The sequence below is a fragment of the Ursus arctos genome, unplaced genomic scaffold (genome assembly GCF_023065955.2).
Source record: "Ursus arctos isolate Adak ecotype North America unplaced genomic scaffold, UrsArc2.0 scaffold_18, whole genome shotgun sequence".
In the NCBI taxonomy this organism is placed as follows: Eukaryota; Metazoa; Chordata; class Mammalia; order Carnivora; family Ursidae; genus Ursus; species Ursus arctos.
This window is the reverse complement of record NW_026622852.1, coordinates 37300599-37877314: the sequence shown is the minus strand read 5'-3', so window position 1 is coordinate 37877314 and position 576716 is coordinate 37300599. Positions and strand designations below refer to the sequence as shown.

The 576716-nt window shown below is 43.3% G+C and overlaps 8 protein-coding genes, 1 long non-coding RNA gene and 3 pseudogenes across 21 annotated transcripts; 7 read left to right on the top strand and 5 right to left on the bottom strand.

Annotated features, from left to right (window-relative positions):
- Positions 1-8085: 8085 nt before the first annotated feature.
- On the top strand, positions 8086-134808 carry EPB41L4B (erythrocyte membrane protein band 4.1 like 4B). 3 transcript variants are annotated; one of them, XM_057313650.1, is made up of 26 exons: positions 8086-8391; positions 44744-44848; positions 55171-55213; positions 56064-56142; positions 58053-58097; positions 59929-59981; positions 64867-64987; positions 66040-66127; positions 66295-66383; positions 66680-66749; positions 66846-67015; positions 69224-69333; positions 71314-71344; positions 74550-74583; positions 78648-78712; positions 99669-99886; positions 101997-102115; positions 107380-107505; positions 108339-108406; positions 111133-111231; positions 116749-116926; positions 118876-118953; positions 125175-125291; positions 127691-127759; positions 130765-130910; positions 132145-134808. In XM_057313650.1, exons 1-26 carry the CDS (start codon positions 8086-8088, stop codon positions 132212-132214), a joined length of 2697 nt encoding a protein of 898 aa, XP_057169633.1. In that variant the 3' UTR covers positions 132215-134808. The 3 variants fall into 3 exon arrangements, with proteins under 3 accessions (XP_057169633.1, XP_026362353.3, XP_048079163.1); XM_026506568.4 differs by lacking the exon at positions 125175-125291 and having other exon boundaries at positions 116740-116926; XM_048223206.2 differs by lacking the exons at positions 99669-99886; positions 101997-102115; positions 107380-107505; ... (6 more) ...; positions 130765-130910; positions 132145-134808 and adding an exon at positions 80575-82238.
- Positions 134809-138801: 3993 nt separating this feature from the next.
- On the top strand, positions 138802-166572 carry FRRS1L (ferric chelate reductase 1 like). 2 transcript variants are annotated; one of them, XM_026506569.4, is made up of 5 exons: positions 138802-139074; positions 150813-150897; positions 153175-153313; positions 156377-156623; positions 160073-166572. In XM_026506569.4, the coding sequence occupies exons 1-5, from the start codon at positions 138837-138839 to the stop codon at positions 160243-160245; spliced, it is 882 nt and encodes a 293-aa protein (XP_026362354.2). In that variant the 5' UTR covers positions 138802-138836; the 3' UTR covers positions 160246-166572. The 2 variants fall into 2 exon arrangements, with proteins under 2 accessions (XP_026362354.2, XP_057169632.1); XM_057313649.1 differs by having other exon boundaries at positions 138807-139074; positions 166031-166572.
- A 6010-nt stretch (positions 166573-172582) lies between these two features.
- Positions 172583-272262, top strand: TMEM245 (transmembrane protein 245). 3 transcript variants are annotated; one of them, XM_044386752.3, is made up of 18 exons: positions 172583-173203; positions 183221-183338; positions 184883-184984; positions 198699-198815; positions 201123-201341; positions 203642-203811; positions 206766-206789; positions 212189-212293; positions 218655-218737; positions 225800-225890; positions 232700-232798; positions 234750-234881; positions 238530-238652; positions 238779-238924; positions 251641-251741; positions 253100-253274; positions 255757-255951; positions 267351-272262. In XM_044386752.3, the coding sequence occupies exons 1-18, from the start codon at positions 172616-172618 to the stop codon at positions 267394-267396; spliced, it is 2634 nt and encodes an 877-aa protein (XP_044242687.1). In that variant the 5' UTR covers positions 172583-172615; the 3' UTR covers positions 267397-272262. The 3 variants fall into 3 exon arrangements, with proteins under 3 accessions (XP_044242687.1, XP_044242688.1, XP_026361834.1); XM_044386753.3 differs by lacking the exon at positions 198699-198815; XM_026506049.4 differs by lacking the exon at positions 206766-206789.
- A 1631-nt stretch (positions 272263-273893) lies between these two features.
- Positions 273894-333649, top strand: CTNNAL1 (catenin alpha like 1). 4 transcript variants are annotated; one of them, XM_026506052.4, is made up of 19 exons: positions 273894-274098; positions 289796-289985; positions 296574-296761; positions 298415-298534; positions 300914-301003; positions 302024-302194; positions 305116-305316; positions 307764-307850; positions 311384-311542; positions 313716-313808; positions 317197-317347; positions 322614-322651; positions 325007-325054; positions 325147-325301; positions 328669-328717; positions 331482-331538; positions 331681-331794; positions 332455-332538; positions 332677-333649. In XM_026506052.4, exons 1-19 carry the CDS (start codon positions 273976-273978, stop codon positions 332740-332742), a joined length of 2184 nt encoding a protein of 727 aa, XP_026361837.2. In that variant the 5' UTR covers positions 273894-273975; the 3' UTR covers positions 332743-333649. The 4 variants fall into 4 exon arrangements, with proteins under 4 accessions (XP_026361837.2, XP_057169630.1, XP_044242690.1 ...); XM_044386755.3 differs by lacking the exon at positions 307764-307850 and having other exon boundaries at positions 273911-274098; XM_057313647.1 differs by having other exon boundaries at positions 273902-274098; positions 331681-333649.
- Positions 333650-333912: 263 nt separating this feature from the next.
- Positions 333913-341072, bottom strand: ABITRAM (actin binding transcription modulator). Of its 3 annotated transcripts, none has more exons than XR_003317918.4 (7): positions 340941-341072; positions 339800-339851; positions 339072-339201; positions 335894-335970; positions 335746-335815; positions 335364-335652; positions 333913-334451 (listed from the first exon to the last, which is right to left on the bottom strand). XR_003317918.4 is itself a non-coding variant. In XM_026506053.4 (6 exons), the coding sequence occupies exons 1-6, from the start codon at positions 341017-341019 to the stop codon at positions 335515-335517; spliced, it is 546 nt and encodes a 181-aa protein (XP_026361838.2). In that variant the 5' UTR covers positions 341020-341072; the 3' UTR covers positions 333913-335514. The 3 variants fall into 3 exon arrangements, 1 of the variants encoding a protein (XP_026361838.2); XR_003317917.4 differs by lacking the exon at positions 333913-334451 and adding an exon at positions 334497-334749; XM_026506053.4 differs by having other exon boundaries at positions 333913-335652.
- A 170-nt stretch (positions 341073-341242) lies between these two features.
- ELP1 (elongator acetyltransferase complex subunit 1) lies at positions 341243-398044 on the top strand. Of its 3 annotated transcripts, none has more exons than XM_026506050.4 (37): positions 341243-341463; positions 344860-345022; positions 345910-346062; positions 346299-346380; positions 347124-347204; positions 350496-350581; positions 351901-351997; positions 352311-352401; positions 353651-353774; positions 354697-354790; positions 357795-358025; positions 359076-359246; positions 360054-360153; positions 361783-361965; positions 364246-364352; positions 364663-364766; positions 365466-365519; positions 365605-365710; positions 367005-367120; positions 367486-367559; positions 368309-368387; positions 368484-368563; positions 369731-369868; positions 369977-370062; positions 370353-370501; positions 372444-372567; positions 373458-373555; positions 374981-375182; positions 377689-377750; positions 384956-385018; positions 385401-385461; positions 387085-387198; positions 387696-387807; positions 389162-389289; positions 389774-389928; positions 392609-392684; positions 395829-398044. In XM_026506050.4, the coding sequence occupies exons 2-37, from the start codon at positions 344873-344875 to the stop codon at positions 395894-395896; spliced, it is 3999 nt and encodes a 1332-aa protein (XP_026361835.2). In that variant the 5' UTR covers positions 341243-341463; positions 344860-344872; the 3' UTR covers positions 395897-398044. The 3 variants fall into 3 exon arrangements, with proteins under 3 accessions (XP_026361835.2, XP_026361836.2, XP_044242689.2); XM_026506051.4 differs by having other exon boundaries at positions 341346-341566; XM_044386754.3 differs by lacking the exon at positions 341243-341463 and adding an exon at positions 341470-341566 and having other exon boundaries at positions 350496-350572.
- Positions 398045-401487: 3443 nt separating this feature from the next.
- ACTL7A (actin like 7A) lies at positions 401488-402891 on the bottom strand. Its single transcript, XM_026505973.3, has one exon. It carries the CDS (start codon positions 402889-402891, stop codon positions 401569-401571), a length of 1323 nt encoding a protein of 440 aa, XP_026361758.1. The 3' UTR covers positions 401488-401568.
- A 4477-nt stretch (positions 402892-407368) lies between these two features.
- Positions 407369-408896, top strand: ACTL7B (actin like 7B). The gene has a single exon (XM_026505975.4). The coding sequence runs from the start codon at positions 407558-407560 to the stop codon at positions 408809-408811; it is 1254 nt and encodes a 417-aa protein (XP_026361760.1). The 5' UTR covers positions 407369-407557; the 3' UTR covers positions 408812-408896.
- A 3326-nt stretch (positions 408897-412222) lies between these two features.
- Positions 412223-431407, top strand: LOC123001413 (uncharacterized). Its single transcript, XR_006410277.3, has 3 exons — positions 412223-412364; positions 425811-425932; positions 429894-431407. It is a non-coding gene; the product is annotated as an uncharacterized LOC123001413 (long non-coding RNA).
- Positions 431408-441173: 9766 nt separating this feature from the next.
- LOC113260260 (60S ribosomal protein L36a-like) lies at positions 441174-441481 on the bottom strand (annotated as a pseudogene).
- A 17793-nt stretch (positions 441482-459274) lies between these two features.
- LOC113260642 (ubiquitin-conjugating enzyme E2 N-like) lies at positions 459275-464496 on the bottom strand (annotated as a pseudogene).
- An 8838-nt stretch (positions 464497-473334) lies between these two features.
- LOC113260261 (keratin, type II cytoskeletal 8-like) lies at positions 473335-474848 on the bottom strand (annotated as a pseudogene).
- Positions 474849-576716: the final 101868 nt, after the last annotated feature.

Below are 576716 nucleotides of genomic sequence, written 5' to 3'. Positions count from 1 at the left end.
CATATAAAGGCTTAAAAGGTGCCTTAGGGTGTCTGAAGAAAGGCAATAATTTAAAATTCAGAATGGAGGAGGGGGGTGAAGGGACGGTGGGGCCGTGGCAACAGGCAGGACCAGACTGAGAAGGCCTTTTCTCTATGGGTAATGGGAAGCTACTGGAAAGACAAGGCCTCCAAAGGTGAGGGAGAGTCTGATTTAAAACCTGTTCCATCTCCCCAGCAAATAGAGGCCGGCTAAAAACTGGTATGTGGAATCTGTCCAGTTATCAAACACAGATGGCCCCAGGCCCCCTTCCACACTCCTGGGACTGTCATTTTTACCAGTGTCCCTTGTCATCAGCCTTGCTGAGAGATGATAAACGGGGAAGATGTGGCCCACTTCCTTTTCAGAAGGGTCAGTGGCTCAGGCGCTGGGTAAAGTGTGGATGGGAGAGGCAGAGATCGCAGGGGAGAGATGTAGTGGTCCAGGGGATCAGGTAGGAGCTGTGGAAAGGTGTTGGCAGGGTACAGAGGTCAAGGGAGGAGGGAGAAGGAGGGCTGGACGGTCCTAGCTTGGACGGCTATCATTGGCAGAGAAAGGCCCTGCTCTACTCCGCACACCGCGAAAGTCTCCTTGGCACCCCTCTGCAGTCCGCCTGAAGAAGATGGAATACTAATCTGATTGGTCAGGTTCCAGGGCGACGGTTAGGTCAAGTTTACTTGTGTGTGGGGTCACAGGGCATAAAAAAAAATGACTCAAGAATGTGCTCCTCTCTCCCTTCCACCCACACTCAGTGCGCTCCTTTGCATTGGGAGTTACTGGCTAGGAGGAAACATCCCACAAACAAGGGGGGGGGGGTGTTGGGAGAGAGAAAGAGACAGAGAAAGAGTGTGTGTGTGTGTGTGTGTGTGTGTGTGTGTGTGTGTGTGTGTCTTAGCCTTCAGGCTAGGCCCTGGGCTCCATCTCAGCTTTATCAGAGAGCCCTGGGTGCTGGGCAAACCCAGCAAAACCAAAACAAAGCGCAGCTTGTATCCACCACCAATGCCCTCGCTGCCGGGTTCCCCTGGGAATCTCCCAGGCGCGGGGGAGTGGCAGGGCAGGGCAGGCCGGCAGTGGCTTCCCTCTTAATGTCATCAAAATCCCTGCCTTTATTTCTCACAGCTTCATCAAAAGGGAGAAGTGGGGGAGGGGATGAAGGGATGAAAAAGAGGGTGGAGTCTTGGAGGTCAGAAACTGGCTCTGGGGACTACAGAGGAACAGGGCCCCCTCCCAGTGAGTCAGGGAGGGCGGGAGCTGGCATGGCTGTGGGGAAGGGCGAGTTGCAGTTTGGAGAAGGCCAGGAGGGAGGGAAGGAGGCCCAGCCAGGGAGCTGTGGGATCCAGGGGTTCCAATCCTGGCGAGCTGCTGCTCACCAGCTCTGTGGCCTCGGGCAGGTCCCACAACTTCTCTGCGCCCCTGTTTCCTCAGCTATAAACCGGGCATAAGCACGCCTCCCAGCCAGGATTGCCATGCAGAGTCATTCTATGTGGTCACGTCTGTGATGGCACTTAATAAACCATAAAGCCTCTGCACAGCACAGGGAAATATTATCCTTTTTATGATTCCCTTGGGAATGAAAAGCAGGGTGCCTCTGATATGCATTTGTCCCTTTTCAGCTCCACCCAGCTTCTCTCTCTCCTCAGCGTCACAAAATGCCATCTCCTCCTTCCCCCCAGACCTCTCTGAGGTTGGAAGTATTTGTCGTACTTGCCCATTTTACTGATGAGAAAAGCGAGTCTCGGACAAGATTCCAGCAGAAGTCCCGTGTTCTTTCTTTGACACTCACTGCCCCCTTTGATGCTAAGCTTTTAAAAACGAGGGGTCTGGATCCACTACCTCCGTGTCCCTGCTCTCATTTTCTCTTAAACCATATCATCTACTCACTGCTTCCACCACTGCACTGTCCGCAAGGTCACCGAGGCCACAGCTCGTCCCCCGCTAGCCCACTTTAGACGCCCCTCACTGACCTCATTCCTCGTTAGCCTTCACTGCCATGCACCTGACCCTACCCACTGCCTTCTCTTTTGGCAAATTCTCTCTTTCCTTGGCTTGAACTTGGACTTGAAGTCGACCACAGAGAAGGAGGTGATGGGGAGGGTTCCTCTTGTGTCTGGTTCCTTGGTTGTACGGTGTTAACCTGGGCGAGTTATGGAAGCCTCCCGTACTGGAGTACTGCTTCTCCAGTGTGCTCTGAGCTGTCGCAGGATTTCAGAAGCACAGTCGCCTCTGCCACCAGCCCCGCTGCTAAGGGCTTTCCACAAAAGAACAATTTACCTTGGTTCTGACCGAGTTGAGAGAAGATGGGTTTTTTTACTTGATGACAAAGAGGATGAGAGCTATCATCTTGTGACTTGGCTGGGCATGGGAAGATTAATGTCAGCAGTCTGGGGACAGAGCAAAAGGGGGTCACTATTTGGAACTAGTGTCTCCTAGCAGGAGTGGAGCAGGGACTAGGCAGATGAACCCAGGTGTGCGTGATGGGGTAGGGGTGATGTCTGGTCCCGCATTGCCTGCTATGGTGACCGCAAATCATACATAGCTATTTAAATTTAAGTGCAACAAAATGAAATATTTAGTTTCTTAGTTGCACTAGCTACCTTGCAAGTGCTCAGTATTCACATGTGGTTAGTGGCTGTCATATTAGACAGCACAGATATAGAATGTTCCATTGTAGGGGCGCTTGGGTGGCTCAGTCGGTTAAGCATCTGCCTTCGGCTCAGGTCGTCGTTCCGGGGTCCTGGGATCCAGTCCCACATCAGGCTCCTTGCTCAGCGGGGAGCTTTCTTCTCCCTCTCTCTCTGCTGCTCCCCCCGCTTGTGCTCTCTCTCTCTCAAATAAATAAATAAAATCTTAAAAAAAAAAAAAGAATGTATTGTTGTAGAAAGTTCTATTGGATGGCACTGATTTTCGAGCACTGGATAGAAAAAGAATAAACAGTAAGCAGCTGGCTAAGAGAGTAAGAAAAAGGCAAACTCCTCAGGAATGTTCAGGAAGAGGGGTAACATTGGGGATGTAGAGAGGAAGGCAGCAGAGTGGGCAAGCTCTATAAAAACTCCCCCTTTCTGCTCTCCATGCGCGTCTGCAATCAGAACGTTAGGGCTATCACCTCAGAGCCACAGGTGTTTTCCCAAGCAAGATGCTTATCGTCTAGGGACAAAATGGGTCCTCAGATAGGAAACCCATGCTAGGGCTGGCATAAAGGAAGTGGGGGACACTCTTATTTCTCTCCAGATGTTGATCTTTTGAATCTAGACAGAGGGCTGGATAGTAGACATTTGGAATGGAGATCTAGGGATTCGATGTTGAGGAGGATGTCAGAAATATGATCTGGAGCAGGGGGAAAGAATTGGCTCAAAATATGAATTTGGGACTCAGTTGTAGTCTCTGAGTCCTTTTGTCAGTCATTTCTGTATCTAAAAATTTAGATGATTTGTTAACTCTCCATTTATTTCTGTACAATTCAGTGATGTGCATTGCCTTGCTAGTTATTTGCTTGAAGATGAGTCCTTTAAAGAATGAACAAAGTGAGTATCTATTCAAAACAATGCTTATGCATTGGAAAGAGAGCAAATGAGGAAAAGGCAAGATCTGGGAGCTGGAAAATCATTCTAATCTGAGTCACTCCTTAGATTGTAAATTCCAGGGGGTAGCTTCAGGCATGGCTGGATCTAGGTAGTCAAAAATCAAATAGACATCAGAAATTGATGTCTCTCCATCTCCTGGCTCTGCTTCTCTTTGCATTGTTATCATTCTCAGGCTTTCCCTGTGCGGTGTCAAAGTGGGTCCACAGCAAGCGGGTCCAGGCGTAACACTGCTGGTTCCCAATAATCTCAGCAAGAGGTCCTGGACTGACCTCCATTGGCCTGACGTGGCTTACTGCCCATTCTTGAGCCAGTAACAGGCCTCTGGGAAATGCAGTGCTCTGATTAGCCAGGCCTGATCAGGAGCCCAACCTGAGGCAGGGGATGGGGTCAGCTTCACCGAGACCACGAAGCCTCTGAATGCAGGTGAAGCAGCTTGCAAAGCAACCCAAACAAGCCAAGTGGAGGCTGACGGAAACCACGGCATCTGCCCCCTATGATCTGTAGTTAGTGCTAGCTATCATTATTGTGGAACAATACCAGAAACATGAAGCAGACATTTATCAAACCCTAGAAGGGGTAGGGAAGTCTTTGTGGTACATAGTAAGGTCTCAGTAAATGCCTATGGAGGGAAAACTTTACAAGAGAGTCAATAGGAACATACACTGAAGTGTAATATTGTTCTATGAAGAAAGGAGTCTGATGGAATGAGGGCACAATTTTATTGAGTCTAGGAAAGGAGCCAGGAAACAAAGGATAGGGATAAATGGCACATTTGTGAGAGGAGTTCCTTAGAGACAGGGCTAAGGGCTGTTTAATTAACATGTAGAACTACTCTGGAGGAAGAGAGTGCATGAGGAGCTCTCCAAGGTTTGCGGATGACGCGAAGCTCGTGGAGTAGTGACTGCAGGGACCGTGGGGAAGTTCTCGTGGATCTGAAGAGGTGAGTGAAGAAGTGGGAGCTGAGCTTTAATGAGGACAAGGCAAGGAGATGACTCTATGGACCAAACCCCAAATACTGCCCAGGAAACTGAGCAAGTCAAGCGACTAGTGATGACCAAGGAAAGGACCTGGCATTTAGCACAGACTGCTTCTTGGGAACTTCATCGGGACATGGTTCTAGACGGAAATGCAAGGGAAAACACTGGGGCTGTTGCATAATGGTTTGAGGATGGAAAGGCTCCTAAAAGAATGATATATTGGCAAACAGGATACGTGTGCAGCTCTGGCTTGTTCACATCCGAGCACAGAGGAGGGCTGAGAAACGGCAATTAACATTTTTGAAGGGCTGGTTATAGACCTCAGATAACAGGGACAGGGACTTCTAGGTCCAAAAGGCAAAGATAAAGAAAGAGCAATCGCTATTTTGAAATACATAGCACTGTGAGCAGACGAAATGCAAACTGGCTCATCAAATGTTGAAATTCTCGGGTTGAAACTTGAGTGACATGGAATTTAATCAAAGGAAGGCCTGAGCCTCTGTTTCTTCTCTGCGCAGTAAAGAGTGCTTGAATCATTCTAGTGATGAGGACTGAATGAGATCCAGTAGGTGACGGCACACGATACAGAGGAGGCGGAGGTAATCCTAAAGCCACGTGGCGGCCCCACGGGATTCTCGATGATGCGGTGCTGTCGGTAGCAGGTAGCAGGTGGTTTCTGCAGTCAGGAGACGGGAGTGTGAGCTCAGGCTGTACCCCAGTGTTCATCTTCCCCGTCTCCAAAAGGCCATATGACAATGAAATGAGATCCTGGGATCATTCAACAAGTGGTGTGTGTGTGTGTGTGTGTGTGTGTGTGTTGAGCACCGACTATTTACCAGAGAGCAATCTAGATGCTAAGTGGGGATACAATGATGAATAAGAAAAAGCCCTGTCCCTCCAGAGGTTGGTGTCTAAGCTGGAAACAATGATAGCAAATAATCACCACCTGAATGATGCTTCCTGTGATAGCAAATAATCACCACCTGAATGATGCTTCCTGTGGGGGAGTGTCTTTAAAAACTGCAATGCACCAAACTGCTAGGATTTAATACCGCACTTGTATTCGTATCCTATCACTGCTGAAATAAATTATCACGAATTAGTTGCTTGAAACAATACAAATGTACTATTGTACCATTCAGGAAGTCAGAGTTTGAGATGGATTTTTATAAGCTGAAATCAAAGCCTGCATTCCTTCTGGAATATCTGGGAGATTATCTGGTTCTTACCTTTTCCAGCCTGCAGCAGCTGCCTGCATTCCTTGGGCCCTGGACCCACACTTGGACTTCTGCTGCCAATGTCACATCGCTCTCTCTGACTCTAACTCTCCTGCCTCCCTTTTATAAGGACCCTTGGGATTAGAGTGGGCCCACCCAGATCATCCAGGATCATCTCCCCACCTCAAACTCTTTAATTTAATCATATCTGCAAAGGGGATTAGGATGGGGACGTCTTTGGGGGGCCATCATTCAGTCTACTGTAGTACTTCCGGGCTATCCAGTAGTAGATGAGCGGTCCTTAGAAACCAGGACGCAGATGGGCTATCTCCGAACGCCACCTTGCCATGGTATTCTATTAAGGGGAGTGCTGGGGGAAGGGGAGCAGAGTGGGGATCCGAAGGCTGATTGCCGATGCCCCCTCCCAGGACAGTGTCACGTGGTAGAGCCACACAAGTCAAGGCACTGGAGGCTGGCAGCCAAGAGCTCTGAGACCTCAGGCAAGGATATTACTCCTCTAAGCCCCAGACTCCACTGAAGTCAACGGGGATAAACTACCTGGCAGGGTTGGAGCGAGGATTAATGAAAATATCATCCATGAAATCACCTAAGACAGTGCCTCGATGCCGCCTGATTTCACCCCTCCCTTTTTCTCTGTCCCTTTTGCTGTGGCCACTGCTTCCTTCCAGGCCTCTCAGGAACCTTCACTGTTTGCCAGTCCTGCCACACGCCTCAGCCTGGCAGTGGTTAGGAGCTCTGAAGCCCTGCAAATGAGCCCCTGTTATCCGTGAAATCTGGAGCAAGTCTCTTAAGTGCTCTAAGCTTCAATTCCCTCCTCTGTACAATGGGGCTAAGACCGGCTGGAGAACCAGGTTATTCCGAGGATTAAATGGGATGATGAACGCAAAGGGCTTACTTGGCACAGTGTCAGGCACAAAAGAAAAGGAAAAAAAAAAAAGCAGTGTTATTGTTCTGGAGAGGCCTGCCTTCCATTCAACGTGGTCTTCCCCAACATTCCTCCCAGCAGCACTGGAAGACCCACTTCCCCCTGAAGCAGGGCTTGAACTCGCGTACCTGAGGGGCATTGTTCATAAACACTTCTCTCTGCCTCCGACCTTTATCAGCCTTTCCGGTTATGGCTGGTTATTTGTGCAAGCCTCTGCCTCAATGCTGGACACAAGCTTCTTGAGGAAAAGTGTTATTTTTTTCTGCGGAGTAGGTTGCAAACGTACTCCCCTCTCCTTACCGGGCCTCAGTTTCCTTATTTGGAACGAGTCCATTGGACTGGAATGACTAAAAGGGCCCTTCCAGCTCTGAGATCTTAAATGGACAGAACCTAATTCAGCAGGGACATTGTAGATCATCTAGTGCTCCTCTCTCCTTTTCCGAAAGGGGAACCTGAGGGCCCAGTAGGGCTTTCACTGAACGCTCTTCTCTCCCTTCGTCTCTGGCCTCCGGGTCAAGGCTTCCCGCAGGGCAGCCAGCCCTGCTTTCCTCACTAGGCAAGGAGAGACTGTCTGGCGGCTGCGGGGCTGTGGGGCTCCGGGCTCGGGGCGCCGGAAACACGTGTGTGCTCACCTACGTGTACACACGTGAGCACACCTACAGCAGCAGGGGGCGCTCCGGCCGGCAGGGGGCAGCACAGCCCCGGTTTGCAATTACCCGGCGCAGCCCCGAGGGAGGAGGGCGTGCTGCAGTCCCGGCGGCGGTGGCGGCGGCGGGAGGTGCAGCCTCCCAGGTGGGAGGCGGGGGCTGCGGGCGCAGGAAAAGGCGCCTCGGGAGCCGGCGCTCGGCGGGGCCTCCTCCGGCCCCGGGCGCGGCGCGGCGAGTGGGAACGAGCGCGCCGGGAGCACGCAGGCGCCCTGCTCGGCTGGCCCTCGGCCGGCGCGCGGCGCGGGAGCAGCCCGCAGCCCGCGCCCCGCGTCCCCCGCAGCTCCCCGGCCGCCCGCGGCCGGCCGTCGGGAGCGGCCCCCTCAGCGGCAAGCTCAGGCGGCCGGCCCGGGAGAGCGCGCGGCGGAGGCGGCGGCAGCGGCAGCGGCGGCGGGACGGCCCCGGGGCCGCCCCGAGCGCGCCCTCCCGCCCGCGGTTACTCGCGGCCGGCGCTGGCCGGGCCGGCGCACCCCGCAGGCAGCCGGAGCGCGGCCTCGGCCTCGGCGGGAGCGAGCCCCGGGCCGCAGGCGTTGGGAGGCGGCGCAGGCGGCCGCGGGCACTGACGGCGGCGCGGGGCGCTCCCGGGCGGCGGCGCAGCGGCGGCGGCGCAGGGGGCGGAGGCAGGGGGCGCCCCCAGCCAGGATGCTGCGGTTCCTGCGCCGGACCTTTGGCCGCCGCTCCATGCAGCGCTACGCGCGGGGCGCGGCGGGGCGCGGGGCCGCCGGGCTGGGGGACGAGCGCGACGGGGGGCCGCGGGGGGGCCCAGCCGCCGCCGCCGCCTCCTCGACGCTGCCCGCCGCGCCGGGGGGCAGCGTGTTCCCGGCCGGCGGCGGGCCCCTGCTCACGGGCGGCGCGGCCGTGCACATCTCCGCCGCCGGCGCTGCCAAGGCCACCCTGTACTGCCGTGTCTTCCTGCTCGACGGGACCGAAGTGAGCGTGGACCTGCCGGTGAGTGACTGGGCCGGTCCGGGGCACTGGCACCCCTTGGGACAGCTCCCCTCCCCCAGTGTTCCCCTCTGGGCGCCCCTCTTGCACCTCTCCGAGGAATCCTTTCCCCCTTCTCCTGCGAGCACTCCCTACCCCTGGTTCCCTCTGGGGCCACTCCGTCCCGGTCTCTTCTGGAACCCCTTCTGTGGCCCGTGCCCCCTCCTTGGGACATTGCGTTGCTGGGTCGCGCCTTCTCCGGCTCCCACCTCGTTCTTTCGGCTTCGCTCCCTCCCCCGCTCACCCAGTCCCCTCTTCCCGAGTCCCCGCCCCCCTGGCGCGGGTGACCGGTGTTCCCCTTCCGCCCCCCCCCCCCGGTTCCAGCGGGGGCCTTCTTGGTGCTGGGTTAGCAATGCGGGGCTGCCAAGGGGTGGCCTGCTTGCCCCCACAAAGTCGCCACCAGGCCTTGTCGAGATGGCAGGAAGGAGAAGCCCTCTCCCCTGCTGCCCAGCAGGTGCCCCAAGTTTGGGAGGGAATCTGGGGACCATTTCTCTCCCCACCCCTCTCGATGCCCGCCCCCGCCCCATCCTCATCCCAAAGAGCCCCTATAGCTCTCAGCCTCGCAGGGGTTTGGGTGACTTGGGAGCTAACTCTAGAATCGACTCTCTTGGACCTGGCCAACTTTGCACCGGCAGAGCCCTTTGCTGGGCGCTGGGAGTCGGCCCTGGGGCGCCCTCTGGGCCTGGGGCTCCGGACTCCTCCCCCCGACACCTCCGGCAACTTGCAAGGGCCGGCCGAGGGACCCCCGCGCGGCGGCGCCGGGTACTGGGCCACCCGCCCACAGGTGGTTGCACTCCGCCCCCCTCCAGCAGTGAGCTAGGCTGGCGCTGTTGTCGCCGCCAGGGCGTCCAGCTTTCTAGCCCGAAGGGGCCAGATGTGATCAAATTAAATGCGCACATTAATGGGCGCCTACTGGGCACCCGGCGCTGCGGCAGACGGTGCCTTTGGGGATCTTTGGGTGTGACTGAGGACACAGCGCCGATCGAGCTTTTAGATGAATGTCACAGATCATTGCGAGGGTTTCACGCGAAAAAAAGAACATACCCAGACTTCCAAAGGAAACATGTAGGCCTTCCCGGGTGGGGGAAATTCTTTAGACTTCTCGAGGGAACTAGGAGCCTGTAAGGCTTTTAGATGGGAAAATCAGAGCCTGCTTGGCCTGGACTTTAATGCTGCCTTAGGTTTAATTTTGAGACAGTTTCAATTTATGGCGATTTTATTTTTGTGCCTCCTACTGCTCTCCATAGAATATCATTTTGTTATGATAATACCCTTGTGGGGCCTTTTTATTCATGGAAAAGGAGCCAGCGTTCCTGTGCTTAGAGCTGTTGTCTTTAAAATAGCATTAAAATGTTACTCCTCCCCACGACTGAGGCTCTCCAGCTCCTCTTCAGCTGGGAGGGGAGGCCCCAGGAGCCAGGAGGATTGGAGAGGTGGGCAGCTGGTGTGTGGAGAGGATGTGGCGTATTTTGCATCTCGGATCCGGGAGAGGAATGCTCTCCCTGAGAACTTTGATGGTGCTCCTTGACGCTTTTCTTGTCTGTTCCCCAGGGATGATTCGTTTATAAAATGTATTGCTTCTGTCAGGTTTGTGCGACAGGCTTAAGTGGTGTTTCTCAGATGAAAAATGCAAACTGAGTCAAGTGCATGCGTGGTGGATAAACCCAGACAGGTACACGAATGAACAGGTTGGGATGGGGGTGGAATGCTGACTTCTTGTGGCTGGCGGAGCCCTCACCGAGTGTGGGGGTGGGGGATATTTTACATCGGGGGAAAGGTTTCTCCACTTTACAAAAGGTTGCTTTACAAAAGATTTCCCCGGGTTTTCTTATGATGGCAGATTTCTTGATGCTTAAAGATGGGGTAGAGTGAACAACAAATTTTATACACACACACACACACACACACACACACAGATGTATATCCAGTCTGTCCAAAGACAAAATGCAGGGTTTTGTCATGTGAGCCCTCGGGGAGGAATGATCAAGAAAAATCACTAGTGAGCATGGTCATCGATTCAAAGATTTATCAGATATCAGAACTGCATCACACAGTCTCCTATGCTAGTCTCCCCAGATCAGAGTTTTAGTTCCTGTCATTAATTCTCAGAGCACGAGGTTAGCGCCAGGCGGCCAGCTCCCAGTGACTGTGTAGATGAGTTTGTAGCACGTGTGCTCCTTCCTAAGACGCATTTCCCGGGGCTCACTTTTTTATGTGCTCCTGTGTGGCATTTAGCCCCACTGTCATTGTTCCCCTCTTCCGCTTTCCTGGATTTTTACCGCTTCCTGGGCTCTGGTGTTGCATTGCTTCCTGTCACGCAGATAGGATTTACCTTTGGCTGCCATAGCCCTAAGCTGGATTTTCTGTCCGCTGTCACTTCCACAGGCACTCTGTGCACTTGCCAGGCTAACTATGGCTCCTTTGTAATTAAAACCCTCTGGTGGAGTTAGCTTCAAGCATTCCTTTGCTCTGCACGCTGGCAGTGGTGATGCATTGTCATAAGCCATTTTATTAGCCCTGATCTGGTCGCAGGTTCTGAAATGGACTTGCCCACAACAGCATCTTCAGCGTGACCATGCCGGGGCAGCTCCGTCTGCGTCAGCATTTATTGGGTGTCTCCATGTGCCACGCACTGTGCGCGGCACACAGAGGTGAACTTGAGAGATGGCCTGGAGGAAACACAGGTAGAAACATGATGTTTTATTCTAAGTGCTGCTAAGTGATGCGAGGGGGCTCACCCGGACAGGATGCTGGGGGATGGGCGGGTTACGAGGGCTTCCTGGAGAATTTGACACTTGAGGTGCTAGGATCTCAAATCCGTGTCCCTTGTGCATTTTTAGAATACTTACTGTGTCAAGTCCACTCCCAGGGTAACCGGTGGCCCGTGGCTATATATATAATAAAGGAAGAAGCAACTGTAATCCTCTTCAGCAATCCTGTGACTGGGCCTGGGGCCTGCTTGTCTGCCTGTTTTTAACCTTTACGGTGGTTCCTCAACCTTTGATAAAATGTGAACAAAAGGGTCTTTTAAAAAATCCCTGTATAACATGCCGCCTAAAACGGGCTAACCTAAAATGTATAAACCCTGCTTCCAGGGGACTCCCTGGCTCACGCTACAAACCGGAGAGGCACCCTGAGCCACTCCTCTTGGGCAGACCTGGCCCTGCTTTGGAAGGTGGCCTCCCTTTCCGGAGAGCAGCCCAGCCCCGCCCCGCCCTCAGGTGCGGTCCGGTCCGAAGGGGCAGGACGCCCTCGGCCTACCCGAGACACTCTCCTTCTATTAATGCAGCTGAAGATCCCATTAGTGTGCTTGGCAGCGGCGCCCGCTGTTGACTCATATTAGCTCTCTGTTGACTAAATCCCTGGCATCGCTTTTGCTCGTGCGGCTGTTGCTCAGCCCCGTCTCCCCCTCCCCTGCGTGCACAGTCTTCCAGCAGCTCTGTGTGGAAAGCTGTGAGGATGTGTGTGCGACTGGCTGGGTGGCACTCCCGCCATGCCGTGGAGGGCACGGCTTGTGGGCCTGGAGCAGTGCGATTGGCGCAGGGGCTCTCACCGAACGTGGAGCTCGGCATTGACTCCCTGCCGTACCGTGCAAGCAGGGAGAGCTTCCGAAGATCCAGGCTCGAGTCTTGCAGGCTGGCTCTGCAGCCTTGAGCCGCTCAGGCGCTCTGCACACCGATTTTCTGGTCTTTCAAATGGGGATGTTGGGAGGATTATGTGACGAATGGTCTACAGAGCTTCAGTACACGGCAGGCCACTGAAGGGTTACCAGTAGGTTGTAATTCTACGCACTTCTCACACCTCCTCTCTGGCCTATGGAAAGGGTTTGGAAGCATGTCTAGTGATGGACGTTAAAAACAAACCCAGAAAAGCTGTGGCTGGAAGGCTAAACCTCTCTTTTTGTGGCCATCGGAAGTCGTATGGGGTATGAGAAGTGCTTTTTGAAAGTTTCACTTTATTTTTTTTTTAAGATTTTATTTATTGAAAGAGAGAAAAAGAGAGAGAGAGCTGGGGGCGGAGGGCAGAGGGCAGAGGGAGAGGGAGAGGAAGACTACTCACTGAGTAGGGAGCCGGATGTGGGGCGTATCCCAGGACCTGACGTCATGACTCAGGGGAAGGCAGAGGCTTAACGGACTGAGCCACCTAGGTGCCCTGTTTCACTTCAGATGAGAAAAGGATAAGCCCATCCCCCTCACCCCTGCCTCAAATGCAAGTTCTTAGAGTTTTAGAATCCCTGCTACAGTGGAATGCACGTGATGGAACGTAAGATCATATGCCTTATTCTGGAGTTGAAAAGGACCCTAGACAGTACATACCCCATCCTTTGTATATACGGGAAACTGAGGCCTGTGCATGGAGAGTGACTTCCCTTTAGTCACTCAGTGAAGAGTTGGAATGGGTCACTATGGGCACCCGAGTGCCTAGCCTTTGGCGGTGAGTGTAGGATCAGTGGTAGAAAGACCACCCCCCTAGTCCTGACACAGGACCATGGAAAGGGGATGGGCTATGTTCCTGGCCGTTGGTAGTAGGACACATTTTCCCCGAACAATGGGAAACTCCAGCAAAGGGGTTCTCTAACCGCGGTGTACTCGAGTGCATCTGGGATTTTTTTTTTCTTTCCAGTTAAAAGTCCCAGAATTTCTGATTGAGTGGTTCAGGAAGCTGGACTTCTAACAAGTATCCCAGGTGATTCTGATGAACGGGGTCCCTTCACATCCTGTGAAAAGCACCGGCTGTAGAACTGAGAGCGGAGGGCAACCACGCTGTTGTTAAAAACTGCTGTAGGCATGGGAGCGCGGTGGTCACCTGTGAGCACCTGTGACACCGTCAACCCCCGAACTTTAGGGAGCCCAGTTTTGTCACAGCGGAGTGAGGCCGGGGCAGTTGTGCTGTTGCACTGGCCCAGGCGAGGGCTGATGAGGGCCTGGCCTGGAGGAGTGGGCAGGGTGCCAGAACAGTTGGCAGGGGAAGTCCCTTGAGTGTAGGGGAAGGGGGAGGCAGAGGCCTCGTGGGGTCTAGCGTGGAGGCAGGGAGGTCTTCACCCTCAGTTGTGGGAAGAAATGGGGGGCCATAGAAGACACCCCAGAAAATAGGGGAAGGCAGCTCTTCATTTCCACCCTCTCCCAAGATTCTGGCTTCCGCGGACACGTTGCCTCATCCTGGGCCTCTGGGTGGCTTGCTTTTTCCTGCCCCTGAGGGAAGGTATTGCCTCCAGGTGGCCCTCCAGTGCTGACCCCACCTCCACCCAATCCCAGCCTGTAAATGAGGCCACAGGGAACCTCGGACCCCTACCTGGGTCATGAGTTTGTGTATCTTTAAAAATAACTTCGTTTTAAAAGAGGGTTACTGGGGGCGGGGGGAGTCGGGAAGAAGAGAGGTGAATGGTGAACACCTTTCCCAAGTGGGGTACAGGTGTGACCTCTATCACACTTGCTGGATTGTCAGTGTTAATACGGGGGAGGGGGGGTGTCTCAGTGTTTCCCATGCCAGTAACATGACCCTACACTGCTCCAGGACCGAACAAATATTAACTTGCTAAGCACTTTCACGTGCATAATCTCATTGAATTCTGTCCCTAGCGCACCACTGGGGATGAAGGCACAGGTCTGTTTAATTTTGAAATAGCAAAAGGTCAGCGTGTGTGCGCGCGTGCGCACGCACGTTGAGGGGAGGACTTTCCCTTAAATTCTTGCATAGGGACTTAGAAAAAAAAAAAATCCACTCAGTAACCACAGAAAACCTCCACCCACAATTTGTCCTCAAAACAGGTGTTCATCCTTGTCCCCTGCCTGAGTCCCTGCACACAGCCTCCTCCACTCTGCCTCCCCCTGCCTGGAGTGTCCCTTCAGCGGGCACCTGGTTCTGTGGGCACTCCGGTTTCCTTGTCTGGCCCGTGACAGCTGCCTGCAGGCAGGGTCCACTGCTGATTCATCTTGTTGTGTTTCTTTTTCCAGGTGGGTTTGTACCTTCAGCCCCTACTTTCGTTTCGCATTAAAACATGCTTAAAGCAGGAAGATTAGAAAATAAATATAGAGAAGCCAGAGAACTGGAAACATCTAAAATTTCATCAGAGATAGCCGCTGTTAAAATTGTGTATACCCATCTGTAGTTTTTTCTTTCTGTATTTAGATATAAATATGTACTCAAAATGATGAATTTGCATGGGTTGATTGACAGTCTCTCCACCCCTTCAGCACCATTGAATAGAGATCGCAGACGCTGAGCTTGTGTCTCTTGGGTGTGGAGGCCCTTGGGCACCCCCTTCCATTCCCAGGGACCCTTACCTGGGGTGGGGGTCCCCAGTGCTGGTTGGCCATCTGAGCTGTCCACCTACACGGCCCCTGCCTGAGTGAGACGCAAGTTTCCCATCCTTGGAGCCTCCCCACCATCATCTCTGCTTTCGGGCAGGTTAAAGGCCCTGCTGATGTGGCCACAGAATTCTCTCGCATCTGGGGGCTTGTGTTCTGAACCTCAGGGTGGTCACTGTTCTCTCACCTGCCAGGGCTGCGCATGCTCTATGGCCAGCCACAGTGGATCTGGCAGAGTTGGGGGAGACTTGCAGCCTCCCAGGTGCGCCCCCTCTGCCCTAATCCCCCCAGTCTCCTCCTGTAGCCTCTTTGGCTTCTCTCTAGAGCTGGATTTATCTCACTAGTCCCCTTGATTTGAATTTGTGGTTTACTTTTAATTGTTTTCCAAATGTTTTTGTTTCCCCATAGCGTGTTTTCTTCAGTCAGCAAGGGCTGCACTGAGCACTGGGGAGGGATCCACGAGGGCTGAGATAATTCTAATCTCGAAGGGGAAACCGGGTGAATACATAACCTGTAGCTCCACGTGAAGGAGTGCAGAGGGTGAGCAGCTGAACAGTGGGGTGGAGTTGGCGATGGTTTGACGCCCACAGTGACATCAGGTTGTCCCAGAAGATGCACAGGAGGAGTTCAGCTGTAGATTTGGTCAGAAGGTGTCGGGGCAGAGGAAACAGCAGGTGCAAACGCATGGAGGTCGGAGCCAGAAAACCCCATTTCCTGGGCTCTGGGCTCCTCGAAGTAGAGGAGAATTATGAGCTCTGGCCGTCTCTGAATCTTGAGCAAGTGAGGAACTTTAAAGCGCAGATGTGTGCCTTGAGCTAATCAGAGCTGAGGCTTACGGAGCATTTGCTGTGTGCCTGGTCTGTGCTAAGTGCTTAAGGGATTGGCTTGTTGAATTCTTACAAAACTTTGATGGTGTTATCGCTGTTATCCCTGATCTGTAGAGGGGAGAATCGGAGCTCAGGAGACAGGTTAAAAAACTTGCCCACGTCACATAGCTAGTGAAGGTAGACTCCAGCTTTAAGCCCAGCCTGTCAGGAGAGATCTGTGGTCTGCAAAGTCTGACAGCAGGACTGGGCATTGGTGGGGGGAGGTGGTGAGTGGGTTCTGAGACTGTCCCAGGGGTCCTGAGGTGGATAGGGACCTCTGAGCCTCCTTTGCAGGCCAGTTGGGATTTCCAGAAATCAGATTTACATCTTTATTTTATTTTTAAAAATATTTATTTAAGTAATCTCTAGCCCCAGTGTGGAGTTTGAACTCACGACCCAGAGACCAAGAGTCTCACACTGAGCCAGCCAGGCGCCCCTGAGTTATATCTTTCAGCCATACTCATTGAATACAGTTTCGCCCAGAGTGCATTCTGGTTTGATGGCTATAATTTTTCAACTCTGAGGTCGGAAGTAGGCTGCGTTTTTAGAAAGTGCTTAATAGAACAACACTAAACTTCTCACACAGAAAAACATTTTACGTACTCCCATCCTGCCTCATGGCAACTGGTTCCCTGCGGTCTCTGCGCTCTCATGTACGTGTGCGCGAACATGGCGTAGATCTTTTCTGTCTCCCATCCAGGCCTTCGTGACAAACCCCTCATCCATTTGGTGCCCTCTTCTGTGATTATTCTAGATTAAATTCACCCCGCAATCTGTGTGTGTGTGTGCAGTGGTGATGTGAGTAATACCTGTCTCTACCTGTCTTGGGGTTGGCGGTTGATATGCAGAGCATCTGGTATCTTCTCTGTTAGGCAACCCTACCCCCAGGCTTGCAGAATCTGTGTCACTTCCCCTAATTGCTACCGTGTGGGAAGGTATTATTATCCCCTTTACACGTGGTCTCAGGGAGCATGTGGCCTTGGGCCACTCAGCTAATAAGTGTGGTAGAGTCACACTTCAATCTAGGCTTTCTGACTCATTTTCCAGTGCTCTTCCCCCAGTCTGTGCTGTGCACACTCAGTCTCCCTGTTTGAAACGTGTGCTCCTGGAAACTCCTTTGGGATTTGACAGGTCAGAATTCCATGCAATAAACCCCCCTGTCATTCCTGAACCTCTTTGCCTTTCAGCATCTTTGGCACTTGGGTACCATCATTTCTCCGGTTCTTTTCCCTAAAGTCATAGCTGGCTGAGTGCCCAGCCTTTCCTTGTTGAAGTGAAGGACTAGAAGATGCTGTCCCCAGGGTCCTGTGTCACCTGTGGGATCCCCTGGAGCTTCCTTGTTTCTCAGCACAGAGCTCGGTCCCCAAAGTAGGACTGTTCCTGTGACCAGCCCAGCTGGGGGGACGTGGACCTCCTGGGTCTGCAGGTGCCTGCAGCACTGGCGTCCCTCAGCCCTGTCGTGTCTCCTCCATGCCCGTTACTTTTCAATTTGGTTGTCGTCCGTATCATACCTGACCTCTGCGCGGGCAGGTAGAGGTGGGCGTGATAGTGCTTCTCCGTTAGCCGGCCTCCATGCTTGCTCAGCTGCAACCCCTTTGAATTATGGGTTTTTATTGTGATAAAGTGTAAGTAACATAAAATTCACCATTTTAACCATTTCTAGATGTACAATTCAGTGGCGTGGCGTGCATTCCCATGGCTCTGCAGCTCTCCAGGTTGTTTTCATCTTTCTACACTGAAACTCCGTACCCATTAAACGATAATTCTCCATCCCCACCCCACCCCCCCGCAGCCCCTGGCAACCACCCTTCTTTCTGTCTCTACGAATCTGACTACTCCCATGTCTTATGTAAGTGGCATCGTGCAATATTTATCCCTTTGTGTCGGACTCCTCTCACAGCGTAGTATCTTCAAGGTTCATGCGTGTCGTCGCATGCCTCAGAACGCCCTTCCTTTTTAAGGCCGAGTGCTAGGCCAGTGCACATTTCGTTTATCTGCCGTCCAGGTTATGGATTTTTGTGCAGGTCCGGGCCTTCCTAACTCAGTCCTGCCTGTTCGTTAGCAGCACTGCCGTCAGAGACTCGGATGGCCCCAGCACTCCCCTGCTGGTTTCATTCTTGGCATTCTGGCCCCTCTGCCCTGAGACCCGTCTGCTTCATGCTGGTCATCCTCCTGGGTTATCTGCTCTTTGCTTTCCCTCTTACACTTCTGTCTGAATTGCTCTGTGTGGGCAGGTCCTCAGTCTTTACATTTTTTAGTCATGAAAATATAAATGCAAAGGAGTGTGCCAGGAATAGTTTAAAGAAAAATAATACCATGAACATCTGTGTACCCACCACCGAGCTTAAAAACAAAGACATCGGGATGCTTGGTTAAGCATCTGCCCCCGGCTCAGGTCATGATGCCAGGGTCCTGGGATCGAGCTCCCCCCACCCCTTTGCTCAGCGGGGAGTCTGCTTTTCCCTCTCCCTCTGCTCCTCCCCCTGCTCGTGCTCTCTCTCTTGCTCTCTCTCACTCTCTCTCAAATAAGTAAATAAAATCTTTAAAAACAAGCAAACAAACCAAAAAATACAAAGACATCACCGATGCTGTTCAAGCCCTCCACGCTCCCCCTAACTGCACTTCTCATCCTTCCGCTCCCCTGAAATTCGTCTCTCATCCTTCCCTTTTCTATGTTATAGGTTTACCGCATCTGTATTTTTATCCAAATGATGTATTGTTAGTTTTGCATGTTTGTAAACTTTATATAAATGGATTTTTTTCTCTATTGTGTTCATGAGATTTGTCCATATCGATGAGCTCAGGCTAGTCACTATTACTCTGTAGTATTAATCCTTTGCACAAATCTACTGACATTTATGCTTTGCTGGTGGACATTCGGGATGTTTCCAGTTTGGGGCTGTTAGGAAAAAATGCTGCTTTGAACCTACTGGAACGGGTCTCCGGGTACATCTGTGCAAGCAAGCATCTCTCCTGGGTATGTGCTCAGGAGTGGCCTGGCCGGGAGGGCGGTGGGCAGGGCCTTGTAAGATCATGCGAAATTGTTTTCCCAGAATCCCAGCAGCATATCACAGCTCTGTGAATCCATTCTTCCTCACTTGGCATCGTGCAGCTTTTTTGTTTTATTTTACCAGTCTAGTGGGAGTTTGTGGAAACCCGTTGTGGTCTTCGCGCTTCAGTTAGTGATGAGGTTGAGTGTCTCTGCATATGTTTATGAACCATAACCACATTTCCTCCTGGAAGGCTTCATTCTGTGATTTTTGCCTGTTTTTTAGTTTTCCCGTTTTTCCTGTTGTGTTCTGCTCTTTCCCTGCTAGTCTGTGTGAGATTGCGCCTTCTTTTTCTGAGGTAACCTCATGGAACAAGAGAGAACGCTTCTTTTTTTTTTTTTTTTAAAGATTTTATTTATTTATTCGACAGAGATAGAGACAGCCAGCGAGAGAGGGAACACAAGCAGGGGGAGTGGGAGAGGAAGAAGCAGGCTCATAGCGGAGGGGCCTGATGTGGGGCTCGATCCCATAACGCCGGGATCACGCCCTGAGCCGAAGGCAGACGCTTAACCGCTGTGCCACCCAGGCGCCCCAAGAGAGAACGCTTCTGTCTGCGTCTCCCATGCAGGCCTTTCCTTATTAAGTGGGGATCATTGTTTTGACTTCAGCTCTGCTGTGCATGAATTTTGGAGTCAGTTGCCGCTGGTTTTTAGTGAGGAACTGTAGGATCTATAGATTGCACTAAAATTCTGCCTACTTTTTTTTCCAGTTTTTATTATTGAAATTTCTAAGCATATTCAAAAGTAGAGAGAACTGCATGTACGTACCACATAATGGGCCCCAAGTACGCATCATCAAGCTTCTTCACCTATCAATGTGGCCTCTCTTGTTCCATCTGTATCCTCACCCTGTCCCTTCCCAGTGATTATTTTGGAAAGATTTTATTTATTTAACAGAATGCACAAGCAGGGGGAGTGGCAAAGGGAGAGGGAGAAGCAGGCTCCCTGCTGAGCTGGTAGCCCGATGCAGGACTCTGCAGGACTTGATCCCAGGACCCTGGGATCAGACCTGAGCTGAAGGCAGATGCTTCACCAACTGAGCCTCCCAGGTGCCCCCCTTCCCAGGGATTTTTTTTTTTTCAGGCTTGGTTCTCTCTCTCTTTTTTTTTAAAAATCATATTTATTTTGTTATATTAGTCACCATACAGTACATCCCCAGTTCTTGATGCAATGTTCCATGATTGATTACTTGCATATAACACCCAGTGCAACAAACTCCAAACATGTCATTTCGAACTTGTACTTCAGTGCACATCTCTAAAAGACAAGGGCTATGTGTTTGTAACTAGATCCACTGTACTAGTAAAACACCTAAAAAATGTTTGGTATCGGAAGATATTTAGTCAGTGTTCAGATTTTCCTGCTTGATAATCAGCAAGGTCCTTTCATTGCATTTGGTTGATATTTTATCTAAAGGTTTTTAAAATTTTTTTAAAAATATTTTTCCCTAGCTTATTGAGGTATAGTTGACAAATAAAAATCATATACATTTGGAGTGTAAAGCTTGGTGATTTGATAGAGGTATAAATTATTAAAACTGTTACTGTACATCCAGCTATTGAATATGTCTGTTGCCTTAGCAGTTATAGTCATGTGTATCGTAGTAAATTTCTCAGATCCATTGTTTTAGCAAGTTTCCAGTATATTGTACGTTATAATTAACTGTAGTCACCATTGCTGTATATGAGATCCCCAGAACTTGTTCATCTTCTAACTGGAAGTTTGTGTTCTTTGACTGACATCTCCCCATTTTCCCTACCCAACAGTTTTAAAGCTCTTAATCTAGAATTTTCCCCTCCCCCCGCCTTTTTGGGGTCATTTATTTGCTGGTTTGACCTATAATAGTTTCTCACTTCCTGGATTTTGTTGATGGCATCCTCAGCATTTGGTTACCCTGAGGTGCACTCGGTACAGGGAACTGGCATTATTTGAAGCATCTGACTCCGGGCACACAGGACAATAAGACAGGCTCCTTCCCCTCAAGAAGCTTGGGTGGAGACAAGTTATTACACCTGGTGTGAAGAGTGCCATAGAGAATTTTAAATAAGCTGAAAGAAAGGTCTAAGGTAGGGGGACTGAGTGGGAGAAATAGGCAACTAGAAAATCTCAGAGAAAAAGTTGGGCTCTGAAGACAAATGGGAGAACAGACTTCCTGGTGGGCAGGTCAGCATATGCAAAGGCACTGAGGCTTGAAATAATCCATTTGAGATTCCTGCTCCCTGCTCAAGCCCTACCAGTGAGCCCAAGCATCCTCTGTTTTTCATCAGATGTTGCTTCTTTGAAAAGGTCCAAATTCCTCATCTCCGGAAAGTTTTCAGTAGGTTTGATGGAAGAATGTCTTTTCATTTTCTTCTGTGTCTAACTCCTGTTTCTTCATTAGCTCCTTGACATTTTTTTTTTTAGGAGGGGGGAGTGGGGTGGGGCAGAGGGGGAGAGAGAGAGAGTCCAGACTCAATTTCATGACCGTGAGATCATGACCTAACCCAAAACCCAGAGTATCCGACTCTGCTTAACCGACTGAGCCACCCAGGTACCTCTCCTTGACATTGGTTTTGAATGTCTCCCTTGACCTTGGATTCTTTCTTTTTCTAGCTCACTCCTATTTTGGTTCCTTTACATTTTCTGGGAGGCCCCCAGTGAGTCCTTTCCATGTCTCCGGGCTGGAGGTGCCAGCAGACAATTTAGGGAGCAGAATCAAGAAACTCTTCAGAGAGAAGGGAGACGGGGCCGATGGTAGCGCAGCAGGAACCACTGGGTTATACCCCCAAAGGAGCTCTTGGAGGCCACAAGGCCCAGAGCCTCATTCTGGGATGGCAGATCTTTCCTCTCTGCGTTGGAGCGCTCACTGCTGCTGCGCGCAGCCAGCCGCTGCTCACCTGTGGCAAATGAGCAGTAATTAGTGTGTAATAAGAGCGGTTGCCTGCACGCAGCCCTCCTGGCTGCTCCTGCTCTCCGTGGCCAACTGACAGTCAGCAAGCCTCTTTGCCTCTCTGGGACTCCCCTACCTCTTCTGCAGGCTAGCCCCGGTTCTCCCCAGGCCCAGCAGAAACACTGCCTGCCCTGTGGCCTGGCCATGAAATGGACGTGGGCTTCAGCCAGGAAAGACCCAGTACACTGTAAAAGGCTTATGAGGGTTAGTTATTAACCCGCAGAGCGTTCTAGCAGCCTGGTACGAAGCATGTCACTGGCCGTAGTCCTTTTATTGCTCCTGTTTGCCAGTATCTGAGACCCGAGGCCCAAGCCACCTACTCAGTCGGTGGTGGTATGTATCGAGTGACATCAGTGCTGCGGGGACGGCAGTGAGGGTGGCCGGTCAGAGTCCAGGGAGGGGCTCAGACTGGCTTGGAACCGGCCCCCGCACATGCCTGTGAGCTGGCCGCGGCAGATCCCATGGGACTCCCGAGGGTGAAAGCTGAGACCAGGAGGTCCGGATGGCGGGATAGTGTAATGGGGGAGCGGGGCGTCCAAGGTCGGGAGTCCTGGTGCAGGATACACCGTCAGTATTCTCTGTGGGTTTATTTTGCTTTGAAGTCCAAAAGTTACTAGCTTTGTTCTAAAAGCTGTGGTGGGTCGTTCCTCTGAGACCCCTGAAGAAAAATGCAATAATTGCATGCTGTCTTCTAAAAGAAACAGAATTGTGTGTACCTGATGGAGCACGCCATTTATCTTACTAACTCACTTCAGGGAATGAGCTCTTCCACATATGTGAGTTGTCTGGAGGGCTACAGTGTGTTGACTGACAAGACCTGGGTCACTTCATTTATGTCACTTCTTCGCGAAAAACAACAACACCGAATCGAGATCATCTGGTGTGCTCGAGGCCCGGTGCGGGGAATATGAAGCGGTTAAAATGTGGGCCCTTCTTAGAAGCTCCATGGGGGTGCATTGCCCACCTGCCGGCCCTCTTAAAAAAGGAGAATGAACACCTTTAGTCTTGCCGTGGGAGCCCTGGTCAGCATGGGAACAACCTCAAGGTTTTAGGACTGCCCCCCCCCCCCGCCCTGGGTTTTCAGGCCTCTTCATCATCTGCACCTGGGGGTCCACCTTGTAACGTGTCCCAGCCTTCAGCACATCATTGCTTTGCCCCCTGGCTTTGCTGGGGCGCACGCCGGGCTGCTACCGCCAGAGACCCGGTCGTTACGGGGTTTTTTTAGACCCCTGAGGGGGTTCCATCGTGCAGCCAAGTTTGAGAAGCAGCGTCCCACGGCATCACACCCCTTAGGTTCGTGGAGTGTTTTAGGTTTGGTGCCACATTTAATCCTGATGGCACCTTTTTGAGAGACTGACGGGCATCCCACCTTTACAGAAAGCTCAGCAGGACGATGTTTGTCCATCCCACAGCTAGTAAATGTCGGAACCAGACCTGAAATCCTTCTCAGGCTCCACGTCCGCTTTCCCGCAGGTGTGCCCCCAGCTGCCACCCTGCTGGTCCTCTGGCAGCCCCCACCTCCACTCGCCGGGCTCGACTTCTCACTTGCCCTCTCCTGCCCGAGAGCCCGTGGGCCACTTCTGCCTTGCAGGGGATCCGGTACGTTTCCTGCTAGAGTAGTTGTCCGCGGAGTAATTCGAGTAATAGGAAACATTATTGACTTTTTTTTTTTGGCAAATGATTTTCTTTTGGTAAAATACACATAAAAAATTGATCATTAGTGACGTTTAGTACACTCACGGCGTTACATCACCGTCATCACTGCCTAGCTCCAGAACATTGTCATGACCTCACAAGGAAACCCTGTACCCGCTAGGCAGTCATTCTCCATTCTACCCTCCTCCCAGCCCCTGGCCACCACTAATCTGTTTTCTGTCTCCATGGATTTGCCAGCTGTGGCTATTTCATATAAACAGAATCGTACAGAATATTTGGCCTCTTGTGTCTGGCTTCTTTCACTTAGCGTAATGTTTCCAGAGAACATTGAACCATTAACATAAATGGAAGCACTTTACATGGCTTAACTCATTGACTCTCACAACTGTCTAGATACTTCCTATGAGCATCCTCATTATGCAGATGAGGAGATTGAGGCACAGAGAGGTTGAGCAACATGCTAGAGCACACACAGCACATAAGTGCTCTTGGCCTCTTCCTCGTCCTGCTGGTGTGGGCTCTGCCTGCTGTTGACCTTGACCTTGAGAGATGAGAAGTGTAAAAATGTGTGAAGTAGAAATTGAAGGGCAAAAATGCAACATCAGGAGAGAATCTACAGCATCAGGAGAACATATAATGCAGCTCCAGGAGCAGAAACCATGAGAGGTACCCCTCAGGAGACTGCAGAACAGAATTGCCAAGGTGGATTCTACAGTTCCAGTTCTTGGTTTAGTTGGAGCGGGTCAGTTTTGTTACAGGTTTTTCGCAAATGTCGGAGGTCGAGTCTGTCTGAGGACTGTGTATCTAGCAACAGAAGCCAACTGTTATTCCAGGATCACTGAAATGTTGAGGACCAAGTCTGAAGAACTAAAAAGTAAAAGGGATCGCACCTAAAAGATTTCTTATAAAACTAGTGCGTCCTGTGTGCCAGACATAGATCTGAATGCTTCAGGTATGCTTAGTCAATTCTCACAAAAACTTTATAGGGTGACTATTGCCCTGTTATACAGACAAGGGAACAGGTGCAAAGCAGTCCCATCCCGTCTCCAGGGTCTTGCCACTAGAATGGGGTGCACCCAGGAAGTCTGGCTCCAGCATCCAGGCTCTTCATCTTATTTTTTTTTTATCCTAATTTTCAGTTTCTGGTTATAACATACCTTTCTTGAAGGTAATGAGATCGGAACAGCCTAGTTGCTTGAATAGGAAGAAGAAAAGGGAAAAAATGAGAAACTGTTGGTTTTATTACAAAGTAATGCTACCTTGTTATACAAGTTCTGCACTTTTTAATTTTTTTATTCTTTTTTTTTTTTAAAGGTTTTATTTATTTGAGAGAGAGAGAGAGAGAATGAGTGGAGGGAGGATGGAGGGAGAAGCAGGCTCCCAGAGAGCCCAGGAGACCCTGGGGTCATGACCTGAAGGCAGATGCTTAACTGACTGAGCCACCCAGGCGCCCCTGCACTTTTTAAAAATAAAAGGAATATTTGTTTAGTTTAGAATTTTTAGGGATTACTGATTAAAGAAAGTAGAGAATACAAATCATGAAATACCTCTACTAAGAGAGCACCACGGTAACATTTTGTGAATATCCCTGTCACTTTTTTCTAAGGGTTGGCAAAAAAGTTTTTTTCAACAAAAATGTGATCGTACTATGTATACTTAAAAAAAAATTCTGATAGAACACGTTCTCAATCTTTACACTGTACTACCTCTTTTATGTGAAGAAAGGCTTGGAGAGATATGATCTTTGTCATGGGAGGGAGAAATCTTATCTTTGCAGCCAAGAGAGCACCTGCACGCTGGTATAGAAGAATCCACAATGGGGGCGCCTGGGTGGCAGAGCGGTTAAGCGTCTGCCTTCGGCTCAGGGCGTGATCCCGGCGTTGTGGGATCGAGCCCCACATCAGGCTCCTCTGCTATGAGCCTGCTTCTTCCTCTCCCACTCCCCCTGCTTGGGTTCCCTCTCTCGCTGGCTGTCTCTCTCTCTGTCGAATAAATAAATAAAATCTTTAAAAAAAAAAGAAGAATCCACAATGGCTGTGGTATGAGAAGGCATATTACGGGGAACTTATGGCTCATGATAGGGCTGAGGTTGGCCACAGGTTCTGAGCCCTGCTGAGAATGTTGGATCGTCATGTGTGTTCCCGGGCTTCGTCTCATTTAAAACTTGCAGGCCAGCAGAGCAGGTGTTCTCATTCCCGTTTGGCCGAGGGGGTAGACAAACCCAGAAAGGTACATTTGTTCTCTTGACTCTTTGGAGCTCTCTGCCACCTCATTGTGCTTCTCCAATAACCATAATACCGGGCAGAATGATTGGGCACCGTCATACCTGGACAGGTGAAATCGTGTAGGAGTTCCTTGGAAGTAGAGGTGGATTTCCGCTGGGGATGGCTTCAGGGGAGGTGACTGTTGGGTTGATTTTGACATTGAGCGGTGGAGAATTGGCAGTCCAAGTGGAAGAACAGTGTGACAGATGGCCTCACCAAGGAGGGCAGGAGGAAGATGTGTCTGAAAAAGAGAAGCAGAGGAGACGGGAAGGGAGACCAACACCACTGGACACATGGAGTTTGGCTCTGCAGGGTGATTGAAGGTGGACGGTCAGGTTAAGAGGCTGTTACCGACATCGTGGGTCTGAATGGGTGATGTTGGACATGGACAGGAGACACAGGTGCAGTGGAGCTTGAGGACCTGGAATCCAGTGGATTTGGTGGCTGGATTTAGGAGTAGAATTGTCGGAGAAGCTGAGATGGGACCTCCATGTTTTGTGCCTGGCAGGTTGGGAAGGTAGAGAATACTGTGGGCAGAGAAGCAGTAGAGAGGGGCCCTTGTACTGTGTTGGCTTGGTCTTTGGTTTTGTACAGTTTGCAAATACAAGATTTGTGTGTGTGTGTGTGTGTTTTCTTTCTTTAAAAGGACCTCCAAATGGTATAAGTTGTAAAGTACCACAAAACCCAAATTCACTACTGGTTGTATTTTACATGCAGCCAGTGTGAGGGGCCCGCAGATCAGGCTCCTGGGGAAGAGTCTGGTAAGGGGTTGGAATGCAGTTCACACCTGACAGGGCCAGCTAAGAGGCTGGAACAGAGGAACAGGTACTGATGTCTGTAGATCTCTAGATGCTTGTTCTCTGCTGGGCGCTGGGCTGGCTGCTTTACCTGGATTTCTCAGCTCACACAGCGTCCCTGAGCATAGGGGCTGGTATTCCTGCCACTCTTTTACAGATGACAAAAGGAAGGCACCCTGAATTTTTGGTCATTCTGCTCTTTTGCTGTCCACATCTGGGTGGGGTGGGCATTTTCAAGGAAGGGCAAATAATCAAGAGACAGGCATTTATTGAGTGCCTGCTGTATATACACAGCCAAGCCAGGGGGCTGGGTGGATACAAGACTGAGTCAAAGATGCATTTTTTTTCTTAAGCAGCTGCCAGTTTAGTGAGAAGATGTGTCTTTTGCATTTGCTGAGAGTTCTACAGCTTTTCCATGCTTTCCTCCCATTTTTCTTGCTTAAGGGTTAGGGCAGGAGACAGGAAAAACATAGTGATACACCTTGCTTTGCAGAGAAAACTGCAAGTCAGCTCTCGTGGGTCAGAGCTCTGAGAGAGTTGTTGCTAAAATGTGCAGAAACTCGTATCTGGCACATGGGACTCAGGGAAGAAAGCAGGACTTGAGGAATCCATTGAAAATCATGGCTCCGAATCCCAGTGTGGGTTATCTTCAGTCTCAGTTGTTTATCTTCTAGCTCTCCCCATACAATGGCATGAGAAGGTGATGAAGACGTGTCTGTATGGTTTGGCCCAAACTGAATCTTAAACCTCCTCTTTTTGTATTTCCTTGCATTATGCTGAGTGAAGTAAAACCTTCCACAAAAGAGTACCCCCCTCATATGATTCCACATATATGCAGTTCTAGAGCTGGCAAAGCGAGTCCGTGGAGAAAATACATCAGACTAGCCGTTGCTTCTGGGGGCCTGGAGAGGGCCGCTGGGATTGTGTGGGAACTTTATGGGGAGACGGGAATGTGCTGAATGGTACCAGGGTGGGGGAGGTCACACAGATGTTTCCACCTGTCAAAATGAAACCGCGCAGATTTGTGCACTTCAGGGTAAGTAAATTTATTACCACCTTCCGGAAAAGATGTGTAAAACATTAATGGAGGGTGGTGGGGAGGAATAAATAAAGAGGATACAGAATGTCAGTAATTGTTAAAGCTGAGTGGCAGGTGTTTACTGTGCTGTTCTGTTTTATATTTATTTGACATTGTCCATAATAAAAAGTGAAGAAAAAGTGGACCACGTATTCTTTGTTGACTCCTCCTTTCAGGAATCCAGTGAATTCTCCTTCCAGAGAGGTCTGGCCCAGAATCTCTGGGCATTGGGGTTGGTCCCAGCCAGCCCTGGCTGTGCTCTCTGCAGTCTGCTTGCTTTCTGCCTTGCTGGGTAGCCATGAATCTTGAACTCTGGCTTTCTCCCACTGGCACCTGCCACCACCCCTATTTTTTTTGTCCCTGTCCTTTTCCTATCCCTTTGATCCGGGAACAAACCCTCCCCTTCTATGGGACTTTGACCATCCCTCTCCACCCATGCCCGGCTGCGTCTTCTCTCTGACTCTCTGACTCTTTGGGGCCTCCGTGATTCGGTGATTCCAAGTCATTCTCTGCTGTAAATCTACTTGGGTCTCATTTCTCTTCAGCTTAGGGTTGTAAAGTGCCACCTGTGTGCCTTTGTTCAAAGATGCAAGGTCTGTGAATTGGAGGGGCACTGTCCCCACATTCCTGTTCAGCTGTAAACCAGTACATGCTCTGTGATTCCATTTCTGTGAACTTTGAAATAGGCAAAACAAATCTGTGCTACCTGTGGGATGAAAGAAAGGGGTAGAAATTGGGAAGAGGCACATGGGGGCTTCTGGGAGTCCGGTACTATCCTATTTTTTGACCTGTGCACGTTTGTCTGTGTATGTCACCCTTCAATTAAAAAGTAAACTAGAGATCGATGCAAGGCTTCACAAAATCACCACATTTCACAATAAAAAATTCAAATTTGTAGAGTTTTTAAAAAAAGATTGGGAGATCTGAATTCCCAGAGTGGCAGTTGGCTAGAACTATGCGGTGACTGCACCATGCTCCCCGCGCCCCCCCATTCATCATGGCCCCGCCTGTGCACCCGTCTCATTCCCCATTCTGTGCACTTCCGGCAGGAATGCTTCACAGTAGCTTGTGTGGGGGTGGTACCTGCATAACCCCGCTCAGAGTTTCCTCCCACATTTCCGTGCTGCTGGTTGGGTCGGGGGGGGAGGTCAGTGGCTGCTTTAGTGGCAGTCTTGTACGAATACCTTTTGACATGGATTTGAAGTCCCGAAGCGCTGGGATCTTGTGTGTTAAGCCATTCCAGGTGAATTAGTTCTGCTTGAACTGGGGAAAATGGGGGTTGGCTTATGACCAATCCACAGCCATTAAAGAAGTTACTCTATTTGTTACCTAGGTGTTGAGTTCTGTAAATAATTCCCTATTTTTGTATTCTATTTTAAAGTAACATTGCACAATGATACTAGTTAGTGCTTGTCCCTTGCTTGCTTGGTATTCCGTTGTTGCTTTCAAAAATACATATGTGATTGGTGGGGCCCCGGGTGGTGCCGTCGGTTAAGTGTCTGACTCTTGATTTCGGCTCAGGTTCTGATCTCAAGGCCCTGAGATCAAGCCCCCCTTCGGGCTCTGTGCTCACTGGGGAGTCTGCTTGAGATTCTCTCTCTCCCCCTCCCTCTCCCTCTGCCCCTCCGCCTGCTGGAGTGTGTGTGCGCGCGGTCATGTTGTCTCAAAAAAAAACCAAACATATATGATTGGAAAGTTTTTTTCTTAGTTAATGGATATGTAAGGCTAACTTTTCGGGTGGTGAACTTACAGTCAAGGTTCTTACAATAGTTCCCACTAACCACAAGCCACATACCTCCGGGAAATGATCTTGTTAATGCCATCCTTACAAATCCGAACCTACAGGCTGCAAGCATCACACCTCCTTTCCTCCATCTGAATGTGTCATTCTCTGTCTTCTTCTTGCAGAAGATTTTTTTTTTTTTTTAAGACTCCTGAGTCACCAGAGAGAGAGAGAGGAAAAATCGAAGGCCCACTAGAAAAAGACAACTTGATTTGTACACCCCTCCATCACATGCATGGACGGTGTGCCTCAGTTATAGTGGTATGTCTCTAACTGCCAAGCGCACCATAGACAGGATTTAAAGTCTTACGTGCTTTTCCACCCGTGAACTTTTTTGAAAATTGTACACGCACACGGAGCCAAGTGAAAAAACGTGAAAATTCTGTGCCTTTGCCATTGGTGTGATCCCTAAAAGTTTTAAACTGCAGGCAACTTTGCTAGTTGGGTTCACCGCCCGTGCTTATAGAATACCAGCTCTGGGAGGGACCCCAGGAAGCTGGGCGCCACAACTGTTCTGTGACTCGAGCTGGGCCAGCCGGCGAAGGCTCTGGCTCCCCGGAGGGTATGGCGGGAGGTTCCTGGGGCTGAGACTCTGAGGTCCTGGGCACGGCCCCGGCTCTGCCCAGGCCAGCTGCATGTTTTCATCTTCTCCACACATCACCAGGGGCTGTGTCGTCTCTATTGTACAGGCGGGAAACAGACCCCAAAGCCTAGGGGGCTTAGCTGGGCTCGTGCCGGTTGTGAACGGCGGAGCCCAGATCCCAGCCTGGGTCTAACTTGCAACCGCGCGCCTCCCCGCGTTAGCTCAGGTCGCCATAGCAGGATACCGCAGACTGAGCGGTTTACACCGCAGACATGTATCTTCCCTGGTTCCGCAAGTCCGAGATCTAGGGGCTGGCACAGCTGGTTTCCCCGGAGGCCTCCCTCTCTCCTGCGCTTGTAGCCGGCGGGCCCCCTGCTGCTTCTCCCCTGTCCGCGTGGATTTTTGCCCCTGGCGCGGGCATCCCCGATATCTCTGTGTGTGACCTCATCTCTCTCTCTCTCTCCAAGGATACCAGTCAGATCAGTTCATTACCACCCTAATGAACTCACTGGAAACTACAGCCACTTTCTGAGGTGCTGGGGGGTTAGGGCTTCAATGTATGAAATTCGGGGGGACACAATTCAGCCTATGACATACTCCCCTGTTACTTAATCTCCGTAAAGCTCGTGACCTTCTGTGAACGGGCGTGCTAGGAAGAAGGAGGCCACCTCCATCGCCGGGGGTGTCTGACGGGCTCACCCTGGGGCCAAGCCCCGTTAAACTCATTTCATTTCATTTCGTTCTTAAACATCCTGAGCAGGTAAGAAATTCCCTGACCCCAAACCCAGCCTGAGTGGAGTAACAGAGCTGGGACCCAGCCCCCCCTGCCCCACCCCCCGCCCTGGCATGCTGACCCTAGAGTCCGAGCCTTCAGCCTCCACATCACAGGGTGGGCTGTGACATCCAGAAGCCTCTGGAGGGCTCCCCAGAGAGGAGGGGAACAGTCGTGACCAGACTGGGGAGTTCAGGGAAGCTTCGCGTGTGAGATGGCATTGACCTGCCTTATTTTGTAAATTGAGTTGCACTCCTAAATCGCAGGATGGATGGGGGCAGTCTTCCACCCAAAGTTAGTTCTCTTCATGTTTCTTGGCTGGTTTCCCTGGGAATTTGTTGCATATTTATTTATGTGGGGTTATTTGCTTTCAGAATTGCATGGCGGGGGAATCTGCAATCTGGCTGCAAAAAGTAATTTGGCAATTTATTTTCAGGGCTGCCCTTCTTCCAGCAGCTTGTTTCAAACTCAACCTCTGGCACAAAGACATCCATCATTTTAATTGTGTGTTACTGTTTAGTCAGGCACAAATTTATTTCATTTTCTTTTTCCTTTCTCCTGTGGGTTTTTTTTTTTTTCCTGAACCACCATTTAAAAAAGCCAAAAATATTTCCCCAAACCAAGCACTTTTTATAGTTATGGAGTTTTTAACACTGAGATTTCTGGTTTTTCAGTGTTGCATATTTGGTTCTTAACCTTTCAGAAACTCGAGGCTTGCCTGTTCTTTTTCCTGTTGAGATAATATCCATAATGCAGTTGTCTCAAGATGGACCAAAAAAAGACAATTGTATTCGTCCCAGGGTCAGAAGGCACATGTTCTTTTCCTGGCTTTGCATTGGCTGCCTGGCAGCGTGACCTGCCTCTGGCCTTGTTTTACCTAGAACATTCCTATGTTCTTACTTGGTAACTTGGATGTTGAGTAGGGCTCCTTAACCAAGGCCTGCTCACCGTGGCTATCTAAGGTTGCCCACCAGGGAGCGTGTTCTGTTCCCTATCAAATGTTTTTACTCTGCTTGGTCACAGATGATGGCGTTTTTTAAGTTCAAGGTTAAAAATCAATCCTGTGTCCCTCAGAAATGTTCTAAGAGATAAAATCATTGATTCCACAAAATTAGATAGGGTAGAACGTTTAACTTTGGTGTCCAAAGCTTAAAAGAGTTAGCTTTTGTTGCTGCACATACTTTCTTGCTGTAAAAGTACGTTATTTGCGTCTGTGAAGTTGGGCCCAGAATACAGTCGCGCACCCCCTTTATACGCTGCACCAAGGGCTGGGGGCACGGATGAAATGGGACCTAAGAGCCACAGGTGGGTACTGAGTTGGATCCCGACAGAAGTCAGTATACTGGATTTTGTTTTAGGGTTGTGGAAGAAAATCAGTTGTTGACGGCTTGGAGTTGTTGACGGCTTTTTGCATCCTGTAGCACCTTCACCCTCACTGAGGACATAGACTGGTCCCAGCCACTGGCTTGGATGCTCAGAGGCAGGGCTCAGGCCAGACGGTGTTGACAGCCTCCATCCCCTAAGTCCTTTGCAGTTTGTGAGCTTTAAGTTATCGTGGAACTTTTCAAGGACACAAAGCCGAGAGCATAGTATGATGAAACTCTCACGTACACAACCCATTTATTAATTGTTTTTCTGGAGTATTTTTTTATTTATTTTTTTAATGTTTTTTTATTATATTATGTTAGTCACCATACAGTACATCCCTGGTTTCTGATGTAAAGTTTGATGAATTCATTAGTTGCGTGTAACACCCAGCGCACCATGCAATACGTGCCCTCCTTACTACCCATCACCAGCCTATCCCATTCCCCCACCTCCCTCCCTTCTGAAGCCCGCGGTTTGTTTCTCAGAGTCCATAGTCTCTCATGCTTCATTCCCACTTCTGATTATTTTAAAGCAACTCCCAGGCAACTTAACATCTAACCTGTTACACCCGAGTGGGGGTCTCTGCACATGTATGTCTGTATCCATAATACCATTGTCCTACTCCACAGACTGAACGTGGTTCCTTAATGTCCTGTGCCGCCAAGTCCTTGTTCGGTTTTCCCCAGTCATCTCAAAAACCTTTCTACAGTTGGCTTGTTTGAATCGGGAGCCCACTACAGACCACACATCGCATTTAGTAAATATTGTCTCTTAAGTCTCTTTTCATCGGTAACAGTCCCCTCCCTTCTTTTTGGCGCAGTTTAGTGAGTTCTTAGTACATAGTTGGTGTGTGTAGAGTAAGACAGCCTCAGATATTCCAACCCTCGATTTTAATGTTTCTCCTAAGGAGAATTACCTTTAAAGAGTAGTTTTTTGATTTGTTTATTCCTTTTTTCCCCCCCTAGAATGAGTATGTTTGTTATTCTACTTGCTTATCTCCAAGCAGGTGATACCCGAAGTTAGCATCACAGTGTAGGGATTTCCAAAGAAACATTTTTTAAAGTTACACAAAGCTTTTATGTATACATACATATGCCACGAACACCTGCTGTATCTGTGTATACGTATGGCTTTCATTCTGGTTATCTATTGTTGCATAACAAACTCCTCCACTTAGGCTTAGTGACTTAAAACGACAGCCAGTATTCTCTCGGTCAAGAATATGAGGGGGGCTCAGCTGGGAGATTGTTCTGCTGCTCATGGCATTGACCAGGGTCACCAGGAATATTCCTTTGAAAGATGGGCTGGTGTGGAGGGCCGAAGACGACTGTGTTCCTCTGTTTGGTGCTTTGGCAGGGATGTCTAGAAGGCTGGACTCAAGCTAAGACAGTTGACGGAACGCCTGCCCATGGCCTCTTCAGGCTGGCAGTCTCAGTGTAGTTGAACTTTTTACTTGATGGCTGTCTCTACCCGTAAAGAAGCATCCCAAGAGAATGGTCACCTCACTTTGGAAATGACAAAACATTACTAACACCATATTCTATTTGGCTGAAGCAATGCCGGGTTCTTCCAGATGCAAGGGAAATGAACAAAGATCTTAAAAGAAAAAAAAAAGAGAAAAGAAGAAAGATCTTGCTGCCATGTTTGTAAGCACCACAGTTAAAAAACAAAACAAAATAAAAACACACCGGGGCGCCTGGGTGGCTCAGTCAGTTGAGCGTCCGACTCTTGGTTTTAGCTCAGATCATGATCTCAGGGTCGTGAGATCGAGCCCCATGTTGAGCTCCATGCCCAGCTCAGAGTCTGCTTGAGCTTCTCCCTCTCCCTCTGCCCCTCCCCCCAGCTCTCTCTCGCTCTCTCTCAAATAGATAAATAAAATCTTTACAACACACACACACACACACTCACATGCACACACTTAAACCTTAGCTACTTGCCACCTGAGACCTTTTGAGCTCCCTGTGTACTTGCTTGTCTTTTGATGGAAGATAGAGGCCACTGGGGTGAAAAGCAGCTGCCCATTCAGGTCATTCAAGGCAGTCTCCTGTCCCCTGTTCCCATTCACTAGGGATTTGAGTGGACTCATTTGGGCAAAGAACACCGTGACAGATTACATGACTCACCTGGCCTAATAATGAAGGTGACATGGAGAGCCCCCCCTCCCCGCCCTGCAATGTAGAACTTTTAAGAGCAATTTGTCCAGTGGATCTTTGTGTTAAGGAGGTTGTCTGATGCTCTGTTAATATCCCTGTTGGTAGGAATAGCATATTGCAATTCGCCTTTTAGGAATGTCACCCAAAATTGAAGAGTATTCAACACATGCTATCTCTGATGTTTCTTACTGAGAGTTGGAAGCATAACATTTGAAGATTTATTTTGTTTACTTAAAGAGAGAGAGAGAGAGAAAAAAAGGGAGAGTGGGGGGAGGGGCAGAGGGAGAGAATCTTAGGCAGATTCCTCACTGAGTGCAGAGCCCGATGCAAGGCTCAGACCCATGAGATCAGGACCTGGGCTGAAACCAAGAGTTGGATGCCCAACCGACTGAGCCACACAGGCATAACATTTGAAGTGTTGGTCGAAACCAGTTTTCAGGCAGCCAGGATCAAGTAGTTTTAAGTGTCTGGACTTCATTCAGCATCTTAAGGAATAAATGGAAAATCATCCCTGTAACTATTGAGTCCCTTGTGATAAGCATGCTTGGAAGGAGCTATAGGCAGACAGAAATTGAGGTTACTAGGTGTTAGCTGTTCCATATTGATTGAAAGAAGGTTCATAGGATCATGGCCAGTGGGGTCATTTAATTCTAGCAGCAGCCCAGTGAGGGACGTGGAGTTGAGGGAACAAATGAGTGCTTTGAATTGCTGCTGCTTGGCCTGAAGACGATTTATCAGTCGGAAGCAGAGGCTGATCAATAGTTAATCAATAATGCAACACACAGTCTGTGTTTCAAATTGATCTCTCCATTACTTGAAGCCCAATATGGTGGTCTTCTGTGGTGGAATGGTAAAACCTAAAATCTCTCCCCCCCCCCCCCCAGCCCTCGTGTAGCACAGTGAGAGCCCCTTTCCCAATGTGGAAAGAACCCTGCTTCTCAACGCAGCTGATCAATAGGGTCTCCGTTTACTGAGTCACACACCAAGATGGCAGTCACTTTCCTCCAAGATCATTCTTACTTCCTTGTTGATCATAAATTAAGGGCAGTTGTTTTTGTTGCTTCCTCTGATTTCTAAGAGATTGTTAGCCAGGCATGTCAGGAAATTAATATCATTGTGCTGTGTTTTACCAGAATTGAATTTCCAGGAGCTGCCCAGACTGTTGATGTCCCCCTCAGCACAGTGTCTTGGCTTCTGTGTTAGTTTGTGAGCAAATCGTCTGCTGTCCATTCTGCCACAACTTGCCTGCCCTCCAAACAAATTAGTAATTGCCTCCCCACCGTGAGATCTGTTTGTGTTGGACTGTGTGGCCTTGTACCCCAGCTGTAGCCCAGACAATAACTGAAGTAGGCTCTCAGTATTTGTGTGTTGAATTGGGCTTATGAAATATTTCTTGTTTGCAGGACACGTTCTGTGTGCTCGGAGCCACAGAGGCAAATGAGTAGAGAAGAATGGAGGAAGGTAGAAAGAACTCTAGCCTAAAAAAATCAGAAAGGCTGGATCCTGAGTCTAGTTCCGCCACTTATAAGCAGTATGAACTTGGTCATGTAATTTCTCTGAGGCTCAGTTTTCCTCTGTGCAAAATGGGGCCCTGGAACGTTGGTAAACATGAAGCACTCTTCTACTAGGGGGTGGAATTTATAAGGTGGACATTCTGGCCTTAAATCCTGCAGATTACAGATACTGTTAAGAGTCCCCAGATCTTGCTGATAAATGAGATGGTATTTCTCACAAGGAAATTTCAAGGTGACATTTTTTTTTTTTTGGTAATTTCAGGTATTTATTTGATAAATTCAGATAGTTGGTAATTTCAGATATCTTGGAGTAAACAGTTTATATTTGTTCTTAATGACTTAGTACTGATGGCAGTGGGGACAGAGATGCCTGGGCTGTGTGTGTGTGGTGTGTGCGTGTGTAAAATAGCTAGTTTCTTACTAAGAACATAGAAAATTAGCAGATTATCGACTTGTGAGGATGGGGGACCAAAGCTGGTAACTAACCACGAGATTAGCACTTCCTAGAAACAGTTGAAACAGGCCCTGAGGCAGGTGCCTTCTGGGAACTGCTGGCCACAAGCAACTGAAGAGACCAGGGGGACTTCTGAGAGCTACTTACACTTGGGGCGTTTAGGAACTTGGAAAGGAAGGACTTGATTTCCAGGGACCAACATGGGTTTACAGAAATCCCCCAAACCAGACTAGTCTCAGCTTTTCTTCAAAGGGAATTACTAAACTGCTATAGATCACGGACTCCCTAAACTTTGATTTTTGTTAAGTATTTGGCAAAAAGCACATTGCGTCATTCCTGTGGACAAGTGAGAGAAACGAGGTTTGAATGAAAGTAATAATAATTCCTTTGTGTGGATAGGACACCGAAGTTTACAGTGCATGCTCATGTGTTTTCTTGCTTTCTTATTTTTTATTTTATTTTACTTTATTTTTTTAAGTAGGCTCCATACCCAGTTGTGGGACCTGAGCTCACAACCCCAAGATCAAGAGTCGCATGCTCTGCCCACTGAGCCAGCCAGGTGCCCCTCTTGCCTTTTTATTAATACAGCGACTTGGCAAGGTTGATGGTGCAGGTGAGAGTACCCCATTTTTCAGATGAAGCTGAGGCTCAGCGCAGTGCCAAAGGTCATGGTCATATTACTAGAAAAGAGGTATAACTGGGGTTCTAACCCAGCATGTTTGGCTTCTAAGAGTCTCAGAGCATGACCCCACCATGGTCACACTGTATCTGTTCATAACTGGGTTGAAGCCACCATCAGATGGGCACCTTTAGTTCTGTACAACTCAAGAAAGACAGCACCCCCACTTGCCACCTCCACCCCTCTGCCCTCACCCCCCACCCCCGGCGGCATCACAACTCCCACATGTTGTAAAGCTGAGATCAGTATGTGATACATGGGATAATAGCCCGGGACTCATAATGTTCTTAACAGGATGTGTCATGGGCCGATTTAAATAAGATGACATCTGTTTGAACGAATGTAAAAGCTTGCACTTAGGTTTAGAAACTATCACCACAATTATTTTGGTTATTTTTTAGCCCATATATAAAAATCCAGAACTTAATAGTATTTTGTGTATATAGAAATGGTCTGGTTTCCAGAACACCAGTGCATTAGAGCAGACAGGTGTCTGGAAGGCGAGATGGTAGTACCAGGGTTCTGCAGACCCAGATCCCAGCTGGGTGTAGAGAATTCCCAGTGGAGACGGACCAGGAAGATCAGGCAGGAAGGTCAGTCGTTTGGAGACTGTTGTGGGAACTAAGGGTTCTCCTTCATCCATCCACATCAGCATTTGTTCCGTGAGCTTCAGAATGGCAGATGATCGAGAAGCAAAGATGAACCGGACAGGGTACCACCAAAGAGAAGTTTCGTAGTGACCACTGTTACTTCAGCATGGCCGTGGGGATTGGCTTGCTGCCAACGAGGTTGGGACTAGCAACGTTGGAGGAGGGCACCCAGGCAAAGGGACGACACAGGCAACGCCGTAGCGGTGGAACCTGCTGTGTACGTTGGGTGGGCGTTGCGGTTGGCTATTATGTTTGATTGGAGCCCAGGGTACATGTGGGGCCTGGGGAGATAAGCACACGTTGGGTTGGGCAGTATTGAGTGTGCAGTTGGATGCCAGGCCGAGCAGCCTGCCGTTCATTCTCGGGGGCACATTTGTGTGCAGAAGAGTGACTGAGGTGAGGGCTGTGCTGTGTGAAGTCCATTCTGGCAAACACGGGAAAGATGGGTTTTAGAAGGAGGCTCGCCGTGGTGCAGATACAAGGAGATGTCGCCTGAGCTGTTGCGGGGAGGAAAGGGAGAGCCTTTCTGAAGGTGGGTGCAAGGGTCATGCCATCTGATGGAGGTGGAGCAGGCGGACAGAGGAGAGCCCCACGTGCCTGCAAGGACATGGCTCCTGAAATCCTTGCACTGCCTGGATGTCCTGCTTTTGCATTTTAGTTCCCAGCCAGAGTATATACACTCACCCGGCACACAGCTTCTCGCCTCCTTTCTAACCTGCCTGGGATGCCCGGTGTCTCACGCGGCGGAGACTGGTGAGATTTGCGTGGATTGGGTTCTGTGTTCTTTGTTCTTTCAGGACCACAGTTGACCTGTTACATTGCACGTGGGTCAGATTGCAGTAAGACACTGCCAGTTGCCTCTTATCTAAGAGGGTCAGCATGGTTCATTTATTTGGGGAGACAGTGAAGACATCAGCTGTCCAGGAGTCTTCCTTATCAGAAGTATGGCTGGGAACCGGTAAATACACAAGACAGGAAGCTCCGAATGGCCAGCAAAGATAGCACGGTGTCCGTGCCGTTCCCTGCTGGCGGCCTGCCTGACCCAGTCTGGAGCTGGTAACTCTGTACACTGGATGTTCACGAGCTTGGTGATTTTTTAGCTCCTTTGTGCTCAGAAGTTGCTGCTCCAGAGAGACATACTGACTCAGAACCACACCGGTTGCTGGTCCTTGTGAGAAGTGATGTGTCGAGATGGGAGGAGGGAAGCAAGAACTCAAGGGCAGAGCTGTGCTTAGGGACAGCCTGCCACATGTGTCTTGAAGGAGAAGCGTCGCTGAATTCCAGAGGAGTGATCTGGACTAAGTGAAGGTTTAGGCTCCATACATTCTGCCTCAGAAGGCGGGGAGAGGAGTGGTATTGCCACCGTGGTTCAGGTATCAATGCCATTTTGGATGACGTTGCTCCATGAGGATGACTTATTTGGTGAGGGCTTCCTGTAGCTAGTCCCTTCCAGACTTTGTGACCCCAGTGGACCCCAACCCCTGGAACAGTGTCTGGCACTTGACGAGGTTAGTATTTGTTGAATGAGTGAACGGATTCATCTAGAGGAGGAGACATCAAGGCAGGGAGGCAACAAGGAGCGGCCTCCCGTCTTATCACGTTCATGGACCTCCCATTGTAACCACTAGATAGCACTTCACATAATAGCCACAAAATCGTGTTTAGGTAAATGGCCTTGGAAGTGCAGCACGGTTCCCTGGGCACTTGTTCCCGGAATACTTAATTTGAAAAGACTTTAATGAGTGCATTCTCATATTAAGGCCTGCCACGTGTCAGGTATCAGTCTATGGGTCACGTTTTCGCACGGTCCATCCAGAAGATCTGTTGCTTGGCCCCAGACCCCACACGTCCCCCAGCCAGCAGAGCTAGCCAGCCAGCCAAGCAGCAAACAGATGTTTATGGAGTGCCTTCTGTGTGCGGGCCAGGGATGTGCTTCGGGGATGGAGGGAAGGGGAGATGAACGCAGCTGGTCCCTGCCCTCAGCCTGAAGTCGGAGTAAGACAGGAACAAAGGCAACCGCGGTGCTGTGTGTAATAAAGACACGTGCTTGCTTATGGGAACACGGGAGGGGGTGCTTACTGAGGGGTGGGTGGAGGAAGGGCTGTGCGGGCTAAGCCTGAGATGACCGTCTGTGGGCTTCTGGGGAGGTGCCCCAGGTGGTGTGTCCTGGCCGGCAGGACAGGGAGTTAGTTACCTGGAGCCTTCTCAGCTTTGAGTGGACGCTCCGCGGGCTGGGAGGAGCAAGAGATAGTGTTGGGTTCAGGGGCTGTGGCCTGGACCCTCCTGTCTTTGTCTGACTTTCACTCCCTGGGACCTCTGTTTTGAGGACCCCTCTATTCCACCCCTCATAATCTCACCAGATTCTTTTTAAAGCTGGAAAGGGCCATTGAGAATTCTCTCTTCCAGAGGAAGAGACCAAAGAGCATAAGGGGCTGGGGAAGATAAGTGGGGGCAAGTGTTTACAGGTGAGTCAGTAAACACGGTATTTCTTGTCCAGCAGACCCTGCTGTGTCCGCCAGCTCCGAGTCTAGCTGAGTGAGGGTCTGCCAATGGAGGGGCCAGTCTGGCATGGCAGACAGGACCAGCCGACCCTAGAAGGGTTCTTTTCCCAACCTCCCCCCTTGAGCTCCTTCTAAATAAGAGCCGTTTTAGAAAGACATCAGAAACATAAGATTTGGAATGACCTAGAGAGAACCTTGGGCCCACTGCCCTTATTTTCCACGTGTGGAACTGTGTTTTTTCAGTTCATCCTCTGGTGAGTGTTAAAATGACCTCCCTGGATGGTAAACCCTGAACCAAAATAGAGAGACCCAGGTGGGGAGCAGGCAGGATTTGGGGTCCGCTGAGTGTGAGTGACCCTGTCCGTTCAGGGCACCATGCCTGATTTGTAGCTGCAGGAGAAGACCCGGATGGATGGGCATATGGATTTGGGGAAATTATGACTTGCTTAAGGTCACAGCTAATGCATCTGGGACTAGAGCATAGATCTCTTGCTTCCTGCCAGCCCAATTCTGTCTGCCACATCCTGCTGCTAAAGCTGTACGCTAACCAGTTCTGTCCCACTAGGAAACCCACTAATGAGGCATTGGCGCCGTGGTAATAGGTGTTGGGTAGGCCAGGAGTGCCGGGTAGTAGGAGGAGAGGGTACATCCGGAGGGAGAGTGCCGGAATGGTGACTTTTTAAAAAATATTGTATTTGTTGTCTAAGGACTGCCAGAAGATCAGTGTTACAGAACACTTGGGAAGAAAATCATCCATAGTTTCTCCATCCCAACACCGCTCTTGTTGTTTTTGCAAGCTGTTTTTATCAAGCTGTCCGTACAGTGCGGACGGATTTCTGTGTAGTTGGAATCACAGCTCCTTATTCCTTTGTGGTCTGTTTATTTAATGTCGACTTAAGAATCTTTCTGATTCCTGTCTCATCTTTATAATTATCTGTCCTCACAGCCTGGCAGTATTCCCGAGTGTTGATGGGCCCAGCCCAGTGTCCCTGTGGTTGGAGTTTGGGCTGTTTCTTCTTCGTGCCCCACTCCCACCTTTATTTCTCCAGTAGATAAGGCTCCAGAGAACATCCCTGAGCCCGGAGCCTTCTGCTCCTGTTGAATTGTTGCCTTTTAAGGAGTGTTTCCAGGAAGGAAGGAGTCTGAAGGTCGTAATCCAGTGCTATAATTTTGAGGGGTTTTTTTGTTGTTGTCTTTTTGTTGGTTTTTTGTTTGTTTGTTTGTTTTTTGCTTTTTGTGAGTACTATTTTATATGACACAAATGTAGACGTACAAATAAAACAAAAGTACAGTTTACCAAACTACGGGGAGGCAGATACCCTTGTACCACCACCCACGTCAGGGGCTGGGACCCTGCCCACCAGCGGGAAGTCCACCATGGGCTCTCTCCCTGGCACATCCCTTCTGGGCCCCCAAGAGCAACAACTCCCCTGACTTTATTGTAACCACTTCTTGACCCTCTCTTCAAGTCTTATCACCCAAGTGTGCGTCTCTACACATTGCAGTTTCGTTTTGTAGTTTTAAAGGTGTCTTTTAAATCTTTTTTAACCTCTAGATGCCCCTCCATCCCTTTACTTCCGTCTCTTCTATTTGCTGAAGGAGCTGTGTTGTCTGTCCTGAGAAGTTTCTAGAATTTCCCACAGGCTGGATCTTGCTGATTGCAGCCCCATGTAGTTTAGAACATTGCTCTGCCTTTCCTGCGGTTGGCTGTGGGATCTAGTGGTCGAATCAGCCCCCAGGTTTGGTTTGTTGTTGTTGGGTTTTTTTTCCTGTGGCAAGAGAAGGGGGGGAGCAGGATGACATCTTGGGTGTGTGGGGGGGTGTTCTTCATCAGGAGGTACGCAATGGCTAGTTGTCTTCTGCTGCGATGTTAGTAGCTGCTGGGGCTCAGTGCTTAGCACCTACCATTCGCTAGAAGTTGCAAAATTGTGATATTGCAATTCTGTTATTCCTTCATTTTGTTGTTGGTGTACGACTATAAAGAGAAGATCTGCCCATCTGCTATTTTAATACCTTTATTGAGGTGGACATACCACATAACTCACCTATCCGAGATGTTTAATTTGGTAACTTTTACTATATTCATAGAGTTGTGCGTCTGTCACCATCATTGATTTTATTTTATTTTTTGTTGTAAAGATTTTATTTATTTATTTGAGAGACAGAGAGAGAGCAAGAGAGAGAGAGCAGGCACATCACATGCACATGGGAACATGAGCCGGGAAAGGGGCAGAGGCAGAGGGAGAAGCAGCCTCTCCGCCGAGCAGTGAGCCCAATGTCCAGAGCCACATGTCCCAGGACCCCTGAGATCATGACCTGAGCCAAAGACAGACGGTTAACCGACTGAACCACTCAGCCCTCCCCATCATCAATTTTAGAATATTTCACTGACCCCCCAAAAACCCTGCTCACCTTGGCTGTCACCCCACAAATACCACAGCCCTAAGCAACTACTAATCTAATTTCACTCTCCGGAGTTGCCTATTCCGGACATTCCATGTAATATGTGGTCCTTTGTAACTGGCTTCTTTCACTTAATGTTTTCGAAGTCCAGCCGTGTTGTTGCATGTGTCAGAACTCCATTCCTTTTTATCGCCAAATAATATTCCTTTGTATGGATAAGCTTCTTCCACATTGTGTCTAGGCAGGCATCAGTTGATGGACACTTGGGTTTCTTCCGCTTTTGGGGCCGTTATGAACAATCCTGCTATGAACGTTTTTGTACAGATTTCTATATGAGGGCAATGTTTTCATTTCTCTTGGGTATGTACTTGGGGGGGAATTGCTGGGTCACATGGTGACTCTCTATTTAACCATTTGAGAAACTGCCAAACTGCTTCCCAAAATGTCTGGATGTTTTACATCCCCATCAGCAGTAGATGAGCGTTCCGAGTTCTCGACATTTCTTATTGTCTGTCTTTTTTGCTAGTGGGTGTGAAGTAGAGTCTGATTGTGCCTTTGGTTTGCATTTCCCTAATGACTAATGAGGTTGAACATCTTTTCGTGTGCTTATTGGGTATTTGTATGTCTTTGGAGAACTAGCTATCTATACTATATATCCCTTGTCCATTTTTTTTTAATGATTTTTTATTATATTATGTTAGTCACCATACAGTACATCCCCGGTTTCCGATGCAAGGCTCGATGATTCATTAGTTGCGTATAACACCCAGTGTACCATGCAATACGTGCCCTCCTTACTACCCATCACCGGTCTATCCCATTCCCCCACCCCCCTCCTCTCTGAGGCCCTCAGTTTGTTTCTCATAGTCCATAGTCTCTCATGTTTCATTCCTCCTTCTGATTACCCCCCCTTTCTTTATCCCTTTCTTCCCCTACTGATCATCCTAGTTCTTATGTTCCATAGATGAGAGAAATCATATGATAGTTGTCTTTCTCTGCTTGACTTATTTCACTTAGCATTATCTCCTCCAGTGCCGTCCATGTTGCAGCAAATGTTGAGAACTCGTTCTTTTTGATAGCTCAGTAATATTCCATTGTATATATGGACCACAACTTCTTAATCCAGTCATCTGTTGAAGGGCATCTCGGCTCCTTCCACGATTTAGCTATTGTGGACATTGCTGCTATGAACATTGGGGTGCATATGGCCCTTCTCTTTACTACATCTGTATCTTTGGGGTAAACACCCAGTAGTGCAATGGCTGGATCATAGGGTAGCTCAATTTTTAACTTTTTAAGGGACCTCCACACTGTTTTCCAGAGTGGCTGTACCAACTTGCATTCCCACCAACAATGTAGGAGGGATCCCCTTTCTCCACATCCTCTCCAACAATTGTTGTTTCTTGCCTTGTCTATTTTTGCCATTCTAACTGGCGTAAGGTGGTATAAGGTGGTATCCTTGTCCATTTTTTAATTGAATTTTTTCTATTATTGCAATGTAAAAGTTCTTCATATATTCTAACTAGAAGTCCCTTATGAGATATGTGATATGCAAAAATGTTCTCCCATTTTGGGGTGTGTTTGTGCTTTCTTGGTGTCTTTGTCCTTTGAAGCACAAAAGATTCACATTTTGATGATGCCTGGTTTATTGGTAGGTTTTTTTGTTTGTTTGTTTGTTTGTTTTTTTGATTTAAGTAGGCTCCATGCCCAACATGGGGCTCGAACTCGTGACCCTGAGATCAAGAGTCGCATGCTCTGCTGACTGAGCCAGCCAGGCACCTCTGGTTTATTGGGGGTTTTTGTTGCTTGTGCTTGTGGTGTTATATCTAAGAAGTTATTGCTTAATCCAAGGTCATGAGGATTTGTGCCTCCATTTTGAGAATTTTATAGTTTTAGCTCTTGCGTTTAGGTCTTTGATCCGTTTTGATTTAATTTCTGTATATCTCATCATTTACCCTTTGGTTACCCAGGGCTACAGCTAACGGCCAGATCAGTGCCTGTTCTCTTCCCTTTATTTACCAGTTTTCATAATAAGGCGTTGGCTCCCTATTCATCCTATGAAGTTGTTCTTTGGTGTTGTGTTTTGTTTTCAGTATGAGTAATTAGATTTAATAATGAATTTTTATTATAATAAAAATAATTTAATTTTTAAAATGATTTTATTAGAGAGAGAGTGAGCAAGAGAGCAAGCAAGAGAGAGAGAACACAGGAGCAGGGGCAGAGGGAGATGCAGAAAGGAGAAGCAGACTCCCCCGCTGAGCAAGGAGCTCGATGCGGGGCCACAGTCCCAGGATTCTGGGATCCTGACCTGAGCTGAAAGCAGACAGTTAATTGACTGAGCCACCTAGGCACCCCTAAAATAATTAAACTTTTAAAAATGTGTCTACCGTGGCATATACATGTATGCAATATAGAGACAAAAGTGGTTTTGGTTTTGTTTGCTTTTAAAATGTTTTGTTCTTATCCAGCAGTCACATCCTCAATTTTCATCTACCCAATTGTCTTCCAGAAACATGCCAAAGGCCAGGATCTATTCGATCAGATCGTGTACCACTTGGACCTGGTGGAAACAGATTACTTTGGCCTCCAGTTCCTCGACTCTTCCCAGGTCACTGTAAGTACACCTTTGATTCGTTTCGGGACAGGTTGACTTTTCAAGCTAATTGCAGATCCGCAGTTGCTGGAGATTGATCGAGGAAAAATAGGAGTTAAACTGTGATGTTGCAGTAGCGAGCGTTGGGGTGGCAGTGATGGTGCCCAGGTGACATTCATCCATACGCCCCCCCCCCATGTGGCCAATAACCAGGAGAGGAAGAGAGCAAGAAATACTCCTATTGTGCAAGGGATTCGGGAAACATTTCCAAGCATAGGGATGCGGCACAGGCACATTTCTAGAGGAGGTAGAAAGCAGAAGATATACCATCTAGAAATTCTTTTAATGATGCTTTATTTTTAACCGGCACAGAGACTGAAGCATCATCTTCTTGTGGACTCTTGCTGGGTGGAGAGAGCAGGCACTGTGAACACACTGCATGTGAGCCCAGCCAGGCTTAGTGGGTGCAGGGGCTGGTCGGAGCAGGTCTTGGCACTGCCTGAGAACCATCTTGCAGGCTCCAGGAGGTCGTGTTAGGTCAGCAAAGACTCCCTCTGCTTTGCCTGAGACAGAACTGGCCACGGTGGGGGCGCCAGGGGGAGTGAACCTGACGTAGCTCAGAACCACCCTTGTCAAAAGCATGAATGACTTCAGAGTCTCCTTCCCCAACAAAGTCTACCTTTGTGTTTCAAAGGTAATTTATTCAACAGTCAAAAAATATTTTTTGAGGTGGGTGGGGGGATGGGTGAAATAAAGGGGGTTGAGAATATATGTATCTTGATGAGCACTGAGAAATGTATAACATTGTTGAATCATTGCATTGTCTGCCCGAAACTATTATAACACTATGTTAATTATAATTGAGTAAAAAAATATTTATTGAGCATCAGTTATGTACTGGGCCCTGTTTTAAGCACCGTAGACAAAGCAGTGAACACCTAAATGACAAATGGTGGTAAGTGTTAAGAAAAATAAAGCAGAGTAAGGGGAGGGACAGACTGAGTAAGGGGGAGATGCTGTTTTAGACTGTAGGAGAGGGTGGGTTCCCTGATAGCAGACGGTTGAGCATCCATCCGTGGCTAAGCCTTTCTACCTAAAGACACTTCTTCAGATACTCCCGGGGGGATGACTTGTGACCGCTAAGGCTAAGACACTCAAAATCGGTGCTTAGAAATTGGGTCCACCTGAGAACGTCTGTGTGATGCTGAGTCCCAAGATGATGCCGTGGTGTCAGGACTTCTGTGGATCCTCTTGGCTGCAGGCCTCCTGGGTGGACACCAGATGCCCCCCTGGACCTCAGGACTTCCTGTCCGCCGACAGCCCATCCCCTTACCTCCCTGACTGTTGCCGCGAACACTCTGGCTGCCACCTTGGGATAGTGGTCCAGATTCCTTCTCCGTTTTGCAGTTGGAGACTCATCCCCACCCGCCAGGACCCTGGACAGGGGCAGACTGGCTTTCCTCTTTCTGCCGCTGCCCCCCCCCCCCCCGCCCCAGTTCTGTCTTCCAGGTTGGGCCACCTGGTGCCCTGCCTTCTGACTCACAGCTGTCTCAGCCTCTCTTTTCCCCTGGGCAACCTGGGAATTCAAGTTGCGCATCTTTCTAAATACCTTGGACACTGTTTCCTCGCATTGAAACTTCACTTGGGCAAACCTCGCACACATTCACTTGGGTCTTATCACCACCCAGTTGCTCCAAGAGCTGGAATTCTGTCATTCCCATTCCATGATAACTTCCCTTGATTCCGTCTTTCCAGTCCCTCGTCTGGCCTGGGGCCTTAATAATTGCCTCCTGCCTCATTCTCCCCTCTTGCGACCTGGCAGAGCCTCAGCCATCTCTCCTGTGTGCTCACTTGCCTTTTGATGCTCCTGCCCCCGGGACTGTCCCCTGGCCTCCCCTCCACATGCAGGCCCATCTGTTTCCTCTGCTGCTTCTCCCAGGCTGGCAGGCGTTGCTGGAGAGTCACGGGCTGTGCCTTTTGGCACCAGTACAGGTCACAGATCACAGATGCAGCAAAGTCCAAGCCCCTGAGCTACTCTTGGAGCCTTGTTAGCCCCTCTTGGACTCGGTTCCCCTTCGGAATCCTGACTACAGCCCTGCAGTCCAGTCCCTGCAAACGACTCTGTTCTTGCACTTGGCCTTACCTCCTGCCAAGAAGATGGAGGTCATTTAGCTAAAACCCTTTGAGTTTTCTTACCCTGCACCACAAAGTTTCTTTTTCTTTCTCTCTGTCCTTTTCACCGTTTGGTGTTCAGGAAACGGGTGTATTTCTCTAGCATTTACCCCCTAGACCTGCCTCACAGTTCCATTTCTAGTTGCTTCCGGGGTGCTGGATTGAGAGTGCTCCTCTCTGTCTCCAGTATCATCCAGCTGTCCCATCCTCTGACGCTCGTCAGCCTTCCACTGCCCGGAAGCTCTCCCTTCCCTGTTCTGCCTTCCGTGTGGCTTCATGCATGTGGTATTTTGGGCTTCAGAACGTCTACAGCCCTGGACTGTGAGTCTGACCTGGACCTTGTTCCTAGCTCTGCCCCTAACTTACTTGGGGGCTTTCGACGAGCTGCCTTTTCTCCCTTGTCCTCAGTTTTCTCATCTGTAAAATGGGGTTCTCGGACCTGTTCCTAAGAGCTCTTCCAGTTCTCATGTTCTGAAGGGGGAGGCGGGTGCGTCTGACCCACATGGCTTCTCATGGCAGCAGGGAGAAGATATCTGTCGTTTCTGCCATTAGAGCCACCTGCCTGTGGCCCTGGTGGCATGTCCTCATCCCCAGGTGACCCCTCTCCAGCCACTCAGATTCCCAGAAAGCCAAGGATGTGACTCCCAGTACGAAAGGCCTGGCCGTGCACCTCCGCTCCCTGGGCTGCCAGGCACTCCTGTCCGCTGGTGCCCTGGCACAGGCGCTGCAGGATCCAGACATCTTCCCAGCTTCCGGCTCTGAGTGCAACGTGCTGTTCTTCCCCCATAGAGCAGGTGCAGGGCCCTCATCTACCGGACTTTGAGGATCCAAGGGTGTGCAGCAGCTGCTCCCAGAACCCTTCTCATGAGTTTGATTTCCAGGCTGGGCTCCTGACAGGCTGGGTTCTGGCGACCCTGCACTTATCTGTATGCCTGTGTGTCTGGGTTCCCCTCCTAGCATGCCCTTTCTCACCCCGTTTAAACTTCTGGCTGTCCTTCAAGACTGTCTCAGACGACAACTCTTCCTTCCGCAGCATGTCCTGAACTTTCCGGGCTTCTCCTGCTCTCTGGAAACCTTTGTGCTGCTCTGTCTCCTGTGGCAGTTTGCTTATCTGGCTTCGGGTTCGTTATCTGTGTATATAAACAGACCTTTCTGATGAGATCCTCAGACTTAGGACTGCTTCTTCTTGGTGACTCTTATTGACAAGGTATACCACCTAAAACCTCAAGTCTTCAGCCCTAGAAGCGACCTTAGAAGCCATTTGTCAGATGTTTCTGTCTTCTTGATGGTGAGACGAAAGCCTTTAGACTTTGGCAGGGCCCTCAGCGAGTAGCACAGCTCAGACTCAAACACAGGCTTTATGACCTCATGGGTAAGTGCTATACTTCAAGCCTCTTTTCCTAACCCTAAAGTAGAGGCAGTAACATCTGTATCACAGGGAGATTGAGGGGCTCAGAGAGTTAATGGAGGAGAAAGGGTTTTGTAATCTCACATGGGTGTGGGTCTTCTCTTTCCAGCTGGGCAAGCTGAGGGGGAACCAGAAGACATCACAGCTCCCAGAGGGGATGCACGTAGGCGAGCTGGAACCTGCAAGGCTGCCTTGGCTGTGGGAGAAACGTTAGCGATTTAGGTGATCCCTTTGGGACTATTCCCTGAGTCGTTGATTTTCCGGGCGCCTGGTACAAATGAAGCAATTGATGGCAGGTGTAATAGATGGGGGCCAGGAAGGGAACGGTCCGCTTGGCCTTTGGCTCATTGCCTTGTGAGGCTCCTACAAGAAATGACATCCCCACCCTGCCTCTGCATGTAAATCAGAGGGCTGGCAGTGGCAGGGCTCTTGGCACAGCTCTCTGCATACCCAGCTTATGTCCCCAGCTCCCTGCAAAGAGCCAAGCCTGGTTACCATAGTGCGCTGCCCAGCCCTGAAGCAAGGTCAAAGTCTATTGGCATTGCCTATTTTTAGCAGTTGAGGCTGGGGCCTCCTGTTTCCCTTTTCCAAATCCAGGCAGGCAGGAGCCCATTCTGTAGATCTCACCTTTGCCTAGCTCAAAGCAGGGGCATTGGTTCTATTTTTATATAGGAAAGCTTTCTTCGGAGAGAGGAGGCTCTGGCCTACACCCACCTAGCTTTCTTACAGACTGATCAGATAGCTGCTGTTTCCTGAGCTCCCACTCTGATGAGCTCTGAGCCAGGCATCAGCGTAAACACTCCATATAATTCTTATTTAATCTTCATCATCTGGAAAACCAGCCATAGAGCAGACCCATTTTACAGATGATGAAACTTGTAAAGGTCAAAGTGAAGCACAGAGGCAGGATGCAGAGCCTGGTTTCATTGCAAAGGCCAGCCCTTTCCACTGGGCTCTACTGGTTCCATGACACACGGTAGCATCTCAGCCACACGTCCACGTGCATGCGCCCACACAAACAACATGTTTAAGCAGTAGCCATTCAGCAAACTTTGCCTGGGAGCTTCCTCACGGTCAGTCTCTGTGGTGCCGAGGTAAGCAGGACACTGTTCTGGCCTGCCGCATTCTGGTGGGGGAGACGACTGTCCCAGTGGAATACGGGGGGGGGGGGGGTTCTGTCTTCACTCGGGGAGGAGTGAGTGAGGCGTCAGAGGGAAGAGGAGTGGCAGGGATTGGGGGCAGGGGTGATAACAGCCCCACCAAGCAGGAGCCTCCTTCCGGGTCCTGGGGTCAGATGTTCTGCAGGGCAGGTGTGGCCGTTTAAGTCCCTTCCAGAGCCCCTCCCAACAGGAAAAGGGAGCATTTTATGGTGCCATGCTTTGCAGCAAGGGATCCAGAAAAGGTGATTTGGGCCTTTGTCTCTAGACTTGTGGAATGTTTTTCCTCTGGTCTTTGTAGCCTAGAATCAGGTGGATGGGTAATAAGAGGCCCAGGGCTGCGAGGTGAGGTTAACACGGATTCGGTGGCTTCCAAGAGGGTCAGTGGGTGCTGAAGGGCGTTTGTGGCCTCGCTCTGATGATGGCTTGGAATGCCATCACACATGCCCCTTGTGTGGACACTGCTGAGCCTTCCTACCATCTCACATGCACCTGGAGGGAGGTGCTGTTGGGGTGCTATTACTGTGAGAAACGGACCATCCTTCCATTTCAAAGGTTCATCATAGTTTCCATGGCCATTGAGTTATTCTTCAGACAGCGTGTCAGGGCAAGCTCAGTGCACAGATGAGGAAACAGTCTCAGGGGGCCTGCCGATGGCCACATGCCAGGAGGGCAGCAGAGCTGGGACTCGAACTCTGCTCTCCCGCCTCCTTCTACTTTAGTACAAAGGAGTGTGAAACAGCTCAAAAATGCCACAGGCCTCCCAGCAGCCTATCTCTGAAGGCTGGCAGAGCGAGGATTTTCCTGCCCATGTGCAAATATTGATGCTGGATGGAAAGCTGTTGATAAAGGGGTCTCTGCAGTTGATTTAGATGAATCCCCAAGGAAATCTCGAGTACCTGGTATAAGTGAGGTTATGGGGCTTCATCGTGGATGAGAAGGAGACATCCCTTCTCTCGAAGGGACTCCGAGCTAGTGTCTGGTGTGGAGACCCAGGCCCCTGGCTGCTGACACAGCCTCATTTCTGACCCTGCCCCCACCTCTCTAGCGCTGGGATTCCGGGGCATCCGAGCCCTCTGCATGGCCGCCTTCATCTGCTTTGAGGCCTAAGCGAGTGATAGGTGGGACACAGTCCAACGTGGGTGTCTGCCAACACCACCAAGCAATTAATTCTGATGCCGTCTACCTGCAGATAGCCTCAGATCCCACAGGTGAAGGGTTCGGTCCTACAAGACTGTTCCCCACCCCGTACCTACCCCCACTCCACACTTCAGATGCCAGTCACGAGTCCAGATTGTCACCTGTATAGGTAGGAGTTCCCCACGACCCCCTCCAAGCTCAATTAATTTTCTAGAACAGATCATAGAACTCGGAAACATTTGACTCACTAGGTTACCAGTCCGATATAAAAAGAGGTAACTCAGGAGCAGCCTGACAGAAGAGCTAGAGAGAGCAAGGTGTAGGGCGGAGTGGGCAGTGCAGAGCTTCCCCGCCTTCTCTGGATGCCCCACTCTCTCCCAGTCTCTGTGTGTTCCCCAGCCCCAAAGCTCCCCCGATCCTACCTTTAAATTTTTATGGAGGCTTTGTTAAAAGGGCATGATTGATTACATCATTGGCATTGGTGATTGATTGAACCTCCAGGCCCCCACCCCCTCCCCAGAGGTCAGAGGTAAGCTTCAACCCTCTAGTCACAGGTTAGTTCCCCTGGCAACCAGCCCCCATCCTTAGGTGCTTTCTGGAAGTCACCTCATTAACATAAACTCAGGTGTGTTTGAAGGGGATTTGTTATGACTGTCAGGACACCTTTATTGCTCATACTGTGTAGAAAATTCCAAGGATTTTAAGAGCTCTGTGCCAGAAACTAAGACCAAATATATATTTCTTATTATAAATCATATCACACACAGTAAGCTCCAAAAGTGTCCTTTCCCTCCTTTCTCTTTTCATCCCTTGGATATGATTATCTCTTCACATTTCTTCCAGCTCTAATTTAAATGCAAACTAGACACTTTTTGTAAGCTAAGAAACTCGACAGGTCCTAGACAGCCAGTGATGGGTTCCAGCACTCACCCTTGATGGTGAAGGCTTAGGGCTTGTTCAGGCGGGTTCTAGACCCTTTTCAACTCCTGAGCTTCCCTTGGCCATTGGAGTTCAAATGCTTCTGTATAGATTTTAGACAACTCAGTTCTACAACCAGCCTTATGCATGTCATGGTTCCAGAATGGATATTTTGTCAGAACACATGGGTTTTGCCAAATCGTCTCCCATCTTGATTTATGGAAAGGGTTTTGCCAGATTGGCTTGGATGCGAAATTCAGATCAGAAACCACCTTTCTAACACCTGTTTGAGTTAAATGTTATGCCATTTGAACTTAGATATGCCCTCGTCTATCTCCAGTGACTGGTTTAGTGGTCTTTTAAGAGGGCTGGAACCATTGCCTTGGCCTTTGCAGACAGGCAGTGTGGCTATATTTAGCTGGGATGCAGGTGAACATCTAAGACAGGTCCAGCTGCTGCTGAACGTAGCCCTTGGAGCCTCGTGTAAGATACGATTTACTAAAGGCCACGTTGGGCCATAGTGCCCGGGAATTCATCATGAGGTGGTCTTGTGGAATAAAACACTGGTAATCAGAGTCTGGTCAGCTCCTGCAGCTAAGAAGAAGGTCAGGTCATTTTGAACTGGTTAGATACAAGATAGATTTTATCATCTCTTGTTTCAGGATTATGGCTGGATTTGTTATCCCCTCTGATGCAGGCAAGCAAACCTGATCTGAACCCTCCCGATAGGGCCAAGGAGCTTTTAAAATGAAACTGTTTCTGATGACTTCCCAGCTTAGTGAGCCCCAGACTTCTCACAGGCCTCCATCCTGGCATGTCCTGCTTTGGGCAGGGCGCTGTGGCCGGGCAGGAAGGATGGAGGCCAGCCCGCATGGGTAAGGGAGCTCCTTACACAGCATGGCCAGAAGGAAAAGTAGGCTGCTGTCCAGTAGGAGCATTAGCCATGACCTGACAGTTAACACCAACCGTAGACATCTGGACAGTAAACCTTGAAATTGCTTGAGATTTTACCAAGCCCAGACAACGATTTTCAGAAGGGGTCGTGGATGTGTCAAGATCCCCAAGATCAGTAGGATATATTTCAGGGTAAGAGGAGGATGTGGGAAGACTTAAGCACTAAATATTTAATGGGCACACTGGGAGCCTTTAAAAAACACTAATGCTCTGAGATTCTGTTTAATGGATCTTGGGTGGGACCTGGGTAATCGTGACTGCAATGCGCAACCAGGGTTGAAAACCGCCACCACAGGAACAGCACAGGTTGGACTTGGATCAGGATCGTAGTGTGACGGCAGAGGGAGGGGAACAGTGGGCTTCATGTGTTCTATTCCAGATAGGAGGGGACTTGAAGGAAGGAAATGGGACAAGCCCCTTTAAGCTAGGAGCCTCTGGGGCTAATTAGAAGGCTGGTTCCCGGGAGAACTTTCTTTGCATGGTAATAGTAAATTCATTTCAAAGTGAGGGAAAGGAGTTTAGTCATAGCCATTAGTGTGAGACTTTGGCAGGAAAGTAAATATACCTTTATCAGGTCTGTATCTGTCCTCCTCCCAGGGGCTAAGGTCCGAGGTTTTCTGCTTGGTTGAGGGCAGCAGCGATACGGCATTCTGATGGGGCAAACAACGGGATGAAAAATGCGAGTGACAAGCTGGCCCACCGGCATGCAGATCCTATTCTCATTAAAAGTAAAAAATTGTGCAGAAAAGTAAAAAAGAGAAGAGCTAAATGGCATCCACAGCCCCACATCCAAAAATAACGTCTATAAATCCTTCTAGACATATTTTGATAGAAAGTAATAATTTTATATAAACAGGATCCTGGTTGGTTTGTTTGTTTGTTTTCTTTTCATCAAGTGTTGAGCTGGGGGTCTCTTGCCACATTGATAAAGAGGCCCGCAACAGTTTTAAAGACTGAATAGTATTTCATCATATGGACGAGCCATTTTTTAAATCTTTCTTTGTTGCTAGACATTTAGGTCACTCCCAATTCATAGCTATTAACAGTGAGAGAAAGCATCCCGCACTTGGGCCTTCGAGACCCGCAGCCTGCTGTGCTGATCTTCCTTCATTACCCGGTTGCTGAGCCGGAGGGTGGAGATGACAAAGCCCACGTTCTCCCGTCGCACTGCTCACAGCTTATTGTGTTATAAGTCACCTGTTATTTGCTTTTGTGTTTCCTTATTCCCCTCCTCCCACACAGTCATAATGGGCTCTTTGGTGAGGGGTAGAGTACACTGCAGTAATTCAGTCCCACCCTTCCTCGTGATTAGAATGTGCAGAGTTGAGACTGCTTCTGAAAGTATATTGGCAGCCAGCAGAAGGGCCTCTGAGTCTGAGCAGCCAGTGAGAAACCCAGTCTGGCTGTGTTGTTCCAGACGTTACCCTCACGGGGACATTTCAGTGTGTATCCAGTTGACCTAAAGTGGTGGCAAAAGTTCCTCTTTGCCTCCTTTTAAAAAAAATTATATCTCGCATGTATTTATTTCTCAAGTCTCTAATAAGGGCCTGCTGGGTGCCATGCTCCGTGCCTGGCATGAGACTCGGGAATGATGAAAGCACACCGTCCCTGCCCTCCAGGGCTTGGGATCGCTTGGAGGGGCTCACAGCAGAGCAGTCCTAAATGCTGTTTTCCGTGGAAGTTAAGCTGCTGAGAGGCTCATCAGGACTGTGGTATCAACCACTTGGACATTACAGAGGAATTTTCATATGAGGGAAATGGTTTTGTGATTTCCTGGGGTGGATAGGACCCAAGTGTTCTTTCTGATGAAAATGACAGGAAATTGAAATGTCCTCGTTGACCAGAGCAAAATTATCTCCGGCAAATCCCTACCTGTCTTTCTAGCTTTCTTGGGGTCCTTTTCCTGGCAAAAGAACAATGGGGTCATGAGTTTGGGTTTTATCATTTGAGCATTTAGAGCGACAGAGCTCCAGGACCCGTGCGCGGTCAGAGGTTCGCTGCAGCGTGGCTGCCAGTCTTTACCAGGCTGATGGCGAATCGGGAGAAGATTGAGTGTAACTTGAGAAATTTAGAAGGAAAAGCTGACGTTGCACCACTGACCAGAAGGGCCTCCACAGACCAGTTAGTTAAAAGGTTTTAAGTTCTTTTAGGCACATCTTTGAAAAGGTAACTCTCCCAAGAAAAAATGTACTTAACAGTACCTAAGCATAGATTTTTTTTTTTTAAAGATTTTATTTATTTATTTGACAGAGAGAGAGACAGCCAGCGAGAGAGGGAACACAAGCAGGGGGAGTGGGAGAGGAAGAAGCAGGCTTCCAGCGGAGGAGCCTGATGTGGGGCTCGATCCCACAACGCAGGGATCACGCCCTGAGCCGAAGGCAGATGCTTAACCGCTGTGCCACCCAGGCGCCCCAGATTTTTTTTTTTAGTACCATCCCACACAGTTTGCTGATCCCCAGCCTGAGAACCCTGATCTGGTCCGATCCCCGGTTTTATGGGTAGAATGACTAAAGTTTATAGAGGAGGGTAAATGTGGGCTGTATCGTCTAGCTGATGAATGAATGATTCCTAAAGAAACTTTTTCTTTCTTTCAGCACTGGCTGGATCATTCCAAACCCATAAAAAAGCAGATGAAAAGTAAGTAAGCGAAATTTAGCCTCCTCACTTATTTCTTTTATCAGAGTGTAAAACCCCTTGGCCAGTGTTTTGAGGTATTATGTTTTCATCAGGACTCAGGAGCGTTTTTTAAATAGATTCCGTGTTAAGTGGATGGTTTTTCATTTCTTAAGGCTGGCCAAATGTTAGAGTTTAAAATTTGGCTAAGAGTTTTTGGTAGATATGAAAACACAGACCATGCTGTCATCTGAAATCAGGCACCCTTGCCAAAGAGAACTGGTTAATTTGCTCTTCGGAAGCATGAATTTACGCCTGTTGCATTCGTTTGCTAATGAGTTATGAAAGTAGACTAAGAGGGTATGGGAACGCTGGGGCTGTGACAGTCCGGTCCAGCTCGCTGGTTTTATAGGTACGGTAAGCCCATTTCTTCAGTGTTGTGTGTGCGTGGGTCACTTGAAGACATGCAATGCTTTACAGCGTCCTCACGGTATTTTTAGATTACAGAGCCCTGGCTGTTTACACGTCACTTTCCTTTAGCCCACTTCGTATTTTGTAAAAAGTTAGTGTCTGTTTGGAATATCTTGGCAATTGGGTGAAAGTAAAATGTCAGCTCTTAGTAATTCATCTAGATGGTTAGGGTTTTATTCCAGAATGAGTTCTTAGCTACACCGTCCTTGTCAACACGAAAGCACATCTTAGTTTTCCAGGCTTAAGGATTGAAAAGAACTCCCTAGCTTTCTATGCCCCATCGCGCCCTCCCCGGTGTGACGGTGAATGTATGACTCAACTTAACGTGTTTTTCCTTTTGTCCATTCTCTGATCTTCAAAACTGGGGGAAAACATCTTCAACTTTCCATCTTCATATGTTTAGTTGGACCTGCTTATGCTTTGCACTTTCGAGTTAAATATTATTCTTCAGAACCGAACAACCTTCGTGAAGAGTTTACAAGGTAGGACAAAATGCAGAACAAGATTCCCCTCTTCCCCGCCTTGCACTTACCTTATAACTTAAGGGCCCCCTGAGTTGTAGGGCTGCCTCCTCTTCTATCTGCTGACTTGATATTCTGAGCAAGAGTCATTAGTACTTTGCCTGTGCTTGTCTCTGTATTCTCTTGCAAATCTATCCTTTGCTTAATTTGACCTTTTTCTCAGTGAATCAGAATTAAAAGATTTATTTTCTTGTTGCATTTCTATTTTGTTGGGCTGTGGGTAAATTGGTGAGTTGTTCTATGGCACTTTATTTTTGTCGAGGTACAAAAAGGGAAGGCAGGTATCGGAACAGTATTTCTTAGTCCCAAATTGCCATCTTATTTTTTTTAAGGGGCTGCACAGTATTCCCTTGATTGCTATGATATCAAAGTTCTTGGAATCCCTTCATGTTATCTTTCAGCCCCACTGGATTTCTTTGAAAGTGTGCCTGCCTATGCCTGTCTCTTAGACTTCAGAAACAGTGTTGAAGCAAAAGAGACTTTAAAAACATTTTAAGTATGGAATTTCCCTCCAGCGGCCCTTCTGACAGTGAGATTCTCTGCCCAGCCTTCCACTGCTTTAGATGTCCCCAGAACCTCCTTGTCATTTGCGTGATGGACAGTAGCGGTGACCTGTCAGCTCATGGTGGTGGCCATTAGCCTGGAGATGACCACCTAAGGAACACTTTAAAGTCTGCTTATTATCATACTCCACCCTGGAGAGGCCTACTGGCCTTTCATAACTAGGTTTTCCTGCAGAAATTGGAAGTTCTGGCCATGTCAGCCCTATGTTCTCTTTGATGTGAGTACTCAGCTCAGTGGTGGCTAAGCAGCTGTCAGAAGCAAGAACATTCTGGAATGTACTAGAACCTTCAGCTCCCCTATTCTTTGATTTCTGGGTCACCCACATTCTCCTAGATCCATTCCAACAGAGAGTGACCATCTGCATTGTTTTCAAAGTTCAAACAAATTATTCTAGAGTTCCTCTTCAGAGTCCTTTATGAAACATGCTGCTTCTAGCCATCATCAAAGCCAGTGATTCTTAACCAGGGTTGTGTGAATCAGAAGCACTTAGGAAGCTTTTGAACAAATCAGATTCCTGGGGACCACTCTTGCATGTAAGGCTGATTCCGTAGGTATGGGGCGGAGCGTGGGTAGCTTTGGCTTTTACAAAGCACTATAAGTGGTTCTGATGCCCACATCTTCCTGGTTAAAAAAAACAACACTTAGTTAAGCCAAGACACTTAATTTTTTTACTTAGGTGAACTCCACTTGTGTTATTTGCTGCTTTCCTTTCCCCATTTCTCAGTACCCCATAACCCCCTCCAGCTCAGTTCCGGGATTTTTGGGGGTGTGTGTGTGTGTGTGTGTGTGTGTGCTTGTGCACGTTTGTTTTTTAAAAGAGGGAGTCTGCAGTTAACCTGCATCAGGAAAAAAGCCTCAAGCAGTTGCTAACTACAGTCAGCTGTAAACTTTCTGATACAAGCAGCTGCACCCTTCCCGGAATCGGCTGGTGGGACTGGCTGTGGGCCAAGTGCAGTGGCTCCGCCCCATCTGTTTGATTGGCCACGTCGCATGCCCGTGTGTGAGCTCTCTTCTCAGGCACCTGCGGTGCTGCCGAGGCCATCACTGGACTGTGCGGTGTTCCATGTTCCATCCTCCAAGTATCTTGCGAATTCCAACCTTGCACTCACCTGCCTAGCTAGGTTCTGGGATGCCTTCTTGCAGACTCAGGAGGAGATGCTTCCACCAAAAGTTCTCATTTGATTTGGACTCCTTTTTACAATGCGGAATTCTGGGCTGTGCGTGGGGCGGGATCTGTGATGGGCAGTTGGGGATTGGAAGTGGCTGGGAAAGAGGCCCCTCTGTTGACTTTTGTGTATGTTTATCAGGTACCTGTTTGTTTTACAACTCAGGCATGACATTCTTTCAGGAAAGTAAGTATGTTTTTGTTCTCCCTCTTACCCCAGGATAGATCATAGTATATTTCTAAATCACTGTTGTTGTTGTTGTTGTTTTAACTCTTCTACCCTTGTTCCCTTTTCAAAATTCAAAAAAAGTACACCAGGCATTGTAAAGTGAGTCTAATACTTGTATCACTGTCATCATCATCTTATTTTAAATGATTACTATATGGCTTGAAGCATTTCCAAGAGCATTTAATATCTTAAGTGATGTGCATTTGGGAATAATTCTCTCCCTGATCACATCACTGCCCCATTCATAATGGCTGTTGTCGTATTTGCAAGCAAGATACGTTATTAGTATGTATACACGTACAAGCCTTTGGATAGTCAGAAGTCTCATTCATCACCATCTGCATTTAAGCAACGAAAACAGGTTAGGTTCTGATTCTGATAGGAGGTTTAGACATCTCATCTCATTTCCTTTTCCCCTCTCGAAAATGGTTTTTCAATACCGGCCCCCGGGCGACAATGATTGCTAAGCACAAGAAGCATTGGCACTGACGTGGTTGGTCTCGCCTGCAGTACTTACTTTAAAAATGGGAAATTTCCGCCGTCCTAGCCTTTACAGTTGTGTCACTTTTCCGCATATATATTGACCATTTTCTGTGCCACGGAAAACAAAGACTATACTGAATGTAAAAAGCAACCCCTGATGCTGAAAAGAGCACATCTTGATTCTGAATATAATCAGAAGGAAATTTGAAAAGTGATTTCCGAATTTGCAGACTCTGCATCGAACGTATGCTCTAAAAACCTTAGTGCAATACCCACCATCGCACACGTAGATTGTACAGTGTATACATTTGCCTTATTCAGCCATGCGATACAGATCTTTGGTGTGTGTATTATGAGTGTGTGTGTATCTCTCTCTCTCTGCATACTGTGCTCCTCATACTAAAGGCCTCTTAACTCTAGTAATTGTCTTCAGTTTGGAAAAATATTAATGGCGACATCTCGCATTTGTACAGTACTTCGCAGTTTCCGTGCACTTCGGCCTGATTTACTGTACTTCAGAGCAGGATGGTGTTCTGGTCCCAGCACTGCCTCCTACCAGCTGGATGACCTTGAGCAAGACCCTTGAACACTCAGTTCCTCATCTCTAAAGTGGGGGCGGGGGGGAGACCTGGCAGCACCCGTCTTCGGGGTTTATAAACGCCGTGCACTGACCACATCCGGTCGTACACGCGAAAGGCTTTTGAAAACTGTGAAGTTCTATACCAATGCATGTCATTATTATTTTTCTAACTCAATTTGTAGTTTGAAGTGTGAATGAGATCAGCAATTTGGGGTGTAGTAATACACGTCTGTGGCTCTGCCTCCCTTATACTTATTAGAACGCTTGAGTGTATCCAGCTGTCTTGGCAGTGTTAGGTATTGTGTCTGTCTGTTTATTTTTAACATTATGACCTGGTTTCAAGAAAGATATAAGGCAGCTTGAAAAGGTGCATGTACTATATCAAGTAAGTTTCAAAAATCACAAGGCAAAGGGAAGGCTTTTCATTCTACTTCCCAAACTTCCCCCATTCTGGCCAAATTCAGTACAGTTGCCCACAGGGTGGATAGAAACCATACCTAGGTTGGGTGGTTTTGCTAGATGGTGAGACTGACTTTGGGAAATAGGTAGTGGAAGTTAGCTTGTTTGCAGTCTTTCATGTGGACAGCAAAAGTAGAAGCCGCTGGGAAAAATCATTATCTAAATATCACTACCTTTTGAAAAATGACTTTAATGATATTTTGTATGGTTTATGAGTATTAAAGTTCATATACAGAATTAATTTCCTCTGTTTTTTTTTTTTTCAAGATTGAAATGCCCCTATGAAACGGCTGTGGAATTAGCTGCTCTCTGTCTACAAGGTACATTCTTCTTTAGTGGTAATTAGCATTTTAATGTTATGCTCTCCTTTCAGCAATTGATTATCCCGTGTGCCGGGCTCAGTTCTCTACTTTGGAGGTATAAATGAATACAGTACGGCCTCCATCTCCAAGTAGCTTGTGGTCCTGTGAGGATACGGCAAAACCACACACAGGGTATAACGTAGTTCCCGCAGAAAGGCCTGCAGGGAGCTTGGAAGGCGAAGGCCCTTTGGGAGAGATAAGTAGATGAAAATGAGCAAAGGAATCAAGACACAAAAGAGAAAAGTGCAGAGAGGCACCAGCAGTCGAGTGGTGTTGGAGGGTGGAAATTCAAGAACCTGGAGAAGTGGACAACCTTGAACCCTGTTTAAAGAGCATGACCTTCATGCTGTCAGCAGGCCTCTGAAGGCTCTTAAGAGGGAGGCAGGCCTGGTCAGGTGTGCATTCAGAAAGGCCACGCTGACTGTGATGGGGAGAAGGGACTGGAGCAAGACCAGGGCTGGGGGTGCAGTAAGAAGGTGTTGCTGTAGTAAAAGGAAACTGACTAGGGCAGGGGGGTACACACGCGTGTACACACACACATCAAAAAAACAACATTGGTGGTATAAGAGAAGGATCTGGTCATTAGATCACTGTTGAGAGGGGAGTCAGGGAAGAGTCACAGAGGGCACCCGATGGTGGGTGATGGGAGCGTGAATGGTTAGAGGAGCTGGCTCCAGTGGAGATCATTTGTGGAGGGCCTCTTGGCTGAGAGGTGCCAGTGGGACCCCCAGTAGCTTCTTGAGTGTGCACATCCGGCTCTGTCAGAGAGGTCAGGCCGAAGCATTGACTGGGAGTCATCTACTTAGAGGCGGGACTTAGATGGTAGGTTTGCCTGCACGATTGTCAACGTTCACTGTTCCATATTAGGCACTGGTCGATTTTAGTTTCAAATGCACAAGAAACACTTGCTAAAGTCTCCAGGATTAATTAAGAGGTTCCTAACATGTAACCGCACATAGGAATTTTATCAGTACATCAGTATGTTGTGGTTTTGTTCAGCAGTGTGTTTATCAGCTTCTATGGGATAATGAATTATGATGTATTCATTCATAATTACTATTTAATTTTGAATACCATCATAAGATTTGGCTTCCAGCTTTTGTATTTGCCAATTCTTAAAAGTTGATCTAAGTCTTCAAATTATAAAACCAGTACAAATTTATTATAGACTATTAGGACAGCAGCACAATAGACAAGTAGAAGGAAGGAAGGAACCCATCATCCTGCCATGCACAGTCAAGAGTTTCTGTGAGTTAGGTGCAGTTTTTAAAATGTAATTCCGATCAGTCATATACAGTTTTTTGTATGATTTTCTACTTGGTATTTTTAGTGCACATATTTTGTCATAACGATGGTTTTTAATGACTGCAAGATACTCCCCTTACCTGACACTTCTATTCCTTAGTCACTTTTTAATTCTTGTTCTCTAATGGGGGCTCGCATGTAGTAGGTGCCCAGGAAGTATAGAATGAATCGAATGAAGTTGGAGAGGCTCTTCAAAGACTTTGGTTGAAGGGGGGAGCCTGCTCGTGAGGTCTGAAAGCACAGGTTGTAGAAGGGACAGTGTTGTCCTCTGTAAATGTCTGTGCCAAACACAATGCTAAGGGCTTCACGTCCACATTTTCCTGATATAACAGTCCTTATGGTGAATGCTATAAGACTCTATAATGGCTTGGGGGACATGGAAATCTGCTCTCCATCTTGGCCAGGTCCTCATTCTACCAGCTGGCCAAGTGGCATCTACTCTAGAGTTTCTGCGTCTCCAGGAGGTTCTGCCGTCAGAGTCGGTAGCCCGGCCATAGTCAGAGTGTAGTTAACAGGATGAAGTCACATCCCTGTCAGACCCGGGGCCATCAGTCCACTGGTCCTGAGCCAGGAGAGCTCGAGGCACACGCATTCTCATCTTCCCCTCCCCCGCATCCTCCCTCACTTCCTGCTGTGGGGTGAAGGCATCAGCACACTCACAAAGTCCAGCTCTGGTAGGACCGCTTGCTGCGCCCCAGAGCCGAGGCAGACGTGAATGAGATCAGCTGTCTGTGTGCCTTTCTTGGGGAAATGACCCATTTGAGTTGGAACCACAACCTGGTGTAATTTAAGATGCAGCCATTGTATCCGCTACAAATGAAGAAGGCTGAAGGCTTAGACACACAAGGCGGGAAGGTCTTGTTACATTGTCCCTCTGGGGCCTCTTTTCCCTACATCCCATTGGGAAGTGCGACAGCCTGCCTTCCAGTTCCACCCCAGGGGAACCAGCTTGCGTCAGGCCATCAGGATCACTGGAGCGTGTCTGGCTTTGAATAAAATGGAGGGTGTGTTTCTTCCCTTGCTTGAGCCCCGAAGACATAGTTTTGCTGTGGTTGTCCTTGAATGAACGGTTCTCCTCCAGAGTTCTGACGCAGTGGCCCTGAGTGAAGGCTGTGCTCTTTTGGGGACTAAGTTTATGATAGATTTGAAAGTTAATGGGATGCCTGGGTGGCTCAGTCAGTTAAGCATCTGCCTTTGGCTCAGGTCATGATCCTGGGGTCCTGGGATCGAGCCCTGCATCAGGCTCCTTGCTCAGCGGGGAGCCTGCTTCTCCCTCTCCCTCTGCCTCTGCCGCTCCCCCTGCTTGTGCTCTTTCTCTCTGTCTGTCAAATAAATAAATAACACCTTAAAAAAAAAAAAAAAAGAAAGAAAGTGAGGAAGTAAGTTAATCCAGGCACAAAGAGTGGGAGGAGAACGGGACCATCATTTGCTGTGAGTCCCATGACCTTCTTTCATCCTCACAGTAGCTCCCGTTTTACTGGCGGGGCATCAGAGACGGAGAGCGGTTAAGTGGGTTGCCCAGGTCGCAGGGATAGTATATGGTAGAGGGCGGATTCCGGCTCTGCTGCGTCTGAGCTCTTTCCGCCACCCTCCGCCCCCTCCATAGCCAGAACCCTGGCTACAGAATTCACAGACAGTGGAGTGTCGTTTTGCCACTTGGAAGATTCCTGGAAGGCAAGTGTGCTGTCTCAGCATACGTGTAGCAGGCATCGCTCAGGCCGTGTCTAGTCCTGTAACGGTGAGGAGGGACACTGGCCCCCGTGCCTGGTCTTAGGAAAAACCTTGTCGTTGTCTGGTTTCTCCCTGCTGTGCTTGATGATGTTAGTGGTGTCGCCGAGACATCACTTAAACCCAGAGCTCTGTTGCCCCACTTCGGCCCATGGGTGCAGGGGAAGTGTGGTTCACAGGAAGGAGATCTCTTCCCAGACTGCCCCTCTAGCCTCGCCAGCCCCCCAGCCTCAGGGTGAGCGCTTGTTCGGTCAGTGGTAGCCTTGGGAGCCCAGCCCTCCTTCGCTGGGTGAATATTTCCAGAGCAGAATCTTCATTTGTGCCTTTGCCCGAGGCACCGAGTAGCTGCACACCGTGCGCCAGACCACCTGGTGATTTCAGGGTCCGTCCACTAAAGAGTCACAATGAGGGGCTTCGGTCAGGTGAGGTCCCCACCCTGTGTCAGGCAGTGTCCCATACTGCTCTCCCCTGGCCCCTCTGAGCTTGCTAGTAGTGCTTCATCTGTACGGGCAGAGAAGTCTCACCCACTTCTGCAAGCCCGTCGGAGTCCCTCCAGAGACGGTGGGCTCCGGGGTTGGACAGGCTGCTGGGTATTTAGGGAGTTGCTGTGACTGGAGGAGCTCAGACATGTGCTGACTCATCAGTTGGTGGGATTTCTTGTGTTGAGCCGTGGTTTTCAAGGTGTGTTCCCGGGTCAGCTGGGAACTTGTTAGAAATGCAAATTCTCAGGCCTGATTCCAGACCTACGGCATCAGAATCTTGGGGGATGGGGCTCAACAGTGTGTGTTTTAGGGAGCCCTCTGGGTGATCCTGATGTGCACGCAAGGTCAAAAGCCAGTGTTGCAGACCCGTGCTTTCCAGAGTAGCCTGTGCACCCGTCACCTGGGCTTCTGGTGAAAAAGCAGGCTTGGCTTCAGTAGGTCTGGCGTGGAGCCTGAGATTGGGCATTATAAGCAAACTCCCCGGTGATGCCGAAGCTGGGGCACCCTTTGTGCGGCAGGGCATCAGAGAAGCCTCTGGAGCATTCCTTTATGGCCTGGGGTCTGCTCCCTGAGCTGCAGGGGTGGGGTCCAGGGTAGGGAGAGTGGATTTTTTCATTTGTGTCTTGGAGGCATGGGGCCCCCTGTGTCCTTGGGCCCTTCACTCTGTGGGGTACTTGGCGAGAGCAGCTAGCATACCGTGCGCTTTGGGCTTCAGGCTGGGACTGCTCAGGTGGCCGCTCCTCTTCTCTGAGCTACTGTCTTCCTCCTGGTTCTGGCTGACTTGCCGCAGTTGCTCCTGCAGCCTTGTCGCGCCCCCCCCCACCCCCCGGCCGCCTCACTCCTTCCCTCTCCCTCCTGGCATATTTTCCCCCAGATTCTACATGTACTGAATTCTTGATTGGTCCTCTCCAGCACTGCAGACTCAGGAGTGCTGCTTGGACCCACCCTTAGCGAGAGCCTGCTCGAATGGATGTTTCCGAGCAGGTCCTCATTCCCTGCAGTTGCCTTTTATTGCAAATCTGGGCTCTACCACTTCACGGGGGAAACATCATCTGGGCCTCCTCGGGTAGGAGAAACAGTCGAGAAAAAGACAGGCATCACTGAGATAATGGTGTTTTGCCCAAGGGGGAGGGCATGAGGGTGATTCTTGGGGATTCTGGATGTACGTGTGGACACCGGGCGGGAGTTCAGCCCTCCTGGAAGGAGGGGGTTCTCCACGTGGGGATATGTGTGCTTCATAATCGTGCAAACTGCCTCTGGACCTGGTTGCAGCAATCACTGAAAGCATTCACTGTCTCCTGTTTCCTTCCCTTTTATGAACCTCGCAGCGGAGCTGGGGGAGTGCGAGCTTCCAGAACACACGCCAGAGCTTGTGTCTGAGTTTCGGTTCATTCCAAATCAGACAGAAGCGATGGAATTTGATATCTTCCAGAGATGGAAAGAGTGCAGGTACCGCGATGCTACCAGCTAGCATTCTGCTATGTTTATTTCGTGATCTGTAAGTGTGTGTCGGACTCTGATGTGCCGGCAGAGTGGCTCTGGTTGAAGACTGTCAAACTGCATCTCCAGCTCTTCACTGATCTCGCCCGTGCCTCTCAGTCCTGTTTTGCCAAAGGGCCCCATGACACCTGCCTCTCCTGAGATACTGAGATAACAGGCAGGAGTACACGGCGCTCCCGTTGCTCCCTGATGACAGAGCCTGGTCCTGATTGGCTCGTGGCTGCCGGGGACACCGCTGCTCGCCTGGCCTCCTAGAGAGAGTGACCAGGCTCTGCCTCGGTCTGTTCACCCGCACACGGGCCTCTGTCCGTGGCCTGAACCTTCTAGAGTAAACCCTTTAGAGACCCTTACAGGGACACTGGTGTTTGAGACCGTGTGTTGTACAGCATTACATTTCAGGACGTGTGGTCACCACAGCTACATCCAGCCTTGTCGTTTATGGCTTGGCTCTTTGCTCCTTCTCCCCGGGGTCTCCCTCGGCGACAGTCTCATGCCTTTCTGCCCTCCCAGCCCCCTTCCTGAACTCTGCCTGCTCTGAGTCAGTCTTGGACTCAGAAATGGAGCCTAGTTTTCTCTTGTCCCTCAGTCCTTCTCAGGGGCCTGAGCGCTTTTTTTGAAACTGGAAAGTGATGCTAGCCCACTCTCGTACCACGTCAAAACAGGAGAGGAAGGCGTGGCCGGGGCGTCGCGGTGCCACATCCCGTGCACACCGCAGCCGGTCCTCGTGGGCAGCCAGTGGTGTGGCATTCCGGCCTCTTTACCCGGCGTGGGCATAGCCACGTCCATGCACACAAATTGTTGCCTTCCGTGTGCACATTACAAGCACTGCTGGCGGTCACCTTTCTAGTCGAGGGGCAGTCTGTCCATGGAGGTCTTCTCCTGTTCATCTACACCCTCATTCCTTTCATCGCTGCAGACCATCCCCTAGTGTGCTTGTGCCCTTCAGAATCCTGTGGGTGTACGAGCTGCAGTTTACATGTGTTTCCGTTGGTTTTTCTAAGGGGAAAGAGCCCTGCCCAGGCGGAACTGTCCTATCTGAATAAAGCGAAGTGGCTGGAAATGTATGGGGTAGACATGCACGTTGTCAGGGTAAGAACCGTGTGCGGTTAAGTGACGGGGTCTCTTGGGGTGCGCTGCGGCCAGGCCACGTGTAAACAGTGTGCCAACAAAGCAACGTGGCGAGGAAACTGTTTTGCATTCTGCTCTGTGACGACCTGTTAGAACCCTCTACCGATTGTCCCTTCGTTTATTTGTAGGGAAGAGATGGCTGTGAATATTCTCTTGGACTGACCCCGACAGGCATATTAATCTTTGAAGGAGCTAACAAAATAGGCTTATTCTTTTGGTAATTTAGTTTTGTCTAATATTAAAAATGTCTTTTCCTATCTTGTGGTGGAATTCTATGTGATGGATGATGACGGAGGGAGATTGGCAACACCCAGATTTGCTTGAAAAACACCCCCTGCTCTGCCTTTGTGGGTGTTTGGCACTCTGGCCCTGAAACTTCTGCATAAATCACGCTTGAATGAATGAATGATTTCTGTAGCACACCTAAGCTTAAAACGAGTAGAAAGGAAACTGCTGTTTGTGTAGATAGCCTTCCTGCCGATTGTACTTTTAAAGTGTTTTCTCTCTGCCCAGGCCTAAAATTACCAAAATGGATTTTAAAAAGAGCAAATTGACTCTGGTCGTGGTGGAGGACGACGATCAGGTAAGTCCGGCCCCGGCGTGCCGTCCTCGCTGCCGACAGGGCCTCCCCGAGGTCGCTGAGAGCCCCTGAGCCAGCGCCTCGCACTTCGCCTCTCAGGGCCGGGAGCAGGAGCACACGTTTGTGTTCCGGCTGGACAGCGCCAGGACGTGCAAGCACCTGTGGAAATGCGCCGTGGAGCACCACGCCTTCTTCCGACTGCGGACACCAGGAAACAGCAAATCCAGCAGATCGGACTTCATCCGCCTGGGGTCTCGCTTTAGATTCAGGTGGGCACTGGGGTTTTCGCGACGTGGATGCCCCGTTTCGACAGAGGGCGGCAGGGATGTTTCTCGTGAATGGAGCAACGTGTAGATCTGTGTCCGGGGGCTTGAGTCGGGCGTCCCGTCCCTGCTTCTTTCTTGGGATCTGACCTTCGGTTGAGTCCTAAGCTTTTTGAGCCTCCGCGTTCTCATGGATAAAAGTGGGACTAATGAGAGAATTGTCCATCGCGGACGTGTCGCTGGAACTATGCCGTCTAAAGCAGTAGACCCTAGCCACATGTGGCCATTAAGATTAAGTAAGATTAAATGAATTTTTTTTTAAAGTTGTCTATTTATTTGAGAGAGAGTCCGTGTGTGAGAGATTTGGGGAGGGGCAGAGGGAAAGAGAATCTCAAGCGGACTTCCCGCTGAGCACGGAGCCCAACGTGGGGCTCGATCTCACGACCCATGAAATCATGACCTGAGTCAAAATCAAGAGTCAGACGCTCAATCGACCGAGCCACCCCAGTGCCCCAAGGTTAATATTAAATAAATAATTTAAGCCTGGGTGGCTCAGTCGGTTAAGCATCTGCCTTTGGCTCAGGTCATGATCCTGGGGTCCTGGGATCGAGTCCTGCCTCAGGCTCCCTGCTCGACGGGGAGCCTGCTTCTCCCTCTCCCTCTGCCGTGCCACCCCCCCCCCCACTTGTACTCTCTCTCTGTTTCAAATAAATAAATAAATACAATCTTTACAATGTAGTTCCTCTGTCTCACTAACCACGCTTTAAGTGCTCAGTGCACGTGAGGTCGACAGACTTAGAACATGAGGTGCTCTAGAGCTTTTCGTGGACCAATGTGTGATCCTCGCAGCAGATTTAAGGCCATAGGTCCTCTGATGATCCCCATTTTACAGATGAGGCAGGGGCTGAGGGGTTGCGTAATCTACCCGGAGTCCTAGCCAGTTAAGTGAGAGCTGAGACTCAACCCCAGACCATCAGGTCTTACACTTTAACCACTACCCTTGCCTTTCCTGCACCAACGTCAAGAAGTTTGGTGATGGTAAAGAGTGCGAGCAGGTGTCCGTGTGTGTCCCAGTGACCCAGGGTGGGCTCAGTAAATATTTGAATCTGAAAAGACCCCGAAAACATGAAGAATTTAATTTTTCACGTCTTTTTACTTGTGACTGTAGGACCGTGTCTTTCAACATACATAAAAATGCCCTGGAGGCTTAATGAAAATGAGGATTTATGACCTCATCCGAGACCCCTGTAATCAGAATCGATGGGGTGCACGCACATGTGCGTTCAGGAACAAGGCTTGGGAATGCGCATTTTAAATGCCCTCCCCGGGTTGGTTTCTGAGGCTCGTTTACAGATCTGAGACTCGCTGTCATAAGCTCTAAAACTTCACCTGGTTCATAACCTCTACCCACACATGGCCTGTCCTTGAACTCTGTTGAATATGCCAAAAAATGCACTCATTTCAGATTTATCTGCTGTGCAAGGGATAGCGGTTGGGATGGTTACCAAAGCGGCCTTTGCCATCCTGGGGGGAAACTCCGCCAGGATTTGGCCAGACCAGGCTCCCTTCTGCTGCTTGAGGAGAGGTGAAGAAGGAAGGGAGGTTGGAGACAAGGTTGCCCCTTGGAAGCATCTAGAGCAGGTGGCCAGTGGTCCCTTCCGTGTGAGAAATCGTCAGCCGAGCACGGCTGGAATACAGCAGCGATCAGATAAAAGCAGCACGCGTCCTGGAAAGGGCAGCGAGGCCGCACGGTGGTTGAAACCCAGAAAGCCTTGGTGAGAGAAGAGATGTTTCCCTTGGCATTGTAAGAAGGCCACGGTTGACTTAAGTGGTCATTGAGAACAGCATTTTAGAAGAGGTAAATGGCTATGTAATGTGTGTTATGAAAGGTTATTTTATTTGTGAATCATTGTTCTCTCTCGGTCAGATGTTCTGAGTACTTGGCCCTGTTTGGTTTGTGCAGCCAAGTGGCTGGTACCTAAATTGCAGGCTTTGTCTTTCAGTGGAAATATCTGCCCCTATGATACAGCTTGGATTTGGCAAAGCTTATATTTCCAAACGCGAGGCTAAATTTAGTGTGTGTCTTCACCAAATGAGTTCATGATAAGTTGAAATTTACATCGGAGCTCTTGAAAATAGAAGCGTGCTTCCAAATATGCATAATGTACTGATACTCTGATATTGGTAACATGCAATGAAATATTTACTTTCCAGCGGACGGACAGAATACCAAGCCACACATGGCGCCAGGTTACGAAGAACCAGCACCTTTGAGCGGAAGCCTAGTAAACGCTATCCATCCCGGAGACATTCGACATTCAAAGGTGGTGTGTTGTTCATTCTCCCTGGAATTTTACATTATAGTTTAGTGGGTTAAGCCCCATGGACCTTGGTAACGCAGTTCTTAAAGGAACTTTCTACGGTTCTGCTCTGCCATTCTGAAGCTTTTGACAAAATCCCGATGGGAGGAATTCTCTTGAGGGGAATCAGGCCACTTTTGCTGTCCACTGTCCTTAGTTTTTCCCATTCGATGTCATTCATTTTCTTCTCCCTCTTCTTCATACTTCTTTTCTTGTGCCTCTTGCTTCTGTTGGACCTGGGACCTTAGGAATATCTTGGTTACCACGTTTGCCTGTGGAAGATGATGCTGTGTCTTAGGAAAACAGTCCCTCCTCTCCTCCATTTTACAATTTCAAACGGGGACATTAGTCTCATGCTAACCAGAATTCTGTCCATGTAAAAGCAGATCCAGAACTTTTAAATCCTGGACTCAGGTCCCGAGGTCCATCCGAACACACATGCCCTTGAATTTAACCTGCCCCTCCCCCCCTTTCCAGAACCCCCTGAGCCTTGTCTGTCAGTTACAACTGTGGCCTCACGCGTGTTGAGGCCGGGTGCCCAATACAGGACCAGTCAGTGAATGAGCAAGTGGCTCGTTTAAACCCGGCCTCCACATCCCACCTCCCAGCTCTCCTCTGTCTGCGCTTGATTGTTCCTCCCTCCGGGACACCTAGTTTACCATTGAACTGTGGGCCCTTTCATGGCACGGCCTTTGTGCGCCCAACCCCCCAGGCCCTCCCTACATATCACTTACTCCTAGCGGCCCTTCCATAGGTTTTCTTTGTATAACTCAGGGCTTAGTGGGCCTTTAGGGGACCCGCACCTTTACTTCCCCCCTTCTAGAATCGTCAACCTTGTGTTCCCCACTGTTTCCTGCCTTTTTGAACCAATGGGGCAATAGCACGCCAGCCAGAAGCTCTCTAAAGTCATTCTTGGCTGCTCTAATGGGGAAAAATGGCCAGAGCCCTGGAAATGTGGCCTCACCTCCAAGAAGGACCAGAGGGTGAGAGGACTGGGGGCATGCCCAGAGAAGGGTGATGATGGATGAAGGTGATTGATTGCAGGAACTGGGAGTGACAGGTGATGCGGTGGGGGAGAGAAGGAGGGCTGTGTTGCTTCCCTGTCAAGCCTTATGCCTGCTGTGGTCCTTTGGGTCAGTGCTGTCCAGAAACACTCCAAATAAGGAAGAGCTTCCTAATGGTGTTGTCCAAAGACAGAGCCATCTCAAGACTGCTGAGCTCCCAGGCCCCGGAGGCGTGTGCAGGCACAAAGGGAAAGACTCCCTGGTATCACAGAGGGAGGAGGCGGTCTGTGACTTGACCCTTGACCCCATGGGTGGCTTTGGGGCTCTTCCAGACCACAGCTTCTCTGATTCTCCTCTGCTTTCCTTCCCAGTCTCTATCCTCTTTTCCTCTTTTGTTTTACTGGCATTTTCTCCAGCCAGAGTTCTGGCATCTCTGTGAAGCTTTTAATGATTGCCCACACTGCATCCTTTAAAGAACGAGGGCGAGTCTAGATACAGGAGTTCTAGCTCTGTCCATGGTCCCTTCCACAGACACACACCGCTGCTCCAGCCAGAAATGTCTGTCCTGAGCTCCCCGGTGCAGGCAGACTCGTACTTCAGCCTTTCTCATCCCCTTATGCTGTCTTTGATTTTACACACCTCTCTGTCTCTGGGTCAAGACTGTGAGCTCCTTGACAACAAGAGTTGTCTCTGATCTCTGCATCTGAGCGCACCTGGCCCTGGGAGCACGCTCAACATTCGATGGGTGAATTGGAGGGCTTGGCCCACGGGAAAGGAGACTTTTCCTCCAGAAAGGAGAAGTAGCGAAGGTGAAGATTTTGCCTCCTGGGGTCAGGACCCCTCTGAGATCACAGAACTCTCCACCCTGGTCATTGTCATTGCGTGGTGAATAGTGATACAGCTCTCTAAGATGACATACCTTTCTCTTTTTCCTTTAAAGCAAGCAACCCGGTGATAGCGGCTCAGTTCTGGTAAGTGCCCCCAGACTCTGGGGTACAGCTCTTCTCTCTAATTATTGTCTTTATTTGCAATGTTGACTTTTTCCTTAATATAATTAAACCACAAAGTGAGTCATCTGATGATTTTTCCCCCCTTTTTCTGCTGCCTGGCTATACCATCCTCCTGGTTTTCAATAAGTACACAATAGAATGTTCCGAGACAGTTTTTTTTTTCCTTTTTAAAATGCAGCTGCTTTGTTTGCATAGCTTTGTGCTTTGGTTATGACAACGGTGGGCGATAAAGGTGAGAGGAGGGTGTGCGGCCCACTGTGCTGATGGCACGGCAGGCAGTGATGGGAAACAAAGGCTGAGCTCTTGAGCCAAAGCTCCACGAGAGCAAATGCTGGATCCACGGGGTGACGTGCAGGGTTTACAGTCATACAGCAGAGCAGCCCTTTACTAAACACCTTTATTGAATGTCCTGCAGACAAAAGAACATGTCAAAAGGCTGAAACTCCGGCACAGGTGTGAGCAACCTTTTCCTGTAAAGTGCCAGATAGTAAATACTTTGGACCTTGGAGGCTATGCTATCTCTTTCGTGACTGCTCAGCTCTGTTGCGGGCACACAAAAGCAGCCGTAGACGGTGTGTAAATGAAAGAACACAGCTGTGCTCCAATAAAACTTCCCTCATAAATGCAGGTGGGCCAGGCTCGGCCCACGGGGTGTGATTTGCCAGCCACTTCCCCAGCACAGGTGTTCTTGATCTTTGCTGTACATGGAATCACCTGGTGAGACTTGAACCCCGCCCCCCCCCCCAGCCACTCAGCCAGACCATGCCTCAGGCTAATTGCTTCCATTACGGAGAGGGGGACCCAGGCATCTGGTTTTTTAAAGCTCCTAGGTGATTCTGGTGTGTGGCCCGGGTGAGAACCACCATACCACCTCCCACAGACCTCTTTTTTGCTCTCTGAAACGGCTGTCATGCTAGAGGGTCACAGGCTGTAATTGTTTTGGCCCTGGTGTCCAAGCTCCAGCCACCGGTCGCCCAGTTGAGTTAGCTCCTGGGTCTTGCCCGGCACAGGTCTCGGAGATCTCAGAGATGAGCACAGCTTGACTCTGCCAGGAATTCCGGACAGGTGGCAGGGCCCGGCGTGGTGGGGAGTGGGTAGCAGATGCCCTGGTGGGTGATGAGGATGCGGGCCGGGGGACCAGGAGGCCCCCGGCCTCTCCCCCAGCCTTGCTTCCATCCAGCTCTGCGGCCTTAGGCCTTCCTTCTGGGCCTCCTTTTTCTCATGGAAAACGAGGAGGTTGGGCAAGATCAGCGTTGGTCTTCACTTTTTTAGCCTTCGATGTTAGACCCCTGGAAGAATCCTTACCTGGAAGCCCAGCTTTGAGCACAGAACGAAAGTGGAGCTGCTCTGGGTGAAGCCAGGCAGAGAGGAGGAGGCTGGGCCTGCCTGTTCACCTGCTCCCTCTCCCCCAGGCAGCCCCAAGACACCTGGCAGGGCCCCAGGGTGCTAGAGAACACGACTAGCCCCTATATTGCACAGCTGGGAACGCGGCCTTCTGTCTCTGATTCCGGGCTCTACCTGCAGCGCCATTCTGCTGGGGGGCAAGCGGGTGACTCTTGTGTCTGCGTTCACGTCTCAGCACCTGAAGAAGGGGCTCCAGAGTCCTGCCCCCTGAGGGAGGGAGGAGGTCACCGGGTTCCTTCATGGCTTCCTTGCAGGCCCGCAGGCACGCCCGTCTCTAGGATCCCCGTGGCAGGTAGCCTGCGCAAAGTAGTCACACCTTTCTGCACCTGTCAACGTGTCTTTGATTTCTCAAGGGCTTGTGAATTACAACATGTCTTTCCTTTGCTTTCTGAGGAAGTGACGGCTTTGTTTTTCCCTGGTAAAATTATATTTTCCTTTTAGCCTCTAGTGGAAATTATAGATATATTGGGGACCAAAACAAAAAAAATGCCCACTAGGGGAAAAAAACACAACACAGTAAATATACCCTTTAGGAACAAATGAGCTAATAACCACTGTTTGCAGCTGTTCAGTTGCTCTTCACGGCCTGTGGGATCCCGGGGTGAGTAGGATTGCTGTGGGATCCAGGGCTGAAATTGTGCTCTGGGCTGCAGAGGTGATACCAGAAAAACAGCACCTTGCAGAACACTTACCCTTCCTGATGAAATCCAGCTAGAGGTGATTCTGGCCCCGAGCCTCTCTGTGCACTCGCCCTCTCTGAAAACTGGAACACAGAGCCATTTAGACCCCAAGCTAGACTCATAACAATGAAATGTTTCTCTCATTGTTGGAGAAGCAATAAACCTTGATTTCAAGCACACCACCCTAGCAACATAGCCCAACGATTGTGCCGGGTTTGTGGTTTTCCTGGTAGATGCCAACCTTGCGTATGAAACATTGCATTTTATGTGTGAAGCCAGCCTGCTCCGCCCATGTATATATCTCTTTTTAATTTTTTTTTTTTTTTTGCCAGAATAGTTATACTTAAGAGTCCATCAAAATAGAATCACGCATGTGGAGCCTGGACCATTTTTGCAGCCCCTCAGGGAGCCTACTTGGCTTTGTGGAAAGTACATGGGCTTTGGGATGGAGCACATGTCCCTTCCAGTCCTGGCCCTGCCACGGTCTAGCTGGCTGGCCCTGAGCAGGTTTCCTCACTTCTCTGTTAGGCAACCTTTCCTTTATCTGTAAAATAAGGTGGTACCAGTTATTGACCTCATAGCCTTGTCGTGTGGGTTAAATAGTAACAGATGTGAAGTTCCCAGTACAGAGCCTTAAATGGAATGAGCGAGCGTTCCCAAGCGAGCGGTGGCCAGAACGCAGCACTGTTGGTAGCCGAGGGACCCAAAGCGGTAGTTGCCCAGGAGTGGCTGGTAGCTCTCCCTGAAGTTGGAGAAAGCTCTGGCTGGCCACCCAGCAGTGCCCGCGCAGACCTGGGACGGGAGCTAAAATTACTTGGTTTGTCACCGAAACATGACATCATGAGTGGGATTCTGGAATATTGCCTTGTGTGTCTATCTGTGAGCTCGAAAGTGCCGAACGGAAGTTGCTGTTTGGTTGCCTTGGTTATATGTTCATTTAAACAGCTAATAACCAAAAAAGAAATGGTGTTCGTGGAGGTTCCTAACAGGGTTGGTAGGATTTGTCGATGATTGTTAAATAAATCACTAATAATGCCACTTTACAACCTGTTACGTTACGATTTTTCCCTTCTTTTCTTTAGCTCTAAAACAAATCCCGAAGTCCATAATTACCAGGTGAGATACTGCTTTTAAAGATTTTCATTAATACTTCTTAAAGTTTCAAAATTTTCTACATTCAAGCAGTCATTATGCTTATAGTCAAATTTCAAAGAAACAATAGCAAAACGTTTTTTGTTCGTTGGCGGGTGGCAGGGGTGTTGTTTTTATTTTTTTGAGAAAACAGTAAGAGGAGAGCCTTTTTCCGTGACCCCTGGTCCCTCTTGGTCATTTCAGCTGGGCCTTTTTTTTTTTTCACATTGTCAGATGGTCAACAGCAGGGACATATATTTAAGTTTCTGGGTGGTCAAATACAACCTCTTAGGGGCACTCAAGCGAGACCGTGTTTTGTCAGTGTGTTCTCGGCCTCGGGAACATGAGTCCCCTGAGATGTGCCTCTGGGAAAGGATGTCTTAGTCACATGTTTGGGGAATGGTGTGTCCTTCATTCCCCTTTTTGGATCCTACAGTGCCCCTTCGGGTGTCAAAAGCACTGAGAAATCCTGCAAAAAAGACACGATTTATTTATATATTTTTTAAGCCATTGTTTCCCCAAATCATTTGACTATTGAACAATCCCTCCCTATTAGAAAAACAACAACAACAACAACAACTAGCCTCTCACCTCCCTGCCTACCTGTTTTTTGGATAGTGTAATCTGTTAACATCAGCGGAGCATTGGTTTCTAGAACCTTCTTCGTAGGGCACTGTGCCAGGCCTCTTGAGCCTGCAGAAGGAGCACAGAGAGAGGTTTCCCTGGCTGGTGTTCTGCTCTTCTACTGGGTGGCCAAGCAGGGCCCCCACCCCCTGCCTGCCCACCCACCAGTACCTGGGGGTGGCTCTTATTGGCCATTCACGGCCTTCTGCAACCTGGCTCCAACCTGCTTTTCTACAGTTACTCCCCCCCTCCTTCCAGCTCCTCATCACACATCATGTGTTCGGCTCTCAGAGAATCACATAATCATTGCCCCATAATTTCTTCCTGCTGTTCCTTTGTCTGTGTTTCCCTGCCTGAAATTCCCTTACCTCTCTGTGCATTAAAATATGCTCCAGAGCCCCCTCAGAAGCCACCTCGTCCATCAGGGCCTTCTCCCATCCTCTTGATTGATAATCACTGACACCAGCGGTCCTCAGTCCTGCAGCTGCACAGTAAAACCATCTGGCAGGGGCGCCTGGGGGACTCAGCTGGTTAAGCATCTGCCTTCGGCCCAGGTCATGATCCCAGGGTCCTGGGATGGAGTCCCGCATCGGGCTCTGTGATCAGCAGGGAGCCTGCCTCTTCCTCTGCCTGCCATTCCCCCTGCTTGTGCTCTCTCTCTCTCTCTCTGTCAAATAAATAAAGTCTTTAAAAAGAAAGAAAGAAAGAAAAAGAAAAAATAAAGAAAGTAAAACCATCTGGCAGGCTTTAAAAACATAACTGGTTATTGAATCAGAAGCTCTAAGATGGTTTGGGTGTCGGACAGCTTCTGAGCACCTGAGGTGGTTCTGAGGAGCAGCTGGGGACAGTGCGGGACAATGTGTCCCTCACCGGGTTCCTGCTTAGAGGCAGCATCTGTGTCTGATGACCTCCTCACTTGGGGCCGTATTTCTTGTGCTGGGTGCGTTCGGTCCAAGGACACTACTGTCCTGTCAGCAGTCTGGTTTTGAATGTCCCGTGTAAGAAGCTACTCCAAAGGCGCTCACCTGGGAGCATTATTCTGGTTAGTGTCTTTCTCGATCTTTTGTTACTGCAGATATTAATTCCTTAGATGGGGGTGGGATCCCAGTGTATGTGATCTTGACAAGGTCTCCGAGGTATGTTTCGGAAGAATTTTGTGATATCATCTTCTGTACGTGACATCGTATTCCTAATGTGCAGAACTTGGACGTGACTTCTGAGTTTGGGGGAATAACATGCAAAAAGTGCTTGGAACCTGGTAGGGGTACAGCCAAGTTTCCCAATCTCGATGCCTTCTTTAGGTTCTTGAATCTTCTCGGTCACAGGTTGGCTTTTTGGTTTGGAGGGATTTTCAGGTGTGAGAGGCTAGCTGGGGGGGGGGGGGAGGGAAGAGCTGTGGATGGGTGGTCCCTGCTTGAAGGCATGGAAAAAAATGAAAATAAAGCAAAGCCTTCCCTGCCCAGAGAGAACATAGAGACAGTTGTCCGTTGGACTCCAGGCACGAAGACTGTTACCTAGATGTTGTTCTTCTCATAACAACTTTGGCAACCCCTGGTCCTCTACCCCTTGCCCGTCTTAGAGGTTCTGTGTTGCTCTGTTGAGGTTTGGGAGTGAGTTGACTAGGAAGAGAACGTCCTGAGAAGTGGCCTAATCGGTAAGCATCTGAGTGCTGAGAAGGGTTTTTGGGATGATGGGCTTGCAGCTTCCATCTTCCTGCGAGCTCAGCCAGCGGCAGAAAGGATGGATTGCTGCGGTTTTGATAAGGATGCTGTTGACGTTCGGGGAGGGACAGTTCTTCACTCTGGGACTGTCCCGAGAGTTATAGGATGTTTAGCTTCCCTCTTTCTGCCTGGTAGTTAAAGGTAATCCTGTAGTCACCGTGACAAGCAAAAGTGCACATATATATTTCCAATTGTCCCCAGGGGAACAGAACTGCCCTGGAGAGAGCCATCTGGGTTATCATTTAAAAATGCTCCTTGACAGCTTTAGAGTGCGAATAAATTTCCAAAGGAGACATAAGGAAGCTTTGGGAATATCCTTCCAGGTCTTTATGGATGAGATACCCACCTTGCACTAATGAATCTGATTCGATTGTGTTTGAAGACAGTAGAACAGAAGTTCCGTTTCTATTCTGGATTATTCCCTTCTGCTGGAGATCCAAATGGTGGAGCCTCATCTGGGGACTCGTTGTGTGACCAAAACCCTTGAAGCATTTCAGCTCTGGGCAAATCATCTAAACTCTAGGTCTCTGTCTCCCTGAGAGAGGTCTGCTTTCACATTTGGCTCCTGAGATCTTTTCTCCAGATCCTTTTTCCTCTAGCATGTCATTTTGGGGGCTGCACACTTCGCTTGCTGACAGGTATCTTTGAAGGAAAGAGGCCACTAGAAGACACAATAGGCAGGGAGGGAGGGTATCTTGATTCCTGAAAACTGAATGAACAGAATTACTGAGAATTTTCCATAATACAGAACAGGTTTCTGCTTATTAACCAAAACAGCAGGGGAAGGAGAAGAAGGGGAAGAAATAATTAAAAGAATAATGGTGGCAAGACTGTAGTGACTGTAGTGGAGGGTCTAATGTGCCCCACAGAAAGTTTAGCCCTGAGAAGCCCCCGTGACTTCTGGCCATGTCTGGGGCCGCCGCCTGCTGCAGGCCAGAGGTGGACAGACAGCCCTGCTACCCAGCCAGGCCCGCCTTGTCTTCACCTCTGGTCCTTTTGTGAGTCACCAGTCTGGATCTATTTTCCTATCTTTAAATGGACTGATTCCTTCCTTCCTCCCTCCCTTCCTTCCTTCCTTCCTTCCTTCCTTCCTTCCTTCCTTCCTTCCTTCCCTCCCTCCCTCCCTCCCTCCTTCCGTGTTATCAGGATAATAAGTGCTCTGGGTGGTTTGGGGTTTTGTTTGGTTTTGATGGCGACCGGCTGGGGGCTGAGGTTTGGTACTGGGTTTTGGATCATAGTTTAGAAAGTTATTCTTGCTCTTTAAACAAGGGAGAAAGAGACCGCCCACAGTCCTGTTGCCTTGGTATCCCTGTCCAGTTCTCTTGTGTTTGCAGATGTCACTGTTACGCACAGTTGTTGTCATTGCCAGCGATGAAAAATCGTTTCTGAACAAAGAAATTACTTACCATTCTCCCCGTATCTTGGGTGTCTTCCGTCTGTTCTTTTGGGGGAGATGGATATTGCCTGTTCTGGGCGCTCTAGGGGACCCTTTCCAGGCAGATGCCTTGCCTTCCCCAGCCCCCCAGCCTTTGTCGTGGGGAAACGTGATCGTCCTGGGAAGCCACCTCCCAGGCAGGGTTTAGTTAGAGCCTTCCATTCACAGCCCTGGGCCCCTGAGCTGGATGCCAGTGAAAAGAGAAAGTAAATGAAGACCATTGAAATCAAAAGGTCATCGAATAATCGAGTTTGGTATTTCATTTCTAGCCTCAGTACCATCCCAGTATCCACCCCAGCCAGCCTCGGTGGCACCCTCACTCTCCAAATGTAAGGTAAGTGCTTGAGCTCACAGAGCTATACTTTCTTGAAAGTTCTCCCTTTGTCTGGAAAAACTCGGATTCTACCTGCTTTTGAATCGAAAATCTGCATCAGAAACCGCTGTTAAGAGTTGCATTTCACGGCAGAGATGAATCATTGGCCAAGCAAAGGAAGCCAGTGATGAGTCTGGATTTACCAAAGTTGTGCTTTTTGAAATAAAAATGAATTGGGTTTTGTTTTTTGGGTTTTTGTTTTGTTTTGTTTTTAGGCATTCTAACCTCAGATATTTTTGGTTTGGTTTTGTGTTAGAAATGTTACTTAAAATTTCTAAGTAACGTTTTCCTGTCCCAAGAATTCAGTTACTAAAAATGTGCCTCAAGCTTGGGGATTTTTGTTGTGGGTTTTTTGAAAGGACTTTTTTCAGGGGTGGGGTGGGGGGTTGTTGGGGTTTTTTTTGTTTTTCGTTTTGTTTTGTTTTTTGTGACAGTAGATCTTTTTTCTAAACTCAGGGGTCAGTAAACTTTCTCTGTTACGAGCCAGATAACCAGTACTTTCAGCGTTGTGGTCTCTGTCACAACTCCTCAACTCTGCCGTTGTGGCTCAAAAGCAGCCAGAGACAACCCAAAGTGAATGGGCGGGGCTGCGTTCCGATAAAACTTATTTATGAAAACGGACGGTGAGTGGGATCCAGCCTGCGGGCCGTGTTTCCTCACCTCTGCCCTAACCCACCACAGTCCTTTCCAAGTGAACTGGCACCTGCCTTGCTGGGTTTTTCATTAGGCTTGAGAGTGTTTTGATGCCAGCTTTGTAAAGGCAAACGTTCCTTTTCAGATTTGAATTTTAGATCAGGCTTAATTGGTGTTTATGTGTGAAGCGCTTTCTGTTGGTGAATTCACTTTGCATAAAGTTATTTCTCGGTGAGGTTGCTAGCCTTGCTGCTTGGGAAAGGACGGAGAGAATGGAGTGATGAAAATAAGTCCATGTGGAGCAAGGCAAAGGAGAGCAATTAGTTCTTGATGGTTCTTGCCACTTTTGTTGGAGGACTTTGGAGGAGGCCCACATTGCAGTTTTACCAATAGCACTTGATACTCGGGGAACTTTTAAAAGCTAGTCAGCCCAGCAGAGTAATAATGAAATGTTTCTGTATTGCAAAGGCAGTTTCTCTTCCAGACATAAGAAAACGGGAGAGATTTCTAGAAACGCTATTTTTAGTAACCTATTTTTACAGAATTTTAGACTTCTTTGTGCCTATTTTACCACATCGGGTTCCTCCTGAGGCACGACCTTGCCCAGCAGTTCGCAGAGGGGAGTCTGTGGGAGGCCACGACAGGGTCCTCTCCGGGCGGCACTGGCCTCCCCTGCAAGCTTGCTGATGCCTATTCTTTGCCCCAACCCAACCCTGCTGGATCGGTGTCTGGGGAGAGGGCCCAGCATTCTGTGTTTATCAGGCTCTCCAGAGTTAGAGGAGCACTGCCTGAGGTACCTACCCCAGGAAAAGAGACTTCCTTGGCCCAGCACTCCCGGCAAACGCTGCCTAAGCCGTTCACAGCGCCCATTAGCAATGCGCTCACAGCCCTGAGAGGTGCCTGGTCAAGGACCCCTTTCCACCTGACTTTCCCCAGACTGACTTGCTCATCAGCGTGCCCTTTGAGAAATGATGGTATGGCCGTGGAGCGGGCTTCTCTCGACTTGGACGTTGATAGATAACCTGCATTCTGAATTTTGAAAATACTGTAGAAAATCCATTCGTTTCCATCCCCATTCACATGGCTCTTGGTTTCTCCTGCCCACCTCCCTCACGCTTGTGTTGTTTCACTCACATTTCTGAATTTTCTTCCATCCCTCCCGCTAACCATTCACTCTGCCAACAAAACAGGCCATGCTTTCAGGATGACAGGCCGCTGCACTGGGGAACATCGGCCAGTGAAGGTGGCAGCCATTCCGATTATGTCCACGACCAGAACCAGAAGAACTTAGGAGGAATGCAAAGTATGGTGTATCGAGATAAACTCATGACTGCACTTTGAGAGACTGAAGCACCTCACCTCCATTCATCATCATAGTGTCCTTACATCCCATGAAAAGTGTCTCGGCATCACATAGATGTGTTTGCACAGGTGTCTTTGCGGAATAGTTCTAAGAGGTGTTCCCGGCGTCCGTGTAAATATTTGCAAACAAGCACAATCACTAGTCATAGTTTACTGTTGACTGCATTCTCAATGAAATGAAGGTAGTTAAAGGCTCAGGAATCATTTTAATATTCTGATTTTAAAATTGGAGTAAAAGTCCGAGTTCATCGTATTGCTATATACTTGATATTTCTTTGTTATTTAATGAACGGGACCAAATAACACCAGAAGAACATGGGAAGATAGCTCTGCGGAGAGCCCCGCACGGTCCTGGGGTGAGGAGGAGGCCGCCAGGGCCCAGCCCCGGCCACTTTCAGAGAACGGACAAGCCCCTTCTCCTCTGTTGTCCTCCTTTGCCCGTCTGAAAAGAGCGGGTTGGACTAAATGACCGCCAAGCTCCTTCCAGCTCTACAGTTCTGTGATCTATGAAAAGCTAATATTTTAGTCTGAGGATCTAACATTCCAACGAAATTTTTCAGAGGAAAACTGCAAAATTCCCTTCTCTAACAGAGGGTTACCCCTTTCGGAAGCTGAATAAAGTAAATAACCGGTTAGGTGGGACGTGCATACGGGGAGGCTTGGAATTTCCTATCTTGAAGCAGTCTAGCCACTTTGAATCTTAGCAGTTTTACTGATCACAAATTGCATAGCATCCATTTTGATAGAACTTGCTGCTCAAGAGCGAGAATAATTTTTTAAATTATTGATTGGTGCTGCTAACTTGCATGATTTCAGAAGACATAATTATGAATACACACTGTCAGAATTTATAGAACTTGAGGCTTGGTTTTTACCCTGGACTTCACTCTTCTAAAAAGCGACATGCAACCCAAGATCCACTTATGGCTCAAATTAAAGTGTCTAGGATTTTAACGACGCTGTGCGAAAGCATCCTGTGGAGTAGGATGGGGTGGGGGTCGTGCAGTCATTTCGTAGTCCCAGCTAATCAGTGTGTTGTCTTCCAGGGTAGAGCTCGAACCCAAGTATTTATTTCCCCCCATTTCAAGCCACAGGTCAAACATTTTTTTTTCTCTTGATAGACCTGAGATATTTTTCACTAGTATTTTTGTGAAAACAATTCTTAAACGCCATTTTCATACGTGTAATTGTAATTTGGCCCATTTTAAGCCTTTTTAAAAAAATGTATTGACATTTCTTGAGATATTTTACTGCTAGTTGGTTACCACAAAAATCTGTCCAGAAGGAGGGACTCAGCTGCATGCCCTGCACAGTGGAGCCAGTCCCCTATAAACTCGTCCTGAGATATCTGTCTACAGGTGTATTCCGTTTTAGCAGATGTTCGATCCTCAGTGTTTGTGCTGCATACAAATAAACGTGTTCCGAATCTTTTAATCTTACTGAGACATTTTTACAAATGTGTTTCCAAGGAATAAAGATTATTCTTGCTTTTTTTGGACTCCATCTTCATTTACGTTGTGCAGAAGGGTCATGTGCGGATGGTGTAGGCCACGGGGCAGTGAGCGTTCAGAAGTCTGAAGGTGAGCGTTCCGTTAGGTGACGTGGAGCAAGTTCATCTTTGAATGAGGCTACTCTTGGGAAGAGTAGCTCTGGTAGGCACAGTGGCTGAAGCATTTCTTCATCTGGTGCATCTGTGGTGAAGGTTCTAGTCCCTGGTCATAGGCACCGAGCAGAGTGAAGTGGTGGCAGAGTGGGTTTCCCCCCTTACAGTCCTATGCTGAGGGTGTGGCTGTTTGTCCTGGCCGCTGCTGCTGTTCCTGGTGGAAAGACGTCCAAACCTGTGTCTGTGGCCTCCTGGAGACTGTATACACTAATACCCTCTAATAAATACCTTTCTGCTTAAAATAACTTGAGTGGATTCAGTTGTCTGCAACCAAGAAGTCTAACCAGGATTCATCCTTATGACCTTCTCGTTGTTAAATGACGTGTATGCTTTTCATCCGTCAGCTTAGTGGGCCTTTCTCTACTGCGTTTGACGGTGGTGGTCACTCACTCACGGCTTCTTGGAACTCTGTGCCCTTGGTTTCTGCGATATCTGGCTCTCCAGCTCTTTGACTTTTTCCTCAGTCTTTGGAACAGCCTCTCCGTCTGTCTTCCTATTAAATGTTGGTGTTTTCCAGGGGTCCTTCCTCTGCCCACTGCCTTTCTCACCATCACAGCCGATTCTGGGTCTTCTCCTGCTGGCGCCATTTTATGGCTGTTGACCCTGAAGTCATTTTTGCTAATCCAGATCACGCCATTGAGTTTTTAGACTGACACTTCAACCCGTGTATCCCATGTACACCTCAAAGTCATGTCAAAAAATCAGATTCATCATCTTTTACTGGAGAAAAAAGAAGAGACTTCCGCCTGATTCTCTCTCCTCTCCCCACAAGAAAAATGTATACACACACCAGCCGTCGCTCTTCCCCCTGTTGCCACCCGTATCCAGACAGTCCCCAGGGCTTTGTCAACCCTGATCTTGCAGCAGCATCGTCTCTGCCTCAGAGGTGCTCTTCCTGGTCTCCTTGACTCCAGGTTCCTGCCGAGCTCATGGTCCTCAGAGTCGTTCTGATGATTGACATCTGCCGGGGTTCTCCAGCACCCATAGGGTGAGGTCCAAGGCTGCCTCTGTGGAATTCCTTTGCTGTCTGCTTCCATTCTATTGCTCTAGCCTATTTCGCCCCATTTCTTACCCTCCCATTTAAATTTCTACACCACGAAGCGGCTTGTCGTTCCTGGCATGCACCATATCCTGCTGTTGCTCCCATCTGTACTTTGCAAATACTGTTCCTTCTGCCGAGAACGCTCTCACTCCCAACCCCTTTGCCCAACTCCTGCTCGCCCCTTATGCCTCCGCTCAGACGCAGTCTTCTCCCCAGGACTCCTACCACCCCCATCTCTGCAAACCGGGTTAGTCTCTGTGTTCTACTCTATGCCTGCCCCTCAACCCTGCTATATCAACATTGCCTTCACTACTTTACATTACAACTGCCTCTTGTTCATCTCATCCTGGAGGCTGCCTGCTTGTTAAGTATGAGCTTTGTCCCATATCTGCCTTTGTTCCCCATGCCTGATAGCAGGTGCTCAAGGAATGTCTGTTCAGCAAATGAATGATTCCACATTCATTCTAACAAATGTCTAACCAGGGGCGCCTGGGTGGCTTAGTCAGTTGAGCGTCTGCCTTCAGCTTGGGTCATGATGTCAGTGTCCTGGGATGGAACCCCACGGCAGGCTCCCTGCTCAGCAGGGTGCCTGCTTCTCCCTCTCCCTCTGCAGCGCCCCCTGCTTGTGCTCTCTCTCTCTGTCAAATGAATAAATAAAAGCTTTTAAAAAAAAAATGTCTAGCCAGATAACAGGCAGTCTGTCATCTCTGTGCTGGTCCGAAGGTACCCGAAGAGCTGTACCTAGTCTGGGGTGTCGTGTTTTGAGTAGGACATTGACCACCAGCTATATTCTGGCTTCAGCTTCATCATCTGAATACGACCCACTGTGTCTGCGGTGTTCTCGTTCGAAGCGTCGGTGTCATGATGAGCATTCGTACGACAGGGCAGGTGATACTGGAGATCTACTGGAAACCCCGGTAGGTCGACCTGGATCCGCAGTAACGTGGAGGGACCGTCAGCCAGATGTGTGCTCCCAGCACTTGCGCGCATCACTTCCTTTGATCTTCCCGGCCAGTGTGTGTGGTGGGGGGCGTTCTCTTTTCTCACGTGGGGAAGCTCAGGCTTCGGGTTTAACGGAGTAGCTTGCGCATCCTCACACATGCAGTTCCGACTCCCAGCCTGTGTTCTCGGCCCCTGGGCTCTGATGCTTCTCACCGACGACCATGTCACCCTTTGGGACCCTGTCGATCTATATATATCCACGAGACCATTATTAGATTATGTTGAAGAATTCACGTCCCCGAGATCCGGTTACCAGCTAGAAAGCCACTCAGCACCACCAGCGTCCATATCCCTGCACACCAGTGGTCTAGTGACCTTGTCCATCACCAGTGAACTAGTCACCCTGTCAGCCTTCCCGGGGTCTAGTAACCCCTAACACCTTCCCACCCGTCCTCCGGCAATCCAGAACCTGCATTCCTCCAACAACCCCCTTTACAAAGGAGCAGAGATTGAGCATTATTCTCTTCTTAGCTGCTCCTTATTTGAGGCGATCCACTGCTTCCTTCCCCACAGCTCCCGAGCTAGTCATTTCTTCTGGAGTATTACCTGCCTTGCACAATCAAGCTCGGACTCCATAATTAGTGGAATTGGCTCTTTGTATTTTGAAACTTGGGTACTTACCGGTCTTGCAGCATCTCTTATTTTTCTGTGACTCCCTCAGAATATCGAACCGTGACCTGAGAGTGTGGTCAGGTTGATGTAATCCATATGGACTGAAAGACTTGAAATTGTGCCAGGCGATTATCTTGGCCTTCAAAAACCTCTTGCCTTTTTCATTCCTTGGTCTACCATTTCCACTGAAAATGGTTCTCCTTAACAGCAAAGATGAAGGAATAAGGACAGTGTGGGAGTGCTGCTTTCTTTTTTTTCTTGCCCGTTAATACGGCACCATCCTTCCAGGTCAGTGACTCCAGCCTCCTGGGTCCGGGTCTGAACACAACTAATAATAGCTCCCTTTTGTTGCCCTTGACTTTCCAGCTTTTAACTAGTCCTTTAAGATCCGAGCTCATCAAAGAACTCCCTGAGCCGCCATATTGATCCTTTGGATCGATATTTCCCAAACTGGGCTCTAAGTCAATTCCCTGACTGTACTGAATCTTCCAAAAGGACCAGGTAAATACCGTAAATAGGCTTAGGGATGATTCGCCTCTGCCATTTCCCTCCGGGAGGCAACCCACAAATGCCCAGGCAAGGCATGGGGCGGAGAGAGGGAAACCGCGGACTGCTATTAAGGAAAGAGTCCCTTTGCACATGAAAAGTAGCACATTTTTAAGAGGCCCCAGGGGTATCTAAAGGGTGAAACGAATGTGAAGTTGACATTCAGCTGCGCCTCAGCAAAAGAAGTCTTAAATAATTCTGCAAATTGGCCAACTTCCCCAAAATTAGCCAAAGAATGGCTTGGACAGCTTATTAAAAATGGAAATTGCTAGGCTGTATTGAAGTGGTTGGTGGTGAGACGTAAGGAACCTTCATTCGAAGTCTCCAGGTGAGTCCGCGACAGACAAGTATACGACCTCCCCGTGGAAAAGCACAGCTTCCTAGCTGGCTTGCCCGTGTTTTATTGTTCAATTTTAATTCATTTAGAGGCGAACTCTTTTTTTTTTTTTAAAGTAGGCATGATATCAAAAAGTAAGCAGAGACTCATAAGAAGTATCTAGACAGGTCTACTCAGCATAGTGTTGCACTTGCTTAGGTTCATAGTGAAGCAGAAGACCGCGAAAATGCTAGGGTTTCTTTATATGGCTTTAATTTCATCACGAGCTCCCCTCCCCCAAGTCAGACCGAATCTGCCGTTGTTCTGCTCTGAAGCAAGGGGCTGGAGAACTGTATCCACTGGAGAAGAAGATGGACTAGACACACCAGCATAAGGACCCACGGCAAGATTAGAACCCATCGTGGGGAAGTAGCAGAAGCCTGCAGAAGTAAAATGGCAGGCTGTTGCCCGCCGATGAGAGGCAGACTGCAGGTCCGGTGTGGAATGGTGACTTTGCTGGGGGCAAGAGCCCTGCAGTTCTCCCACAAGGTGAAATGGGAATCCTCTGGAGTCTTGCACGCGTTGAATCCCAACTTTGCCACTCACCAGTCATGTGACCTTTGCTTCTTCTCTGTGCCTCCTTTTCCTCATCCCCACATGGAATTAAAGGACAATGTGTATGGAAGGTGCTTTGCACCATGTTTGATGCTGGCCAGTAGTAGTTTTTGGTGGGTTTTGAGATGTGAGGCCTTAGCAGTCCATGCGGTTGGAGACGGGTCAAAGAAATTCAAAGTTGCACTCAAGGAATGGTCTGTGTTAAAGGTTGCTGGCTTGAGATGTGTGGTCTAAGTTTAGCAATGGAAAGGGGTGCTTGGCTCCAAGGGAAAGATCAAATGGGAGAGGGTTACCGCAAAACATAAAGACACATCTCTGAAACTCTAACAAGCTAAGAGCAGAAACGCCGTGGGGATCTTTTGAGACGGGATAAAAAGAAATGAAGATGATATTTTTGTCTGAGAATACTAGAAACTAACCGTCCAGGCGGAATGTAGACAATGCTTTCCCATCTGCAGACGGCAAAACAGGTGGAAGAAGCAATTGCTGAGACCGCTGAGAATTCATTCTGCTGGTACAATGGGGACCCAGAAGTTGGGAGAATTGAAACAGCATCCGCTCCGTTCCCAACTTGTCTAACTTAGGGTTTCATCTTCCACAAAACAGTGGAGACTTTTAACAGTCAGGAGACTAAATAGAAAGTCAGTAATAAAGGGAACTGCTGTGCTTTTTCACTTATTTTAGTAGGTAATACAGTGGTAAAAATTCAGGTAAAAATATCTAAAAGTGACTTTTCCTTTCCACCTTCTTATTCCCTAGTTCCATAGTTCTCCCCAGATGCAAACGTTGTTGGTGTTTCATCGTGTCAATCTAGAGCTATTCCACGTAAAAGCAAACACGTGTCTGTATTTAACCAATCAGGATTGATGGTCATTTAGGCTGCCCCAAATCTCTAAAATTACAATTTTTCTGCTATCCTTGTACGTTCCATTTATGCACTTGAATAAATCCATCTGTAGGTAAACTCCCTGGGAATAGGGGCACTGGCTAAAAAGGTATGTGCATGTTTAATTTGGACTTTGCCTAAAGAAATTTCACTCTAGATACTCTGATTACACTTTCTCCCCTGGGCCCCCCACCCCACCGGCGATTTGACAGGGCCTCCGATCCCACAGGGGGCAAGCTCCTAGCCTTAACGAAGTCTTTTAAACCTTTGTTAGTCTGATGGGTAAAAATAAGAATTTCCATTTTAATTGTATTTCTCAAGAAGCAAGGTTGCATACCTTTTCATCTTTTTGAACGCCATTTGTTACTTGTTTTCTCTGAACCGTCTGGAACCTGTGCTCTTACGTGGTGCTCTTTAATAAAGACAAGGCTGATGAAGTAAAATTAATCATGACATTAATCATGACAAAATTAATCATGTCATCATAGGCTTTTTAGTAGCGGAGAAAGGGAAGGCTGAGAAGAGTTGATATTTACCAGACATTTTTTGAAAGCAGATTTCCAGAAGCTCAGGTAACAAGCAGCATGATACGATGCCCTGGAGATCAGAAGAAAGAATACGGACAGCATAAAAATAGCCAGGGTAAAGGATTTGATTTCTAACACCCATCTTTGCTTTCCTGTTTGGGAGTTTGGGGAGAACTTTCCACTCCAACTTCTTAAATACCCACTCAGACATGGTGAATTTCCCTGGTGCATTGACCAGGGAAGCAAGGATTTCCTTTTCGTCGCAATTAAAGTCCTAATTTATTAGGTCTGAAATCCCACTGTATCCCAAGACTTGCCAGCAGTTTTATTGGAGGAAAGGCTGCAGAATTTAAAACACCAAAACTGCTGCTGTCCGGGCAGTCCGCTAAACAGGGTTAGAATAATTAGAGGAACATCCCCGTAGGCTCGTGTTGTAAGAAAGCCACAGAACCTACCTAATCATCCCCTCCTGGATTGTGAATGGCTCACACGTTCACTTTCTGCAGCGGAAACCTCCAAAGCAAGAGGTGTTGCTATGCTAACGGCTGCACCGGCGCTGTTCCGCGGCTGAATAATGGATGCTGTATCTATTTTCAAGGCAATTAAACGGGCCCTTAAAATTAGGTCCAGTGTATAGCTTCAGAAGCTAACTAAGGATGTTTACGAGAGAAGCTTCTGGAAAACCTGCAAGAATTGTGCAACAGAGAAAGGATCACTTGAGGGAATTTTAAAACCCCAAAACCAAAATAGATGAATCCTCATCTGTATCACCGCAGGAACACATACCAGTGTTCAGCTCCAGCTCCTTCCCACACTAGTATCTTGTGCAATCAGAATGTCTAAACCCTGCCCTCACCAGAGCATGCATTTTCTTCGTCTGGCTTGAGCTTCATTCTGGAGTGAATAATAGTTTAATTTCATTCATTCTGGCGAGTTGGATGGTGTCTGCAGAGTGGAAAAATTACGCTCAGCTCATGCCCAAGTCTGCCATAGCTCTTTCACTGTGCAAAGACTGGCTCCTTAGACGTTATTCTGTACAGCTAATAGCTGCACGTTCGTGGCAATGATTTTGTCTTGCTGCTCCTTGAGGGCTCCCATATGATACTGTTTGGGGAGGCATTTAAAGCAGTGGCTAGGGGCGAGTCTGTTAATGCCATTATCCACCTGAAAAAAAAAAATCTTCATTTAAAGCAAAAAGTGGGCACTGGAATGCAGAAATGAGAGACCAAAAAAGTCCCTAAGAAACCAAGAAGGGAAAGCACTGTTAGATTCATTACAAGTGAATGCTGTAAAAGAAAACAACTATATTTGTGTCAGTATTTTTTTTAAGGCAGGAGAGATTGAATAAACTCTTAGTCATGAGCCTCTGCAAAAATGAACTCATGAAATATTTATTCTTTGGGCTCAGATCCTGAAATTGATCCGGAATTGCTAAAATCCTAGATTTCACCACATAGTTTCTAAAACCCTTCCTCACAGCTTCTCCATGCCTCAAGCAATCAGATATTATAAACTTAGTAAGAATCACATTAGGTTAAAATGAATTTTCTAGCAGGAAGTTTGTCAAAGCCTCCTAACCCACTTACAGCCATTTACTGAAACCATTTGATACCAGTTTCACCAAAGGAAAATTCCAGACTCAAAGACAGGGACACATATCCTACTCTATCTCACAGGACAGAGACGCAGCCACCAAGAAACCTGGAAAGGCTCTCGTGGCTCCTTAAGACGTGGCATATTTTACAATTTTACCAAGGCTGTTTAATGTTAGGAACCACTGAGGAGCTTCCGACCAAAGTAAAGCTTTTATGAATAAACACTTGATAAATTACCTACGGAGAATTACAATTTCATGCTCTACAACATTTATTCAACAAATATTTACTGTGTTTCTATGCTGTGCCAAGTACTATAATAGGCACTGGGAATTGATGTCGAAGAAGACGCTGCCTTTGGCTGTAGACGGTTAATAAACTAATCAGAACAACAGCTACCGATCTTATGGACTCAGACATTACCTGTGCTAACACTGGAATTAGTTCCAGGTTGATTGCTTGGAAGTTGGCTTGAAAGAAATACAAGTTGAGAAAACTTCCGTCTGCCAGTTAGTCTATATAAAGGAATCTAAACCATGCCAAAAAATATAATTTTGACCTTTTCAGACAAGAGGAAAATGAGGCCATTTCATCTTTTCTCTCTAGTCACTTTTTTAAAAAATAAAACCACTAAGTTACTGTAAGAAATCATCCCTAATTAGCAGACCTAACATTCATAATGTGTCACATTTCTAAGATGTTGATAACAATTTTCTTCTCAAACCCATTATGAAAAAGGTGTAGTTTTTCAAATATACTCTCTACTTACGGCCAAATAGTATGCTTGCTTGCACTGAATTTAATAAGAACTTGTAGCAATATGTTAGTCTAATGACCCACTCTGTTCAGTCTCTACGGAATTAACATTGAAGGAAGTGACAGGTATCCTGGAAACCATGATGAGTAAATGCACCTTCTTTCATCTCTCGGTCGGACATGGCACAGATCAAATTATTTCATTGAGCTGTAGTTCCTGGCATATAAATATGTAATAAATGTTTGTCCAAAAATGCAGTGTCTGGGGCCCAGATAAGTGAAATGAGTTACCTGAGGTCACATAGCTAAGCGGTAGCAAAACCAAAGATAAGTGCCCACCAGTGTTCTTCTAATGTCGTTGTAATGCTCCTTTCATCCACCAGGCAAGGCAGTCTCTCAGCACTTAAGAAAGCACTGGGCTCGAGTCACGTTGCCTGGGTTCAAATCTCAGCTCTGCCGTTTACTAGCGGTGTGACTTTAAGAAAGTTAAGTAGTCTCTCTGTTACCATTTCCTTACCTGTCAAATAAGGATAATAATAATTGTCCCTTCTTCAAATGGTTGTTAGAGGATTAAAAAAGTTAATTGATGGCACGGTGCTGGGCAACCAAAAATGTTAGCTTTTGAGTTTTTTCCTCCGTGAGTATTTAGAGAGCATGATTAATGCACCAGTGTTCAGCCAGGAAGTATGATTCTGGCTGACACCATCTGCTGTAAAAACATGGTAATTGAGGAGATTCTGCTAAGAGTCCCAATCGGAGAGCCGCAGTTCAAGCTAATGGACAGGGTGTGGACTAGTGGAAACTTTTTCTTGTCCTTGGCACACAGAGAAAATGACATGTTTGTCTAGCACACTGGGGTAAGCAGATAAGACAGTTTGAGCTGCAACCCCATCCAAAGTCCATTCGTTGGGAAGCTCTTCTGAGATATTTGTCGATATCTCCCTGATGCTTTAGCTCTGATTAGGAATGTGGAATTGTCCCCACTTAGGCTAAAAGTGACACAGGAGCCGAGCCAGTTTGCCCCAACCAGGCTCCTCTAGAGTGTTCAGAGAGCTTGGGTGCTGTGTAGGCTACATAAAGCTGGTCCTGCCTCTGAGACCCCTGCTGTGGAGTTAAGACAGGTGTCAGGAACAGATAAAAGAGTAAGCCTGGGTCCAGGCAGCACACAGTAAGTGCAGTGAGCAATTTAGACAGGAAGCCAGAGGACTTTGGATAGAGAGGATACTCACTCTGTTTTCCTAGGAGTGACTTTAAGCTGGCACAATACCTACGGGGGATTTCTTGGCCATCCAGACATTGGCATTTCATTAAAAGCAGAACATCTGTTGATTTCTTGGCCTTCCTTCCTGATTACATAGTTGTTTGGAAGGTAGAAGAAACACTGCCAGTATTACTACTATTAATTCTGGTCAGCAAAGAAGACTAGGTTGGAAATGTGTAAGTGGCAAGATCCTTGGCGGAAAAAATGACTCTTATGTCTTGAAATTGTTAATACAAAATGAGTGGAGCTCAGGGTTTAATCCTTCATGTCAAAGAGAAGATGGGTCTAAAAGGGAATATCTTTCAGATGGACTATGAATATATCGTAGATCATCTGAAAGAGAAAGGCTTTTAGGGACCCACAATTTAAAACAGTATTTTAAATAGAAGGATCATATAAAAAATGAAGGGGTATAGACCTTTTTTTAAAAAGGGCTTTTAAAGTTTCGTAGATGTATGGTTTAGTTGGAACAAAAAGATGAACAATTTAATGACAGCCATTCTTCTTTTTCTTAAGATTTTGTTTTTAAGTAATCTGTGATAGCCATTCCTGAGGATGTATATGAGATTAACAGGACAGAAGAAACACTAAACTTCCGTTTTGCTTTTCTCCTTTACAATAAGGAAACCAGGCAAAAAATACTAACTGCCGAGGGTGAAAAGAACAAAGAGAAGGAAACTGATGTCCAAGATGAGAGAATAGTCGGGAAATACTTCGCTCTTTTGCAATTAGTTTAAGCCTTCAGGCTTAGAAAAATGGCCATGGGGAATACTGAGAGAATTAGTATATGTCATTGCTGAGTTAGCATCACTCTGCTTTGAAAAACTATGGAGTCTCGGGGAAATGGCAGAATAGACAGGGAAATGTCATACAGTTTCTTGAAAAATGAATTTTAAAAACTGGACTGATAAGCTTGAGGGTGATACCAAGAAAGATTTTTTTAAGCACTTAGTTAAGGAAGTAGTGTTCACTTAGGAATAGCAAGGATTCACTCAGAGTAAGTGGTGCGAATGTTTCAAGATTCTTAGTAGGCTGAGAGTAAAAGGGCTGTCTCTAACCTGGTTAAGTTGAATGTGTCAGAAACCAAACTTTAATATTGAAACACTAGATAATTTACACACTTAAGAAATAAGAATGACTGTTAATATTCAACATCATCCTGGGGACCTTACCAATGCAATAAGCCAAGAAAACAAAATAAGCAATAAATGCCAGAAAAGAAGAAACAAAATTTACGTGATTATCTAAAATACAAATGAATTATAGTTAATAAGACAGTTTAGCAAAGTGGCCAGAAGCAGAAATATCCTAAAGTCAGTAATTTTGCATATCTAGTAGTATAAAATTAGAGGAAATGTAATAATAAATGAAATCTTATTTTCAATTGTGACAAAACTGAAATACACCGAGGAATTAAATTAATAATATGTTGCTTATCTTTGTGGAAAAGTCAAAAATTCTAACTGAAGGACATTTAAAAAGATCTGAATAAGTGATGAAAATTTTCCCATTCCTTATGAATAAATTCTCCCAGATCCATAATATTTAATGCTCCAAATCAGAATTCCAGTGGGATTTTTTTGGTAGTAACTTGAGTTGTAAAATAATCTGAAGGAGTAAGTGCATAACAATAGTCAAAAAGAAAACAGAAGAGCAATGATGTGGCAACGGGAACAGGATTTGTCCGGTCAGATATTTAAAATATATATATTAAAACAAAAGTAATTAAGACAATCTGGTGCTGGTTGAGTAATAGATAAATAGATCAACAAAAATAGGAAAAATCCAGAAACAGACATAAATACATGTCCAGTATTTTCACCGTACGCATCTCTGACACAAGCACTTTCGCTGCAAACATTTTCTCTGCGTAACAACTTGGCTGTAAGGCAATTTTGCCCTAAAATATAAAATCGTGATAAATAAAAGAGGGACATTCATTTAAAGACATAGTGAAACATGAAAAATTGAATAACAAAAAAAAACTGAATAACAAAATTTAAAAGACTTTACTGCCAAATATAAAATATTTGAATCATCAAAAATGTGTAGCATAGAATCATAGCAACCTGCACAAATAACTGATTTTATTTTGTAGGTTGTACTTAAGCGCTTGTCTTCCAAGTCTTCTGTTCATAGTATTATATATATGTTTGTTTGTTTGTTTTTGGCTTACGGATTGGTCTCCTCATTCGGCATTGCAGTTTTACTTTTGTCCCTAAGATTTCTTCCTTCATTGACAGAGCTTTCAGTTTCCAAGTGCTAGGGTACGTGTTTACGGCTGAGCTTTGTATTGTTTCCTAAAAGTCTTCTTTTTTTTTAAGATTTTATTTATTTATTTGACAGATAGAGACAGCCAGCGAGAGAGGGAACACAAGCAGGGGGAGTGGGAGAGGAAGAAGCAGGCTCATAGCGGAGGAGCCTGATGTGGGGCTCGATCCCATAACGTCCTGAGCCGAAGGCAGACGCTTAACCGCTGTGCCACCCAGGCGCCCCTCCTAAAAGTCTTCTACACCGTTGTTTTGTTCTTGGCATATTGTTGCATGACGGCTGCTGGATGCTCCAAAGTTCTATGGGAAAAGTGGAAGAAATGCTAAGCCTGTAATGCATTTGTAACTGAGCTTTGTTAATAACATTGCAACTGATGTGTTATTTTCTAGCATAGAAAATACACGTGCGGTCTGGCTTTATACTGTCTTTTTTCACACTTCCAGTAAGTTTTAACACCGTATTTTCTATCAAGTTGATATATGTAGTTACCATCCATGAATTTAAGACCACCACATCTACTCATAACGGCATAGACCATTTTGAGGGCTAGCTAGGATTTGTATGATAGAAAGATGCGAACTTTGCCAATAGAGAAATGAAACCCACCTGTCAGCCAGTTGTGTTCTATTTTACAGCAGAATTCTCTTACAGCCCATTAGATATGCAGTGAAAATGGGGTGGAAATTCTCACAGCGGAGATGTGTATGGCAAAGGTGTTTATGGGAAAACTACCTAGAATCCGTGGTGGATACGGTGTATCGGTCACGGGCAGTCAGGAAAACCAAAACTGCACGAGACATTTCTTACAGAGGGAATTTCATACAGGGAGTTGGTTACACAAGGGGTGAAGGGCTAGGAAGCTAAACTGGACCGTGAGGCAACCCAGAGATTAGCTACACTAGAACTAGAGCTGGCGGGACAGAGGGACAAAGGGAGGTGGCAGCGCTCCCAGCGCCCAGGAGCAGGGCCACAGGGAACTCAGAGCTACTGCTGAAAACATCACCTAAGGCAGAAAGAGATGGGAAGAAACACCTTGACTTATCTCCTTTTCCCACCTTCCAGCCTCTGCCAGTGCCTCCCACTGGCCAAGCCTACATAAAAGCCAGAAGGGCAGGGAGCCTGAGAAATGTTTTTCCTTGGAAACACAGCAGGTTGGGGCAGAGCAGGGATCTGAGAGCTCTCGGAAAAGCGACTGGCACATGCAGAAGATGGCATTTCAAGTTAGCGGGACAAGGATGAATTACTCCTTTGGTGATGTTGGGACAACTGGCTCTTCATTTCAGAAAAAAAGTGAGAACTTCCCCTTACAAAATGCACATCAGCTCTTCTTCCCTGTTGGCTCTTCCCCAGGCTCTTCTTCCTCCCTTAACCCTTATCAAAGCACCTGTCACACTGCCTTGGACTTGTTATTCCTCAGTGAGCTCCTTGAGGGCAAGGACAACCTCTCACTTGTCTTTTCACTCTCATGCCTGCCACCACGCCAGGCACAGGAGTTGGCACTTAAATATTTATCGAGTGTATTGATATCTAATTTTATTTTCAATCTGACCGGTATGAGTTGAACACCTGCTGTGTGCTGAGCACAGTGGAGGGTATGAAAACACGTGACATCACCGTCTCTGTTCCTGCAGAGCTCACTGGGTCATTGGGAAGGCAAGATGTGTACACAAGGATGTCTCAGGCAGCGAGGTTCTAAGGAGGTCTTAGGATTTTCCCGATGAGTGCATTTGCTGCCTGAAATAGAAGCCAAGACAGATGGGAAGATGCAGCAGATGGGCAGCAAGCAGAGAGGCAGGAGTCCTGGATTGTGTCCCAGGCTCAGCCAGTTACCCACGGTATGACCCGGTCACCTCATTCCCCCGGTGAGCCCCGCTTCCCCATCTGCAAAATGAAGAAGTTGGACTAGGGCAGTGGCGCTCAGCCCTGGCTGCCCGTTGGACCTACAGATCGATGATGATGTCGTTGGTCTGTGGTAGGGGCTAGACATGGATATTTTTCAAAACTTCCCTGGTGATTTTTTAAAATCAATTTTATAAAGATAGAAGTTAGTATCATACAATTCACCAATTTAAATTGTACAGTTCAATGGTTTTTAGCATTTTCACAAAGTTGTACAAGCATCACTACAATCTAATTTTAGAACCTTTCTGCCCCCGCCAAGAGACCCTGTATCATTAGCAGTCACTTGCTGTTTCCCCCATCCTCCCCTGCCCTAGGTAATCAGTAATGTGCTTTCTGTCTCTATGGTTGTGCCTATTCTGAACATTTCATGTAGATGGAATCATGCAACATGTGGCCTTTTGTGTCTGACTTCTTTCAGCATGATGTTTTTCAAGGTTCCTTTATGTCCTAGCATGGGTTAATATTTCATCCCAGTTCATGGCTGAATAATATTTCACTGTAAGGCTGAATAATATTTCACATTTTACTTATCCATTCATCAGTCGATGGACATTTGGGTTGTTTCTACCTTTTGGCCATTATAATTAACGCTGCTATGAATATTCTTGGACAGGTTTTTGCATGGACATGTTTTCATTTTTCTTGGGTATCTACCTAGGAGTGGAATTGCTGGGTCATATGGTAACTCTATGTTTAACTTTTTTGAGGAACTGCCAGGTGTTTTCCCAAAGCAGCTGTACCATTTTCCATTCCTACCAGCAGTGTGTGAGAGTTCCCCTAGTGATATTAATATTTGTCTGGGGTATAAAACCACCAAATGGAGGACCTCCTTTTCTGCAATTCTGTGATTTCTTATCCAGGATTGGATCCCCAGAGCTGCCCCCAGAAGCCCATGTCACCCAGAACTTAGCTGAGCTGTAGGGCGTATGGTACAGTTGGCTTCTGAGAGCACCGTCATCATTCCTGGCCTTATTTTTGAAAGAAAGCCCTGTGAGTTCTGTGTTCCAGCTCAAGACCCTCCCCAGTTCCTGCCCTGCCCTGGTCACAGTTCTGGCAGTGGATTCTGGAGGATTATTCTGAATAATTATACCATTATTATACTAATTATATTTAGCAAATAATGGTATAGCAATATCATTAATACTACTATATTAATTATTATAATATCATAATAATGAATATGTTATTGATATTATTATAACATCTTAAATAATTATCCCATCATTCAGTATGCAACACATTTTGATTGAGCATGCTGGGGTCCCAGGGTCACGGAGGGGAGAGGCTCTGGTGAGATTAGGCAGGGACGTCCCGACCCTCCCCAGTCTGCAGAGCTATATGCCCACCCCTAATATAGCCAAAAAAGTCCTGTATGACATAGCCCCCTTAATAGAGCACTAACTTTTCTAGAATTGGAAGTAGAATGGGAGTGGGGGCTTTCCCTGAAAAAAGGGAAGAGAAGAAATTAGATCTGATTTGATTTCTCACATTTACAACAGGGCACGTTACTCACCTTCATTAAGCCTTCATGTAACACAAGGCATCAGCAGCTTCCTTGCAGGGTAACTGCAAAAGTTAGACTCTGAAGTACCTAGCACAGTGCTGAGCACACAGGCAGCCCTCTTCTTCTGCAGCAGATTTCTTCTCAGCTGCTGGCCCATGGAAGCAGAGGCTGACGCCTACATAGCCCTCCTCCATCACCCTCTGAAAACCAGGACTTGTGACCTTCTTTCCAGAATGCCAGAAGCCTCATGAACCTCTGTCTCTGTTGACCATGAGCACAGAGCTGGTCTCATTTCCTGAACTTTAACCAGTGGTCCCAGGCCTCTGGGGCTGCGGAGTGCTGCCGGGCCCTCTGGGTGGGCTTGACTTTCTCCGCGGTCCCTGGAAAGAGGACAGATGCACAACTCTGGTGGGTGCCATTTACGTTGTAATCAATACGAACGGCCCCTCCTGGAGTTCTGCAGGGAAGAGACGGTGAGGCCATGGGCAGTGGTTTCCTTGACAGACCCACAGCCCTACAAAACTCCATGAATTAGGATCTCCGGGATGGTGGTCCCTCACGTAAATGAACTGAGGGAGCTCCCAGGTCCTCACACTCCTGCTTAGAAACCTTTGAGACCCTTACCCTGACAAGATTCGGGCAGCTTCTCTGACCCTCATCTATTTCTCTTCCCATTTGTCTTGCTCAGTCTTCCCCATAAGTAGCTGTGAAAGGGAAATCATATGCATATTTTATTTGACATGTTATTAAATGCAATTTTTTACTCCCTGCATATATATTTATTTCCCTGTTTGGCTTTTTACTCTGGGTTTCCTTGAAGTAAAAAATCACACACTTTTAAACTTGGAAAGATGAGTACATGATACCAGTGCTCTATTCCAAGTCCGTGGCAGACATCACTAATCAATCACAGCACTCTTTCCTCCTGAGCTGGGCACAACCTCAGAATCCTTCTCAATCTTGCTTTCCAAGCAAAAGGTGAGAACCACTTGGAGCTGGCATAGGAGATGGTGACTATTTGCCATTCCCCAGAAGGTCTTACTCAAAGCTTTCCAACTCCACCTCCAGCCGTAATGTACACCAGATCTCTGCTATAGGACATCTTTCCCCTTAGGTGTTCATTCTCTCCATCAGAGTAATTCAAGATGGGTCCTAAGTTGGGCAGCCCCTGCAGTCCTCCCAGGCTGAAAGGAATTTTCTCTCTTCTGAGACCCCAGTCTCTGTGCCTCCTTAGGACCGATATTGATTTCAACATATATGAGAGACAGGAAAATAATGTCAGCAGACTTTGTTGTCAAATCCCAGATTCACAGCTTCGTCAGTCCTTCCTCCTTCCTTCCCTCCTGCCTTCTCTTCCTTCCTTTCATCAAAAATGTACGGAGTACCTACAATGTACCTAGCTAAGGTCTCTGCATCTCTAAAATGGGATGTTTTGTGTAAAATAGCTAGTACACTACCTGGGAGAGAGCAAGTACTAGATAAATAGTTGGGAGAAAGGATGAATTTTCAGACCTGGAAATGTACCCAGAATCACCTGATCCAGCTCATGTTGCAGAGAAGGAAACTGAAACCCAGAGCAACTGTTCAAGGTTCCTGCACAAGGATGGGGCAGAACTAAGACTAGAACCCAGGCGTTTCAACTTCAACTGAGTGCACTTTTTGTTGCCTCCATTACTGGCTGCACTGGGAAGCTCGATACCCTTGGTTATGTTCCATCTTGGAGTGGGGGGGCTGGGCTGTGACCCCCCAGAAGCTGAAGTCATACCTTATTTCACATCCTTACATACATGTACACAATGCAAGACCATCCTGAGTGAAGCGAAGTCTCTAGGAGGCGGCCAGTGTGGACGGGAACAGCATCCCAGCTGCTGCTCTTCGAGCAGTGGGCTGAAGGAGAGAGTGGAGGCAGAAAGAGCAGTTAGGCATCTAAACGGGAGATGACATGGGCTTCCAAAAGGGCAATTTTCATAAAAATGGAGAGAACAATTGGAGTTAAAGGTGTCATAGCGGTACCCTTAGCAGGTGTCTCCTATGTGGTGGGCGATTGAGAGGAAGAGAAAGTGACTCCAAGACGTCTCTCTGTGTCACAATCTTGTCATGGGATGGACTAGCAAATTATTTGCTAGTATTGCTTTTTATTTCCTCCTCCCATTTAAGGGATGTCTTTTCTTGAACAGAAGTTATTTAACTTCAGAGTAAGAATTCCTCAGGGTTTCAGATCTCTGATACATAGAAATTTCCACTTTCTGCTTTTTCTCTAAAGCGCAATGTTGCCATTGTGTCCTGTTTTGCAATAACCCCACGGATCTGTTTGTGAAACCCATTTCTCTTGGTTTTTATTGGTCAGAGAACATCTTTTAAAGTACACACAGAAATATCAAGACACTTGACTTTTCTAAATCCTGACTTTGACACCCTCCACAGCTACCCGCTCCCTTCCCCAGGGCTCAGCAGCTCGGACCGGCTGCCTTTCGGCATCGAGGAGAACGGGGGCACTACCCGAGCCTCAGCCAGGCACCACCACCACCACCACCAGCACCAGCACCAGCACCAGCACCACCCAAACTATGGCCTCTCGCTGACTCTGGAGAACAAGGAGGGGCCTTCGAGGTCTCCAAACTCCAGCAGTAAATCCCTTACAAGTAAGTAGGGTTGGAGAGGGCAGGGTGAGAGGGAGGGGTGCTGCAGGGTGTGGACGGCTTCCCTAGATCCTTAAGACAGACCTTTTCAGTGCAGCATGGAAAGGCGGTAAAGTCACTGCTGGGTTGCCAGGTTGGGGCAAGAGCAGACAAGAGCCCCGTGGATTTCAGTTGAGGGATTATGGTTTAGCAGTAAACTCCTATTTAATTCCAACGTAGCAATTCTCTCTCTACCTCACTCCTTAGCAGTTCCTACTTCCACTGGCTCAAGTAATAGAGGAGGAGAGCCAGGAGGCTAGAATCTCTACTTTTCCGAATCACAGGAAAACCTATTCTGTCCCATATCTGACATCCCTCTTCTGAGCAAGGTGATGTCAGGGAGGACCAGTGTACCCTGTTTCAGATCCCAACAAGAGAAGGTATGGAAATGGAGAGTTAGGCACTTAGATACATTTTTAGCAGTAGGATAGAGTGATTTTTATATCCGTTAAAACCAATAAAAAATGGGCTTGGATTTTGTATGTCTATTATTTCATTTTCCTAGAAATTCCCTTTTGTTATGTTTTACCAAAGAATTGATCTATGACCGACCAGAGGGGAAAGAGCTGGTTCTTTATCACATGTGATGTGCAAAAGCACCAAGCTAGAGGCGGGAGTCAAGACACTTGGATTCTGGTCTTCACTCTTGAGCCATGTTCCCTCTTGGACCTTCAGTTTTCTCATCTATGAAATGGGGTAGAGGGTGTCTAGTAGATGGCCAAGGAATCTTCCAGCTCGGACATTTCATGAGTCTGTGCAGTGGTGAAAGGATGAGCTGATGAGCCTTTAGCTGTAGACCACAGGGAACAATTCTGGGTTGGCTGAGTTGGAAATGGAAATTCATCATTCGCACGGTGTTGATGAATCAGAACTCGATCCCCTCATCACTATCCACACTGCCCTTCCAGGCCATGTCTCATCTCTCTGTATCCGGATAACTCTACCAGCCCCCTAGGGAGTACCTCCTCCAACACAGTCTCCATCTTGTAGCTGCCAAAGTGAGACCTCTCACCAGAGAGCTCTGACCAAATGCCTTAAGACCTTTCAGTGGTGTTTCACTGTCCTGAGATAAAGCCCACACTTCTGAGCATGGCCACACACAGACCTTCCCAGCCTGACCCCTGCCAAAGTCTCCAGTCTCCCCCAACACCTCACTACACTCTAGCCACATGAAACTACTCTCCTCTCACAGATTATTGAGCTGTGTTCCTAGCGCTATCCTTTGCAACTGCTGTTCCCTCTGCCTGGAATGCTTTTCCTCACCCTAGTGAACTCCCACACACTTCTTCAGGAAACAACTCAAATGTTGGTGAAACTTTCTCCTAACAAGCCTTTCTGGCTCTGGAGTGCCTTCCCTTTTGCCTCTATAGCAGTTAAGTAACCTTTAATATCTGCACAAGTCTCTCTCTTTAAAATCTGCACATGTCTCTGTCTCCCCCACTGGACTAGAATTGTGCCTCATTTATCTTTTTATTCCAGCTACCCAAATCTCAATTGCAAAAGATAACTTGGCTCAAGCTTTACTATGTAATGAATATTTAATAATTAATGAATATTTCACTGTATTAATGGGTAAATACCAGCCAGTGGAAGGAGTGATGGCAAACGAATCCAAAATAGTACAGAAATCAAAATCAGTGAATTTGGCTTTAAGAAACAACATGGTTTTCAAGGGCACCTTCATATGCCTGTTAACCTGAACTGCTCATCTTTCTAATTTGCATGTGTTTTCCCATTAATAATGCATTTGTATGTAAATGACCTCCCCTAATCTTTACAGCAACCCTGCAGGGTAAGTATGTTTATTTTTATTTTAAAATGGCTCAGAGGCTCAGAGAGAGAGTGACTTGCCCAAGGCCATCCAGCTCATACTTGGGGGAGTTAGGCTTGGAAGCCTTGATCTTAGCTGTTCTCGCAGCCTACCAGCTGGTGCATATTCAAGGGGTTTAAGGTTGAGGGTGGGGGAGAAGGCAGACAGAAGGGTGCTGGGGATCAGGCTCTGGTAAGCATCTTTTATCATGGCTATCTCTGTCCATTCCACCCTTCCTTATTCATTCCCTCTGGCCGCTTGTAGAACTGAGTCCAGGACCGCCTGCCCTGTTCAGCGAAGCCGCCGCCCATCTAAAGAAGCTGGAACTGGAGACCGTGAAGGCTGCCGGCCCCTGGCCTGCTCTGCACATCAACATAAATAAGGTGCTGAGGACCAGGGCTGGGTGACGAGCGTGGGCCTGCGCCTCCCATCAACCTCTGGTTGTTCCCCTGGCCTGCCTCCTAGATTATGTGCCTTTGTCTCAGAGGGATTTCTGTTCAATTTTTCCTGACATTTCTGCTCAGTCTCTTAAGAGCAGAAACATACTTACATTCTTTCCGGCTGAATTACAGCACTAGGAGTTGCCCTCTGTGCTGAGGCTAGCAGGCTGGATCTGTCCCGGTCTCTCCCTCCTTCTAGACCTAAAGCTCAATGAGGAGGCGCCCACATGGACCTCTTCCATTTTTACCCATCTGTATTGGTCTGCTCAGGCTGCTGTAACAAAATGCCGTAGACAGGGCGGCTTAGGTAGTAGATATTTATTTTTCACTGTTCTGGAGCTGGGAAGGCCAAGATGAAGATGTCAGCCAGTTTGGTTCCCTGGTAAGGGCTCTCTTTTCCTAACTTGCCGATGGTTGCCTTCTCACCGTGTCCTCACCTGCAGAGAGAGCTCAATCTTTCTCTCTCTCCTCTTCTTCTTCTTTTTTTTAAGATTTTATCTGTAAGTAATCTCTATACCCAATGTGGGGCTTGAACTTACAACCCTGAGATCAAGAGCCGAATACTCTACCCACCGAGCCCCTCTCTCTTCCTCTTCTTATAAAGCCACTAATCCGATCATGAGGGCCGCATCCCACGACCTCATCTAAATCTATTCACTTCCTGAGGGCCCCATCTCCAAATACCATCCTATGTGCCTTAGGGCTTCAACATACGAATTTGGTGTGGGGGGGGGGGCGGACACAAGTCCATAGCACCCCCCCCCCGACAGTGCCTGACACATAGAGATGTTTAGTAACTATTTCCCGACGGAAAGAAGGGAGGGATTGAAGGCAGGAGGAAAGGAGGGAAGAAGAGAGGAAAAGGGCCAGAGCAAAGCTCGCCTTTCACTAGGCCTGTTCTTATATCCAAATGCGCAGCCTTATGAAAGCCAAATTTTATCTTAGAACTGTAGAACGTCGGGGCTGGATTCAGTCTACCATTTAGTTCAGCTTTCTTACCATCTGAGCTCAGAGGAAGGGAAATTACCTTCTCGAGATCACACAGCAGGGGCGGAATCCTGGGGCCCCTGACTCCCCGCCCAGGGCGCTCTGCACTGCAGCATGCCCGTCCGTTTTGTACACCAGGCTTTCTCGACCTCAGCACTACACATTTTGGGCTGTGCTTGTGGAAGAGCTGTGCTGTGCGTTGTCGGATGTGTGACAACATCCCTGGGTTTCACCCGCTGGTGCTAGTAGCACCCCCATCCAGGTGTGACAACCAACTTTGTCTCCAGACATTGCCACAAATATCCCGTAAGGCGCAAAATCACCCCTAGTTGCGAACCAGTGTTTTACACATATTTTAATTTTTTAAAATCCCCAAAGCAGTCGTCTTTTTCACTCATGGATCATTTCTTCCACTCTGATGCTTAGCTTCGCCCCTTTATAAGAGGGAATAGGAAGAATTTGGAACATCTGGACTGGGAAGCTCTCCCTCCTTACTCGCACTGGGCTATTCCTCCACCATTGCCGACCCTCCAGCCTATACCAGACTTCCAGGAATTCTCAGAAGACCCTCATTTCCTTGCATTCCCCCCCAAAGGGCAGCCTCAAGTCCCTTCGACAGCATCAAAGGCCTGCTTACCCCCTTTTTCTTCCACACCACCCTTCCAGATGGCCAGCTGCAAAGAATCCCTCCCCGAGGACAGTGCCGACATTCACTCAGTCAACGTGCGCTTAGCGGGCAGGCCTATCCGAGGTGCTGGGAACGCAGGCGATATATCACATGCCCCCTGCATGGTCTTTCTTAGTCTCTTCGTTTTCAAACTTGTTTTCTGCAATCCACACGATGAATGGTTTGAAGAGGCTTACCTAGAGTTTGGCAGAATCCAAACATATTTTGCGAGGAGATACAGCAGATAGCAAGTGGCAGACGGCTCACAAGCGCTGTGTAATCTGTGGTTGCTGTGAATATTGGGCCGTCGGCAGGAGCGGCTTGCTCTGGGGTAAGGTATCTCTGAGATGACTGTGCGTTACTGAGCATTTCCCTGGAGCCCCCTTTTCTCTCCTTCCACTTGAAGAAATGCATCAGGGAGCAGGTGGGCTAAAGTGATATCAGATGACCTTGAGTTTGTCCTAACCTAGAAGCAAAGTATGTTACTTCACACTGCCACTCTTTGTCCTTAATCACACATTCCATGCCACGGACTTTACAACGTGTCGTGACACCACAGTTGGTGACCAATGGCTTCAGTGCTTTCAGGGATTTTTCCAGTCTCCAGGATTGAGAATCCTCTGAGTCTTTGAAGTTCTGGATAAGTTCCTGTTCTTGATTTGATGGTGAGAAGACATTTTCGTTGCCCAGGTCCAAAGTTGTACCCAGAGTATCACAGGCATTTAAATCTCACCAGATTTCAAATCTGTAAGCAATGTTATAAACAGTAAAGAAATGCATCTGATCCTTTCTTTGTCCCCAATTGATTTCCGCCAAACAGATGCACTGTTTCCAATTGTAATCATCTCAAAGCTCAATTGTCATTCATTTGTATGTTGTAAAATTTGTATTTCAACATTGAATGATAAGGCATCTTTTCACCGTTCAAATGAAATGCAAAACACAACGCGAGGTCATGAACAAGAGAGAGAGCACAACGTTCTTGGAGCCATCCTTCAGGCTGGCATGATGGACTCGTTGTAATCCAGATGTGCATCTCCTAGAGATGTCTTTGATGCAAACCTATTCATAGAATAATAGTCAAATTTTCCAAACTTTACGTTGCTCTTCACCTGAGTCCGTTCAGAGAGCCGGCCGGTAGCTCCTGCTTCACCAGGTAGAACAGGAACAAGCCAGCTTTGATTTTAGATCCAAAAAAAGCAGTGTAAAAGGACTAAATTCAAAAGGAAAATCAGTGCTGAATTCTCATTCTTTTCCTATTTTAGCAGCATTCATTTTTTTAAAATAGATCTTCGGTCATTACTGTCAGTATAACTATATCCCCTTAAGCAATTGTCAAAAACCTCAAGTGGGCTTTGGAACCAATTTAATTCTTACATTCCAGCATATCATTCCAGAAAATTAAATCTAATTAAAAAATTAACTCTTCACGCACCAGTGAAAACAGCCATGCTTGTGTTAAACAATTACCTTCACGTGGCAGGATTTACAAACAAAAGACATATTATCCTAGAGCTGTACTATCAAGCTCATCTTTGAAAAGAAATGAGTTAGTTAGTTGTTTTTTGGGGGGGAGATGCTAAGTCTTTTAGGATAATGATTCCAGTTGAAAGGTTCTGTTCTCCTTATACCCAACTCGATGGCTTAGGATCATTAGTGCCTCATGTCTGATGCTCTCTTTCAGTTGTGTTTTCTTTTCTAACCAAAGAATCTAACATAAGAGTGCCATTCATATCTTTTTATTTTATTTTTTTTCTCACTTGCTCATCGCGGTAATCTTATGAAGGAAGAAACAGACTCAGCGAGGTTAAGGGGTTGCAATATGGCTGAGGGGTCAAGACCTGTAGCCTTGGAGGCACCCGATCCTGAGTGTGAATCATGGCTCTTCTGCATCCTTTCTGTGTGACCTTGGGCAGTGACTTACCATCTCTCTGCTTTGTTTTTCTCATCTATAAAATGGGAATGGTGATAGTACCTACCTTCAGATGGCACGGCTCAATGACAGGAGCCAATGAAATGGGCTTTGTCAGCTGTTGGCCCACAGCAAGCTCTCAGTAAATGCGAGCGACTGGAAATATTTTTCTTTTCATTGTCACCATCGTCACCATTTTTGTTTTATGGTGCCAGACAGGGAAAGAGCTGAGATTAAAATCCAGGTCTTCTGTCCCTGCTTATCTTGCTGTTACATGCAATTGCTTCATTCTACTCATTCTACCAAGTGCCCCTCGATGCATTCAGGATACGCACCCTGATACGGGGCCCGCTGGGAAACTGCATTCTGTGCTCTCTTTTCTTTATTAAATGGTGTCAACCAGCCAGTTGCCCTCTACTTCTTCTGGCGCTTTCGTAGCACTCCTGCTATGTGTACCAAGGTGCTCAATAGGACTTTTGAATTAACAAATGGGATTCATTTTGGAACTTCAGAACCTTTTGTTCTCGCTCTGTGCATTACGGCTAACGTGCCGCCTCAAGTCCCGCTATCACTAAATTGACTTCTGGCGAGCATGGGGTCTTATACCTTTCTTATTAAATGCATCTCTTTTAATAATAAGCATGTATCATTATCATCTTCTTTAGTAGGTGTTTTTCGAGCACCTGCTATGTGCCAAGCACCACATTAGCACTGGGATATGCGGTGGCCACAGTAGGCATGGCTCACATTAAGACTATTTGCTGTGCGGTGTGTGTATCATTAGATAGGATTTCAGGTTATACACATAGATGAGTGGTTTTTCATAGTTATGTAACTATCGTGATGTCTATTCTAATAAATAGTCACGAAGCCTATGATTTCAAAGATATCATTGTGTAGGACACAGAAAATAGGTAGTCCCTGGGTAATCCACCTGGGTAATCCACCTTAATATAAATGATAGGTACATGTTGGGGCGCCTGGCTGGCTCAGTCTGGAGCATGGGATTCTTGATCTCAGGGTTGTGGGTTCAAGCCCCACGTTGGGTGTAGAGATTACTTAAAAATAAAATCTTGAAAAATAAAATAAGTTATAGGTACATGTTTAGTGAGTACCTAGGAAATGGCAAAACAGCGAAGGTTGGGTACCAAATTACTGACATCTGAGACTCTGCAATGAGGTGGCATAGACCGAAAGTTCTTGAGATTTGCAAATTTCAGCAAGATTTGTTGCAAAAATAACAATGCGTATTTTTCACTCTTTCCCCAACGAGTCACAGGATTGAATCTCTCTATGTAAGGGGTGGCAGTTATGGGGGGAGACAGTACTACACTAGGGGATGGAAAACTGGAAGCTTGAGTCCCGGAGCTGCCCCTGGCGAGCAGAGCCACTTTTCTTTGACCCTTCACCCCGTTTCCTAGTGCGTCCTCTCCCTGCATCACAAGAGGACATGAGGATGTGCTTGTGAGCCTTTTGCAAACACTAAAAGCAGGGGCGCACATAGAAGGAGTTGGGGGACACACTTGTGTAGGTGTTTACGGCTGTGTGTCATTGGCAGTTACGGTTGACGGGAGAGATTACGTAGCTCTTTTCTTTCCTCTTTGTTGACAAGCGGCTGCATGTGTTTTGGGTTTGTCACAGGCTGAAGAGAAAAAAGTTTCTGAGAAGACTCTTCAGACCCCACTCTTGCCTTCCCCGGTAGCCGACCACGTGAAGTGTAACATTTTGAAAGCCCAGCTGGAAAACGCATCCCGAGTGAGCGCCCAGGTCTGTGGAGCTGGAACATTCCTTTGACGTCACGTCACCGGATTTCCTTCCTGCTGTATAGGAGAAAGAGGCACTCGAGGCCTGAGACGCTGTGTCCGGCAGGGTCCAGCCAGGAGACAGGAGCCACACCTGTTAAATGAACAGAGATTTTAACACAAAGAGTTCTTAACTGGCGCACAGTGATTCACTGGGGAGGTGCAAGGGCCAGCTCTGGAGGTTGTTGATGGGCTGAGGGCCACGGGCTGCTGCACTGACCCCCAGCATACGCTCAGCTGGCCGCCTTGGCTGAGTGGGTGTCCCTTCCTCCCCCACCATTCTTTGTGGAACTCATCAGAGGGAGGGGGACAAGGCTTCTATCAAAATCACATGACATAATTCCTCCCGGGCTTGTGACACTGATATGAAAAGACAGATTCTAAATTCCTTCGTGAGCTGTCAGTGATACGTGAGCCTAGAGCTGATGATTATTCCTGATCAACAATGTGAGGTGGGGGATTACACCGTGGGTTTAACTTTTCCCACACTATCCCTTTCTCATTCGAGTACGAACTGGCACATAGCAGGTGCTCAATACAAGTATGAATGCAAGCATTGATTACATTTGAATGGTTAAGTATTAATCCCCATGATGGGGAATGACTCATGAAAACAGGGGTTTTTTTCTTAAGTTTTATAAACACCGGAGTAAATTTGTTATTGACTGAGTGCTTAGTGAACCACCGCTCTGAGCTACCTTCCCATTTGTGTAATCCTTTGAATGTTGGAGACGTGAAAACATTTTTTGCTCACCAAGATAATTCAGTTTTGACTAACCTGCCTGTTTTCTTTCACAGGTTGGAAAAGAGGAATCAACGTTTGTAAATATCAGTAAGAAATCCAGTCTTCAGGACGCTGACGTAAGGTCTGTTGCTTCTTGTTTGAATGCGGACACAATGCTCTGTATCATCGTTATCCTCGCAACGTTCCTCACGAGGGCATTTGCTAATAAAATCAGAGAGGAAAAAGGAAAATAGGAGAGAATGTCAGCACGAAGAGATAGAAAAAGACTGGCTTAAAACCACTTTGTTTCAGTCTCAGAAATGCTGCTTATTCTCAGTTTTATTATTTCTAACTGCTGTGCGAACGAAGAAATCACTCTGAGTTGCTTCTCAAGTATATAGATAAAACCTTGTCATTCCCCGGCTTGATGTCCTTTCTTTAAAGGCTCTGCTTTGCTCTCAAAGTGGAGTCCAGACTTCTCAGCAGAGCATGGGAGACCAGGGCTGGGCTCCTGCTCTCTGTCCCTGCTCAGTTTACCACTCTCCCCTTGGCCATTGAAGCACTGTCCATACTGAGCTCCTTTACGGCACTAGAACCACTCATGCTAAAGCTTCTAGGCCATCGCCACTTTAAACCCAGAGGAAAACCTTCCTCCTCTGATCTCACAGAAAGCAGGCACCCACCCCCTCTCAGCCCAAGTAAGTAACAACCTATAAATCATGGCAGTCCCATTGCCACCTTGGTGGTCTAATAATGGCGGGGTATCCCTAGGGTAGAGTTTCCTAAAATGGGTCCAAGGGTCACTGCATCAATCTCTCATTAAAAGCCAGACTTTTAGGGGTACCTGGGTGGCTCAGTTGCTTAAGCGTCAGACTCTTGGTCTTGGCTCAGGTCGCGATCTCAGGATTGTGAGATCGAGCCCTACCTTGGGCTCCGCGTTCAGTGAAGAGTCGGCTTAAGATTCTCTCTCTCTCTCTCTCTGCCCCCCCCACCATGCACATGTACTCTCTATCTCTTAAGTAAATAAATAAATCTTTTAAAAAAAGATAAAAACAGACTCTTGGGTCCTACTCCAGACCTTTCAGATCTTTGGGGGTGGGGTGGGGTGGGATGGACAAGAACCCGAATTTCAACAGGTACCCCAGGTAATCCAGGAACCACTGCTCTGGGGAATTCTTGATATTAAAAACAACAACAACAACAACAACAACTCACACTTTTCTGTGTCACCTTTGATTCCCAATCCATGTTCATGGTATAGCGTCTTACTCCAGAGCAGATACCCTGCTGCCTCCTGGACTTTTCAAAACCTTAATTCATCTCTTCCCATCCTGCCCCACTAATGCTTCATCTATTTTTCAATCTTGCTTAATGGCATTATTGCCTACCCATTGTCCAGATGTGATGCCTGGGAGTCCTTGACTTTCTCCTCCTTCATCCCCTCATAAAATTGGTCACCACGTCCTGCTAATTCAGCATTCATATTTTCCCCCACATCTGTCCTCTCGTCTTCATGACCCTAATCACAGTCTACAGCAAGCCCTCACCGTCTCTCTGCCTGGATACCTCCTGCCACAGTCTTTGAAGATGCTCCCAGCCAGCCTGTCTTCACCAGTATCCTCTTCCTTGATCTAAGGGTTTTTCCAACAAGCAAGTCTGACTATGCCATTCCCTGGCCTAAAACCTTTAGTGACAACTTGGCCTTCAGTGTAAACTGAGTCTGAGACCCCTCATGATCTGGCTCCTGCTTCCCCCTCTGGTGGAAATCCCCTGCTCTTCTGCTGGGACCTCACCTGTTAGCGGTTCCAGCATCTTGCATTCTGTAGCTCTCTATTCTGTCTTCCACCTTGGAAGTCTTTCCTCCATCTGGTTAAATGTAAAGTCCTCCACAAAGCTTTCCAGATGCCAGCCATTCCACCCAAGTGAAGTTCTGTGCTCCCTGGTTGAGTATGAGTTCTTTCAGGAACTATGTTCAGTTTGACTCCAGGGTCCCAAATTGAGGAAATCATGAGTCTAGACTATGGTGACTCCAGTTTCTTTATTTGCTCATTCATTCACGTGTTTATTCAACAAACATTGATTAGGCACTGGCCACATGCCTATCACCATATTAGTTTAGTACAGAGGAGAAAATGGGGGTTCGGAATGATTCATTGACTTGCCAAAGGTTCCTTGCTGAGGACCTCAACTTCTTTTGATGTCCTTAGGTCCCAGAAGGTAATTTCTGATTTTTTAAAATGAAATTAGTCATAACCACTACAAAAATGTGTGAAAGCTTTTTCTTAAAAATCACTGTTTTGAGTAGGGCCTGTTGGGTATCTGGCATATTTTCTTGAGGAAGTAGAGAAGTGAAACAATTTTTAACATTTTCACATATACACAAAATTAAAATGTTTTAGAACAAGTCTTAAAGGCCTTCTGATTATGCATTTTTCACATTAAATACTCTGTTTATCTTTTAAAAATATATTCTGTGCTATATTTAAAATAACATAACTACCAGATTACTTGGAAGTAAAACGGGGGTATCCATGGGCTTCTCTTTGCTCATTTTATTGGCAAAACCTGGTAATGAACCAAACCCTGGAGGTAGGTGTTTTGGGTCAGGGAAGCTTTATGTGGTACCCCAATTATATTCAGTTCTCACTTGTTATATTTTCTTCCCTATGACTTTGGTTTTTGTTTCTGGACTTTCTATGATATATTTAAAAATTATATTTAATAAGTAGAGTGGAAAGGAGGAAAAATGGTTATGTTGATTATCAGCATTATTAAGGGTTTAAATTAACTGAGAAAGCAGTTCCTACAGCCAAAACTAGACCATAAACTTCTCTTTTGGTGATGTTCTGTTTTTTGGTATTTCTCTAGAAGTCCTATTCCTATACGTGTGGAAACTACCCAACCAGCAGTGGAAAAGCCGGAAATCAAGCCTCCCCGAGTGAGGAAGTTAACAAGACAATACAGTTTGTGAGTTCTGTACTGCAAGTTTTTTGATGATAATCACAAAGTTGCTGCAAATGTTCAGTTATAAATGCTTCTTAGCCTCTCACACCATTTCCAAAGAGCCATTCCCCCAAATACAGTTTGTTTCCAATTTAGGTCATAATGGGACTTGACTTTTCTCCCTGAAAACACTACATAGTTGGCATATGTATTGATTATTGATTGCTATGTAACAAGTTACTCCAAAATTAGTGGCTTTAAACAATCCACATTTATTACCTCACAGTTCATGTGGGTTGGAAGTTCAGGCATGGCTTAAGTTGGATCTTCTGTGTCTGGGTCTCTTACAAGTTTGCATTCAAAGTGTGGACAAGGGTTGTGGTCTCATCTGAAGGCTCATTCTTGCAGATGGGAACAAGATTTTGTTCTTGTTGGCTGTTTTCTGGAGGTTGTCCTCAGTTCCTAGTCATGTAGACCTCTCCAGCTTTCTCCATCGGAGAAGGCACTCAAGAAGGGCTGGAGAGAACTGTCCCATGGCGAAAGTCACAGCCTTTTGTAACCTAATCACAAATGACATCCCATCACTTTTGCCATATTCTGTTTGTTAGAAGCAAGTCAGTAGGGCCAGCCTACACTCAAGGGTCAGGAATTACACAGGGGCATGGATACCAGGATGGGTAATCATCAGAAGCCATATCAAAAGCTGCCTCCATGGCATAATTGTGCAATGGTAGCATGGTCTGTCAACAGAGCCAAAGCTAATCACTGAGCTGAGTGAGACTTATGGGAGAAGTCCGGTCCCAGAGTATTCCAGAACCACCAGGGCCTGTCCCGTTTTGTTCAGCTTAACGAAAATTACTTGGCAACTGTATACAGAGTTGTTTTAGACTATTCTAGGAAGAACAAAATGACTTTGACAGTTTCCATCTGAGGAGGCACAATTTGTTGGAGGGAGAGACAGATTCCAAATGATTATAATCCAAAGAAGACAAGTAACTGCTGTCAGAAGAGTAGCAGTATTTTAGCAAGAGCAGTAGTGCTAATCACAGTAATAGTTCCCATTTCTTGACCTTGGCTGTGGCACTGTGCCTGGGTGTGTAATTGGCCAGAGGGCTGGGGGGGGATCTTTGCGTGCCATGGGAAGCATGGAGCTCTGGAGTCAGAAAGGCTTCTGTCAGAGTCCTGGCTAGTTTCCTGCTCTAAACTCTTGGGGAAATTACTTTTTTCAGCCTCTCTTTCCTTGTCTGGAAAATGGGTGAGATAATACCTAGCCCTGAGGAATTTGGGAAGGGTTGATGTGACATAATGCAGGTCCAGCCCATAGCAAGGAACATGGCCAGTGGATGAACTAGTTCCCTCTCCTTTCTTTTCAAGGACCTCAGAGCCTCTGAGAAAAGGTCAAGTTTAGGGGATACCCTGAGTGCAAAGTGTAGGCTGGGGAGGGTGACTCTGGATGCATATCTCAAACACCCATCTCGAGCCTGCCGCCCGCAGCTGGGGAAAAGGAAGAGGCAGCCACCTCCCACCTCATTAGCCTTAATAGAAACGCTGGACGGTTAGAGCCGCTGTATTTCCTAGGAAAGCCAAAAATGAGTAATTCAAATAATTAACAGTCCTAATGGTTTCTGGGGGACAAATTAAACCATGAAAAAAAATCTGCTCCCCTGAGGATAAAGCTGCCAGGATTAGACTTTCCTTTTACATCTTGAAACTCCAAATGCTATTATCACCTATTCAGGGTATGGGTATGTAATCATGCTGGAAACAATGACTAATACGTGGCCTAGAAGGAAAGAAAATTTAACTCACTACGGTGGCTCCTTTAAGGAAACCCTTTTTAAACCTCTCCCTTCTCTTGTGTATTTCTTAAGCTGCCCCAAAGTATTTTGCTTCAAAAATCAAAGAAAACAGCATTTTCCCCATTAGTAACAATAGCAAAATTAATGAATGAGGTTTTCCCAGTTTTAAGGTTTTGCCCCGTAAAAATAGTTCTTAAATCTTTGACACCAGTCACCACTTATTTTCTCATCTCTTCCAGTCATAGATATTGATAAGTTAATAAACACAGTGTCAAGGAATACAGATGGAAAAAAAACAGATTTCCCTTTTAAAAAAATATTTCTGCGTTACTGTTTTTGAAATACACACACACACACACACACACACACACACACACAGAGTCCTTCTGGCTGTTAGGGTATTCAGGGTTCCTAGGCCAGCCTGATGTGGATTTGGATTTTAGGGTTCCCCACATCACGATGTTCAAGTGCTCTGAGTGCGTTTTCAAATCGATGCTTTTAAGGATATACATAAAAATCTTAGGGCGCCTGGGTAGCGCAGTCGTTAAAGCGTCTGCCTTCGGCTCAGGGCGTGATCCCGGCGTTCCGGGATCAAGTCCCACATCGGGCTCCTCTGCTGGGAGTCTGCTTCTTCCTCTCTCACTCGCTTGCTGTGTTCCCTCTCTCACTGGCTGTCTCTCTGTCACATAAATAAATAAAATCTTTAAAAAAAAAAAAAATCTCAGCCATGTTCTGTCCTGGAAGTAATGACATAGGGAAGAAAGGTGTGGCTGCTGTGTGCAGAGAAGAGAAAGAAGCAGAACTCAATGTAGAATTGGAGGCAGGAAAGAGTGTCCTCTATTGATACCAGCCAGTGTGTTTAGGCAACGATGAGCTGCTGTATTTCTTCTAGAAATGTAACTTTACTATTTATTTAAACATCGTATAAAAGCCTAAAACTATTCTAAAGAGAAAAATATTCTAAGTCGGAGGAGGAATGATAACCAATTCTCTAGAATCATGCCATCAAAAATAACCTATGTTCACATTGAATGACTATTGCTGTAGACATTTTTCACATATTGTTAAAATGGAAAGAAATCATTTCAAAGAGAAGAATCCAGCTGTACATAAAATTGTACTTACTAAATGATGTTTCATGAATTTAACATGAATTTACCTCAGAAACGGAGGTTGAATTGAAAGACGCAATGTAGTTAAGCAGATTATCTCTTTGCCATAAAATCTAAGTTAGGACAAAAGGTTATAAAAACCATCAAGAATTTGGAGTCTTTTTCAATTTTAGGCAGTGTCAGTTGGCTTCCTGCTGTGGAAGATGAGCTAAGCTTTTTTTTTTTTTTTAATGGCCTATAATGTTAAACTAAATAACTATGCTTTTAAGGTTATAATTTTCTTTTTTAATGAGGCAGAAAAGAATTTTAACCCCACTCTTCCACTTAACTAGCTATGTGACCTTGAGCAAGTCATGTCACAATTGCCACCGAATAACGTCTGCTTCTCTGAAAAGTGGAGATCGTAATGCCGCAGGGCTGTTGTAAAAATTAAATGGGCTAATGCCTGTGTTACTGAGCTGATTAACTTCATCAGCGTGGATCCACATATGTGGCGTCTCACTAGTTTCCCCACTTATTTATTCCAACCTTACCTGTCCCCTTATTAAGAATAAGTCCTAAATCCTTCTCTTGGGGCTTCTCCATATACAGAAGGATCTGAAATCTCCCGGGATCCTCCACTGTGAGTCTCAGTCTCACCTCAGTTTGTGTACCGTGGCCACGTTTCCCACGAGGCCACGGCCATGAGGAGGCCCCTGTGAGGGACCCTGCTCAGGCCACGCTGGTGCTCCCTGGCCATGGACCTTTTATCTACACCATTGCTCAGCCATCCCTTCTAAAACATAACTCCGGTGCGGGGGTAGCTCTAGGAGTTCCCCATGGAAGTCCTTTAGGAGAAGGGTATCAGGGTCCCTAAGACTACCCTTGAGTTTGATGATTCACTAGAAGGACTCGCAAAACTCAGAAAAGCTGTTTTCTTCACGGTTATGGCTTATTCCAGGGGAAAGATCCAGACAAATCAGCGAAGGAAAAGGCACACAGAGTGGAGTTTAAGAAGACCGGGCACAAGCTTCTGCTTGTTTTGTCCTAGAGGAGTCACGTGGTCCGTGTTTCATTCTTCCAGCCACAAAAACACGTGACAACATATGTGAAGTCGTGCCAAGCAGGGAAACTCACCTGAGCCCTAGCACCGAGGGTTATTATTGGGGGTCAGTCACATCGTCCTGGAACCACTACCCAGTCTCCAATAACCGCCTCCCAACCCCAAGGTCAAACTGATATAGTGTGGCCCTAAGCTCTAGGCATGCAAAAGCAGGTCTTCGCTATAAGTCACATTGCTAGCATAGACTCTGTGGTATGGCCCAAGGTCAGGTATGCAGTGACACCCTTATCAGGCAGGATATTCCCAGGGCCCAGAGGTTCTCCCGGAAGCTCGTCAGCGGCCAGTGGTTCCTTTGGCACGTGCCGAGTTAGAGCTCCCCAGGCCTACAGGGTTCACCCTGTCCTGCACAGGTGGCAATCTGGTTGTCATTAGGGGATCGGGGACTTGTCTTAATTTCTGCAAGTTTGAGAAGATACTGTCCATATGAAGAATGGGCGATTGATGGCGCTGCTCTGTCCTGTGTCACTGTGCCTTGACATACTTTGCTTCCCCACAAATCCAAGCCCTGTAAACAAACCTAGAATGCCAACCTGGACTTCTCCATCGTGGTGACTTCCTGTCTAGTGTACTTTTCTGCCTGCATCATCCAATTCCACCAGAGAGGTTCTAAGACCAGAGCTACGAGGCCCCCAAATGCATGTGCCCAGCTCCTCCCTGTAGCTAGTTTATCACACCAAAGGAAAGTTGCTGTTAGGCCACGAAAGGCGCCATTATGCTTTTCACTCAGGGCAGTTGGTTATTAAATGGCTTGGATTTACCCTCCTAAGGGAAGCCACTCCCTTGGCTTCGTGGCATCTCAAAAAATTAAACATAGGACTGCCATGTGACCCAGCAATCCCACCTCCAGTGGAATTCCAAACCAAAAGAAATGAAAGCAGGGTCTCAAACACATTAGTACATCAACAGGTGCATGGATAAGCAAAATATAGTCTATCGATTCAATGGAATATTGTCTAGCCCTAAAAAGAAATGAAATGTTGACATATGATACCACATGGACAGACCTTGGAAACATTACGGTAAGTGAAATAAACCAGATATAGAAGGACATATATTGTATGATTCCACTCATGTGAGATACCTAGACTAGTCAAATTCATCCAGACAGAAAGCGGAACAGCTGTTACCAGGGGCCACAGGGAGAGGGCATTGGGATTTATTGTTCAGTGGAGACAGAGTTGCTGTTGGGGGTGATGAAAACATTTTGGCTGTAGACAGTGAGGATGGGTATACAACATCGTGAATGTGTCGAACGTCACTGAACTGTACACTGACCAACGGAGAAAACGATAAATGTTATGTATACCTTTCCATGATAAAGAAAACGATTTTTTAAATCCCTTGGCAAATGACAGAACATCTAGCCCAAATTGGCTTTGGCAAAAATGTCACTGCATTGGGTCCTGGAAGCTGGGCATCTGGCAGACATCTGTCTGGGGAGCTCCCCCCCCCCCGGCCCTCCCTCCCCTCCCCACAGCCTGTTTATTGCTGTAATGAGCAGAGCTTCATTTGCTTGTAGTAACCGCAGTGATGAAGATGACCTCCCCCCTGATCTGGCCGAGGCCGTAGGAGCGCCCACCGCCGCAGCCGCAAACCCCGCCACGGCCACCTCGCAAGTCTCCGTGCCGCTGGTGTCCCCCAAGGGCCACAAACTCAGCTCGCCTCAGACCTCAGAAGGCAAGGGCCAGCTGTCCCCAGGGGCCAAGGTATGGGGGAAAGCCCCGAAGAGTGGCTGCACTCGCTAGGAACGCAGCAGAAATTCAGTGCACAGCCTCTCGCGCGTTTAAACTCAGCCGTGCGCTCCTAAAGCAAGGGAAACAGACACCAGGGCAGGGTTTTTCTGTAACTCTCCCCGAAAGATGACCTGTTTATGAGATGCAATGGTATAATAAAGCCCTCGTGCACCGTACTTTAAGAGAAATGGAAGAGATTTTTGAGGGCAATTTGGTTTTAGAATATCATCCCTACGTAATCTATAGTACACTGTAAGTATAGAAAACAAGACATGTTTTCGCCCCATAATGGAAAATTTGGAAGAGTAAAAACATAGAACTGTCCCCATCCCGTGCCTTATATTGGATGGCCCGTATGAATAGTTTGAAAGTGGGGAATATTATTTTATCAGTTTGCAATTTCAGGACGTTGCTAGCTATGCAAATGGGCTGTGATAAAGGCCTTACTCAAGACATTTCTCTTGGTTTTCTCTGAGTGACCCTTAGCTGTGATCATTCTACACCGTGAGTGGTCCAAATGCATTCAAACCTATTACTCTACCAGTAGACATCCAGTCAAAGGCTGCCTGGTCTGTGGACCCCACTGAGAAATGGTGGTGGTGTGGGGTAGGAGTCCCGAAGGCAAAACCAGACCCCAGACTCTGCTCCCAGCCAGTCCCTCCACATGCCTTACGGCTGCTTGAAACAAGCAGTTACTCCATAGGCCTTGTTCCTACAAGCCTGCTTCCTTGGCCTAAAAATAGGAATAAGGTGTGCTTTCCTGCCCAGCCTATGGGCCAGCATCAGATCCAGTAGAGGGGACATCTGGCCAAACATGTCGTGATTCCCGGTAGCCTCTAGGTAACAATGGAATGGCCCAGGCCACATCCTGCTTGACCATGGCCAGGCATTTACCAGCTCCCTTCCCAGGATCTTTGGGAATCCCTATGTGGTCCTCAACAGGAGACCCTGCTCAGGCCAGGGACCCCTCAGACTGAGGCTCCCTGCTTTTGGGTCAATCACCTCCTGGTATCTCAACCGGGGTTCCCCTGCCTTGTGCAGAGTCCCTCATACTGCTTTGTTCTGAGTGTGGACACAGGTTCCTAGCACCTGTTCTCCACCATGGTTAAAACCAAGCAAAAAAAAAAAAAAAATTATGAAACAAAGGAGAGTTCAGTGGGGATGTGGGTGGCATCCTACCAGAGGCCACAGGGCTCCCTCTCCTGGCCATCTCTCTCCTTAGGGCCCTTTTCGTGCCAAGTTGATGGGGCTTATTTTTTTTCCCATAAAGGGCCTCTTGGCCTTCCATGCTGCTAAGACTCCAGGGCAGGAGGGGAAAAAAATGTTTTCCCCAAAGCTGAACATGGTTTTCAGAGATACCTCCTCCCACCATGAAGATCTTCCTCATTATTAAGCAGATGACATTAAAAAAAAATTTTTTTTTTTTTTTGAGTAAACTCCATGCCACACGTAGGGCTTAAACTCATGACCCTGAGATCAAGGATTGCGCGCTCTACCAGCTGAGCCAGCCAGGCGCCCCCTGTGCTCATGAGTTTAGCTCCTTAAGGCCTTGACCCTCTTGATCCAGGATGGAAGCTTTGCTCTCTATATATTCAAAGGACTCTTTGAAGCATTTCCCCCCACCAAAGACCAGTCCAAGAGCACTCAAAGCACTTAAAGGAAGTTGTTTGCACCTTTTAAAAAGGCAGCTCTCTAGCCTACACACTCTTTCTGCCCGTTAAGGTTTCAGAAGACATTTGGGGTTTGGCTTCTATAATTTGCACACTGCTGGGCAAGTGAACCATATGGGGGACTGGCAGGGTCATGGGCTCAGCGGTGGAAGGGAGGGAGGGGGGAGGGAGGAAACTCCGTGTTTTCCGGTGACATTCCCCTAACCGTCCAGAGCCAGCACTAACCAGCAATCTTCTTATGTGCCTTCCTAGAGTCCCTCTGACCGAGGAGGTGCCTTTACCCTGGAGCCAGGCGATCTCCTGATGGACTTCACAGAAGCTACCCCTCTGGTAATCTTCCCATTTTGCTAAAACCAGAAAAGCCACAGACCATAGAAACACCTTGGCAGTGGGACGGATGCACAGAGGTGGGCATTGCTGTCGGGAAGGCTCTTCCTCTTGTCCTGCTCACAGCCTGGAGGCTCAGGGATCAGCCTTCTCTGGGGGTTCAGGCACCTGGGTCCCTTTCCCTCCAAAAGCCCTCCAGGGAGGTGGTGCTCCCTTTCCCCTGAGGGTGGCCGCAGGGGTCCCACCCCGCCTGTATGCTGCTTCCCAAGCCTGTAGGGCTCCTTGGTGCTTGGGTCTTGGCTTCTCGGCTTCCTGGGCTGCTCCCCGCATGCCCACCCATGGGGCATCTTTTGCTGCCGCTTCCAGCAATGTGCTCTGGTCTGAAGTACTGGCTCAAGGCCTCACCCCAGCTTCCCAGGCCCCTCGTGCCCCCCTGTCATCCTCCATCCTCTGCATATAGGTCTCCCCTTAGGATGTCCCTCATGGGACTCCTGTAGGTGAGAAACCCTTTCAGTGGAGAGAGCGCTGGACCGGGAGTCATGCAAGCCAGACTTGGCTCCAATCTCTGCTCCCCTCCTTAGGAGCCTTATCAGGGGATAAAAGATGCCATTGTTCACCATGTCTGCCCCAGAGTGTTCGAATGATCTCATGAGACAGAGAGAACCCTTGAAGAATACAAAAGCACCATAAATGTGTGTGAGATATTATGAACAGTATCAGATGACACAGGCAAACTTGGATGTGCCTTGGGCTGGGCTCAGCCTGATACCCAAGTGTACCTGAGCGTAAATCAGGGTCCACAAGTGTGGAGCGTGACTCAAAATGTGAACCAAGTCAAAACCTCCCTCCTGAGAGCTCAGTACACACCTGGCTGTGTGTGAGGCTCTGGCAGTGGGCAAGGCAGCTAGAGGCTGGAGGGGAGTCGGGTGGATAAAGGGCGGGCACGACAGGACAGCCGTGCAGAAGATGCTCGGGGAGAAGCCCCAAGTGGGAGTCATTCAGGCCTGGCTCCTGGAGGAGCAGGTGGTGGATAGGAGGGTTTCCAGAAGGCTTTTTCAAGAGGGGACGAATGAGGCAAAATACTGTCTGGGCTTTAGGAATGATCACTGTCCCTGCTCCAGCTGGCACAAGGCAATCATTTGTAATTTATACAGTTGTGCTTCTCCTCTGGGGCGTTGGGACAGTCTGAGAGCTTCAAGTCAGCATGTTTGGGTAACAGCAGAGAACTGACAGTGGGTGAGACAGCTTACTCCAGGAACCTTCAGAGTTACTCTCTTCCCATGTTGGAGAAAATGCAGCCAAGTTATTGACGGCCTTCTTCTTAGACAAATTGCCAAGACAGGGTAAACCAGAAGCAGGGCCTTCCCTCATCCCCTCGCCATCCTTTTGCTCAGATGAGGAAGCTGAGTCACAAAGTGGGGTAACCACACAGGGACCGAGCTATTCCAAGCCCAAGTGTTCTCGCTCCTTCTCTGGTGCCCTTTGCATCATCAGATTGGGCTGAATCTGGCATCTGGATTTCAGAAACTTGACGCTTTGAAGCAGAGCAATGCCTGGAAGGAGGGCTGTGTTTAACACACTCCCCAGACTGAGAAAGCAGAACAAGGGATGTGGAGGACGAGACAGCAAGTTAAGCAGCCTGGGCCTGGCGCTCCATCAGTATCCCAACTGAGTATCCCAGCTGAGGCCTTACACCCGAGGAGGGCCACGCGTGGGGGCTGGAAGCCAGGGCCGCAGTCTGAGGGCATCAATCTAGCTGGAGGGCAGCAAACCCCAAAGGGACCTGAGAACCTCTAGGTCACAACCTGAGGGCCTATGAAGGCAGAAAGGGGAGAAAGCTAAGTTCCTAGGCCCACGTTGAAGAAAACATGCCAGGCAGGAATAGAAGCCAGTGGGAGAAGATCTGTCTCTGAGTTAGGCTCTTGAGAAACTTCCAGACTGCTGAAGCATGTTGCCATTAATGCCATTTGAGAGTCTACAGAAACTGTTACTGTTGTGAGACCCAGTGCCTAACCCTGTCTGGGGCCACTGAGAAAAAGAAGGCTTCATAGTACTAGGGTTTTGAAGTATGGGTAGGAGTTTGCCAGGTGGAGCAAACGGACCAAAGCATTCTACGGAGGGTACGGCATGAGCAAAATACTGCGTATTTATTAAAGGTTCTGGCAGATCTGAGAAACTCGGGTTAGTTTGCCAAAAAAATATTTCATGGCTCTGACAGGAGTGATAGGATTCCCTTAAAAACCATCGTGTTGCAGGTCCAGCTGGTAGATTTCATTGCCCCATCTTTATCTTTTCTTTGAACGTAATGGTCTGAGATTAGAAAGGGAGCAGCATCTGCCAGGGACCCAGAGGTCTCCTGACCGGAAGTCTGCAGTGAATACGTGTTCTCAGGGTGAAGCATCCTTTGTCTCGCTTGTGTGGGTTTGAGGTGTGAGTGCGTGTCCAGGCCGCATGTTCGCACAGAAGGTATGCTGGAGGGCTGGTATTTTGATGACAGCCCACTCCATTTGGGCCTTTCTTGGCATCACTGGCTTGGACCAAAATTTCACTCAAGTCCTGTCTCCACCAGCGCCGAAGGGTCCTCGAGAGGAAGGGGAACTCCAGCAGCCTGCTTCTCCTGTCTGGTCCTCTTCCCTCCATTTCCTCCATCTGCTCCGCCCAGCATCATAGAAATAGAAGCAGTGGTCCTCTCTGTTCTTGTCGGGAAGAGAGTGGGGTGCGGTGTCTCTGCCCCCGAGGACAGTGGAGGAGAGACTGGATTTAGGGTCTGGGACTAGATGAGACTCCTAAAGCCACAGCACCACCGCGGTTCCTTGGGCCAGAGCTAGAAGGACCACAGAGAGAGGGCTGGGACCAGATTCTCTTGCCTTCATTCAACAGCGTTCTACCAAGGCCTTATCGGTGCTAGTTTAACCCTTACGACTCCAGCCCTGATGATCCAGTCTCTGTGTGGAGTGGTTTTCAAAGAAGCAGAGTCCAAACAACTGAGAATAATAGCGTTTCTGTCTTTAACTGGCATCTCTCAAAAAGCATTCAAAATTACCACCTCCCTGGTAACACTTCTCAAATCTCATTTTGCTTCCTTCTTAATTCTCTTGCACCCTGCACGACTCCAAGGATTTTCATCCTCAAACTCTCCAAAAAAACATCTTTCCAGTGTCACTCTTGCAACACTTTTTCCTCCTTTTTCCATATCTTTTCTTCTCCCATCCCCAACTCTTTTATTATGTAGCTCAATTTGGCAATAGAATCGCTACAGCCTGGGGAGCTTGTGGCTTCCCAGGTTGGAATCCGCATCACAGACCTGCCAATCAGACTGGAGTTTCTGGCCAGGATGGGGCGCGAGGGTGGGGAGGGAAGAAGGCAAGTGAGTGAAGACCGCACCACTGTCCCTTTGGTATTCTCTTTTGGAAGGAGAGTGTGGGCTCCCACACGGGGGTGCTGATGTTAACAGACTGGAGGGAGGGGACATTGACATATCAGTCAAGTCCCCCACTCCAGGTCTGTGGCGGCAGCTTCCCTCCCCAGGTGACATACCCCACAAACACCTATGTCTTCTGTGTTCCTGATGCTTTCTTTTTAGGGCTTGTCCCTCCGCGATCCCCGATCCCCAATCCCCGATCCCCGTGCTGCAGGAACTACTCACCTAGCTGCAAAGCAGAAGCGCTTAGGACCCAGGTCTGCTCTGGGCCAGAGACTATTAGTCTAGAGTTCATGTGCCAGGGAGGAGACTGGACTGGCCTGGCCAGACCAGGGTTGTGTAGGGTAAAAAACAGGCCTGGCTTGGCTGTCAGAAGAACTGGTTTTCCATCTATCTCAATAACTTAGTTTTTATTTTTGAGCCTTGTTCTATCAGGAGGGCTGAAGCTTGATCCCAAGTGAAATCAGGGTGCCTCTTCCATCTTCCTGGGGATTCACCCATCTTCTCCAGGGCACAGGAAGATGGAGGGAAGTCTCTTTAGTTTGTGATGTCATCTGTTTGCTGGTACATCTGGGGCACTCCCTGCTTCCCTCATGCCCCTTTTGGGTGGGTGGAAGTCACTGTCCTGCTGGGATAAGGATCTCAATCTGCTGGACATGCCACGCAGCCATTCTTTCTGCCCGGGGGCCTCTGCCTTCCCAGCTCTAGCTGAGCAGAGGGACACTAGTCCCGCTCTGCTCTTTAATCCCTGTGCCCTAGCCTCAGCCCCGGGAGGCAGGGCACAGGCCCCTCTGCTCAGTACTTCCTAATGTCTACCCCTCCTCACTTTGCCTCTGACTTTTCTCTCCAGCCTTCAAACTGGCAACCTCTTTTCTTATCTGGATGACGAAGAAGCTTTCACATTTCTATCTTCATTTGTCTATGCCAAAAATCTTTCTCTTCTCCAAGGAGTCAGATTTTAAACCTCAAAAGCCAAGTAGCTTAGAAGAACCTAGCTGCCTGAATGTGGAAAGAAGCCAAGGAGGAGAGGAAATGCCAGGAGAAAAAAATAAAATGGTATTTCAAAATAGTATCCAATTACACGTGTTATCTTATTTCCTGTCATTTACTAACAGATGCATGTTTAGAAGGGTCATAAATGCTGTGGGATGGATCGACCTTTCTTTACCGTAGAAGTCCAATGCTAGGCAAAGCCTTAAGTCATTCGCCATAACCTTCAGCTAAGACACTAGTGGCTGGTGCCCATTTTGGCATCTAGGCAGTATGTCCATATTTGTTGAGTCATTTACGCCAGCTTTTATTTTCTTCAGAAAGCACACAGGAGTGCCAGCTTATCTGCAGAGGCTAAGGCCCTGTGGCCTGGGGTCCCTGGTGTGGTTGGTTCTGCCTGGGGCAGTGCTGAGAAGTGAGGGGGTGGGGGAGCAGGCTGGAGCCCACTTCAGTCAGGTCTCGAATGCCATCTCGTGGAGGGTAGGATTCGCCCCGAGGACAGGAGAGAGCAGTAGAGGGATTCTCAGTAGGCTGCTAAAACGGGACGGCAGGTGGTGCATGCGGACTTGAAGTTTCTGAAGAATGGATGCAGAACCAGTTGACACGAGGGTCGAGAACCATGGATTTAGACTTTGCAGAGGCCATTTTTCAGCATCTCCAAATCTGAGTAGTAAAGCAAGGTGGTCGCCAAGACTGTTGGAGATTCTGGCGGTAAAAGCCCTTTGGAAATGGTCCAGGACCCCATAATGGTAAAGAGGTCAGCGTCAGATCAGTTTGGAGTCAGAAAAGACTGCTGAATGGTCTCGCTAGTGTTGTAGTGAAACTTGCCCTGAGGCTCTGCTTCCTTCATTACGGCAGGATGTTACCGACTAGTTAAGGAAGCTCTCTTGAACTAAAAAAGATGTGTGTATTTACTGTCTGGAGTGAATGGTTCCTCCTGGCAACCCACACTAATCCTGTCAGTGGCCCCCTCTCCTAGCCTCAGAGCCTCCTCTCTCCACCATCCTCATCCTCACCAGGACAAGCTGCTGGACCTCTGCTGGTGCATGGCACTCTTTAGGGCCGGGGTGGGGAACCCAGCACCCCGAGCGATGTGGCATTTTCTCACAATGCTTGATATCTTCCAGCTACAGCAACAGGGTACCTTGGCGGCGACCCAAGGTGTCACGGCCTGGGCCAGGGGGATGGGTTGGGGGGGGGGGAAGCAGGGCCAGTATGTTTTCTGAACACAGATAACAGAAAGCCATGCAGAGTAAATCCGTAAGCCCATGTTCCTCCTTGCTGAGAGATGTCTTTCCTGGAGCACTCTTTCGGACATCTGCTGACCTGTACACCCTGATGGGAGCCCTTATTAGCAGAGGGCAGGAGGCCACTAGGCGTGGACGGCCAGCACGCTCAAGCGTGTGGCCTCTCCTCACATTGCCCCCGTGGCTAGCGTCACTCATTCATCACGGCTCTCTTTCTGGCGTGGCCCCGGAAGCTGCTGTCAGGCCCGCGCAGTCGGTCCAGAGATGGCCCCTGCCTGCCAACCCCGAGAATGGGGTTTCGATGGGTTGTTCTGCTCAGATAGTGAGAAGACAGATGAGAGCCAGAGAGGAGGAGAGAAGGTGGGGAGAGGAGGGAGGAGGGGGGCCTAGAAGCCAGCTGGCCGAAGGCTAGAAGCAGGCTGGGGCGAGGCTGGCTCCAGAGCAGGCTGGAGTTGACAGATCCTTCTTGCACTGTGCTATCTTTCTCTCCTCCCTTCCCTTCTCTCCTCTGCCTCCTCCCCCTCTCTCCTCTGCCTCCTCCCCTTCTCTCCTCTCCTCGTGAGCAGGCAGAGCCCGCCAGCGCCCCCCACTGTGCCCACTCTCGCTGTTCTCCTCCACTCTCTCCCCCCATGAAGGAAGAGACCACTGGAGTTTGCATGCACCCTCCAATCAAAACGAGGCTGGTAGGTACCCTGGCAGGGAGAGGGGCCTGGCCAGGAGAGGTGAGGCGGGCAGGGGCCACCAGGTGGCCACCCCGCTGGTGTGCGTGACCTTCTGCGAGGGCCTGGCTCACAGGTGCTCTGTCTCCAGGACGGATATGTAGTTTGGCCAAATGAGGTCGCACAGGCTGCTGTCCTGCTCTGTGTCTCTAGATCTCAAGAACCAGGAAGAGTTTGTTCTCCTAAAGCTTGGATGAGCATAGATGCTTTTCCCAGAAAGGAAAAAGAAAATCTTAGTTGCATTTCTATTGAAAATAAAAACTTTTTTCACTTGTCTTTTCCTGCTATGTTTCAAGATAACAGGATGAGTGTTACATAACAGCCTGAAAAGAATCACCTGTAGTCCCAACCTAGCACAATTTTTTTCATTTTTGCATGTGTCCGTCTAATATTTATTTGTATTCATTCATAATTTTACGAAGTGAAATCATAGTATCCATATCATCTCCTGTTTTTCTCTTTCCACTGAGTGTTCGATTGTTTCTATCTTGTTCTTGTTACTACAACGTATGTGACTGTTTACCTTCCATCCAGTGCGTGGCCTCCCATTTACCTAACCCACTCTTCCGGCAGGATGCAGGCTTGGTTCCCAGCGTGTCACTATGCGAGGGAACACAGATAGCTTTTGTGTCAGGTATTTTATTTTCTTAGGCTAGACCCTGCTGGTTTCAATATTGTGACTTTGGCTCTGCTCCCTTTCTAAAGTGGTTATACCAAGTGACAGCAGCAACGGAAGAGTGACTACGCCTTGCCACAGCCGAGCAGCACAGAGTGTAACTGTTGGGGTAGATTTTTGTCTTATTTAGAAAAGACACAGTATAATTCATGGAAGCTGCCGATGTTCACATGTCTTTAATAGCAGTAATAAACCTCTGTTCCCTTTTACCTCACGATGGTCTGAGAGTCTTATCTGATTGTGACCTTTCACTTTGCTCTTGGTCTCGGCGCACACGCCGAACCACCAGGCCATGGGCGGAGAAGGCACCACGGGCTTCCCCTGGGTCCTCTCACTGTGTTGCAGGCAGCCACTATCAGCAATCTGACCTGGCACCTGAGTCTTAAGGCACTTGGGGGCCCGTTCTGGGAATTTTGAGATGTTTGAAGAGGCCAGAGAGAATTTGGGGCAGGGGAGCAGGCGTGGACTGGGCATCTCCGTGCACATCGCAGAGACACGGTCATTCTCAGATTGGCTGAGAACTACTCCACCCATTCAGAAAAGCCTCGGCAGATTTGGGTCTGTTCAGATGTGCTCTTGCTCACCCCTACCTTAACCCCCACTAGAGTGACTCAAGAGCATCAAATAACTACTCCAGGGTCCACAGACAAGCCCCGCGGAGAGACGAGAGCAGCTGCCCACGGGCAGCGGTGGCCTCAGTGTCCAGGCTGCAGCCCTCTGGTGACAGGTGGCAGAGTGCGCATTCCCCAGAAGGTGGGCGCGCAGTTTCTGTGCCCTGAGGGCCGCAGGCAAAGCTAGTACCAGAGTTGTTGGGCCCCTGGAGCTGCTGGCGGTCCTCTAGGCTGGTATAAAGAAATAAGCATACTCCACATTTCTCAAGGCCTCCGGGAGGCCAAAGACAAAATAACCAAAGAGAAAGAAATGGAAGCAAAGGCTCTTTTCGGCTCCCCACCACGACCTGATCAGGCCAGTGCACACACCCCCCCCCCCCCCCCCGCTTCAGACCAGCCCTGTGCAGTAGCCGCCCCTAGCACTGGGCCGTCTGATCATGGTGCCTTATATCCCCAAGGCCGCAGTGGCAGGATTCTCACATGCTTACGGGGGCTTCCCCAAGGTCGTCTTCTGTGGCCCACGATTTACAGGGAGTCCAATAACTAAAGGGAATAGACAGGAAATACTTTCTGGCCTAATCAGTGCAAGCCTCCTGGTACTGTGTCCACCGTCACAGACTGTGTCCCAGGATGTGGCCTGTCAGCAGCCTCTAGTCCTTTCCCCACAGCCATGGGGAAGCGGGCAGCAGCCACCCAGGCAGCTCTGGCTGCCTCATTACACACCCTGACCATGGCCTTGAATGGATCAGGCCATACATAGGGCCCGGCATGCCTAGGAGGCCCACACAGCCTCCAGGGAAAGGTGTTCCAGGGCGAGGCAAGCATGGGGTGCCCTACAAACATGGGACCGCAGCCTGTCACCCAGCCTGCTGGGTCCCGGCCCTACAACACAAGGATTGGTGCAGATATGACCACTGGCCAAGAGTCCTCAGGGACCTTCTGTTTCCCTATACAAACAATGAGGGCTCTGCGCGTGTTCCCCTGAAACTTTCAGTTCGGTTTTAAAAGTGCACTACCAAAAATTTCAAAACTTTGTTTTCATGTAAGTAACCCTCTCGTCTCTCTCTTTTTTGAAGATAAAAACTTTCCCGGCTGATACAGTGACCCCATTTCCTGATGCTTTCAATTCAGGGCCACAGTTCACCGTAAGTAGATTCAGAAAACAGGTCTGTGTTTTAAAATGTTGTTCCCGTGCCGCATGCTTTTCTGTGGCATGCTAGACGGCAATGTCAGCAGCTTTTTTTTTCTTTTTTCTTTTTTTAAGATTTATTTATTTTGGGGCACCTGGGTGGCTTAGTCGGTTAAGCATCTGCCTTCGGCTCAGGTCATGATCCCAGGGTCCTGGGATCCAATCCCACGTCAGGCTCCCTGCTCTTCAGGGAGCCTGCTTCTCCCTCTCCCTCTGCCTACCACTTCCCCTGCTTGTGCTCTCTCCTTCTGTCAAATAAATAAAATCTTAAAAAATATATATTTATTTATTTTGAGGGGTGCCTGGGTGGCTCAGTCAGTTTGGCATCTGCCTCCAGCTCAGGTCATGATCCCAGGGTCCTGGGATCTAGCCCCACATCAGTCTCCCTGCTCAGTGGAAAACCTGCTTCTTCCTCTCCCTCTTCCCTCCCACCCCTTCTTGTGTGGCTCGCTCTCTCTCAAATAAATAAAATCTTTAAAAAAAGATTGATTGATTTTGAGAGAAAGTGAGAGCAAGAGGTGGGGGAGGGAGACTCTCAAGCAGACTCTGCACTGAACCTGGAGCCCGACACAGGGCTCGCTCCCAGGAGCCCCGAGATCGTGACCCGAGTCATCATGAAGAGTCGAACCCTCCACCCTCTGAGCCACCCAGGTGCCCCGACAGCTTCTTTTAATCAGGTGAACTCTGCTCTGAAGTGACATTTAGTACATTTAATGTCACACAACTACTCCCTCTAGCTCCGAAGCATTTTTCTCATCCCCAAAGGAAATCTCGTTCCCATGAAGCAATCGCTCCCATTTCCCCCCTCCCGCCAGCCCCTGGCTCCCGCCGATCTGCTTTCTGTCTCTGTGGATTTCCCTAGTGTGGCTATTTCAGATAAATGGAATCGTAGACTACATGACCTTTGTGCCTGGCTTCTATCACGGGGCCTCATGCTTTTGAGGCTCGTGTGTCTGGTAGGGTGTACCAGTATTTCGTTCTTTCTACGGTGGCATAATGTTCCATTGCATATGTATACCCCAATTTGTTGATCCATTCATTCCCTGGGGGGTATTTGGGTTGTTTCTACCTTCTGGCTGTTGTGAATAGTGCTGCCGTGAACATGTGTGTGCATGTATTTGTTTGAGTTCCGGTCTCCACTTTGGGGTTCGGTGTACATCTTGATGATGGTGTGATCTTAGGTAGTCGCTTTGCCAGTCCTGGCACCCGTCTCCTCTTATTTGAGTGGGAACGGTAATATGAGTATCTTCCTTGTATCCGGTGAAGGCGAGGATCAAAAGGGCTCAAGGAGTTGGCAGAACTTTACCAACCGCAGAATGTCCCGCAAGTGTCAAGTGTGGTGGCTGTTTCTCGAGGGCCGGCAAGGCAGAGGGGTGTGATCAATGAGAGCAGGGAGTCATGACAACCCACTTCACGTCCCCACCTCCCTTTGTGTCACGGGACCGCTGATTAAAGCTCTGCAAAATGTCGACATATTCTTAAACATTTAAATGCTGTACTTTCCTCATCTGCAAAATGGGCGCGTTTGATGCTGTTCAGGCTTCTTTTCAGCTGCAAGTCTTTCCTTTCATTGAAAGCTTCTGCAGAACTCGCTGGATGAGTGGCTGCAGGGAGCAAAGTGGGGAGTCTGGGATCACCTCTTCCTTTGCCTCACCCTCTCCTCTTCCCAGGGATCAGAGTTTGTAGTCCCTAGAACTGAGTGAGGTGGGCTCTGGGAGGCCTAGGGTAACCAAAAGTGCCGTCTGGCGAGCTGGGTGATGGTACTGCCTGAGGCGGCTCTAGCCACGTGGACAGAGAGGGAGGAAGCAGTGGCTGGTGCAGCCTTCAGAGGTTGAGCAGAGGTAGGAAGGTGTCCAGCAGTCCAGGCAGAGGCAAAAACAGGTTCCTAGAATAATACATTTCTAAGGTCATGAGCTGCTTCCGGCACCTGCCTTGGAAGAACCAGAGGGCAGAGACACAGGGGCTGGGCCGGGGCACTCATCCTGGCCCTGCGGTTTCACTGGGCACAGCTCCCCTTCCCTCAGCTGACCCATGGCGGGCACTCTGGCCTCCTGCCCAGGCTTGGCAGTGCTACGAGACACCCAGGGAAGCCTTCCTGAAAAGCTGGGGGCCAAGATGGAGCAGGAAGCCAGTGTCAGAAACCACACTGGGACTTTTAAGAACTGGGCAAGAGTATCTCAAGGGCAGCAATTTTACCAAGTTTCAAGATAATACAGATGCCGCCAGCCTGGGGACCATACTTTGGGAAGCACTGAGATAGTGGTGAAAAACACCAATTACGGGGTCTGTTAATACTGGTCCTAAATACTAGTTCTTAATACTTACTGTGTGACCTTGGTAAAATTACTTAACCTCTCTGAACCTTTTCTTTTTCATAAAATCAGTTCTAAGATATGCATTTTTTTCACCTTTTAAATCTCTGAAATCAGAGGCGCCTGGGTGGCTCAGTCAGTTAAGCATCTGCCTTTCGGCTCAGGTCGTGATCCCAGGGTCCTGGGATCTGGCTCCCTGCTCAGTGGGGAGCCTGCTTCTCTCTCTCCCTCTGCCTACTTGTGCTCTCTCTTTCTCTCTGTCAAATAAATAAATAAATAAAATCTTTCAAAAAATTAAAAAAAATAAATCTCTGAAATCAGAACATTCATTACATGAGTGGGTGTGACAAGGTTTGAATGGCCACATTTTTCTTTCTCTGTGGCACATGCAAAAATGGTGGATCTAACAATGGATGGTGTCAAACGCGAGGAAATATGACCTCTACCTTAAGGATTGTCAAGAGGTAATACATGTAAAGTGCTTCGCATAGTGCCTGGCACAAAATAAAATCATTTAATAAGTGGTAATTGATTTTAGCTATTATTAAAAAAATAACAGGAACTGCATGGAAAGGCTTAGGGAGTCTCTGACAGTGTGAAAATGGAACCCAAATTGAGATTGATTTCCTCTTTTCTGTTTCCTCTCCAGGCGGACTTTAGAGACAGTAAATTACCATGCTGTCCTGGCCAGTCTTCCCCACTGATTCCAGCAGTGACCCTGAGGCCTTTGACAGAGACCATGTCCACAGTGCAGACCATCTACACCACCCGGAAGCCTGTCTCTCTGGCGGCCAGGTGAGTGAGACCAGCAGGGACCGGTAGGGGCTCTGGTGACAGGGAAAGTGGGCGTGGGCTCTAGTTTCATTGCGTCTGTGACATCTATTTGTTTATTTTTCCATTCATTTATTCTGTACATATTTATTGAAATGTCTACAAAGGCTAGAGAGTATTCTAGGCCCTAGCGATGTACAATAAATAAAACAGAAATCCTACCTTTACGGAGTTTACCATTTAGTGTCGGGGGAGAGGAGACAGATATTAAATAAATGAGTGTGAATGTGTGTGTGTGTGGGCGGGGGGAGAGAGAGAGAGAGAGAGAAGGGAGAGAGGATGAGAGAGAGAGAGATGATGACAAGCTAGGGAGGAAAATGAAACCAAGAAGGGCAGGGGGCATGCAGGGCGGGCCTCATTGAGGTGGCTTGTAAGCAGAAACCCAAAGCAGGAAGTGCAGATATTTGGGGAAATGGTATCCTCATCAGAGGAACAGCCAGTTCTAAGACCTCTGAGATGGAGCACGGCCGGAATGGTTAAGGAAGGGTAAGGGGGCCAGCGTAGCCAGAGCGGGATGAATGACAGGACAAGAGCCCCCGTGAAGTTGGAGGTTGGGGCCAGATTGTACTTGTTGGCCACAGAAGAAACTGATTTCTACCCTGTATGAGATTACTGAAAAACTTGGTTTGTGCTTTAGATGTGTGTGTGTGTGTGTGTGTGTGTGTGTCCATGCATGCGTGTGTGCGCGTGCACATAAACAATGGAGACAGATCCCATAGTTAGGCAATGGGGCCTGAGGGCCAAGAAGTCAGAGGCAACCCTCAAAACAGCCAATTTTATTTCATACAATTTTTTTTATTAAAATACGGGGGAGAGGGGACTCTGGGAGAAAGTGCATTTGAAACCTATTGACAGCACGACCTAAAGAAATCTAGCCCCCGGACATCTTGCCCGCTCATTCAGAAGACCTTTACTGAGAGGCTGCTGGGTACCAGGTCCTACACTTAGCTCTGGGGCTTCAGAGATGAATGACATATATGGCCAGTCTGCTGGGGACCAGTGCCTTGAGGAACTCTCAGTCTGGGGGGAGACCCAGTAGGCAGCTAGACAATTTCAGGTCGTTGTAACGCTAGCAAAGGTCGGGGGTCCTTAAGGAGCCTGAAAGGGAAAGTCAAGAACCAAGGTCAGGAAAGAAGACAGGGAGGTGACACTGTTCTTGACCTTTTTTAGTGGAATCTCATTATTTTGTCTTCTTCAGTGCAGAGACGCTCCGACAGGAACTGGAGAGAGAGAAAATGATGAAAAGACTGTTGATGACCGAACTGTGAAATTCTCCCCTTGTTGCCTGGAGGATGGCATGGTGCCTTCTGTCCGTTTTCTTTCTTCGGGCTTTGTGTGCTCGCGCCAGCACAACACACAGATGTGTGCTCTGTTCACCCAGGTCTCTGTGGTTGGTTCAGGTCAGCTTCTGGCTTGACTTTGATGGGAGAAGTTATTTTCTGTCTCCTGAGTATTAGAGTTTTTCTGCTACTCAATCTAGTTGGGACGGGATTTGGGAAGCCTAGGAGAAGAAAGAAGGGGAGATGGGATTCCCTTTTTAGTACTACCTGTGTGTCCTATATTAATAACCACAGGGGTTAATATGGCACGGAATCCTTTGCTATCAGTCTCAACCATGATTTTGTATGATTGAAACTTGCACCAAGCTTCGACTGTTTGTTAAAGAATCATTTTTAATGAGAGACTAATTCTTTACTGCTGGTTTTTCATTTACACTGGTAATTATACAGATCTTATAAAGTCGTTCACACTCATTTTTATTCAGACATGAATCGATGAACTAAAACAAGAAAGTTGTGATCACCAGGACTGAAGTGCACCAGTGAAATCTGAAATACACTTTAAATTATGGATTCATGGGATATGATATTATTTGGGATAAACAGAATTTTTCATTGAACCCAAAGTAGGAAATTAGAGCTGAAATTGTCTAAAAATCCTTACAAGGATAAGATGATTCAATATCAGGATTTATTTGGATGCTCCGTAAAGGAAAATTATTTCTGAAGTTGATTAATTCTTGTCCTGTTGATAGAACCTTGACCAGATGACACTTTGTTCTCTTTTTATATAGTTTAAAGAAATGTGTTTTTAAATTTTTATTATGCACTTGAACAACTTTGCAGGAATATAGGCACCCCCCTCACCACAGACCAGCCCTCTCAATTGTTTCCCGAGCTCTCAGTGAATATGCACACATTTTTTCATAGCTGTGATCAGTGAGTACGTACTCTTTGGTTGTACTTCTCCACCTCACACATATCTTCCCTTTTCAACACAGATCCTGCTCTCACCAATTTCAATGTCTGTATATCCATGTAACATGGTTAACCTCACTCCTCCCTATTAGATATTTGAGTTATTTCCAATTTTTCACTCTTATAAATAGTGCTGCTATGAATGTCTTTGTAAAAAAAAAAAAAATGCTCCTTCCTTTGGATTCTTCCCTTGGGAATATCTCCAAAGAGGGATTACAAGGTCAAAGAGCATGAACTATTTTATAGCTCTTGTTTCATATTGCCAGACTGCTTTCTAGAAAGATCCAATCTCTGGGTTGGAAGGACCTTACAGGTCGTTAGTTCAATTCCCCTATTCCCTCTGAATGCTTGAATCCCTCTACAATTTATGATGCCACCAGCAATGTATAAGCATTATTTCTACTTACCAGTAGTTCTGCCAGTATTGGGTTTTGCCATTTTAATTTATTTTTGCTAGTTTAATAGGTGTGTATAGTTGTTCTTGAAAGGTTGTTCTATTTCATTAATTGCTAGCAAGGCTGAGCACTTTTCCGTGTGATGATTTACTAGCTGTATTTCCTTCTATGTAGAATGTCCATCCATTTCTTACGACCACTTGTTAAGTGTAATCGATCTTGTATATTTGTATCAGAACTGTATTTTTATGTTGTATTGTATAGTTTGCTCTCCTGTCCCTATCCTTAAAACTGAATGGTGCCAATAATTTGATACTAATGATTATAAAAAAAATGTAATGCCTCATTTACTAGCATTGTTGTAAGATGAGGTATGTAAGCAAATATTCAGAGAACAGAGGATTAACCCTTTAAGTGCTGAATCTTTAAAATTTTCATATTTTTTTGAGGGAAATCTTTCTAAAATGCGTTACGCACTTCCCTGCCTTAGGAAACAGTACACTGGAGAGTATTTAACCTTTTCTTGATGAGTCATGGTCATCATTATGAACATCAGCCCCTTTTGTACCTTGGTGTGGTGCGGTGATGTCATCAGGAGCTATCAAAATACACAGGGCTTGGCTTTGCCTTTCACGGACTATTGTGCTGTTCTCACTGATGAATTGTACTGCTTTCTGCTCTATTGGTGAAGCCATCTGGGGCATTTGTGGTGTTTGGGACTTTTTACTCCCATACTAGATGACCCCTGGCTATACTTTTAAAACAGCTTTACCTGTTCTTTATCTCGTGCACACGATCCAAAATGTGTCCCTGTACAAGTCGGGGGAGCTCTCTGTGTCTGGGGTTGTAACCTCTTGCCAATCCAGCACCCTCCTCCTAACCTGCTTTCTGAGTCTTCTGCTCTTCACCTCCTGCTCTCCGACGGAAACCTCCATGGCAGAACGGAAGTTTTCTTGGAGAAGCCAGGGAACCAAGTAAGACATATGTGTCAGGTGTGCTTTGCTTCTGAGGAGGGTTGCATGGGCTTTGGGGACGCTCTTTTCAGGAGGCTCTGAGCCTCCTGCTTTTTCCCCCCACATCCCCCTGGGTTCACAGATGTTCAGAAGTTGATGTCACTGGAAGTCTGATCCCAACAAGTTGGCTGTTACTGTATATGAAAACCCAGTACCTTTGGCAGCTCAGCTCTAACCAGTAAAATCAAGAGGATTCCATTGTTTCAGCAGTTGTCCTGATTATTTGCCTACTTAAATGTATGACGGGCGCTCGGCATGGTGACCTGAGGACATGATATCGTGTTGGGTGGATTCATGGGGACAAAAATAAATGGATAGAATTGCTTTACCTTTTTAATATACTTAACACAAAACAACAGCATCATACAGTCACACGACACATACCTTATGTTTAGGGGTCGGGGGGTGGGGCACGCTTATTGACATAATCATGCCAGAATAAGAGCTCTGAACCATGGACCACAGTCTCCTGGTGGGCATGGGGAGGGTAGGGAGGGGTACTACGAGGGGCCTGGGAATCCTGCAATTCACGGGTTTGTGGATCACAGGCTGCAGAGAAGATCCTTATGTTTGAAGAGTTTAGAAACTAGGTCCTAAAGCATTCTGAAGATCCCATCTGAATGCACCCCAAATTTTGTATTCCCAAAATATCACAGGAATATTCTGAGATCTGTATCTTTCTTTCATCACCTCAGTTTTTTTAAAACTTGAAATTCACCATATCAACCATTTTCAAGTGTGCATTTGGTGGCGTTTTTTTGTATGTTCCCAATGTTATGCAAACATCACCACTCTCTAATTCCAGAACATCTCCATCGTTACAAAAAGAAACTCCCTATCTACAGTCACTACCAATTCTCCCCTCTCCCTACCTCCTAGCAACCACTAATTTATTTTCTGTCTCTGGATTTCTGTCTAAGGATTTGCCTAATCTGGACATTTCATATCAATGGAATCATACAATATGTGGTCCTTGGTGACTGGCTTCTTTCACTTACCATAGTGTTTTCAAGGCTCACCCACGTTGTAACATGTGTCAATACTTAATTCCTTTAATGGGTGAATAATACACACCATTGTATGGCTATACCACATTTTATCTGTTTATCAGTTGATAGTAGGGTTGCTTTCACCTTTTGGTTCTTATGAATAATATAAACATTCATATACAAGTTTCTGTATGAACATATGTTTTCAACTCTCTTCAGTATATAACTGAGATTGGAATATAGCGGGATCATATGGCAACCAAAAAAAAGAAAGAAATCACATATACTAGGCAGTCAGAAGAATGGGTATGTCTGTAACTGGTCAGAAACTGTAATGTAGCACTGATTTGGGGGAGTTTTTATAACAAAAGTTATTTTAGAGAAATGGTTTTGATAAGAAGAGACAATGAAGGTGCTGCCTTTCTTTTAAAAATGAAAATGAAATTAAACTCCGGTGCATTTCCAAGTTCTTGTTTGAATAGCTGGCTCTTGTTCAGTCAGCAGTCTCTCAATGTTCAGGAAAAGTGCTTCCCCAGAAAACGTGCACTATCGAGAAAACCACAGCATTGGTTAGCTGCTCAGTGAATTCACATCACTAGGGAGCAGAGGATCTCTGCAAAACCCGGGATGTAACAGGGGAATATGTGCTGAGAGTGGGAACAGGTCTCCCTCCAGGGCTCCAGTCTTACAAGAAAACACAAAGAGGGCCACCTGGCTGGCTCAGTTGGTGGAGCGTGCAACTCTTGATCTCGGGATTGTGAGTTCAAGCCCCACACTGGATGTAGAGATTACTTGAAAATAAAATCGAAAAAGAAAAAGAAAAAGAAAGAAAGAAAGAAAACACAAAGAATAAGAAAATCCTAAAAGGCAATTTAAGTGAATGGGAGAAAACATCATGGAAGGAAGAGCCAAGTCAGTAGAGAATTGAGAAGCAGAGTAGTTTCCAAGGCCTCATGAGACATGCAGAGTGAGTGATGACAGTTATGCGGATACTCCCTAGAAAAAAAAAATCCATGCATCACATGTTCCAGCACTTTCATAAGGTCCTCACACCACCCCTGCAGCCCATCTGTGGTCCCCTTTGAGTCCATGGACCCCAGGTTCTGAAGAGTTGAAATCCACAGATTACCTGCAAGATTCATTTTAGGCTGTGGTCGCAAGCCCACCTCCAACACCACCCCCAGCATCCCCTACAAAAAAAAAAGCCCACGCGGTTTTTTATCAGACCAATTTACTAGAAGAATGACCTGGTTTTCATTTGCCTTCTATCTGGCACGATCACTGTTAATTATAGTAATTAAAATGAAGGGAATAAAAAAGAAAGTGAAAGATAACAGCTTGGATTCTAAAACCGGAGACTCAGTACTGAAATCAGAAGTCCAATACATGATTGATTGATTGATTGATTGATTTTTGCTATATGTTGGTCCATTTATAACTTACCATATCTTTCCTGGTGAACAGGAAGAAAAAGAAAAGAAAGGAATTGTGATTTTTAAGAATGAGCTTTTCTTTTTTTTTTCTAAAGAATTACATGTTAGCAGACTTTCGATTGGCTTTATATTTTAAAATGTTACACATTGCAAAGCTATGTTTTTTGGGGGGAAGAAGTCTCTTTGTTTTGATTTTCTTAAGCAATTACAGTTCATCTTTTCTTTTTTCAAATAATAAATCAAATCTACTTCTTGTAACAACTGTTTTTTTGGGAAACCTAGTGAAGCCTAAGCTTTTCATGAATTATATCTGATTCACCTGCCAAGCTAAACATGTTTAAACTTCAGTTGGACAATTCACCATCGGTGTCAGCTGATACACAAAGGCAAACATGTGACCTCTGGGGCACATAGCACTTTTTACTATTTCAACCCTATCTCCTCTCTCCCCTGGTTCAAAAAAGGTTGAGATCATCCGTTTCTTTTTGAGTATTTGTATTTCGTAATCTTGTGCATATTCACTCATGCATGCCTTCTATGGCATCAAACCCTATTGAGCCTCACCTCTGTCATCTTACCTCACCTTCCTTGCCTTCACAGAGGTTACTCATATACCACTCCATACAGTCTGGCTTCTGGGCCTGCATTTGGAACCTCTACGCTTTTCTGCCTCCATAGTCATTTCCTTTGTTTATGCAATGAAATAAAAAGAAATAGAGCAGGCTAAAATGCTGGCTCTGCAACACCAGCATGGAAGGAATTACGTCCATGTTTTCTAACAGAAAACAGTTTAGCAGTTATCACTTCAAACCCGTCAAAAGAACTCCAGGACCTAGCATCCTGTGTGCATGGTGTGGATAAATGGCTGGGTAAACAAGCAACAGTGAATTGCAAGCAGCAGGAATGGATCTGAGAAAGTGGAGAAATCCAGGTGGTCATTAGGCATGGTGTGGTCCTGCCAACGTCTGTGCTGCCTGCTGCAGGGAAACGGGGTAAACCAGTTGCCTAGTTTTGAAGGGGTTAGGTTATGCAAGGGCACTAAGCAGTCTCTGCTGATTACACACTTCAAAAGTCTGGGAGGAAAGACTGAATCCAGCCCAGGAGCTGGGTTCTAGTTTCCTCTCTGTCTCTAAGCATCTCAGTTTACCTATCTAGAGAGTGGGGATCCTGCTATTTCAACTTCCTTCTGTGATGATCCCAAGAAATAATGAGTATAATAAGTGCTTTATATAAAACAAAAAGTGCTGGAACAAGATGATGGGAGAGGCAGCAATTCTGGCAAGGTGTGTCCAAGGTACACCTTCCAGGGAGCACTTAAATTAGGATGTGCATTGAGGTCTCCTGGGGAGGTTGATAAAATGCATATCCTGATTAAGAGGTCGGCAGTGAAGCCTGGGATTGGTAATGCCAGCGAGCTTTCCGGGGATGCCATGCTGCAGGTCCACGGACCACACAGAAGCAAAGGTCTAGAAGGGCCATATTGGGGCGGGGCGGGGGGGGGAACTCGTGGAGGGAGGGAGAGGATGGGGAGACTTGGAAGAAAGGACGGAGGGAGGGAAGCTGCTAGGAGAGAGTCCGAGCCGGGAGAAGAGGATGCTAGAAGGAAGGGGAGGTGTCGCGCCGGCTGGAGAATGCGCAGAGCGAGGCGCGAGGCGGCGGGGACCGGCGGCTGCGCGGCCGCGTGGGCTGCGGGCGGGGGCGGGCGCGTGCTGACGGCGGCGGCGGCGGCGCAGTCCCGGCCCGGCGCCCGCGGCGCCCCCGCTGCGGCCCGAGCGGCCTGGCTGCGGGATCGGTGCGCAGCGATGGCACGACCGCCCCGGCAGCGCCCCGGGGCCTGGGTGCAGCTGCTCTTGCTGCTGCTGGCCGGGGTTACCACCTGCGCCGCCAGCCCTGCAGACGACGGCGCGGGCCCCGGGGGACGCGGACCCCGGGGCCGCGGGCGGGGGGACGCGGGCGCCGACGAGGCCGTTCCGCGCCACGACTCCTCGTACGGCACCTTCGCCGGGGAGTTCTACGACCTGCGCTACCTGTCCGAGGAGGGTGAGGCTGCGAGAGGGTGAGGGGCTGCGGGAGGGAGGCGCGGGGTGGGGGTGGGGGACCGAGGCGGCCGCGGGAGCGAGGCGGAGGGGCGGTTTGGTAAGGAGGCCAACAGAGGTAGCTCTGGGACTGTGGGACTGGGATGGGGAGCGCACTGCTCAGACCCCCGCCGGCCTGCAGGAGGCACCCGAAGAGCTGTCAGCGCCTTCCACCCGCCGCCCGCTTTACAGGTAGGGAGACTGAGGCCAGGAGAAGGAGGTGGTCAGCCGAGCCCTGGGAGGCTGCGGACAGGTGGGGCTGTGCCTAGGCTCCCCCAGTTCTTAGCGTCTGGCCTCCACTCTTCCTGTCCGGGGTTGGGGTAACGGGTGGTAGGGGAGGAGGCCGCCATCTGGCCTGGGGTGTGTGAAATCGGGGAAGCTGGTGGGAAGCAGAAATCACCATTTAAAGTGATGTTGTCTTATTTTCTCCCTGTCTGTATTGACCTAAATTTGCAGTGATTAGTGCCCCAACATTTCAGCGCTCTGTTCCTGCTAAATGCCGTGCCATCAGAGCTGGGGCACATTTCCATCCCTACTTCCATCCCAGTTCTTTTCTGTTATCACACATGTTAGGGTTCCCTACTGTGAGCCACCACTGTTGGGGGCTGCTAGGCCCAGAGACTAGGGGTTTTTCAGCTACAGACCTCCCTGTGGAGTTGCTTTAGTGAGCACAAAAGTCAAGCTGAGTCTGTGTAGAAGGACTAGAAACTGGCCCCTTCTGCAGTTTGGAAAGTAGTGATTTTCCTATTCTTATGCTAAGAGGAGTATGCAAGAAAAAAATTGGGGTTGAAATGTCCTGGCAACTGATATGATGCTGGGTATATTTGTTACGAAGGATTCGGTTTAGCTGCATACAGCAAATAGCTTAAATAGATAGAAGTTTCTCTATCATGTAAAGAAATCTAAACGTAGGTAGTCTGGGCTGGTATTGAGGGCTCCATGCTCATCAGAGACCCTGGATCCTGGTCTTCTGCTTCTTCACAATTCTTAGCATGTAACTTCGTGGCCCAAAATGGCTGCTTGATCTCCAGCCACTACCTTCACTGTCCAGACAGTGGGAAAGAGAAAGTGGGAAGAAGGTCACTAACTACTTTATAAGGAGATTACTCAGAAGTCCCATATAACAATTATACTTCATTGGCCACAATGTGGCCACATGTAAATGCAAAGGAGGCTGGGAAAGGTAGTCTTTTAGCTGAGAAGCAATATGTCCAATTAAAAAATTGGAATTATTGTATTGAAATGGAAAGGATGGATTTGGGGAAATATATTAGTTGGGTAGAGGTTCAAGTGCTGAATCAGGAACCCTTACATATATTGGCTTAAATAAGGTACTTTATTTTTTTTCTCACATGAGTCTGACTGGTCTGGGCAGTTGGGACAGCTCTGTTCCACAAGGTCATTCCATCTTGTTCCACCATCCAGTAAAGCTTTGCCCTCATAGGTGTGGTAGAAGATGGGTTGCTTGCATGTCCTTGTTCAAGCTTGAGGAAAGGAGAAAGAAGAAATTCGGGACAGGCCGTTACCTTTTAGGCTGGTTGCACAGGTCACTGTGGTTCACATTCCTTTGGCAAGAACATAATGACATGACCTAGCTGCAAGAGAAGCTGGGAAATGTCCTCTTCTGGCTGGGCAGCCATGTGGCCAGGGAAGAGGAGGGACGGGTGAGGGGGCGGGGACAGACAAGCAGAAGCAGCAGTTATCACTCTGGAAACGAACAAACATTTCAAAGCCCATCTGTTTCTGAAAGCATCTAATACATATTTATTCTGTTCGTAGTCAGCCCTGCACGCTGCCAGGTGACTCACACGTGGCACCCGAGAGCTCATATTCTCATTGGGCACATGTCTCTAACAGACGGAGGAGAACAAGGTCAGATGCTGTATGTCCGTTTGTATATACAGAGAGAATGTACTTAGTTGTAAAGTCCAGACGGTTTTATGAACATGGACGTCAGGTGGCTGCAGCCATGAGGAGGGCTTTGTAGAATTGAGCTAGGAAGTAGACTTTGATGAGCCAGAAGACGGAGGGCATTTAGGGGAGGTGACCCCGCAGGACAACAAGGCACGCGGTGTGTGTACAAATCCCTGGTCTGTCTGCTTGCTCCACTCACCCATTCTGCACATGCAGCCTGAGGCTTAGCTCTAACCCCCAGAAATCCATGATGGTTCCAACTTGCTCACTGGATAAAGCTTCAACTCCTTTATCTGGAATTTTCTCTTTGGCCCAGCTTCCTTTTACAGTCATTTCTGACTCCTCCCCTTCGCTTACCAGGGGCTTTCACAGTCCTTTCTTCTCTTCTCTCCAGCACTTTCACTATCTTCAAATGCAGATCCTACACCCGGCTGGTCAGTTCCAGTGGGGACATTTGTGGGCGGAGCCTCTCGGGCAGCACCTCCACTAGGTTGCCCTGGGCCTGGGTTTTAGCCCTGTGGATCCTGAATAGAGACTTTCTCAAGATCCTTAGAAATAACCAGTGACATTGCCTTAAAGGGTACCCCCAGAGAGGGAGAAGCAGACCCAGGAAATGTCCCAGCTGGATGTTCTAACCCAGAAAGTGAAGGGAAAGAGGGTGTCAGGATGCAGTGTCCCAAGCCACGGTGAGGCCCAGTAGCGTGAAAGCTCAAAATAGTTGATGGATTCGGGAAATGAGAGGTGAATTTTCCTGGGATAAATTCAGTGGAGAAAGGAGGGACCCTGATTGATTTTGAAGGACGTGGCAAGTGAAGAGGTAGAAATAGCACCTTTAAACTACTCTTTCTTCTTCTTCTTCTTTTTTTTTTTTTTTAGATTTTATTTTTACTCATTTGACAGAGAGACAGGGAGCACAAACAGGGGGAGTGGCAGACAGAGGGAGAAGCAGGCTCCCAGGACCCTGGGATCATGACCCAAGCTGAAGGCAAATACCCAGGTGCCCCTCTTCTTTTTATTTTTTAAGATTTTATTTATTTATTTGATACAGAGAGAGAGCGCGAGAGCACGAGGGGTAGGGAGGGGTAGAGGGAGAGGGAGAAAGAGGCTCCCAGGACCCTGAGACCATGACCTGAGGTGAAGGCAGATGCGTACTGACTGAGCCACCCAGGTGCCCTAAAAACTACTCTGTCTTTCTATCAGCACGAATGCGGCTGTCTTTTTCTAGTGATTGGACTCCGTGTTACCTCTATCCAGGGGACCCCCTTCTCAGGTTCAAAGTAGCCAACTAACTGTGTTTTCAATGAAGATGGCCTGGTAGTATGTAAATACAAAAAAAGGGAATTAGACTAATGGAGATGGAGAATTCACTGAAACTTCCGGAGAGCCCACTGTCCATTACCATCCTGTCTAGAAACCATTTCTCCAGTGTCCTGATAGCCCAAGACCCTCGAAGCCAGAGGCTGAAAACTGGCTACTTTGGTATCTTTAATTGCCCCCTAAACATGTTCATTTTCTAAAATTTAGTTTGCATTTTGGTTTAACTATGCTAGGGTTGTTTTGTTTTGTTTTGTCGTTTGGGGAGAGAGTTCAGGAGTGGGGGAATCGGCAGAGGGAGAGAGAGAGAGTCTTAAGCAGGTTCCACACCCAGCAAGGAGCCCATTGCAAGGCTCCATCTCACGACCCTGAGATCATGACCTGAGCCAAAATCAAGAGTTGGACACTTAACTGACTGAGCCACCCAGGCACCTCTTAACTATGCTAGATTTCAGACTTCTTAGGGGTTCCCGCTGTCTTAGCCTATACAACCATCCTGACATTCCTAACTCCACTGCCACCTCTTTCAGGGAGCCTTCCCTGATTTTTCCTTCTCCCCATCCCCTGCCACTAAGTGAGGATATTCTCTCACTGCATACAATCTAACCCCGCCGTTGACCCTTTTTGCTCTCTATGACCAAGAGTTTGGATAGGGTCCTGGTGCTCATATCCTACCATTCACCCCTCTTCCTCTTGAGGTTCTTAACACAGAATCTATGTATTCAGAGCAACAGAATGTAAAACAGATTACTTCATGATTATGGGCAAATATTGTATTCTGAGGGTTCTTTGAAAAAACCGAATTGGGTGTTTTGGGCTTAGTGTCAAGTCCCAAGTAAAGCCTCCTGCTCTCTGTCCCCTGCTGTGAGGATCTGCACGCCCTGAAGCCTTACTAGCCAGTTATGTGGAAGGTGGTAGTGACTTGTCCCTAGAGCCATGCCCTGCCTTGGAAGGAAAAGAGGAAACCTGTTCATTGCTGCTTATCTTTAAGGCACAGTGATCTGACCACTCGTAAAATGTCGCCCTTTTCTGATTGAGTTCTGACCACATTTTTTCCTACTTGGGAAAGAGCTATTAAGACAGTAGAGAGAAGGACAGAACTTGGGGAAAGGGCACAGACTCCTTCATCTGCCTGTGTTCTTCCTACAAGTACCATGTATTGTATGTGGATACCTAACTCATCACCCTGCCAGTCCGCAAGTCCTCTAAAGGTAAATAACCTGCTTCTGGTTTATCTGTGCATCCTCCTTGAATGTAGTCTGATAATTACACTAACTGGGGCTAAACTTTCAGTAAGTGCTTACTGTGCGCCAGGTACTGTTCTCAGTCCCTCACCCATATTAACTTTCATTCTTGCAGCAAGCCTGTGACTTAGATGCTGCCGTTAGCCCCACTTGGAGTTCAGAAAACGGACCCACAGAAAAATTTAAGCATCTTAGCTAAAGCCACACAGCTGGAAAGTAGCAGAGAACTACATAGATTTGTTGATTAACTTTATGCATAAGATGGTGCACGGTGTCCAGCGCTTTGGAGTAGAGGCCCCTGTTGATCTGCGCTCGGAAGTACAGTGGGACCAGCTGAATGAGGTGTTTGGGCGGGCAGACTTGAGGAAAGGGGTTCGGAACCAATGGGGTAGGCACTTCATGGGGATCTGCGGGTTGTCTCCCGGTGGAGTGCCGCGGCGAAAGCTTTGCTCCATGGCCATTCACACGTGTGTGGAGCTTTCCGTATTTTACATTTTCTGAATTGACCCTTGTACTTCATTCTGTGACTCTGATAAGCAGAAACAACGATTTAGGCAGTCCAGAAAGAGAGAGGGGTTGGTGCAGTAGTTCTCAGATCTGAACAGACAGCTGCTGGTTAAAACTTCAAGGAATCAAGTACTAAATTAATACCTGAGGGCTGTGAGCCAAGCAGTCAATTAGAAGCAAGAAATAGCAAACCAGAAGCCATTAACCACCCCGTGGAGGATGGCAAAACAGGTTCAAGGGATTGCAGAAGAGGAACAGAAAGTATCTGGGAATTAGACAAGAAAGGAGACCACAGATATTCACCAATTGATAGATATTTGGGTTGTTTCCCATTTTTGACTATTATGAATAACGCTGCCATGAACATCTGTGTACAAGTCCTTATGCAAATATATGTTTTTTAGCTCTCTTGATAGGAGTATTTATGTAGAAGATCGGAAAGAGTCAACAGATCTGTAAGCACGAGAATGCAGTAAGGTCACCGTAGACAAGATCAGCGTAGGTAAACCAAAAGCTCTCTTCTTTTTTAACAGCAATAGCTAGAAAATGTCCAAACAAGATAGTATCTAAAATAGCAACAAAAATCTGTAGCAGTTCAAATTTTGCCTTACAAAGAATGCCCTGGTTCTGTGTGGAGAAAAAATTTTAACTATTAAGTGATATAAGAAAATATGAATAAATGGGAAATATACCATGATCTTGGAAGGAGTGACTTGTTGTTATAAAAATGTCAGCTCTCCTCCCATTCATCTGTTCGTTTACCGCAGTTTCATACAAGAGCCCAACAGTATCTGGGGAGAGAACTTGACAAATTAGTATCTATCCTTTACATGGAAGAATCAGGTTCTGTGAATTGCTGAGATATGGTACAAAGCCTAGTAATTCATATAGTGTGGTCCTGGCTCAGAAACAGCCAAATAAACCAGAGAACAAAGCAGAAAGTCCAGAAATAGACCTACATTCCTCTGAGGACCAGTAAATTATCGCAGGGTCCTAATAAATCGCTAGGGGAAAGATGAGTTATTTAAGTAAATGGCATTGAGAAAAATTGAGTCAATGTAGGGAGAAAAATAAAACTGTTTTCCTCACATCGTAAAAAAAAAAAAGGAAAAAAAAAAAAGAAATTCCAAATGGGTCAGGTCTAAATGTGAAAGGCAGTGCTACAAAGTTAATAAATAAACGTGTGTAGGGAAAGATCTTCATGTCCTTAGAATGGAGATTAATCTCTGGGACGAGACTCTAACAGCAGAAACCAAAAGAAGAAAAATTATTTCCCCAGCTACATCACATTTAAAGATTTTGGTCCAAGGAAGACTGTCATAGAAAAAAGTAAGATTTGTGGCAGGCTGGAAGGGGAAAAAAATGCAGCATCTGAAACCAACAGTGAGTTAGTATCAGGAATATACATACACACCCATGAGAAAGACAGAAAACCAAGTTTAAAGAAAAGCACAATGATAATGTATATACACATCATAGGAAAGGAAACCCAAGTGGCTAATACAGATAGGAAGAGATGTTGAACCCCATTAGTACTTGGGGGAAATACAAATTGAAGTACTGAAAATGTCGGGTGATACCAAGTACAGGCAAGAGTGGAGGGGAGATGGGGACCTTGTGCGCTGTGGATGGGATTGTAAACCCGTGCGGTTTGGCTGAATACTAATCTCACAGAGCTTTGTGGAATTAAAGATGTGACCCAGCTATTGCTCTCCAGGGTTTACTGAAACAAAACAGAAACCTCTTGCATAGGTCCACGAGAAACATAGGTAAGGCGGTTCATCTCGTCATTATTCGACAAAGCAAACATCGAAGGCACTTTAACCATTAAGGCAATTGGGAGGTTATTTCACAAAAGGTGGTTATATGCACATCACGGAGTGCTGTTCAGTCAAGAGTAATAACAGGTCTCACGTTTACATAGAGGGATAGATTTCCAAAGGAAAATAATAAATAGAGCTGTACCACGCAGTGTCCTTTATGCAGATCAGAAGCATACATAAGCCGTCTGCTTTTCAAGAGCACACATTTATAAAAATAAACACAGGGACGGTGGCTGGGGGGCTGGGCTGGGCCCTTGCTAGTCTGCTCTGCCCAGGTGCTTCCAGACCTCCTGCGTAGCCGTGGGGTGGCCAGGGCAGTGCAGCTGCGGGCCGCGGGGCAGGGTGGCGCTGCTGGCTTGGTGAAAAATGGGGCCGGGAACCTCCACTTCGGCTGCTCAGTTCTGGGGAAGGCGCTTTGGTGATTGTTTTGTAAGGCAATCGTGCAAGACTTTCGGGATGGTGTTCTTGGGAACATGAAAGGAGTTTCGCGGTAAGGCGGGACCTCACCCGGGGCAGGCAGAGTTCCATGCCCTTTGAGGAGCTGGCACAGATGAGCAGCTTACCCCCCAACCCCCCTTTCAGGGTATCGCAGTAAAATATTGCTTCTCTAAGATGTATGTGTCAGTGTGCTCATTTTGTTAAAACCTGCAGCCTTTGCAGAAGGATACACAGGAAATACTCCAGACCAGGAAGAAAGTGGATTTAGGAACGGATTAGAGGAAAACAGAAAATGGGCTTTGCATGGACTGATATGAGTGTCCCATAAACCAAGAAAGGTCATCGATTTAATTTGGTAGACCTACATACTTAAAAATTAAAATTCTGCCATCAAGGTAATGTGCCAGTCCAATTGTACAGAGCGTGTCAAACATCCTGTTAAAGGACACCGCTCTCTAACTAGTTACCAAGAGAAGGGCTGATAAGGTACAGTCTGCAGATCCATTGTGTCAGTATTCAAGGACTAATCCGCTCAGTCTCTAGCCATCAAGATCCAATCAGAAAGAAAGACAGAAACCAGTTCTAAGCTTTTTTTTTTTTAAACGGGATGACCAGCCCAGAGAGCTACCTAAGTAGGTGTTGGGGGACTGGAAAAGCCAAAAGGAGCACAGAGACAGGAAAGGTGGGAAGAAGCTACTGCCCCTAGGACTGGGGTGGTGGGAGGGGTCAGGGCACAGAGTAGGGCTTGAGGCTGTGAGAATCTAGAAGCTCAGCCAAGAGACCCCCCAAAACTGCAGCCCATCCTCTTAGAACGGAGCTCTCTGTCCAGCTGCTGCTGGTTCCTTTGAGGGCATGACAAGGCTGGTTAGGGGAGTCTAGCAAAAAAGCTGGAAGCTGGAACCAGCTTGCCACTGCAGGGATGAAGCAGGATCACCGAGGACTTGTGTACTGGACAGCAATCCAGTTGGAAGGAATGGTCTTTCCTTCCTCCTGCCTCCTAGCCTCCCTCCAATGTTTCCTTTCGGCAGAGCCCAGCCAGCTGGCAAAGGAGAAATGTGGTTTGCAGAGTGCTCAGCCCATCGTAGAGTTGGCCATAGAAGGCTGGGTTGTAGCTCAGAGACAAGAGCTTAAATACTGGCACATGATCCAGACTTAATTTATGCCAAATAGATCATTTAAATTCAGGGAAAAATTGTAATGTTGCTGCACTTATTATTCGGCCAGTCCCAACTAGTATCATGAAATTAAATTCTGGTGCTAATAACCCAGAGTTAGTGCAGACCTCACAAGCTAGAGGGATGGTCCGTAGCAAGACTGCTCTCACTTTAGATCAACTGGCTGCACGTCCTGGGGCTACGCACAACTCCCCTCAGGTTCTGTAGTTCACTGGAATGTTTCACAGAGTTCAGGGAAGCATACTGTGCTTACTATAAAGGATACAATTCAGGAACAGATGGTAAAGACATACATAGAGTGAAGTCTGGGGGTCTCCCAAATGCAGACTCTCTGTGCCCTGTCCTCATGGAATCAAGCCTTGTCACCCTTCCCAGTGTTAGTTTGTTCACCAACCAGGAAGCGGCTTTGAGCTTGTGTCCAGAATTTCTACTGGGGTCTCATTACATAGGCAGTGTTTGGGATTTAACCACTGGCTACATAATTAAATGTAGTCCCCAGCCTCCCACCCCTCCCTGGAGGTGGGCCTAGCTGACAGCCCCAAACCTCGAGTCACACGCTTGGTTTTTCTGGTGACCAGCCCCCACCCTGAGTCATCTCATCTCTTAGCATAAGCTTAGGTGTGATCCCAAGGGGCTCATGAATACCAAAGTCAGTCCTGCTGGGAAGTTCCAAGGATTCAGAGCTTCTCTCCCAGGGATCAGGGACAAAAAACCGTCAAAATCTTTATTATACACCATCTTACAAAGCAAGAGAAAAAGATATGCCCATATGCATTTGGCAAAACAAGTTCTCATTCCAAGTTTTAGAAGCACAAAAGAGAATAGGAAATTAGCACTAGAAAAGTCCCAAGAAGCCTTTTGCCAACGCTAATAAGCTAGTTTGGTACATTAATAAATGAGTTTTGTTCCAAAGCTTGCTAGTATTTAGAGCCTAGAAACCCAGTCTTCTAGAGATGATCCCACCCAGTGGTTATTAGTTCTGAGTCCAGTTTACAAAAACTTAATAGTAATCCAATCGTAATAATAACTGGCATTTGAGATGGAAATCTGCTGTGTGCCAATGTATTATTCTAGGTGCTACAAAGTGGTAAGGATAACAGAAGAAGATGGGGAAATTGAGAAGCAACATTATTAGAAACTGTCTTTTTCAGTTTCCTATAGAATTTTTTTTAAAATGTTTATTTATTTGAGAGAGAGACTGTGTGAGCAGGAGGGGCAGAGGGAGAGAGAGAATCTCAAGCAGACTCCCAGCTGAGCACAGAGCCCAAGGCAAAGGACCCTGAGATCATGACCTGAGTTGAAACCAAGAGTCCGACACTCAACTGCCTGAGCCATCCAGGCGCCCCGGTTACCTGTAGAATTTTTTTTTTTAAGGTTTTATTTATTTATGTGACAGAGAGATAGCCAGTGAGAGAGGGACACAGCAGGGGAGTGGGAGAGGAAGAAGCAGGCTCCCAGCGGAGGAGCCTGATGTGGGGACTCGATCCTGGAACGCCGGGATCACGCCCTGAGCCGAAGGCAGACGCTTAACAACTGCGCTACCCAGGCGCCCCACCTATAGAATTTTTAAAACATAAGTAGTCATAGCATTCTTGGCTAAATATTTTGAGAAAAAAATAGCCTCAGCATAGTAGTGAGAAATAAGAACATATATGAAGATGCTTAACATAGTGTGTAGCATTAAGCGGTTGCTCAGTAAATGTTAAGACAACAACAGAACACTCGTCCAAGGCTGGACTCAGTCTAGAGCACCAAAGTAGATTTAGGGCTCAGCATAGAATAAGCATAAAAGAAAAAGTAATGCACCTGGCCCAATTACTTAAAGATGGTAAAAAGCTACTAGGGCTGTATTTTAGCATGTGATCACGATCTAGGGTAGTAGAAATGAACTGTCCAAAGTATACAGATGTGTGCCAGGGAAGCGTGGCTTAGCGGCTTTTTTTTTTTTTTTTTAAAGTGTAATCTAATGTGATGAAAAATTTCCTTACTACTTACAGCCCACTGACAAGTCCTTGAAACAGGCAGAGTGACGTTCCTCTAGGAACGCAGCTGCCTCGATGTTAGTACATTGCTAAGGGCAAAAGGCACTCTTAGCCCGACCCCCAGGATCCTGAATCTACTTTAACATATAAAAATTCCTTTGGAAACTTCCTTTACCTCTATCTCCCCACTGATAATACATCTGAAGGGTCTCATGATTGGGTTTTCCCTAAACAGTAATAAATGACCTTTTCCTAACAATAGCTGGCCCCCTCAAGGTCCTGGAAACCTTGTTTCCAAAATACCTGGGAGGCTTGTGCTTTCCCAACCCCCCCCCAAACTTGAAAATGTATAATGGGCCACCCTCATGACCCCAGTGCAGCTCCTTCTGCCCACAGGTCCTGTCCCCGTGCTTTCATAAAATCACCTTTTTGCACCAAAGACGTCTGAGGAATTCTTTCTTGGCCATTTGCTCCAGACCCCAACATCTTTCTCACACATCATAATGGAACAAAGTAAACAAAACCTCAAGTTTATATTTATTTACATTGCCTAATATCTGTGGGTGATTTTAGTTATTCCTTTGACAATCATGTAGTCAGCGGCCAGTGCCAAGCAGTACGCTGGACAGAGAACCCAAGACGACCCACCCGTGGTTCCCGTGTGAATGGGGTTAGCAGCCGGGGAGAAAAACCTTGCTGTTGCAAACTGGAAGCATAGTGCAGGCCGGCCCTGCAGCACGTGGTTGAATGCATTAGGATGTTAAGTGATCTTACAAGAAAGATACTCAGCCGTCAGAAACGATGTGCTTGAAGAATTTCGTGAGCTAGGAAAATGTCCTCTACAGCCTAATGACAAATGGAAGTTTCAGAGAAATGGGAAAATCCTATTATCCTGTATAGGTATAAATGGAAAACCTCTATCAAATATACAAATATTTCATTGTTGACTTCTTTTCCTTTTAGAGCATGGGTATTGTGTGAAAATTGTGATGTTCGCACTCCCAGGGATGATGGTGAGCCTGTGGTTGTATGAAATTATGCCCCCTCTCTGCCTCAGGTTCCCTGCCTGTAAAATGAGGGAAAGGCTACATAATTCTCAGTTTACACGTAAAACTAGCTCAAAGAGGCGTGCCCTACACCCGCCCCTCATGAAGAGGGTGATTAAGCTTACAGAAAGCCCTTAACGGAGGCCCTAACCATATCTAGACGTGTGTGATAGAAAGTAGTCAACATATTACAAAGAAAAATTTCTCCTTGGAAAAGCTGTCGCTGGATTTTCTAACCATTGTTTATTCTCACTGTCTAGGTTACCCTTTCCCTACTGCTCCTCCTGTGGACCCATTTGCCAAAATCAAAGTGGATGACTGTGGAAAGACTAAGGGATGCTTTAGGTTGGTAGATCTGCGAGTCGGATAACGTGAAGGCTAAGGCACTGATTTACTTCTCAAGGTCGTATTTCAGTCGCATACAGCTCATTCTAATCTGGAGCCCGCACCCCCTCATAGTTTCAACAGGGGTGTGGCCTGTTTCCGATGGCCACCCCAGCTATCAGTCTTAGAGGCCATAAGCTCTCGAATGCTACTTGGCACTGGAACATTCCTATCTGGTTTTTCATTTATGACCGTACTGCCGTCGGCCCAGGTATCTACTTCTGACCAGTTGGCTGTATGAAAAAGAATCACATGACACGGGCTATGTCTTATTAGCAGGGCTGTGAGGGGACAGACCATGATAGACACGTCTAAGACCCAATTCCTTTCCAAATAAAGAGTCATGACTTAGGGATATCTGGATGATACTAACTAGCCATGAACACTGATGATCGTAGCGAGTTTGTTATCTCCGGTTTAGGGAGTCCCCACGTGATTACTAGTCGTGCTCTATGAAGACATGGTGGGCCGGAGCCAGCAAACACTAGTAAAGACAGTGAGCCTCCCATCCAGACAGCTCCGCTTTGTTGGAAAAGGTGCCTCCTCTTTGAGACTGTTATTTCCTAAAATAAATTGTCCTTGAGTAAGGGTTGCGATGGCCACTGCACTGAAAGTTCTGAATTTTTTTTCTTTTGCTCGGTGCTCAAGGTCCAAGGAGAATAAAAGCGAATAAAGGGGTTTTGAGTTTTCTTTGGATTACAAGGATATTTCTAAGGAATTTTTTAAAAAGATTTTATTTATTTATTTGAGATAGAGAATGAGAGAGAGAGAGCACGCACAAGCAGGGGGGAGGGGCAGAGGGAGAAGCGGACTCCCCGCTGAGCAGGGAGCCTGATCCAGGATTCGTTCCTACGACCCTGAGATCATGACCTGAGCTGAAAGCAGACACTTAACCAGGTGCCCCTCTTAGGAATTTTTAAGAATCCAACTAATACTATGATTGAGGAAGATGGCCAGGAATGTTAAGTCTGGTAACTGGGGGACATTTTCAAGAAGGGAAGGAATTTCAGTATCTGCTGTCTTCTGGGTGACTGGTTTTCTGGCCCATTCGTTCCTCCTTTAGCTTTCCTTACACCCATCCAGCATTTTCACCCGATTCTACATTGTCCTGAGCTCACATCTCTTCCCAGCTGTTCAGGGTTCCTGCCAGCCTACTGGCATGTTCCTTGCCTCCCTCCTCAGTCAATACTTGGCAGCCTTCTACCCTGTTCTTTCAGATACCTTCCACCTGAGCTTCCCTTGTCCCACCCATTGCTACAGTTTTCTGTTCTTCTGAAAATGGCGTAAAACAGTGTCCCTCTCACTAGGGCTTTCTGATTCATAAAGGATCCACAGTCCCCTGGAAGAAAATCTAAATTTGTGTTTCCATTTCAATCATGCCCCTTAAAATGATGCATGTATGCATAATCAGATTATTTGGATAACCAGTTTATAGTGCTCAGTACTCTGGTGGCCCGATTTGTAATTGTGTGATAGCCTGAGAGAGCCGAGGCAGATTTTATACATCAATGATGCGTTCATGCTCCGTGAATACCAGATGGGGTATTCATTTGATGTACGTACGAGGGTTTTGCAGGCGTTCAAACAGATAAAAGTGGAGGAAAGTGGCATCTTGTTGAGTAGTAAGAACGTGCTCAACCCAGAGACCCCGCACAGTGTAGTCAGAGACACCCTGTGCAGGTAAGCAAAATCTACCTTCAGTAAGACTACACCATCCATCACAGGAATGCTGAGAATTTCAATGTTCCTGGGTTTGTAGTTTAATTTATGTTTAATTTGTTAAGTATTTGTTAATTTAGTCGTATGAAAATTTCTAAGTAAAAAATAATTAGCACACATTTCATTCACAAAGACAGTTTATTAACTCTGAGAATGTCTTCCTCTGAAAGGGATTCAGAAATAACTCAGTAATAGCAAATACCCGAGAAACTCTAATATAATGTTGAGAACACTGGCTGGGAGTAGAGGGCCAGGTTGAAGTCCTCTTGCAGCCACTGACTCACCGTGCAAGCAAGCCCCGTCCCATCTCCGGTCCTCAGGTTGTACGTAGATAAAAAGGAGCAGATATTTTCCACGGTCTCCCCCAAGTGAAACTGTGGTTTTCAGATCCCTGGTAGCAAAGATCTCATTTATTTGGTAATCTCGCTTCGCTCTGCCTGATACGTTCGTTGTTGCCTTCTTACCGTATTGTGAGTAAGAAGATGACGCGGTGGTGCTGTGTCTCAATCTATCCTATAGATACGGCAAGCCGGGCTGTAACGCGGAGACCTGCGACTATTTCCTCAGCTATCGGATGATAGGGGCCGATGTGGAATTTGAGCTGAGCGCTGACACAGATGGTTGGGTAGCAGTCGGATTCTCTTCAGACAAGAAAATGGTAAGATGCAAATCATAATAAGAGTTTTGTTTTTTTTTTTAGTTTGCTGAGCTACTTTAGATTTTGGAGAATGGGCATGGTTTCTCCAAGCTACCATGCCACTGTTAAATGTGTGAATTTCTAACATTTCTTTTTCTTTTTCAAAGCCAAGGAAATACATGGATAAAAGCAGTATAACGATTATATTAGTTACAGCTCTCTGATGGCAAGTTAAAAAAAATTCAAGCTAGCTTAAACAGAACGCGAGTGTTGGTTATGGGAATACGAGGTATCTCGTGGTACCTGCATTTATTAGTTATTGCGGCAGTAATGCTGCAGGAGAGCCTCCAAACCGCACGGCTTATAAGCATTTATTCCTTATTCATGTGTGTTGAATTGGCGAGGGTTCAGCTGAGCTTGGCTCCAGGCCATGAGTTGGATTCGGGTTTTCTCTAATCATTCTGGAACCAGCAACTACCGAGGCATGTTGTTTTTCGTGGCAGAGACAGAAGGGCAAGAGCCCTCCAAGCCTATTTCAAACCTCTGCTCACGTCACATCTGCTAACATTTCATTGCCCGAAGTAAGTCACGCAGCCAAGCCCAGAATGGAGGGATAGGGACGTTCACTTCCCTTCCCAAGAGGCCCTGTGAAGGGGCGGGTATGTACTACTACTACCAGGGAATGAAGAGTCGAGTCCAACAATTCAGTCTCCTACAGGACGCACGGGCAGGAACACCTCTGGACCTCAGAAAGACCAGGAACCGGGAGCAGAACCAGTCAGGGCGTGCGGATCCCAGGCAGCTGTCCGTCTCTTACCTCTGCTTCTCTCTGTGCCTCTGCTGTCTTCTTCCCTCTTCCCTCTGTAATACCATCATTGCCATCTCACTGTGCCAGGGTGCTTCCCAGGTAGGCAGACTTTCTTGGGCCCCTGCGCCTTTGCAGAGGCTGCTGCTCTGCCACGAGGAGCCTTCTCTTCGCCTGGCCTGTCTTGAGGCTCCTGCCAGCTCAGACAGGCTTACAGCAGTGGCAGTGGCGAGACATGTTTAGATTTGGGATATGCTTTGAAGGTAGCGCTGCCAGTGTTCGCTGGTGGTTTGGAGATAGGTTGTAGGTGGATGTTAAGTAGAGACTGGGGAATCAGGCTAAGCAGTCAGAACTCTGGTGGCTTTGTTCTTGGAAAGGTCACCAAAAGGATGAGCTTCCACCAAAGCCAGTCCAGGCAGTAAGACAATGGGCCTAACTGGTAAGACTGCATGGATATGAATTTGCATCTCTTATCTCCTCCTTTAGGGTCAGCGAGAGAAACAGCAGGTGCGTGCCATCCCAGAAGCTGGCTTGCAATGTGATTGACCATTTCCTGTCCTAGAATGCATTTGTGCTCATGGTGCAGCTGTTAAGATTAGGGCGCTCAGAGGAGGGAGGTTGAGTAAGGGGCATTCAAATTTTATGTTTGACATTTGTTTTGAAAGATTTATTTATTTTAGAGAGAGAGCGTGAGTGGGGGGAGGGGCAAGGGAGAGGGAGAGAGAATTCTTAAGCAGACTCCCTGCTGAGCACAGAGCCCATTGCAGGGCTCTATCCCAGGACCCTGCGATCATGACCTGAGCCAAAACCAAGAGGTGGTTGCTTAACTGACTGCACCACCCGGGCTCCCCTATCTTTGACATTTTGCTGTCTGAAGGCCTTTAACAGATAAGTCTCTCTTTTCTTCTCCTATTATTCTGAGGAGAAGCACAGATGAAAATTTTTTCAAAACCTGATGTAAAGGAAAAGCTAAATGGAACCCCTTTTTAATAGCCTTAAACTTTTTTTTTTTGAAATGGTATGTTATTTTTAATGGGATTTTATTTTTAGAGCAATTTTAGGTTCACAGCAAAATCGAATAGAGGATACAGAGAATTTCCATATACCCCCTGCCCACACACATGCATAGCCTTCCCCATTATCAGCATCACCCACAGAGTGGTACATTCGTTATAGTCGATGAGCACCTTCAACTTTCTGACCTTTTTTTTTTTTTTTAAGATTTAATTTTTAAGTAACTTCTACATCCAGAGTGGGGCTCGAATTTGCAACCCCAAGGACAAGAGTCCTCGACTGAAGCAGCCAGGTGCCTCATTTTTTGGACCTGTTTTTAAAAAAACTTAAATGTACAGACTATCTGCAAGGATAGCGCAAGTATGCTTCACCCAGGTTCACCGAATAACTTTTTTTTTATTGTGGTAAAATGTATATAACGTAAAATCTACCATTTTAACCATTTAAAAATGTGCACCTCTGTGGCATTAATTACGTTCACAGGTGCAACCATCACCACTGTCTACTTCCAGAACTTTCTTTTTTTTCTTTTTCTTTTTTTTCTTCTTCTTTTTTTTTTTTTTTTTTTTACAAATTATGACATTTTGCCATACATGCTTTCTCTCTCTCCCCTGCTGTTGCTGCTGCTACTTTCTATTATTTTTATTATTTTCTGGAAACTTTGGAGATTCAATCTACTTATTAAAGTCAGGAAGTTTAATATTAGTATGTTAGTCTGATCAAACATAGTGTCCATTTTCCAGGGTTGCCCGTTGGCCCAATACTACCCTTATAGAAATTCTATTTTTATGACTTAGGATTCTGTCTAGGAATACTCTAAGTTGTCATGAATCTTTAGTCTTCTTCATTTTGAAATCGTTTCTTCCCCTTTTTGGTTTTTTTTTTTTTTTTTTGTCTTTCATGACATTGGCCCTTTTGAAGATTACAAGTACTTTTCATAATACTTATAATAATCATTTTCTGTAGAATGACTCTCAGTTTGGGTTTGTTTGATTGTTTCTTCAGGATTAGGTTCGGTTTGTATTTTCAGCAGGAATACTAAATAGCTGGTGATGTGTTCTTTGAACGTCACGTCCGGAGGCACTTATCCACTCTTGCCATGCTGACTTCGGTCACTTGGTTAAAGCTTTTTTAATAAAAATAATTTGGGGGGTGGGATTTCAAATTACAGAGATGAAGTGGATATCTGAGCTGAACTTCTTTTTAGCAGAGATGTTTGTAAAAGACACACCTTTGACTCTTCCCTTCATCGTTTTTCATGGTAGGGTGGTGATGACGTCATGGCCTGTGTCCACGATGACAACGGGAGGGTCCGCATACAGCACTTCTATAACGTAGGCCAGTGGGCAAAGGAGATCCAGAGAAATCCTGCCAGAGATGAAGAAGGAGTCTTTGAGAACAATCGGGTCACCTGCAGATTTAAACGCCCCGTGAACGTTCCCAGAGATGAGACAATTGTCGATCTGCATCTGAGTTGGTATTATCTGTTTGCTTGGGGTCCAGCCATTCAGGGTAAGCTTACATTTTGGCATCTGGATTAAACTCCAGACACTGCTTTGCTTGTGTCCATTCTTTATTGGGCAAGAGAGCGATAAGCCGTTTGAATAGCGTAAAAGAAAAAGGAGATAGGATCCTGCCTTTAGGAAGTTGTAATGGACCCTCTGTGCACATGGACATACAAATGGACAAGGAATACGTGTACACAGGTGACACAGTACAAGGTAGTATATGGTGAGCTCTGTGCTTACTGGAACGGATCATCTGTCCGCTCTTGTGGGGTATGTGCTGTATTAAATTCTCACAACATTCCCATTTACTCCTCACCACCTCCTTGAGAGGTATAGATATCATCATCCTCATTTTAGAGAGATTACGGAACTTGCTCAAGGCTATACAACTAATTAATGGAAGAACTAAAATTCAGCCCTAGGTCCTACTGACTCCAAAGTCAGTGAGTACTCTTAGCTCTTATGCTCTAAATATAGAAACTATTGAAAATAAATAAATATGGGGCGCCTGGGTGGCTCATTTGGTTAAGCGTCTGCCTTCGGCTCAGGTCATGGTCCCAGGGTCCTGGCATCAAGCCCTGCATCGGGCTCCTTGCTCAGCAGGAAGTCTGCTTCTCCCTCCCTCTGCCTGCCGCTTCCCCTGCTTGTGCTCTCTCTCTCTGTGTCATATACATAAATAAAATCTTTAAAAAAGGAGAGAGAGAGAAATAAATATAAAAAATATTGAACAGGAAGGGACATCTGGAGACTTCTGTAGAGACTGAAGCGTCCCATTCGTGTTCACTTTATGACTATTCTGGTAGTCACAAGTCACCAAATTACCCTATGATTTAGCCCATTGCTCCTCAAATTTTAATGTGTACAGGAATTGCCTGGCTATATCATAAAAATGCAGTGTCAGTAGGTCTGGGGTGGGACCTCAGATTCTGAGTTTGTAACCAGCTTCCCAGTGGATGCCGGTTCATTGACGACCTCACTCTGGGTGGCAAGGCTCTTCAGCAGATCCCCCACAAAGACCCAAGGACATCATGAGACCTTTTGGAGGCTGCCAAAATCAAGTTACATGGTGTCTTTCAGCATTCCTCCTGGCTGATCAAGCCTAACAGCCTAAGAATGGAAGTGAGTTGTTTATGGTCCTTGTAGGAGAACAGCTCATTCTGGCTCTTAGCAATTTCTCTTTGTCTACTCTGTGCTTATCAACTCTCAGTTGCCTAATCTGATCTGTTTGTTTTTCTTTTTATCTTTTTCTTCTTCAAAGTGTTTCCATTGATTGGTCTGGAGATTTTATACCTTCCTTGCCTCTTTCTTTCTTTCTTTCTTTCTTTCTTTCTTTCTTTCTTTCTTTCTTTCTTTCTTTTTTTCTATTTTGAGAGAGAGTGAGAGTGCACGAGTGAGCAAAAGCATGAGCAGCGGGGGAGGGTCAGAGCGAGAGGGAGAAGCAGACTCCCTGCTGAGCACAGAGTCCGATGTGGGGCTCGATCCCAGGACCCTGGGATCATGACCTGAGCCAAAGGCAGGTGCTTAACTGACTGAGCCACGCAGGCGACCCCCTTTTTTTTTTAACCTGTTTCTTTTTTTCTTTTTCTTTCTTTCTTTCTTTCTTTTTTTTTTTTTTTAAGATTTTATTTATTTGGCAGAGACAGACACAGCGAGAAAGGGAACACAAGCAGGGGGAGTGGGAGAGGGAGGAACAGGCTTCCCGCCTAGCAGGGAGTTTGACGCAGGGCTCGATCCCAGGACCCTGGGATCATGACCTGAGCCGAAGGCAGACACTTAACGACTGAGCCATCCAGGCGCTCCTTTTTGGTCTGTTCCTAATGGGGAGAACATTTGAATGGCTCTGGATTTGTGACACCTTTTCCATTTGCTTATTTCCTGGGAACCCACCAATGGGTCTGCAGTTATATCTTTGAGTACTTTCAGTACTCACAGAAATAAATTTTATCTCAGCCTGGAGAAATGAACCCACTTAAAATCATGGGATTTGGAGCCTAAAACTCCAAAATTTTAGGTGTGGGTTTTTCCCTGTTGGTAGCTATACCCAGCCTTCTTCTAAATTCTGAACTCCAATTTCTTTGTATCTAAAATGGGGGGATGAGAATACCAACTTCAGTGGATCATTGTTAAGCATTCAATGAAAACAAGTACTTCAAGTTCCTTTACAACCTGGAAAGTGCTGTACTTGGGAAAGTCTTCGTCTGACATACATGGAATAATAGCCTAACATTCCAGGCCCTCCGCAAGTCTGATCCCACTTTGCCTGGTTAGCCCTCCAGGACTCTGGGTGTTCTCACTGTCCTCAAACAGAACAGGCATATTCCTACCCCGTATACAGGCTTGTGCACCCGTTATGATTAAATCCCTCTCTATTGATCAAATCCTATCCATTCTCTTAAAGTCTCTCAAAGGGGCTGCACTTTAAGCTAAGGCTTAAAGGGGATACAGGATTAGGTTTCCCTCAAGGGAAGTGGAAGTGCATGGTTAAGCCTAGGAGCCCATGTGCATGACCAATGAGGGAGGTTAGGTTAGATGGGAGAGGGGAATGCATCTGTGGAAAGAAAATGATCTGTGGAAAGAATTAATGCGTCCAATTTGGCAGGGCTTCCCTAGCAGCTACGACTTTAAAAAACACTCACTCTGAGCCCTGTTTCCAAGGAGACCTTTGCACTGAACTCACACGCCTGTAGTCAACCTAACCCAAGTTCCACGTGGCTTATTCAGGAGATCAGGCACTTTGAATCAACTTCTGCTTAAGCATCCCATGTGCACAGCCTTTCCCTCTTTACACGTTTAACCAGGTTAGAAAAAGAAAACGTCTCTAGTTCAAACACTTGTTTGGTATCTTAATCCTTCTACTACCTTACTCTGCCTGTCAGCCATACAGACCCACGCACAGCACACCCACACACTCTCCGGTCTGACCTGGGCCGGCCACCACTTCATGTATCACAGACGGTGACGGAGACTTCGTCTAGAAGCAAGTATAGTGAGGTCAGGAGTGGTTGATGATCCATATATAAAAGATATATTTGAGGAGAAAAAAGTAGTAGCTCTTGCTGTTTGAAATCAGTATACAGTTTTCCTTATGGTATTAGTGAGATAAAACTCCTCAGAGACCTTGAAAGTTAGCCTTCATATGATAAACACTAAGAAGCATCAAAGTGGGGTGAAATGGAGAGATTAGTAATATTGTGCTGGTGGTGGGTGTGTGGATTCATGAGAACTAGTCTTTTGGGGGTAAATTTAGGTAATTTCTATGTTCTTTCTATTTCTATGTGTGTACAATTACAGAGAATTCTGATGATAGCTCTAATACCTGATTTCAGATCTTTATTATCCCTGCTTATGTTTTCAATGCTAAAGACTTGTCTGGTCTTTCTGTTGTTTACATATATCATTTTAAATCTTTTTTTTTTTTTTACTGTCCCCTTCCTTTTTCTTTCTTTCTTAAAGGCTCTATCACCCGACATGACATAGACTCGCCACCGACTTCAGAGCGTGTTGTCAGTATTTACAAGTATGAAGACATTTTTATGCCATCAGCTGCCTATCAAACCTTCTCTTCTCCGTTTTGTTTGCTTCTCATTGTTGCCCTGACCTTCTACTTATTGATGGGAACCCCTTAACCACAGCTGCAAAGCCCACATATTAAACAGATTAGGAAGTCCTTAGTATAAATATATTTTTAAAGAATGTGCGGTATAATTTTAGCTTTTCTTATTTAAAAAAAAAAAGATTCCTATAATTTCAGTTTTTTGGAAGAAAGAGCAAGCTGTTTTTCTAATCAAAGAGGATTGTTTAATATTGATCCCATACTTTTGGAAAGTACTTACAAATTTTTCTAAGCACTTTCAACTGTGTTTTCTTATTTCAGCTTCATAACATCTCTGAGTTGGCTTGTGAAAATTATTAGTGCCATCTTACTGAATGGGATTTGGGGCCGAGGGACGCTCCCTTTTTGGGTGACCCACATGCCACATGGCCTTGGCTACACTTGGTCAGATAACACATAACAAGGTAGAGAAAGAGCCAGGCATACGGAATCTAAACAACCTTTCTTCTTCCAAGTACAGCTTGGCAGAGTTACTTGGAGTATTACTCAAAAGAACTTTACTGGATGGCCCTGGTTCACAATCAACCTTTTAGGCAGAAGAGATTTCAAATTTCCATAAATGTGTTTGGATATTTACACAGCTGATGGGGAGAATGGGAAAGATTACAACGATAAGAAAATGAAATTTTCTTGAAATTTCTTCTCCATCAGTGAATAATTATGAGAAAATATTTTTTATTGCTGTTTGGAAAGGTTAGAAACGGAAATATGAGTGTTCCTGAAGATGTAAAACTATATTAATGATAAAAAAAAATAAGGGCATTCCTAGTGGTTAGAATTTGAACTCTTCTATCTTTTATTTTTAAATTAAACGATTCATCTGTGGTTATAGCTAATTCTGTCATCAGAGTCGACATCCACTGAGTATGATTAAATATGTATTATAATAGACAAATCATCTTAATAAAGATTTAAGGTATTTTGAAAATAACATTTTTGGAGATTGTGGAGCTTTGGAGCAGAAACTTTTTAAAGATGACATTTCTTTTTTAAATCAGAAAATGGGAGATGACCCCTAGAGTGAGTTCACCTAGTTTCTGTTCAACATGTTCAGACTTGTAAACTGGACCAGCAGTCAGCAGAACTTGTCATAATGCCTTGACTTAACGCATTCCCTTTTTTTCAAAGGAACCCGCATGTTCCTTTGTTCCAAAGTTCTGTGCCAACAGCCCACTCAGAGGAAAAGAGTCTGTGGGTGTCGTTGAGCTGCTGATGGATCTCCACTGTAGAGTTTTGCAGTCCTCTGACTTGCCCCCTTCATTATTTTAGAGCTGGATTTGTGGATTTTGTGATTATACAAGACTGGAGACTGATTTCGAACGCCATCCTTGGAATTCACCATCAGGGTGAAAGTCCACTTTGGGGGGAGAGCTTTCAAATTCTGTAACTGTACAAAAATAAGGAAAACACAGATTGCGTGACATATAGTCTACCAAGTGACGTAGGAGAAATAATCCTCATTGCAGATGGAGAGAGGTTAAATGACATTAGGTGAGCGAAAGAACTGGGTAGGATTCAAACTCAGGTCATCTGGTTCAAGTCTGTGGCTCCACCTCGCTGCCCTTGCCTTGGAACCGAGCCCTCCGGTCTCAGCTGAGAAGCCTGTGCACACCTTCATGCTATCGTGGTTGCTCCATGGTGAGGACACAGGATATGCAGGCACCCCCTTTGTAAATAAGAAGGCAAATATTTTTATACTTCACTCTCTTATGTATATAGTATTTCAGCTATAAATAGGTTAAGACTAAAGAGAGACAGGCTAGCCTCTGTAGCAGGCAGGGAAGGAATACATGAACGCATTTTCCCTCTCCTTGCATTTCAGGTCAAGCTAATTATTTCACGAATCATTTCCACTTTGACGACCAGTCTTGCATATTCGTGCTTAGAACTTCTCTGACTTCCTATTGCCATTAGGGTAAAATGCAATCCATTTGGATTACCTCCAAAAGCATCTTTTGCCACCACTCCTCACTGGCTATGCCCACGCAAGACAGCTGCTCTCAACTCCCCTCTCATGGTGTTGCCCGTGCCCAGGCGTCTCCCACTTCCTGTGCTTGCTGAACTCCTGCTTATCTTTCAGCTCACAGCTTCAGTATCTCTTCCTCCAGTCCCCTGGACTAGATAGGTTTAGGTCCGCTCCACATGCCCCGAGCAGCACACTGGGCTTCCCCATCCTGTTACTCATCACACTTTACTGCAATCGCTTGCTCGCCCTCCCTTGCTAGCTCCCCAATGCGGGAACCATTTCTTGCTACTCATGGTTGTAACAGACACCGCTACACCGTAGGTGCTCAGCAAACGCTTGTTGGACAGAAAAAGAATATGAAACGCTACTTCCGTGGCAAGTTTGTTTGGTTCATATACAATGCCAGACTGGCCAACATTTGTATATTCTTCCACCTGTGAGCAAACCATAAACCATCTCTTTAGCAAACACTGAACTTTTGAAACACTGATAGAAAGTTGGTGCTGTTTTGCCCTGCAGTGAACCTTAACTGATGTTTTGACAATAATTATTGTTCGCAAATAAGAATTAACAGACCAGGAATGCAGAACAGCATTTGACTCATTCCAGAGGATCGTTCATTTATAGGCACACTGAAATTAAAATTCTGTAGACTTCAACTTCATTTATTCGTACCTTATATGAGAATAAATTTCGTTTTATCTCTGTATTCCCGTTTTCTAGCATAGTACTTGTCACAGGGGAGATGCCTAACCAGTATTTGTTTTGTTTTGTTTTTGTAAAATGCCCAAGTAGAACCATACCAGCTAAATGTATTTAGTGCTGGTCTAAGCACCTCATGTGGATTAACCCATTTAATCCTCACAATCCCCACAGGAAGTAGCTTCTATTATTAATCCAATTTTACAGATGAAGAAACCGAGGCTAGACGTTTGGCATAAATGACCAGTGCTGGCATTTAATCTAGTGCGCTTACCTTACAAAGGGGCAGCTGAGACCTAGGGAGGTGAAAGGACTCCCTACACATTCATGTCTTTATGCACACTCATTAAGGTATTTATTAAATGGAACCCACTGTGCACACTCAAATTAGGTAGGTACTTTACCCCCCCCCCTTTACTGATTCACAATAAATAAGAGGACTTTTATAGTTCTGTTTGGGGAAAGAGGTACATTTTTCTTTCTATAAATTTCTTCTCAAAAACATTTAGAATCTTTATCAGCCATTTTAGTGCTTTTAATAGTTGTTTTTTTTTTAATGCACAGATTGGACAATACTGAAAGAATGTCTTTGTCTTAGTTAATTTTTAGAAGTGATTTGCCTAAAACCCCAGGTCTTCTCATTTGGAACTCCGTGCCCTTTTATTGTTCCACTGTAGTCTCAGAGCTGAATTTATAACCATGATTTCAGACAAAATGCAGGAGCCATATTTAATGATATTAATTTAAGGTGGCTTTTGTCATTAAGGACACTGGGAAGTTCGGACAACTCAGGGATGGATTTTTCATCCCAGACAGTTTTTGTTACATCTTCTGTAATAAAGTTTACTGTCTATATTCTGGATTTTGTGCTTCCAAGATGTTACCACTGAGGCTGTGTGTCATTCTCAGGCCTAGCCTGGGGTCCGCAAACTTTCTGTAAAGGGCCAGATGGTAGAGAATTTTAGGCTTTGCGGTCTCTGTTTCAGCTGCTCAGCTCTGTTGCAGTAAATTCGGAACCGGGTAAGCAGCGGTTTTAATATCTCTAAGCTGTGGCGATCATGAATGACTTTTACTGTTGAATTGCAATTCGTGGTGGGGATTACAATGTTTCAGAGTAATTTATTTCCCTGTAGATTTCTTTTTAAGCATTACCTAAATCTGTTACGCCCAGGGGAGAGTTTTACACAGGCGACTAAGGCATCTCCCTCGTGTATCCTAGTGGGAAAATGTTTGAAAGCGCCTTCACTAGGCCAGATGCTGAGATATGTATACTTTGTTGTATATAATTGTAGTGTGTATCCTTGTTCTCTAAACAGAACTGGTTATGTTTAGCGGACAGTTTGATTATCCTCAGTGTGTGTGTATATATATTTGTACATACATGACGAGCTCTGTGTGTGTTTGTACATAAATGCCTATAGATACACGGCAAGCCCCTGTGAAGGTCTTTGTCAGGATTGTTCCTGTTCCTGATCTCCTGACTACTCAAAAACCTTGTGCATATTACAGGCAAAACTTCCTTTGAGTTTATAGGAATTTAGTTTGTAGAAAGTATTCCTTTATTAAGCCTTGCCTCCTCTACTCAACATTATATGAATTGTTAAGAATGTATAAAGTATCACTGTTCAGTTTGACTTGTCTATACTTTTAGTTAAGAAACTAAGGCTAATGTTAACTAAGTAAATGGCATGTTGATAGGACGTATACATATTTTGTATTTAGATTCCTTATTCAGATATTCAGTTATTTAGTTTCAAGTTGGACATCCTTGTTTTTGTATTTAATAAACAACCTGATTATAAGTTCCTTTTCACAAAAATAGTGGCTATGCTAGTGTGATTTTAAATATGTCTGGAGACTGAACATTGAAGTGCATCATCAAGCTCTTTGAGATTTTTCACTTAAAGTGTACTGACGCTCGTTAATAGGCAAATAGCTGTTCAGTTCCATCCTTCTGGAGGGTGAGTGACTCTCTAGGGTGACTCTTTGCAGTGGTCGTGGCATTCACCCAGGTCACTAAAGTAGTTACCACTTCATCACGTACAACGTCCCGTCCACCTGGATGAGCGAATGCAGCTTCTCCACATGCCTTATTCCCATAGACACGCTGATATGCTGGAACAATCTGGCTCCAGGAGTATTAATATACTTTTTGAGATTGTCTACAAAATACTATTTTGTAAAAACTATGCCTTTACATAGACACTGATGGGTTATATTTGTTTTATAATAATTGTGTACCTAATGTTCAATTGCAATTGATTTTGAGATTTATGTATATTTATAAGCCTGTCCTATGTGAATTTTTACTCTAAGATGTGATACCTTACTAATAAAGACATGGATTTCTATTTATGTAAAGTAATTGTAGCGATATTCCTAGATGCTACCTAAATGATTGTTCTGTCCATTTGCCATCACAAATCCTTTTATCTTTAGAGAATTATGTTACAGTTAGTATATATTAACTAGATTTAAACTTTAAAATATAAATTCTCAACATGGTTTGAAATTCTTCCTGTTGATACAATTAAAGTTAGTTTATAATTCCTTATTGCTTTGCTCTGGTCCATTTTTAGTTTTCTGTGGTTTGTTTTGCATGCTTTCATTAGTAAAGTCTCCCTCAATTTATAGATGTTGGCGAAGATGACAGCCCGTCTTGTCTGACAAAGAGGAAAGTCACGTTGCAGTAGTCAGATAAAAGTCCTTGTAGAGAAACAGTTTGCAAAATGAAATTGTATTTATAGCTTCAGCTTAATACCTTTATCAAATAGTAAATGGAGGCCTATAATCCCATTTAAAGTATACAGTATTAATTAGCTAGTAGCATAATTTCGGTTATGAGCCTTACTGGGAGCTAAATCATATTATATGTTAAGAATAGAGTTTAGTAACAGAGCCTCATGAATCATGAGGGAAGTATGGACTTGCAGAATGGAGCAGGTGAGCTGTCAGTACTACTGGGGCTAGATTGAGAAGCTCAAGGAATGTCAGGTTAGGAAGGAATCAGGCATTACCACATTCTATATTATAGGCTCTAATGCTCACCCCCCCCCCCCCGCCCACAAGAAAACGAATATTTTGTTATTTCTTGGTATTCTAAGTGTTCCCTCTGGGATTTATTTTGCAGGATTCTCAGTGGATAGCTCAGCTGTCAGACTTGAACCTGGCTGATGGTTGAGTTGGAATTTTCTTAGGGCTCAGTCCCAGACGCAAGGGACTGCTCATTCATTCATTCAACATTTACTGAGGATTCTTACGTGCCAACGCCTGTGCTAGGCACTACACAAAGAGGGCTAAAGGAAGAACAGCTTTCGATTTCTGCCCCGAAGAGACTCACAGCCTGCTGGGGAGGCAGACACATAAACCCCGTGATAAGACCTTTTGATGACTGCAGTGATAAGGAAATGCTCAGGTGTGGTGCACGCCTGGAGGACGGACCCTCACCCTGTCTGTGGCCACCAGGAGAGCAGGCAGGGATCCTGAAGCTGAATCTTAAGGAAGGGGTAGGAGTAAAGCAGACAAAAGGCATGAAGAAGCATCTCCAAGAAAGAGAGCAACCCCAGAAGAAAAACCAGCAGGATATGTCCAGGACCACTGCCATTTGACAAGGTTTATATGAGTTTCGCACTGCTGCTGTAACGAATTACCATAAATTTAGTGGCTTAAAATGACAGAACTGTGTTCTCTTTCAATTCTGGAGGCCAGAAGTCTGAACTGAATCTTAGGGCGCTAAAAATCAAGATGTTGGCAGGGCAGATTCCTTCTGGGAACTCCGGGGGAGAGGATCCTTTCTTGCTTCTTCCAGTTTCTGGTACCTGTGGTCATTCCTTGGCCTCCGGCTGCACCTGAGTCCTGCTGCATCCTTGGTCAGATTGCTTCTCCTCTTCTGTAGCCTAATCTCTCCCCTCCCTCTGATAAAGATATTTAAGAATACGTTTAGGCCCCACCCATATAACCCAGGATAATCTATCTCAGAATCTTTTAAGTGCCAAGTGCCTTTTACTCCCTAAGGTAACACAGCTGAGATAGGTCGTAGGGATTAGGACGCGGCCGTTCTTCTTTCCACCACAGGGCTGGAGGATAAAGGACAAGGCAGGGTTGGGGAGATGTGAGGGTGAGTGTGGCCCCATCACACAGGACCTTAGAAGTCAGAGTAAAGAGCTTGGACTCTTCCACGGGGTAAAGAGGTTTTGAGGAATCAGACTGTATTTGAGAAAGGTTGCACTGCTTGCAATGTAGAGAATTGAGGGGAGCAGGAGGACAGGGATGGTGACAGAGGCCGCCCAGAGGCTCCAGTGACATCATCGCATGGGGCCAAGAGCATAAAAACAGGTGACACTTAGGATTCAAGCCCAGCAAGACCTGATTCTCAAACATAAGTAGTTTATTTATGAAGAAGGATTAGTCTGGCCAATTTGAAATGCATCCAGCATCTTCTGGTTTTCAGTCTTACTCTGATTTACCCAGAAGGGTGGGTGTCTATACATTGAGTGGCCTCAGCCTTAGTTTGGGGGTAGAGCCAAGGAAGGGGCAGGCTAAGAATTCCAAATTCTGAGCAATTCTCGAACTCAGCTATTCCAGGTAAAATGTAGATCTCTCCTGTGAAGATGCCTAGCTATCAACTAAGGACACTTAAGGCCACCTACTTTCTAGATAGGCACTCTGGCTTCCAGCACGAAATTGTTAATCACAAAATTCACCCATCTTCCTGACCAACCTTCCTCCCACCAAGATAGCTCTTGGTTATAGACCTTTTTTTTTTTTTTTTAAGATTTTATTTATTTATTTGAGAGAGAGAGAGCATGAGCAGACTCCCCGTCGACCAGGAAGCCCGACATGGAACTGAATCCCAGGACCCCGGGATCACAACCCGAGCAAAAGGCAGACACCTAACCAGCTGAGCCACCCAGGTGTCCTGGACTTTTTTTTTTTTTTAAATAGATTTTTTTTATTTATTTGAGAGAGCGAGCACAAGCAGGGGGTGGGGGAGAGGAGGAGAGGGAGAGGGAGAGGGAGAAACAGACTCCCTGCTGAGCAGGGAGACTGATGAGGGGCTTAATTCCCAGACCTCGAGATCATGACCTGAGCTGAATGCAGATGCTTAACTGACTTGAACCACCCAGGTACCCCATTGGTTGCAGACTTTAAAAAAAAAGTGTGTGTGTGTGTGTGTGTGTCTGTGTGTCTGTGTGTGTGTTTTCCCAAAAGGACTACCCAAGCTGCTGCTTATCACCTGGCTCTCTCCTGAGTACATGGGTCTCAGTTGAGTTAATTGAATCAGTTTGATAATCTCTTCACTAATCTTTTCATTAACTGGTAAAATTATCTTCGTTGATATGGCATGGAAGGTTAGCTGAAGCTGGACGTCACAGACCAGAAGGACAGGAACCTGGAGACAGGAAAGGCTACACTCCACTTAGTGAACTGGCAGGACCCACACTGTAAGTGATGTCCTGTGTCCCAGCATGGGAAGAGGAGACAGAAGCGGAATAGTTAGGGAGTCAGGCAAGGCCTGATGGTAGCAGACTTGTTTGCAGTATTTGTCCTTCAGCTGTTGAAAAAAATTTTTTAATCTCTTATTAATTTCTCACATACACACTAATTAAGTTTCTAAACTCTTCTTCTAAACCAGTTATCTACCTTTTCAGTCTGCCAGTTTTATCTAGTATCAGATACTCCATGATTAGTTACAGTAGGAAAGGCAAATAAGTTTCATCCTGCGTGCTTGCTTTGTTCAGTTGATAGCGGTTCCCTAGAATTTCTGCTGAGGATTTTGAGGCTATGTCTAGGCATAGGGAGAAAGAGATCAGTGGTTGATTAGCAATGTCTGCCTTGGACTTAGCAAAGAAAAGTGGTAACTCGTATTTGGAATTTGCATGCATGTCTGATTACTTTTTCACGTGATCTCTCCTCCTCCACTGTACATATGTATCACTTTATACCTGACATACACACTCCATGGTCTTTTGTTTTATTTTTTATTTTAATTCCAGTATACTTAACATAAGAGTGTTACATTAGTTTCAGGTGTACAATACAGTGATTCAACACTTCTGTACATTACTCACTACTCATCAAGATGAGTTTCCTCTAAATCTCCTTTACCTCTTTCCCCTATCCTCCCACTTGGTAACCATCTGTTCTCTATAGTTAAAAGAGTCTGTTTTTTGGTTTGTCTCTTTTGTTTCCTGTGTTTGTTCATATACACTCTATTGTAAGCACTGGATTTTGTACAAAGCAGGTGCTTAGCATAACTCAGTAACTGTAGAGACACTTGGAGAACTCTAAGATATAATGTCGGGGAGAATCTTCTCCTGCCTGTATTTGCTTTATCTCTGGGGCTTTTATCTTGATACCTTGAGGAAGGGGGGGGGGTGTCTGTGGATGTTAACTGTTGTTTAAGACCTGCCTCTTTGGCCTCAAGATAGCCATTAGTCACCCTGAGAACCCCTATCAGTTTCTCACCGTATCCCAGGCGCTATGCTGCTGCTTTAGACACACTCTTATTCGAAAATCCTCACGGCAACTAATGATGTAGGTATTATCATTTTATCTGCCAGAAAGCTTTCTGTTGCAAGAAATGTAAAACCCAACTAAAACTGGCTTAAATGATTAGGGAATTGATGGGTTCATGCAACAGGAAGGCCAAAGGGAGTGTGGTCCCAGGGTCAGCTTGATCCACTCCGAGTCCATTTTATCTCCACTGTATCCCGGCTGTCCATGGATGCTGTTCTTGCCTGACGTGGTTGGAGTGAGTTGCTGTGTGAGGTGAACAAAGAAAGCTCAAGTAACCTTGCATATTGGAGGAGAAGCCTAAAGGCACATGTCCCGCGGACTAGAGAATTGAATGGACTTTGTGTGCTCTTCTCAAATTGAGTTTGTGGCTTCTACATCTCAGTATTTTAATTTGTCTCTGCTGTCAACCTCAAGAATGCCTGGCAGAAACATTCTCAGTGCTTCAGTAACATTTCGTGCAGGAAGCACAAACAGGCTTTTTGAAAGGCTACCACTCATTCATTCACTTGCTCAGCAAACACTTACCGAGGTTCTCCTCTGTACTATGAACGTCATATGCTGTGTCTCGTGCTGGGGAAACAGAGATGAAGCAAACCCATGTAAACCACTGACCCTGACCACAGTGTGGTAAGTGCAATCATAGTGCGGCGAGCAAAATTCTGTGGGAACCCAGCCTTAAATTATGCCATATAAATGTTAGTCTAGTTCGTTCCACGTGCATCCGTCACCATTTCTGTTAGAATTCCATTCTTGACTAGAAATTCTATTGGAGACTTGTCAGTTCGATTGCTTTGGCTATTAGAGCAGTTTTGAAATGTTCAGCAATTTTGCCTTTTGTTGAGGCTTGGAAGCAGAACACCACGACAGGGAATTTGGGGTTCGCTGAGCTGGGGCCCTAACACAGTTTAGGCAACCTTACTATTGCGCCACTCCTTCCCCAACCTCCCCCACCCCTGACACCCAATGCATACCTTAGTCAGTTTCTGTTTGTAAAGTCTTTTGTTATGTAAAATGGAGCTGTTGCGGTGGGGGGGGGTTGTTTTTTTTTGTTGTTTGTTTTCCTTTTTTTGTAACTAGAGGCTGAGTGGTTGGTTGGAGGAAGACCAGTGATACTTGGTCTTTGTTACCTCACTGATGCCGTTGTATAGTTTTTGAGTTCCTGTGGCTAGAGGACAGAAGGCCAGACACGGAAGGAACTGTCATGAGAAGAGTCACAATACATTTAGCACAAGTGGCCTGGTGTAGGGCTTGGGTCAGAAAGGGGCACAGGGTAGGCAAGTCAGGGAGGAGGACTTCTTCCCCATCTCTGAGTGGAACCCAGCTCTTTGGCACTCTGAGGATTAGACATTTGGGAGTATTCAGGATCTGGGAATAGTGACATGGGCACTGCCAATCCTATGACAGGTTCAGGAGACAGCTGTATGGGCAGCTGTATGTTGCTGTGGACATGGGGTGGTTGGAGGTTGACTCATGTCTCTGGATATATGTGAGGCACCCTCTTGGGGAGTCCCTACTCATTACTGAGGACTTTTTGGGAGGGAGGCTGAGTCCTTGATGTGATACAAATAGGAGCTTGGGGTGAGTGTAAAATGGGCACTGAAAACCAACGTGACCACGATTGTAATTTAATCTCAGCAGCCCTGGACAAAGTAAAGAAGCAAAGCAAAATGTAAGACAACTGAAGCAATATATTTACAGAGTCAAAGTCCAAAGACCACTTGAAAAACAAGAGCTGTGACCTGAAACCTAAAAAAATGAGATGGAAAGCAATTATTTTTTTCTTTTACTTTTTTTCCTGAATCCCCTTGTCTCCGAGTCTTAGTAAGCAACAGTTTCTTCATCTGAAAACTGTGGATAATGATACTTGTCCTGTCTACTTTAGAAGAGAAACAAAAATTATATTTAAATTAATATGAAAACTTATTGAAAACAGAAAAGGTATAACCTGCAGGGTTTCAAAGCAGTCACATATTGAGTACTCAGTAAAGCTTACCTGCTTGCTTTTTTCTCTCTCTTTAAAGATTTGTTTGAGTGAGAGAGAGAAAGAGAGAGAGCACTGCTCAAGTGGGGGGGGGGCAGACAGATGGGGAGAAGGAGAGAATCTCAGGCAGACTCCAACTCGGGCTCTTTCTTTCTTTCTTTCTTTCTCTCGTCTTCTTTTAATAAAAATGTTGGTTGAGATGTGAGTAGTAAGCTTGGATCCCAGGACCTTTACAACATAACAGAAACACTTTACACTGCCCTAGAGATTCCTTTTTTTCTCTCCTCAGACAAGAGATTCTATTATTATCATTTCCATGTGACAGAGGGGAAATCAGGGTTGGGGGCTTAACTAACCTGACACCAGGTCTCAAAAAGAAACAGCGGCAGTTTCATACTCTGATCTAGAGCTCTTTTAGGGGTTTAGATTGCTTTCCATGACACCTACCCCAATGTCAACTGTAGCTGTACTTCACAGTCCACTGAGGAGCTTTATAAAACATGCCAAAGATCACTAGTCAGACCAATTAGTATAGCAGGTAAGACAACAGACTTAGGAGCCAGATTCCGAGCTTGAATTATGCCTTTGCTACTCAGTAGCTGTGTGACCTTGGCAAGGTACTTAACTTCTCTGTGCCTCAGTTTTCTTTTTTGTAAAGTGGGGATAATAACACTATATTCTCTGTAGGGTTGTTCAAAGGATTCAATGAATGAGGCGCTTAGAACAGGGTCTGAGATATGGTAATCGCTATTTAAAGTCCTGAACCAGAGCAAACACTTCGCTTATTAAGGAAATCAATAAGTGTGGGGATCCATCTTTCGTGAGTACTACCATCCCCCCCGCCCCGCCCCCGGGATTCTAACGTACAGTACTGAATTTCAGTCTGCGAATGTAGTGCCTCCTTTGGAATTCCGCCTCCTGAAAAGTTGACTTTAACCAATCGGTGAAGGGACCTTTTTCCCCCTCCTGGAAGATGCCGAGCCCAGAAACCTGTTACCTAGATCTGCAGGGACCAATGGGAGAAGGAACCCGCGGGGCGAAGGAACTCTCTCCATACTTTCTGGGAGTTGTAGTTCCCCAAGTGTCTTATAGGCGCTCGATGCCCATCTAGAAACTACAACGCCCATAATGCTGCGCGCCGCGCGCCTTGCCTCTCTCCCCTGCCTCCCGCTTGCCTTTCCAGTACCGCCTCTTGGCGGCGGGAGCAGAGGGACTATGGCCGACGGCAGCGGCCCCGCCGAGGCGCCCAGTCCACGGGGCTCCCCGGGCCGGGTGCCGCGAGTCCAGCGCCAGGTCGGGCCCGGAAGCGGCAGCGGCGGCTGCGGGGAGACCCCGAGGACGCCGGCACTGGCGCTGCGCTTCGACAAGCCCATCAAGCAGGCCTTCTACAACACGGGGGCCGTGCTGTTCGTGTGCCTGTGCTGCGGCGCGGCGGTGCTCGTCTACTTCATCCTGGAGGCCTTCCTGCGGCCGCTGCTGTGGGCCGTGCTGTGCGGCACCTTCCTGCACCCCTTCAAGAGCTCGCTCACGCGCCTGGGCCGCCACTGGCTGCAGCGTCTGCACCGCGCGCACACGCCCATCGTGCTGGCCGCGCTGCTGCTGCCGCTCTGCTTCGCCGACTACGGCGTCGAGGCCCTGGGCGAGCAGGCGCTGCGCCGCCGCCGCCTGCTGCTGCTGCTCGGCGCCGGCGGCCCGCTCCTCTACGGCCTCTACAGCCTCGGCAGCTATCTGGGCGTGCAGGTGCTGCTGGCGCACGCCGGCGCGCTCATCTGCCGCGGGCTGGACTACTTCAGCAGCCTGTGGGTGAGTGAGCGGCGGCCCGGCCCCCCTCCGTGGGCCCAGCGGGCACGCGGCACCCCTCACCACACACCCCTGGTTCCCGGGGGTGCCATCCTTCAGCTCCTTCTCCCCAGTGCAGGGACCATCAAAAGGCTCCGTCCTCCTTGCCGTGCACCTAAAGAATTTGGCCCACTTCCCTTCCAAAGAGAGAGCGGGTGTGGCTGTGGCTCGAAACAGCCTCCCTGCCCCCGGCCCCATCTTAATAGACCCTCTTTGGGGGACGTGTCCCCAGGTTGGGAATCGCATTTCCGCTCTGCAGGTTGATTTGAGCATCGACAGGTGGACTTGGATTTATCCCTGGTCAGAGGAGGGGGAGGGTGGTGGTGGCTCTGGCCATCTTTGGTTCTCACATGGGACTTTTCTAATGGCAGTAGGAAGGGACCTTACAAATCCTAGTCCATCTTGTCATTCTGCAGATAGGAGAGGTGACTTTTTTTTTTTTTTTTTTTTTTTTTTTACCAGGCCAGGGCTAGTTAGGTACAAAGAAGGGACTGGTTGACTCTCAAGTCCGAAAACAAAGCGCTCTTCAAAGGCTGGTGCAGCTTCTGAGTTCAGATGATTTCATTATTCTTTGTGGGACGCACCTGGGCCTGCTCCACGCCACAGTCTGCTTCTTCGGAACCACCTGTCGAGGGAAAGCTGTACCATAGTACCTCGCCTCCTGCCTGAATTACTGAAGCCGACTGGGTGAAGGAGAGAGAGATTTGTGATTCTTGGATCACCTTGAGCTTATTCTCAGAAAATTAGGGAGCTTTAGAATTGGAAGGGATTTCAAAGATAATCTAGTGGCACATTTCCTAACTCAGAGTAGATTGCCCACCAATGAATACCCAGCTATTTAACTGAGGACTGTTAAAAACAGGTGGATATTTAATGCATAAGAAGGCTAATTTGTCAAACAGTACCATTTAAAAATAATTTTGTTCACTTTTGTCAGTGTTCCGTGCACCTTGACATCAAGTTGCAAAATAATCCCCCTTATATGTCAAACAGGATTTTGACTTGCCAGGGTTATTTGTAGAGTGATGATTGATCCCCGAACTCCTGTATTCCCAGAACTCCTGTATTCTCTTGTTCTATCACTGCCACCTCTCAGTTCCATTAAAGGTGATTGAACATGTTGATGGATACTAGGCTTTGTGTAGGGGTTTAAAAGGAATAAGATGCTGGCATTGTCTTCAAGGTGCATATAATTTTATGTGAACATATTCTCATGGAGAAGACAGATACACATGTCATGGGCCAGCAAGGTATTGGGGATCCCCTCATGCATAATTTTGGGATGCTGCCTGTCTGATCAGACAGACAGGCTTTGGCCTCTCAAGTGGCCTGGGCTATTTCAGTTGTGGTAGGAAGGAGGGATGTCGAATGACCTTTGAACTCCTAGGGCTTGCTGAATTGTCAGGTTAGGGAGATCCAGGAGTTGATGTACTTTTTACTGCCAGATGCCTGCCACTTTTCAGGAGAGGCTTCTTAGGCACAGAAAATGTGATTGTCCCAAAATCACACAATGTGAAGAAAACCACACTTCGCTTTTCTGGAGTATGCCACTTCTCCCTTACCCTGTTCTTTATACCTTCAGGGCTGTTTCTCCTTTACCTTGTTGCACAATTTAGTTGATCGAATGGCGCTTATAAGGCAGAATACTGTATGCTGTTAAGAAATATAAATACTATGACTTGATTCCTATCCGAGAAATTCAGTCTTGTCAGAGGCACACGCACGTATGGTTTCTGCTGACATTTTGACTGTTGATACTATAATTTAGTATAAATTATTGTAGGCAAGGCCAAATAGGGTATCCACCAAACTGTAGGAAGGTGGAAAATAAAAGATCCAACGTGTGAATAGTGTCATTTCATACTGTAGTAGGAAGCTGAATACCTGGGTAAATTGGCAGGATTAGTGGAAAGTGGGGCATTTCTGCTAGTTACCTTCAGTGAAAGAGATGAGGAATTTGAGTATCAGTGAAGAAGTGCCTGTAGCCAAATGTATGTGATTTTGTATATCTTTTTACAGAGGAGAAACCCTCATTTTTGTATTTTACTTAAATACCCTAACCTGAGTTGTGGATGAGTGGAAGAGCAGTAAGGGCCAATATTGATTTCATGGCGGGGGGGCGGGGTTTGGGGTGGTCAAGTTAATTAATGATTTTTAAAAGGCTTGAAACAGCTGTTTGGCTGCAGTGATGGGGCGCGGGAGAAGAGTGGGAGAAAACAAAACCATTTTAACAGAAACCGTATGAGTTAATTAAGAGTGAGTAGGAGTGGTAGAGGGGTTAAATTGAACGAGTAGGTCCTCTAGGTTAATCTGAGTTTGAGAGAAATGAGGCTTGCAGTTGTGGTTTCTTGAGGCAGCACTTAGGGGTGGGTGGTTGGATGGGGGAGAGGTGTACTTGGGAAACAGAGAGTCCTCAGCTCTCAGCCAAAAGGGCTGATTAAGGCTTGACACAAAGTGAAGGAACATTGGGTGACTGGGCAAGGGGCCCACTCTGTAACTTTTCTATTGCATAGTTCACCGTCGATGTGGTTCGTGAGCCCAAGCAGAGCTGCCTGGTGTTGAAAAAGAGTCCATGTTTTCTAGACAACTTGTAAATTTGAGCCTGCTGCTGAAGAGGGGGACGTAGATGGGAAAGGCAGGGAGAGAAGTCACATATAAGTAAATCTACATTTTGGAGAGCTGACAATTTATGCGTTCAAGATCCAACTTTTGAGCACCTATCACGGGCCAGGCACTGGACTAGGTGCTTTCATGGGTGTTGTTTTATTCTCACGATTATCCTGTGAAGGAGGGAGAAATTTCGTTGGTGCAAAGATTGATTTAGAGATTGATCTGTTTATTCTGTCAGTAAAAGGTATTCAGCAGACCTATCAGCAGTTGAAGTCCTTGGTCATCAGGATTCTCTCAGTAACTTTTGATAAGGATTTTAAAAGTTTTCCCCCCACTATATTGTGTTTACATATTTTAATTTAACCCTTTATTTATTTTATTTTTTAAAAAAGATTTTATTTATTTATTTGACAGAGACAGAGACAGCCAGCCAGAGAGGGAACACAAGCAGGGGGAGTGGGAGAGGAAGAAGCAGGCTCATAGTGGAGGAGCCTGATGTGGGGCTCGATCCCAGAACGCCGGGATCACGCCCTGAGCCGAAGGCAGACGCTTAACCGCTGTGCCACCCAGGCGCCCTAATTTAACCTTTTAAAATAAAAATTGATTTTAATTATTTGGGAAAAAACATGAAAGAATATCAGGATTGGACCAACCACACATGTTCCCCCCAAAGACCCTTGGATTCTAGTCATCTAGAACCCTTGGTCCTCTCTTTTCTTCTTTTATCCTTGTATCTGTTCAGCTACTTCCAAGTTGCTTGGAAACAGTTTTCCTTTATAGTAGCTTCAGTACCTGTATTTTCCTTTTTTGCTAGTTTATCCTTCTGGTTCAGTTCCTCTTTACCTCACTTTTGTGTTTCTTCAGTCTCCTAACACTCTGTTCTGTTTACAAGTGAAAGACCAGTCATTTATGGTATGAATAATTCTTTCAGTTTCAAATATATTAGAATTTTGTATGGACTTAGTGATTTCTTTTTTTTTTTTTTTTTTAAAGATTTTATTTGTTTATTTTGACAGAGAGAGACAGCCAGCGAGAGAGGGAACACAAGCAGGGGGAGTGGGAGAGGAAGAAGCAGGCTCCTAGTGGAGGAGCCCGATGTGGGACTCGATCCTGGAACGCCAGGATCACGCCCTGAGCCGAAGGCAGCCGCCTAACGACTGTGCTACCCAGGCGCCCCTATGGACTTAGTGATTTCTAAACACTTAAAAAAAAAAATCACCTGTTGCACCATGCTCACATGTGACACAGTCCTTGGGGCCCTTGGCATCTTCCTCTGATGTGGAGTTGTCAAGATAAAACTGAAAAACTAATACCCACCCCTCCCTCACCCGTTTTCTTTGCTCAGAGTGTTTTGATCTGCCTTTCTTTCTTAGTTCAGACATGTTAGAATATGTGGAGACCGTTTACAGTTTTTGCAATAGTGATAGATTTGATTTCTCCATGGTCCCTGATCCCACTGTTTCCATTTTACTTTATAAAGAAGTATGAAGTAGGAAGAATAGTGGCTGAAATGTGAGAAGACTGTAAATTCTATTTATTTATTTTTGTAAGTAATCTCTTACTTACATGGGGCTTGAACTAAGATCAAGAGTCGTTGCTCTTCTGACTAAGCCAGCCAGGCACCCCGACACTGTCAATTCTAACCTGAGCTCTGCCAGTAACTTGTTTTGTGACCTCGGATTGACGAGGGCTCTTCTCTGCACTACTCAGTTCCAGTTGTGTGAAGTGTGAGGTTGGCTTGGATGATTTCTAAGGTTCCTCGCGCAGTTCCGAAGTGTTTGTCTGTGCTGCTCAAGAGGGCCTCAGGAAGCACATTAGTCAGCCAGCCAGGCCCACTCCATCCCACTTCTGAACCCCTTCCTGGGTGTGTTTTTGCTGGCCTGGCATCAGTAAGGAGGAACGTTTCCGGTGCTTAGGTTCTTTCTCAAAGACTTTGATTATAAAAGATTCTTGACTCCAAGTTGCCACGCCACAAAAGAGAATAGTTTTCAAATTAGAATAAAGCTGTTCTAAAGGAGGATGAAGTACCTGAAGCGACCACTGATTGAGATTTGTGCAATTGGGATTGTTCGTTATCTGTGGTTTTCTTCTGTCTGTGAAAGACTTAAGAAGCTGTGTTGCAAAAACCTGCAACAGAAGCAAGCCGAGTTGTTTTTCTGGTTAATGCCTGCATGACAATAGATAAATAAAACAGTCTAAGAGGCAAAGTCTACTAATGCATTTAATATTTTATTTAATCCGAAAAGCATATGTGGTTAATTAGCCAGATGAAAGGAAAATGGGATTGTTTATTAGTTTGCTTGTAGTGCGAAATGAATGTTGCCAGTTTTTATGGGGTGTCTTATATGGTACCTAGCACACATTGGTGCTTTAAAGTGAGTACTGAATGTGTATTTTGAGAAGGATGCATTGTTTTAAAGAACATACATTTGAGAAAGTATGACCTCATATATAAACTGTGGTTCACTGATTTATGGCTGGAAGAAAATTCATACTTGAACAGGTTTGCTCAGAGGCTAAACATAGAGACAGAAATAAAAAAACTCTTAAAGATGCAGTTGTAGGAATCCATCCTAGAAATTATGTAATTTGAAAGTACAAATCTTTATTTTTGGTAAAGTTATCTTGAAGAATATTTAGCAATTTCAAAAATTGATTCAAGTAAAACATGTTTGTTATGTAAGAATCAGTTTAAGCAGCATGGAAGTCTTTACGGTAAAGTGAATAATTTCTTTTCTCTGCTACCATGCCCACTGTGTAGATGTTACTATTGTTAACTGTTTGATGAATAGCCTTCTAAATTTATTTATATGCTTATGTGAACATATAAAGTATAGGCATTTTGTTTTACAAAACAAAAATTGGTAACATAAATAAAATTTTGCACCTTGCTCTTTATCATTGTATTGCAGACATCTTTCCTTGTTAGCACTTCTAGATAAAATTCTTTCTTTTTAATAGTACTATAGTATAAAAAACTTTTTTCCAGATGTTTTAGAAAGTGTTCCTATCAGATTATTGTAGCTCAGAATTTGTATTAGGATAATCTGATAAGAAATTTTTAAATATTGGTAATTTGTATAATATGGTTTAATAAAAAATCTCGAGTGCTTACAAATGGTCCTACTTTTTGAGCTAATAATATTCTGTGAATCTTTTCTGAGGAGACGCTTCAGAATATTGGGAAAAAAAAAACCCCATAGGCCAAAAGAGTTTTTTTTAAGTTAAAAAACATTTGCTATTTATAAAGATAATAATCTTAGAAGATTCAGCACTTGAAGAAGAACAGAAAGAAGCAAATTACCCCCTGAAATCCAGCCATCCAGAGATAATATTTTTAAATATTTTGGCAAGTGTATTTTTACCATTATAAATTTACACATGTAGGCATTTGTACTGTGTCATTGAATGTAGATATTCATCATGCCTCTGAAAATCTGAATAATTATTCCAGTTTTTTGAGGTACCGTTATTTAAAGAGTCCCTTATAAAATGACATTTAGGTTATTAATTTTTTAATATTTTATGCTGCCAAAGTGAACATTTTCATATCTATTGTGCTTCCGTAAACCGAGTTTAGAAATGGAATTGGGAGTATATTTAATAAGTGATTTATTTATTTTTTTGAAAGAGAGAGTGAGTGGCAGTGGGGGAGGGGCAGAGGGAGAGACTCTTAAGCAGGCTCCACACCCAGTGCGGAGCCTGATGACCCTGAGATCACGACCTGAGATGAAATGAAGAGTCAGGTGCATAACCGACTGAGCCACCCAGGCGCCCTTAATAAGTGGTTATTTTAAACTGAAATGAGGTTATCCGTGAGTTTCAGGTTTACTAGGTGAAAATATGTGCTTCTCTTTAGACCATGCATTTCCCTTAAAAAGTCTGAAATATGAAGTCTTTTCTCTCCCTGTAGGTGATACTGATTCCTTATGAGTCCAGGTAGGAAACAGAAACTTACTGGAGATCAATTTAAAACCATCATAGGCTTAAAGTCTAAAAGGATATGCCTTTTGTGATCCTTTAGGTCAGCTTCTCACTGAGAGCAGATTCTCCTGCTTTGTCATCCCTGACGGCTTTTGCTCAAAGAAAATATTCCAATTTTAGACAGCTATAGTTTGTTAGAAAAATTTATCCTTATATTGAGCTGAAATGTACTGCTTTCCAATTCCCACATATTGTTCCAGCTCTTGGGACCACAGGGAATTAAGGCGAATGCCTCTCCCAGAAGTCATTTTCCCAGCTATTTGAAGATAGTTATCAAATCTTGACATTTCCTTCTTTTTTCTAAGCTAAGCAGTTTTTCTCTCCCCATCTGTATTTGTATCTCCTATGTTGTGATTTCTATTTCCTTTCCCAGTCTGAATTTTACTGCTGTGCTTTGATAGTGCAAAAGTCATTGAAACAGTCATCTCCCCTGATGTGAGCATTATTAATAGGCACTCACACCATTTATACTGCTGACTCACACTGAACTGGAAAGTAGCTGAGCTGTCCTCTTCCCAGTCAGTACTTGTGCAGTTGAGTTTTGAACCTGAGAGCAGATTTTTTATCTCTTTATTAAATTTAATCTTATTTTAATTAGCTATTTTCTAGCTTCAGGATATCGTTTTGAATCGTTGTAGTCATCTCAGTTTCTATTGACTGTTCCCAGTTTTGTGTAATCTGGGAGTTCAGTTAGTAAGCCTTCTACTCTCTTACCTGAATTACTGACTACATGTTTCACAGGGTGGCGCCGATAACCCCTGTGGCATGCCCACTGAAGACCGACCACTTGCTGAGGATCATTTTTTATTTCAACAATTTGTAGTTTTTATTTTTGCTTGTGAATGCTGGAGCAGCTTTTCTTCTTTATTTTTTGAGCACCAGCCTTCTTTCTCCTCATAGTTAAGAGAATGGCCTCTGGATCCAGATTCCTGGGTTCTAATCCTGGCTCTGTCACTTTTTAGCTGTATGACCTTGAGCAGGTCACTTCCCCGTAGTCCCAGTTTCTTTCATCTGTAAAATGGGGATGGTAATAATACTTATTTCCTGGGGTTATGAGGATTTAATGAGTTCATATATATGCAGCATTAGAACAGAGTCTGGTTCTTAGTAAGTGTTCCTTAAGTAGACTCTTAATTATACTCAGATTTTGTTCTCAGCTCTACAGCCCTACCTCAGATTCTCTAAATTCCCAGGTTGTATTTGTGTAGTTCTGCAGGCTTGAACTGTTTCAAAGCAGCTGTGGTCTCACTTCCCATGTGCTCAGATATCTCGAGCTTAAGATCTCTTGAATATTTCATCTAATGGAGTTGCTTGAAGAAGAATATTTTAATATCCTTTCCATGATAAAAGAATTGGTGCTCATTAAAGGCTTTTCGGAAAATACAGAAAAAAGGAAAAGGAAACCCAAAATCTCACCACCCAAATATAACTACTAACTTCTTTACATTTCCTTTTCTTCCCTCCATGCAGTAGAAACAATGTCATATGCATGTGATTTTTGTATTTTGCTTTTTCTTTAAGAATATCTTAGGAGTGTTTCTAGCTATATGGTGTTTATTTTTAAAAAGCCTATTTTAATGGCTGCATAACATTTTATTGAGTGAATCCTCTGTACTCACTTCCCAATTGTTGAACTTATTAGGTTATCTACTTTTCACTGTTCTAAATTATACTCTGATGAGCTTGTTTATATTATAAAGTCTTTTTCAGAATTTATTATTATTTAGTAAGTTTCCAAAGCTGAAGTCTCAGGTCAGAAGCTATGAACATTTTAAGACCAGAAGACTATTTTATTGATCTCTATGACCCAAATAAAGTAGGAGATAGGTATTTTTCCCCTCTTTTGTAGTAATCAGTTCAGTTCTTTTTCTTCATTCTCTGAATTGTAACAAAGTTTGTTTTGTTTGCCTTTTTCCCCCCCAAGGTTCAGGTTATTTTATTTTATTTATTTATTTATTTATTTATTTATTTATTTATTTATATAAGATTTATTCATTTATTTTGAGAGAGAGTGCGTGTATGAGTGGGAGGGGCAGAGTGAGAGGGAGAGAGAATCTCAAGTTGACTCCACACTGAGTGTGGAGCCCGACATGGGGCTGGATCTTATAATTCTGGGTTCGCGACCTGAGTGGAAACCATGAGTTAGACATTTAACCAACTGCACCACCCAGGTACCCTCAGGTTATTTTAATAGGCCCTTGGTGCTAACATTGTTCTGGGTTATGTATTCCATCTTTTGTAAATGTTATTAGAGAGTTTCTGTGTAGGCTGTGCAGGTGTTTCATTATTAGTGCTAGAGTCATTGGTTTCAGAGGAGGGAAAACTGAGGAGGGGACCCTGGTGGTTCCTCTGTCCTCAGCCCTTGCCGTTTCTTCCTCTGGTCATATTTTTTTTTTAAGCTACACTCCTTGAGCTGTGCACGTAACTTGACTAAGGTTAACCAATCTAGGGTTACCTAGATTATTTCAGGGGTCACACTTCACCTCGCTGCCTTATTGCTAGCTTTAAAAAAAATTCTTTTCACAGTTAACAAGCATAGTTCATAGGCTGTGATGGAATCTTTTAACCTGATTCTTTTGGGGAAGCTTTCTTTTCTTTTTCTTTTTCTTTCTTTCTTCTTTTTTTTTTTTTTTTAAGATTTGTCTATTTATTTGAGAGAGAAAGAGACTGAGCATGAGTGGGAGGGGCAGTAGGAGAGGGAGAATCTCAAGCAGACTGCATGCTGAGCGCCGAGCGCTATGCTCCGTTCCAGGGCGTTGAGATCATGGCCTGAGCCAGAACCAAGAGTCCGATGCTCAACTGACTGCGCCACGAGGCGCCCTGGGAAAGCTTTCTTTTTTTGTTGTTCTTTTCTAAATATTAATCTATAGAGAAAACTTGAAGGATTCCACCATATTAATAGCTCTTGATTTAAGTCCGTAGCTTAAAAAATCAGTATTTTATCTTAAGCATCTTTATGTATAAAATAACTTTTGAACTTCAGCGTATCTTAAAACTATATGGTCTTTTTTGTTGTTGTTGTTAAGACTTTTTTTTTTTCTTTTTAAGATTTTTATTTTTAAGTAATCCGTACACCTAATGTGGGGCTTGAACTCACAACCTTGAGATCAAGAGTCACACACTCCACTGACTGAGCCAGCCAGGTGCCGCAGACTATTTAAATAATATCGCTAAGTGTGCTGGATTTCAAATGCTTGTTTATTTCAAAACTTGATTTATCTACACAGAAGAGGAAAACCTATACACGTGCCATTTAGCACCACCACCTTCATCTTCTCCGTGTTGTATCCGCAGCTCTCATGCTATATAGATGTTTGCAGGTTTTGTATAATTATATGTTTATTTTCATGTGTATATATTTACAACTGTGTCTATATTTCATTTAAGATCTGGACGTTGGTAGTTGGCTATGTGTTGACTGTTTCATTCAAGTGGAATGCAAGCACTGAACGCTACTTGAGAGCAGTTTCAATTCCTGTCTGGATTATATTGCTTTTTCATTTAGGTGGGTCCCTTTTTCTAAGAAAGTCTAGCTTAAGATCAGCGGAGGCTGATCACATGAATTGAAGTGCATTTTTTTTTTTGTAGTGTTATATGTTGCATTTAACATTCTTTAAAATAATCTTTAGAAAATGTTATGCTTTGATCCTTTAATCTTTAATACAAATGTTATGCTTTAACATGTCTGTCTTTTAATTATATCAAATGTTCATTTTCAAAAGGTCCTTTAAATATATCTTAAAAAGTAGAGCACCCTTGGACTATCATGGCCACTTCTGAGTGTCATACATAAGGAGGATATAGATAAGCAGTCCGCTGTGTGAGCAACAGTTAGGGGAACCAGAGGTATTTACTCAGGATGAGAGAAGGGGACTGGGCTACACAGGTGGGGGGAAGGAGGAGATAAAATATGGAGGCCTGTTGCAAGTATTTGAAGGACTATCCTGTGAAAGAGCGGTTTAAACATCTCTGTAACCGTGAGGGAGAAATGTCAGAGCAACCAGTAGCTTCAGGGAGACAAATCTGTTCAAGGTCAGGACGATCAGTGTCAGCTGCTCAAAGTAATGAGTTCCTTGTTACTTGGGACACTGCTGTTCGCTGGGCGGGTGCTAGGATATTGTAGAGTGATTTTTTTTCATGGACTCTTTTATCTCCAAGTCTTAAGCTTATGGAAGCATTAAGTTCTAATAAATAAAAACAAAATTCAGTAATATAGAACAGTAGTTAGCCTATTTAAAGTAGTTTTTAGAGCTGCTTATTGTTAAAAATAAAAACCAGAGTTGACTGATAGGTCTTTGCTTAGAGTCTGATGTGGAACAAAGCATTACTTTTTAGCTTTGCTGATTTGGAATCCTAAAGAAGTATGTTATAGTTTAGCAAGATCCCCTGATGTCTGATGTGACTCATTTTGAATTTGGGGGAGGCAGCAGAGGGAGACAGACAGTGTAGGGCTCTCTAGACCAACTCAGGGCAACACAAATGCCTACAGGTAGGGACCAAAAATGTTAGCATGTTTGACCTGTACACTGAGGATACACTGAAGCTTTTTGCAGTGCTCTTTTGGGCCATATCATCCTTTCTTGAGAGATGAGAGTTCACACCCAGTGGTGTTTTCAGGAAATGAAGTCAGGCTCCATAACTTTAGATTCTATGCCTGATGCAGGTCATTTTGGGGTTAAACGAAAGGCTTGAGTTCAGGATCATCTTAAACGCTGGTGTGTGTTAGAACGGGTGATAGAAGCCCATTAAGGGTAAGCTGGCATATACCCGATCCTTTAGACCAGGGGCCTCAGAGCAGGGCTGGATTTAACTGAGAGGAGTCCTGAACTGAGGTTCATCTGTCTTATGGCCTTTAAAATGTTTTTTTTCCTCTGTGAAATAATTTTGTTAATGACAGCTATGCCAAATTGTTCTGTCAGTCTTCTGAGTCTTTTTTTTTTCATTCAAACCTTTACCTTTAGATACTGTTGCTAAGAATAAACTGAGTCTTTTAAAGACAAGTGCTAAATTTTTATTTAACTAAAAATGTTAACTCTTAATAATTTTCAGCATCCCTGGCTGGCTCATGGAGAATTCCAGTATTCCTGGTTATTGTTTTCCTGATGTCTGTGGGCACCCTCTATGAGAAACAGAATGGAAAAGAGTCTTCTGGTAAGAAATAGGGCATTCTATTAATATTACTTTAAGAAGTATTTGGGAAAGTAGCTTTACTTAAAAAAACATGCAATGATGAAAGTCCTTTAAATCTGTTTAAAAATCTGTGGCATTTTTTGAACAGAGAATAAACATGTTTAAGATATTTAGTTTTTAAGAATGTGCACCACTCCCCCCCTTTTTTGTTTTCATTTTTTAAAGGTATAATTCATATAGCATAAAATTAACCATTACCTTTTTAAAGGTGGATTTAGTACATTTATATTGCTGTGCGACCACTACTTCCATCTAGTTTCAGGACATTTTCATCACTGCAAGAGGAAAGCCTGTACCCATTAAGCAGCTTGTCATAAAGTTAGGTTATTTTTTTGAGATCCTTCCTCCCTCCTTCCCTCACTTCCTTCCTTTTTTTTTTTTTTTTTTGGATTTTATTTATTTATTTGACACAGAGAGAGATAGCCAGCGAGAGAGGGAACACAAGCAGGGAGAGTGGGAGAGGAAGAAGCAGGCTCCCCGCTGAGTGCTGGATGCCAGGAAACCTGAGACCATGAGATGAAGGCAGACACTTAACCAACTGAGCCACCCAGGCACCCCAAGATCTTTTTTCTTAATGTAGGCACTTAATCACTCTAAACTGTCCTCTTGGAATTGCTTTTCCACCCCATAAATTTCATTTGTTGTGTTTTCATTTTCTTTGGGTCGAGATACCCTTTGATTTCCTTTTTGAGTTCTTCTTTGACACGTTGGTTAATGCGAATTGTATTGTTAATTTCCACCTCTTGCGAGTTTTCCAATTTTTTTGTGCTTGTGCTTTTGGTGTCCTATCTAAAAACACCATTGCCAAATCCAAGGTTGATCTTGGATCCTGCAACTTTGCTGAATTTATTTATAAGCTTTAATATTTTTTTGTGGCTTCTGTACGATTGTACATATATTAAGATCATGTCATCTGTGAAAAGAGATAGTTTTACTCCCCTGTAATTCAGATGCCTTTTTTTTTTTTTTTTTTTTTTTGCCTGGATGCTCTGGCTGGAACTTTCAGTACCATGCAGAATATACCATTTTCTCTTAAGGAGTATTTTTGAAATACACTGGTTGCAAGTGATTTATATCCAGAAACAGTTTGTTAAAGAAACAGGTTTCTAATGAATGGTAAGGTGGGGCGTGGGGTGGCCAGATACTAATGGTCCTCAGATCATCAGACTGGACTTCTCCTTATCCATCCCTGTGGAAACAACTGTGACTGGAGAGGCGGACCTGAGCAGCACACAGTTTCTACAGCCACTGACATTTGTTCCTTCTTTCTGATGGTTATACATAAAGTAAAAGCAAATTACTAATTGCAGCAGGTTTTTCCAAAAAAATTAATTTCTCCAATATTTTGTTGTTAAGTTGAGAAATAAACAAAAGAAAATAAAAATCATTCATAATCCCACTGTCCATCTGAACGTTAACTAACGCCTTTAGACTTGTATGCCTTCAGACTTTAAAACACAAGAAAATTGTTTCATGGTGAACGTTCTCTTCTGTAATCGACATTTCAAACTTTATGTCATGACCACCTTTCTGTGTCCAGTATACTCCTACAGCATTATTCTTAGCCTCTTCATTTTATGCTAATCGCAGAGGCTATTCGTGGCACCCTGGTGTTTTGTACAGCTACCTCATAGTTTTTATTTTTAAATTAACTTGCTCTTTGTGTCTTACTTTGTTTGGAAACCTTACTTATCGCTCTGATAGTGGAGAATAGGAAAGATTTTATTTTTCTCTCTTTCCAGGTTCTCTTTGCTCACCCCGTCTTCCTGGTCACAATCTGTGAGGCTCTGTGGTTCTGTATCAGACCAGTCGAAGGGGACTTCCTGTTTTGACAGTACTGTGGAAGCTTAGTGGTCACACTTGTTCCTCTTGGCAGCTCTACCCCCCCCCTTTTCTGCTAATAGTGATGATTCAGATAACTCGGCTTATCCCTCACCCTTCACCCCAGGATGGTTTTCTTTCTTCGTTTATCTGGAAAGTCCTTTCTTCTTTTCTTTTCTTTCTTTTCTCCCCGAGATATATCTGACATATAGTGTTCTATCAGTTTGAGGTGTACAGCAATGATTTGATGTTTGAACAGTACATTGCGAAGTGATTATAAGAAGCTGGTTAACATCTGTCACCTTGTGTAGTTACAAAAAAGTGGTGTTTTTTTTGTGACTTTTAAGATCTATTCTCTCGGCAACTCTTAAATATGCAGTACAGTATTATTAGCTCTAGACACTGTGCTGTATGTGACATCTCTGTGACTGACTTTGTAATGAAGTAATGAAGTTTGACTCCCTTCACCCATTTTTTTCTATCTCCTGCCCCCAGCTCTGGCAACCACCAATCTATTCTCCATATCTATGAGCTTGGTGTGCCTGTGTGTGTGTGTGTTTCCACATATAAGTGAGATCGTATGGTATTTTTCTCTGAGTTATTTCACTTAGTGTAGTGCCCTGAAGGTCCATGCATACTGTTGCAAATGGCAAGATTTCTTTTTGTTCTTCTTCCTCCTCTCCCCTCCTTTCTCCTCCTCCTCCTCCTCCTCCTCCTCCTCCTCCTCCTCCTCCTCCTCCTCCTCCTTCTTTTTGGCTGAATTGTGTACACATACCACTTTATTTTTATTGATGGACACTTAGATTGTTTCCATATCTTGGTGATTGTTAAGTAATGCTGTGATGTACATGGGGGCATTTTGTTTTCTTTGTTTAAATACACTGAGGTGGAAGGGGGAATGAAGCATGAGAGACTATGGACTCTGAGAAACAAACTGAGGGCCTCAGAGGGGAGGGGGGTGGGGGAATGGGATAGGCTGGTGATGGGTGGTGGGGAGGGCACGTATTGCATGGTGCACTGGGTGTTATACGCAACTAATGAATCATGGAACTTTACATCAAAAACCAGAGATGTACTGTATGGTGACTAACATGATATAATAAAAAAAGATTAAAAAAAAAAATACACTGAGGTGGAATTGCTGGATCTTATGGTAGTTCTGTTTTTAATTTCTTAAGGACAGTGCTCTCGTCTTGACTGCTTTTGTCCATGGCTAAGTAAGTATGTGGCTGCAAGTATATGAATAATGTAGGTCAAAATGGATTTCAGATGGGTTTTCTCTTGGGTGTAAATTCTAGTCAGCTCTGGGGCGCCTGGATGGCACAGTTGTTTAAGCCTCTGACTCTTGGTTTTGGCTCGGGTCATGATCTCAGGGTTGTGAGATTGAGTCCTGTGTTGGCTCTGCTGAGCGCAGAGTCTGATAAGAGTTTCTCTCACCCTCTCCCTTTGCCCCTCCCCGCCTCGCTCCTTCTCTCTGTCTCTCTCTCTCAAGTAAGTCTTAAAAAAAAATTCTCGTCAGCTGGTGATGGCAGCTTAGGGAGCTGTGCAGTTGGGATTCTGAGACCAAGTTTTGAATTGTGGGAGAAAGAAGGCCATGTTTGATTATTATCATTATTATTTTTCATGTTCAATTATTATTATCAGCCATAAACCCAGCATAGTGATGTGCTGGCATGCCAGCCAGATTTCTAGTATTTTAGACTATTACAGGGAAGGAAATCACAGAGACACAGAATACATGTTGAGAACAGATTTGGAAATGTTGGAGTTCTTTTTGTTTTGTTTACTCTCATTCCAGTCTATTTCAGAATAGATTATTTTTTAAATGATTTATTTAATTATTTTGTAGAGAGGGAGGGAGACAGAGAGAATGTAGGGAGGGGCAGAGGGAGAGGGAGAATCTCAAGCAGACTCCCCACTGAGCTCAGAGCCCGAGCTGGGTCTAGATCCCAAAACCATGAGATCATCACCTGAGCCAAAACCAAGAGTCGGCGTTCAACTGGCGCCCCCAGAATAGATTATTCTTTTTTTTTTTTTTTTTAAGATTTTATTTATTTATTTGACAGAGAGAGAGACAGCCAGCGAGAGAGGGAACACAAGCAGGGGGAGTGAGAGAGAAAGAAGCAGGCTCCCAGTGGAGCATGAAGCCCGATGCGGGGCTCGATCCCAGGACACCGGGATCACTCCCTGAGCTGAAGGCAGACCTTAACAACTGAGTCACCCAGGTGCCCCCAGAATAGATTATTCTTGATCTAATGTCCTTTCATAGATTTCTAGTCTAGGTAGTCTTCATCATAAAATAGGCCTTTTAAACATTTTTTTCCCCTAAATTTCTGACTCTTCTTGCCCCTAGAACCTTGTGTCTTTTAGGCATCAGAATTCAACCCATCTAGTCCGTATCAGGACAGCCTTTCCCTTTTATTATGGTCAGTTCTGTCCTGTAGATGTCACTGTAATATAGTTAGGCACAGGAGGGCTTTAATGCACTGCCGTTTGCCGTGATAATGTGTGCATTTATTATTTCCTTATCGTTTCCACTGTCCCATTGGAGGACATGTCTAATAGTCACCAGTGTGGGCATCTTTCTCTGTGTCTTCTGAGCTTTGAATCTTGCTGTTGTAGGAGCTTTTAAGGTGTATGGGTCACTGGATTCGCAGAATTAATCCTTCGGATCAAAGCATGAAGTTTGTTTAGTTCCTGATCTGGGAACATCTTCTTGTGGATCATCATGGAGTTGGTTTCAGTGGTTCCTTCTGAACCCGGGGGCCTTAGTCAGTGGTTTTCTCTCAGACCGTGGGAACTCTTACTTGGCATTTTCTGGAACTCCAAGATAATGGAGGGAAGAAATGTTAAGTGTCTACTTTCTATTTGTGTTTTAAAATGTACTGTCCTTTTAAATCCATAAATAACCCCCCCAAAAAAACCAAAAAAAAAAACCAAAAACCCTTGTAATGAAGGCATTTAATTTCAGAGTTTAAGTGACTTGCCCACACGGGCGACTGGTAGAGCTAAGATTTAAAACTTATGGTCCTTGGGGGCGCCTGGGTGGCACAGCGGTTAAGCGTCTGCCTTCGGCTCAGGGCGTGATCCCGGCGATCTGGGATCGAGCCCCACATCAGGCTCTTCCGCTATGAGCCTGCTTCTTCCTCTCCCACTTCCCCTGCTTGTGTTCCCTCTCTCGCTGGTTGTCTCTATCTCTGTCGAATAAATAAATAAAATCTTTAAAAAAAAAAAACAAAAAAAACTTATGGTCCTTGACTCAAAGCCTGGTGTTCTTTGAACAAGCATCAGTCATCTTGAAAAGGGTTGCACTCAGTTGTGGTTGTGAGCTCCTCGGTCTTACCTGTGGGCCCTGTTGGCCTACCGCAAGTTCAGGAACTAGCTTCTCTGCCTCCTGGATCATGTCTCACTTGATAAAAACCAACTTCAGTTTTGGTTGGAATCCAACTTCAGTGTGTGTCCTTGGCTTGTGAGAAAAGGACGCTGGCATTATCGTTAATAATAGCAACATGAGTGAGGCCCTGCTGGGCTCTTTAAACATGCTATCTTATTTAATTTTCTTAATAATCCAGTGGGATTGGTACTTACTTTACAGATGAAGAAACGTAGACTCAGAAAGCCATTTACTCTGAGTAAATTTACACTTAGAAGTGCTTTTTCAAAAGCTAGGCAAACAAGCACCAGATGTGTCTTTAATACCCTGGACACCCAGTCTGACAAGTATGGGCAAGTGCAGCTGGGTCTGTTCCTCTAAATATTGGTGATTGTTTATAAATGATCAGAAATACCTTGGCAGGGAAGGCTTAGTAGTTGCCTTAATCATTTTGGGATAATATGTAATATGAGCGAACATGTTTGGTCCAGTTAAGACCAAACTGGAAAAAGAAAAGGAACAAACTAAATTTCTACTGCTCATCTGTTACTGCCCAGTCTGACACAGTGAGTTAAATAGGCCTAGAGAAACTCCTGCTGGTCCATATCCAAACCCTTGCTACTGACCAGTAGTATAATGAAGTGATCCTAGAAGCCATCGAGAGGGAGGCATATTTTCCACATTAGTGATGGAAACAGAAGCCTTCTTCAAAGGGAACTTTGCATGCTGGGGAGATTTACTTGGTATGTGGTAGAGCCCCCTTCCAGTAAGCATCCTTGGATGTATTTCTGGCATCTGCCACTATCACTATGAACGAGCACTAAGTAGATCGAGTATCTCCTTATTTAGACTGTTCTCGAAATATATCATCCCCTGGGTATTAGAAATGTTGTTCTGCCTGTTGTTGAGCTAGCCATATTAACAGATTCTGTTGTCGGTGTCTCAGGTGCCAGACCATGAGTTTCTGACCCCTGGTGCTAGGCTGCTAATGTTAGTGGCCTGCTTGTTTGGCCTCGTGTAGATCCCTGTTATTTGGGCCTCCACTTGATGCTGGCCCTGTCTCTGCGTAGATTGATACTTGAAACCTTGGATGCTCTTTCCTTTTTTTGTTTATAGTTCTTAGGTCCCAAGATTATGTGCCCTTGTCTGTGTGCTTATTTTTAGCTGGGGCTTCTTTTCCAGTACCGTGACTTTGCCTAGATTCTTCGTCCTGGCGTTCTTGTGTTTTTAGTTCATCATTTCTGCCAGAACCCTTGGGGTTTTTGAAGTGCGGGAGTATATCACTAAGGCAGAAATTGTTAAAATGCCTGTTTGAGGAATAAGAGCAGTTGTCAAGTCCTACATCCATAGTTTTCAGATATTCTGGATTTTCCCTGTGTGCTACTCTTTTCATTCCTTTGCGAAGTTTCAGGCGCTCTAAAAATTTGCTAAATTGTTTATCAACGAGGATGATATTGCATAGTTTTCATTGACTTAGTGATGGTTCATTGAATATTTACTGCTTTATTTTAGTGACATCAGCAAGTTGGAGAGTCTTTAAGCTATAGTTGTAAAGGTTTAATTTATTGGTCTTAACTTTTCCGTAAGTCTGTCAGTGCCTACTGGATGCAAGATATTTCACATAACTCTGCGGGGAGATCTAAAAATGTGCACTAGGGGCATAAGATCTAGGAAAATGGCTATAAAATGAAGTAGAAAAGGGATGAGAGGCACAGACAAATACTATAGGAGTGCTAGTGGTTTATGCTCATAGTTTATACTATCAAAGCCAATGGTTTTGAGATAGCTAACATTTATTGAGCAAGCCATTCATACCAGGCATTGTTCTGATTATTTCATATGTATTGTTTCACTTAATTGTCACATGAAATAGGAATTTATATAAATCCCATTTCATACATGGAGGATTTTAAGTAACTTGCCCATGGTCATCTAGTTAGTAAGGAATAGACCTGGGATTTGAACCTGGGCTGTCTTGTTTCCTCACCTGTGCTCCCGGCACTGGCTTGCAGTGATTGTACTGCCTGGGTGCCTAGTACATGTGAGACGTTCCGTTCTCCCTCTGCATCCTTGTGTCTCTCCACTCTTTTCATTGTACCATATGTCCTGGCCTGATTGGACTTCTTAGAGTTTTTTGAACAGGACACTGCTTTTCCTTGCCTTTGTGTCTTTACACCTGCTTTTTTTTGTCTTTCGGGAAACCTTTTCTCGCTCTGCCTTCTGAGACATCATCCTCTCCCATCCCCTCCAAGATAGACTTGCTCTGTCTTTTTTTATCTGGATAACATATTTAAATGGATTTAAAGGGTGGCATCTTTTGCCATTCTTGTCACGTAGCACCTTTGGAGGCCCTTCCCTGCATAGATTAGGTTTCCATCTTCTGTGCTCCTCAAATATGCTACACTTGTTTTCACATTCGCTCCTCACTTACTGAATCGTAACTGATAGTCTAAATATCAGACTGAACTAGGGACGTGGGTCAGTTTCTTATCTCAGCATGTAGCCTGGTCATCTGTTTGGTGAATGAGGACTTAATGGGAGTTGAGAAACAGAAGTCAAACTGCAGCCAAACTCAAAGTCCATATTGAAGGAGCTATAAAATGGTTACTGGGGAGCGACTTAATACAAGGGGCTTATTTTTCAGACTCTCTCAAAGATGAGTCACTACTTGATTAAATTACTTGTGAAGAGGTGGGTTTAGTAATTTAGGACCTGTGACTAGTCTTTAATCTTATGTAAGGGAGAACACTTTGTTTGAATTCTGACTGGAAGTCTTTTTCTCTTTCTGCTCTGCTATCCCGGGCCATTAGTCATAGGCATTCCCATCCTCTGCTCTCCAGTGGAGCCTAAGAAACCTCTCTTGGGTTCACAGAAATCTAAGTCCTGTCTTGTCTCCGGTGTAATCAGTTTGTTTTTGAAATTTCTGTCTGGAAGTCTAAAAAAGCACGTTAATAAGTTCAGATCTTCCTCCTCTTCCCCTCCATGGTTGTCAACAGGGTATTCCCTTGTGGTTATCTGTATAACCATAATCTGGAAACTTGGGGCTTACCTTTAACCCTTCGTCTCTTTTATTTCCTTTATGGGTTCATCATCAAGTCTGGTCCATTTTGACTACTCCCTGCCTCTTTTTTTTTTTTTTTTTTAAGATTTTATTTATTTATTTATTTGCCAGAGAGAGAGAGAGAGCACGCAAGAGAGCACGTGCACAAGCAGCAGGAGTGGCAGGCAGAGGGAGAAGCAGGCTGCCCACTGAGCAGGGAGCCTGATGTGGGACTCAATTCCAGGACCTTGGGATCATGACCTGAGCCAAAGGCAGACACTTAACTAACTGAGCCACCCAGGCATCCCTACTCCCTGCCTCTTAAATGCAGCTACTTTTCTGACATCTTCCCCGCTAGCTGCCGCAGACCATGCTATCGTCATGTCTTGCCTGTAGTATTGCCATAACTTCTTTCCCTGTATCCATTCTTCATCCCCTCCGATATGCTCTTGACCAAACAGCAAGAATGGATCTTTTTATATTTCAAAACTTCATTTATTTACAAACCAGGGGGCTGGGTGTGCTCCTGAAGGGGCAACACGAGAGATCCTTGCAGTGATGAGCCTGTCCTATATTTTGTGTCCATGCTGATAATTCTTGTCACAATATTGTACCTCAGTGTTGCACGATGTTACCACTGGGGGAAACTGTGTAAAGGGTAGACAGGATCTCTCTGTGTTATTTCCTACAATTGCATGTAAAGCTACAATTATCTCAATAACATTTCAGTAGAAATATTATTATCCTGTTTAAAATTCTTCACTACTTTCCTACTCCTTTTAGAATAAAGCCTAAAGTACTTACTGTGGTCTTCTGTGACTTGCATCATCTTGCTCACCATGTCCAGCCTGGTTTATTTGATACCAGTTTCCTGCTAGCTGTGTTCCAGACACACTGGCCTTCTTACACTATCTTTAACCTGCTAGTGTCTTCACTTACAGTCTTCCTACTCACCTCCTTCTGCCCAAAATATTATTCTTTACATTCTTTTGTTTAATTCCTTCTCATCCTTTGTATATCAGCTTCATTTTCTTTTCTTTTTTTGCATTTTATTTTAATTTAAATTCAATTTAATTAACATATACTGTATTATTAGTTTCAGTGGTAGAATTTAGTGATACGTCAGTTGCATATAACACCCAATGCTCATTCCATCAAGTGCTCTCCTTAATGCCATTCACCCAGTTCCTCCCTCCCTCCACCCACCTCCCCTCTAGCAACCCTCAGTGTTTCCTGTAGTTAAGAATCTCTTATGGTTTGTCTCTCTCTCTCTGTTTTTGTCTCATTTTTCCTTCCCTTTCTCTATGTTCATCTGTTTTGTTTCTTAAATTCCACGTGTGAGTGAAATCATATTTGTCTTTCTCTGACTGACTTATTTCGCTAGGATAATACCCTGTAGTTCTATCCACATCATTGCAAATGGTAAGATTTCATTCTTTTTGATGGCTGAGTAATCTTCCTGTGTGTGTGTGTGTGTGTGTGTGTGTGTGTGTGTGTGTGTGTGTGTATACCACCTCTTCTTTATCCATTCATCTGTAGATGGACATCTGGGCTCTTACCATATTTTGGCTATTGTAGACATTGCTGCTATAAACATAAGGGTGCCTGTGCCCCTTCGAATCACTATGTTTGTATCCTTTGGATAAATACCTAATAGTGCAATTGCTGGGTCATAGAGTAGCTCTATTTTTAACTTTATTAGGAACCTCCATACTGTCTTCCAGAGTGGCTGCACCAGTTTGCATTCCCACTAACAGTATAAGAGGGTTCCCCTTTCTCCACATCCTCCCAACATCTATTGTTTCCTGACTTGTTAATTTTAGCTGTTCTGACTGGTGTGAGGTGGTATCTCATTGTGGTTTTGTTTTGTATTTCCCTGATGCCAAGTGTGTGGAGCATTTTTTCATGTGTCTCTTGGCCATTTGGATGTCTTTGGAGAAATGTCTGATCATGTCTTCTGCCCATTTCTTGATTGGATTATTTATTTTTTGGGTGTAAGTTCTTTATAAATTTTCGATACTAACCTTTTGTCTGATAAGACATTTGCAAACATCTTCTCCCATTCCATAGGTTGCCTTTTAGTTTTGTCAACTATTTCCTTTGCTGTGCAAAAACTTTTTGTCTTGTTGAAGTCCCAGTAGTTCATTTTTGTTTTTGTTTCCCTTGTCTTTGAATATGTGTCTAGCAAGAAGTTGCTGCGGCCGAGTTCAAAGAGGTTGCTGCCCGTGTTCTCCTCTAGGATTTTGATGGATTCCAGTCTCACATTTAGGTCTTTCATCCATTTTGAGTCTATTTTTGTGTATGGTATAAGGAAGTGGTCCAGTTTCATTCTTCTGCATGTGGCTGTCCAATTTTCCCAACACCATTTGTTGAAGAGACTGTCTTTTTTCCATTGGATGTTCTTTCCTGCTTTGTTGAAGATCAGTTGACCATAGAGTTGAGGGTCCATTTTTGGGTTCTCTATTCTGTTCCATTGATCTGTGTGTCTGTTTTTATGCCAGTACCATACTGTCTTGAATATTACAGCTTTGTAATATAGCTTGAAATCTGGAATTGTGATACCTCCGGCTTTGGTTTTCTTTTTCAACATTCCTTTGGCTATTTGGGGTCTTTTCTGGTTCCATACAAATTTTAGGGTTGTTCGTTCCAACTCTGTGAAAAAAGTTGATGGTATCTTGATAGGGATTGCATTAAATGTGTAGATTGCTCTGGGTAGCATAGACATTTTAACTGTTTGTTCTTCCAATCCATGGGCGTGGAACGTTTTTCTGTTTCTTTGTGTCTTCCTCAATTTCTTCATAAATGTTATATACAGAGTACAGATCCTTTACCTCTTTGGTTAGGTGTATTCCTAGGTATCTTATGGTTTTTGGTGCAATTGTAAATGGGATCAATTCCTTTAATTTTGTTTCTTCTGCCTCATTGTTAGTGCATAGAAATGTGACTAACTTCTGTGCATTGATTTTATATCCTGTAACTTTGCTGAATTCCTGTATCAGTTCTAGCAATTTTTTGGTGGAGTCTTTTGGGTTTTCTATATAGAGAATCATGTCATCTGTGAAGAGTGAGAGTTTGACTTCTTCTTTGCCAATTTGGATGCCTTTTATTTCCTTTTGTTTTCTGATTCTCAGCTTCATTTTCATTTCTTAAAGAGAAGCTATTCCTGATTCTCCAGACTAAATCAGATTTTTTCAGTTAGGAGTTCATAAAATAGCTTGTATGTTTCCTTTCTAGCAGTCACTGTAGTTTGTATGCATTCACGTTTGTGTGGTTCTTTTTTTATTTTTTATTTTTATTTTTTAAGTAATCTGTATACCCATTGTGGGGCTCAAACCCACAACCCCAAGATCAAGAGTAGCACACATGCTTTATTAAGTGAGCCAGCCAGGTGCCCCTCTTTTTCTTTTTCTTTTTTTTTTTAAGGTGAATTAACAAATTATTCCCTAAGTACAGTAAGAATTTTTTTTTTCCCATGTGGTTCTTTAATTCGTATCTGTCTCTTCCACTAGACTCCATGGGGGCAGGGTCTGTGTCTTTATCCCTAGCATTCAATACAGTGAGTAATGAGGACATGTGAGACATGAAAGACAGTGTCTTTCGCTCTCAACCTTGTTCCCTCATTGGCGTGTAAGAAACATCTTACATACTTAGGCCAGAAGAAGAGATCCTAATCCAGATCCCTTGTTCTCTTCCCAGATCATGAATTTGACTTTCTCTTGGATTGCCTAAAAATAAACCTCTGTTAAGCATTTATTAGAGGAAGAATAGGATATGGTTGAGTAAGGTGCATGCTCTTGATCCTGATGGTTCAGGATCAGTGAGCCATTTCAGGGCCTGGTCTACTTGTCTCTGGGAGATGGCCAGCCTTGGATTTGCTGAGTGGGTGGAATTCCTTTGGAGCTGAAATTCATTGGCTTTCTGAATGGTCAAGGCTATTTTCATTGGCTTGGCAGAATTCTATGTTGTTACATTGTATATTGGCCTACCAAAAGTGAGGTTCCATCTCTATGAGTGTGGTTATATGATTTGGTGAGTGTTCGTGCTCTTAGTTGTGGACAGTAGAGTCCACACCAGCTAGTCTAAATAGAAGGAGAGAGTGGTCAGCATGTAGAATTTTTACATGTAGGATTTTTGGGAAGACCAGACAATTAATTAAGCTTGGATCTGACACAGGCAGAAGCAATGCAACTGGGTAAAGTGCTCAGTGACACCAAAGGACTATTTGAGCAGAAGTACCACAGCTGCCACAAAGTTAGACATCAGATAGCAGAACTTTTAGAACTTCTGCTAAGTAAGTTCTGCAGAAAAACCATATGCCTCCATGACTGTTTGACATGAGAGTGTCCAAATTACAGTGAGTCCCACTTTGGTCTTCTAGGTGTTGCACACATGTGCCTGCTTGGTAGAAACTGCCTTATACATGGGACCTTTGCTACAGGGGAGTCTAAGAAATATAGTTTGTAGCTTTCCAGTCTCTTGGAGGAGGAAAGCATGCTAGAACCTGGTATTGTGTGAGCTAGTCCGTGTTGTCTGCCATCGCAGATTAAAGGCTGACCGTTATAGACAGACCTCATTGACCAGTAAATGTTTTATTTGAGTTCAGGGCAGATGATTAAGCTTGGCGCACTACCTTTTAGGAACTTAACATGGGAACATATAATATGAAACAGAGTAATAATATATTTTAGACTCTCAGTGGTGGATTTTGCCTGTACTGAATTATGTACTTCATAGAGCTATATGGCTTTGCCTAGTACCCATATGTTTGCCTGTTCATTCATGGAATGTTCTTATTGAGAGCACCAAGTGTTGGCCATTCCATACTGTACTGGGAGCTAGTGACACAAAGGGGAGTAAGACGGTCTGCATTCAGGAAACTCACAGACTTGGTGTTGCAATGTTTTTCAACAGAGATGTGCATTCACATTAACTTGTGAAGTTAAAAAGTAAAAAAGCGGACTCCACATTTAGATATCTACTCTCAGCTGCACGCACCAGTGTGAGGTTCCTAAAGGAGACTGATATGCAGAGTCCAGGAACCAAATTTTTAGCAGACTTTCCTTTTGATTCTTTTTTTTTTTTTAAGATTTTATTTATTTATTTGACAGAGAGAGAGAGACAGCCAGTGAGAGAGGGAACACAAGCAGGGGGAGTGGGAGAGGAAGAAGCAGGCTCCCAGCGGAGGAGCCCAATGAGGGCTCGATTCCAGGACTCTGGGATCAAGCCCTGAGCCTAAGGCAGACGCTTAACGACTGAGCCACCCAGGCGCCCCTTGCTTTTGATTCTTAAGCAGTCTCCCTTGGTGAAGAATCCCTGGTCCAGTGGATCAGTTAATAACCATTTCGTTTTATTGCTTTTGAAATCTGAGGACTATGTTTCAGTTTGCAGCAGTTGTTTCCCACTTTGCTTAAAAAAGTTTTAAACACATGCTTGTTTTACAGGAGCAGAGTTACCAGGGCAGGTTATTTCCATGGCGGCTTCTACTCTAGCAACCTTGGCCATCTCTATCACAGGGTACGAATCGAGCCCCGAGGACCCGCCCTCCGCCCAACCTGCAGGTGACTCACCTTACGAAGGAATGTTTTCAAAATCATTCTGGAAAATGAAATATGCTTTATAAAGGATAAACTTAAGGACATGAGCATCACAGAATGCAATTTACTGGTTCTTCATTTTCCTTTGATTTCCTCTGATTTTTACACTTTTTCCTTCTCTCATCCTTGTTCTCACATAATCACATTTTTCGTGCTTTTAATTATTTACCTTTTTATGTTTCTTATCTTGAATCTTCATCTTTTCCTTTTTTTTTTTTAGATCAAATGCTTTTCTTATTTTTTTTTTGTTATTCCTTCTCACTTTCATTTTATTTTCTTTTTCTTGGTGCCCTATGTACCTTCTTCCATATTTTTTTCCCACTTAATCCTTTCCTTATTTTCCACGTATATAGCTGTCAGTTCTTCTCCACTGTTCTGTTTTGCTCTAACTCTTCACATTGCTTTTGTTGTTGACCCAGTTTTTTCTTTGGTTTTTCTTTTCTGTCTTACGGTCATCCATTTCTTTGGCATTTCTTGCTTTTCTTCTCAAAGTTTGCTTTGCATGCCTCATGCTGTTAATATATTAACTGTTTCCCCTAAAACGGACCTGTTTGGTTGTTCTGGATCCCAGGGTCCTAAGAGATCTAGCTGGTAGATTTATATCAGCTTTGAAGTCACACTGTACTCACATAGAGTTCAGGAAGGAAAGGGCCATCTCTGTGCCAAGCAGTCTATTAGTGCCAGGGGATTTGCAGTTAAGGAATATTTTTGGTGAGCTCTTCCTGAAGAACTGACTTTACAAAAGTCTTGAAAGGAGGGATCAGCTAAGGAAAAGTCCTTTGGGGTGGTAGGAAAACACATCTTTATTGCACATTGAATCATGTTTTCAAAATGAAGAGGGGATGATGATTTGGTTATGGACTTATTCTTCTAAGTATCTGCCACACCCACCAACATGAAGTTTCCAAATTAAAAAGATTCTCAAAGAGCGAAGTCAAACATATAACTAGTTTGGTCTTTAGCACCAGACCTCATGGTAGAATGTTCGTTCTAGTGAGGTGGGCTGACTTACCGTGGTGCTAGTGTATCAGTAGTAACAATTTACTCACAGATAAACATGTGACATTAGAAGATGCTCTAAGGACATTATAATATAGCACTCAGAGGGCTGCTGTGTAGTTGCTTATGAACATTATGCAATGAGAGGGAAGGCTGTCTTCCAGCAGTATTTAGTGAGCACCCACTGTATGTCAGGTACTATTCTATGTGCTATTCAGCGGAGGGAGAACAAGACAGACAAGGTCTTAGCTCTCCTGGAGGTGACATTCAGCTGAAGGAGGAAAGTGCGACAGGGTAAGTGGAACACGATATAACTACATAAAACTATGTAAAAACTATGGGACAAATAGGGAGCTGGGGTGATGGTTATTGTTTCTTTCCTTTATTTTCGAGACTTTATATGAATCATAATATATTTTTGTCATTAGCTTTTTTTATGGGAGGTAAATTGCAGGTTGTAGGGTCTTACTCCTTTTCATCATCGTGGCATATACTGAGTAATATTGCTTTAAGACTTACATGATTTTGAGGTATATGATATGTTTTGGTAAAAGCAGGAAATAGAAATAATATAACCCTGTAGTAAAGGGTAACGTGGTAGTTTCATTGTTAGAAAACAGTACCTTATGTGAAATCATTTGGTAAGGTCTCCTATATTTGAAAATTCCTCACCCCCAGCAATCCGTCATTGTTTTATTTCTCATTCTAAGGGACAGACCTGTTTCAAAGCCCTGGGTTCCTTCCTTTAAGAGCAGTTGGCTCCATTTTAAGTGAAATGGCACCAAAAAGCCATGTTGTATCAGAAATATATACATATATATCTAATAAAATTATATTAAAAGAGGAGGCATTTTCAGATCTAGGAATTCTGTATGTTAATATTTGTTGCTTTATACAGTTTGAGGAGTTTTCATGGGCTAATTATAATTCTCAGCTATTTTGTCATAGTTTTTTGTTTATGTATAATATATATATATATTATATATATTTGTCATAAAACTTTGAACAGTGTGAAATATATAAAGTAACAAGTAAATCACCATTCCCACCCTACCCCCCAACAAACTTAATTTCCCTAGATATAATTACGGTCAGTAGTGTAATTCTCCACACATTTTCCGGTGCATGTGCCAACATACATCCAGTTAACCCAGTGCGATCACACTCTCACAGTCCATTTTGGAGGCTTACAATAGAGTAGTCCAGCGAATTGCTCCGTAGGACTGTTAACTAATGTGGACTAATAGAGTGGTGATTCCCCCCCCTTTTCAGAAAGCATGGACAGAGGAGAACCCCCTCCTGCGCTATCCTCCTCTCCTTCACCTTCCTCCCCTTCACCCACTCTGGGCAGAAAAAGGCCTGAAATGGGAACGTTTGTCAGGAAGAAGAAAACCAGCGACATCTACTTCGTGTCCCTCGTGTGGGCCATTATCGGAGTGCAGCTCTGGCTGAACCTGTGGATAGTGCAGCTGCTGCCTGTGCCTATTGCGGGTAATTATGCTCTGTGTTTGAAGACTTCTTTAACTTCTGCATTGTAATATTTGAGGTAATATTACTCTCTTTTAAGAATAAAACAATTGTATATTTAAAGCGGTCTTCTAAGACTGGAAAGGTAAGTAATTCAGGTGAGTTGTGGAAGAGTCTTTTATTTCATGCTTTCGTGGTTGGAAATATATATATTTATATTTATATATTTATTTATATTTATATATATATTTATTTATTTACAGATTTTATTTATTTGAGAGAGACAGAGAGAACATGAGCAGGGGAGAGGCAGAGGCAGAGGGAGAAGCAGACTCCCCGCTGAGCAGGGAGCCCTGATGCGGGGCTCAATCCCAGGACCCTGAGATCATGACCTAAGCCGAAGGCAGATGTGAGCCACCCAAGTGCCCCCTTTTCAAACTTATTAAGTCCTCAGTTGATGCTCGGGGTCCTGCCATCCAGATACCTCCTAAATTTGATGAGTCCTTTCTCCTTTATTAAAGCTTTTCACTATTGATTTAAACAGAATTTCCTTTTTGGTAGCCTATTCACCATGGTTTAAAAATCTAAACTCATTGGACCATTTACTTTCTAGATCCTTAGTTTTAATTAAAACTTAATATTCTCATTAACTTGGACAGTTAATGAAATAGTTACCTTTTTTTAAAAAAATTTCTTTTTAAAGATTTGTTATGATCGGAACACCGTGTAGTGCCTGTCCTTGGGGAGCACAGAATGTGAAGCTCAGAGTTTGTATCTGCTTCTTGCATCCTCGAACAGAGCTTCTGTTTGGCAGTTGGAACAAGATAACAGTTGTAACTGAGCAAGTCACAGAGTACATACCATTGCCATGCTTTCTGTTAAGGAATTTGTAGAAATGCTTAGTGAAATAGTTTAAATTGCTCTTTCTGGATTGTTCCATACATTTTTGGTGTTACCAAATGATTTATTTTATGCTGCCAAATGTGTCAGGTACTGTTGGCACCCCCTTCTCTTTAAAATTTGTTAGCAGGACTTAACATTTATCCTAGTCCTTTCTTGACCTTCAGACCATCATAACAATTTGACGTGGCTTTAGGAGAGCAGGCTTTGAACAGGTGGCCCCCAGAACATTTTCTACAGCCTATAATTACTCTGAGCTTATTCTAGAGACCATAGGAGCTTTCCTAGGATCTCTGTAGAGATTTAGAAATGTTAATGATGGAATTGTTGAACTGGCATGTAACACTGAGTTCATGGTTCAGAAGAGTAAACTGTGAACCATTAGATTGCGTGGCCCAGGCTAAGGACACAGAAATCCCCAGACTTTCCCCAGGGAAATTATAATAGTTGGGATCAATTATCCAGGGTCCAGACTTCAAGGTACCCCCACAGATAAGTAGCACTTCCTTCTGGCCACACCATCTTCTTAGTTGGCCTTTAATAGGAAGCTCACCCCCTGCTTGTAGGACAGCCTCGCTGCCCAGTGCAGAGGGTACATTCGTATTGTGCTCCGTGAGTGGTCTCTGCAGAGGCGGTGCCCTGCATAGCCTCAGGGACCATCTGTAACAACCCTGCTTGTCCCTACTCTGCTTCTCTGCTGAAGCCTGCTGAGAGTTTCACATGTACAGAGCAGCATCAAGTAGAGAAATACAGATACCAGAGATATAAAATCATGGTGTGGCTGGAATCCTCGATACTTTTCTGGCCACTAACATTGTTAAATATCCAAGGAGAAGAATAACATTTGCAAGAGAATCTATAATAGCCAAGGAAATTGGGACATGTTAGGGGTTAGTATTCTTTATCCTGGAAGAGCAAGGTATGAGGGGCTAGGATTGTAGTCCCTGAAATGATGATCAGAGTATCTTACTTTTATACGGGCTGTGAAATAATCCCTGGCTCCTTCAGGGATTCGGCCTTCATGGCGAAGGTAGTACATAGGCAGGCGGGAATTGTGTGATAAGTTATTTGTCCTAATTCTGTCACCTTGGAATACCGCGAACTTTTCATCTCTCTCCTTGCCTTTTTTTCTTAATTGATTTTAAGATTTTATTTATTTATTTAAGAGAGAGAGCACAGAGGAGAGGGAGAAGCAGACTCCCGCTGAGCAGGGAGCCCAATGCTGGGCTCGATCCCAGGACCCCAAGATCCTGGGAGCCGAAGGCAGATGCTTAACCGATTGAGCCACCCAGGCGCCCCTCTTAATTGGTTTTTATTTAATAATAGCTTCGCTGTTTTAGAAAGGTCACGTGAAATTAAAGGACCTTTTCATGTTCTGACTTTGTAATCTGTGTTTTGGTTTTGTATGTGTTCCTTCTTTCTAGTCTGGATCCTCAAAAAGCTTGTTATTCACTTTGGAGTTGTGGACTTCCTGGAGAAACGCTGCCTGGTGTGGTGGCAGGCCGTGGAGCACTTTCTGAGGGAGCGGCAGGAGGCTCTTGCCCCATGGCCTGTTGTTGGGCTTGGAAAATTCTTGTTAAAAGTTGATAGCAAGGTATTGTATTTTAAGCACTTGGACTGTTTTAATGGAGTTTATGTATACATAGAGTCTGTGTCATAGTATTTGGTGTTTGTACTGTGATTGTTGATGACACATTTAATGTCTACATCTGTGATGAAACCTCAAGTTTAGAATTTTGGCTTTCTGTAAGGATAGGGTAGATTTAGTTTAAATCAGTATTGTGTATGTAGGTTTCCCTCTTAAAATGGGAGAAAAGGTTATTATGGAACAGCTGTTCAACTCATTTTAGAAGGACCAAATTGAAATCTGGAACGATAAGTGACATGCCTAAAATTATATTGCCAGGTAATGGCGCCTCAGTGTGGTGTTTCTGGAGTAATTCCCACATGTCAGGTAGTGGGCTAAGTCCTCAGGAAAATCCACTGACTCACAGAAAATTAGGTGCAGGAACTCTGTTTAGTGGAGAGACAGCAATCCATTAAAATTTAGAGGCATTGGTTAGGAGCGTGAACCCTGATTCCAAACTGGTTTCAGATCCCAGTTCTGCTGCTTACTAGCTATGTGATCTTGGGTGAATTTCTTAACCTTTCTATGCCTTGTTTTCCTTATCAGTACAATAAATATAATAGCATGCACCTCGGGGAACGACTGTGGGGGTTAAATGAGTTAGTAAACGTATAGTTTCTGGATCGGAGCCTGATTCATAGTAAGCTCTGTGTGTTAGCTGTGGTTTTAGTTTGTGGAGGAAAGTGTGTGCAGGATTCAGTGGTAGTCCTGAGCAAGAGAGGACTCGCTGTTGGCCAGGCAGTGGGACCCGGGAGGTTTTGCCAAAGAGGTGATGCCAGAGCAAATTGTGAAGCACAGGTAGGAGTTTATTAGGTTGACAGGGCAGGAAGAACAGGTGGACAGAGCCATGCAGAGATAGGTAGAGACTGCTGCAGCGTGACTTCTTAGCACCAAGGACACAGTCATGGTGGGCTATATGAAGACGCAAGGCTGGAGAGTCAGGCAAGACCGAATCGAGTTCTTTGTGGGTGCTGTGCTGTATGAGCTGGACTTCCTCCTGGGGCAACAGAGATGCAGGGGGATAAGTTTTTTTTGTTTTTTGTTTTTGTTTTAAGATTTTATTTATTTATTTATTTGGGAGAGTGAGTGAGAGGGAGAGGTAGAGAGAATCTGAAGCGGACTCAGCACTGAGCACAGAGCCCAATGTGGGTTTCAATCCCACAACCGCTAGATCATGACCTGAGCCGAAACCAAGAGCCAGACGTTTAACCGACTTGAGCCACCCAGGCTCCCCAGGGAGATAAGGTTTTCTTAAGTATTGCCTTTCTGTCATCCAGAAAATTTGCCAGTTTTAATTCCCATCAGTGTAACATAGGGCAGTGCCCATTTCCTGAGCTCCTGCTAATGCTAGATGTTACAATGTAACAAAAAGCCTTTTCAGTTTCATAAAAAGAAGTATCTCAGTGTCATTTTAATTTGAAATTTTAAAAAATGAAAATGAGTTTGCTTATTGGCTATTTATATTTTTATTTTGTGATTTGCCTATTTGTATTCATTTTCCAACTTTTTAAATAAGGAAGAGTCTAAGACTTCTCATAAATTTTAACATTTATCACATCTTCCTGGTATTGGGGTGAAGCTTTGTCTTACTAGAGCAGATATAGTCCTTCAGACTGTTTAAAGAGGGTGACTCTTACTTTGGTTAACTTCTGACAGCCTTACCACTATCAGAAGGGTTGGACACTAAATCTTGTTTTCAGAATCCCGCGTACTTGTATTTGGAACCCTTCACTTAGGACAACTCTATAGTTGTGTCATTTGAAGTTCTGAGGGTATCAAAAGTATTTGTGATGAATTAGCCTTGTAAAAATTTGTCATTTTTTATTCAAATTTTTATGCTAATTTGTTCTTCTTACGAGAGACAGTAAAATGAATAAAACAAGCATTTTGGGCTATAATGAACATATCAGAATAAATGGCTATTGCAAACTGAATATTTGTCTAGTTATAATTGATGCTGTAATCATGTTCTATCTAGTATAATGTATATGGGCTGCTGCTTTGGGGAATAAGTATATTTTTCATGTTTCTGTTACATTTTGATTGATCAGACTAGTGTTTTTGAAAATATTCCTCTATAGGAGATTGTTCGAAGTATAGTCTTAAACATGCATTGGGTGTACTTTTAGTAAAAACTCTGCGAAGAGCATTTATAGTTACTCTGATGAAATTATGCTTTTTAGCTTTCATAGTTTTTATATCACTAGTTATGCCTTAAATCCTATTTTTAACAAGTTTTACCTCATGTGTCTACTAACGAGCATTAGTTATTATAGCGCTAAATATTGTGAGGTGTTTAGATGAGGTAACATTTATGTGCAAGAAAGGATGTTATGTAAAGTAGAAAAATGTGTGTCTAAAAAATTTAGTTGGAAGGAAATACACCAAATATTAACAGAATCTTAGGTGTGTCTGCTCTTTGGCCAAGTGGTCACTGTTCCAAATGAGCCCTGACGTGTTTTACTGTTTAAAAAATGTGAAATACCCAGTACTATAAAGCCACAATCACAAAGTTCAGTGAACACATAGTGTATGAACGTGAATTATATCGGGACTAAAAATCCTTTTGGTACGTGATATGTGAAAGAATCTTATTATTCCGATCTTTGGAGTTTGGTGTGACTATTTAAGCTGACAAGCAGCCGGTTATTTTACGTATTTTTAATTGTTGAACTGCTGACAAAGCTTGTGGTTATTTTAATCACTGTATATCTTAAACGAACACTGTATTCACTTGATTTTAAAACTTTGTTAATGCATTACAATTATTTTTCTAGTTTTCGTCTTGTTTTTTTGGTCTGGGATTATTTCCTCCTCATACTCTCGGTGACTTTTCTTTTCTTTTCATACTATTATTGCATTCTCTAATGATGTTCCACTGTTCTTATCTTCTCTTTCTTACCTTACCCCCTATCCTCAAGCTCTGGCACTGGCTAAATAAGAAGGTAAATGAACACATGGATGTTGGTTTTTACTATTGAATTCTGTAACTTCCCCCTGTATCTCCATGCTCATTCTGTTTCCATATGTCAAAATTAGTTTTTGCTTTTAAAGTTCAAATTAATAAGCTATGGAAGGTCGTGAAGCATTGACACTATCACAGTATAATTTGCTAAACACCCAAAGCTATTTATTTAGGATATACGGTTGGTATCTCCTTGCCTAGGTGTGTGTAAGAAGTTCTGTGTTGTAGTCCTTTTGTCTGCTGTGAGTGAATGCCATTCCTTTTCAGCTCTATAATGTGGCCCTGTTCTAGTCTTAGTTTGATGTGTGAGGGCACATTAGGCAAGACTTACCGAAAAGGAAAGATAACTTTTTTTTTTTTAAAGATTTTATTCATTTATTTGAGAGAAAGAGCATGAGCAGTGGGGAGAGGCAGAGAGAGAGAGGGAGAAGCAGGCTCCCTTTTGAGCAGGAAACCAGCTGTGGGGCTGGATCCCAGGACCCCTGAGCCGAAGGCAGATGCTTAACCGACTGAACCACCCAGGTGCCCCGGAAAGAGAACTTTTTGTTGCTACTTATTTTATAAATGACACAGGAATTTTTTTAAAAAGATAAATCTGTGAAATACTTGATTCACTTGGCTGGTAACTTTATATAGTGTCTATTTTTTTTTTTTAATAGCTATTCTAGAATTTCATTTTTAACTTAAAAAAGATTGTGGTCATGGCCTGTGACCTTTAATTTCATGTGTTTTCCACATGTATGTATGGTGAATGCTTCACATGATTTGGATGGAATAGGTACATTTTTAATAACTTCGATAAAGGATAATCCAGATAAATTAGGAGTGCTGTACTTGTGACATATAGCCCACATATATAAATTTATCAAATCCCTGGGACAGATAGCAAGAGATGACATTTATGTGTATTGTGTTTAAACACAAAAAAACTCTAAAATTTTCGGTGGAGATATTATGGCAGACCTTAAGAAGAATGTGGTACTTCTTAGAAATAGACCAAGGTGGCACTTTTGAGTATAGAGATTAGGGTTTTCTTCTTTCTTTTTGAAGAAGAAGAAAGGGGGGACTTGACAATGCCTTAAACTTCTTTTTTATTTTATTTTATTTTTTTTTATTTTAATGTTTTTTTATTATAGTATGTTAGTCACCATACAGTACATCCCTGGTTTCTGATATAAAGTTTGATGATTCATTAGTTGCGTGTAACACCCAGTGCACCATGCAATACGTGCCCTCCTTACTACCCATCACCAGTCTATCCCATTCCCCCACCCTCTCCCCTCTGAAGCCCTCAGTTTGTAAACTTCTGAACTTCGGATTGGAAAATCAACAGTGTGTTAAATAAATAAATAAATAAATAAATAAATAAATAATACATACATACATACATACGTATGCTTACTGGCGACCCCCCTGTCCCCACCAACATACATGCTTTTGTCTTTACCTCCATTCCCTGCAAAACTAATATGAGTAAATGAGTACAATCCTTGGCAAACGATAGTGCTGCAAACAAAAGTCACATTTTCTTATTTTGATCAAAGTAGGTGGTTTTATACACTTCTCCAACTTGTGTGTATTGAAATGAAATTGTCCTCAAATGGTGAGATAAAGGGGAGCTAAAGTCATTATGTGCAATTTGATTTAACCTTCGATGACTACATGAGTTAGAGCACCTAATTTAGGAGCCTAATTCATAGCTAACCAGTTATGACTCAGTTTTAAAAGATTCCTAAGAGATCAAGTGATGGTTTCTTTTCTTTGGTGATTCTTTGTAGCATAGGTAAAGCATTGGTGGAGAGCAGGAGTGACTGCTGTAAGTTCTGGGACTGTGCGTTCCAGGAAAGCACATAAGTAGGTTGAGGTCTATTTCATTACATTACATCCAAAGTCAGAAAATTTGCAGCATTGGGTATTTGGTATGTCAAGTTCAAGTGGAGTGAACTAGGAAACCAATTCAAGGAAGGGAGGGTGAGAGAACATATCTGTGGTTAATTGAGACATAACCTATTTCTCAAGGCTTGTCTTATTTTTTAATGTTGGTTATTTGCACTAAGACTCAGCTAGAATTAGATTAAAAAAAAAAAGAAAACAAAGCAAAATGAAAGCCTACAGGCCCAGAATAATGAAATAGAAAACCCAGTAGTGGAATGGTAACTTTCTTAATAGCTTGCTATAAATAAAGCCAGTTTAGAAGTTTCAAAGTCTTGCAGTATAACCAGACATTTACTGACCTCTCTAAATTTTAAAAAGTGCATGCCCTTCATTCACACTGGAAACATTCAGAATGTCATTTTAAAATTACTCCCCTTCCCCTTTAAGAAAATAAAGTTTAGGGGCGCCTGGGTGGCACAGCGGTTAGGCGTTTGCCTTCAGCTCAGGGCGTGATCCCAGCGTTATGGGATCGAGCCCCACATCAGGCTCCTCCACTATGAGCCTGCTTCTTCCTCTCCCACTCCCCCTGCTTGTGTTCCCTCTCTCGCTGGCTGTCTCTATCTCTGTCAAATAAATAAAAAATTAAAAAAAAAAAGAAAATAAAGTTTAATAACTAAAATAATTTCTGAGTGTAGAAGACTGGGGAGATCACCAGGGACAGTGTAACTTCTACGGGCAGGCAGTCATGACAGCTAATGGCAGTGATGACATGTGCTGTGGCTCTGGTTGCCCGAAGCTGAGCACAGCACAGGATCTGTCTCCTGGAACAGTGCCTCCGGCATTTCTTAGGAATTCTCTCCTCCATTCCCTTCTGCTTCTCCATTGCTTCTTCAGTCCACGTTTCTCCCTTTTCTTTTTCTTTTTTTTTTTTACCTTCAAGCTTTCATTCATTTATTTGAGAGAGAGAGCGCGAGCAGGGGCAGAGGGAGAAGTAGACTCTCCCGCTGAGCAGAGAGCCCAATGTGGGGCTCGATCCCAGCACCCTGGGATCATGACCCAAGCGGAAGGCAAATGCTTAACTGACTGAGCCACCCACGCACCCCTATGTTTCTCTTTCTATGTCTGAGTTTCTGTTTCCTTCAGAGTCTTGTTCCAGTCACTCTTTCTGGGAGTTCTTTTCCTCCATCTAAGTTTTTTGTCCACTTTGTTATTTCCTCTTTATTGATTGATCCTACGTTCTATGCACCACCTCACCCCAGCCACACATTTTTTTCTCCTGTTTTGACTTAAAAAAAAAAAAAAACAACTCCCTTTATTCTTTAATAAGTCTTTCCCTGTCTCTCTTCCCCAGTCTTCTCTCTACCTCCTTTTGTCCTGTTTTTTCACCTTACCTTAGCCGGCCATAATGTGAATAGATTCCCCCTCCCCATCTTTTTTAGTTTATAAATTGAGCATCTTAAATGGTTTTATTTATTTTAAATTTTGAATGAAACCTCTAACCCTCACTGTTAGCCCTGAATATAAATTTTTATTTAGGTGACTCTTAGTGTGATTTTTTTTCCCAATTTTTTAGGTATATGGCTGCTGATAGGAAAATTCTATCCTGGTTTAAAAAACATAAAATTTGATTTTATAATGTGGATATACATAATGTGTTTGTGAATTCCATGTTTTGTATGTTAGAAATACCAAGATTTAAATATAGATATACTGTCTAAATAAAACATCATTTACATTTAAAGAAATATATTTCAGAATAGACATTTTTAAAAAAAAATTGGGGCTCCCAAGTTATTTTTAGAAATTGTAATTTGTGAATACCAAAATCTCGTCTTAATTCTGAAATTATGTTTGCCTGTTCAAATATATATTTGAGCTTTTACCATGTGCCATGCACTGTCAGCCTTGGGAACTGCAAAGAGGAATAATACAACACTAGCTATTTCCTCAGGAAACTGTCTCAAGAACTATGTGTTGAGTTGGTTTCTGATTGTGAAACTTTTCAGTTTCATTGACTTTAGAACATACTTTCAAAATATGACATCTGACCTTCCATATCTTAGAAACTTGATACTACTTTTTTTAATCTCTGCATTGTCTTTGATGCTTTGGTAGCATGCACTGAAAATTAACTCTTCCGTTTGAAGCTATAATTGTCAAGATAAAAGATGAACTTTTTATCTTTGAGTTCACTGCAGCATTGATCTCTTCGCGATAGTATCTTTCACGAAAGATAAAGGGACGCAAGCGTATAGCATGGAATGGAAAGTAAATGTTTTAGCAGTCTTGTTTTGTTTTTAACCACCATTCTTTGCTCTTGTGTGTTTAACTCACTGGAGAGCATAATTCAGATTTAAATTAAGACTAACTTATTCAGCAATGCTGTAGCTTTTGTAGGGGGTTGAAGGGTGCAGTGTGGTGTTTCAGCAGTCATCAGTCTAATTGACTTTATTTTTGAAATGTTAAATGGTAGCTTTGTATGGCAGGAATTCTAGAAATGTGTCAATTACTATATATTCTGAGAACAAAAATTTTTTAAAATGTAGGATTATTTGTGATTGTGGAAGATGAGAGAAGTTCTACTCAGAATGGAATGTCAAGTAGCATTTAGGGAAAGCATAATTTTAATTATTGATTAAGGAATAACCATTACAGTAATGATTACTCTTTATTTACAGTCAGTTTGTCCTAAAGCTTATGTTTTAAAAAGAATGGAGATTTCAAGTGGAATATTAGATCTTAAGAAATATTTTGTTATGAAATATTTCAAATATAAAAAGATGTAAAGAACATCAGTGAGTCTATCCTCTGGCTTGATATAACATTACCTGTATAATTCAGGCCCATTTTGTACCCCTCCTGATCGTGCATTTGCCTACTTGACCCTTCCCCCCAGGGTAGTATTCTGATATTGATGTTATCATTACCTTAACATTAGATTTTTATTATTACTGTTTTGTAACCCTAATGGCATCAAAGGGAAAAAAATATTTTGAATGTAATTCCTATTTTAATTTGCTCCTATTTTATCTGTATAATTTCGGGCATACCTGTTTTGTAAGAGGCATACTTTTTCTAAAACTATCTATATTTGCTGATTGACAGTAAAATTTCATGAGATTTGAGGTCAGCTAATGTATTATCATTATTTCATTTAAATATTTTATTTCGTTTAGAATATTTACCAGATTATAAATTACAATTTGAAATGTAAATAAATATACCACTGTATGAGAATTCAAATGTAAATATGGATTATGTTCAAATTGACTGCCTTTTCTTAGATAGGACAATAATAAACTCTTTTTTTATATAACAATAGTAATTAATTCTGTTAATTAATTTTCTGAAGTTGCTTACGCCTTTCACTGCTTTAATCGTTACGCCATAGTTTGATTTGCAATGCTGAGTATCCTATTTTGTCTTAATAATATTTGAATATATATGCATTTTTATTAAGCTGTGGTTGACAGATAAGTAATTCTCTTTTTTGTTTCTGTGCAGATGATCATCTGGTTGGAGAAGATGTTAGACAAAATAATAAGCATTTTCATCATATTTTTGTTAGTGATAGGAACCCTTCTTTTAGCTCTTCTCCTGACTGCAAAGGTAGAGTATAACAATTGCTATTGCCATTAATAAACTCTTGTTGGAATTGTAGTATGCAGGGGGCCTGGGTGGCTCAGTTAGTTCAGAATCTGACTGTTGGTATAAGCTCAGGTCTTGATCTCAGGGTTGTGAGTTCAAGCCCCAAGCTGGGCTCCGTACTGGGCGTGGAGCCTATTTAAAAAAGAATTATAGTACTCATAAGAAGCTGGCAGAAGCTGTCATGGAAAACTTACTCTAATTATAAATATATATAACAAATTATTTAGATTTTTACATTATTAGTTTCGCCATGAATTTGCCTACTTTTAACTTTTTTATGTGCATTTTAATTTTGTTATCAAAATTCTCAGAAATGATCACAGATGAAAAAATTGAGATAGTGAAGAATAAGTGGCTTCTTCTTTTAATGGGAGAACTATGATCTGGTCTCATGAGTCCTAATCTAGTTAGTTCCTTGTTTACTAGATCAGAATTTCTTGATTAGCTCCTTCCCTTTTTGTCTCATTGGTCTTTCTGCTAATTTACCATAGAATCTTTATGTCTTACTTTCTGGGTCCTTCCAGCTTACATTTCCAGTTCTTTCTCTTCTTAGTTTGGACTGCTGTAACAGAATACCACAGACTGGGTGGCTTAAACAAGAAACATTTATTTGTCACAGTTCTAGAGTTTGGAGGTCTCAGATCAAGGTGCCAGCATGGTCAAGTTCTTGGTAAAGGCACTCTGTCTGGTTTAGAAATGACCATTTTCTCCTTGTACCCTCACATGGAGGAGAGAAAGATCACCTGTCTTGTGTCTCTTCTTATAACGACACTAATCCCATCATGAGGGCTCCATCCTCAAGACCTAATTACTTCCCAAAGGCCCTCTTAACCATCATATGGAAGGTTAGGATTTGAACATAAGAATTTTGGGAGGATACAAACATTCAGGTTTTAACACCCTTCTTTATAAAAACAAAACAAAATAAAACCCATTCTCCAAAGTACAGCTAAAATTTTCTCTGTAGTGATGTATCTTACTGTCTTTTAAAATAAATTTTTATTATGTATCTTAACCTTTATCTGAAGTCCACTAAACTTCTCATCCTAGATGTTGATATGTTATTTTCCAGGAATTGTGAAGTTTATGTGAAATCATGGATATGAAAAATTTTCATATAGTGCTGTAGAGATATGTTATCAATAGATTTTCTGATATGCAGAATTTACCATTGTTTCCTGCTATGTGAATCTCCACTTGGAAGTCCTGTTCTCAGTTATTCTCAGCCTCAGTATGTCCTCAGTCTTTGCTCCTAACAATTTGCTCTCTCCATATCTCTGTTTCAGTTTCTGTGTAGTTCTTATCTGTTCTTTGGATATTGATCATGTATAGTCACTTATATAAACCATATAGACTTGTTTAGAGACCTTTTTTGTTTTTGTTATATTTTGCCTAAACCTGCCATTATACATTCTTACCTTCTAGTTCTTAGAGAAACCTTATATGATCTTGCTTTTTTTTTTTTTTTTTCTTCTCTCCTCTTCTATTCTACTTACCTTTCTTTGTTTCTATGCTTAGGGTCTTCTTGACTGCTCATCTCAATTCTGTTCATTTTTCAAATCCTTTTTCTTTGTTCAACCCATGCTTCAGTGAGCTTTTGCTTTCCTGAACTTTGATAACATGTATTACTGAACCACTTCTTTGTGGTCTAGGACTCATGAAACCGAGCTTTTGAGAAGGAGACTTATTGGTTATCTATTTATTCTGTCAGCCAGTAATGGATTCTCTAAAACACCATGAGAGTATCCACTTGAATGTCTAATAGCCATCTCAAATGTAACATGTCAAAAACTGAATTTCAGCTCTTCCCTTGCTTGTCTGTTCTCCTCCTGATAGTTTAACTATTTTAGCGTAAATGACCACTCCATTATACTTGCTTAGGTGAAAAGCCACAGGGTCACCCTTGACTACATTCTTTCCTTTGTATCCACATCCAGTTTGTCAGAAAATCCTTTTTGGCTTCATCTTTGGGTAGTAGCAGGGCAAGGATGTCAGATAAATCCTTTCCACAGAAAGCAAGAACAAAACAGTATAAAATTATTAAAAACACTGGGATGCCTGGGTGGCTCAGTTGGTTAAGTGTCTGACGGCTCAGGTCATGATCCCAGGGTCCTAGGATTGAGCCCCGTGTCGGGCTCCCCGCTGAGCAGGGAGTCTGCTCCTCCCTCTCCCTCTGCCCCCCGCCCCCCACTTGTGCTCTGTCTCTCTCTCAAATAAATAAAAATTAAAAAAAAAAGTTATTAAAAACACCATATCAGGGCATTGGAAAACCATCTGTTAAGCAACAATTTGAGGAGTATTTGTTCATGAAAAACTGTTACTGCATCTGGTAAAACAGGTGGTTTGTGGCTTTATTCCTTGCAGTTTTTCTCATCCTGCCTAGCTTGGGCAACAGAAACCTGTAGCTTTTCCTGTGGGAGGTGGTAGACTTGGTTTGGGGCTGGCAACAGAGCAACTATAAATTAAAGGGGGAGATTCTAGAAGCAAGAGAACAATGAAGGGCTTAATAAGAAGATTAATAAACCACACATCTTAAACTGGTATATGGGAGACCCTAAGGAGCCCTATGAACATTGAAAGTCTGGGGAGATTTGCAAATTGGTTATGCCTTTGATTGCATTTCTCAACTCTCACACATCTCAGGCTGCAGACGATGAAGATTCCTATTGTGAAGTATCTGAGCATTTTTGCCAAAATCATTTGCTGACTGCTAAGCTATGCAGGCTCAGGGGAAGGCTTTAGGCTTTAAAAAATAATAATAAAATAAAAAACACTGAGCAGAAACATCAGCGACAGGGAAGGCAGATTTTGCAGCTTCACTGCAGATAAGTTAATTGCTTCCTGAAACAAAAAACAGCTCTCAGAAGAACAAAACAAAATCCAGAGTTGTTACGCATTTTTTAAGCAATTTTTTAAGCGATTTTTTTAACCACAAAAGAAACAAAAGTGTGACTTGGAGGGGGAAAAAAAACAAAAAAGTGGATACTTAAGTAGCACAGATGTTGGATTTAGCAGCTATTATAAATATGTTCTAAAAGTATGCTAATAATGTGTAAACAAATGCAGATGCTGGCAGAGAAATGGAGACTATGAAACAGAACCCGATGGAAATCCTACAGGTGAAAAGAGCAGCAACATGAAAAATTTACTAGATAGGCTCAACGGCAGATTTGGGATCTAGGAAAAAAACACGGATTTGAAGGAAGATCAGTGGAAGGTACCCCATCTGACAAACAAAATATTTTTAAAATAGTGGTTGAGGAGAGACTCAAAGATTTGTAGGATGAGAGCAAAGATTCTTTTTTTTTTTTTTAAAGATTTTATTTTTATTTATTTATTTGACAGAGATAGAGACAGCCAGCGAGAGAGGGAACACAGCAGGGGGAGTGGGAGAGGAAGAAGCAGGCTCCCAGCAGAGGAGCCCGATGTGGGGCTCGATCCCACAACGCCGGGATCACGCCCTGAGCCGAAGGCAGACGCTTAACCTCTGTGCCACCCAGGCGCCCCGAGAGCAAAGATTCTGACAGACATGTAATTCGCACCCCAGAAAGTGAAAGGAGAAAGAGAAGAGTGGAAAAAATACTTGAAGAAATAATGGTCAAAAACTTCTCAAGTTTGATGAAAAACATTAAAATAGCTAAGAAGCTCAACAAATGCCGAGTGGAATAAGTACATACAAAACAAACCATACTAGACACACATCATAGTCCAACTACTGAAAGCCAAAAAGAAAAGAAAAATCTTGAAGCAAGAGAAAAATTACACATTATGCACAGGAGAACTGCAAAACAAATAATGACTGAGTTCTCGTAATGAACGGTGAATACCACAGGACACTGGAATGACATATTCAGTCTTTGGGGAAAAAACAGCTAGTCAACTGAGCATTTTATATTCACTGAAAAATTTTTTTTTAATTTAAAGATTTTATTTATTAGAGAGAGCACATGCACATGAGACTGAGAGAGCAGGGAGCCCGATGCGGGGCTCGATCCCAGAACTCTGGGATCATGACCTGGGCCGAAGGCAGATGCTTAACTGACTGAGCCACCTTGGTGCCCCTCTGAAACTATTCTTTAAAAGTAAAGGCAAAATAAAAGTATTTCTAGATAACCAAAACTGAGAATTTGTTAATAGCAGACCTACAGTATAAGGAATGCTAAAGGAATTCCTTCAGACGGAAGAGAAATGATTCCAGAAATAACCTGTATCCAAAGAGAGGAATGAAGAACACCTGGTAAATATGTGGGTATATATAAAAATTATATTCCCCCCCTTTTCAGTTAAACAAACGGACTATTTAAAGAAAAGTAAGAAACACTGTATTGTAGAGTTTATAATACACATAGATGAACTATATATGTATAACCATAGCACAAAGAAGAAGACTGGGAGGGGCGCCTGGGTGGCACAGCGGTTAAGCATCTGCCTTCAGCTCAGGGCGTGATCCCGGCGTTCTGGGATCGAGCCCCACATCAGGCTCCTCCGCTATGAGCCTGCTTCTTCCTCTCCCACTCCCCCTGCTTGTGTTCCCTCTCTCGCTGGCTGTCTCTATCTCTGTCGAATAAATAAATAAAATCTTTAAAGAAAAAAAAAGACTGGGAAACAATTATACTGGTATGAAGTTCTTATATTTTATTGGAGGTAAGTTAGTATTAACTTGAGGTGGTCTGTGATAAAAATGGGGTAAGCTTAAGATAAAGAGTAACCACTAACAAATTTTAGAGACCTAAAATGGTATATTAAAATATAATTGCTTAACACAGAAGGCAGTAAAAGAATAATAGGGATGAGACAGAAAGCAAATAGCAAAATAGCAGACCTAAATCCAGTCATATCAATGGGTATATTAAATGTGAGGCAATTAAATAATCAAATGGCAGAGATTTTCAGACTGGATATAAAACAGCGAGTTCTAGCTCAGTGGTATCTATAAGTGATTTGCCCTTGAAATTCAAAGCCATAAAAAGATTGATAGTAAAAGGATGAAAACAGATACACCATGCAAACTAAACATAAGAACTGTAGAGTGATTATATTAATATCAGACAATTTTTTAGATATTACTGAAGACAAGAAATAAGGACTTTCATAATGATGAGAGGTAATACTGCAGTAGGACATACCAATTTTAAATGTGTATGTTCCTAACAATAGATCTCTAAAATACATGACGCAAAATATTCAGAATTAAAAGGAGAAATAGACAAACCAATGATTATAGTTAGGGATTCAGTAATACTCTTCTTGCAATAATTGAGAGAATAAGTAGATAGCAAATTAATAAGAATATAAAGGTCTTGAAAAACACTGTCAGCCAGTGTGAAGTGACAACAGCAGAATCATGTTCTTTCAAGTAAACATGGAATATCAGGATAAACCATATACTCAATATACCTAATTAAAAAATAGTAAAATATAGGGGCAACTGGATGGCTCAGTCAGTTAAGTGGCTGCCTTCGGCTCGGGTCATGATCTTGGGAAGTAAGCCCCAAGTCAGGCTCCCTGCTCAATGGGGAGTCTGCTTCTCCCTCTGCCCCTCCCACTGTCACTCTCTTTTTCGCTCTCTCTGTCCAAGAAATCTTTTAAAAAATAGTAAAATATAGAGCATGTTCTCTGACACTGGCTTGTTTCTTTTTATTGCTCTCTCTCTCTTTTTTTTTTTAATAGTTAATGTTAGAGGGTGAGAGTGCGAAGGGCAGAGGGAGAGAGAAAATCTCAAGCAGACTCCATGCTGAGCGGGGATCCCGACACAGGGCTTGATCTCACAACCCTGAGGTCATGACCTGAGCTGAGATCAGGAGTTAGACGTTTAACCAACTGAGCCACCCAGGCACCCCATCCCCTCGTTTTGTTGGTTATTTATTTAGCAAGGTAAATGCTGAGATGCAGTTTCAGCTGGCTTTTTTTTTTTTTTTTTCAGAAACCTTACTAAATTCCTTATTTGCTTGTATGTCTCACACTGCAGCATAATTTTATAAGCTCATGCGGTGTTGATATTGCTTACATATACTATAGACACAGGTGTGTGAACTGAATATATTTACCTCTTTGGCTTTTGTATAAGTATTTGAATGTATCTTTTTATGTAATTTTTCCTGAAGTTGAGCTTCTTGAAGGCGAGCTATTATATATTTTCCATACTGAGGGTCATAGGACATTATGCCTAACAGCTATTCAGTACAGGTTTCTAAATTAATTAAAACTAAGATGTATAACTATTTGACTCTAAAAGCATTGTTCCAATAGTAGTGTAGAAAAATAAATGTTAAATTGAGCTTATTTTTTATTGAGATTCTTTTCTCTCCTCTCCATAATACAGGTCCATCAAGAGAGTGTACACATGATTGAAGTCACAAGCAATTTGATTAATGAGACTCTAGCAAATCACCCCGAGTGGGCAAAGTAAGAATATTATTTTAGCAAAAATAGAAATGGGTGCCTGAGGTTCAGTATCTGTTTTCGCGAAACGATCTTCACTGATGTGGCTACCTTGGAAGAGGAAAGACGGAAAGAGAAAAGCTTTGATGAATATTGTCATTTTTGCATAAGAACGGCATGTTTTGGGGGATGGTGGGAGATCTTGGGAACAGTTTATGGCCAATGTCTTTATATTTGAAGCGAGATTTGCAATTTATAATATGTTTATGGTTTGCAAAGCACTTTCACCTATAGTGTGTCCTGTGTTCCTCACAGTGACTGAGGAGAATGAGGAGACTATCCCCATTTCACAGACAAGGAATCAGGATCAAAGGTTAAGCAAATTGGGATAATCCCCCAGCGGCAGAATCAGCAGTGTTTCCACATTGTATCTTGTTTTTTTTTTTTTTTTTTTTTTTTAGATTTATTTATTTCAGAGAGGGAGCATGAGCGGGAGGAGGGGCAGAGGGAGAGGAATAGGGAGAGAATCGCAAGCGGACCTGCAGCTGAGCACGGAGCCCGACATGGGGCTCGATCTCATTACCCTGAGATTATGACCTGAGCCAAAACTGAGTCAGACGCTTAACTGACTGAGCCACCCAAGAGCCCTCACTTTGTATCATTTTGGAAGCAAGGTTGGCAATCTGTGGCTCAGGGTGAAATCCAGCCACCTGCTTCTGTAAAGGTTTATTAGAACAAACCACGGTCATTCATTTACGTACTGTCTATGGCTGTTTGGGGGCTGCAAGAACAGGTAGAATTGAGTATTTGTGACATAGGTTTTATGTCCCCAAGAGCCTGAAATACTTACTCTCTGGCCCTTTACAGAAGAAATTTGCCAACCCCTGTCTTAGAGGATTTCTTTGTGTACTTGTTTAATTTGGCTTCTGTGACAGAGTTTTTTCTTTCTTTCCTTTTTTTTTTTTTTTTTTAAGATTTTATTTATTTGAGAGAGAGAGAGAGAGAGCACAAGCAGGAGGGAGAGGGAGAAGCAGGTTCCCTGTGATCAGGAGCCGAACGTGGGGCTTGATCCCAGGACCCTGAAATCATGACCTGAGCTGAAGGCAGACGCCCAACTGATGAGCCATCCAGGTGCCCCTGTGAGAGAGGTTTTATGTCACCTGTTGATGACAAATTGTATGGCCTCCTTTTTTCTTTTTTTTCTTAAACTAACTCCAAGGTAGTCACTAATTTAAGTAGGACATAGCTAGTTTTAGGGTTGTAAATTGAGATTTAGCTTGGTTTTCTCCTTTCAATTGACTATTTCTTTTTTTTTTTTTTTTTTAAAGATTTTATTTATTTATTTGACAGAGATAGAGACAGCCAGCGAGAAAGGGAACACAAGCAGGGGGAGTGGGAGAGGAAGAAGCAGGCTCATAGCAGAGGAGCCTGATGTGGGGCTCGATCCCATAACGCCAGGATCACGCCCTGAGCCGAAGGCAGACGCCCAACCGCTGTGCCACCCAGGCGCCCCTCAATTGACTATTTCTTTATGTGAAACCTGTTTGGACATTTCTTGAACTTGGTTTAAAATCATATTTGAATATCCTTAAAAAGACATCTTTCAAAATATATTTCTCTGCACTTATCTCCTGTTACCCAAAGCATACTCAAAGTGCTTGCCCTTAATATTTCTGATTACAAATTGTAGTATATCCATATAAAGGAATAATACTTAGCATTAGATAAAATTGAACTGTAAATGTAGCAGCATGGTTGAATCTCCAAATAATTATGCTGAGTGAAAGAAGTCAGACAAAAAAAAAAAACAAAACAACAACCAGTTCATACTGCAAACTAATCTATAGTGACAGAAAGATCAGTGGTTGGGGCGCCTGGGTGGCACAGCGGTTAAGCCTCTGCCTTCGGCTCAGGGCGTGATCCCGGCATTATGGGATCGAGCCCCACATCAGGCTCTTCTGCTATGAGCTTGCTTCTTCCTCTCCCACTCCCCCTGCTTGTGTTCCCTCTCTCGCTGGCTTTGTCTATCTCTGTCAAATAAATAAAATATTTAAAAAAAAAAAAAGAAAGATCAGTGGTTGTCTGTGGATAGAAGTTGGTTCTGGGAGGGGGGAAACGGGTACAAGAAAACTTTTTTTTTTTTAAGATTTTATTTATTTATTTGACAGAGAGAACGAGAGAGGGAACACAAGCAAGGGGAGTGTGAGAGGGAGAAGCAGGCTTCTCACTGAGCAGGGAGCCCGATGCGGGGCTCGATCCCAGGACCCTGGGATCGTGACCTGAGCCAAAGGCAGACGTTTAACAGCTGAGCCACCCAGGTGCCCCCACGAGGAAACTTTTGAGAGTGGTACATATGTTCATTATCTTGATTAAGAAGAAGAGAAGTGGCATAAACAGATTTCATTCTGGAACAGTTTTTCCCTCTGTACTGTGGAGAAAAGATGGACAGGGTACAAGATTTGAGCCTGTTAGACCAGTTAAGCTAGAGTAAACTAGAGGTGAGAGATGATGAAGCCCTTAATTGCGGACAGTTGTAGTGGAAATGAACATGCTGGACAGATTTGTAAGACCTTAAGGAGGGTGGCTGGTGATTAGTTGGATATAGTTGGAAGAAATCTAGCTTTGGAAGTTGGTGGATGATGGTAGATTCACCAAGATGGGAAATTGAGGAGCAGATATGGTGGGGAAAAAATTCACTTACTTTTTTACCTGTGGTGTTTGAGGTGCCTGTGGGAAGTGTAAGCAGAGGCATCCGGTAGGCCATTGGCTGGCTGTGTTTGTGTGTAGTTCAGGAGAGAGATCTGGAGATCTGGAGTGAAGTTAAAAAATTGGCAGCCTTAATATTTCAGTGGCTTCTCTGATGGTCATTCTTCTGTAGTGGAAATAAGTCCACAGCCCCTCTGTATTCGTTTTCAGTTGCAATAGCACTGATTATCTCTACTACTGTATTGAAGGCACACACAATCTGGGGAGCCCCAGGTCAGAGTAGTTTAGAAAGTTGCTTGTTTTTGTTTTTAAAATTTTTTTTTTTTTTAAAGATTTTATTTATTTATTCGACAGAGATAGAGACAGCCAGCGAGAGAGGGAACACAAGCAGGGGGAGTGGGAGAGGAAGAAGCAGGCTCACAGCGGAGGAGCCCGATGTGGGGCTCGATCCCACAACGCCAGGATCACGCCCTGAGCCGAAGGCAGACACTCAACCGCTGTGCCACCCAGGTGCCCCTTGTTTTTAAATTTTGAAATAATTCTAGATTCACAGGGCATGGCAAGGAAAGGCACAGGGAGGTCCCATGGACTCTTCACCCCACCTCTTCTAATATTGTTATCTTGCATAACTCTAATACAATAACAAAACTAGGAAGTGGGCTTTTCACTAGTTTTACATGCACTCGTGTGTGTGTGTGTTCACAGCTTTATCATATGTGTAGCTTCCTGTAAGCTGTCAACACCGTCAAGATACAGAGCTGTTCCATACCACAGGCATCCTCATGCCGCCCCTTTGTAGCCACACCCACAGCATAATTCTGTTGAAATTCATTGAAGATGTTGTATGTATTTTTAGTGTGTTCCCTTTTATTGCTGTGTAATATTCCGTGCAGGAAGGTTTTTGTTTGTTTGTTTTTTAGTTATTTAGAGCGCATGAGCAAGCAGGGGGAGGGGCAGAGGGCGAGAGAGAAACCCCAGCAGACTCTGCACTGAGCAGGGAGCCGGACGTGGGGCTTGATCTCACAATCCCGAGATCATGACCTGAGGCAAAATCAAGAGTTGAGCCACCCAGGCACTCCATGCAGGAAGGTTTTTAAAAGCTGTTTAGACTTTGATGATTTGTGTAAAGTCTGATTCTTTTGCAGCAGATTAATAGGGGTAGACATGAATACTAATGATTCTTGCAGACTTAGTACTCAAGTGGATTCCTGTCCTGAAGATGGCAGTTGACTTTGTGGAAAATTCATGTGGGTATACTCAGTGGAGGAGATACAGTTAAGAATTGGTCAGGGGCACCTGGGTGGCTCAGTCAGGTAAGTGGCCGACTCTTGATTTCAGCTCAGGTCATGATCTCAAGGTCCTGACATCAAGCCTGGTGTTGAGCTCCCTGCTCACTGGGGAGTCTGCTTTTCTCCCTCTCCCACTGCCCTTCCCCCCACTTGCACTCTCTCTCTCTCTCTCAAATAAATTAAACCTTAAAAAAAAAAGGAATTGGTCATATATACTTTCTTCCAGTGTGGTGCACATTTTATACCCTATGTAGATACCTCAACTTCCCATGAGTGTGTTTGGTGAGCTGATGGGTGATACAAAGACAGGATAGTGTCCTCTTTACAGAGCTTCATAGAAAATGAAGTTGGAGGGGCGCCTGGGTGGCTCAGTCGTTAAGCGTCTGCCTTCGGCTCAGGGCGTGATCCTGGCGTTCTGGGATCGAGCCCCGCATCAGGCTCCTCCGCTGGGAGCCTGTTTCTTCCTCTCCCACCTCCCCTGCTTGTGTTCCCTCTCTCACTGGCTGTCTCTCTGTCTGTCAAATAAATAAATAAAATCTTTAAAAAAAAAAAAAAAGAAAGAAAATGAAGTTGGAGCACATCTGAATTCTTGGGTGGTTCTGTTCACTTGGAGTCCATTTCCTACTTTCTGTTAACTAGTCTCAAGCCTGTTGATTTCATGACCCTCATTAGGAGATGACATTAAAATGGTGCTGAATGTGACTTAGCCCTTCCCTTACTTGGGAGGAATCCAGCAGGCTAAGCTAAGTTGTTTTTAGTTGTTCTCTTGGTAGGTCAAATTGTGATACAGATTAACCTTTACCCAGGAAGATGAGGGTAGGGCAGTCCAATTTGTAGGAACTTGGTTTCTCCTGAGGGATCCTTCTTTTTTTTTTTTTTTTTTTTTTAAGATTTTATTTATTCATTTGACACAGAGAGAGAGAGAGACAGCCAGCAAGAGACGGAACACAAGCAGGGGGAGTGGGAGAGAGAGAAGCAGGAGCCCAGTGGAGCATGGAGCCTGATGCGGGGCTCGATCTCAGGACTCTGGGATCACACCCTGAGCCGAAGGCAGATGCTTAACGACTGAGACACCCAGGCGCCCCCTGAGGGATCCTTCTTGACTTAGGATAGGAGAGTTAGTGATTGGCTGTGCTTGGTATAAGATCAAGGCACATCCCAGCATGTCCCAGCCAAGGTTGCTCAGGCGGTTTTGGCCCTTTGTCTCCTAGAGGACACTCCTTGTGAGGAGGTCTGGACCTTTGACCTGGCCTCAAGACAGCTCCTCTCATCTATAGCTCTTAGGACACCTGTGTGAGTATGTTGGCAAAGTGTTTTCACAGTAGCCAGCAAGAATTTAGCAGGCCTGATAGACTCACAAGAGTCATTAAATATCTATTCAGACACTAATGTGAATCCTCATACTTTAACACTATAATTTGTATAATTTTCCCCATAAAATGTACCAGATAATTGAGAATATTCAGCAGTTCCTTCAAAGCACTGATGAACCTCTAAATACTAGAATAATTTAAAAGCTACTTAATTTCTCTCAAATCCCATCTCTATTTAAAGATCTCAATTTCCTGTTCATATCTTCATACTTAGATTATTACATTTGTAACCATCTCTAAAGTTTTGTCTTCACTTGCTGAGAAATATTTGAGAATTTGCCAAAAGTTTCAGAAATGCTTTATTTGGAGTAGGAAGAACTGGTTAATATTAAAGATCGAAACCATTACCAATTTGACATTCCACTTTCTAATGTATCCAAAATGTCTTTTTCTCTGGTTAAAGACAAGTGCTTTCCTAGGTGGCTGTCAGTGGCAGTTGGCTTTCTCTTTAGGATTCTCTCTTTTTGTCTCTTAGGACCATCTGTCTGTCTCAGTGTCTCTCTCTCTCTCACACATACATACATACACACACACACACATGCAAGTTATCACAAGTATATAAAACTGCTGTAAGTTGAGAACGTTGCACATTTGACTTGACTCACTATTTGACTCTTTCCCCATAAGCTGGCTTTGTGTCATATTTAGGCCTCGGGAAAGTTCATGGTTACTCCTTGCCTTGGCCTTTGGGCATCACCCATGGATAGTTGAAATCAGGACTATTAAATTTGTGAATGTCAACATCTATAGTGTACAACCCATTGAAGTAACAATTTAAAGAATATATGAGAGGCGCCTGGGTGGCTCAGTCAGTGAAGCATCTGCCTGCGGCTCAGGTTGTGATCCCAGGGTCCCGGGATCAAGCCCCGCTTTGGGCTCCCTGCCCAGCGGGGAGTCTGCTTCTCTCTCTCCCTCTGCCCTTCCCCCTGCTTGTGTGCACACTCTCTCCCTTTCTCTCAGATAAATAAATAAAATCTTTAAAAAAATAAAGACTATGTGAAAATATTTCTCCTTCCGAAAACACTGGGCATATGTAATGTGTTATTGATTAAGGCAGATGACACAGCCTCCTTAGTTAACAAGGTAGTGGGGAGGCCGTGTCTCATGGCATGAAGAGTAAAGCTTGTAGACACTCCTTGTATAGATGGAACTCTGCTCAGGAGTTCCTCGCATCTTAACGAAAAAGATCTCCATTGAAAACAATGATTCACCCTCTTTCTTTTCTTGTTTTCTTTCTCCGTTCTTCACTCAGTTCTTAGAGCAGCGTGTATCAGAATCACTTTCAGGGATCCTTAGGGTACAGGTTGATTGGCCCCAGCCCCATTTTTCAGTAAGTCTGGACCTGGGCCCAAGAATTTGCATGTCTCACAGGTTTCCGAGCAGCTCTGAGGCTGGAATGAGGCTGGTGCTGAATAAGGCAGGTGATCAGGGACATGCATGGGCAGAGAAACCAGACAGAGCAGAATGAAAGGGAGGTTCTGGGGAAAGTGAGTCTAAAAGCTAAGGAGAGCTTGAAGGGCCTCTCAGATCGTAGAATTAAGTGTTAGGCTTGGAAGTCAAAGATTCCTGCATGTGATTCATTTGTACCTGCGCGTGATGACTGATCGACGATTTGTCAGTTACTGATCGTTTAAATACATGGAATTCCAAGAGTTATTGACCCAGTACACTAAAAATGTACTAGTTTTTAATTTTTTCTTTCTTTTATTTTAAATTAGTTGGCTTCCTGAAGCTCAAGTAGTCCAAAGAGCCCTCAATTCTGCAGCTAACAACGTGTACCAGTATGGAAGAGAATGGATAACGCACAAGGTAAGGGAAGAGCCTCTCTCTGTGGCTTTCTCTCTATAGGGTCTTCATTGGTAGGGGCTTCCTGCTTTGAGGAAGTGTAAGTAGAGATTCTCTTTAGAACAGCTTCTGTTTTTTAAATAGGCTTAAATCTATAAGTCAACAAGAAACCTAACAATGAAAGTAAACTTTCTGGAGGATTGTATTTAATAGTGCTAGTAGCCTGAACAGACACATTGGCCCTTTGCTTCTTGTTCAAGGTAGGTATTCATTATTTGTGCATTAGGACAGAATGATCATTAAGATTGGGTGGTCAAATAAGGCTTTGTGGAGAAAAAAAAAATTTTTAGCAAATATTAAATGTTATTATCTGCTGGTGACTGTGCTTGGCAGTTTCGGGTTTGTTTCATTTAATCTTTCCAAGAAACCTGTAGTAGTCTAAATTGTCTGGCCCCCTTTATGGAGGAAGAAACAAGCTTACCAAGGCTAAGTAAATTCCCAGTGGTCATGTAGTAAATTGCAGAGCTTGGTTTCAAACTGAAGACTAATTCTAAATCCCTTTTCTCTCTACTATAACACGCTAGAAGTGCATGCCCAGCACTGGGTTAGGTGCTTTACTGTGGCACTTGAGATAAACCGTGAAGGAATGATAGGTTTTAGATGAATAGAGAAGGAATCGTGTATTTTAAGGTATATTTATGTGAGCCAAGATGTGGAGGCGGGAGTGTGCTTGAGGAGATTGGCTTGTCTGAAGCTTTGTGGAGGGAATTAAGGACAGAGGATAAGGCACAGTTACTGCAGGTAAGGGTCAGACTCCATGATACAGATTTGGGATGCTCCCTCCTCCCCAGTATTGTCTATGGGAAAGAAAGTAGGTTGGAGTTTTAACATATTGAAGTAATTAGGAACATCTAGGGATTGACAAGATTTGTTGCAGTGAGACGTACGCCCAGAAAAAAAGTATTGGTATGTGATTCCTTGTTCAAAATTAAAAACAAAATCTCAAAAAAAGGTTATCTCGACAATTACACTGTACACATGTGTGTAGTAATCTAATCTAAGGATGGAATTGTGGTTGAGAAAAAGTTAAAAGAAAGATCTGTGTAACTGATTTTCTTGAGTCCATACCAGGTGAGCCAATCAAATGCCACATGGAAGTCTTTAAAAAATATTTGCTGAGTAGGTGAGAGACAAGTTTATGGGTATAGATCTCCAAACTAGTATAGAAGAAGATCCAGCAATTGCAGAAGGCTTTTAGACCTCTAGAACTATGTTGGCTGACTTACTCTGCTGACAGCATAGCATTTAGTTTTTTGGTTTATCTGTTTGAGTTCTGGAATTCTTACCTATTTGGGAAGAGCTGGAAAATGTGCCTTTGATTTTATAGAAATAAATTTCAAATTACTTAGAGAAAAGATAAGTTTGAAACCTTTTGCTGAAGATTTGAAAAGGAAAGACAGTTGAAGACAGGTGGGTATTGCTAACAAAGATTGTAACATATTCATGGTCCCGATTTGGAAGACACGGGGATAATATCTAAAACCAGCCATTGAATGTCCATTGATGAGTGGATAGGTAAAATGTGGTATATCTCTATAATGGAGTATTATTTGGCCATAAAAGGAAGGAAGCACTGATACATTCTACGATATGGATGAACCTTGAAAATATTATGCTAAGTAAAAGAAGCAGTCAGACCACATACCTATGATTCCATTTCTACGAAATGTCCAGAAGTGGTATATTTATAGAGACAAAGAATAAAATAGTGGTTTCTGGGGTAGGGGAGATTGAGAGAAACGAGGGAGTGATTGCTAAGGAGTATGGAGCTGCTTTTTGTGGTAATGAAAAGGTTCCAAAATTGATTGTGGTGATGGTCGCATAACTCTGAATATACTGAAAGAAACTATTGTACATGTAAGAGGGTGGATTATAAGGTGTGTAAATTATCTCAATAAAGTTTTAAATAAAGTATCATTGAAACTATAGGGGTAGCTTTTTTTAAAAGATTTATTTATTTATTTTAGAATTTTAGAGAGAGCACACTCAGGGTGGGGAGGGGGAGGAGGAGTGGCAGAGGGAAAGAGAGAATCCCAAGCAGACTCCTTGCCGAGTGGGGAGCCTGATGTGGGGCTTGATCCTACAACCCTGAGATCATGACCAGAGCCAAAATCAAGAGTCAGATGCTTAACGTACTGAGCGAGCCAGGTGCCCCTACAGGGCTAGCTTTTCTAATAAGCTCAGATCTCATGCAGCTAAAAATCATGTGAGAATTGGGTCCTAAGAGCTAGAGTGTATAAAGGGCTAATGCTAGGGGAATAGGTCATACTCAGAAAAGGAAGAGTTTTTTAGGGTGTGTTTAGGTATGAACAGAGAAGGTTCGTGTCTACCTGCCCCAGTCTACCTTGTCAGCCTTATCTCCTGAATCCTTCATGCATTATTCTACCCAGATCCGCTAGTTTGCAGTTTGCTCAAATCTAGTTTACTTTCTTCATTCGACATCCTTGCTTGAGCTAACCTTTCTGCTTAATATATTCTTTCTGAAATTTGTACCTGGAGATGCTGCCCTGAGACAGCGGGAGAATTAGTCTTGAATGGGTTTTCTCTGTCCCTTCTCCCACGCCTAGAATGAAGAAAGTGACAGCCAGTCCACAAATATGCCAGGCACTGTTCTAAGTGCTAGAAAAAGCAGTAGACCAGAGTTACCCACCTCCCGGAGCTTACTCTGGTGAGAGGAGCAGACATGAAACATGTCAACAAGTAATCATTTCAGATCTAGAAGTGCTGTGACCAGGTAATGTGGAGAGTGACCCAGGGTGATGCCTTAGCTAGAATGCCTGACAGTGTCTCCGAGGTGATGCTTTCACCAACACGGGGAAAAGAATGTTTCAAGATTAGGGCATAGAAAATTCAAAGGCTTTGAAATAGGAACAGGCTTGGTTGAAGGAAAGAAAGAAAGCCAGCGTGGCTGGAATGGGGGATGTGGTGACAGGACCAGCCATAGATGATAAGAAGCAGTTGGGATTTTATTTTAGTTACAAAGATAAACATTTAAAGCAGAAAGGGATGTGACCTGATTTAGGATATTGACAGCTCATTTTGGCTGTTTTGTGGCAGGAATGGAGAAGACAGGAGGCCGGCTAAAAGAATATTATTCCGGTAGTCCAGGGGAGATGTTTATGACTTGGGCTAGGATGGTAGAAGTGGGAATTGAGAGAAATGGTCACATTTGGGATATATTTTTGAGGTGGTTCTGACAGGAATTACTCATGGATTGGATATGGAGTGAAAGGGAAGGGAGTTTTTGGTTAGCCCACCTGGAAGGGTAGCTGTGCCACTTCCTGAGATGAAAAGACCTGGAGGTGGTGGGCGTAGGGCGGAGTGGGGGTGGATTACAGACAGATAGAGCCGTAATTCTGTTTGGGGCATGTTAAGTTAGAGATACCTATCAGATAGCTAAGTCAAGATATCAGAAAAGGCAGTTGGATGTACATAGCTGGGGCTCAGGGGAGAGATCTGGGCTCTAGGTGGAAATTTGAATATCGTCAGATCGTGCCTCACTCTGCCCATCAGTAGAGATGAACTGTGTTGTGTGGTAGGGCTGCCATAACACAGTACCACAGGCTGGGTGCTCAGACAACGGAAATTTATTTTCTCATGGTTCTGCAGGCTGGAAGTCCAAGATCAAGGTGTTGGTGGGATTGATTTCTTTTGAGGGGTCTCTCCTCAGCTTATAGATGCCTGTGTCTTTTTCACATGGTCTTCTGTCTGTGTGTGTCTGTCTCCTGATCTCTTTTTATAAGGACGCTAGTCATATTGCCTTAGGGCCGCTGCTGATGGCCTCATTTTAACTTTGTTACTTCTGTAAAGACCCTGTCTCCAAATACAGTTACATTCTGAGGTATTGGCGGGGGCGTCAGGATTTCAACATGTGAATTTAGGAGGGATACAGTTTTATCCCATAACATGGTCTAAGGAGACAGTACAGACAGAAGAGGACCCAAGATAGTTTCCTGGAGCACTGATACTTTTGAAGGTCATGGAAGTGAGCCAGCAGGGAAGACTGAGGAGGAGTAGCCTGTGAGGTGGGAGGAACCACCTGTGTGTGTCTTAGAGGCTGAGAGAAGCTGTTTCAGGAAAGACTTGGTCAGCTGTAGCAAATGCTGTCAAGGTTCCAAGCAAAGTGAGAACAGAGAACTGCCCACTGACTCCGCATCCCCATTTTATAGATGAGGTTATTCACCTTAAGTTACACGGCTCCCAAAGGCATTCTGACTACTCTGAGTGCCTCATTGTCTTCCGCATACAAAGAGCATCTCCTGTACCACCAGCAGTACCTGTGCTTTGGTGATTCCTCCCATAGCCGTGATGTGGCCATCAGGCCCCACGCTCTCTGGCCCTGTCTTCCTTGTGCCTTGTGATATGTCCTGTAATGTCACAGGGTGGTATTCTGGGTCTGTGAGGTTCTGCTGTGGTTGGCAGCACCACGAGTTGGAAATGATGCTGAATTCTGCCTTAAAAGTCGTTGTGTTGTAGAGTTATTCACTTTCATGCTGTGATAAAGGGATTGCAGGTTTGAGATAGCGCTTTAAGTGTGGGCAGCCTAGATGGGGGCTCTTCTGGGTAAAGCAGGACCTCAGAAACTGAGTTGGCAATGACAGAAAGAATTGGTAGTAGGAAGTCTGTGAGTATCCGACAGTCGTTAATTGAAAGTAATTAAAGGAAATTAGACTAGGAGTAGTTGTGGCTTATAGTTATTTTGGGCAGTTTGCTGTGTTAGGTGTTCTTTGTTCATAGGTTATATATGCTGCAGTTGAAAGAGCATTAGAATTTTTAATCCAGGGGCGCCCGGGTGGCACAGTCGTTAAGCGTCTGCCTTCGGCCCAGGGCGTGATCCCAGCATTCTGGGATCGAGCCCCACATCAGGCTCTTCCGCTATGAGCCTGCTTCTTCCTCTCCCACTCCCCCTGCTTGTGTTCCCTCTCTCGCTGGCTGTCTCTATCTCTGTCAAATAAATAAATAAAATCTTTAAAAAAAAAAAAAAATTTTTAATCCTGCCTCTGCCGGTTAGCCACCTGACCTTGGGCCTGTCATGGGTCTTTCTAAATCTGTTTTCTCATCTTGAAAGAACACAGGTGATAAAAACCTTTTCCTGCCTAACTCTTGGGGTTGTTGTAAAGATCACATAATGTAGGGGAAAGCCATTTGTAAAGTGTAAAATACTATGCAAAGATGAGTGGTTTTTATTATATTCACTCATTTGTATTTGGTTATGAATAAATAAAATATAGAGGAAAACATTGGGCAGATATCTTTGCATCGATATGTCTAAAAACTGGTTCAGATATTTATAAGGACAGTGTAAAGTGAACAAAAGGTATGACTAGGCCACACAAAAGAAAATACACATTGAAAACCAACGTGGAAAAATGGTAACTTTCGTAACTGAAGAAGAAAAGTATAAAGAATTGGTTACACTCTCACACCTATTAAATTATCTATTAGTTTGTCAGTCCATAAGGCTTTGGAAGAATTGGTTTATTCATGCAGTGTTGGGAATATTAATTGGCATAATCCCTATAGAAGATAACTTAGCAATGCATAGCAAGAGCCAGTAACGCGCCTCTCTCCTTTGAGTCCTGTACATTTATCTTATTACTAATAATAGGAAAAAAATTATAAGGACTTTCATTGCAGTGTTACTTGTGACATTAAAAATTGGGAACCATCTCTCTACTCCTTGATCGGGTAATGATAAAGTAGTACCAAAACTTAATGAACTGGGGTGCCTGCCTCACTCATTTGGTAGAGCGTGCGACTGTTGATCTTGGGATTGGGAGTTTAAGCTCCAAGGTGGGTGTAGAGATTACTTAAAAAAAAAAAAAAAAGAAAAACTTAATGAACTAATGTGGAACCATTAAAAATAAAGACGAAGGTTAGTGATGAAGTGACGAAGAATTCTAAATTATATCTAGAAACAGGCAGAAAGTTGCAGAGGACACGGAAAAATGGAAACAGTTGTGGTAATAAAGTGGGACTACAAATTAGTATTTATCTTTTAAAAAATGTCTTTGGGGCCCCTGGGTGGCCCAGACGGTTAAGCATCCAACTCCTGATTTTGGTTCAGGTCATGATCTCAGGGTTGTGGGATTGAGCCCCATGTCAGGCTCTGCATGGGGCATGGAGCCTGCTTAAAATTCTCCCCCCCCCTCAAATGAATGAATGAATAAATTAATTCTTTACTATTATGTTATGGTTTTAATAACAAAACATGGGGTATTATAATGAATAACTTTCCTTGAAGTTATCTTGTCTCACTGTACTTGATCCCAGAAACCCTGAAGCCAGTCTCATTAGTCATAACTCTTGAGACTTGACATCTTTCAGCAAACTATGGGAAATGTTTGTGTTTATAGCTAAGGTCCTAAAATTTTACTTAAAGTTCTGCAGTAATTCTTATACTGGTGATAAATGTAACATAAGATTTCTGTGTAATGGATGAGCAGTTAGGCCACATGCAACAGATTTTTCTCTGGGCAGTTAAGATTTGCTAAGTCAGTGATCATGGCTTCATATGACCATTCTCTTCCAACCTGAAGTACCTCTCTTAGAGACCCCAAAATAGAGGGAACCAAAAAGCCAAGAAAGGCAAGGAAATTTGCTACGAATAGTGAAGAGTGGAGTTTAAGAAAAGATCATAAGGTGGCTGGAGGCAATTAAATGTCTGGAACATTTTAGTTTGATTTGGAACAAATGTAAAGACCCAGCATGAATTAATTTGACTGGATTGTTGTCTGAAATATTAAACCAGATCGTATCTGTATTTCTTCCAGCTTCATAAAATTCTGGGAGATAAGGTGAACAATACTGCTGTAATTGAAAAGCAAGTACTAGAACTTTGGGACAGACTGTATCATTCTTGGTTTGTAAAGGTAAGTTATTTTATTAGAGGATTTCAGCTGTAAACTGATAAAGTCCTTTTATTTTACAGACTCATTGTCTAGATAGATGTTAATGAGGTAGATATTAATATTGGGGTATCATTTATTGAAATTTTTAAGTTACAAGGTCTTAAACTTTAGGTCATTAAAAGTCCGCTTGAATTGATGGTTAATCTCCATGCAGAACCCACCAGTCCCTGTGATGTAGTGTTTTTCATCTGGTGTTCATTATCACCAACAGCATCTCATCTCATTACGTAGAAATGCACCATAAACCACATATACAATGTTAATTTTTCTAGTGGCCACCCTAAAACACTAACAGGTGAAATTAATTTTAATAATTTCACTTACCCCAGTATACTCCCAGTATATTATCATTTCAATATGTAAACAAGTAGAAAAATCTTAATGAGATATTTTATATCCTGGTTTTTTTCTTACAAGCCTTGGAAACCTGGTGTATTTTGTACTAATGCCGTTTTTGGACTCCCTCCATTTTAAGTGCTAATAGCCACATGTGATTAGTGGCTACTGTTTGAGATAGTATAGCTCTAAACATTAAGAACTTTCTCTTCGAGGAAGTAAAATATATTCCAAAGTTTGGAGATCTTTAGTTTTAATCACCCTTGCACCTGTTACTTGTGCTCTTACTTCAGAATGTATGACGGAAAATAATACCATTTCCCCCTAAACATAAAAATGCTGGTTTTGACAGCAGCTGGTTGTTTGGGGTCATGTGGGTTGGCAGGGCTTGTGGGCCTCCAGGAACAGTGCTGTGGAAGATGACTGTCCAGTGGGGAAGGAGGCAGAGAACGGGACAAGTTGGTGTTCAGTTTTCACAGGGTGGACAGTAAGGAGAAGAGGAACATGTATACATCAACCTCTTCACTTGGAGTGGAAGGGAGGAAAGCTCAATTTGAAATTTGAATTTGTTGCTCAGTGACCTGTTTTTACTCTTCCCCTGGGATGAACTGAGGGAACAGTGTTGGTTTTTGTGGGTTTCAAAGAGTGGCGGTTAGAACTAATTGAGGAATTTGTAGGTAGTTATCTGCTGAAGAACCGGTCAGTTGGAAAGGTGTCTGTTTCTTCTGCAATATCTGGGGCTTCTGCTTACAGACAGCTTTTTCTATCCCTCACCCCCTTTAAAAAACTTCATTTTATGATCAAGGAAGGGCAGTGTTTTAAAAGCATAGGTTTCTAAGTAGGTAGGTGCATTCCTTTCTTTATGTCTTTTACTAGGACCTAATGTCTTCATTGCATAATGAAGAGTGATATCACTGTGCCAGTAGCAAAAGTGTCAGAATGCAAACAAAATGTCAAGGAACTACTTCTGTTTCTGAATGTTAACCTCACTGGTCACTTTGTTTATTCATATCTCTTTCAAATTTAACTATTCCTGCATTCTTGTCAGTGTAATTGTCTTCCATATAGAGTTAGGTTCCCCCCATTCTTGTTTCTTTTTCATTTTCCCCCATTTTGTCGAGAAATCATTGATATATAATGTATTAGTTTTAGGTGTCCTTTATATTCTCTCCCTCTTGCTCTCTTTATCTTGTATGGAAGATAGGGAGATGAAGAAAGGAGGAAAAAAGCAAAAATGGGAGACCCAAAAAAAGGTAGAGGGGCTGAAAAGAAAAAAGAAAGTAAATGCTGTGTTGGGGTGCAGTTGTACATCTTGAGGAATAAAGTGTGTTCACAACTGTATTTAGGAAGGGACCACTTGAGCTAGGGTGACATGTGGTATCAAGAAGGTAAACAGAAAAATATAGTTCAGGTCTTTAGGTGGAGCTCTTAGCCGATTTCTTAAATAATGCACAATTTTTCACCTTTGAGTAACTATTAAGGTGCTCAAGTGGACCTAGACCAAAATGGGGTATTTATACTTTTTATGCTTTGGGTTAAGATGGAGATTTCACGTCTGAACCATTTTATTCCGTAGAACGTAACGCACTCTGGAAGGCACAAAGGACACAAGATGCATATAAGTCGTCAGAATAGCTGGCTGGGAGACATTCTGGACTGGCAGGATATCGCTTCCTTTGTTCACGAGAACATTGAGACATTTCTTTCGGTAAGAAGTAGTATTTTTAGTTGAACTGGACTTAGAAATAAAAACAGAAATTCTAATTTCCAGTTGTCCTTGCACCCTTAGAGGCCTTTAGTTACCCTGTTTTTAATGCCATGACCTTTACAATTTTGAGAGTTATAAATGCGCTAGAAAGATGTCCAAAAGCCATAGGCCTCAGGGGTAAGTAGTTCCCCGGGTGCCGCCTCTGTGGTTGAAGAGTAACTGAGAAATGCCGAGTCAGGAAGCGTGTGTACAGTGTTGCGGACTCTCAGATTCTGAGGTACAGGTATCCTTGTCCCCTTACGCTGACCAGGTCATCCCCAGGCTGGACCCCTAGAGAGAGAGCGGCCTTTCTGGTGGGCAAAGTCTTTGGCAGATGGAAATATGGTTCCGGTTACGTTAGAGAGACTGGATGTTCCTCAACCCACTCTCTGGCCATGTTCCACCCACCTCTGCCTTGTTTGCCAAAGGGTCAGAGGCAGCAAGGAACCGCTCTTGGTTCCACAGCGTGTTTGGTAAAGTGTCTTGGCATGTGGCTTTTCACAGAGATGAGAGGAATTTTCTTGTGAATAGACTCATGACTTTCATCAAGTTAACAAAAGTTGAAGTTTGCAATGCTAGATTTTTTTTTTTTTTTTTAAGATTTTATTTTTAGGTAATCTCTACAACCAAAGCAGGGCTCAGACCCAAAACCCTGAGATCAGGAGTCACACACACTACCAGCTGAGCCAGCCAGGCGCCCTGCAATGCTCTATTTTTTTAAGTTTAATTTTTATCAAACTAATAGATGACCATAATGGATAGTCAGAAATATTTTAGATTTTTTAGTAAAAAACAACAGTGACCTGCTTTGTGCTTCCCCACTTCAGTCTCATTTTCTAGAAACAGCTATCAATTCTTTCAGCTTTCTCTGGGTATTTACCTCTGAATTTCCAAAATAAGGTTTATGTTGGTCTTTTTTGGTTTTGCAATTTTCGATATTATATTTTGGCTTCCTGATATGCAAGATGAAGATAAAGATATGATTTTGAAGCCTCTCCGTGCTCTCTTACACCACCTTTGGGATTTTCTTACAACTCCTTTGGTCCCCCCCACTCCCTCCACCCCACACTCACACTTGCCCTTCCTCCCATGCACCTAATACAGCTATAACAGTTAAGTTAGGTGTTAAGTCTAGAAATTCATCTCCTTCAGTTCTAAGACTTTATGGTTTTGATAGTCCCTTCCCTCTGTCTTCTCTAGTCCAGTGGCCATGAAACTTTTTGGTCTGAGGATTCCAGAGTGTGTGTTTATGTGGGTTCTGTTGATTATTATTGTATCAGCAGTTAAAACTGAGAACTTTAAAAATACTTATCAATTCACTAAAAATGATGTTACATGTTAACACTTTTTTTGCATCTGCAAGGTAACCTTTTTCCAAAACAAAAAATAATTTAAAAAAATATTTTATTTATTTGAGAGAGAGACAGAGAGAGCACAAGCAGGGAGTGCCAGGCAGAGGGAGAAGCAGGGTCCCCGCTGAGCAAGGAGCCCGATGCGGGACTCAATTCCAAGACCCTGGGATCATGACCTGAGCCGAAGGCAGCCATTTAACTGACTGAGCCACTAAGGTGTCCCCAAAACAAAAAATAATTCAGTGAGAAGAGTGGCTTTCTTTTATATTTTTGCAAATCTGTTTAATGTCTGGATTCTCATATCTGCTTCTATGTTCAGTCATTTGGAACACATTGTTTTGATTGAAGTATGTGAAGAAAATTCCAGCCTCATACAGATACGTAGCTGGAAAAGAGGGGAGTCTTTTAATAGCCTTTCAGATAATTGTGGCTTTTCTTTGATACTACACCAAAACTCACAAACGGTATTTCTTAAAGGTTAGTTGCAGTGTGGAATTTGAAACCATATCAATAAACTTTTTGTACTGTCTTATATTAAAGTCCATTGATGTATCTTGGCTAGAAATGGATCTTTTACTCTTTCATGTTTTTGTGATATGCACTGGTCATTTGGAATATTGGTTCACTGATTTTTCTGCATCATCTAAGTATCAGCACACATTTTTATAGAGTATAAAACAATCACATTCTTTAATATAACTACGTATCTCATCAGAAAAAAATCTTAAGGTGTCAAGGTCAACCCTTGATCAAATTTTTTTATTTCTGCCTTCATCCTTACAATATCCAGTAGCTCTCAGGTTCCGGACCTTTCTTCCTAATCCTCTTGGGTACACAGAAAGGTTTTTGGAGACTGCCAGTCTACAATTAATGTATTCAGTTAATTTCTTAAGAATTACCGCAGAGTATTTCCTATCAGTGTGACCCAGAAACTATGTAAAATTTTTTTGATAAAAATTCCAAAATGACAGAAGCCCCCAAAAGAATGCATGTAAAAATCACAAGTAAGGGCATTGTTGATTTGTTTCTTGGAATCAGTGGTGTTATTCATTCATTCTTTATCCCACAAGGTCAAATGGTCAGTCATGCATATTTTCGTAGGCATTGCAAAGCATCTTCAAGATTTTCTGTAAGGAGTTATTGTAAATGAAACCAGCCTGCAAAAGCTCTCCCATGAAGACGGAGCTGAGGTTTGCAGGAAATGCCAGGGACAACAAAATATGCCTTTATAAATGGCACATTTGAGATAGGAAAGGAATGGATAGGCCTTTCATAGAACAGATGGTATAACTTGCACATAGGACAAAAAACAGAACTGCTGTTTTGGAAAGGGCACACCAAAATAAAATCAGACGTTAGACTTCTGGTCCCAGCTCCAGGTCCGCTTACTAGCTCCAAGGCCCTTTGGCAAGTTTTAAAAAAATCTCTGAGCTTCAGTTTGTCTGGCTTTACAGTAAAGATCATATCATCTGCATTGCTTCTGTCACAGGGAACAGATGTTATCATGAGGGAATTTAAGTTCATGAGGAGCTAGGAAATGAAAACATGTAGGTGTGGCATAGATATTGTACGTCTTCTTTTAGTAATATTTAACGGGTATTAATAACTTCGAATAGCTGGTTCTAGTGAGTTTGCAGGTGATGGGTTAGATGAACGCTGTAAGTCTTGGTGTAAGGGTCATCATCTGTTTGAAGAAAGATTTTCAGCTGCAGAGTTCTGCCCTTGACCTGTCTGTTCATTTCTTATGATTTTAGTGAAATCATCCAAGTGATGCTTTTGTGTTTGTGGGTGAATCTAAGTTTGGAGGCCGGGGGAGGCAGCTAATAAGACAAATACTAGAATTTTCACGGTCTGCACTTGTGATCCTATACAGGTTGCATTCTGGCATATTTTCCTGTGGGTATTTTTCCTATAAATATCATTTTTACATAGTTATAATCATGCTGTATATCAACTTTTCATTTCCTGCTTTTTAAATGCTGCAGTATTTCAGAAAATGTTTTTCTACGTTATAATAGAGCTATCTTTAATGGCAGCCTAATATGATTTGGAGTTAGGTTTACCATGATTTTCTTAACCATTTTCCTTACTATTCAATGTTCGCATGCTTTCAGATGATTTTTTTTTTCATTTAAAATAATACTCCGTTCTTTTCAGTTTCTGGTACTCACACATTTGTACTAAAAGCACAGCAGAGAGCTGTGGAAACTTCTTTCTGGAGGATTAGTTCTGATGTTCAGCTTTCCCTCTTCATCAGATCTTAGAGTCTCTGTGGATTGTCATGAGCCGGAACGTGAGCCTCCTTTTCACCACTGTCACGACACTCCTGACCATCCTCTTCTACAGTGGGACTGCCCTTCTCAATTTTGTGCTGTCTCTGGTATGTACAGGGAGATAATGGCATGGCACCTCTCCCACAGGAAAGCATGTTCTTGGTTCCATTTATGTTTCCTTCCTGTAGTTTCCAAATGTGATTTTTTAGGAGATACTATCCTTTGTTTTGCAGATAATTTTCCTGACCACACTATTTTATCTGTTAAGTTCCAGTGATGAGTACTACAAGCCAGTGAAGTGGGTGATAAGCCTGACACCACTGTCTCAGCCAGGTCCTTCTTCTAATATTATTGGCCAGTCTGTGGAAGAAGCCATCAGGTAGGGACAAGATTTATGCTGTTCTTCTTTCCATCAGAAACTGCTTTCTGGAAGAAGCCTGTTTTGTGTCCTGAGCATTTCTAATAACATCCATTGCTAAATTAGTGACGGACCTTGGTATTTTCAAAAATTTTTATTTCCTTTTGAGAGAATAATGTGAGCAGTGCAAGCGTTGCTAAGAAAAATAACTCAGTTTCAGTTTCCCGCTGTCAGTCCTGTGAGTTACAGCTCTCCCCCACTGCAGGCTCCTGCTCTGGCTGCAGCTCCTGTCATCATGTCACTCGCTGGGGAGAAGCCCCCTCTGGCACCACATGTGTACCTCCCCTTCTCTGGGAGCCCTCCTGTTCTCAGGAACTGCAGCTTTGGCCAGGGAGTGGCAGTTGATGATCTTTGTTTCTTCCGCTCTTCCTCTCTAGCTAGGCTGTGCCCCTTGCATGAGGTAGATCAGATCCTAGAAATACAAAGTTTCTGGTTATTTCAAGTCACAGGCTATGTGTACGTCACAGGTTCTGGCCAGAAACTTCCATCATGTCTTGTGGGGTCCATGTATTGCAGGCTTGGCTTCTGAATGAGATGAGTCTTCAACTTTTTTCTTCATATGCGCTTTCCAAGTCATTGGCTCCTTCCCGCCCCCTCCTCCGCCTTTCCTCCTTGTCATTTTGGATAGGGAAAGGCCTTTTGCAGACCAGGCCTATCTCAGCTCCTTCCCCACCCTTATCCCCCATTGCTTTTAGCTCATTAGGATTCTACTGTATTTTTACTGCCTATGAATAGTTGCCCAAATTAAATCCTCATGTTATCAGAGCTTCTTTTTCTAATAAGTTGTTCACTAAGTGGTCTTAAACTTATCTTGAATAGTGGATCTTTGGTTGGCATTTATGTTTCTACTTACTTTCAAGAAATAGCATTGTTTGGAACTAGTCTTTCATGGAAATCTTGATTTGACCTGATAATTGTTTGACTGATCTTGGCTTATTTCTTCATTGTGTTCATTTAACAAGTGGTTGAAGATACCACTTTGGTCGCTGGAAAACCCTCGACATATTCAAATAGCATGCATGTTCCTAAAATATATTCTCTCTAGAAGGTTTGCTGGGTTATCTTTCTTTTTCCTACTAGTAAGGCCTGGGTAAAGTCTTCATCAATATCTTGCTTCCTTTATTGGCCATCAGGTAGGATTTTTTAAAATGCCCTTATCCTCTGTGGTGCTGTTGGGTATCCCTGTGGGGCCATCTATGTAGAGATTCCAAGTTTGGGAGTGTATTATCTAATGTAACAGTTTTCAGGGTGAAGCTGTCTTCAGGGAAGACACTTGTTAGCTTTAGCATCCCTTCTAAGTCTGTGTGATTATTGGGTATCATCTTTATTGAGTAAATAAAATGCTGAAAACTCTAGCAATAAATTCATGTCAGTTTATCTAAGTGACCTCTGTCTGACTCAAAGAAGTTTATGTAAATAACTCAACCAAAAAGAAAAATAACCTTCTACCTTCCCAGTAGGCTGAAACTATTGAATCAACTATGTCAAAGGTTGGCAGAATCCTTTAGTCAATGTGACTAAAGCCGAGCCTTATAGAAAAATATATACCTTGTCCCATTAAGAACTTCAAGAGAGACACTTCTTTCTCCTGAAATAACCTTTATTAACACTGACTCTTATTCTCACAAAAGCTTTTCTGTTTTCAAATCACAGTTCTTGAATTTTCTCTTGTTCTGCTTTCTTAGAGTGAACCACTGGTTAGCCGTCCTCTGTCATTCCAGTCAGTTTTGTTTTCATACCAAATATGCCAGCTCCTTTGTTTTAAACTTAATTCTTTAATGTCATGGTTGCTTGGAATTGGTAAGCAGAGCTGTGATTCGTACCTTGGTCCAGCTGATTGAAAGCACATATCCTGGGGCACATATCCTGGCTGGCTCAGTTGGTGGAACATATGACTCTTGATTTCAGCGTTGTGAGTTCGAGCCCCATATTGGGTATAGTGTTTACTTAAAAATAAAACCTTTAAAAAAGCAAGCAAGCAAGCAAGCAAGCACATATCCTTCTGGTATATCATGGTACCTTCTTCCAGGAGGAGCTGGTTGGGACAGAAGATTATGAGTTTAATTTGTGGCCCTGTTAGGACTGTTCAGATGGACACATGAGGCTGGCAGCTAAAAATTCAGATCTTTGGCTCACAAGGGAATTTGAGATTAGAAAGAGTATGGTCATCTACAGGGAGAGGGAATATATATGTGCCTTTTCACAAATTAGACTTGCCTTATCTTCTTGGGATTGTAAACACTAATTATGCACTGTAACAGTGGCCCATGTCTTGGTTCCAAAGGATACTGGTATAAAACCATTCGTTTTCTCATATTTTTAATATAGGAAAAAATTTAAACCCTCAGTACCAGAACTATAATCTTAATGGTTGTCAAAACTGAAAAATACAGTACAGACTAGATAACTTGTCTGGACCATTTGCGTAACCACCACTATATCAAGTTATGTAAATTGAAGATTATAACTCAAAACAATTTTTAGCAGTCCAGGTGCTTTTTGTCTCTTTCTTTACTGGGTCAAATTCAAGACCTAAAATGGACAGGTTTTACGCAGATGCCTCTGAAGAAACTTCTCACATATGTAAGATAACAATGAGTTCTAGTTCTCAGAGCTCTTGTCAGATTTTTCATTCTGAAGGATTGTGTTCAAGATAGAATATGTTTCTTCATGGACAAAGATTTTAAGAGGAAAAATATTATACAAGTGATGATGAAAATGTTATTATAAAGTCCTGAGAGTGTAATTTAGTCTGCAAATCATCAATGAAATCAGACTTCATAAACATCAACCATTAGTCGTCATCACTGTTGCGGTCAAGTGAAAATCATTCAACTCGTTTTATATGATCTATCAATAAGTTGAAAGTGGAGTTAACATTGGGAGTTAATTGCATGGCCAGGCAGTCAGAGTGTCTTGGCTTTTGAAGCTTCGCCTTCTGAAATACATGGTCACTTTCTGATCACCATCTTGTTGAATTTTTGAACCTCAGTTACGATTCTCAGTTCTGAATAAGTGTTTTTTCTAAATGGAATATGTTTGTGTATTCAGTTGGGTTTTCATTTCATGAATTTTTGAGTTAGTGGCATGCATCCCTTATCCCCAAACCATTTTCGTCCCTGTAGAGCATGTTGTGTCCTGAATGTTTGCATCACACCCTTCTCCCCCGATGCTCCCATTCTGCTTGCTCTGGTGGAGATATTGCACATTACTAAGTTGCATGTTGTCACGGCCTCCGTGCAATTTAGTGTGTGTGATATTTTCACATGAGTGCATGCACACGGGTATGGCTCTTGCTTGTGGGATTACAGCTTTTCAGTGCTGGGGGGGGAGTCCTACTTATGAATTGGATGGAAGAATGTATGTACTGTGAGATTTCTTTTCTTTTCTTTTTTTTTTTTTTTGAAAGTGAATGTGCTTCTCACCTCTACCCCCCCAACTCTGGAGAATTAGAAGTATTTGGGTTAAAAAAAATCAGTGTCCATCATTCCGTAAATCAGTATTTCCATTTTTGACTTTGAGTAAATTAAATATTCATTGGAAAGAAATTCTCACGAGTTTAAGGTTATAAGCATTTGTTTAAATTAAAATATATAAGGAAGATTTAAAGCTGTAAGAAAATATATTTTCATTTATTTGAAGAGGTAGCTCTCCTAACACTGGGATAGAGAAACAGAATCTCCTATGCATGTTTGGGAAAATCAAATGAACTGAAGTTCTTAAATAATAACCAACTCAGTAAAAATAATGCCCTTTTAAACTACTTGATTATAGATCGGTCTAATAATCTTAAACCTTTATGTCAAGTTTCCAAGGAAATGACCTTAGGAAATTTTGTCTTATATTTAGTTTCCCATTGTTTAAAAATTGTTAAATTAATTTTAATAGCCTTATAATTGAATTAGTGTTGAGATACAAATGTTTGCTGTTTGTCTATATGATTGAAACAGCCCCTTGTTAATTTTTTAGTTAGCATTGGAGTAAGCATCCATAATCAGTGGGCACTGTCAAAGATACAAAACCATGTATTAATGTATAAAAATATTGAATTAATATTTCTACTGCCAAGGACTCCAGTTGATTAAATGTGATGTCACCGTTGGATGCTTCTGTGTGTGACAATGACTCACTGTTTTTTTCAGTGGGGATGGAAGTGGCCTCTCCCTGTGCTCCTCAGCAGCACACTCGGTCTGCTCATGCGGCATGACCGTTCCCCTCTGCAATGGGGAAATCAGTGTCAACCAGGTTTCTGTACACTTCACGGTGGAGCTGGGTCTCTGGGGCAGATGAACCAGGAAACGGAAGGAGATGTAACTTTTCAAGAGAGGTTAGGTAGTAATGAAGAGAGCTGGGGGATACTTCTCTCCGATGGGTAATTTTATCTGCTGTGTTTCTGGAAGCCAGCCTGCCCTGTCTACTACCTGGCCTTCCCTGGAGGGGTAGTATATCACAGTGAAGGTAGAACCCTGGTAAGGTCATGCTCCTGGCTGTTTCCTGAGGGAACAATAATCTGATAGTCTTCTGTTTGACCTTTAGAAAGAAAAGAGGGCAGAACCAGTGTAAGGAAGTGTTGGAAGTAGGCAGAATTTGATTTTGGACTCTTTTCTTTCTTCTTCCTTAGACACGTGCTCTCTACTTGTCTATGGTCTAGAGCCTGGTGTCCTCTGAGGGCATGGAGCTGCTCGACTGTGGCTTATCATTCTCCTGAAACCCCTCCTTGCTTCAGTCTCATTCCATTAATCCAGGTCATCTGATCAAATCCTGGGTTGTCTGGCCAGTTTTCTCTCACTTATTTAGAAAAGTAACAACAACGCCCTTCTTTTTTTCTTTTTTTAAGCTTCCTCGCCATCTCTCCCTACAAGAACACCCTTTTGGTCAGAAGTGAGAGAGGGCTGAGAGCTGAAGGAAAATATTAATTACCTTGTGAAAGAATTAAATTTCATCTTTGAGTTTGTAAAGGGTAAGGAGAGACCTGGTTAAGAATTATATCCTAACCTAACCAGGCATTTTTTTAAAGATTTAAAAAAATATATATATTTATTTGAGAGAGAGAGAGCGCTCATGCATGCGTGCATGTGTGCATGAGCAGGGGGGGAGCAGAGGGAGAAGCAGACTCCCTGCTGAGTAGGGAGCCCGATGTGGGGCTCGATCCCAGCACCCTGGGATCATGACCTGAGCTGAAGGTGGACACTTAACCGACTGAGCCACCCAGGTGCCCCCAGGCTCTTTTTTTTTTTTTTTTTAAGATTTATTTAATTGAGAGAGAGAGAAAGCGTGAGCGGAAGGGGAGCAGAGGGAAAAGGACAAGCAGACTCTACTGAGTGGGGAGCTGACGCAGGGCTCAAGCCCATGACTCCAAGATCATGACCTGAGCCAAAATTAAAAGTTGGGCACTCAGCCGACTGAGCCACCCAGGTGCCCCTAACCAGGCATCTAAAACTGTTCAAGCCCCTGGTGCAGAAGAATTAGATACATAGTTGATCCCTGAACAATGTGGGGGTTAGGGGACACTGACCCCCTTCATTGCCGAAAATTCGTGTGTGACTTTTGACTCCCCAGAAACTTAACTGCTAATAGCTTACTGTTGACCAGAAGCCTTACTGATAACATAAACAGTCAGTTAACACATATTTTGTATGTTATTCTTGTTATATACTGTATTCTTACAGTATAATAACCCAGAGAAAGGAAAATGTTATTAAATCATAAGGAAGAGAAGATATATTCCATATTGTAAAATATCCCCACATAAGTGGACCTGCATAGTTCAAACCCATGTTGTTTAAGGATCAACCATGCAGTTGTGTAAACGAGGCATGGACACACACCTTTAGTGCCGCACAGTATAAATCCACAATAGTGTTTATTAGGGGAAAATGTAGACAACAACTGATTGTGAATGTACTTGGAATTTTTATCACAGAGAGGTATGCTTAGGTGGGACCTGACTGCACTGGGTGCCCTGGAGCCTGCCCTCCAGTAGAGGGGAGTCCTGCCCTTTTTGGGTGTGCATACGGCACGGGGCAAGGGAACGTCTATAAGACTAACAGGGGAAGGTTTCTGAATGAGGATGTGGCCTTGTTAGAAAGGGGGAGCTTCCAGCTCTGTGGCTGGTATCAGCCTCATCCCTTGAGCTAAATCAGACGTGTTGCACCAGCTTGACTGAGGAAAAGAACAGGGTCTTCTGAATTTGATTTTCTTAAATTGCTGAGTGTTAGGAAAGCCTGGAGATGTAGTTGAACAATGTCAATGGTCTTTGAAGAATCTCTGAAAAGAGAGGTCCCAGAAGACTGGGCACAGGCAAATACCCTATTCAGGAGAGAGAATTGAAATAGACAGTAGAGGAAAAACTAAGTGTTACATGCATATTAGCCTGATGAGCTTGATGTGGGTTTTCCGTGAATTTCTGTAGTAGGTGCTTGATCATATGGTTGTGAACAGTTATGAAGAGAGGGTGACTTCCACTGGCACCGTGCGTTCACGCAGCGCAAGTCATATGTAACCACCCTTAGAAAATGCCGCAAGTCAGAACTTTTGTGATTTTTTGCAAGAGATTTGATGAAGTATGTCATACTGTCTTTCTTTGATGGCAAGATAGGAAAATGCTCACTGAATTTGAGTATCCAAAGAGGGTTGATTAATGGGTTGATATCAGTGAGTGAATGAAATGAGCAAGTGATCTTTCATTGGTATGATTATAAGGAATAAATACTCTTTGCATTGATTAAACTTGTGATTTCTGGTAACCTATTCAACTGTATTGTGCGTGTCATTAATTATGTGTCAGATAAAGTTGTATTTGGTTATGAGAATGAACAATTCCTAGCAGTCTCTGAATTTTAGGTTCCAAAGAACCTGAGAGATGAGTGATTGTATACACAGTATTTTGGGTGTTTGCTCATGTAGCTTCCTCAGTACCTTACAATTTAAAATGCTTAATCTAAGACTTTGTGGTATGCTGCTGCTTCTCCCAGCTTTGCCATACCCTGTATCTCTTTAGCACACAGCAAAAATTGGTATACTTCCAAAAACTGCAAGGAGTAAAAAGAAAGTTACTATGTGCATTATTTTTAGCCTTACTGAATTAATGCTAATTGGTAATAATGACGCAACTCTCTAATAGCACCAACTTAATTGCGTGCTTACTGTGCACCAGTCACTAAGCTTATCACTTTAGTTGCATTATTAATCTTCATAATAACATTAGGAAGTGAATGCTTGTGTCTGTTATCTCTTTTACAACGAAGGAAAGTGAAGCTCAGAGAAGTTTTACAGTTTTGAAGATCATGCCACTAACCCATGACAGAACTGGGATTCCAGAGCATTTGGTGACAGAGCCAGAGCTCTCGCAGGTCTCGTGACCCCCGTTTCTGTATTCTTGCCGCCGAATCCACATTTTGTTTGCCTTCATTAACATTTCTCACGTATTACTGCATTTTTGACTGCTGCCTTCCTCACCACCACTCTTTTCGTTTCATTTATTACCTCTTGGAGTCTCCTAACTTCTGGGCCCATGGCCTCCAGTTCTGTCTCTTCTTTCATCCATCCTCTACCTGACATTTGCTGAGCACCTGCTGTGCGCCAAGCGTGCTCTGCATATATTATTTCATTGATTTCCTCTTGGGTCCCCTCATTCATCCAGAAAAGAGACCTCTGGTCAGATATCAAGAGAATTTTTCAAACTGGCAGTATAGTTTGGTTTTTTAAAAACTGAGGACAAAAAAAGGCTCAAAATGAGGGCCTGAGTTCTTCCAAGTAAAAAGGCAATAACAACCCTCTTGAAATTGTTGGATCTGTACTAGATCAGTGTGGTGTACTAACTCCCAGTCTAGACACCAGCTCACTAGAAGCCCAGACATCTGGTGGCGCGGTGGGTCATGGAGCTGTGCCAGCAAGGCATGGGTGCACACACTGTGGGCACTGTATGTGCCTTGTGGCATCTCTCATTGCTCCTCTTCCTCAGCCCCATGTTCTCTTTTCCACAACATTTCACTCTAATAGGGTGAATAGGATCCCAGTTTGTCTCAGGATGGCTATACTGAGCCCCAGTCCCCTTTGGAAGTGGGCAGCTAGAATGGCCACTATCGAACAATCGCCCTGGCCAGAACCAGACGCAGGTGTCATGCAGCTGCCCGGGCTTCTGTTGGTGGTGTCTTGGCTTTGAGGACCATTAAGTATGTGTTTGGCCTGCAGGTGAATATCTTAGTAATATATGATAGGAATCTGGATACCAAAAATACATCTTTATCCAACATCTTGACCTTTAGTGAGTTGGGTGCCTTGATTGGGAGTTAATATACCAGAGCAACGTAGTACCCAGATCTAACAACGTCCAGAAGAGTTTTCTCGCCTTTGACCTGTAAATAGCTTAGCACCACCCCCCCGGCCCCCACCCTCATTTTGAGCTTTCTGCTGGTTTTTTTTTTTTTTTTAAAGAAAAATGCATATGCACTTTCAGCTTAACAGATTTATTTGATTTTTGACCAGGAGTCTCTTTTCTGGATGAATGAGGGGACCCAACAAGGAGTCAGTGGAACCACATAGGCAAAGCGTGTAACTCAGTGCTTGGCACGTGGTGGGTTGTATTAGTTTCTGATTGTGGCTGTAACATGACCATCACCTTAGTGGTTTAAACCACGTAGATTTTTTTTTTTTTTTTTTAATCTGGCATTTCTGGAGGTCAGAAGTCCTAAGAATAAGGTGTCAGCAGGGCTGTGTTCTTTCTGGAAGCTTTAGAGGAGAATCTGTTTCCTTGCCCTTTCCAGCCTCTGGAGGCTGCCTGCATTCCTTGGCTCATGACCCTCTCTCCATGTTCAAAGCCAGCAGTTTAGCATTTTCAAATGTCTCTCTCTCTGACCTTTGCTTTTATCCTCATGTCTCCTCTAACTCTGACTCTCCTGCTTCCCTCTTTTTATAAATTGTTTTTATTGAGATAAAATTCATATACATGAAATTCACCATTTTAACCATTTTTAAAGTATACAGTTCAGTGGTTTTAGTATATTCACAATTTGTGCATCCATCACCACTGTCTTCTATCAGAGCCACCTTCTTATAAGGACTTCTGTGATTACATTGGGCCGACCCCGTCATCCAGGATAATCTCCCTAATCTCAGAATGCTTAGCTTAACCCGATCTGCAAAGTCCCATTTGCCATGCAAGGTAACATATTCACAGGGACTGGGCATTAGGATGTAGATATTTTTGTGGGGCTGTTATTCAGTCTTCCCCACGGGTGCTTAGCAAATGTTAGTGTCTCTTGAACTTAACCTTCTCAATTCAGATACACTAAGCTCTTGTACTACAACTTTCTAGAGTCTTCATCATCAGATTCCTCTGAGCATCAATGAAGTGTACTGTCTCGAGAAGTAGAACTACGATAGCTCTGGTAACAGCTCCTATTTATTGGGTACGCAGCGTGCACTGGGTCAGTTAGGAGAAGATTTGGATGCATGGGCATTTAGCTTTTCATGAGGTTGAATTGCTCTTTCTGCCAATATTCACCCTCCTAATACCGTAAGTATGAAATTGAGCCTCACACCTCGAAGGGGTGTGGTGTAATATAGCAGGCAGTGACTGCTGGGTGATCGTCCATGGACTCTATGTTTTCTTTGAATTGAGAGATCAGAGGAATTGCTAGTGGTGTTTACAGAATTAAAACATACCAGATGAGCCAGCATCTGCATTTCTAGGCACATACTGAAAAGCAGTGAAAGCATATGTCCGTGCCAAGACTTGTATTTGAATGTCAGAGCAACATTATTCACTATAGCCCCAAACTGGAAATAGCCCAAATGGCCATCAGCTGGTGATTGGATAAACAAATTGTAACGTATCCAAATAATGGAATAATACTCAGCAATTAAAGAGGATCTCAGACGGCTGATGATAATGTGGGTGAATCTCAAAAGACTGTAGTACGTTGGAGAAACCAAACACAAAGGCTATATAATGAAAGTGTGAATGTCCTTGATGCTACTGAACTGTACAGTTAAAAATGGTTAAATGGCAAATTTCTTGGTATGTATGTTTTACCACAGTTTTTTAAAAAGCTACATAATGTATGATTCTGTTCATATGAAATTCTGAAAAAGGCAAAACCATAGTGACAGAGAGCATACCTAGTTGGTGTCAGAGATCAGGGTTCAGGGAGGGACAGACTATCCCAGGGCATGAGGGAACATTTTAGGGTGACAGCAATGTTCTGCATCTTGACTGTAATGGTGGTTCTGCAGCTGTATACATTTGCCAAAACTTATGAATTAATACACTTAAAGATGAATTTTATTGTTTATAAATTATAGTTCAGTAAAGCTGATAGAAAGGAGGAAAAAATGGCTGGGAATTTGATGGAGTTAAAAATAGTCTGTCTCCTAGTAAATCGTTAGGGGATTTGTCTTTCTGTTTTATAAAGCTTGTGTACCAGATCATAAATAATGAGATAGAGGGAATGCATTGCCTTTTCATCCCTCAGTGGGTTACATGAACATGTTTAGTAACTGTAAACAGTGTCTATACATTTAGGGTCCACAGAGTTACTTGAAAGTTGCCTTAATGAGAACGTTATCAACAGTCAGTATTCCCAGAGGTAGAGGAAGGAAGATGGTGTGCTGCTTCGTACAAGTGGTCCTTTTCGGATTGATTTTGCCTTCTTGCCAGCCAGAGGGGTGATTCAGCTGAGATATTTCGTTGTACCTTTGATATCAACTTCATTTTGGTGTAAGAATTTTTGAATTACAGGTTGGTAAAACATTTTGAATAACATAAGTTTGGTGAAAACATCTGTATTTTTTCTCATTGATCTCCCTAGTTCTGGTCAAAATCTGTGCCTTTTAAAATTTTTTTTATTTGTTTAAAGATTTTATTTATTTATTTGAGAGCGAAAGAGAGATAGCAAGAGAGAGCATGAGCGGAGAGGAGAGGGAGAAGCAGGATCCCTGCGAGCAGGAAGCCCAATGCGGGACTCGATCCCAGGACCCTGGGATCATGACCTGAGCTGAAGGTAGATGCTTAACTGACTGAGCCACCCAGGTACCCCTGTACTTTTTTTTTTTTTTAAGACCTTATTCTTATTAATCTCCTTGGGGTATTTGACCTTAATATCATCCCCTCTTTCTCAAAAGCTTCTTTCTCCTTTGGTCTCTGGAAATACTACACTCTAGTGATTGTCTCCCAACTGCAGGTGTGATTTCATTATCTCTTTGGCTGGTGTATCTCTGTCCTTAGGTCCCCTATGGGAACACAGTCCATTGCCCCATTTTCTCTGGGCTTGTCCCTGGGGGTATCTTATCCTTTCCTGTGATTAAGTCTTTTGGCACATCTCAAAGCTCTTGTCCCAAGTTCTCCATCAACTTCTGTCTTTTACTTCCAGCTACCTCCTGGGAATTTTCACCATCCTTATTTCTTACCATTGCCCAAACTAAACATATTCCCCTTTTTTCCATGTCCTCTCTCATTCGGGGCTTTTCCATGCCCTTGAGACACTTCTGTCCCCCTCAGGTTGAAATCCTGAAGCTCTGCTACTTTCTCTTTTCCCCTAGGTCCTCTCTTCATTTACTGTTTGGATATTTTCTGTTTCCTCTGGGCTCTCCCCCTTCCTTTGAGCCTTTTTGATAACCACTTTAATCTGCATCTTTATTGTCAGAGGTCACATGGCAGCTCCACATTTTTCAGTGAAAGCTGCTGGTCAGGATGACAAAGGAGGTTTGACAATTTGGGAAGCCCTGTGTCACCAAGTTCATGTGTCAGAACCCCAGTAAATGACCAAATCCCTAGGTTCTGGAGCTTGTCTTAGCTCCTGCAGTCTATCTCTTGGGATGCTTTGGAAAAGCTCAGTGTTTCCTTTTGTGTGTCCAGTGTCCCCTTTGCTGCCACGGCCTCTGATTTTTTAATGACAGCTTTTCCTTCTCTCGTGAGTATATGCCCTTGCTTCCCCTGTGCCCCTCAGAATCCTGGGTTTTGTAATTTTATGATACCTTTGGGAAACTTAAGGTTTGCTGCCTTTGTGCTCTCTCTGAGCAGTTCCTAATTTCTCCTCCTTAACACAATAGTGCCTTAATCTTCCAACTGAAAACCAAAGCTGAAGCACCTGACATTGCAGATTTTCATGTACTTCATTCCTATTAGTCACCAGCTATGTGGGTCTGTTTTTATCCTTTTTTATTTTCCTCTCTGATTTTACTTGGGAGGTACTAAGAGTTTTTTTTTTTTTTTTTTTTTTTTTTTTTCATAAATTCTCTCCCAATGACCTGCATTTTTAAACAGTATTTGTAGCAGTTTCTTTGTAGGCTTGGTTGCAGAGTTGAAGGAAAGCGGGAGAATTTTGTTAATAAGAGAAGACCCACGAAGTGCAAGTTATATTATCCTGTGCGTGTTCTTTCCGAAGGGGAGGACTGGCCATAGCCTGTAGCTCTTAAAATTTAACTGTGTCCTCAGAAATAAGGTAGTCATGCTTAATTTTTTTTCCATTTATTTTGGCGGTGAAAGATGGCTTTAGAAGTGAAAAGTTGATGAATTATTTCAGCAAATAGGCTATTTTAAGGTGTTATATTTCAGTTGTTTTTTCATTAGAGAAATTTAGTAAGCTTGAAGCCAGAGGCCTGGAAATACTGATTTTTCTGAATCACAATGTGATGCTGTGTTTATTTACTTTCCCTTTTATCTTTGGGCATTCTAGAGGGGTGTTTGATGCTTCCCTCAAAATGGCTGGCTTCTACGGATTGTACACGTGGCTGACTCATACCATATTTGGCATCAATATTGTCTTCATACCATCAGGTAACAATAGTATCATTACTTCCACTGTCCTCTGTTTAAGGAAAATTAAGCCATTTTCCATACATTGGGAAATGTCATCTTCTTCGAGCTTAAAATACTAGATTTTGAGATCTAATTTAGTTCAGAATAGGAGAAGTATGATTTGTAATGTGTATTTATGCTGTATTCCCAGTAGCTCAAACGATACCCAGCACTTAGAAAACAGTGTGCATAAGTATTTGTTAAACGAGTGAATGTCCTAGCACTTAGCACAACACCTAGTACGTACTTGGCTCTCAGTAAATGTTTGTATTGAACCTATTGACAGGGAGCAATGAGTTGGTCAAATAGCTTTGTCCCTTGAAGGATACTGTCACAGGGGCAAGACAAATGTCTTTGAGGGCACATAAGCTGTGTCCATACCCCTTAGGATCTATTCTGATAATACACTCATTCTGTAAGCACCAGGATGGTTCAAAACCACCCTTTACTTTTTCCTTTACATTATCTCTGCTCCTCTCCTTCCACTTTTCCTTCCTTTATTTCTGTGGCTGCTTGTCTTCCCAAATATATCTGCCTTCCACATTGACCCTCTACCACCACTGTTTCCCCTTTTGTCCACACTCCCTTTCTTCTTTGCATTCGCAAGTTCATTGATGTTCCTCCCTACTTCACTGTCCTCTAAGCTACCCTCTGACTGCAAGCAGCCTGACAGCACAGGGCGGTGGTGGTTTCTTAACAACCTTGTGAGGCAGGCAGGGTGGGTGGTATTCCTGTTGGAGAGATGAGAAACCAGGCATTTTCCAAGGTCACGTAGCTGGTAGGACCAGAACGAGAATCCACGTATGAGAGAGAGTGAACACACTGCTCTGGAAGGGGATGAGCTTGAAGTCAGGTCCTTCAGCAGGCAGGGTTTCGGTTTTGTTTTTCTTAAATTACATTTCCTTTTTATTAGAAAGATACAAGTGAAGAGTATACATTCATCTCTGAGGTTTAGAAACTGATTTCTAATTCAGCTTTGGACTCCGTACAGATTTGACCAATGCTTTACTGTTGCGTCATAGGACTGTGTGTTAACTAACCATTGATTCAAAATAACAGCTGCGGGACACTAGAATTTTGTGGCTTAAGAAGAGATTCATGGGGAAAAAAAGGAAGTACACACATACTTTAGAGAGATTTTCAGCATTGCTTTTGAGATATATCAGACCTTCATTTAGCAAATTCAGTTCAACGGGGCATTATCATGCACCTGAAATTTGAGTTTGTATTTAACTTGTGTTGATGTAATTGTTTAAGGAGGAGGAGCTAGTGCTTAGGTTCTGCTCTTTTGTTATTGTTTTATTGGTGATGTAAAGTTGCTTTTCTTTTAATCTTAGCGTTAGCAGCAATCCTAGGAGCGGTGCCATTTCTGGGGACATACTGGGCAGCAGTCCCTGCAGTTCTAGACCTGTGGCTTACTCAAGGCTTAGGGTGCAGAGCCATCTTGCTGTTGGTTTTTCATCTCTTGCCAACATACTTCGTAGACACTGCCATCTATTCGGATATATCAGGGTAAGTATCCGCACAACTTCTCAGGTTTCTGGTGAATCATATCCAGGGATTCATGTGGCCTTGTTAGAGGAAGGTTGTTTTATTTTGTTTGTTTTCCCTTTTGAGGATGGGAAAAGGGACAGATGGTAGGGTAGGATTTTTCAGGGAAGTAGTCTTTTGTGATCCCACTGATACAATCAGATTTTAATGTAATATAATTAATACTGATTGCATGGCATGCTATTCTGTTGTCTCAGTATTTATAATATATGAGACATTGTGTTAACACAAAATTGTGAATGAGCTTCTGTTTTAGTGATATTTAAGCTAGGAAAGAAATCTTACTAGATGTACATAAAACATTTAAAGTACAGTAATGAGATAGTGGTTATTTTTAGAACTTCTTTGCTTTTGGAGAAAAACATGAAGTTGTAGGTCTGAGATTTTCCGTGTGAAACCAAATCTCATCAAGTTAATGTCTGATAAGCAGAGCTCTCTTTACTTAAGATATTATAGGTGTGGTTCTACATTGAGTACAGGTTAAATTTAAGGCAGAATCCAAGCTTTGGCCATGTAATAAAATAAATAAATACCTCTTTTTATAGATTTTGGTATCTCTTTTAGAAATTGCATTAAGTAAATCAAGCCAGTTCTTATTTAGTCAAGTATACAGATTCACATTGCTTATTAGAATCTAGGATGTAGGCAAATGCTGAATTTTCACCAGTTACTCAAATTCAGAATATGCCTACTGAAACTATCATAATAGTAAATATATTAAAATTTTTTAAGTAAAGCTCATCACAGTAAGTGTAGACAAGGGCTAAGTTCATAGGAAGAATGCCCTTAAGTTAATTTGAAAACATAAAGGGACAAATTATATTCCACCTTGTTTTCGCTCCAGTTAGTTGAAGTAGAAAACAAATGATGTATAACTACTCTGAAGCCCCAAAGTTCCAGAGCAGAAAGAAACAAGCAAATCCATACACAGGCCGTAGGGAACCTTTTATGTCTAAAACTTGAGAGAGAAAATTAAAGACAAAAGGAGAACATGAGAATGTGGTTAACTAGTGCTGAAATTTAAATAGAGTAGTTGAAATTTAAATAGAGTAGTTATATGACTTATCATTAAATGTTCTCATTTTTCTAAACTTTAAATTTTTTATTGACGTTTTTAGCTAGAATTTAAGATTTATATTTGATTTTATCTTAATAATAAAATACTACCTTATTAAGCCAGCATTAGGAAATGATTTTGTGTAAATTGTTTGATTTTTTAATAAATGAAGCATTTATTTAAAAGCTTCCACTCTTTTTTTTAAAGCTTTAAGCATTTTTGATAGAAATTTTTTAAAAGTGTATTATTTAGGGAAAAAGCTTACTTACATAGCATAGACATGTGGAATACTGCCCTAAATTGTTTTTTTTTTTTTTGAATGAGGAAGATAGATTATGAATATAATATATTGGTTTCCTAAAGACTAGGTCACCTTAAATATTACTTTTCTTTTTTCTAAAGAGTTTATTTTACAGAGGGAGAGAGAGCACATAAGCAGGGAGAGCACATAAGCAGGGAGAGCAGCAGAGGGGAGGGAGAAGCAGATTGCCTGCTGAGCAGGGAGCCTGATCTCCATCCCAGGACCCTGGGATCATGACCTGGGCCAAAGGCAGCCGATTAACTGACTGAGCCATCCAGGCGCCCCTTAAATATTACTTATTGAACTGTAACATAGTACAGAACATTATTCCAGAGTTACTTGTCCCTCAGTAAATTGTTCCAGTCACCTGTGTTTGAAACCTAGAAATAGAACATACCTTCTCTCCCCATCGCTCTTACGTTAGTGGTCATTTGTTATTGTTATCACTGTGCTGTGCTGCTGTAACCTCTTACCATATTCGGGTTATGTAAGTGATTCTGTGATAAGCTGGAGGGCAATTATGACTCTCCTGTGAGATAGAAATCTCGGGCTTTGTGACGGATAGTTTCCCCATGAGGCCTTTTATCATTACCTGTGTTTAAAAACTACTTTAGGAGGTTGCCACAAATCTAACCTATGAATAACATGGATGCTAGTGTATTGCCTTATAAAAAGCGTAATTATTTGAGTTACATGCTAAATTGTGCCTGCTTAACTATCCTTGATGGAAGTAAACTTAACATGTGACTTGTGTAACCAGTCCTCAGCCAACACTAACCTAGGTCAGGCAGCCATGTAATGGATGTAGGATATCTGTTAACAGTATGACTTCACTCCCTCCATTGCCAGACCTTATAAAAAGGCAGATGTTGTATGTGTTACATAGGTAAGAAAATGTTTGCATCTCAGTATTTTTATAACCGACGTTCAGTTATCTGCACTGAGGTACTCTAAAGAAAGCTGGTCATGCAATCAAAGGCCTGGTGTGTTAGGAATGAACATTATGTTAGAGATGTGTTTCAGATTTACTTTAAGGTTTGTGTTTGTTAAAAGCCAGGAGCTAATCTGTACGCTCTTTCTTCCAGAGGTGGGCATCCTTACTTGACAGGCTTGGCAGTGGCTGGCGGGGCGTACTACTTAGGCCTGGAAGGAGCAATCATTGGGCCCATACTTCTCTGCATACTCGTGGTCGCTTCCAACATCTATAGTGCCATGCTAGTGAGTCCCACTAATTCAGTGCCCACGCCAAACCAGACCCCGTGGCCTGCTCAGACTCAGCGGTGAGTTAAAGCAGAATGATCATGAACTGTGTGTGAAACTGAACTATCCCGTGCCTTTATTTTTTTACGTGAATAGTCTGTCAGGATACAGGTATTTCGGTGTGCACGCTCTGCGAAAGATTGTAGAAGACTCTAAGTAAACAAACCATTTGTTTGTAGATGTTTGGGTTTCAGATACCAGGAAAATTTAAAAACTAAATTCAGACAGGATTGTTCATATCATGAAAGACCAAAAATAAATAAAACATTTAAAGAACCACTTGGGGACATGGTGTACCAGATTAAAGGGGAGTCAAGAAATAGGTCAATCAAATGCAGTGCAGGAATCAATGGGAGGTCCTGGATTAGGAGTGGGGAGAATCGATAAAGAACATTTATGGAATAGTCGGAGAAATCTGAATGTGGGCTATTTATTAAATAATATTTTTATATCAGTGTTAAATTTCCTAGGCATGATAATAATACTGTGGTTGTATAGCACAATATGCTTTAGGGGTAAGATGTCAAGATATCTGCAACTTGCTTTCCAAAATAGTTCAGCCAAAACTAACAGAGGGGGAAAGTGACTATAGCAACATACTAACAATTGGTGAGTCTAGGTGAATGACATCGTTGTTAATTGCACTAGTCTTTCAGTTTTTTCTGTAGTTTTATACTTTTTCAAAATAAAAAGTTGGGGAAAAAAATTTTGAGTGCACCAGTATGGAGTTATGACTTATTTTGCAAGGACAGACAGACAGTTCAATATTGCTGTCATCTGCTGTCACAAACAGTTCATAAAATAAGTTATAATGTAATATGAATTACAATTAAAAATTTTTCTGTGATAATTCAAAATTTTACAAAGCTTTTTACTGAGGTTTATCTTCTATGGGCTGAGATGCACATCTTAAATATACAACTAGATGGATTTTTTAATATAAACATGCCCATGGAGGCATCACCTATATTAAGGTAGAGAGTATTTCCATTACTCTAGAAGCCTTCCCCATACACCTTCTCTGTCAGACCCCTTCTCTACTAATAATCTGACCACTGTCACCTTAGATTGGCTTTGCCTAATTCTGAACTTCACTTAACAGGAATCCTACAGTAAGTACTCCTGAGTCAGGCTCTTCTGCTCAACATTGTCTGTGACCTCCAGCCACATTGTTGCATGGACCAGTCATCCTTTTCTCATGCTGCCTAGTATTCCAGTGCATGAGGATACCACAGTTTATTCATTGCAGTGTTGATGATGCAATTTGTATACTTGCCAGTTTATTTTTTTTTAAGATTTTATTTATTTATTTGTGAGAGGGGGTGAGAGAGAGGGAGAGCACACACAAGCAGGGGGAGGGGCAGAAGGAGAAGCGGGCTCCCCACTGAGCAGGGAGCCTGATGTGGGACTCAGTCCCAGGAGCCTGGGATCATGACCTGAGCCGAAAGCAGACACTTAACTGACTGAGCCACCCAGGCGCCTCCTACTTGCCAGTTTCTTGTATACATGTCTTCTGGTGGACAGGAGTACTTAGAGTATATACCAAGAGGTGGAATGGCTGGGTATACATCGGGTTTAACTTGAGTGGATACCACTGGTTAAACAGTTTTCCTTTGTGATTGTACCAGAAATACAGCAGAAAGGTAAGACAGACTTTTAACAATGGAATAGTAAGAAGTCTCAGAATAAAGAATTCTAACTTTCCAGAGACTATACTACGTTGTCCTTACTATTCTCCACTGGAAAATAATTTTTCCTGCATTGGGTCTTCTAGTATAATCGAGGAGTCATTAATGAGTTGATTCTGAAAATGTATTTACTGAAACTATTTTATGTTTTTCTTTAAAATTCTTTAGAAACATGGTTCTGCTTATTTTGTGTAAATGTTGTACTTTCTGAAGAAGGCATGGTCCTTTAACTCAGAGCAGATCGAATACAGTTTCTGAGTTAGACCCAGTTGGTTAGAGGGCCGTTGTAGCTAATGCAAGCACTTAACTTGATGGCAGGGACAAATCTGTTTCCTTAAAAAGAATAAAAGGAGAGGCACTTAGGTAGTTTTAACAAAAGCTTCACCATTTTGAAGGAGGTGACCCTGCGATTTCTGCCTTTGCCTCTTAAAGGCAAGTATGTGGGTACCTCAGAAACCAGTGAACAGTTACTTGAAAGCAGTAAAGAGCACTTGATAACTGGATACCCTACTCCTTGGGGATCTGTACAAGAAACCAAAAGGAAATTGGTTGATCGATATTTTGCTCTTATTTTAGAAAAAGACTTTTAATGCTTCCAAGTTAGTAAAGCAGGAATTGGTTTTTAACTAATATGAATTCTTCCAGGCAGATGACCCCTTTCCCCTTTCTCTGAAGGTAGAATATTATTAATTAGGTGGCATGGGGGTTAAAAATACAGTGTGAGGGGGCACCTGGGTGGCTCAGTCGTTAAGCGTCTGCCTTCGGCTCAGGGTGTGATGCCAGCGTTCTGGGATCGAGCCCCACATCAGGCTCCTCCGCTGGGAGCCTGCTTCTTCCTCTCCCACTCCCCCTGCTTGTGTTCCCTCTCTCGCTGGCTGTCTCTCTGTCTGTCAAATAAATAAATAAAATCTTAAAAAAAAAAATACAGTGTGAGGGCTTTGATAGTATTCATCTTTTTTTTTTTTTTCCTTAAAAGTTATGTATGCATGTAGTTGAAAGGGTCAAAAATTTCTACAAAGCTTGTTGTGAAAACTATCCTTTGCCTTCCCCCATTTCTCCTTTTCTGCTCTGCGGGAACCCCCCCCCCTTTTTTTTTTTTGAGTTATTTATTTATTTTTGAGAGAGCATGAGCAGGAGAGGGGCAGAGGGAGAAGCTGCACTGAGGCTTGATCCCAGGACGCTGGGATCATAACCTGAGCCAAAGGCAGACGTTTAACCGACTGAGCCACCCAGGTGCCCCTGAGAGAAACCACTTTTTGACTCTAATTTAATTTTTACCTCCATTTCTTGAAATAGCATGTTTATTTCTTGATTTTTTTTCCCATGAATAAGCATTATCTATTTACTTCCCAGTTGGAAGGTGAGAAATTAGCTCTTTACTACCCACCTCCCACTATTAAACTGTGATATTGGGTAGATCAGTATTTGGCACTTAGGACTCTGTAACTTATATTTCTGTTTGAGCCTTCTTGTATATTCTGTATTTCCTTACTTTATACAACTTTTTGCTTTCCTTTGAGTTCTAAAGATACTGCGTTTTGTTGGCTTTGTTTTCTGAGTACTTATGATTAGCCTCAAGCTATGCACCGGGTGTTCACATCTCGTCTTGCTCAGTACGCTCAGTTCTGTCAGGGTTTATCTTGCTGATGAAGGCTCTCCTAGAGTCTTCTGATCTGCTCCACTGGATGCTGGCTGCCCTTTTGCCTGCTGTTAGCGATCATTCCTTCAGCTCTACTCTGTGTTGGAATTCTCTCTTCCTATATCATTCCCCATATCATTTTCTTTCTTGATTTATTCCCTTTTTGTGGTGCACAGCCTCCTATAGATTTTTGGGAAAGATTGCAGAAGGGGAGTGAATTTTGGCAGGATGATGCATGTCTAAAGAGGTTTTTTCTGAAGTCATACTTAATCAATAGCTTGCCTAGGTAGAGCATTTTTTTTTTTAAGATTTTATTAATTTATTTGAGAGAGAGAGAGAGCATGAGTCCATGAACAGGAGAAGGGGTAGAGGGAGAGGGAGAAGCCGACTCCCCGCTAAGGAAGGAGCCCAACAAGGGGCTCCATCCCAGGACCCCAGGATCATAACCTGAGCCAAAGGCAGGCGCTTAACCAACTGAGCCACCCAGGTGCCCCTGGGTAGAGAATTTTACATTTGAAAATTTTTACCTTCAGACTTTAGTTCTTCATTGTCTTCTGGCTTCCATGCTTGTTAAAAGTCTGAAGCTGTTCTGATTCCTGAGTCTTCATATTTTAACTGTTTGAAAACCTATAGGATCTTCTTTGTTTTACTTTTTTTGTTGTTGTTCTGATTGATACTTGATAAGACCTTTAAAACTGGAAACTTAACATTCTACAGTTCTAAAATTTTTCTGGAATTATTTCGTTTATGATTTCCTTCTCGTCCTTTTAGAAACTTATTTTGATGTTGAGTGTCATTTACTGGTCACTCATTTTCTTTTCTCTGCTCTTTTTCCATTTCTGATTTTTTGCTCTGATTTTCTGGGTGCTTTCTTCACCTTTATTTTCCAACCCCTCTGCAGAAATTTCCATTTTTATCCCATTTTTTTTTTCAGTCTGGTTTATCTACCTTTTTAGCATTCAGGTAGTTACTAGTTTTCTGTGATGCGTAACAGATTACCACTGACTTAGTGGCTTTAAAACAGCATGCATTTATTCCATCCAGGTTTCCACGGGCTGGGAGTCCAGGCACAGTTTAGCTGGATCTTCTGCTTAGGGTCTGACAAGGCTGCAGTCAAGATGTCAGCTGGAGCTGGGGTTTCCTCTGCAGGTTGGGTTCTAAGCTTGCCTTTTGTTGTTGTTCTAAGCTTTCCTACACTTGGGGAACCGAGGCTGGCAGCTCCTGGAGGTGGCCCTTCTCCAGAGGCAGTTTCGTAACATGGCTGTTTGCTTCTTCAAGGCCAATAGGAGAGCAGTTTTCTAACTTCGATTTCTGACCATTCAGACCCCTTTTTAAAGGGCTTGCCTGACTAGGCTTGGTCCACCCAGTATGCTCTCCTTTTGATTAATTTAAAGTCACCTGATTAGGGGCCTTAATTACATCTGTGAAATCCCTTCACCTTTGCCATATTAACACAACATAATCACAATATCACTTATCCTATATTTTTGGGTATTGGTTCCTATTAAGAGTGGGACATTCACTCAGGAGCTGTGGGTGGGTTATTGTGTGTGTTACCATGATAGAATCTGGCAGAGCCATTGTCTTGTGCAATCCTTGATGTCAACATTTTTTGGTTCCCCTTTTCGGCTGGTAAACTCCTCCCAGAAACATCTTAATAATCTCCTGCCTAGAAGTTGGTGGCGCAGGGACTGGCATTTTGGGAGCCAAGGGAAGGAAAGGGACAGACGGCGTTCAATATGTAAGCATTCATGCAACCCCCGGTGTCAGTGTGTACCCCCACCCTCATCTCTGCCTCTTGTCCCCTACTCCAGAGACTTTTTGTTTTACCTTCTTTCATGGGGGAAAAAACTCTTAATTTTCTGCTGATGACAGGGCAGTTGCTTGGCCAGGTGGAGGTGGGTGACAATTGAGCAGCGGAGCCCTACTGCTTTTTAAGTAGACATTAAAGTAATCCTTCTGCATGTAGCCCCACCTTCATCCCACTCCAGAGTTTCCTTGCTATCACCAGTTCCTGAGCCTCGTGGGGATTTTGCTGAAGAAATCAAATTGTTCCTGGCTTTTTCCACTACCGGCCTAGCATCAGCTTTTTAGGGTATGCTGGGTCAGAGCAGTTGTCCCATCTGCCTTCCACCTTCTAGAAGTTTATGGCTCTTAACCTTGTAGGTTCTCTCTCCCCGCTCTCCTTTTCAAGTAAGTTTATGCCTTTAAAAAAACACTTTCACTGGCATTTTTAATGGGGTTTTGAGAGTGCCTGAAGGAAGCGTGTGTTCAGTACCTCCCCCTTCAGTGGGAAGTCTAAGCAAACACAACCTCTGGTGACGTTTATTGGGATGAAGTTCTGTGATAAAACGTCACGTGTGTTATTTTATTTGATCTGTCCAGTGTTTGCGTATGGGTTAGGAACTGTAGGTTTCCATGTTTTGTGGATGAGGGAATCAAGGCTTAGAGAGGTTCCCTTGCCCATAGCCACACAGCTAAAAGGCAGGAGAGCTGGTGCATTTCAATTAATGATCTTTCTTTTTCTTCTTGAGCCATTCTGTTCCCTTCCACAAGAGCAGACGTTCTCCTGTTGCCTCAGGGGATGTTACGCTCCACTTCCAGGGGCCAGTTTGTAGTCATTCTTACTACCTCCCACCTCCTTGTTCACCGTCCTCACCACGTGCTGCCCGTTTGGCCTCAGCTCTCTTCCTCCGAATCTCCAGTGCCACGGCCCTGGTCTGAGCTGGGCCCAGCTGGCGCATTTCTCACCGGGACTGCCGTGGTCGTCTTAGTCTTCTAACTAGTCTCCTGCCCTCCGCTTGTACAGTTCTCTCGTCCCTTCTCTGCACTGCAGCTAACATGTTCTCTTCAAAATGCAGGCATATCTGATCATGATACCGGCTTATCAAAAATGGCCTCCCGTTGGTTTTAGGAGGAAGATCAAAATCCTTGACATGGCTTGTAAGACCCTGCATGATTTCTTCCTGAAACATTTCCTCTTGCTGTCTGAGCTGCTCCCATATGGGCTTTTTCTCAGGGCCTCAGATGCACCAGGCTTGCTGCAGTGTGATAGTAGAGGGTGGATGGTTGCATTTCATTAGGCAGACGTACCTTCTGTTTGCAGGTGCAGGCGCTGGTAGCTACAAGTACACATTTGCAAGACTGTTGCTGTGAACTACCGTCTGTCTTCAGAGGGATGCGCAACTATCCACCTAAGGAAAACCGAAGGAGGGAGCACCTCCTTCTCTGATTATCACTGTTGATAGTGCTGTTTGCAGTATTTGATGGGAGGGAATGTTGTGGACACAGCACAGCTTAAGGCTCCCAACTATTTTGGCCTCGATTCAGTAACCCGAGTGTATCACTTCCTCTGTTCTCTTTCAACACTGGGGATGTCTGGGGGATGTGGGGAAGGGCAGAGACTCTCCTGCAGTCATGTATCTTAGAGTACTTTCTTGACTTTCGGACAGGATATTCAGACTTGATTTGATGTACTTATTTCACTCCTACCAAAAATTGAGCAGCAATCTCTGAATATTAAAGGTCAGCAAAACCTGCAAGGAGCAAGTAGCAACATATCCCAGGGACTCCTCTAGGAATGTTGTTCTCTGTATTAAGGTTTTCCTCTGCCCTCTGTCACATCTTGCCCGTACCGAGAACGACAACTGTAGTCCTTTAGGAACTCAGCTTGATCTTTCACTAGGAGGAGTTATCAGGAGCTCGCTTCTGTTTTTGAGAAGCATCCTTTTAACCAGACTTGGAATATCTTTTATAATTTAATACCCAAAGTTAAATCAAAAGTGAGTGCTTTGTTACAAAAGAAATTGTTTAGTAATTAACCTAAGGTTTCATGCTCCAACTTTATAGAGCACGAAGTTCTTTTTTGTTTTTTGTTTTTGTCTTTGCAAAATGAGATAGGAGGTGTTCTCCCAAAAAACCTCACCACTGCTGCAGACCTTTACATTAACCTTCAGAATTTCAGCTGGAGTGCACTCCCTGTCATGCCTGTTTGGACTAAGGGAGAAGAGAGAGAGCTGGAGGTGGGAAGTTTAAGCTGACCCCTCAGACTTCACGCCTGCTTTCTGTCTATATCTGCAGACTCTTATCTCTCTCTTTTTCTCTCTTTTTGCTGCCCGCCTATGTTTAATTTTCTAGCCATATTGTAGTTCCCTGAAGTCATTGTCATTTTTGCACATGTTTTCCCTCTTTATAAAGAATACCGCACCCTTTCCAGGCAAGGCTGGTGCTGTGGCCTGTCCTCAAAGTACTCTTCTTCTGAGAAGCATTGCCAGAACTCTCTGGGCTAGGTGAGATGTGCCTGCCATGTGGTCCCCCGAACCACAGCATCTTCCACTTATCCTATTGGAACTTAATACACATTATAACTGTGTAGTTTTAATTAATTGTCTTTCCCAGTAGTTGGTGAGCTTTGTGAAAGTAGGAACTAGGTCTCATCTGTTTACTACTCTTTTACCATTTCTAGTATGGTGTCCAGCACATAGAAAATGTTCAGTAAACATTCGATGAACTAATAGATTAGTGAAACCAAGAACAGTTCAGACAAAAAGATTTTTGCAATATCACCTTGAGGCTGATAAAAGAAGATGGGACATAGTAAGCCCCAGCCTTCGAGCTGTATTCCAGAGTTGTCGGGAAGGAGGGAATGTGCCTCATAGTGATGACATGGGCTCTGTCACAAGGTTGTGCATCTGTGTGCGAGGTGAGGGTTCGGAAATACACACTCAGCTGTGCCAAGCCAACTACATTAAATTAATCAGGGAAAGGTTTTTATTTTTAAATGTCCAGAGCTTATTCTGTATCTCTAGGAGGCAAGGAGTCAACAGCTCTTGAGCTGTTAAATCAGAAAATGTTTAAACATTTACATAAATGAATTTTTAAAAATCTTACTGAAAATTTATGGGGAGAAAGATTCAGAATTCAGAGCGGGGATTGTAAATGAGAAATCACACTGCACATTCCCCGTTGCCATTAAAGGAACTGTAAAATGTTAATAGCAGCCTCTGTCCCTCCAACCACATGTGGTCCTGTTCTGCTTTTCTTGCTCTTAGTGAGAGATTCTACCACTGTAGTTCTTAGCATATATTAATCCTTACGGTTTGGAAAAAGAATACTGTTTTATTTATTCATTCATTCATTCATTCATTCATTCATTCATACATACATATACACATACATACATACATACATACATAATTTAGATGACTGAGGTAGGACGTTTACCATTTCTAGAAATATTGTCAATGCAGTATTATCCCTTTGTTTCTTCCTATTCGAGAGAGGCCAGGACTTATGAGCCCTGCTGATCAGTGAGCTCAGTGCTTCTCCGTGAGGACAGATATAAATTATTTCTGTATCACTAGGTTAGGGGTTTGTTTTCCAGGAGATAGACATTTGTTGCAGATCAGTGTTGAAGATCTGGGGTGCCAAGGTAGCTCAGTTGGTTGAGCAGCTGACTCTTGATCTTGACTCAGCTCGGGTCATGATCTCAGGGTCCTGTGATTGAGCCCCGTGTGGGGCTCCGCAATCGGGGGAGTCAGCTTCAGCATTCTCTCCCTCTCCCTCGCACCACCCCCTGTGAACACAGTCACTCTCTCTAAAATAAATAAGTGAAAATCTTAAAAAAAAAAAAAAAGATCAGTGTTACTTCTGTAGGCTTACACACATACACACACACACACACACACACACACACTCACACACTCTCACATACACCCTGCCATCGCTGCTCTAAACATCTAGAGAAGGTAAAATGTTGAGTTGGAAAATTGTTAGTAACTGTTTTCTCAGCTTGCTTCACTTTGTTTTCCTTTTTTTCTGGGTCCTTTTGGAGGCTTTCTTGGCCTGGGGGCAGAATTGAATAGTAGGTATGAATTTCAAGGTGACAGCTAAGCTTACTTGTCAACAGAAAGCAGTCACCAGGCCAACCACAGTCTTAATCTCATTTCATGCATGTTTGCCCTGAGGCAGAAATTTTCATTCATAGTTTAGAGGAACTGATTAGAGATTCAAACTTGCAGGTATCTTAGAAATGTGAAAAGATGTCAAAGGATGAATTTAGAAACCTGTTGTGTATTGGGAAATACTTTTTAATATTGGCCAGTTTTTGGTTATTGGTTTTAAATATTTTCCAGGGCATCCCACAGCTTGTAGCCAACTTTGCCTGTACACAAATCTAAGAAGACAAATTTAGGTGAGACTGAAAAATAGATACATAAATAAATAGACAGACAGCTAGGGTAATGGTTCTGGGTGGGGGTGAGTTTTGCTCCCCTCAGTAGATACTTGGTAGTGTGGAGACATTCTCATTGTCACAACTCCAGCAGATAGAGGCAGGGATACTGCTAAATTTCTTATCATGAACAAAAATGTCAATGGTGCTGCCAATTAGAAACCCTGATTTGATATATAGATAGTAGCACGCATAAAACCTGGGAGTATGTAAATCTTCGTTTTGGGGGATTTCTTTCAGAATTTAAAAATATTAAAGGAAACAAAATTCATTCCAATTCTTTCTCCTATCAGCATATATTCCGCATGGTGGGTTTGGCCATGTCACATGTACACCTTTTCAAAGCCATAGCCAGGAAGCTTATCCATTCTTCAGAGCTATTCCTTTGGAGGTAGAGCTGTGCTGGTTAGAGGCGTGCGTCAGAGGTCCAGAGGCTAGGGCCCCCTGCCAGGGAGGCAGCCTTGAAATAAGGCAGTGTTCTTGAGTGTAATCTCTTTTCTGTAACTTTCTACCTGTGCCCTCTTGATTCTGAAGTACTTCTGACATTGTGCTAAAAGGTTAGTCTTTAATTTACCTCTGTTCCCACCCAGCTAACCTGCCTCGTAGTGTGATGGGAAAATTGAGAAGACAAAGGAATAAGGCAGAAGGGGTAAGACAGGTGCCATGAGTGTGGAATTGCACCTGACATACAGATTATTTGCTTTATGAAGTTTTAGGTGATTTGTACTTAATGACAACTTTTTGTCACCTTTTGTGTCTACAGCTGAGTTGTTTTCTTAATTTTTGGAATACTTCCCTTATACTCACTTTAGGTCTGTTTGTAATGAAAAACTTGAGTCATCTGTGTACAGTAACCAACCCTTGGTTATAGGTTTGAAAATAAAATGGGCTTTATTTGATTGATAAAAAAAATTTAGAAGATACAACATAGTATAGTGATGTGGCTACAGGTTAATATAACTTGAAGACTTTAGAATTGCTTTGAAAAATGCAAACATTTTAAGCTTAACTATTTTTCTGAGTTCCTAATTGGTGATACTGCTATAAAGGAGCAGTGTAACTTCTGTCTGAAAGGGTAATACATGTGTGCTTTGTCTCTTTATCATTTAGGATAGATTGTATATAAACAGAAAACAAGCCCCCAAAACGAAAAAAAAAACCGCACCATCAACGGAACTCAAAATAACAGTGACTTAAATAAGCTAGAGGTTTATTTCTTGCGCAAAAGAAGCCAGAAGTAGGCAGTCTAGGGCTCATATGACTGTTCCACATTCATGCCCAGTCTCCCTACATCCTGTTCTGCCAGCTTGGTATGAGGTCTTTTTGGGTAAGATGGGATCTTGAGCTCATCATCAATAAACTCTGACCTGGCCACCACAGATACAGAGCTGACTGGGTCACATCCTCCTAGCTCGGGCACATAAATCATGTAGCAGTGGCGAGCTAGCTATTACAGTGCTAAGGCAGGCACCTCAGATACGCAGCAGACACCTCCATCCAGACCAGATACTACTTAGTCACGTGGTCGGTCATATGTGGTTTCAGGGGAGTCCGAGGAGATCGTCTTGGATGGGAGACAATGGACCCAGCAAAAAAAAATGGAGTTCTTATTACCAAAGACAGAGACAACTAGCAGACTTTAAAACAATACTCAGTGAAAGTATTAACAATATATAGTGACTGTATAACCTTGTCAAGGCTCTCCAGCTATAAAAATAAGATATTGTTCTATGGCAATTAATTATTGTTTGGACACTGTTTTGCTTTTCTTTTTTAAAAAGTATTTCTTTGGCTTTATCCACCAACACCCCCACCCTTTTCCAAAAGTAGAACTAATCATTCTCTCTTTTCTTCTTACAGGACTTTCCAGGATATTTCTGATGATCTGAAATCTTCAGTAGACTGACATGGTTTGCACCACAGTGATTTCTGTAGAAGGTTCACTTGATAGTGAGTTCAGCTCAGCTGTGGCCTTCTGTCCTTTCATCTGTGCCTAGCAAGCAGAGCCCGGGAAAGAAGCAGAACCCTCCTGGCCTTCCATACAGAATGCCTGGACAAGAGAGAACTTGCTGTGGGTTGCTTTGCCTTCTAAAGCACAGCTTTAGAGCTTAGAATTGTGGTTCGCTCACTTACCTGTTGTAAGATGGCTTGAAAAGTTTCAGTTTATACACTGGTACCATGGCTCGCGATTTCCCACTTTGGTTATCTATATTATTATAATATGTATTTATAAAGTTATTTTAAGAGTTCTGAACTACCTGCTGTTAAAAGTATTCACAGTGTAATTTTCTCCTGGTTTAAGAAATCTGTTCTTCAACTTTTTTATGACCTTCACTTTTTGATGAAGAGGGTTTTTCACTTTTGAATATGTAGTTGCTTGAGCAGGAAAAGGAGTCTTCTACCCTTCTACCCTTCTACCTACTCCCCTCCGTAAATGTAAGGCAGGTGGCTTATTTGAAGGTCACCTAGTTGTATGTTGCAACCACAGGAGACACAGAAAAACAAGCTCTTCCTCCCCTTTCTGCTCCCTCCATCTGCCATTACACTGTTGCCAAATTCTTAAAACTTGGTTGACCACTTTGAAGTAAAAAACTTAGTAAGCTGCTGTTCATGGTAACAATAGGACAGAAGTCATGTTGTGGTTCAGTTTTTCTTTCCAAATGCTTTAAGTGAAAAATCTCAGGAGTCGCAGTTCTCTGAGTTGTTAAATGTATCCCTGTTTGCTTATTTGGAATTCTGCCAATTAGTTACTTATTAGCAGTAGAATGTTACATTTAGGCAGTATTTTTCCATCACTTAGCACAGTGCCTTGAACATAAGACTCTAGACGAAGGCATGTTGAATTATGACTTTCTAAGTCTCCCAGACATCACAATAACCAGCATAGCGCTTTGCATTTTTCAAAGTCATTCTGTGCATTTTCTTTCACAGTCACTTTCCGGCAGCTTTTATACAGCTGTTATTTTGTAACACTTTCATACAGACAGGAAAACTAAAGTTCAGAGAAATTTAGTAAGATCTTCCTGACTTCACAGTCTGCAAACTCTGCTGTGCTGTAGCATTTCTTCCAACCCCTTATGCAGTTTTCCCAGTGCTTGTCCTACAGTTAATGAAAGGCTGGGACTAGAATCCAGCTCTTAGCTTGGTGCCCTTCCCACTGTAGAAAACAATCATCGGGCTCTTTCTCCATACCCAGGGGAATATGGAGGAGAAAGCGTTCCTGAATATCAAAGGCTTCCCTTTGGAAAATGTTTAAAAGTAGAAATCATTTTTTTTTTCTATTTTTTTTTTTCTAAACCATTGTCTCATAGTCAGTGATAATCAGCTTAAATTCATTCTGATATTACTTAAGAGATTAACTCCATGTAAGAAAGAGGCGACCGTGAGGGTTTTGACTGTTTATACAGTAGACTACATGCAGATCTCTTGTTTTACTGTCCTTCTACAATTATAATCTGATATTGCACCAAGTGTTCCATTTGGCCGCTAACCGACTCCTTTTTTTCTTTAGTCAGTTGTTAGTCACTTGTTCAGTAACACAGTCATTGAGGGTTGGCCATCTCTGGTTTCCATGCCAACCGCTGCACAGGGTGCTGTAGGGGAGAGCTCCTGGGAAGGCCTTCTCCCACTGTAAATCTTAGCCAGATCAAGTGCTTGCTAAAATGATGAATTTTGCATTAAAAGGGTTAAAAAAGAAATCAGATTTGTTTTTGTTAATTGTATACCCATAAGTTTATAGCTATAATTGGCACATATTCCTAAGAGGCAAGTATTATACACAGTGAGTTTAGTGTGCATGTACAAATTATGTACCTCCAAAGTGTTTTTAGCTGTATAAAGTGATACTGCAAAAAACTAAACTCCAGCTAATGTATGGCTGTTGCCGGTCATAATTATTAGTATAAATACCAGGTTCTGGGAGACGAACTTGGAGCACTAAGAGAATAGTTGGGGACTCCCAAAATGGGCAGTGATGCAATATCCCCTAAAAAATCAGTCCTACACACAATCCTCATCAGGAGACCGGAACGGCACTGGTGTTCCAGCAACCGGAGACAGACTCCAAAGGCCAACCAGCTGGGGGAGGAGCCCTCAACCAGAGAAACCTAGCCCCTCAGACAGTGAAGAGGCTTTACGGAATTTTCACAGGGCACAGAGATCACGTGGTATGGAGAGCTAGGAGTCTCAAGCTCAGGTCACAGAATGGCTTTGCCCCCAGATTCTCAGTGAGGATTTGTCCCAGAAAGAGTACGTTTCCCTAGGAACAGACAGTGCATTGATGAAGTAGCTTTAGTAAAAATGTATACCAGAAACCCTATCACAAGGTCTTACATTTCTATAGCTTTATTAAAGATTAGTTTTAAGTTCACATTCACTATTTCAGTTGTAAACTGAATGGGGGAACGGGAGAAGATGAAAGTCTCCACACAGATGTGCTCGTCTTTCGTCTGAGAATAAGGTATAGCGTTTTTAGCATAAACTTCATGTCCTGTAAATCCTTCTTCAGTTCCAAAATTCCTGTCACATTCTGTGTTCCTGGAAGTGATCTGTCACACTGCCTGAGATACAAGTCTTACTTAGGTTTAAACTTGTGAGGATTCCTAACGCTCTTCCATTAGAGGTAGTTAGCTGGCAGAATTTTCCTGTGATTTGTGAGACTGCTGTGGATGGACTCTTGACAAGGAGAGGATTACCCAAGAAGTGTTCTGGAGGCATGCTATATTTAAACAAACTCAGAGCCTTTGGAAACAGCAGCTGTTTATTCCAGTTAAAGAACTGCTAAAGGGCTTGCAGATGAGGTCCTCTGGCTAACTTTGGTTTTAAATACCCTTTGTGACCCTACTCATACCCCTAGTTCCCACACTGGTTGTACGAAGTGCTTCAGGATGTGCCACTACTGGGCAAGAGATACTCAGAAATTCAGGCCATGAAGAGTTAGATTAGAGCAAAAGACAGGTGAGCTCTCCAGGGCTCTCAACCTCAGGGTTTATAGGAAAAAAACCTTCAGAACTTCCCATACTCTAGTCCTGACTGGCAGTTTCCTGTAGGGGTCTTCTAAGACCCTTAAAAGAGTATTACAGTAGGCATTTCATATTGGAGATAGCCTCAGGCAGTATACTTCCAAGTGTTAGTTCCAGCTGAGCAACTTTTTTTTTTTAATTTTTGTCCTTACACATTTGCCATCAAAATATATTCATTAATTTATTAAGGACCTACAAAAAATGTGCTAACTGAAACCACTGAGCTGGTGGGTTTTTTTTTTTTTTTTTGATAGTTTAATCAAGAGAATTGTAAATCAAGATGATCTCTCTACTAGTCATAGAAATTCTATGCTAGAATGGGCCTTGTATAATTAGGTGATCCTGTCGTTTTCTAGGGGAGAAAACAAATCCATAGATTAAAGTGGCTTTTCTAACACACACACAGTCAATTAGTAACAGAATTCTGAGTGGAATATGGTTCTTTTTTTTTTCTTCTTCTTAGCCCATTGTTCTACGTCTCTTCCCTTTCCCTTATAGTTGAGCAGCTTTTGGAAAAATGTGTTCCTTATAGCAGTAGTTCCAAGGGATGTTATTAGATGTTATAAGAGACAAAAGTGTGCATGGGGGAGGGGACTCCATGGTCAGTTAAAATTGAGGAATGCTGAGTTTGTTTTCTTTCTGTAAGACTTCTAAGAGTTTTTAGCATGCTGTTATATATTGTGAATTTATGAAGGGAGACATTGTGTTTACTACACTTATTTGACCTTAAACTGCAACTCCCCCCCCCCCCCCCCCCATCCTTTTAGCAGAGCTTCTCCAAGGACTACTGGTCCTTTGGGAAAGAGGCCTCTCAAGTAAGTTTACAGCTCTTTTAGGAGACATCCTTAATGGAAATTCTGAATGGTAAATCTATTACCATAGTATCACATAAACGATAATAAATCTCAAAGTTTAGTGAGATACCAGAAAGAAAACCTATTTGCCGTTCAGAGCTATACGTAAAGTATAGAGATTCTTTTCCACCTATGGTGTGTAAAACAGTATTTGTGTTTAGTTTTTCAAGTTTTTCAAGGGTCTATTAATGTGCAAATACAGTGGTGATATTATTGATATTACATTTTAATAATGCTTTTGTATGTCACTTGATAGTTTTCAGACTTTTCGTAACAACCCTGTGAGATAGGCAGGTGTTAAGTATTATCGGATGAGGCACTGGAGGCTTGGGAAGGTTTTTTTGTGATATTTCCCTTAAGTTTATACCACAAAATGATGGAGCCAGAATTCAGTGGCAGAACTTCTGACTCCAAGTCCAGAGTTCTTTACTCCATACCTTGTTTCTTATTTTTCTTCTGGCTTTATATCTTACAATGAAAGGTGTGGAAATGAATCTTAAAGTAACATCATTTTGGCTTGTTATCAAATCCTATTTCTTTTTTATTACAGTGACCCAGAAGGTAACTCTCATTATAGCTTTCCCAAAGAAAACCCTTCTTCTGTCTTTTGCAGTGCCACTTGTTTGGGTGACTGGAGTATATTTCAAGTATCATTTGATTCGGAAACCAAGCTTGGATATATAGTTGTAATTGCTTCTGTAACTTTTGGAAAAGATATCCTCTGCATTCTCAGGCAAAGTAGAGATGGTTTGAAAGCAAAAAAGTATATTCAAATCCGACAGTACACATTCTTTATTCTCACACAGATGCTTCTTAGCTTTAACGAACTTCTAATGTAACTTCTTTGTAAATGTGAAATATTTATATTTTGAAATAAAATTACTAGTGTTGAATGAATCAGGTGGTAAACTTAGTCTCATTTCTGTGGAGAAATTTGATCTTCAGTGGGGTGAAACTTTTATGAATACATCCATCTGTCTCCTAGGCACCAATGGCTACACTGAATTTTTATGTAATATGGGCAGCTTACATAAGAGAAGATGTGTCTGGAGAGTGAATGTGGGCACCTGAAAGAGGTGAAAAGGTCCAAAGCTGAGGCTGGAGCCTTTGGTGCACAGGGGAAGATGGCCTTGTGGTAGACAAGGAAGTGGTAAGGTGAGTGGTTGGGGAGGAAGAATCCAAGGAAGAGAAAGTTGGTTAAAGGAACTGCACATTTTGAATGAAGAAAACAAGCCCACATTATGGCTATCTTCAATAGCAACGATATCTGTGCAGCCCCGGCAGACGGAGCTAAACTCCCAAGTGGGAGTACCGTGAAGCACATTTCAACAGTGCTTGGGAAAGAGCCTCTGACACCTGGAGTTGGTGGTATTCAGCTCATCAATCTGACATGGATGGAGAAATAATCCTGGCGAAAGTGAAAGGGTGGACTCGCCAGTCTCAGATTCTTTTCTACTCCACTGGTTGCTTACTCGCAGGTATGTTCACAAATACTTCTCCATGCTTCTCAGTCTATTGCTTAAGCTGAGGACCCCCTCATGGATTTCTGACAGCCTCCTTTTGTATGTGTTTCTGACAGCCTCCTTTTGGCTTTGCTTCTGGAACTCCTGGGGAAAGGGGTGTTCAGCTCTCCCTCCCATCTGATCATGTTGGGGCTCCCTGATTCCTAGCCTTACCTTTAAGTGAGTTCAGTCAGAAATATACATTAATGATCTTTTCAGTCAATAAACAGCCTTTAGGAAACTGCTCTGTGCTGGGCCCTAAGGGAAAAGTAATTCTGAAAAGTAGTTTTAGGGGCACCTGGGTGGCTCAGTCAGTTAGGAAGCTGACTCTTGATTTCAGCTCAGGTCTGGATCTTAGGGTCATGAGTTCAAGCCCCCCTTGGGCTCCATGCTGGGTGTGTTAAGAAAAAAAAAGTAGTTTTAAAATGTAATAGTGTTGAACAGTAGGTAAAAGCTTTTCCATATGCTCTAGTTAATTTCATTTTGAAGAGTAATTTTAAGCAGTACCCTGAAAAGTATCCAAATCCCTGCCTCCTTGCTAAGTACTCAGGTACTCCTTAAAACTGCATTATCAAATGTTTCATTCTCAATCCAGCCCAAATTGTGAGAAAGATAGGGTCGGAAGAGGAGCCAGGGGGCAAGTGGGACCTTCTGGAAAGCTCCAGAAAGACGCTTTACGGGTAAAATTCCAGTCTCAGGGTAAAGGACCCTTCCTAACAGACTTGACTTTGATTCTGCTCCACCAGTTAGCTCAGCTTCTAGAAATTCTCGTGGGAATTCGGAGTTAAGACGAGTCACCTACCAGGAGGACGAAAAGCTTTGCTAGAGACCGTTGTCTTTGTCCCGGTAGGAGGCCACACAGCCCTTCAAAGCCCGCATGTGTCTGGTTTGATCCGTCCAGGCGGGGGCGAGTCGGAGCGGAGAAGTGGGACAGACCCAGCGGGGCTGCAGGGCAGACCCTAGACCCGAGCGCGTGGGGGCGTGGCCGTCCCGGGGGCGTGGCCCGGCTGGGCTGGGGGCGGGGCCTCGGGCGGCGCGGTTGCTTTGCCGCTGCCGCGGGCGTGCTTGCTGGCGGGCTGCGTCCCGGCTGCGCGACGGGCCGAGGGCCATGGCCGCCTCTTTGGGCCCGGCCGGCGTTGGCGGCGCCGGCCCGTCGGGCTTCGCCTTCGACTCGGGACTGGAGATCAAAACTCGTTCGGTGGAGCAGACGCTGCTCCCGCTGGTCTCTCAGGTAAACTGGCTCCCGGCGCGGCCCCTCGTCTCCCTCCGGCAGCGGCCCGCGATGGCGGCGGCCGCTCGCACTACCCGGGGTCTGGTCGGGCCGGGCGGGAGGCAGCCGCTGCCCCACATTCCGCACCAGGACTGTGGCGTCGGGTCGGGCTGCCTGTCTGAGGCTTGGGGACCGGACTCGGTTGCGGCTGCGGCGTTTGGTCTGGACCATCCGAAATCCGGCCGCGAGGCCGAGTGGGCTGCGCGGCAGGGGAGGCAGAGGGGCGGGGAGCCCAGTGCGGACCGGAGAGCCGGGCGGGCAGGTGCGCCGCCCGGCCTGCCCCGCGCGACCCGCCTGGGGCTCCGGCTCCGGCGGCCCCGGGCCCAGCGAGGGGCCCCGCGCGGGCTCCCCCGAGGTAGAGGGGACCCTGAGGGGGCCCAAATGTTCGCATCCCCAGTCCACACCCCGACTGCTGGCCACTCCGGCCGGGGCATTGCTGCCGGCCTCCAAGTCCAGAGTGCTCTCCCCGAGGCCTTTGTCCCTGTCCTCTGCGCGTGTCGGCTCGCTGGGCGCCCATTCACCCCGGGCCACCCTGCCTGCCCCTGCCCCTTAACCTGCCGCTTTTGTCTGGCTTCGGAAGAGTGCAGCGAAGCGCTGTCTGATAGTTAATCCGGATGCACATCTTTTTGCCAAATCCCGTCTGGGATGTATGCTTTATTGTATTTGTTGGTCATAACAGAAGTCTGGAATCAGCTAATTGACGCGCTGAGTTTTAGAGAAGTTTTTGTTACTGTGAGCCGAGTTATACGCAGCCTGAGGGCTAGAATTCCTCACCTCGATCTGTTGTAATGTGCCAAGCACTGTGGGGAGTGAAGAATTCTGTGCCTTCAGGAGAGCGTTGGCGATGTGTGACTCACAACTAGATGGTAATGTCTTGATGACTCACGCTAGTATTGCCAAGACTTTAGAGGTAGAAGGAATCTTAAAGGTTATCTGACTCTAAATTTAAAAATTCTTTCTTATAGCATCCTTACACCTGGTCACCAGTCTCCTGCTTAAACATGTTCAGTGATGGGGAGCCTGTAGCCGTTCCATAGAATTTTAAATGCTGTCTTTTCTCCGTCCCAGTCCTGCAAATATTTGAAAATAGCAGTCACACATGTCCCTAGATTCCTGTTATGCCGATTAAATAAACAGCTCCCCCCCCCCTTTTAATACCTGTGTGCACTTTAGCTTGGCTAACAGAACAGGAATGAATACACCTGACAGTCCTCCACCCCCTCTCCTTCCCTTCCATGTCTGATAGAGGCACTGACCAGGGGGAAGGAGTGCTAGGATCTGTTAATAATGTCTACACTGTCTCCTCTCCCCCCAAAGAATGCCACTACTACCACTAATACAGCCACAACCCAAAATGAGAAATACTGTAGTAGTTTTAAGAGTGATAAGAGAATGGTGGAGTTCAACTTGACAGTATGCTATCCATTTATTTAACAATACATGTGTTGCTTACTATTTATGTTAGGCCATGGTTTAAGCACTTTATAGATATTAACTCCTTTAATTCTCATAACAATCTTATGAGGTAGATCTGTGTTTATTCTCAGTATATGAAAGAGGAAACTGAGGAATAGTGAGATTAAGTAATTTATTCTGGGACTTTGAACTGTAAATGTCGAATTAGCATTTGAACCCAGGCATCCTGGTTCCAGATTCTGTGCTCTTAGTTACACCATATGCTGTGTTCTCTCTAGAGATTAGAAGCGGTGATGAGGTCAGCTAGTAAGAGATACAGAGAAGAGAATCCACAATGGAAAAACAAGGTGGAAAGTAGTTGTAATCTGGAGAAATGGTAACTTTTCACAGTATTACTGCTAAAAATGTATCAGTCCTACAGCTCTGCATTGTGTAATTCTGGGATAAAAGAGGGTGGAGTGGAGGAGGAAATGTGTGAATCTGTGAATTGTATGAATTGCTGCTGAGAGTTAACTAGAGGTCAATGCCAAAGGGGGAAAATGCCGGCTTTTTTTTTTTTTTTCCTTCCTTGTTAAAGATTCATTCAGGGTCATAGTTGAGGTTCTGCATCCCACATATTATGTATCCACAGCTGTATCGTTAGCACGATACCATAACTGACATTCCTTATGATTGCCCGTACTCAACAAATAACAGTTGACGTTGTTTAAAATCAAGAAATGAATAAAGCATGGCCAGAATACTGCTAACAAAGCAGGAAAGTGTGGAGTACAATTTAGAGTGATTTTTAAGTTTCAGTGACTATTAGCTGATTAAAACTTCAGCTTTCTAGAAAATTCATGTCCAGAAGTCTCATTTTTTTAAGGATGCTGCATTATTATTCAACTCATATTTCACCATTTTATCCACAAGAATATTTTAAGTAAGCATGTATTGTGTACTTACCAGCTGCTCCTTGAGGAACTTGTAGTCCGGTTGGGAGACAGGACATATATAAATTAACACGTGCCAGTTGTCAAATGAATAACATCAATAGTAAATGCTCTAAGAGCTCAGAGAAGGCATGGATGAGTCAGGAATGATGCCATAGAGGAGACGGTCTTAAGGTGAGCAAGTAAGACTAGCATCATAAAATTTAGTGAGTTTTAAGCAGATATAATCTAACCTCTTCTGACTCTACAAGTAAAAAGTTCTGAGTTACTGGCCTTATTCTAGGAACGGATGATTGAGTTAGTATTAGACAAATGTGTACTATTTTCTGTATTCACATGTTAGAAGAGATACATGTTCTTATCAGTAGATGCAGAAGAAACATTCAGTTAAGTCCAAATTATAATCATGATAAAAACATTTATCAAACTAGTAATTAAAGAAAACTTCCTTAACCTGATGAAGAGTATCTGCAGAAAACCTATAGTTAACATCATAGCAACAAGTCAAATTTAAAATAAACATTTCCTGGGGCTCCTGGGTGGGTCAGTCTGTTAGGCATCTCACTCTTAATTTTGGCTCAAGTCATGGCTTTGGGGTCTTGGGACCAAGCCCCGAGTCAGGCTCCACGGTCAGCAGGGAGTCTGCTCGACCTTCTCTCTCTCCTTCTGCCTCTGCCCCTCTACCCCATGCTCTTTTGTGCTCTTGCTCTCTCTCAAATAAATAAATAAGTCCTAAAAAAATAAAACATTTCCTTTAAAACCAGAAACAAGAGGAGGGATGTGTGCTATTGCAGCTTTTGCTCAACACTGTACTGGAAATCCTAACCAGTGCAATGAGACAAGAAGTGAAAGGTGTAAAGAGAGAAGGAAAAATCAAAAATCTCAAGAGTCTACAGATAAATCATAAAAATGAGAAGCGTAGGTAAGTTCACTGAATATAGGATACTAAAGTCAACTGCATTTTTCTACATTAATTAAAAAAAAGGTAATTCTAAAAAAAAAAAAAAAACTTAGGATAAAAACTACAGCAAAAAATGAGGTTCCTGGGAGTATATACATAGCAAAAGAGATGCCAAGCTTTGTGAAAAGATTTTTTTAAATTCTTATATTTTTTAAAGATTTTATTTTTAAGTAATCTCTACACCCAACATGGGGTTCAAACTCACAACCCTGAGATCAAGAGTCCCATGCTCCACACACTGAGCCAGCCAGGCACACCCCGAGAATTTTAAAAATTTATTGAAAGCCAAAGTAGATCTAGATAAATGGAGTAAAGTACAGTGTTCCGTGACTAGATTGACTCAGTGTTCTAGACATATCAATTTTCCCTATTCTATAAATTTTATACAATTCCAATGAAAATTTCAACAGGATTTTTTGAGTAGAATTTGATAAAAAGTAATTGTAATTATATGAAAGAGCACGGAGCCAAGAATAACCAGAAGAGAAACAAAGTGGGAAGATTTTAAGACATTATAAAGCTATCATAATTAAGGCAATAGACCACTGAAAGGAAACAGAGAACCTAGAAACAGGTCCACACATATATGGAAACTTGATAAATCACAGAATTGGCACTGCTGGTTAGTGGGGAAAGGAAAAACTTTTTAAAAAGGGGCTAAGACAATTGTTATCTAATAGTAACACATGAAATTGGATCCCTGTCTCACACCAAATACAAAAATCAATTCCAGATAGATTAAGGACATCAATACGAAAGTGAAAACGTGTAGCACTTTTAGAGAAAAAAAAAAAGGGCAATATCTTCACCCCTCATGGTGGGAAGTGATTTTTTAATAACTGAAAGTAAAAATTCTAAGTAAAGATTGATAAATTTGACTCCATTAGAATGAAGAACCTCTGTTTATCAAAATTGAAAGGATAAGCCATAAAGTGGGAGAATATGATTGCTACACAAATCACCAATAAATGACTGGTGGTACCCAGAATAAATGAAAGACTGCAATGAATCAAAAATAAAAAGATCACCTGTTAAAGATTGGTAAAAATAAATAGTCATCTCATGGAAGAGGCTAAAAAAACATAAGATGTTCCATTTTATCAGAAATCAGTGGAGTACAAATTAAAACCACAATGAGAACAAGTATTGGTGAGGAATGTGGAGCCAATGGGAATGTCAACTTTGGAAAACAGTTTGATGTAATCTAAACTTGAAGGTGGGTATTACCTATGGCCCAGCTATTCTACTCCAAAATCTAAACCCCTAGAGAAAGTCCTGCATGTGTGTTAGAGACCTGGATTGGAATGTTGATAGTTTTTTGTTTGTTTTTACTTCAAGTGGCCCCAAACTGGAAACTACCTAAATCTACCTAAATGTCTTTTAACAGTAGGATGTTTAAGTAAATTGTGTTATGTTCATACAATGAGATACGATGCAGCAGTGAAATGAATGAACCACAGCTATAATTATCCGTATGGATGAATCTCAAAAACATAATGTTGAGTGAAAAAAAATTAAAGGCTCAAAAGCAGGCAAAATGAAACCATATATCATTTAGGGATATAACATCTGTGCAGTAATAATAAGGAAGAGATGAGCACAAAATCAGGATAGTGGTTTCTTCTGGGGAAAGGGAGGCAGGTGATGTGGAAAGGTAGGTACCCACAAGGCGTGTGGGTTGTCAGAGGTACTGGTAATATTGTTAAGCTTGGTGCTGGGTGCATATGTCTTCCATTTCTTTACACTGTGCACATATATGTTATATATATTCATTTGTTATATATTTTCTAATTCAGACAGTCTAAAGTGCCTTGGTTTTGGGGTACCTGGGTGGCTCAGTCGTTAAGTGTCTGCCTTCGGCTCAGGGCACGATCCCAGGGTTCTGGGATCGAGCCCCGCATCGGGCTCCCTGCTCTGCTGGAGCCTGCTTCTTCCTCTCCCACTCCCCCTGCTTGTGTTCCCTCTCTTGCTGGCTGTCTCTCTCAGTCAAATATATAAATAAAATCTTTAAAAAGAAAAAAAGGGTGTGCATCAAATATATAAAAATAAATAAATAAATAAATAAATAAATAAATAAATAAATAAAAATAAAATGCCTTGGGTTAGGTCCCAAACACATTTTCTGCACCTTCTTTAATAATCATTTTGTTCTTGGGGCACCTGGGTGGCTCAGTTGGTTAAGTGTGTGCCTGTGGCTCAGGTCATGATCCCAGGGTCCTGGGATTGCTCCCTGCTCAACCGGGGGTGTGCTTCTCCCTCTGGTCCCTCCCCTCTGCTCGTGCTCTCTCTCTCTCTCAAATAAAGTCTTTAAAAAAATCATCATCATCATCATCATCATTTTATTCTTCCTGTCAAAATGCCCACTCCCAGTCTTAAAATGTTTTTATCCAAGGAAGGGAAGAGGGATGTCTGCCACATACTCCACCCTAGTGTGGAATGTTATTCTACCACCCACTAGTCTTTTCCTGTCTCTGATAGATTTACCGTTCGCCATTGTACAGACCCTTCACATTTCTAAGGTAGCTCACCTTGTCTTTCCGTTTCTTTCTGTACTGTCCTGTAGGCTTTTCAGGATCCTTGTCTTATTAACTGAAGATGAATAGACTATGTGTGGGGCCCTCTTTGCTGATTTGTGTATGTGAATATATGTGTTTTTTTACTTGCAAACATAAAACACATAAAGTAAGTGAAAGTGCCCTTTTTCCTGAATCTTTTAAAGCATCTCCCATGATTTTATGTGTTTTCTTCCATACTGGTTTCTATAGCTAATTAGCTTATATATATATTATTTTTTAATTTTTATTTATTTTTAATTTTTTTATTTTTTAAGTAGGCTCCATGCCCAGTGTGGGGCTTGAACTCACAACCCTGAGATCAAGAGCCACACACTTTACCGACTAAGCCAGCCAGGCACCTCTAATTTTTATATCTAATTATTTTGAAAACTCACTAATGAGTTAAGCCCAGAGACAAATTTCTCTGTACTAGCCTGGCTCCCTTATTTTTCGGGTCCCAGGGAATTAAGCCATTGTTCTTTTATCTGGGCTACTACCATCTTTTTTTCTTCCTGGTCGTCACTTGCTTTCTTGCTTCCCCACAAAATAAGTAAGTAAACTAAGAAAATCCATTTCACTGAAGAGATTGCTGTGAGCTATTCTAGAAAATAAGAATAACGTCACAAACATGAGGAAAGAAGAGAGATTCTAAAATGTAAACTGTAATATCTAACAATTGTGCGATGTTTACTATATACCAGACACTATTCTAAATACTTTATTTACTAATGTATTCCCCACAATGACCTTGTGAAATGGGTACTATTATTCCTGTTTGTATAGATGAGAACATGGAGTTACAGAAAGGTTAGATGACTTGCCACATGTCACACGACAGAGCCAGAATTCAAACCCAGGCAAAGTAAGCCAGAGTTCATGTTCTTAACTGCTAAGATATATTTTGTTGGAGATTGATACTTCTTGACACCCTTTGTTAGAAGGTATCAAATAAGCCCTAGTTCTTATTCTTTTATTCTACAGCAGAATTCTTCGATGTGTCAGATGCTCTTTTTTCCCCACGGGATGCTTTTCTGCCCTCCTTTTTCCAGTTCATTCACACATACTCTAGGCTCTGGGGTCAGAGCATCTTCAGGTTGTGAGTCTCAATTTAATATGCCTCTATTTTTGTAGTATAATAGCTAAAATTTTATTTGGCACATAAAATTTACAAGGCACTCTCACCAACTGTCTTTTCCCTGATCTTTAGCATAATCCTGAGAGGAAAGAAGCAGTGTAGTTACTAACAGCATAGGCAACTTACTCCCTTTGTGCCCTTGGGCAAATTTTTTACCTCTTCAAGGTTCAGGTCTTTATCTGTAAGATGAGGGTAATAATAGTATCCGTCACATAGAGATGTAAGCATTAAATGAATTAACACGCATAAAACTCATAGGATAGTGCCTGAGTGTTAAATGCTATCTAGTCTTATTTTTCACATGACAAGAAAATTGAAGTGTGATCTCAATTTTGTAAAACTGTGTGTTTATGTATAAAATAAGACTGAGAAAAATTATGGCAAAATGCTCACAGGGTTGTGTGATAATGAGTAATTGTTATTTCTTTAGTCTTTCCTATATTTCCCTTTTTTTAAAAAAGATTTTATTTATTTATTTGACAGAATGAGAGAACATAAGCAGGGGGAGCAGCAGAGGGAGAAGCAGGCTCCCCACTGAGCTGGGAGACTGACATGGGGCTCAATCCCAGGACCCTGGGAGCATGACCTCAGCTGAAGGCAGACGCTTAACTGATTGAGCCACCCAGGCACCCCATTTCCTATTTTTTAAAAACAATCAACATGTATAACTTTTTGAAACTCCCTTTAAAAAAGTTTGAGAATAATTTAAGGATATAAATCGACCTTTAATGAGGAATTTTCTAAATTGACTTGGCTCCTGTATATGTCCATTTCAAATGTATACCTGTATTTGGATTGAATATTTTCCTAGCCTGCTTTGAGTAAAAGGAAGACAGCCACACCTAATTATGCACAGGGGAAGATGCTTGTAGTGAAACAAAATGTGCATTTCAGAACTGGACGATAGTTGGCATTTTAGCCTAATTGATGATCTCTTCTATATAATTGAAAATGTAAAGCTTTTGATAATAAACAACTTAAACTCCTTTTCACTCGAGAGTTTCTTTCAAGTTAGTTGTTTGGAATAGTCAATGGTGATTAAGTCCTCTGTTCTCCAGGTGGTTCTAAGAGTTCCTTAGGGTCTGTCTGGTGTGGGGAAGGATCAAAGACTCCTAAAGACTACACACACACACACACACACACACACAGAGAGAGAGAGAGAGAGAGAGAGAGAGAGAGAGAGAGAATAAATGAATTTAGTAAAGTTGCCAGATAAAAAAATCAACATGCAGAAATCAGTTGTGTTTCTATACACTAACAACAAAATATTTGAAAAAGAAATGAAACAATCCCATTTACAGTAGCATCAAAAACAGTAAAATACCTAAAAATATATTTAATCAAGGAGGTAAAGGGTCTGGAACTGAAAACTGTGAGACTTTGATGAAAGAAATTGAAGAAGACACAAATAAATGGAAAGATGGCCCATATTCATAGATCTGAAGAATTAATATTATTAAAATGTCCATAACACCTAAAGCCATCTATAGACTCAGTGCAATCCCTATCATAATTCCAAAAGCATTTTTTCCCCACAGAAATAGAAAACAATCCTAAAATTTGTATGGAAGCACAAAAGACATCAACTAGCCAAAACAATCTTGGAAAAGGAGAACAAAGCTAGAGGCAACACACTTCTTGATTTCAAATTATACTACAAAGCTGTAGTAATTAAACAGTATGGCACCAACATAAAAACAGACACATAGTCTAATGAAACAGAGTCAAGAGGCCAGAAATATATCCATACATATATGGTAAACTAATATTTGACAAGGGAGCCAGGAAAAACCAGTGGAGAAAGGATAATTTCTTCAATAAGTAGTGTTGGAAAAACTGGATCATCGCATGCAAAAGAATGAAACTGGACCCCTATCTTACACCACTCACAAAATTGACTAGAAATGGATCAATGACTTAAATGTAAGACTTAAAATTTAAACTCCTAGAATAAAAGAAGGAAAAATCTCCTTGACATTGGTCTCGGCAGTGACTTTTGGATATGACACCAAGAACACAAGTAACAAAAGCAAAAATAAGCAAACGGGAGTACATCAAACTAAAAAGCTCTGCATAGCAAGAGAAGCAATCAACAAAGTGAAAAGATAGCCTACAGAATGGAATAATGTATTTGCAAACCATCTAGGTGATAAGAGGTTAGCATTTAAAATATATATAGGGAGCTCATACCACTCCATAACACCAACAACGAAAGTCTGATTTAAAAATGGGCAGAGGAACTGAATTTTTTTTTAAAAGATTTATTTGTTAGAGAGAGTGGGAGTGGGGTGGGGAGGGGCAGAAGGAGGGGGAGTGAGAGTCTTAAGCAGACTCTGCACTGCCCAACACAGGGCTCTATCTTATGACCCTGAGATCACGACCTGAGCCAAAACCAGGAGTCAGATGCTCAACCGACCGTGCCACCCAGGCGCCCCGAACAGACATTTTTTGAAAGAAGACACACAAATGGTCAAAAGGTTTACGAAAATATGCTCAACATCACTAAACATCAAGGAAATGCTAGGTCAAAACCACAATGAGATATTGCCTCATACCTCTTAGAACTGGCTGTTTTAAAAAAGACAAGAAAACAAGTGTTGGTGAGGATGTGGAGAAAAGGGAAGCCTATGTACTGTTGATGGGAATGTAAATTGGCTCAGCCACTATGGAAAACAGCATAAAGGTCCACAAAAAATTAAAGATAGAAGTATCATATGACTCAGCAATCCCACTTTTGGGTATATATCCTCAGGAAATGAAATCAGGATCTTGAAGAGATATTTGCACTCCCATGTTCATTGCAGTATTATTCACAATAGCCAAGATATTGAAACAACCTCAGCGTCGTTCTATTGATAAATAGATCAAGAAGATGTGGTATAAATATACCATGGAATATTATTCAGCCATGAGAAAGAAGGAAGTCTTGCCATTTGCTACAATGTAGATGGACCTTGAATGCATTATGCTAAGTGAAATAAATCAGACAGAAAAGGCAAATACCAAATGATCTCACTTGTATGTGGAATCTACAAAAGCCAAACCCACAGAAACAGAGTCGAACAGTGATTGTGGGGGGCTATGTGGTGGGGAAAATAGGGAGATGTTGGTCAAAGGGTGCCAATTTCCAGTTATAAGATGAATAAGTTCTAGGGATCTGATGTACAGCATGGTGACTATAGTTAAGAACTCTGTATTACTAATGAATCATCGAGCCTTACATCGAAAACTGGGGATGTACTGTATGGTGACTAACATAATATAATAAAAAATCATTATTAAAAAAAAAAAAAGAACTCTGTATTACATACTTAAAAGTAGCTAAAAGGGTAGATCTTAAATGTTCTTACCACCACCACCACCAAAAAAATAATGATAATAATTATGTGAGGTGATAGAGGTGTTAACTAACTATTGTGGCAATCATTTGTAGTTTATTGTGGAACCATTTGCAGTGTATATGTGCATCAAATCATGTTGTACACCTTAAACTTACACAGTGTTATATGTACGTTACATATCAGTAAAGCTGGAAAAATAAAGTACGGTCTCTGAGTCAAATTGTCTGACTGTGAATCTTGGCTTTACCTTTTAATAGCTATGAGACCTTAAATAAGCATCTTTTAATGTCAGTTGCCTTCTCTGTAGAAAGGGGATAAAGTAGGGCCTGCATGCTTAGATCATTGTGAGGATTAAACTATTTGTGCAAAAACACTTTTTTGTGCCTCCCATGTTGAGATGTTAGTGTTATGCCAATGCACCCTGTTTCTTCTACCACACATTTAGGGGTCATCTTTGACAACACCAATCTAATCCATCAAGCAATCCAGCTTATCCATTTTCCTCTATATTGACTATTGCTGCCTTATTTCAAGCTGGCATTTTTTTAAAAAAAGATTTTGTTGACTTACTGATTTGAGAGAGAGAGAGCATGAGAGTGTGAGCAGGGGGGAGAGAATCTCAAGCCAGCTGCACACTGAGCATGGAGTCCAACACAGGGCCCGATCTCACGACCCTGAGATCATGAACTGAGCCGAAACCAAGAGTCAGATGCTTAACTGACTGAGCCACCCACGTGCCCCAAGCTGGCATCATCTTTTACCTGGACTATTGGCATGGTTTCCTGACTGGTCTCCCTCCTTCTACTTTTGCCACTTTATCAATCTATTCTTCCCCCAGAAGAGAGTGTTCTTTTAAAAATACATGAGTTTGAGATTGTATTAGTTATTTACTGTTGCAAAATAAATTACCTCAAACTTAATGTTTAAAAACAACAAACATTTGTTATCTTAGATTCTGTGCGTCAGGAATTTGTGAGTGCTGTACCTGTCTGGTTGTAGACTACTCACGTGTCTGTAAGCAGGAGGCCTCAGACTCTTGCTAGCTGCTGGTCAGAGGCCTCACTCAGTTGTCATGTCAGACTGCATCAGGCTGGTCAAGCGTCTTTATGACATGGTAACTGGTTTCCCCAAGAGTGAATAACCTCAGAGGGAGAGAAAGATTGAAACCAGAGTGTCTTTATGACCGGCCCTCACAGGTAGCATACTGTCACTTCCGCTTTATTAGTTAGAAGTGATTCACAAAGTTCAGCCCACACTCAAGGGCAGGGGAACAAGATTCCACCTCTTGAAGGGAGGAATAGCAAAGAATTTGTGGGCGTATTTTAAAACCACCACACTCCACCCTCTGGCCACAAATTGTTTACTTTCTTTCCATTTGCAAACAACCTTCATGCCAGTCCTCCTAAAAGTCTCATCCCTCTATGATATCAGCTGGAGATTCAAGATTTTGGCATCTAATTCTGATTCAGATGAGACTTCTTGTCCGTGTAGTTCCTTAGGTGTAGCTCCTTGAGTATAGTTCCGTTTGATCTGAAACCCTGTGAGCTAAAGTGACAGTTTATCTGTTCCCAAACACACAACTTATAGTGGTAGGACAAGCAGAGGATAATCGTTATGGACAATTTGTTAAAACAACATCAACAACCCCCCCCCCCACAAAACAAAACAAAACAAAACAGGAAAATAGGCATAGGATAACTGCCATATACTTCTGTTTGAAAATGGGAAACAGGAATAGGAGTCACTGGTTCGCAGTATTCTGAAACCCACCTAGATACAGGTTAGCAGTACCTTGATTAAGACCTGAGGCCTGGGAATGATTCTTCATGGCTCTTAGCACTGCCCTCTAAGCCATCCTCGCTCATGAGAGGTAGACCATGTTTGTAGCTGCATAGTTTCTCAGCCTGTTCCTTGCCTCTGGAAGCTTGGGGATTCAAAAGCCTCTCTTCGTTTTGTACTGATCTATTTCCTTCAGTCCAAGCTGGTAGCATTTCTCCTGACATAATTATCTTTAAAATTTTGTGGGTCTCCTGTGAATCTTATTGTGCTCACTCAATTAGGCAAACCATATCCACAAGTCTCTTTATGATAAGCCCTGCTCTAACTTGGGCTTCTGATGGGGCTCCTGAGGACAATACCTATAAAACTTCTCAGGAGACCTGTTGTTTAAGTGAATGGATCTCTGGAGCACCACCTTGAATCTTTCTGAGATCTTAACATAAGATTTTATAGTCACACTCTTAGCTTCATCTTTAGACTTTGCTTTCCTGACAGTGCCCTAGATTTTGTTTATGCTTGGAAGCCATTCTTAATTTTAACAGCATTTGCCTTCTGGAGAAGAAGGAATTTTCAAATCCAACAAGGCCTGGCTTCTTTTTATTTAACAGTATTTCCTTTAGCTTCCATCTCACCTCTTATATTTTACATTTTAAGGAAGAAACCAATTGGTATCTTCAAAATCTGTCTTGAAATCTTAGTTAGATCACCCAGTTCATTAGGTATATTCTCTAATTTACACATTCCTGGGGGTGATTTTCTGCCACTAGATAACAAAGATCCTCTTTTCCCTGGTTCCAGTAGTATTTTTCTCACTTTCCTTTAAGCCTTCACCCAAAGCTTCTCAATGGACACCATGCTTCTACAAAGTTTATTCAGCACTCTCTAGCTTTTACTAACTCCTCAAAGTCCATTCAGCTTCAAGGCCTGATGTCAAAGCCACTCCCACATTTTAGGTTTTGTTACAGCATTGCCCCAGTTCTAGAGACTAAAACATGTATTAGTTACCTATTGATACATAGCAAATTACCCCAAATTTAATGCCTTAAAACAACAAACATTTATCATCTCATAGTTTCTTTGGGTCAAGAATTCTGGGATGGCTTACCTGGTAGTTCTGGATTAAGGTCTTTATGAGATTGAGATCAGGATGTTGGCTGGACCCACAGTAATCTGAAGGCTTGACTGAGGCTGGAGAATTTGTTTCCATGTTCACTGTTCTTGTTGTAGGCAGGAGGCTTCAGTTCTTCCCTATCTTTTGGCCAGAGGCCTTAGTTTCTTCCCCTGTGGGTCTCTCCATAGAGTTGCTTGAGTGTCCTGCAAGACGTGGTAGCTGGTTCTCTCCCACAGTGATTGATCTGAGATTGAGGAGTTGGGGGAGATGGAAGTTTACAATGTGTTTTATGACCTATTCTCAGAAGTATGCCATTGCTTCCACTTTATTCATTAGAAGTGAGTCACTAAGTTCAGTTCATACTTAAGGGGAGAAAAATGAGGCTCTACCTCTTAAAAGAAGAAATATTGAAGAACTTGTGGGCACACTTAAAAATAACTGCAGGGGTGCCTGGATGGCTCAGTCGATTAAGCGTTGGACTCTTGGTTTTGGCTCAGGTCATGGTCTCAGGGTCGTGAGATTGAGCCCCTTGATGGGCTCTGCACTCAGTGCAAAGTCTACTTGTCCCTCTCCCTCTGCTCCTTCCCCCACTCCCTCTCTCTCCCTCTCTCAAATAAATAAATAATTCTTAAAAAAAAATCACTACAGAGATTATACCACTTTCCTGCTTAAAAACCCTTCAGTGGCTTCCTGTCACACTTAGAATAAAATACAAATTCTTTACTCCAATTCACAACCTTTCATGACGGATCCCTGCCCACCTGCTGGATGTTGCTTTTATACTTGTCCTCTTGCCCCTGATCTTTGACCACTTCTGGCGTTACCTCATTCCTTGAACAGGACCAGCTCCCCTTCTCTCTCTCCCCTTCTCCCCTTCTCCCACTCTCTCTCCCTATCCCTCTTTTTTTCTCTCTCCCTTTCTCTCTCTGTCTTAACAACTATATCTTCTAGAATGCTTTGTCTCCTGATGTTTGCCAGCTTGGCTACTTTATATCATTTAGATCTTAGCTTAAGTAGCATTTCCTCATAGAAGCAAGATCAACTAACCTGTGGTAGCTACACAAATACTTTCTATCACATTATCCTATTTTAATATTTTGCATAGCATTTACATTATTTTATTTTATTCTTTTATTTTTTTGCCTATTTGTATGATTATTGTGTCTCCTCTCTCTCCTACTTGAATGAGGGTTTGGGCCTTTCTTTCTTGTACATTGCTTTTTCATCATTGCCTAAAATTTCATTTGGCATACGATAGGTGTGCAACAAATATATTTTATATGATTGAATTATTGTTATCCTGGTAGACTGTAAACTGAATAGGGTTGTGTTAGTCTTGTTCAGAGATACATCTTCAGGACCTGGCATCTAGGAAATATTCAAAATTTAAAAAATAATATAGGTGAGGAAATTTGGAGAGATGAAGTAAATTTCCCTGGGTCATTTAGCTAGTAATGGCAGAGCCGAGTCTCAAACCCAGGCCTTCCTGATTCTAAATTATTAATACTAGAACATATAAAGTGCTACATAGTAGTTGCACAAAGAACCATTCCCTTCCTCTTCTTAATTCTCTGTTCTGGTCTTTGTGAATGCACTCCTATAAATCATTTCACAGTTACATTCAGTGGACATGTACTATTTAGGATTCATATTTTTCATGTAACATTCTTTAAATATTTTTATATGTCCGTATAGTTCATGTACTAGTTCTATAGGACATTTTGAAGATTTATATTTGTTTCAACAAGCTTAACTTGTCACCTTTTGTATTTTATTTCAGGGTCTGGAATTAAGTGTTCAAATCCTTGGTATTTAATTTACTTTGGTTCTACAACAACACTTAGAGAAGTATAACATGTAGATTATAATGGTCATTCTAAAGTGTCTGGCTAATTCAGTAAGCATGTAGGGCACGCATACCATTTTGTACAACCTGTACCGTGTGCTGGGCAATGGAGCGGAATGCAAGGGGAGCAAGGTGCTGTCTCTACTCTCACACCAGCTCAAGCCACATTAAAGGAAACGAGATCTCTAGGATGCAGTAAGAACTAAGAAGTGCTTTGGTTTTCTGTGTGTGTGTGTTTTTTTTAATGTAATGATTCCTCTGTTCCTACTTTTCTCCTGTCTTTAAATTTGTTGAAATATCTGGAGGGCTTCTGGAACTATATGTGCCAGATAACTGTGATCAGGTAAACTTGGAGTTGTTATTAATGGAAACGTTGACCTGAGGACGGATGCAGGATTCTTTTGCTGGTTGTCTCTGGGTTGAAGCATCAAAGCTGTGAATTTAGTCTGTTAAGCCAAAGACTGTTGCTGTATGCTGGGCCTTGTCTAGTATGCTGGGCTTCATTTTCTTGGCCTCTGTGATATAGCTTTAAAAGATAATGAGATAAATTTTAATCAGGTTGCTTTCGTCTTTTATTTTTAGATCACCACGCTTATTAATCATAAAGATAATACCAAAAAGTCTGATAAAACTCTGCAAGCAATTCAGCGTGTAGGACAAGCCGTTAACTTGGCAGTTGGAAGATTTGTTAAAGTAGGAGAAGCTATAGCCAATGAAAACTGGGATTTGAAAGAAGAAATAAATATTGCCTGCATTGAAGCTAAACAAGCAGGTATGTGATATTGATATTAAAGCCTATTTATACCAGTTTTATTGCTTTGAATATGATGACAAATTATGGTCTTATTTTGAGTAAAGGTGTGTACTGTGCCTTAGCCCTGTGATTAGATTCCTAGGACATTAAAGGCCTGGATTAGCTTCCAGGAATATTGAACTTCTCTTGGCTCAAATCCTAAATCTGACACATTGAATTCTTTCATTGGGTAGGGTAGTGTCTTCCATTCTTGCCATTAACCATTGAAATGCTGGAGATACAGGAGAATGTGAGGCATGGACTCTGCCCTCCAGGAGCACATTAGCATAATTCCACCATGTAGAAAATGGAAATAAAAATTAGCATGTTCAGGGTTGTAAGTTTGAGCCCCACGTTAGGTATAGAAAATACTTTAAAAAATCTTTTAAAAAATTAGCATGTTCCTATACTCAAAGCAGACAAATCTTAACGACTTCAAATTTTGTGATGTCCCACATTTCTCTATAGCTGGTGGCACAAAAGCCTGAGAGAACCTGGGGTGTTTTGATGGATATAAATAGTTCACCTTTGTTGAAGTCTAATTTATCCATTTATTCTTTCAATAAAGATTTACTGAGTGCTGGTTATCTGTCAGGCTTTCTTCTAGGCCATAGGGATATAGCTGTGTACACATCAGTCAGATGTCTGCCCTCATGGAGCTTGCATTCTAGTGAGGGAGACCATAAACTAAAGCAGAGTAAGGGTTAGGAGATCGGTGGAGGTATATTTTAGAGAGGACAAGTTTTCCCAATTTCGATGCTTTTGACATGTTGGGCTGGATAATTACTTGTTGATAATTCTTTGTTGGGGGTGGGGGCTGTCCTGTGCATTATAAAGTGCTTACCAGAATTCCTAGCTTCTACCTATTCGATGCCATTAGATTCCCCCTCTTCCCCCCTGTGACACCAAAAATGTTTCCAGACATTGCCAAATGTCCTTCAGGGGGTCAAAATGCTCCCCCCCCCCGGTTGAAAGCTTTTGAGGTAGGGGGTCAGGAAGCCCTTCTAAGGAAGTAACATTGGAGCAGAGTCTGCTCCAATGAGGGTCCCAGCTATATGAAAGAATATCTGGAAGAATGGCATTTCTGGCAAGGAGAAGACAGAACAGGTATGAGCTTCTAGAAGGGCAGGAGCTTTGGACTGTGTTCTAAATATGATAGGGGGCCTAATGGAAGGTTTTATGCAGGGTGGTGACATAATCTCATATTTTAAAAAGGTCACTGGTGGTTCCTATATGGAGAGTAGATACTAGGAGGCCTGAGGGTGAAATCAGAGACCAATTAGAAGGTTGTTGCTGAGGTTAAGTTAATGAATGACGACAACTTAGATCAGGTTGTCGCATTTGAGGTGGTGAAGATTGGTTGCATTTGGTTGTATTATCAAGGTAAAGCTAATACAATTTGCTGATAGTTTGGATGTGGGGTATGACGGAAAGAGGAGTCATGGGTAACTCCAAGGTTTGGAGTATGAACAGCTAGGGAAATGGTGGTGCCATTTACTGAGATGGGCAACCCTGAGAGAGGAGCCGGTGTGTTTGGAGGCTCATCCTAAGTGAGATAAGGCCAAGTGAATACGGAGGGACCAACCAGATCATATGTGGTCTTGTGTATTATGTGAATGACTTCAGGTATTACTCTATAGATGACAGATTGGGGAATTTTCAGCCAGATAAGAAACATAGTTTTGTGTTAGAAATCTTTCTGGTAGGGGGCGCCTGGGTGGCTCAGTCAGTTAAGCGTCTGCCTTCGGCTCAGGTCATGGTCCCAGGGTCCTGGGATGGAGCCCCATGTCAGTCTCCCTGCTCAGTGGGGAGCCTGCTTCTCCCTCTGCCTGCTTCTGCCTGTGGCTTCCCCTGCTTGTGCTCACTCTCTCTGGCAAATAAATAAATAAAATCTTAAAAAAAAAGAGAGAGAAATCTTTCTGGTAGGATGGAAGAAATAAACAAATGAGGGTTGATTAGAGTTGAGGATAAAAGCAGGGAGATTAATATGGAAGCTTTTACAATAAACCAGGCTAAGCCAAGGCAATGCCTTAGGGATAATAAAGAACAGGGAGAGTATGTGAAATATTCATTAAGGTGTTTAAATAGATAGGACTTCGTTATTGGTTAGAGGCAGGGAGGTTTCTGAGTTGACTCTTGAGTTTGTAGCCATTCACTGTGCTAGCGAATAGATTTTAAGTGGGGAAGGAAGGATGGCCTTATTCTATTCATAATTTATATTTTACCTACATTTTAAAGAGATTTGAAATAACTTACAATAAAAGATACATGTTTAATAAATCCATTACAATGAGAGATGAAAATAAATATCCTGGAAACTTTGGCCAACATTGTTACTCTAATTAAGCATGAAATTTATCTTTGTACTTCCTGGAAGGCAAGGCACAAATGTGGGAAAGAAAGGGTTATATAATTCTCATTGTTTGTTAAAAGGAAACAAACCAGCTTGTCAAGTGGAGAGCAACTTCTTTCCTGGCACTAAATTATTGTGTGGGCGCTTATTCAACAGACATTACATAATGCAATGGACAATTCAACAGAAAATGTAGAGATGTTCTACATATTACTGTTTTTTTTTATAGCAGCCCTTAATTAAAGCAAGAGTAGGGGTTTTTGAATGAAAGGGCAAGCTGAGTCCTACTCACCTTATGGGCTTTGTAGGATGTCACTGTGCTCAGTATAGGGTGAGAAAAGAGGATGTGGTCCACCGACCCACACTCTTGTAGACTATGGCGCTTGGAAGCCATCTGTTGTCTCCTTTTAAAGTCCCCTTTCCCTTCTTGAGAACTACCTCTTCTGTCCCTCTGGTAAGAGAATGAGAATGGCGCCTCCTGGAGTTGTGTAGTATGGAAGCCTTATTTTCTCTTAACATGTACAAATTTAAGACTTAACTTGAATCACTCCTGAAATGTTTCTAGCCCACTCAGCCATAGTACTCAATTTCTCCTTTGGACAACTTAATATTTATTTGAGGGAAATAATGTAAGGTAGTGATAAAGAACTAGAACTTTGGAGTCAAGACTACCTGGATTTCAGTCCTAGCTCTTGACTTGATAGCAGTGTGATATTGGGCAAGCTATTAAACTTTTTAAACCTCAGTTTTCTCATCAATAAAATGGGGTAATGTTAGTATTTATAGAAGTGTTTTGATATAATACATGTATGCATTTGGCACACAGAAAGTACTCAGTAAGTATTAGTTATCATTATAATTTTTTTTTTTCCTTTTCTTTCCTCCGGGAAATTCTTTTTATCTTCCTTAAAGACTTTATTTTTAAGTAATCTGCACCCAGTGTGGGGCTTGAACATACAACCCCGAGATCAAGAGTCACATACTCCACCAACTGAGCCAGCCAGGGACCCCTCCTCTGTTGAGTTCTTGCATTGTGTTTTTACATCTTGTTAAATTGAGGTATAATTGACATGCAATGTTATGTTAGTTTTGGGTGTACAACACAATGATTTGATATTTGGATGTACAGTTGACCCTTGAATAACACAGAGGTTACGGGAACCAATGCCTGTGCGGTTGAAAATCCATGTATAACTTTTGACTCTTCAAAAACTTATCTCCTTATAGCCTACTGTTGACCAGAAGTCTTACCAATAACAGATGGTTGATTAATAACATGTTTTGTGTTTTATATGTATTGTATACTGTATTCTTACAATAAAGAAAGCTAGAGTAAAGAAAATGTTATTAAGGAAATCATAAGGAAGAGAAAATACATTTGCAGTACTATCCTGTATTTATTGAAAAAAATCTGCATATAAGTGGACCCACAGCATTCAACCCACATTATTGAAGGGTCAACTATATTGTGAAATGATCACCATAGTAAGTCTAGTTAATCTGTCACCATACATAGTTAAAAATTTTGTGTGTGTAGTGAGAACTTTTAAGATTTACTCTCTTAAAAATATCCAATATTTTAAAAAATACACAATACAGTATTAACTCTGGTTGCCAAGCTATATATTGATCCCCACAACTGATGCAGTAACTAGAAATTTGTAATGTTTGACTCCACCCAATTGGCACCCCCCTTCAACATTTTTACTTGTCTACTTAGTCCCATATTTTTTTTTTATGGGAGCTCAATAAATATTTGTAATTGACTGACTTTAGGTTTTCACATTAAGACACAACACTAATTACATATACAAGTTAAAAATGGCAACCACAAAGCTAAAAGGACAGCTTTGTGACTTTTTCAGGGAGCTAATTTCTTAACAGTCTACAGTTTGAACAATTTTATAATGTTAAGGAAGAATTTGACCATGTTAGTGTAACTAACCAAATGTTGCCATCCCACGTAGTTAGGAGTTTAATGCCTGGGTTTAGTCAGAAAAAGGAAAAGTTACATAATGCCATATGTGCAGGCTCATATGTAGTATCTTTGAGGGTTGAGAGCTGTAGGAAGAAGTAACATTTTCCAGAGGCAGAGAGGAAACATTTTTATCCTCAAAGCTATTGCAAACTGATACTTTTTCTCCTGCCCCATTCTATGTTCATGAAGGTTTAATTCCAACCTTTTTTCTCTGTATATTTTGCTATATAAAATGTATTAGTAACCTATTGCTGTGTAACAAATTAACCCAAACCTAGCAACTGAAAACCATAAACATTTATTATCACACATAGTTTCTGAGGGTCAGTAATCAGGGAGTGGCTTAGCCAGTGGGGTCTGGGTCAGTGTCTCTCACAAGGTTGCACTCAAGGTGTCTGCTGCGCCTGTGGTTATCTGAAGGATCTGCTTTCCAGTTCTCTCTGATGGTTGTTGGCAGGCTTCACTTCTTTGTTGGCTTTTGGGCAGAGGCCCGAGTTTCTCCTCATCTATGCCTCTTTGTAGGAATGGCTGCTTACAACATGATAGCTGGCTTCCCTTAGAGAGGGAGCAACCAAGATGGCTACCTTAGTGTCCTTAAAAACCTGTATCAGAGGGGACATACCATCACTTCTGCTATACCAACCCTAGTATGATGTAGGAGGAGACAACACAAGCATTGGGATTGCTGGGAGCCATCTTGGAGGCTGGCTACCACAGACTTCCTCTATTAGTAGAATTTCAGCTGTTGTCATGATAGGTAACCAGTCCATATCTACAGGCTTGTCTTTTGGGGGGTTTTCCTGTGTTGTTTCAAATTCCTGTTGTCTGAAAGTAAATTTATCATCTTCCTTTCTGTGCCCTTCTGATTTTTTTTTTTTAAAGTGATTTAGGTTCACAACCTTGAAGCCATTGTTTACATTTCTCTTTTTCTTATCACTGCCCAGGTACCAATTTTGCATTTTCTTTCCCTGGTATCTCCCAAATCGTCTTTTTTATATTCCTGTAGCTACCAGCCTTGCAAGATCCTTACTCCTCCATACCCGCAATTGAAATGCTGCCTGAGTAGTACCCTGACTTTGAGTCTCTCCTTTCTCCAGACTGATCCTAAATCTTGATTTCATTATGTCACACCTTGTGACCTGTCCATTAAAATTCAGGTACTTTTACTCAAGATCCTTAGCCTATGGGCTGATACCTTATTGGATATATATAATAATATTGACAAAGGGGTTTTTGTGAGAAATCAATCCATTATGCACTGAGGTTTATTTAGGATGTAAAAAATTATCTTGAACATTGCAAGATGATGGAAAGTTTATTTTTTAAATCTTGTTAAGTTAAGCAGTAAAGTTTGGAAGAAATTACAGCCTGGCTTCATTTTTGAGGAGAACAAATATTTGTATTGTTTTATTGATGGATAATTGCTATTACAGAAATCAAAGCATTTTGACAGCAACATTTTGATAGTGAAGAAGAGACTTTTTCTAGAGGGTTGGGCGTTCATTTGGTAGAACGGTTTATGCCGGGCATCATAAGAAGTATAAATTCAAACAGCAAGCCTCAGGGTCAGCCTATGTCTTGAGTTCTCAGGAGAGATACTTTTGTTGTTTTCCCACTCAGAGCCCAGGCTGCCCAACAGATAAACTTGCATATTATTTCCCTTTGCCTATAGATGATTTTTCTAGGCCCCCTTTTTACGGAGGATGCCTTCCAAGGGGTCCAAAGCTTTGTCTTCTTTCCGTGGGTGTTCATAAAAACCGTAACCTCTTCAGGCTGTGGAGATGGGCAGTGACAACCACCCCCGCCCCAGACCCCCTCTGTCCCTTCAGCCCAGGCCAGAGCCTTGGCATCTGCTTACTTCCCTGCTTGGGGTTCTTCTTTGGTTATTAGCTCTTAGGATTTCTCTTACTTGGTCTTACAGTAGAAGAAGGCTTTTTTAGATCATGTCGTTTGCCATATCACTGGAGGAAAAGTTAAAATATTTTGTGAACTTGTGAAGGCAACAAATTTCTCAAAGTTCTTAAGAACGTGCCATTATTTTGTCATTAGAGAGCCTCATACGATAATCCTTGTGCTCATCAAGCAGAAGCTGTTTCTTCTTCCTGAAATGAGACTCCAGAGCCAAGTGTCTACCCACTTGAGCATATTCCCTACTTTAAGAGTAGAGAAAAGTCTGGATTTTAATTGAAGTGCATCTTATTCCCAATTAACTTTTCACCCTTGCCTTTCTTGTTAGGAGAAACAATCGCAGCACTTACAGATATAAGCAGCTTGAATCATCCAGAATCTGATGGCCAGATCACAATTTTTACAGATAAAACGGGAGTTATAAAGGCTGCAAGATTACTTCTTTCTTCAGTGACAAAAGTGTTGTTGCTGGCAGACCGAGTAGTCATTAAGCAGATAATAACATCAAGAAATAAGGTACTTGTCTTTCTCATGTTTCTATATTTGTGTCTTTGGGGTTGTTCAAAAGTGTTTTTTAGGTTAATTACGGGTAATTTGGCAATGCTTGTCAATTTCAGTTTTTTATACCTCTAGTTGTCTGTAGTTTTAAAAGTGATATTTCTTCTGCACCTATAATTCCTAAACAATGTGTGTGCTGAGTCTAAACCATTTACATGTAAATAGTATTTTTTCTCAGGAAATTGTTATCTACTTGTTGAGGCTTATTTGTGAAAGTTTTCATGTGTACAAATTTGGAAGAAAAGCCAAAACCCGTGACAATGTATGTAGTAGACACCTAATTAATAAAAATACCAAATTCCTCAGTACCTTTTTTTTTTCAGAGTCAGAGGATAATAATTTATAAGCTTAAGAAAAAAATTCAGTCATCTGAAACCGCAGTTATCCACACTATGATATTTCTGTATGCAGCATCCCTAGAGATTATGAATATCATAAAGCTGACAGAATAAATTTAAACTGTCCCAGTCTAGAACTTTTCCAGTCGCTCAGATAATGGTCATGCTCCCCCATCATCCGGGGAAGCCAGGGTGTGGACAGTCACTTCTTTCCCTGGATAATTCCCGAGGCAAGGAGGAGGGCAATCTGCCAGGGAAGGGATTGTCTCAACCGAGTTTTAGGACAAAACTACCTGATGGGTGTTGAGTGAATTGAGGAGTGTGAGTTTCAGGCGAAAAAGAAATTGGAGACGTATATCGGGCAGTGCCGGAGTGATAGGAAAAAACCCCACTCTCTTTGAAAGATGGTTTCTGCCCAGTGGTAGCAATCTGTCTTATCTGTGCTGGTCTCCTGGACTTCCTGAGCTGCCAGGGCGGATTAACGTGCCAAACAGCCATCATATCCTCATTTTCAAACGTAAACACAGGATATCTGTGTTTTCTTTACCTATCTTGGTCTGACGAAAGCTAATCCAGTACTATTATTTTAGAGAAAAGTATGAAAATATGTTTCTCATCTATTTACTTTACTTTTAATATCAAGAAAACACCTAACATTGTCTGTTGGCTCTACTATAGGTTTCTCACTTTTTTTGCCTCTGGCGGCCCAAAGGCTCTTGGCAATTAATTTATTCAACACAGGCAATTCCTGACTGATCCAAACTGTTTTCCTGCTCTTGAAGCACCACACCTTCCTTTCCACTCCTCACTGTGCAGGTGACCTTCCTTCCACTTTCTTGGGAAGAGTGAGGTTCCCCCCAGTTCTGGTTCACTGAACCTTAAGGCTTCTGTGTATTACCTCTATCCTCCCTGTCTCCTTAGTTCTCTGAAGATTTGATTACCTCTTTCCTGCACACGTTCACCTTCTCCAGACTTTGCTACATAAATGATGTCTTCTCCTGTATATTGAGGTGTTTCGTGTACTCTTTTTCCTTTTAATTTTCAAGTAAGCTCAGGTCTCCCCATCGTAAAAACAAATTATTCGCTAGATGATTCTCACCTTTGGATGGGCTTCTGCTTCTCTGGGCTCCTCCTTCCCTGTCTTCCCCTGTGACGACGACTCCTCAGCTCTCGCCTAGAATTCAGAGTTTCTCCTTTGTCCTCTCTATTCAGCCTTGACATCTCAGTCTCTTTCATCTCTACACCTGACAATCAAATATTCTCTGTTTTGCAGGTTCTTGCAACTATGGAAAGACTAGAGAAAGTGAATAGCTTTCAAGAGTTTGTCCAAATATTCAGTCAATTTGGAAATGAAATGGTGGAGTTTGCACATCTAACTGGAGATAGACAAAACGTATGTGTTTACCGCATTGAAACATTTTCAAATACATGCATACTTTTTCATTTGGATGGAGGCATGATCTTGGTTTATTTGCTTATTAAATTTATAACCTTGGTGTTGAAAGCCTTTCATAAAGGAGCTAGGATAAAGTAAGTAAATCTACATGTCTTTTTTTTTTTGCATACATGTGATAGTTAAATATGTTCTCACCACACAGACTAGGAAAAGGTCATATTTGCCTTCAGGGCTCAGATCTAATACTTGCTTTTTTAGGAAAATACCTCTTCTACCAGGGCTCAGGCAAATAAATTGAGTCATCATATATAATCTGTTAGTATTTTATTGTATATCTGTTTTGTAACTTGTTACGTATTATTCTGTTATTACCTATTTCTGTCAGTTTTCTCCATTAGAATCAGTAGTATTAAGTCAAGCCATTACTCATCTGCATTAGCTGTGTGTTAGGTACTTAATATACATGATCTCATTAATTTTGAAAACATTCCTATAAGGCGGGTATTGTTACTACTGTTTCACACCTGAGGAGATGGAACCTGAGAGGATAATAAACTTTCCCAAGGTCACTCATCTAGCAGGTTGAACTTCATTATATCTGATTTTGGAGCCTGTATTTTTTTTGTTTTTTTTTTTAAAGATTTTATTTATTTATGTGACAGACAGCCAGCGAGAGAGGGAACACAGCAGGGGGAGTGGGATAGGAAGAAGCAGGCTCCCAGCGGAGGAGCCCGATGTGGGACTCGATCCTGGAACGCCGGGATCACGCCCTGAGCCGAAGGCAGATGCTTAACGACTGCGCTAATCAGGCGCTCCTGGAGCCTGTAGTTTTTAACCTACACTGTGATATTAGTTCTTTATGGGTCTTGTTCCTCAGTTTAGACTATAAGCCCCTAAATTTAGGGTGATAGAAGACCATATTATATCTAGAGTTGACTTTTCTTTGTTGGGGTATTCATGCATGAGTTCATCTTGTCAGCAGGTTAGGTATATAATAAGGGACCCCTTGAGGTGTTTTGGTATAGTCCCATAGGCTATCATTTTCGTGTTGGCCATGAACTTTCCTGGCTGTAGCTGGAGTTGAAAGATGGGTATTGGCCTGGAAAGTGACAGGCTGGTTTGTATGGTTCACCTAGTGCTTCTTGGACCATCTGGGTTTTATGGAGGCCTCTCTTTGTCCTGTGGACTAGCCCTCTAACAGATTGAGATGGCATCTTTTTCACTCATTTGTTATCACCATACAAGAGATGGTGTCGTGTATGGCGTACAACTCACAAATGGAAAGACTGACTAATGTGACAGGTGAAAATTTTGTGTGATTCAAATTTCAGTGTCCATAAGTAAAGTTTTGTTGGGCCACAGCCATGCTAGTTTGTTTATGGATTGTCTCAGCGTGGCTTTCACACTGCAATGGCAGAGTTAAGTAGTTGTTTCAGACACTGACCCAGAAAGCCTGAAAAATTTATTATCTGGCTTTTTGTTGAAAATGGCTGCTGACCTCTGATTTAGATGGCCATCATCAAATTATTATGAGAGTATTGGGTTCTAGATTTGATCACAATATTTAGGTACTTTCTGTAATAGCACATATTCTATCAAGGGCTCTATGAAGAGCAACTAAAAGAAAAAAATTCAAAGCATGGTGCCTGCCCCAGACCTCATAATCTAGTTGGAGAAAATGATAGACCCGAGAAACATCTTAAGAATATTTCAGAGCAGCATATTGGTTAAGTTTAACCGGACATGGTCTCTGAAAGAGTAGACATCTAAGTATCTAAGTGGAAGGAAATAATAGCCCAAAAATGCTTGATAAACAGGTCACTCTTAACGGAGTAAAGCATAGGATGGTTGTTTCCGGTCAGGAGTGAGGTGTATCCACGTGGGCACGAGGATGTCAGGTGTGCAGACCACCAGCGTGCGAGCAGCGAGGCATCCCCCTGCTCCTTCTCAGTCCCTGGCTCTGCTGCCCTCAATAACGGCACCTGTTTCTTTCCACACATTGTGTTGATTTATTTATTTATAAAAGATTTTATTTATTTATTTGAGAGAGAGAGAGAGTGAATGCACAGAGAGGGAGATAGAGAAGCAGGCTCCCTGCTGAGCAGAGAGCCCGATGTGGGACTCGATCCTATGACCCTGGGACCATGACCTCAGTCAAAGGCAGATGCTTCACGGACTGAGCCACCCAGGCGCCCCTGTGTTGATGTATTTAGATCAAAGCAGTGACATTTTATAAAACTTTATCCTGGTTTTTTTTTTCACTTTGTCACTTTTTAAACACTGTTACTTAATTGATTGAGTCTTGTTGCATAAATAATTTTTCAAGAAATTGTTTACAGGATCCTAGACTTCTCAGTGGTTTTATTTCATTTTTAGGATCTGAAAGACGAGAAGAAAAAGGCAAAAATGGCAGCAGCCAGGGCAGTCCTTGAAAAATGTACAATGATGCTTCTCACAGCCTCGAAGGTAGGGACGCTTTTGTTTTACCTGCTTAAATGCAACTAATTTATATGTTTTACATTTTTAAAAAGACTAACATGATAAATTGGAACATAGGCTACAGCGGTCAAATCTCAGTTATCCTTTAGCAAGAAGGCTAACTTCCTTCCCCAGTTCCAGACCGCAGTTAGTCTGCCAGTCAGCGCTGCGGGAGCAGCTGAGCAGAAGATGGTGTGTGAGGTGCCGTGAGTCGGGGCCTGTCACACACGGTCACTGCCTGCAGGGTTTGCCAATCTCGTCGGGGAGCCAACACATGTACTCTCGAAAAAACGAGGCAAGTTAGAATCTGTTAAGTAACAGTGGAGTATTAATCCAGCCTTTCATTTGTTTATTCTGTAAATTCATACTTCTAATTCCTTATTCTACTTTTAACAAAATTGTCTGTTGAGCGCTGGTGATTCCACACAGCAGCTGGCCAGCAAGTCGGTACAACTCAAGAATAAACTAGTCAACAGCTCATGAGCAGTTTATTGAGAATTGCCTTTTCTGCTCACAGTATTTACTCTAGGCTGGGTTAGCGAAGCCACATAAACAGCGCCCCGGAGTTCGCCTGCAGGGCTGTGTTCACACTGAGGCCCTTTGAGCAGCTTGCATTCACATCACATCATTTTTAAAAAGTCAAAGATATATCCACTGTCATAGAACATGTGTTCATGTGTCCTCATTCTTTTTTAGTTTTTGCACATGGAAGGCAACATTTTAAAATAGTTTTAATCATGATGAAGATAGTTTTTTCCCCCCAAATTTTAAGTGAACTTATTGAAGTATAAAGATACAGTTTTGCACTCTGCCTTTTTCACTTAACCTTGCTATCGCTTTTTACTCATCCTGCTTCCACTTTTAGTGAGGAGAAGCAGCTGAGTGAGCCAGGGACCCAGGAGATTTTGGTAAAGAACCATTTTTATTAGCATGACATGTTCTCTGTAAGATTTTGTGTATTATGGTATGGTATTTTTATTGAAATAAAAATTTTCAATTGTTTTGAAGACATGTCTCAGGCATCCCAACTGCGAATCAGCCCATAAAAACAAAGAGGGAGTATTTGACCGAATGAAAGTGGCATTAGATAAGGTGATTGAAATCGTGACTGACTGCAAACCAAGTGGAGAGACTGACATTTCATCTGTCAGTATTTTTACTGGAATTAAAGAATTCAAGGTAAGAATAGAGAGAATATATATATTTTTTTCCTTTCCGTAGCAGAGGAACATCTTAAGACGTAGTATCCATGTTTTGGTATAATATTTTAGGATAGATGCTTCCCAAAAGCGGATATTTTTCTGTAAGACAGTGCTACTCTGTAAAAACTTAATATTCAGTAACATTTAGTTTAGTGTCGTTTGTATGGAGGACGTTGGTCTGGGATTATGGTAGCTACCCTGGCCCTGTGTTGCTGCACGGTTCAGCGGAAGCCTCCTGTCCTCCGTTCAGAAAGGTGTTCCCTGCCCAGTCTTTTGAGCAGTGCTGTGCTATCCGTGGCTGATGACAGACAAATTGTTTCTGCTGGAATCCCTGCTTTTCCCCCGAGCTCTAGGGTGGATACTTTGAGACTTTAGTAATAATAATATTCATGTTAATTACAATCTAGAATGAACACTAATACATGCTAACATGTATTGTTGAGCATTTACTCTGTGCCAACCCTGTTCTGAATGCTTTAAATGTATGTACATGTAAAATCCTATAAGAACTATTGCTACTGTACTGTTGAGGAGACTGAGAAATAGAGATTAAGTGATTTGCTAGTGAGGAAGTGCCAGAGTTAGGATTAGAAACCAAGCAGTCTGACTCTGAATCCACCCCGTTTTCAGGCAGAACTTCTCATGGGAAGTCAGAGAGCTGTTGAAGCTGCCCTCTGGGTCAGAGCGGGGTCTGATTGAGGAGGGCCCTAGCAAATCATCTAGTCCAACACCTCATTTAACAGCTGGGAAGACTAGGGCCCTTGGAAGTTATCTAATAGGCTAAGGGCTGCAACGAGGTGGCATTCCTTCCATCTTTTTAATTCCTACTTAGGTAGGAACATGGGGTGAAAGAAAGTCATGGAAAGAACAGTTATTTTTAGGGGCCGGTTGTCTTCATGAATATTATCTAATTTAAACTAACTTCCCTTTAGGTGGGTACTGTTATCATTATGTTTTTGAGGAGGAAAGCTAGAAAGTGGTGGAACCCCCCCCCCCCCCCCTTTAGAACCAGGACACACTAATCCAAAGTCCACGACCTTTCAGTTTATGCCTGTGGGTTTGCTTGTATGCTGCCGGTCCTGCCCTAAATCTCTCTCTGAGGGGAAAGAAGCTACAAAGACCAGTCATTGTTTTAGAGTTTTTATTGCCTAAGGGATCTTAGAGATTATTTTTCTAATCCCCTCTTTTTATAAAGGCTGAGGGGGAGATGTCTTCTCAAGGGTTAAAGGATAATTAGGGAAACAAACAGGACTAGAGCCAAGTCTTTTGCTTCTTGGTGCTACACTTGGGTTCCAGGGTAACTCGGGGCAGTGCCGTGCCCGTGGCCGCTGCCGGCTGCTCTGGCTGCTGACCCTTCACCATCAGGCATTCTGGAGGGCAGAGTTATTATGAGTAGACTCCGTCTCTCCGTCAATGGGTATCTTTTTGGCATCTTATCATTTTTACTGGTGAAGAGATAATCTGTAGACGGAAACTGGATATTTTACTGTGCTTGGTACTGTGAATATGTGGACAAATCTTATGAAACCATATAAATGCATGACTTCTGAAAAAACTACTCAGTTGCTGTTTAAAAGCATGTTTGTGTTCTTTCAAAGGGGAGAATCAAAAACCTTACATAAATGGTGTGTGGTCCACATGACTGATTTTTATGTTGTAATGTTTAAATTCTAAATTCTCAGATACTCCTTGTCAATTCCATACCTCACTCTTATCCATGTTCTTTCCTAGCTTAAAAATAAAATGCCTTCTAGCTAGAATAGGGTGGTTACTGGAGACACCTTGGGCAAAGAGGAGGAGGGGAAGCAAGACCCACTGTGGCCTCTTGACCTTTCCAAATCTTAGTATTTTCATGGGTCCTGTGAAAATGGGTCAGATGTAAGGATTAACTTGAGACTGTCTGTGAAAGGACTTTAAAGTGCTAAACAAATGTAAGCTATTCTTATCAGCACATTCAGTGTGAGCACAGTCGCCTGGATCACCTCAGATCACCTTGGATCGCCTCTTGGCCCAGGTTGTTTCTGTGACCCTGCTCAGGTGAGAGGTTAGAGCCAGCTGAAGTGGCATAGTGTCACCTAGACAGCTGACAGAGAAAGACGCACTAGTGAATACCTGTCCATCACACAGCTGGGGAACTCTGAGCACAGGATGGCTCAAGTGAAAGGTTGTTTGGAAACTTGGGGGGGTGGTGAGACAGACTGTCAGAAAGATCTATAAAATCAAGACCCTAGAGGATTTTGTGTTATGCAATAGAAATTTGAGCTTAATTTTATAGGTAGTGAGGAGTCAATTAGAGGGAGGTGGCAATATCAGAAGCTTTCCATTTCAGAAAGATGATACAGAAAGATGATAGAGGATGGTAGAGAAGGTTTTGGTCAGGGAGGTGCTGTCGGGGACATAAGACAAAATGTGGGGAGACCAAGTAGGTGACTAGGAGAGTTTTGCTGAATTAAGGAAGGAACAATTGGTGCCTTTCCCAGCCCTTCCCATACCCACACCCTCCACACCCTGTCCCCCTGGGCTCAGCACAGGGTCATATTTGGGTGGAGCGTCTTTCAGGACTTCGCCTCAGCATTTTCTCAGATGCACATTCTCTACCTGCGGGCTGGTTCATTTTCCTGCCGGTTGCTACGTGATGATGCTTTTCTGTCTTAGGATTTACTGATTTCATAGGACTGTTGTATTAACAGCTATTGCAGTGAATCTCTGCATGGCCGCTGGGGGCTCTTAAGCTGTGTGTCCTGGAGAAAAGAGTCCTCACTAGAGGTGGTATTTCCCTGGAGCCCTCAGATAGGGAAAGAAATTGCTAGTGTGTCTCTGGGCACTGTTAGAAATTGCAGCCCATTTGTTTAGGTGGGAATATTGACTCATGCGGATGGATATCCTTTCCGTTCTCAGATGAATATTGAAGCTCTTCGGGAGAATCTTTATTTTCAGTCAAAAGAGAATCTTTCTGTGACTCTGGAAGTCATCTTGGAGCGCACCGAGGACTTTACTGATTCTGCCTACACCAGCCATGAGCACAGGGAACGCATCTTGGAACTGTCAACCCAGGCGAGACTGGAACTGCAGCAGTTACTTTCTGTGTGGATTCAAAGTGTAAGAAGTTTTTCTCGTCAAAGTAAATCCCCCCAAATAGCTTTTTCCTAAAGCTCTGAGAATTGCGGAAGCTAACATAATCATCAGGAGTATGAATGTGGTCTGGAATGGGACAAGGATATCTCATCCCTTTTCTCCCTCCTTCTTGGCCCAAAGCCTCCTTCCCATCCAGCGCTCACAGTACTTGACATTTCTAGGCCTGTTGTTTCTCAATTTCCCATCCTGGCAAGCCTAGACTCTGTACCACCATCATTATCATGAGTTCATCCCATAATCCCCACTCGTCCACCAAACTCACTTCTGGGAAATTCCTCCCCAAAATGCTTCTTCAGAGTGAAGAGCCGAGGAGCTGACCCCTACTAGAGGTTCTTGTCACCTGAATCTTACTGCCGGAGCCATTCACATGTGCTGAGCGGATACACCAATTTATTTTATTATTATTTTTTTAGAGAAAGAGAGAAAGAAGGAACGGAGGAGGGGAGGGAGAGGGAGAGAGAAAATCTGGGCGTGGAGCCTGAGGTGGGGCTTGATCTCACAACCCTGAGATCATGACCTGAGAGGGAATCAAGAGTCAAACACTTAACCAACTAAGCCACCCAGGCGCCCTTACAGACACAACATGACAACTTAGATGACTTACTAAAGTCTAGACGCAGTGAAGGCCAGGGTGGATCCAGCAAGCAGGTAAAAGATTTTTTACCCATGCACTGATTCCTGGTCTAAGATCGTGAGCAGCCATTCAGAGGCAGACTGCTGGTGCACATACAGCCTGGGGGGTTATGTGGGGCAGAAGGGTAAAGATGGACAGAGCTGGGGGCACCTGGCTGGCTTATGGTAGAGTATCCAACTCTTGATCTTGGGGTCATGAGTTCGAGCCCCATATGTGGTGTAGAGTTTACTTAAAATTTTTTTAAAATAAATTAAAAAAAAAAAAAAGATGGACAGAGTGGGACAACACAGAAAGTGTGTAGCCAGACTCTTGTAGAGAGTGGTTACAAAATCAGAAGGTAGAGGCTTGAGACTCTGGCCCCTACACTATTTATTTATTTCTTAGACCCAAGGTATGTCAAAAAAAGTATTTAATGTGATTTACAATGTACAGCATAGATGGAACAAATCTGAGAGCTATGAACAGAAGCTTTGGCAGTAAAGATGAAGAGGGGCGAATGTGGCTGAGAATAGTGCGTGAAGTAGCAGTTGACTTTCTTGTAAAGAGATTGGTTTATGAATGAAGAGTAGATATAAATCAAGATTTCTCTCCTATTCTTTTGCATCATGACAGTGCAAATGCTCATATTAACTGGAATTAACCTAAAGTGGAGTGTCAGAGCTAAAAGCAATATTTTGTGACTACTTTGACATATCTATGTGATATCTAATCTGAAGTATAGATTGCTTCAGCATTAAATTTTTAAAACCAACAGTCAACATAAAGAGCTTCTGTGAGGAAATGCTCTCTGTGTTGGAAATCCGAGTCTGTCAACACTTAAATTTGCAGTTAGCACCTTTCCCATATTTCACAAGTGCTCAGATCTCTGAGTCTGCACGCCAGAGATATTGTTCATTCATTCATTTTTTTCAGCAGTTGTTGCTGAGCGCCTTTTATATGCCAGGCACTGGAAATCTAAAGACGAATAAGATAAAATCTTTGCCTGCAAGAATTTTGCAATGGAGAAAAGTGTGGGAAGGGGTAAAATAAGTACAGAAAGCTTTGTAAATGTCCTGCCAGAGGTACAGACCATGTGTTGCGGGGATTTGAAGGAGGGCGAATTTATATTTAGGGAGACGAATCAAGAAGACTTCTTGAAGATATTGACATTTGACTTTGATTTATCCATTCAAAGAACGGAGTACCTACTCTCTTCCATTTGCTGTGCCAGGTATTGTGTATTCATTGGTGAGCAAAAGAAATGGGATCTCAGCCTTCATGGAGCTTACCAAGGCCTAGTGGAGAAGATCGACTTTAAACAAAAATATTTAAAAAGTAAATATGTAATTGTAAACTAGAATGATTACTTAGAGAAAGATTGGAATGGGTAAGAAGAGGGCGTAAGTTAGATTGTGTGATCTGAAAAGGTCTTTCTGAGAAAGAGACATTTATGTAGAGACTTGAGGTAAATAGGATTTTAATTTTTAACTACATTAAGAGCAAAGAGATGAACATTCTGGGCAGAAGATAAAATAGATTCATTGTAGACATGATAAATTTATTAAAGAAATGAGATTTTAAAAATTCATCTTTTTATAGTTAGAATGGGAAAATATAACTAGATAGTTAAAATTCTGTTTTCCATTTTAACCATAAATAGGTGAATTTTTAAAATCTACTTTTTAAATAACTCACAGAATGATATTAAACATTTATTATAATTTGTAGTTTAAGTAAAATTGGAATTACCAGATTAAAAAGATGATGTAACACTATATATTTTTTTTTTAATTTTCAGCAAAACAATAAAACAAAAAGTATTGCTGAAGAACTAGAACTCACTGTTTTGAAAATCAGTCACAGTCTCAATGAACTTAAGAAAGAAGTAAGTATAGTTTGACATTTAGCCTCCTTTATTTTTTTTTTTATTTTTTATTATTTTTTAAAATATTTTATTTATTTATTTGACAGAGATAGAGACAGCCAGCGAGAGAGGGAACACAAGCAGGGGGAGTGGGAGAGGAAGAAGCAGGCTCATAGCAGAGGAGCCTGATGTGGGGCTCGATCCCGTAACGCTGGGATCACACCCTGAGCCGAAGGCAGGCGCTTAACCGCTGTGCCACCCAGGCGCCCCAACATTTAGCCTCCTTTAATGCTTTACTAATTTTCATGTAGAATGGTATATATGACATGCATTAATATTAGTACGTCTGTGTGCCCAGAAGATGGCTTTCCTTTTTGAAGCCCCATTTTTTTAGTGCCATCCTTCTCAAAGCTTGTACATGAATGCTCATAGCAGCTTTATTTATAATAGCCCCAAACCAAAGACAGTCTAAGTTTCCATCCACAGGGGAATCGATAAATGGATTTTGGTATCACTCTAACAAGTATTATTCAGCAATAAAATGGAACAATATCGATACAGATAATCATATGGCTGAATCACTAAAACATAACAGTGAAAGAGGTCAGACACCAAAGAGTGTGTGAGTGGGTGTGTATATATATAATTCCATTTAGAAGAAATTCTAGAAAAAGCAATACTAATTTGTAGTGACAAAAACGAGATCAGTGGCTGCCTGGGGGCAGAAGTTGGGGGTATTTACTGCAAAGGAGCATGGGAGAACTTTGGGGGATAATGGAAATGTAGTAAATAGTGATTGTGGTGGTGGTTACGTAGATATGTTTGTCAAAACTCATCAAACTGTACCCTTGGTACATTTTGCTGTATGTAAACTATAACCTTAATATAATCGATTTTTTTAAACTATTCTTTTGGCTGAGATTTCCCTGCTTCTTGCAAAACTTGGCCATCTCATGACTTGTTTATTTTTTTATTTTTATTTTTTATGTTCATAGCCACTGTATAGTAAGTACGTCATCAGTTTTTGATGTAGTGTTCCATGATTCATTAGTTGTGTATAACGCCCAGCCCAGTGCTTATCATAACACACACCCTCCTTAATATCCATCACCCGCTACCCCATTCCCCCACCCGCCTCCCCTCAGTTTGTTTCCCGGAGTCCATAGTCTCTCAGGGTTCGTCTCCCTCTCATGACTTATTTAATCACTCTTAGGTAATTGATAGTCACTTTAAGTCAGATGTTTGCCAACTACAGCCGGGCTGTCTGTTGTAAGTCAAGTTTCGGGAGACACAGTCCTGCCCATGTGCTTACGTATTGTCTACTGTTTTTTCACAACAGCAGAGTTGGGTAGTCGCAGTAGACCCTGTGCAGCCTGAAAAGCCTAAAATATTTCCTCTCTGGTTACAGAGTAAGTTTGCCAGTACCTGCTTTAGGTCATGAAACACAATCTCAGTTCCAAAATTTGAATGTTTTCTCCAGTATATTAATTGCTACTTCAGTAGTCATTCAGTGAAGGACTCACCCCTGTTCCCCAGCCCCCAGCCCACCTAGGGCTTTTGGGAAAGGTGTGGTCTCTGGTCTCTTCATACCTTTCCTCCTTTTCCCCGCTCGCCCTTAGCTTCAGTTCCTGATCTTTGCCAGGTGTGGCTCAGGGCCAGAAGAGAGGAAGTGGGGAGGTGGAAAGTTCTTTGAAACTGGTGCCCTTACAGGATGCTTTGGGCTCTGTTTAAGCTGGCTTTGTCTCTCCTGGATGGTTGAGTGTGTTCTTCAGAAGCCCTCCTGTGGGGCCTCCAGCTCCTCACTGCAACTCCCACACCACCCTGCTTCCTCTTCACTGGAGGCACTCAGTAAGCACCTATCCGCTCTCCAAACAGCTTCCTTACCTCTAATTCCTCTATTCTTTTATATTTTTGCGGACTCAAGGGTTCAAGAGAAAGGAATTGGGTTTTGGTTTTCTTTTATAAATTATATACATGATGATTTGTTTCGCATCTTACTTAGTACGGACCTCTGTTGAAACCTTCATTTTAACATCTTATTAAACATAGAAGGATGTTATGGTTTTCTTTGGTTTAAAGAAAGCCTATCCATTTTTTCCAGCCTATTCAGTTTTAACTAGATTATTGTTAAAATTTGACTATCAGTAAGAGGATAAAATCCTTTGGTGACAGACTCAGCTGCTTCCCACCAGCTTATTTTCCTTACCTCTGAAATGCGTGTAACAACATCAACCTAGAAGAATTTTTATAAGGATTAAGGCAGTTAGTGTCTATAAAGCTGCTGTCAGTTCGTTGCGCAGACCGGAACTTTGGGTTTATTCACCCTTCCTCCCTTAGGCGTGGTAATAAGTTGTCTCTAGAATCACTGAGATTTACGTGACCATGGGCAAGTCACTCCGTCTCTAAGGACCTGTTTCATAGTCTATAAAATAAAGGGCTGGCATTAGGTATTCTCTAAGGCCCTGATGGTTAAATAAAATCTTTTAAAATTCTTATGTGGCATTTAGTTTCCAAAGGAAAGTACATTCTAATGTCTTTGTTTCTGACTGTAATTATTTTCACTTGATTGCATGAATGTGGACTACTCTATTGTTAATTTTATAGAAAGTCCTGTAATTTGAATTGACATTGGATTATTTCCAGGAAAAAAAATCACTTCATTCAATAGGCTTCATTCAAAGTCAGATTTTCCTTAGAACAGTGTTATTAAAAGTGATCTCTTCCTGGAGAACCCCAGAATAACCCGTCAGATCATTTTTTTTTTTTTTAAACAAAAGTCAGGATGAAGGGAAGATTTTGGAGTTAATAGATTTATCTGCTAAGGGTGGGCCGTGCTTAAAATCCATTCCAAGTCAAATACAGCCTCGGGGTTTTGGTTACCCTTTGTCTGTCATTTATCCTGTGACCCAAGAGTTGGGGGATAAAGTTCTAGATAGCAACTACAGATGGGCTATAACCCCCCAGAGAGAAGGGAGTATGTCCTACTTGTCTATGTCCAGCCTCTAGTACAGGGTCTGCCATGATCTAGGTATCTAACAAAATTGTGTTGAATACCTAACTGATTGAATCTCACATCAATACCTTCTCAAAAGTCTATTAAAAAACCTTAATGATCATGAACTGCCATTTGATTTTCCTCGTAGTACTCTGAATACCGTCCTCTTAATACTGTTGTGTTTCTTACTCACTTCTAGAGTAGTGGGAGCATTTCTTAAGTAAGAGAGAAGCTGTATGGGCGAGAGCTGGTTACTAGCAGGATGAGAAAGGGACTGGCCACTCCACACTAGCTGAGCAGTTCATCTTTTGCAGACAGCAGTTCTGCCAACGTGAGGGGACTCAGAAGATGTCCATGTCACTCCTGCGCTGGGAGAACTGACAAGCTCCCCCATGCTGCACAACTTCCACTGTTACCACAGGAACTGTACACTTTCCTCTCAGTGGATCAAGTGGGGACTGCTCCTTTTTTGTTTTTAAAGTGCTTGTGAGGTGCTTGATGACAAAACCTGATTGTTTGTTGTCTTTCTTTCATTGCCCTTCACCCCCCACATCTGCAGCTTCACAGGACAGCAACCCAGCTGGCAGCAGATCTGTTAAAATCCCATGCTGATCACGTGGTCCTAAAAGCATTAAAACTTACTGGAGTAGAAGGAAATTTAGAAGGTTTGGCTGAATATGCCTGTAAACTCTCTGAACAGAAAGAGCAGCTTGTTGAGGTGAGTAATAGGTTCGTTTGTTAAAGAAATTGTGGTTTCCTGATAGCCATACCATCATCAGGGAATATTAACACAAATAGAGTTTTTGGGTAACTTACATGAGCATTTTATCTGTCTCCTTTGGAATCTTAAAGATATAATGTTTATCTGTTCTATTCTTACAACAATCTGGCCTCTAAAACAAAACAACAAAAAATGCTGGAACCCACAGATGCACGTATTAATCTTTTTGTCCTTATTCTCTCAGAGAGGTTAGGCTTTGGAGTGGAGCGGTGGAGATACATCGTCTGACCTTGTTTCTATTTGAATCTCTGGGGTCTCAGCAGGAAAGAGATGGCACACTTGAATTAGGATAATTTAAAGAGGCTTTAATAAAGGAGCTGTTTACAATTGTGTAGACAGGGTTTGGGGGAGGACCATGGGAGTGCAGTAATTGGGGTTAGTGATAGCAGAGCTGGTACTGCTCATAGGCCCAAATTAATCGGGGAAAGGAGTGGTTACTAGAAACCAGAAGGGCATAGAGTCTTTCAGAAAGCCACCTTGAGAGATTCTGATTTCAGGACTAGATGCAGAGACAGCCCAAGGCAACCCTGCAGGGAAAGAGCATGAGAGTAAAGGTCCTTACTCTTTGCATTCCTGCTGGTCTATTGCTGGGGCTTCCCACTGGCCAAACATAGCTGGAGACCACAAATGTTAGTCTCCCAGGGCAAAGAGCAGGTTGAGAAGAAGGAGAGTGGATGTGGATGGACAAAGAAAAGACATTCAGCACGGTATTCCTCCTCTGAACCTCTTCTATTCTGCCCAAACCTCTGTTGGTGCTTCACCTGCCACTTTTGCTATAGTTTCAATTATTAATTGATATTCTAAGCCTTCCACTTATTGAAAACACCAGACATCTCTTAGTAAAAAACACATACTTAACCTACGTATAACTTGTGTATATGAGGTATAGCCAGCATGTATACAAAGGCACAGATACGAACCATAGCGCTGTCTCCATATTACCTGCTGTGCCCGGCTCACCAAATCGCAAGGATTTGTGATAGTCAGAATCTAACGGTTAGAAGGTTCCTTCTAATGGTTACAAGGAACCTTTAGACTAAGTGGACTAGCTTCCTCTCCTTCACTTGCTTACATATGAAAACTGCTAGGGAGCATTCTTAAAATTACTGTAGATACATCTCCATTTTAAACTAGATTTGATGATTATGTTTTTTAAAATAGTTTTTTAAAGATATAATTGACATATAACATTGTGTAAGTTTAAGGGGTACAATAGAATGATCTCATATACATATATATTCTGAAATGATCACCAGAATAAATTTCGTTAACATCTCTCACCTCAGATAGTTACAGAAAATTATCAAGGGAACTTGCAGGATCTACTGTCTTAGCAACTTTCAAGTATACAAAACAGTACTGTTAATTCCAGTCTTATATATTATATCCTCAGAGCATATTTATCTTATAGCTGGAGATTTGTACCTTTTGATCACCTTCACTTAATTTCCCTGGCCCCAGTGCCGTTACGTTTATAAACCAAATATTATGACTTTAAGCAAACTTGCTACTTATAGGAATCCTGCAGCAAATATTTTAAGTGAAAAAAATGTTTTCTGTCTGAAGTCTCAAGAGTTTCAGTAATTTTCTTTGATAAAGGCTCTTTATCATTACACCAGCCTTGCCTAATCTAGTGTTATCTCCAGTGAAAGGCGTGTTAATTAATTGACCCCGAGGGGAAGTGTTGTTTGTTGATAGAATGTGTAGCTTGACAGTATAGCTGAGGGACCTTGGGCAAGTCACTCCTCTGAGTGAAGTTTCTTCATACGTACAATGTGTGGGCACTTACTAGATCCTTTCAGAGATTCCTTCTGGTTCTAATATTCTGTGACCGCTTGCCATAATCAGATAAGAAGCGAGACAGAGAGACAATATGCTCTACCCTTATGTATTCCTGCTTTATTCCTAGAAAATCTGTTGGTGACCAATATAGCATTATAATAATCTTCTAAGTAATGTACAACTTGATTTAATAAATAAGGTTTAATTTAATAAGGTTTTAATAAGTTTTACGTGTAAGGCTTTATTTCCTTTATTAATTATAAAATGAAAACCTGTATTGCGAAGATTGAGAACATGGGGGTTGAACTGTAGAAATGTTTTCTCATAGGTCTGTCGATTGTTACGTCATATATCTGGGACAGAACCTCTTGAAATAACCTGTGTACATGCAGAGGAGACGTTTCAGGTGACTGGCCAGCAGGTATGATCAATAGCAGATCATTCCTTTATATTATGTCCTGTCTGAGTGTCAAAACAAATTGTGTGGAAGGAAGATGTACATGGTTCTGCATAACGAGAGGTCAAATCCGAGAGTCATGAAGAAGATTATGGAATTGTCATTGACAGTGTGCCAGAACATAGCTGACATTCCATGCTGATGCTGCTCATCTGCAAAATTGGAGATTGGCCCGTTTAATTGATGTCCTAGTTCATATTTATTTTCTGTGGAGCTGTTTGCAGTGCAGGCTGTAATGCCATATTTGAAAAGTAATTTACCGGGGCACCTGGCTGGCTCAGTCAGTGGAGTGTGAGCATGCAGCTCTTGGTCTTGGGGTTGTGGGTTCTAACCCTGCATTGAATATAGAGATTACTTTAAAAAATAAAATCTTAGGGGCGCCTGGCTGGCTCAGTCAGTTAAGCGTCTGCCTTCGGGTCAGGTCATGATCTCAGGATCCTGGGATCGAGCCCCATGTTGGGCCCCCTGTTCAGTGGAGAGTTTGCTTCTCCCTCTTCCTCTCTCCCTCTCCCCCACACATGCTCTCTCTCAAATAAATAGATAAAACCTTTAAAAAAAATAAAACCTTGAAAAAAAAGTTAAGTTACCATTTATGGACCAAGCCATAAAAATATTTACATATTTTGACCTAGGATTCCCAAGGACATAAGGAAATTAGAAAAACAAAAACTAAAGCAATGTTTGTTACAGCATTACTTATAAGATTCAGTTGGAAGCAAAATAATTATCTTAAGTTAGGCAAATAGTATATTATGACCTTAAAATAATAATTATAACTAGAATTAGCAACATTGAAAGATGTGTTGTTAAAATGTTAGATGATAAAAGCAGGATACAGATTTGTATACTTGCTACTATGTAAAACCTATGTATATAAGAAAATGAAGGGTGCTTGGGTGGCTCAGTCAGTTAAGTGTCCAACTCCTGGTTTTGACTCAGGTCATGATCTCAGGGTCTTGAGATCAAGCCCCATGTCCGGATTCTCTCTCTTCTTCTTCTTCTACCCCTCCTGCTTGTGCTCCCTCTCTCTCTCTAAAAATAAATAAATCTTAAAAAAAAAAATGACTACATAGGAATATGTAGAAATGAAAGGTCTTGTGCTTTTTTGGAAGGATTGTGAGTTTTTTCTGAATTTTCTGAAATATAACTTTGTCTTTATAATTTTCCAGAGCCTTTAAAACATTGATATCCCATTTAATACTGTCCCTGTCAAATTAATCTAAAGAGAAAAGCGAGGGGCAGAACTTCCTTTCTTTTTTAGGTCTAAGCTCCAAAATACAATTTACCAGGTGTTCTTGTTCCATTTATCATGGTCAGCCAAAGGACGTCCTGCTAACTGCGGTATTAGATTGTAGATGCAGAGCCCTTGAATTTTGAGTTGAGAATAGCACAAGTGACTTAGAGACCATGGTGGCCTGTGTCCTCTAGCAGAAGCATGTAGAATGTTGGAGGGCTGTGTGCTCCCCTGTAGAGAACAGTGTCAAAGGCTTATCATGGAAGGAGGAAGTACATGAGTGACCCTTAGCAATGATCATCTGCTAAACATTTTATTGTAACCAGAGGATCTCTGCTTATTAAGAAAAACCAAGGTTTTCATATTTACTTGTCTACTTGAGATTCATCCTATTTGCCTTGGCTTTAAATGTATATCAGTAGAATTAAAGGGTTTGACTCCTCTGCCATATGCAATCAGCTCTTGCTTTCCTCAAGCCCTGCTTGCTATTTGGCTGTAATTCTTCACTTACTGTTTTTATTGTAGCAGGGATGTTAGGAATAACCATACTTTCTGCCCCAGGATGGTGATAGAGCCTGTTGTCAACTTCCATAACCAGAGAAGCACTTTTTTTCTCATAGCCTTAGCTTTTACTCCTAGTCTTTGCCATCTGTCTCACAAAGGGATCGTTTAAGGAAATAGAACATGCCTCTGGGATAATTTGTATTTATTTCTGGACATCTCTACTTTAGCTATGTCATTTTTATATTTCCTTTAGGATGTTAGATCCCATCCAGGGCACAGCGTAACAGTTTGTACAGCATACAATGGCTCCTGGTGGAGAGGGGAGTCACACTGAAATCTAGCTTGTAGTTCTCTGGTGAGCCCATGTGCCCACCTTCCCTGAAGATGGGGAACCTTGTTTTGCACATGAAGCTGCCACCTACTTGTCAAGCCCTGTGCCCATGTGACTCTGCCCATGCAGGAGGAGCATGTAGCTCAAATTCCCTTAAGGTAGCATGACGTGGACCGTATCAGTCTTCTGAAAGCTTTCCAGTGACTTCCTGTCTCACAGTAAAGTCCAGTCCTTACTGTGTATGTTCCTCATCACATGGCATCTGGTGACCTTCCTTTTTTTCATGTCAGTCCAGTCACACTGGCCTACTGGCTGGTCCTTGACCACCCTAGAAGTGCTCCCACCTTATCCCACACGACTCTCCCTAGATTTCCTTGTGCCCCCCACCCCCACTGGCCTTCTTTAGTTCTTTGCTTTTACATGCTACCTTTTCTGTGACCACCTAATACCCTCTCTCCTCCTTACCCTTTATTTTTATACATATAATTTATCATAATTTACAGTATCTTATCATTTACTTGTATGTCTCCCCCCATGCTAATGTGAGCCCCATGGAGACAGGCGTCTTTATCTGTTTCACTCAGCTGTTTCCCCAGCTCCTGGAACATGGGTACGGTGCCTGGCACAGAGAGGATGAATGAATAACTGTGTATTAGTTACTTGGTATCCCTGAGCCTCCATTCCTCTTTCCATAATGGGAATAATGTATTTTGTTTGTGTGTTTCTGAAGGTTAATACTAGTGTAGATCAAGCCTCTAAGACAGTATCTTGAGAATGTATCTGCCATGTGTTCATAGGTGTGTGTGTATGTTACCACTCCTACCACTACCAATACTACTAGCCACCTACCACTGTTACCACTCCCACTACTCCTGCCGGTCCTGCTACTGCCACCAGCACCACTACACTGTGACTGCTGCTTCTGCCACAGCCACTGCCCTATCTCTTGTGCGACAGTGCACACTACACTGTTTCTTGTCTGAGTATAACTCTTTGAATTCTGCTGTGGAAATAACTCTGTTGAAACAGTTTTCCTGAAATAAAGACCATTGCTCCCTCAATAAAGGTTTGTATGTAATAATGCATGCTGTTTATTTGTGGATCAGATTCAAAGAAACGGTGAGTTTTGTGGCGTGTGTCTCCATATTGGCCCACATGGCACTTATGTGTGGAAAGCACTTCATAGTTGTTGGGTTGAACAGTACAGCTTAAGTTTGGTCTCCAATATGATGTTGAGAGCTAAGATTTTGAAGTGGACACCTGTGTGTGTTGTATTTCATTAGATAATTTCTGCCGCTGAAACATTGACATTGCATCCATCTAGTAAAATTGCTAAAGAAAACCTAGATGTATTTTGTGAAGCTTGGGAATCACAAATTGGCGACATGTCAACACTGCTAAGAGAAATCAACGACGTGTTTGAAGGAAGACGAGGTGAGAAACTGTCCGCATATTTAAATATATTGTTATTTTAATTAGCTCTATTAGATTTTTGATGTCAAACCTCAGTTGCAAAATGAATTATCTTGTTATAACCCAATGGGTTATTTTTGTAGTAACATATCTCCCACAGAAAAATTGTGAAAACGTTGTGTGTCCTTCCTTATTGTAGTATGTAAACAGTACAATTTATTGTACAACAGTGTAGTAGATTTCTTTGAATTAATAATAATGTTCTAGAGTTCCTATTGAAATTCAGTCATTTTATATTTTATCTAAATTGTTTTTTAATGTTAGTACAAAAATTCTTCTGTAATACACTTATTCAATGATTTAATTCTACTAACTTCATAATGAAATGAATGTAGTTATTTGATTTTTGAATTGCTTTCCTTCCACTTGGATGGAATCTCTTTCTTTGATGACTACATAATCTTGGAAAATTTCCTGTGGTGGGTAAGTTCACTGGTATTTCTACAACATGTAGAATAGCACTGCATAATGTATAGGAGGGCGTCATTTTTATTCTTTATTTTAATAACAACTGGGACTTTTGTTTATTTTCCATTGTATAGTGCGTCCTGTTATTTATGGTTATGTGTTTTCATGTATTTTTTTCCCTTTGAATGGCTTCTGTTGGTGTCAAGCATGCTTGTTTTTTTTTAAAATAAAGTGTCCTTTAAGCCACTATAACATCAAATTACATATTTATTTTTATTGACTTGAACATCTAAACATTTCATATTTTTAAAAATACCTATTTAGGATAATCGTTGATTTGCTTTTAAAAATCAGGAAATTAGATAGACTTTGTAAATGTAGCATAATTTGTAAAGTATAATAAATGTTTACCATGCTTTTACATTTAAAGATTTCTGTGATAGCTAGTCTAAATGGCTTATCATTTTGATGCTTTTATAAAGTATTTATAGGCACATGGATTTTTATGTGAGGCAAGTTGCATATATTAAAAGGTAATATCTGAAGAATGGTCATTAGCTATAGGACTTGTTTAGGAAAGGAAGAAAGTGACTTCCCTGTCTTTCTCAGCACTAGCACCCACTACAGATAGACTAGAGCTGAAACAAGAAAATCCTATACTTGATGTTTGGACCACATAGTCACTGTGGTTTCTTTTACTTTCAAGCTGGGTATTATGTAAATGGTCTCTTCTCCAGGTTTGGATAACCTATCCTCAAAAAAATCAGGGTTACCTTAACTTAGGGCTGAAAGAAATTCCTCTGTAGGTGGGAAACTCTGCTGCCTCGATCAATGGTACATCCATTGTCTAACTGGTAAAGTATCTTGCTGTTCAGAAGGATCCTTATGTGGAGCTAACTGAGATAGTGTTGGTTGATTTCTTGTACTGCCTTTCTTTGTCCCGACTTTTATCATTAAGCTCATAAGAACAGCTTTTCTGACAAAGAATTCCAACTCTGGGTTAGCCATTACTGATTGGAATGAGTCCAGTGTCACAGTGTTGCTTTTCCTGTTCTGTATGGTTATTACGACAGGCTGGCCTGTTACCTTGCACCTGTCCATTACTTTCCATACAAAGGACGGAGTGTATTCTTCAGATCCTGATTTCTCTCTGCTACTGTTATAACTCATGTTATGGCTATTATTGAAAAGCCTTTGCTGTATTCTAGCTACCTTTGTTCTGCTCTGAATATCTTGACTCTCATTACTAGAAAAATTATCAGATATATTTGCAAGGATCGTTTAACCCACCAGTTAAAGCAAATAACATGGTAAGCAATGAGAAAGGGACTCAGAGCTAGGTCATTGTCCCCCTTACCCTGAGACACGCAAATTTCACAATAGGGCCTCCTGGGGTTGTTTTAAGAACCCAAAAATCAATACTTGTCTTCCTGCCTTTCTCTCTTCATCCATTTCTACCTTCATACCCAACCCTCCTGGGATGCCATGGTCTTCATATTAGAAAGGAACAGATCAGAAAGACTCCACTTTCCCTTAATAATGAATATGTAATCATAGCATTTAGAATTTGAGGTAATTTTAGGTAACTAAATGTTGAAAGAAGCCTTTTCTCACACCTTGTAGACTATCTCTCCTTGAAAGAGGCTGAATTTCTCTTGTTCTGTTTGAACCATCTTAGAATTAATATGACTAGGCTTCACTTTATAGGGATGTCCCTAATGGTCCTGTTCCATAGCTCTGCGCCTATTTTATCACTTGGCTGATTGGATGTGTAAGGTGCTGTTCACTGAAATGGGATGCATAGAAAGAGGAACATGCTTATGGATAGATAAGAGCTTATTTGGGGAACATGGAGTTTGATACAAGGGAGTGACCCATCCAGACAAGAGAATGAGATGATGATAGTAGAAATGGAGATAAGAAGACTGATTTAAGAAGAATTTTACAGGTCATATTGGTAGGATTTGGTGATTAATTGAATGTAGAGGTAAGGGAGAGTTTGAGCATGACGACTAGGTTTGGATTAGAATACCCCAATCCTGCTCCTGTGGTTAGCTCATAATCGCCTCTCCTTCAGTAGTTAGCGATTCATTTTCAGTGGGTCTGGGGACATGATCTTTCTGATCATGCCATATAGAGCTCCTTCCAGAATCAAAAACGCTGATTGTGGGAACGTCTAATGGGGAATTATATAGCACATCTTTAGTGGAATAGTGAGGCTTTTCTGTCCTTGGGAAATTAGCTTTAGTTTGTAGAGATGCAGAAGAGCTCTGGGTAGTGAAAATGAGGCAGCATTTCTCAGTTAGGTTTTCGTAAGAGATCATTTAGGTACTCCCATCAGATGAAAGGGGCTCTTGAGCTTAACCCTGAACTTAGTCCCTCTGGAGGTGTAAGGTGAGAAGTAAAGATGGTGCAGTTGTGGTGTTGATTTAGGGAATATTAGACAAAGGATTTTGGGAGTATTAAGTTTATGATACTCCTGTGAAAACAGTGCTTTGAAAACAGGTTTATACTTCAAATATCGACTATGTTCTCCCCATAAATATTCCTGTTTTTCCAGTTACTTCTGATGTTTATAACATGTTTTCACCAGAGATAGAAATTGTTTGTTAATGCCACTTTTTTAATTTGATAGAAGAGCTAAACATAACTGAGTCAATAGATTCGCTCTGCTTAGAATCAGTGGCAATAATAAGGCTTGTATGGAAAAAAACAGCTATAAAATGATTCAGATTAATGATTTTTGGTATCTTTATCAACTTTTTTTTTTTTATGATTATCAACTAAACTTGGCTTATATTGGAATTGGGGGAAAGAGGGACAACCTTACCTGCAGAGCATTTGGGGAAAAGCTATCTTGAAGAATGATCAGTTTTGCAATTATCCTCAAATATGCAAAGCATTCTGAGTCCAACTAAATGATGGGAATAGAGAGCAAAACAAAGTAGCTGTAAGACAGCCTCGGGGACTGGACGTGCCAGTGATTAATTGGTGATGGTAATGCCAGCAAACCAGATCATATGAAGGCTCCTTTTTTCATTGCATTTATTTCTCCCTGCCTTCTGGTTTCTTTAACTCTGTTGTTTCTCGGAGAAATAAGAGATACTAAGATAGGTGGCTTTTTTTTTTTTCTCTTGGAGAGTAAATGTGAACATTTCAGGGTCATAGGCACTATGGAGTATCACAAGGGTAGATAACACAGGATTGCTCACACCTGAGCTAATTATGCTTAAGTAATGATTATGCTTGTTTCTGCAGCTTATTAAGACCACTTTTTAGGGATATTATGGACAGGATTTGAACTTTGAATTAAGATATATCGTGAATTTTGAGGTTCTAAATGACTTAAAGTCTTCTATTAATCTTTCACAGCTAAATCAGGCACTTTTTATATCACGGCTAGGAGGTAAGGCCTGGAAATCATGTCGTTAAGTTTTATTTTTCTTTCACAATTCTGAGAACAGAAAATCATTAATAAAATTCCCTTACAATTCTGACATTACAAAGAAATTATTTGAACCATAAGGCTATTACCGAGTACCAATGGCTGACCTGTAATGACAGTGCATTTTTGAGATCAGCATTGGTCAACAGAAATGTAAGATGAGCCACATATGTACTTTAAAGTTTCTAGGAGGCACAAAAAAAATTTCAAAAGAAACAGGTGAAATTCATTTCAATGTTTTTTACTTAACTCAATGTATCCAAAATATTGTTACCATTTATAATCAATACTTAAAAATTATTAATGAGGTCTTTTACATTTTTCCCCCTTTATATTAAATCTTCAAAATCCAGTATGTATTTTATACTTACAGCACATCTCAATTCAGACCTGTCATGTTTCAGTTGCTCAGTAGTCATGCATGGCTGGTGGATTCCATATTCAATAGCACAGTTCTAGATGAAAATTTAAATATGTTATGAACAGGCTCATGCTGTTCATGTAACAGTCATTCTATAAGAAAGTGTACGACTTAGTGCTCTTACACTGTATTTACTCTCATTAGGTGAAACTGTGTGAAATTGCTGTTTTTGTTGATCAAAGTGGTTGAATATCAGCAATTTCATATGGTTCTACCTAACATATTACAGCTGAACAAACTCCCATTCCTTGAAATCAAGAAACAATTACTGTTCAATCTTATCGTGAATTCTTTCCCCTATTAACAAATTAGGCTTTAAAAACAATCTACCGTCCATTGTAACCTGACTTTATACATAATCCGGAAGTTTGAAATATGAAAGCAGCACAGGGGTGAAGTGGGCATCACATGTCGTCTACCTTTCCTCAGTTACTGTGCTTCCTGCGTGTGTTAATTCACAGCCGAGACACTGTTAATTTGGTTTACTTCATCTTCCTATCTTGTATGTTAGGGTTGCTCTCTTTGACTGAAAGAATACTTTAAGAATTTAGCTGTAAATGATTTGGTTTGATAGTCACAGAAAAGGAAGCAAGCACTGATAACCCGTACTGATAAAAGAAGCATCTCGTGTCGCTAGAGGCAGGCGGCTGTAAAAGTGCACCGGGAATGAAGCCTGTTGTAAATATAAGTAAACAGCACTGAGGTATTTTGCCTTTCTGCCATTACGCTGGGGGAGGTAGAGACTGTTCGACCAGGTACCTTAGAGATACAACTGTTGACAGCCTTCATGTTCCCCAAATTGCGATTTTGTTTCTGAAACACGTGTAACTAATAGACTAAATTATCAAAACTAATGTACTAACCTTCCTAATTAATATTTTAAAAAATTAAATGTGAATAATAGAAAATGCGCTAATAGAAAATTTGTTTTAAGTTATATGTGTTATTTGTAGGAGAGAAGTATGGCTACCTGTCACTTCCAAAGCCAATGGTAAGTAGCAGAGTTTTGTACATTTTGGAATGTTTTATTCAGAACTCAAATTATAAACTTGAGACTGAAATGGCTGCATCTGACTGCATTCCAAAATAGTGTCCACTAGATGGCCAGCGTGGTGACATATATGAAGGTGGTTTCTGTACCTTTTCAGGCAGTTGCCTTTCATTCTTCATGAAACACTTTAATAATAATCATTTATAAAAATAAAAATAATGAAAACACAACTGAATTAAAAAAAATAAGACAGGGTGTAAAATTCTAAATAAAATAAACCCTCAACACCTCGAGGCTGTGTCTTCAGTGCTTTATCAGTCGCTTTAGAGTCTACCAGACGGAGGAGGAGGATACAGGTGATGTGCCCGTCTGCACAAGGAGGGGCCAGAGAGATCACAGATCATCTCTATTTGCCAATGAACATAAGGGGCAGCTTGTATTTGAACATGTGTGTAGCTTTATAGCTTCCCCACATTCATTTTCTGTCCTATTTCTTCTATAGTAAGCAGCATTAGAATGTCTCAAAAGGGCTATGTTCAATGAGCAAATATAAACCATGAGACAGAAGAAAAAGGAAACGTTGAGGCTCTTCTGTTCTGCAGGGAAACCGGTAACAGAATAGCTGGTCAGAGTATCAAGTTGTGGTCATAAGAAGGGAAACAAAAACCAAGGAGATATACATATACTTCGAAGGCATTGATGATGACCTGTTTCTTTAGCTAAAGGAGCTAGGGTATTTTGTTCTACTGTATTATAATTTATACTTAGTGTACATCTCCTCAATGTGTGTATATGTGTGTGTTTATGGTTTGAGTAAATGTTAAAAAAAAAAAAAAAAAAGGTTAAGGTTACCAGCCTCTCCTGCCCCTTTATGTTCACTAGCCTCGGCCATTCTGGAACTCCTGCCCCAATTAGGGGAGCTCCCACCAGACCTCAGATTGAGGGGAATGGCCAACCTGAGCTGCCATTTCCTGAGAGCTTCGGCATATATTTTTCAAAGAAACATTGCTATTGGTAGTGGTTTCTATTCTTTTTTTTTTTTTTTTTTTTAGATTTTATTTATTTATTTGACACAGAGAGAGAAAGCACACAAACAGGGGAAGAGGCAGAGAGAGAGGGAGAAGCAGGCTCCCTGCTGAGAAAGGAGGCCGATATGGGGGTTAAGCCCAGGACCCTGAGATCATGACCTGAGCCGAAGGCAGACACTTAACCAACTGAGCCACCCAGGCGCCCCAGTTCTTTTTCTTTTTAAAAGATTTTATTTATTTGAGAGAGACAGAGAGCGTAAGGATGGGGTGGGGGGAAGGGGGAAGGGCAGAGGGAGAGGGAGAAGCAGACTCCCCACTGAGTGGGGAGCCCGATGTGGGGCTTGATTCCAGGACCCTGAGATCATGACCTGAGCCAAAGGCAGATGCTTAACCGACTGAGCCACCCAGGCGCCCTACTATTCTTCATGGAAATAGGCATCTGTTGGGTAGCCTGGTAACCTAACTGCGATGTTTTCGCCTCTGCTAGGGGAACTATATTCTGAGTTCCATATAGCTTACACAGAAACAAACTTGCTGTTTCAAAAATAGGGGCCCATCCAATATGTTGATTCAAATATGAAATGCTACATTCTTTTTTTTTTTTTTTAAGATTTTATTTATTTATTTGTCAGAGAGAGAGACAGCCAATGAGAGAGGGAACACAAGCAGGGGAAGTGGGAGAGGAAGAAGCAGGCTCCCGGCGGAGGTGCCCAATGTGGGGCTCGATCCCAGAACGCCAGGGTCACGCCCTGAGCCGAAGGCAGACACTTAACCAGTGAGCCACCCAGGCACCCCGAAGTGCTACATTCTAAGTATAATCTAGTATACAGCCTGGGGTAGAGGATTAGGACCTGGGATGTCAGTGACACTAGGGTGCTGAGATTTAGCCCTCAAAGGGCAAATTGGTTAAAGGAATTGAGCTCCAGAGTTATAACATTAGGAACATGTGGAAAACTACATATAGTGGCTAATTTTAGGACATCATTTTATAAAAATAACTCAACAGAGGGGCCAGGAATGTTTGGAGGCATAATTACTGGACTCTGAGAAGACCGCGGAAGTCTTTAAGTCCTTCTGGGATGTAAACTGCTTTCCCTGGTCCCGAGTTTCTAACTACTTACGTGTTCAAAGCTGAACTCACATGCTGGAAGAGTTTTTGCAATTAGTTGTTTGTTTCAATTTAATTTAATATAGTTTAAGTATGTTCTGAAAATATTTAAATTAAAATTTTATTATATGTCATTTGTTATGCTTTCTATTACTGTTGCATTTCCTCACAATGAACTGTACTGCTTTTTAAGATGTCTTAATCTTTTTCTTGTCATAGAATAATGCAAACCCGAAATCATTAAAGTCAGACAAGCCTGACTCTGAGGTAAGACCTTTTTCTTTTAACAGTCTTACTTCCAATCTTCCTTTTATATCAATAATGACAATATTATGGTGATTAAAATGTGTATTTTATAGGAGCAAGCCAAGATAGCAAAGCTTGGACTTAAGCTGGGTTTGCTTACCTCTGATGCCAACTGTGAGATCAAGAAATGGGAGGATCAGGAAAATGAAATTGTTCGAAATGGGCGGAACATGTCCAGTATGGCCTATTCTCTGTATTTATTTACTAGGTAAATATAGTTACACTTTGATCCTTTTAAATCATTTTAAAAATATTTGGTGTAAGGAAAAACTCATGTTAAATCATTGATAGGTTAAAGTCAATTTCAAATATTTGGTAAAAAAGACTGTAAGTTCTTATGATAATTGAGTGAATGCAACAAGAAGACATTTATTTAATTAGGATTTAGATTCAGAAGATAACCCCTCCAGGTTTGTGTCCTGTTCTTTTCATAGTTTTGAAAAAATTTTGCATTCTGATTTTTGTCCTTCTATGTATCATTCTCTCTCCTAGCCAGCATCAGTAAGTTTAGAAAACATGCCTTTAACTCTTTATGGAAGTGATTAATAATTGATTAGATAATACAGATCAAAGAGTGGAACCATGAGGACTACCACCTCAGTAGGGTGCCAAATCTCCATGAATCAGTATTCATTAGATAGCGGGGAATTTCCGTAACTTTACTATTACATGACCTACGTTCTCTGTCTTGTCTGCATTACAAGACTCTTATTAATCAAATGCCTCATTGAAGTCCACGTTGATTACATTCCACAATCTTCTGTTAAAATAATCTATACGTGTGGTATAGTAATTCCATGTTGCTAAACATTTATCAGTTATCTGCTCAATAATCTGCTCTAGAATTTTCTCAAGGAATGACTTTAAACTTTTCACTAACTTTCTGAAATCTGTCTTTTTTTATTTTTGGAAACCTGGAAAATACTTGCTATCTCTAATGTTATGGCTCCTCTCCTACTCATTCTGATTTTGAAAATATTATCAGCAGTGGTTCACACCTACAAGTTGTTTCAGTATTCTGCAATGTAATCTATTTCATCTGGAGTTTTTTTTTTTTTTCTTTTAAAGATTTATTCTTTTAGAGAGAGAGAGAGAACATGCACTTGTGAGTGGGGGGAGGGGCAGAGTGAGAGGAAGAGAATCTCCAGCAGACTCCCTTCTGAGAGCAGAGCCTGAGGTGGTGCTCGATCTCAAGACCTGAGCTGAAACTGAGAGTCAGTCACCCAACCGACTGAGCCACCCAGGCACCCCTCATCTGGAGTCTTAAAAGCTCAATTAGAGTAGCTAGGATCTCCACAACTGTGTGGGCAATGAGGTTCAATAAATAGCACCCTTTTTCCTACTCAAGTTCTGAACAAAATGAAAAAATAAGCAAAAGAGTAGGCAGATAGGGGATGTAACCTTTATACTGATAAAGCTATTATTGGATGATGTAGTTTATATCCACTAGCAAGTAGGTTGTTTTTTTTTTTTAAAGATTTTATTTATTTATTTGACAGAGATAGAGACAGCCAGCGAGAGAGGGAACACAAGTAGGGGGAGTGGGAGAGGAAGAAGCAGGCTCATAGCAGAGGAGCCTGATGTGGGGCTCGATCCCATAACGCCAAGATCACGCCCTGAGCCGAAGGCAGACGCTTAACCGCTGTGCCACCCAGGCGCCCCAGCAAGTAGGTTTTAAAAAATGATCTCTAGAATTCAGAAATCTTACTCTACAGGGACAGAATGCGTCTCTTAAAATACCCAGAAGAGCAGGTGTCGCCCAAAGGCAGCTTTACTTCCAAGAGAAAAAGGAGAAAGGAAAGGCCTACCACATCCAATTTATTTTCGCAAAGTCACCAAAAAGACTGAAAAGCTAAGTAAATGTCCACACTCTTCTACAGGAGGGAATAAGTGCGAGAGCTGAGAGAAGTGAGGGATGTTAGGCTAGTGAAGATCCCTTTGTACGAAAGGAAGGTCAGAAGTGAGGAAGAAGCATTCATTTCCCTCTTGATGAAGTCCTCTACCTTTTCAAGATAGCGAATTCTTCTGGAGGGTGCAGAACAAGTGATAGGAGCTGAGTGATTGGGCCTTGGTTGCAGTCATCTGTTAATACTTTCCCATACTTTCCAGCATGGGTCACCTTTCCTCCTCGGTGGTTTCCTTCGTTTTTAATCGTTTTTCTGCAAGCTTCTCCTGGGATTGAGTCTTCCTAACACAATTTTGACCTTTTTTTCTTAGTTCCTGTCTTTTAAAAATCTGATGAGTCAAATTTGCAGAACAAAGTAAAATGGAACTCCTTCGTTTACCCACACCAAATGTGCACAGATGAGCTGAAATAACACAGATCTTGACATTTGGCTACAAACATGCTAGTTATATCATGGTGATAAAAATCAGATCTTTAAACAAAAAAATTTTTTTTGACTGATGAAAACTTAATCCCATGACCTATGGAGATCATGACCTGAGCCAAAACCAAGAGTCAGACATTTAACTCACCGAGCCACCCAGGCACCCCTTGTTTCTGAGACCCATCTGTTAACCTTCACAATATCCAGTTTTACAGTTTTTCTGGGCAATTTTATAGCTTTTCCTCAGGCTGTTGTTTAAGGTTGTCTTAACAATTTATATAATTTCTCAGTAATTTATAGATGATAATTCATATTTTTTGATAATTTTAAAGATTTTATTTTTAAGTGCTCTCTACACCCAATAAGGAGCTCAAACTTACAACTCCAAGATCAAGAGTTACATGCTCTACCAACTGAGCCGGCCAGGCATCCCTATTTCTTGATAATTTATATATTTAAGATTTACTGGTGCCTTCTAGCTTAAAAAGATTTCAGACTTACCAGAGCCTTATAGGTTTTTAAATGGTTTCTGTTTCACGATTTCATTTGATGATCACAGCGGTTTATCAGGGAACAGGAATAATTTGTTCACATGTCACAGATGTTGAGGCCAGAATTGGTTGTTATTAGATTTCTTCTGATTTATGCTCTTTTTAATGCATTCTGTTGTTCTCTTTGCTATGGTTTGCTTTTTGTTTTTAGAGGTCTTGGTTCTTCTTGGTAGTTTTCAATCTGACGTTCCAGAATGTTCTGATGAAAGTGGTAGCACAAATATTACTATGATTATTTTATGTACTCAGTGCTGAAACTTAAATGACGTGCCTTGTCAAAGTTTTAGAATTAAAAATGAGAGTTTTTTGAGTTTTGGTCTGATCCTCTTAACATTATGTAACAAAGGCCTTTTGGTTAAGACATATTGTCAGATCTCATGTATTTAATTTGTGAAGCAAAATGAAAAAGCTTTGTTAAAAAGGAAAAATAAAACGTAAATATTATTTGTCAGTATTAAATTTCTTTACATTATAAAATTAACATATATAATGTTCACTGAAAAATTTCGAAGTGCCCTAAGAAGTAATAAAGTTGTTTAAGAATAAAGTCACAATATTATTAGTTTACTCAATATTACTCTTCAAAATTTGGGATCTATTAATACACAAAATGCTCTAGAACTCTTTCCTTATGAAACCAATTTTCAGACAATAACTTTTTCTTACACGTCCTTGATAATTCATTTTATTTCAGAGGAGAGGGGCCGCTGAGAACTTCCCAGGATTTAATTCATCAACTAGAGGTATGTTTTATTTCTATTTTACGCTACTAATTTAATTCTGGGCTAAAAGTGGGTAATAACAGATTTTCTAAATGATTTTCCGTATCATGTTTGTGTGCTTACCTGTGCACACACTTGCATAGAGAAAAGTGGAAAAGCAGAGGGCTTGCAGTAGCATTTTGTGGGGCTTTTTTTGGATATCTTGTGTAAAATTCAAATGTTATAAGGATAAAGAGAATGGGCTTTGTTGACAGTCAATATGTGCAATAAGTTATAAGTTTTCCAAGCAGGTGCAAATATCCTGTCAGCAGACACATATCCTGGATACCTTCCTGAATGCTAGGAAGGCTTTTTGGCCTCTTCATTATTGGATTGGATGAATGATATTGAGTAAATGAGGACCACACATGAGAAAGCATCTGTCATAGGCTTGAGACAGAGGGTACTTGGTACAGTTTCTTTCTTTCCTTCCATATTCCTGCTAATTTAAGGCATTCAGGGAGAGACAGACATACTCACCGCTGTGCCCCAGTGTGTCCAATGGAACTCCACATAGGCCCATCTTGAATTCATCTCCCTCATTAGAGGCATTAGATTGGCAAGTGGGTTGCAAGATTACTTTCCCTAACTCTCACGTTTGTTTGCTTTTCTAGAACCAAAGGCATTCTTACATTTGAAATGTGTAATTTCTATCACTTTCTCACCTTTAATATTTCCTTTGGCATTCCCATGTGCTGCCCCCAGAGCCTCTTCAGGAAGGGATTTTAGCTTGGGAGGATGATTATCATCAGAGTCAGAAGATTTATAGAAAATATTTCTTTCATATTTTTTTCGTAAAGTCAACTATAAATGAGCGATTTCCCTTAAAACAGTTGGAATACATTCTGGATTCATTCTGCTCCATTTGGCTCATATCCATTTGAAGTCATACCACACCACAGGGGGTATTTCACCGCGAAAACCCACTAGTCACCTTCTTCCTGTGTGAGCTTATTCATTAAACCGGTGTCTACTGAGTTGTCTGCTGATGAACATGCAGCGCTCATCAAGTGTTTACTGAGCTTCTACTGTGTGTCAGATCCTGAGGGGAAGAGCTCTGTGGAGAAAAGAGAACAGACCAAAGCCAGTGCTGGCCTGGAGCTTACATTCTAGTGGGAGGAGGTAGGCAGGAGAAAGTTAAGCATGCAATGCCCCTATATAAGCATTTAGAGAAAAAATCATGAAAGATAGAGCGTTGATAGAAGGGTGGCAAGAAAAGACCTCTCTAAGGGGGTAACATTTGAGTAGAGAGATTAATGAATGAGAGGGAGCTGGATGGATATCTGGGGGTAGAATATTTTAGGCAAACAGAGTGCAAAGGCCCTGAGATGTTGGGGTATGCTTGGGGGGGTCTAAAGAAAAATACGGAGGCAAATGTGGATGGGATGGAGTGAGCCAAAAGGAAAGTGGTAAGGTTTGACATCTCTGTAGCCACGGGAAGAACTTTGACTCTTTTTTCAGGTATGAGGGAAGACCCGTTGAGGATCTGGAGGAGCAGTGGCAGGATCGGACTTAGGTTTTAAAAGGTTTTTGGCTTGACCACCAGGGTAAAGGGTAGTGCCATTTACTGAGCTAGGGAACACTGAGGGAGAACACCAGATTTAGAGGGCGGAAATCAATCATTTTGTTTTGCTCAAGTAGTATGTAAAAGACTGGTGTCAGGATCGTTCAAGAATGGAGAGAGAGACTGGGAGTCATCAGCTTTCAGGTGGTTGTAAAACCATGATAGTCCAGGAGATAGACATGGATCTTGCCCCTGAGAGGTTTACAGGTCAGAAGGGAAGAGATGTAAACAGAAAGTGGTAATGTGGGATGATGAGGAACGTATGGGTAAGAGAGTCATTCTGTTTGGTTAGAATCCCGTGTAAAACTCATTGGTTTCCCTTTTAAAGGATAAGGAAGGGAGCAAAGGATTATTTGACCTTGAGATCAGTCCATCCAATGATAGCAAGGTGGTAAGGCTGTTGGATAGAGTGTTAAGGTTAACCCCGAAAGCATTGCTTCCTTCTTCATGTTTTATCTAATTCATTACCAAGGCACATTACTTTTCTTCACAAACCACCCTTGCATTTTGCCATTCTCTTCTTTTTTATGGCTGTGACCTAAAGCTAAGACTCCTACCCTTTATTCCCCTGCTGTTTCTTACTCTGAAACATTCTGTTACCATTTTAAAATAATCATCCTAAATATTCCTATCTTATCTGTCCAACCTTATTTTTCACTGTTCTTTGCCATCATCCCGTTCTCCTCACTAAATTATACAATGCATGGTGAATAGTCCAGAACCGATCTAAATTGGTCCTCTCAAATGGCTGGTTAAGGAATGTGTATGGGTGACAAATTTTAGTGGAAGTGGGAAAGTTCTGTTTTGACCTCGTGTTCTACAATGCATCACCCTTTTACAGTTGAGGTGTTGTAAGATGAGCCCCCGATCCTTCCAGAAGCCCACACATAATTTGTATGGTTATTTTGTATGGTTATGACCCTCCAGTGTAATTGGAGGTTTCCAGGTGTAGAGGAGCCTCTCCAGGGACTGATTCTGCATCAGGCCTGAGAAATATCTTTCTGAGTACAGTTAAACATTTGTGTTTCCTGGGGAGAAGAAAAGCTTCAGGCGTTCCATGACAGACCTTTTATGTTTAGGTTTTACTTTTAAAATTCAATAAGACAGTTAGCCATGAATATATTTCTTACGAACGATCTGTAAGATAAACGTCTAACTAATGATACTTTTCTTTTCCACTAGGTTTTTGCTGAAGAGGGCTTAAAGCTTGCTTCAAGTGTACAAGTTTTTTCAAAACAGGTAATGCAAGTCTGCCTGCTTGGTCTTGGTGGTGATGTCATGAATACCCACCTGGGGAGTATATTATTAAGGTATAAGGGTATTTAAAGTTTAAAAGATGGTTTTTGTTGGAGTTGTTATAACCTCCTAAATTATATTTCAGCTGAAAGATGATGACAAGCTTATGCTTCTCCTGGAAATAAACAAGTTAATTCCTTTCTGCCACCAGCTCCAGACAGTAACTAAGACACCTTTGCAAAATCAAGTGTTTCTAAAGGTAAAAGGAAGAGTGGGTTATTCAGGGAGACACGTGAGAAACTTTCACACTATCAGGTTTGCTTCTAGCCCATTTTTCTTCAGAGTGTTATTACCCCCAGACGGGCAGTTTACTTCCATTTTTCATGCCTTAATTGCAAGACTCATTTATCATCTGTAGTTGTAACTGACTCCAGGGAGCAGTGGGTTCACCAAATAAATCAGCTTTTTGGACATGATTACGTCCACAACACTGAGCAGCTACCCTTAAATCCTGATGTTGTCACATGTCTAACCAGACACAGATCCCTCAGAGTAGGGGCTCCCGTTGTTTGTCTTAGAGAATTTAGCTTATGCCCACAAAGCAGTGTGCCAGAAGTTGCAAAGTAGGGGGTTCACTGCCACCATTTGGAGAGTTTTAAGTGCCTAAACAGCTCAAAATAAAACAGGTTGATTTTCCATCCATTCTTCGGGGGTTCCATGAAGTGGGCAGGAGACCTGGGCAACAGGCCCTGCACTTGTGTTCTGGGGCCTCCAGTCTGCTCATGTGCCCTAATCCATATGCCTTTTGAGATCCTTTAAATTTCTACAATGACATTTTATCTGGTTAAAATGAAATCAAAGATACAGTCTTTTGAAGTACTCTTTGTAGAATTTGACTGCTTGCTTTCTGTCATTATAGGTTGATAAGTGTATTACAAAGACAAGATCTGTGATGGCTATTTTGGTCCAACTTCTCTCACTTTGCTATAAACTGCTAAAGAAGGTAAGATAGTTTTTCTGTCTGAAAATCAGGTTTTTAAAAATAAGTTTCTAGAAAAATGCAAAAGAAATAGTTACTATTTAATTTTGCAATTTTTATTTTGAAAGTAAAGTAGAAACTAATTGTCTTAACTCTTTCTAGCTTCAGTTGGAAAATAACAGATGGGTCTCAGTTACAAATAAAGACTCCGTGGACGGTAAAACTTGAGAAGCTTTTGGGGTCAGATCTCTCGAACAGCATGTGGCAAAACTAATATTTTTAGAAAGTAAATGGTCCTTTATATTTTCAGAAATTCAACAGTTTTATAAAGAAAACAATTATGAAATCTTGCTTTATTTTCTGATTATGAAACTGATTGTGATGCTTTTTGGTGACTAATAAATGCCATGGTAGTTGCTACATTCCTGATTGCGTGTGAATTTATGATGGGACATTGCCACTAATAATGTTCTTGAGAGTCAAACCAAATATCTCAACTGTCTTAATGACAGTTTGATCCAAAGAAGCTATTTTGAATGTGCTCACCTTTGGCATAAAATACCTTAATTTCCTCTTTTCTCCTTTTATTTAAGCTTATCATCTAGAACACTAACTTTCAGCAGAAAATATACAGTTGTCTGGGTGAACACAGGGGTTTCCTTAAATCTGTGGACTCTTCTTCAGTCCTTCTCTGTCCACAATTGTGACTGCCCTCTTTGCTGTCCTGTCACAGATCACCCATGCTAGTAGCACACGTTCATTCTCTAACAAGCATTTCAGAGCACAGGCTCTCTGTTGTGCTGCACGTTATCTCCCCCTTTCCCAAAAGCAGGGTCTTGGAGCCCACTCCACAGAATCTTCCAGGAACTCACTAGGAGATGGCTTTCATGTCTCCTTCTACCATAGCTGGCTGGCCTGTCTGCCTTGAACATTAGCTGGAATCCTAAGCCTATCTTACTGGTGTAAAAAAAGTCTTTGAACCAGCCTTCTCTGTACTGACTCACGGAATTTAAGATATGAGACAACAATGGAACTAAGATGTCTAAAATAAATTCTGAATAATCATGCATTTTGTATATGTGCCTTTGGAATGTTTATCATAAAATAAATAAACATCTTTCATCTTTTTAATTTAGAGCTTAAAGCTTTTCTTGTTTTTTGTTTGGGTTGGGGCTTTGATTGAAGGATCTGATTTATATGTTCTGTCCTTATAGTATAACTTTGTTTTGAAGTCTTGCTAGTGCTTGTATCCCAAAACTGTGAAATTCATTTTGAAATCTGATAGAACATGTCAGTTGTCAAACGGCAGTAGTTATAGAAGCTTGTCTGATGATTGGTATCTGGGTCAGCTATCACAATCAATATTCACAAGATCCTGAAGAACCACAGTACTACCAGTTAGCTAGTCAATATTTTATTGAAGGAAACTTAAGGTGACTGTAAGCCTTCATGAGAAAATGGGATATACTTGGCTTATTGACTTTTATAAAACACTTCCTTTATAAAAATTATCAAGCATGATTTTTATTCCCTGAAGCCAAAATATTCTTTAAAATTACAACAAAAGTAATGGGAGAACAATGTGAGACAATGTTATGTGTAAAATATATATTTCTTTTACTATCTTTAGTCTTTGTTTTCTCATGTCTTCAGGAATCATTATGTTACATGAAATGGGGGCCTGCTGGTTTGTGCTTGTGTTTCTAGCTCACAGCACCATTAATGTAGGTGTTCCTAGAGTTATTACCTATTTCATGTCTGGGGGTATATTTAAGGGACTGTCATGCTGGCGCTCAAGTGACAGGAAGTTTTTCTCGAGAATCAAAAATAATTTTTAGATTTTATTTACAAAATACTTTTACATACCTGAAATGAGAGCGTATCTTCTCTTATTTAAGTGCAGTTGCGGGTGGGGAAGGGATGACTTATGACTTCAACTGTGTAAGAGGATAGAGAACCAAAGGAATTTACAAGTAAAGTGATTTCTTCTGTATTAAATTACATCTTCTGCTTTATTTACAGAGATATTTAAATGTACACATGTTGCAGCCTTTAAGAAAAAAATGACAATTTTAAAAGTCCTTCTATTTGACATTCAGTGTAAATGAATAGACAGTCTTAAACCATAAATCAGTTCCGTTGTCAGTTTAGATGATGTGAAAGTTTTTGTTCCATTCAAAGGCATCTGTGCCTTTGGATTATGGCAACTTGTCAGCAACTTCTTGGCTGGCTGCCCTGTAGCGAGAGTGTGGGATTGAGCGACCACAGTGTACGTATGCAGTAAGCAGCTTTACTCTGCGTCAGAGTACTTCCATGCTGGGAAGGCCCTTTGCATTGCAAAGCCTTTCCCTGTATCCCTCGTTTAAGAAGCCACAGTATTACAGTCGACTTTGTGTCAGAGAGGAAGGCCGTCCGAGCTGCGGAAGGGGTGGACAGTGTACTCTGCCTCTCCCCCACGACTGCAGGGGAAAAGACTTGGGGCTGCAGAGGCGGCACTAAGCTTTTTGGTAGTGTCACTCGGAAGCACATTGGGTAAAAAAGGCCAGGTTTTTTGTTTTTTTTTTAAACTTCAAACTGAAGGAAAATTGAGGCAAAAACAATAACCATGCCATAACACTCAAACCGAAGCATGTTAAAATGTAGTATTTACCAAGGGGTTACAGGATGATGGATAAATTATTTTTATTTTGCTACTTAAAACTCATCTGTCTTGTCCAAATTTTCCTCAAAGTGCTTTGTTTTTAATCAGAAAAACATCCTTTGCTTGCCAGTTGTTAGAAAAGCAAAAGAACAAAGTGGGTACCTGAGCAGGGCAGATCTGGGAGGCTGAGGACAAAATAGGAACCAACCTTGTTATGCCAGACAGAGAGGGAAGACTAGGTTCAGTCTGCAGATCAGGCCTCCCTGCGGGTGGCGGGGTGGGAGGCATGCTTCACACGTGTCGGTTCTTTAGCGCACGGATCACGCAGGCTGCGGAGGAGTCATTATCCCGCGCGACACTCACGAGGTAGCTGTCGCGGCATGAACGCGCGTCACCAGGACTTTTTCATACTGTTTCTGTGTCAGTAACCCTTCTGTTATGCTTTTACTTTCTTCAAATTTGGGCAACACAACCGCAATGTAGCCTTCAGTGGATGGCTAGGAAGGAAATAGAACATTTAGTACTGTCAGATGTGTAAAATCAAATAAAAAGTATGTGGATGGGATCACCCTTTTTTCTGCCTCCTTTACCTTCTCTTGAAGAATAGATGGTTCATGGAGAATGTTTTCATTCACTTCCATCAACCGTCCTCTAACACAGCTAGTTAAAAAAAAGGTGTTTTGAAGAAAAATACTACCTCCTTTGTTTCTCCTCAATTGTAGTTAAAAAGTAACTCACCTAGATACGGTGTATTCTTCTCCATCTGAGCAGTAAATCTTACACAGAGGTGCAAGCTCTGTTAGAAACTGTGCCCCCTGATAATAAAAGGGAAGAAGTAATTAAGTGATGTATATGTCCACTTTCCTTTGAGAGCCAGTCCTCAGTGTGCTAAGAGAATATATTCCTGAACTAGTGTTTTAAGTAAAAATGACATTAAGTACAGAAAAACCATTTACTCAAACATTTATGTAAGTGCCTACTTGGGCCAGGTACCATCAGAGGCTCTAGGGGAAAGAGCAGACTAAGATACATAACAAGTAGTTTAATTAAAAGATTAAGAATATATTTTACCAACTTTAAATGAGAAAGCTACATATGGCCAGATATAAAGATTTCAAAAGTGTAGGAAAATCCATCAATAAGCAATAATATAAAATTCAACATGATAAAGTATGACAGCAATATTATACAAAGTTACTTTAAGATTCCCAACTTATTTTTATATTAGAACTTACTAGATAAAGGAACTTCTTTTTTTTTTTTTTTTTTTTTTTAAAAGATTTTATTTATTTATTCGACAGAGATAGAGACACCAGCGAGAGAGAGAACACAAGCAGGGGAGTGGGAGAGGAAGAAGCAGGCTCATAGCGGAGGAGCCTGATGTGGGGCTCGATCCCACAACGCCGGGATCACGCCCTGAGCCGAAGGCAGACGCTTAACCGCTGTGCCACCCAGGCGCCCCAAGGAACTTCTTTATTAGAGTCAATCAACACTTTTTGAAGCAGTGATATTTTTCTAATTAAAAAGAATGCACTTTGAGGAAAATTGGGAAAATACAGGAAAATTTTAAATAGCAAACAAGAATAGTTTACCCATTATCCTTATACTACATTTTCACACTCATCTGTTTGAATGCTACGGCACGACTGTTTCACGTACTCCACTATTATCGATGTATCTGGTGAGATTCTGACTAATGTCTACAAGGAAGCTCCCAGGAAACTGAGGCACACGTGTCTATATTGCTTACTTTTTTCCCCAGGAATTGTTCCTATAGTTAACATGGTATCTGAGGTCAAGATGCTATTCTCTATGACCTCTTTACCACTCAAAACATTATTTCTCTCTTTCTCTCTTTTTTAAAGATTTTATTTATCCATTTGAGAGAGAGAGAACTTGTGAGTGGGGTGGGGGTGGGGACAGTGGCAGAGGGGGAGGAGGAGGAGGGACAAGCAAAACTCCAAGCTCTGCACAGAGCCAGACATAGGGCCTGATCCCAGGACCCTGAGATCATGACCTGAGCTTAAACCAGGAGTCAGACACTCAACCAACTAAGCCACCAAGGTGTCCGGCACTCAAAGCATCAGACAGCATACAGATGCTCCCACATTGGCTTCAATCATCTGCACATGGGTACTTCATTTCAAAATACTTCTCACTTTTGGGAGGACTCCCAAAGTGTGACTCCTCACTTTTGGGAGGAGGGGCTGGGGATTTGTCCCAAAGTGTGTGTCTGTCACTGGGTCTACGTTAAAAGAGCAGAAGTGTTTTGACCCCTTTTTATCACCTCCCTTGGGAAAATAAATGATTGGCGGTGCTGAGAATCAAAACTTATCTCTAATGGGTTCCAAATGCAGGTTCTTCTCTGTTTGTCAATAGTAACAATAGTGTTACTACTTTGGACAAAGATTTATCACAGGAACTTCACAAACACTAACTGTTATACTTGTAATTTGTGGACTTTATCTTTTTTTTTTTTTAAGAGAGAGAAGCTGGGGGGGGGGGTGGAGGAGAGGGACACAGAGAAAGAAAGATGATCTTAAGCAGGCTCCATGCTCAGCACTAGCCCAACGCAGGGCTCGATCCCATAACCCTGACATTATGTCCCGAGCCAAAATTAAGAGTCAATGCTCAACCGACTGAGGCACCCAGGTGCCCCTGTAGACTTTATCTTTTAAGAAAGGTTCATACTTTTCTAAGTCCATGTGTTTCCTGAGCAAGGAAAAATTAATTGTAAGGCACATTAATAGGGAAATTCGAACCTCAAAGGGGAGTATAAGCAAGGGTCTCCTACAACAGTGAGGGAAATTAGCAGAAACTCTTAGTATCAAGTCAGAAAATGAAGGACCTAAATCATCCACTGAAACCTTACCCAGTAGGTATGTCGGGTACTTCAGTATGTTACTGAATTGTCCCTGGTGTGATCATCTAATAAAATGTGTCCATCCTGCCTAAAGTTGTATAGGGTAGAGATAATATCCTGTACAACCCCGCACTGTGTAGAGCTACAGGGTGTGGCTAGATAAGGTATTAAATTGGTAAGGAGCAAATACTGTATTTTTTTTCTTTTTTTTTTCTGTATTTTTTTTCAGACTGATTGTTTTTTCACTACCTGAGAATTTATTTATTTTTTATTTACATTTGAAAATACATGGTAAAGAAGAGTTGGTCACCTAAATTTTATAGAACTCAGGATACTGGTTTAATAAAACTAGAAGAGACAAAATATCTCGTTATATTGGTATGAAGTTGTCCTTTCAAAGGCACACCTTCCCCATCCTCCACCCTGGGAATGACAGGAATGGTGATACGTAACAGAAAATATGACAAATCCTACACCTCCTGAAATACCTCATTTTTTGGTTTAAGAATTTCTTCAGGGTTAAAGTACTCTTTTTTTTTTTTTTTTTTTTCTTTCAGATTTCATTTATTTGTTTGAGAGAGAGAGAACACGATCAGGAGGGAGAGGGAGAAGCAGGTTCCCCGCTGAGCCGGGAACCCAACATGGGGCTTGATCCCAGGACCCTATCATGACCTGAACTGAAGGCAGATGCTTAACCGACTAAGCCACCCAGGCATCCCTAGGGTTAAAGTATCCGTAAAATCAGCACATCAGGGGCGCCTAGGTGGCACAGTCAGTTAAGTGTCCGACTCTTGGTTTCAGCTCAGGTTGTGATCTCAGGTTCATGAGATCAAGCTCCATCAGGCTCTGCGCTCAGCACGGAGTCTGCCTGAGATTTTCTCTCTCTCTCCCTCTCCTGCTCGTGCTCTCTAAAATAAATACACCTTTTTTAAAAAATCAGCACATCAAACTGTCAGGGAAGTATGCTGAGCATACATCACTGGATTCTCAGACTGACTAGATCTATCACTACTAAGACATTGAAGATTTAAGTAGAGAATGACGGGAACATACCCGCTTAAATTTCCCAGAGACCTTGTTCTGAAGTCTGCTACAGTTGGTACTGATTTGATAGGAGATGCTTTTAATTGTTTTTCCACTTTGAAGAACTGGATGAGATTCTGCCAATGTGATGACACATATTCTATAAGGAGCAAAAATTTGATGCTGTGTTATTGGCTGGTATAATTCTTCCTCATACCACACAGTACTCCTACTGGCACAAGAATATATGAACTGACATTTGTTTAGTCAAATTATCATTGCCCCACATTTTCCTCTGGCTACTACTGGAGCTTAACTGTAGAAGGGAATGCAGTAATAGGAGAAAATGAGATTGAATATCCTTCCCAGAAGAAGGAAGAGTACTAGAAGTCTTTAGGTAGAACTGAGGTACAACTGAGAGAGAAGTAAGGCATCCCTGTATGTGTAGGATTCTACCCGTGCCTCTACCCTAGTCCATTCTCTGAGCCCTGGCAATTCACTGAGGTTGGGCACAGGCTGGTTAGTTACTTCAAGCAGTGGCTGACTGAGGGTGTGGTTCTCCACTTGGATGTTGGGGTAATCAAGTTTGTTTGGAGTATGCACTGAAAGGCTCACTCTTGTCAGCCAAACTCATAATAAATGCGATTTCAACACGGTGGAAGTTAATCATTAATGAGTATTTTTTTAATCCAAGACCATACCAGGCTACAATACCAGAAACTTTTTTTTTTATAATTAAAAATTCCCAATTTGCTTACCGGTTGGAGTGCTGTAGTATACAGTGGTCCTCACAGGGTTTGCCTTTGACATCTAGAAGAATGAATGAGTCTGTTGGTTGCTGGACCAATATTTACTGCCACTGTGTGGTGTTTTCTTTGGTTTGTAGAGATAATCATGAAGATTGAATACACACTGATCATTGCTATTCCTTCATTACTTAAAAAGATATACATAAAGGCTTCCTGTAAGGTATTTAAAGAGATCTGGCCCAGGTGGAATCATTCATTCAATATTAAATGATTAGTAACTCTTTGCTCCTTCTTGCTTTATCTTCACTTATTAAAATGAGTACACTCATAATTCCTATTAGAAAAAGTGCCATTAGCAATGCATTCTTTATATAATATAGTGGCATACGTTTTATCAGTCAATTTTAGAGTGACCAACTCTTCTGGTTTACCCAGGGCTATCTTGATGTTGGCTCTGAAAGTCTCAGATTCTGGGAAATCCTTCAGTTTTGGATAAACCGGAACGGTTAGTCATCTGAATTTGGCTAAAAAATTGTATGCCATAATTAAAAAAAAAATAAGTACACCTATTATCCCTGAATGAAAGCAAGCAAGTAGGGGTTAGAGAAGGGTCCTCAGTGCCTCCCACCACTGATATTTACTGGGTACACAAAGCAGGACAACATGGCATCTACTTTCAAGTGACAAGTATATGATACTAGCAACTTTTAGTAAAACTGTTAGATTCGGCTTTCTATATGCCTCCATTCTAACCCAATTCTCCTCTCCGTCCCTGCCTCTACCATTTTCGACCTGATCATTTAAATCACTGTAAATATCGCCACTGCTGTAGGACTTAACCCGTCAAATCCTTGCAGGCACTCAGGGCGATAGCAATCCACCTTCCTTGGGGGTGGTGCTTCACCTTCGACTACCTTCCCGCAAGCGACCCACCCTTGAACTCGCACTGGGACCCCAGCCCCAGAGTGCGCCCGACTGTACTGCAGGCCTCCACGGCTGTGCAACTGCCATTCCCTCCGCCTAGAAGGAACAGAGAAATCCAGTTCCTTCGGACATGGAGAGGAAGAGCGTGGTTCATGATCTGTCACCACTGTCCCTACAGGATCAGGCCAAGGCAGCCGAACAGAAGCCGACATCATTCCCCACTTACCGGCTTTGTACCAGCGCGTGAAGTAGCGATCCACGAGCGACGGCACAGTCGATTCGGCGATCGCGGGCTCAGTGGCCATGGCGACCACGGGGGCCACTAGTCCCGCCCTACGAGATCCGAGCACTTCCTCCGAGCCTGCCCGGGAGGAGGACGTGCTTCCGGCGCGCGGCCCGCGGCGTGCGCACGCGCGCTGCTCCCTGGTCCCTCCGACTCCGCCACCGGAGCTTGTAGCACTGTGTTTTGGAGTCCGACGTCAAAGCGGGGATCCAATACTATAGGTTAGGAGGGACAGGAGCGAAGGGGCAGCGACGCTCCCCACCTCTAGCTTGCCCGGGCCCTGGAGAAGGCCGGCCACGCCCCCTCCGCCTCGTGACGTCACTCCCGCGCCGCTGGGCGCGTGTCTAACCTACTTCGCTTGCTCTTCGCGGTCTCACTGCCGTGCTTCAGCTCCTACTCCCTGTGGACGAGCTCCCGGGCGGCCCCGTGCGCGTCCCAAAAGCTGGAGAGTCGCGGACGGAGAGAGGTGTGTGTGCAGCCTCGCGCGGGCTCTGGAAGGCCCGCTGCGCGTGGCGGGTGAGGCGAGGGTGGACGCACCGGTGTTTGCGGGTCCTCGGAGCTCATCGCAGGTGAGCGTTCGAACGACTCCCTCGGGGTGGAGGGCATGGAATCGGCTCTGTGCTCTGGATGTCCTGACTGAGGGGATCCTTGAGCGTGCAACCTCTGCCTGCTGCGGGAGGCCCGGGAGTGGAGTGCGGCGTGACTACCTCTGCCCTCGAGCCTTAAGTTCTCTTTCTGCAGACATGGCATCTGCTCCATCCGGGGGCTCTGCGCTGCATGCTGAGGACGACGTGTTGCTTCCCTGGCTGCACATTTACCCAGCCTCTGAATTCTTGCAGGAGTGGATAGTACCGCTGAACCAATCAATGTGCGACTGCTATTAGTGGATTGGATGAGTGTTTCGCGTTGCTTCTCGCATCTAGAGATGCGTGCTTCTCCATCCAATGTATATTATATGGCTCTCTCTCCCTTTAAGTTGTGACCTTCGTGTGGGCAGTGACAGAGGCCTCTCTTGTCTTCAGATCCTAGCACTTACTAAGTGCTCAGTAGGTGTTTCATGTGGGCCACGGACCGGGTCGTAGGATCGATTAGACATTGCAAAGGATTGAAACTATATATTGACAGCGATGGAACTAACCAGTAAATGAATAGGTTAATATGAAATGTGAGCAAAAAGAAGGGAAAGACCGTTTTCAGCTTGGGGGACAGGGAGAGTAGAAGAGATGCCATGTCCTCAAATAGAAACTCATTTGAATAGGAGAATAGCAGTACTTCGTTTTCCAGGCTATGTGTGTTGTGCTTATGAGACATCCTTGTGGTAACGACAGGAGGTTGAAATGTGGATTTGTTCACTTTGGGGAGAGTTGGGGCTAGACATGTAGATCTAATCAGCATATCAGTGAGCTGCCTGATAACTTGTAGTGGTGGACATGCTAATTAGCGAAGAGGAGCAAGGGTGGAGGAGTTGCCAGAAATTTCAGAGAGGATACAGACTTGATCTGTAGTATGAAGAGATCTATGGCACAATTAAGGGCTGGGAAAAGAGTAATCGAGGGTGAGAGAGTTGGGGATTGCCGATGTAAAAGAAAGGGTACTAATAAGTTGAGGTCCTGGGGGAGTGTGAAGGATACCACTTCCCTAGCCTTGAAAAGGAGTGGGGACACTTCTGAGAAGATAAGGGAATAAGGACGTGGGTGTGAAAAGTTAAGAGAAGTTCCTTTTGAGCTCGGAAGGGTTGGAATGGGGGAGATAAATGATGAGCTCATCTTTGTCAGTGATTTTGGAAGCTCTGTGACTTGAGAACACCAGTTGTTTGCTGTGTTGGTCAGTCAGGGTCCAATCAGGAAAGTAGAAACCACACAAAATGTCAACAGAATTTGATATGAAGAATTGGGTAAGTAGCTATTAGAGGAATAAAAACGAAAGGGAGCAGTGAGGTAATGTAAAAGGTAAACTGATGGAAGTAGCTATAATACTGAGTTTAGAGCTTGGGTTCAAAACAAGGGAAGATGGCGTTTGCATGACCTAATCTTGGAGGAGAGGCACTATTAAAGCTGGGACTCACACTTCTGGTGTTGAGGACTCTGGAATTCAGAGGAGGAGTCCCACGCTCTGGATTTCAGTGCCTGGAGAGAGACTGCCTGGGTAGTGCTAGTATCTGTTGGGGTGGAGTTGATGAGGTTGGTCCTGGAAGTGCTAGGGACTGGGACCATGGGCCCCTTCAAGAATGGAGGCCAATTGCTGGGATGACAATGACTGTCGTATCAAGAGAGTCCTCAGCTCCTTCTGTCTTTATCCTCCAAATTCTTATCCTGGGGTCCTTGGACTCCAGGGCTCCACAGGTTGTTGGTTAATGGAATCTAAGTTCACAGGGAGAGATACGAAGACATTTTGATGATCTGATAATGGCAACAGTACTAGCATGATTATTATTAGATAAACTAGCATAAAAGACAGGAGACTCTACACATAGGACCTCAGTTGCCTGTCTGTTCTCTTTTCTTGCTCCTCTGTTACTTGCTTACTCCCTTCTAGTCAGACAATCTCTCATCTCAAATCTACCCATCCTTTCAGATCTGTGTCACTGGTCGTCTGTATGTTTAAAGATGAAAGATAGGTGATTTTTATATTCCTTAAAAAACCCAAGTTTTCTGTGTAGAATTAGATCTAAATTAAAAACGTGCATGGTATAATATAGGTTCAAATAATTTCCAGAAGTTCTTGAATATGAATGTCACCAAAGCTTACAAAACCATTGTTGGCCTTGATTTTCTTCCTCACTCCCACCATGTATGATCTTGCCTTCCTCTTAACCCACATTACATCTTGTATTTTTATATTACACTTACCACTATGTGCAGTGGTAGGATGAGGATTAACTAATTTTATTTTTACATTGTCATGTGTATGAAATGGAAGATGAGAGAATTCACCTTGGATGAAGGTGATAATAAGGCCATTGTGTTCTATATATTTGCCACCCCTACCATAAGTTAAGGACTTCTAATTATAAACTTCAGAGGGATCTGAGTATAAATATCCAGCACATTAACATTAATTTTTTTTTCTTAGCTAATGTTATGCTTTAAAGCAAGTCTGATTTGGCCAGACCAAAGTAGGTTTCCTATTTATCATCCTATGTCACCTTTTCTATTGTACTGGTAAAAACCAGGCCAGGAAAGCAGAATTATGTGACGTAGTTTTATCAAGTTGTCAGGCTCCTCAGATGTTGGTCATCATTTTGAGGTAAATGGTATAATTTCACAGTGTCTTTATTTTCTCCCTGAGAATAGTAAATACTTTTATTTCTATCTTTAATTTCAGTATTTATTTTTTAAATGAACATATAAAGCCAGTTTACAAATAAATTTATCTGGTGATATTAAAGCTATTTTATTCTAGATTTTCTTTAACTGACAGTGTGTATGTGTGTGTGCGCGTATGTTTTTTTTAATATGATTTTATAAGTTTCAGGTTATAAAGATACTCCTACTTGCAAAAATAAAATGTTTTCCTATTTATTTTGATCTTCAGCTTTCCTGAGGAATAACTGATGTTAAATCTTTTTGAAGAAAAAATTCTGAAGTTGAGGCTGTTGCCTCTCCCAAAGAGAAGGAACTTAAAGTAGATTTCAGAGCCTCAGTTTGTAGACCATAGATAAACGCTCTGAGTTGGTGAGGTTGCTACCACACATCCCTGTGTGGGTTCAGATTAGGTCTTTTTCTTTTTTTCTTGGTTATTCTAACTATCACATCCCTGCCCCTGAATCATTTTGCTTCTATAAGTGTCATTTTTCACTGGTAAGCTATTCCTTTCTCTCAGAGCAATTCTTCATCAAGGGATATTTGTACTTTTCTTTCAGGTGTTGCTTCATCATGAGAAATCTGAAGTTATTTCGGACCCTGGAGTTCAGGGATATTCAGGCTCCAGGGAAACCTCAGTGCTTCTCTCTCCGAACCGAACAGAGGACAGTGCTCATTGGCTCAGATCATGGACTGATAGAAATAGACCCTGTTGCAAGAGAAGTAAGTTAGTGATGGAGAATGCTAGCACTTGCAGGACCCTCGACTTATCTTGTTACAAACCTGCTTCCCCCAGATAGGCTTTAGTTTGAATCTTACTGATTTCACATATCTTCCTAAATGAACATTCCCTTTGCTTTATATTGGTGTCATATTAGGCATTACTTAAATAGTAACCTACCCTTAACTCTGCTTCTGCTTGAAATGTAAGTTGGCAAAATTCTGACTTTATATTTCGTGTGGGTGCCCTATTTTTTACCCTTTCCTTCGTGTAAAGAACAGTGGATCTCAGCTGGGAATGCAAACGAAAATTGCCTGTAGAGCTTTTTAAAATTGTGTTTCAGCCTCCATCCTGTGCCAACTAAATCAGAATCTTCACTGATGGATCCTGAGTGTGTTTGTGTATATATATAAATACGTGTGTATGCTCGTATATACATACACGTATATATGCATATATATGTATACGTGTATGTATGTATACACATACTTAAAAAATCTTTGAGTTGATTCTGAGGTATTGCTTTAATTATATTTTGCTACTAATGTATTTTAGGTGATTACATTCTTAGTTTTTTTCTACCATACTATAGATATTTTAGAAAACCATAGTTATTAGCTTCATGTTTTATTGGGCTTTTTTTAAAGAGACCACGCTTCTTGCTTTTGTTTAGTACTTGCTTGGCAAAAAGGGCCCATTAACTTTTTTTTTTTTTTAATTAAAGACAGTAGTGTTGCGATATTTCTCAAATGAAAGTTTGGATTTTAATCTAGGAAAAATTGAAAACTTTTATATTAGAAAAGAAGCATTAATTTGTTTTTGGAAATGTAATGAATTGATCTTAAAAATAGATTGGCCTAATTTGTTTATGTGTTTGTTTTGGTGAAAGGTGAAAAATGAAATTTCGTTAGTGGCTGAAGGCTTTCTTCCAGAGGATGGAAGTGGCTGCATTGTTGGTATTCAGGACTTGCTGGATCAGGAGTCTGTGTGTGTGGCCACAGCCTCCGGAGACGTCATACTTTGCAATCTCAGCACATGCCAGGTAAGTGGAGGAGTCCAGTGAGGAGGAACTCTCAAGCATCCTCAAATAAGTCATGTGTTTTGTGTAGAAGCTTAAAAAAATCAGGAGCTAATGCTTAAATATTACATTTAAGCATTTTGCAAATTAGAGTCTTTGCATTATGTGTTTCTTTACAAAAAGTTGTTGGCATGGCTTTAGCTGTATTTCAGCTGTACTTGAGCTGTATTTCAAAAACTCACCTTTGTCTCCTGATGCAGCTGGAATGTGTTGGGAGTGTAGCCAGTGGTATCTCTGTCATGAGTTGGAGTCCTGACCAAGAGCTGGTGCTCCTCGCCACAGGTAAGCTTGTCACTGTCTCTCACTGTGGCTTTTATAAAACATGACTCCTAATATCTTAAAGACTTAAATTTTGGGGGGTTTATTCAAAAAATATCTTTGAACAATGATACCAGCATTATAATCTAAAGGGAATGTGCTCTTTTTGACTTAAGTTTCCGCGCTTAATACATTGTTTTAAGAAGTTATTTCATATTACTGTTTTGATTTTTAGAAATGGGAAACGGAGTCATAAAACTTGGAGAATCTACAGGGTCCACAGTTGTAGTTAAAAATGTTAGCAATATTTAACCTCCTCAGAAAGAAGAGTCACTATAAATATATTCTAAAGACTGTGCTCTTACCTCTTTTCGGAGCTCTCATGAGCTCTTTAAAACTACTTTTTTTCCTGTAAGTCTCTTCATTCCAGATAAGTTTCTGTAAGCTGGCACCCCTGATAAGGTATGTGGTGGAAGAGATACCTCGGTGAAGTGTTGAAGTTAGTGGAGGGGGGCTAGGTAGATTTTTGTGTTAGCTTTACGTACATAAATGATTGAGTATAAGCACCAGGTAACTTAGCTGGTCGAAGCTTTTTCTTTCTTTCTTTTTTCAAATGAAAGTCAAAATATTTAGAATGAATTATGTGTTCCCTGTTCGGACTCTAAACTCCTCCACTCCAGCTCTGTAGCTTCCAGTGTTGTAGATACTTACGAAATAGCAAATTTGTTACATGAAAGCAAAATCGTTCTTGTTTGTGCCCACCCAAGGTCAACAGACCCTAGTTATGATGACAAAAGACTTTGAACCAATCATGGAACAGCAGATCCACCAGGATGATTTTGGTGAAGGTGAGTATAGCTTTGTTTGAAACATTTTGTGATCTGAAGTTCCTCTCAGGTTTGATCATTTTCGTGTACACTAATAGTCACATCATAAACCCAAAGAATTATGAAACATGAAGCCTCGTGCATTAAATGTCTGATAAGCCTGTTGCTTTAGTCCATTCCAGACTTTAGTAAAAGGCATACCTCTGGTGCCTCTCCAAGTCTGAGAACTCACTTTGCCAGTAACCTGGGGACAGAAGTCTGCTTAATGTCACCTACATAGTTGTTGCCCAAACCTCAGGACAGGCTTAGGCTGGGACTTCAATGAAAGGAACTGTGCTAGCTGAAATAAAGAGAGCATTTCTGGGGTACAGTTTTGGGGCAAAAACAAGAGAGGTGGGATAGAAGGCTGATTTTTAGTTCCTGCTGATTAGACCTGACTCTGCGTTTTCATGGGAACCATCGGATTGTTCTCTTGCTAAGATCTAATTGAGGTGATTTGGGCCTTGAAGCTGTGGGAGTATTGAAAGGGAGAAGAGGGGAGATGTTTATTGTGTGTACGAAGCTCTGACCAACAAGGGGGCACCAGATAGATGGCCTGATTGAGGAGAGGGATGGGGGCAGAAGGGATTTTAACTTTTGCTGATTCCTGACCTCATGCCTTCTTGTTCTACCAACTCTCAGAAATCATTTAGAAAGTTGCTGCTCATTTATTCATTCAAAAATAATTTATTCAGAAATGATTTTGAGTAGGTACTGTGAACACAGTAGTGTGTTTGGTGCTGTGGATAATTCAGCTTTTCCTCTGAGGAGTCCCATAATAACCTGATGTGCAGGTGTTAGGGTAGCATGAGGGCAGGAAGGGAGCCACAGAGAGGGAAGACTTCTCAGAGGAGGCTGGCGTGAGCTGAGTCTTGGCCGGGCTAATTGGTGTTGGGTCGGGGAGGGTTAAGGGTGGTGGAGTGGTCTAAGCAATGGAGTTAGTCCATTCCGAGGCACAGATGCTTCATGGACCAGTCATGGCTTGTTCAGGCCGCTGTGAGTACGTCTGTACTGGTGCTAACAGGACAGGAGTGTGGCTTGAAATAAACAGGATAGATTTTGATTTGAGTTTGGTAGGGAATTTGGCTATACAAATGACCAGTTGTTAAAGGTTTTGATGATGCAAGATTGATTGGTTGATGAGTGGAGAGGGAAGAGACTGGAGGCAGGGTGATCAGATAGGAGGGCTACAGGAATCCAGATAAGGAAGGTCAGTGTGGGGCTAAAAGAGGGAATGAATTCAGGAAACATTTGATTCTCAGTAAGGAGGGTAATACCTTTTTGGAATTGGAATTATCTGAGAAATGTTTTTGGAATAGTTTGCATGGTCCCCTGCCATTCTAGCCAGTTTGAGAAATAGCAGTTTAGAAAGTGAAATAAATGGGCTTGGGTATGTAAGGTGAGGAAGAAAGAGTTCAGTGGGACTCTGGTCAGAAGCTCAGGTGATGGGAATATAGATGCCAGTAACTGAGAGGGAAGGTGGGGAAGTGCTGGGTTATAAGCGGTAGGTGGTGAGTTCTGTTCTGGGTTTGTGAAGGACCATATGGGATCACCACGTGGAGTAGTCAGGTATAAGGAGCTGAAGCTCAGGATAGGCCAGACCTGTGGATTGGGAGTCAATGGCATGGAGGGAATCTTTCCAATCTTGGGAGGAGGCGAACTTGCTCAGGAGCAGGTGGTGGATTTCCTGGGCAGGCTCAGGTGGGAATTCCTGGGCATCCATTTTTGAGGACAGTCATAGAAGTAACCAGCACACCTTTGGATGGGAAAGTCCACGGGGCCTGGCTAATCCCAGTAACTTTTTCAGAAGAAGCTTACAGAATATAAGTCAAGGGAATAGGGGTCCAAGTTAGGGTCTTAGGTCTTAGACATGTGTTTGTCAGTACAAAAAAATCACTCCATGGAGTTGTGAATAGGTATTTTTCCTCTAACCTAGGGGTTGACAAACTTGTTCTGTGAGGGGCTTGATAGCAGTTATTTTCAGCTTTGCAGGCCACTTAGCCTCTGTTGTAGTTACTCACCTCTGCTGTTGCAGTGTTAAAGCAATTATAGATAATACATAGGGAATGAGCATGTCTGTGTTCCAATAAAATTTTGTTGTTTTTGTTTTGTTTTCAGATTTAGTTTATTTATTTGATAGAGTGCACGCACAAGCATGGGGAGTGGCAGAGGGAGAGGGAGAAGCAGGCTCCCCACTGAGCAGGGAGCCCAACGTGGGGCTCGATCCCAAGACCCTCAGATCATGACCTGAGCTGAAGGCAGATGCTTAACTGACTGAGCTACCTACCTGCCCCAATAAAACTTTATTTGTACATGCAGACACATGCTGTGGTTTGCTGATCCCTGATCCCATTGGAAAAGTTCTCTTGCTTCATTCCTTGGTCCTTTACGTCTCTCTGGAAGGTTTCAGAAGCACAAAGGTGTGTGCTGGGGTAGGCGTTGCTGTTCATAGACAGCTGCAGGTGTGCTTTGAGGTATTACAGTACTCACCTGGACCCCTGTGAAGCAGACAGGAAATGGTCATGCTGACCCATAATATATAGAAATTATGAAGAGCCCCGCTTCATCAGAATCAATGGCAGGAGGGAAGTATTGGGTTTGGGATCTGGCCGATGCCTTCAGAGACGGCTGTAGTACCTGTTGCCGGTGGCTGCCTAGTCCTCCTCCCGACAGGGGCTGCATTATTTCAGCATCTCTGGTTTCGTATTTTATGCAAGAGAAACATTTATGATTTAGAGAGACTCTCAGGCTAGAAGGCAGATACCCTTTGTTCTAATTTGGCCTCTGCCACTGGAGGGTCTCAGTCTCTGTCAGTGTGAGGAGTGAATTCCATAATCTACAGTTGCTTCCGCCACTGATAGAGGAGGTTGGATGCATTTAGTTGATTGAATGCTTATAATCAGAATTTTATTCCCAGCTCTCATCTTGAGTTTAATGTTCTTATCCATGGAGGTGTCTTATAAATTCTTCATGTTTCATTCTTCTTACTTGCAAAGTGGGAATTGCTATCATCAAGGGAATTTAGAATATATAAGATGGCAGTAAAGTGCGTTCCCAAATAAGGCCATTTAAAATTCTTCAAAAATCATTGTTGTGTATAATATGGAATATTGGTTTTTCAAACATTGAGTGTTGGTCAATTTACTGAGAGGTCTCAGAGGACCCAAGTAATTGCCAGTGACTAACTTAATGAAGAACGCAATGAAACTGCTTTTGTTTCATTTCATTTAGCTTATTGGTTGTCTTGCGTGTTCTCCGTCACTTGTTCCCTAGGCAAGTTTATCACTGTTGGATGGGGCAGGAAGGAGACGCAGTTCCGTGGATCAGAAGGCCGACAAGCAGCCTTTCAGGTGCAGATGGTAAGATTGGTCTGATGGATACAGGACCTTGACTGGAACAAATAGAAGTTTTGCCATCTACCGGGAACTCTAGGTGGCCTGTTAGAGGCTAATAATGGACAGAGTTGTTGTGCTTTAGTAAAACTGAAACCATGTCAAGCCCTCAGGGAATGAGTCAATCTAGAAAGACTTCTTTTTCCTTGCCAAGTTGCTTTGTAATTTCTTTTCAGTATAGAGAATAATTATAACCAATATTCAGTTTAAAAAATACATCATCACAGATAGAAACGAAGCATTTTCTGCATCCTTTCCTGGTACTCTTTCCTTCCTTCCTCCCCAGAGCTGCTGTCCTTCATTCATTGTTGATCATTTATATACATGTTTTCATGCTTTCCTACATACCTATATTAGATATTTTTTATGATTTTCCCCTTTGGACGAAACTGTGTTTTCCTTTTTTATGAATACCTTTTGAAGGTAGAACTATAGGAGTTATTGATAATGGATTAAATGTGGGGTGAGAGACAGAAATTGAGAATGATCCTCAGATTTGGGCTGAGCAGATTTTCCATCCCTGATGATTTCTCCTTCCATGTAACTCGTCTGTCATCTCTTAACCCTTCGCTCGAGGTTTGTGTTCTCTGCTGTAGGGCAGTGTCATTGAGAATAGGTCTTGTTAGGCTGCCTGTGTATTCCCTCCCATGCAGAGTGTGGCCATTCTGCTGCACCCTATTACTGGAATGGGTGCTCGGGTGGTCTTTTGTTCCCCACCCCGCAGAGTCAGCCTCTGTCTTCAAGGCCTTCAGGATTGAGATGCAGGTGGTGCTGGAGACCTTTCTTCTTCCCATACTGCAGACCATAGAGCTCCTCTGTATTTTCATCGTTACTACTGGCTTTACCGCCTCTGGTTTTCCCTGCCTACCTTCCTCTCATCTTCTTAACTCATCTGTGTACTGTTCTGAAGCTTACATAGTAATCAAAGAACCAGAACTCTACCCTCTGACATTTAGATAAACTAAACATTTATATCCTTATCCTAGTTACCCGGCAGATTCCTGAGCCATTTTATTTAATATCCAGATCTGCACCTCCTTTCCTCTGTTGCTGTGCTTGGAGACCATTTTTTTTAATGCTCCAAGACAGATTTTGTTTTGTTCTCTTTTTTGGATGGTTTCAGGGTCTAAGAGTCTTGCCTCTTAGAAGGGTTCCTGAGGATTCTGTATAGTTGGTTTTCTAGATAGCTTAAACCTCCTGTAAAAGATTTAACTTTAATAGCCTGGGGCTTGTTTGATTTGGGGCCATTTAAGTACTCCAGTAACATTTGTGTTTCTTCTCTTTAGTACGAGTCGGCTTTGCCCTGGGATGACCATAGACCACAAGTGACATGGCGTGGTGATGGCCAATTTTTTGCTGTGAGTGTTGTTTGCCCAGAGACAGGTATGGAAATAAATTGCAGTTAAAGAAAAATTTATTTTATGAAGTTCAAGAAGGTTTTCTTCCTTTTGCTTTTTAAAATTATTCATACAAGGTTCTGTTTTAGATGTTAAATGAATTTAGAGCTAAGAACTGGAAGAATTCTTTGAGGCCATCTGGTCCAGCTTCCTACCTGTTGGGTACAAATTCTTAATAAGATAATCTGCTTGGCTTTGTAAAACCATGGCAGTTTTTATTAATGAGATGTTTGAATCGTTCTGACTTGACAACATTTTAAGATGTCTGTCTGTTTATTTTAACTCTGCCTGCTATGCAGGAGCTCGGAAGGTCAGAGTATGGAACCGAGAGTTTGCTTTGCAGTCAACCAGTGAGCCTGTGGCAGGACTGGGACCAGCTCTGGCTTGGAAGTGAGTGGGAGAAGAAACCTTGTAACTTCTTCCTCAGGGAATATCTAGGAACTCGGGTAGGGGTGGTGGTACCTGTTAAATACAGGTGTTTATATAACACAAAACGATACTAACTTCTCATTTGGCTATAAGCCTGTATGTTTCTCTTTCTACTTTTCCTGAAGTCTGAATTCAATTTGAATAGTGGATTCTGAGCTTCTTCACAGATGTCGTCATACCAAGGCCCACACATTTTACGGCTTATAGGGTGGGTCTGTATGAAGCCGTTGGGTGTAACAGAAAATGGTGCCCAGAAGGGAAGTCATAGTCTACAAAGCTCTGTGGGGCAGTGAGCTTTGGTGAAAACTAGGAAAAGGGCTCTCTTCTCTGCACAAGCTACAAGCTCTTAGACTGGAAGTTTCTGCTTGCTGAGGAACATGCAGGCTGGATTCAGGCTTGATTTACCTCCTGTCCAGTGTCTGCAGCTTCCCTGAGTAAAGATAGAAGAAACATCTCCTTCTCAGTAGCATCTGTTATATGCCAAACCCCTGGGTCTCTGGATTTTAGACATCATGTTTCCCACCAGTATTTGAGTGACAATTGAATGACAGAGCAAAGAGAGAAAGGTATTTAAATTAAAACCATAGAGACAAATATGAACAAGATGAGGTGCTTGGCATGTTTTAATTAGATGGAGAAGTCTTTTTTTTTTTTTAAGATTTTTTTTTTTTTTTTAATTTATTTATTAGGGAGAGAGAGATCACAAGCAGGGCGGAAGGGTAGAGGGAGAGGCAGACTCCCTGCTGAGCAGAGAGCCTGATGCAGGGCTTGATCCCAGGACCCTGGGCAGACGCTTAACTGACTGAGCCATCCAGGTGCCCCTAGATTGAGAAGTCTTAAGAAATACTTATCTGAGCATGGAATAGTTGCTGAAGGCATATACTTAAAGGAGAAATACATTACTTTTTTATAGGATATTATATTTGGAATAGTTTTTAAAAAATTATTGTTTTATTTAAAAGTCGCACTGGTGCAGTCTAAATTTGTAAGTCTTTGTGGGCAAATGGAGTGTTTGCAAATTAGGAAGAGGCCCTTCTCTGGGCAGGTGTAGTCCCACACTAGACTGGAGAGCTTGCCAAGAGACATGTGGGATTTAAACCTCCCTTGGGTGGAGATTTTTTGTTGGAAAAATTGTTTCTCTGACTTGCGTCTTGTTCTTAGCCAGCTGGCTGCACTTCTGGATGTTCTAACGCTCAGGGTTTGCTTTAAGGCCCTCAGGTAGTTTGATTGCATCTACACAAGAGAAACCCAATCAGCAGGATATTGTGTTTTTTGAGAAAAATGGCCTTCTTCATGGACATTTTACACTTCCGTTTCTCAAAGATGAGGTTAAGGTAAGTGCCTGAGTTGTTTCCCCATCAAATTGAGAGGACTTCTCACAGTTATAGAGGCTTATGTCTTATACGGGTATATAAAGAGAAGCTCTAGGGTAGACAATAATAAAAATAGTGGCTTCTTCTAACTGCATTGTTTTTGAAAGAGGCTTTTTTTAAAAGGATATTTTGCAAAGAAGAAATGGCATTCTTTCTTACACTAGGTAAAACACAGATAGAAGTCCTCGTTTGTATTGTTTGGCCAAAAGCATAATGCTTCCAATGGTAGATACTTTTTATTAATAACATTTAAACCTTAAGCCTCTTGTGTACCATTAGGATTTTTACTGGAGCAGAAACACCAAATGGTAAGCTTTAATTACGTAGACATAAACATAATTTAAAATTTTGTTACATGTAAATTAAAAATTGAAGATAAAAGTTGAGAGAAGAGTTTCATGAATTCCATGTCCTTCTTATTCACTTTCAACAGATGCCAACATTTTGTAGAGTTTCATCCAAGCACCATTTTCTAGCCTAAACACACACACATACGTTTTTATTTCCTGGGGTTTTAATTTTTAATACTCATTTCTAACAGGTAAGATAACATTTTTTTTATATGATGATAAAGTAATAATTCCTGAGTATCATCTAATACCTAGTCCACGTTCAGATTTCCCTGATTGTCTAAAAGTATCAACTTGCATTTGGTTAAGTATCTTAAATTTTTAAGCATAAGGCATTTTTTTAATGTTCCCTACATATAAAGACATATTATCTAGATTTGTTTAATGATTCTGTGGGTTCATAGTCTGTAGCCTGGGGATCAGCTCAAGTAGTGGGATTATTTGGTTTGTGAGGGCAGGGAATTCAGCTCTTGAAAAGATTTTGAAGTACATACATAGTGAAAAGCCGGTGACCCATCTTTTTTCCCTACTAGGTAAATGGCCTGCTCTGGAATGCAGATTCCACTGTGCTTGCAGTTTGGCTGGAAGATCTTCAGAGGGAAGAAAATTGCACTCTAAAAACCTATGGTAAGACAGCGCTGGTATCTCAACCTTATGCCACATAAAATGTAGTTGAAAGTAGTAGGCTGTGGAGTTGCCTTTCTCCCTTCTACTTTGTCCTGTAGTAGAATCAGGGATAACTGAGGGGATTGGTGGGGATGAGGGACTGGTTTGGTTTTGATTATTTGTGGAGTTTAGTCATGTATCAGGGTTCTTTAGACAAATAGAATCAGGGCAGGCTGGCAGGTTGGAAGTTAAGAGTTGATGTTTCAGTCTTAAGTCTTAAATCTCTAAAGGCAGGCCTGCAGTCTGGAAACTCAGGCAGGTTCTGTGTTACAGTCTTGAGGAATTCCTTCTCTGGGAAACCTCAGTTTTTGCTCTTAAGGCTGTAAACTCCTCGCATGAGACCCACCCATGTAATGGAGGATAATCTTTTATATTTAAAGTCAATTGATTGTGAAGGGTAATGACATCTACAAAATAACCTTCCAGCAACATCTAGACTAGTGTTTGTTTAAACGGCTGGATGTCATAGCCTAGCCAAGTTGACATATGAAGTTAACCATCACAAGTCATCAGAGCTTTCTCTGCGTGGATGGAGGAAGTTTAACTGCAGGAAGTTAAAGTGCTAGCCAGGGGAAAACTGTAGCAGTGAAAGAGAAATGGCAGTAGCTACAAGTAAGACTCCACTCTATACCTTTTTATTGTAGATCAGATTGTAAATATGTGTCTTTCAGTGTATGTGTAGTATGTGAAGATATTAAAAATTAGAGAAGAAACAAAAGTTTTTCCATAATTCTATTGTTCAGTAATGAGCACTGTTAAAATTTTCTTGTCTTCCAGATTTTATGTGTATAAAACAGTATAGTTATGATCTCAGTTTTGTTAAGTATATGATACATGTAGATTTATGTCACAGACATGTTTCCATTTCAGGTACCCGTGGGCATCATTTTAAATTGCTGTGTAATACACATTTGTGCCACAGCTTATTAAATCTCCTGCTGTTAGGCACTTAAAGTTCTGTCATTTTTCATATCAACAGCAATGCACTGATTTTTTTTTTTTTTTTTTTCTAAATGATTTTTTATTATATTATGTTAGTCACCATACAGTACATCCCCGGTTTCCGATGTAAGGCTCGATGATTCATTAGTTGTGTATAACACCCAGTGCACCATGCAATACGTGCCCTCCTTACTACCCATCACCGGTCTATCCCATTCCCCCACCCCCCTCCCCTCTGAAGTCCTCAGTTTGTTTCTCATAGTCCATAGTCTCTCATGTTTCATTCCCCCTTCTGATTACCCCCCCTTTCTTTATCCCTTTCTTCCCCTACCGATCATCCTAGTTCTTATGTTCCATAGATGAGAGAAATCATATGATAGTTGTCTTTCTCTGCTTGACTTATTTCACTTAGCATTATCTCCTCCAGCGCTGTCCATGTTGTAGCAAATGTTGAGAACTCGTTCTTTCTGATAGCTGAGTAATATTCCATTGTATATATGGACCACAACTTCTTAATCCAGTCATCTGTTGAAGGGCATCTCGGCTCCTTCCATGATTTAGCTATTGTGGACATTGCTGCTATGAACATTGGGGTGCATATGGCCCTTCTCTTCACTACGTCTGTATCTTTGGGGTAAATACCCAGTAGTGCAATGGCTGGATCATAGGGTAGCTCAATTTTTAACTTTTTAAGGGACCTCCACACTGTTTTCCAGAGTGGCTGTACCAACTTAGCAATGCACTGATTTTTGTTCATAAATCTTTTCACTTGCTTATTTTTAAGTGGCTTTTAAACTTTTTAATCAGTAGAACTTTTTCTTTGAAACGTTATTTAGAAGCTCCTTTATTTATTCATTCATTACACAATCCTTCTCAATGCTGGCTGCGCCTTTTGAAAAAAAATGCCATCCAGGCCTCATCTCAGAGTTGGATCCAGTGTTAGAATGGGGACTATACATCAGTGCTTAATTTAAAAAAAGTTCCCAGGTGATTGTTAACATGCAGCCAGAGTTTCGAACCGCTGATTAGACAGGGTGGCAAGGGCTGGCACTGTGATATGCTCGGGGTAAAAGTGTGGCATAAGAACAGCCCGATCATCTGTCCTCACAAAGTGTGAGTACGTGGTCTTACTTAACAATGTACAGCTAGTAGAAGTGTTCTAATAAAGGTTGGTTTCGACATGATTAGGTCTTTTCCCCCCAGCTTTATTGAGATACAACACCATGTAAGCTTAAGATGTACATTGGGATGATTTGATACATGTATGTATTGTGACATGTTTACCCCAGTGAAGTTGGTTGACATCCTTCACTTCACATAATTCGCAATTTGCTTAATATGGCAAGAACATTTAAGACCTACTCTCATAGCAACTTTCAGGTGTACTATACAGGATGTTAAACCGTAGTCACCATGCTGTTTATCAGATCCCCGGAACTTGAACTCAAAGTTTGTGCTCTTTGACCAACATCTCCCCCATTTCCTCCCCACCCCAGGATCAGGTCTTATTCTTTTAACAGATGTTGAAAGGGACGGTTGCTGATAAAGTGATTTTCCTTGGAGAGCTGAATCCTGCTTAATACCAGATCGCTCGGGACATAACTGTAGGGAAAGCGCCTGGGGGAAAAGAATCAGCATCTTAAGCCTCATATAGCATAGTGATACTCATCTCAAGCTCTCAGATTGAGCGTTTTCATACTTTTAATCTAATTGCCTAATTTTCTTTGTAAATCTTTATGAAAAAACAACTCACTAAAGCACTGTCGTCCTAGTAATTTTCTGACCTCATGATCCTAAAGTTTGAAAGTAGAGACAACCTGAACATCTGTGCTTCTGGCCTTAGTTTGTCCCCGTGGAAAACTACTTCTTCTTGACTGTTACTGTTGTTAATATTATTTGAATGAAGGGCCTGAGCAGGAAGGGTCGTTTGAAAAAGAAACAGTTGCCCCCATCCCCGTCCAGCAGGTGATGAGAAGTCTGGTCATCTGGCCTCTGACGGCCCTGCTTGCGTTTCCCCTTGCAGTGCAGCTCTGGACTGTGGGGAACTATCACTGGTATCTCAAGCAGAGTCTGCCCTTCAGCACCTGCGGGAAGAGCAAGCTCGTGTCTCTGACGTGGGACCCAGTGACCCCGTCCCGGCTGCACGTTCTCTGTCAGGGCTGGCATTACCTCTGCTACGACTGGCACTGGACGACGGACCGGAGCTCAGGAGAGAACTCCGGTGACATGGCAAATGTGGCTGTCATTGATGGAAGTAAGGAGCTGGAAGGGGTGGCCATGAGCCTGTGCCTGCAGATATGGTGGTTTGACTAAAACTGGGGAATTTTGATTTGTGTGGTGCTTTGGTGGTTTGGTTTATTTTTACTTATTTCCTGTTTTGTTTGGATGGGGATGCCCTTAGTGGGGGCATGTACTCTCCTGAGAACCATAGTCCTTCCTCCTCACCCCTACCCCTGCTCCACCCCAATTCCATCTGTAGTCTTCACGAATTTACTTGTCTGGCCTTCGAAGATGTTGAAAATTTTGACTCTAGGTACAGAGGAAGATAGCAGTGGTCTTGTGGCATCGGGTGTGCTAGCCTTACCTTTTTGCCCTATTGAAATAGATTTGCATTGACACTGGCATCCCCCCACTTGGGTTGTTTTGCTTTTTGATGTAATACTTGTTAATTATATAATCTCTCCAAAATTTTCAAGTCACAGACATCTGTCTAGTGTGAGGATTGGTTGATGTTTTTTGTTTGATGACGGGGAGGAAATTGGGGCAAGAAGTAGTCACCAGAAAAGACAGTTTACTTACTGCTGATAACATAAAGGAAAACTTGTTTCCAGGATTGTAATGTGCCATGGTGTGCTAATTTTGTTCTGTGTAGTAGTCCTAATACTGATTTTACAATAGCATGTTCTGTCCAGAGGACTTAATCAGGTATGTTTTATTACTAAAGACATGCATAGGGAAGTGGTTTAAGGATTTTCAAGGGAATCATTCCCTTGGTTCAGTCTGGCTTGGTTTCAGGCCTTGGTTTCAAGCTAGCACCCTTGGCCTTCTTGCCCATGTTCGCCAGAGTTGGACTGCTCTGGGCCGGGAGGTGACAGTAGCCAGATACAGAGCCCTGACACTTAATTTTCCCTATATGTTGTGTTTAAGCTTATTTATGATAAAAAAAAAAAAACACCAAATATTTTTAGGAATTGCTATATATTTTCTACCCCCATCATTAGTTAATGGTACTGTGCTGTCAGATGCTTCATTTTACAAATTAAACATCCATGTATTAATCTCCTCTTCTCTCTCTCATACGCAGACAGGGTATTGGTGACAGTCTTCCGACAGGGTGTGGTTCCACCTCCCATGTGCACCTACCGACTGCTGCTCCCACACCCTGTGAATCAAGTCATGTTCTCTGCACACCCCCAAAAGAGTAATGACCTTGCAGTCCTAGATGCCAGTAACCAGATTTCTGTTTATAAATGTGGTATGTTCAAAAACTGTTACCAAGATGTTCTGAACCGAGTCCCTCCTGCACAAAAGCAAATTATAGTGTGGTGTTGCTTTAGCTCTAGTGTTTCTAAAAACCTTGAAGTTTGTAATTAGTATCATTATTACTATGATATCTAATTGACTTGTGGGGTTTTTTGGGGTGGGAGGGGGGTCTGATCCCATTCTGGCTTATAAAGAGCAATTCCTTTTGGTTTTTGAACTTGAAGAGTCAGTGATTTAAGAAAAACATTCATCCTGGAAGTAGCATAGTATCTTATTGTGTCTTTAACATGGTTTACAGTTCTCATTGCCTTTGCACACATTTCTAGTTGATCTCATAGCCTTCCTGGGAGCGGCGTCAGACCTGTGTTTTTCTGTAGATGAGGGAAGAAAATGCCAGGGTGTTTGCAGTTTGCTCGAACAAGAACGGACGAGGATCTCAGCTTAGGTGTGCTAGCTTCTAATCCAGTTGTCCTTCTACCATCCCATTTCTGTCAGATTCTAGTTGCTTTCCTGATGTCCAGGAGAAGCTGAAATGTGTTTTCAATTGTGAGTTCTGTGATCATGTTGTAAATTATACTGGCACATGATACTGGCAGCCTTGTTTTCAAATTGTCCTGAATTCTCAGGCTGAAAGGCAGACAGAGATTTAAGAAAGAGGTTGAGATGTGATTGTTTCTGACCGCTTTATATCTAGAGTGGATTACATTCTAGAACCCATTAAATGCAGAATTCAGTACCCTTAGTATCAGGGAAAATGTGTGTAGTTTACTATGATAGTAATTGCATTTTTGTGTTCTAGGTGACAGTCCAAGTGTGGACCCTACAGTGAAGCTGGGAGCTGTGGGTGGAAATGGATTTAAAGTTTCTCTGAGAACACCTCATCTGGAAAAGAGATACAAGTAGGTTGTTCTTAATTACCTTGGACCTCTGGGAACAGCATTTAGTCCTAACTTCAGCCAGCTGTTACCATTCAGTGTCTGTTGCTGAGTGGAACACGAAGTAGATACAGTGGCTGCTGGGGAAGTCCGTTATCTGAGATCTGAGTGCCATGTGCTGATGGCAGTGGCGCCAAGCTGGTAGCTGGCTTAGAACCCATTTCCTCCAACAGCCCTTGGTTCTCCAGGGAAGACCACGTGGCAAAGGTGGAGGTGAGGGTGATAGAGCCAAGCTGCATTTGCTTGTGTACGTGAGGGGGTCTGTGTTGTTCACATATGGCTGAATGCAGTCTCTCTCCTGGTGGCATCCCATACTCCAGAACTTTGGGTTGCTGCGTTTTGAGTCTCTCAGGTTGGAAATCAGAATGTATTTTCCCATTGAAACGATATTATAAACGGGTATGAACGAGTACCTCAGGTACACTCTGAGTATTGTAAAATGACCCTGAAGCTAATTATTAATTATAATACCACTTCTGTGAGAATCCAGGATTTGATTCTGTTCTATTTGATAAGCACATGTTCTCAATTACTGAACTCTGCCTCCTAAGAGCATTTATTTATAAATTAATAGGGACAGTAAACTGACTAAAATAAGTAACTGAATTTCATAAGTAATATGTTTCTTAAATATATGCAGTATGCTTAATAAACACGTATAAATTTTCAACCTGTGTATGATTTGGGGGCTGTCTGTATAATGCTTAGTCGTTTTCAAAGAACGTTTATGTGGGTTATTTCATCTCACGGAATTCAACCCACTGAAGGACAGACTTAAGGCAAACTAGGAAGCATGAGGCAATTTAGAATATAATTTGATTTTTAAAAAATTGATAGAAGGATAGCTCCCAGTCATTTAGGAGATTTCATGATGGACATGAATACTTACTTTGATCTTTGAAGGAGAGATCAGGTTAGGACCGGTGGAGACAGACTGGGAGCGTTGAGTGTGCTGGATGGAACGTGTCGGTGGGAACCGGAGGTGGGAATGCCCCCACATGGGGAAGAACGCAGTGGAGGGACTGAGTCCAGGGAGAGCTGGTTAAGTAGGAAGATCAGGGTAGTGACCCAGCTTCTTCAGTGCATGCAGAAGATTTGCCACTTAAACTAAAAGGCAGTAGAAGTAGCATTACGGGTTCCTGCTTGAGGTGGCAAAAACGTGCTGTCCTCTGATGTATTAATGCTACAGGAGGCAGGTGTTAGAGGCCAGAGAAATCATCTCTGAAGCTAATTAGCCGTTTCGATGTGAGATGCTTAAAAATAACCTACTCTAGTGAGACCCACATATCTGCTGGAGCCTGGTTTGAATGCTGGTAAGTGGTGACAGTGGAAAACCTCTGGGGTTTGTTTCTGTAGGGCCTGGGGCAAGTGATTTTCTTGTGTAGTCAGTTTCCTGAAGTGTTCTCTTCAAATCTAAAGATCTCAGAATATAAGAAACCTAAATAGAAAAACATTCTGGCATTACCTCAGGTTTTGTCCCTCCAAATAATTAGGAGTTGACTATATACAAGGGAATTTATTCTTCGTTTAGGAAAATCTCAGTGACATTAGAGCTTTATTCATGTCTTGGATATTCTTCAATATTTAAAACAGAATTCAGTTTGAGAATGGTGAAGATGAAGAAGTAAACCCACTGAAGCTCAGCCTTCTCACCTGGATTCAAGAAGACGTTTTCCTGGCTGTAAGCCACAGTCAGTCCAGCGCACAGTCTGTCATTCACCATCTGACTGTGGCCCCTTCTGAGACGGATGACGAGCACGGACAGCTCAGCATTAGGTATCTCGACACTTGCCTGCGTTCCGTGTGCTCATAAGCAGGTGGAGTCACGCTTTTGTCTTTTCTGGGTGTAGGACTCTTCTAGTGAGCAAGGTTGAGGGCATTAGCTTCCTTGTTAAACACACTTAGCAAGAGGGTTAAGTGTATTTTAAGTCATGTCAAAATACAAACCTAAAAATGCATCAGGAAGTGGTGGAACAGAGGACAAATACCAGTAGATGGGGTAAAACATTTTTAAGATGTGTTACAGTTTTTAATTCGGCATATACTTACATTCCAGCAGGGTAATTGTTAGCCCAAGAGAATTAGCCACAGTTACCCTTGTTAGTTACTAAACTCAGTGATGAGGTACAGGCACTTCGCTGGGTGAGGTGACTTCAGGAGGCTGCTTCTGGCTTCTCTGTGTTCTGTTTGGCGCTTGACTGCGTGTGCTACTAGGCATCGTTTCTGTTTCTCTTTGCTAAAATTTCACTGCTCCCTGGCCCTGAGTTTTGCTTTGTTTCCAGACTGCGTGTTTGTCACAGGTTTCAAATAATGGATGCTGTTTTCTGTAACTCAAGCCCCGTTGTTCAGTAGATGGCTTTGTGTGGACAGCTCCGAGAAATCCTCAGGCTTCCAGTGTCAAAACTTGGCACATCAGGGGCGCCTGGGTGGCACAGCGGTTAAGCGTCTGCCTTCGGCTCAGGGCGTGATCCCAGCGTTACGGGATCGAGCCCCACATCAGGCTCCTCTGCTATGAGCCTGTCTCTTCCTCTCCCACTCCCCCTGCTTGTGTTCCCTCTCTCACTGGCTGTCTCTATCTCTGTTGAATAAATAAATAAAATCTTAAAAAAAAAAAAAAAAAACTTGGCACATTAACCAAAAGCTGATATTAATCCTCACACTCATTTGTAATTAAGGGTTTCCTATTTAGATTTCAATTCTGAAAACCCTTGCTGCAAAATTAGGAACTTCATTGTATACACAAAACCTGTTCTACTGTAGTTGTTAACTCATTTTTGACTCATAGTGCTTCATGTTTTTACAAAGCTTTTTGTGAATATCCAGATGGATACAGGAAATGTTCTAGCTATATGCAACACTCAAGTTAACCAGGAGCTTACTTGGTTTTTTTTAGATTTTTATTTATTTAGAAATACCTAACGTTAGAAATACCTAAGTTGTACACATTTCTGCTTCTCCAAATTTGAAATTCTTTATCATCAGCTTGTAGAAAGAAAAACTAGATCATCTCATTTGCTGTAAGGGAAAAGAGAAATCATTTAAAATATGTTTCTGCTGCTTTGACTTTTGTTTTTCAAAAAAAGGCTGTTTTGTTCATATTAAAATATTAATGTCTTTAGGGAATATAAAGTCCCTCAGTCAGCTTATGGCTTTAAAACCTAATATTTATTATGCTTAAGTTTTGTAAAAGGTACTCTTTTCAGTGCTTTCCCTATGGTACCTCCTTTCTCATGCTACGTCTTTGAAGTAGATATTATTGGCGTCCTTGTTTTATAGCCAAGACCTCTCAGGCCAGAGCAGTTCAGTAACTTGCCTGACATGATGCAGGTAGAGCCTCGATCTAGACCCAGTCAGTTTCGCTCTGGAGTCTGTTCTCTTAACCTATTCGCAGATTGTTTATCCTCACAAAATTTGGGGCATTTTGAGTTTTTTTGTATATTGGCTAAAAACTCTTTGAGTAAATATTAGCATTGGCAACATTTGCTTTTATTGCTATCTCTTAATATGTCTACTCTCTCTGTTCATTGACACAGGAAAAAAATGTGACAGTAACAGATTCCCCTCTTCTCATTAATGAAGACCCACCAATTTCCATGAATGAATGTGATAGCAATAAGAGATATTGAGTATGCTCATTTTCCTACAGACTCACTGCTCTATGTACTGCATTTTAAGGAGACAGAGATAATACTGTGCATATCTAATGAAGGCAGTAAGTTGTTATAAGTTGTATTAAGTTGCTGCCAGAGTGGGAGTGATGACCTCGCAGTGTAGACACCCAGCTTATTGGCATTGTGGAAAACAGTGTCATGTGACAGGTCATTACTTTGGCCTTCGGCTTACAGTATTTATCTGTCAGTGTGTATATATGTGCGTGTGTGTGTATATATTATGTGTATGTTGTATTGAAATAGGCCCTGCAGCCCAAAGGGAAATTGTTTATTTATTTTCCTCTTTCTGCAAAATAAGTGAAATGCTACTAGTTTTGAGAAAAGTGGTCTGTTCACACTCCCATTCCTGTTTTTTGGGTTTTTTTTAATCTGTTACTTTCATCAGTTCATCTGTGACAGTGGATGGAGTCATAATCAGTCTGTGTTGCAATTCCAAGACCAAGTCCGTAGCATTGCAGCTGGCTGGTGGCCAAATACTTAAGTACTTTTGGGGTGAGTATCAGAATGTTAGGAAAGCATGTTTATGACTTACATAAATGTTTAATTCTTGAGAATGTGTACTTGTGAGTTTCTTGTCAGTGCTACATTGATGGTTAGGTCTTTTAGCTGTCCTGGAAAACCCTAAGCTGTGGAGTGGAATTGGTAAGTGTATTCTGTAATGGACCAGAGTGTTCTAATGAGTTTCCAAAATATATTTGGAAAGTGACCCAAATTGTATGTTAAGTGTTTCAGCAAATGTTGATGTGACAGTTTTACAGTGAGCACACCAGCTTTTTGTAAACTTCATCTGCCCATCCTGCAGAGTCACCCTCTCTGGCTGTTGAACCATGGAAGAACCCCAGTGGATTTCCTGTTCGGTTTCCTTATCCATGCACACAGACGGAATTGGCCATGATTGGAGGAGAGGTAAGTGAACAGAAAACTTTACCACTTAGAACAGTAGCCCAGGTACTGCTGGCATTAGGTAAAGAATATGGACTTTGGAGGTAGACCTGGGTCTCCACTTCATCTCAGGGCAAGAGTGAGAAATTTCTGAGCTTCAGCTTCTTCATCCATGAATGGGATTAAGAGACTGTCCAGCATTTATGTAGTAGTTCGTTGATTCCTTTCCTTGGAGGTATAAATTAAAAGATAGAAAAACGCAGTTGGCAGACTTTTACCCTCCATTGTACAGACCATCAGAGTTAGTTTTATTTAAATACCATCTGGGGACAGCAGAAATGTAATCTTAAAAATTGTGTTCAGGAGTTTGCCATTGATCAAATACTGGAATGTCTGTAATTGTGGTGGGTGGTAGGATTCAGTGGTTACAGAACAAAATAGCTGACTAATCCCTGCTCTTCTGGAATTTATAATCTATCAGTATAGATGTGATGATCCCCTCTGATGGGAGAATGAATGAAATGAACAGAATGTGGTGGAAGAGTGTTGAGGTGTTTGGTGGCTAATGAGAGGATGGTAGCTATGAGGATGGGTGTCTGTATTCAGTCTTGACATGGACTTAGATATGAAAGCACAGGGCAATAGTAGGACTATGTTATAGAAAAATTAGGTTTAACTAGTTTGGTTAGAATTGTTTGTAATTTCAGTTTTGTTTCTTTGCAGGAATGTGTCCTTGGTCTGAGCGACAGGTGTCGCTTTTTTATCAATGACACTGAGGTAACTAGGCTTGGTTTGGTGCAGGATCCTTTTCAGTATTGACTCCCAAGTAATAAAGCTAACATTCCCCTTTGCCTTGTTGTAGATTGCTTCAAATATCACATCATTTGCAGTATATGCTGAATTTTTGTTGTTGACAACCCATTCCCATACCTGCCAGTGTTTCTGCTTGAGAGACGCTTCATTTAACAGTAAGTGTTCAGTGTGTAGAGTAGAAAATAGTCCCTCTTTTATTATCTTTTGTCCTTTGAAATCTTGATGATTTTTAAAGTTCACCACCTACTTTGGCTTTTGTCATAGAGTCCTAGACTATCAGAAAACCTTTACAGGCGCCTGGGTGGCTCAGTTAAGTGTCTGCCTTCAGCTCATGTCACAGTCCCAGGGTCCTGGGATGAAGCCCTGCATTGGACTCCCTGCTCAGTGGGGAGTCTGCTTCTCCCTCTCCTGCTCCCCCAGCGTGTTCTCTCTCCCTCTCTCCCTCTCTCTCTGTCAAATAAATAAAATCTTTTTAAAAAGAAAAAAAATAGAGAAGAAAACCTTTAGAGTTCATGTACTTAGCCCCTAATTTCAACACAATATCTCAGTTCAATATTCTACACGAGTCAGCAAAGACTTCCAGAGAAGGAGGTCCTTCCTGGAGAACATTGTGAAATTAAACTTTTTCAGGATTATGTAACTAATCCAGTATATTACCTTGGGTTACCATGCAGATACAAACTGGCTCTAACTTCTTTGTAATCTTCCTTTGCTCACTGTGACCACCCTCCATAGTAGATCTGAAAGACTCCATCTTGTGGAGTCTGTGTCCATTTTTCCTTCAATTCCTCATGTCTCCTCCCCCCACCGTGTGTGTGTGTGTGTGTGTGTGTGTGTGTGTGTGTGTGTATTTTCCCTATTCTGGAAAACTCCACTTAATTGCCTTTGCTTCCAACTTGGAAACTAGCAATCTTTCACTGATGTGATTATAGTATACTGATAGTGCTAAGAAATAGAGAAACTGCATCCTGCCTGTGTTTTCTGAATCAGTTGAGAAGCTATGTGTGTGATTATGCATGAGGGCTCTGTGAGAAAGGGCAAGTTCCAGGGACAAGATTGTTTGTCAGAAAGGCTACTGGTCTTAAGGTTGAGTGGGAGAGGAAAGGGGTGTGGTCGTTAATTGCTTTCTTCTACTTTATTTTTATGGGTTTTGTTTTCTTTTCTTTTTTTTTAAGATTCTATTTATTTGAGAGAGAGTGCATAAGTGGAGGGGAGGGGCAGAGGGAGAGGGAGAAGCAGACTCCCTGCTGAGCAGGGAGCCCGATGCAGGGCTCCATCCCAGGACCCTGGGATCATGACCTGAGCTGAAGGTAGACACTTCACCGACTGAGCCACCCAGGCGCCCCTGCTTTCTTCTGTTTTGAGTCCTATGTTCAGTTTCAACTGCAGTTAATGGAAAGTGGCTTGTCATGACAGTGATTCTTATGGCTTAGCCCATGGTGTCTTTAGCATTACATGCAGGTCTGAGCAGCAGCCATCTGTCTAAAGGGGAGTCTCTGCGGAAGGTGGAGAGGGGTTCACGTATTGTCACTGTTGTGCCCCAGGACACAAAGCTTATATTACAGGTAAGCTGATTCTCTAAGCTGTGTTTCTGATTGTTGTTGGGCTGTCATTATGAAACAATTCTTGCAGATTTTATTTTACACCCTCTTACCATTTGTAACAATTTATTATAAGCCATTTCTTGCGAGGTTCTGCGTTAGCTTTATACAAAGGAGTGTTCATACAGGCTGTGCCCAGCAAGGCTGGAAGGGAAGCTTCTCAGGGAAGTCAGAATAAATACTGAGCACAACTAGATTCTGCTGGAAGCGTGCTTGTTTTACAGGATCATGATTAATTCTGTATGGAGAGTTGAGTTAGGTGAAGTTGTGTATCCTGGGTATTTAAATTTTTTCTATTCACTTAAAAACATTATTCTGATTTATTTAAGATGCCAAGGGGAAACTTAGAAGTTGTTCATCATCGAGCTCTGGTTTTAGCTCAGATTCGGAAGTGGCTGGACAAGTAAGAACCATATATATGACTAGTTTGCTTGTTCTTATGACTTATATGTGAAGATAGTAAGTATGCTATTAAAGTTTTTAAAACTTGAAAGTATGGAAAACCTGTATTAACACATGCCTTCAATCAGATTCTCAGAGGCTTTTTTTCCTCCTGCACTTTGATTTGTGTGTTTTATAGTCTGGTAAATATTCCTAGTAGAAAGAATCATGAAACACATCATACAAGAGAGGGTTTCCTAGCCTGGGGGGATCCATATGGGCTTTAGATGCTCTGTGAACCCAGGGAAATTGCACCAAACTTTGTCTGTGTGTATTTATTTGGGCAGAAGGCCTAAGGCTTTTGGCAGATAAACAGAGGAGCCTGTGACCCAAAAATGCCTGAGCCACTGTTGTGAAGGAGATGATCCATTGTCAGTTTATTTTGGGGAAACTTTGTATTAGAAAGATCTTCATTAGCATTTTGTTAAAAGAGAAAGTGGACCTAAGTTCTATAATGATTTTCTGTTGTGTGTATATGGAGATACAGTCCTCAGACTGCCTGGTGACTAAGTCCCGCCTTTTACAAAGGCAAGCGAATCTGGTGCCTGATTTTTCATTCTGTGAGTTGGGAGTAGAAATACAGTAGTAGTTGTTTGGCATTTGGACTATAATCTGATTACAACTGGTTTGTATCATAATAATGGTGTTCGATCCAGAGAGTTTAGTTTTTGTAAAATGACCTTTCTGTCTATTCTCTCTGCCTCTTCATAGACTGATGTTTAAAGAAGCATTTGAATGCATGAGAAAACTGAGAATTAATCTCAATCTGATTCATGACCATAACCCTAAGGTAACTTTCTAAATCTGATATTAACTCTGGCTTACCCAAGACCTGATCTGATGTGATTGGAACTAAAATTTTTTGTCCTTTTTTTTTTTTGGGTAGGTGTTTCTTGAAAATGTGGACACCTTCATAAGACAGATAGATTCTGTAAATCATATTAATTTGTTTTTCACAGAATTGAAGTAAGTATTTTGAATAATTCACGAGTATCATATCCATAATTTATCTAGTTTAGGAAATCAAGCAGATAAATAGCTAGAGGAGAAAAATTAACTTTGTGTTTGGTTTTTTTTTTTATTACTATAACTCTCAGATGCCACCTGTAACAGATTTTTGCTCTTTTCCCTTCTTTTTAAAAACAGCCTATTTAAAACTGAGACTTGAAAGCATGTCATTTAGAATTATAATTGACTCTTTTTAGGTGTACATATAAGACTATTTGTCTTATGAAACTGAAATCAAATGGTATGTTTTTCTGCAATGACTTTTTTTAACCTAAGAAAAAATTGTAAACATATAAGAAAAGTTGTCCTGTAAGCATCCTGTACCACCATCTAGACTCTCTAGTTCATATTTTCCTGTATTTGCTGTGTCATGATGTACGATCTGTCCATCCATCATTCATCTTTTTTTTAGGCAAATTTTAAGTTAATTGTAGCCTTCAGTCCACTTTATGGCTCAGTATTTCACTTCGTAGAACACTGACTAGAGTGCATTCTCTGTGGGTCAGATTCATGTGTGGTGAAATGCAGAAATGCACTATTTACTGTTCTCACGAGTGTGTACTTCCATGTAACCCAAACCTCTATCGAGGTAGAGAGCATTTCCTTCACCTCAGAAAGTTCTTCCAAACCTCGTGTCAGTCACTCCTGTCCCCTCCCCCTAGGCAACCACTGTTGTGAGTTTTTCACCGTAGATCGGTTTGCCTGTTGAAGAACTTTAAGTGGAAGCATATAGTACTTACTCTTCTGTGTTCGGTAGGCTGCTCTCACTCAGCATGTTACCTTGACATTAGCCATGTTTTTGCTGGTAGTACTAGTTCTTTCGTGTTTACCCCTCAGTAGTGTGCGCTAGTGCAGATCTGCTACGGTTTGTTTCTTTGTTCCCCCGGAGTTGGACACCTGTTCGGGGCTAATGTGAATAAAACACCTGTAACATCACTGTATGAATCTTGTGTGGAAATGCTTTCATTTCTCAGTTTGTTTCTTCATTGTTCACCTTATGTGAATACGATGAAACTGTTTTCCAAAAGCCATTTTTATTCCCTCCTCAACCTGCCTGGGGACACGTCCGTCATTTGGTAGCTGGACACATGTTCAGTTAGTGACCTCTTAATAACTTGCCCTTAGGGAAGAGGATGTTACAAAGACCATGTATCCTCCGCCAGTTACCGGCGCTGTCCAGCCGTCCAAAGATCCTGCTGGGAAAAAAGTAGACCTTGTGTGTGATGCTCTGAGAGCAGCCATGGAGAGCATAAATCCCCACAAGTATGTGCACTGTCATTAGTTGGCATCTTCTGAGTCACGGAGCGTTCTGTTGTCCTTACTCAGCTTGTTCATTCTCCTCATCCTGGGGTTCTTCACTCACCACCGCAGGTACTGCCTGTCCATCCTCACCTCTCACGTGAAGAAAACAACCCCAGAGCTGGAGATTGTGCTGCAGAAGGTACACGAGCTTCAAGGTAGAGACCCGTTCGCAGACAGTGTGTCACCAGCCTTCCGGCTTCTGGGGAGCCCACTGACCACGCTCAGTGCCCCATCACGCAGTTAGTCTGGGGCTTTGGGGTTGCCATTTTCAGACCTGTGTCTGTTTTTTTTGAGCGCTGCCCTACAAAACATGGACAGAAGAAGTCCTGTGGCATCCAGTTCTGTCAAGAATATTAGTAACTTTATCTTTTGGGTTATGTGCTAGAAACGTGGGTTTTTTCCCCCAAATGGCTTTGTTGTGTCTTGTTTCCTTACACACTGACAGGCAGTGCTCCACCTGCTCCTGGTGCTGTGAGTGCCGAAGAGGCCCTGAAGTATCTGCTGCTTCTGGTAGATGTTAATGAGTTATATGATCATTCTCTTGGGACCTATGACTTTGACTTGGTCCTCATGGTAGCTGAGAAGTCACAGAAGGTAGGTGCACTTACTACTTTAACGTCCTTCCGGTTCTTGCTTCTGTGGTCGTGGCAGTATGAATCCCTGGCCCTGGCAGCGCTGGGGCTTGTCTGATGTGAACACAGCGAGTACATGCCTGGGGGCAGAGCTGGGGCTCTCCGGGGCACCTACTTCTAAGCCCCATTCTCTGTCATAGTTCAAGGCTGGTCAAAGTATTTTGAATGCCAGGTGGAACAAGTGAAATAAAGTTATTCGGTTATTTTTAAGATTATGGTCATGTGTGTGAACGAACTCTCCTCTTGTAAAGGAAATTCAGCAAATGATTCATATTCCCATCCAGTTCCTTGTTACGTGGCTGGAAAATGGGAACACGGAGAATAGGAAGGTTTGGGGCCTCTTGTCCCACTTTAGCGTGCTACATTTGAAAAGTTTGGGTGCCCCTGGTCTGGTCTGGTTTCTGCAACCTCAATTTCATCCTGTCATCTTTCTCCTTGCTCTTGCCAGAGTGATCTTTCTACAAATGAAATTTTGATCCTTCATTCTTTTACTTAAAATCCTTCATGGGCTCTCCCTTGCCCCTAGGATAAAGTTCAGAAGCCATCGTATTGCTTAACCCCCTGCGCCTAGCATCTGGTCTCTGTGTATCTGTCTGTGCTCATCTCTTGATGTTGTTCCTTTTTCTCAGCCTGTAGAGGAGAGGCGGTGCTGTTGTCCCCCCAGCTGCCACACACCTCTGCAGATAGTGTTACTTCTGCCTCCCATGGGCCGGTGGACTTCACCACTCTCCCCCGCTCCATTCGCCAGGCTAATTCTCACTCGTCTCAGGCAGAGGATGCCAAGGTAGCATCTTGCCAATGCTCCATTCTTGCCTCCCTGCCCCCCACGCAGGGACTGGATGAGGCGGGCCACGTATGTGCGGCCATTGGACCCAGTGCGTACCCCTGCATGTCATATATTCTAGCTCCTGTACTAGGTGTAGGTTTCCTGAGGGTAAGGCTTGGTTGTATTTTTTGTACGTAGCGAATTCTTACTAAATGTTTGTTGATTGAACACTTTGGCCTCTAGTTCTCTGTATTACATGCCTGAGTATTTATTTTTTCTTTTAGGTTTTTTTTTTTTTTCTGGATTGTTTTTATGTGTATTTATCCTGTCTGCTCAGCATTAAGAACAGGGAGCATCTGTTCTTTAGAAAAAAAAATAACTTTCAGAGCATGGCACAGAGCTGCAGACGATCAGTGCTAATAAAATCTTGGTTGGCAGGGCCTTAGAGTTTTGCCTTTAACTCAGTACAATTTTACTTTTGTTTTAAAACTTGCAAGAGGTGGGGTGCCGGGGGTGGCTCAGTCAGTTAAGTATCCGACTCTTGATTCCGGCTCAAGTCATGATCTCAGTGTCCTGGGATCGAGCCCTAAGTCGGGCTTCACGCTCAGCACAGTCTGCTTGGGATTTTCTCTCTTCCTCCCTCCCACCTGCACGTACATGCACGTGAACGCACGCTCTCTCTCTCTTTCTCTCTCTCTAAAGAAATAAATAAAATTTTGAAAAAAACTTGCAGAGGGAGGACATGCAATGTCATGCAAACAGATTTAAGCGCAATGCCTTGCACTTCTGGAGAAACTTGGATGCATTTGTTGAATATCTTTTAGATTGACCTTGTTTTCCTTATTAGCCTCTGAAATAAGTGGCTCTTGTGAGATTGCATAAGAGATCATCATCATTGTTCTCAATGAAAACAACGTCTATACATGAAAGCATTTTTGCCAAAACTTATTATGTGTTGTTTCATTTTATGTATTTATACAATAATTAATATACTAATATAGTACATATTTTTAAAATTATGTAGCTTTGGGTTTATTGATTGTTATAATTGTTATTTATATTGTTATAAATAAATGTAATCATAAGCAGTAAAGATTTGTTGGTGTGTGGTTTTTTTGTTTTGTTTTGTTTTTTTTAGGATCCCAAAGAGTATCTTCCATTTCTTAACACACTTAGAAAAATGGAAATTAATTATCAGCGGTTCACCATAGACAAATACCTGAAACGTTATGAAAAAGCCATTGGGCACCTCAGCAAATGTGGTAAGTGTGAGGATTAGTATGTTTATTTCTGCTTCAGGTCTTCTTTGGAGCTAGGCAGGGTATAAATTAAAGTGTTAATTTAGACATAGACTGATTTCAGTTTCTACTCCTGATAATTTTAACAGTTACTTATGTGTACCTTCTTTTATCGTATGATCTGAAAAGCTGAAGACAAAGCAAAGACTTTTGATGAACTGGAGGAGCTCCCGAATTAAAAAAAATAGAGCAGATCCTTTTTGGGTTAAGGATGATCACCTAAATTCATTTCAGTATCTCAGAATAAAAATTGTTTGATGATGCACTCTTCTCCGTGGTATTTGCAAACACCCGAGGGAAACGTAGCTTGTCTGGAGTCAGTGGCCGTGCACACTGGCAGTTTCCAGAAGGACACAGGTGTAAGTGGTACCGATGGACTAGGATGAGCACAGTGCCTGTTGTTCCACCTCATCCCGTCCCCGTCCCCTGCTAGAGTTTATGGCTTCAGCAGGTGTGGTTCTTTCCAGAGAGCTAAGATGGGGATAAGAAGTTACCTGGGTGTTACTAAGCTGCTTTGGAGGACCTCATTGAGCTGGGCTGCGTGTGTGTGCTTGATAAGCTCCCGCGTGATTCTAATGAGGGAGGTTGAGCAAACACAGGATTGGAGGGTGATTTATCAGGGGTAGTGTATACAGCGTCCTTTTACATAGAACTCTGATCCCAACCGGTGCTTCTCATTCCTCACATCTGCCCAGGTGCTTTGCTAAAGTTAGGATTCCTGGATTCTGATACCCCTGAATCTGCAGGTCTTACAAAGGTCCCTTGTTGATTTCGTGTAGGGACTGCTGGTATAAATGAAATCCATTATGCTTCCAAAGTCTTAAACTTGTGTGTGTGTGAATCTTATTCCTCAGGACCTGAATACTTCCCAGAATGCTTAAACTTAGTAAAAGATAAAAACTTATATAAGGAAGCTCTGAAGTTATATCCGTCAGACTCGCAGCAGTACAAGGTGAGTGGTGTGCGAAGTGAGGCTCTTCTGACTTTGTGCGTCAGCTGGCGAGGGGTAAGGATCCTGAGCCCATAATGCCATTCTTGGCCTCAAGGTTTATCTTCAGATGAATTCATGTCGTCCTGAGCTCTTATCTGGAGAATGGCCCTGACCTGCTTCTCTTCTGAAGAAAGTGCCCGGGCTGGAAGGCTAGGAGCTGTCCCCCATTCCTCATCATGAATACCACGGCAGCTTCTACCTGGGGTTCCCTGCTTCCGTCCCACCCCTTGCTCCAGCCCAGCCTTGCTGTCGCATGACTGACTATACTGAAGTGTGTAGATATTTCTCATGGAGTTTGGAAGAAAGGGATACAGTTTGTTTGTTTAAACAGGCATCTGTTTAGTTTTTCTTATATGCCAAATACTTTGCTAAATGTATTCTATGATTCTCATGACAACCTGATTGGGTAAACAGATGAGGAAACAACTTGCCTCAGGAGCTGGAGTGTGAAGCCGCCGACCTGGGATGTGGACCCCAGGCTGTCTGACCCTGGAGCCTGTGCCGGAACTACTACTCAGCCCCGCCACCCTCCCCGCCCTCGGCAGTTCATCTGTGTCTCTGCTCTGGCTCCCGTCTGCTTCCTTAGCATTGGCTGCCTCTTCCAGACCTCTCTCTGCCCCTATCTTGAGCCCCACTTGTCTTTCAACTCTCAGGTCTCCTCTGCCAGAAAGCTGTTCCTGGGTGAGGTGCCACACCGAGCTCCCAGATTTGTTTTCCCCACCGGCCGTGGGCTGCTTAAAGGCAGGGGCTTCGTCTTGTATTCCTCTCTGTGTCCCTGCCTGACGTTGAGCCTGGGGATAGAGAATTTGGCCAATGGCTGCCCCTTTGCTCTCGTTTTCACTGTCTCTTCCTCTCTCCCGTGCTCGCTCTCCTCCAGTCACACCAGCCTTCTTGTTATTCCATCCTTTGTATTCCGTACACATTTCTGCCGGATGGCCATGGTGCTTTCTCTAGCTCTCGGCCTGGATTACTCTCCCATAACTCTTCACATGGCTGCTTCCCCTCAGCCCTCTGAAATAGCACTCCCATGGCTCTTTGTCCCTTTATCACTATGTCATAGGCCATATTGTGTTTATAAGTCACCACAAGAGCAGGATCTAGGTGGTGGTTCTTGTTATTGTTTGGGTTATTGCTGTTTGTTTTTATTATGCATTGCTGTGTGATTTTCACTGCCCTGATTAGTACTTAGTAATTATTTGTTGTGTGAATACATGGCACATCTTCAATAAGGTTTTTGAATGGAAGAATGATTGAATTCACTGATTAACCACGGGGTATTTCTAAGTCATTCAGGAGAGTTTCAAATGTAGTGATGAGACAGCCTACACTGGAGGTTAAGAAATGACTGTCGTCTTTCCTCACCAAGCCTGTGTCCTTCTGCGACAGGATATCAGCATTGCTTATGGGGAACACCTGACACGGGAACGCCTCTATGAGCCGGCAGGGCTTGTGTTTGCCCGCTGTGGTGCCCACGAGAAAGCTCTCGATGCCTTTCTGACTAGTGGCAGCTGGCAACAAGCTCTCTGCATGGCGGCCCGGCTTAACTTGACTCAAGACCAGCTGGCTGGCCTCGGCAGAACTCTGGCAGGTAAACGTGGTTGTTCAGGTTCTCTAAAAGGAGAACTCTCCCAAAGGTTTTTTTGTTTCTTCCTTTCTTTGGCAATTTTGCAAGTAAATTTAAGACAGCATACCTTGCGATAGTCTCATATTCACTAATAAAAATTAATTAGATAATTTAGAATGGTTTCTTAAGTAAAGGTTAAACTGCTATAGCGAGTCCCCAAACACAGTGGCATGATAAAGAAAGCTTCTGGCTCTCATGTAAGGACTGAGAAGTCCTCCTGTTGTGTGGCTCTGTCATCTCAGGCAGATGGTTGTAGCTGGATTTTATCCATACCCATATTCCAGGCCTTAGGAAGAGGAAAAAACTAGAGCCTTAGGAGAACACTTGAAGTTGGAAATGACCTTGAAGTTACACTATTACTTGTGTTTCATCTCATTTGCCAAAACTTACATCATAGTGCAGAGCAGCTGTGTGGCCCTGTGCCCTGTCAGAAGGTAAACGTGAGTTTTGGAGTGGGGCCATTCAGGTATAGACAGTAGATCATTGGGAAACATAATAGCATTTATGAGAAATGAGGTGAAAGAAAAGGCCAAACATATAAGCATTCTGAAAGCAAAGGCAGTTTAGCTGTGTCAGGGTCTAGGGATTGTCTGAACCAAAGGTGGGCCTATGTCAGAGTCTGATTCCTTTGAGGGAGGAGAGCTAAAGGACTGCGTGGAAGAAGAGGTGAATAGGCGCTCTGCCCTCTCAGCTCGTTTGGTATATTCTCCCCTTGCTCTTTTAAGAGTTTTAAAAATATTATCGTTTCAAAAAAAAAATGCAGTCCTGAAAAAATTCCAAATTAAATCGTGTTAAATATACGTACATGTCCTCCTTAGCTATTTGCATTCTTCCTTTTTCTTTGGGTCATAAAAATGTTTTGACGTTATCACTTTTCTTTTTCTGGCATTTTCTGGTTATTAGGTCTGTAGGCTCTTCTATAAGGCCTTTTCATTTCCATGGTGAACTCTTTAGTTTTTGAGAATTCCCTGTATTAGGGCTTTTAGTTATTCATTCCAGTGCCATTATTACTTCTGCTTTAGAAGCTTATTTTGTGGTAGTTTATACCTTCCAGATCTGTTCTTAGGCCCTATTATCTTCTCTTACATTCTTTTTTTTTTTTTTTTTAAAGATTTTATTTATTTATTCGACAGAGATAGAGACAGCCAGCGAGAGAGGGAACACAAGCAGGGGGAGTAGGAGAGGAAGAAGCAGGCTCATAGCGGAGAAGCCTGATGTGGGGCTCGATTCCATAACGCCGGGATCACGCCCTGAGCCGAAGGCAGACGCTTAACTGCTGTGCCACCCAGGCGCCCCTTCTCTTACATTCTTTATAACTCTTACCTCGCTGTTTGTTATGCCGAATGGTATATACATCCAGTTCTCCCCGACGTTTAGCAAAAAACAGTAGGGAAGGTGGTCAGAGATTGTTGAGAAACGTTAGAAGGTAGAGTCACTTCATGTGCACTTTAACTTCGGTAGTTTATACAAGAAAAGAAAGATAGCTGTTGAAATTGTGGAGGTCATTCTTCCGGTTTTTATCAGGGAGAATATGCGCTGGAGTTAGCAGGAGATGGGAGACACGAGTCTGCCAGCTCCATAGTCGACTTCAGGCTCCGTGTGCCTCTCGAAGCATGATTATCTGCCTGTGCTGAGTGATTCGAGGATCTAAAGACACTGCATGACCCCTAAGCCAACGACCTTCATCTTAGTGCTCAATCAAACAACAGGAGGCTCTTCCTGTTTGAGGAAGAAGTGGATGAGCCGGAGATGCTAGGTCGGTTTCCCATACGTGTACCTTTGTAAGCTTTTCTTCATGGCTAATTTTGGCTCTCCATGGTTTTCACATTCCATGCTAAATTTAGATTGTAACTGCCATTTAAGATAGGACGCTGTGGTATTCCTGCCTATTTCCTGACAGATATTCACAAGTATATAGTTTGATACATAATAAAGATATGTTAGTGAAGTATTTCAGCAGAGGAATCTGTGGAGCCTTGTTATGCCCAATGTTTCACAAACTTACTTGACCCGAGAATGGTTTTTTGGTATTGCTTTTTATTATCCTCAGAACAGTCTTAGGGAACACTTTGGAAAATGCTGTTTTAAAGCAGTTCTATTTCAATGTACACGGTAGAGCACAATCTCCAATTTGTAGGGGACTGTTTTTACTTAAAAAGTACCTCCAGGGGTGCCTGGGTGGTGTAGTCGGTTGGGTGTCCGACTCTTGGTTTGGGCTTATGTTGTGGCCTCAGGGTTGTGAGATAGAGCCCCGTGTCAGGCTCCGTGCTCAGTGTGGAGTTGGCTCGAGATTCTCTCCCTCTCCTTCTGCCCCTCCCACTTGTGTGCACACATGCGTGCTCGCTTTCTCTCTCTCTCTCAAATAAATAAATACATCTTTAAAAAAAAAGTACCTCCAAAAACCATTTCAACGTGAGGTAATCCTGTTCTTAGCAAGCCAGTTATGGTCAAATGTTTATTATCTTTGCAGGAAAGCTGGTTGAGCAGAGGAAGCACAGTGATGCGGCCACAGTCTTGGAACAATATGCCCAGGTAACCTCATTTCCTCCATTCAGCCACCCAGTCAACAAGCAGGGCCTTCCCAGTTGTACCTCACTGATCTGTGAAAATTAAAGGAACTTGGGGGTAATTAGGAAGTGCAGAGACAGTATTTGCTCTGCAGATCTTCCCTCTTGCTGACCTGACTTAGACATCTAAATTTAACTTTTTTTTTTTTTAAGATTTTATTTATTTATTTGACAGAGATAGAGACAGCCAGCGAGAGAGGGAACACAAGCAGGGGGAGTGGGAGAGGAAGAGCAGGCTCCCAGCAGAGGAGCCTGATGTGGGGCTCGATCCCAGAACGCCGGGATCACGCCCTGAGCCGAAGGCAGGCGCTTAACCGCTGTGCCACCCAGGCGCCCCAATTTAACTTATTTCTAAATAATTAGTTTTCTAAACAATAAGTTCTATAAGGTAGAATACCACTCTACCACGATAGGCACTAGTAGTTTGACCTTGGTAGAAAGTACTAAATTAAAACTCAAGGGAGTTGTACTTTTTATGTTACCTTGCCAAGTAGAAACAGTGAGAAAGGACCATTCTAAAACAAAGGGATTGGATTTCAGATACTTTTTTGGCTTTTACAGCCATTGTCTCTGTTGGAAGTGTCTTTTATCTCAGGCAACTTGATGGGTTCCAATTTTCCAGCAGATTATAAAGATGAGTACCTTTACTGGCTTTTGATAGAATTATAGAATTTATTATGAAAATAATAAAACTATGCACTGACATGGAGTGCCTGGGTGACTGAGTCAGTTGGGTGTCCAGCTCCTGATTCTGGCTCAGGTCATCATCTCAGGGTCGTGAGATTGAGCCCTGTGTCAGTCTCATGCTCAGTGGGGAGTCTGCTTGAGATTCTCGCCCTCTACCCCTTCCCCACTCGCTCGCCCTTTAAAATAAATAAACCTTAAAAAAAAAAAAAAAACCAACAAACTATGTATTGACACTGGCCATGAACTAATAGGACATAGGTACACAGTTGACACCAGGGGTCAGTGCCTTCTAGAGTTTTAGCCTTTGATTAGAAAGTATTTTTTACAGTTGTTACTAGTAGGCACATTTGTATAACATAATCGTTGCTTTTAAAATACCTGAATATCTTTCATGTAATAAGTATGAGTGAAAGAAGATCACTAAAATTTGACAGATCCTAGCAAGAAATTATGTTGGGTGATTGAGCTGAAAACATCAATGAATAAAATATGCATAATAACAAGTCTAGAGTAGAAAGATATACCATCTAAGGTGGTTAATTAAATGGATAAGATGCCACCATCCTTTTTTTTGTCTAAATGAAGATTAATACATATATATATATTTAATTTGCATTTTCAATTGGTTATACTTTCCATATAATAAAATATACCAATTTTAAATGAACAGTTGGATGAGTTTTGACAAATCCTACTACAACCATGCTAATAGAACATTTGTAACACCCCAAAAAGTTCCCTGCTTCCCCTTTTTAGTGAGTCTTCTCCCTCTACTCTCAGCTCTTACCAGCCACTGATGCGCTTTTTGTCATTACAGTTTTGCTTTTTCTAGAATTTTATATAAATGGAACCATCTGGTATGTGGTTTTTTAGTCTGGCTTCTTTCACTCACATAATGCTTTTGTTTTCTAACATTTCTTTTTGATTCTTTCTTAGAATTTCCATTTCTCTGTTTGCATTACCCATCTGTTCCTGCATGTTGTCTGCTGTTTCCATTAGAGCCTTGAGCCTATAATCATACCTCTTTTTTTCTTTTTCTAATATTTCAGGTGGAATTATAGAATTACACTCAATAATTCACATGCAGTGGCATATTAGTTTCAGGTGTAATCATACTTATTTTAAATTCCTGGGCTTGTAATTTCAATATCCCTGCCACATCTCAGTCTTGTTCTGATGCTCGCCCTGGCTCTTCGAACAGTTTTTGTCCTTTGTGTAATTTTTGGTTGGAGCCTGCCCGTTATGTACTGGGTGTGAGGAATTTGGTAAAGACGCCTTTAGTGATGTGGTGGTAAGGTGTGGGGAGAGGAGAAGTGTTCTACAGTCCTATGATTAAGGCTCAGTCTTTTAGTGAGCCTGTGTCCCTGGACCTGGAACTTCACCAGTGCGTCTCAGATTTTTCACTCCTTAGGTAGGACAGGAGGGCCAGGGGAGCTGGAGTTGGGTATTTCTCTTCCGTCATGTTAGTTAGGCCCTGGTCAAACCAACTTCAGTTAGGCTTTGGCAAAATTGTTTCTCTTGACATCAGGCCTTGTTAAGAGCAGCATGCTCTGGGTGCTTTCAAAATGACAACTTTTCCCTTCTTGCCAGAAGCGGATTTTCATCTGATGCTGTGAGAACCTGGTAGGGCTCACAGCGGTAAAAACTCGCAAAAGTGTAGGAGCCTTCCTAAGTCTGGACGTCCATAGAGTTTTCAACTCTAACGTTGTCCACAGGGGTGCTTCAGCCACTAGCTACTTACAGTTCAGATTTTCCTACCCCTGTACTGGTTCTGGTGGAGATCTCTACTTGTGGGTCACTGCTCTGTTCTGGTAAGTTGTAACTCTCTGCGTCTGCCTGTCTGTCTCTCCAGTTTGGGGGGGGCAGTAGTTTGCCCTATGACCTCAGTTCTCCAGTGGGTCAAAGGAGAGTTGTTCAGTTTGCTCAGCTTTCTACTTGTTACAATGGAGGGATGTCTTCCAAGTTCCTTGTGTGTTGGACTGGAAACTGGAAGTCATATGCTTTTGAGATTCATCCATATTATATTGTGTATCTCATTTATTTTGGTCAGTGGCATTTTGTTTTATGAATAGGGCACAATTGTGGATCCATCCACAAGTTGATGTACATTTGGGTTGTTTTCAGTTTAGGGTTAGAATAAAGCGACTATAAACTGGTACAGGTCTTTGTGAGGACAGATGTTTGCATTTCACTTGGGTAAATACCTGTGAGTGGGAGTGCTGGTCACGTGGTAAGTGGTGCATAATTTAATAAGGAGGGGCAGAGCTTCTCTGCAGTGGCTCTGTCGTTTTGTGCTGCCACCAGTGAGGTAGGAGTACTCCGTTGACCCTGTACTCATGTACACTGGGTGAATTGAGTATCTATGGATACATAACAAATTACCTCAAAACTTAGCTTCAAATGACAAACACCTATTTGTTTCTATGGGTCAAGAATCTGGGCAGGGCTTAGTTAGGGCATCTGGCTCCGGGTCGTTGACAGGACTGCAGTTAAGGCGTTGGCCAGAGCTGGGGTCATCTTAAGACTTGACTAGTATTTTTTTTTTTCACTTCCCAATTTTTTGTTGCTAGTAAATAGAAATATAGTTTTGTTTTGTTTGTATGTTGGCCTTATATCCTACAGCCTTGCTGTGAACTCATTTATTAGTTCTAGGAGCATTGGAGGTAAATTCTCTAGGATTTTCTATATTAATGAGCATGGCTTCTCTGACTAAAGACTGTTTTATATCTTTTCAATTCATATGCCTTTATATTTTTTCCTAGCCTTACTGTATTAGCTAGAACTTCCAGTATAGTATTGAATAGAAATGGTAGGGGTTGGTGGACATCCTTGCCTTTTTCCTGATATTAGGGTGGAAATTCAGTCTTTCAACATTAAGTGTGAGGTTTGCTTTTTTTTTTTTTTTTAGATTTTTTAAAATTTGTTTTAGAGAGAGAGAGTGAGAGAGAGAGCATGAGCAGCGGGGAGAGGAAGAAGCGGGCTCCCTGCTTAGCAGGGAGCCCGATGTGGGACTCGATCCCAGGACCCTGGGACCATGACCTAAGCTGAAGGCAGATATGTAGGCACTGAGGTGCCCCATGCTATTGTTTTTTAATAGATGTGAGAACCTGGTAGGGCTATTGGAGTTGGCAAACTATAGTCTATGGGCTAAATCTAGCTGGCCACCTGTTTTTATAAATAAAGTTTTATTGGAACTTAGCCACACCTATTTGTTTACATATTTTTCTGTGGCTGTTTTTGTAGCTATAACCTTAGAGTTGAGGAGTTGTGACGGAGATGGTCTGGCCACAAAGCCTAAAATATTTGCTATCTAGCCATTTACAGAAAAAAATTGCCAATCCTTGCTCTCTTGGGTTGTGGAAATTCCCTTCTATTCTTGGTTCTGAGTTTTTATCATGAAGAGGTATTGAATTTTGTCAAATGCATTTTCAACTAAGGTATTCTGTTTTAGACCAGGGCTAGGATGAATTACATTGATTTTTGAATGTTAAACCAATCTTGCATTCCTTAGGTTAAACCCATCTTGGTCATAATGTATTATCCTTTTTCATTATTGGTGGATTCAATTTGCTAAAATTTTCTCGAGGATTTTTGTATTTGTCCATGAGCGATATTGGTTTATAGTTTTCTTGTTACATCCATAATATATCAAGAAATTTTACAACTTAGCAACAAAAAGACAGAACAACCCATTTTTAAAATGGCCAAAAGACTTGAAATAGCTGTTTCTCTAAAGAAAATGTACAAATGGCCTACAAGCACATGAAAAGTTGTTTAGCTTCATTGTTCATTAAGGAAATGCAAATCAAAACCACAGTACCCACTAGAATAGCTTTAATCAAAAAAATGAAAAATTGGCAAGGATGTAGAGAAATAGGAACCCTTGTACATTGCTGCTGGGAATATAAAATGGCACAGCCCCTATGGGAGACAGTTTGATGGTTCCTTAAAAAGTTCAACATATGGGGCACCTGGGTGGCTCAGTTGAGCATCTGACTTCAACTGGGGTCATGATCCCAGCGTCCTGGGATCAGGCCCTGCTTCGGGCTCCCCTGCATCGGGGAGTGCTTTCTCCCTCTTCTTCTCCCTCTGCCTTTCTCCCTGCTTGTGCTCTGTCTCAGATGAATAAGCAAAATCTTTAAAAAAAAAAAAAAAAAATCAACATAAACATATGACAGTCATATGTCTACTCAGGAGAAATGGAAACATGTCCACAAAGAAACCTGTATGCAGATGTTTATAACAGCATTATTTATAACCAAAAGGAAGAAACAACCCAGATGTCCATCAATGAGAGATGAATGGATAAATCATGAGGTACACACACACACACACACGCACACACATACACACACACATTTGTACACACACAGAAGAATATTAATCAGTCATAAAAAGGAATTTAAAACCAATGGATGCTTCGATTTGAATAAATCTTGAAAACATTATGGTAAGTGAAAGAAGCCAGACACAAAATGTCACCTATTTTATGGTTTCTGTTGTATGATATGTCCTGAGTAGTCAAACCCAGAGAAGGGGCACATCAGAGGTCACCAGGGGAGGAAGGGACTGAGAAATGGGAGTGTTTTTATTAGGTGATTTTAAAAAGGTTGGTGGTTACACAACACTGTGAACGCAGTAAATGCCACAAATTGTACACTTCAGAGTGCTTGTATGTCATGTGATTGTCACCTTGGTAAAACAACTCTCCCCTCCCACCTTTCTTACACTGCTGGTCACACAGCACATACCCCTGCTATGTCCCTTTGTGGACCTGTGGTATGGGCCTGTTGGTGGTGAATATGCATTGGGGTCTGGGAAGAAAATGCTTTTACTTAATATTTTTAATTAAAAATAATTTAAAGTACTATGTATGTATTGTAGATTATTTAGAATGCTGAAAGTAATTAAGAAAACAAAGCATGTCATTCCTACCACTCAAGAGTTTGCTAGTCTTCCCTATTTCTGATTCTTCCTACAGTGATTTCTCTGCACACACACACACACGCACACACACGCACACACACGCACACAGAAGCATTTTTAACCAAAACGAAATTACACTATGCTGTTTTTAAATTTGCTTTATTTGTTTATGGTCTTCATCTTTCCATGTTAATACATTTTAATTTATCTAATAATTCAAATTCAAATTCCCTCTGGTTCCAAACTTGTTTACAGTAGGTTGATCCAAGATAGGTTCCAATCTAGGGTCATGTATTGCATTTGTATCTTATGTCTCTTAAATGCGTTTTAATCTAATGCATTCCCATCCCCCCTTTTTATCACCATGACTACTGGAGGAAACCCAGCTAGTTGTTTTACGTATTTCACCTTTTTCCTTTTAAAGATTTATTTATTTATTTGAGAGGGCGGGGGAGAGAGAGAAAGAGAGAGTAGCAGGGAGATATAGAGGGAGAGGGAGAGAAAGAGAGAATCTAAGCAGACTCTTTGCTCAGCTCAGAGCCTGATGTGGGGCTTGATCTCACAACCCTGAGATCATTACCTGAGCTGAAACCAAAAGTCAGACGCTTAACCAACTGAGCCACCCAGGCGCCCCACAAAACACGTTTTAAAGCTGTGAGATACAGGGGCATCTGGGTGGCACAGTCGGTTAAGTGTCCGACTCTTTGTTTCAGCTCTCTGCCCCCCCCTTAAAAAAAATAAAATGTGTTTTGTTTCACTTACTTACAGTTTCACAAACTTCTAGTTATAAAATAAGTCACGGAGATGAAAAGTACAGCTTGGGAAGTATAGTCAGTAATACTGGAATCATGTGTGCTGACAGATGGGGCTGTACTCACGGTGGGGAGCACTGAGTAATGCACAGAGCTGTCAGATCACTGTGTTGGACGCCTGAAACTGATAATAACATTGCGTGCCAACTGCACTTCAGTAGTGGATAGATAAACATGAAATGTACCTATAAAAATGCTTTGTTGTATGTGCTTTATAAGTATAGTAAGTAATTACATACTGCAGTACATGTCCAAAAATTTTTACTGGTAAGGCTACAAGCATCAAAAATGTTTGAGGACTTAGGATATGCAGGTGTTTATTACACTCACCTTTCAGTTTCCTGTAGGTTTGAAGTGTTTCAAAATAAAAGTTGGAGGAAAAAAAAAACATTAAGGAGCAAAAAGAAAGGTTTAGAAACCTCTAAACCTGCCAAGTCGAACTGGGTGGAGTAGCTGGGGCAGTGGGCATTTCTGTCAGACCTTTCTGGTGGTTTCGATGCTCGGGGATGTAGGGAGGTGGTGCCCTGTGTTTTATGGTTATTTCCAGAATTTACATCTCCCCCTACGTTGTCTTTTGCATCACTGTTTACTGAGCAGGGACTTGAGGCCAGACGTGATTCTAGGAACCGGGACATCAGGGATAGGCCGGAGGGCAGAGAGGCCGCTCTGTCGGCAGCGTTGCAGTTTGCCATGGTGGCACTCTTGCTCCATTCACCTGTTATCTTCCTTGATGTTTCCTTGTCAGGATTATGAAGAAGCTGTGGTCTTACTGTTAGAAGGAGCCGCCTGGGAAGAAGCTCTGAGACTGGTAGGAAAACTTCTAAAATCCTCCCTGTGTTAGGTGCTTAGAGCGAGAGTGCAGGGGAGACAGGGTCAGCTGGAATCCCTTGTCTTCTGAGGCTAGCAAAATTAAGTCAAAGTAGTTTAGGTTGCTGGTCTAAGGAGAAGCAGTATTTTTAAAACCACTTAAAAATTTTATTCTTGATGTTTGGAATTAGTCAATTCTTTAAATGTGAAGTATTACCGGTTTTTACCGAAATGAGTTGAGTGTTCTCCAGCTACCTTGTAGAGGCCTGCTCCTCTTGAAAATAACCTGGTGACCTCTGAAATCTTCCATTTCCTTCCAAGTGTCTTAACTCTAAAATGACTTGCAGTTTTCTTGCCTAAAATTACTGTCTTTTTCCTTTTAGGTATACAAATATAACAGACCAGATATAATAGAAACCAACGTAAAGCCTTCCATTTTAGAAGGTAAGGGTTATATCTCGGAATTCTACATTTGGAAGTGTAGAGGTGGGGAAGCGAGAGAGAAGAAGAATACTCCCTGTTATTATGTCCTTTAATCATGTGTTACATAGAGTTGATCAGAGTTCTCCACTGGGTGTAATACTTAATTCTGACCAGGATTTTTAAATATGCTAAACTGCTAAATGGTAGTCTGTAAGACATATGAATGTTAAAAACACGTGATAAGATATACGGTTAAGAATCTTCATATTTGTAGGGGCGCCTGGGTGGCTCAGTCAGTTAAGTGTCTGCCTTCAGCTCGGGTCATGATCTCAGGGTCCTGGGATCCAGCCCCACATTGGTCTCCCTGCTCAGCGGGGAGTCTGCTTCTTCCTCTGCCTGCTGCTCCCCCTGCTTGTGTGCTCGCTCTCTCTCTCTCTCTCTGTGTCAAATAAGTAAATAAAATCTTTTTTAAAAAAAGAATCTTTATATTTGGGTGTAGTTGGTAAACTTGAGTATGAACTAGATATTAGATAATATCGTATTTTGTCAGTGGCCAATTTCTTGTATTTAATAGTTGTATTGTGCTTATGTTAGGTAATGTCCTTATTCTTTTTTTTTAAAGATTTATTTATTTATTAGAGAGTGGGGTAAGGGGCAGAGGGAGAGAATTTTAAGCAGACTCCGTGCCGAGTGTGGAGCCCAACACGGAGCTTGATCCCATGACCCAATGAGATCATAATAATGTCCTTATTCTTAGGAGAGAGGTTCTGAAGTATTTAAGAGGGAAAGATCACACCTGCAGCCTACTCTCAAAAGGTCCCACAAAAATAATAGTTGTGTGTGTGTGTATGGAGAGAAACAGAAAACAGAATGTTTACAGTTAGTAAATCCAAGTGGAGTGTGTATTTGTATGTTGAACCAGGTGAGTTTGACCAGTTCTGGAACACTTGGGTGGAAAAGAAGGACATCTGTTTGGCTTACAGAAATTTCCAGCAGTGGGGGTTGGTTTTAAGCTCTGCCTTTTCAGCACAGTCCGCCCTGTGAGTAGGATCTGGCCTTTCTGATGTGTACATATACTCACACGTGTACCCTGCCTGCGTCCCCCTCCGCCCTCCTCATTAACACCACGGGAGGATTCTTTTCATATCATTCACGTAGGTACCCTTACCTGGTTATTGAAAGCTCCCTCCTGACCCTCCAGCCGTCCATCTAGCTGTCTCTTGCTTGGATTTTCTCCTCTAATGAGCACCTAGGAAAGTGCTGACTGTTCATCTGCGTAGACTTAATATCTGTGTTTCAGAAGCATCTCAGTGACTGTCCTGTTTCTGTTAACAGCTTCCTTGTATACTCCTTTTCTTTGCTAGTCCGCTCTTCGGTACCTAGTCTTTGTTAGGTGATTTTATTAATTTAGTGCTAGAGAGTATTCTAAGATGATGTTGATGAACTCTGAAATCTGAATTTCATTGAGTAGTTCATTCTCCTAATAAAACAATGCAGGTTAATTCTCATTAAGGAAAAAGTCTTGCTTGGAAAACCTAGTAACCTGTTTCTTTTTATTAAATTCTTACTCCCTCACTGCCTTTCTCGAGTTTTTTCTCTTGACTTAAACATCTTGCTCAGATTATTTTCCATCTGCACCGCCAGCCCAGAAGAATTACATGGCCCTTCTGGACTCTCAGACAGCCACATTCAGTCGCCATAAAGATCGTTTATTGGTGGTTCGAGAGCTCCAGGAGCAGGCACAGCAGGTGAATCTGGGTGAGTGTCGGCATGAAGACATGGACGCTTGGGCATGGTGGGGACACGTCACACTTCGTCTGAGCTGCTTATTTTGCCTCCTTCACTGTGATTACCCTGCTGGGGGATGTCTAAGGCTTCTGAAACCCCGTAGGGGCTGTGTACGTCTGTGTTGGTGCGTGGTGGGGAGGGCTGGGAGCAGGACCAAGCATGACTGGGAAGAGCTCTGCTACACATTCCGTCCACCCCCACCAAGCAGAGCAGAATGAGCCTCCTTGCCTCCAAAGGTTCCTTTGCTTTCAGAAAGGAAAGAAAAGAAAAAACAAGCTTGGTACTGGTGTGCTGGTGTGTGGTAGTGATAACTGTATTTAATATTACCTCGTTTCACTTTGAGATCTACTTTATAATAATTTTCATCCATCCTCGGATATGCCTTGGTTTACTATAGTCCACTTACCCCACTGAAGGTAAACCTACATCAGCAGGGAGTTTTCATCCTGTATCTGGTTCTTTTCTAGATGATGAGGTGCCCCAAGGTCAAGAGTCCGACCTCTTCTCTGAAACTAGCAGTGTCATGAGTGGCAGTGACATGAGCGGCAAATATTCCCAGAGCAACTCCAGGATATCAGCGTATGTATCATGTTTATTCAGCACGTGGACCAGGCCTTGGGGAGATGGAGAAAGTGCAAGTAAGGAGGTCAGGTTCTCATCAGGACAGTGCAGGGGGGAGAGAGGACAGTTCTCAAGGTCAGGATTTGGTGTACAAGGGCTTTCCCCACACAGCTCAGAAACTAGACTTGGTGTGCAGATGTCGTTCTGCTGCAGCTTTGTGCACTGTGTGTTTGTCTCTGCCCACGAGGCCCTTACTCTGGTACTCAGTTTTTATGACATCTGATTTTACTCGTTTAACAAATATTAGGTGACCGGATTGTGTGGGTGCTGAAAAAAATAAAAGATTATAAAGAAAAAAAGATATCAGGCATCTTCAGTTCAAAGTCAAGATTAGAAGAGGTTACTAATATAAAATAAGTCATCGTGCTTACTCAGTGTAGCATTTGGTCAGAACACCCAAATGCTAGTTGTAGTGGATGTTACCAAAAACTTTTAAGGAGATGTGGTTTATAAGAGCTTATAGTCATCCTTGGGAAACATAAAACAGTGCAAGATTGTGTATTTAAACTGAATCATGATGGGGCACCTGGGTGGCCTAGTTGGTTAAGCGTCTGCCTTCGGCTCGGGTCATGATCCCAGAGTCCTGGGGTTGAGCCCCGCGTTGGGCTCCCTGCTCAGCGGCGAGCCTGCTTCTCCCTCTGCCTCTGCCTGCCGTTCCCCCTGCTCGTATGTGTGTGTGCGTGCTCGCTCTCTCTGACAAATAAATAAATGAAATCTTAAAAAAAAAATAAAAATAGATAAATAAAACTAAATCATGCTTTAGGAATTTGAGGTTATATGGTGGGATCAGAAACTGTAAGAGAGGCAGCTAGAAACTGGGCTTTTCGGAGTCAGGGTGGGAGAGTCCCAGACAAGACAGGGGGCATAATTAAAGACCTCTGAGCAGGAAACATATAGGATTCATATATATTTTATTATATCCAAATTTCAGTGTGCTATGTGTGTGTCTCCTTATTTAATAAGTTTTACTCTAAATTTGTTTTTCATTACAAAATTCAAGTTGGTTGTTCTGTTGTTCCAGCTGTCATTATCAAATATAACCTCACTTTACTCTGTATTTTAATTAAAATTTCAAGGCCAGATACTACTTTTTAGGGGTTTCCTTATTATTTCCTGCCTGTAAGACTTGCCTTTCCCAAATTTATTTTAGCTATCACTCCCAACACCTCATTACCATTTTCTCCCAAATACACATACCATCTGTAGACTCTCTGGGTTCCCAGAAAGTTGGTGGCCAACAGGTACATTCATTTGAATCTGTTCAGTGCAGAAAGAACCCCTTTTATAACATCTTTCCAATTTCTTCTAACAGGCGATCATCTAAGAATCGCCGCAAAGCAGAGCGGAAGAAGCATAGCCTCAAAGAAGGGAGTCCGCTGGAGGATCTGGCGCTTCTAGAGGCACTCAGTGAAGTTGTACAGAGCACTGAAAAATTGAAAGGTATATTCTCAATACTGATGATTCTTGCCACAAAAAAAGGTAAATGGATAGCACAGACAGAGTTTAGCAGATAGTCAAGATACACAGTTTTCCCAACTCGAGGAAGGACAGAAACTTTCAGCAGGAAGTGTCATTTCAGGGCATGTTCCTGAATCACCCTCAGCTGGGAACCTGGAAGCCTTCTTCCATTGGCCCCCGCCTAGCCCCACTGAGACACATTGGCACTGAAGCCGGGGAAAAGGACTGTGAAGACAGCTTCCTGCTTGGACCCCATCATATTCCTTTTTTTTTTTTTTTTTTTTTTTTTTTTTTGTAGTAGATAGGTTGAATTACTCCAGCATTCGGGGAGACAGAAGAAAATGTGAGAGATGGCAACTGTAGTGTGATAGTAAATATTTTTTTGCTTGGGGAAGAAACTGTGTTATGATCCTAGCAATGGAGCTGGGGACCCAAGTTACTACCTTCTCAAATTTCTTCTCTCTAGATGAAGTATACCATATTTTAAAGGTGCTCTTTCTCTTTGAGTTTGATGAGCAAGGAAGGGAATTACAGAAGGCCTTTGAGGATACCCTCCAGCTGATGGAAAGGTCACTTCCCGAAATTTGGACTCCCACTCACCAGCAGAATTCAGCTACACCTGTAAGTTTTCCTCAGTGACAGAATGTGCATCTTTTAAAAGTCATTTCACAGGTTCTTACATTCACACGATCTCTTAAAAGTCAAAAGATTTTTTTGTTCTTAAAAACATAGTATGCCATAGTTGAATTATCCTAGGCTTATGTTTAAGCTGTCAGTAAGAAGATTTTCTATTTGAGTACACCTTGGCCTAGGTTAAGTTTGCTTTTATTTCTCCTTTCTGCGTGAAACAGCTGTCGTGGAGAAGATGGGCAAGTCAGACTGTTTCCCCTGCCTTTGTGTGAGATTGGAGTGGGGAAGCGGGGGAGCTAGGGCCAGAGTTGGCCTCTCACTTCCCTGTTCAGACTTTGGTTGGTATCAGAGTTCTTTAAAGTAACCCAGACAGGGGCTCCTGGGTGGTTCAGTCGGTTAAGCAGCCAACTCTTGATTTCGGCTCAGGTCAGGATCTCAGAGTCGTGGCATGGAGCCCTGCATCAGGCTCTGCACTCAGCACAGAGTCGGCTTGAGATTCTCTCTCTCCTTCTCCCTCTGCCCCTCTCTCCACTCACATGCTCTCTCTCTAAAATAAATAAAATTTTTAACAACAACAACAACAACAAAAGTAAACCAGACAATTGCTTTCCCTTTTGTTTATGGAAAACTTGACTTGTCGCTTGTACTCTGTGGTTATGGGGAGCTTTGCTGCTCATGTGTAAGGCAGTTGTGTCCTGTCAAGAATTCTGGTGTGTTATCTATTTATTTTGTATACTTTGCTCAGTCTCTCACACCCCAGGCCTATTGGTAAGAGTTTCTGTTTTGATTTAGAAAGGCTGGTGTGTCAGGCACCATCCATTAAGGAAAACAGCCACAGCTATTATTTTAACAGAGAGAATTTAACATAGGGAACTGGTTGAACAAGTATTGGAGAACTGAAAAGGCCAAAGGGAGGAACACGGAGAAGGAACATTGAGAGAGTAACTGTGAGGGAAGAAAGGAAGAGTTTGGGTTTACTACAGTTTAGAAGCTTGGAGGTGGGGCCCTGCTGAGCTGGTTCTTGACCCTCTGAAAAGGGGTGCCAGCCAGCTGGTGCTGATACTTCTGAGGGGGCGCGATGGCTGTAAGTGTAGAGAAATAAGTAAACTGGAATGAACGGCTGTTACCAGGGTAAAGAACTGTTGAGTGAAAGCAAGGAGCACATTCCTTTTTCTCCAGCCTTGCACTCTTCCTCTGGCATCTATGGGCAGAGCATAATGAGCAGCTGACGAAGGCGGAATGTTTTCTCAGGCTCCCAGTCCCAGCATCACAGGCACTGTAGAGGGTGGGTTTGGAGCCTGGAGAGAGACTGGTATTGAGCTCACTGATTAGAAACACATAAGCTTTATTGGGGCCTCGATTTCCTCAGTTACAAATGGGGATATACTTCCCTATCCACTTCACTGGAATGTTCTGAAGCTTAGGTAAGAGGGTAGATATAAGCACATAGAGCATACCTTAACAATAAAAGTTGCGAATCAGCGCCTCACAAATATTTGAATTTACTAAAATACGTATTTCCTAGAAGAGATGTGATCATCTCCAAAACTGTAGTGGTTTTGAAGCTTAGCAGTTTATAATACTTCTTCATGCTCTCTATTCAGATCATGGTAATTTTTTAAAAATATTTTTAAATTTAAATTTTACTTACTCTATAGTACTGGTTTCTAGAGTAGAACTTAGTGATTGATCACTTACATAATTTACCCAGTGCCCATAACAACAGGTGTCCTCTTTAATCCCCATCCCCCATCGAGCCCATCCCCTACCCACCTCTCTCCATCAACTCTCAGTTGTTCTGTGTTGTAAGAGTTTCTTATGGCTTGTTTCCCTCTCCTTTTTCTTTTCCCCCTTCCCATGTGTTATCTGTTTTCTTTCCTAAATTCCACATATGAGTGAGATCATAACAGTATTTGCCTTTCTCCGACTATTTCGCTTAGAATAATACACTTTAGCTCTACCCATGTTATTGCTGATGGCAAGATTTCATTCTTTTTGATGGCTGAAGATCATATTAATTTCTGAGACACCAACTTTAAGAATCATCTGGGGAAAATGACCAGAAAATCATGTGTTGGTTTGGGTTGGTAAATTGTGGTAATGACACGTGGGCAGTATCTCCGGAGTCACGTGGAAGTGCTTTGAGCAGGACAGCACTACTGAGGAGGTGCCCCTGAGGGTGTGCACGCTGAGCCAGGCGAAGACAAAGCAGAGGGCCTGACATGTGCTCCCTGAGGCTGATACAAACGTGGAGTTCCTTTGGAGGCTCTGGTTTTACCTTTAACACGCGTGCACGGTTTGCGTTCTACTCCATGATATATACACGTATTGGTTTTAATATCGAGATTCCCACAGATCTTCTGAGTGCGTTTGATGCTCCGTGTAGCCTCTTACCTTTGTAGTCCTCCCCTCAGGGTATGGCTTATATTCCTTAAGATTTTCCTTTTTTGTTTTCCCCTCATTGTTACCTTGTCTTCTGGAAGGAAGGAGATTTGGAGGTCTCAGTTGAGACTGGAAAAACTGGCGAAGTAAAAATCACAAAGGAAAAGGGAATTCCTGTGGTTGATACCATGAAAATGACAAGCTATTTACTGCTGGTAGAAACTTGGCCTTTGGTATCCACGGTCATCAGAAGTATAAAATGATCTTTGCTGATCTACTTTCTACTTAGGTTCTGGGTCCCAGTTCTACTGCAAATAGTATCATGGCCTCTTATCAACAACAGAAGACTTCAGTTCCTGTTCTTGGTTAGTATTTTTTTCTCTTCAAATTATCACAGTACTCAGCAGAAGGAATATCTTTCTCTTAAGTGTTGAGAAGGTCAGGGGTATGAGGAAAGATCAGGTATTGACCACAATTTTCCCTCAAATTTATGACTATATCTTTAATACAATCGATTTAGTGCTTCTAGTGTTGGGAATCGGAGGGGTGGGGAATCCAAGATGACGTTAAACGTATAAATTTTTGAAAGATCATCCGGACATATACTGTCCATACCCGGGCACACGCTTGTCCATACAGGCACATGACAGCTGAAGTTTGAGTCTAAGCAGTCCAATTTATATATATATGTTTTAAGGATTCTTCTGAATCATCATTTTTGGCTTTTGGCAGTTATGCACTACATCTTGGGGACATTTTCATAATCATCCGGGATTGACAATATAATTTGAAAGCAAATCCAAAGAATGTTAGTATTTTATTTGCATTTCCTATTTAAGTTTACCTAAAATATTTTGTTTTGTTTTATTTTTTGTTTGTTAGTGGGGGAGATGATTCCTGATTAGATTGCATAGCCCGTAAAGCTAAAAGCCCCGAAGGCTTTCTTTTTAAATTTGGTTAGAAAGTTTTGACTGATCAGTTTGGTGCCTGAGTATTTACCTTTAGGTGAATCAACCAGGCATAGCAGCCTCTTAGCTTTCAAAAGTTAGCGGTATGTTCTGAAATAATTGGGAGTTTTTACTACTGTAATTTGCATTTTCCAGAATTTTTTTTCCTTTAAATGCTGTGCTGTACTAACATTCTGATGACATTTGAAGTAGCCTCTGGGTTTTCCGTTAAGTTTGAAGTTTAACAGCTTATGTTGCTACCAGGAATAAATGAACTGCTTCCCATCCAGCTTAGCTCATGTAACTGGACAGTACCTACTGTATTCCCAGCTCCCTTTCTTCCCGAAGGTTGACAAACTGCTTTTGCTGTCAGTCCCAACATATACTTCATTCTGAGATGCTGAAAATTCATCTTAGACCTGAGGCAGCTTGGTCATTGCTCAGTTGTACTCTCTGCAATCCAGTGGTGATTTCCGCCCCATTTTCCTCACTACTGGCCTGATGCTGACCTTCACATGAAGTCTAGTCACACCTTTCCCTAGAGTATCCTGGTGGCTTTATTGAAGAGCACTTTCATTTTCCAGCTGAGCCTTAAAGACACTATTTTGAGGCTCCTCATTATCTGAGTGCATAAGTATTATCAGTGTCTTTGTGGTTACAAGATGGCGTAGGAAAAGAAAGGTTCTCATAATCTAAAAATAGGCAGATGAACTACTGACAAAGTCCCAACACTATTCCTCAACTGCTTCTCCCCAGCTAAGGGGAGGAGTTAAGCACGCTCACAGGGCCCTGTGAGTGGGATCCATGACTTGATAGGCATTCTCTCTGTTTCATGTTTACAGCGCAGTATCATGCAGATCCATTGTAAGTCTTGCAAAAATGTAGCGTTTGGTAAAATGGATTAAAGTATTTTAAGAGAAGTGCTTGAATCATCATAGCTGAGTTGGGCTTGTTATAATTGATAACAGAGTAAGTGCTTCAAGTGGGAGTGATTTTGACTATTAAAGATTAAGAAAAGTCCTTGGAAAAATTGATAAGACCTTCAAAGTATTTTTCCAAAAATAGCTCTTACACTGTGAAGTTCAGACACGGAAAGGTGAAGGATGTCATGCCTTGTTGTCATACAGTTTGTCAGCACAGTTACTTTCTTACTAAAAAGTCAACGCTTGGTATTCTTAGTTAAGTGTAGAAATCAAATATAGTTGTAGTTATGTCTAATTTTTTAATAAGATAGAATACTTTATTTTCATAACTTGTTTCTTTTTTTAAAAAGTTCATCTCATTTTATTTAAATTCAGTTAATTAATACATAGTGTGCTATTAGCTTCAGATGTAGAGTTCAGTGATTCATCCGTCTTATATAATACCCACTTGATGTTGTAATGAGCACTGGGTGTTATATAAGATCATCTCATTTAAAGTTTAATCACCATTTCACATGAGATGATGGGCCTTGCTGATAATGAATTTCCTGTATCAGTGTCCTTATATAAGGAAAACCTCCTGTGGTCTTTTTGTCTATCTAGCTTTTTGTTTAGGGGAGTAGAAAGCACTAATTGTATGTAAAATTATAAAACTGATGTGATTAATGGCAAAAATCTGGATTGTACAGAAAAGTATGTCAAAGAATATTAAAATTTGACAATTTTTAGTACATGTATGTTTAATATGAAAGTCATGTTTTTAAAAACATTCTATCTTGAGCATTTTTCTCACATTGGTTAAATATTCTTAAAAATAAATTTTAATGTCTGTATGGTTCGTAAAGATAGATATTCTTCTGCTGGAAGTGTATTACAAATAATGCTGAGAAAGAACATCTTTCTGTACATGTATTTTCTCATATCTTTGCTACCTCTATATATCTCTGCTACCACAAATCTGAAAGAGGGCCCAGGTGGAGCCGTGTCTCTTCATCTCAGCGTTGTGGGTTTGAGCCGCACGTTGGGTGAAGAGATTGTTTAAAAACAAAATCTTTTAGAAAAAGGAAAGAAAGAGGGCCTGCAAGTTTTATTTAATAGTGACAATTTTACCCCATCCATCTTCTCCTCCTCCACTTGCTTTTTTCTAAAAGTAGGGACATTTTTATTGATCATTGTGTTTGTAGAATTTTTTTTTATCATAAAAGTATTTTCTGTTCATTAACTCTTTACCAAATAACATGCCATCACATTTTTTTTCCTCTTATAATTGAGGAAAACTTCATGGATAGTGAAGTGTACAGATCTTAGTATACAGTTTGATGAGATTTAATAATTACATATGGCCTTGTAACCACCACCATCCCCTCCCATTTGAAATCTAGAACATTCTTCTACTTTGAATCACTCAGTGGGCATTTTTTCTTCTACCCTTCACATGCCTGAAGTGGAAATCCCTGTTCTTGGGGCAGGGCCTCCAGGCTGTGTTTGCTCTGACGGGAGGCTGTGAGGGTTAACAGGAACTTTAGCTCTCGTTTGATGGTTATGACGGTTATCTCGTAGCTTCCAGCGCAGAGTTACTGCCTCAGCTCCCCCTAGCAAGAAAGTGTGTCTGTCACAGTTTTCCTTTCTTTTCTTCTAGATGCTGAGCTTTTTATACCCCCAAAGATCAACAAAAAAACCCAGTGGAAACTGAGCCTTCTAGAGTGACTAACCCCAGCAGAGACGGTTTTCCTTTCACTCCCTCCTCGAGGCCTGGCTGTCGGGAACTGGGAAGAGTAAGACAGTGATCTGCCTTAGCAGTGTGGAGAGCTGCTCTATACAGCAGACCTAAGCAGACACCAAGCACTTTTGCTTTATTTGGGGTATAATTTTAATTAGCAAAACATTAAGCTTTAACCAGTATTGCATCAATTTGTAAGAATTACTTTCTTTTGTTTAGTGCTGTTTGAGAGCATATTTTTGGTATAGTAATCAGAAGATTGACTTTCATTCCCAGCTACCAGTCTGATTCATTTTGGGACCTTAGACAAGTCACATAATTAATTGATTTGTGCCTCAGTTAATTGGGAATAATGTTTCATGGCTTCTACCTCAAAGTGTGAGGAAAAGAAAAGAATGTTGTTTAAATATTTTATGTTCTGGGAGGAGAGCATTATATATAAACAACATGGCTATTCGTGCTACCAACAGTTGGTGAAATTTAATCACTTAAATGACTTCTTCACCTTGAACTAAAGCAGAATAAAAAGCTAAATATATCCTTTGAAATTCTAAGCTTTCCTTGCTGACAGCTGTTATTTTGTGATATCCTACCAGGCCATGTGCTTCCAGTTACAACGGCATTGAGCTTCACTACAGTGCCCATAGGGACTATTTTTACTGCCTGTGAATTTTCTGCTAGGGAGTTAGCAGCGCTAGAGCTGAAACAGATGAGAATTTCTGAAACAGTATCATGCACATTTGGTATGGTGAACTGTGTGCACAATTTTAAGTTATTCCTTTTTTCTCCAAGTAATTGCTGCTTTTAACTAAAAGGTTTTTGTTAGTGTCAAGGCTGTTTCATGTATTTTTCTTTATCACGCTTCACTGACTTCTTTTAGTTATTTTCTTTGGTAAAAATGAGAATGTTTTCTCTTTTTGGTGAGTCTAGAAAAAGCTCATTTTGTTTTGACAACAGTTTTGTGGCTGATTCTTGGGTAAGGTTAACAATTTCTTCCATGCCTTTAATACCAGAACCAGACGTTCATGACTGTACATAAACGAAAATGCTGCCTCTGATCCGTGGAGTATAGATTTGCCCAGAATTGTAATTAAAGTCGTTCCCTAAATAGCAAAATGTTAACTATAGAATCTAGGTGTGTTTGCTTGTATAATTAAGCTTCTTTGAGTGTCTGAAAATTTTTACAAAATAATAGAAAACAAAAAAGAAAGTATTTCCTGCCTTGTAGAAATCTACTTTTTGATTTGTATCCATAATGGATTTGCTATAATTAAGTGCCCCATGCTGAAAGGCTGAACATGCTCTGCGACTACTCTTCGACCTGGGTAAATGAACATAGTAACTTATATGGCATTTTAATATATTATAGTGCTCTTCCTATGCACAGTGGCAAGGGCACCCATGCCTGATGGATTGGAAGTAGAAGTAAATGTGCCTGTTGATACTAGTGTGACTTTTCATAGATGTTCCGTTTCCTTGAGATAATGTATTGAAGCGGCAAGAAAGAATTTGTGTGAATACAAATTGCTATCAATTACTGTCTATTTCCTGTGAGCAAGATGGAATTTTGTTCATTTGGAGAAGCAGCAGGCTGGAGCAGACCTTCCAGACTGAAGTCAAAGTCACGGGAGAATTCATGAGGAAAGTGCAGTGTATGGGAAGAGGAGAAACTTCTGGAAGTGGTGAACACTTAATTTTGGGGAAAGCTTCTGTCAAGGTCCTCGAAAAGAATTTATAACTCTTCTACCAGATTGGAACTCTGTCCCAAAGCAAGTTCATGCTGCAGTAAGCTAAAGACCCCAGTTATTTTGTTGGTCCCGTTGAGTCAGCTGTGCTCAGATGTTCCAGGCATCAAGAGGGAACTTGGAGAGGACGGTCTCCTACAATCCATTTTAAATTTACACTTAAAAAAAAACTGAGGCAGGAGGTAATGTTTTTGTTATGTCTTTATGAGTGTTGCTTGATGTAATTTTTTAGCACTGCCACATATTTTAAAATAAATTCATTTTCCATACATGTCTACATATACACACACACACACACAGGTTTACCTTTTAGGGTTTGTTCATAGCCATAATTGAAGAGGGTGTTTTCAAAAATAAATAAAGCTAATGATTCTTAGCAATTTAAGGTCACTACAAGTTTGGGAAGCAAAATCAGCTTTTTCCCCGCCTCCCATAAACTTGTGCTTCATCAGAAGTACCACCTGAACAAACCCTTGGGAGTTTCTGGCTGTCCTTTCTTGTTTGTTGTATTTATTAGTAACTGAGGTGAGGAAAATAAACATCTTAGACGTTAGGTACCCATTAATATCCCAGAAGCTGTAGACAAGTCAAAGCTAATATGGTGACATCTGGGAACACTGAATTGATTCTTGTGTTCTCTGTGCTCCCTAAGCCCTTGCCTGTGCTCACGTCTATGTTAATCTTACTGGCTCTGAAGTCCCAAGGGTTTTAAGACCAACAGATGTTCTCCTGGAGAACCCACCCATCTTAGTGTCCTTGGATAGAGACGTTTTTCTATAAAGATTGTACTTAATTGAGAGAGAGAGCATGAGGGGGGGAAGGGGTGGAGGGAGAGGGAGAAGCAGACTTTCTGCTGAGCTGGGAGCCCGATGCAGCGCTCGATCCCAGGACCCTGGGGTCATGACCTGAGCTGAAGGCAGATGCTTAACTGTCTGGGCCACCCAGGCACACCTGGACAGACATATTTAATCTCCCTGAATCTTGCTTTCCTCCAACCTTGTGTACCTACTAGCACCATTGTGCGCCTTAGCACTGTTGACATTTTGGGTCATTTCATTCTTTGTCGTAGGGAGCACCCTGTGCTTTATAGGATGTTTAGCAATATCCCTGGCCTCTAGCCACCACCTGCCAGCACTGTATATCCCCCACTCCTGTTCCGATAACCAGAAACATTTTTAGACATTGCCAAGTGTCTCCTGGGGGGTCAAAATTGCCCGCAGTTGAGAACCACTAGGCTAAGATGACTTTCACGTACTTACTACAACTATTCATCTCTTTCGTGAGGATGACTTTTTTTTCCTACAAGGGGAATTGTGTAAGGATCAAGTGAGAATTCATGGAAGTGTTGTTTTGTTTTAAGATTTATTTATTTTAGAGAGAGGGAGCGCGGGGAGAGGGAGAGAAACGTCAGCAGACTGTATGCTGAGTGTGGAGCCCAGTGTGGGGCCCAGTCTTAACGACCTTGCGATCATGATCTGAGCAAGAGTCAGGCGCCTCACTGTGCCCCCCAGGTGCTCCCATCAAAGTGTTTTGAAAAAGATACATAGTTGTTCAGCTTTGGATTGGTATTTTTCTTTTTCTTTCTTCTTTCCTTTTTTGGTTTTTTCATTTTAAAGTGCAGCAGAACATTTAGACCTACTGTGGCCTGGAGGTTTCCCTCCAGAGCCACCTCCTGTGCTTCTCCTTCATCAAGACTCACCTTTTCGGGGATCCTTGACTTGGGGTTCATAGATACTTAATGGATTTAAAGATAGTATGTTTCTACATGATTGGTTTTCTCTGTAATTCTGTGTATTTTATTTTATGCATTTTAACACATTATTCTGAGGAGGGGTCCAGAGGCTTTAGCACCCTGCCAGCGAGGTCCAAAGGTTAGGAATTAATCAAATTTTAACCTGTCCAACAGTGAGCGTTCATGGAATCTTGGACATGAGAAACTGAGGTGAATAAGACCTTCTACCTCCTTCTCAAGTCAGTGTACCCTACTGCTAGGGGATCCTGGTGCTTCAGGGTAAGGTTTAGTCGTCCTTGCTTAACCGTAGGAACTTCAGAAGCCCTTCTGTGCCGGTCTTTACTTCTCTATTCCGGCTTGCTGGTGCCAGTCAGCCATGCTTACCAGGCCTGGATCCAGGGTTGGGCATTTAGGTCTTTCGAGGCAGTCCAGGCCTCCCAGTCTAGGCAAACCCAGATACTATAAAGATGGCTCGGTAGGGCTTCTCCCTGGGGATGGTCAAGATGCCATTCTCTCCTGTGAGTGCTGGAATGCCTGCCTTTGGTTGTGCGTGTGACTAAGACCATGGTAAGGGACACCTGGGTGGCGTAGTCAGTTAAGTGTCCCACTCTTGGTTTCAGCTCAGGATGTGATCTCGGGGTCATGAGATCAAGCCCCGTGTCAGGCTCTGCACTCAGTTTGGAGTCTGCTTGAGATTCTCTGTCCCACTCCCTCTGCCCCTCCCCCTATCCCATGCTAACTTTCTAAAATAAATAAATAAATCTTAAAAAAAAAAAAAAAACCACCATGGTAAGACTTTGGGGCTCCTGTATAAGAGAAATCTACAAGATAATTCTAGCTAGGTCTTGTGATCACCTCCCAGAAGCCAGATACTAGTATTTCAGTGTAGGTGTTTGAATTCAATTTTATAGGTAAGTAGACTCAGGCCACACAGTTAGGTGTTAGTAAAATAGGTTTTCAAATCAGAGTTCAAAGCCCCTTTCTTTCCACTGTTTGATGCTGCTCCCTGCCAGCGTTCAGATACTGAGTTTTAGAGACAGGGCAGAGAATATATTGGGGACTGTTCTGAAAAATCTGCGTTCCATTTACAAAACTGGCCCTGTAAGACTACCACAGAACATGCTGGGCCCTGGAAGGGCTTCTCTGGTCTTGAGGGACTGTGTGTTCCTTCTGGCTCCTCACTCAGTTAGGTTAGAGTAACCAGCATAGGGCAGGTTCCCGCAAACCCACACCATTAGCCCAAGAACTAGCACCCTCTGTCCTGCGCCCGTCCCAGATTCCAACTGTATATCCTACAGGTTGATGGGGAATCCAGTCTAGTGGGTGACAAGCAGCTGAAGAGTTGCCCCCTTCAGACACACACTTACACCTTGCTCATTACATGCCAGGTTTCAACAGCCAGACACCATGATGGCTTGGTAAGAGCTGGTACTGAGACGTAAGTTCCTGTTGGAACTAAAAGAAAGTACAGTTTAAGCAGGAATCAGACACCCTCGTCAGCTCTTTACAAGCCTTCATGAAACATGAAATGTACTCTGCAGCTTTGTGGGACGTTGAACCATTACAGCAGACTTCCTGTGGTTGATCAAAAGGGATGTTCTGCAGGCCCTGACAGCATTTAATCTATCTTCATCTCGCTCCCCTTCTGAGCAGATTGAACAGTGCGATAGTTCCTAAAACAGGGAATACAAAAAAGGGACAGAATAATTTTAGAGCTAGTTTTTCCCAAGAATGTTTAAGCAACAGGCGCCTGGGTGGCTTAGTCATTAAGCGTCTGCCTTCAGCTCAGGGCGTGATTCTGGGATCGAGCCCCACGTCAGGGTCCTCCTCTGGAGCCTGCTTCTTCCTCTCCCACTCCCCCTGCTGTGTTCCCTCTCTCACTGGCTGGCTCTCTGTCAAATAAATAAATGAAATCTTTAAAAAAAAAAAAAAAGATTAAAAAAATGTTTAAGCAAGCAACACGTACTGCAGGTCTTTGTTGTTTCACCCACCCCTGACTTTTGTTTGGTACATGCTGTGTATATGAACTTGCTCGTGTTAAGTCAGGAAATGGAGAAGCACACTTCGGAGGGAACACGAGGATTTAATACTACAGGAGCGACCGTGTGGATTCAGCTCCCTGTGTGTCGGGTGGGTGCTCCCCCGGCAAAGCCGCTGCACGGCAGCCATGCTTGGTCAGAGTTCAGAAGCACCTTCTGTAGAGGAAGAAAGGCCCGTGTTCCTCGTACTCAAAGCGGTGGACCCACAGCGGTTGGAAGCCCTGAAGTGATGCCAGGATGGAGCCGCCCGTCCACACTGCAGTGTCTCTCTCGGGCAGCACGTTTACCTGCGGGGTGTCGTTGGGACACATGCTGCTCAGCTCCTTCTGCAGGCGGTTGGGGAAACCGCTGAGCATAGTGCCCCCCCCGCAGAGCAGGATGTTCCCCATGAGATCCCGCTTGAGGGCAATGTCACACTTGTGAAGGCAGGACACCGTCTGGGTGTGGAGCCCCAGCTGCATGGACTTGATCAGAGAAGGCTTAAAGAACATCTCCGAGCAGAGGAACCTCTCCTGGCACAGGTTTATCGCCTGCCCGTCGGGCAGAGTGTACTGGATTGTATGCTCAGTGGCTGGGACTTTCTTCTCTTCGATAGGGTCCAGGGCCACAAAGCAGCATTTCTTCTTGATGTCCTCCACAATGCCTATCTGGTCCTCGGTGAAGTATTTCCCCGAATTATTCATCAGGCCCATCAAGTAGGCTGTCAGGTCAGAGCCCGCATAGTCCAGGCGTCCAGTGATGCTGGGCAAAGGATAACCCTCATAGATGGGGACCACGTAGGACACGCCGTGGCCCACCTCCACTACCAGGCCAGAGGTCCTTCCGTAGGAGTACATGGACAGGCGGGATTGGTAGGCGATGTGCATTGCAGGAGTGCTGAAGGTTTCAAACAGCATTTCAGCATACTTCTCTCTGTTGGTGTGCGGGCTCAGGGGTGGGTCTGAAACCAAGACCGCGTGCTCCTCTGGGGCGATCTTCATCTCTTGATGAAAGAGATATTCCCAGATATCCTGCACTGTGTCCCAGTCCACAATGATGCCGTGCCGCAGAGGATTAATTAGCTTGAGACGAACTGCTGGATTGATGAGCTCCTGCCCCACGAATGTCTCCTTGCGATTGTCCCCGGTTTTGGCCGTCTCCATGTAGGGCTTGCCCACTGTTGATGAGATGGTATGGGTGGGCTTCGGCAGCCCGGCAAAGCCACATTTGCAGGAGCCAGTGCCAAGGTCCACGACCACTGCTTTGGTCACCCCTAGCTTGGGTTTCTCCTTGACCATCTTTGATTTAGTAGGTTCTTCTGGCTCTGAGCGGTTACAGCGGACCCACACTGCCCGCTTCGCCGGGCCATCTCTTAAGGAGGCAGTCTGGAGGACATGTGTCTGTAGGGGGGCCTGTTCACCCACTTTCTTGGCAGGCCCATCCCCAATGATTGATGCCTGGGGAGCCCACATGCTATCAAGAGCCATCTTGCTCTCAGAAAGTTCCTCGATCCCACAGGCTTCAAGGCCTGAAAGGCTTATATCAGAGAGCAACTTGAGAATTTTCCCAACAATGACATCACTGATTGTGACATAATCTGGTGACCCGGGGCTTTCTAGATACTGGGAACCTGTGTCCCATGTTAGGGTGGATTTGGGGTAGTGTTTTGGAGGTCATTTAACCTTTTTCTAGATTTTGTAATAAACCTGATTTAGCCAATCAGTTATTTATTGAGCGCTTGCTACGTGCAAGGCCGCTGTGGAGGAAAAAAGACAAAAAGGTCTGCCCTTGTAGAGTTCACACTCTGGTCAGTGGGGGCTAGGGGGAGAGGCAATAGCCAAAACAAACCGCTGTCGGAAAATGGTAAGGGCGAGAGGGAAAAGGCAGGGAGGGGGGTTGAGGGTGGCCTTGGCAGGGGTCCCTGAGAGGGTGACACTTGAGTGAAGACCTGAAGTGGGGGAGGGACGGTGCCACGTGTGTATCGTGTATATCTGGAGCCACAGGTGCAGATGATGGAGGTGCGCCTGTGACCAATGAGTGAGAGGAGAGGTCAGCAAACTAGGGCCTGCAGCCTGTTTTTGTAAAGCAGCCTTTATCCGAAGACAGCCATGCTCATTTACGTCCTGTCTGGCTGCTTTTGTGCTACAAGCACAAGGTTGGGTCATTGTCACAAAGAGTACACGGCCCGCCACACCGACAGTGTTGATTATCAGGCCCTTTACAGAACAAGTTTGTTGGTCCTTGAGTTAGAAGATCCCATGCCCGTGTGGCTGAGTGGGGACAGCAAGGAAAACTACGTGAGGCGGGAGAAGGGGGTGGGGAGGGCGAGCAGCCCGCATCTGTTCTCTTGGGAGGTTGCCAGGACGTTGGCTCTGACTGCATGAGATCAGAAAGCACTAGAGACATGAGCACAGTGGACACTGTGATTGAGATTTTGGCAGGACCGCTTGCTGCTGTAGTGACTGTGCTAAGCACTTCTGTCCCACTTGGCCCTTAGGACAGCCTGCAGAAGAAGAATTTTTAGACGTGTGTACACACACTCCTTCACGCAGGTCCTTGGGTTGGCAATGAAATCGGACCGTACAGAGTGCACTGATGAGAACACTGAGGTTCTTAGGTGCGTGGCTCACCCGTGGACATCCAGCCAGCGGGGGCCAAGCTTTCCTGACTGCGACTTCTTCCCAGGGGTGTGGTGTGGACACACCTCAGTGAGACCCAAAATGTGTCTCTGAGGCTGTATGGCCGTCATCTCATCTACCATCTCTGAAGCTAGGCACATTGGTGCTGACACCTGTCACTGTCAAGGCGCCCAGAAGCCAACTTTTTGTTATACAGTCCCACTCTTTTCATAAAAGAGGCAGTTACTCCGGGGGGCGGGGGTGGCTTTCTCCTTTAAGGAGGTTACTGAAGATACTCTTGGCTCCTTGGGGGGGGGGGTGAGAGAAGAAAAGGTCCAGGTCCAGTCTTGTGACCGCCTGATGGGGGCAGTCAGGCCGTCATATCAAAGGCAGAGTGTCAGCTTCTTGGTTCAATGGGTGGAGGATGAGATGGCATTGAATTTTGGAAGAAGAGCAAAGTACTTTTCTCTACACCTGGCTGCCTAAAATATTGGGTACTTGCCTCTGCTGTTCCGTAGGGGTTCGCGTGGCCGACTTGGATTGTTTGACTTCACTTCAAAAGAACGTGTATGTGATAACCAAGGGCATACTTAATGTAGAATGACCAGTTTGTCCTTCTCAACGCTCGTCTTGAATTCGGACGGCTGTGCAGCTGCCTAGCACATTTTCATTGTCCCGGATTCCTGTAAGAGCCCGTGCTCCTTTCCTGTGGCCGCTGTAACAAATTACCACGTATTTAGTGGCTTAAGACACAGATTTATCAACAGCTGTGGAGGTCAGAAGTCCACAGTTGTCCTCAGCTGCAGTCAAGCTATTGGCAGGGCCGCGTTCCTTCCCAAGGCTCTAGGTGATCGTCTTTGGCCTTTTCCAGCTCCCTGGAGGCCACCTACATTCCTTGGCTTGGGGCCCCTTCGTCTTCAAAGACCTGTCTGACTTCTACTTCTGTGGTCCTATCTCTGACTTCACCCTCCTGTCCCCCCTCTTATTAAGACCCTGATGATTACTTCAGGGCCACCCAGATAATGCAGGGTAAGCTCCCTATCTCAAACTCCTTAACTCTTATCTGTGAAGTCCCTTTTGCCATGAAAGGTAACATTCACAGATTCCAGATGGGGACATCTTTTGGGGACCATTATTCACCCTGTCCCTTGACCTGTGCTTCCCACTTCCCTGAGAGACACTAAAGCCTGCCAGGCTGTGTTTCAAGTGCCCCCCCCCCCCAGGCTTGGCCCTCCTTGGCCCTTTCTGTCAGTGCGGGTGGGAGAGGTGCTGTGCGGGCTTAAAGCTAGTCACTCCATCTTGTCTGTAAGGCCCAAGAGCACAGGGACTCTCGGTCTACCCCACATCCTTCAGGCTAAAGTCACTGGATACTTTTCACTCCTTTCACTTCACCTCTCAGGATTTTGCATGCTTGGACGCTCTCTCTTAAGTGAAGCCCTTTTCCCTTAGTTTCTATGTCCTCCTTTCTGTTCCTTCTCTGTTCTCGGGGGTCAGGACACAGTTAATGGTATTGATGATGGAAGAATATGGAGACCATTGGCACACTGCACTCCAAACCTTCAGTACCTGGCATGCACAAGCCCCCATACTTGTCACTAGCCATCTAAGGTACTGGTGGGCTCCCTGGGGTCTTTGGTGAGGTCCTGCCAGGTTAGAGATGCCCACTATTGTTCAAACTATCTTGGGCCACATATTCCAGTGGGATCACACCTACTTTTGCTCCTCTGGCCCAAGGCTGGAAAACCATGAGGTGATCCTTCTTGAAAGCAACTCTGAGGCCCTCCTGCAGTGGAGGAAAAAAACAAAACAACACACCAAAAAAACCAACAATTGGTAAGATTAGACCAAGAAACACATTTCTCCCTGAGCTGGTATCCTTGCTCCAGCTTTTAGGACACCACCCACCCTTTATTTTTGGAAGAAAGGTGAACTGAGCCCCTGTAATTTTAGAAGCTATGGGAGGGAAGAAAGAGAATCTAGTAAGGAAAATGTTGAAGTTCAGGGTTTCTTATGAATCACCTGGAGGTGTTTTTGTTTTTGTTTTTTTGAGGGAAGACGGTTTGGGGCCCCATGGAAACAATGAATTGGCCTGTTCTGGATGACAGGCCATCTTTCTTTGCTTTGGTGAAGCTGAGGGATTCCTCCTTCCCTCTCCCTCACTCCCCACAGCTAGTCTAATCATCTGATGTAAATGCGGTGTTTCAGGTGAGGCATGTCACAGGAACAACGAGAGACGGCCTTCAATGCTAGAGTAAGAGCTTGGGTTGAATGGGGGATAGTTGGGGAACCAACCAACTGGATGAGATTCTGCCTTCTAAACTGCTCGAGAACCTGTTCCTTCCCTTCCACACTGCCACAGCCTGGCTTGGGTCACCTTCAGGTCTTACAAGAATGTCTTCCGTGGCCTTGCCCCTCTACATCACAGCTAAACACAGATGTTTCCCAAATTTTCCAGTGGTCAGATCTGACCAGCCCCTGCTTATAGTCTTCATTTGTTCCCCAGCTGTCCTCCATTTAACCCGGGCGCTTATTTCCGGGTGTTTGAGGCCCTCCCTAGTTGGCTCCATGAGCTCTCTAGCCTCATCTGTTTTTCCAAACATTCAACTAGTAGAAGTTTCCACCGTTGCCCCGGCCACCCGCCCACCCCGCCTTTGTACAGGCTGTGCTCTGCTTGGGATGCCTTCCCCTCCCCCTCGCTACTTGACAGATGCCCACGTACCCTTTAGTAGTTGACTTAGGATCACCTAGAACCCGCTGACTCCTTCCCTTCCGTAATCACTCCTTCCTTGGGCACCTTCGTTTTCCCAGTAGCCTTCCACCTACAAACTCATCTGCATCCATCCTGTCTCCTTCCCACCTAGACGGGACACTGCTGTGGCCAGGCTTCTGTCACCACTCACTGGCAAGCTGCCCTGGGCTCGACCTGCACCAGCCCCAGTAAACGTTGAATGAAGGGATGAGGGCACCGTTGGAGCCCTCACACTCTAAGCCCTGGCACAGGGGAGTTGAAAGAACTTGAATGAAAATGCAAAGTTTCAAGAGCTGTTTGCTCCTGAGCAAATCATTTGAATTCTGAGCCTTCATTTCCTCAGCTCTGCCTGTACCTCTCAGGATTCTGGGGAGTAATGTATGTGAGGTACCTGGTGCAGTGCCTGGCTTACTGCAGGGGCTCAAATGTGTATCACCCTCTCAGCCACGAAGCAGAGGAAGAAAAGGCGTTCGGTCAGTGGACAGGGCATTAGAAGCAGGGGTGGAAGGGGAGGGGACGGAAACCTGAGACCCCAATGTGCTTGGATTTCTAAAACTGCTGGCCGCCTGCTGTGTCTCGAAGCAAAGTCGAGTTAGGTGGACGGCAGTGGGGGTGGCAGATCGAGGGCCTGCCAAGGCCAAGCCCTCCCCGGGCCGCCAGAATGGACCGGCCCTCAGTGACATCACAGTCCTGAGGGGTTGCCAAGGCACTGCTGGAGGCGGGCTGTCTTATTTCTCCCCACGGAGCTCTAGGATGTGGATGTGAGAAGGTGAGCCAAGAAGGAAGATGGCGACGAGGAGCAGCCCTAGCCCCATGCCCCTGGGCACGGCGCAGGGTGACCCTGGCGAGGCAGGAACGCTGTCCGGTCCCGATGCCGGCATCCGGGACGCATGTTCAGCCACTCAGCTGAAGATGAAGCCCAAGAAGGTGCGCAAGCTCAAGGCCCTCATCCTTGACCTGGGCTCCCAGTACTGTAAGTGCGGCTATGCGGGCGAGCCGCGGCCCACCTACTTCATCTCCTCCACCGTGGGCAAGCGCTCCTCGGAGGCGGCTGATGCCGGCGACACCCGCAAGGGGACCTACGTGGGCCACGAGCTGCTCAACACGGAGGCGCCCCTGAAGCTGATGAACCCGCTCAAATACGGCATCGTGGTGGACTGGGACTGCGTGCAGAGCATCTGGGAGTACGTCTTCCACACGGCCATGAAGATCCTCCCCGAGGAGCATGCCGTGCTGGTCTCCGACCCCCCACTCAGCCCCAGCAGCAACCGGGAGAAGTACGCGGAGCTCATGTTCGAGACCTTCGGCATCCCTGCCATGCATGTGACGTCCCAGTCGCTGCTGTCCATCTACTCCTACGGCAAGACCTCGGGCCTGGTGGTGGAGAGCGGCCACGGCGTCTCGCACGTGGTGCCCATCTCGGAGGGCGACGTGCTGCCGGGCCTGACGGGCCGTGCCGACTACGCTGGCAGCGACCTCACCAACTACCTGCTGCAGCTGCTCAACGAGGCCGGCCACAAGTTCACGGACGACCACCTGCACATCATCGAGCACATCAAGAAGAAGTGCTGCTACTCGGCGCTCATGCCCGAGCAGGAGCTCGGCCTGTGCCTGGAGGAGATGCGCGTGGACTACGAGCTCCCCGACGGCAAGCTCATCACCATCGGCCGGGAGCGCTTCCAGTGCGCCGAGATGCTCTTCAAGCCCACCCTGGTGGGCAGCAGCCAGCCTGGCCTGCCCGCGCTCACGGCCGCCTGCCTGGACCGCTGCCAGGAGGTGGGCTTCAAGGAGGAGATGGCCGCCAACGTGCTGCTGTGTGGTGGCTGTACCATGCTGGATGGCTTCCCCGAGCGCTTCCAGAGGGAGCTGAGCCTCCTCTGCTCCGGTGACAGCCCCGCGGTGGCTGCCGCTCCCGAGAGGAAGACCTCCGTGTGGACCGGCGGCTCCATCCTGGCCTCCCTGCAGGCCTTCCAGCAGCTCTGGGTCAGCAAGGAAGAGTTTGAGGAGCGGGGCAGCGCGGCCATCTATAGCAAGTGCTGAGCGCTACTGCCCTGACAGGCGGGGCCTGGTGGGCAGGCGGCCTCCGGCCACTCTACACATTTACAGAGTTTCTCATAAAACTTTCACGTGCAGTGGTTCTTGTCTAGTCTGGATTTCTTGCTCTTGTCTGGCAGCAGGGTGGCGGGGGGTGGGGCGCGGATTTGAGCAGAGAGATCTCAGCACCTTTTGCTCTACTGAGTCGAGTAATGGGTGGGCTGGGGGGGGGCCCGCTGTGGCTCCCTAACCCGTCCCCCTCAACCCCCATCATGAGGGTGACATCATCTCAGAGCCCGGAGTGTTCCATTAGCTCGCCTGAGTTCGAAACCCAGCTCAACAGGCATATTGCTTGCTCAACCATGACCGCCTCGTATGAAGGGACTAGCTTGGGACCCGTAGTTGAGTAGTGGGTGGGAGCCTTAGCCAGGTGTCCGACTTCAGTCTCCTGTTTCTGGCCCTGGTGGTCACACAGCTTCCCACTGCTGCCCACAGCTTCTCCTTGCTGGATCTCTCCAGGCGCTCTCACTAACCCCCCTCACAACCCGCCCTTTTCGAAGGTGTAGCCCATGGGCGTGTGTCTTCTGATTGTGCGCAGCCATTTCTGCCTCTCAGGCCTTCCCCCTCCCAACCCCAGCCCAAAATGCAGCTGTTTTTGCACTGGCAAAGCCAAGCCACTGAATCCAGAGGATGCCAGAGAAAACCAGAAAGGCCTTTAGAAATCACATGGTTCTCTCCTTGCTGTAGACAAGGGGAAACTGAGGACAAGGAGGGAGGGGCCTATGTCAGTGGTTGAGCCCAAGTCTTCTGACCCAGGCCATGATTATTTCCAGAAGAGTAAACATGGTTCCTTTAGCGTGGGCTGTTACAACAAAAGACCACAGACCAGGGGGCTTCTAAACAACAGAAATTTATTTCTGGAGGCGGGAAGTCTAAGATCAGCTTGCCAGCATGGCTGGTTTCTGGTGAAAGCCCTCTTCTGGGATGCAGACTGCCCACACCTTGCTGTGTTCTCACATGGCAGAAGGGGTAGGGAACTCTCTGAATCCTTTTATAAAGGCACTAATCCCATTCATGGGGGCTGCCCTTGTGACCTAGTCACTTCTCAAAGGCTGCCCAGCTCATACCATTACCTTGGGCACTAGGTTTTCAACATATGAACTGACCAAGGGGGCCAGTAGGGATCGGGGGTGGGGCAAACACTCAGTCTATAGCAGTGGTTCTTAATGGTTAGTAACCATAACCAAGAATGTGGCGCTTCCCTCGGGATCACACACAGCTAGTGGGGGATTCGGTGGTCACCCATGTTGGTAAGATGAGGCCGGAAGCTCATGTTTCTGGGGGCGGGAAGGTGGAGGTGGTATTGGAAAGCTGTAAATAGAGAAGTGCTGGGCGTGGTGGCTGCTTGGTGGCTTCAGGGCTAAGGGAGAAGCTGGTGAGGCCTGTGAGATTTCAGCTCAGGGATGACTGCCCAGAGGAGGTGCTCCTGCCTCTTTGCCCAGCCCCCCTGTGCTGACGGAGCCCATGACCACGCATCTGTGGGATCGGACGCTGGTGAGCTGTGGAATCTGATGGGCTACCAAATGGTCCTGAGCCACCTCTTAAGAGTCCTGATTTGGGGCACCCGGTGAGGCTGCGTCTGTCCTGGGCTGGTGCTGGAGGCCGCAGGCTTGCAAAAGAACCAGCCGTGGTCTTCATTGCCCAATGCCTGGCCATTTAGTCCTTCCCCATCATCCAGAATTGGGTTGGAGTCCCTGTGGGGCTGGCAGGGCCTCAGTGTTAGGCAGGGACCCGGGCTCTTTCCTGTGGGGAGGGGTTGCAGACGGGGCTGCAGGGCGATGGTGCCAGGAAGCACATGACGTTTGGCTGGCACAGTGTATGCGTGTTTTCCTGAATGCGAATTCTTTCAGTGGGGCTCACGTGCTGCAGGTTGCCCCAGTCTCTCCCCCCTCCCATCTCTTCACACGAACCTGCTGCTGCAGTATCTTTTGCTTAATTAGCTGGCATTCATTTCTGTTGCTTGCACTCCAAGAACCTTTGATAAATACTAATCCTAAAATACTGATGAGTTACAGACAGGGAAACAGAGGAAAATGACGTGCCCCAAATCACAGGCAGTAAGCTAGGGCTGCATGGGAACCCTCTTCCACATGCTGATCTTGGAGATCTCCAAATCCATGCCTCTTCCTTGCTCCCCACATCCTCAGCAACTTCCCTCTCCACAGTCACCCCCTCACTGCCCTCCTTGCCTGGTCCTCTCCTTCTCACTGGTGGCAGGGGCTGTAGAAACACTTCATCCTTGACATGTATTTATCCAAGCCCATCACAGACATAACAATTTTGGTGGAAAACTATGGGTCCGTGATTTCCCACTTAAAATGACCAACCAAACATGTGCTTGTCTCCTCTCCCTCCTAGGACTGCGTTAAAGTGATAGAAGAATCAATGTTTCATCCCACTGCAAATGAGGATGATAGAGGGATTACAGGAGGCCAGAGATTTCTGCCTGATTCTGGAAGAAGGAAAGTGGATGCAGGGCAGGAAGGTTGCCGCCTGAAGCTTGCAAGGTGCTCCTGGTGGGTGAGGGTGGCTTCCCGTCCTGCAGAACAGGTAAAGTTTGGGGACTTGCAAATGCCAAGTAGGGGAGGATCTCTGAGTGAAGTGTGTGAGATAAAACGGGATAGGGGAGGGGACGGTAACGAATGGTCCCTGAGAGCACAGTCCCCCTCCCACGCGCTGCAGGTAGAGGGGTGAGCAGAGCGGTCGGCTTCTAAGTGCGAATTTCTCAGGCAGGAAACGGAAGACCTCACTCTGTGGAGGCAGTGCTAGTACAGGGAATGGGAGCGTATATGAAGAGCGCATCATGAGCTCCACCTGCTTCCCCTTGTTCCTCCCGAAAGCACGAGTCACACCCAGGTCTAGCTAATACGCCCCAGGTGGAGCCGATAGTTGATGCCTCCAATTCCCCCTCAACCCTTCCCCATAACTTCCCTCTTCTGCGTGGGCATCACGTGTGGCCCAGGGCTGACCCCTCCCCAGAGCCGAGGGGCAAAGCCGATCAGAGCGGCCATCCACCTGCCTGGCTGGAGTGAGCACGTGACTCAGTGTGCCTAAGCCGAGTCACAGGCCGTTCGCTGGGAAGCTTGACATGGGATTGATGTGGCCTGGAACTGCTGCAGCAATATTTGTTACCAGGAAGGAAACCAGCTTGAAGCGGAGCCAGCAGGGAGCGCAGAACTCAGACACCTGGTCCCCTGATGGGAAAGTGAGCTCAGAACGCGACCGGGCCCGGAGCGCCCTCTACCGGCAGCCTCTGTTTCCACGAGCCGACGCGCTCAGCCTGCGCGCCTGCGCCTCGGGACGGGGAACGGGAACCGGAGCGTTCGGTTTCAGTTTCCTCCTCGGGAGTGGTATTCCTCCAGAGCAGTTTGCGGGGCGGAGGGGCTGGGGTTGGAGAGGGCTGCTACAGTTGAAATTTTAAGACCAGCGCTTCATTTATTTCCGAAAAAATCGGCTACTACCCATGAAGACGTCTTATCAAGATTTTAGAGAGTGTCAGGTAACAAAATGCTGAAATGCAGAAACCTAAGAGTGTCTACTGGCCAGTGTCTTGTGATCTCGGGTGGTGTAGATATTTGTCCCCGAGGTTAAAGGTGGAGCTCCTCAGGGGCAGGAACTTCGACTTCCTTATCTTTGTTTTCTGCAAGCCCAGTGCAGAACAGACTACCAACCGAGATAACGTACTCCCAGCCTGTGAGGTGGAAGTTACAGGTATTTCCCCCATTTCACAGATGAGGACACTATGGCCTGGAGAGGTTAAAAAGGCTTGTCCAAGTTCACCTGCCTGATAAATCAGTCTTGTGCTAAATCAAAGTTTCGTGATTCCAGAATGCCTCCTTGCCTTTGTCTCTTACCTTCCTGCAAATTACCGCTTTCTTTAACCAAGAAAAAAATATTGACATAAAAACTGCTTTCAAGTAATGAACAACAAATATGATGTAATTTCATAATCACCTTGAGATACAAAAGTTAAGAATGCCAACCTTTTAGTGAGGGAGAGACTTCTCTTGCCTGAGATTGCCAGAGACATAAAGACGCAAGTACTAGAGTGACATCACGTGGTGAAATTCTACTATTTAGACATGGCCAGCGGCCTCTCATCCTCGCTGCCTGTCTGGGCAGCCTAATCTCTTTTCCCCTAGTGGTTATTACCAAGTTTGCTCTGAGAGTTTTCTGCATAAGATGGGTTTAAGCAATTAACTTTTTAAAAAGATTTTATTTATTAATTTGACAGAGGGAGAGGGAGAAGCAAACTCTCAGTTGAGCAGGAAGCTTGATGTGGGGCTGGATCCCAGGACCCTGGGATCATGACCTGAGCTGAAGGCAGTCGCTTAACGGACTGAGCCACCCAGGTGTCCCAGCAATTAACTTTATTACAATACAAACTATTAATGTTTTTCTACTTGACGTTAGGTGGTTTTTTGTTTGGTCCTACATTTTACTAGAATATAGTATTTCTAAACCAGTGGGGACAGGGATGTGGGCTATTGGTTATGCTGGAGCTGGCTCTTAAGACGGCCTGTGAGAGTCCATTGTTAACTATTCAGGAATTTTGCAAGCCAAATTAAATTGTTAATTTGTGTTGGTGGCTTGAATTGGGCCTGGTGGGCGTATTGATCCCCACAGAAATCAGCAGGTGTTACATATCAGGGTCCCCTGCCCACCACAGAGAGTCTGTTTAAAGGGGGGGAGCAGGAGAGTGGGAGAGAAATGGTGGGCAGCAGAACTGTCTAGGGAGCTAGTTCCAACAAAACAAATAACAAAACTGGTGTGGACCACCCTCCTAGATTGAATCAGTAGACTTGGGGAAGCACCTCGGAATCTGTATGTGAGAAGTCCCCCCCCCCCCCCCCCCCGGTGACTCTAATAGACACTCCCGGTAAAGAGCTGCTCAGAAGAGTGCCGGGCACATGCTAAGCGCAGTGTGAATGTTCAGAAGTAAATCAGAAGCTGTGGCATAGTGTGGGACAAGCCAAAGGTGCTGGGTGTCTGCCATGCTGCTCCTTTAGGTCATAACGGTTCTCGGTTCTCGTTACCTGTTTAAGCCCCAATCTTCCTCCAAGGCACAGCCCCATGGCCGCTCCTCTGGAAGGCATTCCCTGACGCGCCTGCACCCCTTTGCACTGCTGTGGCTTTGCAGGTCTGCCTTGGCTTTTTTTTTTTTTTTTTGGTCTGTACAACTTGGTGGAAAGGACAGACTGTCTTTCCCATCTTTGAGTCCTGGTGGAGGCTTGGGTCTGGCATGAGCAGGTGCCTGGGGAAAAGGGATGCTGCATTTATCGTTCCTAGACTCCTTAATTTCTATTTCTTGAGTTTTTGTTGTTCTTCCTTTCCCAGAGCTCTGCAGGATCTTTAAAGAAAATATAGTTAATATAATTGGCCCTGTCATGAACGGTTGCCAAATAGACAACCAGAATATAAGAAAACACACTTAGGCTGGGTTTCAAGGGGGCTGAATAAGGAGTTGGTCTCCCACCCAACCCTCTGCTCCATGGAAGTGAGTGCCATGCTCAGACTCCGCCAGGGGGTGGTGTCAGGGATCCTGTGTTAAGCTGTACTGTCATCCCCAGCCAGCAGCAGTGAGGTGGAATGAAGTGGTGAGAGGTGAGGCTAGCTGGCACTTACCTCCCTCCTCCTCATGGGCTCCTAATGGGGCCCAGTGAGGAGCTAATCTTGCACCTCCACTTGGAGGCAAGTGATTTGTGGATATTGCCAAATTGATTCTGAAGTTTATATGGAAAAACAAAAGACCCAAAATAGCCTAAAATAGCCACCACAGCATCGAGGAAGAAGGAAGACAGTTTGAAGACTGACTTAAAGACTTTCTCTAAAGTTGAAATAATCAAGACAGTGTGGTCTTGATCAAAGAATAGACAAATAGATCAATGGAAACAATACAGAGAACTCCAACATAGATTCATACAAATATATAGTCAGTTGTTGGCAAAAGAGTAAAAGCAACTCAATAGAGAAAGGACAAACTTTTTAATAAATGGAGGTAGAACAATAGGAAATATTTTTGCAAAAAAAAAAAAAAAAGGATCTAGACACAGTCTTTACCTTCCATAAAATTTAACTCAAAATGGATCATAGACCTAAATGCAGAACACAAACTTACAGCATAGAACTTCCAGAAGACAATAGAGGAGAAAAGCTATGTGACCTTTGGCTTGGTAATTGAATTTCAGATAGGATACCAACACAATCCATGAGAGAAACTATTGAATTGGTAACTTAGACTGTATTACAGTGAAAAACTGCTCTGTGAAAGAAACTGTTAAGAGAATTAAAAGACAAGACTCAGAATGGAAGAAAATATTTGCAAAACACATATCCGATAAAGGATTTGAATTGGAAGAACTCAAAACACAGCAATAACAAACAACCCAATTAAAAATTGGCAAAAGATCTGAAGGAACACTTCACCAAAGAAGATACAGAGATGGCAAATAAGCATATGAAGAGATATTCAACCTTATATAAAAGATACAAAATGGTACATCCACTTTGAAAAGCCGTTTGGCAGGGTTTTTGTTTTGTTTTTTTTTTAACCAAGATAAACATATTCTTATCATATGATCTAACAATCACACTCCTGGATATTTACCCAATTGAATTGAAAATTTACATCCACAGAAAAACCTACACACAAATATTTACAGCAGCTTTATTCATAATTGCCCCAAACTGGAGGGCACCGAGATGTCTTTAGATTGATGGGTAAATGGCGGTACATCTATGCAATGGAACATTATTTAGTGATAAAAACTATGGACTTTAGTGAATAGTAATGTGTCAGTTTGGGCTCATTAATTATGAGAAATGTGCCACACTAATGCAAAATGTCATAATAGGGCAAATGTATGGGTGGATGGGGGGTGGTATGTAGAAACTGCCTGTGCTATCTGCTCATTTTTCTGTAAATCTAAACCTGTTTAAAAATAATTTAAGAAAATCATCTGTTAATTAAAATCAAAAGACAAATGATAGGCCAGGAGAAAATATGTGGAAACCATATATCCAGCCAAGGATTAGTATCTAGAATATTATATAAAGAATTCTCAAAACTGAACCATTAGAAACAATCCAATTAAAAAATGGACATAAGACATGAGCAGACATTTCACTAAAAATGATATGCAGTTGGTAGATAAGCACATGAAAAGATATTCGCCAGGGTGAATCACTAGCCATTAGGGAAATAAATGCAAAGTAAAACCACAGGAAGAATTATCACCATTCTATCAGATTGGCTTTTAAGAAAAAATTGTGTCAAAAACTTGATCACTCGTGCATTGCTGATGGGAATGTAAAATGGTACAGTCATTCTAAAAGATGGTTGGGCAGCTGCCATAACCACCCAGCAATTGTACTTTGGCATTGATCTCAGAGATATCAAAACTCATCTTCAGACAAAAGCCCACACACAAATGTTCATGACAGCTTTATTCATAATTGTCAAACTGGAGACAACTCAGATATCTTTCAATGGTTGAGTAAACTGGCACATCATACCAATGAGTACTACTCAGCAATAAAGAAAAAATGAACTATTAAAACATGAAGCAACTTGGGTGAATCTCCAGGGAGTTTTGCTGAGTGAAAAAAGCCAATCGTAAATTGTCACAGATTGCATGATTCCATTTATACAATTTTCTTGAAATGACAAAATGATAGAAGTGCAGAACAGATTAGTGAATACTGGGGGTAAGGGATGGATGGGTAGCGGGAGTTGGTTATGGCTGTAAAAGGAAAGTTCAAGAGATCCTTGTGGTGGTGAAACCTGTTCTGCATCTTGGCGATACAAATGCCGGTATTACGGTTGGGGTATTATACTGCAGTTTCGCAAGGTGTTACTGTTGGGGAAACTGGCCAAAAGGTACATGGGATTGATCTATATTATTTCTCACAACTGCACATGAATCTACAATTATCTCACAATAAAAAAATTTAATTGAAAATGAAGAGATAGACTGAGAAAAAAATGTATCCTCATATCAAGGCTACACTTTAGACTAATTAAATCGAAATCTCTGCGGGTGGGATCGGGGGTTAGCATTAATTTTTAAGTTTTCCAGGTGGTTCCAGCGTGCAACCAAGTTTGAGAACCAATACCCCAGCCAGCTTTGTGGAGGATGGAGTATCCGTGTAGAGGCAGTGGAGAGGTTAGGGCTTACACAACTCAGACCAGCTGCGGGGTCTTGGGAAAGCCATTTAACGTCATTTAACCTCTGGCTCTTTCATTTGTAAAATGGTGGCTACCTCTTCTTACTTCCCAGGGCTTTTCTGAAGATTGAAGAGAAAATGCAGCTAAGTATTTCATGAATTGTAAAAGCAATAATTTCATAAATTGTAAGAGCAATATAAATATTCTGATCAATGTACAGGGTGTGTTGTACATATGTGCAAAATTCGTGTGTTTTTAAACATGTACAGAGTGTCAGCTGCATGCAGCAGTCCTGATATTTACAGTCTCGTTCAGTAGGAACTGTGATTCTGATTTTACAGAGAGAAGGAGCCTGAGGCTCATAGAGATAAATAATAATGCTCTTGGTGTTAGGAGTCTAAACAGACTCTGTTACAGCAGAACTCTCCCGGTCATGGGCTTGCTGACAGAGGTGGGTTATCAGAGTAATTCTGGTGAAAAAGTAAGCTCCTACTTTCACTTCCAAGAGACATAAACAAATAAAATTCCTGCTAGGACAATTTTGGTTGAATTATCTTGTTAACGGTCTGAATTCTTGACTTCATTCTGCCAATAAAGATGAAGCTAAGTGTGAGAGGGAGAAACAAGTGGAGAATAAGAAAGCACCTGGTTCCCAAATGAGTTTTGCCCAGCAGGTAGCCAGAAGACAGAGGCCACTGGGGGTAAGAACAAATTAGGACATGTGGCATCCCATTTGTGAATATGCAATCCCTCCCAATGCCTGTGTTTGATGACAAAGGTAGAAAATATTGCTCCAACCATCACATACATTTTTCATTTCTCTCAGTGTCTGCTGTCTACCTCAGTCTCTCTGCAGACTTGGATTGCAGGGACACTAGTCAACACTATGTTAACATTCCTTTGACATCTGGCTGGAACTGGCCCCAACAAAAGGCCAGCCCTAGGTCCTGGTGCCCAGGAAGGGCACAGGGGGAGACTCTTTGGAGACCTTGAATTTTCCCACCTCAGGTAATGGACCTTCTCATTCTAAATGAATGAGAAGGAAAGAGGTATCTTTTCCCTTTAGTTACTGCTGAGGTGTTCCAACAAGAAACACAAGAAAAGGTCATGGACAACTGGGGGATTGGAACAAAGAATCTAGAAATGATCTGGTCAAATATTTTTAGATAAGGAAGCAGAGGCCCAGGGTGGGGAAGCAACTTGGCCAAGGACACATAGCTGGCGAGTGCAGGCGCTGAGGCCACTGTGAGATCCTGGTGTTTGGTCCTGTGCTCTCCACACGCCATTGGAGCATCTCCTTGAGTGACGTGCAGCTCAGCACATCCGAAGCCTTCACACTGTGTACTTTTTAATCATTTGAGAGTCACTTAAAGAGGAACGGACCTGTCTGTGGGTGCCACAGGAGCATACTCTTTGCAGAAACAATGTGATTGCGCTCTCTCTACAAAGAGCATGAATGAGTCACCTCTAGTAACAGCCAAGCCAGTATCTCTCACCATACTGGGGGAGAAGGCCCCTCACATCAAAATCATATCTTCAGAAAACAGCTGGGTGGCGCTTCGGGAAGATCCCTAGCCCGGCACTGAGCTCCCAGGGCTCCCTTTTGGGGCCCCAGCTTTTCATCAGAGTTAGAGAGCCCGAATGGCCAATTATATCTCACCAGAGTGTCTGATGGCCTCAAGGAAGCTTCCCCCAAGTGAGGCCTGATTTAGTAAATGGCAAAGGCTCACAGCTAGACCAAGAACAAGCCAAGTATTGTTGAAGAAGAGTAAAGCAGGAGGAAGGCTGTGGCAGAGAATGATAGCTGTCAAGCAGTCATTCCTCTGCTTTGATAGGATTTGTAGCTGGGCCTGCGGCTTGAAGTTGGAGATTGCGTTCCAGCCTCCCTGCGGCGAGGTGTGGCCGTGTGACTAAGTTCAGGCCCACGAGGTGTGAATAGAAGTGTTATATGCAACTTCTGGGTCATCTTCAACAACGGGGTCCCGCCACAGCCCTCCCTCTCCTCTTTCCTTGAGCTGGAACGTGAATGTGCCTGTGACCTAGCCTTGTCCATGCAGACAAGGATGATGCCCTTGATGGGTGATGGCAGAACAGCAGGATGGAGGAAACCTGGATTTCTGAATGGCCACATGGAGAAAAACCACTCACCAAGCTGAACCTCAGGGACCTAGGGACAGAAATCTCCCTCTCCTTTAAACTACTATATTTTGGGAATCTTTTGGATGTAGAAGGTTATCCTTTACTCTGACTTTACTGGGGAGAGCACAATAGGAAATGGGTGACATTTTGAGCAAAACTGGAAGGAGTCTAGGCCGTTGCTGGTAGAAATCCCACCCTTTTGGAAATTTACTGGACTGGGCATGGAATTTCTCTGTAAAGCTATTGTCCATCACTTTTCCTTTTCTGACAGTTTCCCTAAGTAAGCAAATCAGCTGTCTCATACAACTCTCATAAAAATCCTGTGAATGGGGTCCCCCCGCCTTTATACCTGAGAAAACAGACTCAGGTCACTCACCCAAGATCATACGGTTAATATATGACAGGAATATGATTTGACCTTGGGTCACTGTGACTCCAGGGCCCAGGAGCTTTGCTCTGTGGCATGCCGCCCCTCCCAATAAGCCAGAATGTGTTTCTGAAAATAAGTGCTCACTATGCTTTGGTGGTTTTAAGTCTTAAGTTCCTAAGTGGAATGGGCTTGGTTGTTCATGCAGGTAGAGGCTGGCAGGAAGCTGGTACAGGCTGTACCCAGTTTATAATAGTGATGGGACAATTCACTTACATCCCTGTTGTTTGGAACCGAGAACATGTTTTCCCATAGAATCAGAGTGATTCATGGTGACACATACCCAGGCTAGCTCCCAGACACCTTTATAACTCATAGTCTGAGTTCTGGGTCTAGCGAGCAAGGTAAGAGAGTCATGAGAGGGGATGATTCTCCGGTGACCAGATGCCTCATGCCCACTCAGCCCTATGCTTCCGGCCTGCCTTCGCTACAAATTGCCACCTCCCCTACATTTCAACCAAATCCCCCAACTCCTTAGTCTGGCTTATTTCACAAAGGAATAAATAAGAAAGCAAGCTGATTGAACTCATTTACACTAACATGTTTGTTATCTAAGAAAATCTATGCCATTCAATATGGTGGAATTAGAAAAATTCGCTTTCTAGTCTGTGTATTTTACTACGGTGCAGTTGTAGTCTACAGGCGTGGTTGGGTCAGGTCAAGAAATTAGGTTATCTTGTTGACCACATTTCATTCTTACAGACGGATTAGGTTTCATCTGGAAAGGCATAAGTCATATTTTAAAGGAGAGTGAAGTGGGGAAACAATTTCAAAAGGCAATCAAGTGCATAGCTACCTAGTTCAATTGCTAGAAGTCTGGGTTGCATGTATGGAGTTTGGAAAGCAAAGGAATGATTTGGAAACAAAAGAGCTATGTTGTCAATGTGCTTTGTCCCACATCAATCACAATTTGGTAGCCTTTTGAATATTTTAAGCAGGAAGAGATTTTAATACATTAAATCTTACCAAATTTTGCTCACCGAAATAGTGATGAGTGTTGGGGGAACTGGTTCGGCTTTGGGCCTCTGGGTATATAGAACACTACAGAAATAATGCACCTGGAAAGCTACCACCTCTTGAGCCTTAAGAACTGTTGAGTTCAAGAACCTATCACGGTAGCTTTGAGCTGAATAAGGCAGATGGAATCACAAAGCTGCTGACATTCCTGCAAGGCCAAGGCCGCAGCTGCCTTTGACACGGAGAAAGCTAAACAGATGCTAGTGTGCTGCTGCAGAAAAGCGGAACACCCTCAGGTTGTGTTTATCTTTGTTTTTGTTCTTGAAGTAAGCTCTGTGCCCACCGTGGGGCTTGAATTCATAACCCCGAGAGCAGGAGTCCCCAGGTGAGCCAGCCAGGTGCCCCATGTTTATCTTATTTTTGCCTCACCAAACTCCTATAAGCATATCGAATTTGTAAACAGAATTTGCGTACAGAACCAGCAAAGGAGTGTAGAAAGTGTAGTTTTAGCTTTCTGAACTCCCAAACAGGAAGGCACACTAGATCTTCATAGTCAGTAGAACTTTCTGTGATGAGGGAAGAGTTCTTTATCAGCACTGCCTAGTACAGTTGCCAGATGTGGCCGTTGAATACTTGAAATGTGGCAATTGCAGAAGTAAATTTAAAATTTTATTTAATTTTAGTTATTTAAATTTAATTTCCAAGGGTCACGTGTGTCTGGTAGCTAGAGTATTGATGAGTGCCACTCTGGAAAGAAGATGGAAGGGAGGTGGAATGAGCCAATTCATTGTATCCATAACACTGATTATAGTCCTTGAGAATCACTGTGGAGGGTAACCTTCATGGCCTCTATTCACACCTGTAAATGAGGAGAACTACTTCAAAGGGTAATGTCATAATAAAGCAGCTGGGAAACAGCTCATAGTTAGCAGTAAGTTCAGGACCATGCATACCAGAGGGCTAGGATTAAGATGTGGCAGGAAAGATTATCCCAGAGGATAAAGGTAAATACACTTGAAACTAGGGTCTGGCACACTACTATTGACAACTCAAGGGCTTTTCAAAGTATGTCTAAGAGAAAGCTGATGACGTGTTCTTGACTGAACTTGGCTTCTCTCTAGTCCAGACCTCTCTCCTGAGCTCCATGTCCACGGATCTGTCTCCTGGATGGCTTTACCTGGACGCCTGACAGTTACCTCAAATGCAGCACATTTATCCATCCACCCATCCGTCCATCCATCCACCCAAACATACACAAACATGTATTATATGCTACCATTTATGCAGTAATGAGCTAGACTATTAGAAGTGTACTGTTAACAAAACAGGTAATACCTCCTTCTCGGAGCTTCTAGCTTAATAGGAAAGAGAGAATAATAGGCAGTGGGGTAAGTGGGAACACAGGGTGCAATGGGAGTACCTTGGAGGAGCACCAGACCTAGACCAAGAGCTGCCCAGGCTGTCGGAGAGGGCTCCCTGGAGAAGCAAAAGAATTGGATCTCGCCAGCACAGGCAGAGGGGAGAATCAAAAGCACAGGGCCAGCGGCAGGAAAGCATGCAACGCATTCGAGGAGGCAGAGATGGTCCGTTAACTAGTATATGAGGGAGTGGTGTAAGATGGGGTAGGTAGAGACAGATGATGCAGGATCTTGAAAGTCAAGGTAATTGGACTTTATCCTAAAAGCACAGGGGAACCATAGAAAGATTTTAAGCAAGATATTTGCTTTTGGGGAAAAAGCTCTGCTATCAACAGAATTGTAACCCCCAATTTGCAGATGAGGCATTTGGGATGTAGTTGGGTTTTAAGTGAGGTCATGTGAGTGGCAATTAGAGTCCTTATAAGAAGAGATACCAGAGAGCTTGCTCTCACTCTCTCTTACCATCATATGAAGACCAGCAAGATGGTGACCTTCTACAAGCCAGGGAGAGAGTCCTCACCAGAAACCGACCATGCTGGCATCTCAGACTTCTAGCCTCTAGACCTCTGAGAACGACATTTTTGTTGTTTAAGCCATCCAGTCTAGATATTTTGTTACAGTAGCATAAGCTAACTAATTTAGGCCCTCTGATTGCAATGTGAATGAATTCTAAGAAAACAAGTCTGGACACAGGGAGACTGGTGGAAACAGGAGGTTGATGTAATTCATATAGGAGAGGAATGAGGGTAGTAGCACAAAGATAGTAGCAATAGGGAAGGAGAGAAGAGTGCAGGTTATGGAGATAAATAGAGATTTCTGACTTGGGCAATAGTGGGAGAAAACTGGTGCTAAGGTAGGGAACACTAGAAGAAAAGTTGGTTTTGAGATGGGGAGATGAGCTCAATTTTGAATGTGATAACAATGCAGTTAACTTGTTGATCCTTTACTGCACTATGTCTGGTAACTTCATTTGATCAATAGGTTTCTCTAATGTTCTTTTAGGGAGAAGAATGGATGATTGGAAAGATTAGTAACTGTTTTTGAAGATTTTTGGAAACAGACCTTGTGATAGGCACCATAATTCTCTCCCCAACGATGTCCACACCCTAATTCCAAGAATCTGTGAATGTCACCTTACATGACAAAAGGGATTTACAGATGCAATTAAAATATGGGGAGATTATTCTGGATTAACTGGGTGGGCCCAGTCTAATCAGAGAGTCATCAATATGGAGTACCTTTCCTGGCTGGGTTAGAGAGATAAGGTGGAAGAAGAAAGAAGAGTTGAACCCTCCATTGTTGGTTTTGAAGATGGAAGAAGGGGGTTATAAACCTAGGAATGTAGTAGCTTCTGGAAGCTGGGAATGATTCTCAGTTGATAGCCAGCAAGGATTTGGGGATTTCAGTACTACAACAACAAGGAGCGATCTGAATTCTGTCAACAACCCAATGAACAGAAAACAAATTCTTGTTTAAAGCCCCCAGAAAGAAATGCAGCCTGCTGACACCTTGATAAGTCTCATGAAATTGTGAAATCCGTTCTGGACTCCCAACCTGCAGACCATATAAAGTAATAACATTTGTGTTGTTTCATGTTCCTACACCACCCTGCTGGGTAACAGAACAAATCCTGGCCCTCACCTGCATGGTTGGTAGACACACCAGTTAGTGTCTACTTAGGAGCTTAAGCCACACTAGTAATTCGAACAAATTTGTAAAGAATTGCTAACTAGTAAAAAGTGATCAACAAATAAGAAGAGTAAAAGAGAACTCTGAAGAATACAGAAATAGCAAATGGGGGAGCAGCCAGTACATCTAGTGCTGTGAGAAAGTATCCAAGGAAGGAACAAACTTGGCCAGGTCTTGCAAGGTGCAAAATTGATTGGGATTGTTTAGTTTACGACATTATAATAGCCTTGGATCAGTGGGCACAACAAAGCAAAGATCTTGTAGCAAGCCTTGATCAATAATAGTCCTGATGAGTAAATTATTTTAGTTGTTTTGCACTGTAGTCTTCTAGGAGTAAACTATTTCCTGGAACGAATGGCTACATTAATTTTGTTTGTTCTCAGTACTGTTTAACATAGTGATAGAAAATATGTGGGTCCCAGTATTATTTTAATACAGGCACAGAAAATTATGTTGGTTTAAATTTTCATTACCTCTGCCATTCTTCTGAGAGGAAGATACCCTCATTGTTTTTGGAATTTATGTTTCATGAATGAGTTGAAGAGCTTTTCATATATAGTTCTGTGTGAATGCCTATGAATTAATCATCATCTTCTGATTGGTTTGTAAGAACGTTGCATAAAATAAGGATATTCTTTATCATTTGAGCTCTAATACTTCCCAGTTTGCCATTTGTTTTCGACTTTGTTTTTACCTTTTAATACAGAAATATTAAATCTGTTTATTTTGGCCCATGAATCAGTCTTTATAAGATTTCTGGGTTTCAGGTTATGCTTTAAAATGCCTTTCCACACATACCAGATTGTTAACTGTGCCCACTTCCACAGAATGGGAGTGTAAAGGGATGAGAATGCTTACACTTTGGGATTTATACATTTATGTGTTGTTTGAATTTATTATAAAAAGCATGCTCTGCTGTTACACTTTTTAAATATTTTTAAAACATAGATGGGTATTGAGGGCACGTATTGCATGGTGCACTGGTTATACGCAAGTAATGAATCATGGAACTTTACATCAAAAACTAGGGATGTACTATATGGTGACCAACATAATAAAAAATATTATTAAAAAAAACATGGATATGCTTTTCACACTCCAAGATGGTAGTCTTCTAGAACTTTTTATGTTTTTTTAAGTATGCTTATATGGGGCACCTGGGTGGCTCAGTCAGTTAAGCATCCGACTCTTGATTTCAGCTCAAGTCACGATCTCAGGGTGATGAGATCAAGTCCAGAGTCAGGGTCTGAGTTGAGCAAAGAGTCTGCTTGAGATTCTCTCTCTCCCTTTCCTTCTGCCCCTCCCCCTGCTCGCTCAATAATAAATAAATAAACAAATAAATATTTTTTAAAAAAGTTATAGCCAGTTTTTCCTCCAAACACCTAGGCAATTGCCCCAACTTTGCCGAATATCCCATCTTTTCTCCCTGATTTGACATGCTATCTTTACAAGATGCTAAATTTCCATACACAGTTGGGACAATTTATGGACTATTCACACCCACATTCCTGTATTTCTGTGCCAATACCATACTGTTTTGTTTACTGTAACTTTATTAAAATATTTTAATACCTTTGGGACACTTGCCTCCCTCATTACTATTTTCCAGAATGTCTCTGACCATGCTTGTATGTTTTCCTCTTTTTATATTAATTTTAATCACCACTAATCATGTTGGTGTTATCATTGTAATTATAATGATTTATAGATTTAGGGAAAACTTACATCTTTATAATTTCGTATCTTTCCATCCTAAAATAATGTGTATCTTCGTCTCCTAAAACAAATTTTCTCTCCTTTGAGTCCCTAAGTAGAATTTGAGGAACTCATGATTTTGCAAATTTATTTTTTTACTTAGCTACTTTTATTATTTTATTCTTTTATCAGTTCTCTTGGCTTTTCTAATTTTTCTGAGTCTCTACCTTAGGCATGTTAATTTATAGAAAGCATAGAGTGTGGTTTCATTTTTGGACTCAATCTGAGTTTTTCATTTCCTAAGGATTTTATCCCACTTTCATGTAGTGCTATCCCAGCTGTTTATTCTGCTTCTGCGTCCTTATTTCAAAAAGTCTTCGTCTGTTTGGGCCACTATCACACAAATACCATAGGCTGCATGGCTTAAACAACATGCATTTCTCACCGTTCTAGGGGCTGGGAAGTCCAAATACAAGGCGCCAGCTGATTGGGTGCCTGGCCAGAGCCTGCTTCCTGGTTCCACAAACGGCGGTTTTCTAGCTGTGTCCTCACATGGGGGAAAAGAGATCCCGGAAGTAAGTTGTCTTGTGATTCTTAAAAGGGTTGGGGTTAGGGTGAGGGCTCTACTCTTATGACCTCATCTAATCCTATGCGCCTCCTAAAGGCTCTGCTTCCTAATACTAGAACATGGTGGTGGTGGTGGTGGGAAGTTTGGACATCAATTTTGAGGGGGACACAAACATTCAGTCCCTTACATAGTCTGAGTTTCCTTTTTATGCCTTTTCTCGGTAGTCTACCTCACCACTGCCATCCAGACAAGTCTGGTTTTTTGTTTTTGCTTTTTTTGGTTTGAATAGGTAAAATATTTACTTTTATATCCCTTCAAATATAGGTGTTTGTTTAGCTCTTCTGAGCTCTGTCCCAGACTATTAGCATACATTATTATTATTTCTACATTATACATAATGGATTTTTATTATTATTATTTTTTAAATCTTTTTTTTTTTAAGATTTTATTTCAGAGAGAGAGAGCGCGCACAAGTGGGAGAGACAAGCCGAGGAAGAGGGAGAAGCAGATTCCTTGCTGAGCAGGGAGGCCTGATGTGGGGCTCGATCCCAGGACCCTGGGATCATGACCTGAGCTGAAGGCAGATGCTTAACCAACTAAGCCACCCAGGCGCCCCCATAATGGATTTTTAAAGGACACCAAAATAGGATGACAAGTTGGTCTAAAATTTCAAAGTCCCTACTAATCTTTTTCTACTGAATAGCTCTCATATTTTGAGCACTTACTATGGACCAGGCATTTCACATATTATATCATTTAATCTGTAGATTATTTCTAGGAAATGGGTATTATTATTCCCATTTTCATGTGACGAAAGCAAGTCTCAAAAGAGCTAGTAAATGCCCAAATTCAAAGAGTAGTGGATTTGAACCACAGCTTTCTAGTTTCTGCTCCTTTCTGTTCTTCACATTCCTTCTGTATCTTGAGGGAAGAAATAAAAGCCAGGTTATATCATCTCTGTTTTTGCTGGTGAATCAGAGGAAAGGATTGGAAGTGAGACTTCTCAAGTATAATTTACTTTTGACTTTTGAATTATGTAAATGTTTTGGTTTTTTTCTGAAGACTAAAATCAGCAAGGAAAATAGAGCTAACCCTAAAATTGGAAATAAATTGAAATTAATAACCTTAACTCTTTATCAAATTGGTTACATAACCATACAGAGAAAATAATTATTTTTAGTGACTTTGGAAGATGTTCTTCTGGTATATATTCTTGGAGAGGTATATTCTAAGGAAAAAAGAATTGCAAATAATTTCAAACTTCATAGTTTTTTTATTAGGAGTAATATTTGTGTTATAATTTTGAAATATATAATTTCATATATTTGGAAAGAACAAATGAGAATGGTCATGTTAAGAGCCAAACTTTTCATTGTGAAAGGAGACAACATATAAAAATTAAAAAACCCTGTGTTAAATTTGATATATTAATATGAACTCAAGGTTTAGATATTTTTACTTTCTCTGTTCACTGAAAGGACCTAAAAGCAACAGTATCCAGTAGTCATGTTAACTGAGGATCTATCCTTCATACTTGTTCTTGCTGCGAGTTCTGGCAAAGCCTCATCATTTGGGTGAGAAAGGACTGGGTGCCCCAGGCTAAGACTGTTTCAGGTCAGGAAATAAGTCAGTGCTTAATTCAGCAGGTGGGGATTTTAAAGTTGTTTGCCAGGGGTGAGGTCTGCCCCAGTCCTCTTCATCATCATTTTGTAAAGGCTACATTGCTCACTAATGCTTTTATGTGAAAGTGGACTCTTTTGGGTAAACATGAAGGCGGAGTTGTATCCTATGTCTGCATTAATGCTGGGTGGGAATCTGGAGGTGAGAACAGGAAATCCTGAGAATTTAAATCCCCGGGAATTAGCAAAAACTCCTGAAAGAACTTGAGTTTTTCAAAGGCTGTATAACTGGTAGGATCAAAGCTGAGGTGACCAATGGGGACGACCCAGCTAATATCTGGGTTGTAGGAGGCATTAGTGTATGTAGGATATGAAGAAAAGATGGGATTGGAAAAATACTAAGGCCCAGAGAAGGATAGAAGGATCTAGAAGGCCCCTGGAAGGGTGAAGGGATCTACTAGTCTGGATGCTGTGGGGAGGGATTGTGGGTTCACCTTCCTCTTTAAGGACCTTCTCCCACCTCAAACACACTGTCACTGTCCCCTAACTCCTGATGGGGACCTAGAACTTTAATCTACAGTATATATTCTCAGTGTCAGTTGAGGCTTCTGTGTACTTCAGATAAACTGCTTTCAGATGCTTCTCAGTGAGCCTTGGGGCACTAGTGCCATTTTATATTTTCTGTGAGTATGGGGTTCCTTTTTCTGTTCCTATGCTATTTACAGAGGAATCAAAATTTACCAATATTTAGAAAAACCAGACACATCAATTTGGCAGAGGAACCTTAGGGCCAGCCCCCAGCAGAGATGAACCTTTTCCTCTTCCTACTTTCCTGGATCAATTATGTTGCTACAGAGAGCCACCAGAGATGGAAACTCTCAGGAAAGACTAGAATTCACTGAGGGGCATAGGGCAGGGGTAGGGGTGGGAACTGGGGTTTATATTTGAAGCTCAAAGATCCTCTTTCTGGGTGTGGTAGAGGGCTCCATGATAGAATCCTGACAATAGTCACCAGCCATAGACTGGATCATCAGGAGAGTTTAGGATACCTGTAGGAGGATGGAGTCCCTCAACTCTATTCATCAGTCATGATCCCAGCTCAGGTCTATCTCTGGGCCAAGGCTTCCCTTTGTGTTAGGGCTAATATGAAGAACAGTGCTGCTAGCCTTTGAAAGCCTTGAATCAGATGCTGGAGCCCAAGTTCTGTCATCAAGGTCAAGTCAACATGAACGAGTACACATGAGCTTGCTGCTCTGAGAAATTTGTGTCTTTCATCTGAAGAGGATAGGGACTGAAAAATCAATTGAGCATGGCATACAGAAAACCCTTCTTGAAATTTTGCAGAAGGAAAAGTGACAATATTTTACCCACTTTAAAATGAATAACAGGGATGGATCCCAGAGCTCTATTAATTCAATATAGAAAATCAGATTATCCATGAATCATGAATAATGTGTGCAGCTAGCCTAGAGAGAAGAGAGTGAAAATTTGGTCCTAGCCACTCAATCTAGTCTCTTAAGATCAGTGCAGAGTCAAAAAGAGGAACAAAGGTGAAGCACTAAAAGGCAAGATTTTGTCGAGTCAACTGTGGGATGCTCAAGGTTTAACCTTAATCTCAGCTATCCATGAGGACCCAGGTCCATAATCTCTTGAGGATGACAGTTCCTAGAGCAAGTCCCTATTAGAAAACAGAGTTCTTAGAAGGGGGTCATGTGAGATCTACTGGAACCACTGGGCAGAACTCCCAGGCCCTGATTTTGGACAAGCTCTCTGACTTCCCCAAGGTTCAGTTGCCTCCTCTGAGGTGTCACCTGATCTCCATACCTCACAGGGTTGTTGTGAGGATCGCATGAGAAAATGTCTGGGAAAGGCCTTCCTATTCTTGTCATGGACTATTTTATCTCGTGTACTAATTCTGTTGCTTTCAGAGTCTTAGTCTTCCAAGAGTCTGCCCCAAAGGATCATTCCACAAAGCCTCCTAAAATATCACTTTGCTCCTCTCTTCACCGCAAGTAACCCAAGCTCTTGGATTCTCAGATTGGAGAGGATGACTGGTAGAATCTGATGGAGCACAGGACAAGCTTTTCCGGGGAACAGGAGAGGACTCTCTCTCCCCTCTTTTCTGTGTCCCTCTTCCTAGGATGACTTATGCAGTGGCAGGGCCCAGTGCAGCCTGGGATTGACGTTGGCTTAGAAGCCTGTAGGGAAGGGCATGTGCAAAAAAGCCTTAGTGTGAGGAATGAGGGAAACATTGTGAAGTCTGGGATGTGGGGGAACATAATGTGTTTTCAGCTCTGCAGGCCCCCATCCCAGCTCACTGACTTAGCTTACTCTTTTTGTCTTCTGCAGCCACTTGGACAAGCTCCCCGTTACAGGCAGTTTGTGGCAACTGTTTTGTCAAGAGCCCTACTGTGAGTTGTGTGATCTAGTGGCTATGGAAGCTGACGTTCTGCTGTTTGGGGAGCCTGTGGAAGATGCTGCTGCCTTAGAGCCCCATGGCTCCCACCATTCCTCTGAGGGGCTTAGCTCTATCTCTGCCTTCAACCTCCCACTGACCTTCAGAAGACCTATAACGGAACCCTCAGGCCCCTGTACCTCTGGTTTCCACATTTTCACTGGATTCTACAGACGCCCAAGTTCCAGACCGTCTGCAGACTCCGTAGCACTGCCTTCCATATTCTCCGTGGACTCTCCAGCGGCGTATTCACTCAGTTGCTTCTTTGCCTGAGTACCCTTTGGGGCCCCTCTTCCCTCAGCAAACTTTTACTGTCTCTTTCCTCTCATTGTGTCCCATTTTCTCAAAACACCTCTTTGTCACTCATTTTACCATCATCACTGCCTTTCCTTTTGTGAAGATTTGGGTGGAAAAGCTGATTTTCACAAAAGGTTTCTGAGGATTGTTTTGTTTAGGACTCCAAACTTCCTTTCTATGTACGACGTGACAGGGGGTTTTAGAATTCTGGTTGTTTGACCTGTTATACTATTTTTCATCCCTAGATCACTTCTTGGTTGAGTCTTATCACCTAGGAAATAATTTGATTAATTCCATGACATTGATAGCAAAGGCAGTTGGATGGCACCCACAGGCAAGTACGTACAAACGCAGCAGACAGTGTAATTGCACGTTGTAGCCAAATGGTAAGCAAATTGCGCCTGGGACTGGACTCATACCGAGGAGTGACTAAGATAAAATACAAACAAACAAACAACAGTATGAAAGGTAAAGACCTTGGAGGTATCAAGGTTAATAGGTAAGAAGTGTCAACAATTCAAACCTTAACTTTACAGAGAGGAAAGAAAAAGAGCAAAAGCACATGCAGATCAAAGCACCACCATGGTTGGCTCTGGTGGTCTTGTCTGGTGGATCTTGAGGGAAGGTGACACTTCCTGCAGTTACCAGCATGGTCCCAATGGTCGTGGGTGGAAGGTGCAACTTCCTGCCCTTATCTGTTTTGGAATGATTCCTCAGATGGTGCTGTTTGAGGTCTCCGGACAGCCTCCCAGTGGTTTTGTGCGGCTTACGTCTTTTGACTTGGGAGCATGCGTTTACCGTTGTGTTTAGCTGTTAACAGTACCTGGTAAGGTCCTTCTCACCGAGTTTTTCTTTGCTGTCTCATCTAGTAACAAAAAAAATAAATAAGGAAATTTGTGTTATTCAAGAGAATGACAGGACAGAGAGTTAACAGAATATTTTGGTGATTCAAAAGAAAACTCTGTTATCTAGGCACAAAATAACTTGGGTCATTGTCTTTAATCAAGAAAGAAAACCCTAAATCTCTTCTTTTTGTGTACTGTCTAGGTTACAATTTGCAGTAAGAGGCTTAGAAGGCTTTTTCTGTGAATAAATCCATTAATATGGAATATATCCTTGAAGCTGTTTTTTGGTCATTTATAAAATCAAAGTTTATTAATGTATCTTTATATGTCCATGTAGGCATACATAAATATATATATAATATATATATATAATATATATATAATTATACATTAAGACTAAAATTAACTTTATTATATATATATAAGGTATATATATATATAAGGTATATATATATAAAATTAAGTTAATTTTAGTCTTAATGTATAATTTATCTTAGCATATAAAAACAAATGTATATATTACATTGAATTATCATTTAATACAATAAAAATTCCTTAACAGATAAACCATATTCATTCTTACATACACATTCATATTTTCTGTAATTATTATACTAAATATAGTCTTAATCATTTTTAGTTCTAACTATTTAATCAAGGTAACCAAATTTTGTTTTCTCCAGACACAGGGACAACTAAAAGGTAAGAGACCAAGAACTGACTGACTAAATTTTTTTGAGTATGCATTTTAGATTACCTTTTACACTTTCAGGAGGCAGAATAAACACTGTCCAAAGTCATTTACACATTCTATTAATAGAATTAATAGTTAATTCTATTAATCTATAGTCCTTATGTAATATATATGAATAAAGATAAATTAAAATTGTTATATTTTATATATATCTAAAAGCATAGAAACCGTTCAGGTATCCAAATGTTATATATCAAGTAACACAACATTTCCTAACGTCTTACCATTTCAACTAAGTATTTAGAGATTACAATTTTAGCTAAAACATTAAATCCTTATGATTCATAGTACTGTAAAAATGTTACAAGATCACAACCCTTTAAAAGACATCTGTCTTATGATTTCACTTAAACACAATTTTATATTTTGTAATCTTAAAAAAGTTTGCTTCAACAATGATTCTTTTCTTGTCCCATAAAACCAATATACAAAATTTAGAAGGTTTAAATCTTGAAGTTTTAATCCTAGTTTCTTATAAAGTAGAATACTGTCTCAGCATTAATTTTATATAACAAAACCAGAGCAATAACTTTTTATAATAAAACCAAGGCAATATGGACATAGAGTTGTCTTTAATCAATATGATTAACTCATTCCAATTTGCCCAAAATTTATTTATGAGAAAATTACAGGATACTTTAAAAATATGCTTTATGAACTTTGTATTCGTGAAACAAAATTTAAATGATCTTCAAGTCATATTTAAAAGCTCTTATATTGAAGCTAAGATCTCTCATAGCTGTAGTAATGAAGGTTAGTATTTTAATACATTTGTCTATATTTTATAATGCAAAATAGTTTACCAACATTTTTATTGTCTTTTTTTCACACATATTTTGACTATTTAGTGCAAAATAATGACATGATTTTTTTTCCTGAGCATCAAATTGATGTTTAGAATTTCCCAAGTGAGGGAAAAACAGAGGGATAGAACAACAAAGTTGAGTGAAAGGTAGCTTTAGACAAATACAAAGTTATCAATGTAAAAGGTTATCTTCTCTCTTTAAGGAGAAGGGAGAAAGTTTATATGAAGGAAGAACTTTTTCATATGTACAGAGACACAAAAGAGAAAGTCATTACAGGTTTAAACAGTAACTCAAGCCCTTGACAATTTTATCAAGCCATACAATTAAAAGCCAGTGTTTATTAATCCCTATGGAATGGAAACAGAGGGGAAATCTACATTAATCACAGTGATCTCTTTCTTTTAGACCAGTTATACAATCTCCTCTTGAGAGTTTCTGTTCCCTTTTTGCCTCGGGCATTTCTCAAATGAACATTCTTGTTTGTGTCAAAGTTCCCCAAGTGGCCACTATAATTCTAATTTATCCTCAGTGAAGTTATGCCAGGTGCTAGCGCAAGCTTATTAGCAGACAAGCCCACGAGAGATTTTTGGACTGTGGATCAGAGGCAAAATATCACTTGTGCTCTAAGTCTTCAGACTAAGTTTAGGCTGCTGCTACTTGCTGACCTGAGAAATCAGCAGCCACCTGGCTCAAATGTGTGGAGAGATTTTTGCCAAAGCCAATTTCTCACACCTAGAAAAGACTGGAGAAAGTTCTCATAGACAAACAGAAGATGTTGTTAAAAACCACATTTTACCAGGGGACACTCAGGTCTGATCAAGAAACCAAAAATTCCAGCAAATATTAAACTGGTTGTATCTTTGGTCCTTCAATATCAGAATCTAAATTCAGTCTAAAACCACACAAAGACAGAGAGACCTTCAATGTCTTGAGATTCAAGGAGTCTCAGATACATTATTATGAGTGAAGGAGGCCAATGCTTAGTAGGGAAGGTCTTGACCAAATATCAAGAGAACCTCGAAATGTCCTATTTTAGGACACCAGTAGCAAAGTTGTAGTTGATAAAGTCAGATTTATTGACTCATTGCAATGGTGGAGGTCACACACCAGAGGAACCATGGGGTGTGTCACCAAGAAAGGGAAATGTTAAATGGTACGGTTTTGAGGAAGGGTGGCATTTAGATGACATTTATATGAAACAGTATTTTGATAAGTTTAAGCAAAGGAGGACTGTGTGAAAAAGGGACAATATCAGGCCTGAATGGTGAAATAGACACAAGGTCTCCTTTTCTTTGAAATTACAAATTCAGATAAATGTGGAATGTTATATGCCCAAACCCCTATCCTGAATCTGTTCCTGGGTTGGATATGAAGGCAGATGCTTTGTGTTAAAGTGAATTAGATCCTGTAGACAAGAGCAGGATATTTTGTTCTTATTGAAATTATTTCAAAAGTAGTTTCTGATAAACTATGATTTTTAGAAAGCAAGATTTCTCACTAGCAAAGTAATAGTCATGCTACTGAGTGCCATTAGAACACTTTACAGCTGCAATGTTTCTTTGGGAGAAATAGAATTTTCTGCTAACTTTGCAGCTGGCTTTATCTGTGTTTTGTGTCTGTTTTCTCAGCTTGATGAATGGCGTGGTGGATTTTCAGTTTCTCAGGCCAAACTAATTTTCACTTTCTCAACATGTAACTCAGTCTCTTGTTTTACCAGCTTGTAGAACTTGCCAGAAAGAAGCTGTGATGGCATGGGACCTTTCTGAAAGTGATTAATCTCTTCCCTTCTTTTCTGTTTCCCTGCTTCCTAGGATGGGCTGTGTGATTTTGGGGCCCCAGTGCAGCCTCGGGTTGTTCCCAAAGGAGGAACCCATAGGGAACAGAATGAGAAAGCAAGCCTTGGGATGAGGTAAAAAGGTGTACAGGTTTCCCCACTATCCAAAAGTCGTGTGTTTCTATGAAAAGTTTCATAAGCCAAAAAAAAAAAAAATGGCATAAAGCAAAGAACCATTACCATTGATTTATATGGAAAAATTTTGAATGTTCCCAGACCACCTCCCCCCCCCCCCAAAAAAAACCTTCTTAGGCTTTTCTGATACCTTCGGGCACATTTGCTAAAGGAGGCACAAAATAAGTCAAGAGCAAGCACAGAAGCTCACACAGCTCAGAGGGCTGGCGGCTTGATGCTGAGATGCTGAGTGTAGTTCTGGGGAAGGAGCTCAGGGTGCGCGCTGCCTCATAAAGGCTCACCGCAGCACAAATGCTGAACGCTATTTCCACTGTTCACCTTTTTTTGTAAAAGCAAAAATTATCTTTGGATGTCTTTTAGGTAACGGAAACAGGTAGTAACGTAGGTCTTTCCTAAAAACGAGGCTGCATAACACAAACTTTCAAAAAGTAGGGGAAATCTGGAACCATGAGTGTTCTGTGGGAGATGAAATGAACGGAATACATGTGAAGTGCTTACTAGGGCTTGCATATAGTAAGATAGCGATGTAGGTTGGTATCCAAAAAAGGGCTCACTACAAAAACACTTTCTGCTTTCCATCTTTTGTTCTAAAGGTGAAAATCCTCTTCGGATTTCTTTCAGCTAGCAAAAACAGGTACTAATGTAGGTCTTTTGTAAAGTGGTGTTACATGAACTTTGGAAAAGTTGGGGGAGGATACCTGTATTATGAGTCTAGGATGTGGGGGAATGGGCAGGGGGAGCATGCCTTAGGTGCCCTTACTCTCTCCAGAGCCTCTTATTCCTATTCTGTTCCTGATCTCAGTAACTGCCGGGTCAAGACCTGCACAGGGGGGCTTGGGAAAGCCTCCCTTTGGAGGTTGACCTTTAGCAGGCCCGTGGAAGATGCTGCTCTGTCTGTGTCCCCTTTGGTTCCTGTAGCTTCTCTACCTGGGCCCTCTTTAACTCTGGCGTCCACTCTTTTACTAGACCTTCCAGAAAAACCATTATCAGTCCTTCTGGCTGAGCCCACATACTGACCTATTTATCAGCCTCTCTTTCTAGGACCCTGCAGAGTCCTGTCAACCCTTGCACCTTCCCTCTTGTGTCTGACTCTGCTCCCACAGAGTCTGTTTTCTTCTCATTCTGTCCTGCCCTGCACAGTGGGGGCCACTCCCTCATCCCGACTTTCACCCTATTATTGCCACCAGGGGCTCTCCCACATTCTCACTCATCTCTTTCTCCACTCCCATGATGGCTTTCTCTCCTCTGCCTGGGAGTCCTCTATGCCTTGGTCTTGCCTAATCTTTCACTGTCCTTCCTTTGCCCTCACTACCAGCTTCCTCATTTTTTTCCCACAAGGTCTCTCTGCCTCCACTTGCCCCCCCAGGTGCCCTAATTCAGGCTCATCATGGAGCACCAGATCCCTTTTTGCCTCTGGAGCTACAATCATAACAGACTATCTTCTACTCCCATCATTTACCCTTTCTCCTCTCTCCTGGAACACACTCAGATACTAGACCCTCTTCCCCAACCAGATCCCACCCCTTCACATGATGCTACCCTCTTTGTCAGGACTTCAGCTTCTCATTTCTCACCAAAGCCTCATTCACTCCATGAATCCCACGGATTCATTTGCCTGTCAACCCCCTCCACCAACTGTCTCTACCCCACATTGCCAGACTCTAACAATGACTCAGTTTGGCTCAATTTCAATCTTACTGAACACTGTTCCAGAAAGTTCATCTTCAGAGGCTTTTTGTCTGGCCTCTCTGCTACAACAACCTCAAGCACTGACTGCTCAAAAAACTTGCCCCTATCAACTTTCTGGTGGCAGGTGTCTGCTGAGGACTTGTTTCTCCCTACCTTATCATTCTGTGACTTCCAGCCGAAGTTTTTTTTTTTCTATCAGGTTCCTTCTCTGGGGAGATCCTATAACCAGATATGTGGATGCAGGTAGACACTCTTTCCTCAGCTCTACTAGTCCAGAAACTCCTGGAGATACAAGTCACAAAGAATGTGGATTTCCAGATTTGGGAGGAGAAAGAAGAGGGGATCATTTCTAAAGCAATAAAGGGCATATTACCAACTTTACTGTTGGTAAGCATCCCTTATTGTTGTGTACTACTCCAGAGTCCTCTGACTCTTCTGGAGATACGAAGGCGAACTGGAGAAATTGCATAGTCTATAGGAGCTTACAAATCCCCAAACCTTCACAGACTCTGCAGCAGAAATGTGGCTGGTTCTTCTGAGGTCCCTGCTCTGCACAGCGAGTCCCTGCTGGCTACTCTCCTGTTCTTTGATAGCTGTCCCCCACCAGTTTCCCTTTCACTTATTCCAACTCTAATGCCCTCCTCCTGCAATTGAAATGCAGATAACCAATCCCCAGAATAACCAATTCCCCACCTTAAAACCTAGCCCCAGCCCTTGGGGAAAAGTTCTAGAGAGAAAGAATTTACCAAAGATGGATAGTATGTATCTTCTCTAAGTTGAGTTCCCACTTTAGGAATATGATGACAGGGGGTGCCTGGGTGGCTCAGTCGTTAAGCATCTGCCTTCGGCTCAGGGTGTGATCCCAGAGCGCTGGGATCGAGCGCCACATCAGGCTCCTCCGCTGGGAGCCTGCTTCTTCCTCTCCCACTCCCCCTGCTTGTGTTCCCTCTCTCACTGGCTGTCTCTCTCTCTGTCAAATAAATAAATAAAATCTTAAAAAAAAAAGGAATATGATGACAGAAATTAATTTAGGAATGAATTGGAATTCTTTCACGGAGGGAAATAGTTAAGGCCAAAGCATCCCCAGCTCAGGAGCAGCTTGGGTGAGCAGAAGCCCTATGTCCATAAGCTTTAGGCCCCAAGGAAAAGCCAGAAAAAAGAATGTAGCCCCAAAGGATGAGAAGACCTTAGGAGATAAATGCATCAAGGAAGGGAGGTAGGATTAGGGACACACCAAGCCAAAGAGTCACCCTCCCAGTCCAGGGACTTAGGTGACACCCTAATGAACAAGACCCATGGTTTTTACCCCAGCTGGAATAGACTTCTACAAAAAGTCACTTAGGAACAAAGGATGAGATGCTTGGTTCAGTGACTTTGTCCCAGGACACAGCTAAGAGCAAGAAGATCGCTTGGAAAAAACCTCCATCACCTGTGTATCATCCACGTCCAGTTGAAACCAGAGGAGTTTGGTAAAGTATCACCGTCATCGTTCCAAGCATCTGGGACACATCAGTGAGAAAAACAAAACTGTCTGCCCTTGTCCAGTTTACCTCTTTGGTCCTTGAGTCGGCTTCCTCTGAAACTACACAAAATTATCAAACCTCCTTCATTCTCCTCAAGCTTCTGCCTCCCCCCCCCGCCCCGACAGATTTGCTGTGTGGCCCGCAAGCCTTCAGATGGGAACTTTTCATCATCAAATCTTCAAAACCGTTGCATCCCACCTTTCTTTCCTCCTTCCTTACTGCTGTGTGAAGGAGAGGTCCTTCTGGAAGGCCTTCCTTGACCCTCCCAAGGAGGGGCCGGTGCTCTCACTTTGACCATCACAACTCTTGTTACACCGTGTTGTAACTTTGGACGACTGTCCAGCTTCTCTGAGCTTCCCTGAGGGGTCCTCTCTATCTCCCTCACGACTGGCCTGGTGGGTCACACCCAGGTAACGGTCAGTAATAACGGTACAAGAGAATTCACCAGCAAAACTCCAGGACTCTCGGGGGGCGGGGCTGCGTCCTGGAGGCGGGACCACGTCAGGGGCGGGGCCACACCTGGGCGGGGCTGCGGCTTCGGGGCGGGGCCTGCATGGGCTCGCTTCCCGCTTTCTGGTGGTGGTAGCCGCTTCTCCTCAGGATTATGAGTCGGGAAGGAAGAGCTGGGGCTTTACCCTCAGAGACGAGGTTAGGATGGGACCTTCCCCCACCCGTGCCCCCGGAGCTTCACCAGCTGGCCCTCACCTCAGCCCCGCTGGGGCTCACAGTGGGGCCGCACGGGCCAGAGGCGGCCTCCGAGGGCCCGGAGAGACCCTGAGCACCAGCCGCCCTCTCTGCTGGAGCTTGGCGCAGGTCACCTTCATCATCATCATCATCACCGTAGCACTGACCGCTGCCTGTTGAGGCCGCACGTCGCCCTGGCTGCCCAGCTCTAGGCAAGTCCCCGGGCTCGGGTCCCAGTGACATCGTCCCAGGGACTGGAACACTGTGCATACCTGCCTTGTGAGGCTGCCGCGGGAGTGGAAGGAGAAATGGAAGGGGGCCTAGAACCTATGTTCAGCGCCGGGGTCGGGGCTGGCCCAGACGCTCTGGCGCAGCTGCCGCGGGGGCTTGGCGAGGCCAGCATCTCACGCTACCCGCAGGACCACGGAGGGTGCCCAAGGCCGCGCTGGGCACTGTGTTCTGGGAAGCCGCCGGGAAGGCCCCGGCGCCTCCAGCAAGGCCAGGTTCCCGAGAGTCCCCAGGTGAAGGCCATCAGTGCAGCGTGACGGTGGAGGCACGAGGTCACCCCCGAGGGGCAGAGGCAGAAGCCCGAGCAGACTCCCGAGGCCTCCAGCACAGCGGTGGAGCTGCCTTCACGACTCAGGTAGGCTTCTGTTACAGCCTTGCTTTGCTGGAGGGGCCCTCCGTGTCAGGCCCTCTGTTAGACTGGGCCTCTGGATATGACCGTAGTCACCAGAGATGCGAGCAAACGCTACGTTTCTTCTTTTTTTGAACATTTTCTCGCATGAGTATTATCTAGCACATTTGCAAGATACACATTATCCCATAGTAGTAGTGCTCATAAGCTCCACCCTAAACATTTAATACTAACACTTTGTTGTATTTCTTTTTTTTCCCTATTGCTTCTCCTTCCTTCCTTCCTTCCTTCCTTCCTTCCTTCCTTCCTTCCTTCCTTCCTTCCTTCCTTCCTCTCTCCCTCCCTCCCTCCCTCCCTCCCTTCCTTCCTTCCTTCCTTCCTTCCTTCCTTCCTTCCTTCCTTCCTTCCTTCCATGTTATGTTAGTCACCACACAGTACATCATTAGTTTTTGATGTAGTGTTCCATGATTCATTATTTGCCTATAACCCCCAATGGTCATTACAACACGTGCCCTCTTTTAATACCCATCACCGGTCTACCCCATCCCCCCACCCCTCTCCCCTCTGAAACCTTCAGATTGTATTTCTTTCCAGACTTTGCTATGCGTATTTTTGGTGTTTAAATAATATCTATACACATATATTTTTGAAAGGTCAGAAAACATTTAACATTTTATCCCAAGCAATCTCTACATTATTGTATACTCTTCCTAAACATCATTTTTAGTTAATGTTCCATATTAACTTAACCATTCTGTTCTTTCTTTGATATTCAGATTTGTTCTAAGTTTTTGATATTATAAGATGTTGCTTAACATATTTGTGGGTAATTGTACTTGCTTCTGAACTGTCTTATTCCAAAAATCACAAAGCTTTCCCCAAACTTCAGATGATTTTCTAATCCGGGGTTCTACTCTTGAGCCATTTTTTCTTCTTTTTCTATAGTCTCCCTAGGTGAGGTTTCCACCTACGATGTTATTTCAATATTGACTTCTCCCTTTTGCTTCAAATTTATACATCCAGATGCTGGCTAAACATTCCCAACCTTGATTTCCCACAGGTACCCCAAACCTAACATCTGTAAATTTAGCTCTGCCAGCATGGGGCTCTTGCTCTCCTAGTCCCAGTATCAATTGTGGCACCTGGTCACCAAGCCAGAAACAGGTGAGCCTTTCTCTGCTCTGCCCCCTTCATTCTTCCCGTAATTAGTTAGTCACTAATATTTAGCACCTGTCTGCTAAATAGTTCTCAACTTTTAATCTCCTCTCAATTCTTACTCCCACCCTGGTAGTTCAGGCCCTCATCATCTCTCACCAAACTATGCAGTAGCCTCTTAACTAATCCTCTGTTGCTGATCTCTCTCTCTCTCTTTTTTAGCTTCTTTTGTTACTCTCTACTCTGCATTTTTTTTACTCCAGTAATAAATGCCTGTTTTGTTCAGTGCTTCTACATCTTTACGGTTTTTCTACTTGGAGTGCCTCAGGGGGGTGAACACTAGCATTTTCACCATCTACCAGTGTAGGTCAGGGGCTTTATTTATTTTTTTCAAGGAATTTGTCCATTTCATCCAACTTGTTGACTTTATTGTCATAGTTCATAATATTTCCTTATTTTTCTTTTAATATTCGTAGATCTGGTACTGTTCCTTCTTTCCTTCTTGATACTGCTAATATGTGTCTTTTGTGATCAGTCTGACCAGAGGTTTATCAATTGTCTTTTTTTGCAAAGAAACAGCTTTTGGTTTTATTGATTTTATTATTTTTCTGGCTTATTTGATAGATTTCTGCTCACGTTATTATGTTCCTCCTTCTGTTTGCTTCCTTCTGTTTCTTTTTCCAGCTTCTTAAGGTGAATACTTATTAGATCGTTAATTTGAGACCATTCTTCTCTTCTTAGTATAAGCTTATTTTTTTTCAAAGTTACATAACCTCAAGATTTTATTGCGTTTAGAATAACACAAAAGATGAAGCTCAAAACTGGATTGTTTGACCTTTTCTCTTGTTATCTCGTCCTACTTCAAAATGCTTGCATCTCTTGATAGCTGGCATTCTCTTAGATCTATAGTTGGGCTCCACGCATTTTTGCACAATCTTCTCTATGGTTTCAGCCTTTTTCTGTAAAATTGTCTTAGTCTGCTCACCATAGTCACTCTGCCTCCTGTCCCAACACTGCTTCCCCGGGATACATGAAAAACTTACCCTTCTCATACTGTGTTATTTTGTTGGTATCTGCCACACTTCTTAGAGAAAGTCTGCTGGGTTTTAAGGATGTTTACCATGGTTGTGTGGGTACTTTCACTACGCATGTTTAATGCTATGAATTTTCCTACGAATACTGATTTATCGGTAGTCCATGCATTTTGGTACATTGCCTTAATTTTCATTTGAAATTATTTTTAAATTTTCTTATTTGACTTTTTCTTTGAGTTACTTAGAAGCGTGTTTTCAATTTTCCAATATTGGGGAATTTCCCAAATACCTTTCTGTGTTGATTTCTAATTTAATTCCCTTGTGGTGGGAGAACATACTTTGTACGATTTCAATATTTTAAACTTCGCTGAAGTCTGTTTTATGAAAAGTGTCTCTTGGTGACTGTTTCATGTGCCCTTGGAAAGAATATGTATTTTGCTGTTTGTTGGGAATTCTCTGTGACTATTAGGTCAAGTTAGTTTATAGTATTTTTCATGTTTTCCATGTCTTTTCTAACTTTCTTTCTGCTTTTATTCCCGAGGGAGGATTGTTGAAGTGTCCAACTCTAGTCCTGATGTTGTCTGTGTCTCCTGAGCTCTGTCAGTTTTTGCTTCAGGCATGCTTCAGGCTCCACTGTTAGATGTGTATACATTTAGGATTCTTATGTCTTGTGGGTGAATTGTCTCCTTTATTATTATCTAATGACTCTCTTTATCTGTGGTAATACTCCTGTTCTGAAGTTCACTCTGGTATTCATAAAGGCCCCCCAGCTTTCTTTGGATTAGTGTTTTCATGGTATATCTTTTTACATCTTTTAACTTAGTTATGTCTTAATCTCTAAGGTGAGTTTCTTGTACACAGCATATGATGGTGTCTTGCTTTTTTATCCAATCTGACAATCTCTGCCTTTTAATTGAGGTGTGTAGACCACTTCCATTGCTATTATTGAAATGGTTACATTTAAATCTACCATCTTGCCAACTGTTTATTATTTGTTCCTTCTGTCCTTTCTTTTCCCACCTTTTGGATTATTTTTTATGATTCTAGTTTCTCTTCACTCTTGTCTTGTTAAACCTCTTTTAATATTTTTTCCCTGTGCATGTCACAGGACTTAAAATATTCATCTTTAATTTACACATTTTAAAATAGTCATCTTCAAAAAAATAGTCATCTTCAAATAATACTATACCACTTCATGTATAGTGTAAGAACCTTACAACAAGTTTCCCCCCCTCCTTTGTTCTGTTATCATATACTTAGGGGCTGTGTTATTTCAAATAAATTTTAAATTTTTTAAGTAATACGTAATTTTTTTTGTGTAAAAATATTAAGACATTTCGCAAAGCCTAAAGTCCCCTTGACCATCCATCCCTTCCCTGGAGGTGAGCAATGTTATAAGTTTCTTATACATTGTTTTAAACCTTTTCTATGCCTGTACCGTGTGTGTGTGCGCATGCGTGCGCATATATATATACACTTAGAATATTTTTAGTTTTTTTACATGAAAGATATCACACTGTGCATACCAGTCTATGGCAGCTTCTTTTATTCAACAGTGTATCTTATCCGTCTACCCATATCAGTACCTCATTCTTTTGACCCATTACCTAGTACTCTATTAAGTGAGTTGCCCACCATGTTACTTAAGGCAATGGACCTTTGTTTCCTATTACTCATTATGATAAACAAGCTTCCAGTGAACATCCTTCTCTATGCCTTACTATGGACATATGCGAGTGCTTCCTTAGAGTACCTGCCTAGAAGGAGAATTACATTTTTCATAGAACCCTCTAGCAAGAAATAAAGGGGAGAGGGGAGCAGAAATTAAAATGAGAAGGTTTTAGGGTTGCACTGGGACGAGTGGGTGTGGTAGTGGGTGTGGTGGTTGTGTTTGGAATATGATAGAGGATTTAAAGCCTTGGAAAGTCTTTGGAAAATCTTATTCAGTAATGGCATAATCTTTGGAACTCAGGGGCATGTGAGGGAACACGGATTGGTTGCTATTTTCATGCCTTGGGTATAAAGAGTCTGCTTTTTTTTCTTCACTGCATGTAGAAAAGAATGGTGCGACTCATTTTGATAGTCGATCAGAGGGGTTAAATAACTTGCCCAAAGTCATATGGCTGGTAAAGGGTTATTTTCTGGTTACCCCACAGCAGAGTCAGTGACAGCCCAGTGGGCTTGTGAAAGTAATTGAGTTTAGAGGTCATCTGGTTAGACACCTTCACTATTCACATGGGAAGAGAGGCCTTCAGAGCAGAGAGACTTGCTCAAGGTCCCATATCAAGTCAGTGATAGAGCTGGAGCTCCAGCCCTAAATGCTAACATATTTTGGCCTGGCTGTAGGAGGCAGAAAAGCAGAAACAGGAAGGAGATAGCTTAGTCCAGCTCGGAAGTGGTGGTGGGGGACCAAGGAGACAGAGAAGCAAACAACATTGTCGCCTACTCCGCCCCCTGCAGCCCACTCTCTTCCTTTCTCCAGATTCTTGCGGACTTCTTTCTTCAGCAGCATCAAAGAAGTCCAAAAAGGAAAACTAAACAATCCAAATTATAGGATAGAGAAAAAGACCCATTTCCATGTAAATGTTACCATTATGCTGCAAAACAAACATAGTGGAAATAACGAGACTTTGGTTTGAATCTGCGATGTGGAAGATGGGCATAAATAGTCTCTACACCAACAAGTGGAACCGCAGTAATTCTCTCCTGGATGGTAGAGGGATGGGGGCTGGGCACAGGACCCAAACACTATTATTTAAAGAGTGGTCTAGGTCCCTTTGCAATAATCATTAATTTCAGGCAGCAAAACAAAATAAAATTAAAAAAAGAAAAATGAAGGCATGGAGTCATTAAAACAAAAAAGTTGGGCGCTCAAAAGACTTCTCAAAGCTGGAAAGTTGTGGAAAAAGGGTTTGAAACTGTCACCGGGCTCTTGCCTACTTTACAGCAGAGGTCCTCAAACTGCCTACAAGCAGATAAAGGATGCCTTTTGAGACTGATGGCATTTTGGGGTGCTGTCTTCTGAGTAGTTGGGAATAGAATATTCTTCCAGTTCAGAAATTTTCCAGGGGAGTTTTTGTTGTTGTTGTTGTTGTTTTTTGTTTTTAAGTAATCTCTCAGCCTTGGAATATCTGGTATGTGTTTTAAAAAGGCAAATTCCTGAACTACCCCACCCCAACTCCGCTACTGAATATGGGGGTAGGTCTGGGAATCTTCATATTAAGAATTGTCCAGGTGGTTCTTGTGCCTGCCTGCTGATGATGGGCTTGTTCAATCATTTTGCAATGATAAAGGAACTTTTTTGAAAACCTGCATCAATTATCTTGAACCCAATCAATTTACTATTTTAGTTTTTTTGTAAGTCAAAAAATAGATATTGGTAACCTATGGTTCAAACTAGTATCTTTGTTTTCTTTAAGTTTCAACTGAGTGCTAGAAAACGAGTGTCCTAGATTTTTGATTGGAGACACTCAGGGTGAAGAGAGTTTTTCAGGGTGTGAACATTAACTGACAGATGACCTAGGGCAGAGGTTTCTATATTTGGTAAGTTTTGAAACCATTTCTGGGAGCACCTTAGAGTTCTCATTTCTGTTTGGAGCTATGAAGTTCAAACATATATTTTATGAGGCAGCAGGTCCTCAGGGTTTTTTTTTCTAATTTTTTAAATTATGTTCATTTCTTTATTTGAGAGAAAGAGAGTGCATGAGATTGGGGGAGGGGCAGAGAGAGAAGCAGACTCTCTGCTGAGTACGGAGCCTGAGACAGGGGTCAATCCCAGGACCTGAGATCATTACTTGAGCTAAAATCAAGAGCCGGAGGCTTAAATGACTGAGCCACCCAGGAGCTCCAGGTCCTCAGGTTTTAAAGGTAGTTCCAGTGTTACTTATAATTCTGACCTAATCCCCTTTCTAGGATCTCTATAAACACAGTAGGAGAAGTTCCTCCCTATACTGCAGGGAAGGATTAAGATGTTAAACTTCTGGAATGATGCAAGGACAAACCCATCAGGCAATCAAAACAAAACTCCCAGTGGTGAAGTGTTAGGGCCAGGATCTCAGACACAGCAACTGGGAGAATTAGGCTTTGGACATAAGTTTTTGGGAAGCAACCTGGTGCTGTAAAGAGTATGAATTGAACTTTGATCCAAAATTAGGATTGCCAGTTACTAGTTAGTTATGTGATCGTGGTCAAATCAAGTAACCTCCTGGAGCTATCTGCATTTCTAAAACAAGAATGACATCTTGCAGAGCTGGTGGGATTGGCAGTGCTGTAGTTTGGGGAAGGTGTGTGAGATGCTCAGAGCTGTGCGTGCCCACAGGAGGTCCTTAGTAGTGGTTATGATTAGTGAATTCCAGGCTGAAGGTTTTTTTTCACAAATGCATGGCAACCATTCAGGTAAGGAAAAGAAGTCTCCCAGTGCCTTTTGGACTAGCTGTAACTCTTCCCCTCCTCCCCCTACAACCCATAACTGCCCTTGGGCATTTGCATTCCAGAGGATAAATGCTTGTTGAAGCTGGCATATCTACTGTGGGAACCAGCAGGTGCCAGCACAGGCCAAGCTTTCAGAAGGGCTGCTTCATTTGATCGTATCATTCTTCCATCCCTCAGTGTGACTCATGAGAGCCCAGACTTCCTTTCCTTTCATCTGGAGTGCTTCTGGTCTCTCACAGCCTTTCTTGCTTGTTATGCTGAGCTGGGAGAAAATGCTCAGGGTTGCACTGTCAAATACTAATTTGAAGGCCTTGAAGAAAGGCCTCCTGTTTGGGGATCCCTGTAGTAGAACTAATTAAACACCAGTGGCTCCATTTGGGCAGTACTTTACAGTTTGCAGAATCCTTTCATATCTGTTAACTCATTTAATATTTGCAAGGTCCTCATTTAATATTTGCAAGGCAGTGTGATGGCTAAGGGTGGGGCTCTGGAGTCTGCACATTGCCTTCAAAATCCCTTCTTCACCTTTTCCTGGCTAAATTATCTTGGGCAACTATCTCTGAACCCCACAGATTCAAGTGGGAAGTAGTTACAATATGGTTAAGGAGCGCTCTATAACGGTTAGCTAGTGTTTCTGTCATGCCCATTTTACCAAGTGACTTCATGTTCTTCCATAACCCAACCATTTGTCCTTAACCTAGTAGGTCAGGCCTTACTTTGTTTATTTTTATCCCCGTATCTTGTCCTCCCAGTCTCTGCCCCCACACCCTCCTCAGCCTCACTCCCCCTTCATCCATAGCCTACCGTGAACTTTCCCCTACCTGTGCTGTGCAGGCTATCTCAGGCCTTTGCAGGTGCTATCCTGTCTGTCCTGAGCCTGTTTCCTGAATCCTGGTAAGTACCTACCCATCCTTCAAGCAGATGGACTCCCTCTTATCCCTAGGCTTCCTGCTTGCTTTCTGCACACCTTGGTTACAGCAGTTGTACAGACTGAGATGGTCTTTTTCCCTGTCTGTCTTCTCGTCAGACTGAGTGCTCCTTGGTGACAGTGAGCACATCTCACTCTTGTAAGCCTGGTGCCTGATATCTATGAGGTACCAAATGAATGCTAAATTATCTTAGGTAAGCATTCAAGTCATTGAGTTTGGAGGCTGTGGGGCCAGTCCTGGAACCCAGGCTCCGCTCCCAGGCCTCTCTGGGCACCCCTGAGGCTGCCTCTTCATGTGGCTTCCTTACATTGCTGAGTAGTTTTTTGGATTAAGCTGGACACAGACAAAAATGAATGATATGAAAGCACTAGACTCATGTTTACAGGCCCAGTAGAGATTTCCAAAGGACACCAAGCAGCCAGTGTGCAAAGGCCTCCTTTTAATGTATCAGAAAAGACACAATTACAGAATGCCCGCTTTTGGTGTGCCGTCTGTTTCGTCTTTCTGAGTAAAAGGGAAACTCTGGCTCCAGGCTGATTTTCAATTGCAAAAATAGACTAAATTCCAACCCTTAAATTATCAAAAGTGCCACATACTTGACAAGCAGCTAAGCAGAGAGCAGAAACTACCAAGTTAGTAATTAAACAGAGCTTAAGTCAAATTAACAGAGACAGACATTCTTGTCTGGCGGTCAGAACAGAGGCCTGGAGAGTCCTGAATCTGGCCCTGGTGCCCACACGTGTCAGAGTCAAGTCCTGATGTGCAGCCACAGTTGTCCGGGAGAGACCCATCTCCCTCCACCCCCATCTGTCTTCCTGGAAAGGCTCCCAGGGTGGGAAGGGGTTATGTTCCTGTTGAGAGATGAGAAGAATGGGGGGAGGTAGGCCTGAAAGGAATCAGGAGGTGACCGCGGGGACCCAGCTATTCCCCATTTCAGAATTTGTTTCCAAATATTACAAGGGGCCATGGAAGATCTTTTTTAAAAAAATATAAAATGATCGTAGGTTAGGAGCTCTTATAAGTACTTTAGTGGAAATTATTCATTCACTGAAAAAATACTGACTGCCTACAATGGTGGACAAAGCACAGTTCTAGGCTTGGATTGCTGACATGCTGGAAGGGAAAGGCAGACAACGAACAAGCAAGTCAATGTGTGGCTCTAAGTGACATGGATATAACTATAGTGAAGGGAAGAAAAGAGGGGGAGTTCAAGAAATAGAAGGCAGGGGGAGAAGGGGAAGATGGAGTTGTTATTTATATTAGGCAACTAGGGGAAGCTCTTCTGATAAGGAATATTTGAGAAGAAACCTAAAAGCAGAAGAGAATTCCAGGCAGAAGAAACAGCAAGTATAAAGTTCTTGAGTTGGAGAAGTGCTTAGCATGTTTGAGGAAAAGCAAGGAGCCCAATGTAGCCTGATTAGGGCAAGCAAGTGGGATTGGTAGAAAGATGAGGTTTGAAAAAGATTAGGGGCTAGATCATGGAGGCATTCTAAAGACATTGGCTTTTATTCTAAGTTAAAAGTGAAGGCAGGATATCCTCCTTTCTCGTGGCTGAATAACATTCCATTGTGTATGTATACCACATTTTGATCCAAAAAAAAGAAAAAAAGGGCCTTGAAGGATCTTCAGCAGGTCTACATGACTTGAAAGTAGACTTACAAGTGATTTAGTCACTTGGGCTGCTGCATTGGGATTGGGCTGTGGAGCAACAAGAGTAGAAACAGAAAGACCTGCTACAAGGCTCTTGCAATAATCCAGGGGAGACACAACTGTAACTCAGATTGGATGGTGGTAAAACGTGGTCAGATTCAGAATAACTTTTGAAAGTAGAGCTTGTAGGATTTCCTCACAGTTTGGAACCAGGATGTAAAAAGAAAGATTCAGGGATGACTTTAAGGATATGGGCCTGACCAAGTGGAATGATGGGTTCCTATTTAATAGGAGATGGGGAAGAGAAGGTCTGGGGGTTGGAAACTAAGAATTCCTCTTTGGGTATGATAATATGAGATGGCTATCGCAGCACTGCAAATGGGTATTGTGATAATACAGTGTGTAAGATAGTAGGTACTGCGAAGAAGCACAGCTCTGGGAATCAATGAGACTATGGTTTTGTTTTGTCTCCTGATGTCCCTTTAGGATTTATTTGGTGGAGGAATAGTTTTCTGTGGCATTGGGTGAAAACTCTGGTGAGTACCATGATTTTTTTAGGTTACTCTTAGGTATCAGTAAGTCTTCTACAATTTTCTTTAGGTAGGAAATCAGAGTCTTGATTCAGACACGAGGATGTCCACTTTAGTTTATTAATTAATACTCACCATATTCATTAAAAGGTCAAATTCCTTCTGCTTCTAATTTTTTCTACTTTTAAGCCTCTTGCTCTACCTTCAAACCTGTCAAACTAGGTCCTGTAGCAGATAGGAAAAACTTTTCCCATTGGGGAGGAAATTATGTTTGACTTTTTTTCTCTTTCTTATGTTCTCAGTAGCTATGCTTTCAACCACTCCAGAGTTGGAGACCTTGGAAGGTAGAGGGGAGAGAGATCAGAAAGTCCCCACTTGGCTGAGGCCATCCTAATCAGATCTCACTTTCTTGGAGGTCGGCTAATACTTCTAGTCATGTCTTCCTTGGTTCTTTCGTGGCTTCTGTGGCTGCTCCCCTGCTGTGGCTCCTCTTTCAGCAACACCATTGGAGTGGGTGATACATCCTGTTCCTCCAATTGCCACTGGTTTTCCTGCAGCTCACTCCACACAGACTCTCTCGTTTACAGTCCCATCACCCCGCTGAGCGGCTCCTGGCTGACTCTCCTGCATGGCCCACCTCTTGTCCGCGGGAAGCATACACCCTGTGCCTCAGCTGATCCCCAAAGGAATACCTCTTCTCTGCTACCACCCACTCTGTTAGCAGCGTCTCACCTTTAGATCCCCCCCCGGGGGGGGGCAGTTAGACTCCAGTGAATTAAGCAGCTCCCACCATCCCCCTTTCTCCAAACTGCAAGGAACACATATCAGCTCTCCAAGTCATAGTCTATCACTAGATCTGAGCTGAAGGTAGACTTCCCCACTTCCTCACCTCTCCAGTGAGAGGAGCTATTCATAGCATAGCTGTTTTGAAAGAAATTTCATAAATCCACTCTTCAGTTTCTAGGAGCCAGACCATTTTATAAACTTGATTACAGTGAGGGGCCCACGTTAAACTGTTCTCAGATACTGCTGTGAAGATCTTGTTTTGCATCGGCCCCTTAATTTATCTGTGTTTATGTCTGTTGTATTAAAGGCTTGCCCCAAATTCCCTTTATAACATCTTGTTACGTTTTCAAAGTGTGGGAATCAATGGCATATGAAATGTACTTAACGCCACGAGATTAGGGGAAATTGCCTATGGTATGAACAGCAAAAAGGTCTGAGGACTGAGCCTTGAGACTTTCAGAAATTGGAGAAATGAAGAGCCAGCAAAAGGACACTGAGAAGGAGTGCTTAGAATTTGACCTATTTCTGGACTGGCTTTAAAAAAACAAGTAACCCTTACTTCAGGCTTGTAGAACTCCTCTTTTATTCTGAATTATAATCAATACTCTAATAACTGTCTTTTTCAAGAGCGAATTTTCCATCCTTCACGATGCCACTCTTGATGTGTACATGCCTTGGCATTTACACAGTGTCCATTGTCTCCTTTTAACCACTGATAACCCCGTGAGCAAAGTTTATTACAGACAGGAGAACTGAAGGCCAGAGAACTTTCAGAGACTTTCCCAAGTTTCAAGAAGTAAGAGGCAATGGGTGGATTGAGGTGTTTGGTTTCAGTTGTTGTTGTTGTTATTGTTTTTTGTAATATACTTAATGTAGTTTAAAAAATGTTTATTTTAATTCCAATTAGTTAACATACAGTGTAATACTAGTTTCAGGTGTACAATATAGTGTTTCAGCACTTCCATACATCACCCAGTGCTCATCACGACAGGTGCTCCCCTTAATCCCCATCATGCCTATTTAATTCATCCCCCCCCATGAATTAAATGATGAAAAAAACCTGAAAGGGGTTTTGAGCTTTCTTGCGCAGCTGCCTTGGAGACCCTCATGAAAATCATAGTATTTTCTAGGTTTTGCTGAAGTAGTCTGTTTAATCAATGGATGGTAAAAGTTTTATCTCACCAGCTCCTGTGTGTTAATCAAGATTACCTGGAGAGCTGTGTTGAGAAGGATTCTGAAGCATAGTGAAGTTCAGCAGGAAAGAGTACCTTGATTGATTAGTTATGGCTGCCATTGGTGTGATAGGGGTTTTGGTGGCATGCATGCAATGTATTTGGCATCACCAATTTAATTATTTTTCGTGTGTGTGTGTGTGTGTGTTTGTATTGTACGCTGGAACAGTTGCAGTTTCTCAGAACATATTATAAGAAAGGGAACAGGAAGAAAGAGCAGGCTAAAAACATATTGGGTTACTGGAGATGACAGCATTGTATGCATGCAGTCTGAGAGCACACATTTTTAAAGATGTGGCATGAGTAAAGAAAATAGCCTGAACTCAGAGCAGCCTTACAAACCAGCCATTGTTCACCAGCAGTTTTCTCCCTGAATTTTTATTTTGAGAAATTTTGGACCAACAGAAAAGTAAAAGAATAAGTAGTACAATGAGTGCCGAATGTCATTTTCCTAGATTTATCAAGTGTTAAAATTCTCTCTCTCTATGCTTTTATTCTGAATTACTCAAAACTAAAAGTTCATGACACTTGGGAATTCATCTCTTAAGAACAGGGAATTTTCCTGTATGATCAAAATACCATTATCATACCATTAAAAATAATATATAGGCCATGTTTAAATTTACCCAGTTGTCCCCCAAAGTGAGATCAGATTGACTGTACTACTTTTTGACAAGATTTTATCTTGGTAAATGATATATTGTAAGGTTTTTCACTTCATTGATAAAATCCATCAAAAATGAGCATGTTGGGGTGCCTGGGTGGCTCAGTCGGTTAAGCATCTGCCCTTGGCTCAGGTCATGATCCTGGGGTTCTGGGATCAAGTCCCGCATTGGGCTCCCTGCTCACCAGTGAGTCTGCTTCTCTCTCTGCCCGTCCCCCTGCTCATGTTCTCTCTCTCTAATAAATAAATAAATAAATAAATAAATAAATAAATAAAATCTTTAAAGAATGAGCGTGTTATTTTATTACCTGGATATAGTACATTTTATTTTACCCGTCTTTTACTTTTGGGCATTTAGTCTGCTTTCTACTTAGCAATTGTTCTTGTAAATGCTGCTGCAGTGAACATTGTGGGAACATAGTAGATTGACCTTAATATATATTCCAACCTCTTTTTCCAGGGCCCTCCTATAGTAAAAGGCTACATTTTCCCCAGCTTGCCTTGCAATTTGGGTTCTAGATATGATTTAGTTTCCACCAATCACTTGCACTTACCTAAGACTTGGAAGGCAAGAGTGAGGTAGATGTCATGCTTTTGCGCTCCTGGATTTCTCCTAGAAAGCCTGGCTATTTATTTATTTATTTCTTCTGCAGTGTCAGAGACTATGGAAAGCCATTGGAGAGTTGACGGCAGAGGTATGGAATGATCTGATTTAATTTTTAAAATCATGCTGGCTGCTGCTTGGAGAACAGATTATAAGGGAGTGTAATCAGAATCAGGATCCAGTTAGGAGGCTCTTGCTATCTGGGTGGAGATGATGGTGGTTTGGACGAGCATGATATCTATTGGTAGAGGAGGTGAGCAATAGTTGGATTCAGAATATATTTTGAAGGTGGAATCATCAGAATTTGCTGCTAGATTGTCTATGGGATGTGAGAAGAAATGATCCCCGGCTCCCTTTTCGTTTGAGTTCTGGATGTAATTCACCCATCAGATGCAGTCGTGTGAGATTTGGAAGGCAGAATTAAGGTAGAGGTCTTGCCTTTGCTGTTTCTGACCTCATCCACTGCAGCTGGAAGGAAGGCAGCGTGTATTGGTTCAGCTGTAGAAACGATGGTAGATTTGGTGGTGGAAGCATTGGGTGGTTGTCTCCTGGTGTTTCACTTTTCTCATGAACTAAAATGCAAAGACATCAACTGAGATTGGGGTGTGTGGGAGGAAGGACTGAGATTTATTATTTATCATGTGTTGCTTCCTCCACTGCCAGGACCCTACACAATGCCTGGTCTCTAGAAGATAGTCACTTTGTTGTTAACTGGACAGTTCTCTACTTTTGTAGAAAGATTTACCCATAAAGCGTAACCTTTGACTTCAAAATAAATCAATGCAGTAAACTAAATCAAGGAGATTCTCACATTGTTCAAAGAAGCTATCTTTTTACTATTTAAACCTCAGGTTTCAAACAGTAATTGTCTTTGAAAGTGTTGCTAGGTTTAGAAGTGTTTTTTGATTCTGACCTATACCCAAGCGTTCTGTATCTTTTCAAGAGACGACTCCGTCTCCTCAGGAGGTATTAATATGTAAGGGACAAATAGCTCCCTATATTTGAAAACACTTGAGAAATCTCTGGCATTTTTCTAATAGTCTTGAGAAATAATTTGGTAAACCAGTTTTTTTTTAATTTTAAAAATTTTTATTTTTTATAATAATTTTTTATTATGTTAGTCATCATACAGTATAACCTTAGTTTTTGATGTAATGTTCCATGATTCATTATTTGCGTAAACCAGTCTTTAAAACTTTATGTGATGAAACTGGTCATTCCTGTCATGGCCTGTATTTCTTTTTAAAGCATGTCGTTGGGCTTTTTTCATCACCTTTGATATATTGAATTCTAATTTTTGATTCAAATTTTTTAATCTCTAAATATCCTCATTTTGGAGTTGATTGTTTAGATTGTGTATAAAGCACCTATGGTAGTGGAAGAAGTATTTGATTTAGAGCTAGAAGATACAATTTTGGGTCCTTCCTCAGCAATGTCCTGGCTATTTGGGTTATTTAATTAAATTCCTGAGACTGTGTTTCCATTTTATTTTATTTTTTATTCTTTTTTTTTGATAATAATTTTTTATTATGTTAGTCACTATACAGTACATCCTTGGTTTTTGATGCAGTGTTACAGGATTCATTATTTGCGTATAACACCCAGCGCTCCATGCAATATGTGCCCTCCTTAATACCCATCACCGGCCTATCCCAATCCCCCAACCCCCTCCCCTCTGAAGCCCTCAGTTTGTTTTCCAGAGTCCATAGTCTCTCATGGTTCATTCCCCTTCTGTTTCCCCCCCCTTCATCCTTCCCTTCCTTCTCCTACCGATCTCCCTGCTATTTCTTATGTTCCATAAATGAGTGAAACCATATGATAATTGTCTTTCTCTGCTTGACTTATTTCACTTAGCATAATCTTCTCCAGTCCTGTCCAAGTTGCTGCAAATGTTGGGTAATCGTTCTTTCTGATGGCTGAGAAATATTCCATTTTATGGACCACATCTTCTTTATCCATTTGTCTGTTGAAGGGCATCTCAGCTCCTTCCACAATTTAGCTATTGTGGACAATGCTGCTATGAACATTGGGGTGCATATGGGCCTTCTCTTCACTATGTCTGTATCTTTGGGATAAATACCCAGTAGTGCAATTGCTGGATCATAGGGTAGCTCTATTTTTAACTTTTTAAGGGACCTCCACACTGTTTTCCAAAGTGGCTGTACCAACTTGCATTCCCACCAACAGTGTAAGAGGGATCCCCTTTCTCCACATCCTCTCCAACATTATCTTAACCAGAGAGGTAAAGGATCTATACTCTAGAAACTACAGATCACTCTTGAAAGACATTGAAGAAGACACAGAAAGATGGAAAAATATTCCATGCTCATGAATCAGAAGAATAAACATAGTTAAAATGTCTATGCTACCCAGAGCAATCTACACTTTCAATGCCATCCCATTCTAAATACCAATGACATTTTTCAAAGAGCTGGAACAAACCCCCTAAATTTGTGTGGAACCAGAAAAGGCCCCGAATTGCCAAGGAATTGTTGAAAAGGAAAAACAAAGGTAGGGGCATCACGTTGCCTGATTTCAAGCTATACTGCAAAGCTGTGATCACCAAGACAGCATGGTACTGGCACAAGAACAGACACATAGACCAATGGAACAGAATAGAGACCCCAGAAATGGACCCTTGGCTCTATGGGCAACTAATCTTTGACAAAGCAGGAAAAAACATCTAGTGGAAAAAAGACAGTCTCTTCAATAAATGGTGCTGGGAAAATTGGACAGCTCCATGCAAAAGAATGAAACTTGACCACTCTCACACCATATACAAAGATAAACTCCAAATGGATGAAAGACCTCGATGTGAGACAAGAATCCATCAAAATCATAGAGGAGAACATAGGCTGTAACCTCTTGGACATCGGCCACAGCAACTTTTTTCATGACACATCTCCAAAGGCAAGAGAAACAAAAGAAAAAATGAACTTGTGGGACTTCATCAAGATAAAAAGCTTCTGCACAGCCAAGGAAACAGCAAAAAAACTATAAAACAAGGTTGATACCTACCTCATGTAGTTACTGTAATAATGACAACTCACATCTCTATAACTTGCAGTCATTTTTCTACATATCATCTTATTTGATCTTCAGGTCAACTCCATGAGCTTGATGGGGCATATAATATCAATCCCCTTCTACATTCGTGGAAACTGAGGCTGGGCAAGGCTCATGTGAAGGGTCAAATAGGAGGTGTCAGAGCTGGAATTTGAACCCAAATATTTTTCCATATACCACCCATCATATTCCATTGGGTTTATATTGCATTTTATAAATCTCAAAGCATTCTTCAAAAGCAAAGCATTATTATTTTTATGTTACTGTCTATTTCTGAGTAGACATTCAGTGGTGGTTTTGTTGGGAAAGTAGCCAGACATGCAGTCTGATCGTCTAGAATTGTGCTGTTCATTATGGGAGCCACTAGCCACATGCGGCTGCTGAGTAGTTGAAGTGTGGCTGCTATTACTGAGGCACTGAAGCTTTACATTTTGTTTAGTAAATTTAAGTTTAGAAACTGAAACTCAATTTTAGTTAGTGGAAAACTTGTAAGTATATTTGAAACAATTTGGGTATATGAATCTATTTTTCCAGCTGTAAATTTTGTGATCTAAATACAGATACCCATTTCCAATGAAAACGTAGCAGTCATATTGAGATGTGCTATAAGTATAAAAAATACGTCACATTTTGAAGACTTAGTATGACAAATGTGATGTAAAACATCTTATAATATTTATATTGATTACATTTTGAAAGGGTAATACTGTGGATATATTGGGTTAAAATATATTAAAATTAATTTCGTCTGTTTCTATTTACTTTTAAATGTTGCTACTAGAAAATTTGAAACTATGCGTGTGGCTTACGTAGTACTTCTTGGACGGCATTACTCTAGAATTAGCTCTGAAAGAACATTTGTGTTTTCTTGACTAGGTATTTCCAGACCAGACATCATAGTTCAAATTTCACATTTTCTCTCAAATAAGGAGTCTCTGGAGCAACCTGTTTTGTGTATTAGGCCCTGGCTAATTACTATTCCTTCCGAACAAGGAGAGTGAGTCTCTTGTGGGCGCTCCTTGAGGTTTGTTCCGACCTCGGTGAGGAGCTTTGCTGCTTCCGCCTGGTGCTCAGTCCCAGCAGCCAGTCTGACAGGCGTGGCCTTCTAACTCTCCCTCCCACCCTCAAGGCTTCCTGAGTTTGTGTCTTGGGCTCTACTCTGACCTGGCCCGCCGCAGGTTCTAATTCTACCATGCTTGGTTTTGGTACTTGCTGGTGTGCCTCCACCTGGGTCCGTGCTGGCTTGACTGTTTGCGTGGAGTGTTCCGCTGTGCAGGAATTGAGTGGACATAGCTTTGGGAGACGCTAGGTTGCAGGTAATAGCTTTGTACCTAGCCACATTCCTGAAAGTGTATGTGAAAGTTCAACACACCCAAAACAGAGCTATGTAAGATGAGGACTGTAAACTCAATAGCCTAAATATCAGTCTTAAGTAATTCCTTGTCTTCTATTTTATTTTATTTTGGTTCAGTATTTGTATATATTGCAAATGATCACCATAATAAGTCTAGTTAACATCTATCACCATACATGCAGATTTTTTCTTGTGATGAGAAATTTTAAGATTTACTGTTTTAACAACTTTCAAATATGCCATTATTAACTGTAGTCGCCATGCTGTACATGACATCGCCATGACTTATTTATTTTATAATTGGAAGTTTGTACCTTTTGACCTTTACCTATTTGCCCATCCCATACCCCCTGCCTCTGGCAACCACCAATCTGTTCTCTGTATCTATGTTTTTAAAAATAATATATTTCATATAAAGTGAGATTATAAAGTATCTTTGTCTGACTTATTTCATGCAGCATAATGCCCTTAAGGTCCATTCATGTTGTCACAAATGACAAGATTTCATTCTTTTTTATGGCTGAATAATATTCCATTATATGTCTATATCTATCTATCTGCACACATGTCACATTTTCTTAATCCGTCCGTTGATGGATACTTGGGTTGTTTGCATATCTTGGCTATTGCAAGTAATGCTTCAGGGAACATGGGGGTGCATATAGCTTTTTGAGTTAGTGTTTTTGTTTTCTTTGGATAAATAGCTGGTAGTGGAGCTGCTGGATCATATGATAGTTCTTTTTTTAATTTGTTGAGGAAGCTCCATACTGTTTTCCATAGTGGCTACACCAATTTACATTCCCACTAACAGTGCACAAGCTTCCCTTTTTACCACATTCCTCACTAATGCTTGTTATTTCTTGTTTTCTTGATGATAGCCATTTTAACTGGTATGAGGTGGTATCTCATTGTGTTTTGATTTGCATTTCCCTGATGATGAGTGATGTTGAGCACTTTATCATGTACATGTTGGCCAAGTATATGTCTTCTTTGGGAAAATGTCTATTTAGATCCTATGCCTTTTTTTAAAATTTAAATTCAATTAGCCAAGATATAGTACACCATTAGTGTCAGATGTAGAGTCCAGTGCTCATCACATCACTTGCCCTCCTTAATCCCCATTCCCCACCCATCACCCCTCCAGCAGCCCTTAGTTTGTTTTCGATAGTTAAGAGTCTCTCATGGTTTTTCTCCCCCTCTGATATCTTCCCCTTCAGTTTTCCCTCCCTTCCCCTATGATCCTCTGTGCTGTTTCTCATATTCCACATATGAGTGAAACCATTTGATAATTGTCTTTCTCTGATTGACTTATTTCGCTCAGCATAATACCCTGCAGTTCCATCCACGTCAAAGTAAATGGTAAGTATCCATCCTTTCTGATGGCTGAGTAATATTCCATTGTGTGTGTGTGTGTGTGTGTGTGTGTGTGTATGTATGTCACCTCTTTATCCATTCATCTGTCGATGAACATCTCTTCTATGCCTATTTTTAAATTGAATTTTTTTCTTCTTTTTCTTTTTTTCTTGCCATTGAGTTGTATGAATTCTTTATGTATTTTGGATATTAACCTATTATATATATGATTTGCAAATATTTTCTCCCATTCAGTAGTTGCCTTTTCATTTTATTGATGTTTCTTTGCTGTGCAGAAACTTTGGAGCTTGATGTAGTCCTACTTGCTTAGTTTTGATTTTGTTGCTCTTGCTTTTGGTGTCAGATTAAGAAAATTATTGCCAAGACTAATGTCGAGGAGCTTACTGCCCATGTTTTCTTGTATGAACTTTGTGATTTCAGGTCTTATATTCAAGTCTTTAATTCGTTTCGGGTTAATTTTTGTGTATAGTGTAAGGTAAAGGTTCAGTTTCATACTTTTGCATGTGGATGTCCAGTTTTTCCAATACCATTTATTGAAGGGTTTGTCCTTTCCCCATTGTATGTTATACCTTATCTTTTTTTTGAATAAAAAATATTTTTACTAAAACATAAAATTTACAGAAGTTTCCAGACAAGCCATACAAAATGGTCATAAGCTTTTTCTTGAAGGAAGGATTCTACACTTGACAGCAAAGTCACAATGTTATTAGCGAAGGCTGTGATGTTTGCTTAATGTTTCCATTTTAGTTCATCAATCTTGTCCATCTACAGTGTCTAAATAAAGTTAGACTTGGCTAGGGAGCACATTATAACAAACTTGCTAGCTGCTTTTAACCAAATGCTATTAGATCACCAATTAAAGGGGGAAGGAGCCCATAAAATTAAAATAAAACTACCTCTCCCCCTCAAAAAAAAAAAAAAAAAAAAGAACACCCACACCCTTGCAGCTAACGCTGACAACTACCTTCCTTCATACTTCTTTATACTTAAACCATAATGGGGGAAGTGAATAAAAGCAGAGACGGGCCACTGCTTTTAAATGTTTTGAAATAATCCCAATGGTACTTCTAGTCTCTAATCATGCTTTATAACAGTGAATCAGGACAAGACATAGATCTGCTAATGTGTACTTAGCCACCAAAGGACTGAAGATGTCTGGGCTTTATTCTGTAATGTTTCTAAGACTGTGTCCATTAAATGCAAACAAAAAAGGAAGAAGTCTTGGCAGATGAGGAGAAGTGATGCACACTTGATGATTGATTTTAAATATTATTCATGGCATGTAGCTAGTCCATGCTCTAGCTGTTTCTATGGCTTGGGTTTCATTGGTCTTGCACTGCTCTGCTCCATCATTTGCTAATGGATCATCTGGACCGGAAGGACTTAACAAAGCCTGGATCAATAGCAGAACTGTGCAGATCTGCAGTGCTGGGGACCACTTATCTTTCCAACATATCTAAACATATTTTTTTCAACTTGCCCACATTAGGATGATAAATTTTGGTCATGAAATGTATGTTAGGGGCTGCCATTGGGTATTCTTCTGGAAAGAATAGTTGAAGTTTAAAAGTCCTTCCTTCCTGGTGCCTGGGTGTCTCAGTCCATTAAGCGTCTGCCTTCAGCTCAGGTCGTGATCCCAGGGTCCTGGGATAGAGCCCAGCATGAGGCCCCTGCTCGCAGGGAGCCTGCTTCTCCCTCTCCTCCCCACTTATGCTCTCTCTTGCAATCTTTCTCTCTGTCTCTCAAATAAATAAAATCTTAAAAACAAAAAGTCCTTCCTTCAAAGGGGGAAATCCTGGGGGCCAACAATGACCACATGAAAATATGGGCATTGCTTCCATCTGGTTCTGCTTTAATATCAGGAACTGGTTCTGCCAGCAACCGCTGGGTTTCCTTGATAAATCCTTCAGGGCCGCCTGGCCATCTTGTCAGATCCTGAGTTTGGCCTCTGGTCTTAACTCTGGTTTCCTATACCTTGTCATTTAGCCACAATCTTTGATGTTGTCTTTCCAACATTTCATATATGCTTTTTGATTTTGTGGGATTGTTTTCACAGTTGGAAACATAATTAACTACCTAAATGTACTACGATGGCTTAAAGATTTGACACTTTTAGTACCCCCAGGTGCCCTCATTTTTCTCAAATATATTGTTTGTAAATCCCACAGATCTTATCAATAGTATTAATGTTTTAATTTTTCCTACCATCCATTTATTTTTAAATATTAAGGGTAAAGAAACAATGTTTCTCAAAAATTTTAGCCTTGGATTTTTAGCATTTTTTCAAATGAAACCTTAGGTGCAAGCCCAGTAAGTAAAGCAGAGCATTGTAGCATGCTGTGGTTGGAACAGCAGGTGTGTGTGTGTGTGGGGGGGGGGGGGATCGGGAAGGGAGTGCAGGGTCTGTGAGGGGAGCAGGCTGTCAACTCAACATGTAAAAAGTCAGTGAGTCACTGAAATAAACTATTCACACAGGATATAGACCCTTCTTTTGGGGCAAAGAAGGTGGTGCTGCTAAAACTGTTGTTGACTTGCAGGTGGTGCCACCATGATGTTTTTGAGTTGATATTACGATAGCCTGAAATTACTTGTTGAAAGTTGATTTATGACTGTCAAAGTGAAATATACAAATGTGGGGGGGGGTTGGCCTGATTGGTCCCTGATGGATTCTTGAATCCCATACTGGGCAGTCCTGGAGAGAGGCTCTGTTTGTTTTGTCCTATGAGAACATGCCTATAATTTGGGGGTGGAGGAAGAGAACTACAGATAAAGACACTTCACTCCATGCTCAACAACTTGGTTTTATTCCCTCACCATGGAATCCCCTGAAGATTGCGGATGATTTTTCTGGCCAGGTTTCCCCCATAAACCAAGACAATGAAGTATGGGACACTTGTTAAACACATAAAAGTGGACTACAGAGCTCTTGATTACCCCCCTCCCTGCTCCCTACTCTCTTGTCCCACTTGGCGTGTTTGGCATGATGATGGGGAGGGCAGAGCTCCAGCATCCCAGGTAGGCATGAGTGACACCATATTAATAAATGAGTATTTTATTAATGGTGAAGAAGTAGTTCCCACTTTTCCAAATGATCTGATTTCAGTGAAAGGGCAAAAACTAAGATTCCTGTGTAAGTGAATGGTTTATGAAATCGTCCTGCGAATGAAAGCAGATAAACAGGTTATCAGACCCCATCCTTCTTTCCCATCAGCATTCAGCTTCTTTGGCTCTGCACAGTGGCATTTAGTTTTCAAAGAACATGAAAAAAAAGGTGGGAAGAGGGGTACCAGGTTTAGCTTTATTTACCATATGATTGGTACTGAATGCTTTAAACATTTATTTAAATGGTAGAATTTACTTTTCTATTCAAATATGAGCTAACCCAGGCTCAGAGAGGTAGAGCATTTGCTGAAAGTCACACAGCTGGTAACTAGGTGTTACTCTAAAATCCATTTGCTTACATAACACTAGGAAAATACTCTCAACATATGAATGAGTGGTTTCTACTTAGGATCCCTATAGCCCTTTGTACACAGTAGAATATAATACACACCATGACTTGTGTTATGCACCTGTTTGTCTTCCTCACTGTATGTAGGTTCCGTGAGGCTAGGGACCAAGGAAGATACTTTTGGTTCTCCTCCCATCAGCCTCTCCTTTCTTCTTTGCCAGTAGGACTTATCTCGTCCAGAATATATCACATGACTACACCTAGCTGCAAGGAAGGTTGGGAAATGTAGTCTTTAAGTGGGTCATTTCTGCCCTTAATAAAAATTGAGTTCTGGGGCACCTGGGTGGCTCAGTCGGTTAAGCATCTGACTCTGATTTTGGCTCAGGTCATGATATCAGGGTCATGAAATTGAGCTCCATATTGGGCTCTGTGCTCAGGGCAGAGTCTGCTTGAGATTTTTCTCTCCCTCTCCATCACTCTAAAATAAATAACTATCCTTTTTAAAAAAGTTGAATTCTATTGATAAGAAAGGAGGGGAGTTTGGATATGGGGTATAAAGCTTTTCTGTATAGAGTACTTAAAATATATATATTTTAGGGGCACCTCGGTGGCTTAGTCGGTTAAGCATTTGACTCTTGATTTTGGCTCAGGTCATGATCTCAGGTTCTGGGATGGAGCCTGCGTCAGGGGTAGGGGTGGGGGGGGGGGGTCCCTGCTCAGTGGGGAGTCTGCTTCTCCCTTTGCCTTTCCCCTTGCTTATGTTCTCTCTCTCTCTCAAATAGATAAATAAAATCTTCAAAAAATTTATATTTTAAAATACCTTAAAAAAATAAAATACCCTTTTAGGAAGGGCACTTTTTTTTTTTTTTAGCTTCCTTTCTACTCCTTTTTCTCTTTAACTTACCGTAATACAGATATATGTTACTTCTAGGCATTGGGTTTAGAACTTGGCAGAAACCTCTGTTTCTGTAAGTAAGGCAGCACCCTCCTTACTTTTCCTGACAATTCCTTTCTGAGGTCAGGAGTGGGTTCTACTCACTTTCTGCCTGGAAGGGGCTTCTACCCTCTGCCCAAGATCTGGAAATGACGCTTTGATCCCTGGTCAGTGATCCCCTCAAAGCCGTGTTTGCCTCATCCTTGCTTTCTAAAGCATTTCTTCTGTCTTAACAAGTTCTTCTCATATGTTCGAAACACAGTTCAATGTGATTTTCACCTCATTTGCAAAGGTCTATTGAGAAATGTGGGGGAAGAGGTATTTGTCATAGCTATTGCAATTTCCTGGAAACTATTTATGATATGATTAGCCCGTTTGGAGAAGAGAGACTCTGAGCAAGTGGTAAGAATAAAAGTATTTCCCATTTAGGAAAAAAAAATTCACTCATTCACTTATTTATTTAAATTTTTCCAGCGGTTTCTTTGATTCTTGGGAAGGCTTTGAGGGACTTTTTGAAATTTTAGGCAATTTTCAAAGACTTCTCCAGTTGTTTTCCACAGGAAATGTAAAAGCACACATTTAATTTTAGTTCATTTGGAGGTATTTCAGGAAAACAGAATGTGGAAATAGGGAGAAATGTATAAATAAATAAACTTTAAAAAAAAATCAGGACGTAAGTCATTTTGTGCTCTTTTACTAAAACCCAGTTAATACTAATCATGCCTGCCATTAATTATTTGAGTTCAACTGTCTTTTGGCAGGCAGGATTGCTTGGTAAGCTGGCTCTGTAGGGCAGGGTTATAGTATTGGATTCATCTTAGTAATTTTAATAACCAGCACAGAGATAAGCACAACCAGGGGCCTGAGACGTATGTGTAGAATTGAATGGGTGCCAACAGTAGAAAGTGTTTCATTAATGCACCTAATTGATTCATGTCTTAAAACTTTGACGAGACTCTTATAAACTTCTAGCCATTCTTGGGAGGAAATCAATTTGCAAGTTAATTAACCAGCCTCACATATATTATTTATTCAGTTCTAATTGTTTATGAACTTTATGCAGATGGTTTTGCTCTGAATGAGAGAATCAGTGTCCATAAATTAGTGAAAATATTTGATTTCTCTGCACTCTGCTTATGTGTCTGTATTATGCATATTATAGCAGGACCCAAGGTTAACAAATTATTTTGACACAGAGAATTGTAATCAGGAATTTCTACCTAAGTAAGGATGTAAGCAGTTCTCCACAGTGATGGTATAAATAGAAATTTGAATTTGTTAATTGGCAAAATAGGTCACTTCCATTAGGTCAGTCTTATAGCCAATGGGGAATCTTTTGACTATCCAATTAAAAATATCAGCAATTAGGGACATCTTGTAGTGGCTGTGAAATAATAGAAAAAACTATATTAATTAAACCTTTTTAATTTCCTAAGTGATAAGAACACTAGGAGCATCTTTTGTTCTAATATTTGGTCTTTGATCCTGATTCCTGACATAGAGCTCCTAAATCCCTTATAATCTCCTGGGTAATAGCAATGTCTTTTGTTTTAACAAGATGACCTCTCTTGGTGGCTCCTGGATGGGGTCTGGTCGCCAGAAGGACCAAGCCATGATTAGATGCTTGGAAGTTTCAGCTCCACCCCCTGTTTTCCAGAGAGGGGAAAGGGACTGGAAATGAAGTTAATGATCCATTATGCCTCTGTGATGAAGCCTCCATAAAAATCTTGAAAGTATGGGATTTGGAGAACTTCTAGGTTAGTGAACACATCCACTTATCGGGAGGGTCACACACCCCTACTCCACGGGGACAGAAGTTCCCAGACCTGGCCCTAAGTATCTCTTCATCTGGTTGTTCATCTGTATCCTTTATTTTATCCTTTATTACATAATAAGCTGGTAAGTGTTTCCCTGAATTCTGTGAGCTGTTCTAGCAAATAATTGAACCTGAGGAAGGGGTAGTAGGAACCTTCCATTTAGAGCCCATTGGTCAGAAGCACAGGTCACAACCTGGACTGGCTGTTGACCTCTGAAGTGGTGGTGGTGGGGGTGGGCAGTCTTGTGGGGCTGAGTCCTCCACCTGTGGGATCTGACGCCATCTCCGGGTAGATCGTGTCAGAAATGAGTTAAATTGTAGGACATCAGGCTGGCGTCACAGAACTGACTGGTGTGGGAGAAAGACCCACACGCACCTGGTGGCAGAAGTGTTGTGAGTGTGGCAGTAGTGGGAGAGTACAGGAGACACGCAGGAGGAGTGGAGGTGTTCTTTATGGTAGCCCATGGAGATAGAGTCAGGTTTGCCACATATTTGAAACACTTTTTTGTTAAGGTATAATTACATAGAGAAAAATGTAAAAATCATACGTGTAGAGCTTAAATTTTTATAAATGAAATCTCATGTAATTAGCACTCTGATTAAGAAACAGAATATGACCAGGGGCGCCTGGATGGCTCAGTCGGTTAAACATCCAACTCTTGATTTCGGCTCGGGTCATGATCTCAGGGTTGTGGGATTAAGCCCTGTGTTGGGCTCCCTGCTGAGTGTGGAGCCTGCTTGAGATTCTCCCTCCTTCTCCTTCTGCCCCTTCCCACTCACACGCTCTCGCTGTCTCTCAAAAACAAGCAAACAAAAACACAAAAGAAGCCCAGCAAAAAAACCACAAGTAGGTGACTAGTACCCTAGAAAATTCAGTCCTGCTCCCTTGCAGGCTGCCACTGGCTTTTTTTTTTTTTTTTTTTTTGATAGACACACAAGCACACCTTTTTCTTAGGCACCAGTCCCTTTTAGTTTCCATCTATTCTTAATACTGTCTAAAAGTAAATGAGTTCTGACATTTCTAGTGAGCCCCCAAGTGGTAAAGATGCCACTGGTTAGCAGGCCACACTCGGAGTAGCAAAGATCTAGGGCTGCAAGCTCCAGTAGGGTAACCATGAGCTGTGTGTATTGGCCATGTGAAATGTGGCTGGTCCAGGTTGCAATGTGCTGTGACAGAGAAAGAAAAATGAGAAACTGGAGGGGAGACTTTCCTGCTCCCATTTCCTGCACGAAGAACCTCCCTCTTGAAGCAAAGGAACTCAAAGTATTCCCACACTACACTTCATCACTCCATGCTGCTAACTTCACAAGGACACGTACCACATGTTTCAGTGAGTCATTATGATTCCAGCACCTGGCATGATGCCTGACCTGTGAACGTCCTTCAACATAGACCTTGAATGAATGAATGAATGGAAGAACAAATGTATGAAAAAACGAAGTGGTGGTCACAGGGGGCCCAAGATAGAGGAGAAATCACAACAAACTCAGTGTACAGCTGCTTGACCACCTCCATGTAATTTGGTAGTTGAGCTCCATGGGATGAGACCCATTCATCTTTGAACCCCTCACAATGCCTTGCCTTTAGTAGGGGGAACTCAATAAATGTTGCATGAAATTATATTTTTTAAAAAAGTAAATGAATTCTACTAACGGCCATTGCCATTCCTTGAATTATTCTTATGGTATCTAGGTCTTCCTTGCAATCACACAGCCCAAGATTTGGCCAACGGCTTCCATTTTCTCTAAAGCTCCCATTAAATCGTGTTAAGTAATTTCAAAAAAAATATATAAAAATATTGACTGGGGTGCCTGGGTGGCTCAGTTGGTTGAGTGTCCAACTCTTTTTTTTTTTTTAAAGATTTTATTTATTTATTTGACAGAGATAGAGACAGCCAGCGAGAGAGGGAACACAAGCAGGGGGAGTGGGAGAGGAAGAAGCAGGCTCATAGCGGAGGAGCCTGATGTGGGGCTCGATCCCGGAATGCCGGGATCACGCCCTGAGCCGAAGGCAGACGCTTAACCGCTGTGCCACCCAGGCGCCCCTGAGTGTCCAACTCTTGGTTTCAGCTGAGGTCATGATCTCATGGATTGTAAGATTAAATCCCATGCTCAGCAGGGAGTCGGCTTGAAGATTCTCTCATTCCGCCCCTCCCCCACTCACATTCTCTCTCTCTCTCTCTCTCTCTCTCTCTCTCTCTCTCTCAAATCTTAAAAAAATAGTATCAATGGTAGTCTGTTTAAAAGTTTTATATTCCCATTTACATTACTTTAAAAGTAGGTTCAGGGGTATCTGGCTGCCTCAGTTGGTAGAGCATGCGACTCTTGATCTCAGGGTTGTAAGTTCAAGTCCCACATTGGGTAGAGAGAACTGCCAGTGAGGTAGGGAGATCACACAGCCTGCAAGGACTCACAGACTCAGCGCAGGGTCTTTGCTGCTCCGCCAGGAGAAATGTATGATCCTTCACTGACTAGAGTGTATAAGGTCTCAAAGACCTTGAGAATCCTTTGTTTCTATAACTCCCAAAAGGAGACATCTTCATCCTTCATTCAGAGACATTCCGAGTATGCAGATAATTCACAACAGGGCTGGGGGAGAGTTGCTGTCCATTTATTCATGTATTCATTCTTTCTTGATTACTCTTTGCCAGGCACTGTTATGAACAACGTACAGCTTAGAACAAGACAGATAATGTCCTTGTTCTCTTTTGGTGCTTATATTGTAGAGAAGGAGACAGAAAATCAATAAGTAAACACAAACATAGACAAGTTAATTTGAAATAATTATAGTGTCGTGAAGACAATAAGGCTAACACGAGAGGCGGAGGGTGGGGGGCATGGGATGGTCGGGAAGACTTCTCTGAGGAGGTGACTTATATTGTAAAGTAAACTTTCACTGAAGAATAACATACATGCAAAAATGTGTGCATGTCCTAAGTGTACAGCTTGATGAATTTCTGCAGAGTGAACACATGCAGCTAACTACCACTCAGAAGAAGAAATAGAGCTTTACCAACACCCTGGGAGCACCCCCACTCCCTGATGAGGTGACATTTGATCTGAGACCCACATGCTAAATAGGTGACTGTGCAAAGCTCTAGGCTCAGAGTATTCCTGAGGAAGAGGAGAACAATGAGAAGCCAGAAAGAATCTGGAGTGTTTGAGGGACAGAAAGAAGGCCAGTTTGTACCAGTTTGTTGATGTGGCACAGCAGTATTTGGGCTATGTGTTTGTAATATGACTCTCAGCTTGGGACTGGAAAGGAAGCAACACCTTGATTATAAATGCTATTCAGGCCCCATCTCTCAGTAAGTTGGGCTCTTCGGATCCCAAAGTAGCTTGGAGCAGAGAGTCTTAGCAGGAAAATCTTCAGATAGTTTATGGATCACATAGTGTCCACCACATCCAAGGAGGGCAGTTGTCCTAGTCCATGCCCAACTCAGATATAGAGACTTATGAAAAGATTTTATAATCTCTCACATTACGATAATTCCCCTAGATTTTTTTTTTTTCAATTCCATCAACCTCCCTTGCCCATAGTAACCCATTAAATAAGAGTACCTCCTGTTGTCTTGTCCAGGGCCTTGGTCTTGACATTGGATATTCCAGAATTTCATCATGACAATACGCCTGAAAATCCCAATTTACCTAAACATTTGAATATAGGCGGGGTTGGTTCCTGAGAAAGGGATGTAGGGAAATGACAGAGGTACCGGGAGACACTTACGTAACTGGAAACAGTAGGAATGAAGGGGAGGTTGTTACACAAACGTCTGTTCCTCAAAGCTATTATGCTCAGAGGAGATATGTCAAATTGTTTTCTTCCCACCCTAGTTAAGTTTTAAAGATTTATTTATGTGTGTGTGTGAGAGAGCAAGAGCGTGAGAGCATGAGTGGGAGGGGCAGAGGGAGGGGAAGAGAGAATCTCAAGCAGACTCCACGCTGAGCGTAGAGCCTATGGGGGACACCCAACAGACTACGCCACCTAGGGGCTTCCACCCTCGTTAAGTTTCAATTCTGCTTTAACATTAGACAGTCCTACAAGTGTTGATATTTTCTTGTATGAACAACATGCATTCAGAACTTGACAGATGAGCACTTTGGTGAGGCAGTCATGCCTTCACACCGGGACACAAATTAACCTAATTTGGTCCCTGACTGCCTGTGCAGAGGCTCCATCTGGGCCCCCAGCCGCTGGTTAGGGTTTCTGATGAGCTCAGAGCATATCCACTGCTCTCAGTGTCCATGCTGGGCCACCATGGAGAACTCTGCAGGGTGTGACCACTCCTGTGGTGGACATCGCTGCTCTAAGGTAGGCACAAACAGGACCCTGTTCTGTGCCAGTCTGTAGATGGCTGTGACTTCTCCCACAGTTCTTCGCTGGCTGCTGCCCCCAGCCCTCAGATGCCAGAAGTGTGTGGTGGAGGACCATCTCCTCTCCTTTCACTACACTGTGTGAGAGGGTCCCCAAGCAGAGCTGCATGAGCTCCAAAGTGTTTCCATGTTTATTTACAGCCTTTTGATCGACAGAGAAGTCTGACATGATCCCCCTGAGGGCTGAGTCAAGAGACAAATTAGAAGGACAGATACCTGGATGAGCTCAGAATTTTCCCATCCTTAGGAGTCTCTTACAGCTTAACAGGATGTTTCTTACCCTTAGGGTATGTTCCTTCCCCAGAGGCTCCTTAGTTTACCTCCATACAAATATCTGTCAGCCACTTCCCGTCTGCCAGGTGTGTGCAGGCATCCTGACTCTCCAGCCTCAACATAGCACTAGTTCTTTCTCAGGGTGGCTCTGCAGCTCACTGATGGTTTACCATACAGGCTCAGGAAGGCCTGAATCTTGCAGCCTTGCACCGGGAGTCCCTACTCCTTTTAAAAAATGTTCAATGCTTTTTTATTTTTTCAATCAGCAAAAGCCTGATCCTTGTTTTGACAAGTCATGTCCCAACAAGAGAAGGCAGTGCTTGCAGTCAAACTACCTTAACATGTAAATCTCCTGGGAAGTTGGATAATTTCTTTGGCTCAATCTTAGCGAGGAGGATGAGGGAAGGCAGTGGGCTCCTAACTGATCTCTCAGACCAGAGTCTCACCCCGGTAATTTATCTGCTTGCATGGGGCCATTTGAGTAATCTTTCTAAAGTACTGAGTCATTCCTCTGCTGTGATCGACTCCCGATTTTGACTCAGGTCATGATCTCACCTCACCCTCAATAAGGGATCAGCCTGCATTGGGCTCCCTGCTCAGTGTGGAGTCTGCTTCTGCTTCTCTCTCTCTCTCTCCCTCTGCCCCCTCCCCCGCCCCCATGCACTCTATCTCCAAAATGAATAAATCTTAAAAACAACAACTTCTGCTTACCCATCACTTAAAGGCTGATGCCTTCCTGATCCTTCTTGATCCATTAGCCACCTTACTTCTCCTGCCTCTGCTTTCCTTACTTCCCTCTGCATGCCGAACTTCCCAGTCACATTTGTCTATTCCATGCCTGTACCTTTCCTCATGCTGTTCCCTTTGTTTGGTATACCGCCTTCCCCTCCCCTTTACTACTAGCTGGCAAGCTACTCATCCTTTAGGCCCAGCTCACAGGTCCTCCTCTAAGAAGCCCTTTCCTCCTGACATCTTAAATTGTCTCCTTACTGCAGGGAAGGTGTCCCCAGCAGGACGTGCAGGGCCTGGCTCACTGTGTTGAAGCAGAGTTGAAGTGCTACTGAGAGGTTGGTTCTTCTGAGACCTGGTGTGCCTCTCTATAGGGCATGGATTTTCTCCTTGGTTGTGCTTGTGAAATGCACTTTCTCTCCTTATTTGGCTTCTGGGGCCCAGAGTGCCATCCATGAGTGCATAAGGGAGTTGCCTCTTCGTGCAAGATCATCAGCCTCTTTAATCCCCCTTTGTAACTGGATTATGTCAGATTTTACTGTGTGCCTGGAGGCATCCTGTGGGCCTCATTTCAAAATAACAGAGAAATGTCATACTAACCGCCCCTCCCAGGCCCCCACGACAACGTATTTGTTTTTGAAACATTTTCATAGAATAATATTCAGGGAAGAAACAGGAACAAGGGGAAAAGAACCCAAAACCCTCCCAAATTCATGAGACAGCTAATGTGCTAAGCGTGTCCAAAGACTCTCAGCTCCTCTAGGAGATCTGCAGGAGAACCAAAAAGGAGTCACCGTGTGGAGGGGTGAGTGCCTGTACTGCCTGGACAGATGGAACTCTATTGGGCTGCCAGTGGGGAGGACCTGGTGTAAACAGGACCCTTAATCAAAGCCCAAGCCACTGCTAATTGACTAGGTAGTAAATCAACAAGAGGCAGACACTGAGGGTGGCAGTGGGGTAGGGGTAGGGGTGGTATAGGGCTAGGGGGTATGGGTGAGGGGTGGGAGGATTAAAGTCTTGGAAAGTCAGAGCTGAGGCACTTAGAATGAGCAAGATTCTCTGGCCTGTGCTATTCCTATCACTCCTTGGCTCAGAAACCGGTAGAGTGCTTCCCTTTTATAGCCACCCCTGGAGCCCCCTTCCCTGGCAACCACTTATCTGTTTCCATCTCTCTCGTTTGGTCATTTCAAGAATGTTATAGAAATGGAACCATACTGTCTGCAGCTGTTTTGAGGTAGGCTTTTTCGCTGGGCATAATTCCTCTGTGTATCAATAGTTTGTTCCCTTTTTTTTTTTTTTAAAGATTTTATTTATTTATGTGAAAGAGAGACAGCCAGCAAGAGAGGGAACAGAGCAGGCGAGTGAGAGAGGAAGAAGCAGGCTCCCAGCAGAGGAGCCCGATGTGGGACTCGATCCCGGAACGCCGGGATCACGCCCTGAGCCGAAGGCAGACGCTTTAACGACTGTGCTACCCAGGCGCCCCTAGTTTGTTCCCTTTTATTGCTGAGGAGTATCCCATGGTTTACATGTATTACCAGTTGTGTAACCATTCCATGAAAGGGCGGTACAGAAAATTCTTTTGAGGGAGCTATTCTGTATCTTGACTCTGGTGGTAAAATTGAACAAAACACATGTACACACGAGTGCATGCACAAGTGCTGAAAGTTGAATAAGATGGGTGGATTGTATCAATGCTAATTTCTTAATTGTGATTCTGGGCTATAGGTCTAGAAGATGTCAACACTGGGGGAAACTAGACGAAGGATGTATTGGATTTATCTGTAGTGTTCTTACAACTGCATATGAATCTACAATGATCTCAAACACAAAACAAAAAACGATTGGTGGTGTTCCTTTGCCTGTGGAACAAAGGATAAACCCTTTGATCTGGAACTCAAGGCCCTTCCATGGTCTGGCTCCACCTTCACCTGCCTTCAGTCTCCTCTCTCACGATGTCAGCAGGGCTGACTTATTCAACATTTCATACCAGTTACTTTTCTTTAAAGTAAACGTTTCTTTTTAGTTGAAATGTGATGTTCAAATGGGAAAGGGGTCAAATCACAAAGGTGCAGCTTAATGAATTTTCAGAACATGAACTCACCCATATAACCAGAACTAGAATAAGAAGTAAAACATCGCCAGGACTCCAGATGACCACCCCCTACCCCCCGCCCTGCCCCACTGCCATCACCTCCTGTTCACTTACTACCCTCCAAAGGATAATTGCTGTCTGATTTCCATCCCATATATTGGTTTTTCCTGTTTTTAAACTTCATATAAATGAATTCATGGATTCATTTTAATTGGCTTCCTTTGTTCAGCATGTGATTAGATTGATTCATGCTGCAGGTAGTAGTGGTTCATTATCTTTGCTGTATAGTATTTTTTTCCAATGTGTGAAAAAAACCACAGTTGCTCAATTTATACATGGTACTATTGATGATTATTGGCTTGTTTACAGTTTGGGTTATTTCAAATAGATCTGCCATGAATGCTCTTTAACATGCTTTTTGGCTCATGTCTGTACTCATTTCACTTAGATTAATACCTAGAAGTGGAATTGCTGGGCCATAGGATATACATGTGTGTAGCTTTAGTCGGTAGTGCCAAATACTTTTCTAAAGTAGTTACAGCAGTTGAGACCATTCCCAGGAGCACAGGGGAGTACTTGTGGTTCTGCATCCTTGCCAATTTTTGGCATCATCAGTCTAATTAATTGTAATCATTCTGGTGGGGTGTGTAGTGGTAGCTCATTATTGAGGACTGGTTGCAAGAGGATTTTCTGCTCTTCCCCACCAGGAGGAGAGTGCCATTGCTTGTTACTCAGTGCAAGGGTTACCATGGGGATAGAGAGGTTTTCCCACTTCTCCAGAGGCAGATGGCTATGTCTTTCCCTTCTGCAAACAGAGGATCTTAGCCTGGGCCTCAGGAGTGGGGGGTTGCCTGCCACTCCCCTAGTGGTTTAAGGGTTTGACTTCTTATAAGAGAATGTTCTGGAAAATGGATGGGGTTGCATGTCTGCAGGCCAATGAGGGCTCTCTCAGCTGTCCTGCCTGCCTCAGTCTTTCTTCTGAGTAGCTGGTGGAGATTATGGAAAACAGCTTGGGAATATGAACCTCTCTTCTGTCTGGGGTTCCCGTGGATTCTTAACTTCATGCCAACTCACACTTCACTTTTAAGAATTTGTTATAATGCTAGCTCTTTTCTTCTTGCCCTGTTCCTCCAAAGAGGCTCTGGCAAAGGTGAAACAGTTCTTGTGTATTGTCTCTCTGTGGTAGGGCTTGTCATTCATAGGAATTCAGATCTCCTGATTTGCTTTGTAACCTCCATACTCTTGATGTGCTCAAGGGAAGTTATGGTTTTATAGATTGTCTGGTTTTCTCTCATTGTTGGGGTAGGAGGTGTGTTCTCTTGTGGCTTTCTACCTCTCACTGTGGTTTTTAATTTGAATTTCTTTCATGACTAATGAGTTTGAGCTTTTTTTTTTTTTTTTTTTTTTTTTTTTTTTTTTTTTTGCAGAGCCAGCTGAAGCGTTATTTGGGAAAAGACACTTGAATTGACTTTTACTTAGGGGCATGGGCAAGAGAGGATACCCAGGACAGTAGACTAACCCCCAAGGGTAGAATGAGGACTGGGGCTGAGCCTTAGGTGGGTCTCCTATTCCCAATCACTCCCCTGCACATTCCCCCAAAGGCTCTATGGCAGCCACAGGAGAGAAGACACTGGGAGGGACCTCAGTGGCTGTTTACTTGGACAGAACAACAGACAACTCAGACATGAGCTTCCCTTTGTGGGTCTCGATCTTCCTTGCAACCGTGGCCTTGGAGAAGCTGAGCAGCTGAAGGAGCTGGAGCCCCTGACAGAGCTGAAGCTGGCCCAGAAGAAGCTCAGGCTGTAGCTGAGGCCAGGGCTCATGAGACGCCCATGGACTGAGCTCAGCCCACCAGAGTAGCTGCTGGTGGTCTTGGTGTGGCTAGTCATGTTCTGCATTCCACATTCCAGCCGGCTTTCCTCACCCTCCAGCAGTGTGGTAGGTGGTGATCTTGATGTTCAGCGCCAGCTTGATGTTCTTGAGCTCCTGGCACTCACACAGCTGCCATGCCATGTCCTACTTGGCTTGCTCAGGGGACCCTCTGGCTCTGCCAGCTTGGCATTGGCCTTCTTAATGGCCAGCTTCCTACACTGCTCTGCACCAGTGATGGCAAACCCCAGGAGAGCCCTTTGGCCTTTGAGGGTGTAGATTTCAGCCTGGATTTGTCTGATGTTCCGGTTCATCTCAGAAATCTCTTTGTGCAACAGAGGTTATCCCTGTGCTTCCCAGCCAGTGTCTGCATTTCCTCATACTTGATCTGGCACATGGTTTCAGCATTGGCCTGCCTATGGTTGGTGATCTCCTTGTACTGGGCCTTGACCTTGGTGATCCAGGGAGTGCTGTTGTCCATGAAGAGGACCATGGAGGTGCCAGAGACCTATGACTGCAGTTCTTGGTTCTCTTCTTCATACAGTGGCCTTAGGGAGTTGCTCTTGTCTGTCAGTCCTTCCAGGTGGGACTCCAGCTCTGCCATGTTCATTGTCAGCTTCATCCACAGCCATTTTGACAAGGACAGTTTCATCCTCCATCTCTGCATGCTCTTTGATCTCTCTTTAATCTCTTGCTTGTGCTTATTCTTGAAGTCCTTCACCAGCCCCTGCATGTTGCCAAGCTTTGTCTCCAGCTTCAGCTTCTCCTGGGCAACTATGTCCAGCTGTTGCCCAAAGTTGATGTAGCTCTCGAACATGTCCATGTTGCTCTGGGCCATTTTCTGTCGCCTTGTTGATAAAGGAGGTGAACTTTTTCTTGAGGTTCTTGATCTCCTTGTCCTAGGTGTGCGCGGCCTGGGTGTTGGGGTGCACTTCCAGCTTAATGGGGCTGAGGAGGCTCTGTTTCACTGAGACAGCTGTGATATTCCTCCTACCCCTGGCCCTGATGTAGCCCCTGACCACACTCATGCTAGTGCCCAGGCCACCCCAGGAGCTGCTGCTGCTGCCCACCTTGGAGAAGGCCGAGGAACTGATGTGGGTGCCAGGCACACTCGTGAAGGAGTGGCTGCTGAAGGCCCAGGGACCAGAGGTGGACACCTTCTAGGACTTCTGAGTCACCCTGCTGGACGCAGTGGAGGCTGGAGTGCAAGCGAGTAGGTTGAACCAGACAGAAACTTGAGGCACTGAGAAACTGCTTCTAGGTGTGGGAACTTCAGCACCTTTTAATATAACAACCATATCTTTCATTTACCTGCTCCATTGCCTTTGTCTGAAATGCCTTTTCCTTTTATTCTCTGCCTATTCCTTTAAGGGTTACTTCAAGGGTCCCTTTGTCCATGCAGCTGTCCCTCACCACCTCTGTCTTCATCCGCCATCCCTACCAAAACTTACTCTCTCCTCCATTTCCCCAGCATTTTGTACTATTTGACTTAGGCAACTGGGAATTGGGGAAAGATATTACTTTTTTCTGGTTTCCATTAGTTTTCCTTATGATCAGCTAGGAGAAGCAGAGTAGGTGGATGAGAGGAAATATAAATGCCCAGGGTGGATTTTTCCTGGGACTTGAAGAGAGGAATAGGGCACAGAGATGATTTCTTCCAGAACTGTTATGGTTTCACCTCATTTCCCCAAAAGGCAGAGCTTACAGTCTGGGAGTTTGTAGGAGGGTCATCTCATAAATACCCTAAAGGCATACCCCTGGTTTGGTTGTGTGTGTGTGTGTGTTTGCCAGGCACTTTTCCTGGTTAATTGAGCCCAAATTGCTGAAAACAAACTTTCTCGGGGTTATCCTCATCCTGCTGGGTATCAGCTTTCCCTAAAACCAAAATTGCTGCTTAGTCTAGACCTGCACGTTTATCGTTCTATTTTAAGAGAAGTCCCACATCCACACCAGAACAGCAGAGGTGGCTGCTCTACATAACACCGCCTTTCCCTTTGGCATTTACTTGTCGCCCTCACAGCCGTGAACCCTTTGTACATTTGCTGTCCCTGGCTACTTCTGGGCAGACCTCAGCTGCCTTGTTACCTTCCAGGGCAGCAGCAAAGCCAGAAATAGCAGTTTCAAAGTGAGAGAAGAGAAAAATAGGATATGTCTCAGTCACAGAAAAGGAAGCCTGCATCCCGAGGGTGGTCACAAAAGACCACCTGTTAATTAAGCCCTGACCAGACATGCCTGGCTGGGTATTCCTGTCCTTCTTTTCCTCTGATTCTGTGGACTGCATTTTCCCTTTACATTTTGCCTCTCTGTCTGGATTTTCTGGGTGAGTTGGTAAAGCACTTTGGTTTTCTGTGATTTTCTCCCGCAGTGACCTCAAGACAGTGGTGTGCTGGTAAACTTTTAACAACCAGCTTCCAGGAAGAGAAGCCTTGATTTGCAGTGTTTGCCCATTTCTGTAGTGTAAATACTTTCACCGTAGCTGATTTTAAGCTGCTAACGTGGTATCACTGAAAATGGCGTTGGGCAGAGATGTGCAAGAGCACACAATTATATATGTGAGTGAAATAGGTGTAAATAACTTCAAGATCATAGATCAATGATTGGCAAATTATGGCCTGTAGGCCCCATTTGACTCATGGCCTGTTATTGTGCAGCCCATGAGCTAAGATTGGTTTTTATCTTTTTAAAGCATTGTTAAAAAAACAATATATGACAGACTGTCTGTGACCCTCAAAGCCTAAAATATTTAATATTTGTCCCTTTGCAGAAAAAGTTTGCTGACCCCTGGCATAGATAACAGTAAAATGTAGTAAAGTAACTGGGAAATGGCGAATTTGGGGTATTTTCACTGTTGGATTTTCATATCATTTATTTAATTGTTAATGTGTATTATTTAACTTTTTAAATAATAGTTGTGTTTAACAACCACAAAGTTCCTCCAAATTTAATAGCTGGTTCTCATGATCAGTAAGAGCTGACTTTAGCATACCACTGCCTCAAGGGTCATTGCTTCGGGGACCTCAAGGTTCTTTAACCAAGTCTCTTCACATTATAGATGGGGAAACTGAGGTCCAGAGAGAATGATTTACCCAAGATCACTTGGCAAATTAGTGGCAGAGCCAAGTTTTTTGCCCCCTACTTCTGTTGTATTTGGTCCTTTGATGCTGTCTAACAAATTCCTTTGGTCCCTTTTTTATTGCTTTTACCTCTTAACTCCCTGATTTCCTCTGAAGTCGGAGCTGACACTTGGCCCCATATGGTGCGCCCCCGCACTGCACAGCCTGGGCCAGCACATGGAAGAACCGGTACACTGACTTAACTGGGACCCTGTTCAGATTCACTGACTTACTCATTTTTCTGTTTACTTTGAGGATAAATATTCTTTTCCTCTCCTCTAGATTGTTGCCCCCTGGGTATGTTCTCAACTCCTGACTTTTCACCCAGTCTTGGTTTCTTCCGACAGGATGGGTGTTCTTGTACTAGCCTCCTTGACCATCACCTCCCCTTTGGGGTTTGCATTTGGGCACTCTTCTGCTAAATCTTTATTCTCAGCCAACTGGGACCCTGTTTATTGTGAGAGAACCTAATGTTTTCTGAGGAGTGAGGCATGGGTTGGGGAGGGAGCAGAGAAAGCTGGGCCTGAGAAAGAGGAAAATGCTGGGTGGGTGGCTGGGGCTGCATCTCCTGTGAGTTGTTGAGTGAGGGGTAGGATCCAGGCTGGAGAGAGGAGACAGGAGGGAGAGATAAGAAGCAAGGAGCAGAGACAAGCTCTGGGTTCGATGGCTTCCATAGTTCCACAAGGCTAGGCTAATGTCCTGTGCTTTGGGGGTATCTCTGATCTCTTTAGTAATCTTATAATCAACTCCCACGTACTTTGAGCTAGTCTAAGTGGATTCTTGCTCTTTGTGACCATTAAAACACTGGAAGTCTCAGCATCTTTATGGACAAGGGCTAGCTGAGGCACTGAGGGCAGGTGACCCAGGGAATGAGCAGGCACCTTCCATTGGAGTCCCCTGGCTGGCCAGGAGCTATGGCAAGGTCCAGTTGCTTTCTGCTGTTTTCTCTTCCTCTTTTCCCAGAGTGGTTGAATGCCAAATTGTTGTTATAGCACAGTTAATGTAGTCACAGGCGGGGGCAACTATAGTTATTGGCCTGATTTTGTTATATTCTACGGTTCCAGAGAGAAAGTGATAAATTATAAAAGATTTCCTATAAATATAGAAGTAAAATAATCTTAGTTTGAAGAAAGTTTTCATTTTATGTTTAGTTCTGTGAAGCAAAATTAAATTCATTTGAATCAATAGATCGAACAGATAATTTGGGAATGCACATACATCTGGCATTAGAAAATCATCAGAGATTTGGGGCCCCTGGGTGGCTCAGTCAGTTAAGCATCCGACTCTTGATTTTGGCTCAGGTCATGATCTCAGGGTCTTGAGACTGAGCCCTGCATTAGGCTCCATGCTCTGCGCAGAGCCTGCTTGAAATTCTCTCTCTCCCTTTGCCTCTTGGCCCTCCCCCCCATGTCCCTGCTCACACTCATGTGCACACTCTCTCTCTCTCTAAAAAAAAAGGAAAAAAATCAGGGATATTATAAACCTATTTATTGTTAAGACATCATAATGGCACTAAAAAACAGCTATAAAGAAAAAAAAATAATGCTCAGAATTCTATTTCCCTGCAAATAATATGTTAATTTTGGCTGACTTTCTGCCTGTCCTTATTTACATAAGCTTTTGCACAGTTGTGTGCAAAATGATATACATATACATTTTTCAGTTATGAAAAGTTTCCATGTTTCTATAATCTATGAAATTTTCCTTTCTAATGGTTGAGTGATAGTGTTTCTAGTGGGTTTACAAGAGTTTGCTTAATTATTCTATAATTAGATATTTAGATTGCTTCCAATTTTTGGTGTAATTTTTGATAATTCAATGAACTTTTTCCTAAGATTTTATTTATTTATTTTAGAGAGTGAGCAAATGGGAGGGGCAGAGGGAGAGGGAGAGAGAGAATCTCAAGCAGACTCTAGGTGGGGTTCCATCCCAGGACCCTGTGATCATGACCTGAGCTGAAATCAAGAGTTGGATGCTCAACGGACTGAGCCACCCAGGTGCCCCAGTGAACATTTTTTATATTTGATTTTTTTTTAAAGATTTTATTTATTTGACAGACAGCCAGCGAGAGAGGGAACACAAACAGGGGGAGTGGGAGAGGAAGAAGCAAGCTCCCAGCGGAGGAGCCTGATGTGGGGTTCGGTCCCAGGACTCTGGGATCATGCCCTGAGCCAAAGGCAGACGCTTAACGACTGAGCCACCCAGGTGCCCCTGATTTTAAAATTAAAATGCAAAATTCCTCAGCAAAAATCCCCTGGAGTGGGATTACTGGGTGATGAGGGAAGGCTGGCTCCAGAAGGAACACTGAATTTAGAGTCAGAGACCTGGGATTGATCTTTGATCTATTACCTGTGTGATCTTGGGCAAATTACTTCATGTCCATGACTTGTAGTTTTCTCACCTGTAAACCTTATTTATGCTGTTTCATACCTCATAGGATTTTAATGAGCATTGATGAGATATCATAAGTATTTACACATAGCATATTCAAATGAGTTAGTTGAAAGGGGATAGACATTTTTATATTTCTTGATCTATATCACCAAATTCTTTTTCAGAATATGGAATCATCAGTGATGTAAGAGTATATGCAGGTTTGAGGGCTAACTTACCAGAATTTTATGATTTTGAAGTTCATTATAACAGGTGAGATGATATTAACAGATACTTAGAGATATTCCTAAGTGTGCAAAAGAAATGCTTAGATACTGAAAAGTAAAAAAAAAAAAAAATAAAAAAATAAAAATTAAAATAGTAGGCAAAGCACAGCATGGTATGAAATGACTGAAATAAGAGGAAGGATCAAAGAGACCGGGGTGGGGAGGGGCTGTGGCAGAGGAAGTCAGTACTTTTCTGATGCATCTCTAACCTTTGTCAGGTCGGCTTATGGGTGGGCCCCATTCAATATTTCCCTTTCTTTCTAGATGGGCAGTGCACAGTTCTCTCCCAGGGCCCTGGCAGATGCTCCCCAACTCAGTTCTTCCCTGCCCTCCACCCTTAGAGGAGCAGATGTAGAGCAGGGAGGGAACAATGCCCACATTGTAAGCCCAGCTGTCACACACAGCTCCCTGCTTTCCTCCCCACCACAGAGGCTGCCCCCATGCTGCCAGAGCCTTCAGCCCACTCTTCTGCCCACTCAGGCTCATCCCTGCCAGACCCCAGGGCAAACAATGCCTGTTTGTACTCAGGCACTGGTTTCCTTCTTGCAAGGAAACCGACCTTTCTTTGCAGAATAGCCTTTGGCCCATCTCTGACTTAGGAAGGCGGCGTTCTCTCTCTAAAGCTGTGTCCTTGGCATTGGAGGAAGGGACAGCCACCTCAGTTTCAAGGGATCTGGTGGAAGTGACTTGGGTCTATTCCTTCTTCTCATGAGGCTTAAAGTGGTCTTGACCATAAAGTGAAGGAGAAACATCAAAACAACTATGGTGAGACCTGTGCTTCAGAACTGTTCTTCTGGAAAAGTCCATAGTCTCTACAGCAGTGGTCCTTGTTGAACACCCATACTGTGGGCTGAAGAAAACATCTCTGCATCAGGCAGTTGATTTAAAGTCCAGTACAAAAACTTTCTGACATGGGAGGGGGATTTCTTCTACTTTCATGGTACTTGATATTCTATAGAGCTCTTTCTCATCTATTTTCTTTGAGGGAGGCAGGAATATAAACAGGGAAACTGAGGTCCAGGGATGGAGAGTAGTGAATAAGTTTGGAACTGGGACTTTGGAATCTAGGTCCTCAGTCTCCTGGGCAAAATTGTGTTCTTTTTACCATACCACACTGAGCTTAGGAAAAAGCATGGAGAGTGCAGGAAATGACCAACTCCAGGGATGTAGATGAGGGTCCCAAGGAATAAGCTGGAGGGGCTCTGCAAACAGTAGAGCTACCCTGGGTGGAGCTTGTGAAGTAGAAGCAATGCAAGCCTCAGATTTCGTCTGAGTTAGGTTTGCACCAGAGCATCTTCATGGTTTCCTCCAGTAGTCTCTCTCTGCAGGGTTCTTTGGCTTCTAGTAGGACTGAGAGGATTGCTCTGAGCTGAGCATTTGTGCTCAAAACTGGATTGTGATTGCTGGCGGATCTCAGATCACTTTGATTAGAGATCGATAGTCTATATTTTTCCCTTCTAATGGGCCCTCAGTGTTTCTCCCTTCTCATCAGGGGCGATCGTTTTAAAAGGAAACTCCCCCTGGTTAGTAGTTTTCCATGGCTTCCCATTCCCCCAGGAAAAGTACAATCAGTCCCTGCAAGATGACACAAATCTTTCTGGGCCTGTGTGGGACCCTAGCCCCTGGCCCTCCTCCTCACTGCTTTTCCTCTGACTCCCACCCTGACCCCCCCTTTCTTTTTTTTTTTTTTTTAAGATTTTTTACTTATTTAACAGAGAGACAGCCAGCAAGAGAGGGAACACAAGCAGGGGGACTGGGAGAGGAAGAAGCAGGCTCCCAGTGGAGCAGGGAGCCTGATGCGGGGCTCGATCCCAGGACCCTGGGATCAGGCCCAAGCTGAAGGCAGATGCTTAACGGCTGAGCCACCCAGGCGCCCCCACCCTGACCCTTTATACAGAACTTGATCAAGCTTCCTAAATGGAGTATGCTGTTTCATGCTTCCGTTCTTTTCTTCATGCTGTGCCTCCTGCCTGGAATGCCTTTCGTACCTTATTCCCCTGCAGAGCTTGTATGCATTCTTTAAGATTCAGCTCAGTTTAATCTTTCTTCCTCAGTAGAGTGTTCACTAATCCCACTTCTGGTCTTTCTGCCACCACCGCCTCTATTATAGCATCCAGTACTCTGGTCGTGTGTCTCTCTCCCTCTCTAGACGGAGAGCTCTTGGAGGACAAGGATCAGGCCTGGTTCATTTTGGTGTCCTTGGCACCAAGCAGGGGTCAGAAGGCTTGTTGAGTGATTGGTCAAGGGGTTTTCTCTGGACTTCTGGCATAAATTGCCTCCTACTGGGCTCCAGTCCATTGCCGGACAGTAGCTAGAGTATTCTTTTAAAAACATAGATGGCACCATATTGCTCATCTGCTTAAAATTCCTCAGTGGTCTCCTGCTGCGTTCTGGGTAAAATCTTTATGATGGTAGCCCCAGGTTCCCCCTCTGATCTCACTGTGCATGTCACTAGAGCCTCACTGGGTCCTCTCAGTTCCTGGAACATTTCTTCCTGCTTTTAGAACTTCAAAGTGCTGTTTCTTCAATCTAGAGTGCTGCTCGCTCAGTTTGACATGCCCGAGCCGGCCTGGCTCTTTGTCAGCCCGCCTAGCCTGTGAGATGGCAGACCTCGGGCAGACCTTGGGTTCTGGTGCAGGTACTCTATGTGCCATGTGATTGCCTATCACTAGTAAGGCTTACCTGTGTGTGCCCATGAGCTGAGGTGGTCACCACCCTTTAAAAGAGTGAAAAGAAGAGAAACAAAGTGGTCTGGGGCCTTGAGGAGGCACAGAGGGAAGAAAAGGAAAAAAGGTAGGAATCAATCAGTCAGACTCTTATCAGATCTAAGTCCAAATTCTGGCTCCATGCTCATTAGTTGTGGGATTTTGGACAAGATATTTAGTCTCTCTAATCTTAGTTTTCTCACCTGTAAAGTCTGGTTAATGGTTTTTGCCTCATGGTGTTAGAGTGTGTAATGAAGTTTAGCACAATGCCTGCTGCATGAGTCCCCAACTTTATTTATAATTAATTTATTAGAAAACACTGTGTATATAAATATATAAGCATTTATTCAAAATCACTTCCGAATCTCTCTTTCCTCCCCCCTTCTTCCTTTCTCTCTCTTCTCTCCCTTCCTCTGTCCCTCTCTTTTATCTTTTTCTCTCCCTCCCTCCCTCCCTTCCATAAACTTTATTAGGTGCTACTGTGTGCCAGGCAATATCCCAGCATCTGAGAAAACATTTTGGCAAGAAGAATGTGTGTTTTGTTTTCTTTTCTTGCCCATGTCCCTGGGCGAACTTTGAATTTGTCTATATGACTTAGCCTCAAATGACAGACCCAGCAAATCTGAGGAGGTGAGGGGTGGTGGGGGGTGGATAAAAAGGTTCTGGGGATGAAAAGGTTTCAGTTGGGCCTGCCTCCCGTGATCTCTCCTCTCCACCCACGGCCCAGCAGGAAGTCTCCACTTGTGATATGAAAATGCCCTTTCAACAGCACCAGTGTGGAAGCTCAGATGTTTGTAACAGTTGCTTAATTTCAGGAACAGAGATATATTTTGCCAAGTTGTGATCCCACCGGGCTTCTGAGCAGTCTGAACTTGGAATGAAATCCAAACCATGACGTCTTAAAACTCTTGAAACTGAAAATAAAAAAGGGCGGTGGCGGGGGGGGGGGGGATGATTTCTAGGTTCAAAGAAAAGAGCTTCACCAGGATCCTGGATGAAGGAGTTGGTCTAAAATATAATCATCCAAAAATAATATTCTGAAGGTTTCCTTTAGTAGAATCAGAGACCTATTGGTAAAACTTTCTTTGTAACAGAGATACAAGAAGGTAGTGTGGGAGAATGGTTCTCCTTTCCAGAGCACTCAACCAAGAGTTATTTTGCGATGTCACCTGCTAAGAGAAAATGTTTTTCTTTTTTGACTAGGGAAGATCATCTATGGTGAATGGATTTATAAGTTTGAATTCCAGTTATACTGCTTACATTTTAAAGGTGTAGTTCACAATTATCCGTCCCAAAGTGGAGAGGCCTTAAAATGAGTGAGACCAAAGCATAGCTCAAAGCAGATTGGCAGTTCATAAACAAACTGGGATTATGAAGAGTAGTTAGTCTGATGTGATATTTCCTACATGTTTTTCAGGATGCAGGTCAGATTTTAGCTTCTTTGTAAAATGTTCCTATTCCTCTTCTCCTCAGCCTGTGTCCGCCCACTTCCCCTGGCCTATTTCCCTCCTTACTCCTACCAGCTGCCTCCTGCCTCAAGTTTGTGGCCTTCCACTAGACCTGCTGGTCACACCCCCTGCCTCAGTCTGATGTCTTAGGACCCCCTCACAAAGCCTGAAATCTTTGGGAAAAGGGTGTGGAGTGGGGAGTGGTAGCTAGTCCCAGGTGATGGACATTTCCCCATTCGATACAACTCGGAGTCAGAGGGGTATCTTGGTCTACCTGCCTGCTTATGGGGAGGAATAAGAGATATGGTCCCTGCACCAGTCCCTGGGAGGGATTGCTGGCTAGGATAGGAGTCTGAAAACTCTAGAAGAAAGAGTTGTACATGCAAAGCCTCTCTTGGGGATCAGACTTGCCTTAGCCAGCTTTCCCAGTCCTGTAGTGGAGAAGGAGAAGTTGCAGGACACAGTTCTGCTGGCCTGAGTTGACTTAGACCATGTGTGGTGAGGCCTGGGACCTCAAGGAAAGGTACCTGGGTGAAGAGAGGTCTCAGCAAGGTGGGATGCTTGAGATTATGGGGTTTTTGGCTTTTTCATTTTAATGTATTGTGTTTTCTGATTTAAAACTTTTTTTTATATGAATATAGTTGACGCACAATGTTGCCTTAGTGTTGGGTATATAACAGTGATTCAACATCTCTATATGTTATGCTCTGCTCACTCCAAGTGTAGCAACCATCTGTCACCATACGGTGCTATTATAATATTGATGATATTATATTCCCTAGGCTGAGCTTTTTATTCCCATGCCTTAGTCATTCCGTAACTGCAAGCCTGTATCTCCTACTCCTCTTCACCCATTTGCCCATCCCTCCACCCTCCTTCCCTCTGGCAACCATCAGATTGTTCTCTGTATCTATAGGTCTTATTCTGCTTTTTGCTTGTTTATTTGTTTTATTTTTTAGATTCCACATGTGAGTGAAATCACATGGTATTTGTCTTTCTCAGTCTGACTTATTTCACTTAGCATAATACCCTTGTGAGTTTATGGTTTAAGTTCTGTCATGGCTGCCTCAGAAGTTGGGCCCATGAACCTAACTTGATGGGACTGGAAGAAGCTTCTGGAGGAGCAGGAACTAAAATCCTAGAGCTTCATGGGGTGGCAGGCTTAGTATGGGGCAATAAAGGGAGAAGCTCGCCCCTCTGAGGCTAGACCCTTCCTGCTCTCTGGCTCTGGATTCAAGAACCATCCGTGGTTAATTCCAACACCGCCCCATCTATGAAGTCCTCAGCTCTCGCCTCCAGGAAGCCTAAAGTCGGGCCTGGGCTGGGAAGGAGAGGAATACACACTCCCTGGTCTAGGAAGTGTAGCTTTAAGAAAGGACTCCAGTGTGAGGCTTTTATGGTAGTACCCAATATGGTGGCTCTAAAACAAGTTTGCATTTTATCTGACACTACCCTTCCAAAGGTGGAGCCTAAACTCCTTTTGAATATGGGCTGTCCTTTAGACTCACTTCTAACTAATGGGATGTGCCAGAGGGGATGGTACATGACTTCTGAGGCTAGGTTTGAAAAAGCTATACAACTTCTTGGAACCCAAACCACCACGTTGTAGGGAGGCCCAGGCTACAAGGAGAAGCTCAGTGTGGGCACTGGAGCAGACAGGAGCAGCTAATGTCTCCGCTAACGGGCAGCTTCCATTGCCAGATGTTAAATGAGAGAGCCTTCAGATATAATGAGATGAGCCTGTAGCCGTTGACCCTGCCCAGCTGATGCCACCTCCCACCCCCATGCCCTGCCCAAATTGCAGATTCATGAAAGAAATAAATGCTGCATTGTTTTAAGTCACTAAGTTTTGGGGTAGTTTGTTGCGTAGCAATAGGTAACTAGAACACAAAATGTCAGAGTTCTCTGGCTTTTGTCATTTATTAGATACGCAGGTACATTGTCTTCTGTCCCCCGGCAGGAGAACGGTTCAGTAAATCATAGCACACTCAAAATGCAGAATATCATGTGGCCATTAAAAATGCCATTTTTGAAGAATTTCTAATAACTTGAGAAAATGCTCTTTTTATAGTATTAGAATTAAAAGATCTAAGTGAAATATTGCATGCGTGATAGAATCCTAATTCTGTTTTAAAAACGCACATAGGAAAAGAACTGAAAGGGAACACATGTATAGAATGAAGTGGTAGGATTATAAGATATCTTTAATTTTTTCCATTTCCAGTTTTCTGTAGTGCATATATTCTATTCTTATATCAAGAAAAAATGGTTACACTAAAAGAGATGATCTGTGCCTTTCTTTTTTTGTCACGCTAAACATGGTGTCATTTTCTCATCCTTAATTTCCAGTTTCAAACTTTGCCTAAGGGGAAATTTCATATTCACTCCAGGAAACTGTTACAAATAGATAATAGTAATTGAAAAACTAGCTTCATCAAAACGAATGTAGATTAAATGACTTTTCATCAGACTTTCAAAAAAATTAGCCCTTTCATATCTTGCTTCTCTTATTCTGTAAGTGGGACTGAACCATGTTGCATCTCACTGAGTGTCAAAGTCTTCTCAAAACTTCATGCTTTCTGAACAGTCCCCTGGAGCTTCCTTCGTGCTGCTCTGATTCCCATTCCCAAACTTATGATTTCTCTCTCTCTCAGGGGAAAGAAATACCTTTCTGGAACTGTGTCTCTAAAAGACACACACACTGTGCAAAATTAGTCTCCAGATGAAAGCTCACTCGCTCTCTCTCTCTTTCTCTCTCTCTCTCTATGGCCCTAACTCAACATTGTAATCCAAGAGATAGTAAATGAGTCAAATCATGTTAGACTTGGAAGAAACCCCATAGATGATCTGATTCTACCTTTTTTTTTTCCAGAGAGAGGGAAATCTAGTGGTATTCCCAAGATCACAACATGAATGATGACAAACTAGCATCAGGGCCAAGTTTTTCTAACTAGAGACAGCAGAGCCTGGGGGAAAGTGTGAGGGTGTTGGTACCAGACATGTTGGGTTCAAGCCTTTGCTCTGCCAGTTCCTGACTGTGAAGTTGGGCCAAGTTAGTTAATCTCTCCAAGCCTCACTTTTCCCTTCTGGAAAGTGAGGAGAATAGCATGCACCTTGAAGAACAGCTGTGATGTTAGAAATACTATACTTTATCTTCCTTTTGCATGATCAAAAGACAAAGTGGCCCTTGCCGGGTTTTTTTTGAGCACATAATTTCTTCAGAGGAATCAATTCAAGGATCACTCATACAGATACATATAGTCCCAAGAAACAAATACAGGCATTTTCAAAGTCCACAGTTTTAAATACCTGAGTTAACAAATATCTTTCCCAGGCCAACAGCACCCTCCTCCCAATCTGATTACTTTGCTTCTTATCACCTGGTGGCCTGTCATTGCCCCTTTACCTCATTTGCATCCTGAGCTAAATACCTCATTCTTCTCCAACTGTCCATGGTTTACTTTACTTCTATACCCATTTTTAAATATAATCCTTTTCCTTCTTCTGTATCTTCTAACACATGTCAATTGCCTCAGAAAAATCTCTCTTTATTTTATCCATAAATTTAAAAACTCCCTAAGTCCTGGAAGACATGTATAAAAATACTTATGGTCATGATTCACTTGTGTGCAGGAAAATGAAATCCACATGCTTTTTTTTTTTTTAGTGTTATTAGATTATAATAAAACATGATTAAAAATTAACATTTTTCATCCATCAGATTGGCAAGAATGACAAAGACATTATTTATTGTTGGTAAAGGTGAGGAGAAATTTGTATTATTATATACTATAATGTTAATAGTAATATATACAAAGTATAATATGCACTATTATCTTGCATCAATAAATGATTATTGATGTAGCCCTTTTGGAGAACATTTTGGCTCTGTTTAAGTAAAAAATGTATTTATCCTTTATTTGGCTATATGCACAAAGAGGCATGTCCAAGAATATTTACTAAAGCATTATTATCATTATTTTTTAAGTGGGCTCCACACCCAGTGTGGAGCCCAATGAGGGGCTTGAATTTACGACCCTGATATTAAGACCTGAGCTGGGATCAAGAGTCAGACGCTTAGCTGACTAAGTCACCCAGGCGCCCCTGAAACATTTATAGTAAAAAAAACCAAACCCCAAATGTTTCTTGGTAAGGAAATGATTAAATGAATTATGGTTCATTCATTTTATGGAATACTTTGAAGCAGTTAAAAAAATAAATGTAATAGATCTATGTTTGCCAACATGGAAAGGTCTCTAAGACATAGGGTTATGTGAAAAACACAAGTCGGTGAACAATATATATGGTATGATACTATTATATAATAAGTAATTACATAAAAAAGACGTGGAAGGATATGCTTCAAATGGGTAGAGTGTTTATTTTGGGAGAGGAAAGTGGTTTTTTTTGGGAAAAATTTTTAAATAATTAGGATGTTTTACTTGTAAAATTTAAAAAACAACACTTCAAAATTAAATATGGCTAAAAAAACCATGTTCATACAGGTTTGGAGACCAAAATATGTAATCTTTTGCTGTGTAACAAATTACCTCAAAATTCAGCAGTTTAATGTAACACACGTCTGTTATGTTTTTTTGGGTCAGGAAGGCAGGTATGGCTTACCTACTAGACCCTCTGCTTTAGGATCTCTCAAAAGGCTGCTCTTGAGGTGTTTTCTGGGGTTATGATCTCATTCCACTGGTCTATTGGGAAAGGATCTGCTTTTAAGATGACTCACATGGTTTTTGGCAGAATTCAATCTCTCATAGGCTGTTGGATTGAGAGCTTCAGTTCTTCATGGTAATTAGCTGAAGGCCACCCTCATTTCCTTGCCATGTGAGCCTTTCCAGTGTGGCAACTTGCTTCATCAAAGTGTGTTCTCTGAGAAGGCAAAAGAGAGAGACCAGCTAGATGGAAGTCAGTCTATTGCAACCTAATCATGGAAGTGATATCCCATCACTTTGCCGTAGTCTGTTCATTGGAAGCAGCTCACTAGGTCCAGCCAACAGTGAAGAGGGAGCGGATTACACAATCGCATGAATACCAGGAGGGGAGATCACTGAGTGCTATATAAGATCCTGCTTACCACAGAAACCACTTGGGTAATTAAGAAAACAATCTAAAAATGAACTTGTTTTTGTCAAGCACCATTATTCAGATTTTAAATTTGCTTATTCAGTTGCATTTCTACTTTAATTATAATAATTACTTAAACATTTTTATACCTTAATGTATTTCTTAAAAAATATCTCATAGTGGTTAAATATACCTTTATGGACCAGCCTAGGAACTCCATCATCATCTAGGTCAGAATTGCTATGGGAAAATGCATTTGAATTCTGTACAGCACTTCCGCACATTGTGGGGACGTCAGTCACTTCTAAACTGAGGGCAGCGGACCACTCAATCTAGAAATTAAAATGACCAATATATCTTCAAATCTCTTTCTTACTTCAGAATTTGCTTGTAATGGGTGTCTGTTTCAGCTCACATTGCTATATAAATACCATCCCAAAAGTTAATGGCTTAAAACAACAACCATTTTATTATTGTTCGTGAATTGGTGGCTGACTGCAGTCAGCTGTTCTGACCAGATGACGGAAGCTGGAGCTGTAGGATGACCTCACTCACATATCTGGCAACTGGCAAACTGGTTATTCAGCTGGGACAGCTCTTCTCTACTCCATGTGGTCTCTCATTCCCCAGGAAGCTAACCTGGGCTTCTGCCTAGTAGTCTGAGGGCAAATCTCATTGGTCAAAGCAAGTTACATGGCCAAGCCTGGAGTCAGTATGGGAGGGGACTACTGAGGGGAGGCCTAAGTGACTAGGGGCCATTAGTGAACATTACTGCCACAGTATCGGAAGTTTTCAAAATCTTTGTCACTTTTTTGTTCTGTACTATTTTGTTAAACATAGCCACCAAAGGGTGTGAATCTTGTCAACCAGTAAAGGAGTCGCTACGCTTTTGGGTCTCACTAGGGAGCATATCTCAGTGAGAACTGATCTAGTCCTTGTCCAGAGCTAGGCCAGGGCTGTTGCAGTTTGAGGAAGTAATTATTATTATTTTTTAATATTTTATTTATTTATTTGACAGAGAAAGAGAGGGAGGGAGGGAGAGAGCGATAGAGAGCGCACACACAAACCGGGGGAGTGGCAGGCAGAGGGAGGAGAAGCAGGCTTTCTGCTGAGTGGGGAGCCCAGTGCGGGGCTTTATCCCAGGACCCTGGGACCATGACCTGAGCATAAGGCAGATGCTTAACCAACTGAGTCACCCAGATGCCCCGAGGAAGTAAATTTGAATGACATTTCTTCCATTCATCCCTGTACTCTAAGCTCTATCCTCATAGCAGTGAAAACCAGTCAGCATCAACATGCATACCTGGACTGCAATAACGCAGCCACCTGCAAGGAAAAAGCATCACCAAGTAATAGTTTAATGTCATGCCCTTGACTTCTATTCATGGTCAATATGAGAAATGACTGTTGGATGAAATCTGTATATCTGTAATAGAATCAATGTGGAGCATGCTATTGGGAATGATTTTCAGTGTCCCTCATATGAAGTGCCAAATGATAAATTCCTTCCAGAAATTAGTATCATCAGGAAAATGCTTATCTCGCCTGAAAAAGGGTGATCAATCAGTCTTCCTTTATAAGGCAATAAGAGTCAATAACCTTTCTTTTTTTGGCTTTGGATGGTAGAAATAACTAAAGTTAAATGTAATGTTTTATTATAGTAACTCTGTTAGCCCTGTTAGCTATGGCTTTTGATACATTTATTTCCCTCTCTCTCTTTACCAGATGATATCTTTCTATTTTAATCCTAATTTTTGGGGAAGTGTTTTGGGAATAAAATTACAAATACATGAACAAACAGATAAGCGTATTAAGCCATCTCAGTTTTGCTGCTAACAAGTTGTGTAATCACTTAAAGATTTATTTATTTGAGAGAGCGAGACTGCAAGTGGGGGGAGGGGCAGAAGGAGAGAGAGAGAGAATCTCAAGGAGACTCCACGCGGAGTATGGAGCTCCACGGGGAGCTCAGTCTCACGGCCCTGAGATTATGACCTGAGCCGAAACCAAGAGTTGGCTGCTTAACTGACTGAGCCACCCAGGCGCCCTAAGTTGTGTAATCATTTAAAAAAACAATCATCACATGATGATTAAAAAAATAATTTTTCTTTTGCAGATAAGACCGAGATAAGATTGGGCTAAGTGATCTTTAAAGTCCCTTTGGCTCTTAATAACTTCCAAACTGTTTCTCCTGTGACTTTTCCACTTGAACATTTTATATTTTATGATTTAGTCCAGCTATTAGATGTCTTAAACACCTTAGTAGAAAAAGGTAAATTCAGACCTCTTTCAGTGTGGTTGAAAATTTTTTCAAATATTGTGAGTTTGGCAAAAAGTGATGGATATTGGCAAGCCTTTGTCCCTTGTTGCTAAGATCCAGATGTACGGTGTTTCTAGGGAAGTGTAAAGCACGTGGCACTGATTCATAGTACAGCTCATCTGCAGTGTTCATCAAAACCCACTTGACACCTATGAAACCTCTATGACTTGACATATAAAAAGCTTTAAGTTTGATTTGCTTTTAAAAATAATGTAAATGCTAGAAGTTACCAAAAGGCAACCATTGACTCTCAAGTGCTCTTAAATTCAACCAAACACTTTCCTAATGGTAATTAGGGGATAATTTATCTTTTAGACACTACTCTGGGATTCTGTTGTTTAGACTGGCTGGTTTGTTGTACAGAAAACTTTTTTATTTTTAAAGATTTTATTTATTTATTTGAGAGAGAGAGAGAGAGTGCAGGGAGAAGCAGAGGGAGAGGGACAAGCAGACTCCGTGCTGAGCGCAGAGCCCAAAGTGGGGCTCGATATCAGGATCCTGAGATCATGACCTGAAATCAAACCAAGAGTTGGAGGGTTAACTGACTGAGCCACCCAGGCGCCCCCAGGAAACTTCTTAAAAAGAGACTTTGGATTGGAGTTTCTTATGAAAGCCCATGGGAAAATAATATAATATCTTCCTGTACGATTTATTAATTGCTGCTTTGGAAGCACAAGGAAGCATGGATATCTGAATGTGCTGCAGCCTCATGGTTTCATGGTTAAGAGATTGGTTATGGATATCAAACCCCACCTCTGCCTCTCTCTCTGTGTGACCCTGGCAAGTTACTGTTCTAAGCTTAGTTCCCTAAGTTTTAAAAGAGTGGCCATAACAATACCTGTTGTGGGAGGGTAAATAGGAAATGCGTGTAAGCCGCTTAGCGCAGTACCTGGCACTACACACTTAACAACCATTAGCTATTATTAATGCTGTACTATTATTAATGTTAAATTACATCGGATTAGGCCTATTTTTTCCCCCTTTGTCTCCCTTTTTATGTGAAAGGTTTTATTGAGATTGAAATGAACTGAGTGAATTTAGGGTTGTTGATAGTTCAAATATCATATATGTGTAAAAGGAGCCAGAAGATCTGGGCTTCTGTCTTGATTCCTTACCAGCTACATTACCTTGAACAAACAAGTTTCTTCACTTCTCTGAACTCCACTTTTCAAAGCATGTCAGTTTTCCTGTCAATCTGGCGGGTATGTGAAACACAGGCCTCCCCACTGAGTCACCAACATAGTATGCTTTTCCATGAATAAGCCAGCAAAACTCCGATAGCAAGAATTGCCTAAGATAATGGTTCCTGAGAGTCCCACATGGTGTTCTCAGCTGGGAGGTATTTGGAAAATATTTGGGGTTGATTTGATTGTCACAATGACTAAGGGTGTTGCCCATAATTAACAGGCAGGGGGTAGGGATTCTAACTGTACTGCAGTACATGAGATAGTCCTGCACAATGGAGAATTGTCCTGCCCTAAAGACCAATGGTATCCACGCTGAGAAATGTTGAATTTGAGGGCTAAGAGAGGGGTCCCTGGTTCAGAGTTGTAAGGTTCAATTGAGGTGTGAATGGCGGTGCCTCCTAAGGAACTAAGACTGTTGAGGTTCAAGGATGTCTTGTGGATGCTGCCTTTTCTAAGATTTTGCTAATGGTATGGGTACTGAATCATGTCCTTAAAGCACTATATGAAAATCGCTGGCTTTCTTAGTTACATGGCTTCCTTGCTCTTCCATGCTGGCCATGCTCACCACTCAGGGCCTTTGCACTGGCTGCAGCTTCTGTTTAGAGCACTGCCTTGGGCAGCTCTACCTCACTTGCTTTACATCCTTTCTCAAAGACACATCAATGAGGCCTACTCTAACCACCCAATTTAAAATTGCACTCTACCCAAAACTCTTGATTCCTCTTATTCTGCCTTTCCCCCCACCATAGTACTTAACGTCTTCTGAAATACTATATTACCTATGTTGATCATGTTTGTTTTTTATTTTCTGTCTTGCCATCACTAGAATGTAACCTCCACAGGCGGGTGTGTGTATGTGGCGGGGGGGAGGGGGGAGGAGAGAGTTCACAAATGTATTCTAAACCCTTCATCCAGTGCCTGGCACATAGTGAGTACTCCGTAGATATTTTTGAGTGCATATATGAATGAATGAATACCAGCAAAAAGAGCTAGAAAATATAATGCATGGAAGGTCTGGGTCCCAAACACAATAGCAATAGAAAAAAGATTTTAAAAGAGGGATAAATTTGAGAAATATGCAGTGCCTGTGTGAGAAAACTGTAACATCTTATAGAGAGGCATGAAAGACTGGAGCAAATGAAATATTCTCTGATTACTTGATTTGAGGATTTTCTATTAAAAAGAAGTGTATAACTTTATAAATTTTTTTTTAAAGATTTACTCATTTATTTGACAGAAAGAGAAAGCACAGAGGGAGTGGCAGGGAGAGGGAGAGGGAGAAGCAGGCTCCCCACAGAGCAGAAAGCCCGATGCGGGGCTCGATCTCAGGACCCTGAGATCATGACCTGAACTGAAGGCAGACACTTACCTGACTGAGCCATGCAGGTGCCCCTTTAACAACAAAAAAATTTTTTTTTAAAGATTTTATTTATTTATTCGATAGAGATAGAGACAGCCAGCGAGAGAGGGAACACAAGCAGGGGAAGTGGGAGAGGAAGAAGCAGGCTCATAGTGGAGGAGCCTGATGTGGGGCTCGATCCCATAACGCCGGGATCACGCCCTGAGCCGAAGGCAGATGCCTAACAGCTGTGTCACCCAGGTGCCCCCCTTTAACAAAATTTTGATTAAAAAATATATGTTTTTCTGAACTTGGCAAAAATGGTTCTCAAATATTTTTGGAGAATAAATGTGAGAAAAACTCAGAGATGTAGAAAAAAGTTACAAGGAGAGGTGTACCCCAGTTTTACTGAAACCATTTATAAAATAAAGTAATTAAAACTTGCAGGAGTAATCAGGCAGAGCGATGGAACAGAATAGAGGCCTCAGAAAAAGACACAAGTATGTGTACAGATTTGGAGTGGGATAAAGGTAGTATTTTGAATTAATAGGGAAAAGTACAAATAACTAACATTTATTAAGCATTATCTATTATCTGTGTTATTTACTTCTTGCCACAGAAAGCATGCACTATCATTACCCATTTATTACAGACAAGGGAAGGAGGTTTAGGTGCAGTTGCTGCCCGGCCTGAAGTCCCCCAGTTTGTACATTGTGGAGTTGGGATTTGAACCCAGATCTGACACCAAAGTTCATACCCTTAACCTCTGTTTTATGTGAATAAAAGATACTGGCTAAATGACTTGGAAAAAAGAGTCACACACAGATTTAAATATAGAGAATGAAAATGTAGCAAAGACTTAGCTTTAGGGAATTTTTACAAAATATTTTTATAATAAAAATTAGAAGCCACATGAATTTCATTTTCAATTTTAAAATAATTATATATTTTAAAATTATATCTACAAATTGGAACACTAGGCAATTATCAGAAAATGAGGGAGAGGAATAGTTAAGTAATTTGAGAAATTATTTGCAATATAGGCAAAAAAAAAAAGAGCAATTTGCAAAATAGTGTCCAAAGTATGTTATTTCTATAAAATGATTTATAAGCATCAACAAAAGAAGAACCTCCCTCTCCCCAGTATAAGTTATATATGTTTAAGGGAAGGTTAGCTGGCACCTGAAGAAATCTGTGACTGGTTTTCTCTCTTGTGGGATGGTTGCTGCTGGTGCCAGGCAGAAAATGGCACTCTGGTACCTTGCAAAAATAGATGCCCAGGTCCTTTTTGGCCACAGTCATTTCTTCACCTGTCACTCCTATCAACAAGCCAAAATAATAGCCTGACTTTCTCTGCGCCGACTTCCCACAGGGTTCCTATCTTCCTTGACCTGACATGTCAAACCCGGTAAAAGACAAATTGGAAGCCTTGTTAACTCTCTTTCGACTCTGCCTTGACTTGGAGCGTTTGAAGGCTGCGGCTGGTTAATGATGTCTGTTTGTGCAGTTACTCAACCCAGGGCCTGGTTTCTTACCCAGGTGTCAGACTGACGGGAGGCCGTTCTTCAAGCCGTGAGCATTACCAAGCAGAGAGGTTCATGCACCAGCTCCTGCTCCACCTGGCTTCCTGGGGACGCCCTGGGGTGGGGGAGGGCTGGGAGCCCTGAGCACATTGACTGCGCTCGCTCAGTTCCTGCCTCTGTGCAAACAGCACTTAGGACTGTGAGTCTGATTATTTAATATGAGTCGGCCTGCCTAGTTAAAATATGGGAACACAGTAAGATCAAACAGCCCAACAGGGGCTGGATCTTATTCATCTCTGTGTCCTCAACACTTTGTACTCAGTGTGATGTTGAGGAAGGAGCCCTGAACTGGGAATTCCCCAGATCTAAGTTGGAATCCTTATTAGCTTGGTAACTCTGGACAAGTGATTTAAGCTTTTTGAGCTTCTTCATGGTCTATAAAATGGGTCTAATGATAGTCACCTAACATGAGCACTAGTGAGACTAGGTATATGAAGGCACATATCCCAGAGCATGGTGTGTGGAAGGCTTTCAACTGATGTCCATTGACCACGCCAAGGTGAATCCTGGACAAACCTAATGGCTCCAAGTGGGTAAAGGGGAATCCTCCCTGGCAGTAATCCCTAGTATTGCCACTAAGAGGCGTGCGAGCTCCATGATTGAGGCTTTTTTTTTTTTTTGCTCTTCCTACTCCAACCCCTAGTATGTGCAATTCAACTTCTGCAACTTTACGTTTATTGTTTAAGAGTTGATGAATGACTATGGACTCTGGGAAACAAACTGAGGGCTTCAGAGGGGAGGGGGGGTGGGGGAATGGGATAGACTGGTGATGGGTGGGTAGTAAGGAGGGCACGTATTGCATGGTGCACTGGGTGTTATACGCAACTAATGAATCATGAACTTTGCATCAGAAACCAGGGATGTACTGTATGGTGACTAACATAATATAATAAAAAAACATTTAAAAAAAAGAGTTGATGAATGGCCTGCTGCTGTATTCCTTTCCTATTCAAATTATTGTCATTAAATTAAGGCAGTGGTGCTGGCTTGTAAAATGTTGAATCCTTTTTGTTTGTTTTTTGCTGAGCTCCATTTGGGGGATGAGCCTTGTTAGTTGGCTGCCCAAAACTTAGCCTTCGTTTTTTTCTATGTACACTTAATACCCTCGGTCAATACCTTGTGTCTTGTTCCGACAGTTTGGACTATTTATGGGAAGTAAAGTGAACCTAGTCTTGATCCATTATCTTTTATGCAACCAAGGATGTCCATCTGTGGCCCCAAATGTGCTGTGGCTCCTCTTTCCTGCCTTTAGAAGAAGTGTTCTCAGCTCCATTTTTGTTTATTGTCTCTGGCTGTGTTCCTGGAGCTGTAGCAGTATGCTTCCAGTCAGAGAGCTGGGTTTAAGCCTCAGAGATGGTTAAGTCAGGAAGAGCCTTCATGGGGGTGCCTGGGTGGCTCAGTCAGTTAAGCCTCTGCCTTCGGCTGAGCTCATGATCCCAGAGTCCTGGGCTGGAGCCTGATGTTGGGATCCATGTTCAGTGGGGAGTCTACTTCTTCTTCTCCCTCTGCCCCTGCCCCCTGCTCATCCTCTGTCTCTTTCTTTCTCTCAAATAAATAAATCTTAAAAAAGGGAAGAGCCTTCATGGAGCAGTGAGTCCAAGCTACCCCCAGATGGGGAGATTGAGGGTCAGAGGGGGGCTAAGACCTTGGGCTTTAGCTTCTTTATGGGTAGACCAAGAGGATCGGGCTGAGTATTTTCTAACAGGCTTCCAGTGCTGACATTTTTCCACTTTCAAATCTAGAGGACATACAAGCCCAGTTCTCCCGCTCACCTGCGGTGTGTGAATTCTGGTTATGAAGAGCAGACAGAGATGTCGTAAATTTGAATGTCACTGTGATTTATGGGTGTTGTAGCAACCTAGCCCTTGGAGCCATGTTGGGGCTTTCTCAAAGTAGACATTATGCCTTGGAACAAGCTGTTCTGATGAGCAACACAGGAATACATCAAAGACTCCAGCTCCCCTGCCTGGCTTTGGGGCCCACGGTTCTCCTTTTTATAGTCTTGTGACATTGGTACAACATCAACATTTACTTCCATTTGCTAAGCAGGGCAACATGCCATGTGAAAGCAATGGTTATGAGTATTCTCATGGAAGTACATGGCCAGCCTAGGAAAAGAGCTCAGTTTTCTGAGACATGTGAGGTATTTGGTGTCAACTGCAGCAAGAATACAGAGGATAGAACCCACAACTGTGTGGGCTTAAATCCTGCCCACTGTTGACTGGCTGTGTGACTTCAGGCAGGTAGCTGAACCTCTCTGAGGCTCACTTCCTTTCCTGTGAAAAGGCATAATAATACCACCAGTTGCCCAGGGTTGGTTTGAGGTTTGAGAAGAGAGTGTTACTGTAAGGTGTTCATGGAATATGAGACATTTTTATTTCTTTCATTTTGAAGCCCAAGGGCAATGAAACATGCTTTTCTGTCCTGAAATGGGGGGTTAGGTAGGGCTAAAAAATGAGGCAGAATAATGTGAGAACTTGAAGAATGTCAGTGAGCTATAACAGAGTCTGAACTAAGGATAACTGAGCATAAAAAAAAAAGAGTGATTTGGATTATGTAGGAAAAATAAGCAAGACCTGCTAATTGCTAATGTCCCTGAGCTTCTGAAAAAAGGGAAGTCAGAATCTTGAATTCACTGGGGTTTCCTGAAGGGCCAGATTGCCAAGGATAGTATCAAACTGGTGACCATAGCTTCTTATCTTCCATTATCAATCTGCCAGAATATTTATCCTCTTTCTGACTCTCTTCTTCATTGGGCCATGCAGACATCTGTTGGGCATCCATCATGAACCAGGCATGTGTCGCTGCTGGGGACACTTGGAGGCCAAGGACAGGTCCTGGCCTCCATGGTCTGATAGGGAAGACCCAGGTGAAAAGGCAAGTTCACTATACCTAGGGCGAAGGGCTTCAGCTGAAGCCTTCCCCAGCAAGGAGGGAGGTGTGGGGAGCATCCAGCCCTGTCTTCCACAGGGGTCAGGAAAGACCTGCCCAAGGAGGAAGTGTCTGGGCTGGGGGCGGAGGCTACTGAGGGCATAGAGAAGGTCTAGAGGAGCCAGCGATGGGAGAGGAGACAGCCAGCTCCTGAGGAGCAGTGTGCTGCCTTGCAGAGTTGAGGAGGAGGAGGGCAGGATTGTTGGAGGAGGTTGTTTACCCTTTTTCCTTCCTTCTCATGTCCACCACAAGGGGTGAGGTTAGCCCATAAAGAAAACTTCAACCCAGTGAGAAAGCCTTCTTCTGCCTTTAGCTCTAGGAAGATCATTCAAGCATATCAGTGTCCCATTTTAACTCTGACCTCCATCATCTGACAGCGTCATCTTAGCTATTAAAGCAAGCATCTGAAGGATGATGCATGGGTCATGCATGTGGGGAGCATGCATATTTAAATCCATAGCTTCTCTTCAGGGACTACTGTGAACTAACTCAATTAGCAAGTTTTTGAAAAAAAAAATGTTGACACTCAATGCTGATGAGTTTCTGTTGAAAACAGCTACATTTGCTGTCTACCAGGAGCAGGGAAAATCGGTACAATGCCTTAGGAGAACAATCTGGTAATATATAGCAGCAAGTGGTGAAGCTATGTATATCCCTAGGCCTGCTCCTGGCCCTTAGTTCCATTCACCTACCCCCTAAAGGAATTAAAGGAATTTGCCCCAAGTGAGCGACTCCCCACTGTGGCCCATACAGGCTGTGCACTGCACTCTGGGGGTGTCATTCACATACACAGGAACATAAATGGCACCCCCTGGAATTGTGTGCTGCTGCAGTCTTGAGAGCAGGGGCCTTATCTTGGTCACTATTAGATTCCTGGGGACCCTGGAGTTACATCTGTCGCACAGTAGGGGTCCAGTAAATACTTCTTGACTCACTGTGGCATGCTGAAGTGGCATGCCAACTCACGAGTCCATTGTCCAGAAATTTAAAATGATCATCATGAAGATAATACATAAACTCACAGATGCAGGAACTTTAACCAGGAGAAAAACAAGACTTAAATATCACTTCTTTGTAATTACCGCCATGCAAAATTGTATATGAATATGAAAACAAGGCCTGAAATGGAATGGGCAAAAATGAAAATAATTCTGTTAGTGTGCTGAGATTATGGGCCATTGCTTTCCATCGTTAAGATGTTTCCAAAATAAAGTGAAGTCAGATATTTTTTGACCACACATTTAAGGTTGATTTAAGAAAAACAAGGCAAGACATTATTAGTAGTAGAAATGGATTTAAATAACTACTTTATTTCACAACTTTTTTTTTTCTCCCTTGGAGTCGATAAATATTCTTCAAGCATCTGTAATCCATACTTTGTAGCATCGGTCCCAAGGCAATCAACAAGCTCAAAAGCAGAAGGACTGCCAAGATGGAAACCGAGAAGAGTACTTTTGTTTTCAATATCTACTGTGAGAAAGCACGCAAACGAACAATAAAGAACCACAAAGAGAAAAGCAAGCCCTGGTTTGTTGGGAGGCTTAGATTCACGAATTGGCCAGAGATAGAATTCCCCCAGTGGGTTGAGGGTGCAGTGAGGGCAAGCAAAATTGGGCCTAGCGTTTCCTGAGGCAGGACTGGCTTCGCCGAACATTCTCATTTGCCTGTTTCAGCGTCAGCGTCTATTCCTTCTCACTGCAAAGGATGGATGAGTTCCTAACTGTGGGAACAGAACCTCCAGTGAGGCTTTTTGGGTTCAATGCCCCATTCCACAAGGGACTTGCGTCCTTGGAGGAAGACACATTCCTTTTCCGTGTCTAATGTTTTCAATCTGCGGCTGGCTAATAGTGCTGGTTGCCACTGACGGCACAGAGATGCCATACCCAGCAGAAGTTCTGTTTGATGGGCACCCAAATCCCTTGGAAGAGCTTGCCAACACCAAGTCCTGGGCCCTGCCCCCAGCTATTCTGACTCAGTAGTTCTGGGTGGGGCCTGAGAATGTGAATTCTCACCAGCCCCCAGGTGATGCTGCTGCTGCTGGTTGGAGGACAAAACTTTGAGTAGTGCTGGTGTGTAGCTCTCCCAGGTGGGTCACCAGATGCTGGTCCAGAGGGGCACCTGGGTAAGGAACAGGTTACACTCACTCCCTGTGAAGTAATCCACTTTGACTTCTTGAGAAGTAGCCTGACAGCTTTAGAGTTAGGTCCAGGGTCCGATCCCTGCTCTGAGCTTTTCTCTGTGGCTGTGGGAACCTAACCCTCTGGACCTCAGTTTCCTTGTCCACAACAGGGCTGATGTTGACCAAGTAGAGTTTTTGCAAAGATTAAATGAGACAATGTTAGGAAAATACCTTGCACAGTGTCTAGCTTGTAGTAGTTATTCAATAAATAGTGGTTCTTACTAAAATTCCTTTTGAGGTTCTAAGATGACTAAAATGTTAAGTCTTTAAGCATCTGTAGGGAGGTTTTCAAGAGCACTTCTAAGGGGTAGGTGCGTGGAACTAAAGGTTAGAAAGGAAAGTGGAAAGGGGGAAAACTGATATAATGCATTAAACTGCAGCTTCTCAGTTAGCCTCATTTTTGTCTTATCCCAGGCAAAACACTCTCTATTCTGTTCTGTCTGTTCTGTTCTATCCTACCCTGCCCCACTCCTACCTATCCTATTCTACCTTATTCATTAAGATTTGAAGTCTCTACAATGCCATGCACTACACCAAATGTTTCTATTCTTAAGGAGAAGCAGCCTCATGAGATGACAAAATTGTGAATTTTGAATCAGGCTTATTTGTGATTGATTTAGGACTCTGCCACCTCCCATTTGTGTGATCTCCAGGCTGGTCATTTCAGTTTTCTGAGCTTTAGAGTCCTTGTTTGTAGAGCGGGGAAAGAACACAGGGAACACGGGGCAGGAAGGTGCTTAGCTAACCTGACTGGCTCCTGACGGAGACTCTGGACTGTGATGGGTAGAGAGAGCCTGCAGCTTTTGGGACTGAGAGCCGTCCTTGGCTAGCCTAGATGGCTGCTATCTTCACTTTGAGCAGAGCTGGGATCCCTTCCACAGGGTTCTCAGGTCCCGAGGGACCAGTGCAGGGTGGGAGGCCTTCCCTGTAGGGCAGAACTGGATCTCTGATATTTCACTGGAGTGATAGTGGGAGGCCGGGTATGGCTGTGTAATCACCCAACCTGAGTTTTAATCCTGATCCTGGTATTTATGATCAATGTGACGGTACCACTGTTTGTTTTCTTCTTAGCACCTGTCACTGTCTGCAATGACTTAGTTAATTGTTTCCTTTTTTGGTCATTGTCTCTTACCCCCTGTACTGGACTGTGAGCTCCCCGAGGGGTGGGACAACATGGCTTATTTTAACTGTCTGTTCCCTGCCTTATCAATCGCCTGGCAAGTGTTTGTTGTCTAAATGAATGAATAAATAGTGACTGTGGCATAGACTGTTGTTTCCTGCTGTCATTCACTAAGTGGCCGTAGTGCAGGGATTCAGTTTCTCTTGTCACAAATAGAGAGCAATGAGTCCCATCTCACAGAGATACTGTGGAAATGAAATCAAATAACAGATATGAAAATGCTTTGTTATAAACCATGTAATACTATGCACACGTGGGGTGAAGAGGAAATCGTTTCCTTTTAGCTGTGGGACTCATGAATATCCGTATCTGTTCCCCCAACAGCCTTCTTGAATTTTGCTCTTTCGATCTGATCAATTTTGGGGGACTGGGGAAAAGTTAATGCCACCTTAGTCGGGGAACCTAATGACTTCCTGCTAAAGTAATTTTAAACTAATTATGCCCGAAGTGATAAATTCTTCCATTCTCTATGAAGGCCTGTGATACTTTGTCTTAGAGCAAGAGGGTTCTTGGTTAGGTAGATAGTCTGCTACGGAGGAATCATCTTTGAACTTAAAATTCAGAGACCTGGGTTTCAATCCTGATTCTGTCAAATGAAAGACATTGGGCAACTTTCTTCCTTCTAGGTGAAAGGCAATATCATGGCTAGAAGTTAGAGGTCCTCTCGTCTAGGAAACACAAACTATAGGCCAGTGAGCCAAATCTGGTCCACCACCTGTTTTTGTAAATAAAGTTATATTGGGACACAGCCATACTTATTTGTTTACATAGTGCCTGTGGCTGCTTTCTTGCTATAAAGGCTGGGTGAGTAGTTGCAACAGAGACCATATGGTGTAGAAAGCTGAAAATATTTACTGTCTGGGCATTTACAGGAAAAGTTTGCTGACTTCTGCTCTAGTCCAATATCCCACTCCTTTTTTTCTTAAATATTGGAAATTAATTCCAGAAAAAGAAAGGAACTTGCTCAAAATCACATAAAGAATTAGCAAAAGCAAAAAAGCAAATACTTAGGAAAGAAAAGAACTAAGGTCCAGAGACTAAACATATCAATTGTTCTAAGGTCATTCAGAGACATTTGAGGTGCTTTGCCCTCCCTTACCTTCAATCTGTCCGAATAAGACTAGTATTATCACATTTAAGTGGTTTCAAGGAGATGAGTGCCTTGGAGAGTCCTATAATGGAAGCTTTTACAGTGTGAATCTAACAAATTCATCCTAATGAACATACAGCCAAAACATCCATTCGCATGTTGTTTTTGTAAAAATGTCCCTGAGGTTGTGATTCATCTGAACTTTACTAATTTGGAAGTTGTGTTAATTTGATGACATAGGCTCTGGTAAATTTATCTTTGCACACTGCCTGACAAAATGCTTCATTAAGCACGTTGATAATGTAAACAAGATTTTGGGGGAGTAGTGTTTAAATTACTTAAAGGACTGAATGACTTTTTAGGTATTGCCAAGTCATTCAGAAGTGTTTATTTGAAAATAAATGATTACAAATGATTTCTATCTGCCTATTAATGTATATTCAAGGTCCTTCTGATTGGAAAATGTTCTGACAATGTTTAGATGTGGAAAGTAATTTCTCTCAGAAAGCCTGTAACTCAAATTTTCCACTCATTATGATCACACTTCCTCTACAGTGGGGCCAAATATCAGTGTGGGAGAAGATCTTAGAAGTGATCAATTGTTTCCTAAACCATAGGAATATTGAGATTATTCAGGTGATAAGGATAGGACATTAACATCAAGTCCTGTAGTGAGAAGTTATTCCCTTTTAAGTTTTCTTTGGTCCTTTTTGATGAGTCAGGGGAAAGTCTCTAGTGGGTGTTGGGATGTCCTTAACACCTCTTTACCGTTTATGAATCTCCCTGCTTATGGAACAGCAGATCTCAGGCAGCCAGTCCTCAAGAGACAGCACTTCCCAGACATAATTAAAAGCATTGTTCTTTTTGTTGTATTTACTTTTATGGCTGCCTTCTGTTCTGGCAAGTGATAGTGGTTTCCATTCATGGTAATTCTATCAAGTTTCCTTTTAAAATCAATTTCAAGGAAGAAAAAAAGTGAGGAAGTGAGGCAATTTTAACCAAATACATAAACAGTGCAGATGATGTAGATATGACAAAAAATCACAATGTGGCATATTGTTAATATGGAAAACCATGAAGAGGGGCTCACATGATAAAAGTTTAGGAAAAATTAATGTCCAATTGCCTTATTTTATGGTGGAGGAAACTAATGTCCAAAAAGGGCTAGAACAGGCAAAGTTCACCCAGCCCTGATGTAAGAACTGAGACTAGGAAAGGCCCTTGACCCTCAGCTCATACTCTTTCTGCCATGCGCCACCACCTTGCACCCATTTTGGTACTCCTAGCCAGGTACAAGCAAACATTTGGGAATGTGAGCTTGTTCTCTAAATGTGAAGTTTTTTTCACCAACCCACTCTGCATCAAAATGTTTGCCTCACATTAGCCTGCTCTGTGATATTGAAGAAAAATTTGCGGGAATTACAGTGAGTGGAATATAGGATTGGGCCCTCACCCTATTGTGGTTCTATAATTCCTTCTGTGACTTCCCTCACACAGCCAGCCTTAGGAGGCTAAAAAACATCAGCTCTTTGAGAAAAAAGTGATTCTTTTTCAGAATGTGGTTGTTTTCTCAATAATACCTCAGAAAGTATTTGTATTTCCTCCTTAATGGGTAATTCACTACTTCATAATGTGGCCTTCCCTTCCTGCCCTCCATCCTTCTTCCCACCCTCCCTCTCTTTTCTTCTTTTCTTTTTATTTTCCTTTTCCTTTTCCTTTCCCCTTTCCCCTTTCTCCTTGCCTTTCCCCTTCCCTTTCCTTTCCTTTCCTTTCCTTTCCTTTCCTTTCCACTGACACAAAATGTTACATTAGTTTCAGGTGTACAACCTGGTGATTTGACAATTCTATATGTTATGCTGTGCTCACAGCAAATGTAGCTGTCCCCATATATCACTATTCCAGTACCATTGACTATATTCCCTGTGCTGTACCTTTCATCCCTGTGACTTATTCATTCCATAGCTGGAAGCCTGTACCCCCACTCCCCTGCACCCATTTTTACCCATCTCCCCGTCTCCTCCCCTCTGGCAACCATCAGATTGTTCTTGGTACTTACAGGTCTGTTTCTGCTCTTTTGTTTGTTTATTCATTTGTTTTGTTTTTTAGATTCCACATATACGTGAAATGATATGGTATTGTCTTCCTCTGCGTGACTTATTTCATTTAGCATAATACCCTCTAGGTCTATCCATGTTGTCACAAATGGCAAGATCTCATTCTTTTTTATGGCCAAGTAATAGTCTAGTGTGTGTGTGTGTGTGTGTGTGTGTGTGTGTGTGTATACACACACCACATCTTCTTTACCCATTCATTTATAGGTGGACACTTAGGTTGTTTCCATATCTTGGATATTGTAAATAATACAATGAATATGGTGGTGCCTATATTTTTTTGTGTTAGTGTTTTCATTTTCTTTGGATAATTACCCAGAAGTGGAATTACCAGATCATATGGTAGTTCTATTTTTAATTTTTCAAGGAACCTCCATATTCTTTTCCATAGTGGCTGCACCAATTTACATTTTCACCAGAAGTACATGAGGTTTCTCTTTCTCCACATCCTCACCCATACTTGTTATTTCTTGTCTTTTTGAAAATAGTCTTCTAACAGGTATGAGGTGATATCTCATTTTGGTTTTGATTTGCATTTCCCTGATAATTAATGGTGTTGAGCATCTTTGTATGTCCCTGTTGGCCATCTGTGTGTCTTCTTTGGGAAAATGTCTGTTCAGATCTTCTGTCCATTTTTAGTTGGGTTGTTTGTTATTTTGCTATTGAGTTGTATGAGTTCTTTATATATTTTAGATATTAGCCCCTTTTCATGTATATGATTTGCAAATATTTTCTCCCATTCAGTAAGTTGCCTTTTCCGTTTTTGATGGTTTCTTTTGCTGTGCAGAAGCTTTTTAATTTGATGGAGTCCCACTTGTTGATTTTTGCTTTTGGTTTCAGGTTCAAAAAACCATCACCAAAGCAGATGTCAAGGAACTTACCATCTGTGTTTTCTTCTAGGAATTTTATGGTTTTGGATCTTTAATTCATTTTGAGTATGGTGTGGTTTTTTTTTTTTTTTTTTTTGGTGGTTATGGTGTAAGCTAGTGATTGAGTTTCATTCTTTTATTTTTATTTATTAATTTATAAAGATAAATTTATTTGAGAAAGAGAGTGAGAGTGAGTGGGGGAGGGTCAGAGGGTGAGGGAGGGAGGGAATCCTCAAGCAGGATTTCAACCAAAATCAAGAGTGCGACACTTAGGGGCGCCTGGGTGGCACAGCAGTTAAGCGTCTGCCTTCGGCTTAGGGCGTGATCCCGGCATTGTGGGATCGAGCCCCACATCAGGCTCCTCTGCTATGAGCCTGCTTCTTCCTCTCCCACTCCCCCTGCTTGTGTCCCCCCTCTTGCTGGCCGTCTCTATCTCTGTCAAATAAATAAAATCTTATAAAAAAAAAAAAAAGAGTGCGACACTTAACCAACTGAGCTACCCAGGTGTCCTGAGCTTCATTCTTTTAAATGTAGCTGTGCAGGGGCGCCTGGGTGGCTCAGTTGGTTGGATGGCTGACTCTTGATTTTGGCTCAGGTCATGATCTCAGGGTTCTGGGATCCAGCCCTGTGCTGGGCTCCATGCTCAGCAGGAAGTCTACTTGTGGATTCTCTCCCGCTCCCTCTGCCCCCACCCTCTAAAATAAATAAATAAATCTTTAAAAAGATGTAGCTGTGAAGTTTTCCCAACACCATTTATTGAAGAGACTGTCCTTTCCCCATTGTGTGTTCTTGGCTTCTTTATCATAAATTAATTGAGCATACAGGCATGGATTTATTTCTGGGCTCTTTATTCTCTTCCATTTGTCTATGTGTCTATGTCAATATCATACTGTTTTAGTTACTATAGCTTTATAATATAGTGAGAAATCAGGGAGCATGATGCCTCTAGCTTTGTTCTTCCTTTTCAAGATTGCTTTGGCTATTCAAGTTCTTTTGTGGTTCCATTCAAATTTTAGGATTATTTGTTCTACTTCTGTGAAAAATGCCATTAGAGTTTTGATAGGGATTGCATATGTTCTTAGTAATATCCCAGGAAGTATTTGTACTCCACCTTCAGTGGGGAGCTCACTACTTTATAGGGTGGCAGTGAATGCAGTCCTGAGGACCTTCTGGAGTTTAGGAGAATGGCGCAGGGCCCTGAGATTTCAGATATATTTCCTTGAGCTAAACCAGCAGAGATATTGAAGCTTCAGATCTTAGAATCCTGCTGGGGTAGGGGGCTGCAGTAATGGCGTTCTTGGTTTCTGTCTTTCCTTGCAGCAGGCCTGGAGGAGATCTTGCAGGGTGATTGGGTAGGTGATTGCCCCATTTCCCGCACATTCTTGGCCTCTGGGTATAGCCAAGACACTGGACCCTTCCATCGTGGGGTACACCCATTGGCTGCGGCTCTCTGGCATCCCAGGCATGTGGAGCATGGACAGATGTCACCTCTTTGCTTTGAAAGTAAAGTGGCGGAGAGAACAAAGATCTGCTTTTCAGAGTATTGCGCCAGGATACATATTTCCTATGCATTTTTCAGATGCCACTTGACCCGCCTGAGCCAATAATTGTCCCAAAACCACATACCAGCTCTCATGGCACATGGTGACATCTGTTTTCAACAGTAGCTCTTCGAGTTACATGGTGATTGGCAAACCAGGAGATGAAAGGTCAGATGATGAAGCTGGCTGGAGATCAGCATCTCCCCTTGGTCCACATTTAGGAATGACTAAACCAGGACTGAGATCGCGGTAACGAAATTGTGACCACTTACTGAGCATCTACTTTGCGCCAGGCACTGTCCTAAGCGCTTTACTTCTCTTGTCCTATTGAATTCTCTCAAATACTTTTAAAGATACATTTTATAGTCTTCAATTTTCAGGTGAGAAAATGAAGCTCGAAGAGGTTAAAGCATTTGCTTCCAGCGAGAAGCAGAACTAGAATTTGATTCCAGGTCTTTCTCTTGGAACCCTTTTTCGAACTGCAGCAGCCTTTACAAAAACACAGGATTGTTGGGACTCCCTGGTCTTGCCCAAATTACATTATTTATCAATGACACATTGGATTAGAGTCCATTAAGTGAGAGATATTACAGATGGGGCTAGGGGAGGGCTGACATTAAAAGGAAAAGGTTATGGCTGGCTTGGTTTTGGATCCTTGAGGCAGCTGTCCCATGGTCTCATGTCCACCAGATTGTGGGTGCTTCCGGGACAGGGATGAGCACGTAGCACAGGGCCCTGCACCCAGGGGATTTCCAGTTGAATTGGATTTAGAATCATTTATATCCCTGAGCCCTAGAATAAACACTTACTGGGGAGAGGGAAAGTCATCAGGAACAGATTACATTGAAGTTTGAAAAATATTAATAAGTGCTTCACATTTTTAGTTACTTGATTTTTCCCTAATGTTACGCTTTTTTCCTTTCCAGTATGTGTCCTCATTCTAATTAAGTCGTTTGGATGATAACAGATTCCCCCCTGCAATCTTCCTGCCTATAATCTCTCCCTCTTCCAATCTGATTACTCTCCCCTGGGCCTGCTAGGACAAGGGGCGTCTTCCTCAATGTAATCCTGAGTCTATCCCTCCTCACAAAACCCCTCTGTTGTGACAGAACTCTGTGAGCCCTTCTTCCCCCTTGAAGCTGGGGCATTTTTGATTGTGTATTCTCTCTCTCAGGGCATACTGCTGTGCCTGGCACAAAGCAGGAGCTTTATAAATTTTTTTTTTTTATCAAAAACATTCCCTCTACTGCAATGTCCTTTCCTTTTTTCTTCATTAGAACACATTGCCAGTCATTCCTGACTGTCTTGGGTCAGGTTCCTCGAAGCAGAGCCTGAGATGGGGATAGTTTCACATGTGGTTTCTTGAGGGAGTGCTCTCAGAGGAAAATCTTGTAAGGAAGTGAGGGTAACAGGATAAGGCAGGGATGGAGCCAATCAAAGAGGAGTTTTCAGCTAAACTTTTGCCCCAGCCTCATCCCACAGGCAGCTCTGGAGCACGAAAAGCACCCTTGAAGCAAGGGGCCAGCCTTCTCTACTCTGAAGACGTCAGGCACTGACTGCTGGTTACTGCTGGTTTTATGTGGTGGGGGAGGGGCTTTGTCTCAGGCTCTGTCAGGCCAGGTGGCTTCTGTCTGCTGCAGGTAGTTTTCTCAAAAGTGGGAGGCTGTGAGCCCTTAGCAGTTAACACAGCAGCTGGGGGATGGGCACACCGATCAGGCCAAGGGTTGCTGGGCCAGAGGCTCCACCACTGTCTACTCTAAAGACTAAGCTCAAATATCATCTCTTCCGTGACTCACTGGGCAGGGTGTTAAAAATTATTGCTTTTTACTGTTACAAATACAGAAGTTGCTGCCTTATTCAACATGTGAGTTACTTGCTGGTCACGGAAGAAACTGAGGCTTTGGAGCCAGACACATCCGGGGTTCCAATCTAGCTCTGCCCTTCGTTACTTTGGTACTTTGAACATTGCTTTACCTCTCTGAGCTCAGTTTCCACCTCAGAGAACTGTTGCAGCACCGCAGGAGCTATGGATGCATAGCACCCGGCCCACAGGAGGCTCAAAAAAGTGGACCAACCATTACATGAATGATCAAACTTGGAATGAATTTTTTGCTTTTCAAAGAGCCCACATTCCCCGCCACTGTTATTCCCACTACATGGATGAAGAAACAGAGTTGAGGGATCCGGTCAGTTGCAGGAGGTGGCAGTCAGTAAATGGCAGGGCTGGGTCTTACCCTGGAACTCCACGAAGCAGCACAAGTGGGTTTTGCTGTGTTTTTCCATATAGCCATTACTTTTAGCTCTGAGGAAACCCTGGGGATAATTGGATTGATGGGGAAGGTAGATTGAGAATAAAACTAACGTTTATTAGATACTTGCTGTGAGCCAAGCACTGTGGAAAGCATTTTTAAAAATTATTTATTTATTTGACAGAGAGACAGCCAGTGAGAGAGGGAGCACAAGCTAGGGGGGAGTGGGAGAGGAGGAAGCAGGCTCCCAGTGGAGGAGTCTGATGCAGGGCTCGATCCCAGGACTCCGGGATCATGCCTTGAGCCGAAGGCAGATGCTTAATGACTGAGCCACCCAGGCGCCCCTGTGGAAAGCATTTTTATCCCTGAACTCTTTTCTTTTTCTTTTTAATATTTTATTTATTTATTTGAGAGAGAGAGAAAGCATGAGAGAGAGAGAGAGAGAGAGGGAGAGAGAGGGAGGATGAGCAGGGGGAGGGGCAGAAGGAGAAGCAGGCTTGATCCCAGGACCCTAGGATCATGACCTGAGCCAAAGGCAGATGCTTAACTGACTGAGCCACCCAGGCTCCCTATCTCTAAACTCTTTTCATTCTGGGAGGGAAATTTTACCCCCCATTTAACAGATGAGGAAAGTGAGCTAGTTGTTGAAGTCACGTATTTACTCTGTGGAGCGTCACACTGTCTCCAGGCCTGGGCTGCCTTCTTCCAGGAAGAGGTGCTGGCTTCTGCATTTGTCCTTTGCTGTGGTCTGATCTGACAGTGGTGTCTTATTCAGCCCTCATCACGTGCCACCTTCTCTGTTGGTTTGTCTCCAACCCTGCCCACTGTGGCTGGGGATGGTATTTTTATTGCTGTGGGCACAGAGCTAGACTTTTCCCGGGCCAGTGCCATCTGTCTGCCCAGTGGACACTGGAGGCTCTTCATAGCAGATACTGTCCAGAGGCACATTCCATGCACTGCTGAAAGGCAGCGTTGTGTGGGCCCACGTGTGTGCACTTGCCCAGGCATCTCAGTCCCCAGGTGAGGCCCCTGGGATCAGACATTCTGTCAGTATGCCTCTTAGGAAAGAGGTTGGCAAGATTGCCCCTGTCATCTGTCCATAAATGTCCCCGTGCTGCAGCGCCCAGGTGCTTGGAGCCTTGGTGCTCCCTCAGTGTGCACTAAGAGGGGGAGGCTGCAGTTTTAGCCACTGCCTTTTGCTCATTTGTCTGTCCACTTATACATTCCACCCCTACTTACTGAGCATCTGCCGTATGTCACTCAGAATCAGTGGGAAGACCGTGATAATGTAGTTTGTACAGAGATGAAAAATTGTCCAAAATTTACTGTAGAGGCTGCTGCTTTCTCAGGGAAGCAGAGTAATCCCTCTCAGGGAAGTCCCTGAAGTTCAAGCCTTTCCTCTTTCTTGGATTCTTCGCTGATGGGTTCAGGCAAGATTAACCACTCAGTCCTCTGTGCACAGCCCCTTGTGGTCACACCCCTGGTGGCCAGTGTCACTTCTCCCATCTACTTGTTGTTATCTGTGGTGCTCCTTGAGAGGTTGAACATTGTCTGCCCTTTCTGACTTTTGGACGTAGAATGGCTCTGGAATCAGAAAAACCAGGATTTGAATCTCAGAGCTGCTGCGTACTAATTTAGGGCCAGGACAAGGATGAGGAGAGTGCGGCACTCACCTTAGGTTTAAATTTAAAAAGGCACCAACAAACTCAGTAATCAAGATAAATAATATTTTAATGCAATATTTAAAAAAAATCAGCATTAATACAAAAAAATCCACGATGAACAAAATTTTAAAGAAAGATAGGATCTGACCCCGATCTTGCCTGACTTACTTCAGTTGCCTCTCTGTAATACTGGTCCTGTCATATTAGGTTTTCATTAATTTGGCTTAATTTCTGCCTTAATTTTGAATTAAAACATATTGCCTTTAAGGAGCTCACATTCTAATTGGAGGGGCAGATATGTGCACAGATAACCGTAACACGTTCCATAAAGGCACAATCATCTCCCAAGGCTGCTGCTGCTGGTAGTGGGATGAATGGTGGGAAATGCTGTCGAGAAGTAGTGACATTTGACTGGGGTCTTGCAGGATAAGTAAGAGTTCAACAGCTGGTTGACAGGTAGATGGTGAAAGGGAAGCAGAGGGAGTTGCCTGAGAAGCAAAAAAGCATGGGAGTGCGGACATGTCTGGGGCATGCAAACAGGTTGGGTGTTAGGGTTAGTGAGAACTATTCAGCTGGTAAGAGAAATGGTTATTTCCATTCTTGATGTGTTTCTGAGAACATTCAAGTGAAGTTTCCCTTCAGGCAGTTAGAGATGTTGGAAGTGAGACTTGAAGAGGGATTTCGGAATCAGAGGTAGTAAGAGGTGGGAGGTAATGTAAAGAAAGAATGTTTCTCAAGGGAATAATACAGGTTATCTGGCTCTGTACAGGAAAAGTTAGCTGACCCCTGGTCTATTACATAGCAGGTGTACGTTTAGTTGCTTATGTAATTATGTCATTCAATCCTCACAACAATCCTTTGTGATAAATTTTTATTAGCTTATTATCTCTCTCTCTCTCTTTTAAAGTAAGCTCTATGCCCAGTGTGGGGCTTGGACTCAAGACCCTGAGATCAAGAGTCACATGTTCTACTGACTGAGCCAGCCAGGTGCCCCTATTATCTCTCATTTTAAAGGTGATGACCTTAGTGAAGTTAAGTAACTTGTTCAAAATTACATAGTATGAGAGTCACTGAACATAAGAGTTGAGGTCATGGGAAATTACCAAGGGGAGAGTATAGAGGCTAGACTGTGTATCCTAAAACTTTCAAAAAGGTCACAAGCCTCTTTGGAAGTCTGATGAAAACTAAAGACATCCCCTTCCCTCCCCTGCCCCAAGCGTGTATATATACAAGGTCCTGCATATAATTTCAGGGCATTCATGGAACCCCCCAAATCCCCTGTGATATTGTGATTTACAATAATAAATATGTATTTGGTCTTCGTCCCTGTCTATGGTGTCACCATGCCCAAGGTCATCTAGGTTTTCTTCTATGTTACCTCCTAGGAGTTTTATAGTTTTTCATTTTATATTTAGGTCTATGATCCATTTTGAGTTGGTTTTTGTGAAGGACGTAAAAGTCTCTTTGTTTTAATTTGTATTTCTCCGATGACTTAATGATATTAAGCTTTTTTGTGTGTGTGCTTATTGACCATTTGTGTATTTGCTTTTGTGAAATATTTATTCTTTTGTGAAATATTTATTCAAGTCTTTTGCTCATTTTAATTGGGTATTATTTTTTGTTACTTTGTAAGGGCTCTTTATATATTCATTTTTTCTGCATGGATATACTGTGGATCAGCACCACTTGTTGAAAAATTTTCTCATTGAATTGACAAAAAGTCAGTTGATACTATACGTGTGGGTGTATTTCTGAAGTCTTTATTTTGTTCCAGTGATCTGCTTGTCTGTCTTATACCAGCACCACACTATCTGGATTGCAATAGCTTTCTAGTGAGCCTTGAAATCACAAAGTGTAAACCTTCCAGCTTTGCTTTTGTTTTTAAAGATTGTTTTGACTATTCTAGGACTTTGCCTTCCATATACATTTTAGAATCAACTTGTCAGGTAGAAAATTGGTTGGTATCTTTTTATTTAACATCGACTTGGAGGTATGGACACCTAACACTGTTGCCTTTTTGAATCCATGAACCTGATATTCATATATTTAATTAAGGCTTCAGTTGTTCCAAGCAGTGCTTTATAGTTTTCAGTGTGGACCTATTATGCATTTTTCATTAGATTTACTCCTATTTTGCCTGCCCCATTTTTTTTTGGAAGGCCACTGCTGAGCACTTTGTAAAGTCCTAGAGAGGCTCAGAGGAATTTTCCTCAGTTCTTCTGGTCTTGCCCTCAGCTATCAGTAGGCCCCTGCCTTGTACTAGGCCAGTCTCTATGCTTCTCAGAGGGATCTTTCTCAGGTCTTCTGCCACACTTCAAGCCTGTAGAAACCATCCCCATGCACTTGGTGAAGGCCTGTGGCAAGGACGTGGTTGGTGGGGTAAGACTTACTCTGTGACCAGCACCGCTGAAATTCTGATCCACTACTATACTCTATACCTAGATGTTAACAGTCCATTAATGTTCAGCTGGTTTCTCTTTTCCCTGTCTATGGCAGAGCTCTCTCTCCTCTCCCAGGAAAAGTTTTCTACTTGCTGGAATTTAGTTCATGTAGGTTTCTTTATATTACTGCCTCTCTGATGTGTTTCTACAAAACCATGATTTTGTAGCATACCTGGTTTGGTCTTGTTCTTGGTTCTCTGTGGGTCTGATAGCGTCTTCTGACTCTCTGCATTCTAACTGGAACTGTATCAAACTTTTATACAAACACTCAGAACCATGAGTATTATTATTTTGGTTGAGTTCTGGCTGCAAAGCCTTGCTAAGCTTTCAACACTCGTGAGTTCTCACTTATCATCCTCCACGCCCCCTCCCCACCCCATCAGTCACTGGATTGCTGAGTCTTAAATGCTCATAGAACGTGCCAGTCTCGGCTTTTGTGTTGGATTCAAAGAGCTATCTCCTGAGGAAAAATAGCTTGCTTATTAAAGAAAAGAGTCCAGGGAAGCGGATGCTGACGTGATGGCCCGGACTGGGTGCCCTCTAATTTGTGGGCTTCATGTTTTGAGAAAGAACGAAAACTTCTAGCCTGTGACACACCCTGCCCAGGACTTGTTACAGCAGCTAATGTTTATTGGCCATAATATTTTTCATGTTCTGTTTCAGGCCTCCTGCAATCTTGTCCCCAATAAGAGGATGGGTCACAGCAGAAGTGGGTAAAATAGGAATAATAAAACCTATCCTACACGGCTAATGATGAAGTGAGGTAATGTCTATGGCATGGATGGCATGTAATAGGTGCTTAATAAATACCACCTCTTCACACCTTTAGTTGGAAGAAAAGGGCTCTCAGAATTGAGGATGAGTTTCCTGTTTTCATGTAGAGACTGTATGGGACTATTGAGAACGTGTGTAGCAAGTAACCCATGAGAGTCAAAGCTGGAGAGAGCTGGGGTGTGTGCCCCATGATCTAGTTTCATCATCTACCATGGAGCCTTCTGCAGAAAGTTCATCCAAGGGGAGAAGGAGTCAGGTGCGTAGCTTGGTCCAGGCCTTGAGGGCGAGGGTAACTCTTATCCTGCTCTCACTTGGATTTCTCTTCAGCACCATTCTTTGTGGATTCCTGTCTTGGTCCTGAGAAGGGAGAGTTCTGTGTGTAAAAATAATTCTGTTTTCTTTGGTATAAAATCATTTTGTGTGAGATCAGGATCTCAAAGAGATATCTGCACTCCCACGTTCACTGCTGCGTTATTCACAATAGCCAAGGTATGGAAACAACCCAAATGTCCATTGATGGATGGATAAAGAAGGTGTGGTATACATTTTTAGGCTGAGTCCAATATTCCATTTATGTTAACTGCTGCTTCTGATAGTATAATTTAAAAGAATCCCACCATTTTTAGGAGAATTGAATAAGCCCACCACAAGAAGTTTCTCTTACAAATGAAAATAAATCCTGAGCAAAATTGCCTTGGTACCATTGAAGTTCACATAAAAGGTGGAGGCTCCTGGTTCTATCCCACGACTCCATGGGATCTGTAGAATACTGAATTTCAAACAAAGCAGTCAGTAATGGTATTTACAATGGTGTATATTAAAACTGATGGAAATTGAACATTAGGTAAATGAGAAGAAGTTACCTTAAGATTTGTAAGCTAGTAACCAGGGCTAAGACTGGAATACTCATGGCCATCAGATGACCTTTTAAGTGTGAAGATAAAAAATTAAAGTTGGCTTTGATCAGAATTAAAGAAAAATGATGTGGTAAATGCATGCAATATCACTCAGCGTTAAAAAAAGGAAGGAAACGCTACTATTTGTGACAACGTGGATAAACCCGGAGGACATTATGCTAGATAAAATAAGCCAGTTCCAGAAGGACAAATACTGTGTGATTCCTCTTATACGAGGTATCTACGTTAGTCAAAGTCATAGAAGCAGAGAGTGGAGTGATGGAGTGGTGCCAGGGGCAGAGGGGAGAAGGAAATGGAGAGTTGTTGCTCAATGGGTATAAAGTTTCAGCTATGCAAGATGAGTAAATTCTAGAGATCAGCTCTACTGCATAGTGCCTAGAGTTAACAGTACTCTACCACTGGAACGTTTGTTAAGAGGGTAGATCTCATGTTAAGCATTCTCACCACACAGAAAGGGACGCAGGGAAACTTTCAGAGGTGATGATGAATGTGTTTATTACCTTGATTATGGTGATAGCATCACAGGTGCATGCACATGTCTAAACTTACCAAATTGTATACATTAAGCGTGCAGTTTTTGGCATATTCATTATATTTCAGTAAGTCAGTTAAAATAATTCTGTGATACTAAATCCAAGGCCATGTAACTTGATAATCCATGCAATAGAATGTAGCATGAGAGTAGGAGAGAGGCCTTTTTTCCACTTGGCAGGGGGCAGCACAGGGCTCTGGTTATCTTAGTAAGGATCTTGGCTGAGTGGCTGACGTCAGTGGGTAGAGGTAGAGTCTTAAGCTGGAGTGCTATGGTGTATTTTCACAGGATCTCCCCAGTTTGGGGATACCTCTTTTCTCTGGGCCTGACTCTTGTGTTTTGCTTTATGTGAATGGGATGGAAATTTGGGGTCACTGAAGATAGAGATTAGTAAAGAGTCTCACTCAGGCTTAATTCACTATCAGAGTCAATGGTCAAGTAATATCCTGCTTGACGGTAGGGATCTTCAATTGCCTGAAGGGTCGGGCCCCAGAGCTGATGGGGTTGGACCAAGGGAGAGGGTTGTACTCACTACCCAGTCTCTCTTGGGCAAGGCTGCCCTCTAGCAAAGAGAGGGTGCCTCTGCTGACCCTTTTTATTATTTGCTTTGGTGTGAAAATTGTAGAGTCAAGGTGATATTTAATTAGACTGTTCTGCTTCATTTGGGACATAGGGACAGGTTTCTATTTATGGAGGCTAACATTTCAAAGAGCAAACAACACATTTCTGACACCAGAGGATGTCTATGTGTGGGTTTAGTGGATGGTACCCCCTTTTCCTTCAATGTAGACATGCAGATATCTTAGACGAAGGGGGCTCACCTTGGATTTATTAGTTTCCCCTATGGCCCTAGGGAGGAAGAATCCTGTTGCAGCTGATGCCAGGTGTGCAGGCACCATTGGGGGATTTTCCCAAGGTTCTCCCATGGCAGGTGGCACCAGCTCCATGAGGTGGCAGCATCAGGGGCTTTAATGGGGACTCACAGTTGCAGAAGTATTTGCAGCAGCTGGCAGCTGCTGGGAGCCTCGAGGGACAAAGCCTCTGCCATGATTCACCGGGCCCTTGCTGGTGGGTGCTGGCAGCATGGTGGTAGGAGGCCCAGTGACATGACTTGCCAGTCAACAAAGACCCAAGTAGGATAAAAGGGCCACAACAAGAGAAAAGGAAACTGGTGGACACTCCATGGTGGTGCCTAGAACTTGCTTGTGTGCCCATGTGTGGTCACCCTGCCCTGCTGGGGCAGAGCGGAAACTTTGAAAAGGGTTCTATTAATTTCTTAGGGCTGATGTAACAAATTACCAAACAACCGGGTGGCTTAAAGCAATAGAAATTTATTCTACAGCTCTGTAGGCCAGCAGTCGGAAATCAAGGTGTTGGCAGGGCTGCACTTCCTCCAAAGGCTCCAGGGAACAATTTCTTCTTTGCCTTTTCCAGCTTCTGGTGGCTGTTGTCATTCCTTGTGGCTGCCTTACTACAGTCTCTGCCTCTGCCTTCTCATTGCCTTCTCCTCTTGGTGTTTCAAATCTCCCTTTGCGTTTTTCTTATAAGGATACTTGTCATTGGATTTCAGCCCACTCAGATAATTCAGGATGATCTCATCTCGAGATTCTTAGTGTAATTGTATTTGCAAAGACCTTTTTCTCAAACAAGGCAACATTTACAGGTTCTAGGGATTTGATGTGGGTGTATCTTTTTGGACACCCAATCCAGCCCACTGAAGAGGGTCAAGGTCCCAGGCCTAATAATGACCTGGCTGGTGGGGGTGTATCTAGAGAGAACAGAGTCAGTAAGACTCCTTTCACCCCATGCTGCTGCATATGGCCTCATGCATTATCCCCCTCTTCAACCAGACATCCGCTTTGGTCCTGAATTCCAGACCCCCTTTCTTGGTCCTGCCCCTCTCACACAAATATGCAGTCATCTACCACCTTCTAAAGCCTTCACATTTTGGTCAAAGAACTATTTGCTGATTTTCACGAAGGCTTGAGACCCCTTCTTTACCAGATGACGAATGTATAATATATACTTGTGTTTGTGAGTGAGTTTGTGTGTGTGTGTATTCAAAGATTGCCCTTTTGCAGCAAATGACTTGGGGGACCAGCACCTTCCCCATGTCTGTAGGCTCATTGGCATTCTTTGCCCCTGTGCCCAGGCATCATCTGGTAACATTTGCATTTACAGGTCTAGACAGTGATCTGGCGATAGACGGAAAAGAGGACAGCTTTGGAGTTAGACCTGGATCGAATGTTGGCCTGGCCACTTGGCTCTGCCGTGGGACTCTGGGCATGTCACTGAGTCTCCATCACTCTGGAGAAAGGGGTTCATAACTCCTATTTTTATAGGATGGTGGTGGGGAGTAAAAGAAAAAACACACACGTGGCTCCTGGCACAGGGGAGGTGCTTAATCAGCTAGTACCTTTTATCCTTTATTTCCTCTCATTTGGGTGTCTTGAGAAATCACCTTCCTGTCCCCTGAAAGACATAACTCACTTCTAGTACTTCAGCTCCAAAGACAAACACACAAATTGTTCAGCAGCGACCAATTTTGTACCATGGCAACCTGCTGTTTTTAATTATCCGTCTTTACTCTGTAACAGCTGTGGGGCACTTGGCCTGGCCAAATGTAATTGAGTCTTGTGACGTGCTCCAGATGTGGAGGTGTTCTGCCAGGTGTTTATTTTGAGTATATAATGAGGCATTTTAGCACACGCAGTCTTTATTTCCCCCTCCCCCTTTCTCTACCCCAAGTATTCTTTCAGGAAAGATCCAGGCTCTGGCCCCCAGCTCTAGGCCTGGGCCTCTGAGCCAGTGTTGTGAGTTTGAAGTCTTTATAACTGGGCTTCCTACCTCTTCTGGAAGTGGGGTGGGGGAGCGTTCCTCAGTTCCCTGGAGACTTGCTCTGTTAATTAGGAAAGTCACTGCTACTGCTTTGAGAAAGAGCCACACAGTGCCTTGGGCCTTGCCACCTTCCTTGGTGGTCTGGATCAAGTCTTCTGGGCTTTCACTTGGCTGGGCCAGGCCTTGCTTTGAGGCTTCATTTTTTGAATAGAGGCTTATCTTCCTGTGAGGGAGGCGGCAACTCCGCTTTTGGAATGTGGCTTGAAGAATTAAAAATATATGTTCTTTAGAATCCAGGAGGCCGGCCTTGAACCCAGTATCTGGAGTGGCTCTCTCCAGCAGCTCTGGGCTGAACGCATGGGCTTTCTCATGGTGCCGCTGCCCCGGAGCCCTGCCTGGACCCAGGGTCTGGCTGTCGTAGACTCAAAATGGGGCAACTGTTGGGAAAATGCTGCTTTTGGAAGTGGAAATGTGTTTGGGGAGTTTTTTTTTTCCCTTTTCATAATCTTTGTAAATTTGGGACAAGTCCTTTGGATTGTTGAAGCTTTTTCCCTTGTTTGCATTTGACCAAAACCTTTAGGGTAATGTGTTAGAGGTATTGAACAAATTTGGTGGCTGGTGGCTGGTATGAAACTGGGTTTAGGTTGCGGTTTAATTCAGTTTCTCTTTTAACCTAATCTAATCCACTTAATTTATACATTCAACAAGTATTTTTTAAGCACCTACCATATGTCAGGCGCTCTTCTAAACACTGAGAAACAACTGTAAGCAAAACAAAGCCTCTGCCCTCATGGAGCTTATAATCTAGAACAGAACAAAAATAAGAAAACAAATAGGTATGTTAAGTGTTAAATAAAAATTAAGCAGGAGAGAAGAGAAAAGGAGGATTTGTCCTTTTAGAAAACCCCCAAAACAGTAGATTGAAGAGGGTAGAAGTATACTTTATTTTTCCATGCAAAATCAAACAATCCAGCTCTTTTTATCCTCTTGTTCCATCATCCTCAATATGTGGCTTGCGCATCATGGCTGTACATGGCTGCTTCAGCTCCAGCCATCACTTCTGCATTCCAGTAGGAAAGGGGAAAGGGAAAGAGCAGGGCATGGCCCTTTTTGAAGGTATGTCCTAGAAGTTGTGCACATTATCTCTGTTCTCATTCACTTGGTCAGATATTAGTCACATGGCCATACCTAGCTGCAAGAAAGTCCGAGGAGATGTTTTCTTTATTCCAGGCTTTATTTTGTGCCTGGCTAAAAGTCAGGGGTCTTTTTCGTAGACGACATAGGGAAATAGACATTGAGGGATAACCATAGGTTGTGAAAGAATATCTCCCCGAGGAGGCATTACCTGAATAGAGACCAGAATGACATGCTTTTCCTCTAAGCCATTTAATGAATGAACTGCCGCCTCTGTGTTTGGTATTAGAGATGTAAAGATGAATAATAGTGCATGGTCTTGTCCTCAAGGGCTTGTAATTCAGAGCAGAGGTGGCAAACTGGCATTGCAGGGGCGGGTGTAATTTGTTTGGCTGACACATGTTTTCATAATTAGGAAATTTCACATAAAAAGTCAGATTTCTACGTTTTCATAAAACCTGAGAAGATCTGGTCATATAGGATCTGCCTTCCCACATGACAAGCTGACTAGAGGCTGACCTTTACTAGTTGGTCACGAGCACTGTGGTTTGCTCCAGTCTCCACTATTCCCAACTGTAACACACTGGCTTGTTTTCCTCTTTTCTCTCATTTACTGGCATGGCCCCTCTAGGCAGTTGACTTTGGAATCCAAGAAGTCAAATGAAATAATTAAAATAAAACAGGCTTCATGATTTGGCTTGTTTCTCTCACCACTGAGGAGCCACAGCTACTTGTTTCTTCTTGAAACCTGGAGTGCCCAAGGGAATTATGGGAGTTCCAGTCAAATTCCCTATGAATTTGTTTTTCTCGATCACATGATATAGTGGGAAAAATACCCCACCGTGAGTCAGAAGACCTGAGTGCAGATTCTGCCCTTTATAGCTAGCTGGGTGAGTAATTTTGGAAAAGTTCCCTCCTCTCTTTGGGCCTCAGTTTCCCGATCTATAAAAGAAGAGTGAGGGTCATCATTCCTGGTCTTCTGGTCTTCCAGGACTTGACGAAGGGCAATCAAGATAATGTAGGTGGAAAAGATTTGTAAAGTGAAGGTGAATCATTGTGGCAAGGGGCGGAAAGCAGATATTCAGACTCTCAACCCTGAACAAACCCCGAGGCATGACACCGAAATGGAGCACAACCTTGCCTGTGAAAATTGGAGCTGGGAACTGGAAAGCCATTAAAAAGGTGGCTTGTGCCCTGTTGGTAGCAGTGTGAATTGGTGCAGTCACTATGGAAAACACTATGGAGGCTCCTCGAAATTAAAAACAGAACTACCGCATGATCCAGCAATTCCCCTTCTGAATATTTATCCAAAGAAAACAAAAACACTAATTTGAAAAGGTATATGTTTCCCTATGTCCTTGCAGCATTGTTTACAGTAGCCAATATATGGAAGCAATCTAAGTGTCTATCAGTAGAATGGATAAAAAAGAGGTGTATACACACACACACACACACACACACACACACACACACAATGGAATATTACTCAGCTATAAAAAAGAATGAAATCTTGTCATTTGTGACAATGTGGATGGACCTAGAAGTTATTATGCTAAGTGAAATAAGTCTGAGAAAGACCAATACCATGTGATTTCACTTATACAGGAATCTAAAAAACAGAACAAATGAACAAACAAAACGAAACAGAAATAGGCTCATAGATGCAGAGAACAAACTGATGGTTGCCGGTGGTGGTAAAGGGGGTGAGTGACAAGCAGAATAGGTGGTGGGGGTTAAGAGGTACAAACTTCCAGTTATAAATAAGCCACAGGGATATTATGTACAGTATAGGATAGATAGTCAATAACATTGTAATAACTTAGTAGAGACAGGTGTTATTATCAAGGTGATCATTTCATAGTGTAGAAAAACATAAAATCACTATGTTGCATACCTGCAACTAATATAATGTCTGTCAATTATAGGTCAATAAAAAAAGAAATTGAAGTGGCTACTGTCTTCTTCTCTCTCTGGGACTACATGAATTCTTTTCTTTTTCTTTTTTTTTTTTTTTTCTATCTGAGCCAATCTCCCTCTTCTTTGTAGATTGTTTCCTTCTTATTATGTACAAGGCCAAGAAGGGTGCCTCCAGCCCTAAAGCTATAAGACTTTTTTTTTTTTTAAGATTTTATTTATTTGACAGAACAGGAGTGAGTGAACACAAAGGGAGCGGGAGAGGGAGAAGCAGACTTCCCGCTGAGCAGGGTGCCCAACACAGGGCTCCATCCCGGGACCCTGGGGTTATGAGCTGAGCTGAAGGCACACACTTAACCGACTGAGCCAACCAGGTGCCCCACTATATGAACTTTTAATTTAACTGCCCCTGATCAATTAATGGCAATCTCTGCATTTTTTATTTATTTTTTATTTTTTATTTTTTTTTAAAGATTTTATTTATTTATTCGACAGAGATAGAGACAGCCAGCGAGAGACGGAACACAAGCAGGGGGAGTGGGAGAGGAAGAAGCAGGCTCACAGCGGAGGAGCCTGATGTGGGGCTCGATCCCATAACGCCGGGATCACGCCCTGAGCCGAAGGCAGGCGCTTAACCGCTGTGCCACCCAGGCGCCCCTGCATTTTTTATTTTAAGTTCCCATGAGAAAGATTCTTTTTTTCTTTTTTTGAAATTATGTTATGTTAGTCACCATACAGTACATCATTAGTTTTTGATGTAGTGTTTAATGATTCATTATTTGCGGAAGATTCTTAACTGATACGTTGGCTTCTCCTGGGTCAGGTGACAAGCTGAGTTTCAACTGCCTTGAGACAATGGAAGACGGAAGCAGGAATCACACAGTCCATATATGGTGGCGTAGGCCCAGTCCTTCAGCAGATGCTGAGGTAGCCATTCCTGGAGCAAGGGCTGTGGCTGGGCAAGGACATTAAGCATGTCTTCTACAACATAAAGTGTTTAATGTTATACCCACAATGATTCTGTCTCGAATGGCTCTGCTGATAGTTCTTCTGGCAGGTGGGGTGGAAGGGTCTTTTTAAAGAGACAAGCGATCTGAAACAACTCTGTAATGAAAACATGATCATTTCCAGGTATGGACATGTGTACCAAAGTCCTTTGAAAAATTATGCCACCTCCGTGCTCTCCAGAGCGTATTTAATCTGTAGCTGATGCTAACTTCTGGGCTCCAAGAGAAGGAATGGTGCTCAGAGAGGCTGAGGAAACAAAATGAGGGTTTCCATGGCTACTGGCTTGAGTGCACATAAGACAAAAGGTTTTGAACTGCAAGTCATCAATTTATCCAAAATATTTTTCCTCTTCTATTTCACTTGTTTACTTGGTAAGCAGAGAAACAGAGCAGGGAATGTTCTGGTACAAATACATAGCCTGAGGGAATCAGAACTTTTCCAGCTGCCAGGAACATCCCAAACAGAGCTTTGAGTGTTCAAAAAATTTTGGGGACACTCAGAACTAGGTTGGGTAAATGTGGAGACCGGGAGTTTGGGTCTCATTCCTGCCAGTCTCTAGCTGAGAGATGTTGGGTGAATGACTTTACCTCTCTGAGTTTAGATGTTCCATCTGTAAAACATACAGATTCTGGTTGAATGTGAACCCTTAATTGAAGTTAGTGCTAACAACCTATCTCAGGTAAGATTAAACTCATCTGCATGTGAGAGAAACTCAAGTCGAGTTCTCAACATTTGCTGCAACATGGATGGGACTGGAGGAGCTAATGCTAAGCGAAATAAGTCAAGCAGAGAAGGACAATTATCATATGGTTTCATTCATCTATGGAACATAAGAAGTAGGAAGATCAGTAGGAGAAGAAAGGGAAAAAGAAAGGGGGGGTAAACAGAAGGGGGAATGAACCATGAGAGACTATGGACTCTGGGAAACAAACTGAGGGCTTCAGAGGGGAGGGGGGTGGGAGAATGGGATAGGCTGGTGATGGGTATTAAGGAGGGCATGTATTGCATGGTGCACTGGGTGTTATACGCAAGTAATGAATCATGGAACTTTACATCAAAAACTAGGGATGTACTGTATGGTGACTAACATAATATAATAAAAAAATAATAAATAAAAAAGAAACTCAAGTTGAGAGTGACTTTGCCTCTTAAGGTTTTATTCTTTTGAGTGAGAGGCAATGTTGATGTGATGAAATCACTAGGGGCTCAGGCTTCTCTTTCCTGTTCTCTGATCCACCATCTCTAGGGTGTGGCCCTCATCCTTACCAGCCAGGATGGCTGGCAGAATTCTAGCCGTTATATCCATGTTCCAGGCAAGAGGATGGAGGCTGGTAGATTTTTGTAATCCCCTTCCCTTGAGCGTGGGCTGGACCTAGTGACTCACTTCTAATGAAGAGAATACAGCAAAAGTGATGTGATGTCATTCCTGAGATTAGGTTACAGAAAGACTATATCCACTCTTTTCTCCCTTCCTCTCCCCTTGCCTCCCCTTTCTACTTTTTCCCTCTCTTTCTCTCCACTCCCCCTCCCCCACCCACATCTTCCCCAGTGTTGGGGGAAGTGAGCTGCTATGTTATGAGGCAGCCCAGTGGAGAGGCCCAGTTGGCAAGGACTGAAAGCCTTTTGGGTGAGCTTGAAAGCAGATTCTCCCTCCCTAGTTACACCTTGAGACAACTGCAGCCCTGGCTGACAGCTTTAGCAGCAACCTCATCAGCAACCTTGAACGAGAGATGTCCTGCAAAGTTGCACTCAAGATTCCTGACCCTCAGAAACGTTGAGATACAAAGTGCTTGTTGTTTTTAACCACTAAATTTTGGGGTAATTTGTTGTGCAGCACTAGAAAATGAATTCACTCTGCAACTGCTTTAGAGGCATTCAGTGAACTTTGGGTAAATACAGAGACCACCAGAGACAGCCTAATAGGAAATTGGACTTGGAGTCTCTAGTTCTCCCAGGTGGCACATGAGCAAGCATTTAGGCTGAAGCTTTGCTCAACTTCTATCACTTGGGTATTTTCCTAAAATTTGCTTAGAGGAAAAGAATGAAACCATCATGAGCACTCTATGCATAACAGCAGAACTGACTTAGCACCCATTATCAGAGCCTGCTCTTTGCATGCCATGGTTTGACCCTGTGCTCTGGGGCATGGGGCATAGATTTGGCACAGACGCGGCAGATGGATGGTGCCAACTGTGCTTGCCCTCGCTGGCTCCAGTGTGATCAGAAGCAGGCTCTCTGGGTCCACAGTCTCCACGGCTAGAGTCAGCCTTACTCAGACACCAGCACACACAGCGCCTCCATGCAAATCACACAAGGGCCACTTTCCCTGGATGTCGTTGCTGTGCCAGGGGGCTCGCCTGGAGCCTGGAGCAGGCTGGCTTGCAACTCTCGTGTTCTCCTGGCCTCTGTGCAGGGCACAGGGCACTACAAGTGATAAACCAGGCACTACTGGTCCTCTGAGGACCAGTTTCATAAGCCATTAAGAGGATGATAAGTAAACCACCTGGTTCCTTTCACAGGGCTGATCTAAGCTCAGAAGAATTGCCTCCTGAAAATAAAATTTTCTTGATTTTTCGCCAAGTATAACTTGAGTGAAAAGAATAGATCACAAAACAGCACGAAGAGTATGATCCCATTTATTAATAATTATATGCCCACACATATAGACTCAAACAGATTTCTTGTATTAGCATTAAGATGCTAATAATCTCTGGATAATGGAATGGATAATGTTTACTTCATGCTTTTTTTCTATAGTATTTTATTAGTTTTTGACTTAATATATTCTTTTAAATAGCAAATAACAATAAATATCATTTTTATTTTGTAAAAACACCCCTTTCTCTTTCATTTGTGTAGTGCTTTGTGGCTAAGGAAATTGTTTTCAATTCATAGGTTTAGTAACTGTGGCTCAGAGAGAAGTGATTAGCTTATTCATGGAGCCAGTCCTCCACTGTATCTTTTCTCTCTGTCTCCCTGCCCATCCCCCAGGGGTCACCCATCTAGAGTTTTATCTGACATCATCAAACTTATATAACTTGGATTAGTCCTTTCCCCTTTCAGTTTTCTCGTCTGTAAAATGAGGCTAGGAATAGCATCTACCTCATAGGGTCATTGTGAGATTAAATGTGCTAATATGTATGAAACACTTAGCACAGCCCCTAGACCCCTAGCATCAGTACTTGTTAGCATTGGTTATTCTTGGGTGACTTTGGAAAAGGCATTTCCCCTCTTTGGGTCTGTTTCTTCAAATTCAAAATGCATGGTTTGGACTTGATGACTATTGAAAATTCTGCATTTTGTTTCTCTGGTTCCAAAATTTCGTTGCTAATATATGAAACAAAGTTGATTTATAGAAGCTGGGTTGCAAGAAGCAGTTGTTACCTACTCATTACTCTATTGAATTAGCTAAAAAATGATTGAATGTATGAACATCTAAAAAGAATCTGGGGAAAGGGTGTTCCTGGCGGAGGAATAGCATATGTACATACCCTGACAAGGGCTCGGCAACCTGGAGGGAGGGATAGGAGGATCCTGGTGCCAGGGGTGTGGGCTGACAGCTCTTTCCAGAACCAGGTTCACAGCCACAGTCAAGGAAGTGGTGTCCTACTTCTCAATGAGCTCTCCACACCAGGTTGCTGGACAGCTGAGGTGCTTTTAAAGGTACAACATAGTCTCTTAGTGCCAGTTTTACATATCTGCTTTTGCTCATTTGTGTTGGACCCAAGAACATGAGAAAAACGTTGAGTTCATGCCACATTGTCAATCAGAGGCCTGTATGTGGCTTTTCCGTCTTCAACAGGTCCACTGAGCCATGTGTGGGAATTCCCTACCCTGATGGAGCTGATGGTAGGAGCAGGTCTCATGAGCCAGGAAGCTGCTGGGACAGGGACCTTCTGGAAGTCCCTCTTTGAAGCTGATCAGGGAGGTGCAGCTACATTGGGAGCTTGGGAGCATCTGGGTCATGGGGACGTTGGACAGGTGGCCAACCATTGACATGATCTGACCAGGGAGCAGTATCCTGGCTTTTACTAATTAGCTGAAGATGACAGACCTGTTACCATGGTGTCATTGTACTCATCTGGTGTAAGGGGACCGGTCCATGACATTGTCTGCATGTGAAAAAAATCATTTTTACTCAGCTTTTTGAGGATGGGAATGTAGTTAGAAGACAAACAAAAACCCCAAAACACAATGGAGGATGCTGGTGAGTGAAGGATGCTGCCCCCTCTTCCATTCATTTTTCTTTCCTATTTTTCTGATAAAACACTGATAACTGCTTCCTGTTTGGACAGCGTTTGAATAACACTACCACCCAACTTTCAGTGCATCCTCCACTCATCCAAGCCTTCGGGGCACTTTGCTAACATAGTGACCTGGTCATATGGTTCCTCTTTCGTGGTTCCCCACTGGGTAAAGCACAAATGCCCTAGCATTGTGTGCAAGGCTCTTCATGATCTCATGTTGACCCTCTCTTCCAGCCTCTTCTTGAAGCAATCCCATTCCCTCCATCTGGAACCATAGAGTGTCAGAGCTGAAATGGTTTTGGAGATCATCTAGTTCTTTTTCTTGCTTAAAAAACATGAAGGATTTTTCATAACAAAATCTTATCTGGATCATCAGAAGGCCAGAGGTTGTCTAGCTCAAGGAGCTATGGTGGTAGTGGTGGGACCCAGAGGCTCACCCTTACTTGGACTCCTTAATATCTTTCACCCCAAACCTGCAGCGGCCTCTGAATTTATAGAGGCACTGCAGGGCTAGGTGGAGGTGCTTGAAAATCATTGATTTGATTCAATTCTCCCCAGTTACATAGAGGTTGGGTCACTTTCCTAGGGTTTCTAAACTGGTATATTGCAGAGTCAGTTCTCCAAGATCCAGGGTAGAGGCCTTGCCTATGTGTCTTCCCATTCCCAACTCCACTATTCCTGCTCTAATTTAGATTATAAACTCCTTTGAAGTGTTATTCAATTGCATCTGCAGGCCAAGTTCTTTCCACAAGGTGCAACTAAAAAGATGGTGCAAGTAACCTTGGCCATATATTCCTTTCCCAATTATTTGGTCTTTAGAAACATTGTAAGGATGTGAGCAGCCCATATTGCTTTGCAGTGTCATTGAACAAATGTCATTAGCAAAATCACAATAAGGGGCTTCTTTTTTTTGAAGGTTTATTGAAGAACCCCTCCTGCTCTTTGGGAAATTTTCCTCCCAAATAGACTTATTGGCATAGGATCAGATTACCGTGAACATTTCATTTTGCTGATTTATTTAGCTTTCACATCATTCTGAGGAATCCTATTCCAGCATCTAGGAATCATAAAGCTGGAGAAGGTGCTTCTTTCCCCTCATCTCACATGATGTCCTTTGCATCTCTGGCCTATCCAGGTTCTGGTAAAATTTGGTCAGAACTGACTTTTATCTGTTCCATTCACCATGCTGGATGGGAGGACTCAGATCCTGAATAGTAACAGCAAGTATTTCAGTTCGTGACCAGTGGAATATTTTTGATATAATAAATAGCACAGGGGAGGGAAGTTGGCTGGGAGTAAATTGGATGCTCAACCTGAGGCTCTGAAAATGGCTTTCCTGACTCGATGATGATGATGGTAGTGGTAATGATGGCGATAATAGCAAGTGATGTTAAGTTTGCATTGACTTTGTACCAGGCCCCATGCTAAGTAGTTTACGTGCATGCTCTTCTTCTTCTTTTTTTAAATCCCCACAAAAATCCCACAAGGCAGATTCATTTTATAGGTGGAAAGAAAAAAAAAAAGAAGCTCAGAGAGAGGCTGGGTCTTTGCCTGTGGTTGTACAGGCAGAACATGGTGCAGCCACGAAGGAGACACACTTGATTACAACTCTCTGTACGAAACCATTTCCATGTTAAAGTCAAGGGAAATGCACACATAGTGAAAGAAAGTGACAGCTGAAGGTTAAGCTGTGTCCAAGCCCATTGAAGAATGTGTGTGTGTGTGTGTGTGTGTGTGTGTGTGTGTGTGTTTAAGATTTATTTATTTATTTTTGAGAGAGAGAAAGAGCACAAGCAGGAGGGGGAGAGGGAGAGAATCTGAAGCAGGCTCTTCACTGAGCACGGAGCCCAACCCGGGGCTCTATCTCACGACTCTGAGATCATGATCTGAGCTGAAACCAAGAGTTGGGTGCCTAACAAACTGTGCCACGCAGGTGCCCCAAGAATGGTTTTCTGAGAATCCTACTTCACCTCCATTCTTTGGGAATGGTCTCTGGGGACAGACTGGATAGCCATATTGGTACAAGATAACCCTCACCCCTGGGCAGAGCTGATTGGTCCAGGGGTAGACACCTGACCATGGGGTGGTCAATTCATTGTCTAATCAACAATTTATCAGACTCTCCACGCAAATATGAAAAGAGACGTGGGAACTAGGGTAAGTTGGTGTTGGGCTTTTGGCCCAAATGATGAGTCAGAGTGGAAAAGAAAACTGAAGTTGGCTTCCCTGTGTGCTTATTTTCTCTTACCCAGATTGCTCTCTTGTTATGGGAACTGGGATAGGAGATGGAAAGGGGAACAGGCTTTGAAACAGAGAAGAGAGATTAGTGAATTTGTACGCCATCCCATGGTCACTATGATTTTGCCGGCAGGCCTTGTAGAAACTAGGAAACCCAAGTCCAGGGAAGCTGTGTGTTGGCTTCCCAACCAGTGGGTGGCAGCAATGGGCCTACAGTGCAGGCTCTACTTCCCAGCCAGGGGAGAGGGACTCTAGGAAAGGGAGGGAAGGTTGTGCTTCACATTTGCATTGGGCATTAGAAAGGAACAATCTGCTTCAAAGAGATAAGCCTGGATTATATATTGCCCTGATCACATAAAAGAAACGTATTAAATCCACTCCAAATGTGAATATTTCATAGTAATCATTACATTTCTGTCCTATTTACCCATGGGGGTGGGGATATGCGTATTTGAGTTTATTAGCAAATGTATCATGTTTCTCAGGAGTTAATGAAGGTATCCCTCTCTAAAAATTGGGGTGGAGAGGAAAAATAGGACATCGAGATGAAACAGTGACTTCAAGCTGAGCTGAGAGTCCCTCTGTGGTTTTTTTTTTTTTTTTTTTTTTTTGTTGTTTTTTGTTTTTGGCCTGAGTTGTGCATACACCCTGAGAAATCTTTGTCCAGTTAGAAGTTAATTTTCTCCGTCATTGATGATGTTGGATACTAGCAGCTCTGTTTATAATGCACTGTGGGATTAGTTACTGTCCGTGTAACACAATCATCATTAAACAAGGGCTTCAGGAAAGCTGGAATCCTTGTTTTGATTGTGGTTACCGCGGCGACAAGTGGCCCATTGGTCCTGAGTCTCTCCTGTGACGCTCACAGTGTTTCCTTGTTCTTCTGTTACATCGTTACATGCAAGTAGCAAGTTACGTTTCCAGTAACTCACGTCAGAGTTTTAACATGCCCAGGCATAAGCAGGGAAAGGCTGGGAGGGAGAGGAGAGCCTCGTCATGGAAAGGGAAAGGGGTGAGGTTGGATGGCTGCCGTCATCAAGCTAAAGCAATCCTGTGAGGCCCAATAGACCCTGTCCCTGCCCTGCCTCTGCTTCCTCACCTTCTCCCAGGCTAGACTCATTGACTTTCCTTCTTTCAGCTGGCCTCTGCCCAAGGCCTTAGATTCCTTTGGACCTGAGTAAACAGCCCCAGCCCCTTGGAGATCTCTTTTTGGTCTTAGACCCTGGTTCAGATGAGCTGCCTGGTCCTATAAGCCTCTTGCAAGGTCTAGAGCCTTGGTCTGGCCTGGGACCTAGCTGCCTCCTGGATACAGGGATGTGATGACCTCTCGTTGCCACTTCTGCCATAAGGTATCAACCACTGCAGCCTGGGCTTTGAGTGCCCCCTGTCTCTTGTCACACCCTGCCTCTTTTTTTTTTCCATTTTTTTTTTTAATAATGATTTTTTATTATATTATGTTAGTCACCATACAGTACATCCCCGGTTTTCGATGTAAGGCTCGATGATTCATTAGTTGTGTATAACACCCAGTGCACCATGCAATATGTGCCCTCCTTACTACCCATCACCGGTCTATCCCATTCCCCCACCCCCCTCCCCTCTGTAGCCCTCAGTTTGTTTCTCATAGTCCATAGTCTCTCATGTTTCATTCCCCCTTCTGATTACCCCCCCTTTCTTTATCCCTTTCTTCCCCTACTGATCATTCTAGTTCTTATGTTCCATAGATGAGAGAAATCATATGATAGTTGTCTTTCTCTGTTTGACTTATTTCACTAAGCATTATCTCCTCCAGTGCCGTCCATGTTGTAGCAAATGTTGAGAACTCGTTCTTTCTGATTGCTGAGTAATATTCCATTGTATATATGGACCACAACTTCTTAATCCAGTCATCTGTTGCAGGGCATCTCGGCTCCTTCCACGATTTAGCTATTGTGGACATTGCTGCTATGAACATTGGGGTGCATATGGCCCTTCTCTTCACTACGTCTGTATCTTTGGGGTAAACACCCAGTAGTGCAATGGCTGGATCATAGGGTAGCTCAATTTTTAACTTTTTAAGGGACCTCCACACGGTTTTCCAGAGTGGCTGTACCAACTTGCATTCCCACCAACAATGTAGGAGGGATCCCCTTTCTCCACATCCTCTCCAACAATTGTTGTTTCTTGCCTTGTCTATTTTTGCCATTCTAACTGGCGTAAGGTGGTATCTCAGTGTGGTTTTGATTTGAATTTCCTTGATGGCTAATGATTTTGAACATTTTTTCATGTGTCTGTTAGCCATTTGTATGTCTTCATTGGAAAAGTGTTCATATCTTCTGCCCATTTTTTGATTTATTTGTTTCTCGTGTATTGAGTTTGAGAAGTTCTTTGTAGATCTTGGATACCAGTCCTTTATCTGTAGTGTCATTTGCAAATATACCAGTCCTTTATCTGTAGTGTCATTTGCAAATATACACACCCTGCCTCTTACTAGCGTACCACATGTATGTTCATCTGGGACTCCCACCATTTACTGAGCCTTACTCCATTGGATCCTATGCTTATGCCTTACTACTAACTGCTAGAATGTTCACTGTCACATGGGCTTTCCTCTCCAGAATTTCCCTAGTCTTTAGAGGCTTGGCTGGAACCCAGCTCTGGCTTTTCTCTGTCACTGGTCTCTTAGCCAGCTTTACATACAACTTGTTTGTCTTTTCTGAAATATGACAACAGGCCAGTGGGACAGCTGTTCAGTCACTTTCTGGCCTGGAGGTAGCTGTGAAAATTAGTTTCACTGGCACGTTCTGCTGGATTTTAAAGAATATAAAAATAATGCAGACCCAGCCATGGGTGAGAGCCACCGAGAAGCAAATCCCTGCCTTCTCTTCTGTCTTAGGGTCCTATGATCCTTTCTCTGATTTTGGAGAATCAAGTCTATGCTCAAAAAGCATTACTGCTTCCTTTTGGTTTCCAAAATAAACCAGCACCTCCCCAGGTCTGTCCTCGGCCTGCCTCTACAGCCTGTGGAACTGGTTTATAGGACGACTGAATGCACTTGGGTACTGTCAGGTTTTATTGTTCCCTCACCTGTGCCTCTGAAGGTGCTCCTTCTCCTACCCTGCGTACCAACTTGGAACAGATCCTGTCATTTGCCAGTCACTTGCAGTCTTGAAAGCCCAGTTCAAACCTCAATCTTAATCCACATTCAATTCAAAATTCTCTTCCTTCATGTAGTCACCAGCTCAGGCTTGGCCTGTGGCTTGGGATCCACTTTGTGGCATTCTGGCTGCACGACTTCCCGATTGATTCTAGAACTCACCCTCCACGTTCCATTTTAGAGCCTGTTTCTAGCCGTCTCTGCCTGGAGAGATCCTCGGAGCTGGTCGTGTGGGTGGCTGTGTCTTAGCCTTTGGCTTTCAGCTTCTAGTGACCCGCCTTAAAAGGAGTGATCCTGATTGCCCTGTCCCAACTGTGCCCTTGCTCCACTTTCTAGCACATAATAATTTTTCTGAGCTTTTTCACTATTTTAATTAGTTCATTCAGGGTTTTTTTTTTTTTTTTTTTGATTGGTTGAACTCTGTCTGCTTTTTGCCATAGTAATATAAACTCCAAGAGGGCAGAAATTGTGTTTGTCTTGCTTAGAGTTATATATCCATGGCCTAATTCCATGTCTGTCACACTGTAGGCATTCAAAAATATTTGTTTAATCAGTATGAGTTCTTTTTTGAAGTAAAATTCCAATATTTTACGAAATGGCCAAATAATAGACTGAAAGATAGGAAATCGCTGACACTGATTTTTTTTTTGGGGCGGAGAGAGGGTCTGGAAAATGGCAATTTCATATGGTTCATTCTAATATTTGAAGCATTCCTATTAAAGTCAACAGCGAGATATCAAAATGGTTGCTATCACTAATATATATTACATTTTCCTGGTAATTAATTCTGGTCAACATAATAAAATGAGAAAAAAAACCAGATATAATATTGGAAATACCAGTTGCAGAGGATAAACGTTATAAAATCCCAGTTCTCTCCATAATTAATATCAATATTTATTTTCATTCCAACCAAATTCTAATAGAATTTTGGGGGGAACCTAACAAAAAAATGCAAAGATTATCTGAGAGAAAAAAATGGGATCAGCCAAGAGTCCTCTTAAAAAGAAGAGATATGTGTAGGGAATTTCCATGCCTGATAGTAAAATAATCCTGCTACAATAATTAAAATAGTGACAGTGGCCCATGAATAGGCTGACATATGAATGAAATGGAATGGGAACTCAGGAGACTAAATCAACTTTACACAATAACTTATTGTATACCACAGGTGACACTGAATCCCAGAGGAGAGAAGGGATGTACTCTAAAAAGTATTTTGGGATAACTAGCATCCATTTAGAAAAAAAATTTAAATTCCTATCTCACACTTAATACCAAAATAAATTTCAAATGAATTAATTTAAATATTTCTTATGTTATTAAACCATAGATATTTTAGAAGAAAATACGTTGCTCAGTCTTAGGGAAGAAAGGGCTTTCTAAGCAAATAAACTGAATATATAACTCCAAAAGAAAAGATTGATAAATTTTATAGTATATGAACAAAAGTATAAACTTCTGTATATCGAAAATATCACAGAGTTGAAAAGGAGCTATCAAAGTGGGAAAGTGTTTTCAACATGTATGATAGAAAAAATAGTTGAAATTATTTTTTTATTATGTTCATTAGGCAGCAAATAGTACATCATAAGTTTTTGATGTAGTGTTCAATGATTCATTAGTTGTGTATAACACCCAGTGCTCATCACAACACATAAAATAGTTGAGATTCTTAATATATAAAGGACTTTTACAAATCAAAAAAAAAAGTCAAATATCACAATTGAAATGGGCTCAGGACATAAATAGGCAAATGATGAACTGAGAAACAGAGCGAGTGAGCCTGTACACTAATGACAAGTTAACCGGAAAAAGAGTTGCCTCACCTCAGTTATTCTTGCTGTGTGAAATAATGCACATGTAAGTTATTGTGAGTGGAGTTCTTCTTTTGTTTTTATTTTTATTGTCATTGTTATTTGCAACCCAAAGTTATTTGCAGTACTTCCTGATCCATAATTTTGTACCAGGAGTAGGCTATTACTATAAGTATTTGACCTAAAATGTGTAAGTGGCTAAGAGGAGGAAGTGTCTTGGGCTAAGATGGGCCAGTTATTACAGGTTGAGAAGTTGGCAACTCTTTCCATGAGCCTTTCTCTTAACCTCTCAGTCATGCTACCTTAGGGTCTTAACTGTACACCCTCAGAGTCATAGTACCGAGGGGGTGATAGAAGCAACTCAGGCTGTTAATCTGTGTGACCTCATTCTTTTTTTTTTAAAAGATTTTATTTATTTATTTGACAGAGATAGAGACAGCCAGCGAGAGAGGGAACACAAGCAGGGGGAGTGGGAGAGGAAGAAGCAGGCTCATAGTGGAGGAGCCTGATGTGGGGCTCGATTCCATAACGCCGGGATCACGCCCTGAGCCGAAGGCAGACGCTTAACCGCTGTGCCACCCAGGCGCCCCTGTGTGACCTCATTCTGTCTTTGACTGGATTCTACTAGAAATGGGCAGGCTTAGCTGAAGGTGACCCATCTCAATGCAAAAAAGGAAGAAAATATAGCTTTGCCAGGAGTTCTTCCAGCCTGTGGCCTCTGATATAGTCCCATCATTTGGAGTTTTTGCAGTTAAGAAACCTGAATGTTATATTCCAAGGGTAATATAATCCAGGCAGGGAGGTGGGAGAATTAGGAGACAATTGACAAGATTTGTTCCTCTCTCCATGGAAGCCTTCTTTCTTTCCCAACAAATTTCCTGTATTAAAAAAATTGGTTTGATTTGGAGTTTCTTTCCATTGGAGCTGAAAACACCCTAAATGATTTTAAAAAATAGCAAAATATTGGAAACAAACAAGATGTCTGATAACGGGGGATTGGTGAAACTATGGAACCTTCACACAGTGGGATATCAGGCAATGCTCATATATTTAAAGTGAAAAAATTAGGTAGTAAAATTGTTACTAGAACAGGGTTGGGGATTGGAGAGGGCTCTTTCGGCAGAATCAATGTCATGATCACCGATGTTTAATGAATGGTTGCTAAATGGTTGCTAAATACCAGGTATGGTGCTAAGGGCTTTACCTGTATTATTTCATTCCATCTGTCCTACTGCACTCTGAGGAAGACACTGCTCTCAGTCCTTTCACAGATGAGGAAACTGAAACTGAAATTTCATAACTTGCTCAAGTAAATGTTAGAACAAACAAGCCAAGCTCAGGTCTGCTTCATTCCAAAGTGTGTACTTAAAACTCAGAGCTATTTTTTGCTTTCTCTGTTTTGCCATGGTATCCAGTCAGTTTCCAAATTCTGTCAATTCTTCTCTGTAAATTTATTTTATTTCCATCCTTTCCTCTTATGTCCAGTTACAACTGCCCCATTCAGGACCTTTTTATTTTTAGCTTGGACAATTGCAGTAGTCATTTAACTTCTCTCCTTCTTCCATTTTCCCTTGCTCACACCATGAATTCATTTTGTCTATCATTTCCAGATGAATCTTCCAAGCATTTCACTCTGAAAGAAATGTTCTTTTCTCCACCAAATACCTGCTCAAAAAATCTCTGGGGACTTCTGAATGTTTACCAAACAAAGTGTAAACTCATTGGCATTCTGGGCTCTTTACAATCCCAGCCTGCCTTTTCAACTCTGTCTTCCATTATTCCTCTAAATAGGGATCAGCAAACTCAGTCCTGGGCCTTTTTTTGGTGAATAAAGTTTTATTGGAACAGAGTCATTCCTGTTCATTTACATATTACCTACGGGGACTTTGGCGCAGCAGAACTGAATACTTGTGAAAGAGACTGTATGGCCACAAAATTTAAAATATTTACTGTATGGTCTTTTATGAAACAAGTTTGCCAACTCTTCTAACCAGATGGATCTACTCTTCATCCCTTTCTCAAATAATTTTTGGAACAAGATAGAATAAGTTAAAAAATATTCATTGTTTCCTGAATTCCACTTGAACTTTCTCACCTCCCATGTCTTTTTTAAAAATTAAAAAAATTTAAATTCCAGTACAATTAACATACAGTGTTACACTAGTTTCAGGTATACAATATGATTCAACAATTCTATACATTCCTCAATGCTCCTCACATTGAGTGCACTCTTAATGCTACTTATCTGTTTCACCCGTTCCCCCACCCGCCTCCTCTCTGGCAACCACCAGTTTGTTCTCAGTATTTAAGAGTCTGTTTTTTGTTTGTCTCTTTTTTTTCTTTGTTTCGTAAATTCCACATGTGAGTGAAAACTGGACAGCGGCATGCAAAAATAAAAAAAAAAAGAAACTGGACCACTTTCTTTCACCATACACAAAAATAAACTGGATTAAACACGTTAATCTGAGGGGCGCCTGGGTGGCTCAGTCGTTAAGCATCTGCCTTCGGCTCAGGGCGTGATCCTGGTGTTTTGGGTTCGAGCCCCGCATCAGGCTCCTCTGCTGGGAGCCTGCCTCTTCCTCTCCCACTCCCCTTGCTCCCCATGCTTGTGTTCCCTCTCTCGCTGGCTGTCTGTCTGTCTGTCAAATAAATAAATAAAATCTTAAAAAAAAACACTTAAATCTGAGACCTAAAGCCATGTCTTAAAAAAAAAAATGCTGTTTAATTCAATGAGTGAATGATCAAACAAATTCCACAGCACATCTATCATCTATACTTTGGAATACTACTCAATAATAAAAAAGAACCAATGAATACTTCTGTGGTTAAAGTTATGGCTATATGCTCATGTATGAAAACTTTTTTGATTAATATAGAGAAATTCATCTTTGAACTCTTCCTCTGAATTACCCTCCCCTGCCCACACACCTAAAAAATTTTTTTTTGTATCATTCGCATATGTTTGTTTTATTTTTTTCTGATCGAGTTTCTGATTCTTTAGGGCTTTCTAGGATATAGACACTTGTAGGTCATTTTCCCACTGTTATTCCCACAGCAAACCAGTTAGGGTAGACAGTGATGGGCTTATCATTGCCGTTTTTTGATGAAAGAAGCTAAGTTGTTCTGAGGTTCTGTGATTTGCCAGTTGTCACAAGGCTGGTCTTTGGAATCCAAATCTAGTGCTGGTCCTCTTTGCCATCTCCTTGAGAAGAGCAATCAGGCAGCGTGCGCATTTATATTACTAGTACTGTTATGGCATTGGGAAGCAGTGAACCATGGATCAGTAGTTCTCCAAGTGTGGTCCCTGGACCAGCAGCACCATCGTCCCCTGGGAACTGTTAGTAATGAAAATTATCAGGCCCACCCAAGACCTACTGAATTAGTCACTCTAGGGTGGGGCCTAACAACCCATATTTTAACAAGCCCTCCAGGTGATTCTGATGCCCACTCAAGCTTGAGAAGCCCTGGTCTTGGTAATCATGAGACATAGGTCCTGCTGCTCTTCTGCCAGTCTGACTTTGGTACTGAATGGTGGGAATGCAGGGACACTCCTGACTCCCTTTTCTTTCTTTTTTTTTTTTTTGATAAAAAAAGAGATATATTTATTTATTTTAGACAGAAAGACAGTGATGGAGGAGTGGGGAGTGGCAGAGAGAGAATCTCAAGCAGACACCCTGCTGAGTGTGGAGCTGACAGGGACTCTATCTCACTACCCTGACATGACCTGAGCAGAAACCAAGAGTCAGACACTCAACTGACTGAGCCCCTTAGGCGCCCCCTCATTCCCTTTTCAATGATGATCTCTCATGCCATCAACTGACAGCAAGGATAGTTCACCAAAATGTTGCAATTGTATGTACAGTACCTCAAATTAAGTTAATGAAGCCTGTGTCTTTCAATATAGGATCAAAGAGTAGAAATGACTTCTTATGTTACCTTGGTTTTTCCCCCAGTTAAATAACTTTTACCTTCCCACAAGAGAATGAGAGAGTTAGGACCTCATGAGGGGTAGAACACATAGTATGCTTTTCTCACAGGTGAAATGAATGAATGAATGAATGAATGAATGGATTTATTCATTTAAACATCATCCATATAGTGTTTAGTACTGAGCAGGCACTGGAATAGTCTTTATTAATAGAGGACACAAGTGGTAGATATAGACTTACAATATAATATGGACAGTAATAGAATTAAGCACAAGATTTGAAGTTATATGGAGAAGGGAATAGTGCCCTGTGTTTGTGTGTTTGTACACGTGTGCATGCACATGCATGCATATATGTGTGTGCCTGTGCATGCATGTGTACACGTGTGTATATGTACACGTGTCTTGTGTAAGGCAGGATGGGTTCAGTTTTCTGCACTTCACAAAGGAGGACATTCTTGAGTTGGATTTTAAGATCACTTAGTTCAGCAGGAACACAAGATAAGAACATTCCAGGCATGTTGAACAGAACATGTAAATGTAAGGAGGCATGAAATAGCATGGGATCTGTAGGGAACAATGAGTGGTTTGGTGTTGGTTGAGTCTAGAGTGTTTAGGTACAGCTGACAGTGAGGCCAGCGAAGGAGTCAGGAGTCAGATCACAGCTGTGAATGTGCTGCTAAGGAGTCTGCTTTTGACCCATTGACTAGTGCTTCCCAAAGTGTATCCAACACAGAACATTGGGTCCAGGGGATTATGTTAGGTGTTCTTTGTAAAAAAGGCTTCTCTGATCAGGCAAATGTGAAGAACTTAACAAAATTAAATGGATGTGTGTGTGTGTGTGTGTGTGTGTGCGCGTGTGTGTGTGTGTGAACTCTGAGAGCCTTTAACATGTATATTGAGAATATCTGGGATGGAGATTCAGATGGCATAGGAAGCTTTCTGATGAGCCTTCTCAATGTCTTAAGTGCCTTAAGAAAGGACTTTGGACAATTCCACTGTATACTGTGGGGGAGGGTTATTTTGTCCTATCCCTCTTAGGATAAAATCCATGTCCTTAGCATGACCTCCAGGGCCCTGCAAAATCCATTCCTGCTTACATTTCTGACCTTGCCTCCTACCATCATTTTTGGGAACATGGCCCACATTTATTCATTTCCATATTGTCTATGGTTGCAGAGTAGTTGCTATAGAGCCTAAAATATTTACATTTTGTTCTTAGAAAAAAAACTTGCTGATCCTAGCATTGTAGTATTGCCACAGTGTTTTCTGTCTGCCCCTCTAGATTTAGAGCTCCTAGATGCTAGGGTTTTGATCTTGTTATTTTTGACATATTCGTCTTTGCGTCACCGGCACCAAGCATAGGTCTTGGCATATAGAAGGCAGCCAGTGAATGCTTAATGAAAGAACATGTGAAACTTTCATAATCATAATGAAAGCCTGGTATTTGTCCAGGCTTTGTGGTTTCATATATACCATCTAATTTAATCTTCTTTCCAACTCTCTGAGATGAATGAACAATAGCCCTCTTTAATATCTGAGGAAGCAGGGGCTCAGAGAAGCTAAGTGATTTTTCCAAAGTACCACAGCCAAGTCAGAATTACACGGGGTGGTCTGTTGCTGCCATATCCCATGTTTGTCCCTTTGCACTTGGGTGTCTCACACCGTTGGCCTTACTACCAGATCCCTAGTAGCAGTTTCACTATGACTCATGTCAGTTTCATGTTTCTTTCTGTCAGAGCATCCTCCTGTGGCACCCCTTCTCCTGTCCCAGCTACTGTCCTCTCCTTCTCCCTATTCTCTTACCTCCCTCTCCTTGCTTGCTTCTCCCCCCTGTGCAATTTGTGGCTCAATCACTGAGGGTAGTATTTCCTAGGAAGTCCATGCACAACACAGTATGTGGTCATCTGTATTTTGGCTTGTTTTTCTCAAAATTAGAAGCAATCAAAGGTCCAGGAGAAGAGATTGACCTCCAAGCTATGCCCCAGAAGGATGGACAGTGTCTTATTTTGCTCAGGCTACTATTATGGAGCACCATAGACTGGGTAGCTTATAAACGACAGAAATTTTATTTCTCATAGTTCTGGAGGCTGGAAGTCAACATCAAGGCAGTGTCTGGTGAGAGCCTGCCTCCTGATTCGTAGATGGCCATCTTCTTGCTGTGCCCTCACATGGCAGAAGGGGCGAGGATGTTCTCTGTAGGGCACTAATCCCATTCGTGAGGGCTCCACCCTCATGACCTAATCACCTCCCAAAGGCCTCATGTCCAAGTACCAACACACTGGGTGTTAGGATTTAGCATTTGAATTTTTGGGGGAAACGCAAACATTCAGTCTATGGCAGACTGACTCCTCTGCCAACAGACAGGGCTTTGTATTGCAGGATGCTGGCCATCTGCAGCTCTGCTCACAGCACAGTGCTCGAGGCCTGCAGAGAAATGCATTCTAGCCTCTCCCCTAAGACTCTTCTGAGCTGGCCTAAGGGTACTGTTTGTAGGAAAAATATTATGCTGAGCACCCCCGAGAGAAAATGAAGTCATTGCTTGCCTGAGAGTGATTTATTCGTTCATTAATAACATATTTGCTATCTTTTCCAATGATAAATTAGGTCCTTATGGCAAACGCTTTTGTTCCTAACCTGGCTCAAAGGAGAGGCCCGTGCATCACTAACACGCTGTCAGTTTTCCTGGTGTTCGTGTTTGGTCAACTGACAAATCCCTCAAACTCATCACTAGCTGAATTATGTTTGAACTTTATTCTTGAGCTGTCTAATTGTCACATGATATGAGGCAAACTTCTAGAAGGGGCTGCTTTATAACTAGCAATTTGGCTTTTGAAGGAGGTACAACATGCAAAAGAAATTACGTGAGAAAAAAAAATCTAACACCTTCTCTATCGAAGTTACTATAAAGGTCCAGATAGAAGTCTTGTAAAATGAAATCTGAGGTCATAAACATGCTTTGCACATCTGGAATCTTGCCTGTGGCAGATATTCTAAAATTGGAGATGCTATATTAAAGCAAGGAGAAAAGCATGTGTTGGATACCTACTAAGTGTTAGGCTTTTTCACACCTCACCTCATTACAGCAGCCTTGTGAGCAGAGGGCATTATTATCATCAGTTTACATAGTTAAATAACTCGCACGAAGTTAAGATTTGAATTTAATCATTTTCTGAGTGCATCTTGCTGCCTCTCCAAGCCAAGTATATAGAAGTTTACCAGGAGCGCCAAATAGTTTCACCTGGGGAAGAGGAAGGATTCTGGTTCCTCAACATCCAGGAATACAACTGTTTGTCGTGTGTGAATGGACTGATGTAGGGCTCTGAGCTGAGCGTGGGAGCAGGGTTTTAGGATAATGCTGTGTGCGCAGTGGATGCTTTTAAAATGAACACTGCCTGGCTATTTACACCTTAGTTACTGATTTGTGTTGTGGCCCTCAATTTTCTTCTGATCTCCTTTCTCACTTCTGTGCAGGAAGATGAACCAGGATTTTATTATTATTATTATTATTATTATTATTATTTATTTTTTAAGTGTTGCCATTTAGCTGAGAGAAGCAACCTTCTTTCAAATGATTTTCCTAATTCATATTGTTATGAGAAATCAATAAATGGCTTCTTCCTTTCTTTGATGAACTTTCACATTCTGCCTATATCCACCTGTCAAGTTCCTCATTGGGATACCCTTGAGCTCAATAAACTGGGACACTTTTCCTGTTGTTGAGCACAGATGTTTTGTAGGTCTGGTGTTCATGAGTGCTGCTCACCACATCTTTGTGGTTCTCCAAATTCCTGGTCCTGTGACTGGATGGGGCCCGTGGCCATTTCTGTCCAATGGGTTGGGACGGGGAGTGATGTGTGTCACTTCTCAAAGCATTTAATTGTTAGTACTTTTTTTCCCCTTCTTTCTGAGGCAATGACTGCCAGTATTCTAGAAGATGCTGGCTTCTTGCTGAGCTTGGTTCCATGAGTGATTTTGTCAAGCAGAGAGCTTTTTTGGTGTCCTGTGATCGACTTACACTATGGGCCAGAAAGAAAAATTAATTGTTTTAAGACACCGAGATCCTGGGTATTTTGCTATTACATTATAATCTAGACAGAGATAAGAATTGTTTACTGAATGGATAAATCCATTCCTAGTTTCTATTCTCACCACTGTAAGTCCTAATAAATCCTGCTACACTATAAATCCTAAGTAAGTCTTTTTGTTCTTATTCACTTGTATAATTATACTGTCTTTGGCCTGCTCACTTCTAGGGCCCTATTTTGTCCACCTACCACTTTTTAAAGAAATAATTAATTTTTTTAAAGCAAATTCATCTTCCGTGATTTCAGCTACTCTCTATATTTATAGCAAAACAGCATGATGTGAGAGAATAATGGTTTTGAAGATGGATAGAGGCCTGAGTTCCAGTCTTGATTCTCCCACTTCCCACAGGCCTGGGTAAACTGCTTAAGACTGTGTCAGTTCTCTCATCTGTACAGTTGGAGTAGTGATGACTGTCATGCCTGTTTCACCAGGTTACCCATGAGAATCAGAGGAGAGAGCAGCTTTTGTAAACGGTAAAGCATTATTCGCACAGGAGGAAGTGTGAATTTAGAGGAACCCTGGACTTCTATCCCAGCAGAGCTTTTGCCCTGCACTACCTCATGTTCAGGATCCACCTTGTATGGCTGTGTCCTCATTAAGACGACCTGTCTCTACATCCGTGCCTGTCTACTTTGCCGTGGTTGCATTTGTATCACCAGCCCCGTGTCCTTAGGCCCTCCCCACCCTCTCTCCCCGTGGGTGATCACATCTTTATTTCTCTATAACTTTTACCTGGTGATTCACCTGAGATTCTTCCTGAGTCTCACCTGTTCCAGCCTGGTACCCATCTCCAGGCTGTGACCGAAAGATCTTACCCTGCAGTTGTGACAGCCAAATTCAGCTGTGCATCACCTTCTTTTCAAGTTCTCAATCCTTTGACCTAACTCAGTCTCAGCAGTGAAAACAAATTTCCCAAAGCCTCACTTAGCTTGCGTCACTCCGCTCCTCAAAATTAAACACTGGCTCTCGGTTGCCTCATTAAAATACACACATGCGTGCACACACAATTTTTGTGGTTATTACAAAAGCAACTCATGCTTGATGTGCTAAAATAGTAAAATACAGAAAAGCAAATGGAAAAAAAAAACAGATCCCCTATTATCCGATCACTTTAAGATAATAGCTATAAGCATTTCCATTTTTTCTGTGCTTCTCTATTTTATAAAAATGCTGTCAAACAATGTGTACTGTTTCATACTTAGCTTTTCCCTTAGTGATATATTCTGAACATTTTTTCAGGGTGTTAAGTAGACTGGTTTAATGAATCAATGGCTTCATTATAGTCCATTGAATAGATTTCCTGTAATTGACTTAATTCCCTACTACAAAACATTGATTATTTCCTATTATAAATAACATTATGACATATATTCCTGCACATAGTCTTGTGCACATGTCTATTTTATACTTTTTTTTGGAGAAGGGAGTAATGAATCTGTACAAGTAGTATTGCTTGAAGAGTACACACATTTTCAGATTTCTGAGCTACATTGCCATTTGTCTTTCTAAAAGTGTGTACCAATTTGTGTTCTGAGCAGTGTAGAAGAGTGTCAATATCCAAACACTCTCAGTGAGTTATAGTCCTTACTAACTTTATGGGAAGCATGACCCATCTTAAGCTTTTAATTTGAATGATTTTGATTAATAGTAAAGTTGAACATTTGTTCGTATATTTATCAATTGTATTTCTTCTTTTGGAAACTGACTCCATATAGCTTCCCCATGTTTATAATGTAGTAATCTTTTTATCATTGAGTTGTAAAATCTCTTTAATGTATTAAAGATATTAATTCCTTACCTATCATATATGTTTTAAGTTTTGTAGTGTGTCATTTGCTTTTTTTCGCTCTATAGTATGACAATTCATTATTTTCAGATGAGTCAATATAATCATATTTCCCTTTAAGTTTTCTGACTTTGTTGTTATATTTAAGAGGAATATATGTACATAAAAGTATATACATACATTTTTCTATTTCGTTTATGATTTAGTTAAAAACATTTACTCTGGAGTCCAACTGTAGTCTATTTTGGACTTTGATGTAAATAAAAGTGTGACTTAATTTACTTTTACATAGTTAATCCATGAGTTCAACCAAATATCCCATGGAACATAAATGCTATCTTTGTCATTTAATAAATTCTTGTATGGTTATACTTGGAACCATTTCTGAACTTTCTATTCTTCTTTGATCTATCTTTCTCTTCTTGCACCTGTACAGCAATATTTTATTTATTGTAGGTTTATAGTATATTTTAAAATCTGGTAAAGTAAGTTTAGCCACATTCTTCTTCTTTTTCAATATTTTTTTGATGGTTCTCATGCATTTTTCTAGCTGAATTAGAAATTACTGTCTCAAGTTCCAAGAATACCATTGTAATTTTGATTGAAAAAGTAGTTAAGTTTGTAAGTTAATGTGAAGGCTTACCACCTTTACAAAGTCTGACTCCCCATTCAGGAGTATGGACTTTCTCTCCACTTATTTGAATTTCGTCTATGCCTCATTATAAAATTCTGAAGTTTAATGAACACTGCTTAAGTTTGTTAGTTGGTATTTTAATTTTTTGGATCCTTATTTTGATTGAGACTTTTTAAAAATCCTTTTTTTTTTAAAACTGGTTATTGATGATTCCTCTGAACTCTTTTTAGTGGTTCTAACATAAATTCTCTTGGACTTTTCTGGGAGGACAATCTTGGCATCTGAAAATAATTATAACCTGATTTTCTCCTTCCAACTATTTCTGCCTCTTATTTATTTTTCCTGTCTTATTGCATTGATTAAAACTTCTAAAACAAGGTTAAAAATAGGAGTGAGGGTTGGCAGTTCTATCTTATCCTGTGTATTTCCCCGTTAAGTAGGTTACTGTCTGGTGCTTTCAGATAAGTTATCCTTTCTCATGTTAAAAAGTAAGTTTCAATCCTCAGTTGTTGTTGTTGTTGTTGTTGTTGTTTTTTAAACCTTGAATGACTTGAATTTTATCAAATGTCTTTTTGGCATCTTCTACAATGATCATATGGTTTTTCTCCTTTGACCTGTAGATGTGATGAATTATGTTAATAGATTTCTTCATATTAAACTATCCTACATTCCTGGAATAAACTCTACTTAGTCATTCTGTATTATTCTTCAAATGCACGGCTGGATTTGATTTGATAATACTTTATTTAGGAGTTTTGCTTCTATGTTTTTGAGATTGGTCTATAGAGTTTTTGAGAGGAGTGTCTGTGCCAGGTTTTGATTTCAGGGTTTTTCTAGCTTTCAAAAATATAGTAGGATGGTCTTCATCTTGAATCAATTAAGTGACATTCCTAACATGGACATGTAGTCTCTCAGGATGGTGTGATGGAACGAACGCAAGACTGGGGCTTAAAAGACCAAAGTTTAATTCCCGCCTCTGTCTCATTAACTCTGTAAGTTTAAGCAAATTATTTGAACCCCCTAAACTTCAGTTTCCTTATCCTTAAAATGGGTATTACACCCAGTTTCTGCCCCAACTATATTGCAAGTTTGTTGTGACAGTCCAGTGAGCTAATGAGAATGGAAACACTTTGCAGAGAAGGGAAACAACATTTATTGAGTATCTGTTCCATGTAAGGTGCTGTGTGGCATTTCACATAAAGGATGTCATTACTGGGAAGCCTCACTCTAATCCTCATATGCTCCAGTGACAGTGAGGACTCCTGACAGCCTTGCAGCAGTAGTCCATGGAGCAACCCGTGGTGGAACTAACAAATTTCCAGCCTCACCCATTGAACCAGAATGCATTTCCACAAGACCTTCACGGTGATTTACACTCACCTTAAAGTGTGAGAAGGACTGATGCTCCCATCTCACAATGGTGCAGATTCCTCAGCCTCAGAACAGAAATACAAATGTAGCATTTAGACATAATTCCAATGATGACTCTCTCTTGTTCATGCTTCTGATATTCTGGATGAGGTGTGGCACTGCTGAGACTATAAATGTTCGTCCTTTAGAAGAAATATCATGAATATGCACACTAATTTCCAATCCAAAACTGACTGTCTTTGAAACCTGAGTTAAAATGACCCATCACTTGTGAGTTATTTTCTAACAAGTCCAAAATTAAAAAGTAGTTTTAGTGCCTGCAGATGTACTCTCCTCTAGGGAGACTCAATCATAGTGCATTCCCATCAGTCAGTCTGATGGAATTTTTCGGCTGATCCTATGAGCAACCACAAACCTTTTACTGGGGCAAGGATTACTGTGTCATTTTCATCACAAAGATTACACTAGTCACTCCTCAAGCGTGTTTTGGCTTCCACCAAGAGCAAAGGGCAGCATGCACTAAGCTTCATTACACACATTAATATATATACATGCATGCACACACATGCTTAGAGAACGCCTAATATCATGGTGAGAACTGAAACCATGGTGACCAAGAGATCAACAAGGATTCCCTCCGTGGGAGTTCTGCAGGGATGTGTAATGCAATCGAGGTAACTGTTTGTAGGCTGTGTCTGGCAGTTGCCATGGAGACTGATAGTTGGGTGAGGGAAATCCTCCTCAGTGACGTGGTCAACAGCTGTTTTATTCCTCTGGGTCTTGTGCGCAAGCAATTCTTTCACACCCTATGTGGGAGGGAAGCACAGGTGTGTCTTTTGCTAAGCTAGGGAAGTATAGAGGAGAAAGTCCAACATAAAAATATTCCTAATCATAGCTTTTTTCCATGCTGGAGAAGCTATTTCTCTTGGTTAGAATTTAGATGGACATTAAAAAAAAAAAAGAACATCCATCATGTCAAGGATGCTATCATTTTAACCCAAAGTGTAGAACTTTCTGTGAATGTGAAATGATTTCACTGTGTGAGAACTTACTTCCAAGTTCAAATGTATTTATAAGGCTTTCTCTAGCTTCCCAGGGCAGAAATAATTGCATCTGTAGCTTCACACACTTGGAAATCAGTTTATAAGTCTGTTATAACATTTTGTAAATTATATTGTTCTTTAGGTATAACCATCGTGTTTGTTTAATAGCTCACCTCCTGCTGTCCCCACCCAGAACTGGGCCTATGGCCTAATCAAGCTAATAAGACAACTGTGTCTAGAACAGTGCCCAACTTAAAGCATGTTTATAACTGTATTAATTAGGTATTGCTGTGTAACAAATTACCACAAACTTAATGGTTTAAAAAACATACACTTATTTTCTCAGAATTTATGTGGGTCACCTGTCTGGCCCTGGCTTAGCTGGTTCAGAGTTTCATAAAGCTGCAGTCAAGGTTTTTGATGGGCTGAATTCTCATCTGGAGTCCCAACTGTAGAAGAATTTGCTTCCAAATCATCAAATTGTTGACAGAATTAATTTCTTTGTGGCCTGTAGGAACCCAGGACCTCGGTTCTATAGGCTGCCTATGGTTCCCTACCATGTGGCCCTCTCCATAAGAAGTTTAGAACATAGCAGCTTTCCTCTTCAGGGCCAATGGGAGGACGAGAGTGACTCTGGGGAGACAGAGTTTATATAATACAGTGTAATTGTGGGAGTGACATCTTATCACCTTTGTTATATTCTGTTGGTGAGAAGCAAGTCATAGATCCTGCTCACAGTCAGGGAGGGGATTATGCATGAGTGTGAACGCCAGGAGTTGGGGATCACTTTAGGGTCTGCCTGCCATAATGACCCTTTGTAATTTTGTCCATTGAACTGGCCTTTCAGGTGCACCAGAAACATGAATACTCCGTTTGAGCTTGTTAGGTTGGGAAAGGAGGCACCTGTTCATCACAGAACTCTTATCATCTGTATTCTATATTCTTGTGAGAATTAAGTTTCATCATAAACAGGATGCCTGAACTTTCTTCCATGCTGAGTCCATGTCTCTTAAAAAAGGCTTTTTAGAAATTACATTAGCCATTTTTGTATTTAGAAAAAAAAAGTTGCAAAATGTTCAACTGGAGTTGCAAACAAAGCAAGTGTTTCAAAAAAGTTCTGAATGTTTTTACCTGAGTCTGTACAAAAGTACCATGGCAGCTCTGAGAATGCACCTCTCTGACTATAGGGAGTGTGACCAGCTGCTCTGAAGTTTATCACTGCATTCAGGCCAAAGCCACACTTCCCATAGTTACTCTTAGTAGAGGTAGTGAAGGGGGCTTGTTCCTATGCAGTGGGGTACTCTCTGATGGGCTACTTGGCCTGAGGAGTACCCCCAATGGTGTGGCCAAACTTCCCTTAGGCCTGAGGGGCATTCTGAGATACTTCTACCCAACTTTCCTTCTTGCCTTCCTTCCCTATCTCCTCCACTCAGGGTCAGACCTCTTACCTGGTCAGCCGTCTCTCCCAGCCTCCTCTGACTCCTTTGCCATCTTTTTCTCACAGCTGTTTCTCATAATACATTTCTGGTACATTTAATCCCATCTGGGAAGATGGCCCAGACCAATATAGTCATTATCATTGACATAAACCTGCAGCATAATTCAGTGCTGTATCTTTGAATACGGTCCCTTTCTCTCTGCCGAGTCCAGCAATGGCACCGGGTGACTGGAAAGAACATTAGATCCAGGAGACCCACGGTAGAATCTTCCTTGCTTGACCTCAGGCAAGTCACAGTCTCTCTCAGGCTCACTGATCTCATCTGTAGAAGGGGAATAACACTACTATAGTACATTTATGACAGGGTTAAAATGAAATTGTCCCTAAAAACATCATGCCTGGAATAGAGTTGGTGCTTAGAAAGTACTGTGTTGATATTTTGCAAAACATAATAAAACCAACACTTTTTACGAACTGAGAGGAGGCATTACTAGGAGGTGCATCTTTTCTTGAGTCTCATTAGCAATTACCAGGTAATCTCTCAGAGGTACAAGGGACATAGGGAGAAGGGATGCTTTCCAGGGCATCTCTGTGGATGAAAACATTACAAAAGACCAACTAAATCAACATCCTGTGACATATGCCTTTGGAAGGCTGGGCAGGGTGGGGGAAGACCATGGGTTTTACAGTCAAGGTAGTGGGAAGGAGGGCCAAGCCTGGGAAAGTCTAGAAGGATGGGGTTTGCTGGCCACTGTCCCCCACTTCTGCCCAGCAGCAGAAGTTGCAATAGGAGTGATAACTCTGTTTCTCAGAGGGGCTGGAGAGAAGCAATTGCTGGGGCCTTTACTCTCTTCTTCAGTTTAACCTCTACTGTACCTTCCAGATGGTATTTGTGGCTTGACCTCACTCACCCTTTCCACTCCCCAATTCTTAACTTACCTGAACTGCCTTTACTGGGAAACAATGCTTCCTTCCACCCTTACGGATAACCAGCTAAAAATAGAGATGCCTTTGGGGGAAACACAGAGCTGGTGAGAATGCATGCGTTGCAGCTAAAAGCTTAGGTTTTGAACTCAAACAAGTCTGGCTTCTAAAATTCTGTCCTCTTCCCCTGTGGGACTCTGGCAAGCTTTTCTGAATGATTCCCTTCATCTGTAAAATGGGGTAATGGTCTCTTTCTCTTATGTTGTGAGGACTGATGGCCTCTTACAGAGGCTGGTACATGGGGTGGACTCAATAAATTGGATCCTTCCTTTCCTTGTGTACAACATTGTTTAAAATGGCCATTCCAGTGATCCTAGCAATTTTGGTTCCTGATAGCAATGTATAAAAAATGGATGAGTGTTTATGCATATTTGCCCAGGTTGTGGCCTTTGAGCTTTGGAAAGTGAGAAGTGCAGATGAATCCTGTGTCTGACAGTGAAGAGTCAATGGCCTTGAGCCGAGCTTTAGAAGTTGGTCTAAAAAGAAACACACCTCTTCAAAAAAACAAGTAGGAAGCATAAAGCTTTTATATGTATAAATGTTAGGGCCATTCTGCCAGTGTAGGCCAAAAAGCTGTTTTAAGGGGTCAACAAGAAAAAAAAAATTAAGGGGGAGGAGGACGCAGAAAACTTCTAGCTAGAACCATCCCACTTCCTTCCATCTCTTACTTTTCCTTGGAAGGGAAGCAAAGTGCTAGTTGTGCGGGATCCCCCATCTCAAGTGAGTGTGGCTGTTGGAATGGGAGTTAGGGCAGGTGCCTTTGCAATATGAGCAGAGGAAGAGTGGAGAAGTGGAAAGTTACCATATAGAGAATCCAAAATCCTAGGCTCCTATCTGCAATCTGTTACTTAGTACCTGTGTGACTTGGAGCAAGCCACTTTATCTCTCTGGACTTGTTTCATTATCTTTAAAATGGGCATAACAAAATAAAACATAACATAGGGCTGTTATGAGTGGGATAACGAATGCATATGAAAGTTCTTATAAATTACTGTGTCAATATTAGCTATTTATTGGAATACTATGTCCTATTACAGCCCACCTGAGTTAGAACCTCCCTATGGTTATTATTGAAAGATAGCTTTAAATCACAAAGTCATGAGAATCCAGAATAACTGGGTACATCATGCAGTGGATGATGATGATGATGATGATGATGAGGAGGAGGAGGAGGAGGAGGAGGAGGAAGAGAAAGAAGAGGAGGAGGATTATGACAACATTTGCATAACTCAGAGTGGCGGTTGCTATGTAGGAGGAATTGAAGAAAGAAACTGGACTGGAAGTAGATGCTAAGAGACCTGTCTGGAAGCTGCCCTTGCATAACATAACACTGTGTTTACATGTATCATGCATTTTTTCATTTGGGGCAGCTAGGGGAAATATTGGTGAAGGTAATGGAGAGGGAGGTGGGGCCAAGGGAGAGTTGAGTCTAAATGTTTATATAACTTTTTAAAGAGAAATTTTGGATCGTCTCCTTAATCTGAGCCTCACACCTACTCTTCTGTTTCTTTCCCTATTTTATAAGGAAACTGAAGTTCAGAGAGGTTAGTTAACTTGTCTAAGGCCACACAGCTCACAAGTTTGAGTAGGGAGTCCATGCCAGGCCTGACTTGATGCCCCTGAGACAGTGCATAGAGCAGGGCTTTGTAGGCAGCACAGTCCCACAGAGATTGACATCATCACTTCTGTTGCATTCAAACAAAGGAGTTAACTAAAGTCCAGAGGACAGAGGAGTGCAATGGGTGGCTTGTGCCCACACAGCATTAGAAGCAATAGAGGGGCCTAGAAGCTGGATTTCCCCATTCCCAGAACATGGCCTGTTTCACTCTGGCTGCTGCCCTAAGAGTGCTCTCTGGTCCTGATCCCTGCCCCATTTTCTTTTTAAAAAATTAATAAAAGGCAGCCAAGCAATGGCTAATGGGCTCACGAGAGGTTAGGAAGCATACTTGTGAGGCAATCACAAGATCGCTTTCAGCGAAACACATGATCTTGGTAACAAAAGGAATACAGAAATAAATTTCTTTGAATGCTCTTCAACCTAATCAGCCCTGATGCTGCTAAACTGTTCCTGACATTCTCTGGTCCCCCCTCCTTTAAAGCCCCAAATAAAGCATAATGAAATAAGCTATAAGCATTTGGGGGGTATTCAACTCTCTGAAGTGCTTGAGGATGCAATTTGTAGGCAAGATGTTAAGGAATTAAAAAAAAAAACCAACTGGCTGGTGCCAAGCCGCATTGTACCAATTTCTCCATGGCCCTGTTGCATGTTAGGTATGCATATGGTCCACACATTTCTCAAAAACATACCCCCAGGTGTCAGAGCCTGTTCTTTAGAGCATATCAGCTAAATATGGAGAGACGGGTGTGCTGAGGAAATAAAAAATAAAACCACAGCTGCTCCTTAGAACATTGCTGTAATTTGGAGGCCTGGTGTAGGCTGCAGTATTCTTGTCCAGATTACGACAGCTGCAGCACCTAGAAAGTGAGCTCCTGGAGGACAGGATGGAGGGCACTGCCTCCTTGTCTCCTGGCTCAGCATGGGGCACCACACAAAGTAAGGGCTCAGAGAATTTGAGGCGAATAAATGGGTAATTGAGTGAGGCTAGCAATGAAATTGGTACAAGGGCAGAAAAGCCAATTAAAATAAGCCATGATCCCAGCCCCATTGCCCTCTTAGCCAGTTCCTGCCCAAAAAGAACTGGCTGCATGCGTGGTGAAAAAGAGACAAGGAATGACCTTGGCAGACGTGGGTATATGACCAACAGGATTGTGTTTGAACCCCTTTCTTTTTAATGAGATTGTTGTAGAGCATCTAGGGCAATGTTTGGCACCCAATAGGCATGCATTTCAGTCATTCGAAGTGTACACGGTAACCTACAATGTGCTAGAACTAATGTCACAAGCTAGTGGTAGAAAAGTCACTACCTTCAAGGATCTCAAAATTGAGTGATTATGAGGAACTTTACTACCATTATTGAGTTCTCCAGATAACTCCTTCGAAGAGAATTATTTTTCTTCATTGAGCGATAAGGAAGTCTAACTTCAGAGAAGCTCCATGGCCAGCCCCCTGTAGCCCTAAGTCCTGGCACCTCAAGTGGGACTCAGCAGCAGAGGTCGCCCGTGGGCAGCTCACAGATCAGTTCTGCCTCAACACATGTTTTGTTTGGCCTGCCTGTTGTTTGTTGAGAAAGACAGTATAGAATGGGGATGCCTTTAGACAGAGCATGTGCTTCCCAGTTCACGGTGGTCGCTCTATTTTCAAGGTCTAACCCGTGCACCGCGGAGTGTGTCATCCTGGCTCAGATTCGCTGTTTCCACACATGGTGCCCTTTCCAGGGCACTTACAGATATGCTGCCAGCCTCTGGGCCCTGCCAGAGGCTGGGCCACACTCGTGTTACAGATCTCTCTGGGTCTTTTCTGACCCAGCACCAATGGTCACCGCGATCCCTGTTACAGTTTCTTCAACCCCGTGGGCTGTTTGTCAGCTTGGGATTGAATAGACGCAAGTTACCTGTGGCAAGTACAGATTCTGGTATAGTTCTTGGACTTTTTTGGGGGCGGGGACGATGGTGGTGGTGATAGTTGTATAGCACAGACTTGGCACACACTAGATGCTTGGTCAGTGTATCCCACATAAAAGAAAAATATTCTGAAGCTAGTCTCTTCCAAGAGCTCCAATTTAAAAAAAAAGAGGTTTTTTTCCCCTTCTTTTCGAAGTAAGGAGCATGCCTAGGGCTCTATTCAGTTCACTTTCCGTAGATCTCTAATGGAAAGGGTGGGTAGCTGGTATTATATCCTCTAAAATGTTTCCATGCTGAGGCCATCCCTTCCATTTAATGTAGTGTGGGAGCTTTGGGGTCTCCATCAATCACTGGGAAGTGAGCCGGAGAAAACGTCAATCTCCCTCCAGAAAACTCACATTGGCCTTGGAGGTCCATGCTAGGCCTGACTTGGACTGTTTCGGGTCGGGGCAGGAGAGAATCTGTTCCAGAAATGTCCTTGGAGGAGGCAGGGCTTCCCTAGGATCATTAAGAAGGAAGGCCCACTGACTGTGCTGCAACTGAGAGCCTAACCTGTCTGCCCGTTCCCACTTCGGTGACCTAATAAGGAGCTGAGTGAGTTTGAACACTTGTCCAGAACTCATTGAATACAGAAGATGCCCGGTGGGCTACAATCCATCAGTTGAGGTGGAATCGCCTGATGTGTAAGAAAGAGGGTCCGAAGTCAGACTGCCTGGGTTAGAATCCAGTTCCGCCACTTCTAAGCTCTGCAACTTTGGGCATGTTAATGTCTCTGTGGTTCCATTTTCTTACCTGTAAAATGGGAATAATAATAGCACCTACTGCATAGGGTGTTTCTGAGGATTTAATTAGCCATTACACATAGTGGCTTAGAACAGTGCACATTATAAGCCCTCCGTGTGCGTAGCTATTGTTGATCTTCCGAGATCCACTCCTGCCGAGTCTGCCTCTGAATTAGATCTGATGTACAGAGAGCTGGGGACTTTCACTGACCCGTCTTTACTGTGAGTCCTTCAGTTGTTAGCCCTGGATGTAAGAATAGCATTTCTATTCTTTTACAAATGACGGTGGGAGTGGCTTCATTACCCATATAGTGCACTCCCAGAAAGGCACCCACCGCTGTCTGTGGATATGTTGGCTTTCTGCTGACAAAAAAAAAATGAGTGATGTTACTGTGTTTTCTTTCTGCCTAAACTGTCAGGAAATTGAGAATGTTACCCACTGCCTATCTTGAGTGCTCCAAAGCATCTATTTCTTCCATTTCCTTCAAATGGAATATTTATCCTAAACTAGTGCTTCTTAATTTTTTCACAGAACCACTAAAAATAGCCAGGAATAGTGAGTGAGGGGAATTTGGAGATGACAGTCTTTAGAATCCCGAAGACTGAATTCCTTTTCAAATTTTGTATTTTAACTTGAAAATGTATACATGTCTTGAACTTCAGCCCATTACATATCTATGTTTGTTTTAACGTTTGGTCAGTATTTTGAGTGATCCATCTCTAAGTAGGATTGATGTTCTGGGAAGGTGCTCCTCTGAATTTATGACTCCTTATGGTAGCTATTAGTGCTGCTCGTCAAGTATTTATGGTCCTTCTTCCTTCAAGGCATATAATAGGACTGAGTGTCGCTGTCCGCCTGAAGTCAGGTGTGGCTGACCGTGTGACTGGCCTGAGCAAGGGAAGCATATCAGTTCTGGCCAGTGCGCAGTTGGCCCCATCACTTTGCTGTGGAGCGGTAGAAGCGTGGGCTACGAGGAAGTCCCAGCAGCTAGCTGGGTCACCATATGACTGATGAGCCAAATTCTTCTACTGGACTGGGCTGGGCAGGGTGGGTAAATAAGAAATAAATGCTGTTGTTACTAGCCAGTGAGAGTTACGGCTGTGTGTCATCGTTGTATGGCACAGCCCGTCCTAGCTGACATTCTTCTCCTCCCATCAAGTTTCCGAAGGGGAGCCCATCTTCCATTTTGGAAGTGTGGCCTTGAGCATCTCGTGTAGAATCACACATTTTGGAAGAAGAGGAACACAGATGAGAAATGAAAAATTTCAAATAATGGTTCCCTGCCCCCTACTTTCCCAAAAAGATTATTATTCTTAATCTTCAAAATACAGCAGATAGTATGAGATTTGTGAGTCATTCTCAGATTTGGAGTCTCAACTAAAATCAACCTGTCACTTGTGAATTTTTGGAGTGTATCACCCTTGTCCCGGGTATTTATTTACTAAATGACCAGGACTACGTACTGTTCTGAAAGTGTGAATGATATGTTTACATTGGGTCGTCAACCTCTGACTGTTGGCTTTTGGTTGCAATTGTGCCTAGAATATAGTGGATCCTTGGCAAACGGTAGGGGACATCTCACAGTCCCCTCACCTGCTTGCACCTAGCTTGAGCATCGATTTCACTTTGTCATTTTCTTCTATAGCTTGCTGTCGATATGTTAGTCCCTCTGACTAAATTGCTAACCCCTTGTGCAGGAACTAGATCATCTTATCTCTGAATCTTCCTATGAGAATAAGCTCAATTTCTGCACCCAGCAGGTGTTCAACAAATGCTTGCTGAGTTGAATTGAATTGGGTGGTAAATTAGTGTGGTTTGGAAGCCAAGGATACTGCAGTGTGTCCTGACATTATACACAGATTCCCATTGTACTGACTCTAATTCTCAGCCAAAGCTCACACCTGTTTCTCTGGCAGAACCTTCTCAGCTTGGTCAGTGCTGTCCCTGAGGCCTGTCATGTGGGCAAATTACAGCAGCAGCCTGACTTTCCCTGTCCCCCTTTTCCCAGGGAGAATGTTCCCAGTAAAATGAAAATGGCCTCAGCTCCCCATTTACAAAGTGCTACAGGATTCCTGCTGCCCTGACTGGTAGGGTCAGAGCTACTGTCAGGGAATTTGCATATGTCTAAAACATCCAGCAGCGTGGCTGGAATAGTTAGAGGCTGTCCAGGTCTCTCTGTGTCTCCACATGCCTAGCTGGGACTTCCTTCCAGCGTGGCAGTGTGAGGGAAGTAGCCATGGCATCTGGCTTCCCTTAGAGCAGGCTTTCTCAGCCTTGGCACTAGTAACATTTTGGGCCATTCTGTTGGGGGGGGGGTTATCTGTGCACTGTAGGGTGTTTAGCCACATTCCTGGCCCCTATCCATTAGAGCTAGTAGCAACCCCTCTTCCCCCTGCCAATTTGTGACGACCAAAAAATGTCTCCAGACATTGCCAAATGTCATCTGGGGAGCAGCATTGCCTTGGGCTGAGAACCACTGCCCTAGTATTGCAAGAAACCCAGGTGGAAGTTGCCAGGCTTCTTAGGACCTTGCCTTGGAAGTTAGGCAGAGGCACTGTCTCCGCATTCTGCTGGCCCAATGGGAGCCCCAAGGCCAGCCCAGATTCAAGGGGAAAGGACTATATTCAAAGGCACAAATATAGGGAGATACGGTTCATCGGGGGAGGAGGGGGAGTCACCTTTGGAAACCAGAGGTTTGTTGACAGGGTGCTCTTGGAAACAGTGCTCCAAGACTCCTTTTATGCTTATCCTCAGCTCCTTTCAATGACTCTCTGCTCTATGCTCACTTTCTCCCCATTTCTGTGAGAGACACTGAATAAAATGAAGCCTAAGTTACCCTCCTGTTTTTGAGGGTCTTGGAGGCTATTTGGGGTGACAGACTGAAAACCAGAGATTTTTGGTGTGATGGGCTGTATGATGAGATGGCGACCACAAGGTGTGAAAGGAGCTTGGGGAAGGGGTGTTCTTTCTGATAGGGGAGCTCACGCAGGGCTTCCTAGAGGAGATGGCTCCTGAGCTGAGACTTGAACGCTGAGGAATCAGTTCGGCAGAGGCGATGTGGGAAGGGCATCCCAAGAGAAAGCACAGTGCAAGGAACAGCAGGGCACACATGTACATGCCGTGTCTACAGGCCGTAGGTGCCTAAGTGTGGGGCTGGGGAAAGGGGAAGCTGATGCTGGTTCAAAGGGCAGAGGAAGCATACAGTGGCTCTGTGAACCCAGCTAAAGAGTACAGACTTGATGCGTATCAATTTCCTGGTCATTGATATACCAGTTCCTAGTCACTAGGAAATGACACATCACTATCTGGTAAAGCAAACAGCAGTGAGATTTTCCTTTTGGGGTACATGCAACCTGAAGTTAGGAGGGAGGCAAAACTGAACACTGTAAACCCGGCATGATGTAGTGCTCTACCAGGAGGGGTGGGGAGCCCAAGAGGGGTGGCAGGTGTCTCGGGGGATGTATCCCAAGCACCAGACCCTTTGACAGCTTTAGAGACCTCCTGTCTGTCAGTCCCCACAGTAGCTGTGTCAGTGCATTATTCTCATTCATAGAAGACGTCACCGAGAGTCAGAGACTTTGAGTTGATCAATGTCTCATAGTGAATTGGAGAGCTAGGATTGTACCCGGGTTTTCTGATGGCTACACACACACACACACACACACACACACGCACGCACACGCACACACACGCACGCATACACACAGACACGAGTGTTGTCTAAAAAGAAAAAAGTTGAGAGAAAAAGAAAACTGAGCAACATTGTATTTTTTTATTTTTTATTTTTTATGGCTGAAGCGTTAGAGAATGCTGATTTGTAATTAATTCCTCAATGTACTGGGGCTCTTTGTGGTGCTTGGGAGTGTGCACGTGTCCCTCCGGTTCTTGCTCTCTACCTCTGCTGCCTGCTCTGACTCAGGAGCAGCAGCCGGTCAGCAGGGACACTTCTGATACATTCGAAGGATAAGGCAGAGGATTTGGACCCTCAGTGTAAAGGGGACCTCTGGGTAGGAGTGATCAGGCAGATACTTGGCTAGACTTGGTTCGAAATCCTTAAGCATTCACTTACTGGGCTACACCACAGCTACCAAATGAACGCCTTTGCTGTTAAAGAAAAACAAAAGCTTGGAAGTCCAAGACCCAATGTTTTTAATGAGAAAGTATGTCCACATGGATCTACCCATGGCAAACCCACACTAATAAATGTACCCTCTGTTCCCAGGATAAAGTTCCAGCTTCTTTGCATGGTATACTGAGCGTTTCCCAATTTGAGGCCAGCTTCCTTTTCCAGCCTCATCTTTCGCTGTTAGCAATACCACACCCATACTGAAATCCTTGTCCGTCCTGCAAAGGCCCGCACAGTGAGCCTTTTCATCATGGTGCCCGCTCTCCCTAATGTACCTCCTTTCTCTTTTTTGTCTAGTGACTCCTACTCATTCTTTGAGATCTTGATTATTTACTTGGCACAAGTCTCTGAGCACTTCTGATGAGCAAAACCCTGTGCTATGCCTAGGGGGCACAGTGATGAGTAGGACACAGTCCTTGACCTCAAAGAGACCGCAAGTATTACTTTCTCTGTGAAAATATCTTTAATCCCTTTGGTAATTCCCAAAGCACGCTCTTAGGGTCTCTGTTACACCACCGATTACAGTATGTTTTAGTTATTTGTATGTCTAACTTCCTCATCATTCTATGAGGAGAGAGACCACACCTGATTTGTTCATTGTTGCTCATGTTCACGATACCTAGTTCATGTCTGGATCACAGTCAATACATATTTTTAAATAAATGAATAAATGAATGAGTGAGTGAGCAAATGAGTAAGTAAATGCAGCTTCTTGGTGCTTAAGCATGTGGATCTTCACCAGCACGTAGCCCACGACGCTGGGCTACGAGAATGATGTTCCTACTCTGTGGAAGTTTTCTGAAGATTTCTATATGTGTACTTCACCTCTGAAATCTCTTAGTGGAAGAACAGGTTTTTGACACACAGCCAGTAAACCCAACAGAGTCAAGTTGCTTTCTTTAAGAAGATTAATGAACAAGGACTTAAGAGAAGGGATGGGTGAACTGGTTACTAACAAGTAAGAACCAGCCGTAAGCTCAACACTATTTTGGGAACAAACCAAACCAGGATCTTTAAGGTTGAGCTTGGCTTGGTTCAATTAATCCTTCTCCTTTTCTTTGTACCTTTGCTGCTCCCACACCCACCACAGCCTCTCACTCATCTCTGTTGAATCATGAGTCACGAGCCAGTAGCACCTCCACAGTCTGTTCTCTGTTGGGTCTGGCGTTTTCCTCACTTTGCTGTCCTATGAGGACAGAGGCCTGGGGGTGGAGGAAGAGATTCAGATAAATAAGCCATTTTGAGTCTTTCGGAGGCAAGGAAGGTCTGAGCGGGCCTCGTGATTCATGGGGAAAGGAAGATACGGAGGAGGAAGGAGACATGGGTTGGATGGGAATCAGAGGGGAAGAAAGGGAGGTGGGCGATGGTAGCCACTGGGTGGGAAATGTGAGCCGCTGGAGTCAGATAAGGAGCGGAAAGTTTTTGGCAGGTGGGTGAGGGATTGCAGGCAGAGTGGGGACACAGATGGCTACATTTTACTTCTTCTCCACCAGTGAACTCTTAGTCAACTTACAGGATCCAAGTGGAATGCCCCTTCCTTGTGAAACCTTCTTTAAGGTGTGCTCTGAATGCTGGCATCCCTCCGTTCCCTCCTCCTCTGTGTCATTTCACACACTCGTCCCTTCTTTCCCCATCGCCTTCTCTTCTAGACTGTGAGCACTCAAAGGGCTGCAGTCTGACATGCCCTGACACTGACCATCTTTTCCTAACCCAAAATTGAGTCATGTGGCCTGGCACGGTGTGCACCACATGGTCTGAGCCAAGGCACAGAGCATCTGAAATGAGGACCATCTTGGAAAATCCAGGACACATGGTAAAAACGTGCTTAAGGTGCCCTGTGCACCAAGTCAATGGAATTTAGTATTATTCATTTTATTGCCTTCCTTCCAAATTCCTGGGTTTCTGCCTTCCCTAATATGAAGATGCATTTTTGCTGAAATGATTCATTTTATAAAATTCCTGCAGGCCAAACAAGAAGAGGCATGCATTTAGTTCGAATGGAAGTGTGTGATCTGGAAATCCAGGATTTCGGTTTCAGTTTAGTTTATCAGTTTCGCTGGTTTCAGACTGCTTTTTTAAACCAGGATCTCAGGTAGAAAAGGAATGCCAACAGACCCACTGTGCAATTATTGAGCCCCTACTGTATACCTGGCCCTTTCACTTATGTTATTCCATTTAGAACCATCCTAGGAGACAGGTAGGTATCAGTCATGTATATTAAGCAGATGAGGAAATCACCTGGCTCTTTGAGGGGCAGAAGTGAGCTATGCCAGAATCATTCTGAGGCTAACCACCCACATCACAATCCAGACAGTCCATAAACTAAAAAGAGCCCTTGTTTGTTGAGAATGTAAGGATGGCAGCTGCTCTTGCTGCCTTTGTAGATGGCCTAGAATCCCTCTTCTGGGACACTGGAAGGCAGTGTGGTATAGTGGTTTGAGCTTGGGATTTGGCATAGGAGGATTTGGGTGTGGGTTTGAAAGCTGTGTGGCCTTGAGCAACTTAAGCAACCTCTCTGAGCCTCAATTTCCTTGTCCTCAGATGGGGATAATCTCTATAATCCATACCTCACCAGAGTGTTGTAAGGATCAGATGAAAAGTAGATGTGGGAAATGCTTTGTAAACTGTGAAGAGCTGAATGCATGATTCTAATGTGATTTTAAGTGCGTAATTAGGAGGGGTGGGGGAAAGGTGATCCTAAGGCACTTTCTGACTAAAAAATCTTTGTCCTCAAAGCTCTCTTAATGATTACCCTCCTTGACTCTGGAGTTTCCTCTCAGGATTCAGATACACTCAATAGGAGCCCATTGCTCAAATAAACCTGTATTCCCTGAGATGGAGGTGGGGAGGGATAGCCCAGGTATAAGTGGGGGGGCCCGTTTATCAGTTTCATCCAGGCTCATAACAAGAAAGCAGGTTGTTCAGGATCCAGGACAGGTTTATTTGGCTGGGAAGGAGGAAGGGAAGGGTCGCCACCGCTGGATGTTCTGGGAGGCCAGGTGAACACAAGGGCTCTGGTGACTCCAGCCTTGGGGCCTGCACTTTGGTGGAAGGAGAAAAGCAGAAATCAGAAGTGATCCTTGGTTGGAGGGTGAGTATGAGATACTCCAGAATCTGGAGGAAGGGATGAGCTTTCTTCATCTTCTAGTCATCCACATTGCTTGCTTGTCTTTAGTCATTCAAGAATTTTGCCATGTCTTCATGTCCCCTCTACTGGATTTTACGTGATGGATCTCTTAATATTAATTGACTGACTTAATTAAATCCAGCCTCATATAAATCAAAGATATCTGTGAGATCACCTTATAACTATTAAAGTAAAAAATACCTGTTCATGTACCACCTAAAATCACCTTATGGGACCACCAGTTGTCCATGCACCCTCCCCTCATCTGAAGACAGAGTCTGCTCTGTAACATTTTCAATAAGCAGCCACCTTGCATCTGTTTGCATATCTCTAGTAACAAGGAGCTCACGCTCTTGGGGCAGCAATGACAGAAAGTTCTTCTGTAGATTGTACCCAAAATTTCTGACCCATAATTCCACCCATTGGCTTTAACTCTTGTGTCACATAGACTATGTCTATTTTCACTTCCCTCCATAGTTCTTTAGAAATATGAAGCCAGCTGTCAGGTACCCAACACTCCAGCCAGGCTATACACCCACAGTTCTTTTTTTTTTTTTTTTTTTTTAAAGAATTTATTTATTTATTTGACAGAGATAGAGACAGCCAGTGAGAAAGGGAACACAAGCAGGGGGAGTGGGAAAGGAAGAAGCAGGCTCATAGCAGAGGAGCCTGATGTGGGGCTCGATCCCATAACGCCGGGATCACGCCCTGAGCCGAAGGCAGAAGCCCAACCGCTGTGCCACCCAGGCGCCCCTACACCCACAGTTCTATCCGGTGACATGATTTCCATCCAGTTCCATCCAGATGAAATTGTTTCAGGTGTTCTTGACGTATTTTGTCACTGTTCTTTGACAGGACTCTTATTTTGGAGTTATTTTTAAAAATATAACTTCCATGGGTGGAAGTGGCTGAGTGGCTGTCAGTTGAGCGTCCGACTCTTGATTTCGGCTCAGTTCATGATCTCAGGTTTGTGAGACTCAGCCCCGCATGGAGCTCCATGCTGGGCATGGAGCCTGCTTAAGATGCTGTCTCTCTCCCCCGCTCCCCCTCCCCCTAAATAATAAAAATAAATAAAATAAAATAAAATAAAACCCCCAGCATGGAGCACAATCCTCCATCTGTAGTCTAGACAAGTAAGATTGAATGTGACCGCTCCCCTCCCTCATTCTAGATATGTTACTACTGTTAATGTAGCTTAAATAACGCCCTCTTAATGATGTATCTATCAAAAGTCAGTAGGTCCTGTGCAGAATGACTTGTTTTACAGCAGTGCAGATGCCTTGCTATGAGTCATACTCTCATCTGCCCACCCCGAAGCCAGTAGAAGGCATTTGTGGCTAATTGACTGTGATCCTGAGCAGCATTCTTTAAACCTTTTTGATGATGCAAGTGTCTCAGTAAAAATATATTGAACAGGCATCCCTAATACATGCATATTTATTTACTTATCAGTTATTAGTTATAATTTACCACATGCGAAAATCAGAAATTTTAAAGTATGAGATAATTCAATCAGAAATAAAAATTCTAATAAATCCACCTTCACCTCATTGGATTGGCTTGCACACTACCTGGGGATGTTTAGCCCCAGAATTCAGACCACACAGTGTCCTTCTGCTAAACAAAGCAAATCTCTGTATGAAAGAACTGAACTCCCAGTTATGGTCACCCTAGCACCACGCTTAAATGTACTGTTTTTCAGACATCCCAGAGAATGACAGTGACAGGCTTGGGTATGTACTCAGAAGAATCAGAGCAGAGAAAAAGGGGGTCATCTCTACCCACCAGCCCCATTCACCACCCTTTATTTGCTTTCTCCATACATCTACCCCAACTTTCCTGTTTCCCATGGCTTATCTGTCTTCTACTCTGCATCCTTTGTGCATTTTATCTTAAAAGACCAGAGATGTCTTTGGAATTCGCAGAGGTATAGTGACATGCTGAAGAGGTAATTGTGATTTTGGGTGCCAGATGGGTAAGGGGAAATATTTGAAATAAGATTCCTTCCAGTGTCAAAACCTCAAGCGACAAACTGGAAGTGATCTGGCCTTGGCATGCGTTCACAGGAGTATGAACAGAGTACGGGTGGGTGTAAAGTCACTCTCGGGGAGAGGCTGGAGCTACTGGATGGCTTTAACCAGGAGAAGAGGGAGTGGGGCATGAGTGGTATCTTCAGATGCTCAAAGAGAGTTAAGCAGATGGGGCACTCAGGGATAAATCAGGGAGGTCTCATGGGCTCAATATAAGGAACATGGTCACAGCTCTCTAAAGATTGGCTGGACTGTGAGAGCCAGGCTTTCCCAATGCTGGAAGATTTTAAGTGTGAGTTAGGCAAACTGCTGATGGAAGGCTACAGAGGCCCACTAGGCCAGAAGGCTGCCAAGTCCCCTTGAATCCCAATATTCTGAGCTCCAGGACAGAGTGGGATATTGGCTGGGAGGACTCCAGTTCTACCTGATCCTCCATGACTCCCTCATGGAGTCCTGCTTGGAGTTCTGACATCTCTACTTCTCTCTGCGGGCATGGGGCTCCCTCCTTGGTGAGGCCAGAGGCTACGGGGTTGGTTGATCTGGAGCACCTTTGGTGTGGCAGAGAGCCCTGGTAGAACACCACCTGCCATAGCTGAGGCAGGTTAGGTGGGTGTGCACGAGCTTTGAAGGGAGACGGCACCCACGTTACCTTTTTCCCCTCAATAGGCTCTTCTATTCTGGGTGTTTTCCTTATGAGTTTCTCCCTTGAGTCATTAAGAAAGGTGTGAGATCTGAGAACCGGTGGGTACCTTTCCGTTTCCTGAAGGTAGGAGAAGACATTGGGCACTGTCCCTCATGGGCCACTGTCACCTCCTGTTGGCAGCCTTGCTTGCATCCTGTGGCGTCTGGGTCAACACAGTCTGCTAATTTGGCCTCAGGAATGGCCTGGGGATCCATTTGTCCCCTCTGCATTTTCTCTGTCACCAGGACAGTGACAAGAGCATCTTGCTGTTGGCTCTCCTGGCCTCTAGACTCTCTCAGTAGAGTGAACATCCTGAAAAATGATGCAATTGCATCATGTTCTCTGCACACAAGATAACAACTCATGCTCAGCCCTTTGTGTTGTGATTTGCACCCTCCCCTGCCTCCTCTCCATGCAGGAGCCCTTCCTACCATACCCTCCCTGTAACCCTGCTGTGGGGACTCCAGTTTTGCTTATGTGGTTTGGTTTTTCAGAATGCCCCTATCCATCTTTTCTGCTTGGGGAACTCCTCACTTAAGACCTTTTCAAAAATCATTTTTCAGTGACATCTTCCTTGGCTCTCCCAGACAGCTGCTTGGAGTCCTCTGAGCCAGACTGTGCTGTGTTACAGTTGCCTGGTGTTTGTCCTCTCTGTGGCTCACGTGTGTGCACCCCAACTGCAGGGACAGAGCGGCACTTCTGGTGGCGCTTTGTGTGTGCTCAGGAAATGTTAGTCACATGAATGAATAATCCAATCCCTGGCCTATAATTTATTGACCTTCTGACTCTCTTGTAAAGAAGCATGCTATTAGGCTTGCCCGTTAGAAGTCAGTTGAAATGGCCTCCCTTTTTCTTCAGAACTATCGATCTGTAGCAGAGAGCTCACTGTATTCCCTTGCTAAGGGCTATCGTAACAGTATCACACACTGAGTGGCTTAAGCAACGGAAATCTATTATCTCACAGTTCTGGAGACTGGAAGTCCGAGATCAAGGTGTTGGCAAGATTGGTTTTCTCTAAAGGCTGTGAGAGAGAATCGGTTCCACGCTCTTCTCCTAGCTTCTGATGGCTTGCGGGCAACATTTGGAGGTCTTTGGCCTGTAGAAGTCAGTCTCTGACTTTATTTTTACATGGTGTTCTTCCTGTGTTTGTGTCCAAATTTTCTTTTTTCAGTAGGGCACTCGTCATATTGGACTAGGGCCCACCCTAATGACTTCATTTTAACTTGATTACCTCTGTAAGGACCCAAATGAGGTCACACTGAGGAACAGGGGGTTAGGACTTCAGTGTTTGACTTTTTGGGGGGACACAATTCGACTCATCACACGTACCATGTCATTGAGAACATGACTTTACCTCTCTGAGTGTCCCTTTCCATGCCTGTAGAATGGGAGACAGGACTAGCTAGCTAAACCCAAAGACCCCATTTCTAATATGTTCTCTTTCGCTTTGGAAAGTCCAGTGGTAACCTTCTTTTCATTTGTCATTTAACATATATTTCTTGAGTGCCTACTATGTGCCAGGCACCACTGGTGCTCTATAAACAGAGTTCTCTCCAATGGTTTGTACCTTGCCTGCTGAACGAGACAGAGCAAAGTGCCCCTGATGTATCTGTGGTCGGCATCTTCAATGGAACCTGTGTCATTTGATTGGGAATCTGCCTCATCAGCTTTGTGACTATTGGTTTCACAATCTGAAGAATAGACCTGTGGTTGCCAAGTTTAAATCTAAGGCATAATCTAGTTATGAAATCTGTTTGGAAACACCGCGAGTGAGTTCCTTTGCTCAGTCATTCTCCAGTCCCATGTTTCTGGCTTCCGGAGGCTCAGGCACCCTCTATTCTCAAAGAAAGGGGTAGCACACACACTTGTGGACCTGCTTTGTCCAGAACTGATTCTAAATGTGCGTAACATAGCTGGGTAGCCACACAGCAGGGACCTGGGACCCAGTACCCCCAGGGGTGGCAGGTGAGCTCGTTTCCCTGGATCATTCTCTGGGGCGTCCCACCTCCCTTATCAGAACTGTGTTCATTGTTTAAAAAGCTTCTGTGGGGCCAGGGCTCACCCTGTGCTCTGGGGTCTGTGGTGAGTACCTGAACTACTTTTTCTCAATCTTTCATACAGCCTTGTGAAGTAGGAACTATAACTATGACCATTTTATAATGAGAAACGGAGTTGCTACCTCTTAAATCATGCCTGAGGTCTTACAGTTCGGAAGGGGCAGAGCAGAGACTCAAATCCAGGTCTGTTTGCCCCTAAAGTGGTGGCTTTTACTTTCTGTTCTCCTGCCATCTCTTAATACAGGGATCTGATCATATCACTCTCTTGCTGAAAACAACCTGTAGCTCTGTATTGTGGACAGTGAAGGTATCTAACCTCATGTATGAGAACACTGTGATGCTGAATGTAAAATTTTGCATTTGTGTGAGTGTATTTTCTGGGAAGAGGATTCAGAGCTTGGCCAGATTCTCAAAGGGTCCCTGACATCAAAGGCTAACGTACACATGCCTTAGAAAGGCAGTTAAGACTCGTCACTGTCAGCCCTCCACATTTGCCACGGGGGTTATTCCCCACCACTTCCTCCCTGTGCAGTTCTGTTGTTCGGAACTTCTGACAATTTTCTGGAAGGTTCTTTGCACTCTCACTACCTGGCCTGCGCTTCTGTGGTTTCCTCTGCTGGTCATACCTGCTGTCTTCTTCCTCACTGGGGAAACTCCAGCTCATCTTTCAAGGCCTAGCTCAAATGCCACTTATGTGAAGCTTTCCTCAACCCTCCGAGGCAAAGTCGTTTGCTCCCCTGCTCTGTGCTTGTGTGGGCTTTCCTCCTATGATGCTCTCTGCATCTAGTGGGGGCCATGGAGGCAGGTGTTGAGCTACCAAAGAGCCCAGAGTCGTCTTCGTTCTTCTCTCCTGCTGGATAGAGGGCCTGACCTCGGATGAACATGCAGCAACCTTCTGTTGAGCAGAAGTTAAAAAATGTTGAGTCATATAACTTTCTCCGAGTGCAATGATCTAGGGAACACGTTTTCAGACTCCTTTCTTGGAGGGTAGTACTAATTGCCCCCTTGTAGGCTACATGTGTTCTTCCGGTTCTTACTTTCTGGAAATGTTTGGTTTGGGGAATGACATTTGCGAAATAGTAGACCTTGGACAGAATAGAAATAAAGCTAGACCAGCCTGGGAGCAGCCTCTGTGCAGTGACCAGTAGTTTTCAAAATCACACTGGTCAGATTCAATAGCAACAGGATGGACTTGCTCCACTTTTCTCTCTGTTTCCTACCTTCCATCTGTTCATCTTTCCGTCTGTCCGTCCATCCACTGCATGAAATGTCTTCCATATTAAGATTTTGTTTCCCTTTTCTCCTTTCTGTTCTTGTCCCTTCTTATCCCTTCTTTTCCTTTTCATATTCTAGAACCAGACCGTTTAGGTTTAAATCTTCATTTTTCATTTACTAGCTCTAAACCTCAATTTCTTCATGTATAAATGAAGGGGGATAATAATGCCTGCACTAGAGGATGTTGTAATGTGTTGCTATATGTGAAACTCTTAAAACAGTGTTCAGTCAACCCCAGTAACTCTTGTTTTTACTTTTCTTTTGCCATCTATCTCCCCTCTCTCAATTTGGGTCTCATTTACTCCCTTTTTCTCAATCTCATCCTTTTTTTTCTTTTCCTTTCCCTCTGGGTCCTGGTTCTAGGAGTTCACGGGCCTCCGTCTGCCCCTGCCTGACTCACCATATGGGAGGATGGTACCAGGCAGGCAGAAGGGTCTCAAGCACCTGCTCCGGGCCCATAAGGCCTTTAGGCTCCCCTAGGAGACCCACGTCCCCCGGGCCTGTAGGAGCTGCCTGGGCCTTGGTGTCACCTCCAGCCTGGCCCAGGGATTCTTTTCCCCAGAGCCCTCCTGAGCATCCCTGCTGTGAACTCAGACCCGGGACTCCTGCACAAGGCAGTAGTGAGGGGTTGGCTGGGGACCCTTTCGCCCCTTCCCTCCCTCATCTTCCAGTCCTTTCCTTCTGCATACAGTGAGGAAGATCCAAAACCTTTCACTTATGCTTTGCCTTAGAAGCTTCTGTGCACTGAGGATAAGAGTAAGCCTTGCTTGGGCCCTTTCTCATCACACCTGAGCTGTGAGCAAGATTTGTGTCAACTTCTGGCCTACTCTTTTAAGCCAGAGGAGGATCCTGCTGGGGCACGAGATGGAAAGCAGAGAGCCCCCTTCCTTTAAGTGCTGCTCACTGGTGGCCTCAGCCATGGAAGCTCTGTCAGCTCTTCCCACCACTTATTCTTCTATCCTGTAGCCCCTGAGTGTCTTTACTTTCACTAGGTATGAAAGCTCCCACTTTCTTCTAAGCAAGTGCATGAGTCAAACCTAAACATACATCTACATATTCAGAGGGGATTTTATTCCTCGAGAGCTGAAAAATGATATGAAAACTCTCTTTTTTTTTTTAACCTTGCTTTTGGATAATGCAATTTTAGCGTGAAGAGTATGTTTGAATGTTTTATTCTTCTCCTTCCTAAGTAAATACACAGACTGGCTTAAGTCCATCAAGTATCCAAATGAGGCAAAAATCTGCCACTATGAGCTTGCCTAAGGATTTCCAGTTGAATGAAATCTCTGAGATCTGAGCTGCTTATTGTTAGTGTTAACTGGTTGATGTTCCTATTTTCCAGGAAGGCTGGATAGGAGACAGTACTTCCCTGTGTCCCCCCCCCCCCAGGCTTATTTCTATTTGTGCCCTTGGGGCAGCTCCCCAGGGATGCCCATCACTCCAGCCCTCCCTTTGCAGTCTGTCTTGCAGTCCTCCAGCACAGAGGGAGGTGCTTCCAGAGACATTTCACTTCCTTGAAGGAAGCTCTGTCCCACAACCCTCTAGGTGGGGACCTGGCTTTTAATAGAGTTAGGGTCCTGCTTGCAGAATTTTGGTGGACATGCAAGTTACTGGTGAGCAGTGAGGTGGGAGGGGGTTTTCCTCGCTTGCAGGGCAGGCTGCAGGCTGTCTTGGAGCTTTATAGAATATCAGGGGCACTGAGCAACCTCCCAGGCTAATTGGGGTTTATTCCTTTCCTCAGTCATTCAGCAAATATTGAGTGAGTTTCAGGTACCATGCTGAGCCCTCAAGAAACCAGGGTGAATGGCACATTGGCCCATTCTCAAGGGGCTCAGACTCATGTAGGAGAAATAGAAACATGAATAAGCAGCTGCGGGCAGAGTCCTAGGGCAGCGTAGGCAAGGGGGCTGTAAAAAGGCAGAGTAGGGATTGCCTAATCTCATTCATTGTTTTTGTCATTTTTTTTCATCCAGCATTTTTTGGTCTTTTTTTCCATCCAACTCTGATGCCTAGTAAGTATTCATTGTGGGTTAACCTGCTCACATTTATAATGTGAAATGACTATACTTGCATATCTGTCAGGAATAAGAGTTTGTTTTTAACTTCTTCATGGGTTTCTCATCGAAAGTAGCCACCAACTCTCAGCCGTTCCCCCGGGGAGAATGTAAATTCTGCAAATACAAAAACCGTGTCAATTTTATTCAGTACTATACACCTAACATCTAGTTGCAAGGTTATTAAAGAGTAGATACTCAGTAAATATTTGTTGAATGAATTAATAAACAGGCAGGTGAAGCGAAGATGGTCTATGGAATGGGTACTCAACCTTTAACAGAAGAATCATGGGAAGAGCTTGTTGAGATAGATTCCCACCCCCGAGGACTTTGATTCAGTAGGTCTGGGGTGGAGCCTGAGAACGCACATCTCTCACAGGCTTCCAGCTGCGGCTGCTGTTGCTGTCAGGGTCCCACTTTGGGGAGCACTGGCTTGGGGCATCTTCCCTGTCAGAGACTGATGATAAGAAATGGCATTGGAGCCTAGTCTCATAGGACTGCCATGGGGTTTGGCCCTCTCCACCTTCTGAGCAGGGGCTCAGGGCTGCCACATGGGACAGGTCCAAGTGAACAGGGTTCTATACAGGCGTACAATAACACAGCCATGGTGCAGGTGTTTAAGCCAACGAGTGGAAATATGAATGTGCGCCTTCAGCAGTCAGCTCATTAAGTGAAATATAGGGCTATTAAAATATCTCAGCTTGTGAAACCCTTTTGTCTATCATAAGCATCATGGCCCTTCTTACGCAATCAGCTTCTTCAAGGAAAAGGACCTGCTCTCGTGCAATTTGGGTTTTTACTTACTCATCATCACTGCCTATTCATGCTGACTGAGTTTTAATTATCTTCGAAATTGAGCAAAGAGCCCAGTGCAGGTGACTAGGCTGTGCTAGCCTCTCATGGAACTGCTCAAGCTCGCATGGACTCCAGGTGAGGGGCAGCTTTCTACCGACTCCCCCCGCAGTCCTGAGTGAGGAGGTCCGACTCAGTCTCAGTGAGACTCTGTGCTTTTTTCCCTTTCCACAAATATTTGGAGGCTGGCGTACCTGCCTCGACGGACCGCAGACTTCACCCTTCATAAGTACATCTGCGGTCACTCTGGAAAGCAGTCTGTCATCTGATGAAATAAGCAGCGTAGTCAGGTGGAAAGAGTTTTGGAGACTTCCAGGATCCCTTTGGGTGTCACCTCCCCCACGACCTGGGCTGAGTCAAGTGCCTCACCTCTGCACACAAGCAACCCCTGGGCTTCTCTGCCCTTCTATCATGGCCTACAGTAGGCATTACTGAAATGGCCAGGCCACCTGTCTGCCTCCTTTGCTGGACTTGGACTTTCTTGAACACAGGGATCATCTCTGGTTTCTGCTTTAGCTGCAGAGCCCGGAACAGGACCTGCTGTGTGATAGCCCGCTTGATGGCCACTGAATTCATAAGGAGTCACACAGTCCTATGTTGTCATCCTAGCGGGGCTGCTTGCTGCCTGCCGTGTGATCTCTCAGTCTCTGAACCTCACTCTCCTTTTCTGAAAAATGAGAATGATGATGTATAGCTGAATGTTGGCTTTCTCTATGCCAGGCCTGATTGTACATGCTTCATGTGTGATGTCTCATTTCATCTTCATTACCACTATGTGTGGGAATTAATGTTAACCCTATTTTTGGTTAAGAGCACTGAGGAACAGAGAAGCTCTGGAATTTTCTCAGGTTACCTGTTAAATGGGGCAAGAGTGTCAGGGTTTGGATTCTGGCCGTCTGATTCCACAGCCTACAGAATTACGTACTGTAGTAGTGGTTTTTAATTTGGGGTGACCCTGTGTCTCAGGGCACATGTGGCAATTACTGGAGACAATCTGGATTGTCACAAGTGGCAAGAGGAAGTGGGACTAGCACCCAGCACGTAGAGAGTGGGGATGCTGGTGAGCACCCTACAATGCATGAGATGGCCCCCCACAACAGAGGATTCTCTGTTCCTAGTGTCCTGATTGAGAAACCTTGCGCTATCCCATCCTGCCTCAGTGAAGTCATGTGTGCTAAGAGCCAGGCCCAGAGCAGGTCCACGACAAATGGCACTTCATTCTTAAAGCTTGCAGGTTGCAGCCCTGGAAAGAGGGATCAAGCGGTTTCCAGTTTCCTTCAGCAGCTCAGGTTTTCTTCTTAATGGTTCCCGGCTGCTTGGCATCTCGGTCTCAGGAGTTCCTGTCTTTGTGAGACGTGCTGACAGTTATCAAGAGTCAGGGCAAAACTCTCCTTGGTAGAAGTCCAACTTCCCTGAGAACTGGCAAGTTCAGACATTCCACACAGAAAGTGCACCTTCCTGAGAAGACTCCTGGCCTCTGATCTCACCGCACGCACGACTCTGGGGAGAGCTGGGTTTTGTGCAGTGTTTCTCCTTTCATGGGAGCAGACATCTCTTACCCTTTGCTCGGAAGGTATGATTCTGGCCCTTGAAAGTGAATGAGCCAAGAAGGAACATGATAGAGGACTTGTCTGCCGGAGCAGTGAAAACCCCGGCACACTGACCACTTTGGATGGTAGGCTGCAAGATCCTGGCTTTACCACTGACCTGCCAGGTGATCTTGGGCAAGTGCCGGAAGTGACCTCTTTTCACTGTCAGAGTGATGGCCTCATTCCTGCCTTAGGGAGGCTCCAGGGAATGACCTTTGGGTCTTTTTGTGTATGAAAGAGAAACAGAAAGAGGAAGGTAGCGACCCAGCAGGAGGGTGCAGGGGTTTAGCCTTGGGATTTTGTTTCTCTGTAAACTCACATTCTTTCAGGCTTCAGCAACATAGAGTGAAGTTTAATCAGAACAGCGTTTTCAGCAGTAAAAGGGCTGTTGAACCTTTGTTGAAAGCTTGCCCACAGCCTTGCCTGGGTCTTGATACCCAGTGCAATATTTTCTAGCCACGAGGTCAAGGAAGTTTTGCTTAAAATGTTGGCCAACAATAGGCAGCATAAATCGACTCTGGAGAACCGATGGCAGACAATGAGCTATTATTATCTATCCTGGCATCAGAGCGGACACAACTGGATTCTCTGAGGTCTGAAGAAAAAATTATTTTCAGTTAGGATTTTACCTGGGATTTATGAGCTGAGGAGAATTTGTTCCTTTTTAAGGCTGATGTCATGCATTTATACTTATCTCTAAACTCATCAAGTTATATATATTAAATATGTACGACTTATTGTATGTCAATCATACCTCAATAAAGTGGTTAAAAAAAACCTGACCTGACAGATGTAGGGCTCCAGATGGAAGAGTCTGTTGTCTCTCTGGGAGTGGGTGGGTGAGGGAGTCCATAAGAGGACTTTTTGCTGCTTGTGCTTCATACAATATGAGGATACTTGGAGAACTCTGAAGAATTGGCAGTTGTCACTTCTCCTCAGCACTGACATGGTCCAGAGCTTTAATTTCATGAATGGAATTAACAACTTGTTCAGGGCGTGCTACTAGTATTGCCACGTATAACTGTTGCTTCCATGGTGCCAATCTGGAAACTCCTTTGATAAAATGCAAGAAGGCAGAAGAAGCCAAAGATCAAGTCCTTCCATGGGTCTCCTTTTATGACCGAAGTTTATCACTTCAGCTGGTCTCAGAAAGCCATATCTGATGAGATGGAATCAGTCATACAATAGAAATGAAAGGAGTAGCTTCTAACTAAAATCCTGACCAAGGACAGAGTGCCTGCCCACATGCAGGGGTTCAGTAGGTGTAGACCCACTCTCTCCTGCTCAGTTGTGGAGGCTGCCCCTCACATTCTGGTTGCTGAATTGACATGCAAAGTGCCAAGCTGAAAGGCTGTAGGTGTTCAGAAGTGGGATGAAGTCCAGGGCCAGCTGATGGAATTCATACCATATTCCATTAGATGACTGTGACTGCTCATAGGATATTGAAGCCTGAGAATTCCAACTTATTTAGGAGGTTCCGAGTTGGATGCCTCAGGGCATTGAGGGATTTGCAACAGGCCTTATCAGTGTTCTGAAATAAGATGATAAAAATAGTAGCAATTTTAGCACTCATTGTGTACCAGAATCATACAAGATCCTTTATTTATAATCCTTTTAACAGTCTGAGAATTTGATATTATTTGCCCTTTTTTCATGTGAGAAAAATGAGACCTAGGATGATTAACTAATTATTGGTAAAGCTAGAATTAGAACCTAGATCTATAGGCCTTCAAAAAACACACATACTTTCTGTTCTTACCTTTGGATGAAACTTGTATAGTTAAGGAAAGGTTAAGCTGTATCACAGTAATCCAAATACACGGATTACATAAATATGTATTATTTATTTATACTATTAATATACTATATTATATTAATTTTATAACTATTAATATACTATTAATATACTGTATATGAATATACTTTATTATGTATATGTATATTAATACATAATACACTAATAATGTATATATTATTAATATACTATTAAATAAAATAGAAGCTTATTTCTCTTTCATCTAATAGCTCTATTGTAGATGAAGGGCCCAGGATGGCTGGACAGCTACATGAGGTCATTCAGGAACCTATCTTCTAGAATGTTTTCTTTATCTTCATAGTCAATTTTTTGCCAACAACATGTCCATGTTTTAACCTTTGGGAAGGGAGAAAGAGTGATAGGAAGGCAAGAAATGTGCAGAAAGTGACCAGAAGTTGTACACATCACTTCCTACCTACACACTATTAGGGAAGCATAGTCACATGGGTACACCTTGCTGCAAGGGAGTCTGGGGAATGCATTTCTTGATGTATTCTGCTAAAACTCAGGGTAGAAGTATGTGTGTGCATGCATGTGTGTATTCTTATACTAAATAGAATAAGGAAAGAATGGATTTTGGGGGACACTTAACATTTGCTGATATACACTCCTACATTAAATTAAAAAAATAACTTTGTTTAGAAAAAGTGAAGTGCTTGAAAATTTAATCTGATGAAGCACCTTGAACCAGTCACGCCTACCCACTCAGTTGGCACGAATGCTGATTGTGAGATGAGACTCGGGGGTGATGGCCTCGGCTGAGTGAGTAAGGCATTAAGCATTGTACCTTGCTGACTTTGCCTGGGGGAAGACCTCAGGAAATCCTGACCTTGGCTCCTTTGGTCACTCAGCACTCTCAGCAGATACTTGGATCACTACCCAGTTGTCAGGATCACTCCAACTTGAGTACTCTCTCTTCGGAATTCCTGGAATATTCTTTGCTCTGTAGATTGTAGAGTTGGGATGGTGGGATCACTTTAGGAAAATGGTGCTGAGAGTTGTCAGGATGTTCTCACTTCTTTTGCTCACTTCATGCGATATCTCATTTAATCCTCACAGCGGTCCTGTAAGACAGGTATTCTATCAAAATTACTGATCAATGGAGACTTGACAAGAGGAAAAAACCTGCCAAGGTTGTATGGCTAATAAGGGGCAGAGCCCTGACTCAGACCTGGTTTTTAACAACTGCACTATACAACAAAGAGAGAAAGAAGTACAAAGGTTCTCAGGATCATAGACCAGAAGCCCCTGAACTGGACTGGGAATTGAGGGAAGGCACCCCAGAGGAAGAGAGCTTGCAATGAGATTTCTTCAGTGAAGAAATCTCTACTTCTTCAGTGAAGACAAAGCAATTTAACAATTTCAGTGTCATTCTCTAATGCCTGAATTTAGATATGGACACTCTTTAATAATGGAATGATCTGGAATCTCTTCGGGCATTCTATTCCAGGGACAAACATGCCTGAGGTTGGGGCACCACGTGTCCCATTTACACCCTCTCCTTTTGTACTTTTTTTCTTTAACTGTACTGCATAAAAAAAAAAAAGATCTTTGGTTCTAAGAAACCTGAATTTGTTTCATTCCACTTTTTCTCTTCGTATATTGTTCCCTCTCCTTAGGGTCTCTTAACTCACACCGTCCCTACCCTAGGTTCCCACAAACCTCCCTGCAATATTTAGCCAATTTGTTAAATCTCATTGCAAGCTCTCTTCCTCTGGGGTGCCTTCCCTCAATTCCCAGTCCAGTTCAGGGGCTTCTGGTCTATGATCCTGAGAACCTTTGTACTTCTTTCTCTCTTTGTTGTATAGTGCAGTTGTTAAAAACCAGGTCTGAGTCAGGGTTCTGCCCCTTATTAGCCATACAACCTTGGCAGGTTTCTTCCTCTTGTCAAGTCTCCATTGATCAGTAATTTTGATAGCAGAATACCTGTCTTACAGGACCGCTGTGAGGATTAAATGAGATATTGCATGTAAGTTGCTTAGCATGGTGTCTGGCACATTGGAAGTTCTCAGTAAACATTTGGCTGCTTGGCATCTGAAACCCATCCTTATATTAGGAGGATTCTCTCAGGATGAGTCCTGGAAAGACTGTATCCATCTGCATCCACCTTTAAAGCTGAAAGAGCTACTGCTTTCCCCTCTCCATTGGGACCCAGGGCCTGGGCTTGGTTCGTCGGACACCCTAGCCTCAGAGTTAGTGTTGTATCTCCCCACGTTATGTGGGGATTTTGAACTGTTGAACTTGGCAGCAGCAAGCATAGCCTGTTTTCTAAAGTACCTGTGGAAAGAGGACCAGCCACTCTGTCCTCACTGGATCTCCCCTGTGGTGGGATTTTGGCTGTGGTCCCATTGTGTGGCCTCTCTTAGTTTCTGCCCATTTTTAGCATCTGGTTCTCCAAGTTTCCCAGAAATTCTGTGAGCAATTCCCTGCTCCCCCCACTCCAATAAATTCTCTTTCTGCTTAAATAAGCAGAGTTGGTATTTGCTGCTTACAATCAGAACCTTGATCGGCAGAGTTAAATTTTATTGTTGTTGTAATGGTTACTACCCTCATTACAGTATGGTGGGATCACTGACGGACTTACCTGCCTCCTGCACTGTGAACCCAGCCATTGAACAGCCCGTAGCACAGCACTGGGCTCACCAAAGACTTGTTGAATGAATGTCTGACATTTAATGAGGGGTGGGAAATGAATGAATGAAAGAGGAGATAAATGAACTATTTGCTCAGTGCTTATGATGATTCTTATAGCACCCAACTTAGAGTTGAGGTGCCCTGAGTAACAGTGACATAGCAGAGCTCAGATAAGGCACTGTCATTTCAGCTATACATTTTCATATTAAAAGGCCTAAATAACCTGCTTTTTCATGATGAAAAAAATTTATGAATAGTTGCTGAGGCTCCCAGATTGACAAATATTTTGTCTTATGAAAGTTGTAACACGGCTCCCGAGGAATACCCATAACCAGGTATATGATGTTTTGCCCTTTATGATATGTGTGGATGCACATTCTTTTACTTAATCCTCACAAAAATGTTGATTGATAGGTATTACTATTCTCATTTTACAGATGAGGAAACAGAGTCTCAGAGAGGATAAGTAGCTTATAGAAGATGACTCACCCAGGAAATAGCAGAGATATGTCTCAAACTAGGTACTAATCTCCAAATATTATGCTCTTGCTGTTTTACTTCTCCACCCAGGGAGTAGTAAACTGTCAATAAGGGTTACTTATCCATAGTGCTTTTTAAAATGAGGAAGTTGAATTATTCTTGTTAAAGGCCCTAATCACGTTATCTTGAGCACTCCGTTGGCAATATACCAGGAAGAGTTGCATATGTCATAGCCCAGGAGCTAGGCTTGGTGTTTTGGAATTTATTCTGGTCGTTAGAAAGCCACAGGGTTGTGGTACATATTTTGATTTACATTGTAATTAACCAATTCAGGCTAAATTTTGGTGGTGGTAAACTAAGAAGCCTTGACCAAGAATCCATATGGATTTTGTAGGATGCTTCCTCAAATTGTTCTTAAATGGTCTTTTTCTCTATCTCATAGTGGCTTAAGGGCCCCTAGTTTTTTCTTTCTTTCTTTCTTTCTTTCTTTCTTTCTTTCTTTCTTTCTTTTTTTTTAAGATTTTATTTATATATTTGACAGAGAGATTGGCAGTGAGAGAGGGAACACAAGCAGGGAGAGTGGGAGAGGGAGAAGCAGGCTTCCTGCCGAGCAGGAAGCCCAATGCAG

Bases quoted from the DNA above. Each gene is read 5' to 3' on its own strand.
- FRRS1L (XM_026506569.4), top strand. From the start codon at position 138,837: ATGGCACGACCGCCCCGGCAGCGCCCCGGGGCCTGGGTGCAGCTGCTC. The intron at 150,898-153,174 runs GTTGGTAGATCT...TCTATCCTATAG, and splicing joins AAGACTAAGGGATGCTTTAG to ATACGGCAAGCCGGGCTGTA. The intron at 156,624-160,072 runs GTAAGCTTACAT...TCTTTCTTAAAG, and splicing joins TTGGGGTCCAGCCATTCAGG to GCTCTATCACCCGACATGAC.
- EPB41L4B (XM_057313650.1), top strand. From the start codon at position 8,086: ATGCTGCGGTTCCTGCGCCGGACCTTTGGCCGCCGCTCCATGCAGCGC. The intron at 64,988-66,039 runs GTACCGCGATGC...GGTTTTTCTAAG, and splicing joins CAGAGATGGAAAGAGTGCAG to GGGAAAGAGCCCTGCCCAGG. The intron at 107,506-108,338 runs GTCTGTGGAGCT...TTTCTTTCACAG, and splicing joins CATCCCGAGTGAGCGCCCAG to GTTGGAAAAGAGGAATCAAC.
- ELP1 (XM_026506050.4), top strand. From the start codon at position 344,873: ATGAGAAATCTGAAGTTATTTCGGACCCTGGAGTTCAGGGATATTCAG. The intron at 346,063-346,298 runs GTAAGTGGAGGA...CTCCTGATGCAG, and splicing joins GCAATCTCAGCACATGCCAG to CTGGAATGTGTTGGGAGTGT. The intron at 369,869-369,976 runs GTATGTGCACTG...TCACCACCGCAG, and splicing joins GAGAGCATAAATCCCCACAA to GTACTGCCTGTCCATCCTCA.
- CTNNAL1 (XM_057313647.1), top strand. From the start codon at position 273,976: ATGGCCGCCTCTTTGGGCCCGGCCGGCGTTGGCGGCGCCGGCCCGTCG. The intron at 302,195-305,115 runs GTAAGAATAGAG...TTCCGTTCTCAG, and splicing joins CTGGAATTAAAGAATTCAAG to ATGAATATTGAAGCTCTTCG. The intron at 313,809-317,196 runs GTATGATCAATA...GTATTTCATTAG, and splicing joins TTCAGGTGACTGGCCAGCAG to ATAATTTCTGCCGCTGAAAC.
- ACTL7B (XM_026505975.4), top strand. From the start codon at position 407,558: ATGGCGACGAGGAGCAGCCCTAGCCCCATGCCCCTGGGCACGGCGCAG.
- TMEM245 (XM_044386752.3), top strand. From the start codon at position 172,616: ATGGCCGACGGCAGCGGCCCCGCCGAGGCGCCCAGTCCACGGGGCTCC. The intron at 225,891-232,699 runs GTAAGGGAAGAG...TATTTCTTCCAG, and splicing joins GAGAATGGATAACGCACAAG to CTTCATAAAATTCTGGGAGA. The intron at 234,882-238,529 runs GTAAGAAGTAGT...CCTCTTCATCAG, and splicing joins ACATTGAGACATTTCTTTCG to ATCTTAGAGTCTCTGTGGAT.
- ABITRAM (XM_026506053.4), bottom strand. From the start codon at position 341,019: ATGGCCACTGAGCCCGCGATCGCCGAATCGACTGTGCCGTCGCTCGTG. The intron at 335,971-339,071 runs GTATGTTCCCGT...TTTTATTATCAG, and splicing joins TCTCTGGGAAATTTAAGCGG to GGGGCACAGTTTCTAACAGA. The intron at 335,816-335,893 runs GTGAGTTACTTT...TTTTTTAACTAG, and splicing joins GAAGAATACACCGTATCTAG to CTGTGTTAGAGGACGGTTGA.
- ACTL7A (XM_026505973.3), bottom strand. From the start codon at position 402,891: ATGGCTCTTGATAGCATGTGGGCTCCCCAGGCATCAATCATTGGGGAT.